General features: G+C 41.9%; 2 protein-coding genes across 5 annotated transcripts; one reads left to right on the top strand and one right to left on the bottom strand.

The window, feature by feature from the left end:
- The first annotated feature begins 136,976 nt into the window (after window positions 1-136,976).
- Window positions 136,977-485,681, top strand: bach2b (BTB and CNC homology 1, basic leucine zipper transcription factor 2b). Of its 4 annotated transcripts, none has more exons than XM_072251652.1 (7): window positions 136,977-137,350; window positions 235,191-235,237; window positions 256,500-256,610; window positions 388,713-388,967; window positions 441,229-442,734; window positions 467,621-467,827; window positions 475,028-485,681. In XM_072251652.1, exons 2-7 carry the CDS (start codon window positions 235,214-235,216, stop codon window positions 475,514-475,516), a joined length of 2,592 nt encoding a protein of 863 aa, XP_072107753.1. In that variant the 5' UTR covers window positions 136,977-137,350; window positions 235,191-235,213; the 3' UTR covers window positions 475,517-485,681. The 4 variants fall into 4 exon arrangements, with proteins under 4 accessions (XP_072107753.1, XP_072107754.1, XP_072107756.1 ...); XM_072251656.1 differs by lacking the exon at window positions 136,977-137,350 and adding an exon at window positions 187,973-188,036; XM_072251653.1 differs by lacking the exon at window positions 235,191-235,237.
- Window positions 485,682-548,396: 62,715 nt separating this feature from the next.
- Window positions 548,397-576,483, bottom strand: gja10b (gap junction protein alpha 10 b). Its single transcript, XM_072279379.1, has 3 exons — window positions 575,540-576,483; window positions 554,889-555,421; window positions 548,397-548,571 (listed from the first exon to the last, which is right to left on the bottom strand). The coding sequence occupies exons 1-3, from the start codon at window positions 576,462-576,464 to the stop codon at window positions 548,533-548,535; spliced, it is 1,497 nt and encodes a 498-aa protein (XP_072135480.1). The 5' UTR covers window positions 576,465-576,483; the 3' UTR covers window positions 548,397-548,532.
- Between the last annotated feature and the right edge of the window lie 233 nt (window positions 576,484-576,716).

Genomic DNA, 576,716 nt, shown 5'->3' with positions numbered 1-576,716 from the left:
ATAGGGCAGATCTCAAGAGACATTTTAAAAAGGACATAATATTCAAATTATGCCATTTTAGTTCATTAAATATAAATATTAAAATTAATCTCAAGGCAGTTTCATCATCAGACATTATGTGCTGTGTCATATGACATGAGCAATCATGGTCTTTGACCATAATTGTTCGAGGTAAATTTTTCTACAGAGGTGCTATCATTAGAAGGAGGTAACAAAGGGTTGGAAGGCGTTGAATCATTGTGGATAGAGCTAAGGAACTGCAAAGGTACAAAGACCCTGATAGGAGTTGTATACAGACCCGCAAACAGTAGTAAGGATGTGGTCTGCAAATTACAATGGGAGATAGAAAATGCATGCCAAAAGGGCAATGTTATAATAGTCATGGGGATTTCTATATGCAGGTAAATTGGGAATATCAGGTTGGTGCTGGATTACAGGAGGGGGGAGTTTGTAGAGTGCCTACAGGATGACTTTTTTGAGCAGCTTTTGCTTGAACCACTAGAGGATCAGCTGTTCTGGACTCAGTGTGGTGCAATGAACCAGAGTTGATTAGCGAGCTTAAGGTAAAACAACCCTTAGGGGTAAATGATCATAATATGATCAGATTCAACCATAGCTAGCAAGAGAAGTCAAAGCCAACAAAAAAAAAGCCAAAAGAAGGGAATATAATAGAGCAAAAGTTAGTGGAAATTTAGAGGATTGGGAGGCTTTTAAGAACCAACATAAGGCAACCAAAAAGTCATTAAGAAGGTAAAGATGGAATACAAAAATAAGCTAGTCAATAATAATTCTTCAATAGCTTTGATAGGTGCCCTCTTGTTCACATCCCCCTCAACACACCAGTCCAGGTGCCGAGGCACCCTATGCTCCTTCAGCACCAATGCCTCCCCTCCTCTCTCCTCCTCCCTCCAGTTCCACACATGGATGAGCAACAAAGGCTAACTCTGTCTACATCCCTTCCTTGCCCTTTACCTACCATTCACACCTCCATATACCAACTGCTACCGTCCTGATCTTCACCTCCCCGAGACCCCACTTTCTACCAACTCTCCTGTCAACGTGGACCCACCTTCACTACTGAGCAGGTGAGAAAGGCTCGGGGGAAATTCAGGCACGGCAAAACATTGGGACTGGATGGTGTGAACCCCAAGGTCCTGAAGGAGTGTGCTGAGCTGTTGTGTGGAGTTCTCCAGCACACTTTCAATCTGAGTCTCAGCCTGGAAAGGGCCCCAGCTGTGCGGAAAACATCATGTGTGGCTCCAGTACCCAAGGAGGGCCAACCTAAAGTCTTCGATGACTACCGTCCAGTGGCCCTGATCTCACACATCATGTAGAAAGGCTGGCCCTGTCTCACCTCTGACCCTGGTCAGATCAGCTCTCGATCCCTGCATTTGCCTACCAGGAGCACACTGGAGTTGACACGTGTCATCTACTGTACCTGCTGAATAGAGCCTACTCCCGTTTGGATAAGCAGGGCAGCACTGTGAGGATCTTGTTTTTTTTTGATTTCTCAAGTGCTTTCAATACCATACAGCCCTCATTACTGGGCGAAAAGCTCCGTTCAATGCAGGTTTTCACTTCCACTGTATCCTGGATAATGGACGACCTGACTGGCAGACCACAGTTGGTGCAGCTTCAGAGCTGTGTGTCAGACATGGCCATAAGCAGCACTGAGGCCCCACAGGGGACTGTATTGACTCCCTTCCTGTTTCCCCTGTATACCTCAGACTTTAGGTAGAATACTGAGTCATGTCATCTGCAGAAGTTCCCTGATGACTCAGCAATATTTGGGTGTATAAAGGGAGGGCGGGAGGATAAATATAGGATCCTGGTGAAAGACTTTGTCAAATGGTGCAAGCTGAATCATCCGCAGCTCAACGTCAGTAAGACGAAGGAGATGGTGATTGATTTTAGGAAGACTAAGCCTACTCTGCTCCCTGTTTCTATTAAAGATGAGGATGTGGATGTGATGAAGACCTACAAGTTTCTGGGGATGCATTTGGATGACAGACTTGAATGGAGCACCAACACAGAGACTGTGTAAAAGAAGGACCAGAGTTTCCTCTACTTCCTGAGGAGATGGAGATCCATTGGATTATGCAGGCCTCTCCTTCACATGTTCTACTAGTCTGTTGTCGTCAAAACAAACTTCTAAGCGGTGGTGTGCTGATGCAATAGCATCAACACAGGTGATGCCAACAGGCTCAATGAACTGAGTAGAAAGTCTGGCTCTGTTATAGGAGTCAAACAGGACACACTGGAGACTGTGGTAGAACAAAGAACCCTCTGGAAAATATTGGCAATTCTGGACAATGGTTCTCACCCTCTGCGTGCCACATTTAATAATAGACTAAGACAACTGTGCTGCTGCAAAGAGCACTCTATGAGGTCATTCTTATCCTCGGCCATGAGGCTCTATAATGAGTCAAACTACAGCCAGGGAAGTGACAACGCCCCCCCCCCCCCACCCCACAACCCACCATCCTGTTAAACTGTTTAAGGTAACTTATTTATTTATTCTTTATTACTTCTCTTCTAATATTTGTGTATCTGTGCATTTATAATGCTACTGTGACACTGTAATTTCCTTTGCTTCAAGGCTTGAGAAAATCTGCCAAGCAGAGCTCAACACTAAAAACATAACAAAGGCAATAAACACTTTCACTACAGCCATATTAACATATTCTTTTGGCATATATTTTGGTCTGAAACTGATCTGGAAAATTTACAAAGAAAAATAAGAAATGGAGTGACAAATTTCAGAAAACATTATGTACACTTGAATGCACTTAGGTTAACACTCCCTGGGTCAGAAGGGGAAAGAGGAATAACAGACATTATAAATCTACACAACAGTCAGATAAAATTTCTGTGGGTATACTTTCATAAATGAAAACAGGGTTCACTCCATGTGAGCACATGCAATTCTGATAAGAAGAATACACCATTAAACTTAAATAAGAGCACAGCCCAGAAAAATGAATACATTATCACTATTGAAGAAAAGGTTAATCAATGGAAGAGCGTGACCTTCCATGGAAGACATGCCCTCAATCTGAGCAGACTAGATGTCAACAAGGAAGCGTCAAACGCCTGGCTTAGAGCTGGAGACCTCTTCACAGAAACAGAAAGGTTCCTTGTCCCGACACAGAGCCAGTGGTTACACAAAAAAAATCAAAAATACACAATAAAAGACCAACAAGTCCAAGGTGGTAAATGTAGAAAATACTCAGAGAAAAAAACAGAAGCTATCCAACACATTACAGGATCCTGTAGCAGTTTACCTCAATCTGATTACTTGCACAAGCACAATCAAGTGGCAAACATAATTCATCGACTCTCACAGCTACCTGGACTATTCCCTTTCCCAACCTGTCCCTTGCAAAAATGCCACCCCCTTCTCGCAATTCCTCCGTCTCCACCGCATCTGCTCTCAGGATGAGGCTTTTCATTCCAGAACGAAGGAGATGTCTTCCTTTTTTAAAGAAAGAGGCTTCCCTTCCTCCACCATCAGCTCTGCTCTCAAACGCATCTCTCCCATTTCAGGCACATCTGCTCTCACCCCATCCTCCCGCCACCCCACTAGGAATAGGGTTCCCCTTGTCCTTACCTGCCTACCACCCCTCCAGCCTCTGGGTCCAACATATAATTCTCCGTAACTTCCGCCACCCCCAACGGGATCCCACCACTAAGCATATCTTTCCCTCCCCCACCCTTTCTGCTTTCCGCAGGGATCGCTCCCTACGTGACTTCCCTTGTCCATTCGTCCCCCCCATCCCTTCCCACCGATCTCCCTCCTGGCACTTATCCTTGTAAGTGGAACAAGTGCTACACATGCCCTTACACTTCCTCCCTTACCACCATTCAGGGCCCCAGACAGTCCTTCCAGGTGAGGCGACCCTTCACCTGTGAGACGGCTGGGGTGATATACTGCGTCCAGTGCTCCCAGTCCAGCCTTCTATATATTGGCGAGACCCGACGCAGACTGGGAGACCGCTTTGCTGAACACCTATGCTCTGTCCGCCAGAGAAAGCAGGATCTCCCAGTGGCCACATATTTTAATTCCACGTCCCATTCCCATTCTGATATGTCTATCCACGGCCTCCTCTACTGTCAAGATGAAGTCACACTCAGGTTGGAGGAACAACACCTTATATTCCGTCTGGGAAGCCTCCAACCAGATGGCATGAATATTGACTTCTCTAACTTTCATTAATGCCCCTCCTCCCCTTCACACCCCATCCCTTATTTATTTATTTTATATATATTTTTCCCTTTTTTTTCTCTCTTTTTTCTCCCTCTGTCCCTCTCACTATAACTCCTTGCCTGCTCTCCACCCTCTGGGCTCCCCTCCCCACTTCTCTCTCTCCCCAGGCTTCCCATCCCATGATCCTCTCCCTTCTCCAGTCTGGTATCCCTTTTGCTAATCAACTGTCCAGCTGTTAGATCCGCCCCTCCCCTTCTGTCTTCTGTCATTTCGATCTCCCCCTCCCCCTCCTACTTTCAAATCTCTTACTATACCTTCTTTCAGTTAGTCCTGACGAAGGGTCCCAGCCCAAAACGTCGTCTGTACCTCTTCCTATAGGTGCTGCCTGGCTTGCTGCGTTCCACCAGAATTTTTTGTGTGTGTTGCTTGAATTTCCAGCATCTGCAGATTTCCTCGTGTCTGCATAATTCATCAAAATCTTGCTGTAAAATACAAACTCATAAATGAAATCATACAAGCCTGATAGCCTGATCCAGTTTTAGAGTCAGAATACCACAGATTATATTATGACTGACCAGTTGTTACGATAGGGCAATCCATAATAACCGTCTAGATATAATAACACAGGGTAAACAAGGGCAATTTATTTACTAGATATAGCCATTCCAAACACACATAACATATAGAAATCAGTAAGTGAAAAACAGTAGAAATATGCTGAATACAAAGAGGAAATTGAAAGACTATGGAATATGATCAAGGTATGCATTGTCCCAATAGGGATATCTACAAGTGGTATCATCCCCAAGGAGTAATAGAGCTGAGGATTAGGTAGTTGGTTTACAAACAGAGGCAGTGTGCAGTGATACTGCTAGCAAGGAGAGGCTGGTGATAGGGAAAAATTGCAGTCAACAGGATGAGTTGCGTTGTAAGAGGTGGAGAAAAGGGTAAATATAGGACCTAAGGTGTTATTTCTGAATGAATGCAGTATAGTGTTAGAGAATCATAAGGAAGTACAGTACAAATACAGGCTCTTGGCCCATCTAGTCCATGCAAAACCAATTAAATTGCTTACGTCCATCAACATGCACTGGGACCATAACTCTCCATACCCTTAACTATCTAAAATTCTCTGAAACGTTGATATCGAGCTCACATGCGCTTACTTGTGCTGGTATATGGACTGAGGTAGATGAACAGTTACTGCTTGGCATCTATGATGTGTGGTTGTGGTTGAATGAAGATTAGGGTAAAAGAAGAAAGGGTTGAGTGAACTCGGCCTTTTCTCCTTGGAGCGACAGAGGATGAGAGGTGACCTGATAGAGGTGTATAAGATGATAAGAGGCATTGATCGTGTGGATAGTCAGAGGCTTTTTCCCAGGGCTGAAATGGCTGCCACAAGAGGACAGTTTTAAGGTGCTTGGAAGTAGGTACAGAGGAGATGTCGGGTAAATTTAAAACAAAAATCTCAGAGAGTGGTGAGTGCGTGGAATGGGCTGCCGGCAACGGTGGTGGGGGCGGATACGATAGGGTCTTTTAAGAGACTTTGGGATAGGTACAAGGAGCTTAGAAAAATAGAGGACTATGGGTAACCCTAGTAATTTCTAAGGTAGGGACATGTTCGGCACAACTTCGTGGGCTGAAGGGCCTGTATTGTGCTGTAGGTTTTCTATGTTTCTAAGAAAGGGTAACAAGACCCTGATGGGAGTTACATACAGACCCCAAACAGTAGTAAAGACATGGTCTACAAATTACAATGAGAGATAGAAAATACATGTGTGAAACGGCAACGTTACGATAGTCATGGGGGATGTCGATATGCAGGTTGATTGGGAAAATCAGGACAGTGGAGGATTGCAAGAGGGGAATTTCTAGAATGCCTACAAGATAGCTTTTTTGAGCACCTCATGGTTGAGCCCACGAGGGGATCAGCTTTTCTGGATTAGGTGATGTGCCTTGAACCGGAATTGATTAGAGAGCTTAAGGTAAAGGAACCCTTAGGGTCCAATGATCAAATGATAGTATTCACCCTGCAATTTGAGAGGGAGAAGCTAAAGTCAGATGTGTCAGTATTACAGTGGAGTAAAAGGAATTACAGAGGCATGAGAGAGGAGGTGGCCTAAATTGATTGGAAAAGAACACTGGCAGGGATGATGGTAGAGCAACAATGGCTGGAATTTCTGGGAGCAATTTGGAAGATGCAAGATATATACATCTCAATGAGGACAAAGTATTCTGGAGGCTGAATGGCACAACCATGGCTGACAAGAGAAGTCAGCATGGTATCCTTAAGGGAAAATCTTATCTTCTTTATGCTAAGTACAAATCTATTGGAATTCTTTGAAGAAATTAACGACAGCGCACGTGGCCTCTCCGGTGATGAATATCTGTAATCTGTCAAGTAGGGGACCGTGCACAATTCTGATTTGATGGAGACAGACGTGAGAGCACAGCGGAACATCTGGAAAACTTCTGAAATGCCCGATTTGCTGCCGCTGCTACTGTGTGGTAACCGGAATCTCCGGAGCTGAAGGCCTCGAAATCCTTGGCTTTGCGTGTTTCAGCGGCCGGGAGAGGTCGAAGGCGCTCGGCAGAGGATGGCGCTTTGGAGGCTGTATCGGAGAGGCTGCTCGGAAGCTCGGAGTTTTCGGATGGATGGACTCAGGTTCAGCTGTGGTCGGCTGTTTCCAAGGTATCGGCAAGTTGACGGTGCCTGGAGGTTTATGGCAGGGAGTTTCTCCCTTTTGCCTCCTGCTATCGGGGACTCAGGAGTCAATCGACTCAGGGACTTTGAGACTTTTTTTTTTACTGTGCCTATGGACTGTTCTTCATCAAATTATGGTATTGCTTTGCACTGCTGTAACTATATGTTATAATTATGTGGTTCTGTCAGTGTTAGTCTTTGGTCTGTCTTGTTTTCTGTGATATTACGCCGGAGAAACATTGTATCATTTCTTCATGCATGTATGCATTTCTAAATGACAATAAAAGAGGACTGAGTGTTCTCACAATCTAAATAAATAAATAAATCTAAATAAATTTCACAACACATGCCGGTGATAATAAACCTGATTCTGATTCTGAGAAATAACAAGCACGATAGACAAAGGAGAATTGATCGATGTTGTGTACTTGGATTTTCAGGAAGCTTATGACAAGGTACCACACATTAAGCTGCTTAACAAGATATAAGCCCATGGTATTACAGGAAATATTCTAGCATGTATAAAGCCGTGGCTGATTGGCAGGAGGCAAAGAATGGGAATAAAGGGAGTTTTTCTCATTGGATTCGTCTGACTCGTAGTGTTCTCCAGGGGTCTGTGTTGGGACTGCTTCTTTTTATGCTCTATGTCAATGATTTGGATGACAGAATTGATGGCTTTGTGAACAAGGTCGTGGACGATACAAAGATAGGTGGAGGGGCAGGTAGCGTTGAGGAAGCAGAGAGTCTACAGAAGATGGATTAGGAGAATGGGCAAATCCTGTATATGGCAGGTGGAATACAGTGTCAGGAATTGTATGATCATGCATTTTGGTGGAAGAAATAGAAGCATGGACTATTTTTTAAATGGAAAGAAAATTCAAAAATCTGAGGGGCAACAAGACTTGGGGTACCTTGTGCAGGATTCCCTAAAGGTAAATTTGCAGGTTGAGATGGTGCTGAGGAAGGCAAATGCAATGTTAGCATCCATTTCCAGAGGACTAGAATATAAAAACAAGGATGTAATGTTGAGAGGTTATAAAGCACTGGTGAGGCCTCAATTGGAGTATTGTGAGTACTTTTGGGCCCCTTATCTAAGAAAGGATGTGCTGACATTGGACAGAATTCAAATGATATTCACGAAAATGATTCCAGGATTGAAATATTTATCATATAAGGACCTTTTTTGCCTCTACTCTCTGGAATTCAGAAGAATGAGGGGTGACCTCATTGAAACCTATCAAATGGTGAAAGACCTTGATAGAGTGGATGTGGAGAGGATGATTCTTATGGTGGAGGAGTCTAAGACTAGAGGACACAACCTCAGAATAGAGGAGCGCCTTTTGAGAATGGTATTGAGAGGAATTTCTTTAGCCAGGCAGTGGTGAATCTGTGGAGGCCAGGTCATTGGGTATAGTTAAGGCAGAGGTTGATACATTTTTGATTAGGCAGGGTATGAAAGGATATGATAGGAAGGCAAGAGATTGGGTCTAAGAGGAAAGTGGATCAGTCATGATGAAATGGCTGAGCAGATTCAATGGGCCAAATGGCCTAATTCTGCTCCCATATCTTATGATCTCATGGTCTAACATAGTGGAGAAGGAGCTGGGGAGTGCTGACGATGTAGGATTGGAACATGGGCTTTCCACGTAACCAATGAAAAGACAAGCATGTCTGGGGTCTTCTGTAATGATTTCTCAAATGTTTCCCCAAGGAAAAATTTCTATGAGGACAATTCATCAGGTAAGTTAGGAACATACTGAATTGGTCGGCATAATGAATGATGAAAATGACATGTCCCGAAGCACTACAAGTTTTCTCTTGGGCAGCTGTGTTTCTCATGAGATTGCTTAGATTTGTTGTGCAGTTACATTTATGCCTTTAGGTCAGAAACCTCAGCTGTTTAAAACATGAAACCATTAGCAGCCTCCATCCTCTGTGTCAAATTCATCAGACTGGGTGATCTGACATCATACCCCAAGTTGGTTCGGACAGAGGGCACATACAAGAAATGTCCATAGAGTACAAGGGCAAAACATGCATGATCTCTACTCCCTTTCTTGAATAATGGAACAACATCTGCAACCCTCCAATCCTCTGCAACCTCTCCCGTCCCCATTGATGATGCAAAGATCATCACCAGAGGCTCAGTAATCTCCTCCCTCTTCTCTCACAGTAGCCTGGGGTACATCTCATCTGGTCTCGGTGACTTATCCAACTTGATGCTTTCCAAAAGCTCCTGCACATCCTCTTTCTTAATATCTACCTGCTCAAGCTTTTCAATCCACTGTAAATCATCCCTACAATCACCAAGATCCTTTTCCATAGTGAATACTGAAGCAAAGTACATATTAAGTACTTCCTCTGGTTCCATTCACACTTTTTCACTGTCACGCTTGATTGGTCCTATTCTCTCACGTCTTATCCTCTTGCTCTTCACATACTTGTAGAATGCCTTGGGGTTTTTTTAATCCTGACCACCGAGGCCTTCTCATGGCCCCTCTGGCTCTCCTAATTTCATTATTAAGCTCCTTCCTGCTAGTTTTATAATCTTCTAGATCTCTATCATTACCTAGTTTTTTCAAGCTTTCATAAGTTCTTCTTTTCTACTTGACTAGATTTACAACAGCCTTTGTACACCACGGTTCCTGTACCCTACATCCTTTCCCTGCCTCATTGGAATGTACCTATGCAGAACTCCATGCAAATATCCCCCGAATATTTGCCACATTTCTCCGTACGTTTCCCTGAGAACATCTGTTGCTGCCGAGTGTTGCACTAGCTGCTACCCTACCGGGCTGCCTTGCAGCTGATCCTGCACACAAAGCTCTTGTGAAAATGTGCGAATGATAGGCAGTCATTCTGAACAGATTGCTTTAACAAACCCCGAGGTGGAATGGGGGTGGTGGCAATGTGGGAGAAGGATGCTTTAGAGAAAGTCCGTCTTGCATTTGTAATCTCATTCCATCATCTGAATTGATTAGAGTAGATTAGCTTTATCTATCACAGGTACATCAAGACATCAAAACACACAGTGAAATGCGTTGATTGTGTCAACGACCAAGATGTTTTGAACCTTTGAAACCTGAAACTAATTCAAGGACATGGGAGCCTGAAATGACAGCTTAACTTTGGGTTTACTTAAAGCGAAGCGCACACGTATCACGTTGTACCATGACGACATATGCATTTCACGTATTTAGACACATAACTCATAATTAATTATTTAAATGAACAAGAATGCTCCTAAACCTTATGGTCTTATCGGCACTTGTGGGCTGCCCTGCAGGTTCCTCGCTGATTTAATCAAATACATTTCACAGTAGATTTCGGTGTACATGTTGCAGATCACAAATAGGAGAAATTCTATAAAAGCCGGAAGTCCAAAGCAACACACATAAAATGCTGGAGGGAGTCAGCAGGCCAGGCAGCATCTATGGAAATGAATAAACAGTCAACATTTCGGGGCCAAGTCCCTTCTTCAGGACTGAGAAGGAAGGGGGAAGATACCAGAATAAAAAGAGAGGCTGGGGGGGACAGGAATGAGGCCATATGAAGGTTAGCTGGAAGGTGACAAGCAAAGAATCAGAGGGCAGCAGAGGTCACAGAGGGGGAGCAGTGAGAGAGGGTCTCATTGAACCCCCAGCTAAGAGAAAAGTTCAACCTTTAGGCTAAGCATCCCTTGAAGAGATCACAGTGGAGCAGCAGATCAGAAACACGAGGAAGTTTGACAAATACTTTTTTGGTATCTAAGTGTGAAGGAGGTGAACAAGTAATTTAGACGGGGTACCTGGCCAAATACTAAAGATGTACTGATCAACTGGCTGAGTGTTTACTGAGGTCTTTAACCTCTTGCTTTGGCAGTGCTTCAAGCAGGCTTCAGTAGTTCAATTTAATATCAGAGAAATGTATACAATATAATCCTGAAATTCTTTTTCTTCACAGATGTCCATGAAAACTGAAGTGTGCCCCAAAAGATGAGTGCCAGTTAGGAAGAACAATGATTATCATCCCCTAGCACATACATCCACAGTGATGAAGTGTTTTGAGAGGTTGATGAAACATTCGGCCCTTCGAGCCTGCACCGCCATTCAGTATGATCATGGCTGATCATCCAACTCAGAACCCTGTACCAGCCTTCCCTCCATGCCCCCTGATCCCTTTAGCCACAAGGGCCATATCTAACTCCCTCTTAAATATAGCCAATGAACTGGCCTCAACTGTTTCCTGTGGCAGAGAATTCCACAGATTCACCACTCTCTGTGTGAAGAAGTTTTTCCTAATCTCGGACCTAAAAGGCTTCCCCTTTATCCTCAAACTGTGACCTCTTGTTCTGGACTTCCCCAACATCGGGAACAATCTTCCTGCATCTAGCCTGTCCAATCCCTTTAGAATTTTATACGTTTCAATAAGATCCCCCCTCAATCTTCTAAATTCCAGCGAGTATAAATCTAGTCGATCCAGTCTTTCATCATATGAAAGTCCTGCCATCCCAGGAATCAATCTGGTGAACCTTCTTTGTACTCCCTCTATGGCAAGGATGTCTTTCCTCAGATTAGGGGACCAAAACTGCTCACAATACTCCAGGTGTGGTCTCACCAAGGCCTTGTACAACTGCAGTAGTACCTCCCTGCTCCTGTATTCAAATCCTCTCGCTATAAATGCCAGCATACCATTCACCTTTTTCACCGCCTGCTGTACCTGCATGCCCACTTTCAATGACTGGTGTACAATGACACCCAGGTCTCGTTGCACCTCCCCTTTTCCTAATCCGCCACCATTCAGATAATAATCTGTTTTCCTGTTCTTGCCACCAAAGTGGATAACTTCACATTTATCCACATTAAATTGCATCTGCCATGAATTTGCCCACTCACCCAACCTATCCAAGTCACCCTGCACCCTCTTAGCACCCTCCTCACAGCTAACACTGCCGCCCAGCTTCGTGTCATCCGCAAACTTGGAGATGCTGCATTTAATTCCCTCGTCTAAATCATTAATATATATACATCAGGATGCCAACTACAGCTCCGAGTTCAAAACCATCATCCCTAATAAATAAGCCTCACTACCTCCTGGCAACTGGATCCTCGATTTCCTCACTGACAAACCTCAGTCAGTTCAGATTGGCAACAACGTCTCCACAATCTCCTCCAGCAGAGGTACACCACAATGATGTGTACGTAGCCCCCTGCTCTACCGCTTTACCCTTATGACTGCATGGCTAAGCACAGCTCCAGTGCCATATTCAAGTTTGCTGATGACACCACCGTCGCTGTTCGAATTAAAGGTGGTAATGAAGCAGTGTACTGGAGGGAGATTGAAAATCTGGCTGAGTGGAGCCATGACAAACATTTCTCACTCAATGTCGGCGAGACCAAGGAGCTAATTATTGACTTCAGGAGGAGGAAAGCAGAGGCCCAAGAGCCAATCCTCATTGGAGGATCAGAGGTGGAGGGGGGTGTAAGCAGCCCGGTATGGAAGTCCTTGAACAGAAAAATTCAACCAAACCTAGTGGGCATGGCCCAGACCATCACAAGCAAAGTCCTCCCCACCATCGTGCACATCTACACTAAACGCTGTCGTAGGAAAACGGCGTTCTTCATCAGGTACCCCCACTGCCTCTCGCTGTTGCCTTCAGGAAGAAGGTACAGGATTCTCAGGACTCGTACCACCAGGTGCAGGAACTGTTATTACCCCTCAACCGTTAGACTCTTGAACCAATGGGGATAATTGCACTCATCTTCACTTCCCCCATCATTGAAATTTTCCAACAAACTGTGGACTCAATTTTACGGATTCTTCAACTCAGGTTTTCAATATTTATTGTTTATTTATTTATCATTATTTCTTTCTTTTTGTATTTGTACAGTTTGTGTTTTTCCACTCCCAAGTTGCTGCTTGTTTTTGCAGAGGTGGGTGGGTGTGGGGGAGTGCTGCTGCTATGCGTGTGCATGGGAGGGGGGAGTAGGTGGGGCTTTGGGGTTCTAACGTTTTAACTGGCACTCATCCTTTGGGGCACACTTCAGTTTTCATGGACATCTGCGAAGAAAAAGAATTTCAGGATTATATTGTATTCATTTCTCTGATATTAAATTGAACTATTGAACTATCAGGTTATGATTCTATTACGGATTTATTGAGTATGCCCACAAGAAAATGAATCTGGTGACATATACTGTATGAGCTTTAATAATAAATTTACCTTGAACTTTGAAATTTCCAACCCTGTCATTTGCAAAGTTGTTGTTTCCTTCTCTTACTTCCTCTGTCTCCATTCTCATGATGAGGTTTTCCATTCCAGAACATCCAACGTGTCCTCCTTTTACAAAAAAACAAGGTTCCCTCCGACCCATGCCACCAATGCTGCCCCCAGCTGCATCTCTTCTATTTTCCCAACATCTTCTCTGAGCAGGCACAACAGGAATAGGACTCTCCATATCCTCATCTACAATCCCACAAGCCTAAGCATCCAGCCTATCATTCTCTGCCACCATCAGGTATATCTTCCCCTTTCCCCCTCTCTCTGCTTTCTGCAGGGATGGGTCTCTCCATCACTACCTCGTCCACTCGTCCCCCTTCACTAATGCTCATCCCCAAAACCATGTGGAGTGTTACCCTGCCCCTTCACCTCCTCCCTCACCACCATTCAGAGCCCTAAATGCTCCTTCCAGCTGAGGCAGCACTTCACATACAAATTCCTATTGTATACAGTGCTCCCGGTGCAGCTTCCTTTACAGCAATGAGAGACAACTTTGCTGAGCACCTTCATTTCCCAGTCACACACCAGCATGTCTGTCCAAGACCTCCTCTGCTGTCAAGTTGAGGATAGATGCAGATTAGAGCAACAGCACTACATAGTCCTCCTTGGTAGACTCCAATCTGACAGTATCAAAATCGATTACTCTAACTCCCCTTTACCCCTTCCTGGTCCCTTTGATCCTAACCACTCTGATCCTTCCCCAACCACTCTCTCTGTTTGTCACCCACACATTCTTCCCACTGGTACTCCTTTTATTCTATGGTTTACTGTTCAGTTCCTTAAGGTTGTCATAGCTGGGGGTGGAAATGGGGACAAGCCCCCACCACCTAGTAAGTGCTCCCAATGTGTGTGCCTCAAATAGCCTCTGACAGTCAAGTCCAGCTCCTGGCCTTCACATGTGGTTCAGATACTAAGCCTGGTGGACCGTATCTACTGACAGGAGAAGGGGCAAAGGCAGGTTACTGGCTCCTTAAAATCAATCGCTCTGGGCAGATGAAGCTCCTCAGCCGTGGTTGCCAGCTCATCTAGGAGAAGGAAAACTCTGATCTCAAGCCTCTGCTGCCTTACAGATATACCCACTCATGAGGAAGACTTTGGAAGTAAACCTAGAAGGAAAAATTCGGAGCTGGAGTCCCTAAGGCAGTCTTACTTTGAGTTCAACATTGACTGGCAACTCCTGTGATACTGCTGGTACCAAACTGTATCAGTCTTGGCTGTTTCTTCGGGTTCATCATACGCATGGAGAGGGGGAGCTTGCCACACGGGCACAGCTTGTCCTCCGTATTGTACTGCCCTGGTTTTCATATCTAGACAGCTGGGACTCAACATCTATGGCTGACCCAGACCTATGGAGGCCTCTGAGTCTGTCCCTTCCTATCTGATTCCATCTGCTTCTGCCCTTTTCCACTTCTACCTATGACCTTACTGCATCATTCCTTCCCCACTGACCCATCACCCCTTCACATAGATCCACCTATCACCTGCCAGCTCATGCTTTTCCCCCTATCCCCACCCCACTGTTTTATACTATCTTCCCTCTTCCTTTCCAGTCCTTATGAAGAGCCTTGACCCACAACGTCAACTGTCCATATTCCTCCACAGATGCTGCCTGACCTCCAGTTCCTCGGTGAGCTCCTCCATAGTTCCGGCGGCTGCTGTGTGCTTTCGGCATAGTAAGTTGTCTACAGTCAACTGGGAAAACATGAGGAAGATGTGAAAAGAGGATGCTATCCCAGTTGCACGCCATCTTGGACAATGTCTCCCATCCACTATATAATGTACTGGTTGGGCACAGGAGTACATTCAGCCAGAGACTCATTCCACCGAGATGCAACACAGAGCGTCATAGGAAGTCATTCCTCCCTGTGGCCATCAAACTTTACAACTCCTCCCTTGGAGGGTCAGACATCCTGAGCCAATAAGCTGGTCCTGGACTTATTTCCTGGCATAATTTACATATTACTATTCAATTATTTATGGTTTTATTACTATTCAATTGTTTATGATGCAACTGTAATGAAAACCAATTTCCTCCGGGATCAATAAAGTATGACTATGACTATGATTATGAAGGGTGGCATAGTCACAGCAGAGGGTCCCACTGCCTATGGCTCCCAAACACTGAATACTGATGGGCTGGAATCCCTGTCATAATGCCTTGAACTGGTCAGTCATGAAAATTATACAGAAGACAAAATTGGTCGGTATGATGTTGTGGGCATCACTGAGTCATGGCTGAAAGAAGGCCATAGTTGGGAGCTTAACATCAAAGGATATACTTTGTTTCAAAAGGACAGGTAGGAAGGCATGGGCAGTGGTGTGGCTCTGTTTGTAGGTGATGGAAATACATATTTAGAAAGAGGTGACATAGGGTCAGAGAATGTTCAATCTTTGTGGGTGGAGTTAAGAAACCGCAAGGGTTAAAAAACCATTATGGGGATCATATATAGGCCTCTAAATAGTAGTCGTGATGTGCGGTTGAGACTGCAAAGGGAGCTGGAAAAGGCATGTAATATGGGTAATGACACAGTTGTAATGGGGGACCAATATGCAAAGGGATTGTGAAAATCAGGCTGGGGTTGGGTCGCAAGAGAGGGAATTTGTTGAATGCCTACAAGATGGCTTCTTAGAGCAGCTTGTGCTTGAGTCAACTAGAGGAAAGGCTATCTTAGATTGGGTGTTGTGTCATAATGCAGATATTATTAAGGAACTTAATGGAAAAGAGCCTTAGGAGGCAGTGAACATGATATGATTGAATTCGTACTGCAGTTTGAGAGGGAGAAGCATGTCACATATATCAGTATTGCAATGGAGTAAAGGGAATTACAGAGGCATGAGAGAGGAGCTTGCCCAGGTGGATTGAAGGAGGATACTGGCAGGGACGACAGCTGAGCAGAGATGGCTGAAGTTTCTGGAAATAATTCACAAGGCACAGAATAGATATATCCAACAGAAGAAGTTCTCAAATGGCAGGGGTAGGACAAGGGAAATTGAGGCCTGCATAAAAGCCAAGGAAAGGGCATATCAGGTATCAAAAGTGAGTAGGAAGTTGGATGATTGGGAAGATTTTAAAATCCAACAAAAGGGACCTAAGGAGCTATAAGAAGGGAAAAGATAAAATATGAGGGCAAACTTGCCAATAATATAAAACAAGACACTAAAAGTTTTTTTCAGTTATATAAAGAGTAAAAGGGGGGTGAGGGATGATATTGGACCACAGGAAAATGATGCTGGTGAGGTAGTAATGCAGGACAACTTAATGGGTACTTTGCATCAGCCTTCACTGTGGAAGACACTAGCAGTGTGCCAAAGGTCCATGAGTATCTGGGAGCAGGAGTGAATGCCATTGATATTACAAAGGAAAAAGTGTTAGGCAAACTCAAAGGTCTTAAGGTGGATCTCAGAGTCCTGAGAGAGGTTGCTGAAGAGATAACCGATTCATTGGTCATGATCTTTCAAGAATCACTTAATTCTGCCATGGTCCCGGAGGATTGGAAATTGCAAATGTCATTCCACTCTTTAAGAAGGGAACAAGGCAAAAGAAAGGAAATTGTAGGCCAGTTATAGATCAACCTCAGTGGTCGGGAAAGTGTTAGAGTCTATTATTAAGGATGAGGTATTTGGAGACTAATGATATAATAAGTCAAAGTCAGCATGTTTTTATAAAGGGAAACCTTGCCTGACAGATCTGTTAGAGTTCTTTGAGCAAATAACAAGCAGGGTGGACAAAGGAGAGGCAGTGGATGTCATTTACTTGGATTTTCAGAAGGCATTTGATAAGGTGCCACACATGAGGTTGCTTAACAAGATAAAATCCTGTGACGTTACAGGAAAGGTACTGACAGGCAGGAGGCAGCGAGTGGCAATAAAGGGGGCTTTTCTAATTGACTGCTGGTGACTAGAGGCAGTAAGTATTGGGAATGCTACTTTTCACATTGTTTGTCGATGACTTGGATAATGGAATTGATGGCTTTGTGGCAAAGCTCGTGGATGATACAAAGGTCAGTGAAAGGGTAGGTAATGCTGAGGAAGCAATGTGATTGCAGCAGGACTTAGACAAATTGGAAGAATGAGCAAAAAAAATTATTCTGATTCTGATTCTGAACTCCTTAAAGGCAGCACTGGAAGCGAATTCTGAACTCTGAACTCTGACACCGAGCTGTAATAGCGTTGTACTAACTGCTACACTACTGTGGCGCCCCGCAAAGCAGACACACAATTTACTAACACTAACCCTTTCTAGCAGAATACCGTGGAATAAAAACTTAGTCAACATTTTAATGTTTTATTGGCCTATTATACCTTACAACCATCCTGATGAAGAGTCTCGGCTGAAACATCAACTCTCTATCCCTCTCCATAGATGCTGCCTGATCTGCTGAGTTCCTCCAGCATTGTGTGTGCGTTGTTCTGGATCTCCTGGATCAGCAGAATCCCTTGTGTTTACACCCTACATCCAAGTCGTATTGTCTTGTAATATTCCACCAGCCTATCCACCATTAAGGACATATATACAGAAAGGTGCTGGGAAACGACCAGCGACATTGTGAAGGATCGCACCCACCCTGCTCATGGACTGCTTGTCCCACTCCCAGCAGGGAGAAGGTTGCATAGAATCCACACCAGGACCATCAGACTCAAAAACAGTTACGTTTTCCAAGCAGTAAGGTGATTAACACCTCCACCCACTAACCCACCCCTCCACACCCCCAACCACCACTACTTTATCATTTCCTGTCAGTCACCTTATTCGCAGACCTAGTGTCACTGTATGGACAGACAGTCAATTTTTATATATCAGCTATCTTAAGTATTTATGCTTATTGTGTTCTTTATTGAATTGAGTTTTTAATTTGTGCTGTATCGGATCCAGACAATTGTCTCACTCTCCTCTGCACTTGTCTACTGGAAATGGCATGAAGCTATTTTGAACCTGTTGATCTGTTGTTACTGGATCCACATTTGTTCAGTGTAACGAGTGATGTAACGAGCAGAATCTTTCTCAACAAAGACCATCAGTCAAATATTCTGTTACTCAACAGAAATGGTGACAAATGTCATCTTTCTTTGAGCCTAGGTGCTCTTTCCCAAAATTACATTTGCGTGCAACAGCTTACAACTGTGGAGGTGAAAATCTAATTGATAATGTCCCCGATACAATGAGTCATACAGTGTTTTTTTTATAAAGCATTTCCATAGTATTGTCAAACATTTGTAGCAGTGTTAAAACAAAAGCATTGTATATATAATAGGGGCTAGCCAATGGTGTAGTGGTATCAGCACTGGACTTCGAGGCAGATAGTCCTGAATTCGAATACCCCCAGGTCCCAGCTTGGACAGTAGCAGTATCTGTGCGGAAGAAAGGACTGGCAAACTACACTATCCATAGTCTAATAGGATATTCCATAGATTCTATAGATTTGCTGAGTCAGACAGAGGTACTGGAGCCTCAGGACCCACACCAGTAGGTTCAGGAACAGTTATTGCCCTTCAATCATCAGGCTCCTGAACCAGTGTGGATAATGTCACTCACCTCAATTCTGAACAGATTCCACAATCTATAGACTCACTTACAAGGACTCTACAGTTCATGTTCTCAGTATTATTTATTTATTTATTTGCATAATTTATTTTGCACATTGGCTGTTTGTCTGTCTTTATTTATGCGTAAAGTGTGTCAAATGGTTATTGTGAAAGGTGTAGTGTGGTAGTGCTTGTCACTCTCACTTTCAGCTTCCACCACTGGCTAGCAGTCGTGCAAAAAGGAGAGCTGAGTGCGTAAGTCTCTCCCTGCTACAACATAGCCTCTCCAACAGCAAACCTCCTCGCTGGCGACACACGCAAATGGAACTCCTTTCAGTCTCAGGCTGAACTACAGAGGACAGGGAGGAGGTCTGGCTCCTGCACACATAGCACGCAGGCCCACCAGTGTATGGGCACGATCCCCAGCTATGGGGAATAGCCATGTGGGTAGCCTCGGGAGAGATGAAGGCTACAGGAGTAAACCCAGGCAACAAATCTGGAGTGGAGCCCCTGAGGCGGTTGGACATCACTGAACATCCTTCCGGCAGCTCCTGCAGCCAAGCTGGTGCCAAACGTATTGCTTCATAAACTTTCTTTTGGACCACACTGGTGAGGCCGAGAGGGGGACCTTGACTGGGCATCCCGCGATCTCCATACCTTCCGCCCAGGCATGTGCCCTGAAGAGGTCACTCCAGTGCCACTATCCATTGTCCTTCGAGAGAGACAGATGCCACCATCATCTTCATTTGTAGATAGATTTTCATAAATCCCTCCACTGTGCCACACTGTCTGCAAATACAGCTTCAAGCTGAGTGTACAACTTCACACTGAGCTCATTCTACAACCTACGGACCCACTTTCAAGGACTACAAATCAAGTTCTCAATATTATTTACTTATTTATTTATTACTTTGTTTTTATTTTTACATTTGCACATTTTGTCATCTTTTGCACACTGATTGTTTGTCTTTGTTAGTGTGTAGTTTTTCATTTACTCTATTGTGTTTTTTTCTACCTACTGTGAATGCCCGCAAGAAAATGAATCTCAGGGTAGTATATGGTGACATATATGTACTTTGATAATAAATTTACTTTGAACTTTGAACTTTTGAATGGGCTAAAGATATTCACTACTTTACATAAGCCCACTTTTTTTTCACTGATTAAGTACAAATAGCACATTATCTAATATCATCAAAATATCTAGGTACTGAAGTCAACAGAAGTACGAAAAAATCAGGAAAGATGTTCATACCTGCAGCCTACTAATTGTTGTGCAAAATTGCCTGGTACAGGGACATCAATGCCTTTGAAGAGAATATCCTACAAAAGGTAGAGGGTTCAGCCCAGTACATCACAGGTGAAGCTCTCCCAACCATTGAGCACATCCACATGAAACACTGTCATAGGAAAGCAGCATCCATCATCAGAGACCCCCATTACCTAGATGGCGCATGAGGTGTATTTTTTACTGTGTTCTTTATGCTTACTGTATTTTTTTAACTTTGTTTGATGCAGAATAATAATCATTTTGTTCTTCTTTACACTCGCATTCTGGAGAATAATAATAAACAACCTTGAAACTTGCATCTTAATCAGAACTGTGAGATTGCACTGTTTTGGGATATTTTTGATACACATTCAAGATCGTTTATTGTCATTCTTCTGTATGCGAGTGTAAAGGAGAACAAAATGATTGTTATTCTGCATCAAATGAAGTTTAAAAAAATACAATAAGCATAAACAACACAGTAAAAAATGCACCTCATGTGTCATCTAGGAAGTCTCCAACCTGATGGCATGAACACGATTTCTCCTGTCAGTAAGTGTTTTTTTGCCTTCCCATTCCCTCTTCTTCCATTCCGTACTCTGGCTTTTCATCTTTTCTCCTCACCTGCCTACCATCTCTCCCTGGGTCACCTCCTTCCTCCCTTTCTCCCATGGTCCTCTCCTATCAGATTCCGTCTTCTCCAGCCCTTTACTTTTCCTGCCCACCTGGTTTCACCTATCACCTTCTAGCTAATCCTCCTTCACCTCCCCCCTCCCCAGCTTTTTATTCTGGCATCTTCCCCCATCCTTTCCTGTCCTGAAGAAGGGTCTCAGCCCAAAATGTTGACTGTTTATTCACTTCCATAGCTGCTGCACAACCTGCTGAGTTCCTCTAGCATTTTGTGTGTGTTACTCTGGATTTCCAGCATCAGTGAAATCTCTTGCATCAGTATACGTGCAGCTTATAAAATAAAAGAGAACTTGGAGGTAGTTCAATCGGCTGAAACTTGCCATTTTGGCTTGTGTGGAAAGTGGTGGAGGAGTGCAGAGGTAGGCGGTGGGAAAGAGGGGGTGGTGCAAAAGGATAGGCTGGAGGTGTGAAGATTTTTTATGTAGACCCTAGTTTGGGTGAATTTAACACTGAACAAGGTAGAAAGGATTTACAAAGATAAAAAAAAGCCTCAAGCAAAATTTACACATTTAAAATCCTGTGATTGTATAACATTGGGGAAATCTTACTATGTAAACATAGAAACATAGAAACATAGAAAATAGGTGCAGGAGTAGGCCATTCGGCCCTTCGAGCCTGCACCACCATTTATTATGATCATGGCTGATCATCCAACTCAGAACACCGCCCCAGCCTTCCCTCCATACCCCCTGACCCCCATAGCCACAAGGGCCATATCTAACTCCCTCTTAAATATAGCCAATGAACTGGCCTCAACTGTTTCCTGTGGCAGAGAATTCCACAGATTCACCACTCTCTGTGTGAAGAAGTTTTTCCTAATCTCGGTCCTAAAAGGCTTCCCCTTTATCCTCAAACTGTGACCCCTTGTTCTGGACTTCCCCAACATCGGGAACAATCTTCCTGCATCTAGCCTGTCCAATCCCTTTAGGATTTTATATGTTTCAATCAGATCCCCCCTCAATCTTCTAAATTCCAACGAGTACAAGCCCAGTTCATCCAGTCTTTCTTCATATGAAAGTCCTGCCATCCCAGGAATCAATCTGGTGAACCTTCTTTGTACTCCCTCTATGGCAAGGATGTCTTTCCTCAGATTAGGGGACCAAAACTGCACACAATACTCCAGGTGTGGTCTCACCAAGGCCTTGTACAACTGCAGTAGTACCTCCCTGCTCCTGTATTCAAATCCTCTCGCTATAAATGCCAGCATACCATTCACCTTTTTCACCGCCTGCTGTACCTGCATGCCCACTTTCAATGACTGGTGTATAATGACACCCAGATCTCGTTGCACCTCCCCTTTTCCTAATCGGCCACCATTCAGATAATAATCTGTTTTCCTATTTTTGCTACCAAAGTGGATAACTTCACATTTATCCACATTAAATTGCATCTGCCATGAATTTGCCCACTCACCCAACCTATCCAAGTCACGCTGCATCCTTTTAGCATCCTCCTCACAGCTAACACTGCCACCCAGCTTCGTGTCATTCGCAAACTTGGAGATGCTGCATTTAATTCCCTCATCCAAGCCATTAATATATATTGTAAACAACTGGGGTCCCAGCACTGAGCCTTGCGGTACCCCACTAGTCACTGCCTGCCATTCTGAAAAGGTCCCGTTTATTCCCATTCTTTGCTTCCTGTCTGCTAACCAATTCTCCATCCACATCAATACCTTACCCCCAATACCATGTGCTTTAAGTTTGCACACTAATCTCCTGTGTGGGACCTTGTCAAAAGCCTTTTGAAAATCCAAATATACCACATCCACTGGTTCTCCCCTATCCACTCTACTAGTTACATCCTCAAAAAATTCAATGAGATTCGTCAGACATGATTTTCCCTTCACAAGTCCGTGCTGACTTTGTCCGATCATTTCACCGCTTTCCAAATGTGCTGTTATCACATCTTTGATAACTGACTCCAGCAGTTTCCCCACCACCAACGTTAGGCTAACTGGTCTATAATTCCCCGGTTTCTCTCTCCCTCCTTTTTTAAAAAGTGGGGTTACATTAGCCACCCTCCAATCCTCAGGAACTAGTCCAGAATCTAACGAGTTTTGAAAAATTATCACTAATGCATCCACTATTTCTTGGGCTACTTCCTTAAGCACTCTAGGATGCAGACCATCTGGCCCTGGGGATTTATCTGCCTTCAATCCCTTCAATTTACCTAACACCACCTCCCTACTAACAAGTATTTCGCTCAGTTCCTCCATCTCACTGGACCCTCTGTCCCCTACTATTTCTGGAAGATTATTTATGTCCTCCTTGGTGAAGACAGAACCAAGGTAATTATTCAATTGGTCTGCCATGTCCTTGCTCCCCATAATCAATTCACCTGTTTCTGTCTGTAGGGGACCTACATTTGTCTTTACCAGTCTTTTCCTTTTTACATACCTATAAAAGCTTTTATGGTCAGTTTTTATGTTCCCTGCCAGTTTTCTCTCATAATCTTTTTTCCCCTTCCTAATTAAGCCTTTTGTCATCCTCTGCTGAACTCTGAATTTCTCCCATTAAAAGAAAATAAAAGATTAGCTTTATTTGTCATCTGTACATCCATACGTACTCCTGCGCTGTTTGCATCAAATCAGATGAACGGTGATTGTGCTGGACAGCCGGCAGTGTCGCCACACTTCCAGTGCCACATTGCATGCACACAACTCACTCACCTTAACCGTACATCTTTGGAATGTGGGAGGAAACCAGAGCACCCAGAGGAAACCCACACGATCACGGAACAAACATACAAACCCCTCACAGACAGTGGCAGGAATTTAACCCTGATCTAACAGCTGACTGATGGAAAGTATTGTGCTAACCACTACACTGCCATGCCACCCGATGTTAAAAGAACAATTTAAATTTTGTTGATTGTCAGAAGGGCTGAAGCTGGCATTAGAAATGGCCTGAAATTCATTTCTTAGTCACCGAGCTCTTAAATGAGTATGTAAGACACACAAAATGCTGGAGGAATTATTGGTGTCACTCCTCTGAGGATCATCACTCTGTAGTGCTGAGGAGGGTCATTATTTCCTGAAATCCCAACTTTGAAACTGTCTGGAGTTTAGCTCCTAGTGGGTTCACACATGTGGTAGGGTCAAGAGAGAGACTCCAGACAAAGAGCAATCTAACCAAGATCTCAACGGAAGATGATGACACATCCCAGTGAAGGGTCCCCCGTTATCTTACATTCCATGTCACTGGACCCTGATCCTGATCTATTGTGGCTGCCCATGCGTTAACCTCCCCACGTTAAACAAAGTCACACGCAGATGTTCTCCATTAAAGGAGTCCACCTTTAAGGAGAACGTCATACTCGGCAATTTGGAACAGAGATGAGGAAAAATTTCTTTAGCAGATGGTGGTGAACCTGTGCAGTTTTTGCCACAGCCAGTTGTGCAGGCCAAGTCACTGGGTGTATATAAGACAGAGGTTAGGTTCTTGATTTATCAGGGCGTCAAAGGTTACGGGCAAAAGACAGAAGAATGGGGTTGAAAGGGATAATATGTCAGCTAAGCCGGAATGACAGAACAAACTCAATGGCCCGAATGGCCTAGTCTTCTGGTTTTATGGTCTCGAGTAATACCATATCAGTATCACAGAATGCAATCCAACCCCAGAACTACTGCAGTTTGACACTCATTTTCCTTATTAAATCAAAATCAGGTTTACTATCACTGTCATACAATATTGTGAAATTTGTTGTTTTACAGCAGCAATGCATAAACTATATTATAAATTTTAAAAGTAAATTTTAAAAAGTAGTGCAAAAAGAGAGCAAGTTAGTGAGTGTTCATGGGTTCATGGACCATTCAGATATCTGATGGTGGAGGGGAAGAAGTTGTTTCTAAAACATTGAGTACACCTTCAGGCTCCTGTACCTCCTCTCTGGTGGTAGTATTGAGAGGAGAATGGGTCCAGAGTGATGTGGGCCTTTACTGATAGATGCCACCTTCTTCAGGCATCCCCTTTTGAAGAAGTCCTCGATGGCATGGAGTTGGCTGAGTTTACAAGGACCTGCAGCTTTTTCTGATCCCGTGCGGTGGCCCCTCCACACCAGGAGGAGATGCAACCAGTTACAACGCTCTCTGTGGTACAGCTATAGAAATTTGCTGGAGTCTTCGGTAATATACCAAACCTCCTCAAACTCCTCATGAAATATAGCCACTAGCATGCCTTCTTCATAGTTGCACCAACATGTTGGGTCCAGGGCAGATGTTCAGAGACGTTGGATAAGTTTCAAAGCACTCAGTCAGGTCCCAATGCTTGATGGGACCACATACTGATTGGTTCTGCTCCCTGGGAATACCAAGGCAAGCAGAGTCAGACATGAGTGACAGGCAAATGGGAGACCACCTGGAAGCACCAGGTGCTGTCCGCCTGCTGCCTTGGAGGAGCAAATAATCCAATCGGTGTAGTGACACTGTAGATGCTCAAAGGCTCAGAGTGACTGAGTCAAGCTTAAAGCTACTGGTTCAAGTTCCTGCTGAATGCCAGTGCACCTCTCCATGTTGGAGGGGGTGTGTTCAGAAACGAGGAAAAACTGTCAGCTCAAGTTTCACCTTAAAAACATGCCATTTGAGGTAATTGTGGAGGATTAAGTAAGCCACCAGCATCGCTGGAGGCACCAGCAGAAGCCTATAAGTGGAAAAAGTGTGGGAGGTGGAAGTGTTAGTGTGCAGAGAGGGTTTGGTGATTGTGTGGAGAACTAACTGCAGATGTAGTCTATTTCTGCCCAAAGAGAGGTGACAGTGGGTGGTTAAAAGAGATTTTACAGAGTTAAACCTGTTTAAGCTTTTGTATGCAATGGCTTTAAACAAAATGAATCTGATCAGAGGAAATATCTCCAGTTTATTTTAACATAGTGTCAATATGCAAATAGAATTATTAGGAAGCTATTTCTATTGATTTTGTTATCTGAATGTTACAATCAGTAATGACATCAAAGGGGAACCTGTCTGGAAGAATGATTGAGGCTCTCCCTGTGGAGGTGTTGAATGCAGTCCACAACTGTAATAAACATGTAGTAAATGTTGAAATCTCCACTGAGGTTAAATTGCCTCCCACATAAGGTTGACCTCAGTTCTTCCTCCCATGACTTCATCAGTAACCAACAAATATAGATTCCAAAGCTCTTGTCGACTAAGGTGGCTATTGACACTTCTTTCTTCTGTTTCTACAACGTTATTGTTCGCTACCGTTCATCCATTCCATCATTATACAGATTAGTTTTGCATGTCAGGTGTACATGGAAACATCAAAAAGTACAGTGAAATGCATCTTTTTGCATTAGCAATCAGCACAGTGTTGGATTGACCTTAGCACCAGACTGATTTGGAAAGGGCAGGTATGGGGCTGGCACATAGCGACCGGCCCAGAGCGTGTCGAAGTGACAGGGACCAGGTCCCAGACTGAGAGACGGCCCGGCGCTTGGACAATTTAAACACCGGGCTGGAGGGATTGAAAAGGCCAGGTGTCAGGACCGGAGGTGAGGGTCAAGCCGTTTCTGCTCATTGCTCCTTGACGGTTATTCGGCTTTCCGCAGCACTGAAGCTGAAGCTGCGGGCCGCTCAGGTAGCTCCGGGCTCCGTGCCTGCGAGCTCGGTTTTGCTCTGCTGTGTGATGTGCTGGGGCCGAGGCTACAGGCCAGTGCCAGCTGCTCTAGGCTTCGTCTCAATGAATTTTCATTCTGAACGCCGTTGCTTGCTTTTATTGTTTGCACGATTTGTGCTTCATGTTCTCTTTGTGCATTAGTCTCTTTTTTAGTGAGTTATATTGGGTTTCTTTGTTCCGTGGCTGCCTGAAAGGAGACAAATCTCAAGGTTGTATTTAGTCTCCGTGCTTTGATAATCAGGGTACTTTGAACTTTGAACAATCCAAAGATGTGCTGGAGGGCAGCCCACAAGTATTGCCGTTCTTCTGGCGCTAACATTGCATGACCTCAACTTATTAACGGTAACCCATACATCTTTAGAACGTGGGAGGAAAGCTGGGCACCCAGAGGAATCTCACACGGTCATGGGACAGATATACAAGCTCCTTACAGGCAGCAATGAGAATCGAACTCCAATTGGTGACGCATTGTGCTAACCATGATGCTACCATGCTGTCACACCATACGATACTGAAGACGTGATCCACATTTTGCCCCTAGAATTCTGTTTGTGGACTTTGTCAGCTCAAAGAATCTTCTGTCAACTACAAAAAAAGACTCAAAAGTCACGAGAGGTCGCAGTTTTAAGGTGCTTGGAAGGAGGTACAGAGGAGATATCAGGGGTAAGTTTTTTACACAGACAGTGGTGAGAGCGTGGAATGGGCTGCCAGCAATGGTGGTGGAGGCAGATACAATAGGCTCTTTTAAGAGACTCCAAGACAGGTACATGGAGCTCAGAAAAATAGAGGGCTATGGGTAACCCTAGTAATTTCTCTGGCAAGGACATGTTTGGCACGGCGTTGTCGGCCAATGGGCCTGTATTGTGCTGTAGGTTTTTTATGTTTCTATGTAAATCATATTGAACTGCCACCCATTCTGCACTAAACCCCATGCATGTCTACAAATCTTTGTCCTGTGTATTCTTTAAACTTTGAACTTTGACCACAGCCCAGTATGGAAACATCAATGCTCTTAGACAGAAAATCCTTCAAAAAAAAAGAGGATACAGCCCAGTCCATCATGGGTAAACTCTTCCCCAACACTGAACACATTTCTATGGAGCATTGTCTCAGGAAAGCAGCATCCATCATCAAGGTCCTCACCACCCAGGACATGCCCTATTCTCACTGCTACCATCAGAAAGATGGTAAAGGAGCCTCAGGACTCACACCACCAGTTTCAGAAATGGTTATTACTCCTCAACTCTTGAACCAGGCTGAGGGTGGCAGACACCAACAGAATCAACAAACTCATTCATAAGGCCAGTGATGTTGTGGGGATGGAACTGGACTCTCTCACGGTGGTGTCTGAAAAGAGGATGCTGTCCAAGTTGCATGCCATCTTGGACAATGTCTCCCATCCACTACATAATGTACTGGGTGGGCACAGGAGTACATTCAGCCAGAGACTCATTCCACCGAGATGCAACACAGAGCGTCATAGGAAGTCATTCCTGCCTGTGGCCATCAAACTTTACAACTCCTCCCTTGGAGGGTCAGACACCCTGAGCCAATAGGCTGGTCCTGGACTTAATTCCATCTGGCATAATTTACATATTATTATTTAACTATTTATGGTTTTATATTGCTATATTTATACTCTATTCTTGGTTGGTGCAACTGTAACGAAACCTAATTTCCCTCGGGATCAATAAAGTATCTCTATCTATCTATCTATCTATAACTTCACTTGCCCCATCACTGAACTGTTCCCACAATCTATGGACTCATTTTCAAGGGCTCTTCGTCGTCATGATCTTGATATTTATCGCTTGTTTATTTATTTATTATTATTTTGTATTTGCCACAGTTTGTTGTCTTTTGCACATTGGTTGTTTGTCCGTCCTGTTGGATGCGGTCTTTCACTGATTTTCTTGTGTTTCTTGGATTTACTGAATATGCCCACAAGAAAATGAATCTCAGGGTTGTATATGGTGACATAAAAGTATGTTGATAATAAATTTACTTTGAACTTTGAATTGTCAACTGATTTCAAAATTCTTGACAAACGTCAAATCTTTCACTCCTCCTTTTCAATTCCAATTTTCTGCATCTCCCTGACATAGACCTGCCTCCACTCCCTCCACCCAAGAACTAATGCAAGTGCCATCAAAAGCATTCATACAACTGGGATCTCTGTAACTAAAGATAAAATCTTGGCCACCTCAAAGCCTATTCTTCCATGCCCCTATTTTATCTGTAAAATCTCTTGGAATATTTTGTTATAGAATAAAACCTCACTTGTATAGTATCTTAGAAATTCTTTTAGTTTTTCCTCCATGAATCACATTCTGCACATAAATTTTAAATATGTTTCTTTCTAGAGCTTTGATGGCATCTCCACATTTAGTAACTGGGTCAATGTGAGTCATGAGTTACCATTCTGTCATTTTAGACTTCCTCTTTATTGCATGCAACCAACCAGGACTAAAACTTGGTTTATATCATAAGACCTTTTAGCAAAATTGGTCAGTTTGCCCATGGAGTCTGCTTCGCCATTCCATCATGGCTGATTTATTATCCCTCTCAACCCCATTCTCCTGCCTTCCACCAGTAACCTTTGGTGGCATTCGTTAGTCTCACGAGACCATGGATCTGCACCTGGAAGTTTCCAGCACATAGGTCTGGGCAAGGTTGTATGGAAGGCTGGCAGTTGCCCTTGCAGTAAGTCTCTCCTCTCCACAACACCAATGTTGTCTAAGGGAAGGGTAAGGGCCGATACAGCTTGGCACCAGTGTCATGGCAGGAGTTGCCAGAACGAGGTTGAAGGCAACGTCAGACTGCCTTAGGGACCCCAGCTCCAGATTTGTCCTAGGTGTTTACTCCCAAAGACTTTCCCATGAGTGGGTATGGCCGCAAGGCAGCGGAGGTTTGAAATCAGAGTTTTCCCTCTCTTAGATGGACTGCCCTCCCAGGCTGACGAACTCCATCTACCTGAATGTACCCAATAACCTTTAATGCCTTTACTAATCAAGAACCTATCAACTTCTGCTTTAAATATGCCAGTGACTTGTCTTCCACCGCCACCTGTGGCAAAAAATTCCACAAATTCACCACCCCTGGCTAAAGAAATGTTTCCTCATCTGTGTTCTAAATGTACATCCCTCAACTCTTGTCCTAGACTCCCCCACTATAGGAAACATCTTCTCCACATCCACTCTTTCTAGGCTTTTCAATAGCCGATGGGTTTCAATGAGATACCGCCCCCCCACCCATTCTTCTAAATTCGACTAAGTACAGGCCCACATCCATCAAAAGCTCCTTTTATGTTAACCCATTCATACCTGGGATTGTTCTCATGAACTTCCTCCGGACTCTTTCCAATACCAGCCCATCCTTTCCTAGCTTAGGTGTCCAGAACTGCTCACAATACTCCAAGTGCAGTCTGACCAGTGCCTTATAAAGGCTCAGTACCACATCCTTGCTTTTATATTCCAGATCTCTCAAAATGAGTGCTAACATTACAATTATCTTTCTTACCACCAACTCAACCTATAAGTTAACCTTTAGGGAATCCCATGTCCCTCTGCATCTCTGATTTTTAATTTTCTCCCCAGTTAGAAAATAGTCCATGCCTTTATTCCTTCTTCCAAAGTGCATAACAATGTAATTTCCTACATTATATTCCATCTGCTGCTTCTTTTCCCATTCCCCCAATCTGTCTAAATCCTTCTGCAGACACCCCTGCTTCCTCAACACTACCCGCTCCTATATCTATCTGCATATCGTCTACACAACTGGCCACTAAGACACAAATTCCACCATCCTAATCACTGATATATAGGCATCCGTTAGTCTTGTGAGATCATGGATTTGTGCCTTGGAAGGTTTCCAGGGCGCAGGCCTGGGCAAGGTTGTATGGAAGATCGGCAGTTGCCCATGCTGCAAGTCTCCCCTCTCCACACCACCGATGTTGTCCAAGGGAAGGGCATTAGGACCCATACAGCTTGGCACCGGTGTCATCGCAGAGGAATGTGTGGTTAAGTACCTCGCTCAAGGACACAACACGCTGCCTCGGCTGAGGCTCGAACTAGCGACCTTCAGATCACTAGACTGATGCCTTAACCACTTGGCCACGTGCCAACACATTGACATATAACATGAGAAGAATTGGTCCCAACACCAACCCCTGTGGAACACCAGTGGTCACTGGCAGCCAACCAGAAAAGCTCCCTTTACTGAACAATATTAGATGCATTTTTTTTCATCTTAGAGCCATCAGGAATTTCATCACCTTTTTTTCCAGTGGGAATTTTATTCCTACAAAATATTATTTTCAATGTATAACTCCCCAATGGCAACAACAATTGTGCAATATGTAGAAATCATTTTGGAGACTACAATCTCAAGTTCAAGTGTATTGGCATCTAACTGCACGTATATACAGTACTGTACAAAAGTCTTAAGCACATATATATAGCTAGGGTACCCAACAGTTTTGCACAGCATGTAATAATTTTATGTATTGCACTGTACTGCTGCCACAAAAAAAAGCTTTTCTTGACATACGTGAGTAATGATAAACCTGATTCTGATATGGGTCTCCATTGTGGACTGACAGTGGGAAGGGGGCAGGGAGAGAGAAATCATGGTTGGGGAAAGGGGAAGGGAGAGGGAGGGAGTGGGAAGCAGTAGACAGACATTCTGTAATTGTCAATAAACCAATTGTTCAGAATCAATTGATCTTGCCTGTTGTCTTAGGACTGGGTGTGTCTGCACCCACACCTGGCACTCCCTCTCTTATCCCACAACCCTCCCGTGGTGCTCCCTCCTTCACCATTCCCAACATCCTTTGCTCCCGCCAGACTTACAAACTCACTCTCTGCTCCGTGTTGACAAACACAGTGCTGTGCAAAAATCTTAGGCACACAAGCCATATACGTTTGCCTAAGACTTTTGCACAGTACAGTATATTCAACCAACAGAAACATTGTTCCTCCAGACCACAGTGCACCCGCAAAACATATATCACACGCTGCACACAAAGCAAAATATTACCACGGATCAGTTAGTAAAATATATCTCAAAGTGTCTGCAGTGCACAGCATAGGTAAACAGTAAACAGTTAAGAGTTCGCAGTCCTAGTGACGAGATCTCAGTGGAGGATGGGTATTCATTAGCCTCCTCTAATAAATTATAGTTACTTTCAGAACCAGAAGACTTAACCAACTTTAGACAGGGTCACAGGTAGCTAGGATCATAAAGAGAACTTCTGACACAATGGCCTTCATAAATCAAAGTATAGAGTAAAGGAGTTAGGATGTTATGTTAAAGTTGTATGGGATGTTGGTGAGGTTTAATTTAGATTATTCTCTGCAGTTCTCGTCACCTGCCTACAGGAACTATATCAAAAGATTTTTACAGAAGAAGAAGAAGAAGTTTTTATAAGGAATATTGCCAGGACTTGAAAACCCGAGTTATAGGGAAAGGATTTTTTTCCCTGGAGCATAGGAAAAGGAGAGGAGATTTGATAGAGGTACACAAAGTTATGATGGGTATAGACAGTATAAATGCAAGCAGGCTTTTTTCCACTGAGATCGGGTGAGACCACAACTAGATGTCATGGGTTAAGGGTCAAAGATGAAATGTTTAAGGGGAACATTCGGAGAGTGGTAAGAGTGTGGAACGAGCTGCCAGCAGAAGTGATGGATGCAGGTTGTATTTCAACATTGAAGGGAAGTTTGGATAGGTACATGGATGGGAGGATTTTGAAGGGCTATATTCCAGATACAGATCGAAGAGTCTAGACAGATTAACAGTTCGGATTGGACTAGATGGGCTGAAGGGTGCATATCTGTGCTGCAGTGACCTACGACTCTATGACCTAAGCCTTGCCCAAGGGTGACCTGCAGGCTAGCAGAGGGAAGGAGCACTTTACACCTCCTATGGTAGAGATGTATCTCCATTCTACCACCCAATAAGGTAAACAATAAACATGCAGAATTAAGTGTTACATCTTTTTGGCAGTGCAGGTGGCCAATAAGGAGCAAGACCATAACAAAGTAGATTGTGAGGTCAAGAATCCATCTTATCATACTAGAGAACCATTTAACAGTCTTACAACAGTGGGGTAGAAGCTGTCCTTGAGCCTGCTGGGATGCGCTTTCAGGGTTTTGAATCTTTTCAGGCAGGGTGCCTAAGACTTTTGCATCATACTGTGTTGTCAACATGGAGCAGAGATCGAATTTGTAAATCTGACAGGAGTAAAGGATGTTGGGAATGGTGCTGGTGGAGCGGGAGGGTTATGGGTCAGGTGACAGAGAATGAGTGCCAGGGGTGGCGGGTTATGGGGTGCAGACACACTCAACCCTGAGACACCAGGCAGGGTCATTTAATTCCAAACAATTGGTTTATTGATCATTCCAGAATGTCTCTATGGCGCTTCCCGCTCCCTTCCCTTTTTCCCAACAATGATTCCCCTCTCTCTGTCCACTTCACATCTCAGTCCACAATAGAGAACCATATCAGAACCAGGTTTATCATCACTCACATATGTCATGAAGTTTGTTTTTTTTGCAGCAGCAGCAGCAGTACAGTGCAATACGCAATATTACTACAGTACTGTGCAAAACTCTTAGGCACCCTAGCTATATATATCTACCTAAGATTTTTACGTATTCACTGGAAGGAATGTGTCATGAATTGGGTTTGGGGAGGTATGGGTGGAATTATTGGTGGGAGGAGCAGATTGCAAATTTGATTCAGCAGAAACCTGGCTCAATTAAAATGAACAGCAGGTTCATTGTCACTTGTTTACTAGCTTTATGCAAATGAAATGTGTCTTAAATTTTCTTTATGATCACTCATTACTATTGCTTTTGATGAATCTGAAATCCCATTTTAAACAATCAGTAATGGCTTGTCGGTGAGTGAGGACTCTGATCTTTCTAACTCACTTGCTCCCTGTCCGTCTGATGCTCTACAAAACCAACCCGTCATCGTACTGTGACCCATTGCCTTGCTCTAGGGAAACAATACTCTACAATGTTCAGCAGATGGTGATAATTTAGCTGGCTTCGTCTGTACTGCAGATCCCCACGACATCCGAGCAGTTCCAACTGGAATGACTTCGCTGTAGAATATCCTGTGAATATATTTTATCATTGGTTAGAAACTGGTGCACAAATTATCCTTTTCCTGTACTTTTGCAGTGCGACATTCATGAATGCAAGGGGTAGTAAGGTGGTACAGTGGTTAGCATAACACTTTCACAATGCCTGCTGCTCTCGGCATGGAGTTTGTACGTTTTCCCCATGACTGTGTGGGTTTCCTCTTGGTGCCCTGGTTTCCTCCCACATTCCAAAGGCATAAGGGTCAGGATTAGTAGGGTGTGGGCATGCTATGTTGGCACCGGAAACACTTGCAAGCTGCCCCAGCACATTTCGGACCGTGATGGGAGCCGAGGATGCTGGGAAGAGTGAGGGTGGAACACAGTGGTGGGAGGGTGGCAGAGGAGGAGTGTCACAGGTGGGGGTGGCATGGGTGTTCAGGCACATCCAGCTCTGAGATGCCAGGCAGGGTCGTTTCATTCCAAACAATAGAGACCCGATCAGAATCAGGCTTATTAATACTCACACATGTCATGAAAGCAGTTTTTTTCATGTCAGCAGCACAGTGCAATACTTAAAATGACTACAGTACTGTGCAAAGGTCTTGGGCACCCTGGCTGTATATATGTGCCTAAGACTACTGCACGGTTCTGTATGATTTGCTGTTTCAATGTACACATGACACATGATCTATATGACAGGATGTAGACACCTGTACTCTGCTGATTTTAGGAGATTGAAGGGTTGTTTCAGTTGAGGCTGTTGAGATCATTGAAGGATTAGAAAAGACAATAGAGAGAGGTGCAAATTTCCACAGGTGTACGGTGAGGAGATTTCTGACTGGTTGCTTCATCATCTGGTATGGAAGGTCCACTGTGCAGGACTGAATGAGGCTAAAGAGAGATGTTGACTCAGCCAGCTCCATCACAGGAACAACCACCCACCTGCCCCATGTACTGTTGCCTTTTCAGGCACTGAATATTTTCTTGCACAAAGTATGACGTTAATGTACTTTATTGCAAACCTTGTAGGAGTTACCAGAGAAACAGTGGCTTGCTGGGGATTCCTCGTGGTTTACATTAAGTACACAAGAAAGAGATGCAGCCAATGACCTCAGCGCCGTTTTATGTGAGATTCAGACCAGCCAAGGCTACAGGTACAAGACGCAGTCTTTGGGACTTCCAGAGGTGATGCTTCAAAAAGTCAGCATCCATCCATCATGCCCCCCCCCACCCAGCCAGGATATGCCCTTTTCTTGTGACTTCCATCAAGGAAGAGGTACGAGAGCCTGAAGAGCGACACTCAATACTTTATAAACTGCTTCTTCCCCTCTGCCATCAGATCTCTGAACGGTCCATGAACCCATGAACACTACCCCTCCACTTTGCTCTTTTTGCAATATTTATTTATATTTTATTATCTATCTGTTTGTAACTATGGTCACTGAATTATAGGAAAGATGTCAATAAAATTGAGAAAATACAGAGGAGATTTACTAAAATGTTGCCTGGGTTTCATCTTCAAAGTTACAGAGAAAGGTTGAACAAGTTAGGTCTTTATTCTTTGGAGTGTAGAAGGTTGAGGGGGGACTTGATAGAGGTGTTTAAATTTATGAGGGGGATTGATAGAGTTGACATGGATAGGCTTTGTCTATCGAGAGTAGGGGAAATTCAAACAAGACATGAGTTGAGAGTTAAAGGGCAAAAGTTTAGGGGTAACATGAGGGGGAACTTCTTTACTCAGAGAGTGGTAGCTGTGTGGAACGAGCTTCCAGCAGAAGTGGTTGAGGCAGGTTTGATGTTGTTTAAAGTTAAATTGGACAGGTATATGGACAGGAAAGGAATGGAGGGTTATGGGCTGAGTGCAGGTCAGTGGGACTAGGTGAGAGTAAGTGTTTGGCATGGACTAGAAGGGCCGAGATGGGCTGTTTCCATGCTGTAGTTGTTATATGGCTATATGGTTAATTTATAGTAATTATTTATGTATTGCACTGTACTGCATTGCTCTGCATGGAGCAGAGAGTTGAGTTTGCAAATCTGGCAGGAGCAAAGGATGTTGAAAGTGATGAGGGTGGAGTGCCGCAGGAGGGGTGTGGGACAGGTGGCAGAGAGGAGTGCCTGGGGCGGTGGAGAAGGGGGAGAATGGTGCAGGGTGCAGACACAACCAGCCCTGAGCCACCAGGCAAGGTCATTCAATTACAAACATTTGGTTAATGATCATTACAGAATCATCATTATATATATATCAATAGAGAAAAGGAAAAAAAAAACCAAAAAAAAGACCCCCAAAAAAAACCCACTGTGCAACTAAACTAAAAGCAAAGCAAAGCAAAGCAATGGGCTCTCACTTGGAAACAGGTAGAGTTAAAGAACTTAAAATCACGTCCTCAAACCCGACCTCCATTAAAAACAGTTTAAAAAAAAGGCAAGAAGGGAATATAAATACGGAACAAAGGAGAAAAAAAATTACATTAAATGAAAATACTGAATAAAAGATCTCCAGGTCTGTTCAAATTTAAGTGAGGAATCATAAAGATTACTTCTAATTTTCTCCAAATTTAAGCATAATATCGTCTGGGAAAACCAAAAAAAGGTAGTTGGAGCATTAAGCTCTTTCCAATGTTGTAAGATACATCTTTTCGCCATTAAAGTAAGAAATGCAATCATTCTACGGGCTGAAGGAGAAAGATTACTGGAAATTTTAGGTAGTCCAAAGATAGCAGTAATAGGATGAGGAGAAATATCTATATTCAATACCTTTGAGATAATATTAAAAATGTCTCTCCAAAAAGTTTCCAGAGTAGGACAAGACCAAAACATATGAGTTAAAGAGGCTATCTGCCCCGGACATCTATCACAAAAAGGATTAATATGAGAATAGAAACAGGCTAATTTATCTTTGGACATATGTGCTCTATGAACAACTTTAAATTGAATTAGGGAATGTTTAGCACAGATAGAGGAAGTATTGACAAATTGTAAAATCTGCCCCCAGTCATCCACAGAAACAATAGAACCCAATTCTTGTTCCCAAACTGACCTAGTCTTATCAAATGGAGCTTTCCTAAGTTTCATAATAATATTATAAATAATAGCCATTACACCTTTCTGACATGGATTAAGGTTAATTGTAGTATCTAAAATATATGTAGGAGGTAGCGTCGGAAAGAAAGAGAGTATATTACTTAGGAAATTTCTAACTTGGAGATATCTAAAAAAATGTATTCTTGGTAAATTATATTTATTAGATAATTGTTCAAAAGACATAAGGGAACCATCTAAAAATAAATCCAAAAACCATGAAATACCCTTAGTCTTCCAAATTTGAAACGCACGATCCGTGAAAGAGGGAGGAAAAAATATGTTACCTAAAATAGGGATCGCTAGCCCAAATTGGTTGAGGTCAAAAAATTTTCTGAATTGAAACCAAATACACAAGGTATACTTAACTATCAGGTTAGAGACCAGTTTAAGGCATTTCAAATCAAAAGGAAGAGAGGAACCTAAAATAGAGCCAAGAGCATGGCCCTGAGCAGATTGTAATTCCAATACTACCCATTTAGGAATGGATAGTGTATCTTGTTCAAGTAACCAAAATTTCATATGTCGAATATTAATTGCCCAATAGTAGAATCTAAAGTTAGGTAATGCTAGACCTCCATCTCTCTTGGCTTTCTGTAAATGTATTTTACCCAATCTCGGGTTTTTATTTTGCCAAATAAATGAAGGAATTTTAGAGTCAACTTTATCAAAAAAAGATTTTGGAACAAAAATCGGTAATGCCTGAAATATATATAAAAATTTTGGCAGAATAAACATCTTAACTGCATCAGTCCAGATAAATCACTTCCACATCCTCTCCGAAGCCTCAGCATTCATAACGTGGCTGTGCTCAGTCTGTTGCCCTCCGTTCCCTTGAAGTTGCATGAGTGCACAGCCATGCAATAACTGAAAGGCTCCCACGCACATAGGCTTCGTTGCCACGCAGCTGGAATTGAACGCAGCCAGAGAAAGTTTGCAAAACATTAAATATTTTCTTTGCTGTACTGTATTTCATTTTACCCTTCAATTAATAAATAAAATCAAAAATTTTCATTCTAAATATTTATAGTACAGACGGCCCTCCGTATCCACGTGTTCCGCATCCGCAGATTCAACCAACTGCGGATCAAAAACATACGGGGGAAAAAAGTCAGAAAGTTCCAAAAAGCAAAACTTGAATTTGCCGCGTGCCGAGCACTACGCTGAACCCACGTGAATGAAGTGATGTGTAGGCATACCCTGCTGTAGCCTCCCGCCATCTCACAGATCCTCAGTCTCTCTCCAGCACTCGTTGTTTGAGCATTGTCTCCCTCACGTCTTGTTCGTTCGCTACCTGTGCTGTGAATGAGAGGAAGGAGTTTCAGGCTAGTAAGGGACGCTGGCTAGCTATGTAAAGTGCTACAGCCTCAAGAACTTAAAGATCACGGGAGAATCGGCAGCGGCTGACACCGAGGCAGCATCAGCATTCCCAGAAGAGCTACGATGGTTGTGTCTGTACTGAACATGTATGTTGTTTTTCTTGTCATTATTCCCTAAACAATACAGTATAACAACTATTTACATAGCATTTACACTGTATTAGGTATTATAAGTAATCTAGAGATGATTTAAAGTATATGGGAGGATGTGCGTAGGTTATATGCAAATACTACACCATTTTATATAAGGGACTTGAGCATCCGCGGATTTTGGTATCCCCGGGGGGTCCTGGAACCAGTCCCCAGCGGATACCGAGAGACGACTATATGCATATTACAAAAAGCATTTAAAATGCCATGCAGTTCAAAGTTCAGAGTACATTTATTATTGAAGTATGCATGCAGTATAGAACCCTGAGATTCGTGTTCCCTTGAAACAAAGTAACACCATGGAACCCGTTCAAAGAAAACATCAAACACCCAATGCACGGGAAAAAGAACTAATTGTGCAAATGGCAAAAAGCAAGCGAACAACAGATAAAATATCAAACATCAACCCATAGAACCTGTACAAAGAAAATGTCAAACACCCAAAGCGCAAACAAATCACATGAATGGAAAAGAACTAGTGAAAAACACAGAATATAAAAGATCAAACCACAGTTTAGTTCAGTTCAGTTCAACTTACCACTGTTACTCGCTGACTGCAGGCCACAGAGTCAATCTGCCCCGATCAAATTTGCACAAAATAACAAGGAGCAATAAAAAGGAGTAACCTGAAACCAAAGCACATTACAAGATGAACTACAGAGCCCAATGCATAAACCACATTGATTAAACCTTGCCCAAGTCCCAAGGCTCCGTCACCATCCTCCGGGAGCAGAGAGAGAGAGAGAGAGAGAGACCAGTTCTCATGTGGGTAAACAGCATTGAACACCTCCTCGCTTTCCACTCTCGTCCTTGTTGATTTCAGGCCAGGTAAAAATTTCCTGTGCAGAGGAATAGTTGGTCTGCACAGCTGTAAAAATAATTAGAGGGAGCTTTGTTGCTGCCTACGCCCTGGTTCTGCTCATGGGTGTTCAGTTTAATGTCAGACTCCTGATGTAGGAAATTACCCCTCTGTTGTTGAATTGTGCTCTAAAAGACAGCCATACAGTGCCCTGAAATATCCTGTGTTTCAGATCTGGCCCTGTGAGGTATGAATCAGCAGTCAGCAGGGACCATACCCCAAGCTCTTTCAGTCAAGTATTAATTAGGTGGATGATTATTCTAGAGGGGTCTGGAGCATGCATGCACTTGAAAACTACAAAAATATATATGATGATGCAATACCATGTATTTTCCGATTACCACGCACAAAGCTGGAATTTAAAAAGATTTAAGTTTTAACTCAAGGCTTGTTTACATGAGAATACATGAGGGTCAGAGCTGTCTCTATTTCTTGAGGAGACTGAGGTCCTTTAACATCTGCCGGACGATGCTGAGGATGTTCTACGAGTCTGTGGTGGCCAGTGCGATCATGTTTGCTGTTGTGTGCTGGGGCAGCAGGCTGAGGGTAGTAGACACCAGCAGAATCAACAAACTCATTCGTAAGGCCAGTGATGTTGTGGAGATGGAACTGGACTCTCTGAACATGCCCTTACACTTCCTCCCTTACCACCATTCAGGGCCCCAAACAGTCCTTCCAGGTGAGGCAACACTTCACCTGTGAGTCGACTGGGGTGATATACTGCGTCCGGTGCTCCCAATGTGGCCTTTTATATATTGACGAGACCCGACGCAGACTGGGAGACCGCTTTGCTGAACATCTACGCTCTGTCCGCCAGAGAAAGCAGGATCTCCCAGTGGCCACACATTTTAATTCCACATCCCATTCCCATTCTGACATGCCCATCCACGGCCTCCTCTACTGTAAAGATGAAGCCACACTCAGGTTGGAGGAACAACACCTTATATTCCGTCTGGGTAGCCTCCAACCTGATGGCATGAACATCGACTTCTCTAACTTCCACTAGGCCCCACCTCCCCCTCGTACCCCATCTGTTACTCATTTTTATGCACACATTCTTTCTCTCACTCTCCTTTTTCTCCCTCTGTCCCTCTGAATATACCTCTTGCCCATCCTCTGGGTCCCCCCCCCCGTCTTTCTTCCCGGACCTCTTGTCCCATGATCCTCTCGTATCCCCTTTTGCCTATCACCTGTCCAGCTCTTGGCTCTATCCCTCCCCCTCCTGTCTTCTCCTATCAGTTTGGATCTCCCCCTCCCCCTCCAACTTTCAAATCCCTTACTCACTCTTCCTTCAGTTAGTCCTGACGAAGGGTCTCGGCCTGAAACGTCGACTGCACCCCTTCCTACAGATGCTGCCTGGCCTGCTGCGTTCACCAGCAACTTTGATGTGTGTTGCTTGAATTTCCAGCATCTGCAGAATTCCTGTTGTTTTCTCTGACGGTGGTGTCTGTAAAGAGGATGCTGTCTAAGTTGCATGCCATCTTGGACAATGTCTCCCATCCACTACATAATGTACTGGTTGGGCACAGGAGTACATTCAGCCAGAGACTCATTCCACCGAGATGCAACACAGAGCGTCATAGGAAGTCATTCCTGCCTGTGGCCATCAAACTTTACAACTCCTCCCTTGGAGGGTCAGACACCCTGAGGCAATAGGCTGGTCCTGGCATAATTTACATATTACTATTTAACTGTTTATGGTTTTATTACTATTTGATTATTTATGGTGCAACTGTAACGAAAACCAATTTCGCCCGGGATCAATAAAGTATGACTATGACTATGATTAATACAGAATCAGAGTTATAAAGGCAGAACCAGGTCCTTTGAGCATTACGTCAGCTTGAACTCCTGTCTGCACATATCCACTTCAAGTTCAGGTTTATTGTCATTCAGCATACACGTACACAACTAAACGAAACATTTTCCCTCTGAGGCCAAGCTGCAAACCACAGTCGCACAGTTTACGTTTCCCGATCTGATATACCAAAGGTCAAAAGATATTACATCATTCTTCAAGCCATCAGGTTGGAGGCTACGCAGACAGAATATAAGGTGTTGCTCCTCTAACCTGAATGTGACTTCATCTTGACGGTAGTGGAGGCCGTGAATAGACATATCAGATACTTTGGGTCTCCCCCTCCCCCTCCCACTTTCAAATCTCTTACTATCTCTTCTTTCAGTTAGTCCTGATGAAAGGTCTCGGCCCGAAGCGTTGACTGTACCTCTTCCTCTGGATGCTGCCTGGCCTGCTGCGTTCCACCAGCATTTTGTGTGCTTTGCTTGAATTTCCAGCATCTGCAGATTTTCTCGTGTTTACATTATTCTTCCACGGATTTTCCATCATCTTCTTCTGCTGTTTTTTGTCCCTTGTTTCATAGTGAAGATAACTCATCAGCCCTTTCCTTCATTTGTTCTATCCCAATAAAGTTGAGATTAACTTTGTTCAACTAAAGTTGAGGAGAAGATGGCAGTGCTACACAGCTTGCGCAGCCACTCTGGTGAATGATATCTGTAATCTGTCAAGTAGGGTGCTGTGCACAATCCTGATTTGATGGAGACAGACGTGAGAGAGCGGAGGAACATCTGGAGAAACTTCTGAAATGCCTTTTTCATTGCTGCTGCTACTGTGTGATCCAGAATTTCCGGAGGGGAAGGCCCTGAGTCCTCGGCTTTGCTTGTTGCTCGGCAGCTGGGCCAGGGTCGAAGCGCTTGGCAGAGATGGTGCTCGGTGCTCAGTGTCGAAGGGGTGGTCGGAAGCTCGAAGTTTTCGGACGGGATCAGAGTCGGCTGTGGTTGGGTGCTTCCAATGCATCGACAGTTGTCGGCGCCTGGAGGTTTACGGCAGGGAGAGTTTCTCCTTTTGCTGCCTGCTATCGGGGACTATCAGGAGTCGATCAGAACTTTGAGACCTTTTTTTACCGTGCCCGTGGTCTGCTCTTTATCAAATTATGGTATTGCTTTGCACTGTTGTAACTATATGTTATAATTATGTGGTCTTGTCAGTGTTAGTCTTTGGTTTGTCCTGTATTTTGTTTGTGATATCACTCTGGAGGAACATTGTATCATTTCTTAATGCATGCATGCATTTCTAAATGACAATAAACGAGGACTGAGTGTCCTCATAATCTAATCTAATAAGAAACAGGAGCAAGAGTAGGTTATCTGGCCAGTTGAGCCTGCTCCACCATTCAATAAGGTCATGGCTGATCTGGCCATATTTGAACCACTCCTTGAAACACCAAAACACACAGTGAAATGTGTCATTTGCCACAATGTCCATCACAGTCCAAGGATATGCTTAGGGTGGCTTGGTAGCTAGTGGTTAGCACAACGCTTTACAGTACCAGTGACCTGCGTTCAATTCCCACTGCTGCCTGCGAGGAGTTTTTATGTTCTCCCCGTGACTGTGTGGGTTTCCTCCGGGTGCTCCAGTTTCCTCCCACAGTCCAAAGACATACCAGTCAGTAGGTTAATTGGGCATTGTAAATTGTCCCGTGATTAGGCTCGGGTTAAATTGGGGGATTGCTGAGTGCCGTGGCTCAAAGGGTTGGAAGGGGCTATTCTGTGCTGTATCTCAATAAATAATTAACCGTGTGTTGCCATGCTTCAGGTACCAACATTGCAGGCCTACAACTCACTAACCCTAACCCATACATCTGTGGAATGTGGGAGGAAACGCATAAACTCCTTAGAGACAGAGCTGGGAATTGAAGACCAAAAAATCTGCAGCCGCTGGAAATCCAAAGCAACATGCAAACACACACACACACACACACACACACACACACACACACACACACACACACACACACTGCTGCAGGGACTCAGCAGGCCAGGCAGCATCTATGGAAAAGAGTAAACAGTAGACGTTTCAGACTGAGACCCTTCATGTTGTGTGTGTTGGCAGGAACTGAATCGGGTCACTGGTACCGTAAAGTATTACACTAACCGCTATGCCTCTGCGCCGCACCGGCAAGTTGGGCTTTTGTTAGTGTACTTTGTGCTGTGATGTCTCTAATATTGAATCACAACTCACTCTATTGATTTTGCACCACTTTTAAAATAGATGTTTCCATATGACATGACAAGTTCAAAACTCTAACTTTACTGGTGCTCGGAGGAGCAGAAACCACTTCACATATCTATTGATGGGCTGAGTTGTTGCATGTTAATGCAAGTTTAGCAACTGCACGTGCTTTATTACTCAATTTCATAATTTCATCCCCTAAATAACAGTCAGTAAATAGCAGATGCTTACAGACTGGTCATTCATTGGTGTGCTCATTTTTAATCCAAAATACTTGATTGAATTATGTGCTAAAATTATCAAGAATGTAGCTATTATCCATTATAATATTTGCACGTTAACGGAGATTTCATACACATAGGGCGGTTTTAGACAAAGATAACAAGTCAAAATCATAATCAGATTTAGTAAAGCGACATATGTCATGAAATTTGTCAACTTTATGGCAGCAGTGCAATGGAATACGTGATAAATAAATATAGAGAAAAACTGAGTTACATTAAATCTTTGTCTATTGACAGTTAAAATAGGTTGTGCAAAAAACAGAAATAAAGAAGTAGTGAGGTAATGTTCATGGGTTCAATGTCCATTTCAAAATCGGATGACTGAGGGGATGAAGCTGTTCCTGAGTCACTGAGTGTGTGCCTTCGGGCTCCTGTACCTCCTTCCCAACAGTAACAGCATGAAGAGGGCATGTCCTGGGTGCTGGGGGTCCTTAATGATGGACATCACCTTCCTAAGGCACCACTCCTTGAAGATGTCTTGGATACTACGAAGGCTGGTACCCATTAGCTGACTAATTTTACAAGTTGTTGCAACCCTTTTCAGTCCTGTGCCATAGACCCACCCACACCATACCAGATAATGATGCAGCCAGTCAAAATGCTCTCCAAAGTACATTGTAGAAGTTTTTGAGTGTTTTAGTTGACAAACCAAATCTCGGAATCAGAATCAGGTTTATTATCATCAACATGTGTCGTGAAATTTGTTAACTTAGCAGCAGCAGTTCAATGCAATACATAATATAGAAAATAATTAATTAATAACAGCGTACTTATATTGAATCTCCTCAAACTCCTTATGAAATATAGTCTCCCTCTTGCCTTTTTTATAGCTGCATCCAGGTTAGGTCCTTGGAGATATTGACACTCAGGAACTTGAAATTCCTCACTCTCTCCACTTCTGATCCCTCTATTGGTTTTTGTTCTCTCATCTTACCCTTCCTAAAGTTCACAATCAGCTCTTTGGTCTTATTGACATTGAGTGCAAGGTTATGGCTGCGTCACCATTCAATTCACTGTTACATCTCACTCCTGTATGGCCTTTCATCAACATTTGAAATTCTGCCAACAAGGGAATCTTGATTTTCAAGAGATACTGAGGCCCTGTCTAAGCTAAAAAAAAAAGAGGCAGCTAGGAACAAATGAGGTGTTTATGGAGTATAAGAAATGCAAGAAAATATTTAATCAAGAGGGCTAAAAGAAACCTTAGCAGGTTGCCTTAGCACACAAGGTGAAGGAGATTCTACAGATATATTAAGTGCAAAAGGATTGCAAGGGAGAAAATTGGACTCTAGAAGATCAGACTGGTAATCTATGTGTACAGCCAAAGGAGATAGGGGAGATCTTAAATGAAGTTTTTTGCACCTGTATTTACTCAGGAGATGGACACAGAGTCTATAGAAATGAGGCAAAACAGCATCAACTTCAAGGACCCTGTACAAATTACAGAGGAGGAGGTGTTTGCTGACCCAGGGGCAGCTCTAAGGTGATGCTAGCTAGGGCTATAGCCCCAGCAGAAATTGCAATAGCACCAGTGTAGCACCACCAAGAAATTAACTGCAGCTGCTTTGCTTTCTCTGGGTAGTTTTGAATACAGCTTGTTTCTCCAGTTGATCTAGTGAAACAGCGCCCCCAATTACCATAGCATCCATGCAGCAATAAAGTTATAAACTGTCAGATCCGCTCTACACTTCTGCTTATTCGTTCGTTGTCAATGACTTGCCGTTGCTGTCCTCAGATCAGTTAAGCTGATCTAAGATCACTTAGGGTGGTGATGTCACTCACACGAGAGATTGATAGTTTACATCCAGGTGCAGGTCCATGGTCTCGCGAGACTAACGGATACCACATGCACACATTGTGCTTTTACAAGCGAGCATGGGCCTGGCACATGCATTATTTTGGCCGGCGTGAAAAATGGATCGATTTTTAGTCAGAAAACAACCTCATCCAGAGGAATCAGTGGTGTCTCAGTCTAAGCATGTCTTAATTGAAAGTGACATGCAGAAAGGAGTAAGTGGGGATGAGGACGACAGCAGTTCATCGAAGGAGTGTGAGGGCGAAGTAGAGGAACAAGAAATGGAGCGGGATTCGGAAGAGAACATGGATGAAGCTGCTGTTAGTGCGAGTGGGAATACTGTTAGCGATGTTAGCCAGCAGCCTGAGGAAGGACCCCGTCGGCCAGCATTGAAAAAGTACCGTTCGCAACAGCTTGGCAATCAGCAAAGGAGTTTTATTCATGGCTGGTTTGACCTGTACTCCTGGCTGGAATATTCAATCACAAAAGATGCTACGTTCTGCTTCGCATGCAGGTATTTCCTGTGTGGAGGACATGGGTTCCATTCTGAGTCTGCCTTCACTGTCACCGGTTACCTCAACTGGCGGAAAGCTACAGCAACTTTCAAAAACCACCATGTAAGTGCAGCTCATAAGTTTGTGATGGAGGCATGGGCCAAATTCAGATTGAGAAAACAAGACGGTTCAAGATTGGGAAATATGCTTGATAAAGGACATGCAAAGATTGTCCAAGAAAATGGTGAGTATATGAGAGCAGTGGTTGGGTCTCTACGCTATACTGCGTGCCAAGGCATTGCCCAGCGAGGACACCGGGAGAGTGATGGATCTGGCAACAGGGGAAACTTTGTTGAGTTGCTCAGTGTAATTGGGAAGTTTGATAAGACTGTAGCTAAAAAAATAGAGGACAATCCTGGAAATGCCAAAAACACCCATCACGATATCCAAAATGAAATTATGGGTGTTAAGGCAGATATGGTCAGACGTCAAATAAGTGCAGAAATCAAGGAGGCTGGATATTTTCCCATCATGGTGGATGGAAGTAAAGACTTGAGTAAAAAGGAGAAAATATCAGTGGTGGTGCTGTATTTGAATAATGAAACAGTGCTTGAAGAATTCTTGCACTTCACTCCAGCAGAAGGGTTGGATGCAGAGTCGCTTCTCAAAAGCATTGAACAGACACTCACCCAGTGTGTTATTGATAAGAACGCGTGTATAGGTCAGTGTTATGACGAGGCAGCAGTGATGTCCGGGTGCAATAACGGGGTACAAGAGAGGATCAGGAAAGAGGCCCCTCAGGCATTATATATACACTGCCATGTTCACAGACCTAACCTTGTTTTAGTGGATGTTGTGAGCAATGTACAACAAGCGGGCGGGTGAGTTTTTTGAAACTGTGCAGCGCTTTACAACTTCTTTTCAAACTCTGTTGCCCATGATCTTTTCATGAAGAAACAGAGAGAACTGGAATCAACTGCAGAGCCTGTGGAGTTGAAGAAATTGTCAGATACACGCTGGGCATGGCAGTATACAGCTTTGTGGGCTATAAGGAAATCACTCCCTGCCATTCTAGCTACACTTCAGGATATTATGGGTCAACCAAATGCAGGGAGGAAAACGGAGGCCAGAGCTGTAAATGGACTGATTGACGAGCAGTTTGCTTTACTTCTCACTCTGTTTGAGGATTTATTCCGAGTCACCAAGTTCATGTCAGACCAGCTACAATCTCCCAGTTTGGAGCTTTCATCCGCTGTGGATTTGGCTCAGTCTGTTATCAATGCACTCTCAGCAAAACGGGGAGAGGAATCATGGAGTGAAATTCAGACGTGAGCTGGGGACCTGTGCGTCAAGGCCAGTATACAGAGCAGACCACATGAAAGGAGACAGGCCCAGTCACCCCGCCGCCTACATGATTTTGTTGTTAAGGCCTAAACTGAACGCACACCTGCCACATCCTCTGATGACCTTCGCAACCACTGTTTCTATCCAGTTATAGACAGACTTCTGACTGAAATGAAAAGACGGTTCTCAGTTGACACTGGGAGTGTTCTGACTGGAGTCTCAGCATTGAGTCCTAAACACAAGATCTTCCTAGACAAGAATTGTCTTTGGCCAATGGCCCAATACTATGGAGTGACTGAAGTGAACCTGACTGCAGAGCTACATCAGGTTCGGCGTCTGCTGGAAACAAAACAAAAGCAAGGACAGAGAGTGAATGACACAGTGGAATTTCTAGTCTAATGAGACCCTACCGCGATGCATTTATAGATTTATACAAACTAATCTGCATATCACTGACTCTGCCTGTTACATCTGCCTCATGCAAATGGAGTTTCTCTTGCCTCAGACACCTCAAAAACTACTTAAGGAATAGCAGCGGCGATGCTCGGAACAGCAACTTGGCCCTGTTGGCCATAAACAGCCGGAGGACCAAAGCACTTGACATCCAGAAAACCATTGATGCTTTCGCCACCAATCACAACAACAGACGGATTGTGCTTCTCTGAAAACATCAATGGTAAGTGCAAAGGATTTTTTTTAAATTTGAGCCAAGACTAATGCTGATTATTATTATTATTTTGTGGTGGATACCCCATAGTCCTTATGTTTCCTGCAAGTCCTAAAATATTACATTTGCTGCTATTAAGCCTACTGGTTTTGCTTAGACTTCCAAGCGGTGATTCTGTTGATTTTTGTTTTAAATTCAACAGCCGAATTAATTGAGGTATTGCATGGTCAGAGTACGATTTGTCCAACTCCTGGTAAAGGCTTGCATCTGTTGTTTGCCTTATTTGACTTTAATAACGGTGTATCTTTTGGCATTGCTGTCTGTGTAATGCGAATAGCAGTGGGTTTGTGTTGTGTTTTTCAGTTGAAAAGCCGCATTTGACGCTGATTGCGGGATTGGTGCGTGATTCACGTTGTCCGCTGTTGCTCGGATGCTCTGTTTGTTTTTTTTGTTTATGCTCCGTGTAGCCCAGGTTGTCTCCGATGCCGTTGACACTAACAGTCCTCTTCTATATTAGATCTATCAATTGCTGTTGCTTGTGAATCAACAGAGGCATTTATAGTAGGCACATAATGCTTGAACCTGACTTCTTAACGCCACGTGTCTGGCCTTGCGAATACATATTACCACACAGTACATCCCTCAGCTCCATCACTGAATAATTCAGCCCCTCCGTAGCACCAGCAAGAAAAAATCTCTGGCGCCGCTGCTGTGCTGACCTGAGGCAAAACAGGGTGACTAAATCCCTAGGGCCTGAGAAGGTGTTCCCTTGGAGCCTGTGGGAGGCAAGTGCAGACATCGCAGGGGTCCTAGCAGAGACATTTAAATCATCCATCGTGACAGGAGAGGTACCAGAGGATTTGAAGATAGGGTAATGTTGTTTGGCTGTTTAAGAAAGGCTCTAAAAGTAAACCAGGAAATTATAAGCCAGTGAGCTTGACATCATAGTGGGAAAGTTATTGGAAGGTATTCTAAGGGACTGGATATATGAATATTTGGATGGATATGGACTGATTAGGGATAGTCAGCATGGGTTTGTGCATTGTAGGTCAAGTCTAACCAAACTTATAGAGAAAGTTAGCAGGAAACTTGATGATGACAAGGCAGTGGATATTGTCTTCATGGCATTTGACTAGGTCCCACATGGGAGGTTAGTCAGGAAGGTTCAGTCATTTGGCATTCAAGATTCAAAGCAAAGGAGTGCCCCAAAGAATGAACAACAGTTAAATGTTAGAACCCCAAAGTCTCCCCACCCCCAGCTCCCCTCCCTCCCGCGTGTAAGCATCAGCACCTGCTACCAAGCACTCACACGACAGCAAAGCCACAGACTTACAATTACCCAAAAGACTTCGCGTTTCACCCGGTATACGACATATCACAGGCTCTCTCTCTCCCTAATAAAGGAGAAGGAGATGTCTGTTTTCCCAGCGAGTGGGGAGACATAACAAACTGAGTTTATGATGTTAGAAGTCCGTTGTGTCACTTTTTTCAAGCTCTGAGCCTGAAAATCACGAAGATCCTGGGTCTCCAGGCATAGATATTTCAACTCCCCCGACGACACACGGGCCTCCTGCTGTGACACCAACCCTTGATCCACCAATCCTCGGTGTGCCCAAACAACGGCCAGTTGTGAAACCCCGAGAGCAGGTCCCAGTCCTGTAAAGAACCAAAGTCAGCGTCTAACTCCAGGTCCGGATCTTCAAAAGAACCCTGCAAGGGAAAAATACAGATAGTAAAGATAGAAATAGAACTGGCCTTCATAAATCAAAGTATTGAGTACAGGAGATAGGATGTTACATTGAAGTTGTATACGACGGTGGTGAGGCCCAATTTGGAGTATTGTGTGCAGTTTTGGTTGACTACCCACAGGAAAGATCTAAGTAAGGTTGAAAGAGTACAGAGAAAATTTACAAGTATTTTGCTGGGACTGGAGGACCTGAGTTATAATGAAAGAATGAATTGGTTCAGACTTTATTCCTTGAAATGTAGAATATTGAGAAGAGATTTGATAGAGATATACAAAATTATGAGGGATATAGGTAGGGTAAATACAAGCAGGCTTTTTCCACTGAGGTTAGTGGGACTAATATAAGAGGTCATGGGTTAAGGGTGAGAAGTGAAAAGTTTAAGGGAAACTTCTTCATTCAGAGAGTCTTGAGAGTGTGGAATGATCTACCTGCACAAGTGGTGCATGCGAGCTCGATTTCAGTATTTAAGAGAAGGTTGGATAGGTGAATAAGCAGTAGGACATGGAAGGCTATGCTCCAGAGCAGGTCAATGGGAGTAGACAGTTTAATCGATTCAGCATGGACTAGATGGACTGAAGGGTCTGTTTCTGTGCTGTACTTTTCTCTGACTCAATGACTCTAAACCTGGAACAATAAAAAACAGCTTGTGGAACACATTAGACTGTACGGCGTCTGCAAAGGGGGAGGAATCATTACAGTTTGGATCTTAACCAAAAACATCAATCAGCCTTCTTTCTGTCTACATAGATTTTTTTTGACAAAAATAAAATTATGTACAATAAACCATTCAATGACTGTCAATCCTTGTTTCCATTACGGTCTATACATTTCCACACTTTTAGCCACCCACGTGGTGCTCTGTTGTTCCACACCATTGTTGGGGGGTATACTCCCTGCCACCCGACCCCTCCCACTCCCGCGGGAGAAGAACCCTAAACCGTGACCCTTCCCCACCGGGCCCTTGCGGTGGCTGCACCGAGTTTCAGTGCGTCCCTCAGCACGTACTCCTGCAGCCGAGAATATGCCAGTCGGCAGCATTCTCCCACGGACATCTCCATGTGCTGGTAGATCATCAAGTTTCGGGCCGACCAAACTGCGTCTTTCACCGAGTTGATGATCTGCCAGCAGCACCGGATGTTGGTCTCCGTGTGCATCCCCGGGAACAGCCCGTAGATCAGAGAGTCCTCTGTTACGCAGCTGCTGGGGATGAAACGTGACACTAGCCCGTCCATCCTCCTCCACACCTTCTCTGCGAACTGACAGTGTGCAAAGAGCTGAGTCACAGACTCCTCCTCACTGCAGTCCTCCCGTGGGCAGTGGGGTGCAGAGATGACGTTCCGGGCGTACAGGAGGGCTCTGACTGGGAGAGCCCCTCTCACCACCAGCCAGGCGAGGTCTTGGTGCCTGTTGGTGAGGTCTGGCGATGAGGCATTTTGCCAAATGAACTGGACAGTCCGCTCAGGGAACCACCCCACTGTGTCCATCACGTCCTTCTCCTGCAGTGCCTGCAGGACATTATGTGCTGACCACTGTCTGATGGCCCTGTGGTCAAAGGCGTTCTCCTGGAAGAACTTTTCTACGAAGGACAGGTATGGCGGCAACGACCAGCTGACTGGGGTGTTGCGCGGGAGCGGGGACAGACCTTGGTAGCCAGGGCGACAGGTAGAATCTGGGCACATAGTGGCACTTGGTGCCCACATACCTGGGTTCTACACACAACCTGATGCAGCCACATACGAAGCTGGCCATCAGGGTGAGGGCGACACTGGGGACGTTCTTGCCCCCATTGTTCTATAGATGCATAATGGAGAGTGCTGTGTATTTAATATTTCAGTAATATCTGAGATAAATGGTCTGATTAAGTATTCTTTGTTGCTTATATAATGCATTGTGGGTTATCTGTAAAAGTACGTAAATGGCATACGTTATCACACACCAGGTGATAAGTGCACACCTCACTTGAAGTAAAAAACCAAGTTAGACTCACATTTCAGATTTACGTCTTTTCCTTTCAATCAGTTTTTATGTTTTGGAGTTACAAATCATAACAGAGAATATCCTGACTGGTTGCATCACAGCCTGGTGTGGAAACACCAATAGCCAAGATCAGGAAATCCAACATACAGTATGTTGTGGATATAGCCCACTTAATGTTAGGAAAAGCCCTTCCCACTATTGAACACACCTACAAAGAGCCAGAAGAAAGCAATAACCAACATGAAGGACCACCACCATCCAGAACGTGCTCTCTCCTCACTGCTGCCATCAGACAGAGGGTACAGGAGCAATAGGCCGCACACCACCAGGTTCAGGAACAATTATTACCCTTCAACCATCTGGCTTCTGCACTGGTATGAATAATTTTACTCACCTCAAGTCTGAAATGATTCCACAACCTACAACTCACTTCCAAGAACTCGACAGCTCATGTTCTCAGGAATGTTTATTTATAAATTAGCTATCTATCCATCTATTTTTTTTATTTTCTATTTATTACAACTTCCAGTAAGATGGTGGTGCATTAAGGTGCAGAGGCCAGCCAAGGGTGTTTTTGTCTTTTTGAGACATCATTTTGATAATCACAATACAACGCTGGACATTCAGAACTTCAGGTACTGTTGGTCTACCCCATCAGCGAGCTGCTTATTGAGAGCGGAGCTGGACTTAGCACAGACCGTGATGCAGCCTGCTACAGGAAGGTATTGGAGCGAAGGCAGTGGACAGTCTAACAGTGAATGTTTGCCTTTGATGTTTCTCTTTCGATCACAAGGCCCTGCTGGACATTGGTAATTTAAAATGTTAGAACTGTACATGCACAGTTTGTCTTCTTCTGCACATTGATTATTTGTCAGACTTTGTGCGTAGTTTTTGATTGAATCTGTTGTACTCTTTGTCTACTGGGGATGCCGGCAAGAAAATCAATCTCAGGATAATTTATGCTGACGTACTTTGATAATAAATTTACATGGTACTTTTTTTTAGATTATGAGAACACTCAGTCCTCTTTTATTGTCATTTAGAAATGCATACATGCATTAAGAAATGATACAATGTTTCTCTGGAGTGATATCACAGAAAACAGGACAAACCAAAGACTAACACTGACAGAACCACATAATTATAACATATAGTTACAGCAGTGCAGAGCAATACCGTAATTTGATGAAGAACAAACCATGGCCACAGTAAAAAAAAAATCTCAAAAGTCCCCGAGTCGATCTACTCCCGAGCCCCCGATAGCAGGAGGCAAAAGGGAGAAACTCCCTGCCATAAACCTCCAGGCACCGTCAACTTGCCGATACCTTGGAAGCAGCCAACCCCAGCTGACCCTGAGTCCATTTGCCCAAAAACTCCGAGCTTCCGTCCAGCCCTTCCGATACAGCCTCCCAAGCGCCATCCTCTGCCGAGGGCCTTCGATCTCTCCCCGGCCACTGAAACACGCAAAGCCGAGGATTTCGAGGCCTTCAGCTCCAGAGATTCTGGTTACCACACAGTAGCAGCGGCAGCAAAGCGGGCATTTCAGAAGTTTTCCAGATATTCCACCGTGCTCTCACATCTGTCTCCATCAAATCAGGATTGTGCACGGTCCACTACTTGTCAGATAACAGATATTCATCACCGGAGAGGCCGCGGCGCTGCTCTTGCACCGCCATCTTCTCCCCCCTCCCGGGAGCATTTTGTAGTTTGCAAGTTAAACGAAAGTACTGTTATGCATTGGCATTTAATTTGTTTTAATATCATTCCAGTTCAAGTAAATTTATTAACAAAGTACATATATACCTCCATATACAACACTGGGATTTGTTTCCTTGTGGGCATGCTCGATAAATCCAATAACCATGATAGAATCAATGAAAGACCACACCCCAAACAGCACGGACAAGCAACTAATGGGCAAAAGACAACAAATGTGCAAATACAAAAAAAGTAATAATAATCACAAATAAAAAAGCAATAAATATTGAGAAAATTGGATAAATAGTTTACAGAACTATAAAGATAATCCTGGCTTGTAATGATCGTCAAAAGTTATTATAATTTAATGTTTCACCATATCCAACAAAATTTGTTTAACAAGCATTATTGGGTCTGGTAAGATAGAAACACCAGAGGTATTTCACTCAGATGAAATTAAACTCGTTTTGGAGTATAAGCATAACCACAGATCAATTCAGCCAGCTGGCCAGTTTCTGTGGGGCACATTTGCATCTATAATGTTTTTAGCTTCTTACTTTGTGGATCAACTTTATTCGCCAGATACACTCAGTGGCCACTTTATTAGGTACACCTGTACACCTGCACGTTAATACAAATATCTAATGTATTGAGCGAGATTGAAAACAACAAGGACAAGAGTGGAAGGCAAGGGGGCCGGTCAGCATCACCTGCTTGCATTTGACTGGCCTCCCCGCTCTTTCTCTCGCATGTTGCTGCCAGAGGAAGTTGCAGGAGTCTTGGGCGAGGTTTGCTCAGTGCGGTTTGTGGATTGGACCCATTTTTAGAGGACTCTGCAGTTCATGTAACATGCGTATTTTGCGCGATTTTGACCTGGGCTCTGTGGCCTGCAGTTAACGAACAACCCAGCACTAAATTAAACGGAGCATTCCTAGACTGCTTCAAGAACCCTGGGGTTTGATGTTTAATAATCTGTGTGTTAATCGCTTGCTTTTTGGTATTGGTGCGATTTATTCTTTTTTCGCATGATAGGTGCTTGATTTTTTTGAACAGGTTTCATGGTTTTTGTTTCATGGCTCTCCGCGGGAGGGTGAATATCAGGGTTTGAGACTGCATGCATACTTTGATAATAAATGTATTTTGATTCTTAAACAGCCAATTATGTGACAGCAACTCAATGGATAAAAGCATAAAGAGGTTCAGTTGTTATTCAGACCAAACATTAGAATGGGGAAGAAATGTGACCTAAGTGACTGACCGTGGAATGATCACTAGTGCCAGACGAGGTGGCTGCACTCTGGACAAATATCTCTGATGGGTGGAGGAGAGACCCCGATGATACTCTCAGTAGTCCCCGCAATCCGTTATAGTCCATTGTAGGGACTTAATGTCAGATGCCTTGCAATTCCCCTACCAGATGGTCAGGCCACCCTCGATGGTCATGTAACCACAAGTTAAAAGAACGTGTGACATGGTTAAATCTGATTTATGTCAATCGATCATGATTTGCAAAAGGGAGGAATAACTTTGCTTTATTTGATGAATGTGGTTCTATCTGTAAAATGTGGTCTGACAAAAGCTGATTTTACCAGTGAGTCACCATCAATTTTATACAATAATCATTTCCGAACGATGTGATCTGAAAGCTGGATTTACTTTGCACTGAGATGACATTAAATACTCCACAAACAAGTACTAAAAAGGCAGTTCTAAACTAAAATCTGTGAGTTATCACCCGCCCACGCATTCTCCATCCTTCCAAGCTATATTTAAACATGGTAGCTTATGAAAATGTTGTCATATGAGAGAAAACTATTAATGGTTTCATGAATATATAATGATGTGCAACGATGATCCAAAACAAAATTCATAAATGTGTAAATTGAGCAGTCATCAATATACTTCAATTATATTTGAGCAATAATGTGCAACACTGAGCAGTACTCCAATTAATTAACTTTAGATCTTTGAATAACTTTTCTTTAAAGTGCCTATCACTGTGGATATTAGTAATATTATTATCATTAAGATTAAGACATATGAGCAGAAATAGGCCATTTGGCCTATCAAGTCTGCCCTCCATTCCATCATGGCTGATTTATTATCCCCCTCAACCCCATTCTCCTGCCTTCTCCCTGTAACTTTTGATGCCCTGACTAATCAAGAACCTTCAGTCCTGACGAAGGGTCTCGGCCTGAAACGTCAACTGCACCTCTTCCTACAGATGCTGCCTGGCCTGCTGCGTTCACCAGCAACTTTTATGTGTGTTGCGTTAATCAAGAACCTATCAACTTCCGCTTCAGATATTCCTAATGACTTGGCCTGCATAGCCACCTATGGTAATGAATTCCAGAAATTCACCACCCTCTGGCTAAAGAAATTCCTCCTCATCTCTGTTCTCGAGGGGCCTACTCTGAGGTTATGCCCTCTGGTTCTAGGTTTCCTCACTACTGGAAACATCCTCTGTATGTCCACTCTGTCTAGGCCTTTCAATATTTGGTAGGTTAATTACCTACACAGACTAACAGTTACCCCAGCAGGTGAATTACCCAACAGTTATTACCCTTCAATCATCAGGCTCCTGAACCAGTGTGGATAACTTCATTTGACTCAATGTTGAATCAATTCCACAACCTATAGACTCACTTTCAAGGCTCTACAACTCATGTTCTCAGTATTATTTATTTGTTTGTTCTCTTTTGTATTTGAAAATTTTGTCTTCTTTTGCACAATGGTTGTTTGTCAGTTTTTCTGTGTAGTTCTTCATTGATTCTATTGTATTTCTTTGTACCTACTGTGAATCCCTGAAAGAAAATGAATCTTCAGGGGTAGTAATCCATGGTGATATTTGATACTTTGAACTTTGAATTTAATGTAATTATCTCCAAGTGGACCACACCTTGCCATAGGGTTTGGAGGCTTGTGTGCCTTAATGACCAAAAGAGCTATGTTGGCTAGAGTCAGGGCCTTGTGCTTTGGCTCCTGGTAAGGTCACCTATATCAGTCAGGTCAAAGGATAGAGGTCAGACTAAGAGTGGTGCACCAGTCCTCCAGGTTCAAGGGTTCAGCTTGGGACTAACAACCCTGACTAGCCAAAAAAAACTGTGCTGGAAACAGCAGTGAAGAATCCTTCTTTATGTGTGTATGACGGTATGGACAGTCAGAGGTGGAGGACTTTCATTGGTTCCCTAAACATCAGTGGAGTAACAGGTAATAAGTAAATAATGCTAATTAGCCAGCGATCTCTGGTCAGGCTGCTGATGCTGTGCTCCTTTGTTGACTCTACCAGTCCATTAAACACAATTCATTGCTTCCATGGACTAAGTAACATGAGATTCACAGATAGGCTGTGGGTTTATATCTGTTCCCATGCAGTTATTAGGATTTTTATTTGTTACATTTGGAGCATTTGGAAAAAAGAGTAAGAAAACACTTCATATATGAATCATTCACATATTTGTCAATTTTTCCTTCAAACTGCTTTCCGGAGGGCAAATGGTTCTTAAACGAGTCAAACAATTAATGACTGAAACTAAAAACAACAGCTGCTTTCTTTTCATCTGGGGTGAGAATTTGTAATTTTGTGATTGTATTTTGTAATCACATTACAACGAAAGGAGCCAAGTATACAAAGCCCTTCCAACACATGCCTCTATCAGCTCTGACTAAAGTGATTGAAAAGCTCCAAATTGGCCACGATGTGGATACATTGGCTCATAGTCTTGCATTTGGAATCCCACTGAAGCATTTACAGTAAGGATTGGTGTTATGAAGGGTTACAAGTCCCGTAATTTCTCTTATTTGATTTTTTTTAAACTTTAAACTGTGTTTACCTCACTTTGTCACATTGTTCAAGATGGCACTAGCAAACATCCAATGGCGACATCCTGCTAACAGTTCACGAAACAACTTCTTTTATTTCTTCTTCTTTCAAACATGATTCTACCATGAAGCTGTGTGCGACTAGAACCTGTGATTTACATTTTCTGATGCGTTTTTGGGCCAATTGACCTTTGCTGTGTCTGAGGGTGTTCTGTGAGGTTCGATGCAGAGAGTGCATCCTGGAGGACTGATCGCCTGGATAGGGGGAACGAGCCCATTATCGACTGCATGGCTTCTCTTCGACAGAAGTTGACGTGGACAAGAGTGGAAGACAGGCGGGTGTTCAGAACCGTCTGCCTGCCGTGGCCAGACTTCCGCTCCCTCTCACTAGCTGCTGTCGGAGGAAAGAAAAGAGTCTTGGGTTCCGCATTATCGGGATTGATTGGCGAGGCCGTGGACCCATTCTGGAGGGGCACGTGTTCCTGGAGTCTAGTTACTCATTTTTTTTGTTTGATCAGGGTGATCAATACGGACTGGGACACTTTGGCAAGGCTAGTGGGGTGGCACTGAACTGGACTAAATGGAACACGACGGGTTTGATGTTTGATATTCTATGTGGTGTTCACTCGCTTTACGCTGTTTGCGCAATTTGTTCTGTTTTACACGCACTGGGTGTTTGATGTTTTCTTGAACGGGTTCCATGGTGTTTCTTTGTTTCATGGCTGCCTGTGGGAGGGCGAATCTCACAGTTGTATTCTGTTAACATACCTTGATAATAAATGTACTTTGAATCATTCATGTACCTTGCTGATTTACCAATTGGAACTATCCTGCATCATGACACAGCAAAGAATGCGTTTAAATTCACTACTGCGAAGCCTCTTCCGGTGATGCCTACACCGAAGAAGTTTAGATCCTCTCTTCGACGGGAGTTCAGTGAAACCATCTCTCACTGCTCCCCATCTGTAATTTCTTCGGCTCTTCAACTTTTCGACCACACTTTGACTCAGACTCGCTATCACAGCCATATATCCTTTCTTGGAACGTGCCTCCGTCGCCAACTTATTCCAGTTGGCTTTAGGATTCGTTTCCAAGCCTCTCAGTTTGGACCTTCTGAGGATCCCAGGTACTCACATTTTATTGACTCTGCCTCTCACCGCTTCTCCCGTCAAGCTCTGAAGGCGACTCTCTCCGCCATGAGGAGGTATTTGGTGTCCCTATCCCAGACCCTTCCACACCTTCGGGACACTTTCTTCGCCGTCTGTAATGGTCCTACCCGTTATTTCATCCTCCGTCGGATTCACGCCTGCAATCGCCGTTTTTTTGACTTTGTCATGGTAGGCAAAGATCGCAAGATCCTACATCTACGGACTCCAGAGCCTGCCGGCCCCGACGCTAGCAGGCATGAACTTCAGATTGCCTCTGCCATTGATCTCGGCGGCTCCAACACCTCAGGGCATATTCAAAACCCGGACTCCAGCAACGACCATGGTGACATTCAAAGTGATTGTGCAACCACCAACTGCGACTCCAGCCTTGAACTCCAGGCCGGGTCTTTATGTGCTGCTGTTGTGACTCCCGTCTCCCCTTCCCCCACCAATACTCTGCAATCCCGTCTCCTTCAGATCCCAACGTCAGCTCCTGGGTCCTCAGAGGCTCCATCTTCCTCTCACTCCAACCTTCCCCTCTCCATTGACACCCCCAGCCTCCCCCCTCCCCCCTCTGATCCCAGCTCTCATCCGTGCCGGGTCTTAACCATCCCCTCCGACCTTCAACTGTCGGAGGCAGAACGCTCTGTTCTCAGTAAGGGCCTCATCTTTGTTCCCCTTCGCCCGCACCTCAGCGAGTTCCGTGTTCACCATGATGCGGAACTTTTCTTCCGCCGTCTCCGTCTCCAAGCCTACTTCTTCGGCAAGGACTCTTCCACCCCCACCAATGACCCCTTCTCCCATCTTCAACCCTCCTCTTCTTCATGGACACCCCGCTCTGGTCTTCTGCCTGCTCTGGATCTCTTTATCGCTAATTGCCGACGGGACATCAACCGTCTCGACTTCACCGCACCTTGTCCCCATTCCAACCTCACTCCTTCCGAACGCTCTGCTCTCCACTCCCTCCGCACTAATCCTAACCTTATTATTAAACCCGCCAATAAGGGGGGTGCTGTTGTAGTCTGGTGTACTGACCTCTACCTTGCCGAGGCACAGCGACAACTCGCGGATACCTCCTTTTATTTACCCCTCGATCGTGACCCCACTAAGGAGCACCAGGCCATTGTCTCCCACACCATCACTGACTTTATCCGCTCAGGGGATCTCCCATCCACTGCTACCAACCTTATAGTTCCCACACCCCGCACTTCCCGTTTCTACCTCCTACCCAAGATCCACAAACCTGCCTGTCCTGGCCGACCTATTGTCTCAGCTTGCTCCTGCCCCACTGAACTCATTTCTGCATACCTCAACACGGTTTTATCCCCCCTTGTTCAATCCCTTCCGACCTATGTTCGTGACACTTCTCACGCTCTTAAACTTTTCGATGATTTTAAGTTCCCTGGCCCTCACCGCTTTATTTTCACCATGGATGTCCAGTCCTTATATACTTCCATCCCCCATCAGGAAGGTCTCAAAGCTCTATGCTTCTTTTTGGATTCCAGACCTAATCAGTTCCCCTCTACCACCACTCTGCTCCATCTAGCGGAATTAGTCCTTACTCTTAATAATTTCTCCTTTGGCTCCTCCCACTTCCTCCAAACTAAAGGTGTAGCTATGGGCACCCGTATGGGTCCTAACTATGCCTGCCTTTTTGTTGGGTTTGTGGAACAATCTATGTTCCGTGCCTATTCTGGTATCTGTCCCCCACTTTTCCTTCGCTACATCGACGACTGCATTTGCGCTGCTTCCTGCACGCATGCAGAACTCGTTGACTTTATTAACTTTGCCTCCAACTTTCACTCTGCCCTCAAGTTTACCTGGTCCATTTCCGACACTTTCCTCCCCTTTCTAGATCTTTCTGTCTCTGTCTCTGGAGACAGCTTATCCACTGATGTCTACTATAAGCCTACTGACTCTCACAGCTATCTGGACTATTCCTCTTCTCACCCTGTCTCTTGCAAAAACGCCATCCCCTTCTCGCAATTCCTCCGTCTCCGCCACATCTGCTCTCAGGATGAGGCTTTTCATTCTAGGACGAGGGAGATGTCTTCATTTTTTAAAGAAAGGGGCTTCACTTCCTCCACTATCAACTCTGCTCTTAAACGCATCTTCCCCATTTCACGTACATCTGCTCTCACTCCATCCTCCCGCCACCCCACTAGGAATAGGGTTCCCCTGGTCCTCACCTACCACCCCACCAGCCTCCGGGTCCAACATATTATTCTCCGTAACTTCCGTCACCTCCAACGTGATCCCACCACTAAGCACATCTTTCCCTCCCCCCCCCTCTGCATTCCGCAGGGATCGCTCCCTACACAACTCCCTTGTCCATTCATCCCCCCCATCCCTCCCCACTGATCTCCCTCCTGGCGCTTATCCGTGTAAGCGGAACAAGTGCTACACATGCCCTTACACTTCCTCCCTTACCACCATTCAGGGCCCCAAACAGTCCTTCCAGGTGAGGCAACACTTCACCTGTGAGTCGACTGGGGTGATATACTGCGTCCGGTGCTCCCGATGTGGCCTTTTATATATTGGCGAGACCCGACGCAGACTGGGAGACCGCTTTGCTGAACATCTACGCTCTGTCCGCCAGAGAAAGCAGGATCTCCCAGTGGCCACACATTTTAATTCCACATCCCATTCCCATTCTGACATGTCTATCCATGGCCTCCTCTACTGTAAAGATGAAGCCACACTCAGGTTGGAGGAACAACACCTTATATTCCGTCTGGGTAGCCTCCAACCTGATGGCATGAACATCGACTTCTCTAACTTCCGCTAGGCCCCACCTCCCCCTCGTACCCCATCTGTTACTTATTTTTATGCACACATTCTTTCTCTTACTCTCCTTTTTCTCCCTCTGTCCCTCTGAATATACCCCTTGCCCATCCTCTGGGTCCCCCCACCCCTGTCTTTCTTCCTGGACCTCCTGTCCCATGATCCTCTTGTATCCCCTTTTGCCTATCACCTGTCCAGCTCTTGGCTCTATCCCTCCCCCTCCTGTCTTCTCCTATCATTTTGGATCTCCCCCTCCCCCTCCAACTTTCAAATCCCTTACTCACTCTTCCTTCAGTTAGTCCTGACGAAGGGTCTCGGCCTGAAGCGTCGACTGCACCTCTTCCTACAGATGCTGCCTGGCCTGCTGCGTTCACCAGCAACTTTGATGTGTGTTGAAAGAATGTTTTTCACCTGGTTGTCACTCATTTCTCAGTAACTCAGGTGGCAATGAGCAGGCATACAGGAGCGAAATAGATTGGCCAGTCGAGTGGTGTCGCAACAACGACCTTGCACTCAATGTCAGTAAGACCAAGAAATTGATTCAGGAAGGGCACGTCGCGAGAGCACACACACATCCTCATTGAGGGGTCAGCAGTTGAAAGGGTGGATAGATTTAAGTTCCTGGGTGTCAACACCCCAGAGCCCAACTGATTGGTGAAATCATAGAAAGGTATACCAGTGGCTCTACTTTGTTAGTTTGAGGAGATTTGGAATGTTACCAAGTATCCTTTTTAATTTCTATAGCTAGAGCATTCTGACTATAGATAGACCATTTCCACACCTGGAATATTCTGACTGATCACCACCCTCCAGCTAAAGAAGTTCCTCCTCATCTCTGTTCTAAACGAATGTCTACTCTGAGGCTGTGCTCTTTGGTCTTTGACTCGTCCATCCCCTGTGAGAAGTTTGTACTTTTTTTCCCGTGAATACAGGGATTTCCTCCGGATGCTCCAGTTTCCTGCCATGTTCCAAAGACAGACCGTTTTGGTAGATCGTGGTCATTGTAAATTGCCCTGTGAGTAGGCTAGGGTTAAATGGGTGGGTTACTGGGGTGGTGCAGCTTGTTGGGCTGGAAGGGCCTGTTTTGTGCTGTATCTCTAAATTTAAAAAAATCACTAACTAAAATGCCATCCATATAGAACAGCAGTTCCCAACTGGGGGCCATGGACCCCTTGCTCAATGGTATTGGTCCTTGGCATGAATAAGGTTGAGATCTAGAATAAGTGAAAGTTTCTTTAAAGTAACACACTGGAGCAAGTCAGTGAAGATGATGTAGAACTGAGAAATATTACTCATCCGCAGCATGTATTAGAAAATGGTGTACTATCCTCAGCCAGTCAAGGTTTCCACCTACAGTTGGAAACATGTCACCAAGTGGCCTGTTACTCCTGATATTCAAATAGAAATGGAGTGAGACATTTTATCCCTTCAACGCAGGAAATGAGAGAACTTTTTAATCTAGTTTTAGCAACAAAAAGAATTGCTTTTAGTTTTTAATTGAGTGTATACTGCAGGAATTAAACAATTTTATATAGTGATTGTGATGTGGAAATGTTCTTAATATTCTCGGCATCAAGCAGTCCATGGGCTCTACTTTAAACAACTTAATAGATTCCATCTTCTGATGTACCCCATGGTATAGAATATATTAAGTTGTTTGAAGCACGACACAGTAGTGGAGCAGTTAGTGCAATGGTTTAGAGTATTTAAAGATCTAGGTTCAATTCCCACTGCTGTCAGCAAGCAGTTTGTATGTTCCGAAGATGTACAGGTTAGGTTAGTGAATTGTGGGCACGCTGTGTTGGCACCAGAAGCATGTCAACTTGGGGGCTGTCCACAGAACATCCTTGGACTATGTTTGGTCGTTGACACAAACTACACATATGTTTCAATGTATTTGAGCAAAATTTAGAAAACAAAACAGTACTACTGACTTAAGAGATGGGGGTTTATGGGGCCAAATGTTCCTTGTCTGTCTCTAAATTCTCCTGTACTGTAAAATGTAAGGGAGGGGAAGAAGAGGGGGAGAAGAGGGGGAGGCCCTGTGTTTGTGGAAGTTCGAAACCTTAGAGAAATGGCCATTTATTTTGTTTTTGATGGGCTCTGTATCATGGTCTCCTGGGGCTTTGCTATTGCTTGCACGGTGGATGGCGGGAGTTTTGAATAAACGTCGACTCTTTATTCATTTGCATACATGCTGCCTGACCTACTGAGTTCCTCATTTTTGTGTGGGCTGCTTTAGGTTTAAAAATGTATCACTTGAATTCTTTGAAGGAGAATTATATCACCATTGATAGTCGAAACTTGGTTTCCCATGAAAGCTGCAAATTTGTGTCTTTGTTGACAAAAAATCTAAGCCCTATGAAGATGCATATGCAAGGATTCTTTAATATAAAACAATAGTGTTTCTCCTTCTGCGTTGAATCAAAGATATTACAATGTAAGAAGGTTTAGAGCAGAGCCTGGGTCCAACCCACATGGAAACAGGTTAAAGATCGCACTGCGGTTATACACCCCATGGCCTCTTTATTTGCGACCTCCTCGACCTAACAAGACCAGAAGGCCATAAGACACAGGAGCAGAATTAGGCCATCTGGCCCATCGAGTCTGCTCTGCCATTCAAGCATGGCTGATCTTTTCCTTTATCTCTTCCTCAACTCCAGTTCCTGGCCTTCTCCCCATAACATAGAAACATAGAAACATAGAAAATAGGTGCAGGAGTAGGCCATTCGGCCCTTTGAGCCTGCATCGCCATTTATTATGGTCATGGCTGATCATCCAACTCAGAACCCCGCCCCAGCCTTCCCTCCATACCCCCTGACCCCCGTGGCCACAAGGGCCATATCTAACTCCCTCTTAAATATAGCCAATGAACTGGCCTCAACTGTTTCCTGTGGCAGAGAATTCCACAGATTCACCACTCTCTGTGTGAAGAAGTTTTTCCTAATCTCGGTCCTAAAAGGCTTCCCCTCTATCCTCAAACTGTGGCCCCTCGTTCTGGACTTCCCCAACATCGGGAACAATCTTCCTGCATCTAGCCTGTCCAATCCCTTTAGGATCTTATACGTTTCAATCAGATCCCCCCTCAATCTTCTAAATTCCAACGGGTACAAGCCCAGTTCATCCAGTCTTTCTTCATATGAAAGTCCTGCCATCCCAGGAATCAATCTTTGATAACCTTTGATACCATGTCCAATCAAGGACCGATCAATCTCTGCCTTAAAAACACTCAAGGACCTGGCTTCCACGGCTGTCTGTGGCAACAAATTCCACAAATTCACCACCCTTTGGCTAAAGAAATTTCTCTGCTTCTCTGTTTTGAAAGGGCACCCCTCTATCCTGAGGCTGTGCCCTCTTGTCCTAAACTCTCCCACCATGGGAAACATCCTTTCCACATCTACTCTGTCTAGGCCTTTCAACATTTGAAAGGTTTCAATGAGATCCTCCCTCATCTTTCTGAATTCCAGCAAGTACAGACCCAGAGCCATCTAACGTTCCTCGTATGATAACCCTTTCATTTCCAGAATCATCCTTGTGAACCTCCTCTGGACCCTCTCCAACGCCAGCACATCCTTTCTCACATGAGGGACCCAAAACTGTTCACAATACTCAATGTGAGGCCTTACCAGAGCCTTATAAAGCCTCAGCATCACATCCCTGCTGTTGTATTCTAGACCTCTTGAAATGAATGCTAACATTCCATTAGCCATCCTCACCACCGACTCAGCCTACAAGTTCACCTTCAAGGCGTTCTGCACAAGGACTCCCAAGTCCCTTTGCATCTCAGATTCCTGGATTTTCTCCCCATTTAGAAAATACTCTGCACATTTATTTCTTCTACCAAAGTGCATGACCAAGCATTTTCCAACACTATATTTCATTTTCTACTTTCTTGCCCGTTCTCCTAATCTGTCTAAGTCCTTCTGCAGCCCTCATGTTTCCTCAATACTACCAGCCCCTCCACGAATTTTTGTATCATCTGCAAAATTGGCAGCAAAGCCATCTATTCCTTCATCTATACAAAATACTCTGCAGATGCTGGGGTCAAAGTAACATTCACAACAAGCTGGAGGAACTCAGCAGGTCAGGCAGCATCCGTGGAAACGATGAGTCGACGTTTCGGGCCGGAACCCTTCGTCAGGACTGTAGAGGGAAGGGGCAGAGGCCTTATAAAGAAGGTGGGGGGAGGGTGGGAAGGAGAAGGCTGGTAGGTTCCAGGTGAAAAACCAGTAAGGGGAAAGATAAAGGGGTGCGGGAGGGGAAGCAGGGAGGTGATAGGCAGGAAAGGTGAAGAAAGAATAGGGGAAAACACAATGGGTAGTAGAAGGAGGTGGAATCATGAGGGAGGTGATAGGCAGCTGGGGGAGGGGGCAGAGTGAAATAGGGATAGAGGAAGGGAGGGGGAGGGAATTACCGGAAGTTGGAGAATTCTATGTTCATACCAAGGGGCTGGAGACTACCTAGACGGTATATGAGGTGTTGCTCCTCCAACCTGAGTTTAGCCTCATCATGGCAGTAGAGGAGGCCATGTATGGACATATCCGAATGGGAATGGGAAGCAGAGTTGAAGTAGGTGGCTACTGGGAGATCCTGTCTGTTTTGGCGGACGGAGCGGAGGTGCTTGACGAAGCGGTCCCCCAATCTGCGTCGGGTCTCACCAATGTAGAGGAGGCCGCACCGGGAGCACTGGATGCAATAGATGACCCCAACAGACTCACAAGTGAAGTGTTGCCTCACCTGCATCAAAGGAAATGGTGAGAAGGCAGGCATATGGGGTTGCGTGGGAACCAGGATCAGCCATGATGGAATGGCGGAGCAGACTCGATGGGCTGAATGGCTTAATTCTGCTCCAATGTTTGAACACGGCCCAGTCCACTGGCTCAAAGCAATCCTGCAGCCGTTCTTCTGCCTCCTGCGACCACCTCTTTGTTCTCCTAATCTCTGTAGTTTTGCTTTTTAACCTTTGCCTGTATGCAGGTAGAAGTACAGCCAAGCGATCCGATTTACTGAAATGCGGTCTGTGCATGGAACAGTAGGACAGTAGGCATTCTTTATTTTAGTATAACTGTGGTCCAGTATATGAAAAATATGGGATCAGAAAACCAGCGCTCCGTCAACACCCTGAATGATATGACTATTAAGGTTTGTACAAGTTTGTTTTCTTTCACGGTTTCGATTCTAAACTGCTGCAAGAGCACTTTTCAAAATCTTTTGCGTTTATCTGCAGTTCCACAAACATTAAGAAAACATGAGCTGCAGAAAACCACAATGTATGCACAATGCCCTCAAGAAGGTTTATTGAAACCCAAGTAAAATACCAAGGACATTATAATTATCTCAACCTTGGACATATAAAAAAAACAGAAGAAGCTATTTTGTTTAATTGATCTTCAACTTATTTGAACACCCTAAACTATAATATGCATTAGGTGCAAAGAACTGGTTGAATGTAACAAATATGTTTATTAACATAACAGAACATTTCTAGGTGGAAAACAGAAAGCCACATTAAAACCAAACAAACCACCAACGTGTAATCCTCACACCTATAACAGAAGTTAACTGCAGGATAATAAACACACCCAAATTCAGCTAAAATATTTGAAACCTTGAACACTGAATTACACTCAGTGGCCACTTTATTAGGTACACCTGTACACCTGCTTGTTAATGCAAATATCTGATCAGCCAATCGTGTGGCAGCAACTCAATGCATAAAGCATGCAAACATGGTCAAAAGTTCAGTTGTTGTTCAGACCAAATTTCAGAATGGAGAAGAAGTGTGATCTAAGTGGCTTTGACCGTGACATATTCTAGGTGCCAGATGGGGAGGTCTGAGTATCTCAAACTGCTGATTTCCTGGGATTTTCACACACAGCAGTTTCTAGACCAGAGTTTCCCAACCTGAAGTCCATGGAGATCTCCGTTAATGGTAAAGATCCATGGCATGAAAAGGTTTGGGGATCCCTGCTCTAAAGTTTACAGAGAATGACATGAAAAACAAAAAAACATCCAGCTGTGGCAGTTCTGTGGACAAAAAGGCCTTGTTAATGACAGAGGTCAGAGGAGAATGGCCAGACTGGATCAAGCTGACAGGAAAGTGACAGTAACTCAAATAACCACATGATACAACAGCAGTGTGCAGAAGAGCATCTCTGAATGCACAGCATGTCAAATCTTGAGTGGATGGACTGCAGCAGCAGGAGATCCTAAACATACACTCAGTGACCACGTTATTAGGTACAGGTGGTAGCTCATAAAGTGGCCAATGAGTGTTTATTGATGAATTTATTTTTAAAGAATATCTGAGGATTCTGTTGTTTCATTTGCTCTAGTGGGTCCAGTCACCTCCTTTTTTCCGATTCCCTCCTAAGAAGATTGAGGCTCCTACTGTGCATCTCAACCACATTTTACAGGAGTTACCATTGCACGCCACCTCGGCTGGACAGAGGAGCACTTTCAGTAACAGACTAAGACAAATTGTACTGCTCCAAAGAGCGCTATACGAGGTCATTCTTACTGTCAGCCATCAGGCTCTATAATGAGTCAACCTGTATCTGGGGATGTGATCTTGTAATTTTTGACTTGTAAATCTTATTTTTAAGGTAACTTATTTTTCTTCTTTCTTACTTCTCTTCTAATATTTGTATACCTGTGCACTTGTAATGCTTCTGTGACACTGTAATTTCCTTTGGGATCAATAAATTATCTGCCTTTGAGACTGTCCTGACAGGTTGCATCTCTGTCTGGTCTGGGAGCAGCCGAGAGTCGGACCAGAAGTCCCTATAAAGGACTGTCAGATCAGCTGAGAGGATCATTGGGGTCTCCCTACCACCCATCGGGGACATTTATCAGGAGCCACTGCATATGCAGGGCCCTTAGTATCACTAACAATCCCACCAACCCATTCAGCATCCTCTTTAACTTTCTACCATCAGGCAGGAGACTCCGATGCATAAAAACAGGAATGGTCAGGATGAGAAACAGCTTCTTCCCCAAGAAGATTAGGCTTCTGAACTCCCTACTGGATCGTATTGAAAGTGTCAGGTTACTATACGACAATCCTACTGCTAGGATTAAAATCAATGGATATTTATCTAATAGTTTTGCCCTAGAAAGGGGCACGAAACAGGGTTGTGCATGGTCACCACTACTCTTCGCATTATATCTGGAACCAGTAACTCAATACATCAGACAAAATGAAGATATCAGGGGAATAACTATTAAAGAGACAGAGCATAAATTGGCCTGTTACACAGATGACACTTTGATCTATCTAGGGCAACCAACATACTCTTTACCTAAATTGATGCAATCCTTTGAACAATATGGCCAATTATCAGGATACACGATCAACATTGATAAAACCCAACTACTTTCATATAACTGTAGCCCACCAAGCGAACTTGAAAGTAGATATCCTTGGGCATGGCAAGCAAAGTCTGTCAAATATTTGGGCATCATTATGCCAAAAGATTTGGCAAAATTATCAGAATGCAATTATCAGCCTATATATAAAAAAATTAAGGAAGATATAACAAGATGGAACCTAATTCCTTTTCTTGGTCTCAGTTCAAGGATTGAATCTATTAAAATGAATATACTGCCCAGACTACTATATCTCTTTCAGACCCTACCAACAGAGATTAACCAAAATCAATTCAATGAATGGAACAAGATGCTATCAAGATGTATATGACAAGGTAAAAGGCCTAGGGTTCATCTTAAAACTTTGCAATTAGCCAAGGAAAAGGGGGGATGGGGCCTACCTTCTCTTAGAGATGATTATTCTGCAGCACAGTTGAGAGCCATGATGTGCTGGTGCAACCCATCATATGATGCTCAATGGAAAAACATCGAGGAGAGGATACTTTCCATCCCCATACAGGCAATTTTGGCTGATAACAACCTACAAAGTTACATAAATACTATTGGTAACCCGTGGGTGAAATGGACTCTTAAAATATGGAAAACTATTATAAAAGAATATAAGCTAGAGAGAGACTTAAATGGTGTACATATGACTCGGATTTTACACCGAATAAACTGGATGCTAGTTTTAAGGACTGGACAGCTGAAGGAATAACAGCTATTTGCAATATAATGAAAGGAGGAACACTGTTCAGTTTTGAAATGCTCAAAGAGAAACACTTATTAGAAAAACAAGACTTTTACTGGTATTTACAGATGCGACAGTATGTTCATAGGATGGTTAAAAATATAACCAAGGCAAGTACATGTCTGACAGAGCTATTTAGAAAAGCATATAATTCAGACAACAGTAGTAGAATCATTTCAAGCGTGTATAAGAGTTGGTCAAATCGTAAAACATATTCGACTTCATACATTAAAACAAAATGGGAGAAGGAAGGAGGGATAATAATATCTGAGGAAGACTGGACAATAATATGGAGGTATCAATGGAAGTGTACCAGTTCACAGAAATGGAGAGAGTTTGGGTGGGAAAACTTAATAAGATATTTTATTACACCCTCTCAGAAATCCCATTTTGATAGTAACATCCCTGTTTGCTGGAGAAATTGTGGAAATCAAAATGCAAACCATTATCATATTTTCTGGGAATGCCCCGTTATCAAAGACTATTGGAGTGGGATACATAATGCCCTACAAGACATCTTCAAATGTGAAATACCCTTAGAGAGTAACACCATATATTTTGGGTATATACCTCACGAATGTTTGAAAAGAGATAAGTATTTAATAAATATACTACTGGTGGCTGGTAAAAAGTCCCTTACCAGGAAATGGTTATCACAGGAGAGCCCAACTTTAAATGTATGGATGGAAATTACAATGGACATTTACAAAATGGAGAAGATAACAGCATCTGTTAATCATAAGTTGGAACAATTTGATTCGTACTGGGAAAAATGATTTAACTACATAACACCTCATAGGCCTGATTTTATTCTCACAAGTCAATGAATATGGTGTAAAAAAAAAGATCACTCCCTACTTGTACATAGTTTTCTTCTTTCGATTGTTCTTTCTTTCCCCTCCTTTCTACAAGTGTGTATCTCAGATAAATATTATGTGGAGATTTTTGACAAATATGATATATGATATATGTACAGTATCTGAAATACATCTTATAGAAATATTTGTTTGATGATGAACTTCAATAAAAAAATAAATTACAACAAAAAGGAAGTGTCACAGGTTTATCTGTTCCGACTTTACAATACTTAATATTAATGTACTTTAGTTCGTTATTTACATGTGATGCATTTGTAGATTTTATCCTTACCTTCAGAAGTTATTGTGTGTTATGTGTACTATTGTAATTTACACCCTGGTTCAAAGAAACTCATTGCTATATACATTATATGGTTATATATGTTATATACATGTATATAGATAAAGGATAATAAACCTGACTGATATTCTCTCACTCTTTCTCTTCTAAGTGCCTTTGAAAGTGTGGTAAACCATATATATGTTGTAACTGGGTTACCTGTCCGGACACGCCCCTCTGCTGACTGCCCCTGTGGCTCCTCCCACAGGTCCCTGAATAAAGGTGATTGCGCCCTGCCCCTCCCCCTCAGTCCGGGGGCAGACACTCACCATGGAGGTTGTATTGTACAGCGAATAAAAGCCTTTCAGTATTTTACCCTACTTCCGTCTTTTGGAGTTATTCAAGGAGCTTCAGAAAGGTTCCTGCAAACAAAGATTGTTCTCCACAAACTGGAAGTATTTCTCCAACAGAAATTCAATGCCAGTGATTAGTATTTCATCCATCAGTACAGATAAGTATAATGAATCATTTATTTTCTTGCAATACTTTCTAGAATATTCTTTCAAATCCTATGGGACAAAAGGAGGTAGTTTGAACCATTGGTTCTGTGTTGGCACATTCCAACTCTCCTATTCTTTCCCCTTTCCCCTTGCACTGTATCAGACAGGTTGTGAGATCAATGGTAAGAACATGGAAAGTGTGCTGCAGCCAACTGATCGTGCAGTGAATCAAATGGGCCTCCTACACGTGGACAACGCTCTCTCTTTCCACAAGGACGTCCGAGTGCGCATATCCTTAGTCGCAGAGGGCTCACTTTGTCGCTCCCACACTGCAAGTAGCCCAGCACGTACCATTACCAACATGACTTAGTAAAAATGTTGCTGTTTTCGCTCCACGCGTACTCCACAGCCCTGACAACTATTTTGCTCAATGTGCTCCTCTTTGCCCTAACTGAATCTGCCTCCAGTGAATCCAAAATCATAACCACTCTGCATAAAATATCATCTTTCCTTACTTTGTATCTGTGGTTCCTAATACTTGAAGCATTGACAATTGAGAACAGCTTTTTTCCACTTCACTTGCTCAGGCTGGCATGATCTCTGTCAAATCCTCTCTATCAATCTTCTCTGTTGCAATGAGTGTAAATGGAGGGTCATATATGAACATCAAAATGCTGTATATGAATATCAAAAGATGGAAGTGTCTAAAATCTGAAATAAAAATGGAAAACACTGGAAACACTCAGCTGGTCAGGCAGTACCTGTGGAAAGAGAAGTGCATGTAACACATTTCACGACATATGCCGGCGATATTAAACATTATTCCGATTCTGGAGTTTCAGGTCAGAAAGCCTCCTTCAATATTCTTCAACTTGAAGTGTAACTCTAACCTGTTGAATGTTCCGGCACTTAGAATATTCCAGATTTGCTAATGATCTCGACATATCGATGCAGTAATAAAGAAAGTAAGACAGTGGCTAGATTTCAGCTTTCACTGGCAATGTTCTACAGTTGTACCGTGGAAAGCGTTCTGACTGGCTGCATCACTCTCTGGCATGGTGGGGTAGGGGTGCTTGCAAAGATTCAAGGTAAGCTGCAGAGAGTTGTAAAATTAGCCAGCTCCATCATGGGTACTAATCTCCATGGTATCCAAGACATCAGATCAGCTCTCGATCCCCTGCAGATTGCCTATAAGGAGTGCAATGGAGTTGGCAATGCTGTCACCTACCTGCTGAGCAGAGCTTACTCCCATTTGGATAAGCAGAGCAGCACTGTGCAGATCATGTGTTTTTTATTTCTCAAGTGCCTTCGATACCGTACAGTACTCACTACTGAAGGAAAAACCCTGTTCAGTGCAGGTTGGCACTTCCATTGCATCCTGGATAATGGATGACCTGACTGGTAGACCACAGTTTGTGTGGCTTCAGAGCTGTGTGTCAGACAGAGCTATAAGCAGCACTGGGGCCCCACAGGGGACTGTATTGACTCCCTTCTTGTCTATCCTGTATACCTTGGACTTTAGATACAACACTGAGTCATGTCATCTGTGGAAATTCTCTGATGACTCAGCAATAGTTGGGTGTATAAAGGGAAGGTGGGAGGATGAATACAGGGCCCTGGTGGAGGACTTTGTCAAATGGTCGAAGCTGCAGATCAACATTAGTAGGACACAGGAAATGTTTATGGGCTTCAGGAAGACTAAACCTGCATTGCTCCCTGTTAATATTGATAGTGAGGACATGGATGTGGTGAGGATCTACAAGTACCTGGGGGGTGCACCTGGACAACAGACTTGAGTGGAGCACCAACACAGAGGCTGTGTACAAGAAGGGTCAGAGTTGCCTCTACTTCCTGAGGAGACTGAAGTCCTTTGGAGAATGCAGGCCTCTCCTTCACATGTTCTACCAGTCTGTTGTCTCCAGTACAATCTTCTATGCAGTGGTGTGCTGGGGCAATGGCATCAACACGGGTGATGCCAACAGGCTCAATAAACTGATTAGAAAGGCTGGCTCTGTTATAGGAGTCAAACTGGATAAACTGGAGGCTGTGGTAGAACAAAGGACCCTGTGGAAAATCCTGGCAATTCTGGACAATGTTTCTCACTCTCTGCATGCCACCTCGGCTGAACAGAGGAACATTTTAGAGATAGACTAAGACACCTGCATGCTCCAAAGAGCATTACGCGAAGTGATTCTTACCCTCGGCCATTAGGTTCTATAATGAGTAAACATATAGTTGGAGGAGTAATGACCCCCTCCTGTTAGACTGTTTGAGGTAACGTTTTTCATTCTTTCTACCTGTCTTCTAATATTTATATCTGTGCACTGTAATTTCTTTTGGGATCAACAAAGGATCTATCTTCAAGGAGCGATGACTCAAAAGGGTAATGCCCATCATTAAGGACCCCCATCACCCAGGTCATGCCTTGTTCTCATCTCCACCATCAGGAAAGAGGTGCAGGAGCCTGAAGGCACACGCTCAATGATTCAGGAACAGCTCCTTCCCATCTGCCATCTGAACTCTAAATGGACAATGGCCCCATGAACACTACCTCACTATGTTTTTATTTCAATTTTTGCACAACTTATTTATTTTGTACTGTATATACCAACTGTAATTCAGTTCTTTTTCTATATTACCATGTATTGCACTGTACTGCTGCCATAAAGCTAACAAGATTCACGATGTACGCCGGTGATATTAAACCTGATTCTGATTCTAGAGTGGTGAGGCTAAAATCTTTCACACCTGGAACTATCCTAATTTTTTCTTTCCTTCACCCTTTTCAGAACTTTTCTATAGCGTGACAACCAGAAATGCATATAATAGCCAGGTGTGGCCTAACCAAATTATAGTAGCATTGGCAAAGGTTTAAGAAGCCAGAGAAACTAATAACCATTAAAAGTAATTCAAAGGATTCAAAGTACATTTATTATCAAAGAATGTACAAATGACACAACATTGAGATTTGTCTGCCTACAGGCAGCCACAAAACAAGAAACCTGAAAGAATCCAATTAAAAAAAAACCAACACCCGATGCGCAGAGAAAGAGGAAAACCGGAAATCAGGCAAAGCAACAGCATTCCGAACCAAATTGAGTCCATTGACCTGAAGCCCTGGACCAGCCAGAGTAGGCCCAAAAGCCTCAGTCTCAGTTCATGGATAGCGGGGCAAATCGCCGCGCAGCTCGCCGACATGAAGTGCTTAGCAGCAGGAGCAGTCTCACAGCCTCAGCGCAGCAGAGAAAGGAGTAAGCGTCACAGACAGCGATGAGAAACGGTCCAACCCTTGCCTTCGATCCTGATGCCATGCCTTTCCTGTCTATCTGGGTTGACGTTCAAATTGCCCAAACACCCGGGTCCTAGTGCAGCGATACACTCTGGGCTTAGACCTCGCCACACAGACTGTAGCGTCCTCGGCCTCTCCAAATCGGCTCGGTGTTTGGAGCAATCCAACTTCGCACCTGGGTTAGGTGGACAGGCACTGAAACTCCTCAGCCCCAAAGCCTCCCCGAATTGCTCAATCTGACTCCATTTTCAGCAGTAACACCATCTCCGCCTGTGAGCCCATCTCGAACACGTTATGCTCCAATCGAATCAGCTTTGCCTCCGTTCATTGTTTGCAGTGATAGTTTAACACAAATTACTTCAGAAAAGGTGTTATTAATAATATTTTCAGCTGATTTTCTTGCCTTTTGAACCATCAATATCAACTTCAGTAGCGCCATCTTAAACCGGAATATATGTATCAGAATCAGAACCAGGCTCATTGTCACTGATATGAAGTGTTGGCACGTGGCCAAGTGGTTAAGGCATTCATCTAGTGATCTGAAGGTCGCTGGTTCGAGCCTCAGCTGAGGCAGCGTGTTGTGTCCTTGAGCAAGGCACTCAACCACACATTGCTCTGCGACAACACCGGTGCCAAGCTGTATCAGCTCTAGTGCCCTTACCTTGGACAACATCAGTGGCGTGGAGAGGGGAGACTTGCAGCATGGGCAACTGCCGGTCTTCTATACAACCTTGCCCAGTCCTGCGCCCTGGAAACCTTCCAAGGTGCAAATCCATGGTCTCACGAGACTAACGGATAATATAAATATATGTCATGAAGTGCAATACATAGAAATTACTGTAAGTTACAGTAAGAAATATATATACTATACATAAAATAAATAATGGTGCAAAAAGAGGTCTCCTGATGAATGATCTTAGCCCAAATGTCAGCTGTTTATTCTGCTGCAGAGGTGCTGCCTGAGGCTGCTGAATCTCCCAGCATTTTCTATATATTATTCTGGTTTTCCAGCATCTACACAATCTCTTGGGTTTCCAGAACAGTCAGATAGTGTTCATGGGTTCATAGACCATTCGGAAATCTGATGGTGGCGGGCAAAAGGCTGCTCCCAAAATGTTGAGTGTGCATCTTCAGGCTCCTGTACCTCCTCCCTGACGGGATGACGGTAGTAGCGAGAAGAGGACATGCCCTGAGTGGTAAGGGTGCTTCATGATGGATGACGTCATGTTGAAGATGTCCTTGACTGTGGGGAGCTAGTGCCCATGATGGGACTGGCTGAGTGAGCAATCCTCTGCAGCTTGTTCTGGTCCTGTGCATTGGAGCCTCCCTATCGGACAGCGATACAACCAGTCAGAATGCTGTCCATGGTAAATCTGTAGAAGTTAGCTAGCCTTTGGTGACTTACCAAATCTCTTCAAATTCCTAATGAAATATAACCGTGGTGGCATGCCTTCTTTGTGATTGCATCAATACATAGGGACCAGGATAAATCTTGAGACATAATGCATGCAGTACAACATCTAATGAAATACTACCACTATATCAGAAGATATATCTATTTAGCGATTTTAATTTCCAAATATGTTTATAAAATGGCTTAAAATGCCCCTGTTGAAAACTTTGCCCAAAATGCTTCCCTAAAGGAAAGTGTTACTTACTGGTGCAGACAATTCTGTTAGTTCCATCTTCACATAATTTTCTATAAGGCTATCAATTCATGTTATATTCCTCTGGGAGAGAACTAACAACTGAAATGAGAAGTCATTAATGGTGTAGTGTCGACTAAAGTCCATCCCTTAAAATGGATTAAGAGTGCAGGGGGTGAAATGCCAGTAAACCACTCTGCAAGGTGAAACGTGTTTTCTGTTTACAATCCTTCCTCACTTGATTATGATTACCTGTTGCTAGAGATTAGGCAAATTCTGAGGGAAAAAGACAACCATTACTACTCGTGCACACCTCCTTGTGGCTACTTTCAGATCAGCAGTGAAGGTAAATGTAAGAGATCATTTGGACTGGCCTGCTGGGGTATTCAAGGAAGGTAAGAGCATAGGACCATAAGATATAGGAACAGAATGAGGCCATTTGGCCCATCGAGTCTGCTCCACCGTTTCATCATGGTTGATCCATTTCCTCTTCAGCCTCATTCTCCTGGTTTCTCCCTGTAACCTTTCACACCCTGACTAATCAAGAACCTATGAATACACCAAATGACCTGAACTCCCAAGTTGTCTGTGGCAATCAATTCCTCAGATTCACCAATGTTTGGCTGAAGAAATTAATCCTCATCTCCGTGCTAAATGTACGCCCTTGTATTCTAAGGCTGTGCCCTCTGGTCCGAGACTTTCCCACCATAGGAAACATCCTTTTCACATCCACTCTATCTAGGCCTTTCAACATTCAATAGGTTTCATTGAGATACCCCCTCATTCTTCCAAATTCCAGCGAGAAGAGGCCCAGAGCCATCAAACGCTCCTCATAACATAAGCCTTTCATTCCTGGAATTATTTTCGTAAACCTCCTCTGAACCCTCTCCAATGTCCCCACATCCTTTCTTGGATAAGGGGCCCAAAACTGCTCACAGTACTCCAAGTGAGGCTTCACTGGTGATTTACAAAGTCTCAACATTACATCCTTGCTTTTATATTTCAGTCCTCTGGTACGAGCAGAAAGCTTTAACAAGGAATAATTTCCCAAGGACCTTCGGAAAGGGAATATGTAAGTGGGCTCCTCGAGATTGTTTCTATTTATTTTATTTAGAGATACAGCACAGAACGGATCATTCACGTCCAACGAGCCTGCACCATCCAATTACAATCATGTGACCAATTAACCTACTAACCCATATGTCCTTAGGAAGGAAAAGATGAATTATGAAAGGAAGCTGGGGACTAATATCAAAGAAGATACTAAAAGCTTTTTTAAATATATAAAGGAAAAAAGACGGTTGAGGGTAGATATAGGACCAATAGAAAATGACTCTGGAGATATTGTAATGAGAGACGCAGGGATAGCAGAGGAAATGAATGCGTATTTTGCATCAGTCTACACAGCGGAATATATCTGCAGTATACCGGACATTCAGGAGTGTCAGGGATGTAAAGTATGTGCAGTGAAAATTACGACTGAGAAGGTGCTCAGGAAGCTTAATGGTCTGAGGGTGGATAAATCTCCTGGACCTGATGGAATGCACCCTTGGATTCTGAAAGAAGTAGCTAGAGAGATTGCAGAGGCATTAACAATGATCTTTCAAGACTCAATAGATTCTGGCATTGTACCGGATGACTGGAAAACTGCAAAAGTTACTCCGCTATTTAAGAAGGGTGGGAGGCAGCAGAAAGGAAACTATAGGCCTGTTGGCCTGACATCAGTGGTTGTGAAGTTGTTGGAATTGATTGTTAGGGATGAGATTACGGAGTATCTGGAGGCACATGACGAGATAGGCCAAAGCCAGCATGGTTTCCTGAAAGGAACATCCTGCCTGACTAACCTACTGCAATTCTTTGAGGAAATTACATGCAGAGTAGACAAAGAAGGTGCAGTCAATGTGGTGTACTTGGATTTTCAGAAGGCCTTTGACAAGGTGCCGCACATGAAGCTGCTTAGCAAGACAAGAGCCCATGGAATTACAGGGAAGTTACTAGCATGGGTGGAGCATTGGCTGATCGGCAGAAAACAGAGAGTGGGAATAAAGGGATCCTATTCTGGCTGGCTGCCGGTTACCAGTGGTGTTCCACAGGCATCGGTGTTGGGACCACTGCTTTATATGATGTATGTCAATGATTTGAACTATGGGATTAATGGATTTGTGGCTAAATTTACCAATTATACAGATAGATGGAGGAGCGGGTAATGTTGAGGAAACAGAGAGCCTGCAGAGAGACTTAGATAGTTTAGGGGAATGGGCAAAGAAGTGGCAAATAAAATACAATGTTGGTCATGTACTTTGGTGGAAGAAATAAAAGGGCAGACTATTATTTAGATGGGGAGAGAATTCAAAATGCAGAGATGCAAAGGGACTTGGGAGTCATTGTGCAGGATACCCTAAAGGTTAACCTCCAGGTTGAGTCGGTGGTGCAGAAGGCGAATGCAATGTTGGCATTCATTTCTAGAGGTATAGAATATAAGAGCAGGGATGTGTTGTTGAGGCTCTAAAAGGTACTCGTGAGACCATACGTGGAGTATTGTGTGCAGTTTTGGGCTCCTTATTTTAGAAAGGATATATTGACATTGGAGAGGGTTCAGAGAAGATTGACGAATGATTCCAGGAACGAAAGGGTTACCATATGAGGAACATTTGGCAGCTCTTGGGCTATAGTCATAATCATACTTTATTGATCCTGAGGGAAATTGGTTTTCATTACAGTTGCACCAACCAAGAATAGAGTATAAATATAACAATATAAAACCATAAATAATTAAATAGTAATACGTAAATTATGCCAGGAAATAAGTCCAGGACCAGCCTATTGGCTCAGGGTGTCTGACCCTCCAAGGGAGGAGTTGTAAAGTTTGATGGCCACAGGCAGGAATGACTTTCTATGATGCTCTGTGTTGCATCTCGGTGGAATGAGTCTCTGGCTGAATGTACTCCTGTGCCGACCCAGTACATTATGTAGTGGATGGGAGACATTGACCAAGATGGCATGCAACTTAGACAGCATCCTCTTTTCAGACATCACCGTCAGAGAGTCCAGTTCCATCCCCACAACATCACTGAATGAGTTTGTTGATTCTGTTGGTGTCTGCTACCCTCAGCCTGCTGCCCCAGCTCACAACACGTGACAGCACTGGCCACCACAGACTCGTGGAACATCCTCAGCATCGTCCGACAGATGTTAAAGGACCTCAGTCTCCTCAGGAAAAGGCTCTATTCCCTGGAGTTCAGAAGAATGAGGAAGAAACATTCCAAATGTTAAAAAGCCTGAACAGATTAGATATGGCAAAGTTATTTCCCATGGTAGGGGAGTCTAGGACAAGAGGATTCAGGATTGAAGGACGTCCATTTAGAACAGAGATGCAGAGAAATTACTTTAGTCAGAGGGTGGTAAATCTGTGGAATTTGTTGCCATGAGCAGCTGTGGAGACCAAGTCACTGAGTATACTTAAGGCAGAGATAGATAGGTTCTCGATTAGCCAGGACATCAAAGGGTATGGGGAGAAGCAGGTGAGGGGGATGACTGGAAGAATTGGATCAGCCCACGATTGAATGGCGGAGCATTAGGAGAATGACCTACTTCTGCTCCTATATCTTATGGTCATATGGTCTTATGTGAGAGGAAAAGGGAGCACCTGGAGGGAACCCACGTGGTCACAGGGAGAATGTACAAATGTCTTACAGACAGTGGCAGGAATTGAACCTGGACTGCCAGCACTGCAATACCATCACACTAACCACTACACTACTGTGCAGCCCCAAATCTTCAATCAGGTCATAGTTGGCACTACATCTCTCAGCTAGTTTTAGCAAAATGAAACTTGCTTACTTCCCATTACGCCACTAGCATTGCGGGCAGCGATGAAGGTCCTCCATCTCTGGTGGCGTTCAAGGCTTCCTTCATCGTGTCAGTCACTTCCTCTCAGTTTTCACTACTGTCAGTCGTGCAAGAGCCAGATGGAAACTCAGGAATACAGTTGCATTCGGACTTAGAAGAATTCTTCATTGTTTCATAGGTCTCCGGAGAGGAATAAACAGTCAATGTTTTGGGTCAAGACCCTTCATCAGGTCTGGAAACGAAGAGGACAGAAGCCAGAATTAGAAGGTGGTGGTGAGGACGGAGTACAAACTAGAAGGTGATAGGTGAGACCTGGTGAGGGGGAAAGTGAGTGGGGAGGGGGCAACTGGGAGGTGATAGGTGGAAAAAGTAAAGAGTAAAGAAGAAGGAATCTGATGGGAGAGGACAGTGGACCACGGAAGAAAGGGAAAGAGAACAGCACTATAGGGAGGTGATGGGTCAGTGAGAAGAGAAGGGCTAAAAGGGGAGCCAGAATGAGGAATGGCAAAAGAGAGAAGGAGGGAGAGGAAAGAAATCTCTAAAAGTTAGAGAAATCAATGTTCATGCCATCAGGTTGGTCGCTACCCAGACAGAATAAGAGGTGTTGCTCCTCTAGCCTGAGAGAGATCTCATCGAGGGAGTAGAGGTGGCCAAGGACCAACGTGCCAGAGTGGGAATGGGAAGTAGAATTAAAATGAATGGCCACTGGGAAAACCTGCCTTTTGTGGCTTGTAGAATAGAGGTGCTCAACAAAGTGGTTCCCCAATCCTTATAACTATTACATTTTATGATCTGTGTCCAGTATAATCAATTTGGCTTCAAGATTAGCTTCAGTGATAGCTCATTGTTCTCTGAATAGCAGGTTCTGAACCATTTTCATTCTATTTTCTGCTGGTGGAATATTTTGTGTTGTCCTGATGAACTACACAACGAAAGAAAATCGTCCCATATTGTTTAACACCTGCATATTTTATCAGCCTCTCTTCTTCCCCAATGGCTGATTAAAAAAAAGATGCCAATGAATTTATTGATAGTGACATTTCAGTTGGAAAAGTTGCAAATGAAATTATATTTACCTTCACTAAAGCTAAAATTTTTTAAAAAACTATTCACAGAACCAGAATAAGAACAGAATCAAACATCTCTGTAATACTGTATCAGGATCAATGAAAACAAGGATTTGAGGATTAAGATGAGTAAGTTACAAATAACAGTCTGTTGCTCATTGGGGTTGCAACCCTGCCTTTATTATTTGTTATCTTCTAATAAAAATAATCACGCTTCCATTCAAAGCTCCTCATTGAGTTAACCTGTTTTAATGCCATACCATCTAACATTGTAAATATTAATTCCCTCCAGCACTGGCACAGATTGGCCACAATATATATCATCTACAAAATCCACCAGTTAATCATGCAAACTACTCTGCGAACACTTCCCAAACTGATAGACCTCCATCACCCCAAATGACAAAAGCAGCACGTTCATGGGAACAGATCATTTCTCCGTGCAAGTCAAGAAATCCCACATAGACCATAAGACAGGAGCAGGTTTAGGCCATTTGGCTCATTGAATCTGCTTGCCATTCCATCATGGCTGATTTAGTATTCCTCTCAACCCCATTCTCCTGCCTTCTCCCTGTAACCCTTAACATCCTGATTAATAAAGGCCCTATCAACCCCAGCTTTAAATATACCCAATGACTTGGCCTGCACAGCTGTCTGTGGCAACAAATTTGACAGCTTCATCACCCTCTGGTTAAAAAAGACTTTCTTCAGTTCTGTTCTAAATGGGCTTCCCTCAATTCTGAGTCTGGTCCTAAACTCCTCCACTACAGGAAACATTCTCTCCACATCCACTCTATCCAGGGTTTTCAATATTCAATAAGTTTCAATGAGATCCCCTCTCATTCATCTAAACTCCACCAAGTACAGGTCCAGAGCCATCAAACATTCCTCATAAGTTAACTCTTTCATTCCTGGGATTATTCTTGTGAGCCTCCTCTGGACTCTCTCCAATGCCAGCACATTTTTTCTTAGCTAAGGGGCCCAAAATTTCTCGCAAAACTCCAAGTGAGGTTTGACTAATACCTTATAAAGCCTCAGCATTACATCCTTGCTTTTATATTCTAGTCCTCTCAAAATGAATACTAGCATTGCATTTGCCTTCCTCACCACTGACTCAACCTGCAAGTTAACCTTCATGGAACCCTGCACAAGGACTTCCAAGTCCCTTTGCACCTCTGATTTTTGAATTTTCTCCCATTTAGTAAATATTCCATTACTTTATTCCTACTACCAAAGTGTATAACCATGCATTTCCCTATACTATATTGCAACTGCCACTTTTTTATCCATTCCCCCAATCTGTCTAAGTCCTTCTGCAGGCACCCTGCTTCCTCAACACTACCTGCCCCTAGATCTATCTTCGCATCGGCTGCAAACCTGGCCACAAAACCATCAATTCCTTCATTCAAATAATTGACACAGAAGAAGAAAGAAGTGGTGCCAACTCTAAAACCAGTGAAACACCACCATCACCAGTAGCCAACCAGAAAAGGCCTCCTTTATTCCCACTCTTTGCCCCCTGCCAATCCGTCAATCTTCTATCCATGCTAGTATCTTTCCTGTACTGCCATAGGCTCTTATGTTGTTAAGCAGCTTGATGTGTGGCACCTTGTCAGGGGCATTTGAATATCCAAATAAAAACATGCAATGACTCTCTTTTTTCTATCCTGCTTGTTATTTTTTCAGAGAATTCCAACAGATCTGTCAGGCAAGGTTTTCCCTTGAGGAAACCATGCTGACTTTGGTCTATTTTATCACGCGCTTCTAGGTACCCTGAAACCTCATCCTTAATAATAGGCTCCAATATCTTTCCAACCACTGAAGTCAGGCTAACTGGCCTATAATTTCCTTTCTTCTGCTTCCCTCCCTCCATAAAGAGGGGAGTGACAATTGCAATTTTCTAGTCCTCAGGAACAATTCCAGAATTCAGTGATTCTTGAAAGATCAATACTAATGCCTCCACAACCTCTTCAACTACCTCTTTCAGAACCCTGGAGGGGCAGTCCATCTGGTCCAAGTGACTTATCTACTTTCAGCTTCCCAAGCACATTCTCCTTAGTAATAGCAATGGAACTCACTTCTGCCCCCTAACACGCTCTTATTTCAGGCGTTCTGGTAATGTCTTCCCCAGTGAAGACCGACATGTTGTCCACCCAGTACTAACCCTCCAACCTCATTTTCCAGCAGTCCGATACCCACTCTTGTCTCCCTTTTACTCTTTATATATCTGAAAAAAACTTAGGTATCCATTTTTATATTATAGGCTAGCTTACCTTCCTATTTCACCTCTTCACTCTTTATGGCTCTTTTGGTTGCCTTCTGTTGGTTATTAAAAGCTCCCCAATCCTCTAACTTCCCACTAATTTTTGCTCTATTATGTGCCCTCTCTTTAGCCTTTATGTTTTATTTAATTTCCCTTGTCAGCCACAGTTGCCTCATCCTCCCTTTAGAATACTTCTTCATCTGTGGGACGTATCTTTCGTGCGCCTTCCGAATTTGCCCCAGAAACACCAGCCATCGCTGTTCTGCTGTCATCCCTGCTAGTGTCCCCTTCCAATCAACTTTGGCCAGCTTCTCTCTCAGGCCTCTGTAATCCCCTTTAATTCGCTGTGATACTAATACATCCGATTTTTGCTTCTCATTGTCAAGCTGGAGGGTGAATTCTATCATATCATGATCACTGTCTCCTAAGAGTTCCTTTACCTTAAGCTCTCTAATCAAATCTAGTCATTACATAACACTCAATCCAGAATTGCCATTCCCTGCATGGGCTCAGCCACAGCCTGCTCTAGAAAGCTATCTCATTGACATTTTACAAATCCCTTCTCTAGGGATGCAGCACCAACCTGCTCTTCCCAATCTACCTGCATATTGAAATCCCTCATGATTATCGCAACGTGGCCCTTTCGACATGCCATTTCTATCTCCTGTTGTATTTTGTAGCTTACATCCTGACTACTGTTTGGGGGCTTGTACATAACTCTCATCAGGGTCTTTTTACCCTTGCAGTTTCTTAACTCCATCTGCAAGGATTCTACATCTTCCGAACCTATGGCACCTCTTCCTATAGATAGGATTTCATTTTTTAGCAACAGATTCACGCCCCCACCCCGCGCACCTGCCTGTCCTTTTGATACGATGTGTATTTTGGATGCTAAGCTCCCGACTATGATCTGCTTTTTGTCACGACTGAATCCTGAGCCCGTCCCGTCTACTTGCGTTTGATCCCTCTCCCTCCCTTCTTACTGCTACCATCGGGCAGGAAATGCTGGAATGTTAGGTCACACACCACCAAGTTCATGAACAGCTGTTGCCCTACACCAGCTTCATTTCCCTCAGCACTGAAATGACTACTCAGCCTGTACACTCACTTTCAAGGCCTTTGTTGTGTATGGCTTTTCATAGATTCTATTACATTTCTTTATCTTCTTGTGGGTGCCTACAAGAAAATTAGTCTCCAGGTTGTGTATGGTATACTTACTTTGATACTAGATTTACTTTGAACTTTGAAGAACTGCAGGTTCTCTCCAAGTCACACTCCACCATGGCTTGGGAGTATTTTATTAGTTCTTTGCCACTGGTCTAATGTGGTGATGGATCAGAACATAGGAGGGAGACTGAAGTTCTGGCTGAGTGGTGCCACAACAACAACCTCTCATTCAATGTCAGCAAGACCAAGGAGCTGATTATTGACTTCAGGAGGAGGAAATCAGAGGTCCACGAACCAGTTCTTATTGAGGGATTAGAAGTGGAATGGGTCATAAATTTTAAATTCCTTTATATTATCATTTCAGAGGACTTCTCCTGGGCCCAGCACATAATTGCAATTAAGAAGATAGCACAACGGTGTCTCTACTTCCTTAGGAGATTGTGAAGATTTGCCATGATATCTAAAACTTTGACAAACTTCTTGGATGAGTGATGGAGTCTGGTTGCATCATGGCCTGACAGAGGAACACCAATGCCCTTGAATGAAAAGTCCTACAAACAGTAGTGAATCATCACGGGTAAAATCCTCTCCACCATTGAGCACATCTACACAGAGCTTTGTCACAGGAAAGCAGTATCCATCATCAGGGACGTTCACCACTCAGGTTATGCTCTTTTCTGCTGTTGTCATCAGGAAAAAGGTACAGGAGCCTCAGGACTCACAGTACCAGGTCCGGAACAGTTATGACCCCTCAGTCATCAGGCTCTTGAATCAAAGGGGATAACTTACTCAACTTCACTTGCCCCATCACTGAAATGTTCCCACAGCCTACAGGCTCACTTTCAAGGACTATTCAGAACCAGAATTAGAATTGGAATCAGGTTTAATATCTTTGGCATATGTCATAAAATTTGTTTACAGCAGTAGTACACTAACATACATGATAAATAAATATGGAAAAAAGTGAGTTACATTATATATGTAACTTGATAGAGGTATTTAAAATTATAAGAGGGATAGATAGAGTTGACGTGGATAGGCTTTTTCCATTGAGAGTGGGGGAGATTCAAACAAGAGGACATGAGTTGAGAGTTAAAGGGCAAAAGTTTAGGGGTAACGTGAGGGGGAACTTCTTTACTCAGAGAGTGGTAGCTGTGTGGAACGAGCTTCCAGCAGAAGTGGTTGAGGCAGGTTGGATGTTGTAGTTTAAAGGTAAACTGGATAGCTATATGGACAGGAAAGGAATAGAGGGTTATGGGCTGAGTGAAGGTCGGTGGGACTAGGTGAGAGTAAGAGTTCGGCACGGACTAGAAGGGCTGAGATAGCCTGTTTCCGTACTGTAATTGTTATATGGTTTTATATATATATATATAGATAGATATAGATATAGATATATAATTATATATATAGAAATATATTAAATAGTAATGTTAAAATAGGTAGTGCACAAAAAAGGAATAGAAAGAAGTAGAGAGTTAGTGTCCATGGGTTCAATGTTCTTTTGAAAATCAGACGGCGGAGGGGAAAAATCTGTTCCTGAATCGCTGAGTGTGTGACTTCAGGCTTGTGTACCTCCTTCCCAATAGTACCAGTGTGAAGAGGGCATGTCCTGAATGGTGGGGATCCTTAATGATGGACAACACCTTCCTAAGGCACTGCTCCTTGAAGATGTCTTAGATACCAAAGAGGCTGGTACCCATGATGGAGCTGACTAATTTTACAAGTTTTTGCAACTTTTCTGTCTTATGCAGTTCCCCCCACCACACCAGAGAGTGATGCAGCCAGTCAAAATGCTCTACATGGTACATTTGTAGAAGTTTTTGAAGTATAGCTGCGGCCTTTCCTTCTTTATCGCTGCATCAATATGTTGCGCCCAGATTAGCTCTCTCCACTTCTGATCCCTCTACAAGGATTGGTTCGTGCTCTTTCATCTTAGCCTTTCTGAAGTTCACAATCAGCTCTTTGGTCTTGCTGACTTTGAGTGCAAGGTTATTGCTGCGACATCACTCAACTCGCTGGTATATCTCACTCGTGTACGCCCTTTCACCACCATCTGAGATTCTGCCAACAATGGTTGTATCATCAGCAGGTTTATAGATGGCATTTGAGCTGTGCCTGGCCACACAGTCATGGGTGTAGAGGCAGTAGAGCAGTGGGCTAAGAACACATCCCTGTGTTGATCGTCAGCAAGACGAAGACGTTACTTCCAATTCTCACAGATTGTCGTCTTCCGGTTTGGAAGACGAGGATCCAGTTGCAGAGGGAGGTTCTGTAGCTTTTCAATCAGGACTGTCGGAATGACGGTGTAAAATGCTGAGCCATAGTCAATAAGCAGCATCCTGACATAGGTATTTGCATTAACCTGGTGATGCAAGGGCACAAGAAGAGCCATTGAGATCGCTCCTGCTATACACCTATTGTGGCAATTGGAACATTACGGTGGGTCCAAGTTCCTTCTGAGATAAGTGTTGATTCTAGCCATGATCAGCCTGTCAGCAAATTTTATTACTGTAGATGTGAGCGCTACTGGACGATAGTTGTTGAGGCAGCTCACACTACACTTCTTGGGCACTGGTATAACTGTTGCCCTTTTGAAGCAGGTGGAACTTACAACCAGAGCAATGGAAGATCGAAGCTGTCTTTGAATACCCCCGCCAGTTGGTTGGCACAGGTTTTCAGAGCCTTACCTGGTACTCCATCGGGGCCTGCCACCTTGAGAGGGTTCAACTTCTGACGTCAGCCTCCGGGACAGAGATCACAGGGTCACAGGATGTCACACAGATACTTTCCACTATGAAGTTTGAAGTCCCAGAACCATAGGAGTACTTTAATCAAAAGGATGAAAGCCATTCAGGAAGGCTTCTTACCCGTTACATATCCAGGCAAGCTGAGAGAGGGCAGTAAATGTGTCCTTGTTAGGAATGAACACATCCCCAAAAAACTGAGTTACTCAGCCTTCATTTTTGGGAGAGAAACTAAAGAAAGTCCTTTATCTATCATCACATTTGGGAAAAAATAATGATACAGATATAAAAAATAAATATTACAGATATAAAATGCTGAAAAATCAGCAGGTCAGGAATATTTTGTGGAACGAGTATCAAAGTTAACCTTTCAGGTTGAAGACCATACATCAGAAATATTACTGATGATGAATCAGACTGCTGTTCACATTTGTTCGTCTCTATATATAGAGACATTATAGAAATGTCTGATTACGCAGGAGTGAAACGTTACAGTACTTACTGACTTCACAGATGGCAATCTGTGGTCAGCCTACCCACCCTTGTGTGGGAGGATACACAGAGCTAAACTTTTCTTCAGTATTTCTATTGCAGGAACTTCAATTTCTGTGCTGTATATCCAGTAATACCAAATGGAAGATTTGTTTTCAAAATTTAACAATTGTTTTAGGAAAGCATATATCTGAGCAGGTTTTAAGCAAAATATTTTCATATTTGACTCAACCATACTTCTACAAATGAACAATCAATCCAGCTCTCATGGTCTACTCTCCTCTCCTATCAGGTTCCTTCTTGTCCAGCCACTAACCTTCCCACCCACCTGGCTTCACCTATCACCTTCCAGCTAGCCCCCTTCCCCTCCCTTCAACTTTTTTCTGGTGTCTTCCCCCGTCCTTCTAAGTCCTGATGAAGGGTCTCGGCCTGAAATGTCAACTGTTCATCTCCATAGGTGCTGTCTGACCTGCTCGAGTTTCGCCAGCATTTTGTGTTTATTGCTTTTTACATTCCAATTTGAATTTTATTTTGGACAATAAGACCAACAGACATAGGAGGAGAATTAGGCCATTTGGCCCATCAAGTCTACTCCACCATTCCATCATGGCTGAAATATTATCTCTCTCAACCCCATCCTCGTTCCTTCTCACTACAACCTTTGATGGCCTTACTAATCGAGAACATGAGAACATAAGAAATAGGAGCAGGAGTCGGCCATCTGGCCCATCGAGCCTGCCCCGCCATTCAATAAGATCATGGCTGATCTGTCCGTAAACTCAGTTCCATCTACCTGCCTTTTCCCCATAACCCCTAATTCTGTTACTATGTAAAAACCTATCTGTATCTTAAATATATTTAGTGAAGAAGCCTCAACTGCTTCCCTGGGCAGAGAATTCCACAGATTCACCACCCTCTGGGAAAAAGAGTTTCTCCTCATCTCCATCCTAAATCTTCTCCCCTGAATCTTGAGGCAATGTCCCCTAGTTCTAGTCTCACCTACCAATGGAAACAACTTTCCTACTTCTATCTTATCTATCCCTTTCAAAATTTTGTCTGTTTCCATAAGATCCCCTCTCATTCTTCTGAATTCCAGAGAGTATAGTCCCAGGTGACTTAATCTCTCCTCATAGGTTAACCCCTTCATCTCTAGAAACGACCTGGTGAACCTCCTCTGCACTGCCTCCAAAGCCAGTGCAAAGAACCTATCAGCCTCTGCTTTTAACATCTTATTTTTACTTTTTACGTTTATGTGACACAATTTTCAGATGGCAAAGTGGAGATTCGTCTTTATCAAAAGAGGTGTAAAGCATTCCTCCCCTCTGCTAACCTGCAAGTCACTCTTGGGCAAGGTGTACCTCCTACTTAGGACCTCGATCAGATGGAAACAGATGGTGAATGGTCTTATGAGAAGCAGGTGCAGATCACAAGTCTTGGTTATGTGACCACTGATGCCAGGCAGTTTCTGAAGAGTATTGATAGTACCTGGGGTCACCTGTCTTGTAAAGATACTGCCCAGAAGAAGGCAATGGCAAACCACTTCTGTAGAAAAATTTAGCAAGAACAATCAGGGACAGGGAAAGACCATGATCATCTATGTCATATGTCATAGCACATACAACTGAACTACACAGTTTTACACTGTTCAGATCTACTCTTGAATTGATCTATGAATAGAAATCATGGGAGATTTTCTTTATTCGTTCCTTATCGTGAGGTGTTAATGTACTATGTAACATTCTATTATCTTGTATGTGCCTAATACCTGTACTACACAGAGTACTGCACAAAACTGGTCCCATGTAGAATGACAACCCCCCCCCCCCTCACCAGTTTCATCATATGTATAAAGCTGGGCAATACTTGGACCATTTCCTCAGTTAAGCACAGAAACCACTCCGAATCACTCAGAGAGTGGTTTATACTCACCGAGTCCATGGTTGAAATGTACAGGAATTTCCACTGGCTTTTCTCCCTTTTGGTGTCTCACAGATGCAGCTGTAGTACTGTATGAGGTGGAAGTTATAAATCAGGGGAGCTCCTTGGAAAGGACCGGGGAGTACAGCATCAGAATAGAAGGATCTCCGTTTAGGACAGAGTTGAGGAGGAATGTCCTTAGCCAGAGAATGGTGGATCTGTGGAATACATTACCACAGACCAGGACCAGGTCACTAGGTCACTGGGTGCACTTAAAGTGGAGTTGGAGAGATTCTTCATTAATCAGGGTGGTAAAGGTTACGGGGAGAAGACAGGAAAATGCGGTAGAGAGGGATACTAAATCAGCCATGATGGAATGGTGGAGCAGACTCAATGGGCTGAATGGCCTAATTCTGCACCTATGTCTTATGGTCTTATAATTTCAGAAGCAATATGCAAATCATCAATTTACCTGCACAAAGTCCCATCACATTTAACCCTCTTAAGCAGTTCTTCCCAAAGAGAATCACTGCTGAAACTTGTGAGAGATCTTCAGCTGACCTCCACTTAAACTGATAAGATGGACATTTAGTAGCATCCCACTTCTGCATCACTCAATTTAATTCATGACAGAAGAGACAGACACCTGGCCAAGGACAAGAGCTATTGAGAGCAGACCCCAAAAACAGTTTTTAAAAGCCTTACTTTAAAAAAAAAGCTGTGATCCAACTGGACTATCTAGGCATTAGTAAAGAATTGGTGGTAGAATCCCAACAATGGCTTGGGTGAAGACTTTACTAAGAACTAAAACAGATATTCAATCTGTAGGTCATAAACACAAGAGGTTCTGCAGACACTGGCAATGCAGGTCAACACACACAGAATGCTGGAGGAACTCAGCAGGTCAAGCAACATCAATGGATGTGAATAATCAGTTGACATTTCAGGCTAAGACCCTTCATTAGGACTGAGAAGGAAGGGGGAAGCGGACATGGTGAGAGGATGGGGGAAGAATAAGGAGGACAAGCTGGCAGATGGCAAGCAAGACCAGGTGAGGGGGAATGTGGGTAGGTGGGGGAGGGGATGAATTAAGAAACTGGGAGGTGATAGGTGGAAAAGGTAAAGGGCTGAGGAAGAAGGGGTCTGATAGGAGAGGATAATGGAGCATGGGAAAAAGGGAAGGAGGAGGTGAACCAAAGGGTGGTGAAGGACAGGTGGGGAGAAGGGGCAAGATGAAAGGAGTAACAGAATGGGGAATGGAAAAAGAGAAAGGGATGGGGAGAGAAATTCTGGACAGTTGGAGAAATTGATGTTCATAACACAAGGTGGGAAACTATTCAGATGAAATATGAAGTGTTGTTCCTCCAATGTGAGTCTGACTACATTGTGGCAGTACAGGAGGCCATGGACCGACATATTGGAATGGGAATGGGAATGGGCATAGCCTGTCAAATAGCAGTACCGTTGCACGTAGTCATGCTCTAATGTTGCAGCAATGATATTAACTATAATTTTTGTCACATCTGAATGCACTACAGCCTCCTCTCATAGGCATGTTTAGCACATTTAATCTGCAAGTCACAGTTGCAAAATATGCTCTACATGATAGGAAAAGCCAATTAAGCTGAATAACTTCACATTGCATTTCAAACAAATTGCACATAAAATGATTGCAATCACCTTTCTGGAACATAATTTTGACATTGCAAAGACTTATAAAGGGTATGTTTTAATATCCCAGTGTCCTTGAAGTATTTATTTTTAAAATATTATGTAACATAAGACCATAAGATATAGGAGCCATATTAGGCCATTTGACCCAACGGGTCCACACTGGCTCACGGCTGATCCAATCTTCCTCTGAGCCTGAGTCACCTGCCTTCTCCCCGTATCCCTTCATGACCAGGACAATCAAGAATCTGTCAACCTCTGCCTTAAATATACTTAAAGGCTTGGCCTCCACTGCTCCACAGACTCACCACACTCTGGCTAAGAATTTCCCCCTCATTTCCATTCCAAAAAGATGCCCCTTTAATCTGAGGCTGAGTCCTGTGGACTTAGACTCTCCCTCCATAGGAAATATCCTCTCCACATCCACTCTATCAAGGCATTTTACCATTCCATAGGTGCAAATGAGGTCACATCTCATTCTTCTGAAATGTAGTGAGTAACTTTGCAGTAAGTTCATCTACCCTACTCCATACACTGCGCACTTTTCAGTCCTGTATTCACTCTTTTCGATTTTGTCCACCTTGTACACATTGCAAATCCTACTGTTGACTGCAATTTTACCCTATCAACAGCCTCTCCTCACTACACATTGCCTGTTTGTAAACCAACTACTTCATCTTCAGCACTATTATCAGCCTTTCCTATAAAACTTCTTGCATTGAAATATACGCAGCTCAGGAGACTAGTCTCACCATGCTCAACCTTTTGTTTTCTTAATTTCTCTGAGATCTTACCAACATCTGCCTTCACAACCTCTCCACTAACTGTTCTGGCACTCTGGTTCCCATCCCCCTGCAACTCTAGATTAAACCCTACCCTGCAGCATTAACAAACCTTCCCATTCGGATATTCGTTCCCCTCCAGTTCAAGTGCAAATGGTCCTTTCTGTACAGGTCCAACCTTCCCTGGAAGGGAGTCCAATGATTCAAAAATCTTATGCCCACCCTCCTACACCAACTCCTTAGCCAAGTGTTACACTGCATGATCTTCCTAGTTCTGGCCTCACTAGCACGTGGCACCAGCCACAGATCACAACCCTGGAGCTCCTGCCCATTAGCTTAACTCCCTGAAATCCCTATGCAGAACCTCGTCACTCATCCTACCCTTGACATTGGTACCTACATGAACCACAACTTCTGGCTATTCACGGCCCCACTTGAGAATGCTGAGGACTCAGTCTGAGAAATCCCAGACCCTGGCATCTGGTAAGCAACATGCCATCCAGGAATCTTGTTCTTGCTCACAGAACCTCCAGTCCATTCCCCTAACTAACGAATCCCCTATCGCCGCAGCATGCCTCTTCTCCCGACTTCCCTTCTGAGACATAGCGACAGACCCAGTGCCAGGACCAGCTCCAACTCCCTAATGTGAATTGTTAGAAGCTGCAGCAGGATGCACTTCTCACATTTCAGGGACACTGGAGCTCTCCTTGCCTTCCCATATCCCACAAGAGGAGCATTCAACTATCCTGCCTGGCATCTCTACTGTCCTAGCTAAGAAGATATAAAGAAGGGAAGGAAAGATAACTTGAGCTTTTCTTTTCTCTGGCTGAAGCCTCTCTTTGCGGTATCCTCAAAGAGCTAAAGCCTTGAGATCACCACTCTGACTCTGCCCACTCAGATGACCGCTGCTGTGGCGACGGGCACTGTGCAAGCCTTTGCCTTCCTTTAATTTGCTAATCAATCCCAAACGCCAGCTGATCGCTGGTCAAAGTGCTTTTTTTGTAGTAGCGTCCCGCTGCTGCTTTTTCTACTAGGGCAGTGTATCTGACTGAAATCCCCTCCTCTGATAATTTCCAATGTCCGGATTGGCCGCTGGTCAAAGCTCTTTTTTATGGTCTTTCAAACGTTGTAATTGTTCCTTCCTCTGCAGCTTCCTCTGGTTGTTTACAGTACCTACCACCCTCTGGTTGAAAAATAGTTTTTCCTCAAGCCCTTATGAATCTTTCTCCTCACACCTTAAGTCTATGTCTTCTTGTTTTAGACTGGACGGACATCCCAATGCCCTAGGCTTGACTACAACATGTAAATTATTTAAATAGTGTAAATAATCTTTTTTTTTGACTGTGCATACATTAAAGAGAATGCAAAATGACAATTTCTGAAAACATATAATAAAATTTATCTCTTCTCCTCACCTATCACCTCCCCCCAGTGAACCTCCTCTTCCCTTTCTCCACACTTCATGATTCAATCTCCTCTCCCATCAGATTCCTTCTTCTCCAGCCCCTTCCCTTCCAAAGTTCAAAGTAAATTTATTATCAAAGTACATATTTGACAGCATGTATGACCCTGAGATTCATTTCCTTGCATACATACTCAATAAATCCCAGTCAGGTCACTCGTCTGGTACTATGTAACCCAGTACTACCTGTCGCAAGGTCGGGTGGTTGGCGACTAAACCAGCTCCCCCACCAGGCTTGCCTGGTGAGGAGGGTGGCTAGACACCCTGCAGGACGAAAAACGAGGCCTGTCAAAGGACGGATGAACCCTCTCGTAGGGTCAACGGCCATCTAGCAAACACGTGCCGTGAAGCGCGGAAAGGGCATCGCTTGCATCGAAGCTTGGTCTGGCCATTCACTGCAACAGAACTTCCCCCAGCCGTCTTGGACCCCACCGTGCCGCTGGATCCGGGAGGGGATGTCGAGAGGGTGGGTCTGGACCTGTGCAACCCCCTACTCACCCAAAATCCATTCACGCACACGTTGTTCCTTTCTGAGGAGTGGGGTATCCTAAACCCCACTAACTGACTGAAAGGAACCATCTTCATCCTATGGGATGGATAGCCAGAGAGACTCAATAAATCCATAACAGAATGATAACCATAATAGAATTAATGAAAAACTGCGACAGCTTGGGTGTTCAACCAGTGTGCAAAAGACAACAAGTTACAGATACAAAAAGAAAGAAATAACAATAATAAATAAATTAGCAATAAATATTGAGAACATGAGATCAGGAGTACTTGAAGGTGAGTCCACTGGTTGTGAGAACATTTTAATGATAGGGCAGAGAGAAGGTATTCCTTTTGTTTCACGAGCCTGATGGTTGAGAGTAGTAACTGTTCCTGAACCTGGTGGCGTGAGTCCTTGGGATCCTGTGCCTTCTTCCTGAAGCAGATGGCATGGGCTCAGTGGCTGGGGTCCAGACGGTGGACCTTTCGCACCCACCTGCCTTCACCTATCACCGCCTAGCTATCCCCCTTCGCCTCCCCCACCTTTCTATTCCTCCTTTCCTTTCCAGTCCTGATGAAGGGTCTCAGCCTGAAATATCCACTACTTATTCTTCTCCATAGATGCTGTCTGACCTACTGAGCTCCTCCAGCATTTTGTGTGGATTTCCAGAATTTGCATAATCTTTTGGGTTTACAATAAAAATTGAGTGACTCTTTCAGTTTTACCAATACCCTAATGTTCCTAAATTACATGAAAGTATCAACTATAACTATAGGACATGAAACTTTTTATCATATAACAATATAACAAACCATATAACAATTACAGCACTGAAACAGGCCATCTCGGCCCTTCTAGTCCGTGCCTAACTCTTACTCTCACCTAGTCCCACCGACCTGCACCCCGCCCATAACCCTCCATTCCTTTCCTGTCCATATACCTGTCCAATTTAACTTTAAACAACATCAAACCTGCCTCAACCACTTCTGCTGGAAGCTCGTTCCACACAGCCACCACTCTCTGAGTAAAGAAGTTCCCCCTCATGTTACCCCTAAACCTTTGTCCTTTAACTTACAACTCATGTCCTCTTGTTTGAATCTCCCCCATTCTCAATGGAAAAAGCCTATCCACGTCAACTCTATCAATCCCTCTCATAATTTTAAACACCTCTGTCAAGTCCCCCCTCAACCTTCTACGCTCCAAAGAATAAAGACCCAACTTGTTCAACCTAAACCTAATCATCGAGGATTGAGGATAATTTCTTCCTCAAATTCTGGGTCAACACAAAGTTACCTGGGAAAGACATTTGCAGAAGGCATAGCCCTGTTGAAGTACCATATATAGAAAAGGATGGGTAATAAAATGTTCAAAGTTTATTATCAGGGTACATACATGTCACCACATACAACCCTGAGATTCTTTTTCTGCAGACATACTTAGCAACTCTATAGAACAGTAACTGTAAACAGGATCAGTGGACAGCAAACTGCAAATGAAGATATAAATAAATAGCAATAAAAGGAAGAGATTGAAGCAAATGTGCTTAAATTCATTGTCATAATAAAGACCTGTTTGCAGGATGAACAAGATTGCAAATTAATTGTTTCAAGTCTTTTGGAAAAGAAAGTGGGAGGCAAGACCGTGATAGCAATAAGTTAAAAAAAATGGAAGCATATTAAGTCAGAAAATCACTTTGTAAAACTGTTTGATTGGAAATATATAAATAAGAACAAAAATCACTCTCTAAGTTGCACCTGGAGTATAATGTGCAGTTCTGGACACCACGCTATAGGAAGCATTAGAAAGTGCAGGACATTCACTAGGATATTAACCTGGATTGGAGAACTGTAGTTATGGAGAAAGAGGGGATGATTATTTATTTATTTTTTATTGTGATTTAGCACAGAATAGGCCCTTCTGACTCTTTGAGACACACCACCCAGCGACCTCCGATTTAACCCTAGCATTTTCACGGGACAATTTACAATGACCAACCAATTTATCAATCAATGTGTCTTTGGACTGTGGGAGGAAACCAGAGCAACTGGAGGAAACCCCAGTCACACAGGGAAAATGTACAAGCTCCTTACATACAGCAGTGGGAATTGAACCTGGGTCGCTGGTACTGTCAAGCGTTATGCTAACCATTATGTTACCATGTTACTTATTTAAGAGTAGACCTGATAGTGGTATATAAAATACTAAGCCACCTTAGAACAGAGATGAGGAGGAATTTCTTTAGCCAGAGGGTGGATAATCTGTGGACTTTATTGCCACAGATGTCTGTGGACGCCAAGACATTGGGTATCATTAAAGTGGAGTTTGATAGGTTCTTGATTATCAGGGTGTCAAAAGTTACGGGGAAAAGTCAAGAAAATGGTGTGCAGAGGGATAATGATCAGCCCTGATGGAATGGCTGGGTGGAGATACGTCTCTACCAAAGGAGGTGTAAAAGCTGATTTATGCTTGTGCATCAAATTGACGCCGTAGGTACGGCGTAGCCGCGAACCCTACGCAATGCCTACACAGATCCTTATGCCATAGCCTGACGCGCACCTCACCCAAAATGTAACTAAGTGTCGTGGCAACGCAGACCGCAACAACTGTGATTGGTCCGCTTGGTAGCATCGCTTTTCCTCCTACGCTGCAATAGCTTCCCATTGGGCGACTGAAGGGCAGGGAAGGAACGCTGGCTGCAATGCTTTCCATAAAGCTTTACAGACCTCAGAAATTATGGAGGACACATTTTGCTTTTACAAAAAAAGACGCTCATTTTAAACTTGTTTACCCCGAGAAAGACAACCATGACCATGAAGCCTTGCATGGGCAGGTGTGTGCGCATGCGTGACATGCGTGAATTGAAGAGCGACGCAGACACACCAACGCACAAGTATAAATGCTCACAACGGCGCAGCCCACTTGCGTAGGCTACGGCATAAGCTGGTACGCACAAGTATAAATCAGCCTTAAGGCACTCCTTCCCTCCTTAGCCTGCAGGTTACCCTTGAGTAAGCTATAGCACCTGTTTAACGCCACCCCCAAACAAGGTCACATCAAGCCATAGGAGATGATTGTATGAGCAGCTGGTGCATATCACAACTCCTGGTTATGCAACCACTGAAGCCAGACAGACGATCTTTGAAGAGTATCGATAATGGCTGGGATCACCTGTCTTGAGAAGACACGGCTCAGAAGAAGGCAATGGCAAACCACTTCTGTAAAAAAATTGCCAAGAACAATGATGGTCAGGGAAAGACCATGACTGCTCATGTCATACAACATGGCACATGATGACGATGATGATGATGATAGAATGGTGGAGAAGACTCATTGGGCCGAATGGCCTAATCCGGCTATGTCTTATGGTCTTATGTTAATTATTGATGAATCTGTTTTCACTTCATTAGTGTCGTCAATGACTGACACAGTACAAATTTGTAGGAGGCAGCCTGCAAGTGTCGCCATGCTTCTAGCACCAACATAACATGCCCACAAATCACTAACCTTAACCATAAATCTTTACAATGTGGGAGGAAACCAGGGCATCCGGAGGAAATCTACACAGTCATGGGGAGAACACACAAACTGCTAGCAGACAGAAATGGGAATTGAACCCCGAATGTAGGCTCTATAATAGAATTACACTAACCACTATGCTACCATGCTGTTAGCGTGGAACTTACATAAGTTTGTATTAATAAATAGTACTGAAAAATTGAATAAGACTGAAGATTAAATAGTAATACCCTATTGCCGCTGGCCGATGTTCCAGCATTTTATAAAGAGAGATCCAAAGTGGTTTTGATCTTGCAGAATTTTACAGATTTTAGAATGATTTCTGAAGACTAGGAGATGGCAACAGGAAGCAGATTGGAGAATCCTTTCTTAATGGTGTGGTAACAAGACATAGAACAGTACAGCACACTACAGGCCCTTCGGCCCACATTGTTGTGCTAATCCTCAAATCCTGCCTCCCATATAAGCCCCCACCTTAAATTCCTCCATATACCTGTCCAGTAGTCTCTTAAATTTCACTAGTGTATCTGCCTCCACCACTGACTCAGGCAGTGCATTCCACGCACCAACCACGCTCTGAGTAAAAAACCTTCCTCTAATATCCCCCTTGAACTTCCCACCCCTTACCTTAAAGCCATGTCCTCTTGTATTGAGCAATGGTGCCCTGAGGAAGGGGCACTGGCTATCCACTCTATCTATCTAGAGACATAGGAGGTCATAACACGACTGGGCAGAATCAGTTTTGGGTTTACGAAAAGGAAACTGTATCCCAAAAACATCTTTTGAGTTTTTCTGAGAATGAAAATGTAACTCAAAGAGCAATTATGAAGAAGTGGTTTAGTGGATTTGTATTTTATAACTGCCAAAGAGGCCAAGTAAGGGATTATTACAAAAGAATTAAGGATACTGGAATATAGACAGATCTGAGGCTGAATCTATTGAGATTAACTACTTACAATTTACATCAATGGATCAGATGAATGGTCATATTTCCAAGGTTAATTGTCATTCAACCATACATGAATGCCCATGAATATTGCTAAATGAAACAGTGTTACTCCAAACGAAACAGCAGTAATGATCTGAGTTTGCTTGTGACAATTAAACTATGGGAAGGATGCAAAGGAACTTTTTGTCACAAACATGGATGGTTGTTAATTTTTTTTCCAGTTAGTTTGTCAACTGGTAGGTACGTACTGTCCTTGGGTTGTTTACCATTTATGCTTATTTGTTTGTCTTTGCACCAGTTCTGCTTTTTCACTTGGTCTTGCAGGTGTCTCATTTGAGGTCATGGGGATTGTTGAGCTCTCTTTGTATTTATTGCTTTTCTCTAACTTGCGGTAGTTTAATTTGCATGGTATTGACGAAGTCCTGTGTGCTCCAGGGTGTGTGTTAGAGGGGCAAGCCAACCTCTCTCCTTTGGGTTGTTGTGGTTCCTTGTCGGGTGAAATTCAGACTGAGTTTTTCTGTGTATCGTCGGTGATTTCTGTTCATCAAGATTCTGTACAGCTTGCCTGAGCTCTTGCTAGTTTTTCTAGTTACCTTAAGTGATAAATCTTTAGTTTTGTTTGAATTGCCAGTGTCTGTGATTCTTGCACTTGAGTGCACTAGCAATCTTCACACTTTTTCTGACAACCATAGGAGATGCAACACATGTCCCTACACCTCGTCCCTCACCACCATCCAGTTATCTAAACAGCCCTTTCAGATGAGGTAGAGATTCATCTACTCTGGCCTCGCGTACGGCATTCAGCCCACGTGTAACCGTTTTGTGGAATCCTGTATTCTGTTTACAACAGGCATCTTACGCTTCTGATTGTATGCAATATTCCCTCGTGTGTGTGTGAGCGCGCATGCATGTGTGTGTGTGTGCGCGCGTGTGTGTGTGCGTGTGTGTGTGTGTGTGTGTGTGTGTGTGTGCACGTGTGGGTGTGCGTGTGTGCGTGTGCATGTGTGCGTGTGTGTATATGCATGTGCGCGTGTGTGTGTGTGTGTGTGTATGTGTGTGTGTGTGTATGTGTCTGTGCATGCACACACAGCTTTTGCTACTAACACACAAAGGAATTTAAACTGCGCAAAACGGTTGTTACCCTCTGCTACATTGACATGTTAAGTATATTTCTCGATCATACACATTTCCTTTTCCAGTTTCTGGTATAGAGAGTGTTAACAACATGAAATTTGCGATGATTTGTCTGCAGATTTTAGAACTGGCTTATTTATACTGCTTTTATTGAAGAGATTATGCAGTGTGCACATGTTGTTGTCATGGGGCAAAAAATATCTCGGTAAAAGACTTGCGCACAGTGGTCATTACAAATTAGAGGGAACATTGATTGTATGTCATGTCAACTCCCCTCCCACCCCCACACTCTTCTGTCTGTCCTTAGCCTCTTACACAGCCATGGTGAGGCTAACTGCAAAGCAGAGGAACAGCATCTCATGATCCACTTGGGGAGCAGACAATCCAATGGTCTGAACGTTAACATTTCCGATTCCAGGTCAACCTGTGTTTGTCTTACCAGGCAACTTAGCTTCACTCCCCATTTGTTCGCCTTTCCACCTGCCCATCAACTGCAGTACTGTGTAAAAGTCTTAGACATCTACTGTATGTGTATACATAAGTCTGTAAATCTGGCGGGAGCAAAGGATGTTGGGAATGGCGAGTGGAGATCTGCTGGAGGGGTGTGGAACAGGTGGCAGAGAAGGAGTGCCAGAGGCAGAGGTGGCATGGGTGCAGACACACCCAGCCCTGAGACACCAGGTGAGGTCATTTGAGTCTAAACAATTGGTTTATTGATCATTACAGAATGTCTCTCTGGTGCTTCACACTCCCTCCCCTCTCCCTTCTCCTTTCCCCAACCATGATTCCCCTCTCCCTGCCCTCTTCGCACTCTCAGTCCACAATAGAGACCCGTATCAGAATCAGGTTTATCATCAATCACATATGTCATGAAATTTGTTTTTTTTGTGGCAGCAATACAGTGCAATACATAAAGTTACTATAGTACTCTGCAAAAGTCTTAGACACCCTAACAATATATATATATATATATATATGTAGCTAAGACTTTTGCACAGTACTGTACATACCTATCATGACTTCTCTCTGGTTTCCCCTCCCATTTAGTTCCACTATTCCATGTCTATCATTCCTCTTATTTCTGGTTGCAGTCTCTTGAGACTCCAAGCAGAGGAGCTTGCCGGATTAAATGAGTAGAATGGAACCTGTGCAATATGATGTTAGGTATTGCATTTTTTTTCTTGGTTGATAAAGTAGAGAGGCCAAATACAATTTAAAGTTAAAAGAATATTAAATAAACATCCCAGAAGAGAAGTACATCCCTTTAGAACAGAGATGAGGAGGAATTTCTTTAGCCAGAGGCTGGTGAATCTGTGGAATTTATTGCCACAGATAGCATAGAGAACCAAATCATTAGATATATTCGAAGTGGAGGTTGATAGATTCTTGATTATTAAGGGAGTCAAAGGAAAAGACAAGAGAATGAAGTTGAAGGGGGTAATAAATCAACCATGATGGAATGACTGAACTGACTCAATGGACCAAATAACCTAATTCTGTTCTTATGGAAAGGAAAATAGCCTAATTCTCCTCCCTCATTCCAAAGATGCACAATTAGTAGGTTTATCAATCAAATGGGTGCAATGTCTTTTGGATTTATGGTCTAAATATTAGTATTTATTTAAAGCAAGATATCCTTGCATACCAACCATGGGAAATTACAGCAAATGGTAAGGAATATGCTGCACTTCATTATAAATGAATTGGACTGTGCAAGTCAATGCATGTTATTGCAATTTTATGGTGCTTTGGTGAGTTCTTATTATTTTGGTTGACTTACCTTGGAATGAAATAAAAATTACGAAAATACTTTGTGGGAAAAGGAGATTATCTCATAAAACAGATTTTTAAAAAGATATTTAGTAAATTCAGCTCATTTGCCCGAGTTTATAAAAATGAGAGTTTTCATAGAAATATGTCATTTAAATCGACAGGTTAGATGTTGGGAGGATGTCAAAAATCACGCAAAAGTCTAAAAACTAATGTCACCATCTCAGAATAATTAGATGAGAGAGAAGGAATATGTTTCCTTGATGGTTTCTGAATCTGTGCTATGTTCTTTTCTAATGGGCAGTGATTTCTCATTAGACATAAATCAAACAATTCTCCAATAAGATGTAAGAAATAGGCTTAATGTAAAAATCACCAATGATCATATTGAGTTGCACAGCAGGCTTCATAGACTGAATGCCCAATTTCTACTCTTATACCTTACACACTTTAGGGGCACTATGGTTGCATGACGCTATTACAGCTTGGGCGTCAGAGTTTGGAGTTTAATCCAGTGTCCTCTGTAAGAAGTTTGTACCTCCTCCCCAAGGAATGCTTGGGTTTCCTCCAGGTGCTCCAGTTTCCTCCCACAAGGCAAAGACCTATCGGCTAGTAGGTTAACTGTTCACTGTAAATTGTCCCATGATTAGGCTAGGGTTAAATCAGGGGCTGCTGGGCAACAGGGCTCAAAAGGCTGGAAGGGCTTATTCCATGTTGTATCTCTAAATAAATCAATCAACCTTTTTTCGGTTCTAGGCTTGGATGAAGGTTCGGGGATGGTGTGGTAGTGTTGTGGTTAGCACAACGTTTTACAGGACCAGCAACCCAGGTTCAATTCCTGCCACTGTCTGTAAGCAGTTAGTGCATTCTCTCCATGACCGGTTGGGTTTCCTCTGGGTGCTCTGGATCTGAATTCTGTACGGATAATTGGCCACATGGGTATAATTGGGCAGTGCGGTCCCATTGGGCCGGAAAGGCTGGTTACCATGCCGTACCTCTGCAAAAAGAAAAAACGATGAGAACAAAGCGGCTTTAAAATGTTTAAAAATGCTACGTATCAACGTATCATGAAAATTGTTAATACTGGCTGTCAGAAGAGGAAAATGTCAAAAATGCAAAATAATTCAATCAACAATTAAAACAGAAAGACAAGTTAATATTTCAATTTTAGTTGAGACATTCTTTGAGCTATTGTGCATTTCCAATATGCTCAACTTTTATTTCTAAATAATATTTATTGTTTGAAACATAGAGATGTGCATGCATCCATTCTGATATTTGAATAAAGATTCCCATTAGAGCAACAGCCTGGAATACTCCAGAGGTTTTGATTGAATGTGTGCTATGTGGTTTCAGTAATGAGACATCAGTACCACCCTCCAGCTATCCAGCAGCTATTTGACTGACTGACACCATAACCAGAGAGTCTGCCAGGGGCCAGGAGGTTCAGTCTAACTCCTGCTCATAAAAATCTCTGTTTCATTTTAAATATTCAATTACTTTAAACATATTCCTGCTGAAAAATGAATGAAAGTAGAAGATATCATCTGTCAAAATGTAAAAATAATGAGGACATTACCTGTCACAATGTAAGACTGGTAATGTAAAAGTCATGCATGGTTTTTGATGAGAGTGTGCCTTGAAAAGAAAAGCCAAGGAGCTATTGATGGCCTAACAGGATCATTATATGACGGGCAACATGAAGTAAATTTCTGATAGGACTTAACTTGTTGGAGGGTTGAATATCATTAGAATCTGCACAGAACAGATTTGGAAATGTCTTTATTCTTGTCCAAAGGATTTGATAGCAGAAAAAAAACATGAGGCAGTTAGTTATATTTTTTGTTTAGAAAGATGATCAAGAACTAAAATCACTAGAGAGATAAATTTCTATTCTTTTGTGATTTATTTTACATACACTCACTGGCCACTTCCTTAAGTACACCTGGATACCTGCTCGTTAATGCATATACCTAATCAGCCAATCATGTGGCAGCAACTCGATGCATAAAAGCATGCAGACATGGTCAAGAGGTTCAGTTGTTGTTCAGACCAAACATCAGAATGGGGAAGAAATGTGACCTGAGTGACTTTGACCATGGAATGATGGTTGGTGCCTTATGGGCTGGTTTGAGCTGGTCTCCTGGAACTTTCACATGCCACAACTTCCAGAGTTCACAGAGAAGGGTGTGAAGAACGAAAAAAAAACATCCAGTGAGCAGCAGTTCTGTGGGTGAAAACGCCTTATTAATGAGAGAGGTCAGAGGAGAATGACCAGACTAGTTCACACTGACAGGAAGGTGACAGTAATTCAAATAACCATGCATTACAACAGTGGTGTGCAGAAGAGCATCTCTGAAAGCACAACATATCCAACCTTGACGTGGATGAGCTACAGCAGCAGAAGACCATGAACAAACACTCGGTGGCCACTTTATTAGGTACAGAAGGTATCTAATAAAGTGGCCACTGAGTATATAAAATAGTTCCTTGTACATTGTGTTTTATTGGATTAGTTTTATATTGATATTGTGCTTTATTTCATTTTTATTGTGTTCTTTATTTGTATATTGTGTTTTTTTGTGCTGCATCAGATCTGGAGTAACAATTATTTTATTCTCGTGTACTAAAGAATGACAATAAACAGTCTTGAATCTTGGATCTCAAACAGGGCACTGGCTTGGGAAAGTTTTTCAGCTGGTTTACTAAATGTGCGACAGGTGGAACCTTGATGTGGATGGGTTATAGCATCAGAAAACCTCACTGGGTTCCACTCCCATAGCTAATAAGGTGGTCACTAAGGTGATTCTCTGTTCTGATTATTTGCATTTCAAGCTTTAGTTTTAAATTGTTCTTTGACTTATAGTCTGATTTTCATTTGTTGCCACGGTTCCCACTCTGTAGGTGGGATGGAGGAAGGCAACTACTCTCTTTCGTGTTGTCACTGCCAACCATATCACATGCATTTGCCAAGGATCAACTAGATGAACTTACTTCTTTCCTACTGTGACGAAAGAGGGTTACAAAAGTACACATAGACTAAGATGTTAACTGTCCTGTGCTGGCACCAGTGGGATCATCAGTTGATCTGCCACCTGTCTTCAGGAGAGAGAGATAAGTAAGACAATGGAGCAGCATTTGGAAATGTTAATGAAGAGACGAGAGAGTTTAACGGAAGGAGACACCGGTCTGGGTATTGTCAAGACCGGCTCCTTTTGAACCCTGAACTGTTTGAAGTGTGATGGACAGGCGATACCCCAGCAGGGGGATAAAAAGGGTCAGGTTCGCTAAGACACGACACACGGCACCACGAGGTAACGAGACCCTGGAAGCGGTGCGCCCCCACAAGTCGGTGGGAGTTTTGGTGGTCTGCTCGCGGGACCAGCCATAGACGCACAGGGTGGAAAGATACGGTCGGCGGGAACCTGGTGTGTGTCCGCCCTTGCCTGGGTGCCGGGTTCACCGCTGAAGAACGATCGTGTCTGGAACTGAGGAGTCACAGTCGGTGACCTCAGAAGACATTACAAAGGGCTCACCCGAAAGCTAACTGTGAGGAATATCGAAGGTCTGTTTGGAATCCGATTTGCATATTCATTCATTCTCTCTCTCTCTCTCCAATGGCACGATGGCGATTACTGCGAACTGAACTAAACTGAACTCTGTCACTTGTGATTGATCATCTTACCCCTAGACTGCGATAGAGCTTGATTGACCCTATTATCCTAGTTCTGTGTACGTGTGTTTATTCATTGCTAACCTGTTGCATTTATATCCTTACTATTAGAGTACTGTGTTGCTTATTTCTTTAATAAAACTTTCTTAGTTCCAATAATCCAGACTCCAACTGAGTGGTCCATTTCTGCTGGTTTGGCAACCCAGTTACGGGGTACGTAACACTACAAATAGAATAACTGTTTTGGTTGATGTTGGTCAATGGCCTCCTCTTCTGCCACAATGAGGCCGCACTCAGCATGGGGGAGCAACTCTTCATATTCTGTCTGGTTAGCCACTAACCTGATGGGATAAACATTGAGTTCTCCAACTTGCAGTAATTTCTCCCGTTCCTCATTCCCTCTTCTTTGATTCCCCACTCTGGCCTTCTCTTACCTCTTCTCATCTCCCCGCATTTCTATCACCTCCCCCGGTGCCCCTCCTTCCATTTCTCCTATGGCCCACTCTCCTCTCCTATCAGATTCCTTCTTCTCTAGCTCTTTACCTTTCCACCTATCGCCTCCCAGCTTCTTACCTCATCCCTCCTTGCCTACCCACCTGGCTTTGCCTATCTTCTTCATATTAGTACTTCTTCACCTCCCCCCCCCCCCCGCCACCTACCTTCTTATTTTAGCACCTTCCCCTTCCTTTCCAGTCCCGATGAAGGGTCTTTGCCAAAATGTCAACAGTTTATTCCTCTCCATTCATGCTGCCTGACCTACTGAGTCCTTCCAGCATCTTGTATGTATTATTCCATCTCTGAATGATAGACAGGGTTGGAATTAAATTGTCTGAATTGAGCCACACAGTCAATGCTTTTATGGAATAAAAATCAAAAGAGTAATCTGTAATGCTGATATCCTGAGAAGGGACTCGACTGAAACATGTCTGACCTGCTGAGTTCCTCCAGCATTTTGTGTGTGTTGCTTTAGATTTCCAGCATCTGCAGAACAAACCTCTTGTGTTTATAATAAAAAGCCTGAGTGACCCTGAGAGTTGTACCAATATCCTTCAAGTTTCTAAGTTGCATGAACACTCACCGTAACTATCATCGAGCATTGAGGATGAATTCTTCCACAAGCACTAGGTTATTCTGTGTGTGTTGCTCCAGATTTCCAGCATCTGCAGAATCTCTTGATTGACTTTTATTTCTTGCATCCTTCACATACATGAGGAGTAAAAATCTTTATGTTACGTCTCTGTCTAAATGTGCAATGTGCAATTTATAGTAATTTGTAATAAATAGTATGTACAACAGGACAGTCAATATAACATAGAAAAACAATTGTATCAGCGTGAATTAATCAGTCTGATGGCCTGGTGGAAAAAGCTGTCCTGGAGCCCATTGGTCCTGGCTTTTATGCTGAGGTACTGTTTCCTGGATGGTAGCAGCTGGAACGGTTTGTGATTGGGGTGACTTGGGTCCCCAATGATCCTTTGGGCCCTTTTTACACACCTGTCTTTGTAAATGTCCTGAATAGTGGGAAGTTCACTTCTACAGATGCGCTGGGCTGTCCACACCACTCTCTGCAGAGTCCTGCGATTGAGGGAAGTACAGTTCCCATACCAGGCAGTGATGCAGCCAGTCAGGATGCTCTCAATTGTGCCCCTGTAGAAAGTCCTTAGGATTTGGAGACTCATACCAAATTTCTTTAACCGTCTGAGGTGAAAGAGGCGCTGTTGTGCTTTTTTCACCACACAGCCAGTATGTACAGACCATCTGAGATCCTCGGTGATTTTTATGCCGAGGAACTTAAAGCTGTTCACCCTCTCAACCACAAATCCATTGATGTCAATAGGATTAGCCTGTCTCCATTCCTCCTGTAGTCCACAACCAGCTCCTTTTTTTTTTGCAACATTGAAGGAGAGGCTGTTTTCTTGACACCATTGTGTCAGGGTGATGACTTCTTCCTGTAGGTTGTCTCATTATTATTTGAGATAAGGCCAATTAGTGTAGTGTCATCAGCAGATTTAATTAGCAGATTAGAGCTGTGGGTGGTGATGCAGTCATGGGTGTACAGAGAGTAAAGGAGGGGGCTTAGGACTCAGCCCTGAGGGGCACCTGTGTTGAGGGCAGAGGGGCAGAAGTGAGGGAATAAGTTTGAATTAATGCCACCCTGCAACAAGAGGCAGTTAAGAAACTCAATACAATGAAGAATGTGGCTCTGGCAATATCCCAGCTGTAGCAAGGATGCCCTTCAGAATTACTTGGACCTCTAGCCAAGAAAGTCCCACTAATTGGCAGTTGTAAATTTGTTCATGATTAACCGATCTAAAAATACAGGTAAAAATCCCGATAAGCTCTTATTTCATGATCGTACACACTTCTTTATCTTTTCTCCCTTGTTAATGTTCTTGTATATACAGTACGAGACTGTAAAAGTCTTAGACACACACACACATACATATCTATATAACCTAAGACTTTTGCATGGTACCATAGTAATTTTACGTATTACACTGTACTGCTGCCAGAAAAAAAAAACAAATTTCATGACATATGTGAGTGATGATAAACCTGATTCTGTTACGAGTCTCTCTTGTGGACTGAGAATGGAAGGTGGCTAGGAGAGGGGAATCATGGTTGGGAAAAGGGGAAGGGAGAGGGGAGGGGGTGGGAAGCACCAGAGAGACATTCTGTAATGACCAATAACCAATTGTTTGGAATCAAATGGCCTTGCCTGGTGTCTCAGGGCTGGGTGTGTCTTCACTTGGACCACCCCCTGCCCCTGGCAGTCCTTCTCTGCCACCTGTCCCACATCCCTCCCACAGTGCTTCACCCTTTGCCCAACATCCTTTAGCCCTGCCAGATTTACAAACTTGCTCTCCACTCCATGTTACCGAGGTAAGGAAGGCTCCATGGCACTGAGTCTGTTATTCAAGTGTAAAGCAGATGCAAAATAAACAAATTTGTAAATGGGTTTGTAGAAGATTGTGTGCAGACTCTCATATGAACCAGGTACTAGGTCCTTTGTACTGTCAATAAACATGATGTTTGAGGGTCTATTTCTAAATACTTCTGCATTCAGAAATGCTATGCTTCATAACTTCAAAACATTAAACTAATTCAAAGGAAGACATGGGAGTCCAGGGACGCAGGTCTAACTTCATACTTACTTTACACAAGGTGCACACGTATCACATCGTAGCATGATGATATATAAAGTAAAGTAGAGGCATCTGTTAGTCTTGCGAGACCATGGATCTGTGCCTGGAAAGTCTTCCCAGGGCGCAGGCCTGGGCAAGGTTGTATGGAAGACTGGCAGTTGCCCATGCTGCAAGTCTCCCCTCTCCACAACACCAATGTTGTCCAAGGGAAGGGCATTAGGACCCATACAGCTTGGCACCAGTGTGATTAAGTGCTTTGCTCAAGGACACAACACGTTGCCTCGGCTGGGGCTCGAACTCACAACCTTCAGGTAGCTAGTCCAATGCCTTAACCACTTGGCCACGTGCCCACATGATTTCACGTATTTATTACATATAACCCGTAATGAATTATTTAAACCAACAAGAATGCTAAATCAACCAATATATTTACAAGATTACTAAACGATTACTGATGTATTAAATACACAAACTAAATGCTTCCTAGTCAGCCCAACCTAAAAGAAACCATACAGATGACAAACCCAAACAGTATGATAGCATAGTGGTTAGTATAATGCTGCTACAGGCACCAGCAACCAGGGTGACATTACTTTAAGGAATTTGTGTGTTCTCCCCATGACTGGATGATCAAGTTTCCTCTCACATTCCAAAGACATACAAGTGAGTAGATTAATAGGTCACATGGGTACACTCGGATAGCAGAGGCTTGATGGGCCAGAGGGCCTGTTACCCTATTGTATCTCTGAATTTAAAAACAGGGAAAAGAAATGCTTAGCAGGATTTAGTGCCAAGTGCCATTGGAAGATGCCTATTGGCTATGCAGTGGAAGATGCACTGCCATCACTGTATATGATCATCACCGTAACTTTCCCCAGGTTAGTATCCTGCTTATTGATTTCTCTTAATTTCCTATCTGATCCATTCCCGGTTGCTTCCAACTTCTGATTGTTCTATGGCTTGAGTGTTATTCATGTTATGCCATTTCAATGTCAAAGTCCAAAGTTCAAAGTAAAATTTACTACCAAAGTATGTATTTTTCTCTATATGCAATTCTGAGATTAATTTTCTTGCAGGCATTCACAGTAAATCCAAGAACCATAATAGAATCAATGAAAGACCACACCCAACAGGGCAGACAAACAACCAATGTGCAAAAGACAACTAACTATGCAAATACAAAAGAAAAAAAAGAAATAATAATAATAATAAAAATAAGCAATAAATATTGAGAACATGAGATGAAGAGTTCTTGAAAGTGAGTCTATAGGTTGTGGGAACAGTTCAGTTTTGGGGTGAATGAGGTTGAATAAAGTTATCTTCTTTGGTTCCAGAGCCTGATGGTTGAGGGGTAGTAACTTCCTGAACCTGGTGGTGTGAGTCCTGAGGCTCCTGTACCTTCTTCCTGATGACAGTAGCGAGAAGAGAGCATGGCCTTGGTGGAGGGAGTGCCTGACTGCTTTCCTGCGACAATGCTCCATGCAGATGGCCTTACCTCTGATGGACTGGACCATATCCACTAGATTTTGTAGGATTTTCCATTCAAGGGCTTTGGTGTTTCCATACTCTGCACCACACAACTCTCGAAGTTAGTCGAAGTTTTAAACGTTATGCTGAATCTTCCCAAACTTCAAAGGAAGTAAAAGCATTGCCGTCCTTTCTTTGTAATTGCGTTTACGAGCTGGGTCCAGGACAGGTCCTCGGAAATGATAACACTGAGGAATTCCAAGTTGCTCTTCCTTCCAAACATTGTCACAAGCACTCCTTCTGTTTGTTCCCATTTCCCCAACTGGTGCCATCTGCCAACAATAGCTAACTACCTATGGATGCCAGATAAACTTCAGCAGCTCATTAATCCATTGTAAATGAGGTTAGAATCAAATAATGGGAAGAGTCTTCAAATCGCGGTGCAAGAATTAATCATTCAGTTATCTGAGAAGGCCTTGCTTGCAATGATCAATTTCATTGTCATAATATTTTAAGAAACATTTTTAAAGCAATTAACACAAGAGATTCTTGATTGAGTGGATGTGGAGAGGATGTTTCCTATGGTAGGAGAATCTAGGACCAGAGGACACAGCCTCAGAATAGAGGGATATCCTTTTAGAACAGAGATGAGGATGAATTTCTTTAGCCAAAGAGTGGTGAAACTGTGGAATTCGTTGCCACAGGTAGCTGTGGAGACCAAGTCTTTACAAATATTTAAGGCAGAGTTTGATAGATTCCTGATTGGTCAGGGCATAAAATGAAATGGGGAGAAGGCAGAAGGTTGAGACTGAGAGGAAAAGTGGATCAGCCATGATGAAATCATGGAGCAGACTTGATCGGCCTCATGGCCTAATTCTGCTCCTATATCTTATGGATGCAGGAAATCCAGAGGATCACACAGAAAAAGTGGAGGATTTCGACAGGTCAGAGAGCTTCAATGGAGAGAAGTAAATAGTTGATATTTCAGGTCAAAACCCTTAATCAGGACTGGAATGGAAGGGTGAAGAAACCAGAATAAGAAGGTTGTGGAAGGGAAAGGTCTACAAGCTGACTGGTGATAGGTGATATGAAGTGAGGGGGGAAGATGAGTGGGTGGTGGAGGAGGAGTGATGAAGTGAGAAGTTGTGAGGTGATGGGTGGAAGTGGTAAAGAGCTGAAGAAGGAGGAATATGATAGGAGAGGAGAGTACACCATGGGGGAAAGGGAAGGAGGAGATGGGTAGGTGAGGAGAAGAGAATGGGTAAGAGAGGAGCCAGAATGAGGAACAGAAACAGAGTGAAGGATGAGGAGCGAGAAATTACAGAGGTTAGAGAAATTGATGCTTGTGCCATCAGATTGGAGGCTACCCAGATGTTACTGAGTGTGACAATGCAAGGGAAACTACTTGCCAAAGACAGAGCTATATAATCAAAGGTATGTGAGACTAAAGAACACTAATTCACAGATTCATTACTGTCATTTTAATACTGATAAAGATTTGAAATGAGAAAATTTAAGCAATTCAGAATTATTGGCCTCTTTCTTTTATCGATGTGTTTAGTTATTTCTGCAAAGGATTTTCTTGTGGCAAAAATTGTCAGGGAGTTTTTAATTAACTCCAGTCCCTTCAAAGTGACAATTAATGTCATTCTTTATAATGGTCTCCAGAAGCTTAACCATTTAGCTATGCTGAAGCATTAACAATCATCTGAATTCTGTAGTGCCAAAGATAATCCACTTCAACCTCCTCCTAAAGTTTCCTCTTTTATTTTATTTTGAGATAAACTATTTCATTTAGAATAGATCCATCCTTACAGACAACACCAGAATTCAACGGTTCAATGGTTCAATTTAGTACCACAGAATGTATACAGTGTACAACCTGAAATTCTTACTCTTCACAGACATCCACGAAACAGAAGCAAAACCCCAAAGAATGAATGACAGAAAATACTAGAACCCCAACGTCCCCCCTACAATGAACAAGCAGCAGAAGCATCAACTCTCCCCCTCCCTCCACTTGCTCCTGCAAAAGCATCGAACCCCCCCCACCACCACCACCCATCCACGATACGAGCAATAGCAAAGCCCCCAGAGATCATGATCCAGAGTCCATCAAAAACTACTGACCATCCCAACACTTGGACATCTCAGACTGGCTCTCTCTCTCACTAGTGAGGGAGGGAGAAATATCGCTCCTGCAAGAGACGAGAGGGAGACCAACAGCTCGCTGTTTCGATGTTACAGTCTGCAATTTCAAACTCCAGAATGGCCAAGCTTTAATGGCATTGCATTAACCACTATGTTAGCATTTTACTTTTATGTATCTTTGGATTGTGGGAGGAAACCCATGGGCTCTTGGAGAAGACGAACAAGCTTTTTACTGACAGTGCTGGAATTGCCCCTATCTACAGGGGCACCATCGAGAGCATCCTGACTGGCTGTGTCATCACCTGGTACGGGAACAGTACTACCCTCAATGGCAGGGCACTGCAGAGAGTGGTGCGGACAGCCCAGTGCATCTGTGGATGTGGACTTTCCTCCATTCAGGATATTTACAGCAGCAGGTGCATTAAAAGGGCCCAAAGGATTATCAGGGACACCAGCCACCCCAACCACAAACTGTTTCAGCTGCTACCGTCTGGCAAAGGGTGTCTCAGCATTAAGGCCAAGACCACAGGCTTCTTTCACCAGGCCATCAGATTTATCGATAGACATTGATCTGATTGCATGTCTGACTGTACATACATGTATACAATTATGTATACAATCTTCGTGTCTTACAATCAATATCCCCCCCACATTTCTTGCAGATGCATTGCAATGGAGACACAACATAAAGAATTTTACTCCCTTGGATGTAAGAAATAAAATAAATGCAACATGCAAAATACAAATTGAACTCCAAATTCTGACGCCCCATGTACTTATAGGACAACAACAGAGGAAAGTTAAAGTTGCTGTTCAAACAGGAGCTTGTTATTTATATAAAGGGAAAGGATTTTCATAACTTATGCCTAATATTTTGTTTTCTCTCTTACTCACATTATTTTCCAAAGCCTATCTTTATTTTCAATATTTCATTTAAATGTACTTCATATATTTTTTCTTTTATAGTCCCTTCTTTGGCTTCTGCGTGTATCACAGTTGGAATCCCTCAAAATTATTCCACAGAGAGAACTATTGGGTTGAAATAGAAACATATTGCCTCTGCTGTGAAATGAATTTATTTTATTTAGAGATACAGTGTGGCTCAGACCCTTCTGGCCCAACGAGCCACACTGCCCAGCAACCCACCTACTTAACTCGAGCCTGATCACAGGACAACTTACATCTACTAACCAGTACATCTTTGGAAAGGGGAGGAATTCAGAGCACCCGAAGGAACCAAACACAGTCATTGGGAGAAAGTACAAGCTCCTTACTGAGGACACTGGAAATGATCTCCAAACGCTGAAGGCTCCGAGCTGTAATAGTTTCGTGCTAACCGTTATGCTATCATGGTATGGAACAGACACGCGTCTTCAATTGTCTCAATTCTCTCAATATGATAAACAAACAACAAAAGGAAACAGTAAAGGGAATTCAATACAACAAAGGATTTGGCCTTCAACTGCATCCTAGTTGCGATCTCCAATACAGCTGACGTACTGGCATTTACCCAAAGTGTAAAATGATTCCAGGTTATCCTGTCTTTAAAAAAATGAAATATCAATTATGACTAGTTGCAATTATGTCAGCCTATTCTCTATTCCAATCACCATCCAGTAATAGCTACCATCAAAACAAAATTAAAGAAACTGAAACGTGGAAAAAAGAGGAAGAAGTATATGTTGGGAGAACTTAAAAATGATAACATACTTAAGCAACAACTCAAAACAGCTGTAGAAGAACACCTCAACGAAAACGTAACAACACCTATTGGGGGCAGATTTAAATATGCTATGCAGCAATCAGCAGAGGAGATAATCCCAGTACAAGAAATCCAACACACCAACAAGGGGTGGGTAACCCAAGAAATTCTAGATCTGATGGAACAAAGAAGGTTAGTGAGGAATAATGAAGTACAATACAGACAGCTAGACAGACGGACCAGACAATTGTGCAATATTGCAAAGGAAGAATGGCTGAATCAAAAATGCAATGAAGTAGGAAGTCATATTAACAACAGCAAAGAAATGCACAAGAAAATTAAGGGGATTACTGGAATTAAGAAAACCTCCTCTACAGGATGCATAAGATCAGCAGGTGGATCCATACTAACAGATCCAGATAAAGTATGTGAGAGGTGGATTCAGTATATAGAGCAGCTTTTTGAAGATAATTGAAGGGAACCCCCAGATATTAAACACCCTAATTCTGGCCCACCTATTACCAAAGAAGAAATAACTAAAGCAATGAAAAGCATGAAACATGGTAAAGCCACTGGACCTGATGAAATTTCAGTGGAAATGATACAAGCCCTAGCAGATCTGGGCATAGATATTCTTTTTGATCTGTTTAATGACATATATGAGTCTGGTGTATTGCCTGACAATCTCTTGAAATCAGTATTTATAACTCTGCCAAAAATTCCTGGAACTACTGACTGTGAAAATTATAGAACGATCAGTCTTATGAGTCACATAATAAAGATTTTGTTGAGAGTTGTTCTGAGTCGTATTAAAAACAAATTAAGACCAGAAACTTCTAAACTGCAATATGGATTTATTGAGGATAGAGGAACTAGGAACGCAATTTTCATACTATTAATACTTCCAGAAAGGGCAATTGAATATCAAAATGATGTCTTTTTATGTTTTATTGATTTCACTAAAGCATTCGACAAGGTGCAACATGAAAAATTATTTCAAATTCTCGCTAAACTGAACATTGACGGAAGGGACCAACAACTACTTCAAAATTTGTATTGGAATCAAAGCGGCCGTAAAAATTGATGATAATATAAGCAGTTGGACTAAAATTCAAAGAGGAATTAGACAGGGATGTGTTGCCTCACCAGAATTATTTAATATCTATAGTGAAATGATTCTCAGAGAAATAGAAGAGCTAGATGGGATAAAAATTGGAGGTGTTAACATCAACAATATAAGATATGCAGACGATACCATTCTAAAAGCAAGTGCTGCAGAAGACCTACAAATCCTCCTAGACAAAGTAGTACAAACAAGTCCAGATTTTGTCTAACCATCAACTGTAAAGAAACCAAATGTATGGTAATGTAGGGTTTAAACTAATTTGGCAGGGGGATGGGAACCGGAATGATAGAGCGGAGGAGGGAGAAAACAGAAATAAATCTAAGATAGTGAGCAGTAAAGATGTCAGGAAAGACAGGCAGGTGATGGGGCAAATTTGTAGCCATTGGGATGAGTTGCAGTGCAATAAAGTTGCAGTGAAATCAAAGCAAAAAGTACCAAATACTGGTCTTAAGGTGTTATACTTAAATGCACGCAGCATAAGGAATAAAGTGGATGATCTTGTTGTACAGCTACAGATTGGCAGGTATGATATTGTGGCCATCACTGAGACCTGGCTAAAGGATGCATGTCTCTGGGAGCTGAACGTCCAAGGATACATGGTGTATCAGAAGGATAGGAAGGTAGGCAGAGGGGGTAGCGTGGCTTTATTGGTAAGAAATGATATTAAATCATTAGAAAGAGGTGATATAGGATCGGAAGGTGCAGAATCTTTATGGGTTGAGCTAAGAAATAGCAGGGGTAAAAGGACCCTGATGGCAGTTATTTATAGGCCTGCAAACAGCTGCAGGGATGTGGACTACAAATTACAACTGGAAGTAGAAAAGGCTTGTCAGAAGGGCAGTGTTATGATAATTGTGGGGGATTTTAACATGTGAGTAGATTGGGAAAATCAGGTCAGCACTGGATCTCAAGAGAGAGAATTTGTAGAATGCCTACGAGGTGGCTTTTTAGAACAGCTTGTTGTTGAGCCCACTAGGGGATCGGCTGTACTGGATTGGGTATTGTGTAATGAACCGGAGGTGATTGGAGAGATTGAGGTGAAGGAAACCTTAGGAGGCAGTGATCATAACATGATTGAGTTCACTGTGAAATTAGAAAAAGAGAAGCCGAAATCTGATGTGTCAGTATTTCAGTGGAGTAAAGGAAATTACAGTGGCATGAGAGAGGAACTGGCCAAAGTTGACTGGAAAGGGTCGCTGGCAGGAAAGTTTATGTGAGAAGTGAGGAAGGTGCAAGACAGGTATATTCCAAAAAAGAAGAAATTTTCGAGTGGAAAAAGGACGCAACCATGGTTGACAAGAGAAGTCAAAGCCAAAGTTAAAGCAAAGGAGAGGGCATACAAGGAAGCAAAAATTAGTGGGAAGACAGAGGATTGGGAAGTTTTTAAAACCTTACAAAAGGAAACCAAGAAGGTCATTAAGAGAGAAAAGATTAACTATGAAAGGAAGCTAGCAAATAATATCAAAGAGGATACTAAAAGCTTTTGTAAGTACATAAAAAGTAAAAGACAGGTGAAAGTAGATATAGGACTGATAGAAAATGATGCTGGAGAAATTGTAATGGGAGATGAGGAGATGGCAGAGGAACTGAACGAGTATTTTGCATCAGTCTTCACTGAGGAAGACATCAGCAGTATACCGGAAACACAAGGGTGGCAGGGAAGTGTGCGCAGTCACAATTACAACAGAGAAAGTACTCAGGAAGCTGAATAGGCTAAAGGTCGATAAACCTCCTGGACCAGATGGAATGCACCCTCGTGTTCTGAAGGAAGTAGCTGTGGAGATTGCGGAGGCATTAGCGATGATCTTGCAAAAGTCGATAGATTCTGGCATGGTTCCGGAAAACTGGAAGATTGTAAATGTCACTCCGCTATTTAAGAAGGGGGCAAGGAAGCAAAAAGGAAATTATAGACCTGTTAGCTTGACGTCAGTGGTTGGGAAATTGTTGGGGTCGATTGTCAAGGATGAGGTTACAGAGTACCTAGAGGCATATGACAAGATAGGCAGAACTCAGCATGGATTCCTTAAAGGAAAATCCTGCCTGACAAACCTATTACAATTTTTTGAGGAAATTGCCAGTAGGCTAGACAAGGGAGATGCGGTGGATGTTGTATATTTGGATTTTCAGAAGGCCTTTGACAAGGTGCCACACATGAGGCTACTTAACAAGATAAGAGCCCATGGAATTACGGGAAAGTTACATGCATGGATACAGCGTTGGCTAATTGGTAGGAAACAGAGAGTGGGAATAAAGGGATCCTATTCTGGTTGGCTGCCAGTTACCAGTGGTGTTCCACAGGGATCAGTGTTGGGGCCGCTTCTTTTTACATTGTGCATCAACAATTTGGATTATGGAATAGATGGCTTTGTGGCTAAGTTTGCTGACAATACGAAGATAGGTGGAGGGGTCGGTAGTGCTGAGGAAACGGAGAGTCTGCAGAGAGACTTGGATCGATTGGAAGAATGGGCAGAGAAGTGGCAAATGAAGTACAATGTTGGAAAGTGTATGGTTATGCACTTTGGCAGAAAAAATAAATGGGCAGACTATTATTTAAATGGGGAAAGAATTCAAAGTTCTGAGATGCAACGGGACTTGGGAGTCCTCGTACAGGATACCCTTAAAGTTAATCTACAGGTTGAGTCAGTAGTGAAGAAGGCGAATGCAATGTTGGCATTCATTTCTAGAGGAATAGAGTATAGGAGCAGGGATGTGATGTTGAGGCTCTATAAGGCGCTGGTGAGAACTCACTTGGAGTACTGTGGGTAGCTTTGGTCTCCTTATTTAAGAAAGGATGTGCTGGCATCGGAGAGGGTACAGAGAAGATTCACTAGAATGATTCTGGGAATGAGAGGGTTAACATATGAGGAACGTTTGTCCGCTCTTGGACTGTATTCCTTGTTTAGAAGAATGAGGGGAGACCTCATAGAAACACTTCGAATGTTAAAAGACATGGACAGAGTGGATGTGGCAAAGTTGTTTCCCATGATGGGGGAGTCTAGTACGAGAGGGCATGACTTAAGGATTGAAGGGCGCCCTTTCAGAACAGAAATGCGAAGAAATTTTTTTAGTCAGAGGGTGGTGAATCTATGGAATTTGTTGCCACGGGCAGCAGTGGAGGCCAAGTCATTGGGTGTATTTAAGGCAGAGATTGATAGGTATCTGAGTAGCCAGGGCATCAAAGATTATGGTGAGAAGGCGGGGGAGTGGGACTAAATAGGAGAATGGATCAGCTCATGATAAAATGGCGGAGTAGAATAGATGGGCCGAATGGCCTACTTCTGCTCCTTTGTCTTATGGTCTTATGGTAATATCAAAACAGCAGGATACTCCCAACTGCCAATTGTACATCGGTAACCAAGAGATTGAACAAAAGACCAGCTTTAATTACCTTGGTAGCTTTATATCACAAGATGCTAGAAGTAAAGTAGAAATAAAAAGAAGAACTGCCATTGCCAAAACCAACTTCCAAAAAATGAAATCCATTTTACCAACAGATACATTTTCTATGCCAACAAGGCTTAGGCTACTAAAATGTTATATCTGGTCAATCTTGCTGTATGCTTCTTAGAAGAATGTTGAAAATATCATATAGAGATAGGGTAACTAATGAGGTAGTACTCCAATGTGCCCACACAAAAAGATCTTTAATGAGAACATTAAATGAGAGGAAACTTAAATTTTGGGCCATGTCATCAGAAAGGGAGGAATAGAATGCCTTACATTACAAGGCTGTATGCCTGGGAAACACGGAAGAGGAAGGCAAAGAAGAAAGTATGTGGACACTGTGAAAGAGCTAACAAATCTAAATGTGCGAGATATCATTGATGCTGCAAGGGATCGTTTGATGTGGAGAGCCATGATTGCCCAAGCGTGTAACGTGCAAGGCACATGAAGAAGAAGAAGATTTTCAATCATTTGCAGAGCAATAGAAACTCTTGTTAATAGTGGCAACCACTCCCATGTGTTATGAATAAATAGATTTCCAAATAAGATTAGTCCTTGTAAATTCCCCATAGTTATACAAATTACTTATTCACAAATGCTTCCACAATTCCCTCTTGAAATTTATTATTGAATCTTCTTCCGCAGGGAGATAAATTACAGAAGCAAGCCAATTGTCCAATCAGTCTATGCAGCATTCGTGCTCTTTTCAAGATTTCTCCCATGCTTCCACAAGACCATGAAACTTAGGAGCAGAATTAGGCCATTTGGCCCATCAAGTCAACTCCACCATTCCATCTTGGCTGACTTATTAGCCCTCTTAACCGTATCATCCTGCCTTCTCCCTGAAAGTTTTGACACCCTAATTAATCAAGAACACATCAACCTTATATACACCTAATGACTTGGCCTGTACAGCCATCTATGGCAATGAATTCCATAGATTCACCACCATCTGGCTAAAGACAATTTCCCACATCTCTATTCTAAAGGGACATCCCTCAATTCTGAGGCTGTGCTTTCTGGTCCTAGTCTCCCCCACGACAGGAAACATCCTCTCCACATCCTCTTTATCCAGATCTTTCCATATTCGATACCCAGATTCTTCTAACTGCCAGTGACTACTGTGAGGCATCATATGCTCTTCATATGTTAAACCTTTTATTCCTGGGATCATTCTTGTGAACCTCTTCTGGACCCTCTCCAATACCTGCCTATCTTTTCTTAGATAAGGGGCCCAAAACTGCACAATGTCTGACCAATGCCTCTTAAAGCCTCAGCATCATATCCTTGCTTTTGTATTCTAGTCCTCTCAAAATGAATGTTAACATTACATTTGCATTCCTTACAACTGACTCAAACTATAAGTTAACCTCAGGGAACCATGTTCAAGGATTTCCAAATCCCTCTGCACCTGATTTTTGAATTTTCTCCCCAGTTATAAAATAGTCCATGCCTTTATTCCTTCTGTCAAAGTACATGACCATACACTTCCCTACATTATATTCTATTTACCACTTCTTTGCCCATTCCCCCAATCTGAGTCCTTCTGCAGACACCCTGTTTCCTCAACTCCACCTACCTTCATATCATCCGCAAACCTGGCCACAAAGATGTTAATTCCTTCATCCAAATTGTTGACATACAACATGGAAAGAAGCGGTCCCAACAACAGCCCCTGTGGCACACCACTAGTCACTGGCAGCCAATCAGAAAAGGCCCCCTTTATTCCCACTCTTTGCCTTCTGCCAGTCAGCCACTGCTTCATCCTTGCTAGTGAGTGCAACTCCCGTCGGTCAGGGTCGACCATGAATGTTGTGTCCTAGCTGTCTAGGTACACATGCCTGGGCAGTATGATATAGAAATATGGAAACATAGAAAACCTACAGCACAATACAGGCCCTTCAGCCCATAATGCTGTGCCGAACATGTACTTACTTTAGAAATTACTTAGAGTTACCCATAGCCCTCTATTTTTCTAAGCTCCATATACCTATCCAGGAATCCCTTAAAAGACCCTCTCGTATCCACCCCCACCACCATTACCAGCAGCCCATTCCACGCACTCACCACTCTCTGCGTAAAAAACTTACCCCCAACATCTCTTCTGTACCTTTTTCTAAGCATCTTAGAACTGTGCTCTCTCGTGTTTCAGCCCTGGGAAAAAGCCTCTGACTATCCACACAATCAATGCCTCTCATCATCTTGTACACCTCTGCCAGGTCACCTCTCATCCTCCGTCACTCCAAGGAGAAAAGGCCGAGTTCACTCAACCTATTCTCATAAGGCATGCTCCTCAATCCAGGCAACATCCTTGTAAATCTCCTCTGCACCCTTTCTATGGTTTCCACGTACTTCTTGTAGTGAAGCGACCAGAACTGTGCACAGTACTCCAAGTGGGGTCTGAACAGGGTCCTGTATAGCTGCAACATTACCTCTGGGTTCTTAAACTCAATCCCACAGTTGATGAAGGCCAATGCACGGTATGCCTTCTTAACCACAGAGTCAATGTAGCAAGCTCACCCTCTCCACACATCTGATGAACCCAAAGGAACGGCAGAGACCGATACATTTTGGTATCAATAGTGTCACAGGAGTTGCCAGTCAGTGCTGGTCTCAACATAGGATTGCCTTAGGGATTCCAGCTTCAGAGTTTTCCCGAGGGGAATACTCCCAAAGCCTTCCCCATCAGTGTGTATAGCCACAAGGCCAATGATGTTGTGGGGATGAAACTGGACTCTCTGACAGTGCTGTCTGAAAAGAGGATGCTGTCTAAGTTGCATGCCATCTTGGACAATGTCTCCCATCCACTACATAATGTACTGGTTGGGCACAGGAGTACATTCAGCCAGAGACTCATTCCACCGAGATGCAACACAGAGCGTCACAGGAAGTCATTCCTGCCTGTGACCATCAAACTTTACAACTCCTCCCTTGGAGGGTCAGACGCCCTGAGCCAATAGGCTGGTCCTGGACTTATTTCATAATTTACTGGCATAATTTACACATTACTATTTAACTATTTATGGTTCTATTACTATTTATTATTTATGGTGCAACTGTAATGAAAACCAATTTCCCCCGGGATCAATAAAGTATGACTATGACTATGACTATGAAGGTAGCAGAGGTTTGAGATCGGAGTTCCCTAGATCTCCTAGATGAGCTGCCAAGCCCAGCTGACGAACCCCATTTGCCTGATATGACTAGTCTTAAGGTGCAGTAACTTGCCCTTGACCATTCTCCTGTCAGTAGAAATGGTTCCTCCGGGCTTAGTAGCTAAGCCACACATGAAGTCTAGGAGCTGGACTTGGTTATCAGAGGCTATCTGAGCCACATGCCAATGGGAACATTTAATAGGCAGTGGGAGCTTGTCCTCTGCTTTTACAACCTTCAAGAACCAACTATCCATGTTAGTAACTTTCCTGTAATACCATGCGGTCTTAACTTGTTAAGCAGCCTCATGAGTGACACCTTGTTAAAGACCTTCTGAAAATCCAAATAACAACATCCACTGACTTTCCTTTGTCTCGACTACTAGACAGGTATATGGAGGAATTTAAGATGGGGGGTTATATGGGAGGCAGAGTTTGAGGGTCGGCACAACGTTGTGGACCGAAGGGCCTGTACTGTTCTATGTTCTATGTTCTATGTTCTATCCTGCCTATTATATTCTCAAAGAATTCCGATCAAGATAACACCTATGTACGACGCTCCCGTGGTCGACATCTTCTGGATAGATCACAAAATCATATATTCCACCTCTTTTATATCTTCCACATTTGCTTTCCATCTTGAATGTGTTTCTGCAACTGTTGGAGCCTGTGATTTGTAGCTTGGAGACCGTTTGGGCGTTTCAGTGCTCTGCAGTCTTCAGGACGAGACTGGGAGACAGAGGCAGCGTGTGTGAACCTCATGGCGAGAAAGCTATAGGGGCGGGTGTGAGCCAATATTCAATTCCACTTTGCCAACTGAAGCTTCCATTGTTCACCAATTAAAGTGATGAGGGAGATTGAAACATTGAGGAAGGTGAGCACCGACTGCCTGCCTTTTGATCGCTGATAGGATCGGTCAGCTGCCAGAGTGGGGAGACTGCCTTTTGATCGCTCTGCTGCCAGAGACAGGAGACTGCTATTGATCGTTGGTGGGATCGATCTGCTGCTGGAGAGAGAGGAGACTGCCTTTTGATCGCTCTGCTGCCAGAGACAGGAGACTGCTATTGATCGTTGGTGGGATCGATCTGCTGCTGGAGAGAGAGGAGACTGCCTTTTGATCGCTCTGCTGCCAGAGACAGGAGACTGCTATTGATCGTTGGTGGGATCGATCTGCTGCTGGAGAGAGAGGAGACTGCCTTTTGATCGCTCTGCTGCCAGAGACAGGAGACTGCTATTGATCGTTGGTGGGATCGATCTGCTGCTGGAGAGAGGGGAGACTGCCTTTTGATTGCCGGTGGAATTGCCTTGCTGACGGAGGTGAAAGACTGTCTTTTGATCGTCCGTGGGATCGCTCTACTGCTGGAGACAGGAGGCTGCCTTTTGATCAATGGGGTTTGCTCTGCTGCTGGAGAGGGGAGAGGCTGCTGCTGTGCTTGGAGAATGTTACTCAAGTTTCTACGACTTGGACTATGGACTTTTTTCAGTCTTATTGTTTTTTACATTCCGTGTTTTCCATCCGTTCTTTCTTATTATTTTGTGTGGGGGGGGGGGTCGATGTGCCTGTCTTTGTACTTGTATTTGTATTTTTTGTCTGGGGATGGGGAATTTGGGCGTTGATGATTGTGGTGCCATCCTTTTCTTTCTTGGTTTTGTGGTTATCTGGAGAAGAAGAATTTCAGAGTTACATACTTTGATAATGACTTCCAACAGATTTGTCAGGCAAGATCTCCCCGTTATAAAACCATGCAGTATTTGGTCCATTTAATCATGTGCCTCCGAGTATCCCGAAGTTTCATACATAATAATCGACTCATCTTTCCAACCATTGAAGTTAGTCTATAGTTTTGTTTCTTCTATTTCCCTCCTTTCTCACAGAGTGGAGTGAAATTTGCAATTTTCTAGTCCTCTGGAATCATTCCAGAATCTAGTGATTCGTGAAAGATCATTACGAATGCCTCCACCATCTCTTCAGCTGCCTCTTTCAGAAACCTGGGGTTTAGTCCATCTGGTCCAGGTGATTTATTGACCTTCAGACTTTTCAGCTTCCCGAGCACCTTCTCTTCAGTCATAGCAACTCACTTCTACCCCGACACTCTCACATTTCTGGCATATTGTTAGTGTCTTGCACAGTGAGGACAGATGTAAAATACCTATTAAGTTCATCTGTCATTTCTTTGTTCTCCATTACTATCTCTCCTGTGTCATTTTCCAGCAGTCTGATATCCACTTTTAACTCTCTTTTACTTTTTATATAATCTGAAAAAAACACTTTGTATCCTCTTTTCTCTAATTTTTGCTCCATTATATGCCCTCTGTTTGGTTTTTATGTTGGCTTTGACTTCTCTTGTCAGCTAAAGTTGCATCATCCTGCCTGTAGGATATTTCTTCCTGTGCCTTCCGAATGGCTCCCAGAAACTCCTGCTCTGTCAGCGTCCCTGCTAGCGTCCCCTTCCCATCACCTTTCGTATTTTAATGCCCAAGCTGTAATAACGTTGTGCTTACCTTGTGGCCTTGACTTGATCCTCCTTTGATGATAAGATTCCTTCAGTAAAGTCTGGTTGTTTTTACTAGGGGCAGTATGGTACCATAGTGATTAGCACAATGCTTTACAGTACAGGCTACCTGGGTTCAATTCCCACTGCTGCCTGTAAGGAGCGTGTACGTCCTTCCCGTAACTGCTTGGCTTTCCGGGGATCGCTGGATGGCGTAGCTCGAAGGGCCAGAAGAGCCTATTCTGTGCTGCATCACAATAAACAAACCTTTGGCCAGCTCCTCTCCCATGACTCTGTAATTGCCTTGACTCCAGTGGAATACTGATACATCTGATTTTAGCCTCTCCTCAAATTGTAGGGTGAATTTTATCATATTATGATCACTTTACCCTTAGGATTCCTAAACCTTAAGCTATCCAATCAATTCCAGTTCAGTGCATAATACCCAACCCAGAATAGCTGATCTCTTGGTAGGCTCAACTATGAGCTGCTTTAAAAAGACATCTCGTACGGATTATAGTACTTCCCCCTCTTGGGATCTAGCACCGACCTGAGATTCGCAATCTGCACATATGTTGAAATCTCCCATGACTATCATAACATTTCCCTTTCGACATGCGTTTTCTATCTCCCGTTGTAATTTCTAGCCCACACCTTACTATGGCAATGACGTGGGCTACAAATTATAAATGTGCTTACACATTTTGTTTCCACCACTCATTTTGTTAGAGAATCCCACATTTTTATTTCTCATTGGATAAAGCTTCTTTTCCTTTCTAATTTCATTTCTGAAAGACCAACTTGTCCTCTTGTTATTTCAAGTGGAAGACTTATCTCTGTATCCACTTTGTTGCAACCTGTGATCATTTTAAAGACATTCATCAAGTCACCCTTCACTTTTTATTCCCACAAGAAAAGTGAACCTCTCTGGCCATGTTTTCCTGAGGTAAATAACTTTGCAAACTTGATATTTTTTGTAAATCTTGTCTCAATCCTCTCCAATGCCTCCATATACTTTCTTCATATGGAAACTAAAACTGTAGCAAATTACAAGAACATCACATATTTACAAAATTCAATGCAGATTCAACATGATTCTCCTGCTTCTCAAGTCTATCTTCAAGAAAAATACCCCTTTGTTAATTTTGTTTTATTTTTGGTCTTATTATTCTACAATAAGTCCATAAGACATAGGAGTAGAATTAGCCCATCTGGCCCACTCGAGTCTGCTTCGCCATTCAATCATGGTTGATCCTTTTGTAAAAATCTCCTCCTCAACCCCAGTTCCCGGCCTTCTCCCTGTTACCTTTGATGCCATGTCCAATCAAGAACCTATCAATTTCTGTCTTAAATACACCCAGCGACCTGGCCTCCACAGCTGCATGTGGCAACAAATTCCACTAATTCACCACCCTTTGACTAAAGAAATTTCTCCACATCTCTGTTTTGAAAGGGGACCCCTCTATCCTGAGGCTGTGCCCTCTTGTCCTGGACTCTCCCATATCAGCATATTATAAAAAACTTAGACAAAGTACTATATATGTGTAGTTGAGAGTGTATTGACCGGTTGCATGATGGCCCGGGATGGCAACACTACTACCTTTGAATGGAAAAGCATACAATGAGTAGTGGATATGGCCCAGTCCATCATGGCTAAGTCCTCCCTAACAGTGAGCACAAGGAGTGCTGTTGCAGGAAAGCAACATCCATCATCGGAGACATCCACCATCCAGATCATGCTCTCTTCTCACTGCTGCCATCAGGAAGAAGGCACAGGAGCCTCAGGACTCACATCATCAGGTTCAGGAACAGTTATTACCCTTCAATCATCAGGCTTTTGAGCCAGAGCTGATAACTTCACTCACCTTTACTTGCCCCATCATTGAAATGTTCCCACAACCAATGGATTCACTTTCAAGGACTCTTCATCACACTTTCTAGATATTTAATGCTCATTTATTTATTATTATTATTTTGCCTTTTTTTTGTTTCCTTTTATTTACTGTGAATGCCCTGCAAGAAAATATATCTCAGGGTTGTATATGGTGACATATACAGTATGTATTTTGATAATGAATTTACTTTGAAGTGACTTTCCTCTTCTGCCTCAAAATGCGTTACCTTACACTGACCATCTTCTTCTGCTCCCAGCAGCTACCTTTCACTCACACTTTCTGCTTTCTGTCCTGAGGTCAGCTGGCAATCCATTATTCTATTTGTCTCTTAACTCCATATTCTATTTATTCCAAAATTCTGCATGACAATGATTGCCCTGATAAAGAGTCTCAGCTCTCTATTGCCCTCTCCATAGATGCTATTTGACCCGATGAGCTCCTCCAGCATTTTGTGTGTGTTAGTCTTCAAGACAACGCACTCCAGATCATAACCATCAACACAAGAAATTCTGCAGACACCGAAAATCCAAAGCAACATACACAAAATGCTGGAGGAACTCAACAGGTCAGATTGCATCTGTGGAAAAAAGTAAACAGTTGAAGTTTCGGGCCAAAACCCTTTTTCAGGACTGAGAGGGAAGGGGTGAGATGCCTGAATTAGAAGATGGGGGGGGCGGGGAGGAAGGTAGCTGGCTGGAAGGTGATGGGTGAATCCAGGTGTGTGGGAAAGGTCAAGGGTTGGAGAAGAAAGAATCTGATAGGATAGGAGGGTGGACAATTGGAGAAAGGGAAGGGTGAGGAGCCTCAAGGGAAAGTAATAGGCAAGAAAGAGGAAGGTTGCAGTGGGGAACAGAGGAGGTAGGGGTGAATTTTTGTTCACTGGAAGTAGAAATATATATTCATGCCATCGGATTGGAGGGTACCCAGATGGAATATAAAGTGTTGCTCATCCACTCTGAGGGTGGCCTCATCTTGGCACAAGAGGACGCCCTGGAACATAAAAATCATGGATCATAGCCGTAAACCTCTGGTTCATTTGCAGGCAGTGACACGACAAATAGTGAGGAGCAGTGGAAGGGCTTTACCCTCCCTCAGATCCTGCTGACCGCTGGTAGGTAAGCAAAATTGATGCGATCTCTTCCAGTCTGTATAGCCTTCTCAGATCCTCAGCTGCTCCCATCTGGCTTTTTGTGCATTCCTGATTTCATCCTATCTTTTAGCCGCAATGGACACTATACTTCATTTATATCTACACTAATATAGCTATGGAGGAGGGAATGGTTAGATTAATCTTAGAGTAATTCTATGTAAGGTGAAGAACTTTGGAGGGTTTGCACAATAAGTTCTTTAATGCTATGATAGAATTGCATGATTTTACTCATTTATTTCTATCTAATCAATGCAGCCTAATTGTTGCCCTGTGTATCTACGTCAAAGAAAGTAAAGCAATTAATATTTTCTATCAATTGCATCATACCAAATGTCTTCAGATACAATATGCATCAAGTAGGGCTCGCATTTGATTAGAATCTTTCACAATATTCCACAATACCTTACAGACAATGACATAGTTCTAAACTGTAGTCACTGTTACAATTAAGAAACATAACAGACCATTGCTCTAAAAGCAGCAATGTCATAGTGACTGGATAAACCATGAGTCAAGTCAAGTCAAGTTTATTGCCATTTAACTATATACAGTAATGCATACTGTCAAACAAAACGTTTCTCTGGAGCAGGGGGTAAAACACAGTGGTACACCTGACACACATATAACACATAATAACTTAGGAAAGTAAGAATTCAATCTACAAATGAATTGTGCATAAATAAACACAGCAAAGTACATAAATTAAAAATTGTAGGGTACAGAACAGGTTAACAGGTGATACTCTGAATGCAATGTGGTAGGCAGTTCAGAAGCCTAATGGCCTGAGGGAAGAAGCTGTTTCCCATCCTGATTGTTTTTGTCTTTATACATTGGAGTGTTCTGTTTAATGTTAGAAAGTCAAAGAACATGCTGAATGGATGGGTGGGATCCTTGATTATACTAAAGGCCCTGTAAATGCAGTGCTCCTGATAAATGGATGGTATGGAGACCCCCATTATCCTCTCAGCCATTCTCACAGTCCTTTGTAGAACCGATGCTCAACTGATCCCATACCAAATGGAGATGCAGCTTGTCAGGATACTCTCAATGGTCCTCCTATAAAATTTGGTTAAGATTGGCGGGGCGGGGAGGGGAGGAGCCTCGCTCGCCTCAATCTCCTCAGGAGGTGGAGGAGCTGCTGTGCCTTCTTGTTCAGGGAGGTGATATTGAGGGACCAGCTGAGGTCATCAGTGATGTGAACTTGGTGCACTTACTGTAACTCTCTATGGAGGAGCCATATATGCACCAAAGGGGATAGTTCATCTGCACCTTTCTAAAGCCCACAATCATGTCCTTGATCTTCTCCACATTCAGACTTAGGTTGTTTCTTTCACACCAGTCCACCAGCCGCTCCACTTCCTCTCTGTACTCTGACTCATCATCATTGTTGATAAGTCCAGCCTCTGTTGTGTCATCTGCAAACTTGACGATACGGTTTGAGATGAATCCTGCGACTGTCATACGTCAGCAGTGTGAACAGCAGCAGGCTGAACACACAGTCCTGAGGAACGTCAGTGCTCAGTGCAATGAGACTAGCGATGTTGCTGCCCACACATTCTGACTGTCCAGGATCCAGTTATAGAGGGCGGTGTTAAGACCCAGCAAGACCAATTTCCCCAACAATTTCTGGGGTATGGTGGTGTTAAACACCAAAATGAAGTCCATAAACAGCAGTCTGGCATATGAAACCCCATTTCCCAGGTGGGACAGGATGGAGTGAAGGGCAGAGGCAACGGCATCATCAGTGGATCAATTTGAGCGACAAACAAACAGGAAAGGGTCCAATGTAGTGGGAAGAAATCCATATTGAGTGAGGACAACAAAATAATTCCTCCAAGTGAAGATTATCTTTATGAGTCACATGCGTCAAAACATGGAAACATACAGAGCAAAGCTTCACTTGTGTAGGGGATGTGCTGGGGCAGCCCACAGGTGACACCATGCTTTTAGCTCCCTTACTGTCCATCATGCCATTGGATCATAGCTATTCACTTAATAGGTTGATAGGGGATAGGGATAGGGTGGTGGGCTGGAGATATGTCATCAGCAAAGGCCATGTAAAGTGCTCTTTCTCTCTGTGAGCCTGCCAATCACTCTTGGGCAAGGTGTAGCACCCATTAGCACGTCCCCCCCCCCACCAGATCAAGGTCATAGGAAGCCACGGGAGAAGATGGTGGATGGTCGAATGAGCAGCTGGTGCATATCACCAGTCCTGGTTATGTGACCACTGACACCAGGCAGACAATCTCTGAAGAGTATTGATAATAACTGGAGTCACCCATCTCATAAAGACACTGCCCAGAAGAAGGCAATGGCAAACCACTTCTGTGGAAACATGGTCATGGAAAGACCATGATCACCTACATCATATAATCCGGCACATAACAAACAAACGAATTGCATTTAGATCATAGACGTTCACTTTGATTTAGTATCTCCCTCAAATTTGATGGCATACTTCTTCAGCCAGCAAAGGTGCCACTGCAGCCCATTACTATAATTGGTATTAGCCTCAGCTCTATGCTCATCAGTATCAAGTGAGGCTTGAACCTGCAACCACTAGACTCTGCGGTAATAGGTCCACCAGCTGAATGACGTCAAACACTGTCTGTCCGATGCCAATGTCCAATTTATATCATCAATTGCATGACTAGAGTGGGGGAGAAAAGGATTGGGATCAGGAAGAAGGATTGGCATTTACTGTATTATACCTTGGGTCATGATGTTGATAGAAATTATGAGCTGCTAGCTGCCGTAAAATAGTGCATCACATATCCCTTAGCATTCTCACAACAGGGAAAGCAAATAACATCACCAAGCCAAAACCATTATCAAAGGCAAGCAGAAATTTTAAACACATTATTATTATTTTCATTTTTATTTTTCCCAGCTCAAGTTGGTAAAACCTGAGGTACGGGCATGGTCAAACTCACTCATTTCTCAACTGCTAGGAACTTTCAGATGAACCTAGTGATTTTTAGTATTGTGCTTTCTGAAGATTTACATAAGTATTGCTGTGTAGTCTTTATCGTTTAATGCCATTGTGCAGTGACTTTGGGTTGATACCAGTTGTAGATATTACTATCAGGACAATATATACCTTGTTCATGTTCCATAGTCTTTCAATTTCCTCTTGCAGTTCAGCATTTTTCTGCTGTTTTTCATTTATTGATTTCTGTACGTTATGTGTGTTTGAAATGGCTATATCTATTAAGTAAGTTGTTCTTGCTTGTTTATCCTGTATTATTATATCTAGATGGTTATTATGGATTCTCCTATCTGTAATAACGGATTGGTAGTAATACAATACAATTTGTGGGACTCTGCCTCTAAAACTGGATCAGGCTTGTACCTATAGTAAGTTATTATTTCATTATGAGCTTGTATTTTAAAGCTAGATTTTGGTGAATGATGTTTGCTACATAATTGTGCCTGTGTAAGTAATCAGATTGAGTTAAACTGCTGCGGGATCCTGTAATGTGTTGGATTGTTTCTGGTTTCTCTTGGTATTTTTTGCATTTATTGCCTTGAATATGTTGGTCTTTTGTTATGTATTTTTGATAACTTTCTGTGTTAACCACCTGGTCGTGCATTGCCACAAGGAATCCTTCTGTGTCAGGGAAGGGGTCTCCAACTCTGAGCCAAGCATTCAATGCTTCCATGTTGACATCTAGTCTGCTCAAATTGTGAGGATGTCTTCCATGGAGAGGCATGCTGTTCCATTGATTAACTTTTTCTTCAATAGTGATAATTTCTTCATTTTTCTGGGTTGTGCTTTCCTTTCAGTCTAGTGGTGTGTACTTCTTATCAGAATTGCATATTATTATTATGTCTTTATTTATTATTTATTATCTCTTTGTATTTACTGTGAATGCCTGCAGGAAAATGAATCTCAAGGTAGTACATACTTTGATAATAAATTTACTTTTAACTTTCCTTCTGCATAATAATTTCTCTGCTGGTATCATCTAAATTTTCTATACGTTTTTGTTTTGTAATCATTTTTCAAATGCAACTTCTGGCTTATTTTAATTTAAATTTTCATCTTAGTCATGAAATATTAACTTCTGTTGAAACATGATTAGATCTTATGTGAATATCGTTATTGAATATCTTAAGAGAATATCTGTTTGAAGATTACCAATTGTTGATCTATTACCTCAGTGGCCATTTTTTTATTTTCAGTTCCCTCAGGTAATTTGTTTTTAAGAAAAGCTCATTGAAATTTGGTTTCTTTTTAACCCATACATTGATGTTTTGACACTTGCCTGCAATTTTCAATGTTTATATTGAACCTTATGTTATGGTCGTGTTTCACCTCACCTTACATTACCTGCTTGGCCCACATCAATTCTTAGAACTAGATTCAGCACTTCCTCCTTCTTTGTTACTATGGCAACAATATCGGCTTGCATTTATATAACAAATGTATAAAAATATCTAACTGTACCTTTTAGAAAAATAGCAATAAGGACGTGGCAGGATTAAATTTAGACATTGGAATAAAAGCATGAACATGAAGAAAGCTTTTGAGAACCTATTTTAGAGACATAGACAGGCAGAAAAAATAGGTTGGAGGCTGTATTTAACAGAGTCTTTGTACTTTTTACTTCAATCAATCTTATAAGCCAGCTTGACAATTTTATGCAGCGTAGTAATTCTGGTCTTTTAGCATTATGTAAGGAAATAGTACCATTCTGTTTCTTTCTCCTTCTTCCTTTTACATGTGATTCACAACATCTCCCATACAATAAATTAAGCTAAACTCTACTCTTTATGCCGTTCCTAAGTACTTCTGCCCCATCTACTAATTGTTAATGTTGGGTATACTCAAAGTTCAAAGTAAATTTATTTTCAAAGTACATAAATGTCACCATATACAGCCCTGAGGTTCATTTTCTTATAGACATTCATAGTAAATACAAATAAACACAATAGAATCAATGAAAAATCACACAAAGAATGACGAACAACCAATGTGTAAAAAACAACAAATTGTGCAAATAATAATAGTAAAGCTGAAGCAATTAATTCAAATAGTAGAACATTTTTATAAGATATAAACATGAATGTTGGACTGGATAAATGCAGAACATTAAACATAAATAAATGTGCACCAGAGCTAACAGAATACAAAACAGAGCAACAGGATACAATACAACCGATGGATGAATATGAAACATGCCGGTATCTGGGATATCAACAAGGAAAGAATCATAGTGTGATAAAGGAAAAAACTTTTCACAGAATTTACTTCAAGGCTTAAGAAAATCTGCTGAACAGAGCACAACAGAAAAGGTATAACAAAGGCAATAAACACTTTTGTTATATCTATATTAACATATTCATTTGGCATAACACCTTGGTCCAAAATAGATCCAGAAAATTACGTACACTCGAATACGCTTAGATTTACACTCCCTGGGACAGAAGGGGGAAGAGGAATAACAGACATTAAGAGTCACCACAACAGTCAGTTAAAACTTCTGAGGATGTATTTTAATAAATGAAAAGAGGATTCACCCCTCCACATCAGCATGTGCAATTCTGATAGCAAATATATGCTACTAAACTTAAATGAGAGCACAACCCAGAAATATGAAGAAATTATCACTATTGAAGAAAATGTTAACCAATGGAAGAGCATAACCCTCCATAGAAGACATCCTCACAATCTGAGCAGGAAGCATTGAACCCCTGGCTCACCGTTGGAGACCACTTCTCAGAAACAGAAGGGTTCCTTGTAGCAATACAGGACCAGAAGGTTGATGCAAAATTTATCAGAAATACATAATAAAAGACCAACAAATACAAGATGATAAATGTAGAAAATGCTGAGGAAAACTAGAAATAATCCAACACGTTACAGAATCCTGTAACAGTTTAACACAATCTGATTACTTACACAAGCATAATCAAGCAGGAAAATCATAAAAGAAATCATACCTTACTATAAATACAAGCCTGTCAGAATACAGTTTTGGATCAGAATACTGTACCACAAATTATATTATGACTGATCCATTATTACAGATAGGACAATCCATAATAACCGTCCAGATATAATAATACAGGATAAACAACTTACTTAATAACATAACTTACAGAAATCAATAAGTGAAAAACATCTAAAATATGCTGAAAAAGAGGAAATTGAAAGACTATTCAACATGGGCATTGTCCCAATATCAATATTTATAATTGGTATCATCCAAAGCCACTATAGAATAGCATTAAACAATTAGGCCTACACAGCAATATTTATGTAAATCTCCAGAAAGCCACAATACTAAACACCACTAGAATAGTCCGAAGGTTCCTAGCAATTGGGAAATAAATGGACTTGGCTCTGCCCGTACCTCAGGTTTTACCATCTTAAGCTGAGAAAAAATAAAAATAGTACAATAATAATAAAATATAAATATGTGGTAAGCATTGAGAACATGAGTTATAAAGTCCTTGAAAACGAATTCATATTTTGTGGAACCAGTTCATTATTGGGGTGACTTAAGTTATCCATGTCGGTTCAGGAGCCTAATGGTTAATGGGTAATAACTGTTCTTGAACCTGGTGGGGTGGGATCTAAGGCTCCTGTATCTCCTTCCTGATAGCAGCAGTGATAAGAGGTCCTGGCCAAACAATTGATCAAATACTAAACACTATTTACAAAATTAATAGTGTTGCTTCTAAGTGTCTAAACTTCTCACTTTATTGGACGCTTCATATTCAAGCATGGGTACTTGTTGATGGAAATGTGGTTTGTGCAAAAAAATGTTACCCTGTCTCTCATGGGCTTGTATACTCTGGAATTTAGAAGGCTGAGAGGGGATCTTATTGAACATATAAGATTATTAAGGGATTGGACACGCTGGAGGCAGGAAGCATGTTCCCGCTGATGGGAGAGTCCAGAACCAGAGGCCACAGTTTAAGAATTAGGGGTAGGCCATTTAGAACGGAGTTGAGGAAAAACTTTTTCATCCAGAGAGTGGTGGATATATGGAATGCTCTGCCCCAGAAGGCTGTGGAGGCCAAGTCTCTGGATGCTTTCAAAAAAGAGATGGATAGAGCTCTTAAAGATATTGGAATCAAAGGTTATGGGGATAAGGCAGGATCTGGATACTGATTGTGGATGATCAGCCATGATCACAGTGAATAGCGGTGCTGGCTCGAAGGGCTGAATGGCCTACTCCTGCACCTATTGTCTATTGTCATGTCTAATATCAGAATCAGGTTTAATATCATTGGCATATGTTGTGAGATTTATTGCTCTGTGGCAGTAGCACAATGCAATACATAATAATAAAACCTGTAAACTGTAAACCCTGGTCAGACTCCACTGGAGTACCCTGTTCAGTTCTGGTCACCTCACTACAGGAAGGATGTGGATTCTATAGAGAAAGTGCAGAGGAGATTTACAAGGATGTTGCCTGGATTGGAGGGCGTACCTTATGAGAATAGGTTGAATGTACCTGGACTTTTCTCCTTGGAGCGATGGAGGATGAGAGGTGACCTGATAGAGGTGTATAAAATGATGGGGGCATCGATCATGTGGCCAGCCAGAGGCTTTTTCCCAGGGATAAAATGACTAACACGAGGGGGCATAGTTTTAAGGTGCTTGGAAGTAGGTACCGAGGGGATGTCAGGGGTAAGTTTTTTACGCAGAGATTGGTGAGTGCGTGAGATGGTCTGTCGGTAGTGGTGGTTGAAGCAGATACAATAGGGTCTTTTAAGAGCCTCTTAGATAGGTATGGGGAGCTTAGAAAAATAGAGCTATGCACTTCTAGACAGTTTCTAGAGTAGGTTACATGGCTGGCACAACATTGTGCGCTGAAGGGTCTGTAATATGTCGTAAATTTCTATGTACTATGTACAGGAAGTGTATGTATATATATATTTTAAAAAGTTAAATTACATAAATAGTGCAAAAAGGGAAAAAAAGGAAAAAAAGAGAAATAATGTGGTCATGTGTTCATGGGTTCAGTGTCCATTCAGAAATCAGAGGTCAGAAATACACAGAAATAATCTGTATTTCGGAACAGAAAAAAATTGTTAAATTTGCCAATGGTATTAAAACTATGGACTTAAGAAATTCCAAAAGCCCTAGGTCATGCCTGCAAACTTCTGTGCTTTTGGAAAAATATTTATTAATTTCTATTAAGCTTAAAAGTGGAAGCTGCTAAGAAAGATCTGATAGTAGTAGATTCAAACAGGGTATGTTCTGTTACTGCAGAGCAGCAATTAAAACAAAATATTGAGATGTCAGCAAAATATAAACCTCAGGTCATGAAGCTGAAGACATATAACATCTGAAGAAAGAACAGAAAAACTTCAGGAAGTTCTAGCTAAGGAAAGAGGAATAGAGTTAGTGTTTATTGTGGGGGTTCACTTTATTCTATAATATATTGTATTCTCTTCTGGTTACCAAAGGAAATGGCACATTCCTGGATGGTACAATATGTAGTGAAAGGTTACAAGGTTGGTCAAAATATTATAAGGCTGAGTTATGAGAAATAATTAATAAAGTGTGAACTCCTGTCTTGAAATAAGCAATTGATAAGGACTCTGTGCACATATATTGATACTAAGAGAAAAGGCATAAATATTGCTTCAAATTAAATCATAAATGCAGAAGGCGCACTCTGTGGCCACTTTATTGGGTACCACTTGCAGTTAATAAAATGGTCACTGAGTATATGTTCGTGATCTTCTGCTGCCGTAGCTTAGAAGTGTTGTGCGTTCAGAGATGCTATTTTGCACACCACTGTTGTAACATGTAGTTATTTAAGTTGCTGTTGCCGTCCTGTTAGCTTGAACCAGTTTGGCCATTCTCCTCTGACCTCTATCATTAACAAGGCATTTCCTGTCACGAACTGCATTTTTTTTTTGTTTTTCACACCATTCTCTCTAGTGTTCTATGTGAAATTCCTAGGAGATCATCAGTTTCTGAGATACTCAAACGACCAACCATCATTCCACGGTCAATGTCACTTAGATCACATTTCTTCTCCATTCTGATGTTTGTCCCGAGCATCTTGACCACGTCTGCATGCTTTTATGCATTGAGTTGATGCCACATGATTGGCAGATTGGATATTTGAATTAATGAGCAGGTGAGCAGGTGTACCTAATAAAGTGGCCACTGAGTGTAATTTAATTTGGCTAAAGGTAAAGAGGAGGTAATATATTTTTCATATTTAATTCTTTGCTGCTGCCCTCCTTACCCCAAACCATTGATTTAGTCCATTCTTATTTGAAATCCCCGTGCACTTCTAATCACTAGGAAATGCCAACGCTTCTCAGAATCGTTGTAACTCCTGTGTCGACCTCCCTTTGGATGGCATAAGTTATAACTCCACAATCAGGAATGATTAAACCTGAGACCTTTTTTTTGTTTCATGTGGCTCAGATGCACGCAGCCTCAACCTGGGAAAAAGTAGAAACAACATTTCGCATTCATTTTGCGCTTTGTAACAGTAATCAGAGATTATTTTAACTTTACAGTAATACATTGCAAATGTGTAATACATAAACTTTCGTTTCAACGTTAAAGTTCCCCGATTAATAGTTTATCGAATCTTTGGAGTTTACATTTAAAGCTTTATTTTTTTTTCTTGCTCTCTTCTGTGCGGCATAAATCTTGTAGTTTTTTTCAAAATTATATGCAAGCTGACATCTGCCAAGTAACCGCACACAGACCATAGAGTGGGTACCGTGAATGAAGATAAGTTTTCTTGACGTTAAACGTACCCCGCATTGAACGTTGTAAGATTTTCCACTGTAAAGGTCACATGGGGGTCAATGAGGAGAATAACATCATCTCCAATTTATGAAATCAGTTATAATAGAATCCAGAAAACGAATTCCACGTACTTTTAAGATATTTTCAGGTTTTATTAAGAGTTTTACCATGCAACTTTTAAAACGCCAACGGCTTCCATCAAATCAATCCAAACATTGCCATCGGCTGAGGATTGTATCAATATCCCTGTCACCGAATCTTGTTTTGTCGTTTAGTCACGGCCGATGTTCTTGATTTCGCCAACAAGTATTTGACTTAATTAGAAGGTGTATTGGTTATTGGGTGCACGGCGTCCTGCACATTTCTATTCTCGGTTTTCTTCACTGCGATGATTGTCCTCAACTTGGCTTTGGGAAGTATTTTAATAAATAAAAACACCGACTCTGCCAAATGTTTGATAGTGTTTCAGGATCTGATACCTCAGTCCATCCTTTATCATTTTGGACCAGTACAATCTCATTGTGAAACATCCTTATTGTGTTTTATTTTTGTTCCTTATCGCTGAAATGTAAATGTTTTCAAAAGGGGTAGCTTTCAACTACTAGCAATCACAATAACAGTAGATGTTCAATGCATACTTGATTTAATGGAACTCCAGAGGATAGGGTAATGTTATTGACTATTCCGTTTATAGTGACATTAAAAGAAATATTCCAGTCAGAATCTGAAGATTTTATCTTCAGAGTGCATTCCTTGCAGCAGTATAATTGCGCGATCGTTATCGAATCGCGCTTAGTCAGTGGAGAGGGGTGGGAGGGAGACAGGCTGGCCACTGGGTTCCTCAACCACACTCCACACTCTCGGGACGGAGCGCGCCGCCGTCCACCCCCCGCCCCTCCCGCCCGCGCAACGGAGACCCGTCACCTGCACATGCGCCGCGGGACGGGAGAGAGCGGCGAGTGATGGAATCCCGTCCGAGCGGAGCGGAATGCGAGCATGCGCGCTTGGAGTTCGGCCGGGGCGTGGGGTGTGTTGGGAGGGGGGAGGGAGGGAGGGAGGTGATTGGGCAGGGTCCGGCCGTGCCCGCGGAGGCGCGCGCGCGCGCGTGCCCGGCGGGAGGGGGGTGGTGGGGGGTAGGTTTTGGCGGCGGCGCGTGCGTCAGAGGGAACGTCAGCGGCCGCTGTGCGAATGTCAACAAAAAAAATTGAGAAGCCAGTGAGAGTGAAGTGAGGGAAGAGGAGGCGAAGGGAGGAGGAGGAGGAGAGGAGGCGGCGCCGCCGCTGCTGCACCGCGCAGGGGAGGGGAGGGCGGCTTTCGCTCGGCGCGCTGTACACGCGTGCGGGTGGCAGATTTTGCAAAAAAAAAGGCGCTTCGGCTCCACGTTGCGGAGAGAGAGAGTCGCCTCGAGTTGGCGCATTGGAAAACATAACTCAGACACGCTCCTCTCCCCCCTCCTCCCCTCATCATCACCACACACACACACACACAACTCAAAACAAGCCCGCAGCCACGCCGATTCAGCTCATCTCAGCTCCCTCCCTCCGCCGGTGGCCGGGCTCCTCTGGGCGCACTGAATCATGAGGTGTTTGTTTTGAACTTGGAGCTGCCTTGAACATAGTCGAAAGTTAACCAGGGTAAGGAGGATGCAATCTGCTTATTTATGCTTTTTTTTAAAATCCCTTCCGAAAGTGGTGGAGGGGAGGGGGGCGCTTGTGGAAGTGTACATCACCTCCGCGATACAAGTGGCTGTTCCGATGTGATTTGCTGCGGAAAGGCTGGAGGCATTGGCAAGCGTGGCTTTGCTGAATTTTTTTTGGTTGAGTTCGAGCTGTCACGGTGCGGACAGGCTGAGTGGGAACTGGAACTCCGTCCCCGAGCCGAGGCCTTGACCGTGTGCAGCAGCGAAAGAAAGCATTACAGCTTCGCCGCCTCCTAGCCTTGGCATCTCACTCAGCATTCTGACATAATGCATTCAGCATGGACCTGCTTATGTTTTGCATTTTAATAGTTTAACAGCCAGCTGATTGTTGGAAAGACAGCTAAACTGTGTATGAACATGTAAAGATTTTGCATGTTTATGTATACATAATATGTTTGGAACTGGCAGCAACTGGGGATGGTGTTCACAGTTTCTTTGTGCGGTTTTGAATTGATAACCTGTATGTTTTCATGATTTCTTTCACTGTGGGTGCATGCAACAAATTATGCCCTAAAATGCGGTGGTTGTGACAATGCATGAATGTCTTCGGGAGTCTCGATGCAATGATGATCTTGTTTACTTGAGAAATATTGTCTGTTGCAGCAATCTGATTATATTTGCATACTTTTGAACAAAGTAAAGTCTGTTATTATCAAATCAGTTGAGTTTATGTTATTGTGAGATTGGTCTCGACTGAAAAATGGTAGTCCAGGTAGTGAAGCTAGCATTTTGTCAATGAAAAATTGTAGCGACGAGTACGCGACCGAGTTAATTTCGGAGCCCTCTGGCTAACAGCTTGCGAGCTTTCTATTTTGAAGTTACAACTTGGAGTATCTTGAAAAATGCCGGGGTTTCTCCAGATGCTGTTCGAGGTGGAGCTTGTTTCGCTCCTGAATTCATCAGCTTGGAACAAATGCCGTGGATGTTGTTTTTGCATGTGCTCTTTAACAATGACGAAACCCCAGCCTTAAAGTCGGGGCATTGCTTTAAAGATGAAATTTGCCATATAGACCCTTTATTCCCTCCAGAATATGTCGCAGTTCTTTTGATCAGTATAATAAGGGAGCCTGCAATTCCTGGATTTTTTTTACGACTCAGTATAGCTGATGTTGAATGCAGTACGGAATTCTGACAAAGGAACGCGCCTTTCGCCGTAGTCTTGTTTATGCACCCTTGTGGAACTAGGGCCACATTGATAAGAAATAGTGATGAGTAAATGACCTGATTGATGCCTGTCATTCTGCTGCTACCTAACTACATTTCAGAAGAGGCTAGTGTTTTTTTTCCGAGGAAAGACGTTTCATGTGTTCTTTTGTATAATTAGGAGGTAGTGAAAGAGTGGTGGGACTTCGGGCAATATTTCGAGTCTGCAGGATTGTTAAAGTCCTAGCTTTCGTGGTTTAGGCTGTGTTCCCAGGGTTGCAGGACAGACCCAGTACGGCCATGTTCTCAGAAACAACTCTCCATCTAAGATAACTAGCAATAATTTGATACAGTTTAAAGATAGAACACTGAGGTAACGCACCTAAATGTATATAAGTATAATACCTACTCAAATACACTGCGGGAAAAAAAACTTAACTGATGTTTCGTATCCTACGTCAACATTTCTAAACCGTATCAGTAAAGGAAATTTATACTCCCCACAGGCACATAAAAGATGAGGTAATGTAAATGAATGGCTTTACAGGTCATGTGATCTAAAGCTGAAGATCACCGTCAACCTGCTCCTAAACATTCCCGAACCGTGATGTAAAGATTTAGAACGGGATAACCTACTTTACATGATGTTCTGCCTTAATATTTTGATCCTAAGATATCCATTGATTGACCTCGGTTTTTTAAAAAATTAAAATCCAAGGCAAAACGTTAATATGTTTCCTAAGGCTAATAGATATTTTAAAAATATCAATCTCAGTTACCTGGAATTTAGTTTATATTACAGAATCTTTAGAAATGATGGGTTCTGACTAATGGCTAGGATTGAATATTTGTAAATCATTACCAGCCATTTTCAAAACTATTGAGCGGCACCACGAGATAGCACTTGCAGTCTGAGTTTATCATTAATACAGCACATAATCTCGGGCAAGATTCTTCAGGAGGACATTCCTGATAATCTCGCCCACTCGCAACCTAGACCTATGTTTCTATTTTGCAAGCAACTTCCGGGGGCTTTAGTACTTACGCTATTCTTCGAAAATATCAGCATTTTTCTTTAACTATATTACCTCTGATTGGCGATGTCAAACAACATGAGCCTCACCACTCTTTCAAAAGCAGAGCTGGGACATAAAATGTCTTTTGGAACTCAAAGGAAAATGTTTCTAATCTTTGATCTTTATAACGTTTCTACTTCAAAACAAACCAGTTGAAATTTCTAGAAAAAAATGCATTTAATAGGGAAATTCGGGAAGCTTGCGGAATGTAGGTTGGCCATGTAAAATGTCAGACTGTGCATTTTATGGCAAAAAGTCGATGGTAACCTGAAAGTAAGCTTCTCTTTTTCATGAAGATTTTTTTTTCTTGTGAGAAAATATAGGTTGTGGGATTTGTTATGTTTTGTATATATACAAGATTACTCAAGTATTGAAATATTAAATACCCAACAGGATTGCCAGGAGTTACACATCAGCAATAAAAAATCATCATCAGTTTTTTTCACACACACAATTAACATTAGGATAACCTAAGCGGATAGTTGAAGATCCCTGCATGTTAATAAAAGTAGTAAAATAATAAATGCATGAAATAAAAGACATAGCAACGATAATCAGCTTTCAGTAATTTGGTCCTATCGTTGACTAATTTGTGCTTTAAAGTAATTACACAAAACCGTAATTAATTGCGGACTGTTGGATTGCGTTGGAGTGCCCGTTACTTGCGCGCTTTGCGGAGATGTTGTGTGTGTGGTGACCGCGCGTCAGCACTTTAAGCAAACCCTGCACTTCTGTTGCTGACTCACCTGCGTACAAACCAAAACGTGACGCCAGTCCCACCTCCTTTCACCCCACAGCAATGAATCATCGCGACCCACTCGCTGGGCAGCGCGCTGCTCTGATTGACAAACCGATGCCGCCACTTACAGGTGGCAGTCGTCCTCGACTATCCAATCAGCGTGAGCCGGGGCTGACTGATGGGCGGGCAGATGGGACGCTGTTGTGCGGTCATTGTTGGCAGCGCTCGGAGCCAGGCATTGCATTGCCCACAGTGACTGCGTGCAGATAGAGAACTTGCCAGCAAAAATAATAAATAAACCCACGGCTGCACAGGACGAAGGAGCTTATTTCTGATTTCCGTCACTGTGTAACCGGTGGATGACTCACCAGTGTTGTTACTGATAACATTGTGATGAAACGCTTGGTCGCATCTCCATCACTTGCTGGTGAGATGTTGGAAAATATTAGAGCAACATCAATAAACTCAAGCTTCACGTTGACCAGATTAAATCAGCACATAATGTGCGATTTGTGTTAATTTTTTTTTAGTACCCATAGCCTTGACTTCGTAGTCTGGTTTAAATAAAGCGACAGTATACTTAGCTTCCTTTGTCTCATCTCAAGTAAAATTAAAAAGATTAGTGAAGGAAGCATTAAAATATTCAAGCAATACGAAGTTTTAGGATAATTCCTGGAAATTATCTGCTAATCTATTGAATCCCCACGTTAAGTGTCGTACCTTTCCACATTAACTCTTTCTTTCGAAACACGTTTGCTGCCAGTAGGTGACATGCAGAAAAGTGACCGAACATAAACACAGAATTTGCTAAGGGCATTCAGACGTCAATTTGTATATTGTGAATTCATCGTTAGAGCCCCGGTCTCTGTGTAAGAACAAAGCTGTGGGTTCAGTGCCAATTTTAGCAATTGACATTCAAGTGCAGCTTGAAGGAGTGTGGTGTTGAAAGCTTCTGTACTTAAGAGGGCTTCCCCTATGCCAGATGAATGTTGCAGGTCCTATGGACTATATTGAAGAATATTTTCCCCAATGCTATTGCCAATACCCATCCCTCAACTATCACTAAAACTGATTGCTGTTTATGCAGCCCTAAAGCATGTAAGTTAGTGCATTTGTTTTCAGGAATATCAATGGAAATACACTTCAAAAGAAGTTCATTCTCTGAAAAAGAAGCTCTGTGTAATACCCCAAGATCTTGAATACTTTGTATAAATACAAGTAATTTTACCTCTCCCTTCAGTTTACCAGCTCTTATGGCATTGCCTCCTTGTCCTTCTCTCCTTCAGTGCTTTCCATTATTCTTTTATTTCTTGTTTTGTCTTTGCCTTAAACACATTCTCAAAGCTGGCCTGTTCACTCAATCTTGATGAAGGGGCTCGGCCCGAAATGTCGACTGTACTCTTTTCCATAGATGCTGCCTGGCCTGCTGAATACCTCCAGTATTTTGTGTATGTGTTGCTGTTCACTCCTGCATGTGCTTCCCCTTTCAACAGTTTGATGCCCAGTTTTGCCTTTGAAATACATTTGGACATGTTAAGCCTCAAAACAATTCAGGAGTCATCAGGGCCTGAAGATTAATCTTTTGGATATCACCGCAGATAACCTTGGAGGAGGATGTTGCTCATTTTCTTCGGAGACATTACATTAGGTTTAAAACTACAAGAAATGGGAAGAGACAGGAGGAGATTTTAGAATGATAATTGGGTAGACAAGGTGGAGGTTGATAGGTTCTTGATTAGTCAGGGCATCAAAAGTTATGAGGAGAAGGCAGGAGAATGGGGTCAAGAGGGATCATAAACTAGCCATGATGGAATGGTGGAGCAGATAGGTTGAATGGCCTAATTCGGCTCCATTTTCTTATAGTCTTATGGACTTAATTCCAGCTAGAGTTGGGAATTGTATTTTATAGTGTTTTCTAAGAGTTATTATTGGGTCCATCTTATTGGGTATTTTATAATATATACCTTTCATCGTCCAAGGGGAAGCTCTTCGTAAACACTACTTGATCTTCAATATAAACAAGTTAAGCATGAGACTTTTTAGTTTTCTGCTCTGTACTAAAGTAAGCTTGTTAAACATGGAACACAGAACAGCCCAGCACAGTAACATTTGCCTACACATAATCCATAACCGTCAATTCCCATCATGTTCATATGCCTCTCTATATCCCTCTTAAATGCCTCTATCATGTCTGCTTCCACCACCACCTCTGGCAGTGCAGCCACCACTCGGTGTAATAAAATACTTGACTTGCACATTCCTTTAAACTTTTTCCCTCTCATGTTAAAGCAATGCACTCTATTATTTGACATTTCTAACATGGGAAAAGGAGTCTGACTATCTACCATGTTGGCGACTCTCATAATATTAAACCTATTATCTTCAGCCTTCGATTCTCTGGAGAAAACAATCCAAGGTCACCTAACCTCTCTTTGTAGCTAATAGTCTCCCAATACAGGCAGCACCTGGTGAACCTCTTCTGGACCCTTTCCAAAGCCTCAACATCCTTTTTGTAATGGATTAGTCAGGGCATCAGGAATGCACATAATACTCTAAATATGGTCTAACCAAAATTTTATGCAGTTGTAACATGTCTTCTTGGCAGTGCCCTGACTGATGAAGGCAAACATGCAATATGCCTACCCTGACCTTATCTCTTGGTGTTTCCATTTCCAAGCTGTGGACTTGGATCCCAAGATTCGGATTCAGTCATTTTTGTCCCTTTTATGATCCTTAAAATGGGGCTTTGGAATATTGGAATTAACATTTAATATAAGCAGAAATTTAACTATACAAATAGAAGAAGCAAATAAAAATTGTCAGTATGACCTCTTGGACTTGAATGGAATTTATTAAATATCTTCTTTCCTTTTAACCATAAGACATGGAAGCAGAATTAGGCCACTCAACCCATCGAGCCTGCTCCACCATTCCATCATGGCTGATTTATTATCCCTCTCAACCCTATTCTCCTGCTGTCTCCGCATAACCTTTGATGCTATGACTAACCAAGAATCTATCAATCTCTGCTTTAAATATACTCAATGATTTGGCCTCCACAGATGTCTTTGGCAATGAATTCCATATTCATCACCCTCTAGCTAAAGAAATTCCTTCTCATCTCTGTTCTAAATGAATGTTCTCTATTTTGAGGCTGTACTCTCTGGTCCTAGACTCACCCATTATAGGAAACATCCTCTCCACATCTGCCCTGTCTAAGCCTTTCAATGTTCGATAGGTTTCACTGAGGTTCCCCCTCATTCTTCTGAACTCCAGTGAGTACAGGCCCACAGCCATCAAACGCTTCTCATAAGTTAACCATTTCATTCCTGGAATCATTCTCGTGAACACTCTGGACCCTCTCCAATACCTGCACGTCTTTTTTTTAGATAAAAGATTAAAACCTACTCACAATACTCCAAGTATGGTTTGATCAATGCCTTATAAAGGCGCAGCATCACACCTTTGTTCTTATGTGCTAATCCTCTTACATGCTAGCATTGCATTTACCTTCCTTACCACCGACTCAACATACGAGTTAACCTTTAGGGGATCCTGCACAAGGACTCCCAAGTCTCTATGCACTTCTGATTTTTCTCCACTTCTAGAAACTAAGTCTACTCCTTTATTCCTTCTACCACTGTCACCTCTTTACCTATTCTTCCAATCTTTCTAAGTCCTTCTGCAGACTCTCTGCTTCCTCGACACTACCTGACTCTCCACCTATCTTTGTATCAAATACATACTTGGCCACAAAGCCATCAATTCCATCATCCAAACTAATGACATATAATGTGAAAGTAAGTTGTTGAAAAACACCATTTGTCACCTGTGGCCAACCAGAATAGGCCCCCTTTATTTTGACTCTTTGCTTCCAACCAATCAGCCAATCTTCTATCCGTGCTAGTATCTTTCCTGTAATACCATGGGCTCTTAAATTAAGCAGCCTCATGTGTGGCACCTTGTCAAAGCCCTTCTGAAAATCAAAGTAAGCAACATCCACAGACTCTCTATGTCTGTTGTTTCCTCAAGGATTTCCAAAAGATTTGTTAAGCAAAATTTCCCTTAAGGAAACCATGCTTACCTGGCCTACTTTATTACATGCCTCCAAGTAACTTAAAACCTCATCCTTAATAATGGGCTTCACCATTTTCCCAACCACTGAAGTCAGGCTAACTGACCTATAATTTCCTTTCTTCTGCTTCCCTTCCTTCTTATAAAGGTTGACAATTGCAATTCTCCTGTCCTCTAGAAATGTTCCAGAATCTAGTGATTCTTAAAAGATAAGTACTAATGCCAGCACAATCTCTTCACCTACCTCTTTTAGAATCCTGGTGTGTAGTCCATTAAGTCCAGGTGAGTCTACTGTCAGACCCATCAGCTTTCCAAGCACCTTCTCCTTAGTAATAGCAACTATATTCACTTCTTCCCCTAGAATTAATGGCATAATGCTAATGTCTTCCACGGTGCTGATTGATACAAAATACCTACTAAGTTCATCTGCCATTTATTTGTCCCCCATTACTATCTCTCCGATATCCACTCTTGCCTTGGTTTTACTCTTTATATATCTATATGTGATGGGATGGCGATATGTGTCTACCAAGGGAGGAATAAGGTACTCCTTCTCTTTGCTGGCCTGCAGATCACCTTGGGCAATCTGTAACACCTCCTTAGCCCCCCCCCCCCCCCGATCCGGGTCATGTGAAGACACGAGAGCAGGTGGTGGATGGTTGTATGAGCAGTAGCTGCATATCACAGGTCTTGGTTATGTGACCACTGACACTAGGCAGACTATCTCTGAAGAGTAATAATAAAAGCTGGCGTCATCCATCTTGTACAGCAGCCCAGAAGAAAGCAATGGCAAACCACTTCTGTAGAAAAATTTGCCAAGAACGATCATGGTCGTGGAAAAACCATGATTGCCCACGTCATATGGCACGGCACATAACAAGTGAACGATTATCTGAAAGAACGTTTTGTATCCTCTTTGATATTTTTAGCTAACTTACCTTTATCTTTCATCTTTTCTCTCCTTATGTGCTTTTTAGTTGCCTTCTGTTGGTTTTTAAAAGCTTCCCAATCCTCTAACTTCCAACTATTTTTTGCTATATTAAATGTTTTTGCTGTAATGCTTAGACTTCCCTTGTCACCCACAGTTGCCCCATCCTCCCTTTAGAATACTTTTTCATCTTTGGCATTTATCTATCCTGTGCCTTCCAAATTACCCTTAGAAACTCCAGCCATTGCTGTTGTGCTGTCATTCCTGATAGTGTACCTTTCCAATCAACTTTGGTCAGCTCCTCTTTTAAAATGAATTCAACTTAATAATTTTTAATTCTTAAAATAATGACAGAAGTCGCTTCCTAATGTTGCAGATTGGTAGAGTCCTTTTGCTTAGGATGCCACTCTCATCGTCAGTGAGATTCTTTAATATATACTTTGCATATAAAATGATAGCAGTCACCTTCAGATTCAGTTACAGTCATTGCACAGTTTTTCATGTAGTAACTCTGAAAATAGTAATGGTTGCAATGCAGAACCCCGGAGCACACCTCAGAATTCCGACTGTCAAACGTGAACAAAAAAGATCTGCTTTCTGTTCTTTGACCAATTCAATCTTCAAGGTGTTAATTTCCCTTTAATTTTTTTTGAAACTTTTATCAATCTATTCCATTGCTTTTTGAAATTGCATATGTAGAGCAACATCCCTTTCTCCTTATCACACTCCTACTCGTTTTTTTGAAGAGCTCCAATTAAATTTATCAAACGTGACTTGCTTGCTCACAACAGTGAATCTTAATTTCTAAGTGTGTCTTAATAGTTTTCAGTTTATTTAGATTACACAATTGTGAAATGTAATCAAAAATTAACTACAAGTGCTTTAAAGTGCTCTAAGTGTTCTAAAGTCAAATTATTCTGATGGGTTTTAAGGGGTTATCTTGTCATTGACATGAGGGACAAAAGCAGAGATTCAAACATTCAGAATAGTATTAAACAGGCCAGGGTTCTTTTCACATAAACGGTCTTCCATGTGTTTGATTGTATGGATGTTTTGGGGTCAGAGGGGGGAAGTTAGGGCTTAAGAACAGGGATGTGCGGACTTAGAGGTCAGTTCAGAGTCTAGGACTCCATCTGTGCTTTGCATTCAAAGACCACCAACAGTGTAGACAAAGAACATCAGTGGATGGATGTCAGGCCCACAGGTGCCTTGGATGAAGACCACTAACAATGGGGACAAAAAGTATCTGTGCCATGGATGAAGACTAGTGAGGACAAGGGCTAGGACCCCACCCCCCAATCAGCAAGTTCCCCGCAGGATCAGCAGGCAGGAGGCACAAGGAATGATCCCCTGAGTACACAAGTCAGGGAGTCCTGGGTTGATACTGAAGGCTAAAGGTTGATTGGAAGTCCACATGCAACGTCCTGAGAGTCTGTGAGTCCACAAAGGAAGTTGAAGGTCTGATGTCTGTGAAACCCTGAGACTAATGGAGACTGGAGGCTCAGGGGTAGCCTGATCTTGAGTTGGAGGACGTCCTGTGTATATAAGTGAGTGGATGGAAGGAAGGGAATGGGCTTGTTTTGCTTTTGTTCTGCTGAATGCGGCCATGAATGTGTGACGATATTTGTGAGCTGCCCCCGCACATGTTTAGGTTGGTTTGGTTGTTAACGGAAATGACACGTTTCATTGTGTGTTTCGATGTACTTATGGTAAGTAATTGAATCTGAATCCAATCAGATTGATATACAAATTATATTGTCACCTACCGGCATAAACAGAATAGGAGTCAGAATAAGAAGCTAGAATAAAAATGTGGGGGGAGGGAAGGGGGTACAAGCTGACAGGTGATGGGTATGACTGGGGGGGGGAGTTGGTGGGAGAGGGCTATACCCTCCCAGCTTCTTACTTCATTCTGCTCTCCTGCCCACCTGTTCACACCTTGTACTCTTTCCCTTCTCCCCACGTTATTCTGGCAACTGCCTCCTCCCTGAAGAAGGGTCTTAGCTTAAAACATCTACAATTTATTCCCCTCCGTCGATGGTTCCTGACTTGCTGAGTACCTCCAGTATTTTGTGTGTATTGTTCAAGATTTCCAGCATCTGCTGAATCTCTTGTGCTTGTGCCAAAGACATAAACTAGGCATTGGTAAATCCAGCAGTCAGATTAGGAGAAACCATGCTACACAGAGGAGTATGGGGAGGGGTGGTATGCTAGAAGGTGAAATTTATTTGTTTATTTATTTATTTAGTGATACAGTGTGGAGTTGGCCCTTCTGCCCTTCGAAGAGTGCCGCCCAGCAAACCCCAACAATTCCGATTTAACGCTAACCTAATCATGGGACAATTTACAATGACTAATTAACCTCTCCAGTTCATCTTCGGAGAGTGGGAAGAAACAGGAGTACCTGGGGAAAACTCACGCATCACACAGAAATGACGTACAGACTCCTTACAGAGGACACCGGGATTGAACTCTGAGCTCCAACACCCCAAGCTGTAATAGCATTGCTCTAACTTTTACGCTCCTGTGGCGTCCTATTTAGTACCACAGGGAGTAATAAAGGGCATAGCAAGAAGTATTTAAAGAGAAACTAGATAAGTGGGGAAGGAATAGAAGAACACCTTGATGTGGTTAGAAGGAGAGGGGTCATTAAGTACATCGTTGCGCGGCACTGTGTCCTTTTCTCAGTGATCTCAAGCAAAAGGATAACTAGTTCACAGGGGAACCAACTTTGGTGCCCTTACGAAGCTGGAAGTGGAGGATGTTGAAGTGCATGGCACCTGAATGGCAAGAACTCTGGTAGTGATCCATATTTCTGGCAAGTTTAATGATTACATTGTTCTCAGTATGTAATCTGCTCAACTATTTGCACTGAACAATAAATATCTAAGCTATGAATAACCTCAATGTGATGGATAGTTTATTAGCATCTAAAAATGGTAGCACCCCATTTTAAGAAATTGCTGCATACAGTATATGCATTCTTTGTGAATTAAATTTAGGCTCGCCAGGATAGGCTCACCCGCGACATTTTGCCCCTGTAATGCTGCTTACCTTTTCCAGCCAAGTAAGGAACACTTGAAACAATGAAGCTTCGTTCTTGTAGGCAGTAATTTTTTCTCAGATGTTTTAAAAGATAAGCTTTTTTTTTCTGAACTTCCTTTTCAGTTCATTTTTTTTCAGGCTGACACAATCTTTCGTTCTCTTTCTTCAGAGCTATTCAGTACCTGGTTTGACATGAATTCTTACTATTTTGTTCACAATTTATTTTTGTTCATTAGAATCTTTAAATCTGTTTGGTTAATGAGGCAGATGATTTGGTCCCTGTTTCACCCATGACCCAGATACACTGTTGAAGTTGTGGCACCACTGTCAACTTGTACTTGAAATAATTTGTGATGCAAAATTATTCAAGCTCAAAGTTGAGAGAAAATCTGTGTAATGGTGTAAGCTAAGAGATACCTCAGTCCTCATATTCATGGTCCGAGTTTCACATTCGAGCAAATACAATTTTAAGTGGAGTCCTTCAAGCCCAAGGTTGGAAACCCATATTCCTAACTGTGATCAGGAATGCTGTTGATTGTGTTTTTTAAAAAAAATTTACATGATGGTAGTGATGGAAATAAGAGCGAACACCTTTTTGGAAAATAGAAGCCTTGAATTATATTTCTGGACAAATCTGTCCAGAAGTGGGAGCCTGGCTAAAAGTAATTAGTAGATTTATTTAAATATTGCACTGTGAGCTGTTCAATTCTAGTCAGTATAAAAGACCTTCCCAAATATACTAGCGGATATTTTGATTTGACAAAGAAATAAGTTAACCAGCTTCTCTTTCTGCAAGCCAAACATTTCATTTGAGCTTATCTCGTCCGTTTTGCATTTATGCATTTGTAGTGGTATTCTGTATCCTGAGTACATTGAAATATCAGTTGTCATTTTTTTTTCAAAGCATTGTTTGTTATCTGAACATTGCATTCAGTGAAGTGAATAAATTCAATTTTGGTGGGGAAGCTGCAGCTGTTTTCTGAGAAATTAAAGTGTGTGTGGGAAAGCCAGGTTCAGTCAACTTGTCTAAACAACAAAGATCACAAGACTGAATTGCAGTCATGCCTCTGGTGACACTGATATTTATTGCCACTCACTGGCTATAGATGCTTTTGTAGAGAAATTTAAAGCAGTTTCCTTTTATTATTGTGGGCATCACTGAGTCGTGGCTGAAAGAAGGCCATAGTTGGGAACTTAATATGAAAGGATATACTTTGTATCACAAGGACAGATGGGAAGACATAGGTGGTGGTGTGGCTGTGTTGCTAAGAGATGGAATTACATCTTTAGAAAGAGGTTACATAGGATTAGAGAATGTTGAATCTTTGTGGGTGGAGATAAGAAACTGCAAGGGTTAAAAAAAATTATGAGAATCATATATAGGCCTCCAAATAGTAGCCAAGATGTGGGGTTGAGATTGCAAAGGGAGTTGGAAAGAGCTTGTAATAAGGGTAATGCCACAATTGTAGTGGGGGACTTCAATATGCAGGTGAATTGGGAAAGTCAGGTTGGTGTCAGATCACAAGAGAGGGACTTTGTTGAATGCCTGCAAGATGGCTTTTTAGAGCAGATTGTGCTTGAGCCTACTCGGGGAAAGGTCATTGTAGATTCGTCGTTGTGTAATAATCCAGGTTTTATTAGGGAGCTTGAGGTAAGGGAACCCTTAGGAGACATTAATCATAATGTGATTGAATTCAGACTGCAATTTGAAGCATAAGTCACATATATCAGTATCGCAATGGAATATAGGGAATTACAAAGGCATGAGAGAGGAGCTTGCCCAGGTGGATTGGAGGAGGATACTGGCGGGGATGACAGCAGAGCAGAGAATGCTGAAGTTTCTAGGAATAGTTCATAAGGCGCAAGGTAGATATGTCCCACAGAAGAAGTTGATCTCAAATGGCAGGGATAGGCAAATGCAGCTGACAGGGGAAGTTAAGGACTGCATAAAAGCCAAGGAAAGGGCAAATAATGTAGCAAAAGTGAATTAGAAGTTGGATGATTGGGAAGATTTTAAAATCCAACAAAAGGCAGCTAAAAAAACCATGAGAAAGGAAAAGATGAAATATGAGGGCAAACTAGCCAGTCATATAAAGCAGCATACTAAAAGTATTTTCAGCTGTATAAAAAGTAAAAAGGAGGCGAGAGTTGATATTGGACCACTGGAAAATGATGCTGGTGAGATAATAATGGGGGACAAAAAAATGGCAGATGCACTTAATAAGTACTTTGCATCAGTCTTCACAGTGGAAGACACTAGCAGTGTGCCAGAGGTCTGTGAGTGTCAGGGAGCAGGAATGAGTGCCATTTATTACAAAGGAAAAAGGACGAGGCATACTCAAAGGTCTTAAGGTGGATAAGTCACCTGGCCCAGATGGACTACACCCCAGAGTTCTGAAGGATGTTGCTGAAAAGATAGCAGATGCATTAGTTATGATCTTACACGAATCACTTGATTCTGGCATGGTTCTGGAGGACTGGAAAATTGCAAATGCCACTTCACTCTTTAAGAAGGGACAAAGGCAAAAGAAAGGAAGTTATAGGCTAGTTAGCCTAACCTCAGTGGTTAGGAAACTGTTGGAGTTCATTATTCAGGGATACTTGGAGACTAATGATAAAATAAGGCAAAGTTGGCATGGTTTCTGTAAAGGGAAATCTTGACTGACAAATCTGTTAGAGTTCTTCGAGGAAGTAACAAGCAGGGTGGACAAAGGAGAGGTAGTGGATGTCATTTACTTGGATTTTCAGAAGGCATTTGATAGAGTGCCACACATGAGGCTGCTTAACAAGATAAGATCTTATGGCGTTACAGGAAAGCTATTGACATGGATAGTGGAATGGTTGACAGGCAGGAGGCAATGAGTGGGAATAAAGGGGGCTTTTTCTGGTTGGCTGTCAGTGACATGGTATTTGTAAGGGGTCAGTAATGGGACCACTACTTTTCACATTGTCAACAATTTAGATGGCTTTGTGGCAAAGTTTGCAGATGGTACAAAGATAGGTGGAGGGGTAGGTAGTGCTGAGAAAACACTGTGATTGCAGAAGGACTTAGACACATTCGAAGAATGGGCAAAAAAGTGAGAGATGGAATACAGACAAGAGAAAATCTGCAGATGCTGGAAATCTGAGCAACATACCCAAAATGCTGGAAGAACTCAGCAAGCCAGGCGACATCTAGGAAAAGAGTACAGTCAGCATTTTGGGTTGAAATTAAAAATCCACTTGGGATTTATGCTTTCTTTTGATAATGTTTTATAGGATTCCAGTACACTGGAATGTAAGAAACAGGAGCAGGAGTGGGCGACGTGAGCCCTTACAGTCTGTTCTGCCTTTCCATAAGATCATAAGTGATACCATGCCTTTGCAAATTTAACTTTTCAATTCCCATTTCTACTGATACCTTCAGTATTTGAGAAATTTATCCATCCCTGTCTTGAATATACACAATGTCTGAAATCTTATCTGTCATTATCTATCAGTGTCCAGAAATCTATCAGCTTTAGCCTTGAATATACTCCAGTGTGTGAACATTCACAATTCAGTGAGATAGGGAATTAACCAAAAACATCCTTCTTAGTCATAAACACATGTTGTCCCGATGAAATGTCTTGGCCCGAAATGCCAGCTGTTCATTTCTGTTCATAGATACTGCCTTACCTGCTGCATTCCGCCAACATTTTGTGTGGTCACACATCTCTGATCCTATATCCTGAGGCGTTGTGCTGTAGTTCTAGACACCACTGATAGAGGTAACAACTTCTCACCGTCTACCAGCTCAACCTTAAAATCTTGCATCTCAATGAGATCACCACTAATTTCTCTAATTCAAGATTCAAGATTGTTTAATGTAATTTCCTATACACAACATTGCATAACTGTATTTAACCATCTTTCCTCTTGGATGCTCCCCTCAATCCAGGAATAGATTGTGTAAGTAATTCTAATACTGGGCTGTTATAGCAGGTAATTAGCCAAAACTGCAAGTCACGAAGTGCCAAATAAAATTTCAGTCTTCAGAGAGAATTTGAATACCTAGTAATAGATTGCCTGAATAGCAGTTCAGTACTTAAGATTTAGTTTATGTGTGTGTGTGTGTGTGTGTGTGTGTGTGTGTGTGTGTGTGTGTGTGTGTGTGTATATATAGGAGTTAGAGTGTAGTACACTTATGCTACCATATAGGCATGCATTATCAACAAAGGTACGTGGGTAATTTTCGAGGCAATATTTCTTTCATCCTCCACTTCTGAAACCTAGCAGATGTGTTAAGTGATTAACACCTCTAATACCTGGGTGTTGTGACATAGCATATTGGTGTGTGGTTGTTGATCTATTTTGCAGACTTGCTTTTCAGAAACTTGCTTACGTCATCTGTTTTTGTTTGAAAGTCTCTATTCATACAGACAAAATTGCCTAATATCGATAAAAAATGTACAGGCTTGTTTATTGTTCAATAAAGGTTATTTTTTCTCATATTCTCACAGCATGCCTTAATTAAATAACCTTTTGATCTGAGCTCAATTTAGCAATTAAATGCCTGAAACTATGCCATCTTTGTAAAATAATGCAAATAATCTTTTGGGAGATTAATGATGTTATATTTATTAACTGGTATTGTATGTGCAATTTTGAAAAGTTGTATGTAAAAAGAGGAAAATTTTGAAAAGTCTCAGTTGATACGTCATGAACTTGAAATGGTATCTCTGGTTCTCTCCTTGCAGATGCTGTCTGACTGGTATTTTCTGTGTTTATTTCAGATTACAGAAGCTTTGATATTTTGCTTTTCTATTAAATTCTTCATGTTTAAGCAGGATGGAGTTGGAAGTTATGGAGTTGAACTTATTTTTAGGCTTTTCCTGTACCTAGTTTTGTTGTCAATTTGAATCAGACTGGGAACTACAATTGTGCAGATGATTCAAAGTTCAGAATTTGCAAATATACATTCAGGTACCTAATAAAGTGGCCACTGAGTGTATGTTCATGGTCTTCTGCTTCTGTGGTCCATCCATTTTAAGGTTCGATGTTTATGTGTTTAGAGATGCTGTTCTCCACACCACTGTTATAACACATGGTTATTTGAGTTACTGTCACCTTGAACCAGTCTGGCCATTCTCCTCTGAACTTTCTCATTAACAAGGCATTTTCACCCATAGAACTGCCTACTCACAGAATCCTTTTTTGTTTTTTGAACCATTCTCTGTAAACTCTAGAGATGTGTGTGAAAATTGCAGGAAATCAGCAGTTTCTGAAATACTCAAACCATCCCGTTTGGCACCTAGAATCATTCCATAGTCATAGTTGTTTATGTCATATTTCTTTCCAATTTTGATGTTTGGTCTGAACAACCACTGAATCTCTTGACCATGTTTGTATGTTTTTAATTCATTGAGTTACTGCCACACGATTGACCGATTAGATATTTACACATTTATAATACATTCCAGCCACTGAGTGTATATGTTCATAGATAATAAATTTATTTGATCGATGAAAAGCTTGGAGATGGGAAACAGAAATTAATGCATAATAGTAATAATGTAATTGGGGTGGAATGATAAAGCATATGCAAAATATCAGCCATAATATTATTCAATGGGTGTATGGTCAACTATTGGTTCTAGTTCTTGCAGTTATCCATTCTGTCAGAACTCCAGAATGCTCGTATATTAAGTGGAAATGGATCCAGATCTGTGATGTTCTGGGAACAACAATTGCTGATCTTGATTATAATAAAGTGTTAAAAGGAACCAAGGCATTTTGCTGAGGTTTTTCAGGGACAGTGCATAAAGCAAAGGGTTTTCTACCTCATTTTCCAATCTTTAGTTCAAATGTGATACTGGTAAAAATATAGGAAATGGAACATCTCACCATAGAAACTCAAATAAAACTGAAGTAAATTTTTCTGAAAGCTATAAAGGTAATTTTTAGAACAGTGAGATTGTACAGTTTATGTCTCTAGGCTGATGTTACTTGAATTAATTTCTCTGGATCTCTTTTGAATGCTCCTGTTTCTATGACTTAAATTTGTGAAACGCACTTTGAACGTAATCCTCTGCACCAGTTGGAATCGCTCTACATGTGTCAGCTATATCTAAGATACATTTTGTTGCTTTATTGTAAAATAATAAAAAATTCCATTCATTCCTAAATCTTGTCCCCAAAATTAAAATATTTGCTTCCATCTGTACAAACAAAATCCATTACATCTTGTATATCCTTGGGAACTTGAAATCAACAACTGCCCCTGCAGATTTATGCTGAGGTAGGGATTTTGAATTAAAGAAGATATAGGTATGAATTTTGCAGTCTCTGGCAAAGTGATAGCACTTGTAACTTACAGCAAAGAATATTTTACATAGATCCAATGAGTAGTATTGCATGCCTTTTACCTTTTTTGGTTTGAGGTAAAGCATTATGTCAGTCTGATCCCTGGAGTCCAGCACCAGTCATGATACAAATCAGGCTTGGCTATCGATTGTGTAGGAGCCATGTACCTGTTTTCTATGTACAATGTATTCAGTATTGCACCTTTATTATGTTTATTATGGTAGCTAATCATTTGGGGGGGTGCATTGTGTAGTGAGGAGAATAAGTCGAGTGTCATATCTTTTGTTGACCGCTTAACTTAGCTAAATTAAACTGAATATTGTTAGTTTTAGTTTCATTTCATCAATTCAAGATTGTATGTTTTGCTAGATGCTAATAGGGATCGAATACATTTCTTCGTCTTTTTAGAATCTTGTTATTGGATTGATCAGAAGGCATGTTGTACAGGATAACAACCCGTGTGAGATCTCAAGCAGCGACGTTGGTTTGTTCAAGTTTCTGCTACAGATTGTCTTAAATAATGTCAACAGATGGCATCTCAGGTGGTAAAATTACAAAAGTCTGGCAGGTTATGAAGTAAAAATTGGCAGGTGCGCATGAGATTAAAGTAGAAATTGGAATATCATAAATCAATTAAAATATTTTCTTAATTTAAGAAGTGCTGAATTTTAAAACAGTTATTGGAGGAATTGACACCCTCCAAAGAAGTGTTTCCTAAGGGGAGAAAATATGTTGCGTTTCTAAAATATCACTTAGACCAATTACTATAAAGCATAGTATTTCCAGGGAAGTTTCTAACAGGAGTGTATTGTAAATATTTGAATTTCTTGTCAGTTCACTGATTTCTGTTGATATCCAAGGAGAAAGTTGCAAAATAGCACACCCTTTGGACTTGCGTCAGTGAGGACAATTCCACTTTCCTGTATTGGATTGCATGTGTGCGTATTCCAGAAGTTGGTACCAGATTCTCTCCATTATGACGGTGAACACTGAGAGCTTCGTTGTTATTTTAAGGGTTCTATGGATTCCAAGCAATTTGTGTCCTTAAAGTGATATATAACTTTTCACATTCTGAACGGAATCATTAGTTTGGTGTCTTTATCAGGCACTAACTGTCCTGTTAAAATTATCTAATAGACATAGAAATGTTCAGTTTAGATACTGTTACACTTAATAAGAAAATTTAACCAAATTTGTATTTCTGACTTAGAGTTCAGTTGTGAAATTTGTGCACACTTTTTCCTGATCATTAAAGGCTGGGGAATTGTATTGTGTCCATATCATGGTGTCGCCGATTAGCTAATGCACATAAGAGACTCCTTGGGAATGCACTGGTAGGAGCACAATTAAAGCATTCCCACGCTGAATACTGTCTGGGACACTCAGTCGTAGAGAGGTACCTTATAACCCATATCGTGGATCAGCAGCTGAATGCAAAGGAGGCCCGTAAGTAAAACTTGGCCCATTTGCAATGTAACTTTACGAGCTCATATTGTATTTCTTTCCAACAAAATTGAGGCCTCTAATTTAGACCTAGGCTAATGCAGTTTTTATTGGCAGCAAGGATGAAGGGAAGTTAGCACAGTGGGGAAAAAAAGAAAACATCAATTAATTAATTAATTAATTGAGATGCATTGTGGAATATGCCCATCCAGCCCTTCAAGCCGCACCACCCAGCAACCCCTGATTTAACCCTAGCCTAATGATGGGACAGTTTATAATGACCAATTAACCAACCAGTATGTGTTTGTACTGTGGAAGGAAACCAGAGCACTGAGAGGAGACCCACGTGGTCACGGGGAGAACATACAAACTCCTTACAGGTAGCAGTGGGAATTGAACCTGGGTCATCATACTGTAAAGCGTTGTGCTAACAACTACCCTACTGTACAATGGGACTGAAAGGCAGATATTCCCAGGGTTCTAGGACATATCCCGTAGATTGGAAAGCAAAATATGTAAATAACTATTTAAGACAGGAGAGTGAAGAAGTAGTTAGTCTGTCATCAATTGGAAAGAAAATGCTGGAATGTATTATAAATGAAGTTAACAAGGCAAAGTAATAATAAGATTAGATAGAGCCAGTATGAACTTATGAAAGGGAAATTATGCTTGACCAATTTGTTAAAATTAGTAGAATGGAGAAGGATAAGCTAGTTGGTGAGGTTAATTAGAGTTTCAAAAGAGGTTATCAAATAAAATTAAAGTGTATTGCATATCCTGACATGAATTGGCTATTTATTAATAGACAGTACACAGAGAATAGAAGTAAACAGGTCACTTTTAGCTTGAAACGCTATGACAATACAATAGAGATCTGTGCTGGGGCCCCAGCTACTCTCAATCTCTTATCATTGATTTGGACAACAGACCAAGTGTAATATATCCAGGTTTGCTGGCAGTAGAAGCTGGAGTTGCAGTGTTGGCTGCAAGGAGAACACAGATAGGCAAAGTGAATTGGCAAGACTGGGCAGGTGGAATGAGATATGGTAAAAATATGAGATCATCTTCTCTAGTAGAAAAGAACATTCTTTGTGTGAGGTTGAAAGGTGTTGGTCTTCAATGGAACTTGGAGATTTTTGTACATGAAGTGCTGAAAGTTTACATGCAAGTTGAGTAAGTGGTATGCTTTCTATGCTGTAAGGGTGATTTGAGCTCAAGTCTTGCTCTATATAGGCACCTAATGAGACTGCTCCTGAAGTATTCTGTAAAGGGATTCATCAAAGGTTCACCAGATTTGGTAGGCTGTTTGTATACATGTAATACATAGAATACGTAGACTGGGTCTATACAGTCACGATTTTAGAAGAATGGGAAGTGATCTCATTCTGAATTAGCCTATCACAGTAGATGCATGGATGATGTTACCCCTGCTTCATACGTCTAGAACCAGACGTCATAGTGTCCAAAACAACACAGGGTAGGGATGAGAAGAGGATGATTCTAGGGAATTCTCTGTCCAAGAAGGTTGTGGAAGTTCAGTTGGTGAATATACTCAAGGTTAAAAAAAATCAGTTAATGTTTTGTTATAAAGTGAATGGCTTTGGTGCGGGAAAATGGACTGAGATAAAATAGTAGTCACGACCTAGTGGAATAGTGAGTAAGCATAATGACTGAATGGCCAGGTACTGTTCTATATCATATGTCCTTAAGACATTATAACAAGAAGCATGCTGTATTTCTCTCAGTTTGTGTTGAATATTTAAATAAGGTACGCTGTCTGTTAAGTTTATTTTTCTAATCCTGTGATGAAGTAAGAGTGATCATAAATTGGACAACCACAAATTTCAATATCAATCATATTCCTGTAAAGATAACTACGAAACAAGTAACTCTGCTGCTTTTATCTTTTCCCCTTAATATCTAAATGGTGCTAGAATGCGACCGCAAACCCCTAAAGGCTTCTCTGAAGTATTCAAATATGAACATTTGCTGGACATTAATTCATCTCATTTCTGGGAACTGATTTGTTTTGCAGAATGCTTATTGTTTCTGTGATTGAAAACTTACAAAGGGTGAGATGACTTTTCTGGGAGGACTGACTTCAGTTTAATTTTCCTACAAACATAGTAAAATGAAAGGTAGACATGAGGAAATCTGCAGATGCTAGAAATTCAAGCAACACACACAAAAAATGATTCACAGGTGAAGTGTCGCCTCACCTGGAAGGACTGTCTGGGGCCCTGAATGGTGGTGAGGGAGGAAGTGTAAGGGCGTGTGTCGCACTTGTTTCGCTTACATGATTAAGTGCTGGGAGGGAGATCGGTGGGAAGGGATGGGGGGACGAATGGACAAGGGAGTCATGTAGGGAGCGTTCCCTGCGGAAAGTGGGGGGGGGGGAGGGAAAGATGTGCTTAGTGGTGGGATCCCATTGGAGGTGGCGGAAGTTACGGAGAATTTTATTTTGGACCCGGAGACTGGTGGGGTGGTAGGTAAAGACAAGGGGAACCCTATTCCTAGTGGGGTGGCGGGAGGATGAGGTGAGATCAGATGTGCATGAAATGGGAGAGATGCATTTGAAAACAGAGTTGATGGTGGAGGAAGGGAAGCCTCTTTTTTTAAAAAAAGACATCTCCTTCATCCTGGAATGAAAAGCCTCATCCTGAGAGCAGATGTGGCGGAGACGGAGGAATTGCAAGAAGGGGATGGCATTTTTGCTGTAGAGTTCGCTCCCTACGTGACTCCCTTGTCCATTCGTCCGCCCCATCCCTTCCCACCGATCTCCCTCCTGGCACTTATCCTTGTAAGCGGAACAAGTGCTACACATGCCCTTACACTTCCTCCCTCACTACCATTCAGGGCCCCAGACAGTCCTTCCAGGTGAGGCGACACTTCACCTGTGAGTTGGCTGGGGTGATATACGGTGTCCAGTGCTCCCGGTGCGGCCTTCTATATATTGGCAAGACCCGACGCAGACTGGGAGACCATTTCCCTGAACACCTACGCTCTGTCCGCCAGAGAATGCAAGATCTCCCAGTGGCCACACATTTTAATTCCACGTCCCATTCCCATTCTGATATGTCTATCCACAGCCTCCTCTACTGTCAAGATGAAGCCACACTCAGGTTGGAGGAACAACACCTTATATTCCGTCTGGGTAGCCTCCAACCTGATGGCATGAATATTAACTTTTCTAACTTCCGTTAAGGCCCCTCCTCCCCTTCACACCCCAGCCTTTATTTTTTAATTTTATATATCCCCCCCCCATGCCTTTTTTCCCTCTCTCTCTTTTTTTCCTCCCTCTGTCCCTCTCACTATAACTCTTTGTCTGCTGTCCACCCTCCGGGCTCCCCTCCCCACTTCTCTCTCTCCCCAGGCTTCCTGTGCCATGATCCTCTCCCTTCTCCAGTCTGGTATCCCTTTTGCTAATCAACTTTCCAGCTGTTAGATCTGCCCCTCCCCTCCTGTCTTCTCCTATCATTTCAGATCTCCCCCTCCCCCTCCTACTTTCAAATCTCTTACTGTCTCTTCTTTCAGTTAGTCCTGACGAAGGGTCCTGGCCCGAAACGTCGACTGTACCTCTTCCTATAGATGCTGCCTGGCCTACTGAGTTCCACCAGCTTTTTTTGTGTGTAAAATGAAAGGTGTTCACAGTTCACACATTATGGCGATCAAAATTAAATAGAAGTTGTCTGTCTTTTTTATTGTAAAGGTATTTGGTGATTTTTATCCATTCTGTGAGTTGAGACAGGTCACTTCCCACATCCTGTCTCTTACAGATACGAAAGCAATAATAAAAGAATTCTCAATGGGTCAGGCAGCATCTGTGAAGTGAAGCACATTAGCGATTTGGATAAATGACCTTTTTTTCAAAACCAGTGTTTATGCAAGTATTGTTTTGTGAACTTACATTGGCTTTCCATAAATAAACATTTAACTCGTCCTTATTTACAGTTACTTCCAGTCTCATCCTACACTATGTCTGGAAATACCAGGAGTCAGTCCGACATACTAATGACACTTTTCACCCCTTCTGACTGCTTACTTGGTATCTTCTTCTTTCAGTGTCAGCTAAAGCTCAGTTAACAGCATTAATGTCTATGAAACAAAAACTTCAAGTTTAAGCCCCACCTCAGTGGTTAGGCAAGTTGTTAAGTTGATGCCTGTATGTTTTCTTTGGAAGATATGAAAGATTACACGCTTTAATTGCAAAGGAGAAGTGGGGAATTATCCCCCAATAGCCTAACTAATTTTTATCCCTCAATCACAACATATCTGAAATAGGTTATTTGATGGTTATCACAATGCAATTTGTGTTTGCCACATTGTCATTTTCTACATTATAGTAGTACTTCTAATTCAAAAATATTTAATTTTCTCTGAAGCATGTTAGTGTATTCTGACATGAATGTGAAAGGTGTTATACAAACATAAGTTTTTGTTTGTTTCTAGAGTGCTCTACCTGAACTCCAGATTCTGTTTCCCTTTCATTCATCTTCTATGCATGGTGTCAAATGAATGAAAAAGAAAATTATTTTGAATTAGGTATTTTATTTATTCCAGGTCTTAATTCAATGCAGTTTAGATGTAGAACAAAATATCTTCATTGTACAGGTATCCCCCGCTGTACGAAAGTTCACTTTACGCCACTTGGCTTTTACGAAAGACCTACATTAGTACCTGTTTTCGCTAACCAAAAGAAATCCGAAGAGGATTTTCGCTTTTACGAGAAAAGGCGAAAAGCGAAAATAGCATTCAGCATTCGTTTTGCAGCGAGCCATTATTGAGGCAGTGCGCACCCCAAGCAACGCTGCCAAACTCCTTCCCCGGGAACTACACTCAGCATCGAGCCGCCATAGCTTAGAAACGTGTCTGTGAGCATCTGTGCTTTATCTTGATTTATTTTGTGCATCCGTTAGCAAGCTGTGTGCTACAGTATCAGAAAAGCCTAAGATAGCTCGTAAGGGTGTTACACTTAAGAGTAAAACTGGACATAATTAAGCATTTCGATTGTGGTGAATGAAATAAAGACATTGTGCATACGTTGAACTTGCCTGCGTCCACCATTCGTACTATTTACACGTATAGAGAAAGAATCTTGAAAGCTGCCAATGTTACTGTTGGTTCTGCTAGTAGCAAAGTGGTCTTTTTTAGTTGGCATCCAGTAATGGATAAAATGGAAAGTCTATTGCTTGAGTGGATTGATGGGTGTACAAAGCATGGTGTTCCGTTGTTACCTTATACTTAAGGAGAAATCAGTCAGTCTTTTTAATAAGCTGAAACAGAAAGCATTGGACGATGGTGACGAAATTGTTGCGAAAGTAGAAGTTAAAGGTAGTCATGGGTGGTTTGATCGGTTTTTGAGGTGGCGCAGCTTCATAGTTTAACGTTTGCTAGGAAGAGTGCTTCCACTGATACTGAAGCTGCCGAAAAGTTCCCAGCAGAACTGAAGAAAATAATTACAGAAGGTGGCTATTCGTATAAACAAGTGTTTAACTGTGATGAAACTGCAATTTATTGGAAAAAAAATTGTCGAGTAGGACATTTATTTTGATAGGAGAAAAGCAGGCTAAGGGACACAAGGCATCGAAGGACAGGTTTACCCTAATGCCTATTATTAACACCACTGGTGATGCTGTCCTTAAGCCTCTACTAGTGTACCATTCAGAAAATCCGAGGGCACTTAAAGGCATTGATAAGAATACACTTCCTGCTGTGTTTCGTTCACATCCAAGCAGTTGGAATACCCAAGTGACTTTTTCTGAGTACATGAGTGGATACGTTAGTCCTTTTGTTGAAAAATACTGTAGAGAAAATAACCTCGATAATAGGTGTCTTGTGATTGTCGATAATTGTGCTGCTCATCCACCTGGCATTACCGAGTATGGCGGTAACATTCGTGTTGTGTTCTTACCGCCGAATACGATATCGTTGCTGCAACCGTGTGACCAAAGCCTAATAGCCACAATTAAGGCTTGCTATATGCAAAATGTGGTGTGTTTTATTGTAAGTACCATTGACAGAGAGGGCAACTCCGAAGCTTGGAGATGCTCCCAATAGGCTAACAGTCTCGATGAGAAATGGCGTTTGGAGGAAACTGTGTCCCGAAGCAGTGAACGACTTTAAAGGCTTTGAACCAACAACAATAAATACGGCAATAGTGACTTTGGCTAAGGAGGCTGGGTTTGTGGAAGTTGACGAAGATGAAGTTGATGTTGAAGAGGCTTTAGCATCCCATGACCAAGAACTGACAGGTGAAGAGCTGATGCTGTGATCGATGTGGAAGGCTTGAAATACGACAGTATGCTTGACTGTTTAGCCTCATGCATTTTTCTATCATACAGTTCTTTGTAACCATTCAAAACATCCAGCAAACCTGCCCTAAACCTACGTGCCCTTTCAAAATTAAAGTCATACTTTTCTGCAATCATTGCAGCACTGTCAATCTTAGCGAAAATCTCATGCAAGTGCTTCACCTTCAGTTCCTGGACGACTTCACTTTCAGGCCGTTCGCTATTGCGTTCAGTTTCAATTCGTATCCCTTCCTCTTGCGATTCTCGACCTTTGACATCAAGGCAATAGACATAGAAGAAGGTGTAGATGTTAGTGACCTGCCTGCCCTGATGGATTCAGATGATGATGAGATGTTAATAGATGACACTCTTCCTCTCTCTCCTACACCCCAATCTCCTGCACCTCCCACCACCCCAACCTCTGACGACTCAGCCTAACACACCATCATCAGTGTGCTCGCTGTCTTCCCGATTCTGGTAAGTGGAACTACACTATACATATGTTATTTCTACTTTATATAGGCTGTGTATTTATCATATCATTCCCGCTTTTACTATATGTTAGTTTTCTTTTGGGTTTGATGTGTTATTTGGTATGATTTGGTAGGTAATTTTTTGGGTCTGGGAACACTCAAAAATTTTTCCCATATAAGTTAATGGTAATTGCTTCTTTGCTTTACGCCATTTCAGCTTAGGAAAGGTTTCATAGGAAGGCTGTACTTTTGGGTAGTGGGGGAAACCTGTACCTTGGTTCCAGTCAGGGTTGGTTCCTTTCATACTTTTCCATTTCAGCCTCAGTGAGATTGCTGATTTCAAGAAACTTCGAATATACTTGTTCGGATGCTCAAGTCCACCTTAACCAGCAAACCGAGGAGAATGGAACATAGAAATCTACATGTTGTGTTGAACATGTATCCTGCTCTAGAAACTGCCTATAATTACCCTACTGCATAGCCTCTATTTTTCTAAACTCCATGTACCTGTCTAGGAGTCTCTTAAAAGACCCTATTGTATCCGCCTCCACCACCGTTACCGACTGTGCATTCCACGCACCCACCACTCTCTGTGTGAAAAAACTACAACTGACATCGCCTCTGTACCTACTTCCAAGCACCTTAAAATTATGTCCCCTCATGTTAGCCATTCCAGCCCTGAGAAAAAGCCTCTGGCTATCCACACGATCAATGCCTCTCATCATATAATACACCTCTATCAGGTCACTTCTCTTCCTCTGTCACTTCAAGGAGAAAAGGCCAAGTTCACTCAACCTATTCTAATAAGACATGCTCCCCAGTCCTGGCAACATCCTTGTAAATCTCCGCACTCTCTCTATAGTATCCACATCCTTCCTGTAGTGAGGCGACCAGAACTGAACACAGTACTCCACGTGGGGTCTGACCAAGGTCTTATATAATTGTAACATTACTTCACGGCTCTTGAACTCAATCCCATGGTCGATGAATGCCAACACACCATACACCTTCTTAAAAACACTATCAGCCTGCGCAGCAGCTTTGAGTATCCTACGGACATGAACCCCAAGATCTCTCTGAACCTCCACACTGCCAAGAGTCTACCATTAATACTATATTCTGTCCTCAAATTTGATTGTCATACCATGATTCTGTACTTTAAATCCACGTCCACAAAGTTGCATATTTAGGAACAACTTACTATAGCTTTTAACTCTTGCAAAAATCTGCTTATGTATTTGAGTTCCAACTAATGGGTATTGGAATAAAATCTGTTTGGCAAGGTGGCTGCATTGTGGTGTAGTTTTATTTACATTGTAGGTGTGCTTGCTGTAGTATCTGCAACATCTGTTTGAAGTAGATTACCACAATCTTGAAAAATTACTAATTAAAGTTAATTAACTGGCACTGCTAATCAGTTCTCAACTGTGTATAACAGTACCACTAATTAACTCACACACAGTTATTTCAGATCCAGTGTTTTATTTTTGGATTTATTACCAAATTGCTGCTGCAGTTCTTACAAAGATTAATTGGAAGTATAGGATACAACAGATGTATTTTTCACAAAATGGTAATTGAAAGTTTAAATGTTTCTCTTCCTCAATCAGTGATGCCATCCTGAAATGAGTACTGTCTATGCCTTCAAAAATTAAAAAAAACACAAAGAGAATTAATATATTTTTTCCCCATTTGCTCTCAATTTTATTGTCAGGCACCATCTCATTTCCATGTACTTCAGAGTTGATGGTCTTATTGAAGAAGTGGATTGGATAAGTTTGACTCCAGCTATTTGATTCAACTTACAAAGGTGAAGTGACAAAGTGGTTGCTTGTGGAAAAAGGTTTGAATAAACTGGAACTATACAGTTTTAGCAGAGTGAGGGAAAACATTCTGAAAGGACTTGAGAAGATAAATGTGAGATCTTTCTCCAGTGGGGAAAATAAAACTAGGAACATAATTTAGGATGAAAATGGCTACTTAAAGTGAGGAGGAATTGCTTCTCTTTTAAGTATTGTGAATTTTGAAAAATGATCTAGTGCTTTCCTGGCATATATTACAAATAAACTCTTTTGGACTTCTGGCTGGGTATCATCATCATCATCATCATCATCAGGTGCCGTGCCCAGTTTGAGCTTTGACTGCCTTGGCCCACACACTCGTGTTTCGGGTCAAGTGGATCAATTCATTGGTATTCATTTCCAGTTCTCTGGCTGCTGTCTCCATCATCATTTGCCTTTGTCTTCCTCTTGCTTTCTTCCCTTCAATCTTTCCTATAATTACTGTGCATTCTAACTCCTTTTTCCTAATCACATGTCCAATGAAGTTATGTTGCCTTTTCATGATCGCATACATTATTTCCCTTTTTATGTTTGCTCTGTTCATGACATCCTCGTTAGGTATTTGTTCCGTCCATGATATTCTTTGCATCCTCCTCAAAAACGGCATCTCTGCTGCTTCAATTTGTTTCCTCATGTTATTAGATATTGTCCAACATTCTGAGCTATATAACATAACTGGATAAACGTAACATTTCAGTACTCTGAGGTGGGTTGTCATGCCTAGTTTAGTATTGGTCAGTATACTCTTCATTCTTGTAAAGGTGTCTTTTGCCATCCCTATTCTTCTTGTGATGTCCATGTCGCACCTACCATCTGATGTCACCCAGCTTCCTAAGTAGCAAAAGGTTTTGATTATAACCAACATTTCAATGACAAGCTGTGCCATCTGCATCGGGGATGATGCCTGGGTATGTCTAGTCCAGTGGTATTTATCAAGGTGGGAGAGCAGAAACCTGATTGGATGACAACTAACCAATCAGGAGGTATGGACTATGGGGGTACAAATACCACCAGACTAGACACGCCCGGGCATCATCCCACTGAAGATGACAGAGTTTGTCATCAAAGTATAATGTATAATCAATAGCTGTACCTGGCTGAAAGCCTGAGAAGAGACCATTTGCCCTTAGAGTTTTGCACCCTGAGAGCTCTGAATGTTGGATCATTAAATATATTCTAGATGGAATAGAATATTGGACTACTGGGTTTCATTGTTTAATACCACAAAGCCATAAGAACAGAATTTGGCCATTCAGCCCATTGCTAAGTGTGTCCAGGACGGATTCCTGTCACAGTATGTTGACAGGCTGACTAGGGCGAATGCCATACTAGTATTAGGTAACAAACCAGGTCAGGTCCCAAGATCTCTCAGTGGGTGAGCATCTGGGGGACAGTGACCACCGCTCCCTGGCCTTTAGCATTATCATGGAAAAGGATAGAATCAGAGAGGACAGGAACATTTTTAATTGGGGAAGGGCAAATTATGAGGCTATAAGGCTAGAACTTGTGGGTGTGAATTGGGATGATATTTTCGCAGGGAAATGTACTATGGACATGTGGTCGATGTTTAGGGATCTCTTGCAGGATGTTAAGGATAAATTTGTCCCAGTGAGGAAGATAAAGAATAGTAGGATGAAGGAACCATGGGTGACAAGTGAGGTGGAAAATGTAGTCAGGTGGAAGAAGGCAGCATACATGAGGTTTAGGAAGCAAGGATGAGATGGGTCTATTGAGGAATATAGGGAAGCAAGAAAGGAGCTTAGGAAGGGACTGAGCAGAGGGATCTGGGGGTACATGTTCACAGATCCCTGAAAGTTGCCTACTTGTGAGTTTAAGAGTTGCGAGGTAATGATGCAGCTCTATAAAACTCTGGTTAGGCCACACTTGGAGTACTGTGTCCAGTTCTGGTCGTCTCACTATAGGAAGGATGTGGAAGCATTGGAAAGGGTACAGAGAAGATTTACCAGGATGCTGCCTGGTTTGGAGAGTATGCATTATGATCAGAGATTAAGGGAGCTAGGGCTTTACTCTCTGGAGAGAAGGAGGATGAGAGGAGACAAGATATTAAGAGGAATAGATAGAGTGGACAGCCAGCGCCTCTTCCCCAGGCACCACTGTTCAATAGAAGAGTACATGGCTTTAAGGTAATAGAACATAGAACAAAGAATAGTACAGCACATTACAGGCCCTTCGGCCCACAATGTTGTGCTGACCCTCAAACCCAGCCTCAAATATAACCCCCCACCTTAAATTCCTCCATATACCTGTCTAGTAGTCTCTAAAACTTTACTAGTGTATCTGCCTCCACCACTGACTCAGGCAGTGCATTCCACGCACCAACCACTCTCTGAGTAAAAAATCTTCCTCTAATATCCCCCTTGAACTTTCCACCCCTTACCTTAAAGCCATGTCCTCTTGTATTGAGCAGTGGTGCCCTGGGGAAGAGGCGCTGGCTATCCACTCTATCTATTCCTCTTAAAATCTTGTACACCTCTATCATGTCTCCTCTCATCCTCCTTCTCTTCAAAGAGTAAAGCCCTAGCTCCCTTAATCTCTGATCAGAATCCATACTCTCTAAACCAGGCAGCATCCTGGTAAGTCTCCTCTGTACCCTTTCCAATGCTTTCACATCCTTCCTATAGTGAGGTGACCAGAACTGGACACAGTATGTACTCCAAGTGTGGCCTAACCAGAGTTTTATAGAGCTGCATCATTACATCGCGACTCTTAAACTCTATCCCTCGACTTATGAAAGCTAACATCCCATAAGCTTTCTTAACTACCCTATCAACCTGTGAGGCAACTTCCAGGGATCTGTGGACATGTACCCCCAGATCCCTCTGCTCCTCCACACTACCAAGTATCCTGCTATTTACTTTGTACTCTGCCTTGGGGTTTGTCTTTGCAAAGTGTACCACCTCACATTTCTCCAGGTTGAACTCCATCTGCCACTTCTCAGCCCACTTCTGCATCCTATCAATGTCTCTCTGCAATCTTCGACAATTCTCTACACTATCTACAACACCACCAACCTTTGTGTCGTCTGCAAACTTGCCAACCCACCCTTCTACCTCCACATCCAGGTCGATAATAAAAATGACGAAAAGTAGAGGTTCCGGAACAGATACTTGTGGGACACCACTAGTCACAACCCTCCAATCTGAATGTACTCCCTCTACCACGATCCTCATCTATATGCCTGGTCACCTCCTCAAAGAACTCTATTGGGCTTGTTAGACACGATCTGCCCTTCACAAAGCCATGCTGACTGTCCCTGATCAGACCATGATTCTCTAAATGCCCATAGATCCTATCTCTAAGAATCTTTTCCAGCAGCTTTCCCACCACAGACGTAAGGCTCACTGGTCTATAATTACCCGGACTATCCCTACTACCTTTTTTGAACAAGGGGACAACATTCGCCTCCCTCCAATCCTCTGGTACCATTCCCGTGGACAATGAGGACATAAAGATCCCAGCCAGAGGCTCAGGAATCTCTTCCCTCGCCTCATGGAGCAGCCTGGGAAATATTCCGTCAGGCCCCGGGGACTTATCCGTCCTAATGTATCTTAGCAACTCCAACACCTCCTCTCCCTTAATATCAACATGTTCCAGACATCAACCTTACTCATATTGTCCTCACCGTCATCAAGTTCCCTCTCATTGGTGAATACCAAAGAGAAGTATTCACTGAGGACCTCGCTCACTTCCACAGCCTCCAGGCACATCTTCCCACCTTTATCTCTAATAGGTCCTACCTTCACTCCTGTCATCCTTTTTTTTCTTCACATAATTGAAGAATGCCTTGGGATTTTTCTTTACCCTACTCGCCAAGGCCTTCTCATGCCCTCTTTTTGCTCTTCTCAGCCCCTTCTTAAGCACCTTTCTTGCTTCCCTATATTCCTCAATAGACCCATTTGATCCTTGCTTCCTAAACCTCATGTATGCTGCCTTCTTCCACCTGACTACATTTTCCACCTCACTTGTCACCCATGGTTCCCTCACCCTACCATTCTTTGTCTTCCTCACCAGGACAAATTTATCCCTTACATCCCGCAAGAGATCTCTAAACATCGACCACATATCCATAGTACATTTCCCTGCAAAAACATCATCCCAATTCACACCCGCAAGGTTCTAGCCTTGTAGCCTCATAATTTGCCTTTCCCCAATTAAAAACTTTTCCTGTGCTCTCTGATTCTATCCTTTTCCATGATGATGCTAAAGGCCAGGGAACGGTGATCACTGTCCCCCAGATGCTCACCCACTGAGAGATCGGTGACCTGACCTAAACCCGGTTCGTTACCTAGTACTAGATCTAGTAAGTGGTGGGAAGTTCAAGGGGGATATTAGAGGAAGGTTTTTCACTCAGAGAGTGGTTGGTGCGTGGAATACACTGCCTGAGTCAGTGATGGAGGCAGATACTAGTGAAATTTAAGAGACTACTGGACAGGTATATGGAGGAATTGAAGGTGGGGGTTGTAAGGGAGGAAGGGTTTAAGGGTTGGCACAACATTGTGGACCAAAGTGCCTGTACTGTGCTGTACTGTTCTATGTTCTATGTTCACTACTCAATCATGGCTTACTTATTTTCCCTTTCAATCTTGTTCTCCTGCCTTCTCCTGTAAGAAGAGAGACAGGAAGGAAAGCAGTGCTGAAACCAGCTAAACGATCAGCAGTAAACGGCGGAGCCGATTTTCAAGGCTTTATGTACCATGCTGCTGCTCTTGTTTGGTATGGTCAATTGTTCTTATGTTAGAATCATTAAGATAATAATACCACCAAGAGGTTGCCCAGAAGAAAACATCCTCTTGAACGAACTTTCTAAAAACATGATCTCACACTTTCATAAAAGCAGGAAAGTCTAGAAAGACTGAAGGTTTAAGATAAACTGTATGTGCTATTTAACCTTGTTATTTGTGAATCACATGCTCCTTTTATAACAGTAGAGCCCAAAAAACAGGGGAAATTGTAATGCACATAAAACTAAAAATTCAAAAACTGAAATGTCAGCAATTCGGAAGTATTTGTCTACCTTTTGCTTAGTGCTTAGTTGAACCTCCTATTACAGCCATTACTCTTTTCAGATAAGTCTCAATGTTCAGTTCCTTTGAGATGGTCTTGTGCCCTTCCCCAGATTTGTGCTTCTCTATTATCAATTCCCTGAATTGTCTTGAATGGTCTTTTGTGATCATTTTGGTTTGATTTGTTGATAAGCTAGCATACTGTTGGATCTTACAGAGTGAGGGTGTATTTATTCATATGAATTAATTGAAAACAGGTAATCCTCCATTTTTCTACATCAGCAAATTGGGTGGTTGGTAAGGTAATATGCAGTATTGCACCTCAGCAGAGCTAGCATAGTAATTACAAAGGATGAATACTGTTTTAGCCTCAGAGTTTTTGTTTTTAATTTCAGTAAATTGTTGACCGGTTTTGGATTTTTTATTTTGATTTGATATGATGTTCAATGGTTTGTAGATTTGCTCAAAAATCCTACTTCAATTTTATTTTAATTTTAAAAATGAGATAGTAAAATGTGAAAATAGTTGTGGAGGTTGAATAGTTCATTAAGGCACTGTATATCAAAGAATGAGAGTGATGATCATCATGATTTTTTGTGACTTCTTGTATCTTTAATTGGGTCTTAATAATATCCTCATTTCAATAATTATAAATTCTTCTCTTTCTGTTAATAATACATAAATATGTTCCCTTGTGAAATCATGTGAAATTCATGATCATGCTTATTAATAGTTAGCAGGTCTTCTCAGATTTTTTTTTGCTCTAGATTCGCAACTTAGTTTTACCAATGCTTTGGCTACGAACATGCTTTAGTACAGAGTAAATAACAGTTTATAAAATGTAATTTTGAATTTTTTTATAAAACCGTAAAATGAAAGAGCATGAGCCCTTTCAACCAGTACAATAGATTACTGTACATTAAAATAAGTTCTTTCTTCATGTACATGAGGAAGTCTGCAGATGCTGGAAACACAAAATGCTCGGCAGATAAGGCAACATCTATGGAAATTAATATAGTTGTCATTTTGAGGCAAAGCCCTTCTTCAGGACTGAGAAGGAAGGGGGAAGAAACCAAAGGCGATAAGTGAACCCAGGTGGGTGGAAGAAGCACCAGACACAGGAAATACACTACATCTACAAGTTCCTCTTTTTATCAACAGAGCATTGTTTGGGCCTCAATCAATCAATAAATATCCACTGGATCCTAGAATCTTGGGAAATTTGGGAGATTTACCTCCCAAATTTCCCAATTACCTCCTGAATTACCTCCCCCATCTTTCCCCTTGTGTGCTGCCGAATCACTTATGGGAGCGATCTGACTCTACTGGTGTCGTTGAAAATTGGAGGGAACTTTTCATTCTGAAGATGGTCCAGTGTGGCAATTTTTGAAGAAGAGGTGTGAGATGGAAGAGGAGGATTCTAGGCCTAGGCTTGCGGTCAATTCTGATAAGGTTAATAATGAAGAATTGTAATCTTCTGAGTTAATTCACTGCACTAGTGAAACAATGGACACAGGAAGTCCGTATTTACAATGAAAGCTACTTATCAGTGGGTTTTACATGGGCTGGTGATCCAAGTTGTCCTATTCCATTGTGCCTAGTCTGTGGCAAACAACTTACAAATGTAACAGTGGCTCCAGCAGAATGGAAAAAAACACTGGAGAGGGTTCAGAGAAGATTCACGAGCATGATTCCAGAAATGAAAGGGTTACCATATGAGGAATGTCTGGCAGCTCTTGGGCTGTATTCCCTGGAGTTCAGGAGAATGAGGGGGGGATCTCATAAAAACATTCTGAATGTTAGAACGCCTGAACAGGTTAGATATGGCAAAGTTATTTTCCATGGTAGCGGAGTCTAGGGCAAGAGGGCACGACTTCAGGATTGAAGGAGGTCCATTTGGAACAGAGATATGGAGAAATTACTTTAGTCAGAGGGTGGTAAATCTGTGGAATTTGTTGCCATGAGCAGCTGCAGAGGTATTGGGTGTATTTAAGACAGGGATGGATAGGTTCTTGATTAGCCAGGGCATCAAAGGGTATGGGGAAAAGGCAGGGGAGTGGGGATGACTGGAAGAATTGGATCAGCCCATAATTGAATGGCGGAACAGACTCGATGGGCTGAATGGCCTACTTCTGCTCCTATAATCTTATGGTCTTAACTACAAGAACTACAAATCACAGCCATATACAACATAGAATATAGAATACTATAGCACAGTACAGGCCCTTCGGCGCACAATGTTGTGCCGACCCTTAAACCCTGCCTCCCATTATAACCCCCCCCACCTTAAATTTGTCCATATACCTGTCTAGTATGACACGTAAAAGTGCTGATTACTTTAAACGACTATTGGAATCTCAAAACAAACAGATTAAAGCTTTTGAAACTAAAGTCACAGTAAAAAGACTCAGGAATCAGGTTATTTAGTAGCTTTAAGACCAGTTTACTTGAAAATGTTCAAAAACAACTGTGTGAAAACCTAGACAAAGAACGTACCAATCTCTTGCTACAGACAGAAATTTGGTGGCTTAGAGTTCTCAACAGGGTGTTTGAGCTGAAAGGTGAATTGCAGGAGTACTTTCAACAAAATAATAGGTCAGATTTTGCTAAGTGCTTTTAATGGCTGCAGAAACTAGCCTACCTAACAGACATTTTTCATCATATGAACCAGTGGAACATAGAACATAGAATAGTACAGCAGAGTACAGGCCCTTCGGCCCACAATGTTGTGCCGACCCTCAAAACCCTGCCTCCCATATAAGCCCCCACCTTAGATTCCTCCAAATCTCTGCAAGGCCTTGGAGAAAAAGTTTTGACCAAGATCCTAGAATTTAAAGGAAACAATCTTCATGAGTGTTATTGAAAACCACTGGAAGAACTACAGAACAAAATTGAACACTATTTTTTCCTCCCTTTCAACACAAGTGTATGACTAGGTGAGGGACCCTTTCTGATTCTTTTGCTCAGCTTGAGAACTTGGCTCTGAGAGAAGAGGAAAAACTTTTTGAGCTGCTCTCTGATCATGCATTCAAGATGAGATTTACTGACTTGCCCCTGGACAAATTCTAGATTTCTGTGAAAGAAGAGTATCCTGCAATTCATGGGAAAGCAATGAACATTTTGCTGCAGTTTACAACTTCTTACGTGTGTGAGCAAGCTTTTTCTTCACTTTCAGTTGAAGGTGAAATCCGTGAGTGATTATCTCAGGTTCAACCCAGATTTGAGAAATTTATTATGTTTGCTTTATGAATTTTTAAAATTTATGAAAGGAAAAGAAAGATTAATTTCAAGAAAGGTAAGCTAAGCTTTTGTTTTTTTCCAAGGAAGGTTGGCTAAAAATTTATTCTCTGCTCATAAGAGCATTGAAAATTGTTTTTGGATTATTATATTTACAACTTGCTGATCATGCTAACATACTATGAGCTGTAGATATAATAATTTTTATGAAGAGATCCCTGAGACCTGAAAATTATTTCAAGGGTTCCACCAGGGCAAGAAGGTTGAGAAAGGCTGCTCTAAGGGAATGTTATTTAATCCCCTTCCCTTTCATATTCTTGTAGAATATTCTTATCAGATTTTATATTTCCTGCTAGCTTGCTCTCAGAATCCATTTTCTCCCTTTTTATTACTTTTGAGTCATCCTTTGCTGGCTTCTAATTTCATCCATTTTATGGCCTGTTCCTAATCTTGGTGACATTATATGCCTTGTCATTCAACATGATACCATCTCCAACTTCCTTTGTTAGCCACCACTGTATCATCCTTCTTGTGGTCATTTCATTGCTAAATGGAAGTTATCTTTGTTCATAATTTTGAAATAGCTCCAGCCATATTCACTTACTGTTTTCTTTTAATCGATCTTTCATAGCCATGTTAGACAGCTCTGCTTTCATACCTTTGATATATGTATATGTGTGTCTGAGCATGTACACTTACAGCCCTAGGTTCAGGTCTAAGTTTCTCATTCCCACACCGAATATGAAATTCTGTCGTATTACGATCACTCTTTCCCAGAGAGTCCTTTACTTATAATCATTTCTCAGTACACGTGAGCAGATCTAAAATAGCATGCTCCAGCATCACAACGCTTTCTTTATTCAAAGAAACTAACTTGTATGTCTTGAGCATGTCCCAAAGGTTGCCCTTACCAATTTACTTTGTCTACTCTATATAAAAAGTTTATACCTTTCCTGCTATTACGTTAGTACCCCTCTTGCAGGTACTTATTCTTTTCCTGATCTATGCTGCATTCCACAGTGCAGCTTCTGTGGGGGAACTTTAAATCATCTCCTGACCTGAACTTTTCAATAGCCTTTTCACAGAGATGCTTGGAGTGTTCTTTTGTCCTGATGGTGTAGTTTTTGCCAGGCTGCTGACTCACCAGCAGATGGACCTTCCAAATACAGGTGTATTTTTATTACAATCAGTTGAAACACCTTGACTGCACAAATCTCCAAAAACAGATCTCCATTTGACTAATTATGTGACTTCTAAAACCAAATGGCTGCACCAGTGATGATTTGGTGTGTCATTCTAAGGGTGGGGGGGGGGGGGTGAATACTTATGCAATCAATTATTTAGTGCTTTATATCTGTAAGAATATAATTTTTATATTTTACAAATATAATATTTGTAAAAAGATCATTTTGTAGAGATCTGTTTTCACTTTGACACAAAAGAGTCTTTTTCTGTTGATCAGTGTCAAAAAAGCTAAATTAAACCCTCTGTGGTTCAATGTTGTGAAACAATAAAACATGAAAACTTCCAGGGGGGATGAATACTTTTTATAGGCACTGTATATTTAGATACACACAAAAATGCAGGTGTAAAAACTGGTCATGGAAATTGCGCTGCACAACTACACAGCCTTACCAACCATAATTATGCCACAGCTGTACAATTATACAAATCACTTCGAGATTTACTGAAGTGCAAGTGAAATTTGAAAACTTCAATGAAACATAAAAAGGACAGCTGTAAAATATGAATCAACAATTCATGTACTGTATATAATGTTTTACATCCTGATGAAGGGCTTCAACCTGAAATGTTAACTGTCTGTTTTCCTCTGTAGATACTACCTGACCCACTGACTTCTTCTGACATCTTCTGTGTTTTTCCAGATTCTAGCATCTGCAGTCTCTTGTACCTCTAATATTTTGTGTGTTGTGCATGACAAAACCTTGTTATTGTGCTTGTACTGAAGTTACTTTATAAAACCTTTTTAGCAAAAACCAATAGTGTAATTCAAACTAAGGTCTTCACAGTCAGTCTTGGAGAGTGTAGAAAATGTTCACTAGGACAGTTCCCTGGATGAAGAAGTTAATTGCTGAAGAGTTTAAGATGTTATTCATGGGAGTGCACGCATAATAGGAACTGGTGAGTTGAGACGTACAGCATACTGAGGTGGATTGATAGTACGGATGTTAAAAGTATGTTTCCGCTGGTGGAATTTGGCTGATATAGTTTCAGAATAACGGGTGAGGAGGAGATTTTTCTCCTGAGAATGATGAAACTTTGTAATTTTGATTTCCTGACATTTATGGTGATAGACTTGTTAAATATATTAAAAATGAATATTGACGTTCATTTAAACAATAAGATGTCCAAAGAGTATGAGGAGAAAATGCGATAGTGACATTGGAGCCAAATGAGAGTCAGCTATGATCTTGCTGAATAGCAGAGATTGATTAGCTTACTTCTACTCCTAATTCTTATGTTTTTATATACTCTCAGTAAAATATGTATCCATTTGTTAATAAATATCGGGTAATATCACAGAGTGGTCTTGTTGAGGAGATGAATCAGTGAGAAATTCCTTAGAATATTTTTAGTCCTATGGCTGGTAGAGGTAGTATGGCTAAATATATATTTAATTTGCTCTTTATGTGAACATTCTGACATATTCCCATTCCTGAGCTGTATACTCCTATGATTCTAAAAACAACTGAATGGTTATTTTCCATTATTAGATATATCAAAAACAGAGAGCAATAACATAGCAAACTGTGTAGCAAAGTAGGGAAAGGAGACCAAAGAGGAGATTGGGACAATCCTCACCTACCACCCCTCCAGCTCTGCATCCAGCATATAATTCTCTGAAACTTTCGTTAGCTCTAATGGGATCGCACCACCAAGCACTGCTTTCTCTCTCTCCCACTTTCTGCTTTCTGTAGGGTTCACTCCCTATGTGACTCCCTTGTCCATTCGTCCTTCCCCACTGATCTCCCTCTTGGCACTTAGCCTTGCAAGCGAAACAACTGCTACTCCTGCCCCTATACCTCCTCTGTCACTACCATCCAAGGCCCTAAACAGTCCTTCCAGGTGAGGCAACACTTCACCTGTGAGTCTATTGGGGTCATTTACTGTGTTCGGTACTCCTGGTGTGGCCTCCTGTACATCGATGAGACCAACATAGATTGGGAGACCACTTCGCCAAGCATCCACCAGAGTAACTGGGATCTCCCAGTGGCCACTTATTTTATTTCCACTTCCCATTTCCATTCCGATATGTCCATCCATGGCTTTCTCCACTGTCGTGATGAGGCCACACTTGGGTTGGAGGAACAACACCTCATATTCCGTTTGGGTAGCTTTCAACCTGGTGGCATGAACATCGATTTTTCTTAACTTCTGGTAATACCACTCTCACCCCCCCCCCCCCACCTTCTCCATCCCCTTTTCCCTCTCTCATCTCATCTCACCAATGAATTTCCCAGCTCTTTACTTCATCCCTCCCTCTCCAGGTTTATCTATCATCTGGTGGTTCTCTCTCCCCTCTCCCCTCTCCCCACCTTTTAAATCTACTCCTCAGTTTTTTTCCTCCTGGCCTGCCGAAGGGTTTTGGCCGGAAACATCGACTGTACTTTTTTCCATGGATGCTGCCTGTGTTCCTCCAGCATTTTGTGTGTGTTGCTCAGACAAGTTAAATTGTTCCTTCTCCATATGTTAAATATTGTGAAAAAGAAAGAATAGTGAACTTGTGTGTATGTTTGCATGTATGTTTGTCAGAGTGGGGTTAAGGAGTAGTATACACTTCTGACTTCTGGCATCTTTTGGAAAGTGAAGTAACGTCATTTAAAAAAGTAAGCAGGAACAGGTGCAGCACAATAGTGTAGCAGTTGGTGTAAAGCTATCACAGCACCAGCAACCTAGGTTCAAATCTGCTGCAGTCTGTAAGGAGTTTGTACTTTCTCCCCATGCCCATATGGGTTTCCTGCGGTTGCTCTGGTTTCCTCCCGTTGCTCTGGTTTCCTCCCGCATTCCAAAATCATAGGGTTCAGTCGGGTAATTGATCACGTCGAGGCCCTTCATCAGGTTGTATTTGGGTGGTGTGAGTTTGTTGGACCAGAAGTACTGTATCTCTAAATGAAAATAACTAAAAAATTTGGGGGAAAATAGAAAGGTCTGAGGAAATGACAAAAGATGGATTAAATGAATTGAACTTTTAAAGGAGTAACTCTATGACCCCTTTCTGTACAGTGTGATTCTCTTACCTCTCTTATGATATTAATATATCCAGAACAAAGACATTTATTCTTCCATTTTCAGCTTGGGAGAATAGATTGTGTGATGGATGTAAGATTTCATACACTATTGTTCTGATTTCATACTTGGCCTTTGTGATAAGATGGATATGGATCTGAAAAAAAAAGTGTTTTGTGGCAAAGACTGAGATAGATGGAAATTAAGATACACAGTGCCTTGTAAAAATATTTAGCCCCTAGACTTTGGTTCACATGAGTGAGTATTACAACCAGGGATTTTGATTAGTTTAACTGAGATTTTTATTTGGGGATCACATGCTCATTTTTTCACAGTAGAGCCCAAAAATCAGGGAAAATTGTAAAGCATGAAAACTAATAATAACTAAAATGTTAGCATTTCAAAAGTATTTATCCCCCTTTGCTGAGTATTTAGTTAAACCATCTCTCGTAGCTATTACAGCCAGTAGTCTTTTGGATAAGTCTCTATTAGCTTTACACAACGTAATAAAGCAAGATTTGCCCACTTGCTGTACAAGGTTAGTTGGGGAACAGCAATCTTGAGGTCTTGCTAGAAGTGTTTGATTGTGTTAAGGTCAGGACTCTGACTGGGCCACCCAAGGACATCAATTTTCTTCATTTGAAGCCACTCCATGGTTGCTCTGGCAGTGTGCTTTGGATTGTCCTGCTCAAAAACAAGCTTCCTCCCCAGTTTAAGCTTCCTGGCAGAGGTTAGCAGGTTTTTATCCAGGATCTTTCTGTATTTAGCAGCACTTATCCCCCCATCAATCCTGGCCTGGTTTCTAGTCTCTGCTGCTGAAAAACATCCCCACAGCATGATGCTACCTCCACCATTCTTTACAGCAGGGATGGTGTCACCTGGCTGATGTACAGTACAAGATTCATGCCACACCTACTGCTTAGTGTTGAGGCTAAAAAGTTCCACTTCAGTCTCATCCAACAATAAGATGTTCTTTCACATTTTTACAGTATCTTCTAGGTGACGCTTTGCAAAGTCTTTATGGGCAAGGCTATGCTCGTTTTTTTTTTAAACAGGGCTTCTTCCTTGCCACTCTTGTAAATACCCTTTTTCTTCAAGGCCTTAAGGATTATGGAGCCATGAATTTCATCTCCAGTTGCAGCCACTGACTTCTGCAGCTCACTCAGAGTGACTATTGGTGTCTCTTTTACAAGTGCTTCTCTGGTGACTTAGTGGGGTGATCTGACATAGGCAATTTATCTATGGTTTCATATTTTTTCCATTTTTTACGATGGACTGCACTGAGCTCTGAGATATGTTCATTGCCTTTGAGGTGGTCTTGTACTCTTGCCCACATTTGTGCTTCATATCATTTCCATGACTTGTATTGAATGCTCTTTTGTCTTCATTTTGGTTTGATCTTTTGAAAAGCTTATGGAGTGAGGTGGCATTTATTCTTATGAATTCGTTGAAAACAGGTGATCCTCCAATTTTCTACATCAACAAATTGGGTGAGGTGGTAAAGTAGTCTACAATATTGCACCTGAGGAAAGATAGCATAATAATTACAAACGGGATGAGTACTTTTCAGCCTAACAATTTTGGTTTTTAATTTTCATAAATTGTTGAGAGGTTTTGGAATTTTTCTTTTGATTTGACATAATGCACAATGGTTTGTAGAACAGCTCAAAAAATCCTACTTCAATATTTTAAGTTTAGAAAATGAATAAAGTAAAATGTGAAAATAGTTGTTGGGGCTGAATACTTTTTCCAAGGGACTGTAAATGTCTATTCTCCAAGGAGAAAAAAGGACACCGCAGAGACAGAATTCTGTTGTGAAATGTTCCAGATCATTCAAAAGCATGAATTTGGGGCATCATTCTGAGCCAGATTTGAAATCTACGTCAGTTGTTGAGTTATTTTTATGCCATTCTTTTCCTCTTCATTTTGTTCACTTGAAATTTTAAGAGTTTATGTCTGTGGCCATAGGCAAATTTTGTATGTATACATATGTTGTCGTAGATAGATTGTGGCTCATATGATGCAGCTGGAAAGTGTGCGGGGACTGTCTGCTTCCTGTGAGATTTGTACAGGTGGTCGGGGGAGGTACAGTGAAATGGCATTTCACCCACTTCCTTTGTCATACGCAGTGACATACTGTAATCCACTGGCCGATTACAAGGCTGATTCTTCAGCAGGCTTTATTTGTGGTGACTTCTTGCTGCTACTGATTTGCCTTTTGTAGGTGTGTGACTACTCTTGTGGTTAAATGTGCCCATTTTGGTTTGAAGATCTTCAAGTCATTTTGAATTTTAAATTATTCCTTCTGCTGTGCAGCCCACCACTCTTCAAATATTTTCCATTACCTCTCAAAATTAAAACAGTAAAAAAAACACTGCATTATTAAAATGATTTTTACGAGGCATTTTTTAAAAAAAAATAAAAGCCATTTTGTTTATCTGAACTATAAACAACTTACCTTCAGGAATCTGATCTAGGTTAATTACAGAAGAAGCTGGAAACACTCGGTCAGTCAGCAGCATCTGTGGAGAGAGTTAAAGAGTTAATATTTCTGTCAAAGACCCATCATCAGATCTGAGGAAGGGAGAAAGTAAAGCAACACACATCAGAATTGCTGGTGAACGCAGCAGGCCAGGCAGCATCTCTAGGAAGAGGTACAGTCGACGTTTCAGGCCGAGACCCTTCGTCAGGACTAGAAAGTAAGTTAGTTTTAACTTGCCAAGAGGATTGGGGGGGGGGGTGTAGGCAGGGGATAGGGATAGGAGAAAGAGGATATGTCTGAAAGGTTAGAGACAGGGTAGTAATGGTGATAAGTCGTTGTTGATGCCATCTAGTTGATAGATAAATAAGCAAGTTAGAGAAAACCATGTTGACATTGTGAAATGCAGGTCAGAGCCACAGGAAATGCCAAGCACATCAGGCAGCGTCAATAGAGAGGGAAACAAAACTGAGATAATAATACACATGGATGACCTGAAGCAGAACTGGAAAGTCTTGATACATATGAGAAAATGAGTTATCTGAAGTAATTGAATTTGATGTTATTGTTCTGGTTTGTAAACTCAGCCATCTCCATCATGGCCACTCGCCATTGAGGCTCAAAAGGCTATGCCCTAAAAACATGGCATCCATCAGTAAGGACCCACTACACCCAGCACATGTCCTCTTCTCAGTACAATCATCAGAGATGAGATAAAGGAGTCTGAAGACACACTCTCAATGTTTTAGGAACAGCCTCTTCCCTTCCGCCATCAGATTTCTGAACAGCCAATAAACCCACGAATGCTACATCACCATTTTTGGTCTCCTTTTGCACATATATTTTTGTATTTATGTGTATATGTCTATATATGTATATAATTATTTACAGTATGTTTTATATTGTAATTGATAGTATATTTTATGTATTGCATTGCGCTGTTGCAGCAAAACAATAAATTTCATGACATACTGCATATCAGTTATAATAAATCTGACTCTCATCCCTCTGAGTCCAAAAGGATACAATGTGCTCAGACAGAAGATGAGATTCTGGTTGACCATGTTGGTATAGAGCAGGAAGCCACAGCTATTAGTTTCACTGGGAGTGGAACCGATCAGTTCTGTTGCAGGTTATCCATCTCTGGTTTTGCTGTGAGATATACCAAGGACTTCTAAGATAGCGATGAAAGAGAATATTTTCTAACAGTTACCTGCAGTAAATGGAATCGTACCATTATACTGTCTGATAAAGGAATCCACTGTGTGCAGTTATACAGTAAGCCCTTAACATCCAAAGGGAATACCATGCCAGAAATACTTGTAAATATTGATAACGGAAAATATAAATTTATCTAAAAATGGAAGTCAAGAAAAGTAAGTACAATATCAATGTAAAATTCAAAGTTCAAAGTAAATTTTATTATCAGAGTACATATATGCCACCATTTACAACCCTGAGATTCTTTTCTCTGTGGGCATACTCAGCGAATCTACAGAATAGTCACTATAAAAGGATTAATGAAAGATCAACTAGAGTTTAGAAAACAACAAACTGTGCAAATGGAAATATAAATAAATAACAATAAATAGCGAGAACATGAAATAACAAGAAAAAGAGTCCTTAAAATGAGATAGTTGGTTGTGGGAACATCTCAATAGATGAGTGTAGTTATCCCCTTTTGTTTAAGAGCCTGATGGTTGAGGGGTACTAACTGTTGTCATTGTTAAATTAGAACACTACCAATAGTACTACAATACATATCAAAGAGGCAGTGTTAATAACAATGCTGTAACTCCTGTTGATAAAATAACTTGGTAACTCTGCTGTTCGCTGCTTCATTGGTAGCCACCACTGATGGTGAGAAAAGTCGGAAGCCAGTAAATAGAAACATAGAAAACCTACAGCACAATACAGGCCCTTCCCGCTCTATGGTTACAGTAAATCAAAAGCAAACTAATCTTGTTTTGACAGGCTAAAACATGCAAGTCATCCATCCAACCACATTTATTGATCGAAATACCAGATGAAAGGGCATCATTAGGGTTGTGATATTCATTAAAATTCCAGGATTAAGGAAAATAAGGAAAATTTCTGATTAATATAGGAATTTCTTATCCAGTAATTGTTTCAGAGTGAATGTGTGCAGATTATCTTAATTTTTGGCTGATTCATTTTATCTAATTCTGTAGGTGCCCAACTGAGTTTTTGTATTCAATTTTAAGTACTGTGGATTCTAGTTAATTGGGACACATCGGGACTAGTACATTTTGGCCTAATTAAGTGGCTGCCCCAATTAGCCAAAGTTTCATGGAAATAGATAAAAATGTATAAAAAAGAAAAACTGAGTAGCAAATTATATATTTAAATAAAATGCAGAACGAATTAGAACTACAGAGCAGTACTACAACACTATAAAACTGTATTAGTTCCTAATTGTAACCAACAGAGGAATTCATCCGGTGTACGCAATGAACAAAATCAGCACATGCACCTGCTGCATACAATGGACTGCCTTCATACCATACTGTCAACGATTGCATCCTTTAAATCTTCATTTTCATTGTAATATTCAAGATGTTTCTTTATACCATATTTAAGTTTATTGACATCACCACTGTTGTTGGCCGAATCAAAGGTGGTGACAGATCAGTATATGTATAGGGGGGAGATTGAAACTCTGGCTGAGTGGTACCACAACAACCTCTTACTCAATGTCAGCAAGACCAAGGAGCTGATTCTTGATTTCAAGAGGAGGAAAGGAGTCCATGAGCCAGTCACGTCAGGAGATCAGCGATGAAAAGCGTCAGCAATTTAAAATTCTTCTCCGTTTATCATTTCAGAGGACCGGTCCTGGTCCCAGCACGTAAGTGCAATTACAAAGAAAACACAGCAGCACCTCTACTTAGAAGTTTGTGAGGATTCAGCATGATATCTAAAACTTTGACAAATTTCTATAGATGTGGTGGAGAGTATATTGACTGGCTGCATCACAGCCTGTTATGAAAACTCCAATGCCCTTGTATGAAAAATTCTACAAAACATAGTGGCTACATCCCTGTCCATCATTGGGTAAGGCATTGAGCACATTTACATGGAATGCTGTTGCAGGAAAGCAACATTCGTCATTGAGGACCCCCACTACCCAGGCCAAACTCTCTTCTCGTTGCTGTCATCAGGAAGAAGGTACAGAAGCCTCAGAATTCACACCAACCAGCTTCAGGAATAGCCTCAACCATCAGGCTCTTGAACGAATGGGGATAGCTTCTCTCAATTTCACTCGCCCCATCACTGAACTGTTCCCAAAACCTATGTACTCACTTTTAAGAACTTGTCATCTCACGTTCTTGATATTTATTGCTTGTTTATTATTATTACTTCTTTCTTTATTTTGTATTTGCATAGTCCGCTGTCTTTTCTATATTGTTTGTCCATCCTGTTGGATGCAGTCTTTTTAAAAACACAAACAACAGGAATTTTGCAGATGCTGGAAATTCAAGCAACACACATAAAAGTTGCTGGTGAACGCAGCAGGTCAGGCAGCATCTCTAGGAAGATGCTTTCTCTGGATCCCGGTGTGGCCTTTTATATATCGGCGAGACCCGACGCAGACTGGGAGACCGCTTTGCTGAACACCTACGCTCTGTCCGCCAGAGAAAGCAGGATCTCCCAGTGGCCACACATTTTAATTCCACATCCCATTCCCATTCTGACATGTCTATCCACATCCTCCTCTACTGTAAAGATGAAGCCACACTCAGGTTGGAGGAACAACACCTTATATTCCGTCTGAGTAGCCTCCAACCTGATGGCATGAACATCGACTTCTCTAACTTCCGCTAATGCCCCACCTCCCCCTCGTACCCCATCTGTTACTTATTTTTATACACTCATTCTTTCTCTCACTCTCCTTTTTCTCCCTCTGTCCCTCTGAATATACCCCTTGCCCATCCTCTGGGTCCCCCCCCCCGTCTTTCTTCCCGGACCTCCTGTCCCATGATCCTCTCGTATCCCTTTTGCCTATCACCTGTCCAGCTCTTGGCTCCATCCTTCCCCCTCCTGTCTTCTCCTATCATTTTGGATCTCCCCCTCCAACTTTCAAATCCCTTACTCACTCTTCCTTCAGTTAGTCCTGACGAAGGGTCTCGGCCTGGAACGTCGACTTCACCTCTTCTTAGAGATGCTGCCTGGCCTGCTGCGTTCACCAGCAACTTTTATGTGTGTTGGATGCAGTCTTTAATTGATTTCATTATGTTTCTTGGACTTACTGAGAATACCTGCAAGAAAACAAATTTCAGGGTTGTATATGGTGCATATATGTACTTTGATGTTTGAAATTCTTCATAGTACCTAACTTGTTGAAGTAGTGAAATCATTTCATTTTCACACTTTTTCACTCCTGGCCATTTCTGGCATGTCTAAGCCTGAATGTTTGAAACTAAAGTGAGAAGAATAGTTTGGAATTGTCTTACTGCTTATTTCTCACGAACTATCAGTGACAAAAATTACTGTTTTGCTTGCTTTGGTTTCAAGAGGAATAGATAGAGTTGATAGCCAGTTCCTCTTCCCCAGGGCACCACTGCTCAATACAAGAGGACATGGCTTTAAGGTAAGGGGTGGGAAGTTCAAGGGGGATATTAGAGGAAGGTTTTTTACTTGGAGAGTGGTTGGTGCGTGGAATGCACTGTCTGAGTCAGTGGAGGAGGCAGATACACTAGTGAAATTTAAGAGACTACTAGACAGGTATATGGAGGAATTTAATGTGGGGGGTTATATGGGAGGCAGGGTTTATGTGTCAGCACAATGTGGGCCGAAGGGCCTGTACTGTGCTGTACTATTCTATGTTCTAAATATTCAGTCTTAGACAGTGACAAAAATTACTGTTTTTTGAGCACAAACACATGCAACAGAGCCATTTCTGATTGACAGTCACAATCCTGATTGATAAGTTACAGAACCTGGGCCTCTGAACCTCCCTCTGTAATTGGATCCTTGACTTCCTAACGGGAAGACCACAATCTGTGCGGATTGGTGATAATATCTCCTCCTCACTGACGATCAACACTGGTGCATATCAGGGGTGTGTGCTTAGCCCACTGCTCTACTCTCTCTATACCTATGACTGTGTGGTTAGGCATAGCTCAAATACCATCTATAAATTTGCTGATGATACAACTATTATTGGTAGAATCTCAAATGGAGACGCGAGGGCGTACGGGAGCGAGATATGCCAACTAGTGGAGTGGTGTCACAGCAACAACCTTGCACTCAAAGTCAGTAAGACGAAAGAGCTGGTTGTGGACTTCAGGAAAGGTAAGACGAAGGAACACATACCAATCCTCATAGAGGGATCAGAAGTGGAGCGAGTGAGCAGTTCCTGGGAGTCAGGATCTCTGAGGACCTAACCTGGTCCCAGCATATCGATGCGACTATAAAGAAGGCAAGACAACAATTTATACATCATTAGGTGTTTGAATTTTTGGTATGTCAACAAAGACACTCAAAAACTTCTATAGATGTACCATGGAGAGCCTTCTGACAGGCTGCATCACTGTCTGGTTTGGGGCTGGGGGTGGGGCTACTGCACAGAACTGAAAGTAGCTGCAGTGGGTTGTAAATTTAGTCCGCTCCATCTTCAGTACTACCCTACAAAGTACCCAGTTTTTAATCTTGTACATTTCCTCATATCTGACATTCTGATGTAGAGCATCTAGAAGATTTCATAATTTCATATTTCTTATAATTCTCTTTATATTTGCTTTCTGGTAAAGGATAATAATGACATATATGGGTCAGATTATTCTATCATGTTTCAGAACATTTCAAAATATTTTGTATTCAACTGATCATTTTTAAAGTTAAAACTGGAGATTGATAAAAATACTCAGACAACATGATAGCATTTGTGGAGAGAAAAGTAGTTTTAGCTCCGTGACCTTTCATTAGTTCTGGTGAAAGGTCATGAACCTGAAACATTCATGTTTCTTTTCTCACAAATCCTGCATGTTCTTTTCGGTATTTCTAGCATTTGCTCTTTTTTATTTCAGATTTCCTCCATCAGCAACTTTCTGCTTTTGGAAGTATTTTTTTGAATTGTGGTCAATATTTGCCTATTGGTACTAATCTGGAAATACCATACTTCATATGATCTCAGTAGCTAAAAAGACTGAAACCTGGCAAATGTTCTGATGGGGCTCTACCAAGAACGCCTAGTGTAGTAGTCTTTAACCTGAAGAGTTGATGGGTACCACCAGATAATTCTGCCCAAAAACTACCAATGTACAAAGCTGAGTCTGTGCACCTGTGGCCTAATCCTCTTCCTAATCAGTCTCTATATAAACTCATAGTTGAGATAGACTTGAGTCTAATTTTGGCATTGAGTCAATGTATGCAGAGGAAATTGAGTTTTAACATTGTATCAGTAGCATCAGTGTCTCTGTCTTGTGATATTCCTTTAAATTCAGATTGACCTCATTTATATCACACTAAAGACTAAAATTACATTATTTGGAAAGATTATTTCTTCAAAATTCAAAGTAAATTTATTATCTAAGTACATATTTGTCACTATATACAACCCTGAGATTCATTTTGTTGTGGCCATACTCAATCAATCCATAATAGAATAATAACCATAATAGAATCAATAAAAGATCACACCAACAGGTGTTCAACCAGTGTGCAGAAGACAACAAATTGTGCAAATACAAAAGAACAAAAGAAATAATAATAATAAATAAATAAGCAATAAATATTGAGAACATGAGATGAAGAGTCCTTAAAAGTGAGACCATAGGATGTGGGAACATTTCAGTGATGGGACAAGTGAAATTGAGTGAAGTTACCCTCTTTGGTTCAAGAGTCTGACGGTGGAGGAGGGATAACTGTTCCTGAACCTGGTGGTGTGAGTCCTGAGGCTCTTGTACCTTCTTCCTGATGGCAGCAGTGAGAAGAGAGCATGACCTGTGTGGTGAAGCTAGCTCATGCCACTTTCCTGTGACAGTGCTCTATTTAGATGTGGTCAATGGTGGGGAGGACTGGGCCATATCCACTACGTTTTGTCGGCTTTTCCGTTCGAGGGTACTATATTGGTGTTTCCATACGAGGCTGTGATGCAGCCTGCCTATATGTTCTCCACCAGATATCTATAGGAGTTTGTCAAAGTTTTAGATATCACGCCAAATCTTCGCAAACTTCTAAGGAAGCGGAGTTGCTGTCGTGCTTTCTGCGTAATTGCACTTAGGTGGTGGGCCCACGACAAGTCCTCTGAATGGGTAACACCAAGGAATTTTAAAGTTGCTGGCTGTCTCCACCTCTGTTCCTATGATGAGGACTGGCTCATGGACCTCTGGTTTTGGGTTAAAACTTTACCCTATAACTTATTTTTAAAAGCTTTCTTTAGATTTGAGTATTCCAAAAGGTTTTATGCTCATGCTTTTATTTTCCCTTCACTCACTTTCTCATTTGGATCAGAATAATTTACAAACTAAAACACCAAAACAGTGGCAACTAAGAACTTCAAGGTGTTTTTTTTAAAGTGAAGACATCCGTTTAGTAGTTTTATACTGGCTCAGTGCTGGTACATATGCACTGCTGAATGACTAGAATTTTGTTCTGTCTTGGATTTACTCAGTAGTTACCTCATAAAGGAGCATTTGGTGATATTTCTAATTGTTCTTTTGTAGGGATGCCCTCTAACATTTTGTGGAGGCTCAGTTCTAATGGGGATTTGTGAAAACAAATGAAAAACAAAGTGACAGATTTCTGCCAACGGGAACTTGCTTGATTGTCAGGGAAAGTAACAAAGAATGGAATTAAAAATAACATTTAATCTCTGTGGTGTTTTTATTCTATTTACCGTATTTATTTATTTCGAGATACAATGCGGAATAGGTCCTTCCAGCTCCGATAACCCCGATTTAGCCAGAGCCTAATCACACGACAATTTGCAATGACCATTTAACCTACCCGGTACGTCTTTGGACTGTGGGAGGAAACTGGAGAACCCAGAGAAAACCGACACATTCCTTGGGGAGAATGCACAGATTCCTTACAGAGGATGCCGTAATTAAACTCTGAACTTTGTCGCCCTGAGCTGTAATAGTGTTGCACTAACTGCTACGCTAATGTGTTGCCCTTTTCTTTCATTCTAAGCAGGGCAATTTGTTTGTTTTCTAAAGATTAAAATCAAACAGAGCAGTTGGAGTTGAATTGGCGAAGGATTTCCTGCAGTTGAATTGTCCTGCAATTTCTGCAAGTAGGTTGATAGAAACTATCAATGAGTTTTCACTGTCAGAGTTTCTGCATTGTCCTTTACCATTGCAAGAGAAATACAGGTTTTTTTTTAAAGTAGTTTTTAGATCAATGAATCAGCATGAATGTGCCATAGCAAATTTCAGGGTATTGTGAGCAAACCTATGTGGATGTTTTGTAATGTTTGCGAAATAAAGTTTCTTCATATTATTACTCTTTTCTGCCATGTTATCAGCAGGCAAACTCATGCTGGATGCTTTAAGTATTACTTATATTTTCCACAAGTTACATCTTGTATTGACTACATGATAAACACTCAGTGCTCATTGATGTTCAACCGGTTTTTGAATGTACCTTGCCATCTAATTATATTTATCTCATACGTTTAGCATTTCCTCATATTGCCAACCCAGTAGATGTGTAGTGTAGATTGTAGGTGTGTAATGGAGAGTGTATATACTGGCTGTATCCAGCCTTGGTATGGAAGCACCAATGCTTTTGAACAGAAGGTCCTACAAAAGATAGTGGATTTGGCCATGTACATTATGGGTATAATCCTCCTAACCATTGAGCACACTTACATAAAATGCTGTCACGGGAAAGCATCATCCATCATCAGAGATCCTCACTACCCAGGCCATGCTCTTTTCTCGCTGCTGCCATCAGGTAGAAAATACAAGAGCTTCAGGACTCACACCACCAGGTTCAAGAACAGTTACTACTCCTCAACTCTTGAACCAATGTGGATAACTTCACTTGCTCCATCACTGAACAGTTCCCACAACCTACGGACTCACTTTCAAGGACTCTTCATCTCAAGATCTCAATATTTATTGCTTGTTTATTTACTTATTATTATTTTGTGTTTGCGCAGTTTGTTGTCTTTTGCGTGTTGGTTGTTTGTCCACCCAGTTGGGTTGGTTCTTTTATTGAGGCTCTTGAACAAAAGGGGTGACTACACTCATTTGCCCATCCTTGGAGAAGTTCTCACAACCAGTTATCTCACTTTAAGGATGCTTTATCTCATTATCTCACGTTCATATTTTTTTTGCTATTTATTTATAGTTGCACAGTTTGTCGTTTTCTGAACTCTACTTGATCTTTCATTGGTCCTTTTATAGTTACTACTCTATAGATTTGTTGAGTTTACCCACAGGAAAAAGAATCTCAGGTCAGGGTTGTATTTGGTGACATATATGTACTTTGATAATAAAATTTACTTTGAACTTTGAACTTTAATAATATGATTCTTCTCCCCCTGAAATTGTTCTATCCCCTCTTCTCCCCTCCCCTAAAGAAGGGGTTTCTTCTACAACCGTACAGCTTAGCAACTGCTCTCAGCTATGTTTCATACCTTCATGTTGTTAGCCAAAATCAATTTTTAAGTCATGGAAGTGAAAACCATCATCTTTTTCAGCTATTTGATTACAATTCTCATCTGATGATGTTCATTGCGTAGTGATCAGTTAGAAATGAGCCGGAACAGGCAAAAGATATTTTCCCCTACACCTCAACAAAAATTTGCCGAGGCAAAGCTGAACATATTTAAATGGTTAATATTTCACATCCAAGAAAAATATATACTTAGCTTTGGCAAGTGGAGGTCTTGCTCTATGTATCTATGTATCTGAATCGTATTTCTCTGTCACAGCAGATTCTCATTCTTCTTGGCCAAGTTTATTATCAGCTGCCTCACTTCAGGCTGCTCACCACAACCTCTATTGAACAGTTACAGCAATTGCACTTATTAGCCTATATTTTTTTTCACCCATTTAAAACCCCAAAAGTGAACTTCAACCATAGTAACATTTTCACCGTTCTTTACCTTAGTGAGCTTCCTGCCATCATCTCCCCTCAGAAGACTGTGCCCTTCTATCAGATTCCTGCTCATTCACATCCTCAAAGCCTTGGGCTTAAAATTTTGTTTTGTCATTGAGGTATACAAAATTATGAGGGGTATAGATGCAAGCATGCTTTTTCCACTGAGATTTGGTGTGACTACAATTAGAGGTCATGGGTTAAGGGTGAAAGGTGAAAAGTTTAAGGGGAACATGAGGGGCAACTTCTCACTAAGAGGGTCTTGAGAGTGTGGTACGTGCTGCCAGTGCAAATGGTGCATGCGAGATTGATTTCAATGTTTAAGCGAAGTTTGGATAGGTATATGGGTAGTAAGAGTATGGAGGACTATGATCCTGGGGCAGGTCGATGGGAATAAGCGGTTTGAATGGCTTGGAATGGACTGGATGGGCTGAATGGCCTGTTTCTGTGCTGTACTTTTCTATGATTCTAGATCACCGTGGCTAACCTAACTTCTTACTACACTATGTTCAATGTTAAATACTGCTGGTTTAATAACCAGTTCCAACTTAACTGGTGTATTCCTCCACCCCTTGTGTTTTTTTGTTCAAATGTAGTCCACTTGAATTTCCAGATGTTTCCCGCAATGTGATTTTCTTTCTCTACATCTGAATTATGAAACTCAATCTTGATTTGATTTTCCCATTTCCCAATTTCTTCTTGATTGGCTTGTTTGTTTTTGTCTTTCTCCATCTTGTCCTTGCAACTAAATCTATCAATTGTGTATTGAATTACCTCCTTGATTTAATTAGCACATGTAAGTTTGAGACCAGTGAATTCTATATCACTTTTTTCCCAACCCATCATGTGACCCACTAACGTGGAAAGCTCACTAATGTTTCTACTTTCTGAGGAAGCTGAAGAGAGCTGGATTATGCACATCAATACTCACATCATTCTACAGATGTGTGATAGGGCGCTCCCTAGCAAGCTGCATCATTGTACGTTATATTATGGAACGTGCACTGCAGCAGACTCAAAATTTCCTAATGCATCACCAGCACCAGCCTACCTGACATCAAGGACCGATATATATATATATAGAAAGGTGCCGGATAAGGGCCAGTAACATCATGAAGGATCCCACCCCCCCTGCTCATGGACTGTTTGTCCCACCCCATGAGGGAGGAGACTATGTAGCATCCCAACCAAGACCACCAGACTCAAAAACAATTAGTTTCCCCCAAGCAGTAAGGCTGATCAACACCTCCACCCACTAACCCACCCCTCCACATTCCCAACCACCACTACTTTATCATTTCCTGTCAGAGTCACCATGTACAGACACTTATGTGGCTGACATCACTTTATGGACATAAAACCAATCTATGTATAGAAACAATATTATGTATTTATTAATGTGTTCTTTAACATATGTTTTTCTTGTGCTGCATCAGAATCAGAGTAACAGTTATTTTGTTCTCCTTTACATGTGCACTAGAAATAACTTTAAACAGTCTGGAATTGTGATGTACTTCCTACATCGCATTAAAACACAAATATTCACTGCTTGATTTTTTCCTCTTATGCTGCAATTGTGTTTATTGCTGTCAATTTAATTTAAATTTCTCTTAATCATTCTACCACCACATTATCATGTCATTTAGTAATCCAGTTATTAATAAACAATCCCCACCTTGCTGCTGAGTGAAACAGCTATCACTCTGACTTCATATCTATTTCAGGTTTCCCCCACCATCCGAAGGTAGAATGTTCCTATGAAATGATTCGTAAGCCGGAATGTCGTAAAGTGAAGAAGCAATTACCATTTACTTATATGGGAAAAATTTGTGAGTGTTCGCAGACCCAAAAAATAACCTACCAAATCATACCAAATAACACATGAAACCTAAAATAACAGTAACATATAGTAAAAGCAGGAATGATATGATAAATACACAGCCTATATAAAATAGAAATACTTTTCTACAATCATTGCTGCACTGTTCTCCATAGCGAAAGTCTCACGCAAGCGCTCTCGGCAGAAACACTTTCTCCAGTAATCTTTAAGCTATGAAGCTGCCAAATAACACATAAAAATACACAGCCTATATAAAGTAGAAATAATGTATGTACAGTGTAATATCACTTACTGGAACCGGGAAGACAGCGCTGAGCACACTGATGATGGTGTGTTAGGCTGAGTCATCAGAGGTTGGGGTGGTGCAGTGGTCCCCAACCTCCGGGCCACCGACCCATACCGATCTGCGAAGAATGCAGGGGTACAGCGGTAGCCGGGACGCACCCAGCACATCTTTAAGAAAAAAGCCAAAATAAACAAGCTAATTAATTAGGTGCTGCCCAGCACATAAATGTTGGTCCAGATCAGAGGCAATGCAATTGGCAATCGCCTCTGATCTGGGCCATCATTTACATGCCGGGCGGCACCTGATTAATTAGCTTGTTTATTTCGGCTTTTTTCTTGAAGATGTGCTGGGTGCATCCTGGCTACTGCAGCATTCTCCGCGGCAGTGTACCGGTCCGTGGCCCGGGGGTTGGGGTGGTGGGACACTGGGGTGTCATCTCATCGTGGTCTGTTTCTATCAGGGCAGGCAGGTCATCTTCTTCTATGTCTGCCTGCCTCGGTGTTGAAGGTCGAGGTTCGTCGTCTGCTGTGGCTGATGTGGGAGGCTTGCTTGACTGCTTAGCTTCGCGCATTTTTCTATCATCTCATGCAGTTGCTTCACATTCAGTTCCTGGACAACTTCACTTTCGGTCCATTCGCTACTGCATTCGGTTTCGATTGTTATCCTTTCCTCTTCCAATTGCATGAGCTCTTTATCTATCAGTTTTTGGTCATGGGATACCAAAACCTCTTCAACATCATCTTCGTCAACTTCCACAAGCCAAACTCACTTTGTCCTTACTTCGTTCACCACAATCGAGACACTTAATTATGTCTAGTTTTACGCTAAGTGTAATACCCTTATGAGCTCTTTTAGGCTTTTCCGATACCTTAGAACTCATCTTACTAATGGCTGCTCACAGGCACGTGTTTAAGCAATGCCGGCTAGAATGCAGTTCCAGGGGAGGAGCAGCTGCTCAGGGCGCGCGCCGCCTTTTCTCGTAACAGTGAAAACACCTTCTGTTAGTGAAAACAGGGAACTAATGTGGGTCTTTCGTAACAATGAGGTTTCGTAAAGCGAACGTTCGAAAAGCGAGGGACACCTGCAACTATAATGGAATAACACTTAGGAAGAGTGAGTTTATCAGATCTGTGTTGTGGATAGTGTTGTAGATGCTATTTGGCTCTATTCCTGGAGAGTTCTTCATGTGATATATTGTCTCAGATGTAATCATTCCGATGTAACTTGCTACATGACAACAACATGCTAGTGATTGGCATTTAACAAAACCTGAATAGTCTGGCCAACCTGATCAGATATTTGGATTAGGTTTCAGCTTCATGCTCCAATTCGTGTCTTGATGGCATGCAGGACTTTCTCTTCCCTATCTACTATCTCACCTGTAAAACTTGTGTCACAGAATCTGTCATATACCTGAAACGTGTAACAACTAGGGAAGGAAATGCCTCAAGAAGGCAGCTTCTATTAGCGACCTTCACATCGGGACATGGTCTCTTCTCATAACTACCATTGGGGAGGAGGTACAGGAACTTGAAGACTCAATGCTTTAGGAGCCACTTCTTCCCCCCCACCAACAGATTTCTGAATGGTACATAAACACTACCTCACTCTAATTCTTTTGCACTATTTATTTATTATAACTTATAGTAATTTCAATTTCTTGCTGCTGTAATGCTGCCACAGTACAACAAATTTCACCGCATATGTCTATGGTAATAAAGCTGATTCTGGTGCTAATTGCTTTAGCTTAGGCATAAGCACACTTTGTGCAACAAGAAATGCTCAAGTGTTTCAAGTTTGTCAGTTTAGCTGATTCGCTCCCCATGAATACATCCTTTAAGTTGTATCCATCAATCGCATGAACATGTACAAGTGTGCACATACTGACAGACAGATCTATTGACAGAATTTTTAGGAGTCTTTAAGAGGAGAAGATTCCTCGTTAATGCAGAGGTCACTTCTGAGGTGATCACTTAGCATTTGGATAGGACAGATAAATGGTGAAACTGGAAACTACCAATCCAGTGTTTCAGGCACTTGAGGATTGATGTGTATTGATTATTCAGATATCAATGACAGGTTCAGAAAGCTATCAAAATGGGTAATGGAATGGTGATCTTCATCTCTTGAGGACGAGAATGTAAGGTGATAGAAGTTGTGCCAAGTTTGTGAGAAAAGATTTCTCCTGTTGGTTAACTTATTTTTTTACAGATGCATGAATCCTTTATTGGGTTAACTCTCCAAGTCCTTACTTTCTGTTGGACTTGTGAAATCAAAATGCCGCCCTTGAGAGAAACATTTAGTTAAATCAAATATAATCTGAGAACTTCTATCAGAGCTAAGGCATCACACTTACAAAGCAAGATTTTCCATTTGGGTGCAATGGATTCAAAGTACTGCATGATTCACACACACCCAGAGTCATATTGCTGACCCCACCATAATTTCTGGGTCAGCCTCATTTAAATATAGTGGGCGAGCTCAGAACAAACAGTTTGTCTGTTGGGAGGTGGAAATGGCACAATGTGGGAGGTGATAAGGCTTGCAGCAGCTTTAAAGGGCTCTAAGGACATCATCTAACTTGTTTGTGTTGCACTTCACCAATACATGTATGGAGAAACATGGTAGCCATGACTAAGAGAGATAAGCTGATGAGGCAGACTGTTTTTAGAAAGGTGAAATGCAGGTTGCCAAGTGAAAAGCAAATACGTACTTGCAGAACCTCTCATAATCTTAGAGCATGAAGGTACTTTATATTCACCATGATACTTTTAAGATCACTGGTGCCAGGTTGCATTTGTAGCGAGGTATTTATAAAACCATAACATATAGGAGCAGATTAAGCCATTTGGTCCATCGAGTCTGCTCCACTATTTCATCATCGCTGATCTACAAACATATTTCCCTCTTAGCCCCAATCTCCTGCCTTCTCCCCGCATCCCTTTATGCACTTACTAATCAAGAATCAATCATTCTCTGCCTTAAATATACCCAGATGACTTGGCCTTCACAGCCACCTTGGGTAAGATTCACCACTCTGGCTGAAGAAATTCCTCCTCATCTCTGTTCTAAAAGGATGCCCCTCTGTTCTGAGGCTGTGATCTCTGGTTTTAGACTTCCTTTACTATGGAAAATATCCTCTCCACATCCACTCTATCAAAGCCTTTCAATATTTGATCGGTTTCAATGAGGTCACCTCCTCATTCTTCTGAATTCCAGTGAGTAGAGGCCCAGAGCCATCAAACGCTCTTCATATGATAAGTTTTTTAATCCTGTAATCATTTTTGTGAACCTCCTTTGAACCCTGTCCAATGTCAACACATCCGTTCTTAGATAAGAGGCCCAGATCTGCCCACAATACTCCATGAGGCCTCAATTATGCAAGGCAGCTCAGATAGTCTTCATCTGTTGTTTTGGTTGCCCTTTCTCATTGGTGGAGGGGCAGGTAGTGTTGAGGAAACAGGTAGGCTGCAGAAGGACTTAGACAGATTAGGAAAATGGGCAAAAAAGTGGCAAATGAAATACAATGTTAGAAAATGCATGGTCATGCACTTTGGTAGAAGAAATAAGTGTGCAGACTATTTTCTAAATGGGGAGAAAATCCAAAAATCTGAGATGCGAAGGGACTTGGGAGTCCTTGTGCAGAACACCATAAAGTTTAACTTGCAGGTTGGTTCGGTAGTGAGAAAGGCAAATGCAATATTAGCATTTATTTCAAGAGGTCTGCAATACTAGAGCAGGATGTGAAGCTGAGGCTTTATAAGGCACTGGTGAGCCCTCACACTTTTCTAATATTTCTGTTCTGAACTATTTTAAATCTATTTAATATATGTGTGTGTGTATATATATATATACACACACACATATTTTTACTGTAGTTGATTTACTTATTTTTTCTTTCTACAGTATCATGCATTGCATTGTACAGCTGCTGCTAAGTTAATACATTTTTATGACACATGACAGTGATAATCTACCTGATTCTGATCATATCCAAAAACTGCCAGCTCTGTCACTGCAACACTCTGTCATTATTGTACCAAAGTATGAATGTAGATTACCTGCTCAGACAAAAACAGAAATATTCAGCAAATAACAAACTCAATAGATGGAGCAGCTTCTGCAGAGGTAATGGATACTTGAATTTTCAGGTTGTGACCTTTCATCTGGACTTGACCTGAAACAGCGACTATTCATTTCCTTCCACAGCTAGTGCTTGGCTCGCTGAGCTTCTCCAATATTTTGCTCTGTTTTTTTTGCTCCCGATTCCAGTATCTGCAGTTTCCCATATCAGTACTTGGCATGTCAGACATCATCTGACATCTGACTGGTAGTGTAGTGATTAGCACCATGCTTCACAGCAACCCGGATTCAATTCTTGCCATAGCCGGTAAGGAGTTTGTACGTTCTCCCAGTGATTGTGTGGGTTTCCTCTGGGTGCTCTGGTTTTGTCCCGCAGTCCAAAGACGTACCAGTTTGTAGGTAAATTGGACAGTGTAAATTGTCTCGTCATTAGGCAAAGTTAAATCAGGGGTTGTGGAGCAGGACAGCTCGAAGGACCGGAAGGGCCTATTATGTGCTGTATCTCAATAAGTAAATAAATAAACCTACGGAAAAAGAAATACAAGTGTAGAAACAGGAGCTGTTCAGCTTTGGAGTAATGACCAACTTTAGCATTTCCTCTACAGGTTATAGAGTTATAGATTTGTGAAAAAGTACAGCACAGAAACAGTCCCTGCCAAACCATTTAAATTGCCTTCCCCAATTGACCTGTACCTGGATCATAGTCCTCCATGCCCCTGCCATTATTGTTTTTACCAAACTTTTCTTAAATATTGAAATCAAACTGCATACACCACTTATGCTGGCAGCTTGTTCCACACTCACAAGGTTGAAGAAGTGTCCCCTCATGTTCCCCTTAAACTTTTCACCCTACATCCTTTACCCATGACCTCAAGTTGTAGTCCAACACAACCTCATTGGAAAAAGCCTGCTTGCATTAACCCTATCTATACCCCTCATAATTTTGTATACCTTTTAAATCTTCCCCCAATCTTCCACGTTCCAAGAAATAAAGTCCTAATCTATTCAATCTTTTCATATAACTCAGGTTCTTCAGTCCTGGCAACATCCTTGTAAGTTTTCTCTGTACTCTTTCCAGGTCATCTAAAACTCTCAATGTACTGATACATTAATCCACACATGATGGATATATAATATAATATCCATATAAACCTCTATATAATCCATCGCACATCCAGTGGCTAGCAAAAATGTTCAAAGGACTATGATATAACATATTCCAACTATGTAGGTGCATAATTCTCTCTGTTTAGAGGAAAGAATTTCATGCTTTCAAAGTACAGTTTATTTGCAAACAGCTGAGCAACATGCGCCAACTGAAAATTTGAGTCTTTGGAACTTTTTAAGTAATTGTTTTTCCCAGAATTCTTAGGTTCTGAAAGATAAGTCTCAGGATAATATGTGGGAGATCAAGATTATTTACTGCAAATTAACTAATGACATTTGTGTGGTTTTGGGGAATAATAGCCTGATGCCACTCAGATACCTCAGTTACAGAACATCACACACAGTAACTGGATTAATGAGGTCCAATAATGTGGACTTGGAGAAGCATTCAAGGATGGCTGAATAACATAAGAGGTTGCATGGTGCCTGATGGTAGAGCATTTCTCAGGTACCAAGTTAGGGAAACAAGTGGCACTCAAAGAAGATAAGATGATCAGTCTCTTGTCTTCTGCAGGAGATATTTGTTTCACTCTGAAATGGGAGACTTTCTCTTGTCTATTGTTTTGTAAGTTGCAGAGAAGGGGGAAAGAGTGGCAAAATAATGGGAGTATCTATTATAGATTAATAGTCTTAGGATACCTTTATCAGGTCTTCCCCCCAAACATTCCTCTGAATCTATGAAAACTTTTCACTGTGAAATTTAATAAATCTCAATTTATATCTGCAGTTTCAAACATCTTCACATGTACATGCATGCAGATCAATCACATTGCCACCATAATCACATGGAAAAATCATATGTGAGTAGATGAATGTAAAAAGCACAAAGTAAATTTTATTATCAAACAACACATATGTTACCATAAACAACCCTGAGATTCATTTTCTTGGGGGCATGCTTAATAAATCCATAGAATAATAACTATAACAGAATCAATGAAAAACTGCACAACTAGGCCATTCAATCAGAGTGCAGAAGACACCAAACTGCAAAAGCAAAAGGAGAAACAATAATAGTAAATAAATAAGCGATAAATATCGAGAACATGAAAGTCTTTGTAAGTGTGTTCATTGACTGTGGGAACATTTCATTGATGGGGTAAGTGAAGTTGAGTTGAAGCTATCCTCTTTGGTTTAAGAGCCTGATGGTTGAGGGGTAGTATCTGTTCCTGAACCTGGTGGTGTGAGTTCTGAGGCTCTTGTACCTTCACGCTGCTGAACATCTCCTGGGATGGGGGTCGCTGATGATGGATGCTGCTTTCCTGCTATAGCGTTTCATGTAGATGTGCTCAATGGTTGGGAGGGCTTTACCAATGATCCACTACTTTTTGTAGGATTTTCTGTTCAAGGGGTTTGGCGTTTCCATACCAGGCTGTGATGCAGTCAATACTTTCCACCACACATCTGTAGAAGTATAGAATGTAAATATGTTCAGTTCATGTTTGTTGGTGCTGGATTCTCCAGACTGCTACTTTGTAAATGGACCCATCCTTGTCAGTTAGGTTTTACTGTTATCCACAGGAATAGATGAAGTGGTTATCTAATGCATTCCGGTAGAACCCTCTTGAGGCTGAAGTTGCCATTAGTGGTCAGTAGCTACGTTCACTGTAGGTAGTCATGCATTGGGAAGATACCAGTAAAACCTCTGTCACTAGAAGAGTTTAACAGGTGGCAGAGGAAAAAGTTCTTCATGTTTACAAAACCAATAGGCTGACTAATTTTTGGGAATCTCTGGCCCATGGCTTCTCAAGATGGAGAAAGAGCAGCTGGGATGGCACTGTGAGCCTTGAATTCAAGTGTCAGGGACACACAGAAGCTGAGTGATGGAACCTCACAAAATACCCACTCATCCTTCCCGTTGGGCAGCTCGCACCCCACCTGTGGTATAGTCTCTGGGTCCCATATTGACCTCAGAAACCATAGAACTACAGTGCAACCACCAAAGAAGAAGAAGGAGGAGGAGGAGAAGTATTAAGTCCAGAATCAGTTTTAAATGATGATATAGGTGCAGGCTGTACTTTATTGATTCCAAAGTCAACTGGGTCCAATATCCTTTCTGATACGGGGAAGGACTGGAAATATTTTAGTGACTCAACCCATAACTGATGTTATGAAAGTTAGGACTTAATTGTGTTTTATCACTAGAGCTGTTCATTGTCTTGGTAAACTGTTCTGCTTTTGTTTCTGTAGCATTCCCATTTTATAAAAGCAGTAAACAGAAGTTTGAGAGTAACTGTGATAAGCTAGTACACTTTTGCTTTTGAAAAATACAGATAGTGGAATATGTACCCAGGTTATATTTGTGGATTATATTTCAGCCATACCACTGATTTATTATGCTATTAACATTATACTTTTAATAACAGTGATACAGCAGTTATTGGATATGGTCTGTGTGAAATTTGTATGTGACTGAATGGGTTTTCTCCAGATGGTCCCATTTTTTTCCCACATTCCAAACATGTACTCCTGTATAAATTAGAGTATTCAGATTGGCTGTATTGGACAGAATAAGTTGAAGCGTTTACAGGGAAATGAGGTGAAGGGGTAATGGGAATAATGGGATTTCTTCCTGGGGAGCCAACGTTGTCTCGATAGATGGTATGTTCTCCGTTGTTGTTATTAAGTCAACGAGGATGTTGATAAACATATTGCTCACATAAAAATATCTACCAGTTAAGTTTGAAAGAAGTTTGTATTTTGTGCAGTCTTATATAAAGTGCTTTTGCTAAGAATTAATCAATTTTCTTAATTTTACTTGGGGAATACTCGGAACTGTTTTATGAGTGCTGCAAGTCAAGTAGATATGTACCATTAGTCCATTGAACTATTCAAAATTTACATTTATTAGATTTGAAAAAGTGGATTCAAAGTATATAGCAGAAATTGTCAGTATATAGTACTGAAAAAGTGTGGGTTGGTCTGCCAGCAGTATTTTCAACTAAAACTGTGTATTTTCCATGAGGAAAGTGATTACATTTCCGTCTCACGGGTAACACAGGAAATAATCGCCTACAGTTATTTATGCGTCAGCTGTTATCCTCATTTTTAAAAGTTATTCTGTGAGGTGCAGAGGTTTCACTATGGTTTCTAAAATGTGTTTCAGAGGTGAATGAAATTGTAAGTAAGGATTTACCTGCGTGAAAAGTTATAAATACTGTGCATCACAGTACAGCAGAACCTTGTGACTTTTCCTTTTTTTTGTCATATTAAACAGCTTTAAAATATGCAAATATTTCAGCAATGGGCTCAAAATAAAGAGGAGGCAGTTGTCTACAGAATATCTTGTAGATACGTCTGGAACACATCCTATGCATGTTGCCTACTCTAAAATCACCACTAATTTTAATTTCTTTATAGTTCAGATAAAATAAATCTCAGAAATCATTAGGTATTGACAACAGGTAGTTTCTGGTAACCAGATATTGTCTGCATTTGGACATCCTTTCTGTCCAGTTTAACTATTATCCCACTCCAGTATATTTAAACTATTAGGAAAGTACAGGCTTCCAACTTAACCTTGTTCTGAGTTTGCTGAACCCCTCTCTGCACTTTTAATTTGATCTGGAATATCATCATTCCTTTTTCCTTCAGGCTTATGCATAGATATTGTCCACTCTTCTGAATGAAAATCATTGGTTCTCTAACTTGTTTATTATATCTTTTTTCGGTTTTGTTTTACATTGCTGACTTCCTTCTTCAGTTGTCTATGTTTGTAGGTCTATGTGTTGCTTCCTGTTTCTCTACTGAGAATGCAGCTTTGTCACCTAGTGCCATTACTAGGATTTATGAAAGTAACTCCTTGCAAATAAATGAGGATTTTGTTTTACAACTGAATTTCAGAGGTTCTGGTTGCAATTTAGATTCTTTTGAAGAACATCCTTTATCCCACAACCTATTTAATTGTGTTATATTTTTACAAGATTTGGTGCTCATGTCACATTATGGCATTGCTGTTTGATTTGTGAATCAGAATGGTCTGGTGTTTAACTATCAAATCAATTAAGTGGAAGGCAGTTGAACTGTAAGTATTGAACCATGAATCTCCTTCCTATTGCCATAATTTTTCCTACCAATTTACCAAACAGGATAATGATTGTGTTAATCAAAGAACAAACAAAAACACAGATGCTGAACAATCTAGAAGAAAATGGAAAAAACACTGAAAATGCTCAGCAGATCAGATGGCAATCGTGGGATGAGTATTTTCTGTTTGATTCCAGGTTTCCATTTCCTGCAGTATTTTCCTTTTGTATTAATATTCCCCTTCATGATGAAAACTATCTAAATGATGTGTGGGGCATGAAAGTCTAAAAGGTTCTTCTATTTCTGTGTATTTGCTTGAAATGGATATGAAACAGCATCAGTTTGGCACTCATCGAACATAGACCATAATTCAGAAAGAATTGACTGATTTGGTGATGCCAATGTGGAACTGGTTTTATAAATGCAATAATTCTCTGAGACAGACTGGAGCATTTTGTTTTTTGAAATTGGGGTCTGTATGTCATATTGAAGCAAGTCTGAAGCGTAAATCAGTCCCTGCCCAGTGGATAGTGACAATGGCTTTGTGTCAAAAGTATCCAAGTGGTGTGAACTAAAGTCCTGATGAACAGAGATATGAAGATAAAGGGCTTAAGAAAATAGACACCAAGAAACTAAGTTATGTAGTGGCTACTTTTTGTGTCGCATGGTGTAATCTTGATTTAAACTGGAATGGGTTGAGTAAGAGGACATGCATTGATTTTTTGTTTTCAGATAATGTATTCATTTTCCAGAAAAAAGATCTTCATTTCTCCTTTCCAGCTGTATCTCTGAAAGCTCTGATTCTAATCATCTACAGGGTAATTTACTCTATCCTGCGATAAAATTCAATGTGAAAAATCAGTCATTTGTTTAAATTGCAGTGTGGTAGTTCTGCAAGATGGTGTTGTATGTACAGTGTTGCATGCAGAAAAATACGGAACTATTTTGTAAATTAAATTATTGCCTTTCCATAAACCCAATTAGGCACATTTCAATCACCAGTTTTCCCTTTATCAGTAAATGTGACAGCTGAAAAATATGGATTCTAGACTCCTCCCTGTTGCCTTTCTTCCATGGTCTCCCGTCCTCTCCTATCAGATTCCCCCTCCTCCAGTCCTTTATCTTTTTCACCAATCAACTTCCCAGCTCTTTACCTCACCCCTTCCCCCTCTCCTGGTTTCCCCTATCACCTACCATCTTGAATTTTTTTCCTCTCTTCTCCCCCCACCTCCTTAGTCTGACTCCTTTTAGTCCTGATGAAGGGTCTCAGCCCGAAATGTCAACTGTTTACTCTTTTCCATAGATGCTGAGTTCCTCCAACATTTTGTATGTGTTGCTATGGATTCTAGCCTGTTAATCTCAGAAATGAGTAGCAGCTGGCAAGTTTGTCCGTGATTACCATGAAACCAGGTTTTGAACCATAAGTGACCATCTGAATGAACTAGAGCAGCAATGCACGTTACTCTACTGTCCTGCACTGTGTCCTACTGAGAATGAACATTCAACATTTAAATCTCAGCGGCAGGAAAAGTTGACCAAATAGATCATTATATAATAGAACTGCTGATATGGAAGTGTGCAGTAGATTTCTTCAGACTCAATTAAAACCATGTGTTCTCATAAAATATAGATTTGGTGAGACAGGTTTACTGTTATGTTTCCCTTCTGCCCTTTCTTTGTTTTAAATGGTTTACATTAACAAGTGTCAGGAGCCTTCCACCAATGCAGAAAGCTATTTCCTTGCCTTTGAGTGAGAAGTGGACACAATAAAGTTGACTGATATTCCATATTTTATCATAAATACTGCCATTCGTTTCATCATTGTCACTCCACTTTAGGTTAATATTTAATTTTTAACTTAGTGGTTTTGTGCTCAACAAAGTGCTCATAGTGTGTTAATATATAATGCAATATTTAATGTTCCAGTCTTCATTATAAATTTTCTATGAAGTAAAATAAACAATACATCTATACTAAATCTACCGTAATTACATAGTACATTCTCAAACTACAAATTACAGTGGATAAAAAATAAAACTTTTTGACTTTAATGTTGTTTATGATAACTACTAATTGTAAAATTGCAAACCACTGTTACAAGGGACCACTGAATGATTTTAGTGCTACTTTTCTATTTTAAACAGTCAAAGCTTTTGTTTTACTCTGGAAGTGTCTGTTCATCTCCAACTATTTCCTTCCCTTTCCATGTTGTCGGTTTTAAAAGATATTATTGCAAATTATACTTGTGCAACATTTGGCTTTCATTGGTAAGTTTAATGTATTGTAATAGCCTAATTACATGATTTGCAACATGGTACCTAACCGCATCAGGAATAAGCAACCAACGACTCAGCATAAATCCAGCCTGTGTGCTAAAGGTTGACCCCTTCAAGAACATCCTACCTCTCAGTGCAATCGTGGATGATCTGCCCCAGGCGTCAACTAATCTCTTATGCCTGTTGCTCATGGCCTTTAATTCCACAGTTTTTCCAGAATATGTCCACCTTCTGCTTAAATCACTTTCAGGTGGAGTCTTCTGGAGATCCATGACAGTTCGTGAGAAGAAATTCCTGTGCACCTCACTTTTCAATGACCAAGTCCTTATATCTATGTCCTTGTCTTTGAGAGTATGCCACCAGTGGAAGTATTTCAGCATCCACCCTGTCATTGCCCCCTTAAGATCTTATGAGGCCTTCCACTGGTTGGGGTCGGCATGGATGCTGTGTCGTAACTGTCATACGCAAACCAGGGCATACGATATGAAGAGCTAGCTGTTGCCCATACAGCAGGTGACCTCTTGCCACACAGCTGATGAATCCAAAGGAATGGAAGAGACTGATAAAGTTTGGCAGCAGCAGCATTGCAGAGGTTGCCAGTCAATGTTGAACTCAATGTAGAACTGCCTTAAGGTCTCCAGCCCTGGATTTTTCCTCAGGGTTTACTCCTGAAGCCTTCCTCACAAGTGGTTATAGCCGCAAGGCAGCAGAGGCTTGAGATCAGAGTTTTCCTTCTCTTCGATGAGCTGCCAACCATGGCTAATGAGCGTTATCTGTTGGAAGAGACTGGTTTTAAGATGCTAGTAACCAGCCCTTGCCCTTCTCCTGTCAGTGGAAACAGTTCCCCTTGGCTTAGTAACTAAGCTATACATGAAGGTCAGGAGCTGGACTTGGTTGTCAGAGGCTAGTTGAGATGCACGGCATTGGGAGCTCATCCCCACTATCTCCCTCAGCTATAACAACCTAATAAACCAAATACTGAAATCTTATATGCATCAGTAAAAGCAATCCTTATAATCTATAAAGAAAATCGATCCATTTAGTGGGTTAGTCTGTTTGCAGACGACATGGAGGCTGGAGGTGTGGATAGTGTTTAAAAAAAGCAGTTGTTGAGGGTTACAGTGGGATACTAATAAGATGCAGAGCGGATGGAGTTCAGCCTAGAAAAGTGAGAAGTGATTCACTTTGGAATGTCATACTTGAAGGCAGAATACAGGGTTGCTAGCAAGATTCTTAGTAGTGTGGAGGAACATAAGGATCTTAGTGGTCCACGTCCTTAAATCCCTCAAAGTTTCTGTATAGGTTAAGAGGGTTGTTAAGAAGATGTGTGGTGCGTTGGTCTTCATTAGTTAATGATTGACTTCAGGAGCCTTGAGGTAATGCTGTAACTCTATAAGACCTTGGTTAGATCCCACTTGGAATTGTGCTCAATTCTGGTCATCTCAGGATATGGAAGCTTTAGAGAGAGTGCAGAGGAGATTTACCAGGATTCTGTTTGGATTGGAGAGCGCGTCTTATGAGAATAGTTTGAGTGAGCTAAGGCTTTTTTATTTGGAGCAAAGAAGGACAAGAGGTTACTTGAAATGAGTATTCAAGATGATAACATAGAAACATACAAACACAGAAAACATACAGCACAATACAGGCCCTTTGACCCACAAAGCTGTGCCGAACATGTCCCTACCTTAGAACTACCTAGGCTTACCCATAGTCCTCTATTTTTCTAAGCTCCATGTAGCCATCCAGGAGTCTCTTAAAAGACCCTATCGTTTCCGCCTCCACCACTGTCGCTGGCAGCCCATTCCACACACTCACCACTCTCTGCGTAAAAAACTTACCCCTGACACCTCCTCTGTACCTACTTCCAAGCACCTTAAAACTATGCCCTCTTGTGCTAGCCATTTCAGCCCTGGGGAAAAGCCTCTGACTATCCACACGATCAATGCCTCTCATTACCTTGTAGACCTCTATCAAGTCACTTCTCATCCTCTGTCGCTCCAAGGAGAAAAGGCCGAGTTCACTCAACCTATTCTCATAAGGCATGTTCCCCAATCCAGGCAACATCCTTGTAAACCTCCTCTGCACCCTTTCTATGGTTTCCATGTCCTTCCTGTAGTGAGGTGACCAGAACTGAGCACAGTACTCCAAGCGGGGTCTGACCAGGGTCCTATACAGCTGCAACATTACCTCTCGGCTCTTAAACTCAATCCCACGGTTGATGAAGGCCAATGCACCCTATGCCTCCTTAACCACAGAGATGAGTGGCATAGATCAAGTGAGCAACCAGAGACTTGGTCTCAGGGCAGAAGTGCATGGGGACACAATTTTAAGGTGATTGGAGTATAGGGGAATGTCAAGGGTAATTTTTTTTTACTCAGGAAGCGGTGGATGCATGGAATGTGCTGCCTGGGGAGGTGGTAGAGGCAGATACGATAAGGACTTTTAAGAGATTTTTAGATAGGCACGTGAATGGTAGAACAATAGAGGGCTATGATGGAGGGAAGGATTAGATTGATCTTAGAGGAGGTTAAAAGGTTGGTACAACATTGTGTGCCTAAGAACCTGTACCGTGCTGTACTGTTCAATGTTCTATGTATGTTAGTTTTTGTTCAGCTGTTTGTGATGGGGCGTGGCTTCCTAAATTTATTTTTAAGAAATTGAGGTGGCGCGTAGAAGTCTGATTCTGAAAGCAAGCTTTAAATGATTAGCCCTTTAAATAAAGTACAGGTTGGAAATACAGTGTTTATAAAATATGATAATAAAGAAATGAACTATAGGCGCACAAAGCTTGAAATAAAAAAGCTGAGGATTTTCTGCAAGTCAGCAGTCACGGAGAAGAAAGCAGTCGACAGTGCAAGCTAATGCTTCTTCATCAGAATGATCTCCAGAATTTTCTAAACACAAGAGATTCTGCAGACGCTGGAAATCCAGACCAACACACGCAGATTGCTGGAGGAACTCAGCAGGTCAGGCAGAAAGTATGGAAGTAAATAAACAGTCAACATTTCAGGCCAAGACCCTTCATCAAGACTTCATAAAGACTGTTTATTCATTTCCTTAGATGCTGCCTGACCTGCTGAGATCCTTCAGCATTTTGTGTGTGTTGTTCTAGAATTTTCTGATTTTTTAATTATTATTTTACCAAAAGCTGTTTTTCTATCAATGAATAGCACCTGCTCTTATTTAGACCAGTGTGGTTGAAAACTTCACCTTGGAGCACTGTTGATAAGCTGTATTCTGGAAAAAGAAATTGCTAGGGACCAAGAAAATGTCACACCAATGTAATTATATATTAATAACAATAGATTTTAATTCACCCCAAAACACAGTTAAAGCTGGCTTATGAGCAAGTAAAATCTGCAGATGCTGGAAATCCAAACAACACACACAAAATGCTGGAGAAACTCAGCAGGCCAGGCAGCATCTATGGAAAAGAGTACAGCTGATGTTTCAGGCTGAGACCTTTCAGCAGGACTGGAGAAAAAAAGTTGAGTAGAGTTAAAATGTGGGGAGAGGGGAGAGAGAAACACAAGGTGATAGGTGAAGTAAAGAGCAGGGAAGTTGATTGATGAAAGAGATACAGGGCTGGGGAAGGGCGAATCTAACTGAAGAGGATAGAAGGCCATGGAAGAAAGAAAAGAGGGGAGGAGCACCAGAGGAAGGCGATGGGCAGGCAAGGAGGTAAGGTGAGAAAGGGAAAAGGAAATGGGGTATGGTGAAGGCGAGGTGGGGTGGGTAATACTGGAAGTTCGAGAAGTTGATGTTCATGCCAGCAGGTTGGAGGGTACCCAGATGGAATATAAGCTGTTGTTTCTCCAACCTGAGTGTGGCCTCGCAGCGACACTAGGGGTGGCTGCTTTATCATGACAGCTATTTTCATTCTGCTTCCCATTCACCCATTTTAATTCCACTTCGGATATGTTTATTTATGGCTTCTTCTGCTGTCAGGATGAGGCCACACTCAGATTGGAGGAACACCTTATATTCCATCTGGGTAGATGGCACCTGATGGCACTAACATCGATCTCTCAAACCTCTGGTGATGTTCCTCCCCACCTTCACCATTCCCCATCCCTTTATCCCTCTCTTGCCTTATCTCCTTGCCTGTCCATTGCCTCGCTCTGGTGCTCCTACCCCCTTTTCTTTCTTCCATGACCACCTGTCCTCTCTTATCAGAATCCCTCTTCTCCAGTGCTGCATCTCTTTCACCAATCAACTTCCCGGCTCTTTACTTCACCCTTTCCCCTCCTGGTTTCACCTATTACCTTGTGCTTCTCCCTCCCCTCCTCCCACCTTTTAACTCTACTCTTCACCTTTTTTCTCCAGTCCTGCTGAAGGGTCTCAATCCTAAATGTCAACTGTACTCTTTTCCATAGATGCTGCCTGGCCTGCTGAGTTCCTCCGGCATTTTCTGTGTGTTGCAAAGTTGGCTTACACTGTTTGAACACTATTTTTGACTATATACTGCCTCTATTACTAGCATTGCATGGGTGATTTTTTAAAAATTTCATTATTTTCTTTTACAAGTGAGCAATTATTAAAGGATAGTTTTTGAGAATAGTTTTATCCTGGTAGAACTCTGGAGATATACAGGCAATTTGTTTATTCCTAACAAATGATGCAGAAAACTGTGTTTAAATAGAGAAAAATTCCTGAAGGAATTTTCCTTAACAGCTTTTTTTGAAAATTTTATTTCAATTTATTTAGTATTTTTATTGATTGAAAAGAACCAGTAATTATATTTTTCTTTGCTTTAATCCATCAATTAATTATCTTAATAGTAGATCTACTTTGGAATATGCCTCTTGGTCATTGATTGAAAGTGATGTCTTGAAATAGTAGAGTTCCATTGTTTATAGCACCAGAGGTAATCCAGTTATAATCCTGAATTTTACCCAGTGTGAAATCCCACATGCATTTCACTTAGGTTTATAAAATGCACAGTACTGTAGTAATTTTATATTTTGCACTGTACTGCTACTTGCAAAAAAACCAAATTTCATGACATATGTGAGTGATGATACTGTAAACCGAATTTTGGTATGGGTCTCTATTGTGGACTGAGAGCGGGAAGGGGGCAGGGAGAAGAGAATCATGGTAGGGAAAAGGGGAAGGGAGAGGATATGGAGCAGGAAACACCAGAGAGATATTCTGTAATTGTCAATAAACCAATTGTTTGGAATCAAATGAACTTGCCTGGTGTCTCAGTGCTGGATGCATATTCACCTGTGCCAACCCCTACGTCTGGCACACTTTCTCTGTCCACACCCCTGCAGCGGTGCTCCACCCACGCCATTCCCAACATTCTTTTCTCTAGCCAGATTTACAAGCTCGCTCTCCACTCTATCAGGTCAAGTCAAGTGAAGTTTATTGTCATTTAACTACATAAATGTATATAATGTATATGGAAACGAAACATTTCTCCGAACCAGGGTAAAAAGCACAGAACACACATAGCACACAATAACTTATGAAAGTAAGGAGAAAATCTACAGATGAATCACACATAAATAACAAACTAAAGTGTATTAATATTAAGTATTGTAAGGTACGGAACACAGATTCATTTATTATCAAAGTGTACAACTCTGAAATTCTTCTTCTTCGGATAGCCATGAAATCACAAAAGAAAAGAACAGTGGCAGTATCATCAACCCCACCAAATCCCTCCTCCCTGCACAAAAAAAATCAAAAACTGATCAGGCACTTTGACCCCTCAAATGCCTCTCCCCCACACACAAAAAAACAAGAAATATCGGGCTAAAAACACAGAATATAAAAAAACTGCAAGGCTGTAAAAAAAAGTCTATAGTCCAAGTCAATATCCAAAACTGAGAAATCCTGGGTAACATTCTCCAGGCACAACAGCAGGCCTTTCCGCTTTTCCTTCTCCAGCAACATTGCGATCCCCCCAGCAATCAAAAGGTGGGCTCCCCTCTCTGTAGCAGAGCGATCTTACCAGCGATCAAAAGGCAGTCTCTCCTCTCTGGCAGCAGAGCGATCCCACCAGCGATAAAAAGGTAGGTAGCTGGCCCTCACCTTCCACATTCGCCTGAATGTTTCAGTATCCTCGTCTCTTTAATTAGCAAACAATGGAAGCTTTAACTGGTGAAATGGAGTCGAAGGTTGACTCACACCCCATCTCTCAGCCTACTCAGCATGAAGGTCATACATGCTGCTTCTGCCCCCTGAAATCCTCTTGGATTTGCAGAGAGATGAAACACCCTAACATCTCCAAACTGTAAATCACAGGCTCCAACAGTTCCAAAATTGCATTCAAGATGAGAAACAAACATAAAAGACATAATAGAAGTGAAATATATGGTTTCATGAAATATCCAGAAGATGTTGACCGAAAGAACGGTGTATGCAAGCGCCTTCTTGACTGGAAGGTAGATGATCTTTCGTCAGATCAGAGAAAGTAGAAAAACAAATCAGTTTCAAAGAGAATACCTCTGATAGGATTAGACCAGGGTTGCCAAGGTGATAAATAGTTGATGAAATGCTGATTGATTGATGAATGAGAGAGCAAGGCAAACACAGGGACATGGAAAAGCTGTGAAATGGAGGTCAGAGGTATTGCAAAGAATTGACACCAAAAGGAAAAAAATTGGAAAAGTCGAGCAGGTTCATCTAAAATAAATATATCCCATCCATTCACTTATTTAAATCATTTCCTAAACTTAATAATATGTTATGTAACAACAATTATTATTGTACTTACAAATGTAAGCACTTCCTAGTTCCAATGGTCAAACATTTCCCATTAGAAATTAGAATGAACTTAAATTGGCTGTCCTGTGTTATTTCTAAAGGCTCAGTCATGGTAGTATCTGTACTGTAATAGTTCTACACCCACTCCAATATATGCCCCCTGATAAATGATTATTATGATTACTAAATAACTTGAATAAAATAAAATTGTTGACAAAATGACCTTTAAATTACCTATTAGTTTAGTAATTCCTTTATCTATTCTGTTGAATGCTGAGTTGCTTTCATTCCCGATGAAGCTGCTCATTCATGCAGTCATATTTTCCTGTTTTAGCCTGATTTAGATGTACAACTTCAAAGCCCAGCACGACTCAGTTGTGATATATGGAATAGATGTGTAGCAGAATAAGTGCACGCGTATACTAAGGATCTCTTTCCATCACTACAAGTTATTACGGTACACTTCGTGCTTTTATTATGTCTCTTGCACAGAACATTTAATACCAGTTCTAAATATTTCTTTCTGTAGCTTTGGCCCTAGCAAGAAATTCTGAACAGACAGCATCAGTAGAATTAATTTATCCCCCACCTCCTGCTAGAAACTGAAAGTTCAAAAGTTCAAAGTAAATTTATTGGCAAAGTACAGATATGTCACCATCTACAATCCTGAGATTCATTTTCTTGTGGGCATACCCAATAAATCCAGCAGCCGTAATAGAATCAATGAATGACCACACCAGATGGGCGTAAAACCTGTGTCCAAAAGACAACAGACTGCAAATACAAAACAAAAGAAGAAATGATAATAATAATGATGAATAAATAAGCAATGATTATCAAAAACATGAGATGAAGAGTCTTTGAAAGTGAGTCCATAGGTTGTTGGAGCAATTCATTGAGGGGGAAGGGATGTTGAGTGAAGTTAGATCATAAGACATAGGAACAGAATTAGGCCATTTGGCCCATCGAGTCTGCTCCACCATTCAAACATGGCTGATCCTTTTTTCCCCTCCTCAGCCTCACTCCCCGGCCTTCTCCCTGTAATGTGTCCAGTTAAGAACCTATCAAGCTTTGCCTTAAATACATCCAACGATCTGGCCTCCATAGCTGCCTGTGGTAATAAATCCCACAAGTTCACCACCTTCTGGCTAAATAAATTTCTCCGCATATCATTTTAAATGGACGCCCCTCTAGCTGATGGTGCTGTCTTATCCTAGACTCCCCCAGCATGGGAAACATCCTTTCCACATCTACTCTGTCTACGCCTTTCAACATTTGAAAGGTTTCAATGAGATCCCCCCCTCATCCTTCTAAATTCCAGCGAGTACAGAGCCAGAGCTATCAAACACTCCTCGAATGATAACCCTTTCATTTCTGGAATCATTCTTGTGGACCTCGTTTGAACCCTGTCCAATGCCAGCACATCTTTTCTTAGAGGAGGAGCCCAAAACTGTTCACAGTACTCAAGGTGAGGCTTTACCAGTGCCTTATAAAGCCTTAGCATCACATCTATGCTCTCATATTCTAGACCTCTTGAAATGAATGCTAACATTGCATTTGCCTTCCTCACCACCAACACTGCGTGCAAGTTTACCTTTAGGATGTTCTGCACAAGGGCTCCTAATTCCCTTTGCATCTCAAATTTTTGGATTTTCTTCCTGTTTAGAAAATAGTCTGCACTTATATTTCTACTACCAAAACGCATGAACATGCATTTTCCAACATTTGCCACTCCCTTGCCCATTCTGCTAGCCTGTCTAAATCCTTCTCCAGCCTACCTGTTTCCTCAACAATACCTGCCCCACACCAATCTTCGTATCATCTGAAAACTTGGCAATAAAGCCATCTATTCCATCATGCAAATCATTGATATACAGCATGAAAAGAAGCGTTCCCAACACCAAGCCCTGAGGAACACCAGTAGTCATTGGCAGCCAACCAGAAAAGGATCATTTTATTCCCACTTGCTGCCTCCTACCAATCAGCCAATGCTCTAACCATGTTAGGTACTTTCCTGTAATACCATGGGCTCTTAACTTCGTAAGAAGCCTCATGTGTGGCACGTTGTCAAAGGCCTTCTGAAAATCCAAATATACAACATTCACTGCATCTCCTTTATTGATCCTAATTGTAATTTCCTCAAAGAATTCCAACAGGTTTATCAGGCAAGATTTTCCCTTAAGGAAACCTTGCTGACTTTGTCCTATCTTGCCCTGTGTCACCAAGTGCTCCATAACCTCATCCTTAACAATTAACTCCAACACCTTCCCAACCACTGAGGTCAGGCTAACTGGTCTATAATTTCCTGTCTGCTGCCTCCCTCCTTTCTTAAAGAGTGGAGAGACATTTGCAATTTTCCAATCCTTTAGAACCATGCCAGAGTCCAATGATTCTTGAAATATCAGTCTCTGACGCTACGTCTTTTAGAACCATAGGGTGCAGTTCATCTGGTCCAGGTGACTTATGTACCTTTAGGTCTTTCAGCTTTTTGAACACCTCCCATTTAATAGTAACTGCACTCACTTCTCTTCCTTCCCACACACTACAACATCTGGCACACTGCTACTGTCTTCCACAGTAAAGACTGTTGCAAAATACTCAGTTCATCTGCCATCTCCTTGTCCTTATATTCTTGAAAAAGCTTTTATTATCCATCAGAGATTAAGGGCTTTACTCTTTAGGGAGAAGGAGGATGAGAAGAGACATGATAGAGGTATACAAGATATTAAGAGGAATAGATAGAGTGGACAGCCAGTGCCTCTTCCCCAGGGCACCACTGCTCAGTAGAAGAGGACATGGCTTTAAGGTAAGGGGTGGGAAGTTCAAGGGGGATATTAGAGGAAGGTTTTTTACTCGAGAGTGATTGGTGCGTGGAATGCACTGCCTGAGTCAGTGGTGGAGGCAGATACACTAGTGAAATTTAAGAGACTACTAGACAGGTATATGGAGGAATTTAAGGTTGGAGGGTTATATGGGAGGCAGAGTTTAAGGGTCAGCACAACATTGTGGGCTGAAGAGCCTGTACTGTGCTGTACTATTCTATGTTCTGTTTTCTATTTTGACATTGCTGGTTATCTTGCTTTCATATTTCTTCTTTTCCCTCCTAATAATTCTTTAAGTTGCTTTCTGTAGGTTTTTAAAAGCTTCCCAATCCTCTATCTTCTCGCAAAATTTTGCTTTGTTGTATGTCCTCTCTTTTGCTTTTACATTAGCTTTGACTTCCCTTGCAAGCCACAGTTGTACTATTTTGCCATTTGAGTATTTCTTTGATTTTGGAGTGCATCTATCCTGCACCTTTCTTATTTTTCCCAGAAGCTCAAGCCATTGCTACTCCGCTGTCATCACTACAAGCATCTCCTTCTAATTTACTTTGGCCAACTCCTCTCTCATACTACTGTAATTTCCTTTACTCCACTGAAATACTGCTATGACAGACTTTACTTTCGCCCTGTCAAATTTCAAGTTGAACTGAATCATATTGTGATTACTGACTCCTAAGGGTTTCTTTACCTTAAGCTCCCTTTTTACCTTTGGTTCACTGTATAACACCCAATTCAGTATAGCTGATCCCCTAGTATCTCAACGACAAACTGCTTTAAACAGCCATCTCTTAGGCATTCAATGAATTCACTCTCTTGAGATCCATTACCAACCTGATTTTCCCAATCGACCTGCATGTTAAAATCCCCTATGACGATCATAACATTACCTTTTTATCCATCTTTTCTATTTCCCGCTGTAAACTGTAATCCATATCCCTGCTGCTGTTTGGAGGCTGGTATATAACTGCTATCAGAGTCCTTTTACCTTTTGTAAACTCTACCCGCAAGGATTCAACATCTTGCCGATCCTATGTCACATCTTTCTACAGATTTGCTGCCATTCTTTACCAGCAGAGCCACGCCACCCCCTCTGGCAACCTTCCTATCCCTCGTGTAATGTGTAACCTTGGACATTTAGCTCCCTACTACAACCATTCTTCAGCCACGATTCAGTGATGTCCACAACATCATACCAGACAATCTGTAATTGTGCAACAAGATCATCCACCTTACATTTATACTCCATGCATTAAGAAATAGCACTTTGAGTACTGTATTTGCTACCTTTTTTGACTCTGCATCCCTAATGTACTGATACTCACCGGGCTGACTGCAATTATGTCCTATTATCTTCCTGACAGTCTGACTGCATGCTATGATCCATCCTACCGTGAGTCCCTTCACTGTTGTTTCCCACCCTCCGCCAAATTAGTTTAAACCCTCCCCAATATCTTTAACAGATCTGCCTGTGAGAATATTAGTTCCACTCAGGTTCAGGTGCAACTTGTCACTTTTGAACAGATCATACCTCCCACAGAAGAGATCCCAATGATCCAAGAACCTGAAGCCCTGCCCTCTGCACCAGCTTCTCAGCCATGAATTACTCCACCAGATAATCCTGTTTCTACCCTCACTGGTGTATGGCACAGGTAGCAATCCTGAAATTACTACCCAGGAGGTCCTGCTTCTCAGCTTTCTACCTAGCTCTCTAAATTCTCTCTTCAGGACCTCTTTGCTTTTCCTTCCTGTGTCATTGGTACCAATACATCTGGCTGCTGTCTCTTCCTCTCCAAATTGTTGTGGACGCAATCTGAGATGCCCCTGACCCTGGCACCTGGGAGGTAACATACCATCCGGGTGTTCCATTCATGTCCACAGAATCTCCTGTCTGTTCCCCTGACTATTGAGTCCCCTATCACTACCAGTCCTCTTTTCTCCATCTTTCCCTTCTGCGCCATGGGCCTATGCTCAGTGCCACTAAGCCAGTCTCCATGCCATTCCCTTGGGAGGTTGTTCCCCACAACGTATCCAAAATGATCTGCTTATTATTGAGGGAAATGGCCACAGGGTTGCTCTGCACTAATTGCCTATTCACATTTCCATTTCTCCTGACGGTCACCCAGCTGCTTGCCTCCTGCAATTTCGGGGTGACTACTTCCCTGTAACTCTAATCAATTATAACCTCACTCTCCCTTAGAAGTTGAAGGTTATCCAGATGCTGCTGCAGGTCCCTTACAGTCTTCAAGGAGCTACAGCTGGATGTACTTCACGCAGATGTGCCATCCAGCATGAAGAACATACAACAGCCATTTACTACACTAGGTACAGTGAGAGAAAAGACAAAGGAATCTTAACAGAAGCTTACCCAGAGCCAGTGCCTCTTTCGGGGCATAGCCTCCTTTGAGCCAAAACCTGACACGCTTACTCTCACCACTGGCCTACTCCCAAGAATGGCCGTCCCGCTTGTCCCTTCTGTATTTATAAACAAACATCGCTGACCTGCGAGAAACCTCGTCACTGTGGTCTGCTACTGCCACTGATTGTGCAGTCGAAATGAGCCTGAACGCCTGCGAAACTCCCCTTTTAAACGTGCCCTGCTGACCTGAGAGAAACCTTGTTGCTGTGGCCGGCTCCTGCCGCTGATTGGGCCATCGTTATCCCCTTTGGTTCAAGAGGCTGTGGTTGAGGGGTAATTAACTGTTTCTTAACCCAGCGAGACAAAAGTTGGGGGTGTTGTGGGTAGTCTGGAGGGTTGTCAGGGGTTATAGTGTGACATCGATAGGATGCAGAACTGGGCTGAGAGGTGGCAGATGGAGTTCAACCCAGATAAGTGTGAAGTGGTTCACTTCGGTAGGACAAATTTGAAGACAGAATATAATATTAATGGTAAGACTCTTGATAATGTGGAGGATCAGCAAGATCTTGGGGTCTGTGTCCAGAGGACACTCAAGGCTGCTGCACAGGTTGACAGTGTTGTTCAGAAGGCTTATGGTGTGTTGGCCTTCATCAACCATAGGATTGAGTTCAAGGGCTTTGAGGTAATGTTACAGCTTTATGAGACCTTAGTTAGATCCCACTTGGAGTACTATGTTCAGTTCTAGTCACCTCACTACAGGAAGGATGTGGATACTGTAGAGAAAGTGTAGAAAGAGGAGATTTACAAGGCTGTTGCCTGGATTGGAGAGCATGCCTTATTAGAATAGGTTGAGTGAACTTGGCCTTCTCTCCTTGGAGCGACAGGTTGAGAGGTGGCCAAATAGATGTGCATAAGATGATGAGAGATATTGATTGTGTGGATAGTCTGAGGCTTTTTCCAAGGGCTGAAATGGCTAACAGGAGGAGGCATAGTTTTAAGCTGCATGGAAGTAGGTATAAGGGGGATGTCAGAGGTAACTTTTTCACACAGAGAATGGTGGGTGTATGGCATGCACCGCCAGCAATGGTGATAGAGGTGGATACAATCAGGTCTTTTAACAGACCCTAGGATCTTTTAGATAGGTACTTGGAGCTATGCGCGAAGGAAATTCTGGCTAGTTTTTAGAGTAGCTTACATGGTCGGCACAACATTGTGGGCCAAAAGGCCTGTAATGTGCTGTAGGTTTTCATGTTCTATGTTCTATGGTAGTGTGAGTCCTGAGGCTTCTGTACCTTCTTCCTGATGGCAGCAGCAAGAAGAGAGCATGGCCTGGGTGATGGAGCCCCTGATGCTAGATGCTGTTTTCCTGTGATAGTGTTTTGTGTAGATGTCCTCAATGGTGGGAATGGGCTTTATCTGTGATGGACTAGGCCATATGCACTACCTTTTGTAGGATTTTCCATTCAAGGGCATTGGCATTTCCATACCGGTCTGTGATGGAACCAATCAATAAACTCTCCACCACTCATCTATAGAAGTATGTCAAAGTTTTAGATGTCATGCTGAATGTTCACAAACTGCTATGGAAGTAGAGACACTATTGTGCTGGGCCCAGGTCAGGTCCTCCAAAATAGTAACACCAAGGAATTTAAAGCTGCTGACCCTCTCCATCTCTGATCTTCTGATGAGGATTGGCTCATGGACTTCTGGTTTTCCCCTCCTGAGGTCAAAAATCAACTCCTTGTACTTGCTGGCATTGATTAAGAGGTTGTTGTTTTCGCACCACACAGCCAGATTTTCAGACTCCCTCCTATGTGCTGATACGTCTCCACCTTTGATTCAGCCAATGACAGTGGTGTTGACACAGACTTGAATATGGCATTGGAGCTGTGCTTAGCCACATATTCATATGTGTAAAGTGAGTAGAGCATGGGGCTAAACACACAGCCTTGTGGTGCACCTGTGCTGATGGAGATTGTGGAGGAGATGTTGCCAATCAAAACTGACTGGTGTCTACAAGTGAAGAAACCGAAGATCCAATTGCACATGGAAGTATTGAAGCCAAGGTCTTGAAGCTTATTAATTAGTTTTGAGGAGATGGTAGTATTTAATGCTGAGCTGTAGTCGATAAAGAGCATCCTGACATATGCATCTTTGCTGTCCAGATGTTCCAGGGTTGAGTGAAGAGCTAGTGAGTTGGTATCTGCTGTGGACCTATTATGCTGATAGGCAAATTGGAGCAATCCAAGTTGCTTCTCAGCCTGAAGTTGTTATGTTTTATCACTAACCTCTCAAAACACTTCATCACTGTGGATGTAAGTGCTACTGGATTTAGTCAATTGAGGCAGGTTACCAAGTTGTTCTTAGGCACTGGTATAATTGAAGACTGCTTGAAACAGATGGGTACCTCAGACTGCCGAAGTGAGACGTTAAAGATCTTGGTGAATTCTCCAGCCAGTTAATCAGCACAGGTCTTTAGTACCTGGCCAGGTACTCTGTTTGGGTTGGTTGCCTCCTGGGTTCACCCTCCTGAAGGATGTTCACACATAGGCCTCAGATACTGAAATCACAGGATCATCAAGGGTTGTGAGAATCCTTGATGGTCCTTCCATACTTTGATGGTCAAAGCCAGCATAGAAGGCATTGAACTCATTCTGGAAGCTAAGCCCTGTTGTCACCTACGTCACTTGATTTTACTTTATAAGAGGTGATCACATTCAGCCCTGCCACAACTGTTGTGTATCCTTCATTGACTTAAGTTTAGTCTAGAATTGCAATTTTGCCCATGAGATAGCTTTTAGGAGATTGTACCTGGTCCTTTTATAACTTTCTTGACTTGAATGCCTCTGATCTGACCCTTAGCAGATTGCGGATCTCGTGGTTCATCCAGGGTTTCTGTTTGGGGAAGACTCTGAACAATTTTGTAGGGACACACTTGGCTACAACTGTTTTTATAAAGCCTGGGACAACCACGGTGTATTCATTCAGAACCACAGATATAGTCCTTGAACACAATCCAGTCCACCGATGTGAAGCTATCCTGTAGCCACTCCTCTGCCTCCCACAACTACCTCTTTGTTGTCCTCATCTCGGGGAAGCCTTGCTGTGTAGCATGTATGCAAGTAGATGAAGGACAGCAAAGTGATCAGATTTCCCAAAATGTGGTCTGGGCATAGAATGGTAGGCATTGGTTCTGCCTACCTTGACATGAATGGATACAACTTGTGAAGGTTTCTGAGAACCAACGTGACATCATCTGTCTACTACAAATAAAAGGATCAGATTTACCTAATGGAGTGATGGGGGTAAGAACATAAGTACTAGAGTGAGGAATAAGCTTTTCAGTCTTTTGAACCTGATCCATGGGTAAAGAAAAGAATCATGGGTGGTACTCTGTCTTTTTTTCATCTAATCACCTTGATTTCCTTAATGTACAAAATTCAATTGCTCTTTTGTAAGCAATTGAACATACGTCACCCTCAGCTGAAATGAGAGAATCTATAGAATGTTTTTCACTTTGGGTTAAGTAATATGTATTCAGCTGAGCCTTGAATGGCTGATCTTCTCTGAGATCATGCCCCATGCTTCTTCAGCCCTCAGCAACAGAAAGTTTCTTTTCTGAATCATGTATGTTTAAAAGAAATCATCTCTTACTCTACTGAATTCGAGCAAACTTGTTCCAGTCTTATCAATGCTTTCTTAAAGGATGACCCTCTCCCATCAAGAAATAAGTCTCGTCACTAACTTATTTATTTATTTATTAATTTACGGGATGTGGGCATCGCCAGCTAAGCCACCATTATTTGCCCATCCCCACTTGCCCTTGAGAAGGTGGTGATGAGCTGCCTTCTTGAACTGCTGCAGTCTGTGAGGTGTAAGTGCACCCACAGTGCTGTTAGGGAGGGAATTCCAAGATTTTAACCCAGTGACAATGAAGGAACGGCGATATGTTTTCAAGTGGTGGAGTGCTCCCAGGTATTTGCTGTTCTCGTCACTCTGGATGGTAGTAGTCATGGGTCTGGAAGGTGCAGCTTTAGGAACTTTAGTGCATCTTGTAGATAATACACACTGCTGCAACTGTTCGGCGGTGGTGGAGTTTAATACTGACAAGTGTGAGGTATTGCACGTTGGGAGGACAAACCAACGTAGAACATACAGGGTTAATGGTAAGGCACTGAGGAGTGCAGTGGAACAGAGGGATCTGGGAATACAGATACAAAATTCCCTAAAAGTGTCGTCACAGGTAGATAGGGTTGTAAAGAGAGCTTTTGGTACATTGGCCTTTATTAATCGAAGTATTGAGTATAAGAGCTGGAATGTTATGATGAGGTTGTATAAGGCATTGGAGAGGCCGAATCTGGAGTATTGTGTTCAGTTTTGGTCACCAAATTACAGGAAGGATATAAATAAGGTTGAAAGAGTGCAGAGAAGGTTTACAAGGATGTTGCCGGGACTTGAGAAACTCAGTTACAGAGAAAGGTTGAATAGGTTAGGACTTTATTCCCTGGAGCGTAGAAGAATGAGGGGGGATTTGATAGAGGTATATAAAATTATGATGGGTATAGATAGAGTGAATGCAAGCAGGCTTTTTCCACTGAGGCAAGGGGAGAAAAAAACCAGAGGACATGGGTTAAGGGTGAGGGGGGAAAAGTTTAAAGGGAACATTAGGGGGGGCTTCTTCACACAGAGAGTGGTGGGAGTATGGAATGAGCTGCCAGACGAGGTGGTAAATGTGGGTTCTTTTGTAACATTTAAGAATAAATTGGACAGATACATGGATGGGAGGTGTATGGAGGGATATGGTCCGTGTGCAGGTCAGTGGGACTAGGCAGAAAATGGTTCGGTACAGCCAAGAAGGGCCAAAAGGCCTGTTTCTGTGCTGTAGTTTCTATGGTTTCTGTGGATTGTGGAAGAGGCTGCTTTGTACTGGATGGTCTCAAGCTTCTTGAGTGTTGATGGAGCTGCACTCATCCAGATGAGTGGTGAGCCCTGACCTGAGCCTTGTAGATGGTGGACAGGCTTTGGGGAGTCGGGAGGTGAGTTACATGCTGCAGGATTCTGAGCCTTTCACCTGCTGTGGGTATGGAAATTGACTTCTGCAATGGTTCTCTAACATGCATGCTCTTCTCTTATGCTAAGCATTAGATAGCAATGGAAAGTATTGTTAATTACAGATACTCTATCCAAGCCTGATGTCCTTCATGCAATATCGCATTAGAAGTGTGATGTGTTGTTCCTATTGTTATGTGCTAAATATTTAGCTTTCTGTAATTTCACATCACTTTGTGGTTATTTTCTCTTTAGTAATTAGTGTGCTGTATGCTCAGTAGGGTTTAATTCTTGTACTGTATGCCAGATTTCCATTGTAGTTAGCTTGTAGTACTCTATGGGCAGTGTTTGGCACTGTGGTCTGTTTCAAGCTCTGTGGTATTCTGGCCAATATAGTGTGGTGTCAGTTATTCGTATTTTATGGACTGCATTTGGCACTTGGTGGTCTACATTTGTCATTATGAGCAGTTTATTGCACTTTGTTAGTGCTGCATATAATCACTTTTCAGCACAGGGAGATCATTTACATCTTTACTAAATTATGGCTTCTGGCAATAATGGAAACTTGTTCAGAGCCAGTAGATAAGTGACAGTTATACATGAGTTATCATATCCATGGAGTCAGTAAATTATCCTAACAGTGACGCACTGTCGTGTGTTAAAATTACTCAAGGACATCGGTTATCAAAACCACAATATGCCTTCTTTTTTCCTCACATTCATATAGATTTTCTCAAAATGGTTCCATCTTCTGCTGCACTCCTTGGATTCCTGAATGGGATCCTTATTCTAAAATGTAATTTTACCAGAATATATGCAATGGCTTCTTACTAAATAAGAGATTCAAGGTATTTATTAGGCCTGCTGGAATAAGTATTGGAACAGAATTTAAACCAGGGCAGACACAGTCACATAATTGGAGCCTTGGTACTCATTTGATTCTATCTTGCGATAAATATTGTTTGCACATGAGGTAAGAACATGGTTTTCATTATTGCATTACCTGATCTTGATGAGAACAAACTATTATAGATTGACATACCAATGCTGTCTAACATACATTAAGTTCTTGGGCTTTTATTTGTCCTTATCCAACAGTTTTGTGCAGGAAATGTGGCTGGATTAGGATGTCCTCATTACTATAACAGTGCAGTAAATCAACAGCTGCAGCAAGTTTCCTGTTTCCCAAAAGTGCACAATGAGTTTAAAGTCTGGTCAAGAAAGCTGTCTCTTGTGTTCTTTCGATAATGAGAAACTGACATCATTCTAGATTTTAAGTTCGTGAAAGCTATGAATAAGTACCTTGCTTCGTAGGATATCCCAAAAAGAATCTTCAGGAAAACAATTTTTATAAAATTGCTTTTAGTTTGGACTTTATTTTCCTTCTGAGTTGGGGCCAGGGAGTGGGAAATCTGTGTTCCTGGATTAAATAGTTTCTGCAGCTTTAAGTTATAACCTGCAGAATCTCAACTACAACGTTTTTCATTAATCCTGGTACCTTTTGGGGAAAGTTGTGCATGCTTGTGAATGTGATGGGCTCTTCAACTGCTTCCTGCAAACTTAAACAGCATCAATGTAGGCCTGAACTTGTTCCAAAGTTGAGTTGGTAATACCATGCACTGTTCATCTCCCCCCACTCTGCCCACTTTGTGCCCTCACTTGTGCTACAGCTGGTAGATGCAATGCATGTCCAACAGCCGTCGATCCCAAGGGATCATGGGTTTGCACCTCTGGTGGACTGTGTCCTCTCCAGGGTGCAAGCCTGGGCGGGAGGATTTGGAGAACTGGTTGTTGCCCGTGCAGTGGGTTCTCCCTCTCCAAGTCACTGATGTAGTCCAAGGGAAGGGCAGCGCCAATACAGCTTGGCACCAGAGTCGTCGCAGAAGCTGCCAGAGTGAAGTTGTAAACAATCCTTGGGAACACTCCCGAACCCTTTCCCAGTGGTGGGTATGGCCTCGAGGCAGCAGAAGTTTAAAATCAGAGTTTTCCTTCTCCTAGGCGGGCTGCCGTCCAAGGCTGATGAGCCCCACCTGCCCGACCAACAGTAGAGCAGGCATGGAAAGAAAGCATCGCAGAAAATTTCTGGGATGTGGTACAACAAATTGTTCACATAAAGAATAAAATGCCCTGAAAAATTAAAACACTAAGAAGAATTCTCACCAACAGCCATTGGATCAGTGAGGGTGGGGAAGTGTGGTTGCAATCTGGTATTCTTACTAGGAAGAGAGCGAGCATGTGGTATGTCAAATGCTGGGTGAACAATGTAGTCTTTGGAGTACTGCAAGTCTGTATCTTTACTGTTGCTTTGCTCATGCTTGAGTGCTCGGTGACAGGTGCCGATGCATTTTTTTTTGCCGGTGGGGGAAAGGGGAATTGTTGCTCGCTGCCACTTACGCGCGGCGGGGGGGGAGAGCTGTGGGGGACTTTGGGTTTCTAACATTTAACTGTCATTCATTCTTTGGGGCACTCCTCTGTTTTCGTGGATGATTGCAAAGAAGAAGTATTTCAGGATGAATATTGCATACATTTCTCTGACATTAAATGTACCTTTGAAACCTTTGGTCGGGTGTTCCATGGTCACTGCTGGAGGATGATGGAGGATAATGGCGATCTTGTGAAGTGCAAGAACAAGGAGTGGTACTGGTTAAGAAATGATTTGTTTGGGAGGAAATATTTAGGCTTCCACTGAGGATTATGGAAGAGCAAAGTGATTGGAAAGGGTCTGCAGAAAGCATTCATCCTTCTTTTGCCCACAAATAGTGCACCTTATAGAGTTCATCCATCTTGCATACTTCTCCAAACTCAGGGAGACTCTTCCTTAAGTGATTAGAAATGGGAGATGGTCAGGTTCATTATAACCTGCTTTCAGGAGATGCAGAGTTACCTTCTGTGAACATCTGCACTAGAAAAGAGTTAGTGTGTGTGTGTGGATAGAGGCCAGGTAGATGAACACAGGCAATAGGCTTGGTTCAGGATGCTCTACACCAGGAGTTCACAAGCTTTTTTTATGCCATGGACCCCTTCCGTTAAGCAGGGGGTCCATGAACCCCAGGTTAGGAACACAAAATAATCTGCAGAAGCTGGGGTCAAAGCAACACTCACAACATGCTGGGGGAACTCAGCAGGTCGGGCAGCATCCATGGAAACGATCAGTCAACGTTTCGGGCCGGAACTCTTTGTCAGGACTGAAGAAGGAGAGAGGTGGAGATCTCAGAGGGGGAGCAGTGAGAAAGGATCTCACTGAACTCCCGTCAAAGGGAAGATTTAAACTTCTTCAGGGTAGGCATACCTCGAAGAGACTTCGCAGTGGAGTAGCAAATCGTAAACACAAAATAATCTGCAGATGCTGGGGTCAAAGCAACACTCACAACACGCTGGAGGAACTCAGCAGGTTGGGCAGCATCCGTGGAAACAATCAGACAACACCCAGGTTAGGAACCCCAACTCAATGTCAAGGTTTTCTTGCAGCCATTTGATAGCCTTTACTGAGTAACCTTTGTATCATATTACATTCTAAAGAACTTAGCAGGGTACGAGACTATTAAATGATTTAATTTTGTAGTCTGAACAGCTTTTCAATTGTTTTGGACATGATTATGTAGTAGTTTTTATTTGTAATATTGCAAAATTTACAGTAGTGACATCAATGGAAACTGATTTTATTTGTCTGACAACTTAACAACGTGACTTGCAAAGATCAATTGTAATAGGTGCAAGTGTACTTCACATAATGATGGCACAAGATGCAGATTGCGCAATGTTTCAAGAGATCATTAAAGTTTCATTGATTGTGAATCAGACTGTCTGTTAGAAAATCTGACGGATAGAGGAGTTAGCGGAAGCAGAACAAGAAATGTGGATGGGGAAGCTAATTAGCGAGACTGGACAGTTGGTATTTAGAATTAGTGATGTAGTATTTGAGAGCCTGGTAGAGGTCATGGGGCAGAGGGTGGGTTTGGCCTAGTATTCATTTCTATAGTAGTTTTTGAGAAATGTATTGGCTGATAGAGCATCCTGTGTGTGACGTATGTATGTTTACTGCTCTGCTGCATCCGAGCTCAGTTATAATATTCTTCTGCAGCAAACCTTCACAGATCACTGTGTACAAGTACTTAATTATGGCAGGCCTTGTACAGTAGAGACCTACTAACATTTCAGAGTTCTGACAGCTGGAATCCCAGGAGAATCACAGGGAAATTAAGCTGCAAAGTAAGAAGTAGTGAAAAATCAAATTGCTTTTTTTAACTTTCACAATAGAAGCAGCTGGAGAAGCAATAATTTTTGGCTGGAATACAGGAAAAGTTATCTTTACTGATTCGAGATGATCTCAGTGTCAGGCAGTGTAATTTACTTAGAATAGATTTTATGATGAAGGTAGCTTGACATTTTTATTGAGTCACACAAAGAGAATATGAAAGCAACACAGAGTGGATGCAGTTGGAAATACAGCAAACCCTGGTGAAAAACAAAACAAAAACTGCTGATCAAGTTTAGCTTATTGTCATTAAACCAGACACATAAATACCACCTAATGAGACAACGTTCCTCCAGATCCTCCTGCCTGATGTTAGGGGGGTCAAAGAGATTGTTGGACGGTGGGAGGGATCCTTGACAATGCTATGAGCCCTGCACATGCAGCACTGCTGATAAATATCGTGGATATCAGATGCTACAAGTCTGAAATACAAACAGAAATTGCTGTAAATACTGAGCAGGCAAGGTAGTTTCCATGGAGAGAGAAATAAAATTAACATTTGAGAAATAGTTGCAGGAACAGATCATTCAGACTTGGTTCCGATTCCACTATTGAATAAGATCATGTTAGATCCTTTAACTCAGCATTATTTTCCTGCACTAACTCCATATTCCTTGATTTCCTTAAAATTAGTCACAGTGCACTTGGTAGAAAATTCTGAAGATTTACTTTTCCTGGATGAAAAAACACTAACTGAATGCCTGAACTCCTATTGTGATACCTGGTGGTAGACATAGAAAATATTATTTGTGAACTTTTACAAGGCGGCACAGTGGAGCTGCTGCCTCGCAGTAAAAGTTGTTCTCATGCTTGTTCATAAATTCTCTTGCAATAAATGGCAACTGATCATTTACCTTCCCAATTGCTCACTAAACCTGCATGTCAATATTCCCTGAAAAATATACTGGGACACTTTTTTTATAACACAAATACCTTTTAATTGCTCATCCTTTCAAATATATTCTGCTTTGCTGGTTTTTTTTTACCAAAGTGGATAACCTTGTATTTTTGTACACCATGTTCCACCTTCATACACTTATCCAATCACTCAGCCTGTGAATATTTTCCTTGAAACCTCCTAAAGTCTTTCAACTCTATATTGTGAGCAAACATAGATATATTACGCATGTTCTCATCTAGATGGATCGTGAATTCGAGCTGGGGGGCAGCATTGATCCTTGTATTTATTAATTATGTTTTCCCAAACCAAAAATATGTTTATTTGATAATCAAACATTATTCCATGTTGATATCTTATCTATAATCCTGTGAGCTCTAATTTTATACATTAGGCTCTCGTATGACAATTTATCAAAGACCTGATAGGCTTGAGATGAGACCGGATAGAAGTTTAGAAGATAGAGGCATAGATAGCATAGACGAGCCAGTATCTTTTTTCCAGGGTCAAAGTCTGTCATTCTAGAGGGGATATATTTAAGATGACAGGGAGTAAGTTCAAAGGAGATGTGTGAGGCAAGTTTTTTAATCTGAGAATGGTGGGTGACTGGAATGTGCTGCCAAGGGTGCTTAAAAGGCCTTTAGATAGGCGTGTGGATGGGCAGAGAATGGAGGATATGGACAATGTGTAGGCATAAGGGTATAGTTAGGCATTTAATTACTTCTTTAATTTGTTCGTCACAGCAACGGGGGCCAAAGGTCCTGTTCTTGTTCCTGTTCTACATTCTATGTTCTGAAGGATTCTCCTCATCTATTTTGCTCTTTAAAATCTAAAAATCTCTTTAACACCAGCAACCAGCATGACTTTTCTTCATAGATTTTTGAATCTTTGTGAACCATACTTGACGCTGGAATTTTGGAAGATGATAACCAGTGCATCTTCTTTCTCCTTAGCCCCTCCAGGACCTTAGGAAAAAAGACAACAAATGCTGGAGTTCTATCATGTTTCGAATCTATTAATTTTTTTCACTAATGCTAATTTCCTTGAACTCCTCATTTGCATCAGAACTGTGGTTCTCCACTATTTCTGAGAGATTTCAAAACATAGAACATAGAATAGTACAGCACAGTACAGGCCCTTCGGCCCACAATGTTGTGCCAACCCTCAAACCCTGCCTCCCATATAAGCCCCCACCTTAAATTCCTCCATATACCTGTCTAGTAGTCTCTTAAACTTCACTAGTGTATCTGCCTCCACCACTGACTCAGGCAGTGCATTCCACGCACCAGCCACTGTCTGAGTAAAACCCTTCCTCTAATATCCCCCTTGAACTTCCCACCCCTTACCTTAAAGCCATGTCCTCTTGTATTGAGCAGTGGTGCCCTGGGGAAGAGGTGCTGGCTATCCACTCTATCTATTCCTCTTATTATCTTATACACCTCTATCATGTCTCCTCTCACCCTCCTTCTCTCCAAAGAGTAAAGCCCTAGCTCCCTTAATCCCTGATCGTAATGCATACTCTCTAAACCAGGCAGCATCCTGGTAAATCTCCTCTGTACCCTTTCCAATGCTTCCACATCCTTCCTATTTGAGGCAACCAGAACTGGACACAGTACTCCCAAGTGTGGCCTAACCAGAGTTTTATAGAGCTGCATCATTACATCGCGACTCTTAAACTCTATCCCTCGACTTATGAAAGCTAACGCCCCATAAGCTTTCTTAACTACCCTATCCACCTGTGAGACAACTTCCAGGGATCTGTGGACATGTACCCCCAGATCCCTCTGCTCCTCCACGCTACCAAGTAGTGTCTGTGTCTTCATCTGTGAGGACTGACATAGCAAATTTACCTGTCATTTCCTAATTCCCAACATGATTTCGCCTTTCTTACTGTTAAAGGACCCATCTTTGCTAAGTTTTATTTTGTGTATGGAATAGAACTGCAGCTCAGAATTAAGCCTTTTGGCCCATTCCAAACCATTAATCTGCCTGCTCTCTGACTGTAGTCCTCCATGCCCCTCTCACTCATGTACCTATCCAAATTTCTCTTAAATGTTGAAATCAGTCCGACATCCACCACTTATGCTGGCAGTTCCTTCCACATTCTCGCTACCTTCTGAGTGAAGAAGTTCCCCCTCATGTTCCCATTAAATATTTCATCCTTAACCAATGAAATCTAATTGTAGTGTCATCCAACCTCAGGGCCTGCTTGTATTTACCCTGTCTATACCCCTTATAATTCTGTATACCTCTACCAAACTTCCTCTCAATCTTTTGCGTTCTCGGAATAAAGTCCTAATCTATTCAATCATTCCCTACTACTCAGGTCCTCAAGTCCTGCCAACATCCTTGTAAGTTTTCTCTGTACTCTTTCACTCTTTTCTGCAGGCAGGTGATCAAAACTGCACACGATACTCCAAATAAGGCCTCACCAACACCTAATACAATTTCAACATACCATCCCAGTTCCTGTACTTAATATTTTAATTTATGAAAGCCAATGTGCTAAAAACTTTCTTTACGATCCTATCTACCTGTGATGCCACTTTCTACGAATTATGGGTCTGTGTTCCCAGATCCCTTTGTTCCAGTGCACTCCTCAATGCCCTACTGCTTACTGTATATGAGCTAGCCTCGCTGATCCTCCCAAAGTGCAATACCTCACATGTGCCTGCATTAAATTCCACTACATCTGCCATAGCCCGTCCATACCCTTCCCATCCATGCACCTATCCAAATTTCTCTTAAATGTTGAAATCAGTCTCATATCTACCACTTTCACTGACAACTCATTCCACACTTTCACCACCCACCGAATGAAGAAGATCCCCCTCATGTTCCAGCCCATTTTTCAAGCTGGTCCAGATCCTGCTGCAAGCTTTGATAGTCTTCCTTACTGTCTACTACACACCAAGCCTTAGTGTCATCCACAAATTTGCTGATCCAGTTAACCACATTATCATCCAGATCATTGACATAGCAGCAACTGACCCAGCACTGATCCCTGCGACATACCACGAGTCACAGGTCTCTAGCCAGAGAGGCTGCAATCTATTACCAGTCTCTGGCTTCTCCCACAAAGCCAATGTCTAATCCAATTTACTACCTCACCTTGAATGCCAAGCTACCAAACCTTTTTGACCAAGCCTCCCATGCGGGAGCTTGTCAAAGGCCTTGCTAAAGTCCATGTAAACAATATCCACTGCCTTGCCTTCAGCAACTTTCTTGGTAACTTCTTCGAGGAACTCTTAAGATTAGTTAGACATGGTCTACAAGCACAAAACCACATTTATTAACCCCAATCAGTCCCTGTCTATCCAAAAACTTGTACTGTATATTTAGATTAGATTAGATTCAACTTTATTGTCATTGTGCTGAGTACAGATACAAAGCCAATGAAATGCATTTAGCATCTGACCAGAAATGCAAAGAGTAGTGTTATTTACAAAATAACTGCGAATAAAAAGTGCTGCTGCACACAAATATAAAAGTACTGAGACAGTACAATATGGGTGCAAAACTGCTTAGCGCTGTGATGTGAGGTTCAGCAGTGTCACAGCCTCAGGGAAGAAGCTCTTCCTGTGGCTGCTGGTGCAGGAGCGGAGGCTCCTGTAGCGCCTACCGGATGGAAGGAGAGTAAAAAGTCCATGGTTAGGGTGAGATGCATCCTTGATAATGCGTTTCGCCCTGCCCAGGCAGCGTTTATGGTAGATGTTCTCAATGGTGGGCAATTGGGTGCTGATAATCCGCTGGGCAGTTTTCACCACATGCTGGAGTGCTTTGCGGTCCGATACGGAACAATTGCCATACCACATTGAGATGCAGTTGGTGAGTATGCTCTCAATGGTACAGCGGTAAAAGTCCGTCAGTATCCTGGGACAGAGGTGAGCTTTCTTGATGCTCTGCAGGAAATAAAGGCGCTGTTGCACCTTTTCTGATCAGGATGGAGGAGCTCAGGGACCAGGTGAGATCCTTGGAAATGTGGACACCAAGGAATTTGAAGCTTGATACACGCTCCACTACAGCTCCGTTAATGTAGATGGGGACGTGAGTGTGGTTCCTAGCATGCCTGAAGTCCACAATGATCTCCGTGGTCCTCTGGGTGTTAAGGGCCAGGTTGCTGTCGGCACACTACGTGGCCAGATGCTGGACCTCGTCCCTGTAGGCCGTCTCGTCGTCCCCTCTGATCAGGCCAACCATCATGGTGTCATCTACGAATTTGATTATGGAGTTAGAACCATGTACAGGAACGCAGTCATAGATGAAAAGGGAGTACAGAAGAGGGGTCAGCACACAGCAGACAGGTTGTCTAACTTAACTGATTGGGGTCTGTTAGTCAGAAAGTCCAAGGTCCAATTGCGGAGGGATGAGCTAATACCAAGCTGGCGAAGTTTGACGATCAGCTTGGAGGGGATCACAGTATTAAATGCCGAACTAAAGTCAATGAACAGCATTCTGACGTAAGAGTTGGGGCTGTCCAGGTGGGTCAGGGCAGAGTGAAGTGCCGTGGAGATGGCGTCCTCTGTTGACCTGTTGGTGCGATAGGCAAATTGATGGGGGTCCAGGGTAGTGGGCAGACAGGATTTCAGATGTGATAGAACCAGTCTGTCAAAGCACTTTTCAATGATGGGGGTGAGTGCAACTGGGCGGAAGTCATTCAGGCCTGTGGCCGTGGAATGCTTCGGCACTGGCACGATGGTGGCGATCTTGAAGCTTGTGGGGACCACTGCCTGGGCCAGGGACAGATTAAAAATGTCCGTGAAGACCCTGTCCAACTGCCCTGCACAGACTCTGAGCACACGGCCAGTTATTCCATCCAGACCAGCTGCCTTCCGTACATTCACCCTGCTCAGGGTGGCACAAACATCAGAGATGGAAAGTGAGAGAGGCAGTTCACCAGGTGGGAGATCTGATTTGAGGGTGATCTCCTTGTTCTCTCGGTCAAAGCGAACGTAGAAGTAATTGAGCTCATCAGGGAGGGAAGCAGAGCTGGAAGGGGGCACAGTACTAGGTGGTCTGAAGTCTGTAATGACCTGTATGCCATGCCACGTGCGCCAGGGGTCTGAGGAGTTGAAATGCTCGATTCTCTGTTTGTATATGTGTTTAGCCTGAGAGATTCCCCTCTTCAGGTTGGCCCTGGCTGAGCTGTAAGCCTCCCGGTCTCCAGACCTGAAGGCTGAATCTCTGGCTTTGAGCAGGAGGCGAACTTCTCTGTTCATCCATGGTTTCTGATTGGGGAAAACTTTTAAGCAACACACATAAAAGTTGCTGGTGAACGCAGCAGGCCAGGCAACATCTCTAGGAAGAGGTGCAGTCGACGTTTCAGGCCGAAACCCTTCGTCAGGACTAACTGACCTTCACCAGCAACTTTTATGTGTGTTGCTTGAATTTCCAGCATCTGCAGAATTCCTGTTGTTTGGGGAAAATTTTATTTGTTTTTGTGATGTCACTCTACCTACACACTTGTTGATGTGCTCAAGGACAGAGTTGGTCTACAAATCAATGTTAATCTGAGAGTCTGTGGTGGCATGGGCAGCAAACGGGCTCCAGTCTGTGTGTTGGAATTGGTGCTGAAGAGCAGAGTCAGCACCCTCCAGCCAGATCTTAATAGTCTTCATTGTGGGTTTCACATGTTTAATGACTGGGCTATACTTGGGAAGCAGAAGCAATGAAAGATGGTTGGAAAATGAAAGATGATCCGGCCCCTTAGAATACCTTCCAATAACTTTCCCACAACAGATCTCAAGCTCACTTCCATTAGCTATTTTTCAATCCTCCTGCTTCTCACTCGTAGCTAAAGATGATTTAAATATTTTTGCAAGGACCCCTGTAATTTCTGTACTAGCCTCCCACAGGGTCCAAGAGAACAGCTTGTCAGGCCCTGAGGATTTATCTACCCCTATTTGCCTCAAAACCGCAAACACCTCCTGCTCTGTAATCTGTATAGCGTCCATGACTTCGCTGCTGCATTTCCTCATATCTATAGTCTCTGTTTCTGCCTCAGGAGTAAATACAGCTGCAAAAAAAAATCCATTTAAGATGAGAGTCTTACTTCAGTGGTTGGTAAGTTGATGGAGAAGATCCTGAGAGGCAAGATTTATAAACATTTGGAGAGGTATAATATGATTAGGAATAGTCAGCATGGCTTTGTCAAAGGCGGGTCGTGCCTTACGAGCCTGGTTGAATTTTTTGAGGATGTGACTAAACATATTGATGAAGGCAGAGCGGTAGATGTAGTGTATATGGATTTCAGCAAGGCATTTGATAAGGTACCCCATGCAAGGCTTATTGAGAAAGTAAGGAGGCATGGGATCCAAGGGGACGTTGCTTTGTGGATCCAGAATTGGCTTGCCCACAGAAGGCAAAGAGTGGTGATAGACGGGTCATATTCTGCATGGAGGTTGGTGACCAGTGGTGTGCCTCAGGGATCTGTTCTGGGACCCCTTCTCTTCGTAATGTTTATAAATGACCTGGATGAGGAAGTGGAGGGATGGGTGAGTAAATTTGCTGATGACACAAAGGTTGGGGGTGTTGTGGATAGTGTGGAGGGCTGTCAGAGGTTACAGCAGGACATCGATAGGATGCAGAACTGGGCTGAGAAGTGGCAGATGGAGTTCAACCCAGATAAGTGTGAGGTGGTTCATTTTGGTAGGTCAAATATGATGGCAGATATAGCATTAATGGTAAGACTCTTGGCAGTGTGGAGGATCAGAGGGATCTTGGTGTCCGAGTCTGTAGGACACTCAAAGCTGCTGTGCAGATTGACTGTGTGCATTGGCCTTCATCAACCGCAGGATTGAGTTCAAGAGCCGAGAGGTAATGTTGCAGCTATATAGGACCCTGGTCAGACCCCACTTGGAGTACTGTGCTCAGTTCTGGTCACCTCACTACAGGAAGGATGTGGAGACTATAAAAAGGATGCAGAGGAGATTTACAGAGATGTTGCCTGGATTGGGGAGCATGCCTTATGTGAATAGGTTGAGTGAACTTGGTCTTTTCTCCTTGGAGCGACCAAGGATGAGGTGACCTGAAGGAGATGTATAAGATGATGAGAGGCATTAATCATGTGGATAGAGCATTTTCCCAGGGCTGAAATGGCTAACATGAGAGGGCTCAGTTTTAAGGTGCTTGGAAGTAGTTGCAGAAGGGATGTCAGTGGTAAGTTTTTTACACAGAGAGTGGTGAGTATGCGGTATGGGCTGCCGGCAACAGTGGTAGAGGCCAATACAATAGGGTCTTTTAAGAGACTCCTGGATAGGTACATGGAGCTTAGAAAAATGGAGGGCTATGGGTAACCTTAGGTAATTTCTAAAGTAAGTACATGTTCGGCACAGCATTGTGCGCTGAAGGGCCTGTATTGTGCTGTAGGGTTTCTATATTTCTATGTTATGATCTCCCTGATCTCTTTTGGTTCCATGCATAGATTACCACTCTGATCTTCCAGAGGACCTTGCTATCCTTTTGCTCTTAATATATCGGTAGAAGCCCTTTGGATTCTCCTTCACCTTTTTTTTGTTTGAACAATCTCATACCTTCTTTTAGCCCTCCTGGTTTCCTCCTTAACTGTTTTCTTGCATTTCTTATCCTCCTCAAGTACCCCATTTGTTCTTGCCTGCCTATAATGCATTTTTTTCTTTTTCTTAACCAGGGCGTCAATATCCCTAAACCTTGTTATCCTTGCCTTTTATTCTGACCGGAACATACAAACTCTGTATTCTCAAAATTTCACCTTTGAAGTCTTCCCATTTACTATGCACAACTTTGCCAGAAAACAACCTGCCCCAATCCGGTCTTGACAGATCCTTTTTGATACCATCAAACTTGACCTTTCTCCCGTTTAGAATTTCAACCTGAGGACTAGTCCTATCCTTTTCCAAATTACATTGAAACTAATGGCATTATGCTCACTAGGAGTGAAGTATTCTCCTACACAAACTTCTGTCACCTGCCCATCTCATTTCCTAATAGGATAGCTAGTATTGCACTCTCCAGTTGGGACTTCTATGTGCTGATGAGGAAATTTTCCTGAATACATTTGACACGTTCTTTCCCATCCAGCCCTTTAATAGTATGGGGGTTCCACTCAATATGTGGAAAGTTAAAATTACCTTCTATCACAAACTTATGTTTCTTGCAACAGACTGTAATTGCTCTACAAATTAAGTCCCATGGACTGTTGGGTGGTCTGCAATGTTATCTCATTAATGTGACCATACGTTTCTTATTTGTCAGTTCTACTCATAAAGCTTCAGTAAATGAACTCTCTAGTCTGTCCTGACTGAGCACTGCCATGACATTTTCCCGGACTAGTAATAACAACCTTCCTCTGTGACATCTAAAACAACGGAAGCCAATCTTGCCCATCCTGCAATCAAGTCTTACTAATGCCTGCAATGTCATAATTCCAGATGCAAGTCCATGCCCTCATCTGTCTTTCCTGCAATACTCCTTGCATTGAAATATAGACAGTTCAGAACATTAATCCCACTGTGGTCGTCCTTTTGATTCCTGACCTTGTACGTAGGATTAACAACATCTTTCTCCACAACCACTCTGTTCTGAATACAAATATGGATTTTTTTTGGTAGTGAGTACCAGGGTAGCATAGTGATTAGCGTAACATTATTACAACTTGGGATGTTGGAGTTTGGAGATCATTTCTAATGCTGTCTATAAGAAGTTGGTTCCCGTCAGCATGTGCGATTTCTTTGGTTTCCTCCCACAGTCCGAAGGCGTATCAGTTAGTCGGTTACCTGACATTGCAAATTGTCCTGTGATTAGGCTAGCATTAAATAAGTGGTTTGCAGGGCAGTGCGGTTCAGTGGGCTGGAAGGGCCTGTTTTGTGCTGTATCACTAAATAAATAAATGTGCTAGTAGGTCAGAGTTAAGCACCCTGCAAAAGCTGTGTAATTCAGAGACACACAAAACATATGTTGCACTCAATATATAAATATTATACATGGAGCAGAGAAAAAATAACTACACAAAACTCTGCCTGTTGTGTTGCGTCTTGCTGTCTTTAAGGCATCCATGTAGTTGGAGCAGCCAGCTGATTGCAGCAGACAGTCATCTGTCTGCCAATTGTGTTCTTAACCAGATGCTGATGGTTATACAGAAAGGATGTGAGTTGAGAGCAATGTTGTCATTCATGACTTTTTCTCCTTTCCTCTCACTCTACTGTATCCTGCTAATGAAAACATATGATGGTTTGGGAATTAAGGGGAAATAGAGGCTTGTGTTCTGACCTACCATAGCTGAATGCCTCACTATATCAGCCTGCTGTGTCATTGTATTAGCCCCAGGTCGTCCTGTTGATGCTTATGATATTGCTCAGCAAATTGGAGTTTCGTTATGGGCTGCCAAGGACCGATCAACAAATTTGATCCTCTGTATCCCAGACAATGAGTTCTCAATCTCTGGTAGTGTACTGAATGAAGTTCAAGTTGTTTCACCACAAAGGGGATTGGAAAGTTGACAAGGGCATTTCCCAAGCTGGTTACTCAGCTGCAGTGTTGAACCCTTACTGACAGAGAAAATGCGCTTTGTAATTCTTGCTGTTTTTTTCAGATCGCTACTGGCAGCTGAAAAGTATGTCGCATGATGTTCACAGAATGGTATGTGACCTGTGACGTCATTATTGAAGCGTTACCCTGAAGTGAATGTAGTTGATTAAAGGGAACTCTTGTACATGTGATTTATAATGTGTTCTATTTATACTGCAGTACTGTACAAATTCAGATTTAAACAATTTGGTCAAAAGTTCAAAACAAATTCATCACAGTATGTATATCTCACCATACACTATCTTGAGATTCATTTTCTTGCAGGCATTCACAGGAAAACTAGGGAATATGATAGAATCAATAAAAACCTTACAGAACTAAATACTGACAAACAACTAATGTGAAAAACAAGACAGGCTATGCAAATATATATAAGTAGGCAGAAACTAAGTTGAAGTGAATGAAGTTGTCCACACTGGTTCAAGAACCTAGTGGTGGTAGAGTATTAACCCTTCCTGAAGCTGGTGGTGATCAAGTCCAAGACTGTGACCCAGTGGTTGTTGCGCAGGTTCAGGAGCCTGGTGGTCATAGAATAATAACTGGTCTTGAACCTGGTGGTGATCAAATCCAAGTCCAATGGTTGCATTGATTCACTTTGGGTACAGTGGAGAGATTTTAAAGAACAGATGGATAGAATGTAATCATTACCATCAGTCTGAAGCCATTTAATCCTGGAAGCCCAAACCAGCTTTTCCTTAAAGCGGTATAGTTTGTTCCATTCTGTTTTTTTTTTACCCATAACCTTACAGTTTTCTTTTTCTTCAAGTAATAATTCAATTCTTTTTTGAAAGCTTGAGTTGACCCTGGTTTCAAGCAAGTGTAAAGGATATCACAATCTCAAAAATTAAAATGAATTTTGTTTCAGAATGAATTTTGAATAGTTGAGAGTGTGCCTTCAGGCTCTGTACCTCCTTCCTGATGATAGCAATGAGAATAGGGCATGTTTCTGTGTAATAATAAGTAGAATTTTTAAAGTGAATTGGGCAGCAGAATCCGGCTAACATCTTTGGGAGCTATGCTGGATCAGATAGTTCGTTGATGGAATTTTGTAGAAGTCAGATACCCCATTGTGAGTTTACATTTCTCACCTTTTCTATTGAGCACAGACCAACCAACAAGGCTTGTGGTCTTAAAGTTGTAAATTCCTTTTCTATCCCAGTGTGATAGTGGTTGCCAGGAAGGGATATGTAAAAGAAATCAATGTTATTCAGCAAATGAAAACAGAGTCAAAAGTTTACTGGAATGTTGGAATTAGTATGGATCTACAGGACTCTTTCAGATTAGAGAGTCATTATGGTTATTTCTTTCAACAACCATAATGTTGTTCCATTTTCATCCTATATGTGCAATGAAGTTACCAAAAAGTGGAAGAGAAAAAGTAGGTGCAATTGCAGTAGTTTAAAATACATTACCTGTCCTACGTAGAAAAGTTCTTCCAGGAGAACGCCTTTGACCACAGGGCCATCAGGCAGTGGTCGGCACGTAATGTCCTGCAGGCACTGCAGGAGAAGGACGTGATGGACACAGTGGGGTGGTTCCCTGAGCAGACCGTCCAGTTCATCTGGCAAAATGCCTCATCGTCAGATCTCACCAACAGGCACCAGGACCTCACCTGGCTGGCGGTGAGAGGGGCCCTCCCAGTCAGATCCTTCCTGTACGCCCGGAACGTCGTCTCTGCACCCCACTGCCCACGGGAGGACTGCAGTGAGGAGGAGTCTGTGACCCACCTCTTTGCACACTGTGAGTTCGCAGAGAAGGTGTGGAGGAGGATGGACGGGCTAGTGTCATGTTTCATCCCCAGCAGCTGCGTAACAGAAGGCTCTCTGATCTACGGGCTGTTTCCGGGGATGCACACGGAGACCAACATCCGGTGCTGCTGGCAGATCATCAACTTGGTGAAAGACGCTCTTTGGTCGGCCCGAAACTTGATGATCTGCCAGCACATGGAGATGTCCGTGAGAGAATGCTGCCGACTGGCACATTCTCAGCTGCAGGAGTACGTGCTGAGGGACGCACTGAAGCTTGGTGCAGCCACCGCAAGGGCCCGGTGGGGAAGGGCCACGGTATAGGTTTCTCCACCCGCGGGAGTGGGAGGGGTCGGGTGGTGGGGAGTATACCCCTCAACAATGATGTGGTAAGGTGAACAACTGGAGTGCCACGTGGGTGGCCATAAGTACAGATATGTACTGACTATAATGGAAACGTATGTAAAAGATGGAAAGTTATTGAATGGTTTATTGTATATAATTTTATTTTTGAATAAAATATATTTTGAAATATAAAAAAAAATACATTTGCAGACATCGCACCTCTCCCAGAACTTCCGGGAGTCTCCCACATATTAATAGTGGCTCCCTGATGCCCGCAAATTATATACAATATCACGGAAATCAATTTTTTTGAGAGCGAGCGAGAGAAAAGCAAGAGAGAGCGCGAGAGCGACCACGAGAGAGCGAGCGAGAGCGTGCCATGGCAGAGTGTTCCAAAAAATATAAAATGTACGTCACTCCAGACTACACTAAAGTGTACCCCTGCCTAATAGGGGTCAAAATAATGACAGTGTTGCTCGCTGCACTGTTTGCAACAGTGACTTTTCTATTGCCCATGGTGGGTTAGACTGTAAAAGACATGTTGAGGTGAGCTTAACAGGTGCCATTCGTTCATTAGCATAGCTAACGTTATTTAAACTAGCTGGCCAGCTGCTAAAGAGCTACTCTATTGCAGACATCCCACCTCTCCCGGAAGTCTCCTGCAAATTGATGGTGCTACCTCCCTGAAATGAGTTTTTGCAGGGTGGGATGTCTGCATTTGGGTAAGTACTTAGGTTGCATAGCTACTGGCATTAAAACACCTGTCATCACCAGAGGGATGAAAAGAGCTGAAAAAATTACTGCTGATCCACCAGCTCTTATTGTGTTGTCTGTTCTGGTATTGTACTGTGTGTCATGCTTGGCATCGAACCACAATCAATTCTGGTATGTTTCACATACTGGCAATAAAATGATTCTGATGGATAGAAAAGATTTTGGACCAAATACAGGCACATGGTACGAGATTGAATAGACATCCTGTTCAGCATGAAAGAGTTATGTCAAAAAGGGCCATTTTCCATGCTGTAGAACTCAATGATTGTCTTGAAATGTTTGGAAGGATTTAATCCATGTTCCAGTTTCTAGTGCTAAGTTCTTAACCTTGAAGGAGGAGTAGTTGTGTATCATGGCTCTTTGGAGGAACTAATCAGGCATGGAGCCAAATTAAGAATGTACTTTAAAACATCTACATTGCTTATGTCATTGTGGCCAGGATTGGTTGGCCTTGATAATTTTTGCATCATTTTGATCTGGGAACCATGAGCTTTTTGCTTTTTGAAATATTTAAGAATACCATCTGGCTATACATTTTTGAATAGCTCGATGTGGGATGTAACATTCTGTGGTGATCTTAAGATATGTGGGGGTTTGGTCTTAGTTCTAGAATTAGGTGTGAATGATACTCCAATGAAAGGGTTACCGTATGAGGAACGTCTGACAGCTCTTGGGCTGTATTCCTTGGAGTTCAGGAGAATGAGGGGGGATCTCATAGAAACACTCAGAATGTTAAAAGGCCTGAACAGATTAGGTATGGCAAAGTTATTTCTCATGGTAGGGGAGTCTAGGACAAGAGGGCACGACTTCAATATTGAAGAATGTCCATTTAAAACAGAGATGCGGAGAAATTACTTTAGTCAGAGGGTGGTAAATCTGTGGAATTTGTTGCCACGAGTGGCTGTGGAGGCCAAGTCATTGGCTGCATTTAAGGCAGAAATAGATAGGTTCTTGATTAGCCAGGGCATCAAAGGGTATGGGGAGAAGGCAGGGGAGTGGGGATGACTGGAAGAATTGGATCAGCCCATGATTGACTGGTGGAACAGACTCGATGGGCCAAATGGCCTACTTCTGCTCCTATATCTTATGGTCTTATGGTCTTATACTCCATGATTGTCACAGACTTGTTGGGCTGAAGGACCTTTTTCATGACTGTGACTCTATGACATCTGAAAACAAATTATGAGGGACTTTGAGTGGCAGAGTCAGGTGCAATATTACATCTATATTAGTAACCAATCCTTTATGCCAGCCGGACTGAGGGAGTGAAACTTTTTTTTTGCTGTTCCTGAACATGGTTAATGAGCCCCAAGACTGTTCTCTGTGGCACCCTCATTACCAAACTGCAGTAATAATTGACATCAAATGATTCTGGTTATTTGGAGTTGGAATGAAAAATATTGCCTTATTAGTGTGTTCTGAAGTTCTGCTGAAACAGTTTTGAAGCTCTCAGATAGTGAGTCTTACATAACCGCCGGTTTTCTCAGCTCTGTCTCAGAAGTGCTTGTCCCTGACTTCTGGCCAGCACAGTCTGCATGCCCTCACTACAGCCTGAAAAGGCTCTGAGACGATCTAAAGAAATCAATGATCCCATGTACAAAACAGTCTTTGGCAATCTAAAATAAATAAAATGACACATGGAAGTAATTAAGGATGAATTTAGTAATGTGCAAATTTGGATATACTGGAATAAGTTTTATAAATACATATTTTAAAATTATTTGTACTCTTAATTGCTGCCATCTAAGTTTAGTTAGGATTGTGACCTTACATTGCTGCTTTTCATTTACTTACAACCTGTCAAATTTTATTTTCTGTTGGTTGACATACTAGTTAGGTCATTGTTGGCATCCGAGTTTGTTTATTGTTATCTGTACTTGAGGAATTGAATTTGTTTGCATCTTACCCAATGGAACATAAATAATAAGTCCTTGCTTTCCAAAAAGTTGCCATGGCTTGGAGAACACGGTGATTTGTTTGCACCAGTATGATTATTTTTAACCACAGGGAACTCTAGGATTTTGCAGAGATTGAATGAAAGTTGTTTAAATATTTAAATAAAAAGAATTTGTAAAGCTGTGAGAGTAGAGTGTGGGAATGGATGAAAGTGCAATTTTGTTCATTCTTCTCTGTCTGGATAAATGATTATAACTTGTTAGCAAATTAGCAGATGTGTATGTATGAAAATATTCCTTTAAGGAACAAAGAAGTACCTTTTATCTCCCAGTGGCCACACATTTTAATTCCACATCCCATTCCCATTCTGACATGTCTATCCACGGCCTCCTCTACTGTAAAGATGAAGCCACACTCAGGTTGGAGGAACAACACCTTATATTCCGTCTGGGTAGCCCCCAACCTGATGGCATGAACATCGACTTCTCTAACTTCCGCTAATGCCCCACCTCCCCCTCGTACCCCATCTGTTACTTATTTTTATACACACATTCTTTCCCTCACTCTCCTTTTTCTCCCTCTGTCCCTCTGAATAACTCCTTGCCCATCCTCTGGGTCCCCCCCCACTTGTCTTTCTTCCCGGACCTCCTGTCCCATGATCCTCTTGTATCCCTTTTGCCTATCACCTGTCTAGCTCTTGGCTCCATCCCTCCCCCTCCTGTCTTCTCCTATCATTTTGGATCTCCCCCTCCCCCTCCAACTTTCAAATCCCTTACTCACTCTTCCTTCAGTTAATCCTGACGAAGGGTCTCGGCCTGAAACGTCGACTGCACCTCTTCCTAGAGATGCTGCCTGGCCTGCTGCGTTCACCAGCAACTTTTATGTGAGTTCCTTTTAAGTAAATGTCTAAAGGTTAAGATAGAGGCAGAGTTGACCGTATATCCTATCACTGTTTTAAGAATCTGTTGATATTAAGGCAAAATTAATTTTCCCTCTTTTCTCCCCATTCTCCTTTACACTGAGCTGCTGTTCCCAGCTTGCTACCTACTATGCAGATATTTTCCAGACACTGTTTCTGAAACTAGTTGACTCTTGGCTTACAAATATGACTATACAGTGACCTCAAGATTATTTAAAGAAGCACAGATATTCCAGAGAGGAAAACACTCACTGTAATTGGCCTTTTTTTTCCAAAAGAATTCTTTTAAACGTTCTGCAGAAGGTACTCTCCCTAATCAGTTTTTGTTTGCCATCAAACTTTCAGTTGCTCTACACTTCAAAACTCATATAAAATCTAACATTACTCTATTGGAATCTGTTGGCTCCATACCAGTAGACAGCCAGGACACTTTGGAATAATTTACTTATTTAATTTATTTTTTGGATGTAGCGCAGAAAAGGCTATTCCATCCCTTCGAGCCGTGCTGCCCAGCATCCCCTAATTTAACCCTAGACAAAACACATGACAGTTGACAATGACTAATTAACTTGCCAACTGGTATATCTTTGGACTGTAGGAGGAATCTGAAGCAACTAGAGGAAATCCATGCGGTCACGGGGAGAACGTGCAGACTCTTTACAGGCATTGGGGGGATTTGAGCCCAGGTTGCTGGCATTGTGAAGAGTTGTGCTAAGCACTACGCTACTGTGCTGCGTTAAATAAACCCAGTAACATGATCCTGCACTGAATGAAAAATACCAAAGTTTTCACGTTCGTGAACAAGGGAACATCTGTAATTGCTGGAAATCAAAGCAACAGTTGCAAAATGCTGGAGGAACTTAGCAGGCCTGGCAGCAACAACCAGAAAAGAGTAGAGTTGAAGTTTTGGGCCTGGACCCTTCAGCATTACTGGAAAAACCTCCAGTGCTGCTGAAGGGTCTCGGCCCTAGATGTCGACTATACTCTTTTCCATAGATGCTGCCTGGCCTGCTGAGTTCCTCTATCATTTTGTGTTTGTTGCAAAGTTTTCACGTTTCCAAGTTGTAGCCTTTTATGTGCTCACTACTAAAAATCTTCTCATTTAGCTTTTTCCCTCTTGGTTCTTTTTAAGTATCGGGTAATGACATGCATTGTATTTTTTCCTGTATTATTGACCAATTAGAAAAAAATTTATTAGAAGGCATTGTTCAATAGAATTGTAAATGAATGGTAGTCATTGACCTGAAACATAACCTCAGTTTCTCTTTCAATAGTTGCTGCCTGATGTGCAAAGCATTTTCAACATTTTCTGTCCTAAAGATCAGGTTTATTATCACTGACATATATCGTGAAATTACTTATTTTGCTTTAGTGGTACAGTGCAATTCATAATAGAAATTACTATGCATTCCATTGTACCTTCTGGTATCTCCTTTACCTAATAAAGTATGTGTATAAACTGAGTCTATGTTCGTGGTTTTCTGCTGCTGTATCACACCCACTTCAAGGTTCGCTGTGTTGTGCGTTCAGAGATGCTCTTCTGCACACCATTGTTGTAACACGTAGTTATTTGAGTTACTGTTGCCTTCCTGTCAGCTTGAACCAGACTGACTATTCTCCTCTGTCCTCTCTCATTAACAGGGCATTTTCACCCACAGAACACCCACTCACTGGATTTAAAAATTTTTGAACCATTCTCTGTAAACCCTAGAACATAAGAACATTAGAAATAGGAGCAGGAATAGGCCATCTGGCCCGTCAAGCCTGCTCCGCCATTCAGTAAGATTATGGCTGATCTGGCCATGGACTCATCTCCACCTACCTGCCTTTTCCCCATAACCTTTAATTCCCCTACTATGCAAAAATCTATCCAACCTTGTCTTAAATATATTTACTGTGATAGCCACCACTGCTTCTTTGGACAGTGACTTGTGTGTGAAAATGACAGGAGATCAACAGCTTTTGAGGTGCTCAAACCTCTCCATCTGGCACTGACAATAATTCCATAATCAAAGCCACAATTCTTCCCCATTCTGATGTTTGGACTGAACAAACTAAACCTCTTGACCATGTCTGTATGCTTTTATACAACTCATTTTTAATTCACTTTTTTTTTAGTTGTTACATGGTATTAATTTTTTTTTCAGTGATTCAGGTAAGTTTGGGAGCACGGGAACTGGGATCACAGAAATAGAGTCATGAAGGGTTTGGGCATCAAGTTTGTTAGATAGCTTGAGACATTGAAGCCAAGAGCAGTTATCTGCAATCCTGCTGTTCACTACTTGTGGCAATCTCCCGTTGTGTCTTCTTGGTGTTGTGAGCAGGCTGCTTCTTACCATCGATGAGGAAGTTGATATCTTTTTGGGCCATTGCAAGTTCAGCCACAACTTTCTGTGTGGAGTCATTAAGTTTCAGTGTTCCCTCAGTTTGCATGTTGCCCTTTGTTGCTGCCATTCAACACTAAAATCCAGCAAAGTTTGGACTGTAATGTGTTTTGAAACAGGTAGAGTTTACATTGACTCATGCCTTTTGTCAATGTATAGTGTAATTAATTTGTCAGGAAATCTGAAAAGAATATTTTAATTTAGTGTCTGGGATAGTGTGGCTTGAAACTACTACTAGTATGTCGACTCAGGCCTAGGGGGTCAGCGTCGGGCACGATGACGGACTGTCCTCCCTCTCCTTCATCAGTGTGTTCAGTTCATCCACATTAGCCATGCCGCTGTCTTCTAGGAGCGTGTGGGAGGGCGCCCAGGGTTCATCCTCCCATGCTTGGGCTCCCATATGATTACTAGGCTGACAGGTAGCTCGGGGTGGCATAGACAGTGCCCCGCTAGTTGCAGTCTTCTGGCCTCGATTTTAGTGGTGAGCATCTGTAGGTCGTCATAGAGTTCGACGTTCGTCATGTGCTGTTGCCAGCTCACGTCAAGAGCCATCCGGAGCATTCATGTATAGCAACCATCTAGAGACTTTCGCATAGTCTTGGTGAGTGTCCACGTCTCACATCCGTACGTGAGAATGGACTCTATGACTGCTGTGAAGATCCTCTTTTTAAGCCCTCTGGTCAGGTTCGACTTCCCGATTTCTTTCATTTCGTTCATAGCCCTCCACGCCAGCGCCTTCCGTATCTTTATGTCCTTCTCCGAACTCATCATTCTTGACCTGAGGTACTAGTAGTCAAAGACTTTCTTAATGGTATCATTCTTTATGGTCTTGACAGTACCTTCGTTGCAGTTAAACGCCATGTACTCTGTCAAAGACAGAGTGGCTTGAAAAATGCACCATAAATATTTTGTATTTGCTGCCCGTTGATAGCTTAACTTGTTCCTTGCTCAGTTGAAATTGAAATTCAGTCATTGAAAGTTAGTTTGTTGCTTTGATAGCTTTGGCTAAAAAAGTGATTAAAATATAGTAATATAAAGAAAACTTCATTTTGTAATATAAATACATAGTATTTCTTCAGATGTGGCTAGCTTCCTACTTGGTATGAAGTTTGTTGTCCATAGAAATCATTGATCCTTTCACTTGGAGTGATTTTTATGGTCAATTTTGTTTTGGAACTGAAGTTCATCTACTTTTCCTGACGTTGACTTAATGGTTATAGCAACAAAATAGCCTTCCTTTCATCTCTTCCGCAATCTGACCTTTTATCTCTTCTCAGCTGCCTCTTTCTTCCCCGGGACCCTTCCACCTTCTGTTTCTTCATTTGTCCACTCTCCTCTCCTATTAGATTCTTTCATCTCCAGCCCTTGACCTTTCCCACTCACCTGGCTTTACCTATCACCTTCCACCTAGACTCCTTCCCAGCCCCCTGCCTTTTTATTTTGTCATCTTCTCCCTTCCTTAGTCCAGTAGAAGTGTCTCTCAGCACAAAATTTCAACTGTTTTTCCATAGATGCTGCCTGACCTGCTGAGTTCCTCTAACATTTTGTGTGTGTTGCTCTGGATTTCCTGCACCAGCAGACTTTCTCATGTTTAACGAAATAGCTTGACGGTTTATTTGGAAATATTTATAAATTAGCTTCTGAATCAAGTATTTTCTGAGAGAGCAGATTCTGTGCAGAGATAGATTTCTTTTTTTTTCCTTATTTGAGTTGTGTTTCAGTTGTTCTTTATTTGCACCTCTGCTTATTATACTCTTGAAGAAATTTGGCATTCTTCAAAAGAATCCTTAGTTTAATAAATATACTCTAAAATAAAAATATTTAAAATTCAAAACTGCTTTGCTTGACAATTAGGAGTTTTTTTTAACGTGTGTCTGATAGTTTTTATACAAGTATTTTGTTAAGGTTGTAAATCAGAATTTGCTCCTAGCACAGAGCAGAAGATACTATAGAACTGGCAGGAAAGTGGTCAGTAGAATAAGCCAGGAAATTATGATAAACGGCATTGTTTAAAAACATACTATGAATAGGCAAGTCATCTGTTTAACAAATGTGACTTGAAGTCTTGAAGGGGGTGCAAGGAGAGATATCTGTACGACAACATATATGTAATATATAGAGCTGGATGATATTTTACTTTATGGAAAATGGGAACTTGATACAATAATAATAAAAGTGTAGTTAAAGAACAAAATTAGGTTCAGAGCATTTTAAAGTGTGTGCATAAACTATGTCAGATGATAGCTTTCTTGACCTGCTAAATCCTAAAACCAGATGTCATGTATTACTTAACTCCATGTGGTTTTGATAATAATTGTTTAGATATTTAAATATTGCAACAACCACTAAAGATAAGAAATGAGTGTATCATTTTCCCAAGACTAAATGTAAATATATATCAAAGTCATTAGAATGACAAATATCGAAACAGGTTCTGCGGGAACAACCATGCTGAGTCTCCAGTGGTTATGCATGCACTTATTCAATTTGATTAAAATAAAACTATTGTAGAAATTGCAGTAGAATCTATGTTAGGAAATATTTGAAGGACAGAAAAATAGTCCTTGTGGGCAGGTTATATGGTATAATGACTTGTACACACGTGCATATATCAATAATTTAACTAACAGTGGATCGTGAGTCACTATTAGCCTGTCTAGTCATCTGCTATATTATAACCTCCACCTACTGTTTATGGGACTGACCTGTCCACTCCTACTGTCACACTGACTTCTGCATTCCCACCATCACGCTGTCCACTCTCATTGTCTACTGACCTCTGCGCTCCTACTGTCAAACTATCCCTCCCCACTGTCACACTGACCTCTGCATTCCCACTATCACATTGTCCATTCTCGTTGTCTACTGACCTCTGCATACCCACTGTCAAACTACCCTTCCCCACTGTCACACTGACCTCTCCCAATTTCACATATACCTCTCACCTAATAAAAGCTTATCATATGCAAGTTTCAAGTTTTGCTTTGCAAACTTTTCAATCATTCTGAAGCAAGTTTTTCTATACTGTATTTTGTGTAGCTTGCAAATTGTGAAACTGTAATCAGATTGATTGAAACCAGTTTGGGAAAGACACTGATGAGTTTTCAAGGAGGTTGTACCCTTAAAATTCAGAGAAGGAGATGAGAGTATGAGACTGATCTATTGGCTTTTAAAGTGATAGTCAACAGTGATGATATTTTAAAAAGAATAAATAGATAAATAAATAGAATTAAATAGATCCAACTTGAAAGAATGCAGAAAAATCCACAATGATGTAACTGGAATTGGAGGGTTTGAATTATACAGAGAGTACAATAGCTGGAACATTTGAACTTGGATCATATGAGGCTGAGGGGCGACCTTATAGAGTAGGGGTTACCAAGTTAATGGTAAGGGTCCGTGGATTCCTACATTTACACACTTAGTCCAGCAGTCGTGGAGCATACGGATCCCTCCTTTGTAGAAGTCGGGGTCTTGGACCTCCAGAAGTGGTCCATAGTAGGGGTGATTGATAAGTTTGTGGCCTAAGGTAGAAGGAGATGAGTTATTAACTTCAAACTTTCTGCATTTGCACCCAAAAAGTTGAACTGCACGTGCACATTGCGAGAGTGATATAACTCATCTCCTTCTACCTTAGGCCACAAACTTATCAATCACCCTTCGTAGATAAGGTGAGTGATTACAGTCTTCTCTCGGGGTAGGGGAGTCTAAAACAAGTGTGCATGGAACTGGAGGAGATAGCAGAGGTACTCAATGAGTACTTTGCTTCAGTATACACTACGGAAAAAAATCTTGGCAATTGTAAGGATGACTTACAGCAGACTGAAAAGCTTGAGCACGTAGATGTTAAGAAAGAGGATGTGCTGGAGCTTTTGGAAAGCATCAAGTTGGATAACTCACCAGGACCAGACGAGATGTACTCCAGGCAACTGTGGGAGGCGAGGGAGGAGATTGCTGTGCCTCTGGCGATGATCTTTGCATCATCAATGAAGAGGTTCCGGAGGATTGGAGGGTTGTGGATGTTTTTCCAGTATTCAAGAAAGGGAGTAGAGATAGCTCAGGAAGTTATAGACCAGTGAGTCTTACTTCAGTGGTTGGTAAATTGATGGAGAAGATCCTGAGAGGCAGGATTTATGAACATTTGGAGAGGCATAATATGTTTAGGAATAGTCAGCATGGTTTTGTGAAAGGCAGGTGGTGCCTTACGAGCCTGATTTAATTTTTTGAGAATGTGATTAAACACATTGATGAAGGAAGAACAGTATATGTAGTGTATATGGATTTCAGCAAGGCATTTGATAAGGTACCCCATGCAAGGCTTATTGAGAAAGTAAGGAGGCATGGGATCCAAGGGGACATTGCTTTGTGGATCCAGAACTGGCTTGCCCACAGAAGGCAAAGAGTGGTTGTAGACGGGTCATATTCTGCATGGAGGTCGGTCACCAGTTGTGCCTCGGATCTGTTCTGGGACCCTGCTCTTTGTGATTTTTATAAATGACCTCGATGAAGAAGTGGAGGGATGGGTTAGTAAATTTGCTGATGACACAAAGGTTGTGGGTATTGTGGATAGTGTGGAAGGCTGTCAGAGATTACATCGGGACATTGATAGGATGCAAAACTGGGCTGAGAAGTGGCAGATGGAGTTCAACCCAGATAAGTATGAGGTGGTTCATTTTGGTAGGTCAAATATGGCAGAATATAGTATTAATGGTAAGACTGTTGGCAGGTAATTTCTCAGATGAGGACATGTTCAGCACAGCTTTGTGGGCCAAGGGCCTGTATTGTGCCGTAGGTTTTCTTTGTTTCTATGAATGGGTTTAAGATGATCGGGAAAATTTTAAAGGGGACCTGAGGGGCAACCCTTTCACACGGTGGGTTGTGCAACCAGTTGTGAGAGGAAGCTGCAGAGGCCAATAAAATAACAATGTCTAAAAGACATTTGGATATGGATATGGCTTGAGGAACATGGACCAAATGTAGTTAAATGAAACTAACTCAGACAGACATTTTAATCATGCTGGGACGAATTGGACCATTGGGCCTGTTTCTGAGCAGTATAACTAGGACTCTTGTTTGCGTTTCTAGATCAGTGTGTTGCTTTTGGCTTAAATTTCAAGAATTACAGTAGGTGAAATGGTTCTGCCTCTTGGATTATTACTCTGGTGTTCTAGACAGTTTATGTAGTAATATTACAGTTTATTATATTCTCAAAGGTTCCCTCATTGTTAATATCCAGAGTTCATGTAGCAAATCTGACATAAATTAGCCTAACTTCCAATGTGTTTATTTTTTCCTCTGTTCCTTAAGTTGAAGCAGAAGGAGTGAATGATGAAGTTCAGCCTGTATTATACTAATTAGTGGCACAGTGCATTGTATTAATGAAGTTTCAGTCTTTGGCTTCAGCTACTCTGCTATGTCTGGCCCAATCCTTAGTGTAATACAGCTAGTTTAGCTTGTTTAGACTGTTATTAACAACCAGGTTGGTAGGAAATCAACTCAGTTTAAAAAAAACTTTTTATTTAGAGATCTTACAATAATCTCAGAAAATTTATTTAATAATTTTAAAATAAAAATTATTTTGGAGATCACCCTTTTTTAACGGGTGTTACCGTTAATCAAATTTTAAAGTTAATGCATAAGCCTAAAGGAGAATTGACTTGAATTTTCTTTGTAAAGGTGAAAAGTGAAAGAGTTCAAAGTGTACGTCTCTTTGAGATAATTCATTCCTATACTCTTCTACTGACACATAGGCATATGCATTGATTCCACCCACCCCACATACATACACACCCACACATCCTGCCCCCAATCCTTTGAACATTGACACATCTACATCTTGTGTTTAGTGAGTCACAGACCTTTGAGGTGCAGATACAAACGGTTTCACTTCCAGTTGACTTTATGTTAAAGCATCTGAAGAGTTCCAAATGGTTCAATAATTTGGTTAAGAATTAAGAGTTGCTTCTTATTAGTAAATTTTCAGTGTGTATTTTCCTAAGCATTAAGCCCTTATGAGGTATAACTGGCAACACAGAGTTAGTTATTTAACCATCAGCTCTTTGGTTCTCCAGAGTGGTCCCACCATTCTCAAAACCCCTTCTATCTGTAGCTCAGCAACCTATCTCTCTCACTTATCCATCTTGGTTCTTTTGTCACTTATTTGCACAAAGTGATAATTTACAATAGAAAGAAAAAAACTGCATTTCTTTAGGAACAATCTGGAATATCTGACACGGTCACAGGGCAAATGTGCAAATTCACAGAGACAGTCCCGAGTTATAGATCAAGTTCAGGACTTTGGAGTTGTGAAGTAACAGTGACAACTGCTGTGTCACTTATAATACAAAATTATGTAATTATATACAGCACATCCACATGACAGAGGAAAGGGGCCTCAGACAATACTATCTTCAACAATGCAGCAGCTCCTCAAAAACACATTGAAATGTTAGCCTTCATGTTATGCTCAATTCTCTGAAGAGTAACTTGAATACATGACCATCTTAAATGGGAGCATGAATGATGTCACTGAGCCAATGTTGATCTATAATGAACTAATTAAAAACTTGGAAACAGAATTTACTTGTGAAGGAGTTAGAGTATCATAGTAATCAGACTTCAAGCCATTTTGTTTTCCTATTTGCTTAAGTTATTTGAAAGTTGAAACAAATAATGAACATTAAAATTGTAAGCAAAGCCTTAATCGTCGAGCTGCAGAATTAGAGGATCGAGATATGTGTATGCTTATATTTAGATCATTTATGTAACTGGGGAACAAAGAATAAATAACCAATGAACAGCAACAAATATATTACATAAATTTGAAGAATGAGATGAACAGATACAGAAGGAAGATTGTGAGATTGAGAAGTAGATATGAGTATAACAGTAAATTTGATGTTGCCAATATTAAGGCAGGTCAGATAAAAAGTTGAAACACATCACCAAACAATTGGCACAGATTGTGCTTTATCTTCATAACACTACAGTGTTTGGCACCTTGAAAAATAACGAAGTATAATTTATTGAATAAAGTAATAGATATTCTATTCAAATTATGCCCACTATGATTTGGAAACATTCACCTTTGTAATCTTAAAAGCCATAAAACTGGAGAGTGATTCAAGGATGGCTATTAGTAAGATATATTAACGTTATCTGTGCTATACCTATATTTTTGTCTCAAATCTAAAATCTACAAGGTGACATGGTGAAGGTGAGTGATTGATTACTGAGTGAGGTGAATTACAGGACTGGACAGAATCAGTGGGTTAAATACCATTCAGGAGCAGGAATTTGGATGTGATCACTTTAGGAGGGACACATATAATGTATGTACATATGGGTGAGATTGATGTACAGTACATAATGACTATTCTGAGTGCCCTTCCCCTGCTGGCTCTACCCTGCACACTTTTTCTTCACATTAGAAGAGATTGGAATTAACAATTCATATTTTTTATTAATGTCTGCCACAGGGTGGTCAAGGAGGTTTCATCCTTAACAGAAACATCTAGATTTATTGCATTGTTTATTAACTGAGAGCTGGACTATTGTCAACCGATCTCCCTGAAAAACTGCCTTGAAGTTTCTACAATCCTGAAATTTCATAGACAAGTGTCTCAATTATTAAATTTATCACTCTCTACTTTTACTGTTAGAAACTACACATTCACTGAGTGCGATAGAGTATGTTGTCTTTGTTGTCCATGTATCTATTGGTAATGAGCTGTAAAATACTTCAATAAAATTAATAGTTTTTGACATTAAAATTGCTTCTTTTTGTTGCAGAACACAGTGTTGATGGCATTTGGAAATGTGGAAGGGGAGGGTGGGTGCAATTTTATTGTCAAGAAACCACATGGAAGGAGGTCATGAAAGAGTATAGAAATCTTTTAGTTAAATAAATCTAAGACTGATATCTACCTGTCTCTTTATCTATTTATCTATATATCTTCTTTCTTTATTTCTACTGATCGATCTATCCAGCTGACAGTGTGTCTCTAAATATCTGTTAGCCTATCTGACTGCCTGTCTATCACTCTGTCTATCTGTCTGTTGATATGAAGACACAAGAACTTCTGTAGATGTTGGAGGTCTGGAACACCACATACAGAACTCTGAAAGAGCCCAGTAGGTCAGGCAGCATCTGTGGAGGGGAATAAACAATCGACTGTCCATTTCCCTCCATAAATACTGGCTGACTTGCTGAGTTCCTCCAGTATTTTGTGTGTATCTTTTGGTATAATTTCAGGAAGAACTTGTTTAGAAATTTGCACAAGAGTAATTTAATTGTATTTTAAAGATAGATTTTAAAGTGGGATTATATGCAAAATATACATAGTGATAGCAAAAAAACTTGTTTTTATCTATAAATTTCTTCTTGTGTGAAATGTTGGAGGTTTGGGGGAATTGACATCTGACACACCCAAACTAGGCACAGAATCTGTTTGCAAGTAATTAGTCTCAAATTGATCAGGGGACAATGATGAATTACATAGACTTCATACCATGTGGCATTGATAATACTATTTATTGTATAATATGCACATAACCTACCACATCATAGTTCTAACTATTAAAGTTAGGCAATACAGAACAAAAGGTCAGAATGGGACATAAACTGAAACAATAAAGTTAGGAGATAAAAATGATTAATTGAATGTATGGATGAATGGAGAAGGGGATTACATCACTTGGGAAACTGTGATTAAGAATACTTGCTTGTAGTGGGGAAAAAAATGCCGGTTCCTGGGAATCCTAAACCTGTAGCCTCTCAGCTTAGAAGAGGCATATTCAGGATAACTTTGAGAATGTGGACTCCATCCACTAGGAATACACAGAAACACAGCATAACCAACTAACCAGTGAAGATAACTTCACTCAACTTCACTTACCCCATCACTGAACTGTTCCCACAACCTATGGACTCATTTCCAAGAACTCTTCATCTCATGTTCTTAATATTTATTGTTTATTTATTTATTTATTTATTTATTATTTCTTTTTTCTTTTGTATTTGCGGTTTGATGCCTTTGGCACATTGGTCTTCCATTGATTCTATTACGATACTTGGATTTACTGAGAATGCAGGCAAGAAAACAGATCTCAGGGTTGTATATGGTGACATATATGTACTTCAATAATAAATTTACTTTGATCTTTGAATCCCTATACCCCTATGCTACTGTCCTGCTTACCCTTCAAGTACCTCCTGAGCCACTTGTACAGAATCAGTGAATCCCACATTGATCTCATTAGTCATCTCACAACCATCAGAACTAGGGTGAAAGCAAATTATTCTCAATCCCAAGGGACTGACTAAAAAGGAGAGGAGGCAAATCAAGCTTTCAAAAAGAATGTGGTCACAGAGTTATTGCGTGTCATAATAAGAGCATATCCTTCCCAACTTTCTCCTTGCAAAATAGAAAGTATTGCTATAATGGCTGAGATCTTGTTGGCCTGCTCCTCCAATGTGGACTGAATGTCACTATTATAAATGAAGAATGTGTGTTGCTGGCTCTCCAAGTCCGGGAGTCCAGCACCTGTAGTACACCATGATAGTGCCTCATTGACATGCCGCTCTCAGGCTGGATGAGCATCACCTCATATTCCATCTGAGTAGCCCTCTGATGGCATGAACATCAACTTTTATAATTTCCACCAATTTTGTCCCCTCCCCCTTCTCTCTTTTTCTATTCCCCATCTGGTTCCCTTCTTACCCCTTCTCTTCTCCTAGCCTGCCCATCACCCTGCTCTGGTGTGCCTCCCCCTTCCCTTTCTTCCATTGTCCACTTTCCTCTCTAATCAGTTTCCTTCTTCTTCAGTACTTTACCTTTTCCACCGATCACCTCCTGGCTTCTCACTTTATCCTCCTTTCCCCTTCCCACCTACCTTCCAACTCACCTGGCTTCATCCAGATTCTTATTCTGGCTTTTACCACTCCTCCTTTCCTTTCCATGAAACATAGATTGTTTATTCTTCTTCATAGATGCTGCCTGACCCACTGAGTTGCTCCAGCATTTTGTGTGTGTTGCTCTGGATTTCTGGCATCTGCTGAATCTTGTGTTTATGACAGTGCTTCAGCTGCGCAGTGAGGAGATATGTCCCCCGAAATGTCACAACAACCTCTTTCCCTATTTCCAATGGGGAAAATATGTACTTGATCTCAAAAGATTTTTTAATGTCTCTAACATCTAAAATGGATGTCAAATATTAAGAAATATCTTTTAATTTAAAAATCTAATAGCTATAAACACTTCTAAGTGCTCAATATATGAAACAAAGACCTCATATCCATTACGCATAGCAACAGAAGTATGCCATTCAGCCCATCAAGTCTGCTCTGCTGTTCAATCCTGGCTAATTTAATTTCCCGCACTTTCACACCTCACAGTGTTTGGGATTTACTTAGTTGCTGGCCAGTGGTGTCAGTGGGAACCAACAAGTTCTGGCCAGTGTCTTTGATCACCTCATACTCACTCAGTTTAAAAGGAGTGGTTGTGTTTTGCTATTGCTAGAATGTCTATTTATATATCAGGTACATGAGCTGTGTATCGCCCAGCACCCATTTACCACGTGGTTGTGTCTGTGAGTTCATGCTGTTCCTGCTGCAGTTTTTCTCTTTGTATTCCACATACTGTCTTAAGAAAAGTACCTTGCCGGTCTGAGTAATTAACACAAAGAATGCTTGGAGTCTCGGATTAGGCAAAGTAGGACGAGTGTTACAGTAGGAATAATGATGCCAGAATTTAATTCTTTCTGTAGGAAGTTGACTATGATTGCACATAGGAACCAGATGGCATTCTGAAACACTATCATGGCTTCTGGAAATGCCAAATCTACAGCATATGCTTCCATCAACCAACAATCAGTGGATGTATATAAGCTAATCTTTATAAGCTAATATTTATATTTATTGTGTTCTCTTTGTTCATTGTGTTTTTTATGTGTTGTGTTGGATCTGGCATAACAATCACTTTGTTTTCCTTTACACTCATGTACTGAAGGGCGACAATAAACTATTGAATCTGGAACTTTCAATGAGTAAAAGGAGTTAACTGATTTGTGATTGTAACTCTTGTATCACATATACGTATATCATTTGGTTGGTGTCAAATATTGAGTTGCTTCTCTGCACTCCAGTATATCATGTTTAAGTTTTATTGTGTATTTTTCAGTTTTTCATCAAATTAAGGTAATTAACATTTATTTCATACAACAGGCAGCATTAAGGTGTTGTACTTGGGAACACAGCTTCTTCACCCCTTCACAGCTGCACTCTTGTGGTTGCAGCCTCTATGTCATTTACGAGTACAGCACGAGAGGTTGTATTTGGAAATCACTTGCTTTTGACTTCAAGCAGTGGCACAGCCTATTTAAAGAACTGCTAAGCTCATTCATCTGCTTTCCTGAGCCGTTTCCTTTTATTTTTAGCCAAATCCATCAGACTTGACAAGTGGGTAATTTGAGCCAACAGAGGAGGCTTTGCTTCAGGTTTTTATTCACAAAGTAATTCTTCTCTTCCTTCCTGGGAAGCCACCGAACTTGACTTGATCTATTCAAGTGATCTGTTGAGTCATGTGAGATCTTGTACAGAAAAAAAAACATACTCATGCAGTGTGGGCAGCATAAAAAATCTACTTAGCGGCAGTAAGGCAAAGGAATGCAGCAGATTCGTACTTGTATAAGTCGACGTCTTGTATACCACAGGGCTAAAGACTTGAAAACATTGCTTGGATAAACAAGATCCTGCGTAAGAGTTAAAGGGAGATTTTCTTGCGTGTTTTAAAATACACCTTTGAAAGGACTGTTTTCAACGTGAACTTTTTGTCAGGTTTGCCTTCAGCCATATCTTCTCAAACATTAGCAAAGTGCTAAGGTCCTTTGCATACCTGATTGACTTGTTATCATAGTTTCAGTCAAGGCGCTGACATAATGATTCCTTTAAGGACGTAGAGCATTCCAGAAGTGGATGCACTGCATTCTGTGCGGCATGACATTGCATTGTTTGAAGTATTGTTTTTTGCTGGGTCTTTCACCAGTGGGATAGAAAACAAGATCTAGCCCCACCCACAAAGGGTTAGCTACTTTAGCCAGAATTGTCAAACATTCAGAATATCTAAAACAGTCATAGACCTTAGTAAACTATAAAAACATTCAACAATGCCCTATATAAAATGTACAGATTAATTAGACTCACTTGTGTTAGTCTTAATAATAACCACAATAACACTGGCAAAGGTTTCATTTTTGTTTTGGATTTACTTGCAGCCTCAGTTATCATGTCAAATGGATTCAGTATAGGACGAATGAGTAGTGTAAGCTCAGCTCATGTTAAGACCATCAGACCATAAGAGCAGAATTAGGCCATTTGGCCCATTAATTCTGCTCTTCAATTTCACCATGGATGATCTATATTCCCTCTCAGTTCAAATCCTTTGCCTTTTCCCTGTGTTCCTTCATGCCCTGACTAATCAAGAATCTATCAAACTCTACCTTAAATACGCCCGAAGACTTGGCCTTCACAACCACCTGTGGCGACGAATTCCGCAGATTCACCACTCTGACTAAAGAGACCCCTAAACGATAGAACTCAGAACCTGGGGGGTAATAATCAGGGAAGTAGTGATTAGGGCAATGTTCAGTGGGGTAAAAATTTGGTTTTCGTTGTAGCAGTATATTGAGTGCTGTCAAGTTGTTGTCGACTCATGGCAACCCTATGGATAGTGTAGTTGTCCATCGGGTTTTCATGGATAGATATGGAGTTTGTAGATTACCAAGCCTTTCTTCTGTACTGATACTACTGCTGTCCAAGTTGGGACCTGGCCAAACTTGGATCATCTGTGTCTAAAAGTCCGGTGTTGATGCTACGACACCACCAGTCGACCTAATATATGCAATATAGAAATCCATATATTATGTTACACATCCAGAATTCAGTTTCTTTAGATGTAATTAGTGCCATGTTGACAATAACTAATTTCTGCTCAGTTTTTCCTTATTATTCAGCAGATATCGTCTCTCTTTCTGAGTTATGAGTTTATTCCCCAATTTTGAGCTTGAGTAGAAATTATTGCTGTCAATTGAACTGGAGAAGAGAAAGATTAACTGAAAGTCTTGTCATATTTGAAAGACATTGATTGATTCAAAGTGCTGATCATTGCAGTACTGAATCATTGGGATTATGGGAAGTGTTAATATAATGGGGACTGTTCCATATTTGTTTTTAATTCTGAACTTTCTTTCAGAGGCTAAGTGTGGAGTGGAGTCAACTTTATGCTGGAGTGAAAGCCCAGTGGAGGTGGGGCGATGGACTGTTAAATATGCACTCAGAATGTAGTGACTATTCAACCCTTGGGGTAGGTAATTTGTTTATAACTATTGTATACATTTAATGCTCTGTTGGATTATCTGTAACAAAAAAACTTGCATGTTTGTGGGGATAAAAGAAACCTTATTTCTGAGGGAGTATTTGTATGTTTATATCAACCCAAAGGGGAACTTATACAAAATATCCTTTCTGGTGATGAACATGGGAATGAGAGGCATTTAAAACGTTAGCAACAATGGAAAGCAATTGAACTGCTTGAAGTCAATATAGTATATGAATGAAAAGTTTCATCAAAAATAATCTGTTTCATCCACTAGCTGGAGTTCTCATTCTCTCATCCATATCCTGTGTACTGATTTACAGTTAGAACATTTTGGCCCAGAATTTGAAACAGACTAGATCCAAAACGATACCAGTTTCTCCTTCAATAGTCATTTCTTGACCAGCTGAATACATCTAGCATTTTCTGTTTTTGTTTTAGATTTACAGTATTTGCGTTTTTAAAAAAAATTTGTCCCAGATTTTTTTGGCAACAGCACACTGTTTGGTGTTCCCCTACTGACTGATTTGCACTTACTTGAAGCAGATCTTTGAACAACATCTTGCTGAGAGACGCTGGCTCCAGCATGATCGGAAAAGCCTTGTGCAGCACAGGGTCTTCTGATGATAAACACCAACAACTGGTGGACTCTGAACAAGCTCCACTCACTGATGCTTTGTCTATCATTTAAAATTCACCCAGGCTTTTCCAGCTGCCAAAACTCCCAAATGTTTATATTCAAATACTTAATAAAACAGATTAAAATATGAAACGACTAATCTACATAAAACTATAGGGAATAAGATTGCCTTATTTGTCACGTGTATATCGAAACATACAGTGAAATGTGTCATTTCCATCAAATCAAAGTAGCAAAGATTAGGCTGAGGGCAGCCCACAATTGTCACCATTCTTCTGGCGACAATGAGGCACCCAATGCTCACTAACTCTAATCCATACATAGTTGGAATCTGGGAGGAAACCAGAGCACCCAGAGGAAACTCACGTAGTCACAGGAAGAGTGTCCTTGCAGATAGTGATGGGAATTGAACCATGACCTTTCAGTCGGTGCTGTAAAGCATTGTGCTAACTGCTACACTATAGGAACTAATGCATTATTTCATTAATTAAATTAAAATTATTAAATACATATAATGAATTAAAAGTAGTATGAATTGCATTAAACTTGTTTTTTTTTTCCCCTTCATAGTTATTCCTCTCCATAGAAAAGAATGAGGTTATTGAACTACTGCCAAGTCTAACCTTGCGCAAGTTCAGTGGGCGTATTCCACAGCTTAAATTTTGGGAAGTGGTAGTGCATCAGAAGTCTTTTCCTGTTTGTTGAGAGTATTTAAGGACGGTGACCAAAAGTGCACTCAAAAGAGATCTGTTAGTCCTGACGAAGGGTCTCGGCCCGAAATGTCGACTGTACCTCTTCCTAGAGATGCTGCCTGGCCTGCTGTGTTCACCAGCAACTTTGATGTGTGTTGCTCTCTTTTTAAGTATGTGAGATGAAATATTTGGAGTTGTGTTGAGCTTAGAAGTCCCTTCACTCATGGTAGTGGAAAAGTTACACTTGAGTTACAAAGACGGGTAATGAGACGGGTTGTAAGAAACGTGAACAAGGAAGGATAAGGAATTATCTTCAAGTGATGCATTTGATAAAAGCTGATAAAGATGGGCTAAATGGATTTTGTACATTTGTCAGTTTATGAATGAACAGCTTGTGAATGTAGAGGTTAGTACTGAATCTGAAAATGACTAAAAGACAGGGATCAGAGGAGGTAAGATAGAAATGTTATTATGAATGCTTTGCAGGTGACCTTAAGTCTGTTGTTGTGCAGAACATGATGGGTTTTGCAGGTTGCTGAGTTTGTGTACTATCAGACATGTTTCACAGACAAAACTGATGAGTCAAACATGGGGATGTGTTGGTGGAGAAAGGTAAAGGTAGATATCATCAGAATCATCTGTTTGTCCACAAGTGATAAACATTAAGGACAGCACAGCAGTGTAGCGGTTAGTGTAATGCTATTACAGCGCCAGAGACACAGCTGGAGTTGTACCACTGTCTGCAAAGAGTTTGTATGTTCTCCCTGTGACCACATGTGTTTCCTCAGGGTGCTCCAGTTTCTTCCAGTATTCCAAAGATGTACAGGTTAGTAGGCTAATTGGTCACATGCCTGTGATTGGGCTCATAGGACCGGAAGGCTCTGTTACTGTGCTATATCTAAATGAATAAAATTTAAAATATTACTTTTAATGTTTCTTCGTCACTTTACACAGCATTTTTATTTTGTTTTTATGATTGATACCCTTGAAGTTTACTATTATTAGACAATGCTTGGAACTAGGAATGGAGATCATCCAGCTGACGCTAAGTTTCCCAGTTACTTGAGATGCAGAGATACAGGATGATTTTTGAACTTTAAACCTGTGCTGATTCCTGGTTTCTGTCTTCTGTGTTGATTGTCTACTCTACAGGGAGAGGTTTTTTTTATTGTGAATGGCAAGTTCAGAAAGTGACCACCCTTCCTCTCATGACACAAGTTAAGATAACTAACATTGATATTTGAGATGGAACTCTTCTGTCCGTGGTTGACGGGAAGCTTCACAATTGCTTGATAATAAGCTAGCAAAATGAACAAACGAATGCAAGCTGTGATATACTCAATAATGGTTCATTTGATTTCAAATTGGATTCATTTTATTAGTGTACAGGCATAATGAAGCCTTGAGAGGGAAAGTAATCTGGAGTTAAAAGGTTCACGGATGATGCACTCCTGGAATGTAATGAAGCAAAGCAATAAATGGAATGGAATAGATGAAATGACCTAGTAAACAGACCAAAGACAGGTATCTCTTCTCACACCAAAAGAACAGTGCATTTCAGTTGCTGTGATAACAAAGTCAACGTGATTAATTTCATGTTGAGGAAGGTCAACCAGAGCGTAGGGAAGAAAATTTTACTTCAAGGGAGCTGATCTAAATAATGTAACGCACACAAAATGCTAGAGGAATTCAGCAGGTCAGGCAGCATCTACAGAAATGAATAAATAGCTGACGTTTTGGGCTGAGTCTGAGAAGGGGGAAGATGCCAGAATAAAACGTTGGGGGAAGGGGAAGGTGGTAGCTGAGGCCAGGTGTGGGAAAGGTCATTACCTGGAAAAGAAAGAATCTGAGCAGGTCCGGGTGAGTACATGGTCGGAGAGTCAGGGCAGTATCTCAGCGGTTGGCAGGAGAATAGCATTTAGTAGGACATGATAGACAACTTTCTCGCTAAGGGCAAATGAAGAAAGTTGGTAGAAAAGAGATTGATGATGATTGTTATGAGTGAATTAATGTGCTGAAGATTATGTGATACAGCGACACAAGGAGAATAGAATTCATATAAGATGACTCAGAAAGGGACTTGACAGTCTAGACAATACAGTGATGCAATTAAAGTTTAGGATCCTCAATTACATAGCTGGAGGAATGAAGTGGTAATCCATGAGTGGTTGCTAAGAATATGCAGGAGCTTCATAATGCATTGCTCAGACTCCGTATATATTTCATTCTTTGGTAATCGACCAGTGCAAAGTGTTATGATGAAGGGATTTCACATCTTCAGTAAATTTTGTAGTTATACACAGTTATAAATTTGATCTAATTGAATGAATTACTGTGTAAAATTCCTGGTGGCTGCTGCATTAAAAGCCGAACACACAGAAGATGCTGGAGGAGCCCAGCAGGTCCGGCAGCATCTATTAACTGCCCTGATGAAGGGTCTCAGCCCGAAACATTGGCTGTTGATTTCCTTCCATAGATGGTGTCTGACCTGCTGAGTTCGTCCAGCATTTTTGGGTGTGTTGCTCAAGATTTCCAGCATTTGCAGAACCATTTGAGTTTCTGTATTAAAAAGTGCTATTAATTAGCAACAATTTTTTAATAGTTATACTATCAATTTGCATGATTTGCCAAAATTTTTGCCTCTCAGATGGTTGTAGGTTCAAATTCATACCAGAACATGTAGTCTATGGTGACACTTCAGTTTAACAGGGAAAGGTTGAACAGATTGAGGGGAGATTTGGTAGAGGTTTACAAAGTAATAAGGGGAATAGATAGGGTAAATGCTTTTCCATTGAGGTTGGGTGAGACTAGAACTAGATATCATAGGATGAGGGTGAAAGGTGAAATATTTAAGGAGAGCATGAGAGGGGTCTTCTGAGAGTGCGGAACAAGCTGCTAGTAGAAATAGTGGATGTGAGTTCAATTTCAGCATTGAAGAGAAATTTGGGTAGATACATGGCTGGGAGGGGTATGAATAATTATGTTCTGGGTACAGGGCAATGGGACTAGGCAGAGTAACTGTTTGGCATGGACTAGATGGGCCAAATGGCTTGTTTCTGTGCTATATTGCTTCTTGACTCTAGTAGTGATAGAGTGCTAAATTATTATTGGTGCCAAACTTAAAACGATATATTAGTCTAAGGCAACACACACAAAATGCTGGTGAAACTCAGCAGGTCAGGCAACATCTACAGAAATGAATAAACAGTCGACAGTACATCATTAAAGACCCCCACACCCTCTCCATGAACCCTTGTTCTTCTGCCATCAGGCAAACTTTACAGGAGCATCAAAACTAAAACCACAAGGCTACTAAACAGCTTCCTCCCACAGGCAGTCAGACTGCTAAATACTACTGACTCTGCTTTGGACACTTTTAACTTGCACTGGACACTTATAACTTGATTTTAACTGACATGTGGCTGTTGTGTTTTACTATTTATTGTTATGTTTATTATTTAGTGTTGCGTTTGTTATGTTATGATTGCACTGCTTCTGAGAAACGCTGTCTCATTCTGCCCTGCAGAGCTGATGTATGGTTAGAATGACAATAAAGTTTTTTGAATCTTTTGAATTTCAGGCTGAGACCCTTCTTTGGGACTGAAATAGAAGGGGGAAGATGCCAGAATAAAAAGATGGGAGGAGGAGAAAGAGGCTAGCTGCAAGGTGATAGGTGAAGCCAGGTGGGTGGGAAAGGTAAAAGGCTGGAGAAGAAGGACTCTATGGCAGATTATTTGGTAAATCATCAGTGTTCATGAGGCTTTTGCTGTAGGCTAATTGACCACTATATTTGCCTGCATAACTTGAAGTGGTAACACTCAGCTGAAATTTATTTGCTGTAATGTGTTTAAGGATGTTAGTTGGAGCTGATAGTTCTATTATTCTTTCAGAATCCATTCCAGTTATTTCCTTCACAATAAGCACTGAAAATAAAGAAGGAAGCAGAGCCAAATACCTGTTTGGGAGCTTTTAAGTTTATTACCTTTTAGCCTCCATTTGTAACCAAGCTTTAAAAAAGTAGTCTGAACAAATTTATTTCAAGTGGCAGAGAGGTTCATGGCTGGTCTAGTTCACGTGATTGAGAAGAAATGACCATTTTCATCGTAAAGCCCGTAAGTGCAATCTGAACACAAGATTCTGCAGATGCTGGAAATTTTGAGGAGCACACACGAAGTGCAGAAGTCACTCAGCTTGTCAGGCAGCATATATAGAGATGAATAAACAGTGGGAAACACTTTGGGTCAAGACCCTTCATCAGGACTGGAAAGGAAGGGGACAAAAGCCAGAATAAATAGGTGGGAGGAGGGGAAGGAGTACAAACTGGTAGGTGGGGGGGCAGGGAACTACTGGAAGTTAGGGAATCTGTAGTTTGATTATAGTGTGATCTGAGGTTGGCAGATTAGGTTTACAATTTAAAGTGGCAGCATATCATGAATAAAGTTCTGTTCTCTTTAGCTAATCAGTAGAACTAACTGACATCGATATTAACATCTGTCGATCAGTAACAATTGAGTTGAGAGAATGAGATTTTTTACTAAACTGATAACTGTGTGGGAAGAACATTTATCTCTTGGGTGAAGCAAATTCACACTGAGGCTTCTTCCAGTGCATTTGGTGCTCATGGTGAGGTCTCCTCTACACAGGAGATACCAAACACTGATCTGATGACTACTTTGCAGAACACTTACACTTGGTCTGTAAAGACGACCTGAGCTAGCAGTTCTCTGTCCCCTTAATTCTGCATCCCACTCCCACTATAATCTCCCTGCCTTTTCCCTCCTACTCTGTTCAATAAGGTCACGAAGCAGCCCCTCATCTTCCGACTTGACAATTATACCAATGTCAAGACTTAACATTCAATTGAACAATATCAGATTACCTGCCTTTCTAGTTTTGTATCTGCATTAGACAGTTCAGATCCAAGGTGATCAACCAGAAATGGTCACTAATTTGAGCAACATATACAAAATGCTGGAGGAATTCAGCATCTACAGTGCCTTGAAAAGTATTCAGCCCCCAACCCTTTGTTCACATAAGTTTTACAACCAAGGATTTTAATCAATATAATTGAGAATTTTTATTTGTGAATCAGATGCTCTGTTTTCACAGTAGAGTCCAAATAAGAGAAAATTCTTAAGAAGCTAAAAACTGCACCTCTTGTAGCTAATGCAGCTGGTAGTTTTTTTGGATAAGTCTATTAGCTTTGCACAATGTGATAGAGCAAAATTTTCCCATTCTTCTGCAAAATTGCTCAAGTTTTCTGGCAGAGGCTAGCAGGTTTTTAACCAGGGTCTCTCTATATTTAGCAGCATTCATCTTCCCATCATTCTGACCAGATTTTCAGTCCCTGCTGCTGAAAGCATTCCCATAGCATGATGCTACCACCACCATACTTTACAGTAGGGATGATGTTACCTGGCTGATGCACAGTATTAGATTTACATACACATGTCGCTTATTATTGTTGAGGCCATAAAGTTCCACTTTAGTCCCATCCGAACACAAGATCTTCTTCCACATCTTTATCTTATCTTCAAAGCGGCACTTTGCAAAGTCTTCACAGGCAAGGATATGCTTTCTTTAGCCAGGGCTTCTTACTTGCCACTCTTCCATAAATACCTTTTTTGTGCAAGGCCTTAGAGATGGTGGAGCCGTGAACTTCATTTCCAGCTGCAGCACTGAGTTCTACAGCTCACTCAGTGACTGTTGGTGTCAGTTACAAGTACCAATCTTCTCCGGCGACTAAGTTTAGATGGGTGGCCTGACCTAGGCAGTGTAGCTGTGGTTTCATACTTTTTCCACTTTTTCAGGATGGACTGCACAGAGCTCCAAGGTATGCTCAGTGCCTTTGAGATGGCCTTGGTAAGGTAGTATGTATATTGCACATGAGGACAGTAGTCATTACAAAGGGGAAGAATACTTTTTCAGCCTCACAATTTTGGTTTTTAAGTTTCAGTGAACTGTTGACAGGTTTTGGAATTTTTCTTTTGATGCACAATGTTTTGTAGATTAGCTCAAAAATCCTACTTAAGTACATTTTACATTAAAAAATGAGACGTTAAAATGTGTATATAGTTGTGGTGGCTGAATTCTTTTTCAAGGCAATGTATGCAGTGAAATAAATAGTTGATGTTCAGGGCTGAAACCCTTCATTAGGACTCAATTTAACTGAATTGCTTTCTCACTCCACAGATTCTGCCTGACTTGCTAAGTATTTCCAGTATCCCCTGTTTTTTATTTTAAGTATCAATAATTTGCAGTCTTTTCCATCTCCAGATTTCACATTGCATTCTTCCTCTCTTTTTTTCATTTATCTCCTCCTCTTTACATCACTTCTGGACAGGTCATATTTGATTACCCCAGGCTCTACCATTCTCCTTCAGCTGGTACCACCACCACTTCGAGTCATAGAGTCCTAGAAAATTACAGCACAGAAACTGGCCCTATGGCCCATCTAGTCCGTGCCGAACCATCTAAACTGCATACTCCCATCGACCTGCACTGGGACTACAGCCTTCCAGTAACCTGTTCCAACTTCTCTTAAAGGTTGAAAATGAGCTCACATCACTACTTGTGCTGGTAGATCATTCCACACTCTCACAACCCTCTGAGTGAAGAAATCTCCCTTCATGTTCCCCTAAACTTTTTACCTTTCACCCTTAATCCATGACCTCTTCTTGTAGTCCCACCCAACCTCAGTGGGAAAAGCCTGCTTGCATTAAACTTATCTATACCCCTCAAAATTTTGTATACCTCTATAAAATCTCCACTCAGTCTTCAACATTCCATTAATAAAGTCCTAACCTGTTCAGTTTTTCCACTTAGCTCAGGTCCTGGCAACATCCTTGTAAACTTTCTCTGTGTTCTTCCTGCCTTATTTTCATCTTTTCTGTAGGTCAGTGACCAAAACTCACACAATACTCCAAAGTTGACCTCAGCCATGTCTTATACAACTTCAACATTAACATCTCATCTCCTGTACTCAGTACTTAGATTTCTGAAGGCCACTGAGCCATAAGCTTTCTTTATGACCTTATCTACCTGTGAGACCACTTTCAATGAATTATGGACCTATATTCCCTGAACCCTTTGTTGTACCTCACTCCTCAGTGCCCTATCTAACTTGTGTTAGTCATTCTCTTCCCATCTTTACCGTGTCAAAGATATTCTGCACATTCCAACCCTCTATCTCCTCTGCAGTTTAAGTATTTGACATATAACTTTTCTGAGTCATGATGAAAGATCATCGGCCTGAAGCATTAGTTCATTTTCTTTTTCCACAGCTGCTGTCTGGCCCTATTAAAATTTTTGGCATTCTCTATTTTTAGTTTAGATTTCCAACATTGGTAACTTTTAGCATTTTCAACATTACTTTTTTTAAGTAATAGTTAATCTTTAAAAGTATGTTTCTGGAGATGATACAGCAGTTGTGTACTACCAATAGCCTGGCATGAAAGTCCAAAATTCACATCTGACCTGAGTTGATGCCAGCAGAACAACGCTAAGCAATACCATGAACCAGGTAAGGGAAAGAGAAAGTAATTAGGCTTCCCACACTTGTCAATAAACAGCCGACTCAATATGCTGACATATTGTGCTAGTGTTTTTGACTTCAGCATTTTGTTTCAACAATTATTTCCAAATGCTGCCCATCACAAGTGTTATCTTTGTGGAATGGCTGTGATGCAGTGTTCTGCAGCATGACAGATAGGTGTTTGGGAACCAAGGGTCACATCTTGTAGGTCGGACATACAGAAAGCAATCTTTGAATTCTAGCCTCAGAACGGTGCAAAGGATGAAACAGCAGTTTACAGCTTGTGGGCTGCTAAGCAGCAATAACCGTCACCAGGAAACTTATTTACTGTGTCTAAACATTAGGTTCCTGTCTCACTTCTGTTTTTATGTGGCACTGTGTTAAAACACACACACACACACACACACACACACATACACATACACACACACACACACACACACACACACACACACACACACACACACACACACACACACATACAAACACACACACACACACACACACACACTCTCACTCACTCTATTTAAGATTGCAAAGGGCATGACCTCCAATAGAATTCTTGAGCTGAGAAGTTGGGTTGGAACTAGGTATAGTTTATTTTTGGTAAATCCTTTGCCAACATGAACTGGCATTAATAAAAATAAACTTGTATAAAATACCTCTCAGTTTCAGATTTAACATTAAATGTTTGAGTTCTGGCAAAGATTTTGGATTTAAGAAGTTGCCCATACCTCTTTCCACAGATTCTTTCTGACAAGCTGAGTATTTCTAGCTGTTTTTTCATTTCATTGCAAATTTCCAATGCCTGATTTTGTTTTATTTTCATGAAGCTTTCTAGTTTGCATAAGATCTCTCTGCAGACAATACCTACACTGAGATGCTTTTGAAATGTTTGGAATAAACTTGTGGTATTGAACTCTTATTGGTAAATGTTGATTTTGTTTCACATTGATTTAAAAAAAAACCTCCGTTATTGATAATGAGAGTTTGTTAGTGTGCAGCTTATTAGTGTGAATGGAGTAACTTAATTACTGTAGTTAGAATTGGCATTGTGAATAACTTGTTCTGTATGCAATTCAGATGTACAGTACAGTGATATTGGGGTTAGAGTTCAGTAATACCATCCTTTCCTCTTGGTTTAGATGCATTAATGGTAGTTAATCAATTAAGTCCTGAAAATTTAATTCAATAAAACTTGGATCAACTGCTTAAAAATAGATAATGTTGATTTTGCTTAAAATATTCCAAAAATGTTGAACTCTGCAGCACAGTAGAAACATTAGTTTTGAAAAATATTTGAAAAAATATATGTATGCTTGAAATAATTAGCAACAAAACAATAAAGCAAGAAACTTGGCCTAGGATATATATAAAATGTCTAAAATGCTACTATGCAGGAGTTCTACTAGAATTTGTTCTGTGAGTGTAGAAAGTGATTTTCTTACTTGTAACATGAGCAAAGCATGTAATTGGCATAATTCCTAGACTTTTTGTAACAGCACAAGCTCTTAAAATGGCGATTCCTAACGGAAGTCGTTACTTCAGGCAGTAGGGCTGAAGTGTATTGCAGAGATCCAAGTCTGACATCTCTTGCAGATGGATCTCTTTCGTAAGCCATAGGTGGGCACCCAGGGGAAGCATTAGTATCACCACTCTAAAAGAGTAACAAAGCTTTACCTTGAACATAAGACAATTAGTTTGTATGTGATAATTGTATTGCTGGTGTCAGTGTTAGTAGTCTCATAAAGAGCCTCTGTACTCTGTGTTTGAGTGGACTTCTATCAAACTGTTAAAACTTGTACATGTTGTCAAGGCCCAAACAGTTTCTTTAGCAGGTAGTTGGTGCTCCAGTTTCATTGTGATGATGACAAACTTGTCTTAGACCAGATGACACTACTGATGCATACCCAGTGTCAGTAAATTCAGTTGGTCTTATTGAGTCGATGTTAAGGAACGCAAATGCAATGTTAGCATTCATTTCGGGAGGACCAGAATACCAAGGCAAGAATGCAATGCTGAGGCTTTATGAAGCAATGGTCGGACAGCAATTGGAGTACTGTGAGCAGTTTTGGGCCCCTTAGCTGACATTGGAGAGGGTCTAGGAAAGATTCACGGGAGTGATCTCTGGAATGAAAGGTTAGCAAATGAGGAGCGTTTGATAGCTCTAGGCCTGCACTCGCTGAAGTTTAGAAGAATCGGGGAAATCTCACTGAAACGTATTGAATATGGAAAGGCCTGCAAGAATGGATGTGGAGAAGATGTTTCATATAGTGGGGGATTCTAGGACCAGTGGGCACAATCTCAGAATATAAGGATGTCCCTTTAGAAAAGAAATGAGGAGAAATTTCGTTAGCTAGAGGGTGGTGAATCTGTGGAAATCATTGCCACAGATAGTTGTCCAGGCTAAGTCACTCATTGGGTATATTTAAAGTGGAGGTTGATAGGTTCTTGATTAATCAGGGCATTAAAGGTTAAAAAAAGAGGGCAGGAGAATGAGGGATAATAAATCAGCTATGGTGAAATGGTGGAACAGGCTCGATGGACCCAATGGCTTAATTCTGCTCCTTATTGTGACTGGGGTCTGCAAGTGAGGAAATCAAGGATCAAAAGAGAAGGTATTAAGGCCAAGGTCCTGAAGCTTATTGATTAGTTTTCAAGAATAATAATACTAAATGCCGAGCTGCCAGATATACAATGACACTTGAATGCATCAAATGGCCTAATTCTGCTCCTACGTCTTAATGTCTTGTGATCTGTTTGGCCAGGGTGAACCTACCAAGAGCCAAAGCAAAAGGCCCTATCTCCAGCCAACATAGCTCTCCAGGTCATTAATGCACATAAGCCTCCAAACCCTACAACAAGATTGTGGTCCTCTTGGGGTTAAGAATAAATAGCTCTAAGTAAAGATCTCCTGTCATGCAGGCACAAACACCTTTGGTATTATATTGAGGATTACTGCATGCAAAACCCACAACAAAATAAAATTAGAGGTACATATAATGTGCTTTCTCAGCACAGCTTTTATAGAAAGGATAAAGTAGTGGAAAGGAGTGGCGGGAGAAGAAGATAGTAGCACGCCACGCGTACGCTGCTTTCCGGTGAAGATGATATCATATCCGTTAAATAGGGGCCGTGGACAATTCTGATTTGATGGAGACAGACGTGAAAGCACAGAGGAACATCTGGAGAAATTTCTGAAACGCCGGTTTGCTGCTGCTGTTACTGGGCGATTGAGAATCTTCCGAGGGAAGGCCCCAAAATCCCCGGCTTTGCCTGCTGCTGGTGACCGAGATTAAGGTCGAATCGTTCGGATAGAGATGGTGCTCGGTACTTGGTGTCGGAGGGCTGATCGGAGGCTCGAAGTTTTCGGACGACTCATAGTCAGACTGTGGTTGGGCATGGCAGGGAGAGTTTTCTTCCTTCTCCCGTATGCGTGAGATGTGGGACATTCAAGAAACTTTGAACTATTTGACTGTGCCGTGGCCTGTTCTTCATGAAGTTATGGTATTGTTGCACTGTTGCAACTATATGTTATAATTAGGTGGTTTTGTTAGTTTTTTCAGTCTTGGTCTGTCCTGTGTTTTGTGATATCACACCGGAGGAATATTGTATCATTTCTTAATGCATGCATTACTAAATGACAATAAAAGAGGACTGTGTGTTCTCATAATCTAATAATCTAATATTATGATATAGAAAAATGCGAGGTTTGGGCAATATTTGAAAGATTTGAGCAACACACACATAATGCTGGTGGAATGCAGCAGGCCAGACAGCATCCGTAGGAAGAAGCACAGTCGACGTTTCGGGCTGAGACCCTTTGTCAGGACTAACTGAAAGAAGAGATAGTAAGAGATTTGAAAGTGGGAGGGGGAGGTTTGAAAGATCTGAATAGATTACAGAGAACTATAGAGGGAATCAACATTTTGAAAAGTTATGAATGGTAGCATTCTCAGACATACGGAGCACCTAACTAAAATCAAAGTAAAAATGGGAATGGAATTCTCTAGGAAGTTTTGGGTCAAACTGAAGTACAGATTGACAGTTGATTGAATTAGAATTTTAACTAAAACAGTTAAAGAAACTGCAAATTAATTGACAGTTAACAGAAGCTCCTTATCAGTGGCAGTTAACAGTTAAAACAGTCAATCAGGTAAGAAATTACTTTCAGCAAGAGGCTGAATCAGGACTTGTAAATAGGGTGGGGCTCTAAAAGGTGTATAAATGTAAATTGTTTCCGTTGGTGCTGAGTAGACTGCATATTATCTGGAGGTTGAAGATTCAACAAGAGTATGTAAGACTGAAAGAGAGAGGCTGCATCTTGTTTACGTGTAGTGCCTAGTGTAAGCTTGAGGCAGTAAGTATTTAAAATGTTGCCAAAAGTTTAATTGCTTAGTGCAGGTTATTATATTTATTAAAAACTGCAACAGCCTTTAAATAATAGATCAAATACACAGAGCAAATAGCGTGGCTTATGAATATTGAAATTGCACAGTAAACATGTTGGCAGTCAATGTGTCTGCTCTGATCAGCGATCTGCAGTGTGAGTTCAGTCTGCAAATACATTATATAGGAATCAGAAGGATTATTTGGGCACTTCATCATAGGCCATGCTCCCAACTTTTGTGAGTTAGTTGGAAATGGTTAAGGAGCACCTTGTTTAAGACGGCAGTCTGAGTGATCTGGAGAAGAAGAAGCTGCAGAAATTAATCCTGTCCATCAGGTTCAATATTGTGGCAACCTGCAAGGAAAAGGCTAAAGATTGTTCACACAAAATAATCTGCAGATGCTGGGGTCAAAGCAACACTGACGAAGGGTTCCGGCCCGAAACGTCGACTCATCGTTTCCAGGGATGCTGCCCGACCTGCTGAGTTCCTCCAGTGTGTTGTGAGTGTTGCTAAAAATTGTTCAAATGCTTGAGAAAGAATGGAAGTGTAATGTTTTTGGAATTCAAAGTTCAAAGTAAATTTATTGTCGAAGTTTATATATGTCACTATATATAACCCTGCCATTCATTTCTTGGAAGCATAATCAATAAATCTTTAAAATAATAATCATAACAGAATCAATGAAAGACTGCACCAACTAGGATGTTCAAGTAGTGTGTCAAAGATAGCAAACTGTGCAAATACAAATAAATAAATAAATAAATAAGCAATAAATATCGAGGAGATGAGATGAAGTGTCCTTGAAAGTGTCCATTGGTTTTGAGAACATTTCAGTGATGGGGCACATGAAGCTGAGTGAAGTTATCTCCTTTGGTTGAAGAACCTGGTGGTTAAGGGGTAGTTATTGTTCCTGAACGTGGAGGTCTGAGTCATGAGCCTCCTGTACTTTCTTCCTGATGGCGTCAATGGGAAGAGAGCATGTCTTGGTTGTGGGAGACCCTGACGATGGATGCTGCTTTCCTGTGACAGTGCTTCATGCAGATGTGCTCAGTGGTGGGCAGGACTTTACCCGTGATGGGCTGGACCATATCCAATATTTGGTGATTAGAAAGACAAGTTGCACACATCAAAGTTGCTGGTCAACGTAGCAGGCCAGGCAGCATCTCTAGGAAGAGGTACAGTCGACGTTTCGGGCCGAGACCCTTCGTCAGGACTAACTGAAAGAAGAGCTAGTAAGAGATTTGAAAGTGGGAGGGGGAGGAGGAGATCCAGAATGATAGGAGAAGACAGGAGGGGGAGGGATGGAGCCAAGAGCTGGACAGGTGATTGGCAAAGGAGATATGAGAGGATCATAGGACAGGAGGCCTAGGGAGAAAGAAAAGGGGGAGGGGTGAAGCCCAGAGGATGGGCAAGGAGTATAGTGAGAGGGACAGAGGGAGAAAAAGGAGAGAGAGAGAGAAAAAGAATATATATATATAATAAATAACGGATGGGGTATGAGGGGGAGGAGGGGCATTAATGGAAGTTAGAGAAGTCAATGTTCATGCCATTAGGTTGGAGGCTACCCAGACGGAATATAAGGTGTTATTCCTCCAAGCTGAGTGTGGCTTCATCTTTACAGTAGAGGAGGCCGTGGATAGACATATCAGAATGGGACGTGGTATTAAAATGTGTGTCCACTGGGAGATCCTGCTTTCTCTGGCGGACAGAGCGTAGATGTTCAGCGAAACCGTCTCCCAGTCTGTGCTGGGTCTCGTCAATATATAGAAGGCCACATCAGGAGTACCGGACGCAGTATATCACCCCAGCCGACTCACAGGTGGAGTGTCGCCTCACCTGGAAGGACTGTCTGGGGCCCTGAATGGTGGTAAGGGACGAAGTGTAAGGGCATGTGTAGCCCTTAAAAGGATAGGTGCCAGGAGGGAGATTGGTGGGGAGGGATGGAGGGGAACGAATGGAGAAGGGAGTCGCGTAGGGAGCGATCCCTGCGGAAAGTGGGGGGGCGGGGAGGGAAAGATGTGCTTAGTGGTGGGATCCTGTTGGAGGTGGCAGAAGTTACGGAGAATTATATGTTGGACCCAGAGGCTGGTGGGGTGGTAGGTGAGGACTAAGGGAACCCTATTCCTAGTGGGGTGGCGGGAGGATGGGGTGAGAGCAGATGTGCGTGAAATGGGAGAGATGCGTTTGATTGCAGAGTTGATAATGGAGGAAAGGAAGCCTCTTTCTTTAAAAAAGGAGGACATCTCCTTCGTCCGGGAATGAAAAGCCTCATCCTGAGAGCAGATGCGGCGGAGAAGGAGGAATTGCGAGAAGGGGATGATTAGTCCTGACGAAGGGTCTTGGCCTGAAATGTTGACTGTACCTCTTCCTATAGATGCTGCCTGGCCTGCTGCGTTCACCAGCAACTTTTATGTGTGTTGCTTGAAATTCCAGCATCTGCAGATTTCCTCGTGTTTGGGAGAGAGACAAGTTGCATACTTTTTAAAGAGAATGGATAATCTGTCAATATATATGTTGAGAGTTTATGAAGCACTGATGATGCCTCACTTAGAGTATTTTGAGCATTTTTGGGCCCCTTATCTTCAAAAGGATTTGCTGAAACTGGTGACGGTTCAAATGAGGTTCACAAAAATGATTCCAGGATTGAATGGCTTGTCATAGGAAGAGCGTTTGATGGTTCTGGACCTGTACTCATTAGAATTCAGAAGAATGAGGGTTGACCTCATTGAAACCAATTGAATGGTGAAAGGCCTTGATAGAATGGATGTGGAAAGTATGTTTCCTTTGGTCGGGGTGTCTAAGACCAGAGGACACAGCCTCAGAATAGAGGGTTGTCCTTTTAGAATGGAAATGTGGAGGAATTTCTTTAGCCAGAGAGTAGTGAATCTTTGGAATTCTTTGCAGCTTTGGAGGCTAAGTCTTTATGTATATCTAAGGCAGAGATTGATAGGTTCTTAATTAGTTGGGCATGAAGGGATAAGTGGAGAAGGTAGGAGTTGGAAAAAATGGATTAGCCATGATGAAATGGCAGAGCAGGCTCAATGGGCCAAATGACCTAATTCTGCTCCTATGTCTTATGGTATTATATGGGATGGAGACATTTCAAATTCAGAGTTCAGGGTCCCATTATTGGGCAGTCCGGGGGTCATTAGTGAAGTTTGAAGCCCAAAGGTCAATTGGAAGTTTGGAAGTCTGGCAGTCGAAGGCCAGTAGCTGAAGTCTGCACACTGGAGGCTGAAGACTGGAAGCCAAAGGTCCATGTGAGTGGGACGGAGCAAAGGTTTTTTTTTAGTGTTGCTGTTTTGTTGCTCGTTCTGTTTTGTTATATTTTGTGTTGTTTTGCCGAGATTGTGGGTATGCTGTGATGGTACTGGAATAGAAACAGAAACAGAAAACATACAGCACATTACAGGCCCTTCAGCCCACAAAGCTGTGCCGAACATGTCCCTACCTTAGAATTACCCAGGCTTTACCCATAGCCCTCTATTTTTCTAAGCTCCGTGTAGCCATCCAGGAATATCTTAAAAGACCCTATCGTTTCCACTGCCGCTGGCAGCCCATTTCATGCACTCACCACTCTCTGTGTAAAAAAAACTTACCTCTGACATCTCCCCTGTACCTACTTCCAAGCACCTTAAAACTATGCCCTCTCGTTCTAGCCATTTCAGCCCTGGGGAAAAGCCTCTGACTATCCACATGATCAATGCTTCTCATTATCTTGTACACCTCTATCAGGTCACCTCTCATCCTCCGTCGCTCCAAGGAGAAAAGGCCAAGTTCACTTAACCTATTTTCATAGGCATGCTCCCCAATCCAGGCAACAGCCTTGTAAGTCTCCTCTGCACCCTTTCTATGGTTTCCACATCCTTCCTGCAGTGAGGTGACCAGAATTGAGCACAGTACTCCAAGTGGGGTCTGACCAGGGTCCTGTATAGCTGCAACATTATCTCTCGGCTCTTAAACTCAATCCCACGATTGATGAAGGTCAATGCACCGTACGCCTTCTTAACCACAGAGTCAACTTGTGCAGCAGCTTTGAATGTCCTATGGTATCGGACCCCAAGATCCCTCTGATCCTCCACACTGTGGGGTGACACTTGCAGGCTCCCCCAGCACATCCTTGGGTGTCTTGGTTGTTAATGTAAATGACGGATTTAACTGTACGTGTGATAAATCTGAATCTTAATTGAGGGGAACGCTTTTTGGTAGAGGAAGAGATCAAAAGATAAGGAACAAGTAGCCGTGAGGATTTGTACATAATACTTGGAAGCTAAACTAAAGAACTGGACCGTAAGGATAATTAATTCCTAATTATTACCTGTACCATCTGCAGAATGACATGGAGAAAAATCGAATCAGAATCAGGTTTAATATCGCTGGCAGCTGTCATGAAATTTGCAGTTTTGTGACAGTGATACATTGCTATACATAATCAAAAACAAAACTATAAATCACAATGAGTACATGTACAATCTGAGTCTGAGGTTGCCATCGGTGAGAGTTGACCGTGGATAGTTTTAGTGAAAGCATAAACAGTTAAAACAGTAATGCTTTTGAAAATGGCTGTAAGGACTGACAAATCTCCAGGACCAGAATGATTCAAACCCAGGGTTTGAATAGAACCAGGTGAGAGCATGGTCAACGCCACATATAATTAACTAAAGGCATCTGTTAGTCTTGCGAGACCATGGATCTGCGCGTGGAAAGTCTTCACTCTCCAAGGCGCAGGCCTGGGCAAGGTTGTATGGGAGACCAGCAGTTGCCCATGCTGCAAGTCTCCCCTCTCCACGACACCAATGTTGTCCAAGGGAAGGGCATTAGGACCCATACAGCTTGGCACCAATGCCACGTATATAAGGTTTCCATTGTCTTTATTCAGAAAGTTATTCCCTTACGTTGGCAAATGCCAGTTCCCTCCCTCTTCTTCATTGAAGGTTAGAGTGGAATCATAAAAAACTGAAGAGTGGTCAATTTGATATTTGTTGTCGGGAAGTTACCAGCAATTATAATAAAGGATACTGTCTGAACAGCGTGAAAAAATATGAAGTCACCTCTCCAAATTTCTAATGTGTTTTCAGGTGTTAGGGATCCCCACTTTTACCAAAGTTGACAAATGTCCTCCAACGGGATGAAGGTATGGCTGTGGAGAGCCGCAATCCTTTGGGGAAAGGCTGGGCAGACAAAAATTTAGAAAACAGAGGAGAATGTGCCTCTTGTCCACCTCCTGAGTAAACGCACATGCAAAAATGATATTTAAAATCTCCCTCGTATATTTTGTCTCCTCATATGGATTACCATTCTGATCTTCCATAGGATTAATTTTTCCCCTTCAAATGCCTCTCTCAGGGATGTTTCATCTTGTGCCACATAGAATTTTGGGTCGTTCATTTAAAAAGGAGATAGTTTTTGTCTTTTGAGTGGGTCTTGAGTCTTTGGAACTCTTCCTCAAAGGGAAGGAGAATTTTGAAATCATTTTAGGTAGAGGTAGGTAGTGTCTTGATAAGGGGGTGAAGGGTGCCAGTAGGTTGCAGATTGAAGGTTTGAGATTATATTCAAAGCTGCAAAGTCTTACTTAATGGTACATCAGACTCAAGGGACTTTTGTTTATAATAATGTCAAATTGTGAAAAGTTCTTGTAACTTGTGGTATGTTTGTATTTATGAGAGAGCAAGATTGTAATATGCCATTTTATCTTTTGTTTTGCTGTTCCAGCAGTCAACAAAAATAAAACAGATACATTTCAAAGTTAGACCAGTGTTTAAATGAGACCAGGGAGAGTTGATTTCATTTAATTTGCTCTGCTTGTTATTATTTTGACATTTATTTTACATACTGAGGGTAGAGGAAATAAGGAAGTGATATAATTTTTGTGCCTTGCAGCTAATTATCTGGAGGAGGAGACACCCCTCCATCGAACAATGTCTGAGCTTTTTTCTCTATATTTCTGGATAAGCAGATTTGGACAGGGTGTTAGGCTGTCTTGCCAAGTACAACTTTTTTTTGTGTTGCATCAGAAGCTATGTGTTTAAGATAAATTATGCTTTAGGGTGGAATTCCTTACTTAATTTTTTGCCAAAGACTTGGCTGTGAGTAATAGACAGTACAGTAGAGCTTTAGCAGAATGCAGGAGCAGCCATTGTGAGGTCCACTTTAGGGAGTGAAGAATGTGATGATACAATGAGAACCATGTGTTAGGGCAATTGATGAAGGGAAATATTTGCCTATGGCTCTACTTTTTCCCATTCATTCCTTGGCTGGATTTATTTTCACCCATCTCTTTGTATGTTCAAATGTACTAGCGATTAATGTAACCCTTTCCAACGGAACGTTTATCGTCTTAGGGAGGAGAAAGGACTGTCTATCATTTCATTGGTTCACGTGTGCCTCCAGCAGCCAGTTCACCATGTAGGACTTTTAGGAGGTAGTGAGTTCCACCTACCCTTTTGAGAAGGTGGAATGCAATGGGACAGGAGTGTAGCACGCACAACATTCTGGAGGAACTCAGCAGGTGAGGCAGCATTTGTAGAGGGGAATAAAGAGTGTTTCAGGCTGAGGCCCTTCATCAGGACTGGAAAGGAATGGGGGAAAACGCCAGAATAAGAGGGCGCGGGAAGGGGAAGGAGGACAAGGTGGGAGGTGATTAGTGAAGCCAGGTGAGGGGGCAGGAGTGTTTTTTTTTGTTTCTGAAGCTGTTCAAAATATAGAGGATGTGATCATCATCTGAAAAATTCTATCTCTTGTGCTTCAGAAGCAGCTTAAAGACTTTATATAAATGCATGCTTTTATTGGATTTAAATATATGTTAGCTCATTTGTATAAATGCAAGCATCCACCGAAATGCAAAACTAGATCATGTATTCTCTGAAAGGCAAATGGGTAATTATCCTGACTGTTAGCTAAGCGGGCCTGATAAACATGACAGGGAGCGAGAGTATGACAACAATTCAGAATTATTTAATGGGTCCAGAATCTGAATTGGTTATCCAATCAAGAAATAGAGTGGGAATAAGGAGGTCTTTATCAGGATGACAGATTATGACTATTGAGGTACTGCAAGGAATAGACTATTCAGTCTTTATCAAGATCTATCCTGTGCTCAACATATTGATGCAATTATGAAGAAGGCAGGTCTGCTGCTTTATTTCATTAGGAGTTTGAAGAGATTGGTATGCCTCCAAAGATTCTAACAAATGTCTACAGATGTACCATCGAGAGCATTCTAACTGGTTGCAACACCAACTAGTGCGGAGGGGCTACTGAACAGGATCAGAAAAAACTGCAGAGGGTTGTAAACTCAGCCAGCTTCATCGTGGGCACTGGCCTCCACAGCATTGAGGACATCTTCAAAAGGCAGTGCCTCATAAAGGAGGCATTCATCATTGAGGACCCCATACCCAGGACATGCTCTCTTCTCATTGCTACTATCAGGAAGGAATTACAGGAACCTGAAGACAAAACTCAACATTTTGGAACAGCTTCTTTCCCTCTGCTATATTTCTGAATAGTCAATGAATCGACCCCTGAACACAACCTCTCTTTTTCCATTACTTATTTAATTTAATATTTTGTATATATATTTCCTTTTGTAATTTATAGTAGTTTTTAGTGTACAGGTTGACCTTCACTAAGCCGGCACTATTGGGACCTGAGGAGTGCCGGATTAGTGAAAATGGTGAATTGCAGAAGGATCACGTTAAGCATAATCCGTGCTGGATTATCGAAGGAACCGGATTACAGGTAGTCGGATTAGTGAAGGTCGACCTGTATTACACTGTACTGCTACCACAAAACAACAAATTTCATGGCAGTTGTCAGTGATACTAAACCTGATTTTGATTCTCAGTTATTTATCCAAAGGGACCAAATCTGCAGACAAAACTAAGCTAGGTAGGATTCTGAGAATGGAGCAAGAGGCTTCCAGGGCACACGGACAACAATAGTAAGGGATAGAAGCACAACAGATGAAACAGAATGTGGGAAAAACATTTGACAATCTACAATGGGATACATATCAGTATTTGTTAAATGGTGAAGAATTAGGTATTACAGATGTTCAAAGAGACCTATGTATCATTGGATACAAGTTGCTGAAGGCCAACATGCAGATGTAGCAAATGCCGTGTTAGTCTTTATTGGGAAAGGGTTTGAGAAAGGGAGTAAGGAAGCCTTTCCACAGTTGTACTGAGTACTGCATATGGATTATCATGTTCTGTTTGGCCTCCTTGACAAAGAAAGGATGTAATTGCTATAGAGGGAGAATGCAGCACAGCTTCAGTCGACTTGTTCCAGAGATGGCAAGTTTGCTCTTTGAAGAGAAAGTGAGTAGTCTGGGACTGAATGCTCCAGATCTTAAAGAATGAAAGGAAGTCTCATGGACGCATACGTAAAGCATTGGCACTGCTTCCTGCACGCATGCTGAGCTCGTTGACTTCACTAACTTTGCCTCCAACTTTCACCCTGCCCTCAGGTTTACCTGGTTCATTTCCGACACCTCCCTCCCCTTTCTTGACCTTTCTGTCTCTATCTCTGGAGACAGCTTATCTACTGATATCTACTATAAGCCTACGGACTCTCACAGCTACCTGGACCATTCCTTCTCCCACCCTGTCTCTTGCAAAAATCCCATCCCCTTCTCGCAATTCCTCTGGCTCCACCGCATCTGCTCTCTGGATGAGGCCTTTCATTCCAGGACAAAGGAGATGTCCTTTTTTAAAGAAGGGGGCTTCCCTTCCTCCACCATCAACTCTGATCTCAAACGCATCTCTCCGATTTCACTTACATCTGCTCTCACCCCATCCTCTGCCACCCCACGAGGAATAGGGTTCCCCTTGTCCTCACCTACCACCCCACCAGCCTCCGGGTCCAACATATAATTCAACGTAACTTCCGCCACCTCCAATGGGATCCCACCACTAAACACATCTTTCCCTCCCCCCCCTTCTGCTTTCCGCAGGGATCGCTCCCTACGCGACTCCCTTGTCCATTTGTCCACCCCCATCCCTTCCCACCGATCTCCCTCCCAGCACTTATCCTTGTAAGTGGAACAAGCACTACACATGCCCTTACACTTCCTCCCTTACCACCATTCAGGGCCCCAGACAGTCCTTCCAGGTGAGGCGACACTTCACCTGTGAGTCGGCTGGGGTGATATACTGCGTCCGGTGCTCCCAATGTGGACTTCTATATATGGGCGAGACCCGGCGCAGACTGGGAGACAGTTTCACTGAACACCTACGCTCTGTCTGCCAGAGAAAGCAGGATCTTCCAGTAGACACACATTTTAATTCCACATCCCATTCCCATTCTGATATGTCTATCCACTGCCTCCACTACTGTAAAGATGAATCCACACTCAGGTTGGAGGAACAACACCTTATATTCTGTCTGGGTAGCCTCCAACCTGATGGCATGAACATTGACTTCTCTAACTTTTGTTAATGCTCCATCTGCCCTTTGTACCCCATCCCTTCCTTCCTTCCTTCCTTATTTATCTTTATCTCTGTCTCTGTCTCTCTCGCTCTATGCTCCATGCCCAGCCTCTGGGTCCCCTCCCCCTTTCTTTCTGCTTAGGCCTCCCATCCCATGATCCTCTCCCTTCTCCAGCCTTGTATCCCTTTTGCCAATCAACTTCCCAGCTCTTAGCTCCATCTCTCCCCCTCCTGTCTTCTCCTATCATTTTGGATCTCCCCCTCTCCCTCCCACTTTCAAATCTCTTACTATCTCTTCTGTCAGTTAGTCCTGATGAAGGGTCTCAGCCCGAAACGTCGACTGTACCTCTTCCTATAGATGCTGCCTCGCCTGCTGCGTTCACCAGCATTTTTTGTGTGTGTTGCTTGAACTTCCAGCATCTGCAGATTTCCTCGTGTTTTCATTTTCTAAAAGAACTTGACAGTTTAGATGTAGTGAGGATGTTTCCACTGGCTGGGAAGTTCGGACCAGGGATCACAATTTCAGAATAAAGTGTGACACGGTGATGTAGCAGCTTCTTTTACACTTTGCAGTACCAGTGATCAGTGTTCAACTCCCACCGCTGTCTGTAAGGAGTTTGCATGTTCTTCCTGTGACCGCATGGGTTTCCCCCGGGTGGGCCAGCTTCCTCCCACATTCCAAAGACATACAGGTTAGTAAGGGTTAGTAAATTGTGGTCATTCAGTGTTGGTGTGGGAAGTGTAGTGACACTTGCAGACTGACCCCAGCACATCCTCGGATTGAGTTGGTCATTGATGCAAACGGTGCATTTCACTGTATGTTTCAATGCGGATGTGACAAATAAAACTAATGTTTAAATCTTTAAAGGTTAGAGTACGAAGTTAAGTGAAATTTCTTCACCAAGGGTGAAGAAATTTTCTACCCTAGTGGATGCTCAGTTATGGTGCTCATTCAAAATGCAGATTGCTGTATGACTGGGCAATAAGGGAACCAAGAGATTTGGGGATAGAGATGGGAAATAGCACTAAGCTACCAGTTCTCTCACTGCGTAACCTGAATACTGCAGAAGGTGAGCATGGGCATTTAACGGGTAGCTTAGTTTACCCCAACTTCAAGCTTTTTATCACTATTTAGTAAACAACAGTTGAATATCTGGCCCACATTTCTGCCCTGCAGTATTACTGCTAACCCATTTATGTACATCGTTCATGAAGTTTGGCTTGAATCCAGAATCTTCTTTCTTAGGATACACTCAAAGACCTCCTGTACCTAATAAACTGGCCACTGAATGTATGTTCATGGTCTTCTGCTGCTGAAGCCCATCCACTTTAAGGTTCAACGTGTTGTGTGTTCAGAGATGCCCTTCTGTACACCACTGTTGTAACATGTGCTTATTTGAGTTACTGTCGCCTTCCTGTCAGCTTGAACCAGTCTAAGTATTCTCCTCTGACTTCTTTCAATTAACAAGATGTTTTCACCCACAGAACTGCCACTCACTGGATTTTTTTTTTCATTTCTCACACCGTTCTCTGTAAACTCAAGAGACCATTGTGCCTGAAAATCACAGGAGATCAGCAGTTCCTGAGATATTCAAACTATCCTGTCTGGCACCAACAATCACTCCACAGTTAAAATCACTTGGATCACATTTCTTCCCCATTCTGATGTTTCGGTCTGAACAACAATTGAACCTCTTGACCATGTCTGCGTGCTTTTATGCATCGAGTTGCTGCCACATGATTGGCTGATTAGATCTTTGCATTAATAAGCAGGTGTACCTGAAAAAGTGACCATTGAATGTAACTGCTACCATTCAAATGAAAACTGGAGGACTATGTGGGAAGGAATTGTTAGATTAATCTTTGAGTTGGTTAAAAGGTCAGCACAACATTATGGGCCAGTACTTTCCTTTAATATTCTGTGCTCATCTGGGTCAAGCTAACAGTAGTGCTGACCAGTGAAATGCAAGTTATTTTACTTGTTTCCTGTTATTTTTCCTCTGATGAGATCACACCTTTATTGTTGCTTCCTGGATGATGGCGGGAGAGCTTAAACTGTTCTCTAAACTGATAACGATAGACACCCCATGCTGGATCACTGCCTGCCCTCACTTTTTTTTAGACACCCCACCCTGATTATATCTTTTTGTAGATACCCCACCCTGGATCCTTTTTTTTTGTAGGCATCCTGCCCTGGATCTTTTTTTCTGTAGACCCCCCCCACTCTATATCTTTTATTTTAGACGCACCCCCAGATCTCCTTTTTGTAGACACTCCACCCTGTATCTTTTCTTTTTAGACACCCTGTGATGGTTTTCTGCTTGTCCTAGATCTTCTTTTAACAACTGTCCTCATCTTCTTGGACAGCCCATGATGGTTCTCCATTATTGATGCTGCCCTCACCCGCATCTCCTCCATTTCCAGAACATCTGCATTCACCCCTCCCTTGCCCTCTTAACAATGATAGAGTTCCGCTTGCCCTTACCTACCACCCATGACCCTCCATATCCAACACATTATTCTCAGCAAATTCCACCACGTGCAAATGGATATACCATCAAACGTATGTTTACCTTGCTGCCCTCTCCACTTTCTGCAGAGATCGCTCCCTCTGTGTATCCCTTGTCCATTCGTTTCTCCCACTAATCTCCCTCCCGGCACTTATCCCTGAAAGCGGCCACAGTGCTACACCTGCCCATTCACCTTCTCCCTCATCTCCATTCAGGGCCCCAAGCAATCCTCCTAGGTGAGGCAAAACTTCACGTGCAAATCTGCTGGGGTTGTCTATTGTGTCTGGTGCTCTTGATGCTGCCTGTACATTGGTGAGACCCTTTGTAAATTAGTGGACTGCTTCGTCGAGCATCTCTGCTGCATCCAGCAAAAGCAGGACTACCTGGTGGCTAGATATTTTAATTCCAGTTCCCATTCCCGTTCTGACCTGTCGGTCCATGGCCTTCTTTTTGCCAAGATGGGACACCCTCAGGATAGAGGAGCAACACCTTATATTTTGTCTGGGTATTTTCCAACCTAATGGCATGAATATCTATTTCTCCTTCTGGTAAAATAAAATTCCTTCCCTCCCCTCTTCTTCTATTTCCCACTCTGGCCTCTTACCTCTTCTCACCTGCCTATTACTTCTCCCTGGGTCTGTTCCTCCTTCCCTTTCTCCTATGGTCCACTCTCCTCTCCTATCAGATAGATTCCTTCCTTTCTGTCCTTTTCCTTTTCTACCCTCTTGGCTTCACCTATCGCCGTCTAGCTATCCTTCTTCCCCTCCCCCCATCTTTTTATTTCTGGCGTCTCTCCCCTTCCTTTTCAGTTCTGAAGAAGGATCTTGGTCCAAAATATCGACTGTTTATTCATTTCCATGGATGCTGCCTGACCTGCTGAGTTTCTCCAGCATTCTGTGTGTGTTGCTCTGGATTTCCAGCATCTGCAGAATCTCTCGTGTTTCAAAGATTCAAACTGCGTATGTACACAGAATACAACTGTGAGATTCGTCCACCTACAGGCAGCCCTGAAACAAAGAAACACCATGGAACCCATTCAAGAAGACATCAAACATTCAATGTGCAAAAGCGAATAAATTGCACAAACGACAAAAAGTGTGCAAACGCATAAAATATCAAACATGAAGTGATTTGTAATCCATTGCCTGTAATTGATCCTTGATTTCAATCTTGTCTGCTGTTGTGGACTGTTCTAGCACTGGAAGTGCAAAGATTTGCTAACAGTAAAATAAAGACAAAGACTTATGTGCTAAATGAATAGCAATATAGCCAATATGATCTAACAATAAATAGATAACATTTTATAAATAAACTTGTTTAAAAGATCATGAATCACATTAACAATTTTATTAAATGATGTTTTTAAATATAAAATTTTTGGCTTTTCCTTTCAAAGTTCAAAGTAAATTTACTATCAAAAGACATTTATATCACCATATCATCATTTATATCATCATTTTCTTGCCGGCATTCATAGTAAATAGAAATAAACACAATGCAATCAATGAAAACACACACAACAAATAAGGACAAACAGTCAGTGTGCAAAAGACAACAAACTGCAAATACAAAAAGGAGAAAAAAGTAATAACAATAAATGTATAAGCAATAAATTTTAAGAATCTGATTTGTAGAGTCCTTAGAAGTATCCATAGGTTTTGTGAATATGATATCATCACTTGCTTAAAAGGTCATGAGTCCATCATGGGTGCTAATCTCCCTAGGATTGAGGACACCTTCAAAGGCAATGCATCAAAAAGGCAGTGTCTATTATTAAGGACCTCCATCGTCCAGTATATGCCCTCTTCTCATTACTACCATCAAAGAGCAGGTACAGGAGCCTGAAGAGACACGGTCAACATTTCAGTTGAGCCTCTTCCCCTCCGCCATTAGAATTCTGAATAGACAATGAACCCATGTACACTACCTCAGTGTTTTTCCTTTCTTTTTGCACTACTATTTAATTTAATTTTATACATATTTTCTTATTGTAATTTATTAATTTTTCATTCTCGTTGCAGTGTTCTGCTGACACAAAACAAATTTCACAATGTACGGAATGTTAGTAATATTAAACTTGATTCTGATTCTGAATTTCATCAAGAATTTTATTAAATGATTTTTAAAGATGGAACTTTTTGATGTTTCCTTTTGTGGATATGCTATCCTTATTGATGTCCCATCATTTGCACATGCCTTAATGTATTTATTTTCAAATATAATCCCTTGTATGTGGATTATTCCAGTTTCCTTTGCAACTTCTTTACCTCCTTGTTCTGACCTTGGCACAGCAACGTCACAGTAGGGTTGGCAATGCAGTCTTATGTACTTCAGTTCTCCCCTCTGGATCTCTAGCTGCTGATTTAAATGATTATTAATGGTAATGTTAACACATAAGATGACTAAAATATGTACTTGGTCTTTAGCCTGGATAACATAGTAGCAGAAAGTCATTTGTAGTTTTGTGCTATAGCTTGTGTAACAAGGGTTAAAAGTGGAAAGAAAAGGATAAATTATATGGAATACTTGTTGTGTTTAATTGAACCTAATTAATGTACACATCTCACTTAATCTACTGACCTGATTATGGTACTAAAGACTTGTGATCCAGGACAAGCTGCATTGCTGTACCAAGTGTTGCATGACTTGGAAGAAAGAAAGAAATAATATTAAATCATTAGAAAGGGATGATATGGAATCGGAAGGCGTAGAGTCTTTATGGGTTGAATTAGGAAATGGCAAGGGTAAAAGGACCCTAATGGCAATTGTATATAGGCCTCCAAACAGCAGCTGGGACGTGGATTACAAATTACAGCAGGAGATAGAAAAGGCGTGTCAGAAGGGCATTGTCATGATAATTGTTGGGGATTTTAACATGAGAGTGTGTTGGGAAAACCAGGCCAGTACTGGACCTCAAAAAAGAGAATTTATAGAAAGTCTGAGGGATGGTTTTTCAGAACAGCTTGTTGTTGAGCCCACTAGGGGATCGGTAGCACCTGCAAGGGTTCCTGCTCAGGATACGAGCGAAGGCCAATGGCAGATCTGGCAGGTTCAGTAACTGAACTTATGACAGAGAAGGCAGATGAGCTAGGACCTCAAATGTCAACGGCTATAGTACAGGTGGATGAACATTTGGGAAGAGAAATGGCAATTTCTTTAGTTTGCCCAACCGAAGGCAATAGCAAACCACCGTTGCTATATACTAGGTTTCCTAGAATCTATTTGCTTAGAAAACCATGGTCAAACTCACAAAATGTATCACACAACAACAGCATCAAGAGGATCTTCAAGACAATTCTGAAGATGCTTCACTCGGTAAGGTTGATTCTGGTCAGCAGGGGATCCCCGACCGTCATCAAGCTACTGCTCATAAAAGCTGAAATAGGTAAAGAACAATGTGGTTTTGTGAAAGACAAAGGTACAAGAAATGCAATATTGATGTTAAGGATACTATCAGAATGAGCTATTGAAGTGCAAAAAGATTTGTTTGTTTGTTTGTTTTATCGACTACACAAAAGCATTTGATAAAGTGAAGCACATTAAGTTATTTGAAATATTACAGAAAACTCTGGATCTAAATCGAAAGACCTCCGCCTAATCAGAAATCTGTACTGGGAACAAACTGCTGCTGTAAGAATAGATGGAGAAGTGAATCAGTTTAAAAAAATCAAGAGAGGCATTAGACAAGGGTGTGTTTTCTCCCCTGATTTATTTAATGTGTACAGTGAAACAATATTACAAAAAATAAGAGACATCTTGGGAATCAAAGTTGGTGGTGAAAACATCGATAGTTTCAGATATGCAGATGACACTGTGTTAATTGCAAGTACGGAGGAAGACTACAAAACTAATTAATATAGTTGTTGAAGAAAGATAGATCCATTTTTTGCACTATCAATTGCAAAAAGACAGAATGTATGGCGATATCCAAAGAGAAGGAGAATCCTATCTGCAGGCTGAGAATAAATGGGGAAGACATAAAACAAGTACAGAACTCTTGCTACTTAGGAAGCTGGGTGAGATCAGATGGCAGGTGCGATATGGACATCAAAAGAAGAATAGGGATGGCAAAAGACACCTTTACGATAATGAAGAGTATACTGACCAATACTAAACTAGGCATGACAACCCGCCTCAGAGTACTGAAATGTTATGTTTATCCAGTTATGTTATATGGCTCAGAATGTTGGACAATATCTAGTAACATGAGGAAATGAATTGAAGCAACAGAGATCTGGTTTTTGAGGAGGATGCAAGGAATATCATGGACGAAATGAATATCTAACGATGTCATGAACAGAGCAAACACAAAAAGAGAAGTAATGTATGAGATCATGAAAAGGCAACGTAACTTCATTGGACATGTGATTAGGAAAGAGGAGCTAGAATGCACGGTAATTATGGGAAAGATTGAAGGGAAGAAAGCAAGAAGAAGATAAAGACAAATGATGATAGATACAGCAGCCAGAGAACTGGAAGTGAATACCAATGAATTGATCCACTTGACCCGAAACAGGAGTGTGTGGGCCATGGCCGTCAAAGCTCAAACTGGGCATGGCACCTGATGATGATGATGATACTGACATTGGAGAGGGTTCAGAGAAGATTGACGAGAATGATTCCAGGAATGAAAGGATTACCATATGAGGATCATCTGGCAGCTCTTGGGCTGTATTCCTTGGAGTTCAGGAGATTGAAGGAGTCATCTCTTAGAAATATTCCGAATGTTAAAAGGCCTGAACAGATTAGATATGCCAAAGTTATTTCCCATGGTGGGGGAGTGTAGTACATGAGGTCACGACTTTGGGATTGAAAGATGTCCATTTAGAGCAGAGATGTGAAGAAATTACTTTCCTCAAAGGGTGGTAAATCTGTGGAATTTGTTGCCACAAGCGTTTGTGGAAGCCAAGTCATTGGGTGCATTTAAGGCAGAGATAGATAGTTTCTAGATTAGCCAGGGCATCAAAGAGTATGGGGAGAAGGCAGCGGAGTGGGGATGACTGGAAGAATTGGATCAACCCATGATTGAATGGCGGAGCAGACCTGATGGGCCGAATGCCTTCTGTTCCTATATCTTATGGTCTTATGACAAGTGCATTGTCGGCATCTACTCAATAAAGTGGAAAATTACCCAGGTATATTTTGCCCATGAAAATCGGGACACATCTAACTGTGCTAATCATTGCATTCTCAATCACCATCAAAAAGACTGAAAAGGATAGTCAAACTGTGTTATTTGGTGGCACTTAAATGGCCACTGTTACTGTGATACTCATTCTGGGTTTTAGCAGGCCTGCTCCATTGCAGCATGGTCCAGTGATGGAGCAAAGAGATCACTTCTAGAGGAGAGCTGCTACAGTCATGTTAATCAGTAATCTACCTTCATTTGAAAAGCAACAGCAATATTGTTACCAAAAAGTCCACCTCCAACTTTTTGTGACGTCACCAGTGACCAACAACTTAGATGGACCAGCTACATAAATACTCTGTTTACGCAACAAGTCTGAGCCTGAGTGTCTTATGGGATGTTACTTATCTCCTGGCACCCCAAAGTTTCTCCACCAAAATGTAAAATGATAAAAAAAAATGAGCTAAGGGTCTTTTAATGGTGTATGCTTTCCAAAAAGTGTATGTATTCACCTGAACAGTTTGCTTTGGGCAGATGTTAAGTGACTTGTTATGAGGTGATGGTTTTTAAAGAAGAAAGGATTGCTGAATTTGTGCAGATTTATTTCAGAACTTTAACCATCTTGCACACATTTGTCTGAGAATGTCTGCTTTTTGCCCTTTGCCTGATAACTCTGTGAAGTTTGGTTTTCAGAAAATAAAGCATAGTTACTGGTATTTGTTTAGAAGTTTAAGACCTGAAAGACTGACTGAAGGTTAATTTACTCACTGCCCATTACGCTGCTGGTGTTTAGGGCAGAAACAAAGGTGCCTCCACTTTGGTGGTGTTTAGAGCTTCCTTCATTGAGTCAGTAGCTTCTGTTCAGTTTTCACAATTGTCAATCATGCGACTGGGTGGAGTCTCAGGAATACTATCACACTCAGATGTAGAAGGATTCTTCATTGTTGTTTCTGTAACAATTTTGATTTGCTATTGAGAGTTGTTAGCCCTGAATGGAAGTCCTGAACCTGGAGGACCAGTGACCACTTTTAGTCTGGCCTCTACCTTTTGACCTGTTTGGCCAAGAGCCAAAACATAAAGCCCTGTCTTTGGCCAATATAGCTCTGTGGGTTATTGAGGCATGCAAGCCTCGATACCGTGACAAGATTGTGTTCCTCGTGGAGGGAAGGTTAATTTAGTTTGGTGCTAAAACCAGCAGAGTACATTAAGGGCATGCTCTCTATAATCTTATGATGGTATAACTTTTCCTGGCAGGTGCACATTAGAAGTGGGCATGGGGAATATTGATCTTTGAAAGAGTTAACCCTGCCATTTCAGCCATGATTTTCTTGGTGGTGGAACAGCAGAATAACCTTGATCACAATTGAATTGTCTGTCAATTTTAAAATGAGGTCATACGACATCTGTGAGATAATTTCATTTAATTTTTGTGTGACTATAGTTTGGCTGTGTTCTTAAGCCTGATTATTAAGTCATTGCCGTCAGGAATAAAATGCCTAATACTTGTACTTGACAGCAGTCAGTTCAATAACTAAGGTTTCTTCACTAAGCTGAAGCTAACTGAAAGATGAAATTTCAACTAAATGTACAGAGCATGAGATCATTCTAATCAATACAATGCCTAAATGCCTCACTTTAGTGCATGACATCAGTGCTAGACATTGAGTGGTGGGATGGATTTCACTCTGTATGATTTCCCATGTTAAGATGAGAATTTAGTCATTCATCGTTCTTGGCATACTGTGTGCAGAGATATGAGAATGCCTTAAGGTACTGCAGCAATCCTGTAGTATAACCTGTAATGAAATAAGCAAAGAATGTCAATTGCATTCTTTTATAAATCATTTATAAAAGTGAGAGATTAAATCTAAGTCTCCTCTTATTCTCCTTTTGGGTATTGTAGAACGAAACTCTGCAGATGGAGTAGACAAAAGGTAAAGCTCGCAGAACTAATTTGGCTGCCTGATATATAATGTATGATGTAATCTTTAATCCATTCCAGTACTGTGGACAAATGAAAGTAAACCACAATTTTATCCCTTTGCATCATTCTTATTTTTATGTTTTCCATTTATGCTTTAAGTTCTGCTATTTTGTTTTTAATGTCATGTGTTATTTTCAACAAAATTACTTGATGAATTCCATGTCCTAAGATACTTCAAATAATTTTATTATATTTTTAATAGCAACGTAATTAGATTTGTGATTAGTAAAGTCCAGGTTCATTGCATATAATTATTAATATTACTGGAAAATTGATATTAATTAATATGAGAATAATTATGCATGTACTGTAGTGGTAATCTTGGTCAGAATGGCAGAAGCATTAAAAACTAAACTTGAATGGCCTATAAAATTTGATTCTGAACTGAGATTACATGTTTGAAATCACCCAAGTATTTTTTATACATTATGAAATTAGCAGTAACTTTAATTGGTTGTAGGTCCTTTGACAATTTACTAATGGAGGTTCCAGTCAGTATTAGAGATGTTAAAAACACCTGCTTTAACAGTCCTTTAATTACTACACCTATCAGTGATTTTCCTGCATTTCTGCTCCTCTAATTCCAGCTGGTAATTTGGGGACTTATTGTGTGATCCCATCAAAGTGATCCAGGTTGTCTTAGAGGACAGTGGTTGATAATGATCACCATCACAAGCCTGGGCAGAAGGTCTGCAGATCCTGAACTGCCCATTTGTCAAGACCCCCCTCTCGGCCCCACCAGCGTAGTCCAAAGGCAAGCTTGTGAAGCAATATGTTTGGCACCAGCTTGGCTGCTGGAGCTGCCTGAAAGACATTGAATGACATCCAGCCGCCTTAGGGGCTCCACTCTGGATTTTCTGTTGGGGTTTACTCCTGTAGCCTCCGTCTATTCCGAGGCTGCCCATGGGACTACTTACCCATAGCTGGGGGTTTGGCTCACGAGCACCAGGGTGTGTCCACACACCAGTGGGCCTGCCTGCTATGTGTGCAGAGGCCACGCCTCTTTCCTGTCCTTTGGTGACACACAGATCAAAGTGATCCCACCTTCCTTATTTCTATGTTCTACACGCACACCTTGGACCTTCTGTCCAGCGTATCCTATCTAATTACTGCCACGATGATCTCTCTGACCAATAGCATAACACCTGTTTCTCTCTATCCTCTACCTCTTTCATGACAGAAGCATTGATACCCTGGAACATTAAACTGCCAGTCGTGTTCATCCCTCAGTCAAGTTTCCGTAATAGCTACAATATCACAATCCCTTGTGCCAATCCATGGTCTGAGTTGATCTGCCTTGGCTGCCAAACGTCTTGCATTAAAATAAATGCTCTTCAGCTGATCAGGCCTTCCTCACTTGCTTGTGCCCTGCTTGACCTTTCTCGCTCTAACCTCTACATTTACTTCAACTTTCATATCTGTTGGACTGCAACTTTAAGCTCTACTTTAGCAATGTAGCGTATATAGCTAAATTGTTCTGCACTGATAGCCTTTTTCACTTGACCAGGTGCCTTTTTTTTTCCTGATCCAGACAACATAGAACTTGGGAGAAGTCATTTCTTGACTTTTTAAATTAACAACAAGGTCACAATTCATTAGCATTGCAGTAAGAGCCTACACGATAGGGTTTTGTGTCCTCCATGTGCCAGTGTTATTTTGGGAAGCTACAATTATTTGAGTAGAAGATACAGTAAGTAAGATATCATTACCAATTAAACTACAGCCGATTTCCTATCATTATGGAGTCAAGGGATATGGGGATAAGGCAGGAACAGGGTACTGAGTGTGGATGATCAGCCATGATCACAGTGAATAGTGGTGCTGGCTCAAAGGGCCGAATAGTCTACTCCTGCACCTGTTGTCTATTACTTCATCACATTTAGGTCTGGATTATGTTTTTCTTTCTTTTCGAGCTTGATAAGTTTTGTTACTGTGCTGATGATTTAAAGGACATTTAACAAGGAAAGCATTCGAAGCTCACAATACAGCAAAATGCTGCTCTGAGTATTTCTGTTTAATCATAAATAGTTATTTAGGAGCCAGGTACAGGGAAAAAGAGAATACTGTACTTGTGAACTGAAGGCAGATTTGTTCCAACGTGTATGGTATTTTAGAAGTGTGAAATTACTTGTCATACTCACCTAATGTCCCTGTAAATACTACTGGTTTCCAGTTTTAGTGCCATCATTTTTGGGTATGAGTTTGGCACCTCACGGGATGCTTATTCTGTTGGGAGAGTCATCGTGCAGTTATAGTGATACTGAGTGACCATGGCAGCTGTCCTCTAAAGAAACCACTATCATACTTCACCATCTGGAGAAAATGTACGTGTCAGAAAATGCAATGGCGACACTTTAGAAGAAGAGATTTAAAGAGAGCAGTCTTTAATTTTAATTTTGCTATGCAACTGTTTTCTTAGTTTTTCTTTATAGCTCAGGATTTTTACTTGAATTCTTTTTGGTCATTATGTATTCTATATTATATTTGTTATTGTAATTTATAGTTTATTTATGTAATTGCACTGTACTGCTGTCACAAAACAACAAATTTGTCAGTGATGGTAAACCTGTTTCTGAAGCAGCTTTAGCTTTTTATCCCATTCCCACCATCATTTCCAGGCTTTCTCATCAACTTCGTATCATTGAACAGCACCAGCTCCACTCAAACAGAATCAATCTGTGTTCTGTATGAGCATTTTGAAAGACTTATGCAGCATTTTTAAAGAAAACTGTATGAAATAGAAACTCTACGTGCTTGATACTTATTTATCATTCAACACCAGGCAGGCTCTTTGGCCCATTGAGCCTACATTGACCATCAGCACTCAGTGAAACTAATTCCCAATAGTTCCCACATGGGTTTACCACTCACCTACAATATATATTAGAGCTAATTTATTGTGACCAGTTGGCCTACCAATCTTCACATCTTTGTGAGACAAAAGGAATGAGAAAACCCTAATGGAGATGTAGAGAATATATAAGCTTTACCTAGATAGCACCTGAGTTTAAGATTGAATGTGTTCATTGGAAATGTAAGACAGCAGCTATTAGTTATACCACTATGCTGTCATGTTTTTAAATTTGGAGTTATTTTTTAATAAAACTGTTTCTCAAGTAGACTTTTTTTAGGGGGGGGTTCAGTTTTTATTAGGCTTATTTATTTTCCTTCCCTTTTAGGAAGAAAGGCTAAGAGGATCAAAGAGTTCTAATCTCTGTCAGTGTTTTGCAAAAATTCAAAAGGACAACTTTTTGTCAGTCTGTCATGGTGAATGTTACAGCTGTAGTGAAAACACTAATTTCAAGGTTGCTTAATTGTAAAATATGAGAACGTTAAGAGCTACAAGTCTTATCTGTATGTGGTACTTGTATGTTATGAGTTGAAGATGAATTTGAAAGGGTGGATCAGTCATAAAGTCTGGACCACATTGCTTTTTCCAGCTTGGTACTGGGTGACCAACTACCATCCATTAGCATGGCTGAATATAACACAAGTCCTCCCCCAGCATGAATGGGTAACTTTTCACAGAAGGCAGTGAGTCCCTGATTCGAAGATCAGCTGCAAAAGCTGTCACTAAAAATGGATATCTGAATGTTTTTGACAATCTCAAACACTCAGAAAATTGTGCGCCATGAAAACGTAAAAATATATAATTTTGCAAAGCCTAAACATAAAGATGTATACTTCAAAATAAATTTTAAACGTGCTAACCCAAATAAAAATAGCTGTTCTCACAGAGGCTATTTGATCCCATTGATTCTAATGGAGCTGGTATACTTGGAGCAAGTTAATTTGACACAGATTCTTGGGCAGGTTTCCCAATCTCCTGGCAAAGTGTGGGAGCTCAGAGACCACCAGTTAAGTGCAGTGGAACCCAGTGAGTTACATCAGGTAATTGGCCTTTGAGCTCTCTATCTCATAAACTCAAGAGATTCAGCAGATGATGGAAATCCACACATAATGCTCGAGGAACTCAGCAGGTCAGGTTGCATCTATGGAAAGGAATAAAAAGCCTACATTTCAGGTCAAGACCTTTCATCAGGACTTGAATTGGTGGGGGGAGGGCGCAGCAGAGGGGAGAGGCCAGAATAAGAAGCTGGGGAAAGAGTACAAGCTTGAAGATGATAGATGAAGCCAGGTCGGTGGGAGTTGAAGTGAGATGCTGGATGATAGGTAGGGCTGAAGAAGAAGGAATCTGATAGGACAGGAGAGTGAACATGGGAGAAAGGGAAGGAGGAGGCCCACCAGAGGGAGGAGATAAGCAGATGAGGAGAAGAGGACAATCTATCTCAGCATCTTGTATCTTCAAGGTCTCTAAAATAGTGGCCAGGTGTTTCCAACAGGCCAAGCAGCATCCACAGAAAGAGAAAGGGTAGGCGTGTTGGATCCAAGATGCTTTGTATATATATATATACATCAGCATAATTATATTGTAATTCTTATTCACAAGTGAAAGCGAACTTGAGTATTGTGAAATATATTACAAATTTGCTGATTCTATGAACAGTTTTATGGCAAGAGTAAATGATCCAGGAGGATTACTGAGTAGTGTATATTTTATTGGTTCACTGTCTTAACACTCTGACATTAAGTACCAAATGAGCAACACAGCAGGCACTATTTATAATTGGCAGTCAATGAATGTGTCCTAATGGGTATTATTTACTCTTAATGTGTCTTAACTTTTTAAGTAGCTGGATGGTATTGTTAAGTACATGTAAAGCTCATTGTGTCACCCTGACACTGTAAGAACGTGAACTCAGTGTGGATTCAGCTGCAGTTTTTGACTTTTGATTTATTCAAATTGCCAGACAGATTAGCTGCACCATTTAGAGAGATAGGAGAAGTTAGCTTTATTTGTCACATGTACATCGAAACATAGTGAAATACCAACACAGTCCAAGGAAACACAAAGACAAGAAAATCTGTAGATGCTGGAAATCCAAAGCAACACATACAATGCTGGAGGGGCTGCAGCAAGCCAGGAAGCATCTATAGAAAAGACAGCTGAATTTTCAGGCCGAGACCCTTCATCAGGAATGGAAAGGAAGGGGGAGGAAATCAGAGTAAGAAGTCATGGGAAGGGAGGAAGAAACGCAAGGTAGCAGGGGATAGGGGAAACCGGGAGAGGAGGAGATGGTGAAGTAAGGAGCTTGGAATTTGATTGGTGAAAGAGATAAAGGGCTGGGAGAGAAGCACCAGAGGGAGATTATGAGAAGGTAAGGGAGATGGAATATCCTTGGGGTAGTCCGCATGTTGCCATGCTTCCATTGCCAACATATCATGCCCATAAATCTCTTAACCTTAACCGTACATCTTTTTGGAATGTGGGAGGAAACCCACACGATCACAGGGAGAACATACAAACTCCTAACAGACAGCTGTGGAAATTGAAGCCTGATTGGTGATTCCTGCCGCTAACAGCTACGCTATCGTACAAGGCCAAGAATCTTGGATGCATGATTGCTAAAAGCATTGGCAGGACTGCAGAAGAAGGCATTGAGGAACAGAGTTCACGGGACCTGTACGGAGTATTACATGGCTAAAGGAGAAAACAGAAATTGGAAGTGGTGTTGAGTGATAGGTTTCCAGTGTTGGGTAACCAGGCTAGGTTGCTGGTTTTGAACTGAATTGTAGAGGTCAATAGGTAGAAGGCTGGTCAAAGGTTGGAATTGTGCCATCTAATTTGGTAAGGACAAAGATTAGATAAATATTTAATTGGCAGCTGAATTATTTACTTATTCGTGCTGAATTTGTTGTTTTTAGGAACATTATTGCCTTTCTATTTAATCCATATAGGAAATCAATTAAACAAACACTTTTGATGATCTTTCTGTGTAAGTATTAAAAGCAACAATCTTGATTATATTTAAATATAATTGATTACAATTTTTAATAAGTCAGTGAAATACATTAAGAATAGCAGAATGCAATATGGCTTTAGTGTAATTATCATTATCATATTTTCTTTGAACAGCGATTGTGGTCCTTTTGCATTGATCTGTTAATGAGGAAAAAGCAAGATATGCTCACCTGCATATATTAGGATAAGGGAAATTCCTTGTGAATGCTCCTGGTAGCTTAAGGTAGTTATTTGATGAATCTTGTTTAGTTTTTGTGAGGCAAACTTGGCAGAGAGCTAGTTGTGTTTTTCTTTAAATGCTTGCTGACATTAACCAGCAAAGCAAAAACTGTATAATCCAAACCAAATGTATACCTCAGTTCCACTCCTTCTCCATCCGGATACACAACCCTTGATCTGCCCAATTTCCAACCTGATACAAAACCCTGGTATCTCCCCCTCTCCATCCCAGTACCACATCTAGTCCATCCCAGTACACAGACACTGGCCCTCCGACCCATTAGACTTTGCCACACCGTTAATCTGCCTAGTCTCATCGATTTGCACCTGGACCATAGCCCTGCATACCCCTTATGCATGTACTTATCCAAATTTCTCTTAAATGTTGAAATTGATCCCTGGATCCACCACTTTCACTGGCAGCTCATTCCACACTCCCATAACCCTCTGACCGAAGGAATCCCCTCATATGCATTTACCCTGTTTATACCCTTCATTATTGTGTATACCGCTATCAAATCTCCCCTTGCTCTTCTACGTTCTAGAGAGAACGTAGTATGTACTCCCTATAACTCAGGTCCATAATTACCTTTAAACTAATGCATTATGATCACGAGATGCACTCTTCTGTCACCTGCCCTGTTGCTTCCCTAATAGGAGATCTAGTATCAGCGCTCTCTCCATTCCTGAACGCATTTGATGAACTCATTTCCATTCAGCTCTTCTACGGTGTGGGAATCCCAGTCAATTTGTGGAAAGTTAAAATCATTTACTCTCACAACCTTATCTTCCTTGAAATAGTTGGCAACCTCTCTACAAATTTGTTCCTCTAAATTCCACAGACTGTTGGGTGGTCTATAATATAATCTCATTAACGTGGTCATATTCTTATTCCTCAATTCTACCCATAAGCCTCACTAGTGAGCTCTCCAGTCCATCCTGACCGAGCACTGCCGTGACATTTTCCCTGACTAGTAATGTCACCCTTCCCCTTTAATCCCTCCTGCTCTTATCACGTCTGCCCATCTGCAACCAAGTCTTACTGATAGTTGCAATGTCATAATTCCATGTGCAGATCCATGCCCTAAGCTCATCCACCTTTCCCACAACACTCCTTAATTAAAATTTATGCACCTCAGAATATTAGTCCCACCATGCTTAACCTTTCATTTCCTGACATTGCGTTGTATGTTGGCTTAACAACATCATCTTTCTGCACAACCACTCTACTATCTTTTCTGGTGCTCTTGTTCCTATCCCTGAGTGTTGGTTGTGTTGATTTTTAATTCAAATGACACATTTTTCTGTATGTTTCGATATATGTGCAATAAACATTTGATGTACATCTGTGGAATATGTTGCCACAGGCAGCTATGCAGGTCAAGTCATTGGGTATATTTAAGGCAGAAGTTGATAGATTTTTGATTAGTCAGGGCATGATGGGATACAGGGAGAAGACAGGAGAATGGGGCCAACAGGGAAATGGATCAGCCATGATGAAATGGTGGAACAGACTCAATGGGCCAAATGGCTTAATTCTGCTGCTGTAGCTTCTGGTCTTATGGTCTATAAATAAATAAATCTGACTCTGATCAAATCCTTCAGGCAGTATTGTTCATGTCGTTACTATTTCAAAAAGTAAATAATGAACTTGTATATTTAAATTTTGTATTAAGTGTACTTTAGTATTTTTATGCAATGCATTTAATATTGTTTTTAAACATAACAAGGGTTTAAGGACAACAGGATTTGGAAATAAACAGTTCACATGCTATTCTGGCTAGCTCCTCAACATGTCAATTAGTAGATTGTTTCTTAAAGAGTTGCAGAATTTAGAAATAAGTTCATCTTTGCAGACAACAATTGTGGACAAGTCTTTAAGCTACCCATGCAATGTTATGAATTATTGAAGTGGCTCTTGCGGTTGTCTTGAATTACTTTGAGTGCCATTAAATTGTTTTGGGATCTTTTGGTCCTATAATGCATCAGATATAATGAAAATCAGAGACCTTTTGTGGCTGGCGAGAATTTACTCTGTTTCAAGAACATTGCATTCATGGTGGGCATCGTGCACAAAGGCCTGGTTTTGTAATTTCCATTGTATTCATAGATGATGTGACAATGTTAAACCTTTGTCCTCTGAGGTATTAAAGATGTCCTGATGTATTTTTTTGTGGTGCATAAATCATCTACTTAGAAATACATTCTAGTCGGTTGTGCCAAACTCAAAACACGAAAGCAACTGTGCATTCTATTTTAGTATCTCCTTTAATAGATGCGACTTTTGGAAACCTAGTTGAATATACACTTATTGGTGTATATATAGAGCAATATTTAAGTTCTCTTAGTTTTCTTTAGCTTCAAGATGGTATCTCTGAAATTCTTATTTTTCTTTTCTTTTTGAATATTTCTGACCAGTTTTACTTGTGTCTTTATCCTATTGTGTCATTATGTTTTCATTAATTTTGAAGTTAAAAGAGGCTAAAAGAAGAAATCTACAGTAAAGAGGAAAAAACTTTAATAATTATTGTGTGGATTTTCTTGTCTTGAGTACTTGGTTGCACTTTTTGGTGAAGCACTGTACAGTGCAGACTACAAAGATTGCTTGTGGAACATAATTTCCATCTTCTACCATATTTTAACTCTGGAAGGTAGGAATACAAAAACTAATTTTGACAGTCAGCTAGAGAAGAAAACTAAGCAACTGATTTGTTGTGTGAGGTTTTTGGTGGATTCTACTGTGCTTCTCTGTTTTGTGGCTGCCTACGAGAAGATATGATCTCAAGGTTGTGTATGGTATACATACTTTGATAATAAATGTACCTTGAACAACAATCATTAGGTTTCGGAGTTGCATTTGCAGTTAATTGAGGGTTGCTGGCATTGATTTTATTTTTAATAAATGCTATAAGGATACTTAATGTTACAGTATAGGGTGCCATGGTAGAGTAGTGATCAGCATGAGCCTCTTACAGCTCTTATACTTATTCTGGAGTTTGGAGTTCAATTTCAGGACTGGTCTGTAAGGAGTCTGAATGTTCTCCCTGTGGAATGTGTGCATCTTTTCCGGGTCCTCTGATTTCTTCCCACAGTTTAAAGACATACCAGGTAGATTAATTAGTCATTGCAAATTGCTCTCAGATTAGGCTGAGATTAAATCAGAGTTTGCTGGGATGTTGTATCTAAAAAAAAACATATTAGATATCAAAGTACTGGTCTGAAGACTCTAATTCACAATACTTTTACCATGATGAAGACTTGAAGACTTGTATTTTTAACAAGTCATTGACGAAGGTCATAAGTCACGAGCTCTTGATCCAATTTCTATCAATAAGTAATTGATTTAAAACATGTTAAAGTGCTTTAATGTGCATGATGTCTATGTATAAAAAGCTATTAAGTGAGTCCAATTCCATGGGGCAGGTGTTCTTTTCTCTAGTGATAGAGCTGTACTTTAGAAGTTTGCTGATTTATAGTCATACAATATCAGCAACCAGAGATTATTAAGCAAAATTGGAGTTGGAAATAAAGTGCTTTGGATACAAGATGTACTATACCAGCAGTTCAAATCAGTCTCTCCTTCCGAGAATATCGATGGGGTCGGAGCTCTTGGCCAAATCTACTCAGTGTGTAATTTCACCCATCTTTTGCTGTGAGTAATAGCATAAGAAAATAGTCCCCTACCTCTGCCTCCCCTTTGCTTCATGTGTGTACCTCAGTGACACAGCTAAACTGGGAGTAGATTTTTTTGTTTTTTGTGTAGTTGTTACATTTAATATTAAATAGTCATATAGCACTACAGCATAGAAACAGGACCTTCAACGAATCTAGTCTGTGCTATCCTGGTCTTCTGCTTTTTCTCATCTACTTGCAGCGAAACCTGAGATCATTTGAAATCACCCTCTGAGTAAACAAGTTGCTCCTGAGATTCCCATAAGGCAGAGGAGCAGAATTGTCATGCCTTGCCCAGAATTCCTCTGAATGCATTAATATAGACTTCCTTTAATGCTTTTGCGCCAGTTTGCTCTGTACATCTTTGGCCTCTCCAACTATCCACGTAAACAGAATGGTTTTTGCACTATTGCCTAGTATAGAAATATGTATTGTTTCATTCATTGAGCCATTGAGTCACAGAGGGCTACAGCACAGAAACAGGCCCTTTGGCCCATCTAGTCTGTCCTGAACTATTAATCTGCCTTAGTCCCATTGACCTGTACCTGGAAAAGAGCCACAGAGCACTACATTTAGTGGAAAGTAGAATATATTATGATGATTAATCATTTATAATAAGTAAACAAGACATTGATTCTGATAGAATTCGTAGTATTTGCTTTAAATGAATTATTTTGTGGAAATGAAAAAGCAGTAGTCTCGAGTTATTAATCGTTTATTTATGCAGTTATGCATTGAGCTATCAAACGTACTGAATTGAAAACAAATTGGTTGAACAGATGCATTGTGAGTGCATATCAGAAGGAAATGTATTGTTCTGGCTGCACTGAGACACCAGCTAAGTTTGAAGTTAACCATATGTGGGAAAATTGGAAACAGTTTTGAGTTTGGTTGGAGACTTGCTCATGATTCTTCAACTGTCAGTGAACAATGAATTGGTAGAGATTAAATGAATTTTGGGCTTGTTGGGGAAAATGGCACAGATCCAGTGGGCTGGATGAGATTGAATGGGAAGATGATCTCTTGTTTGAGAACTGATGGATCAGGTTGCAGAAAGTAGTGGTAATAGGGAGTAGCTGGTGAAGAAGGCACTAGTCTAGGTAGACAGAATCATTCTTCAAACCTGTCAGTTAGCTGGACAACAATTAGAGATAGTTTAAGTCATGAGAAGGATAAGTTAAATAATGGTTAATAGAAACAAACTGGTTAAACATATCCATTTGGTGTTGAGGAGGAAGATTTCCAACAAGATTTGCAAAATACTTTATGCTTTTTTAAACTGCTTTCTCAACCTGCTCTGCCCTTTCATATATGTATAGTATTGTGCAAAGGTGTTAGGCACATATATATGGCTAGGACGCCTAGGACTTTTACACAGTACCGTATTAGTCAACGTGGAGTGGAAAGTGACTGTAAATCTGGTGGGAGCAAAGGATGTTGGGAATGGCAAGGGTGAAGCACCATGGGAGGGGTGTTGGACTGATGCAGAGAGGAATGCCTGGTGGGGGGTGATGCAGGTTCAAACACGTACAGCCCTGAGACACCAGGCAAGGTCATTTGATTCCAAACAATTGGTTTATTGATCAGAGAATGTCTCTCTGGTGCTTCCTGCTCCCTCCCCTTTCTCTTCCCATTTTCCCAACCATGATTCCCCTCTCCCTGTCCTGTTCCTCCTCTCACTCTACAATAGAGACCCATATCAGAATTAGGACTTACATATGTCATGATTTTTTAAAAATTTTGCAGCGGTAGTATAGTGTAATACATAAAATTACTACAGTACTCTACAAAGTCTTAGGAACTCTAGCTATATATATATATGCGTCTAAAACTTTTGCATAGTACTGTATATACATATATTTGTGATCTGTCTTATACAACTTAGCAATGTGCCCTCCAGTTTATATTGCCAAATAAATAACACAATGCAGTTTTATTAGCCTAAGCATGCTTGTTATAAATAGGCTTGTTCATATTTGTATCATTGTGTGCATAATTTGATTGTTGCTGTAAAATTATGTGTTTGTTTATTAAACAAAGCTGGTTAAATTTAAATAAGGTGTTAAAGTTCTCTTAATCTTCAAGGCCAGCATATGTAGTATATTAGCAAGGGATTGATGAAAGGTACAACAGAGATGGTAGCCTTGTGGGCCATCCTGATCAAAGGATGCTCTTCAGTTACAAATTGGTGACTTCTTCAGCACCAAAGTCCTTTAGCTCATATTTTTATTGGGATTAGATTAGCTTTATTTCTCACATACTGAAATGCATCGTTTGCATCAAAGCAAATCACTGAGGATTGTGATAGATAGCCAGTAAGTGTCGCCACATTTCAGGCGCCAACGTAGCAGAAATGAACCCTTTGGAATGTGAAAGGAAACTGGAGCACCTAGAGGAAACCCATGCAGTTAAAGGAGGAATCTACAAACTCCTTAAAGAGAGTGGTGGGAATCGAATCCTGTTTGATTTTAAAACTGGCGCTGAAAGCATTGCACCTGCCATACCAATCTTCCAAATCTGTACAAGGACATCAGTGTGTAAATCTGTTTGTAAAACTTTTTGTGATGTTCAGCTTGGAGTGTAGCAGCATTTTGAAATGTGGCAACTAATGGGAGAAAGAAGCTAACTGCAGACCCGCCCATTTCATGGTAGTTGTAGGCAAACCATTAATATGTGATTTAGCAATTTAACAATTGCTTTTAAAAGTTGTAAGCTGTGCAATATTAATGTTGTTGATGTCTTAGGGAGGTTACTACTAAGCAAGTAAAAGTGGGATAACAATTTATATATTGTGTTGAAGACATTAATTTCATTGGAGCTGAATGTATAGAGAAAGACAGCACAATCTGAATTCCACACTAAAGCCAAATGACAATCCTCATGGACATTATCTATATAAAAATAAAAAAAATTGACAAGGTTCTGCAAGAGGTAACTAGCAAGAGCAAAAAGTAAATGGAATAAGGCGAAATGTTTTATCCTTGATGCAAAATTCTTTGGTGGGGAGGAGAGCGGGAATTGTCTGTCAGATTGGTAGTGTGAAAGATAAAGATTTTTTGCCCTCTGTTTCTTCATTTTACCAAGATTTGGACAAAGAGCTATAAAGTTTGTAGATCATGTAGGAAATGACAGTGCATTTGAATGCTGGAAATTTGACACAGTATCCACTGTCGAAGGGTTAAAATACATATTGAATCAAGACTACCTTCAAGCAATAGAATTTGATTTATTTCATGTGTTCTTTTAAGACTTCGATATTTTGCACTTGCATTTTTTAGATAATTTGATCGAAACTGATTTTGTAACAAGTGTTTTACAGACATTTCCAGCTTAGTTATAGACAAAAGGGAAAATTTTGAAGCTGTCTCATTTTCGTCACGTAACGCCGTTTAACATGTCAGTGTTCCTTTGAAGGAATGAATGTAAACTAGAATGGAATTTCTTTATGCCACTGCAGACAGTTAATAAGTGGGATTACCATAAGCGTAATTTATAATTTTAATTTTGGAGTCTAAAAGACTTTATTTAATCACAGTATGGAAAGATATGCTGTTTAAAGCATGTTGGGATTAGTTGACACTGCAGGATCATGTTGTAGTGTGGTACTTGATGTTTAAGTTCCTGTATGGCAGATCAAAGAGCTCAGTCACTGTTTGATATGAGCAGAAGAATGCTATGAAATTGATTGCAGTTCCAGTTTAATCAGATGTGATTCAAGAATTAACAAATAAATAAATAAATTCTGAGTTGCAGAGCCCTGCCATCACTAGTCCAAATAACACAGACCAGCTACTCAGGTTGGTAAACTGCCATCCCAGACTAAACTTGAGTTAGATTTCAGGTGACTACATGAAACTAATCCAATACAAATGTATTAGGGTTTTTGGAGGTGAAGCAGTTTCTGCTAACCGGAGTTGGTATTTGTGCAGTGGATAGTTGAGGTCTGCTCACCTCTGGCAGTGATGCTTGCCCAGGAAACTGAGGAAAGCATCCAGTCTTTCTCCTTACAAAATGAGGGGAATATTCCTGCTGCATGTTAGGTATAGTGGGACAAAGGAATGCAGTATGAATGTCTGCCTCAATATTAGTTAGCATCTACCTGCCATAAGACCAAAAGACATTGGAGAGAATTAGACCATTTGGTTCCTCAAGTCTGCCATTCGATATTGGCTGATTAATTATCCCTTTCAAACTTATTCTCTTGCCTTTTCCTTGTATCCTTCTGACCTGAATCAACAACCTGTCAGCCTGCGCTTGAGGTATACCTAATGACTTGGCCTCCACAGACATCTGTGGCAGTGAATTCCACAGATTCACCACTCTCTGGCTAAGGAAATTTCTCTTTATCTCTGTTCTAAAGGGATGTTCTTATACTCTGAAGATGTGCCCTCTGGTCCGAGACTCCACCCTCATGAATAGAACCAGGTAAATCTCAGTGCAAGATAGTTTAGTTTTGGTTTTAGACGTGTACATGAGACTAGCAAATGACGGCCTGTTGCTGGGCAATGCCAGGGACGTTGTCAATAAGGATTTCACTTTCCACACTCTTATGATGCAAATTCTGAAAGAAGGAGAGAATTGATGGAAAGAAATTAAGGAAGACAGGTAGGAACATGGATAGATCGCTTAAGCGGTATCTGTGAGAAATGTGGTTGTATCACGAGATACAACTCTTTTTACATCTGACCTTTACGTGCCTCATTCCTGACCTTTTCCCCTACCTAACTTAAAGAACATTGAGACAACGCTATATTGGCAGTCGAATGTGCGGTGGCACTTGTGGGCTTCCCCCAGCACATCCTTATGTTGTGTTGGTTGTTAACACATTAAAGCATTTCACTATATTTTTATAACTAAATGGATCAAATAAGTATTGTAGGTTACATGATTGCACATTTCTTTTTTCAAGCATATAGACAGCCTAGCAGTGGCTTCACATGAACACCCAGTTTTGTTTTGAGGGTTTCACCTGGACTATGCATCTACAAATAACCTTCAATCTATTTTTGTTTCAGACTATAGCACCTCATTTGACCATCACTGGCAGCTGGGTGCTGCATTTCTAGTGTAAACACAATGTGTTTGCCACAATGTAAGAGCATTTGGCTTCAGACATCTTTACAGTGTTGGCCCAAAGTTGAACAACGAGCTGAATTCCAGAGAGACGTTGAGAGTGAATGCTTCTTGGCGTCATCCTTTGTTTATGTGTGACACCAAAGAACTTGACTAAAACTGCAGTCGTAGGAACTCAAGGGGAAATTTCAGCACTGTCTAGAGTTATAGCTGGCATAGAAAACAATAGTTACACTTGCTAGGGACAAATTCTCTCAGGGCTGTAAGCATTCCTCAAGGCAGTATCCTATGTCCAACTATCTTCAGCTTCTTCATCAGGTCGCACATGGTGGTAGCCACTAATGATTATAACACATTTAAAATGCTGGAGGAACTCAGCAGGTCAGGCTGCATCTATGGAAAGAAATAAAGAGTTGACATTTCAGGCTAATACCCTTGATCAGGACTGGAATGGAAAGGAGAAGAAGCCAGAATAAGAATGTATGGGGATTGCTGATCACTGATTATTGTAACATGTTCACTAATAATTCCAAGGGAAAGAAGCAGCTCAAATGTGCATGCAGCAAGACCTTAGACAACATTTGGGCATGGGCTGATGAGTACCATACAGAGATTAAGAGAGATTTTATCCACCTGCTCTTTAGTGGTACAGTCTAGACACAGATACACACACACACACACATTTAACATCAGGGGGATTAACTATTGACAAGAACTTTAACTGAACCACATAAATACTGTGTACAAGGGCAGGTCAAGGGCAAGATCTTGCATCAAGTGCACTTCTGAATTCCTAAAGCCATTTAACCACTCAGAAGGTGCAGATCAGCAGTATGAATGAATTTGAATTGTGTAACCTTTTGTAATAATTTGCCATGTCATCCTTTGGATATATTAGAGATGAATTTGGTAACTCTAACAATACTTGATCTCAACAGAATCCAAGGTAAAACCGCCCAGTTGATAAGTACACCACTTAATGTTGTCTACTTATTGCCAACACGACCAGCACAAAAAAATCCACTGTGGCAATCTGCCTAGAAATCTTCAGTGATTGTTTGCCAAACCACCAAGAGCACTGCTACCTTTAAGTTCTGCCTCAAGAGGCACACCATGCTGAAATTGAGCTGTAGCACCATTTGTTATTGTTGCATGGTTAAAAGCTGCTATTCCTACCAAACAGCACCATGTGAGGACCTTCAGTAGAAGGACTTCAGTGGGACAAGTCAGCAGCTTAAGGCAAACCAGAGAGAGAGAGAGGTAAAAAATGCTGACCGGGCTGATTTGCAACCCTTTTTAAATTTGAAAAAAACTCACTATTTATGCTGATTAGGTGCTTACTTTAGATGCATTGCCATTGATTTTGTTACCAGTATCTTCAGTGGGGATACGACAGACCACAATACCTCTTTTCAGGATGTGGGGGTTGGTGCTATAATCAGTCGCTGCTCTGTTGGGGGAGAGAATGTCAGTGTCGAAAGGAAGTAGGAGTTAAGAATGAAAACTGAGTAGATTTTCTATGCAAGAGCAGGTAGGTTTTGCTCACTGTTTGAAAGCCACTCACCAGATTTCAGATACAGATGCGGTGTGGGCTCCAGGGAAAGCAGGTGCATTGGCGTTCATCGTTCAGCGGTTTCACTGAGGTATTTTGCTAAGCTCTTTCCCTTCAGTCTTGAAGTATTTTGCTATGATTCTTTTTCATAGATATTGAGAAGCAGACAAGACCGATGACTGTCCGTTCTAAGTTATTGTGAGCGATATGAATTTCAGTCGTTTTCTGGAATAGTTTTTGGCAAACTTTTCTTATTCTCTCATTCTTCTTCTGGAATATGTGATTGATTTAATGGGTGCTATTCCCCAATATTTATTGTTACATTTTGGATTTCTTTTTTAGATCACCAGTCTTCTTGACTGATCATTTGTTTCTGTACTTTGCAATGAAACATTTTCCAAATACCTTTGTGTTCTGTTGAAGTGGCCGTTCTTGCTGTTAGGAATGAATTAAAATTCTTGAGAGTTATTCCAGGGGTGTGTCAGAAATTTTGAAAGCTGGCTTGCTATATCCCGTCAATAATTTGTTCACAGTGCCACCTACAGATGCAATACCATTAACCATCTAAAAACAGACATCAAGGCTCATTTCAGTTGTATTTTTCTCAAATAAATGACATCGGGTTGTATATCCTGGCCAATAGACAGAGAATTAAAGTTCAAAGTTAATTTATTATCAAGAAAGAAGTGTCCTTAAAGTGAGATCATTAGTTGTGGGAACATTTCAATGATAGGGTAAGGGAAGTTGAATGTTATTATCCCCTTCTATTCAAGAGCCAGATGATTAAGGGGTAGAAGCTTTTCTTGAACCTGGTTGTGTAAGCTCTGAGTCTCTTGTACCTTCTACCTGATAGCAGCAGCGAGAAGAGGGCATAGCCTGGGTCATGGAGATCTCTGATGATGGATGCTGCTTTCCTACGGCAGCGTTTCATGTAGATGTGCTTAATGGTTATACCCTATATCCATGATGTACTGGGCCGAATCCACTACTTTTGTAGGATTTTCTGTTCAGACATTGGCGTTTCCATACTAGGTCATAATGCAGCCAGTCAATACACTCTCCACCACGCATCTATAGAAGTTTGTCAAAGTTTTAGATGTCATGCCAAATCTCTGCAGACTCTTGTGGAAGTATAATCGATATTTGGTATGTTAGTGACTAGAAGTTAAAATTGTTCAGCTATTTATATACGATATATTTGAATACAATTTAATAGTTTTAATTATGAATTAGTAATTGAATTATTTCTCAACTTGTTTCTATTTGTACACTTGAAAACACACTGAGACAAGACCTCAGCTAGTTTCTTGGTGCAGTAGCAGTGAAGGGAGTAGTTGGTGCTTTGTTATGTAAGTATTGTAAATGCCTGACATTTTGCACAGTATAGATGCAGATATATTCTGTTACTTCATACCTCATTTTAGGTAGGGTTTTCATGTTCTTTCATGTAAATATTTCCATCACTTTTTTCCCTATTCAATCCAAACCCTGAACATTACTTTGCACATTTCTCAGAGTATTATCTGTGGAAGCTTGCATTACAAGCACGATGCAAGTGGCTTTTTTCAGATTCCTGACTTATGTTAACTATTGCAACATATTCTTGTCCAACATCACCAAGGTGAAGAGAAAGCCAGCTTCTGCTTTGTTTACTGTGTATATTGATCAGTGATAACATGAAAATTAATGTAGCTGCTGGAAAGAAGTGGTACAGGTAAAACAGAAAATACTGGAAACACTCAGCAGGTCAGGCAGCATCTACAGAGAGAGGAACAGAGCTGTCATTTGAGGTAAAGACTTAACCAGAATGATAACAAAGACACTGAGAATTTGCAACTTTGTTCTTAAGGGAATTTTTAGTTTTTGTTTAAATTAAAATATTAGAGCTCTATATGTGAATGAATTGTTCACTCTTTCCTCCCCCCAGTAATATACTGCTCCCAGCTGGTCTCGGTAAGGTTACATACCTACATTTCAATGACTAAGAGACTTTGAGGTTCTTGTGAAATTAATACTTTTTGGATAGTGGACCTTGAATTTCACTCAACATTTTCTGGAAGCTAATCCTCTGGCTTTAGCTAAGTAGATTTGGTCTAGCCTATAGACAGAACAATTTTAAATGACCAATTAACCTACGAACTGGTAGGTCTTCGGAATGTGGAAGGAAACTGGAGTACCTGGAGGAAACACACGTGGTCATAGTGAGATTGTACAAACTCCTTACAAGCAGCAGCGGGAAATGAACCCAGGTCGTCTGTATCGTAAAGCATTGTGCTAACCACTACGCTATAGTGTCACCCCAAGTGTATTCTCTACAAGTGTATTATCAGTTTGCAAATCTGTCTTTTGTGACTACAGCTGGTTGACAGTGGAACATTAGAAAACTGCCCTTTGTACCATAACAGTACGTATGTTGAAGGAGAATGTAATTTACTCTTATCTAGTTGTCATTTTAGGAATATCGATTAACATAGTTGCATGTGAGGTAATGCAGTGAATCAGGAACAGAAGATTAATTTCATTTTGGTAATGCTTTTGTGATCTGTAAATAAAACTATCATTCCAGCAGCGCATTCGAACATACAGTACAGCATAGGAAGTCTATTTGGACCTCAGTGTTATGCTAAATTAATTGAAATAATCCCTTTTGCCTGCCCATGGTCTGTATCCCTCCATATTCTGCATATTCATGTGCCTCTCTAAAAGTCTCTTAAATGCCTCTATCATATCTGCTTCCAGATCTGCCCCGGCAGTGCATTTCAAGCACCCACTGCTGAGTATAAAATTTTAGAAAACCTTGAGCCACACATCTCTTTTGAACTTTCCCTCTCTCACTTTAACTGCATGCCCACTAGTGTTAGACATTTCAACTTGAGGAAAAAGATACTGGCTACCTACTCTATCTGTTCCTCTTATAATTTTTATAAACTTTATGTAAAATTTTTTAGCAGGTCTTCCCTCAACTCCCACCACTCCAGAGAAAACAATCCTCCTTTATCCAACCTCTTTGATAAGTATCAGCTGTTATATTAATTACATTATATACAGTATAGAAGCGTTCCCTAAAATAGTTCAGCCGGAGCAACTGTATCTCAAATACAGTAGATTCAAGAGGGGTGAAAGATTACAAAAAATATTTTAGTTTATTGAAAATCAGATGATGATTATTGTAATTTAAAGTATTCCATTTGATGATTAGTTTCACATTTTATCTAGGAAAATTTTAGATTGCATTTTTTTTACCTAAACTTAAATTAATGTCTTTGTCTTTCAATTGTCACTCTTATCCCATAAACAGTACTGTTAAACTGATTTTAGCTGTTTGCCATGTCATTGCTGACATGGGAGCATGGAACGTGCAGTTTGGCTTCAGAAAAGCTCTTGTCTGCATCACTGAAAGAGCACGGTCATTCTTTATTGGAAACTGAACTTTTGCTTCACCTCATTAAAAATTCTCTACATGAGTTTTGGATAAGTTTTTAAGATGCTTCTGCCCCCTCCCCACCCCCAAACCAGAATCCTTTTGAAATGTTTGTTGTTTGATTGATATTTTATGCTCCTGGTTTCCAAATTCACAAATGTGCGTGGCTGCAGTTAACCTTCAAATTGAACTCCCCAATTTTGTTTTCTGTGAAGGAGACTTACAACCTTCCTATCCTACCAGAAAGAACTTTAAAGGAGATGGTCTTAAGTTCCTTTACATATGTGCTGACTTTAGGACCACAGAAATTCTTTTCAACATCCCATGGGAGACCACAAAGGGACAAAGATTCATTTTTACTTGCAGTGTCGTGACCACAAAAGCAGTAGACCTTGCACCACAGAGATCACAGTGATTTAACACCATGGAGACTGGAAACAGTCACAGACTATAAGAACCAAAGGTCACTTTATGTCTAGTGACAATGGACCAATGAGGTATAGCAGAAATTGGAGGAAGGAATGACAGTCAGTGAGGGCAGCAGGTTTTGAATGTGTTACCGTTAAAGCTTTGTTAATTGTTAATGTTGTTATCCATAGATCAGATGTTGAACAAACTTCAACACATTGCCACCACTTTGATAGAACTCTCAGGGGAGGAAGTAAGCAGGCCAGGCAGTATTTGAAGAGGAAAATGGACATTCTACATTTTGGAAAGGAGAAAATCTGCAGATGCTGGAAATGCGAGCAACATACAGAAAAGGCTGGAAGAACTCAGCAGGCCAGGCAGTATCTATGGAAAAAAGTATAGTCGGTGTTGAGGGCCGAAACCCTTCAATAGGACTGGAGAAGAAAATGCTGAGGAGTACATTTGAAAGATGGGGGGGAGGGGAGAGAGAAATGCCAGGCAATAGGTAAAACTTGGAGGGGGAGGGATGAAGCAAAGAGCTAGGAAGTTGATTGGTGAAAGACAGAAGGCCATGGAAAAAAGAAGAAGGGGGGATGGGTGAGCAAGGTGATAACATGAGAGAGGGACAAGGGGATGGGAAATGGTGAAGGGGGAGGTGGAGGCATTACTGGAAGTTTGAGAAATAGATGTTCATGCCATCGGGTTGGAGGCTACTCAAACGGAATATAAGGTGTTGTTCCTCAAACCTAAGTGTGGCCTTATCCTGATAGTAGAGGAGGGGCCATAGATGGACATATCGAATGGGAATGGGAAGTGGAATTAAAGTGAGTGGCCACTGGGAGATCCTGCTTGTTCTGGCGGACAGAGCGTAGATGCTTGGCAAAGCGATCTCCCAATCTACGTCGGGTCTCACCAATTATACAAGAGGCCACGCCGGGAGCACTAAGTACAGTATATGACCCCAACAGATACACAGGTGAAGTGTCCCCTCACCTAGAAGGACTGATTGGGGCATTGAATGGTAGTGAGGGAGGAGGTGTAGAGGCAGGTGTAACATTTGTCCTGCTTGCAAGGATAGGTGCTGCCAGGAGGGAGATCAGTGGGGAGGCACAAATTGACAAGGGAGTCGCGAAGGGAATTATCCCTGTGGAAAGCAGAAAGTGAGGGGAAGGGAAAGATGTGTTTGGTGGTGAGATCCAGTTGGAGGTGGCAGAAGTTTTGGAGAATTATATGCTGGACGTGGAGGTCGGTGGGGTGGTAGGTGAGGACAAGAGGAACCCTGTCCCTGGTAGCATGACGCGAGGATGGGGCAAGAGCAGACATACATGAAATGGAAGAGATGTGGTTGAGGGAAGTGTTGATGGTGAAGCAAGGGAAGCTCCTTTCTTTGAAAAAGAAGGACATCTCCTTCATTGTAGAATGAAAAGCCTCATCCTGAGAACAGATGCAGTAGAGATGGAGGAATTGAGGGAAGGGGATGGCATTTTTTCAAGTAGCAGGGTGGGTCGAGGTATAGTCCAGGTTGCTGTGAGATTCTGTTGGTTTATATAGACATTGGTGGATAAGCTGTCTCCAGAGATAGATACAGTGAGATCGAGAAAGGGAAGGGAAGTGTCTGAAATGGACCAGGTGAATTTGAGGGCTGGGTGGAAGTTGGAGGCAAAGTGGATGAATTTGACGAGTTCAGTATGGGTGCAGGAAGCAGCACCAGTGCAGTCATTGATGTAGTGTAGGAAAAGTGCAGGCCAGTCACCAGTGTAGGCTTGGAACATAGACTGTTCCACGTAGCTGACAAACAGGCAGGCATAGCTGGGATCCATGCGAGTGCCCATGGCTATCCCTTTCGTTTGGAGGAAGTGGGAGGACCCAAAGGAGAAATTATTTAGAGTGAGGACAAGTTCCGCTAGGCAGAGGAGAGTGGTGTTGGAGGTGAACTGGTTGGGTTTGTGGTCCAGAAAGAAATGAAGAGTTTTGAGGCCTTCCTGGTGGGGAATGGAGGTGTAGAGGGACTGGACGTCTATAGTAAAAATAAGATGATGGGGACCAAGGAACCTGAAATCCTTGAAAAGGTCAAGAGTGTGTCAGTTTTTTTTTCACATTTTGGGTTTATCTGGACTGAATGATTGAGGGGAGCTGTCCAGAATAAAGAGAGGCGGGGAAAGAGCTGGAGAATGAAAGGTAAATCAAGGTGTGGATGGATGATTGGCAGATAGAAGAGGGAGTAGTTGTTATAACAACAAAGTCTGGGAGGTGATTGGTGAAGGTAATGAAGGGCTGCAGAGGATGGAATCCGATAGGAAAGGAAGGTGGAGCACATGACCAAATACAGGAGTTGGGTGGGCAAATGGGCACAGTGGGGGAGAGGGTCCATTGGGAGATTCCAGCATCACTGAGGAACAACAGTGTCTATTGTTTATTTACTTGCATTATCATCCTTGAAACAAGTCACTGGACATGCAGTCAGAATTTTCGATTATTGATCCAGAGATCTGTAATTGTGAAGACTCCTGTATCTGCTAGTGATATATAAATTCAACAAATAAGAAAAACCTCCAGAATTACAAAAACTAGAAATGGTAACAGTGACCATGAAGTTACCAGATTTTTGTAAAAACCTAATTGGTTTAATACTGACCTTTAGGAAAAGAAAACTGCCATCCTTGTCCAGTCAGGTATGTTTATGATTCCGAATCCATCATGTAGTTGACTCAGCTATTTCCTCAGTCAGGACTGGATAAGTGCTGGCATTGCCGATGATGTAGTGATTTGATGAACAATAAAATAAATGCATCCATTACTAATTTCACTCAACCACAGTGAAAGCATTCTGGATACTCTTATCGATAAAGTGCTTTGGAATAACAGACCTACACTCAATGGCCATGTTATTAGGGACATCTGTACACCTGCTTGTGAATGCATTTATCAGCCAATCTGTGGCAGCAACTCAAAATATAAGAACGTGCAGATGTGGTCAAGAGGTTCATTTGTTGTTCAGACCAAGCATCAGAACGGGGAAAAAATATGACCAAAGTGACTTCGACCATGGAATGATTGTTGGTGCCAGACAGAGTGGTTTGAGTATCACAGGAACTGCTGATCTCCTGGGATTTTCACACGCAACTTTCTAGAGTTTATAGACAATGGTGTGAAAAAAAAAACGAAAATAGTGAGTGGCAGTTCTGTGGGCAAAAATGCCTTGTTAATGAGGGGGTTCATGAGAGTGTGGAATGAGCTGCCAGCGCAAGTGGTGCATGCAAGCCTGATTTCAACATTTAAGAGAAGTTTGGGTAGGTACGTGGAACACACATAAAAAATGCTGGAGAAACTCAGCAGGTCAACCTGCACCTAGCACCTATGGAAAAAAATATAGTCGACGTTTCAGGCCAAGATCGTTTGGCAAGACTGATTTGCAGGAGTGTGAAGGGTATGGTCTGAGTGCAGGTCGATGGAAATAGGCAGTTTAAATGGTTTGGCACAGACTAGATGGCCTGTTTCTGTGCTGTACTTTTCTTTGACTCTGACTCTGGGTCAGAGGGAATGGCCAGACTGTTTCAAGCTGACAGGAAGGTGACGGTAAATCAAATAACCACACGTTATAACAGCGGTATATAGAAGAGCATCTCTGAAGGCATAACATATTGAACTGTATAGTGAGTGACTCCAGAGCTTTAGCCTTCACCATCCTACACAAATGTCTATTATATTTAGTAAATTTTTTAAAAATTCCTTGAATGACAAAGCATATTTTTAACATCAATCCCAAATTTTACTTTACTTGTTGAGATACAGCATGGAATAGGCCCTTCTGGACCTTCAATCTGCACGCCCAGCAATCCGTAATCCTAATCCTAGCCCATTCACAGAACAATTTACAATGTCCAATTAACCTACCAACCAATACATCTTTGGACTGTGGGAGAAAACCAGAGCACCTGGAGGAAACCCACATGGAACATACAAACTCCTTACAGGCAGTGGCGGGAATTGAACCTGTGTTGCCTGTGCTGTAAAGTGTTGTGCTAACCACTACACTACTGTGCCACCAGACTTCTAGCTATGATTTCGTGTCTACTTATTAACTTCTCTGTGGCTCTTTTGCTTTGACAGCTCTCAGATTCATTTATCTCCTTTTTTGAGTTGTTTTCCTCTATTACAATTTTTCCTCCAAGTGCCAAAACTACAGAAAATTTATTACCATTTATTGTTCACCATTAATTTAGCACTACCTATATCCAAAGCTTTGCACAGTTGAAAATGACAATAAGACAAAAAAACAGATGGGATAAGGTGTCAATATAACACTAGTAGATTCTCAAATGTGACAACAGAACGGTGCTGTCTGTTTGTACCTTGGAGACAGTTGAACTGAAGGATAAGGTGGCGTCAGAGGCAAGGGTAAGGATCAGGCAAAAGTGAAGCCCGCATAGCAAGCTATGAATTATGGGATTCAAACTTCTGTTAAAAATTTATTTGTCTGTGATAATTTTTCAATAAAGTTAAGAGACCAAATAGTTTTCCTTTTTTTCTAATATGAAACAACAAAACTTAAAGATAATTACATTTTTAATAGGGTCTATTAGAAATAAGGTATTTTCTTTTTTAACTGTGCTCTTGTTCTGTGAGCCAATAATTGAATAGTAAGTGATTTGTTTATTCAATTATCAATAATCAAGGCAGTAATTGAATTTGGACATTATCATTATCTAAACCAGGGATCCCTAACCTGCAGTCCGCAGACCCATGTAGCGGCCCATGGCATAATAAAGGTTGGGAACCTTTGATCTATACCAAATTTACAGTTGTATTTCACTGCAACAATCTCAACTTGTACATCATAAAATAAAATCAGTATGAATAAAATTAATATGTGTTAATGCTGATTTAAAAGAGCAATAACTTCTGAGATTTCCCCTTGATAGATAGGTTTGCTCTGCTGTTCAAGTACCTAGTGATGATGATGATTGATGTCGTGACCTGGGAGATTGGATGACTATTTGGAGACATTATATCTTGGGTTCTGAGGGCTTGAAAAATGTCATACCCAATGCTTAGTTCGTTACCTTAGGTGGAATTTTTGTCTTACCCCAACACATGGGAGGATAATGTTCTATTTACTGGAGGTATAGAGCTTGAAGAAAAATGCAGTCATAAGGACTTTCCCATCTTTAGTGCTGTGAGTCATCCTTTCAACTTTCCCATGAACAAAATACCTAACATATAGTTAAATTGATCATTATCTGCACTGGTATTTTGGTGGTGAGTCCTCTGTTACATGCTAGTGAGACCTGGTGCACTCTCTGTATACTCAGCGTTTCATAGAGACCCTATTTCAGAATATCGTCACAGCTAAATACGAGTGAAATAAGATGACTGGAATTGAATCTGTTTTCTTCAAAGAATTACAGTAAATGTTAAGTGCATATTTTGAGGGGTTTTAAAAACAGTCTTGCTTCTCAATGTAAAAGAGATGCCCTTTGAGCATGAGAATGGAACCCGAGGATGTTGTGCGTTAAGGGTTACAGAAGGGTGGCTGCAAAGTGTGGCGTTTAGCTTAACACTATTACAGCACCAGCGATCCAGGCTCAATTCCCCCGCTAACTGTAGGAAGTTTTGTATGTTCTCCTTATGACCACATGGGTTGCTCTGGTTGCTCCAGTTTCCTCCCACATTCCAAAGGCATACAGGTTAATTAGTTACATGGGTATAATTGGACTATGTGGGGTCATTGGGCCAGAAGAGCTGGTTGCAGTGCTGTATCTCTAATAAAAAAATAAAATAAACATGGTGTAAGAGTTTTCAGTGTATCCTGCATTAACTTAAGAAGGGATCTAAAGTTAATGCAGAAGGGCCTTGGTCTGAAATGTCAACTATCTATTCCTTTCCATTGATACTGCCTGAGTTCCTCCAGCATTTTGTGTGTGTTGCTTTGGATTTTCAGCATCTGCAGACTTCCTCATGGTTATAACTTTAGAAAAATATATTTTATATCTAGCCAGAGTGAGCTAACAGCACTTCCCAGTTTATGATAGGCTATGTATTGCCTTACTTAACCTTAGTTCTACACCAAGCTGTAATGAAGAAACTGTAAACAATTGTTGAGATTGAAATTTTTTGTGATTGTAAGTTTTTCTTTCTATTCAGTTGTACCATGTTTGGTACAATTGCGAATAGAAATTGAATGATTTGATATTGCAATGTGCAAAACGTTTGTTCTTTAACTTTTTCATTGTGCTTAATTATAAGCTACTTACAGTACCTAGCTTGGAAGCTGAGTAACCAACAAGGTTCCTGTACTTTCTTTCTGTCATTATCAAACTGAGTTCCAGGATTGGCTTAAGATTTCCTTTAGGATTGTACTACGATTCCATGTGGTATTGGTTTAATATCGTCAGATGTACTAAGATACAGTGAAAAGCACATCTTGCATATTTTTCATACTGATTAAATCATTATACAGTGCATTGAGCTAGAATAACGTAAAACATTGTAGAATAAAGTGGGGGAATCTTATTGAAACCTTTCAAATACTGAAAGGCCTAGATAGAGTGGACGTGGACGTGGAGAGGACGTTTCCTACAGTGGGGGATTCTAGGACTAGAGGGCACAACCTCAGAATAGAAGGACGTTCCTTTAGAACAGAAGTGAAGAGGAATCTCTTTAACTGGAGGATAGTGAATGTGTGAAATTCATTGCCACAGACAACTGTGGAGGCCAAGCCATTGGGTCCATTTAAAGCGAAGACTGGTAGGTTCTTGATTAGTAAAAATGTTAAAGGTCATGAGGGAAAAAGCAGGAGAATGGGGTTTAGAGGGATAATAAATAAGCCATGATGAAATGGCAGAGCAGACTCAATGGGCAAAATGGCCTAGTTCCTGTGTGTTATGGTCTTATGGTAAAAGCTACCAAAATAGAGCAGTAGAGGTAAACGATAAAATACAAGGTTATAAATATCTGGTTCTGTAAACTCACCAATTTCAACCTAATTTTAGTTTACAAAATCAGCCTTATAGTTAAGGTAAAAATTGGTTACCACCAACTCTTAAACCCTTCTTGAGCTTTTTCCTGATATTGTATCTAACTGCAAATTTTAGTTGATTTGTGTTATGTATCTATCAAAGTCTTCATCATTGAAAGAGACAGAGGGTTTGATCTCAAATGATATGTGAACTCTATTACATAAGAAAGAAGAATTTAAAAAAAACTTAAATGCCTGGTTGAAACTGAATTGTTAATCTGTGCGGGTTTGTCAGATTTTGCCACTGCATCTAGTTGTACACATGCTGATTAGTTTGTCAGTACATGTTTTGAATGAAAGTGGCAGTTCTACTTGAAACTTGTAAAATGTGCAACCATGCTCATTGCTTGCAATTTGACCGGTCAATGAATGCTTATTGCTGGTAAGTTCAATAGTTCAATGCCCAAGTAGATGAGAGATGGGAGGGTTGAAGTTAAGGAGATGGTCCCAAGAAGGGAGGAGTTGGGATGTCCCTTGTAGATAGAATGTGTATAGTTGTGGGGTGGGGGGAGAGTTCTGCAGAGCCATGATTGTAGCCACCTTAAAGGAGGAGGGGGAGATCTACCAGAATTGATCAGAGTGGCAGCAAGAGACCTACTCAGTGAAGTCCGTCACAGGAAACCCCCTCCCACCACTGAGCACATTCACAAGAGGCACTGCCACAAGAAGGCAGCCTCTATCATCAAGGACCTGTACCATCCAGCCCATCTTCTCTTAATTGCTATTATCATCAGGAAAAAGGTACAGGAGCCTTCAGCCCCACATCACCAGGTGCAGGAATAGTTATTACGCTTTAATCATCAGGTTCCTGAACCAAAGTTCAAAGTAAATTTATTATCTAAGTATTTATATATGTTATCATATAAAACCCTGTGATTCATTTTTTTGTGGGCAATCACACTAATTACGAGAAACACAATCGAATCAATGAAAGACCACGCCTAACAGTCAGACAACAGTGTGAGAAAAAAATAACGAACTGTTCAAATACAAGAAGAATGAGAAAAAATTATAATAAATAAATAAACAATAAATATCGAGAACATGAGATGAAGAGTCCTTGAAAGTGAGTCCAGTTCAGTGGGAACAGTTAAGTGATGATGGGTGAGTGAAGTTATCCCTTCTGGTTCAAGAGCCTGATGGTTGAGGGGTAGTTACTGTTCCTGAACCTGGTGCTGTGGGTCCTGCACCTTCTTCCTGATGGTAGCAATGAGAAGAGAGCATGGCCTGGGTGGTGGCGTTCTCGATGGTGACAGCACTCCGTGGAGATGTGCTGTTTGGTGGGAAGGGCTTTACTTGTGATGGAAGACTGGGCCATATCCACTATTTTTTGATGGATTTTCCATTCAAGGGCATTGGTGTTTCCATACCAGGCTGTGATGTAACCAGTCAATATACTCTCCACCACACATCTGGAGAAATTAGTCAAAGTTTTGGATGACATCCTGTATCTTCACAAATCTAAGAAAATCGTGGCGCTGCTGTGCTTTCTTCGTAATGACACTTACGTGCTGGGTCCTTCACTCACCTCAATTCAGAAATGATTCCACAACCTATCGGTTCACTTTCAAGGACTCTGCAACTTATATCCTTGGAATTGTTTGTTTGTTTGTTTATTTATTTTGTATTTACATATTTTGTCTTCTTTTGCACATTGGTCGTTGCAGTCTTTGTGTGTAGTTTTTCCATTGATTCTATCGTATTTCTTTGTTCAACTGTACATGCCTGCAAGAAAATGCATCTGAGTGGCAAATAGTGATTTTGAGAATAAAGTTACTTTGAACATTTGAAGTCCCCTCTAAGTCACCTATATACAGCCTGACAGCCACCTGCAAGTTATGTGGACCCCACACATCAACAGAATACAGTAAAATGCCAGTAATCCAGCACACTCGGGATACGGTAATCCCAAACTACTAGATTTTCAAAATTACTGGATATTATGCTGATCAATACCCCAACATACTCTCAATATTTTTAGTATAACTTTCCAGTAGGTTTCAAAGGAACATGGGAAGACAGAATCAAATGATTTTCAAGGATGCCTGGGAGTTGGATGCCAGTGTATTCATAGAAGAGGAGAAGAACAGGGCACCAGCAGATTTAAAGGAAGCGAGGGAACTGGGACCCCAGTGAGTGAAAGGGGACTCGCAGGAACATGTGTCAGAGTTCGCATGAGAATCAGATCCCAGATGCCAAATCATCAGGATTTCTCAAGTCCAGACAAAGGATTATAAGAGTTGGCAGCATATTATAGAAGCTCCATGTGTTTGTTTGTCTTAATGTTATTTAACATGTTGCTTTCATTTGTTTTTGTACTGGCTAGCAATACTGTGAAATAACAATGGACATTAATCTGTTTAAAAACATTTTCACCCTGCTTCTGGTTCTGTCTCTCTATCTATTCAGACATGTGTTATGTGTATTCTGTATCACAGACAAAGTTTAGGACTTTCCATGTGTCAGTGTGTCAGACAAATGGAAAACATAGAAGGCATTTTGTGTGTGTTACTCTGGGGCAAGGGTTCCAAACCTTTTTTTATTGCCATGAACCCCTAGCAATAAGACCCTTGCTCTAGAATGAAATTGCATGATCCCAATTTTTTTTGTGTTTTCATTTGATGATGGATTGCGTAGTGTACGTAAACAGGGTTACCATTCCATTTCCAGAAAGCTGTCTCTGAAAGTGGCTTTAAGGGTCAGTTTTTCTCAGTCAAGTTGGCATTGCACTCAGATTGTACTTTGTACTTGGTTGATTATGCACACGTACAACAGTTTAAAATCTAAGCCTAGCATATTTGGATTATTGAATAGACTGCTTGCAGAATACACCTTCTACGAAAATTAGGGATATAGATTGTTTTTAATCGGTATACCGTTGTTGTAAATAGACATTTCAGAAGATTTCATTTGGATCTTGCCAAATTAAGATTACAAAGCACTGATTAGAATCAGTCTGTACACAAAATAAAAAAAAAACTGCCTGGAGGAACTGTGATCAGAAAACTAACCAAGGATAAGGTACTTAAAATGTTGAAAATAAAAAAGCAGTTAGCCACTTAGTATCTGCAAGTAATGGTCTCCCTTGATCTAAGGCACTGGTTGTTTATTGGCATGTATTAAGCCTGATGTCGTTCACGGACCAGTACAATGAAAGACACTTCTCATGCCCGGGTTCCAAAGGACTAGTGTCAAGAATATTGAAGAAGTCCTACTTGAATGAATTCTTCGATTTCTAGTTTGATAAAAGTAACATAAATAAAAGGAAAAGAAATTGTGAATACTAGAAATTAGAAATAAAATGCTGTTGTTGTTTGCCTCTGGGAAAGAAGAAAGCTATTACTAGTTTTGATGCAAGCCCCTTTGTCATTTGTTCTGTCAAACCTTGAATTATATTGCAAACCCTGTTTTTTCACTTAGTTCTTTGCTTTTCCAGCTGTCTTCTGTTTCTCTTTTGAGAAATGTTTGTGCATCATGTTATAGCTGCATTTCTGATATCTGAAAGTATCAACCATCAAGCTCTTGTACCAAAGGGGAAAGCTTCATTTTACTTCACTTAACCCATCAATGAACTTTTTCCACAACCTATGGACTCTCTTCATCCCGTGTCTCAATATTTATTATTATTATTTATCTCTGCAGAGTTTGTTGTTTTTTGCACACTGGTTGAATGCCCAGGTTGGTGCGGATTTTATTATGATTCGATTCTATTATGGTTATTATTCTAATAAGGATATATTGTGTATGCCTGCAAAAATTAATCTTAGGGTTGTTTATGGTGACATATATGTATTTTGATAATAAATAAATTTAGCTTGAACTTTAAACTTTCAATTTTTAGTTTTTTTTATGAGCCACAGGAGGCAGGTATACCTCATACATTAGTTCCTCCTTGTTTCCTCTTATGTTTCCACACGTTTCTCCCCTTCCCAAACCTGAACTTTGTTCTTTTCCTCCTCACTCTTTTTATTGCTGATTGTGAACTCATTTTGTGTGTGGCTCTACCTCTTGTTATGTAGGTTATACTCACAGAATTATAGTATCCAATGTCTCAAAATTGGATCCCATCGCCCTGCTTTGATTTTCAGTGCTAAATGGTTGAAATTTTATTTAATCCAGAGTAAATTGCGTAATCCTGTTGGTGACTATTTCCAGATCAAATTGTACTAATTATAAAATTTAACAAGTTACTTCCAGCCACGGCTTACTTTCATCTCAGGACCAAGATCTTGTTTTATTCTACTTCAGAAGCTATTTCCTTTAAAAGAAATGCAGGGGGAGTTGGACAGTATTGTCCTTGGGCTGTTCTGAGCAATGGTGTTAAAACTGGGCCAATTTTTAAAATAATTTGTGCTGCCATTATTTCCTCTTTCTTCATGAATTATTGATGTTAAAAACTTGGTCCAGTTTTAGCACCATTGTCCCAGAAGTGCCAGATCACTGGTGGCCTCAGGATAATATTGTCCAATTTCCCCCTATAGTTTCTATAACTATTCCCAAACAGAAGAACACAGGATCCTTACTGACCTGAAGCTCATTGTTGATCCCATCTTTCTGCATCATCAATGGGAATGGGAGAGGTTCTGGAGGATTGGAGGGTTGCAGATTTTGTTCCCTTATTCAAGAAAGGGAGTAGAGATAGTTCAAGAAATTATAGACCAGCGAGTCTTACTTCAGTGGTTGGTAAGTTGCTAGAGAAGATCCTGAGAGGCAGGATTTATGAACATTTGGAGAGGCATAATATGATTAGGAATAGTCAGCATGGCTTTGTCAAAGACAGTTTGTGCCTTACGAGCCTGATTGAATTTTTTGAGGATATGACTAAACACATCGATGAAGGTAGAGCAGTAGATGTATTGTGTATGGATTTCAGAAAGGCATTTGATAAGGTACCCCATGCAAGGTTTATTGAGCTAGTAAGGAGGCATGGGATCCATAGGGACCTTGCTTTGTGGATCCAGGACTGGCTTGCCCACAGAAGGCAAAGAGTGGTTGTAGACGGATCATATTCTGCATGGAGGTCGGTGAGCAGTGGTGTGCCTCAGGGATCTGTTCTGGGACCCCTACTCTTCATGATTTTTATAAATGACCTGGATGAAGAAGTGGAGGGATAGGTTAGTAAATTTGCTGATGACACAAAGGTTGGGGATGTTGTGGATAGTATGGAGGGCTATCAGAGGTTACAGTGGGACATTGATAGGATGCAAAACTGAGCTGAGAATTGGCAGATGGAGTTCAACCCAGATAAGTGTGAGGTGGTTAATTTTGGTAGGTCCAATATGATGACAGAATATAATATTAATGGTAAGCCTCTTGGCAGTGTGGAGTATCAGAGGAATCTTGGGGTCCGAGCCCATTGGATACTCCAGGCTGCTGCGCAGGTTGACTCTGTGGTTAAGAAAGCATACCGTGCATTAGCCTTCATCAATCGTGGGATTGAGTTTAGGAGCTGAGAGGTAATGTTACAGCTAGATAGGACCCTGGTCAGACCCCACTTGGAGTACTGTGCTCAGTTCTGGTCGCCTCACTATAGGAAGGATGTGGAAACCATAGAAAGGGTGCAGAGGAGATTTACAAGGATGTTGCCTGGAATTTGGAGCATGCCTTATGAGAATAGGTTGAGTGAATTCGACCTTTTCTCCTTGGAGCGACGGAGGATGAGAGGTACCCTGATAGAGGTGAATAAGATGAGAGGCATTAATCGGGTGGATAGTCAGAGGCTTTTTCCCAGGACTGAAATGGCTAACACGAGGGGGCACAGTTTTAAGGTGCTTGGAAGTAGGTATAGAGGGAATGTCAGGGTAAGTTTTTTATGCAGAGATTGGTGAGTGTGTGGAATGGGCTGCCAGCGACTGTGGTGGAGGCGGATACAATAGGGTCTTTTAAGAGGCTCCTGGATAGGTACATGGAGCTTAGAAACATAGAGGGCTATGGGTAACCCAGGGTAATTTCTAAAGTAAGTTCATGTTCGGCACAGCATTGTGGGCTGAAGGGCCTGTATTGTGCTGTAGATTTTCTATGTTTCTCTGTTTTTGCCCCTACTCTTCACCTCCATCACAAGCCAATAAAAAAATGTTTGCATAACCCAATAAATTGTTCTACTACCTCATTAATGACAGTTTAGTGCATTTCTATGCAAAAGAAACAGCATGGAATAAGCACAAACGAGCAAATCTGCAGAGGTCCCATTTGAACTATGGGATTAATGGATTTATGGCTAAATTTGCCGATGATACAAAGATAGGTGGAGGAGCAGTTAGTGTTGAGGAAAGAGAGAGCCTGCAGAGAGACTTAGATGGTTTCGGGGAATGGGCAAAGAAGTGACAAATGAAATGCAATGTGGAAAAGTGTATGGTCATGCACTTTGGTGGAAGAAATAAACAGGCAGACTAATACAGTATTTAGATGGGGCAAGAATTCAAAATGCAGAGATGTAAAGGGACTTGGGAATCCTTGTGCAGGATACTCTAAAGGTTAACCTCCAGTTGAGTTGGTGGGAAGAAGGCAAGTGCAATGTTGGCATTCATTTCTAGAGGTATAGAATCTAAGAGCAGGGAAGTGATGTTGAGGCTCTATACGGCATTGGTGAGACCATGCTTGGAGTATTGTGTGCAGTTTTGGGTTCCTTATTTTAGAAAGACTATACTGACATTGGAGAGGGTTCAGAGAAGATTCATGAGAATGATTTTGGGAATAAAAGGGTTACTGTGTGAGAAACATCTGGTAGCTCTTGGGCTGTATTCCTTGGAATTCAGGAGAATGAGGGCAGATCGCATAGAAACATTCTGAATGTTAAAAGGCCCGAACAGATTAGATATGGCAAAGTTATTTCCCATGATAGGGGAGTCCAGGACAAGAGAGCATGATTTCAGGATTGAAGGACGTCCATTTAGAACAGAGATGCAGAGAAATTATTAGTCAGAGGGTGGTAAATCTGTGCAATTTGTTGCTCTGAGCGGCTGTGGAGGCCAAGTTATTGGGTGCATTTAAGGCAGAGATAGATAGGTTCTTGATTAGCCAGGGCATCAAAGGGTATGGGGAGAAGGCAGGGGAGTGGGAATGATTGGAAGAACTGAATCAGCCCATGATTGACAGGTGGATCAGACTTGATGGACCTAGTGGCCTACTTCTGCTCCTATATGAATTCCAGGACCTGATGAAAGGTCTTGGCCTGAAACGTCAACTGTACTCTTTTCCATAGATGCTTCCTGGCCTGCTGAGATCCTTCAGCATTTTGTGTGTGTGTTGCATAGATCAAGGCTCTCTTGCCGAATGAGGCCATTCTGGTTCTTTATGTATTGGACACGCTAGAATTTTGTAGGATAGATCAGGGTGCTTTCTGTAGAGCAATGGAAGCTGAGGATAGACCTGATAAAAATTTGAAATGCTTTCTGCAGAGGACCTACATTTAAGGTGAGAGGGGGAAACTTTAAAGGGAATGCATGAGTTGAATGTATGAGTGATAGTGCCTGAATTGTACTGCCAACGATAAAAAAGCACAATAATATGCAGAAAATAGAGGGATATAGACCATGTGCAGGCAGAGGGGATTAGTGTAATAAGTTAATTAATTCAGCAAGCATCGCAGGCAAAGGGCATGTTTCTGCACTGTATTGCTCTACGTGCTATGTACTGTTTTTATAAAGCATTTCGTTAGTCTCATCTCAGCATTATAAAAGTTTCTGTGACCTCCAGAAATGCACTGGATCTCCAGTGGGCTGCTGGGTTCTTGCTTAAAATTTTCAGTCTTTTGACCTCTCTTACCAGTTTTGTTAGTTACAGTTGGTCATGTAATCATCAAGGAATGAGCTAATGTAGTGAGAATTGCCACAGGATATTGTGTCAAAGCTCAGTTTATATACTGTGCAGAAGTTATGCTTTCAATGAATTCCTGGGATTAAATGTAATCAAGTTATTTTGCAACTGGTTTGAGATGCACCAGAGCACCAGCGTTCTCGTAAAAGTAAAACCTTGTCTTTGCATTAATAACTCATAATTCTACCTCTTGAATTAAATGGAAAAAGTGTGCCAGGGTTGTAATCCTGGGGTCAGATGGGAAGGAGTGGCCGAAAATTTAATCCTATGGCCAAATCAGTAAGTAAGTTCATAACAATAATAGCTCTGTCTGTGGTGGAGAAAGTGACCACAAGTCTTGGCCTGGGATACTGCAGATTCCAAGGATCCACAGGAGACTGCTGTCAGATCATCCAATTCTGTAAATTCCTGTATGAATCATCCAGGGCCTGGCTTTTCAAGGCTGCTTTCTCTTTTTACAACTTGCCAATTGGCCAGGGAAAACTCTTAGAGGACAGATTATATTTACTGATTACATCAGCCACCAAAGACTGTTCCACTTGCTTGTTTTTAATGTTATATAAGCCCTTGCTGTGTTGGATGGTGCCCGTACAACCCTATCATTCCTATCCCAGCTTTATTTCACAACGGAAGTTGGTAATGGACAGCACATACCCAGCATATATCACTTCCAACAACATAGCGCACAAAATTCTGGTGTAATGGTTAGCGCAACGCTTTACAGTACAGGTGAACCAGATTCAATACCCATCCCTGCCAGTAAAGAAATTGTACGTTCTTCCCGGGACTGCATTGGTTTCCTCCCACAGTTCAAGGACATACCAGCTAGTATGTTAATTGGTCATTGTAAATTGCCCTGCGATTAGGCTAGGATTAAATTGAAGGATTGCTAGGCGCCATGACTCAAAAGGCTGGAAGGGGCTATTCTGCACTGTATCTCAATAAATAAAGGTTGAAATAGGAATACCTTGTAGTGTGTACTAAATGCATCTCTTAGATCTCAAGATTTTGCTACTGGGACATCACAGTAGATTTTCTGCAGGAGTAATAATGCTGCTGTCAAAAGACCAGCCCCTGAGAATACAAAGCAATAACTGTGGCTGGTGATGCATCAGCAGAGAAGCACTTGCTGTCCTTCATGTGCAAAGATCGTTACGTTTTAGAAAGCATCAGTCTGTAAAAAGGTAAATATGGAGTCAAATTGCATGGAAGCAGGTCCTTCAGCCCATTACATCAATGCCAACCCTTTTGCCTTTCTGCACTTATCCAAGTTGCCTGCATTAGGACAGTATCTTGTACCTTGCCTGTTTCCTTATCTTCTCTCTCTGAGGCCCTCTGTTGGTTGAGGTTGACCCTGGATGTTGCGTGCCTGCTGTCTACGTCATACACAAGCCAATACGCAAACAAGCCTGGGCAGTACGATATGGAGAGCAAGCTGTTTCCCATGCAGCAGGCTCCCCCTCTCCCCACAGCTGATGAATCCAAAGGGACACCAGAGATGATACAGTTTGGCACCAGCAGTATCACAGGAATTGCCAGCCAGCACTGAAGTCAACGTAGGGCTGCCTTAGGAACTCCAGTTCTGTATATTTAACATAGAAACATAGAAAACCTACAGCACAATACAGGCCCTTGTTCCGAACATGTCCCTACTTTAGAAATTACTAGGCTTACCCATAGCCCTCTATTTTTCTAAGTTCCATTACCTATCCAAAAGTCTCTTAAAAGACCCTTTCGTATCTGCCTCCACCACCGTCGCCGGCAGCCCATTCCACGCACTCACCACTCTCTGGGTAAAAAACTTACCTCTGACATCACCTCTGTACCTACTCCCCAGCACCTTAAACCTGTGTCATCTTGTGGGAACCATTTCAGCCCTGGGAAAAAGCCTCTGACTTTCCACACGATCAATGCCTCTCATCATATTATACACAATAGTTTCCTCAGGGTTTACACCCAAAGCCTTCCCCATGAGTGGGTACAGCCGCAAGACAGAGGAGGTTTGGGATCAGAGGTTTCCTTCTCCCAGATGAGCTGGAGCTGAAAAGCCCCATCTGCCCAAAACAACTAACTTTAAGGTGCCAGTAACCACATTTGCCCCTTCTTCTGTCAGTAGAAATGGGTTCGCTAGGCTTAGTAGCAAACCACATGTGAAGGATAGGAGCTGGACTTGGTTGCCAGAGGCTATTTGAGGAACATGCCATTGGGAGTATTTAATAGGTCGTGGGAGCTTATCCCCACTACCTCCCCTGGATATAACAACTTTAAAGAACTTAATTATTTGTCTTAAACAGGTTAATTAAATCTGATTCCATCAGCTCCTCTGGAGACTACACTCAGTGGCCACTTTATTAGGTACACCTGTACAACAGCTTGTTAATGTAAATACCTAATCAGCCAATCCTGTGGCAACAACATAATGCATAAAATCATGCAGTCATGGTCAAGAGGTTCATTTGTTGTATAGACCAAACGTCAGAATGGGGAAGAAATGTAATCTAAATGGCACTGAGCATGGAATCATTGTTGGTGCCAGACAGCGTGGTTTGAGTATCTTAGAAATTGCTGATCTCCTGGATTTTCATGCACAACGGTCTCTGGAGTTTACAGACATCCTCTTTCCTGGATTCAAATTCCCTAACAATAAACAATGATATTCTCTTGAGTTTCCTAAATTTTTTGCATATCTACAATGTATTATAATAATTTGAGAATTATGCATTAGGATACCTAGATCTTACTGCATCTTAGAACTCCTCAATCTCACTTTCTGGATAAAATGTTTTATTTTCATATATTTCCTTCCAAAACAGACTATTTCACATTTCCATACATCACTTCCCTTTGTCTGAATTTATCCATCTAAACCCACTTCCCTCTGCAGATCCCTTATATCCTTAATTTGCTTTTTTTAAGTTCTCAGGAAATTTCATATCCATATCTTTTGCACAACTGTCATCACATTTTGCCAACCAGCTAAAGACCCACTTATCCTGTTAGAACCAAATGGATCTGTGCTTTACAGTTATCAGGGGTTCTCAACCTGGGGTCCATGGACCTCTTGCTTAACGGTATTGTTCCATGGCATAAAATCGTTTGGGAACAGCATAGATTCTAGATTGTTGCTTTCTAGACTGTTGTGATTATTTGATCTTCAGTGTGTGAGGCCTGATAGAAATATTCATAAAGTTTTCTAATAATACTAATGGGTTCTCCCTGTTGCATTCTAACCAAAAAGACTTCATGTGAATATTTTATTCTGAGTGAGTGAGAACAAAAGGGGGACAAAAAGCTTTTTTATAAGTTCTGCCTGTTTTTATAAAGAACTGAAGAAAGTAAATGGATTTAAAATCAAACAATATAAAAACAGAACCTTGAGTGAAAAGGGGCTTTAAAGCACAGTCTATCTGTTCTAACACGATAACAAGATTTCTGGCTAGCAGATTATTTTCTTCTCCATTGAAAAAGTACCAAATGCAAATGTAACTGAATATAGGAATCCAATTGAATTGAGCTGAAACAGCCATTGAAATAAGTATGGGATTAGAGTTCCAAGATTAATTGAATCACTTCCATTAATTCTGAAGATCCCCACAGAATGATTTTATGGTAGTGATACTCATTTCTGATGAAAGTCTCCATTTTAAGGAAAAAGAGAAATGTATAAAATAACTTTCAGAAAGGTTTAGTGGATTTTAAACAATGTACTATGAAGTACTATAATTTGGTATTATTTTGTATAATTATATCTGAATTGAATTTTGCACCTTTCACATTTTTGAATTTTTTTACTGCTTAGAGCTTTTATATCTTATAGTCATTGAAATCTCTGAATTTTTATGGTTTTGATTTGGTGCATTTTTTTAAAAAGCTTGTGTTGTTTTCTCTGGTGTGCCGGAGGCTGAGAGGAGGTCTGATAAAGGTTTATAAGATTGTGAGAGGTGTAGTAGGCAGTATCTTTTTCTCAGGGTTGAAGTGTTTCATACCAGAGGGCATGCATTTAAGGCAAGAGGGGTTAATTTTAAAGGAGATGTGAGAGGTAAATATTTTAAATGGAGGGAAGTGGGTGCGTGCAATATACAGCCTGGGGTCGTGGTAGAGAAAGATACATTGGGGATTTTTAAGACACATTTAGATAGGCACACGAATGTGATGGCAATGGAAGGATACGGTTATTGTGTAGGTATTAGGATTAGTTTAGTTAGCCATTTGATTACTGTACTAATTTGTTTGGTTCGGCACAATATTGTGGACTGAAATGCCTTTTCCTGTGCTGTACTGTTCTATGTTCTATTCATTTTAAAAGACTAAATTCAGTGATAGTAATGAGGATGCCTGATGTTGGTTAAACTTTAACACCAGCAGTTGTTTGAGTTGTAAATTGATGACTGGGGTGAAAACAAGATTAAAGTAAAAACAATATTAACTTAATGTATCGAAATCTTTAATACCAGTTAACTTACAAAAAAAGAGACTCAATACTTCCACCTTTAATCTTTGTTAGCCAATATGCGCACTGCAATTTTTATCTCACCTTATTAAAAGGAAATATAATATTGAAATGGCTCGATCTACTTATCATCTTGAAAGAATATTGTCAGAACTGTTGCTTTTTTAAATCTGTGGCTTTTTTAAAGCTAAACTGTGTGACAAAAAATTATCGTACATAACTGAGAAAAAAAAAATTATAATTGAATGGACATTAACTCTGTTTGAAATGCACTGCCTGAGTGGGTAAAAGATGCAGGTACTCTCACAGTATTTATGAAATATTCTGTTGAGCACTTGTATGTTCAATGCCAAGAAAGCAGTGGACTAATTACAAGTAAATAGGATTAGTACAGTAGGTCAATGTGGACCAAATGACCTGTTTCTGTGCTGAATGACTGTAAATCCATGACCACTGAAGATGCTGTATAAATGCTCATCATCTTGCACAAGTGACAATCAGCTGGAGGCAGTTTGTGTAAGGACTTCTGCCCCAGTGAGAACTGATGAAAGACATCAGTATTTGATTAACAGCAGCTTGTGCATTTAAGAAGATTCTGAATTTTGATCTTGGATTTGTATAAATGTTCAACTGTACAGGAGCCTTATTTTTTTCCATTCATAATTTTGTGTTAGTCAGGTTGGTCTGATGATGTAATACAGTGGATTCTGGTTAATGGGGCCATCGGTTAATGAACTGTTTAATTGAGACAGGAGACTGTTCCCGAACAGGTTCTAAATAGTGTGGTCATTAGACAATACACCATACGCCTTAGCATCAGTTGTGTGTGTTCAAAACACAGTGACTATTGATCATTTTGTTTTTTATTTTGACTTAATGCAGGAAGACAATGAAGGAAGTCCATCATCTACACTAGGCATCTGCGTAGATCCTGTTCATTTACAGTTAATTAAAAGCAAACAGCAGCGATTAATTCTTCCACCATTAAATATTACGAATTAATATACAGTTTTATAATACTTTAGTAGTATTGATACTGCTCTAGTTTGTTCTGTATTTCATTTCAAAGCATAATTTGTTACTCAGTCTTTTTTATGTCGTTTTATTTGTTTCCATGAAACTGGGGCTAACTGGGATGGCCGCTTAATTGGGCCAAAATGTACTGGTCCCAATGTGTCCCAATTAACCAGAATTTATCATATATTAACCTACTTAGTGGCCAAGTTATTCAAATAATATTGTTTGCACTTAGTTGTTGCAGGTGGATTTTGAGAGTGGTTACTAATTCCTGGAGAAACTTTAGACATCAAAGCTTGAGCTCAGAACTAGTACTGAAGAGCAGCCACTTTTTTTGGCAGCTTCACAGACCAATTGCAACCTTACCTGGAATAGATCATACAGCAGATCGTTTCCAGGTGAAATCATGCCAGATGTGCAATACTAATCACATTAGCATGACTGGGTTTTCCTGCCATCTGGTGTGTAGCAGATGATGTAACCATTTCTGCCCTTCCTGACATCAATTGAGGAGGAAAGCTGTGACCTACAACTGTTGTGGAACAGTCTCTGTACAACTAGCAACACATGCTAGTTTTGTTTATTAACTTCTTAAAATGAGACTACATTGATGTCAGGTAACCTATTTGGAAAACTACATAGATAAAAACAAGCTGTCCAAAGTCCACAGAGTGGATTTAGCACAAAAAGAGAAAGTTTTTTTCTGGCGCTTTGATTCTGAGACATGCATTTCTCAGGTGCTTCAAAGCCAGAGGGTGGTGAATCTGTGGAATGCATTGTCACAGATGCCTGTGGAGGGCAAGTCATTGAGTATATTTAAAGTGGAAGCTAACTGGTCCTTGATTAGCCAGGGTGTCAAAAGATACAGGGAGAAGGCAGGCTAATGGTGTTAATTCAGTATGATCGAACAGCGGAGCAGATTTGATGGACGAAATGGTCTAGTTCTGTTCCTATGACTTAGGGATATCACTAACAGAAATCCACCTCTAGATGTGTCATTATGGCCATAACTGACCATTCAGGATAGGTGAGGGGCCTCAGAGCAGGAGTAAAAAGCTTGCACATCAGTAAAGAGCCTCTGTGCAAACACCACATTCTACTTGGACCTTTAATTAGCAATGTGTTCTCAGGTTTTCCCTAGGCTGTCGTGACTGAGATAATTAATGTATAATTTGGCGAAGAAATCCAAAATCCTTGAAGGTGAAAATGCAGGTAGATTAGGTGGTGAAGAAGGCACTCAAGATGCTTGCCTTCAGCCAGAGAATAGGAGAAAGGAAATCTTGTTATGAATTCATAGCATATCAGTTTAGCCACAGCTAGAGGATTCTGTATGGTTCTAGTTGCCACATTGCAGGAAGGACGTGATTGCACTGGCTAGGCTGCAGATGAGATTCACCAGAATACTACCCAGCATCGAGTATTTTAGTTTTGAAAAGATAAACAATGTATTCCAGTATACGTTTCAATATACATGTAATAATTAGATCTAAATCTGAGTTTACTTCCCTTGGTGTGGGGTAAATTCCCTTGGTGTATACAAAATTTTCAGGGACATGGATGGCATAGATAGGACAAAACTTTGTTCCATGAAAACCTGACCCTGATTTAGGATAAAGAGTACAAGCTTTAGATGGGTTCTGAGAAAGACATCTTTCTCCAGAGGGTAGTTGAAATGTGGAATGCGCTTCTGAGGAGGTGATAACTTTATCATTTAAGAGGTATCTGAAGCTGGCAGGAACGTAGTTCACCAGCGCCTCACACAGTTTGCATTGTCCGACATTGCTGATACTGTGGTAAACCAATATATGTTGTAACTGGGTTACCTGTCTGGACACGCCCCTCTGCTGATTGCTCCTGTGGCTCCTCACACAGACCCCTGAAAAAAGGCGATTGCGCCATTGCTGCTCCTCCTCCTCAGTCCGGAGGCAGACACTGAGCATGATGGAGGTCACATTTTAGTGCTGATAAAAGCCTTTCAGTATTTACTCTACTTCCAGTCTTTTGGAGTAATTGATGATGCATCAGGTACAAAAGCCATATAAGTAGCAGAGTAATAGTGAAAAATGCCAATGGTCTCCTCCGGGTGAGATTTTGTTTACTGCCTTGATCTGAGAGGATGCTGCAGCACATCCCCAGAAGCTGTCGAAACTCCATTGGCTGCATCACTGAAGGCAGTCGTAGTTGAGCATAGCAAAATTGTGTGCAATCATTTTTGAAGTAATAGTTGCAAATCAATGAGTAAGTTCATATGGATATAAATGTTTTTGTGGATAAATACATTTTTTTCTATAAATGTATTGTGACAGTGAATGGAAACTTTATTTGAAATAAAAATGTAGCAAGATAGTTGCCTCAGAAAGGATATGATAGAGCGAAGTGACCCAGATTTCAGGTTTTCCTTACCCCAGGGATATTTCTAATCATTTCAACCTGTATAATGGGACTTGTGCCAAACACTTCACAGTTCTGGAGTGTAAGTAGTTTTGTCACAGATCCACAAACCAGGGCATAGCCATGAAGAACACTGAGAACTGCATACATTAATATTCCTTCATTAATACATTAATATTTCTTTTGTTTGTTCAAAAACATGCCAATTTACATTTTATTTGAATTATTAACAAATCGGAATATCTTTTTCAGTATTTCTACAGTTATGCTGATTGTAGACACACTGTAGAACAAAACTCATGGAGATGCTGCCTGACCTGCTGCGTTCCACCAGCATTTTGTGTGTGTGTCATGGAGATAGACTTTTAATAACATCATTGGGGTGACAGAATCACTGGAAAGGTACAGCATTATGATTGTACATGCTGATGACAAGGGCAAGATTTTTATCATAATAAAACAGTGTTGAGAGCCGTATTTAGAATTGGGGGTATACACGGGTGGATTTATACAAGCTGTGCAAGAGGAAAGGCATGTCAGAAGGTGAAATTGTTGACTCCTAGCAACAAGCAAAAGATTCAGAATGATGTGAATGTTCAAGAGCCTCGACACAGCAGTCCTCAGTACAAATGGAGCTGTCACCAAGTGCTGCTGATGGAGTTTCCCTCTGCAAACTGCTTCTCTGTCACCTGCCCCAGTTAAATGGCATACTGTCCAAAATAAATATCAGCATCTGCTCCGATTAACCGATGGCTCAAAAACTGGAACCTACTGTTTTTGTGTGTGTGTGTGTATATATATGTGTATGTGTGTATATATATATATATATATATATATATATATGGTATTAAGGCATCCATTAGTCTTGCGAGACCATGGATCTGCGCCTGGAAAGTCTTCACTCTCCAGGGCGTAGGCCTGGGTAAGGTTGTATGGAAGACCGGCAGTTGCCCATGCTGCCAGTCTCCCCTCTCCACGATACCAATGTTGTCCAAGGGAGGGGCATTAGGACCCATACAGCTTGGCACCAATGTCGTCGCAGAGCAATGTGTGATTAAGTGACACAACACATTTCCTCGGGTGGGGTTTGAACTCACGACCTTCAGGTCGCTAGTCCAATGCCTTAACCACTTGGCCACATGCCCACACATATTGCGTATACGTGTATTATATAAAATTATATGTAATATACAGTAGTGTACCAGTTAGCATAATGCTTTACAGCACTAGTGACCTGAGTTCAATTCCTGCCATTGTTTGTAAGAAATTTGTACATTCTCCCCTTGACTGCGTGGGTTTCTACCGGGTGCTCCAGTCTTCTCCCTCTTTCCGAAGTAATATGGGTTAGTAGGTTAATCAGTCACATGGGTGTAATTGGGCAGAATGGGCTTATTGGACCAGAACAGCCTGTTACTTTCTGTCTCTCTGAATAAAGAAATTACTAGAAATAAAAACTGACCAGTTTTGGTGATTTCTATTCAGCCCATGAATAGGAGTATTTTTAAAGACCTCTGTCATTCATTTACAGTTTTGCAGGTTTTCTTTATAACTTAATATTACTCCTGCAATTGGAATTAAATGTTTTTCAGAATATTTGTAAAATGCAGAAACTTTAATGCAGAGTTTTGACTCATTGAAAGGGTTTGAGGATATTGTATTGGCATTATAAACATCGTATAGGCTTTATGCTTAATCTCTTTTTCGTAACAAAGGGTATAATGATGCTTTTTTACAGAAAGCGCAGTCACTGTTCAGCATGTTGGAGAGAACCAGATTACACATTTTAGTTTCATGACTTTAATCAGTTCTGATAAGAATCAACGAATCAGAACCAACATAATTCCAACTCTCTTTCTTGCGCCACTTCTATTTGCTGATAAGCCGACATTATCTCTTTTTATAATTTAGAACTTAAGCATCTATTTTGCTATTGAAATGAATGCAAATATAATACATGGCCCGAATAGAGTTTAAGGTGCCAAAGCTGAAGTACAATTGCCAGTGCTTCACCTCTTGGTTTAGTGATGTATCCAACTATAAACTGGGGACTTGATACACTTTCATCTGATCTTCAGCTCATCTCTTGATTTCCACATTGACTTTCATGCCTACATATAGAACATAGAACATAGAATAGTACAGCACAGTACAGGCTCTTCGGCCCACATTGTTGTGCCGATCCTCAAACCCAGCCTCCCATATAAGCCCCCACCTTAAATTCCTCCATATACCTGTCTAGTAGTCTCTTAAATTTCACTAGTGTATCTGCCTCCACCACTGACTCAGGCAGTGCATTCCACGCACCAACCACTCTCTGAGTAAAAAACCTTCCTCTAATATCCCCCTTGAACTTCTCACCCCTTACCTTAAAGCAGTGTCCTCTTGTATTGAGCAGTGGTGCCCTGGGGAAGAGGCGCTGGCTGTCCATTCTATATATTCCTCTTAATATCTTGTACGCCTCTATCATGTGTCCTCTCATCCTCCTTCTCCCCAAAGAGTAAAGCCCTAGCTTCCTTAATCTCTGATCATAATGCATACTGTCTAAACCAGGCAGCATCCTGGTAAATCTCCTCTGTACCCTTTCCAATGCTTCCGCATCCTTCCTATAGTGAGGCGACCAGAACTGAACACAATACTCCAAGTGTGGCCTAACTGGAGTTTTTTAGAGCTGCATCATTACATCGCGACTCTTAAAGTTGCAGAGGTAAGTTGATCCATGTAGATTTCACCAGAGGTATTCTAAATAAGTAAAATTTGGACCATTAGCACCGAGATAGTGGACATGTAAGTGCAATTGCGAAGAAAACTTAACAGCATCTCTACTTCCTTAGAAGTTTGTGAAGATTGGGCATGACATCTAAAACTTTGACAAACTTCTATAGATGTGTAGTGGAGAGTGTATTGACTGGCTGCATCACAGCCTCATATGGAAACACCAATGCCTTTGAATGAATAATCCTACAAAAGGTAGTAGAATTGACCCACTGCGTCACAGATAAAGCCCTCCCAACGATGGAGCACATCTACATGAAATACTCGTAGATAAGCAAATCCATCATCAGAGATCCCCATCACACAGGTCATGTTCTTTTCTTGCTGCTGCCATCAGTTTGAAGGTGGAAGAGCCTCAGGACTCGTACCACCAGGTTCAAGAACAGTTATTACCCCTCAACCATTAGGCTCTTGAACAAAATCCATAACTACACACCAGTTGATCGTTCATTGATCCCGTCATAGTTACTATTCAATAGATTTACTGAGTATGCCTGCAAGAAAATCAATCTCTGGGTCCTGTACATGTGGTACATATGTACGTACAGTACATATGGTGCTGTATATGTACTTCAATAATAAAATTTACTTTGAATTCCACTGCATCTTATCTTGTAAATAAAAACACTCCAAAACACTCTGTTAATTCAGTCTAGGAAAAGCCTCACCCTGCTGAATTAGTAGAGCAGGTGATGTCACACTTAGTGATCAGTGAATAGTGGATCAGTTACAGTTTCTGCTTAGCCTAGCATGGCAAATTCTGTGTGAGCGGCAATATGAAACAAGTGGTAAGGACTGATTGTTTCATATGCAATATTCAGTCCTGAAAAAGAAGAAAACAGCTTGCATTTTTCCATGACTGACACAATCTATTCTAAATATTCATCATAAACAAAGCATTTCCTTTTGAAGTGACATCACTGACATTAAGGGGGAAAATATCACTACTTTGTGCACCTTCCACAGACACTCTTAAAATTCAAGTTTAAGTGCAATTCATTTTATAAATTGTTGTGAGAGCAATAAGTGTATGTCATGACATTGCAAGAAGGGAATGTGTGGCAACACTTGCAGGCTGCGTCCAGCACATACTGGACTGTGTTGGCTGTTATGCAAACAACACATTCCATTGTGTTTTTTGATGTACATGTGATAAATCTGAATCTGAATCTGTTTCACTCTTCCACAAATAGGACAATGGAATCTTTTGCAGCTCCATGCAATGACAGATGGGACCTTAGTTCATTTGTAAAACTTCATCCCAGGCAGTTTGGCAATTCCTCAGTATTCCAGTGAAGTGACAAGTTAGATTGTATACAAAGTATCTAAACAGGGACTTGAAACCAGTCTTTCGTCTCATAGGACGGGATATAGACTTTGGCCTACAAAACACCAAAGCCTTTCATCTTTTTGTACATTCCCTAATGATTGAAGATAATCTGCATCTACATCTACTCTGGTTTTGTGCATTCCTTGTGTCTTGATCTTCAACCACCATTTTCCTCACTCAACCAAGGGATGTGCTGGTTCATGGAAAGTGATGGATCATTTCAACATTAATCTATACCTTTGTATTGGGAGTTAGCCATACTTTTTATGGTCTTGCTGTAAATGTTCTTTGTTGGAGAGCAGAAGCAGGTTGGTAGGGAAGGCGTGACTTGTGGATGTTGAGTATATGGCTGATCAACCCATTGCTTCAGTGAATAAGCTGATGATTGCTTGAAGCCAAGCCTTGGAGTGTGCACAAGCACAAGCAATGTCTACGTTACTGAAGATCAATTGCTGGTAATAGGTTTCCTGGACAGTCATCACCATGGGTTGAACAGTTTCCCATTAGTCCTGAATATCAGCACAATTCCCACGCAAGGTTTGTTTGAGGCAAAGTACAATATTGCAGTGAGGAGGACTTGAGATTATGTAGCCTGGTTTAACATCAGACAGCCACACAAAATGCTGGAGGAACTTAGCAGATCAGGCAGCATCAATAGAAAGGAATATCTGGACACCATTCTTTACTGAAGTTAACTCTGTTGTGGAGCTGTTTGTTGTTTGCCTGCAAGTGTAAGATGCAGACAAATGCTTGTTGCGGATGTACCACAATCTCTCTGATTTGTGGAGTCAGTGTGTTTAGGGAGATTGAAGAAGGCGCTGTATAGTGGCTGGTGCCACTCCCTGCATATTTCATGGAATTGTCGCACTGAAGATATAGCCTCATGGCTTGGCTTTGCGAACGAAGATTTAGGAAGGGGGCTGCTGACATCTTCTGCAGGCTGGCTGGTGGCTGACGAGGCCAATACGGGACAGGCAGGCCTGGCCAAAGCGGCTGCAAGGGAAATTCTGGGAGGATGGTCGTAGACGTGGGTGTGTCCTTCGGCCTGCGCAATGGTATTTTAGGTGGAGTGCAGTGTGCACGGTACTGGCCCCACCCTTTACACCTGGGGTTCATCTGCCATAGCCGAGCATGCTGGGACAGTGACAGCGAGGTCCTCGGGTCGTAGGATTTACGTCGGAGTGTCCTTGTCCGAGGTGGATGGTCTGACAAGGCTAATGAGCCCCACCTGCCCGGGTTTGGATTCAGAGTTGTCCTTCTCTTAGGCTGGCTGTCAACCAAGGCTAACGAGCCCAGCCTACCCATCCAGTTATACCGCCGGACACTTGGTCGCGCCATGACGTAGCAAGCTCGGTGGAAACGGGGGGCACCGACGACAAGGTGTTGCTACGGACGTAGTAATGTAGGAGAGGCCATTTGCAGTAGCCTCCTGCCTAGCAGGCCAGACAGTGACCACATGGTGATCACTACACCGGGAAAGGAGAGGCAATGTATTGCGTGTACACTTTCCCTGGGTGAGCGGGACGTCAGGCCCAGACCTCACCTGCCCCCCATATGAAGATTTATCCACTTTGGCTCTAAATGGATAGAATCCGTTTTATGATTCAGGGACTGCTCTTTGGCCACTGGGAAAAGATGGCTCAGATGACCCTGGTGATGGCAAACAGCATGGAGGCCCATCTGTTCCCACCACTCTCTGTCGACTGGACTCTTTTCCACAGATGCTCCCTGGCCTGCTGAGTTCCTCCAGCATTTTGTGTGTGTTGCTCTGGATTTCCAGCATCCAGTTCATACAGGAATTGGTGACTCTTAACAAGGGTGCAGACGTATCAGTCAAATAATAATTCAAAGGCAACCTAGATATTGATGCAAAAAAATCTCTTTCACTATTCAGAGAAGAGCGTGTACACTTTCCTTTTGTCTCTCAACCAAACCCAATATATAAAACATATACTGTCTAATTTTTCTCATGGATTTTGCTAATATACGCTGCATTTTCTGCTTATTACTAAGACCTCAAAACTTTTTAAGTGGCTCTTAAGAATTAGGGACAGTCTGAGGGCACGAAAACTGTGAGTGCTTATCAATTCAGCTCTTGGTAGAGAACAATTTGTCAAAAGTAGAGTACTGGAAAACTGTTTCAAAACTCAAGATCAAAATAAAGAGAATGTTAAATATGTAAAAGAGTTATGTATTCATACACAAGTTTGTGCAAGGGGTAGCAGTATTTTGTAGTTAGGATAAACAATTGGATTGGTAAGTTTCTGAAAAAGAACAATTAGAATAATTTAGGAAATAATAACACAAGCTTCAATAAGAACAAAAGATGTCCCAGCATCTCCTGTATATTGAAAATTTGGTTTGGTGTTTCAGAGATGTTCAATAGATAACTGAATTATCTTATGTGTTTACTTTTTCTGCTCGTGACATAACTCTGAAATTAATCTTTGGTCTGAGAAATAATGAATTTTTGGCAGTGTTTATGGAGTCATTATTGGCAGAGAGTTATAAGTTACCACAGAAATGCATGCCATTAGTGTCTCGTATACAAATTCATTATATGCATCGTGCTAGATGTTTGCTCCTGTAAATTCTTTGCTAAGCCACAAAGAAGATTTAATCTATTGATATCATCAAGTCTGCTTAATGATTTAAATTGGGATTATGTACTGTAGAACAGTTTTTTTAATTCTATAGTGTTGCGGAAATATTTCTCCATGACTTGATCTATTGTCCTGTCAAGTGGAAAACTGGCACGATTGTTGAAAGTTGATTCATCTGAAAAATTATTTCAAGGTGTATGACAAAACAGGGTGCATTACCACTTAATATTTATAAAATATAAAATAGTCAGTTATGGTTATTGATCACATACCTTAAGTAACTAACTTCAACCAGATGACAGTGGAATATACTGTATATGCAATAGAAATGAAGCTGATTGCTTCCTTAACCGGAGACTGTTATTCCATGGAATTTCCAACATAGTACAGTGAAGATTAGTGAGAAGTTAGAGGATTGGGAAGCTTTTAAAAACCAATGGAAAGCAACTAAAAAAGTCATTAAGAAAATAAAGATGGAATATGCAAGTAAGTATTACAGAGGATACCAAAAGTTTCTTCAGATACATAAACTGAAAAGGAGAGGTGAGAGTGGATATCGGAACACTGGAAAATGATGCTGGAGAGCTAGTAAAGGCGGACAACGAAATGCCGGGTGAACTGAATAAATATTTTTCATTAGTCTTCACTGTAGAAGATGAAGGAAGTTTGAGGTGTCAGGGAGCATGAAGTGTGTGAAATTACCATAACGAAACAGAAGGTTCTTTGGAAACTGAAAGGTCTGAAGGTAGATAAGTCACCTGGACCAGATGGTGTACACCCCAGAGTTCTGAAAAAGATGGCTGAAGAGATTGTGGAGGCATCAGTAATGATCTTTCAAGATTCTAGATTGGCTTTGGAGGATTAACAAATTGCAAATGTCACTCTACTCTTCAATAAGGGAGAGAGGCAGAAGAAAGGAAACCAGTTAGTCTGACCTCAGTGGTTGGGAATCTTTTAGAGTCAATTATAAACGGTGAGATCTCAGGCTACTTGGAGGCATATGATAAAATAAGCCTCAGTCAGCATAGTTTTGTCAAGGGAAACTCTTGCCTGAGGAATCTGTTGGAATTCTTTGAAGAAGCAAAAGCAGGATAGACATCGGAGAATCAGTTGTGTACTTGGATTTTCTGAAAACCTTTGACAAGGTGCCACACACGAGGCTGCTTAACGAGTCACAAACCCATTGTATTGTACCACAGAGACAAAATTTACAAGGGTGAGGAATGCAGGACTGAAGATGCTGTATTCGGAATAAAGTGGACAAGCTCGTGGCACAATTAGAGACATTGTGGGCATCACTGACTTGTGGCTGAAAGAAAGCCATAGTTGGGAGCTTAACATCAAAGGACAAGGAGGAAGGCATAGGCAGTGGTGTGGCTCTATTGGCAAGAGATGGAATTACACCTTTAGAAAGAGTTGACAGAGGGTCAGAGAAAACTGAATCTTTATGGGTGGAGTTATTAATTGCAAGGGTGAAAAAAACCATTATAGGAATCATATATTGACCTCCAAATAGTAGCCAAGATGTGGGGTTGAGATTGCAAAGGGAGCTGGAAAAGGCATGTAATAAGGTTAATAGCACAATTGTAAAAGGGTACTTCAACATGCAAGGGGTTTGGGAAAATCAGTTTGGTGTCGGATCACAGGGTAGGAAACTTTTTGAACGCCTACAAAATGGCTTTTTAGAGCAACTTGTGCTTGAGTCTTCTAGAGGAAAGGCTGTGTTAGATTGCAGGTTGTGTAATAACCCAGATCTTATTAGGGAGCTTAACATAAAAGTACCCTTGAAGGCGGTCAGTGATCATAATATGATTGAATACATACTTGAGAGGGAGAAGCATAACTCACATGTATCAGTATAGCAGTGGAATAAAGGGAATTACAGAGGCATGAGAGAGGAGCTTGCCCAGGTGGATTGGAGGAGGAACTGGCAGGGATGGTGGCAGAGCAGAGATGGCTGAACTTTCTGGGAATAGTTCACAAGGCACAGGATATATAGGTTCCACAGAAGAAAAAGTTCTCAAATGGTGAGGGTAGGTAACCGTGGCTGACAAGGGAAGTTAAGGACTGCATAAAAGCCAAGGAAAGGGCAGATAATATAGCAAAAGTGACTGGGAATTTATATGATTGGGAAGCTTTTAAAATCAAACAAAAGACAACCAAAAAAGCCATAAGAAGAGAAAAGGTGAAATATGAGGGCAAACTAGCCAATAATATAAAGCTGGAGAGTAAAAGATTTTCCAGTTATATAAAATAAAAGGGAGGTGAGAGTTGATATTGGACCACTGGAAAATGATGCTGGTGAGATACTAATGGGAGACAAAGAAATGGCAGATGAACTTAATGAGTACTTTGCATCAGTTTTCACTGTGGAAGACACTGGCAGTGTGCAAGAGGTCTCTGAGTGTCAAGGAGCAGGAGTAGAACATAGAATAGTACAGCACAGTACAGGCCCTTCAGCCCACAATGTTGTGCCGACCCTCAAACCCTGCCTCCCATATAAGCCCCCACCTTAGATTCCTCCATATACCTGTCTAGTAATCTCTTAAACTTCACTAGTGTATCTGCACTCCGCCACTGACTCAGGCAGTGCATTCCACGCACCAACCACTCTCTGAGTAAAAAACCTTCCTCTAATATCCCCCTTGAACTTCCCACCCCTTACCTTAAAGCCATGTCCTCTTGTAATGAGCAGTGGTGTCCTGGGGAAGAGGCGCTGGCTATCCACTCTATCTATTCCTCTTATTATCCTGTATACCTCTATCGTGTCCTCTCATCCTCCTCCTCTCCAAAGAGTAAAGCCCTAGCTCCTTTAATCTCTGATCATAATCCATACTCTCCAAACCAGGCAGCATCCTGGTAAATCTCCTCTGTACCCTTTCCAATGCTTCCACATCCTTCCTATAGTGAGGTGACCAGAACTGAACACAGTACTCCAAGTGTGGCCTAACCAGAGTTTTATAGAGCTGCATCATTACATCGCGACTCTTAAACTCTATCCCTCGACTTATGAAAGCTAACATCCCATAAGCTTTCTTCACTACCCTATCCACCTGTGAGGCAACTTTCAGGGATCTGTGGACATGTACCCCGAGATCCCTCTGCTCCTTCACACTACCAAGTATTCTGCCATTTACTTTGTACTCTGCCTTGGAGTTTGTCCTTCCAAAGTGTACCACCTCACACTTCTCCAGGTTGAACTCTATCTGCCACTTCTCAGCCCACTTCTGCATCCTATCAATGTCTCTCTGCAATCTTTGACAATCCTCTACACTATCTACAACACCACCAACCTTTGTGTCATCTGCAAACTTGCCAACCCACCCTCCTACCCCCACATCCAGGTCGTTAATAAAAATCACGAAAAGTAGAGGTCCCAGAACAGATCCTTGTGGGACACCACTAGTCACAATCCTCCAATCCAAATGTACTCCCTCCACCACAACCCTCTGCCTTCTGCAGGCAAACCAATTCTGAATCCACCTGGCCAAACTTCCCTGGATCCCATGCCTTCTAACTTTCTGAATAAGCCTACCATGTGGAACCTTGTCAAATGCCTTACTAAAATCCATATAGATCACATCCACTGCACTACCCTCATCTATATGCCTGGTCACCTCCTCAAAAAACTCTATCAGGCTTGTTAGACACGATCTGCCCGTCACAAAGCCATGCTGACTGTCCCTGATCAGACCATGATTCTCTAAATGCCGAAAGATCCTATCTCTAAGAATCTTTTCCAACAGCTTTCCCACCACAGACGTAAGGCTCACTGGTCTATAATTACCCGGACTATCCCTACTACCTTTTTTGAACAAGGGAACAACATTCACCTCCCTCCAGTCCTCCAGTACCATTCCCGTGGGCAACGAGGACATAAAGATCCTAGCCAGAGGCTCAGCAATCTCTTCTCTCGCCTCGTGGAGCAGCCTGGGAAATATTGCGTCAGTCCCGGGGACTTATCTGTCCTAATGTATTTTAACAACTCCAACACCTCCTCTCCCTTAATATCAACATGCTCCAGAACATTAACCTCACTCATATTGTCCTCACCATCATCAAGTTTCCTCTCATTGGTGAATACCGAAGAGAAGTATTCATTGAGGACCTTGCTCACTTCCACAGCCTCGAGGCACATCTTCCCACCTTTATCTCTAATCGGTCCTACCTTAACTTCTGTCATCCTTTTTTTCTTCACATAATTGAAGAATGCCTTGGGGTTTTCCTTTACCCTACTCGCCAAGGCCTTCTCATGCCCCCTTCTTGCTCTCCTCAGCCCCTTCTTAAGCTCCTTTCTTGCTTCCCTATATTCCTCAATAGACCCATCTGAGCCTTGCTTCCTAAACCTCATGTATGCTGCCTTCTTCCACCTGACTAGATTTTCCACCTCACTTGTCACCCATGGTTCCTTCACCCTACCATTCTTTATTTTCCTCACCGGGACAAATTTATCCCTTACATCCTGCAAGAGATCTCTAAACATCGACCACATGTCCATTTCCCTGCAAAAACATCATAATTTGCCTTTCCCCAATTAAAAATTTTCCTGTCCTCTTTGATTCTATCCTTTTCCATGATAATTATAAAGGCCGGGGAGCGGTGGTCACTGTCCCCCAGATGCTCACACACTGAGAGATCTGTGACCTGACCCGGTTCATTACCTAGTACTAGATCTAGTATGGCATTCCCCTTGTCGGCCTGAGTGAGTGAGTGAATGCCATTGCTATTACAAAGGAAAAAGTGCTAGGCAAACTGAAAGGTCTTAAGATGGATAGATCATCTGGACCAGATGGACTACATCCCACAGTCCTGTGAGAGGTTGCTCAAGAGATAACAGATGCATTGGTTACGATCTTTCAAGAATCACTTGATTCTGGCATGGTTCTAGAGGACTGGAAATTGTCACGACACTCCTTAAGAAGAGAAGAAGGCAAAAGAAAGGAAATTATAGGCCACACACATCAAAGTTGCTGGTGAACGCAGCAGGTCAGGCAGCATCTCTAGGAAGAGGTACAGTCGACATTTCAGGCCGAGACGTTGGTGTGTGTTGCTTGAATTTCCAGCATCTGCAGAATTCCTGTTGCTTGCGTTTTGAAATTATAGGCCAGTTAGCCTAACCTCAGTGGTTGAGAAAGTGTTGTAGTCTGTTTTAAAGGATGGGTTGTTGGGGTACTTTGAGAATAATGATAAAAAAAGACAAAGTCAGCATGGTTTCTGTAAAAAAGGAAATCTTGCCTGAAAAATCTGTTAGAGTTCTTCGAGGAAGTAACAAGCAGGGTGGACAATGGAGAGGCAGTGGATGACATTTACTTGGATTTTCAGAAGGCATTTAATAAGGTGCCACACATGAGGCTGTTTAACAAGTTAAAACCCTGTGACATTACAGGAAATATACTGGCATGGATAGAGGAATGGCTGACAGGCAGGAGGCAGCAAGTGGGAATAAAGGGGGGCCTTTTCTGGCTGGCTGCTATGACTAATGGTATTCATCAGGGGTCAGTATTGGGACCACTACTTTTCACATTGTTTGTCAATGATTTAAGGTCAGGATCCATGCAAATGACTGAGGACCCTTCACCACTGCAGCCTCTATCCATCTTCCTGTCGTTGTAATGTGTCATCATTTTCACCCAGCTGCACCATTGAGGTCTTCATTGCATCACTCCTTGTCTGGAATCACCACCTTTGACATTACTGCCAAGGGTCGTCCAACCAGGAGCTAAGCACCAGATGGCTAAACTCCAGATAGAATTACTCTTGGAACCCAGGACTCACAAGCCTCTCCATTATGACAAGGTGACATTCCTCAGAGAAGACTTGTCATAATTCGGAGGAACATCATGAAAGTTGGTTCAGTTTCAATCAGGATCAATGTCAACTTAACTCACTCTAGTCAGGGTATTGGCTTTGCTGTATACAGCTAATAGTAATGAGTTTGTTAGAGAAGGAGCAGCCAAGGATCTCTGTCCAACATTGCTGGACATCTGCATTTATTTGTATTAGATTAATTGTGATGACTTGGAGTATAATACTTTTGTACAATCGATTGAAAGGTTATCACATGACAAATGATTGCCACTTGGATGAAATAATGGATTGCGGTGAAATCTGTGGTGTTGTAGTCTGGCGGGTATTCAATTTATTTGGGAGGAAAGGAGATCTCTTTACATTTTCATACCAAATATAATGTATAACATTTGATTTAGACATTGTTCTATACCGATAATCCTACTTAAAAGATATTGATACATGAGTTGTATCAATTTGGTGAATCCTTAATTCCCAATATTTGTTCAATTTAGTCAGTGGTGGTAAAATCTGTCAAAAATTTGCGAGATCTATCCAGGATGATGGAATGTGTTTTTTTTGCTGTTGACTTCAGTACTAGCGTTCTGTGACAAAGTCATTGGTAACAAAGCATGCCTTGTTAGCAATGAACTTCATGACATATACCAGTGGTAAACCTGATTCTGATTAATTGTGCTTAAATCTGCAGTTAAGCAGTTTAATATATTAGATTTTTTAATCAACCATAAGGTCATAATGTTGTTAGAGGTAGCTAATTTCCAATAAACCAATAGCCTATTCTCTTAACAAGGACCCTTTTATTCTCAGATAACCCACCCTGTGTATTCCTTCATCTCTTTAGCCATCCCAACGAAGATGAATTACGTTTCTAGACTGTTGCTTAAATTTGGGACTTTTCTGGCTAGAGTGGCTGATGTTGACTGATGTTGAGGCTCTATAAAGCACTTGTGAGACCACACTTGGAGTATTGTGTGCAGGTTTGCGCTCCTTATTTTAGAAAGGATATACTGACATTGGAGAGGGTTCAGAGAAGATTCACAAGAATGATTTCAGGAATGAGGAACCATATGAGGAACGAGAGTTACTGTGTGAGTAATGAGGGTTACTGTATGAGTAACGTCTGGCAGCTCTTGGGCTGTATTGCCTGGAGTTCAGGAGAATGAGGGGGGAGCTCATAGAAACATTCCAAATGTTAAAAGACCTGAACAGATTAGATATGGCAAAGTTATTTCTCATGGTAGGGGAGTCTAGGACAAGAGGGCATGACTTCTGGATTGAAGGACATCAATTTAGAACAGAGATGTGGAGAAATTACTTTAGTCAGACGGTGGTAAATCTGTGGAATTTGATGCCACGAGCGGCTGTGGAGGCCAAGTCATTGGGTGTATTTAAGGCAGAGATAGATAGGTTTTTGATTAGCCAGGGCATCAAAGGGTATGGGGAGAAGACAGGGGTAGGTGACTTGGAGAATTGGATCAGCCCATGATTGAATGGCGGAGCAGACTCAATGGGCCGAATAGCCTATTTCTGCTCCTATATCTTACAGTCTATGGCACCATATGTATGCCCATTAAACTGTTAGCAGAACTTGCTGTAACACACACAGTATGTTAGAGGAACTCAACAGGCCAGGCAGCATCCATGGAAAAGAGTATAGTCGACGTTTCAGACCGAGACCCTTCATTAGGACTCATCAGGATTTATGAGTCCTGATGAAGGGTCTCAGCCCAAAACATCAACTGTACTCTTTTCCATGGCTGCTGCCTGGCCTGTTGAGTTTCTCTAATGTAATGTGTGTGTTGCTTGAATTTTCAGCATCTGCAGATTTTCTCTTGTTTGTGGCAAAACTTGGTGTAATGTTCTGGTTAGACCACACTAGGAATGTTGTGATCAGTTCTTGTCACCTCATTATAGGAAGAATCTGAAAACTTTAGAGAGGGTGCAGAGGAAGTTTACCAGGTTGTTGCCTGGATTGGAGAGCATGTCTTATAAGGATAGGTTGAGCAAGCTAGGGCTTTGCTCTTTGGAGTGAAAAAGGATAATATAGGGTATACAAGATGATGAGAGGCATAAATCAAGTGGATAGCCAGGGAGACTTTTTCCAACAGTGTAAGTGCAGGGTGATTGGAGGAAAGTATAGAGGGATGTCCAAGGTAAGTGTGTTACACATGGAATGTGCTGCCAGGGGTGGTGGTGAAGTACATTAGGAGCATTTAGGTAGGCACATGGATGATAGGAAAATGGAGGACTACAGTATGTAAGGGGGAAGGATTAGATTGATCTTAAAGTAGGTTAAATGGTCAGCACAACATCGTGGGCTGAAGGGCCTGTGCTGGGTTTTTATATTCTATAATGGTAGAAATGATTAAAGCACAAATTAAATATTCATATTGGGTAACAAATCATATGTAATGCTATCATGCAAAACTGCAATTATGCTTTTATTTGGAGCATGGCAGTGATTCGCAAAAGATAGATGGATATTCACTGGGGAATAACGGTTTTACTTTTGCGTTTGAAGAGAGAACCATTTTTTCTGGCTCTGAGTCGGAAGATATGGTTGTCAAAAAAGTCTTTTATAGCATTTCATAATACCTTTTATAATATTAGTGAACGGGCATTCTTCTATGATTTGCTAGAGAAAAGAAAGCTTCATTCTTCATGCAATCATTCATAAGTGAAGAGACTTTTGTTATAACATGCGAAAGAAAGCTTAAGATTTTTTGGTTTAATTGAAATGTTGGACCAAATAGCACTGCCTTTCATGGAACTGCCCTTTTGTAAATCTGCATTATAATGGAAAGTTTTATTCAAATAAATCAGACAAGAACAAGGAATGCTGAGATTTTTATTTTCTTAAACAAGTGGAAAAGAGCTTTGCATATCAGTTATCAGTGGGATTAATTTGTTCAGACAATGTCGTATAATAGCGAGGAGTTATAATAGCACAAAGGAAAATAAGTCTGAGTCATTGTTACTGACATCGCTTGATATTCTGGCTGGCAGTGCTTTTATTGATTTCCTTGACTAAGGCTATTCTTTGGTGGTTACTCGATAGTGAACAGGAACTGAAAAATCAATAACAGACAGAAATTTTACCGTGTAAAGCAGAGAGCAATAAAGTACACTGAAAATAACAGACCATTACTGAGAGAATGTATTGCTAACAGGCTGGAAGTGTGAGGTAAATGCAATGGTCACAATTGTTGGAATCCGTTGCAAAGGAAACGGAGGCTTGTGGTGTGATGCAGAGGAGTGAAACCTAGGAAAAAAGTACAGGAGTGCAAAAGCTCAGAACCAGGATAAACAAGCAGTTTGTAGAAATTACTCTGAACGACTCCTCTTGTGAAGAACAAGCTTCCTTCAATTGAGAAAAAGATGCAAAAGAAAATCAAGGTGTGTATAAGGGCTACGTGTTATTAACGTTTGGTGGGGGTGTGAGGAACCTGTAATACACAATCCCAGTGATTTTCTGCTGTTAAAAAAAATATTTAAATAATAATTATTTTACTTGGTCTAGAACAAAATAAAGGCTTGCATTTTGTTACTGAGGCAGACCATTCCAGTACTTTGCTTTACTTGTGCCAATGAGTAATTTGATTATTTTTCCCCTACAAAAGTGTTCATCATCCTATTCCTTTGCCTGTTGAATTTATTGTTTCACAGTGTGGTTTCATTGGTTGGTGCTTTTAATGATTCTATAATAGTATCTGTTACCGAAGCATTAATTCCACTATGTAGCGTAGATCAGGGTGGATGTACATCTTGCAGCACTGCTTCATACTCCTCGTTTGAGTGCCATTTCTCTCGGGGAGTACATCATTGTGGAATTATTCTTATATTTTTCCAGAGGGGTGAACTGAAAATCATCTGATCTCCCCCACCCACCCACATTCAAACATGATTCAGTACCGGTTTATTCTGTCTCTGTAAAATATACATATGATGTTTACACTGTCATTGTCTCTGACTTTATAGCTGGTAATATAATAAGGAACATTCAACTCTTTTATTTTCTAGTGTTGTTCAGAAAGGAAAATATATTCAGGGTATCTGCTGGCATATTTAGTAATTAATCTAGTGAGTCTTGCATGCCTGTTGATTTACTGAAGAACACTAATTATACACACTGCTGTATTTAAGTCTCAGTGCTCACTGATTTCCTGTACTATATCATGGACTGCATTCTGACACATCAGCATTGCTAATAAGAGACATTAGAAAGTTCAAAAATATCTTCTAAAATGATCAGAAATTCAGGATTATGACAGATTTGCACTCACTTTCACTGGTGAAATAAACAAGACCTGTTCATTTTCAGAGCACAAGTGGCCAAGTGTGCAGTGAGTGTCTATAATTCTCTGATCTTTGCACTAGGAATGATATTTGGATAACAAAAAAAATTCAAAGAGTGAAACTTATGAGTTCTATGTCCCTTGAATCAAAGCCAGTTTCATATTTTATTGCCATCTCGAAACCTCAAAAAACAAGTGGTATGACTCATTCAGTATGGAAAAATTAGTCCTTTTTTCCCTTGTCAGTTAACACTTTCTTCATGTTAAATTTTGAAATGAGCCTTTTAATATCATCAAATCTCTGAAAACGTATCTCCATACATTATAAACACAAGAAATTCTGCAGATGCAGGAAATACAGAATAACACACAAAATGCTGGAGGAGCTCAGCAGCACCTATGGAAATGAATAAACAGTCAACGTTTCAGTCTGAGACCCTTCTTCAGGACATACGTCATACAATGCATACATTAGCTCAACTGCAAATTGTCAGATGCTAAACAGGAAATTTCATTACGGATAGCTTACCAATTTCATATATTTTGTTACAGTGAACACGTATGACAATCAGTCATTTAATCAGAGGACATTTAGGTATTTCAAGTTTATCGTAACACTGGGTTTTTTGAAAAAGTGATAAAGCTTTTGCATTAGGATTTTTTAGAATATTCCTTTTAGCTCATAAATGAGTGCCCGAGAGTGGAATATAATACAGTAGAATAAGGACTGAAACAAAGAGACACACAATGGACACTAGGCATAAGGAGACTGGAAAAAATTATATTAAATGTTCAATCTTATTTAACATCCTCCAAAAGATGCTCAGGTTCATAGAAAACAAGGTTTAGGTAAACATTTCTTTTTAAAATGCTGTGTGTTTCCACTGATTTTTGTTTATTTTGGCATGATCCTAGTGTCATTTAATAGACATACCGTACAATTTAATACTGTAGTATTAGGACAAGGACTGTTACGATGGAAAACAGCTTCTTCTACCAAGCCTTAAGATTATTGAACTCTCTGCCATCACTCAGTTCTCATCACGTACGAAGTACCAGTCGCATTAAACTGTATACTTTTTAAAGTGTATCATCAATACAATTTACGCTAAATGTGTATCTTTTGGACTATATTTTATTTGTTAATTTATTTTGTGGTAATATTACCATATGTGTTACATGTAGTGTATTTTTGTTGAGCACCTTGGTCCGGAAGAACATTGTTTTATTTGGCGGTGTACTGTACATGTATACGGTTGAATGACAATACACTTGAACTTGAATTTAAACTTGGACATTATCTTTGATTACATATTTGGGAAAGTATAGCATATTGCATTTTATTCTTTGTCAGAAGAATGCTTTATGTGCCATAGGGTGTTAAATGTAGCAGCCTATTGAACTATGAACAGAGACAACATGAATGGATGCAGAAGAAAAGTAATTCTTTATCTTTTTTAATAATTGCTGGTGAGAGAAGATGTATCTCAGTTAAGACTTACTCATTTCTAGAATTATGTTCTGTCATGTTATTGATGGCAGCGTGAAGCAGGACATCATAGCTAATCTTATCTTCAGATGGATCAAATTTCCAAGATTTAATTGGATGAAGTAATTCTGTAACATAAAAGTCATACTGCAATTTACTGTATTTTATTTCAGAGAATGTAACAGAGATAATAAAAAAGGGAGTTTTGCAGAAATTTTTGGTGCTCATCAGAATGAGTTGAATGGTGGAGCTAAAATTGGAAAATGAGTGCTGTTCAGAGCCAGGCTAACGACTGAGATGAGAACACACAACCTTGGGGATGCTGGAGAGAGGTCACCTTCAAGTATTTGTCGAGTCTAGATTAAAACCCAAATCCTGCAAGTGAGAGGAGTCTACAACTGATGAATTTGCTATCCTGTCCCCAAAAATGGACAAGGACTTAAGGTGGGGAGGAACTGTTTAGGGTGTATTCATGAACTGCAGCCTTGTACTGTGTTGTTTGTAGACATGACACAAGATTGGATTCTGGTCTAGATTAGCCTTTAAACCTGGATTTCCTTGCTTAAATGAGAAGAGAAAACTGGTTAGTGGAAGGGCTTTTATGCTATGTGCTGAAGTGGTATGTAAAACAATATTGCAGGCTTCATCAGTTTCATCGTGGCAAAGGCACGTGGAGGCATTGGATGAACATTCAAAATGTTGCTTATGTCAGCAATTCTTGTCGCTCAGTTTTGAAATGCATTCAAGATTCAAGATGTTATTTTCAGTACATAAATGTAAAGGAGAATGGAATAATTGTCACTCTAGATCCCATGGAGCACAAAAGAAGTGTGATAAAGAATACAATAAATTTTAAAAAAAACACAAATATAAATCTGTAAGTCCAATGACAAACAAGAGAAAATCTGCAGATGCTGGAAATCCAAGCAACACACCCAAAATGCTGGAGGAACTCAGCAGGCCAGGCAACATCTGTGAAAAAGAGTACAGTTGACGTTTGGGGCAGAGACTCGACATCAGGGTACTGCTGAGGGGTCTCGGCCCGAAACGTCAACTGTACTCTTTTCCATAGAAACTGCCTGGCCTGCTGAGTTCCTCCAGCATTTTGAGTGTATTGTACAAATATATAAGATAGCTTTTCAATATAAAGTGAGGCTAGACACAGGAGTGTCTGTACATAAGGTGACTCTGACAGGAAATGATACTGTAGTGGTGTTTGGGGGTGTGGAGGGGGAGTTAGTGGGTGGAGGTGTTCATCAGCCTTACTGCTTGGGGAAAGTAACTGTTCTTGAATCTGGTCGTCCTGACGTGGATGTTTCATAGCCTCCTCCCTGATTGGAGTGGGACAAATAGTTCATGAGCAGGGTGGGTGGGATCCTTCATGTTGTTACTGGCCTTTTTCCAGTACCTTTCTGAATATATGTCTTTGTGAGTAGGCTGGTGCTGATAATGTGTTGGGCAGTTTTGACTATTCATTGTAGAGCATACCTATCTATCATAGTGAGGTTTCCATACCATGCAGTGATGCACAACTCCCCACTGCTCATCTGTACTCCCTGAGATATACAAAATTAATTTAAAACTTTCTTTTTATCCTGGTATTCAGTCAGACAGTAAACAGTCCACCCTCTGCCTCTCTGAGTCCAGGGGTGGTAATTATGGTCATACAAAATGTGATTTGCTACCACGTCACTATACTGTAGACCACCCATATCCTGCTGTGAAAACCTGTAAAAAAAAAATCAGCTACTTCTCATTTATATGTGATGGTGCAACTTTATCCTGACAAGTGTTTGTCAAGCAAATTATTTTCATTTCATTACTATAAAAATTAGATATAATTTAAAATACAAATTTGAATTAAAAAGAATCATTTCCAGGAAGAAGGATATGTCAAACCAAATTCTTTCACCAAGAAAGCTCATCTTTCCAGGAAAGCTTGACAGAATTATTAATACCAAAACCAGTAATAATTTCACTCTTAATGATTATTAATTGTGTTTTTACTTTATAATCTGTGAGATATAATGTCAGGCATATTTCACAAACATCAGTTATGCACTATTCGACTAATCTCTCAGATTTAATATTATTTTACAAGCTCATGGTGCATGCATTTGGCGAGTTGTGACAAATTTTGGAGGGGATTCCCACATAATGGTCTGTAATTCCAGGCGCACTAAATTTTCTGGCCATACAAGGGCTCTTCATCATCAGAACGGTGAGTCACAAGTAGGGAAATTTGCTTCAAAAGTGAACTTGAACCTATTGGGTTCTACCAAAAAAGTAGAGCATTTATATTATCACGGTCTAGATAGAGAGTTCTGCTCTAGTCTGGCCACCACATATTTGGCTCTATCAGATGTTGTTCTTGGTTGCATTTTTGTGTGATTTATAAATTAAGGTGCACAGTCAGGTTGTTTGCAGTTGCAAGCAGTTGTGCCTCCTCAGTATCTGTAAAGTTATTTCCTCTTTTCCAATCCCACATGAGTGGGAGTAAGCATGGTAGAAGGGAGGAAAAATCGGTTGAGTCTTCCTGCCACATACCTGTTTGCCCACCAGTTTAAAAATAGAAATTGCATTTTGGGGTAGGGTGAATGAATACTTTGCACACTCTGCCCAAAATAGAATGTGTCAAACCCAACTTCAGCTAAAAATAAATCCTGTCCTCTGCCCACATTTTCTAAAACAAACAACATCTTCCACTATCACCCACCATTACCTCTAAAATAAATAAATGCTGTTTCCTCCCCACAACTATATCAAACCATTCTTTCAGTGGACTGAAATGGATCTCTTATCTCCAGTTCTATTTGACGATCTGAAACGTAGCCCCCAACCACAAATGGCTGTGTGCTGTTTTCTGCTATGAGCCCACTGAGTCATGTACCTACTGCTTATATGATTCGAAAAAAGTAGAAAATAAAAATTAATACATCTTGCCAAGGATCGCATATTGCTTGTACAGCACCAGCTGTAAGACATGTAATCACTTTCCCCCCGCTGTCTGTAAGACGTTTGTACATTCTCCCCTTGAAAACATGGGTTTCTTCCAGGTGCTATTTTCCTCCCACATCCCACAGACATACCGTTAGGGTTAGAGAGTTGTGGGCATGCTATATTGGCACCAGAAATGTGATGACGCTTGTGGGTTACCCCCAGCACAGTCCTTGGACGGAGCTGATCGTTGACACAAAAGATACATTTCACTGGATGTTTCAATGCACATATGACAAATGATGTTAGTAAGAATGCAAAAACAAAATTTTATACAAGTCCTTGTGTATATTTGAACTCCATAACAAAAGTTACTGGGGACATGAGGTTGACCAGTTAATGAGACACTGCTGATACTTGATCAACTGATAGCAAAGAATTTGAAAACGAGAATTTTGGAGCTAAAATCTCCCTTTTGGCGTGAAAGGACAATGCATATCTCTCAGGGTAGTTTGTCTATCTTACTAATAGAATACTGCTTGATTTCTTTAAAGGAGCAGCAAGCAACAAAGTGTCCACTTGATTGGCCCTATCCATTCCTGAACATTTACTTCCTGCATCATTGAAGCACAGAGGTTGCATTGTCCACCATAAGTAAAATGCACTGCAGCAGCTTACCAAGGTTTGATAGTGCATCTCAAACCGTAAACCTCTACTGCAAGCAAATGGTCCAACCATTACCAGCAGCTTATGGACAATAAGCTTGACTTGACTTGAAAATAGCAGCAGGATATGCCTAGCCTGCATCCTACCCCTTTAGTTGCACCCTCTCCTGACTCATCATCCCTTTGTAACATTACCTTGAGCACCCTCCTTAATATCATTGTGGCAGTAACTTCACCACAGGGACTTCAGCTGTTCAAGAAGATGGCTCACCACCAATTTGTGTGCCATGGTAGTGTAGTGGCTAGCGCAAAGCTATTATAGATCAGTTCCATTCCAACATCCTCTGTAAGAAGTTTGTACATCCTTCCCATGAGCGCGTGCATGGGTTTCCTTTGAGGTGCTCCAGTTTCCTCCCACAATCCAAAGACATACAGTTTAGTAGGTAGTTAGTCATTCTAAATTGTCCTGTGATTAGACTAGGATTAAACAGATGGGTCGCTGGGCAGTATGGCTCACCTAGCCAGAAGGGCCTGTAAATAAAGAAAATTTCCCAAGGTCAATTAGAGTTAAAATGTGGTCTTGACAATTATAGCTATATCCACCAGATAATAAAAAGATTGTTTTTGAATTGATTGCTAGTTATAGCTTCATGAACCCAATTTAAACCTCAAGTTCAAGTTTATTGTTGTCATAGACCTGCTCTCACTGGATATAAATGCCATAACAATTGGCTTTTAACTGCAGCACATTACAATGCCAGATGAGGATAGGCATAAGTTAACTTAAACCTAACTAAACGTAAGTTATACTTACCTTACAGATGTGCAAAATAAACAGCTGATGTGATGTTACACATTGGATAATATGATGTAAATCACAAGAGATTCTGCCAATGTTGGACGTTCAGAGAAACACATACAAGATGCTGGAAAAACTCAGCAGGTCAGGCAGAATCTGTGGAAATGAATAAACAGTTGATGTTTCAGGCTGAGACCCTTCATCAGGACGATGGAAGTATTTTCCTGATGAAGGCTCTCGGCAAAATGTCAACTTCTTATTCCTTTCCATAGATGATGCCTGACTTGCTGAGTCCTCCAGCATTTTGCTTGTGTTGCTAATGTGATGAGATTCTTTTGTACATTATTGGGGAATGGTAATTAAGCCAAAATATAAAAATGTTGTTTCTATTGCAGAATTACTTTCTATGCAGCAATTATTGCACATGTAATCATTGATGTTTCATTGTCTAGTTATCTGGTATGAGAAAGAATTAGCATAGAATAGGATATGGTTCTGTAATTTATTTATTAATTGCAATAAAACTTTCTGTTTACATAGCAGATAGTTATTCTTTAGCATTAACCAAGTACTTCATTTGTTATCTTAACCCAGAGCGAGAAGATAGTCTGCATTCTCTGTACTGTTCTTCCTTAATTATATCAAAGACACTATACATAATGTAGACACAAAGGATTCTGCAGATGCTGGAAATCCAGAGCAACCCACACAAAATGCTGGAGGAACTCAGTAGGTCAGGCAGCATCAATGGAAAGGAATAAAGTGTATTTTTCTTGGTGAAAGAATTTGGTTTGACATTTCCTTCTTCCTGGAAATAATTATTTTTAATTTGAGGAATGAAATGAAAATGAAGAGTCTTTTTCTCACCTGCCTCAGGTGCCACTCCTCTTTCTCTCATTGTCCGCTCTTCTGTCTGATCAGATCCCTTCTTCTTCATCCCTTATCACCGTGCAGCTTCTCACTTCATTCCCACCCACCCACCTTTCCTCTCACCTGGCTTCGCCTATCGCCTTCTAGCTTAGAGTCCTTACTCTTCCCCCCAACTTCTTATTCTGGCCTTTTCCTCCTTCCTTTCCAGTCGTGATGTATGGTATTGGCCCAAAATGTCATCTGTTTTTTTCCTCTGCATAGATACTTAGATACTGCCTGACATGCTGAGTTCCTCCAGCATTTTGGGTGTGTTTATAGTGGAATTACAGAGGCATGAGAGAAGAGCTAGACAGAATTGATCGGCTAGTTTATGGGGGACAACGAAATGGCGGACGAACTGAATAAGTATTTCACATCAGTCTTCACTGTGGAAGATGCTATGGAGGAAGTTCCATGTGTCAGGGGTCATGATGTGTGTGAAGTTACCATAACGAAAGAGAAGGTTCTGGAGAAATTAAAAGCTGTGAAGTAGAGAGGTCACCTGGACCAGATGGTGCACACTGCAGAGTTCTGAAAGAGGCGGCTGAAGAGATTTTGGAGGCATCGGTAATGATCTTTCAAGTATCACTAGATTCTGGAATGGTTCCAGAAGACTGGAAAATTGCAGATGTTACTGTACTCTTCAAGAAGGGAGAGAAACAGGAAAAGGAAACGGTGGGCCTGTAAGATGTTGGAGTCGATTATTATGGATGAGGTCTCAGCGTACTTAGAGGCACATAATAAAATAGACCATAGTCAGTATGGTTTCCTCAAGGGAAAATCTTGCCTGACAAATCTGTTGGAATTCTCTGAAGAAATAACAAGCAGGGTAGACAAAGGAGAATCAGTTGATGTTATGTACTTGGATTTTCAGAAAGCCTTTGACAAGGTGCCACACATGAGGCTGCTTAACAAGCCACGAGCCCATGGTTTTACAGGAAAGATTCTAGCATGGATAAGGCAGTGGCTGATTGGCAGGAGACAGAGAGTGGGAATAAAGGGAGCCTTTTCTGGCTGGCTGCCAGTGACTGGTGGTGTTCCACGGGGGTCTGTGTTGGGACCGATTTTGTTTTTTAACTTTATAGGTCAGTGTTTTGGATGATGGAATTGATGGCTTTGTTGCAAAGTTTGCAGGATATGAAGTTAGGTGGAGGAGCAGGTAGTTTTGAGGAAGTATAGACGCTACAGAAGGACTTGGACAGATTCGGAGAATGGGCAAAGAAATGGCAGATGGAACACAGTGTTGGGAAGTGTTTCGTCATGCACTTTGGCAGAAGAAATGAAAGGGATCATTATTTTCTAAATGGGAAGAAAATGCAAAAACTGAGATATAAAGGGACTTGGGAGTCCTTGTGCAGGATTCCCTAAAGGTTAATTTGCAGGTTGAGTCTGTAGTGAGGAAGGCAACTGTAATGTTAGCATTCATTTTCTTTTAGAAAGATGTGCTGAAACTGGAGAGGGTTCAAAGGAGGTTCATGAAAATGATTCCAGGATTGAATGGCTCGTTATTTGAAGAGCGCTTGATGGCTTTCGGCCTGTATTCACATCGAATGAGGGAGGATCTCATTGAAACCTATCAAATGGTGAAAGAGTGGATGTGGAGGAGATGTTTCCTATGGTGGAAGAGTCTGGGACCAGAGGACACAGCCTCAGAATAGAGGGGCATCCTTTTAGAAAGGAGATAAGGAGGAATTTCTTTAGCCAGGGAGTGATGAATTGGTAGAATACTTTGCCATAGGCAGCTGTGGAGGCCAAGTCTTTATAACTTGATGGAGGTTGGCTTGACAGAGGTTGATAGATTCTTGATTGGTCAGGGCTGAAGGGATACAGGGAGAAGGTAGGAGACTGGGACTGAGAGGAAAATGCGATCAGCCATGATGAAATAGCAGAGCAAATACAATGGGCCAAATGGCCTAATTCTGCTCCTATATCTTATGGTGTTATGGTCTTGTGGTGTTACACATAATGTAGTTCAAGACTACACAAATTACAACCCTTTTACCTAAATGGAATTGTCAGAAGAAATTGTGAACTGTGCAAAGTTCATTCTTCTTGATACTAAATCAATATTTTAAATTCAGCAACAGTTTTGAATATTTATTCTGTAAAAAGGATTGTGCATGATGCTTGAATGGCTTTCGTGATTTGGTGATGGAGTGTGCAGATCAGTTTGTTCAATGTGTGATCCCTGAAAATATCTAGCCTGACATCTCAGTCAGCATCTCAAGATTGATTTAAAGTATCCCATGGCTGAAGTCGTGGCACCCACAAATACAAATATTTGTGTATAGTTTTTCTGCCTTTTGATTATATTACTTCAGAAAACACCGGAATAACATAGCACAGTAGCATAACACCTTACAGTACCAGAGACCAATGTTACCTCTCATTTGTAGTGACCAGTGTGTGCAAAAGTCTTGTGCTGTGCGATTTTTTTGCCCTGTGACAACAACATGTGTACACTGAATAATTTCTTCAATAAAAACAGTATAAGTAAGCCAGTTTTAAAATGTGCAGACAAATCATTGCAAACTCCACGTTGTCAACACTGTCTGCATCAGAAACCAGAAAAGGAAATGTGATTACGTACAATCGTGAAATATACTTAACGTGCCGAAGAGGTGGAAGGTGACAACTTTTTACGCCAGTAGCAAAAGACGTGTGTGCGCACATGTTTACACCTTAGAGGGAGCAGTGCCAGCGACCTGGGTTCAATTCCCGCCGCTGCCTGTAAGGAGTTTGTACGTTCTCCACATGACCGCGTGGGTTTCCTCTGGGTGCTCCAGTTTCCTCCCACGGTTCAAAGAAGTACCGGTTGGTAAGTGAATTGGTCATTGTAAATTATCCTGTGCTTAAATTAGGTTTACATCGGGGGTTGCTGAGCAGCACAGCTTGAAGGGCTAGAAGGGGCTATTCCATGCTATATATCAATAAATATTGTCAATAAATAAATAAAACATGAAAACAACAATTATACAAATCTATGATCTGAAAATGGGAAATTTCCAGCAGTTTGTTGATTAATATCATCACATTAAAGGAAAGGAAGTGGCACTGGTGAAGAAATAGGTAATGTAACTGTTAATTACAAATGAACCACTAGAGATTGTACTGGGGTAAAAAAGGACATTTGTACTTAATTACTTCAATGAAAATAATGCATAAGTTACGACGATGGGAAATTGGACAAGGCATTGCTGATCATGATTTGCAGTAATGGTGAGGTTATTTCTGTGCCATATTTTGTGCATTGAAAATGAAATCAATATGTATAGCACTTGTTAATTAGTTAGTGACAGAATCAGATTAGAGGGTTGAGATATACAACCCCTGCTGCAATTAACTCACAACCTAATGAGGAATGCATCATGCTGGAAGCAGTGAATTTAGAAGTGTCCTTCCTGGTCTACCATTTTTGTCTTAAAAATCATTCCCTGCCATATGTAGTTTACAGGTCTTTGATCCGTGACCCAGTGACTGGTGCTGTTCACAGGAGGTTGCAGCAATCTGTGACCATGAGTCTCCATGCTCATGAAGAAATGCTGTAAACCGCCCCCCCCCCTTCCTCTGTGCTTCCCCAGCTTTGTGTTCGTCCCTCACGCTTTTCACTACCAGCCACCCCGAGCCCCTTTTCCCCACAATTAGACCTCATCTCCTTGACGTCCTGGGGAGATCATTTCATCAACACTGACATATCCCCCTGGTTTATAGAGGGAGAGGAGAACTTCCAGTTTGGTACTATCATGACAGAGCACACCAAATATTTGAGAAAAAAAAAATTTCTAAGCAGTTCTGATCACCACACTATAGGGGTGGATCTGAAGTGGACAATAAAAACTGCTGGAATAACTCAGTTGGTCAAGAAGCTTCTGGGGACACAAAAGATGGGTTTCAGGTTGAGGCCCTGCAATAGGACTAGTGTTCGCAAGAGACTGCAGATGCTAGAATCTAAATAAAGATTAGCTTTATTTGTCACATATATATCAAAATATAGGGAAATGCATCAATGACATACAGTCTGAATATGTGCTGGGGGCAGCCCACAATTTTTGCTGCGCTTCTGGCCCCAACATAGCATGCCCATAACCTGCAGAACCTTACCAATTCATATGTCGTTTTAAAATGTGGGAGGAAATCAGAGCATTTGGAGGAAAACCACACAGTCATGGGGAGAATGTACAAAGGTGAGAGGAAGTGTCCTTAAAGTAAGTGTGTAGTCATAGTCATAGTCAGCCTCAGCCTGTGTGTTTGATATCTGGAAGTCACTGTAAGCAGATGTGGTGGAATCACGTATTATTATTCTCTTTAAGAGGCATTTAGATTCTTCTTAGGCGTCCATTGTTCGGGGTCAACCATGAAGGTTGTGCCCCAGCTATCTATGTGATAAACAAGGCAAGCCAATATGATGTGGAGAGCAAGCTGTTGTCCATGCTGCACGCTCCCCACTCCACACAGCTGATGACTCCAAAGGAACAGCAGAAACTGATACAGTTTGGCACCAGCAGCATCGCAGGAGTTTCCAATCAGCATTGAACTCAACATAGGACCGCCTCAGGGACTCCAGCTCCAGATTTTTCCATAGTCATAGTCATACTTTATTGATCCCGGGGGAAATTGGTTTTCGTTACATTTACACCATAAATAATTAAATAGTAATAAAACCATAAATAGTTAAATAGTAATATGTAAATTATGCCAAGAAAAAAGTCTAGGACCAGCCTATTGGCTCAGGGTGTCTGACCCTCCAAGGGAGGAGTTGTAAAGTTTAATGGCTACAGGCAGGAATGACCTCCTATGACGCTCTGTGTTGCATCTCGGTGGAATGAGTCTCTGGCTGAATGTACTCCTGTGCCCAACCAGTACATTATGTAGTGGATGGGAGGCATTGTCCAAGATGGCATGCATCTTGGACAGCATCCTCTTTTCAGACACCACCGTCAGAGAGTCCAGTTCCATCCCCACAACATCACTGACCTTACGAATGAGTTTGTTGATTCTGTTGGTGTCTCCTACCCTCAGCCTGCTGCCCCAGCACACAACAGCAAACATGATCGCACTGGCCACCAGAGACTCGTAGAACATCCTCAGCATCGTCCGGCAGTTGTTAAAGGACCTCAGTCTCCTCAGGAAATAGAGACGGGTTTCCTCCTGGGTTTTCAGCTGGGTTTCCTCCTGAAGCCTTCCCCATGAGTGGGTATAGCCACAAAGCAGCGGAGGTTTGAAATCAGAGTTTTCGTCCTTCTATTTGAACTGCCAACCACGGCTGATGTGCCCCATCTGCTGCTGCAATTGTTTTTAAGGCACCAGTCACCCACCTTTGCCCTTTCTCCTGTCAGTAGAAATGATTCCATCAGGTTTAGTAGCTAAGCCATCCATAAAGGCCAGATGTTGGACTTGGTTGTCAGAGGCTAGTTGAGGACCACACCATTGGGAGCATTTAATAGATGGTCGGAGCTTATCCCCACTACCACCCCTGATTATAGCAACTTCAAGGAACCTACGCATTTAGGCAGACATTGGAATATGCAAGATATAGAGGAATACCATCCTGATGCAGTCAAATGAGCAAAAAGATCAGCATGGATGTGGTGAATGAATGGTCCATTTTTGTGCTGTACGGTTCTGTGCCTAAAATCTGCAGGGTATACCAACGACATTTGCAGACTTTCCATATGACAATGTAATTTCATAAAGAATGCACTGAGTAGGTTTTCAAGTAACTGTAAACGATGAGGTTTGCATCCTGATTAAATTATTTACCCAATACACTTCATGCGTCAGTCAAGTTTTTATTTTTCTTTCCCACAGTGCCCTGGAGTGCTCATTAGTAATTTGAGGCTATAATCAAATTTTAAAGTAATAGGTTTCACAGTTGGCTTGGTCATTATTTTTATTAATTTCAGTAACAATATGCCACATTAATATTGCAGAGTTAAATAAAAGATATTCCCATGTGTACCAAGCAAAATCAGCAAACAGATTTATAAGAGATGTGTCAGCAAAGTCATGACAGTAAAATAAAACATTTGAATCTATCTTTGCAAAATGTGCTCAAACCGAACAAGAGAGAATCCATCTATAAAGTAGTTTTTACACTCTCTTCATCGAAAAGCATGAAGTCGTTGTGAAATGTAATTACTGCTTTAATTTTAGAAATGTGGCAGCCAGATTGCCCACAGCCATAACCATCCAAATCGTTTTTTTCACTGATGATATTTGAAAACTAAATATTGAGAGCATACTGGGGATAATCTTCCCTGCTCTTCTTCAAAAACAGCATCACGTGTCTCTTTAATGGCTCATTCGAGGGACAATAGTTTAACATTCATTCGGTATTCCTTCTTATCCAGCCCTTCACCTTTCCCACCCACCTGGTTTCACCTATCACCTTTCAGCTAGCATCCTTTCCCTCCCCCCACCTTTTTACTCTGTTGTCTTTCCTCTTCCTTCTTAGTCCTGAAGAAGTGTCTTAGTGGAAATGTCGACTGTTTATTCATTTCCATAGATGCTGTCTGACCTGCTGAGTTCCTCCAGCATTGTGTGTGTGTGTGTGTGTGTTGCTTTGGATTTCCAGCATCGGCAGACTTTCTCATGTTTATTCATTGCTTTGATTTATACATTCAAAATTCAAGTGTATTTTACCTCATAAATTACCCCACATTCCAGTCCCTAAAACCATAACCTGACCCCTAGCTCCCATCTCTACCCCAATAAACAACTAAAACTGAGCTGCAGCCTCATCTTCCTAATCATCATCTCTTGGATGGGTCTTCAGCTATACTACCTTTTGACTCTGAAATGAGCTTCTCAGCAAGTGATGCAACACTGACACGTAGGAATTCATAGAACAGTTATAGTACAAGAGGAGGCCCTGTGGCCCATTATGTCCATGCAGCTCCCTACAGGAACAGGTTGCTAATCCAACCCCAGAGTCCATTCCCATTGTTTATTATTGTCTTAGACCAGGACTTCTGTCCACAACTCCTCTCTTTATGCGTCATTTGCATCAATGACCAATACAGTCAAAGGACATACTAGGTGCAGCCCACAAATGTGGCCATGCTTCCAGCAGTAACATAGCATGCCCACAACTTACAAACCTGTATGTCTTTGAAATGTGTGGGGAAACCGAAACACTCAGAGGAAACTTACGCTTTCACAAGGCAAACATACAAACTCTTTACAGATAGCAGCATGAATTGAACCTGGATTGTAGAGTTGATGCTGTGAGGCATAACACTAGCCGTTAAAATACGGTGCCACTTAGTTGCTTTTAGGGCTAATTGACAGGTTCACTCTCTGTTATGCAGATCAAAAGTAACAGAATATAGATATTCTTGTACAGCAATTATCACTGAATATTTTGTAAGATTGCCATCAGTATCCTTTGGAGAATTTGGATTTTTTTTCAAATAATGTGCTGCTTTGCTTCTCAGTTATTGGCAGAAATAAAGATTTTTTTGCTGATTGTTTCAAATTGAATTGTTTAATTCTTTCATTTTGGGATAACTAGCAACTTAACTGTGGAAGAATGAGGAATTCCTGTTATATACTCTCACCTTAGAATATAGAACATACCACATTTCAGTATAGTACGTATCCTACAACCTACGATTTTGTGCTGACATTTTAACCTACTCTGCTGTGTACATACATCTATTGATGCTTCTGGACACATCTTCAGTGATGTTCCTGGAATCATCAGGTGTTTCGGGTCTTTCAACATCATACAACCTCCTCCAGGTGACCCAGCCGGGGCTGATCAGACCCCAGCTTGTGTCCAGATGGCTAGCTACTTATGACTCCATGGCTCTCCTCTTCCTCTCTCCCTCGATGCCCAAAATGCTGAAGGCTCTAACTAAAGAGTGGGCTACAAATCCCCTACAACCAACCTCCACTGGGAGACACTCTAAAATCAATCTAAGATATCCCTTACATATTCTTTGATTTTTCTATCATCCATATGCCTATCTGATAATTTCTTTCATGCCCCTCTACCACCATCCCTGGCAGGGCTTTCGCTGCACCTAGCAAGGAACTTGCTTTTGACATCTCCCTATACACTTTCCTTCAATCACCCTAAAATTATGCCTCCTTATATTTGTCATTTCCATTGGGAAAAAGTCTCTGGCTATCCACTTGATCTATGACGCATTATCTTGAGCAACTCTATCAAGTCACCTCTCATCCTCCCTCATTCCAAAGAGAAAAGCCTTCCCTCATTCAACTTATCCTGAAAAGACATGTCCTCCAGACCAGGTATTTTCTGACATGTGATAGTCCTTCAGCAGTACCCAAGCCAAAGTGTGAAAGATTTGGTACTCTGGACTTAGGCATGTCTTATTCAGACGTTTCAGATCCGTCAGTTACCTCTATCCTCTGGAATAGGGGTTCCCAACCTGGGATTTATAGATCCCTTGCTTAATGGTATTGGTCCATGGCATAAAAAGGGTTGGGAGCCCCTGCGTCTAGAAGGCCTGCTGCTGACTATTTCATGTCAAGTCAGACTCCATTATTTTGCCTACTGCTTGTTGCAATGGAGCTTAGACCATAGATTACCTGTCTCTTTACATTCTCATCAGTTCTTTATGCTTATCCATCCAAAACTTTTCTGGACTTCCTTTTTTTTTATATAGCTTATGCTCCCTTTCAGCTGGATAAAAAGTCTTGGATTTCAGTTAAACTCTCAGTTGTTTGCTTTATTTATTTGTTCTGAGCTCCGATGATATTTAGATCCTTTGAATTCATGCTCTTATTTCTGTTCCAAATCAATTTGTCAAAAGACATGAAAGCTCAAATAGGAAAATAGGCTCAGTCTGAAATAATAGCCAGAGAAAACTTGTCAAAGTTGCTGGTGAACGCAGCAGGCTGTCCTGACGAAGGGTCTCGGCCTGAAACGTCGACTGTACCTCTTCCTAGAGATGCTGCCTGGCCTGCTGCGTTCACCAGCAACTTTGATATGTGTTGCTTGAATTTCCAGCATCTGCAGAATTCCTGTTGTTTAGTGAAAACTTGGGTAGATTTTAGTGGGTTTGTCGAGTAACATACTGTAAGTGGAGAAGTAGATTGCTCATCCTCTTGAACCTGCTGTGCCATACAGATGAATCATGGTTGTCTGTAAACCAACACTATATTTGCTTGTTTGATTAGGCAAGACCTTGAATGATTTTGTGGGGACGCATTTGTCCTCGAGTGAATTATAAAGATCTTGACAATCATGGTGTATTCATTCAGGTCCCCGATGAGTTCTTGATGATGGCCAAGTCCATCGCTCGAAGCAGTCCTGTAGCTTCTCCTCTGCCTCCCATAAACACCTCTTTGTTGTCCTTACCTTTGGTGTCTTACTCTATAGTCTCTGCCTATATGCAAGTAGGAGGACGACAGTCAGATGACCAGTTTTTCCTGAAATCAGCCAAGGGGGGGAATGGTAGGCAACATACTTGACAATTGCTACCATTGAATGGTTGTAGTTGTCAAGTATGTTGGGCCCTCTAGTGCTGCAAGTTATGTGCCGATGGGAGCTGGGCAGAGATTTCATCGAGCAAACCTGAGTGAAGTTCCCAGCAGGGATATGAAAGACATAAGGGCAGGTCATTTCTTGTTTGTTAATCATGGCACTCAATACATTAAGTGCTTGCTTGACATCTACCTTTGGTGGTATGTAAACTGCGGGCAAGATCACAGTAGAGAACTCGCTGAGTAAGTAGGATGTAAGCTGTTGTTGATTTTGATACATGTCCTTTGGTATCCCTGCAAATTCTGCAAGTCTTATAAGACATGGTACACGGTAGAGCAGAGGAACAGGCTATTCAGCCCATCATCACTATACTGACCATAATATTAAATCAAATTAATTTCCATGTGTCTGCACATAATCTATATCCCTCTATTCCCCTCCTGGTCATGTGCCAGTCTAAATGTCTTTTCACCATTGCTATCATATCTGCTTCCACTGATAGTGTGTTCCAGGTATCAAAACACCATGTGTGTAAAAAAAAACTCCTTTAAGCTTTGGTCTGTCACCTTAGCATTTGATGGCTCTGGGCCTGTACTCACTAGAATTCAGAAGGATGAAGGGAAATTTCATTGAAACCTATCGAATGTTGAAAGGCCTCAATAGAGTGGATGTGGAGAGGACGTTTCCTATGGTGGAGGAGTCTAAGACTAGAGGACAAAGCCTCAGAATGGAAGGACATCCTTTTAGAACAGAGGTGAGGAGGAATTTCTTTAGCCAGAGAGTGGCGAATCTGTGGAATTCACTGCCGTGGGCAGCTGTGGAGGCCAAGTCATTGGGTATATTTAAGGCAGAAATTCACAATTTCTTCATTAGTCATGGTATGAAGGGATACGGGGAGAAGGAAGGAGATTGGGACTGAGAGGGAAAATGGATCACCATGACGAAATGGTGGAGCATACATGATGGGCCAAATGGCTTAATTCTGTACCATATCTTATGGTTTTATGGTCTTAAAGCGGTTTACAACTTACATTCTACTTACTGAGCGAGTTTTCTACCCTCTGAAAAAAAGCTAGTTATATACACAACCTCATAATTGTTTACACTTCTATCAGGGTTCCTCTTGGCCTCTGGTACTCCAGAGATAGCAATTCAAGTTTGTCCAAACTCTCCTTAGCAATCAGACATCCATCCTATGCTCGTCCTACCCTGATATCATTTCATTGTCCCAACGTTCCATTCTCATTATGATAACTTACCAGTCCAGCAACATCCTTGGAAATCTTTTCTACTTCAATTTCATTGTGAAACATGTTTCCTCCAGGCATGCCTCCATTCTCGAGCTAGGATTGAATAACAACTGCACTGTTCCAGCAGGACCTTCCTGTTCAGAATCAGTGTCATGAAATTTGTTGTATTTGTCGCAGTAGCACAGTGTAAGACAGAAAAGAAGTTACAATAAAAAGGAAAATAAATAAATAGAGCAAAAGAGGAATAGTGAGGTAGTGTTTATGGGTCTGTACACCCTTCAGAAATATGATTGCAGAACGGAAGAAGTTATTCCTAAAACGTAGAGTGTACATCCTTAGGTTTTTGTCCCTCCTCAGCAATGGTAGTAACAAAAAGAGGGAAAGTTCCTTAGTGAATGGATGCTACATTCTTGAGGACCACCTTTTGGGATGCTTGTGTCCCTGATGATGACAATGGTTTGAATGTTTTGCTATGTCTTCCAACCAGTAATGCTAAAAGCATTTATCACGTCCGTGGAATGACTCATGCTATTTAGCTCAGTGAAATATTTATGGACTATGTATTACGATTGGCATTTATGGAAAGAGGAGAAAATAGTTTTTAAAGAGCAAAGTATTAAATGATCAGGCTTTTTGATTTAATAATACTGTATTGCACAATTGCTGGGTGAACTGTTTTGATCATTTTTGGCCACAGCTTCTTCATTCCAACATGAACATGTCCATGGATGCGTAGAGGAGATTAATGAGACCAGCGGACTTAATTGCTGTAGGCTAAGCAGAATAGTATAAATGTTTTGCTGCTGCTAAGTCAGTCCCTTTATAACTTCAATCTTAAAGCATGTATCAATCACAATAAGGAAAGCAGTGATCCATGGAAGAGGTTCATCACCTTCTTGAGGCATGAGCAATAAGTAAACCCTTGCCAAAGTTACTGCATTCAGAGAATGCACTTAAAAGTAACGTGCATTTAAAAAATAAGTTGATCCTATACTATACGTGTATAAACTAAACCACTTGTATTTGTTTTTTTTTTGTTCATTTTAAACTCTCAATAGTACTGTACAGGTCTTAATTTATTGACATTTACAGTATTAATGCTAACTAAACAAGGTGTAAATCTCACAGTTTCCTTGTGGTCTTTCTCAACTGGTTTTACTTTGTGATTTCTGGGGGTGGAGGTTTCAGAAAAAGAAAACTAAAGAACACTTTTGAATGGGTTCATTGCCCAAGAAGGATTTGTGGTGAGGAGTGGTATCTCCAATGTTTGTAATTAGTACTTCAGACGAGTCCAGTAATACTGCAATAATATAACCAGAGCTCTAAGGAAATAACTTTCTCATAACTGCAACACCAGAGGCAAATAATGATTATAAATAGTACAATATGACTTCAGAAGCTTCCCCTTTGGTTCACAAGCAATTGTCCTTTGACTTAATAAATCTATGCTCTGTGACTTTATGGATCTCTTAACTCTGACTGAAACTACTGGAATTTATTTTTCTTAATTTTTGTTCACATAATGTCTTTCATAATCTGCCCCATAGCACTTTTGAGGGAGGTATTTGTTACTAGCTGCACCATCTCAAAGAATAAAGCCATCTCAGGACATATTACATGTGCTGAGTTCTTCATTGCAAAGGTGTTTTGTATCTAGAGTTATTAGAGCTGTTTTTGTTCTACCTGGATTGTGAGTATAAAATTTTGTTCTCTGTCCACCCTAGTCCCAGGAGCCACAGATTTATATTTTTGAGGACAGAATATGAGGAAAGATATTTTTACCCAATGAGCGACAGTGAAATAAAATTTACATTTTACAAGGGTTTTAGAAGCAGAAACATCTAGGATTTCAAAATTAAGACCTTATCCAATTTGTGATATTATGGAATTGCAGATTCCATATTATCAGATGTGTGCCAAAATAGACTGGATTGTTCAACATCTACTACTCCCAGGATCCCATCACAGACCAAAACTCTGCCCTCTTACTCCCCACCTACCAGCCAACACTAGATCCACCGAATTAATATAACATGATCAAGGAAGTATACAGTTCATAAAATACAAAAAGTGTAGAATTTCGCTGATGGCTAGTTGAGCCTTGACTCGTACTGTGTCCCAATAATAAACAACACACCTTCATAGGATAAAGTTTTAAAGAGAATCCAGAGACTATTTACTACAATGGATGCAAGTTCTAGAAGCTAGTGAAGCAGTAGTTATTCTCTATAGAGCTAAAGCAGTTAGTGTATTTAGCGATCCAGCACGGTAACAGGTCTTTCCAGCCCAAAGAGCCCATATCACTCAGTTAGCCGGTGACCCTATTAATCCGTAGACCGGAGCACCCGGAAAAAACCCACATCACCATGGGGAGAATGTACAAACTCCTTACAAACAGTGGTGAAATTGAACACTGCACTACAACAGTGTTACACTAATCACTATACTACCATGTTGCCCAAAAGAATCTTCTTTGCGAAACAAAATATTGCAAGTTAATGGCAATGTTTGAAATCATTTTGATGATTGATTCAGAAAACCAGTCGCAACCTTTTCCAATGACAGATGGATCATTATGAACTTGTAGGTTCAAAATAATTGTGGGAAGAAAAAGCGGTGAGATCAATATTTTTTCGATGCAGGGAGGCACGAGTAAAGTACTAAAGATGCAAGAAATATGTGCATGTATGTTATATTCCTTTAACCATTGAGAAGTACAATAGAAGAAGATGATGAATCAGCATTGGAGGGAGATTGAAAATTTGGCTGAATGGTTTAATTACAACAAGCTCTCGCTCAATGTCAAACGAACAAGGAACTGCTTGTAGACTTCTGGAGAGGGAAACCAGAGGTCTGTGAGCCGGTAATCATCAGAGGTGGAGATAGTCATTAACTTTAAATTCTTGGGTGTCACTGTCTCAGAGGACCTGTCCTGGACGCATCATATAAATACAATTGCGAAGAAAGCACAGCAGCGTCTCAAATTCCTCAGGTGTCTGTAGAGATCTGGCATGTCATCAAAAACCTTGGCAAACTTCTATAGATGTGTGGTGGAAAGTGTAATGACTGGCTGCATTATGGCCTGGTATGGCAAGACCAATGCCTGTGAGCAGAAAGTCCTACAAAAGTTAGTGGATTCATCATGGGTAAACATTGAGCACATCTACATGAAACATTGCCGTAGAAAAGCAGCATCCATCATCAGAGATCCTCACCACCCAGGCCTGGTCTTTTCTCACTGCTACCATCAGGTACAAGAGCCTCAGGACTTACACCACCAAGTTCAAGAACAGTTACTACCCCTCAACCATCAAGCTCTTGAACAAAAGGAGATAACCACACTAATTTAAGACCTCTTTTATCTTGTTATTTCATGCTTTTTATTTATTGCTATTTATTTATTATCTGCATTTGTACAGTTTGTTTATAGTTAACAGTTCCAGATGTTTACAGTTACTATTCTATAGATTTGCTAAGTATGCCCACAGAAAAAGAATCTCAGGGTTGTATTGTGACATGTATGTACTCTGATAATAAATTTTACATTGAACTTTGAACTTTTTCTTCCGATGATGAGCTCACAAGGGACTTGAATGTGCTTTGATTAACAATAGTGACTGTGTGATGAGAGGCCTAGATCAGAATGGTAAGGACCCAAGTGCTGGAGTATCTGAGGCTAGGATCGAGACACTATTTCGAGACTCAGATGAGAAAAGAGTTGTTGACTAGATCCACACAGGCAAATGCTAGAGAAACTCAGCAGGTCAGGCAGCATCCATGGAAATGAACATTTTGGGCTGAGACCCTTCTTCAGGACTAGAAAGGAAACAAGGAGTTTCCAGAATTAAAAAGGTGGGGGGGGTGGTGAGGCAAGAAGGCTAGCTAAAAGGTGATAAGTGAGGCTGGGTGAGTGGGAAAGGTCAAGGGCTGGAGGAAAAGGAATCTGATAGGCAAGGAGAGTGAACTATAGGAGAAATGGAAGGAGGAGGGGACCCAGGGGAAGTAATAGGCAGGTGAGAACAGACAAAAGTTAGAGTGCGAAATAGAGGGGGAGGGGAATTTTTTTAACTGAAAGGAGGAATCGATATTCATGCCATCAGGTTTGGGGGCTACCCAGATGGAATATAAGGTGTTGCTCTTCCACCCTGAGGGTAGCCTCATCTTGGCATAAGAGGAGGCCACAAACTGACATGTCAGAACGGAAATGGGAATAAGTATTAAAAGGCTTGGCCACTGGGAAGTTCTGCCTTTGGTGGATGGAGCGGAGGTGTGTGACGAAGCTGTCATGATGAACATAGAACATAGAATAGTACAGTACAGGCCCTTCGGCCCACAATGTTGTGCCGACCCTCATACCCTGCCTCCCATATAAGCCCCCACCTTGGATTCCTCCATATACCTGTCTAGTAGTCTCTTAAACTTCACTAGTATATCTGCCTCCACCACTGACTCAGGCAGTGCATTCCACGCACCAACCACTCTCTGAGTAAAAAACCTTCCTCTAATATCCCCCTTGAACTTCCCACCCCTTACCTTAAAGCCATGTCCTCTTGTATTGAGCAGTGGTGCCCTGGGGAAGAGGCTCTGGCTATCCACTCTATCTATTCCTCTTATTATCTTGTACACCTCTATCATGTCTCCTCTCATCCTCCTTCTCTCCAAAGAGTAACACCCTAGCCCTAGTAATGATGGGTCTCACCCATATAGAAGAGAGTACAGGAAATCCATAGATGACTTCAGCAGATCTGCAGATGAAATGTTGCCTCAACTGGAAGGACTGTCCGGGGCCCTGAGTGGACTTAAGGGAAGAGGTGAATGGGCAGGTGTAACACTTAGACTGCTTGCAAAGGTAAGTGCTGGGAGGGAGATTAGTGGGAAGGGATGAATGGACAAGGGAATCAGGGAAGGAGGATCCCTAGTGGGGAGGGGGTGGTAAAGGTATGTTTGGTTGTAGGATCCCTTTGGAGATGTTGGAAGTTGCGGAGGATGATGTGTTGGGTGTGGAGGCTCATGGCATGGTAGGTAAGGACAAGAGGAGCTCTATCACTATTAAGGTGGTGGGAAGATAGAGTGAGTGCAGATGTGTGGGAAATGGAGGAGGTACAGGTGAGGGTAGCATCAATGGAGGTGGAATGGAAACGCAGTTCATTGAAAGAAGACATCTCTAATGTCCTGGAATGGAAAGCTTTGTCCCAGGAGCAGATATGGCAGAGCCGAGGAAACTGAGAAAAGAGAATAGCATTTTTACAGGACATTAAATGGGATGAGGTATAGTCAAGGTTACTGTGGGGGTCAGAACATTTATAAAAGATGTCGGTCAACAGTTTGTCTCCAGGGATGGAGACAGAGAGATCGAGAAAGGGGAGGGAGGTGTCAGAGATGGGTAAAGTGAGTTTAAGGGCAGAGCGGAAGTTGAAGCAGTCGTCAGTGTAACCAAGGAAGAGTATAACTGAGGAAGGCTTCAAACATGGACTGTTCCACATAGTCAATGGAAAGGCAGGCATAGCTTGCCTAGAATTCTTGACTAGTTGCTAGCCGAGAACCTGATTAAACTACCCTAGAATCCAAATGAGACAGAAATCCTGAACACAATCACAGACTGAACCAAAGTTGAGCTGCTGATTGAGCACCAAACCTGAGTTCAGGTGCTCTCTAAATACCCAAATCCTGGCCGCCAATTAGCAGAGCGGACTGAATATTTAAAGGGATCACAGCAGCTATCCATACTCTGGAGAATCGGAGTATCTAAACCACAGACACTGGCATGGTAGGGTGTGTACCGTAACAAACTGAGCTTCCCAAATGACTTATTGCATACTGTACTTTCACCATGTTGTGAGGTGCTACACTGTGCAATAATACGTCTTGTATTTTTTTCTTGATTAACTGGCATAGTAGTTTGGATGTTAGATTGACCTAAAAAGACAGCTAATGTTCCTGTTCCTGGCAATTACCTGACTATTTGGCAAGTCACAAAAACTTCAAGTTTTGTTGTGGTCAAGCTGTATCTTCCCTCTGGTGCCTGTCATTGTCAAATAATCCATTACTGACTGATTTTTCAAAAGTTTATATATGAATCCTTTGGTTAAATCTTTGGATGCAAGTTAGAACTGTGAGGTTTTATTTGCATGAAGTATTCATTCAGCAGTTCCATAGACAAGACAAGGCAGGGGAACATGTCTGGACTAGGTAGGTAAGAAGATTTGTACTTAAGACTCAAGTAATTAATTAAACTTGAAATTTGTCACCAGTACTTCATGCAGAACTTCCCTTACGGAACACCTTTCCCAAAAAGTTGGTTATTATCTTGCCAGAAGCAACATGAAACTTGGCTGTTTACTTTTATTTGAGTTAGTTAAGCTTGACAACATTAATAGAAGACAAGAAAGAAAAAGTACTTTTCATGACCCAGGCTTATCTTACGTTGCTTTGCATCCATTGCTATTGTGACTATTTTTAAAAGTATTTCAAATTTTTTAAAGTATTTCAATATAAAGCATCTGATCTCTACACTGTAAGATCACATAACAAGCAATGTGATAGTGATCAGATAGTTTTTTTAATAAAGATTCAGGACGCAGTGCACAGGTATAAAGGAGAACAAATTAATTGTTACTCTGGATCTGTTGCCGCACTTAAAATAACACAATAAGATAAAGAACACAATAAATATAAATATGTAAGATCATTTATATACTTTGATATTATGTACATAAAGCGACATTAGGTACAGAAGTATCTGTACATAATGTGATTCTGACAGGACATGATAAAGTTGTGGTGATGGGTGGCGGGTTGTGGAAAGGTAGGTTTGTGGGTGGAAGTGTTGAACACTCTTACTGCTTGGGGAAAGTAACTGTGAGTCTGTTGATCCTGGTGTGGGTGCTGCGTAATCTTCCCTAATGGGAGTGGGACAAACAGTCATTGAACAAGGTGGCTAAGATCCTTCATGATGTTAGTGGCCTTTTTCTGGCACCTTTCTGTATCTATGATCTTGATGCAGAGTGATATTGGTTGAGGCAATAGCCTCTGCTTTTGCTAAAAAGATTAACTTCAACAATGTTCAGTCCTTTGTAACATATTGGAGAATCAGCATAGATTACGTGCTCCAGTCTCCACAATGGGATTTAAAACCATTATTACTTGGTTCAGAAACACTCACTCTGAGCCACTTGACCCCTTAAGTACAAATAATAGTTGGGTGATTATATGTCTCACTGATAGTATTCAGTCATTACATTTCTTAATCCAATTTAAAATTGCAGCCTTAATAACAATCATTCTATACAGCTTTGTTGATATTACTTACATAACTTTGCCTAATTATGGAATGTAGTTTCATGCTGTTATACAACAATGTGAACGCGCTGTTTTTAGTATGACACTGCTTTGTACCTCTACTTTATTAATTATCTAGCAATGTTGTTTGTTTTCTTGTCATTGAAATTTGTATTATTTGTTAGAATTGATTTTCTCCATTTATCATCTGTAAGTCATTCCTTGACATAATTTCGGTGTGATATTGATATTATGTATGGAATTAGTTGACATTTGCAGGTGACTATTAGAAACTCCCCTTTCTTGCCAATAATCACATGCCTTTTCAAAAATGCCATCCCCCTTCTCTCAATTCCTCCATCTCCGCCGCATCTACTCTGAGGATGAGGCCTTTCATTCCAGAATGAAGGAGATGTCCTCCTTCTCCAAAGAAAGGTGTTTCCCTTCTTCCACCATCAACGCTGCCCCCAACTGCATTTCTTCCATTTTGCACACGTCTGTTCTCACCCCATCCTCCTGCCACCCCACAAGCGATAGGGTTCCTCTTGTCCTCACCTACCACCCCACCGGTCTCCGATCCAGCAAACAATCCTCTGTAACTCCCGTCATCTCCAACAGGATCCCACCACCAAGCACATCTTTCCTTCTACCCCCGCTTTCTGCGTTTCGGAGGGATCGCTCCCTACGTGACTCCCTTAACCTCCCACTGATCTCCCTCCTGGCACTTATCCTTACAAGCAGAACAAGTGCTACACCTGCCCCTACATCTCCTCCCCAACTACAAATCAGGGCCCCAAACAATTCCTCCAGGTGAGGCGACACTTCACCTTTCAGTCTGTTGGGGTTATCTATTGCAGGAGTCCCCAACCTTTCTTGCACCGTGGACCGGTTTAATATTGACAATTTTCTTGTGGACCGGCCAACTGGGGGGTTTGCCAGCTTTCTCACTCCCAAATAAGGGACAAAAGTAGCAGTCAAATCCTGACGAAGGGTCCCAGCCCGAAACGTCAACTGTACCTCTTCCTATAGATGCTGCCTGGCCTGCTGCGTTCACCAGCATTTTTTGTGTGTGTTGATGGGACACTTGTGTTTACCCTGAGAAAGACTACCATGACCATGAAGCCTTGCGCAGGCACCTGTGTGCACATGCCTGATGTGCGCATATGTGGCGTGCGCATGCACGTACTTGCTGATTTTTTTTCCACAAATCCGTTTTGGCTTAATCTTCCCGACTACACTGTACATACATTATTTCTGCTTTATATAGGCTGTGAATTTATCATATCATTAATGCTTTTACTATATGTTAGAGTTATTTTAGGTTTTATGTGTTATTTGGTAAGTTATTTTTTGGGTCTGGGAACGTTCAAAAATCTTTTCCATATAAATTAATGGTAATTGCTTCTTCGCTTCACGCCATTTCGGCACGAAAGGTTTCATAGGAATGCTGTACCTTAGAGGGGGAAATACGGGACAAGGGCGCTCCCATATGGGACAAACTAATTTAGCCTGATATACGGGATGTCCCAGCAAATATGGGACAGTTGGCAACCCTATGTTCAAGTTCAACAGTGTGTGACAGGGAACGAGAAAAGATGCAGCTGACTCATATCATTTCCTCGCGGCCCGGTCCGCAGTCCGGTGGTTGGGGACCACTGATCTATTGGATCTGGTGCTCCCAGAATGGCCTCTTATATTTTGACGAGACCCAACGAAGATTGGGAGACTGCTTTGCTGAGCACCTACACTCCGCCAGGTAAAGCAGGACTCCCAGTGGCCACCCATTTTAATTCCACTTCCCATTCCCATTCCCATTCTCATTCTCATTCCCAATGTCCATCCATGGCCTCCTTTACTGTCACAATGAGACCACACTCAGGTTAGAGGAGCAACACCTTATATTCTGTCTACGTAGCCTCCAAACTGATGGCATGAACATCAATTTCTCAAACTTCCAGTAATACCCCCCCCCCCACTTCTCTATTCCTGATCCCCTTTTCCCTCTCTCACCTTATCTCCTTGCCTGCCCATCGCCTCCCTCCGATGCTTCTCCTTTTTTTTTCTTCCTGGGCCTTCCATCCTCTCCCATTAGATTCTCCCTTCTCCAGCCCTGTATCTCTTTCACCAAGCAACTTCCCAGCTCTTTACTTCACCCCTCCTCCCTCCCAGTTTCACCTGTCACCTTGTGTTTCTCCCTCCCTTCCCCACACCTTCTAACTCTGACTCCTCATCTTTTGTTCCTCCAGTCTAGATGAAGGATCTTAGCCCAAAACATCGGCTGTACTCTTTTCTCTAGATGCTGCCTGGCCTGCTGATTTCCTCCAGCTTTGTGTGTGTTGCTTGCCTTTCCAATCATTCTTTAAAACCAAGAAGGAGCCCATTTGACCCAAAAAAAAAGCCCTATTATTCCATTAATTTTCCTTATCATATATTTTCCCAATATTCTCATCAATTCCATTCAGACTGGTTGGCCCGTCTTATCCATGCCAACCTGGGTGGCAGGGTGGATATACATTTCTACCAAAGGTTTTTTTTTAACGTGTCGCACCAGACAGTCAGCCATCCTTGCCTGGCGTGTGGTGTCAGGATTGGTCTCCTTTCAGATTAGCCGGGTTCACGATATGAACATTCCTGACGCGACCTTTTTTTTTAAACGGGGCTGAGTGGCTAGCTCGATGCTGAACCCGGCACGGATGGTGGGGGGTGGCCCGACTTGGATTTGAACTTGGGAGCCTTCTCTCCGGAGCCCGGCGCTGATGCCATTGCGCCACCAGCCGGCCTTCTACCAAAGGTAAGATGCTCCTTCTCTCCCATAGTCTTCAGGTCAGCCTTGGGCAAGATGTGGCATCTGCTTAGCCTCCTCCCGATCAGGGTCACGTGAAGCCATGGGAGCAGCTGGTGCATGTCACAAGTCCTGCCAGGCAGACAATCTCTGAAGAGTAGCCATAATGGCTGGCATCATCCATCTTGTAAAGATAGTCTCCAGAAGAAGACAATGGCAAACCACTTCTGTAGAAAAACTGAACAGAAGCAATCCTGGTCAGGGAAAGACCAACCGAGATAGAAACATAGAAAACCTACAGTACAATACAGGCCCTTTGGCCCACAAAGTTGTGCCAGCTATATCCTTACCTTAGAACTACCGAGGCTTACCCAAAGCCCTCTATTTTTCTAAGCTCCATGTATCCATCCAGGAGTCTCTTAAAAGACCCAATCATTGCCACCCTGAATCGGCCCATTTCCTCCATATTTATAAAATATATTTTGTATTTGTTTTTTTTTCTCTACTCTTGGGATATAATTACATTTTGTAGTTTCTATGTTATGGCAAATGGTGATTAATGTTGTTCTTACACTTTTTCCCTTGATATATTTTTTGTCCTTCCAAACTTTGACTGTTAGACAATAGACAAAGGAGCAGAATAATGCCATTCAACCTATTGAGTCTGCTCTGCCATTTAGTCGTGGCTTTTTCCTAACCATCCGGTAACCCTTAACCTCTTTCCCAGTCAAACTTCTTACTGAATTCAAACTTCATTATAGCTAACCTTAAATATTTTCCTCCTGTTTGGTGCAGGGATCAAAGTAGCTCTGTTGCTATAAAATCCACTAACCCCTATTCCATAAGATGTGATGGACTATCCCAGTGGTCAAGTACAAACATCTGAATTTTCACCAAATTTATTATCAATTTACTAAGGATCATCCACTCTTTTCATTTCAATAAAACAAACTTACTAGGAAGCAACAGCGTCCATTCAATATTTAGTGTGCTCACAAACTATTACAACACAGATTTGATCACTAGCAGTTTGGTTCCTAGGCTTACGAGTTGTAACATGTTTTTAAGTACCTTTGCATAAATATCATCCCTGGCACTTAATCACAGAAATTTTTAATTAGGTCTTAATGGAATTATTTCTCTCAAATTATTTTCTCAAATATTTCCTTTCTCAAAGGAATTATTTCAAGTATCAACATGGAGATAATTTTGTACTATTACCACACCATAGAACCATAGAACACTACAACACAGAAAACAGACCATTCGGCCCTTCTAGTCTGTGCCGAAATGTTATTCCACTAGTCCCATTGACCTGCATCCCCCCATAACCCTCCAGACCTCTCCCATCCATGTATCTATCCAATTTATTCTTAAAACTTAAGAGTGAGCCGGCATTTACCACATCAGATGGCAGCTCGTTCCACACTCCCACCACTCTCTGAGTGAAGAAGTTCCCCTTAATCTTCCCCCTAAACCTTTCCCCTTTCACCCTAAAGCCATGTCCTCTCGCATTTATCTCTCCTAATCTAAGTGGAAAGAGCCTATTCACATTTACTCTGTCTATACCCCTCATAATTTTGTAAACCTCCATCAAATCTCCCCTCATTCTGCTACGCTCCAAGGAATAAAGTCCTAACTTGTTCAATCTTTCCCTCTAACTCAACTCCTGAAGACCCGGCAACATCCTATTAAATCTTCTCTGCACTCTTTCAATCTTACTGATATCCTTGCTATAGTTAGATGACCAGAACTGTGCACAATACCCCAAATTTGGCCTCACCAATGTCTTATACAACCTCCCCATAACATCCCAGCTCCTATACTCAATACTTTGATTTATGAATACCAGGATGCCAAAAGCCTTCTTTACAACCCTGTCTACCTGTGACGCCACTTTCGGGGAATTATGTATCTGAACTCCCAGATCTCTTTGTTCCTCCACACTCCTCAGTGTGCTACCATTTACTGTGTATGTCCTACCTTGATTTGTCCTTCCAAAATGCAACACATCACATTTGTTTGCATTAAATTCCATCTGCCATTTCCTGGCCCATTTTCCCAGTTGGTCCAGAACAGGAAGGCATTTTGTGTCGGAAAGAAGCAAGCTTATTCTTACAATACCTGAAATGGAAATAATATTTACATCTTATTAGGAACTTCAGGAGAGCAAATATTATGGAGTCAGCTGAGCTGATTTTTTTTTAAGATGAAACCTATAATATTCAGGTCCTCTTGCGGACTTTATCCTTTGCCACCACAAGATTGAAGATGTTGTCAAGTAAACCCCATGCATTCCCCAGTGGCCTTTCAATTAACTGGCCTCCAACTGCTGTTGTCATTGTTGGGCAGTTTAAGTTTATAAAACCATATTATGAACTGCTGATGTTACATGAAGTAAGTTTGCTTCATTTACAGTAGTGGTCTTGACTCCCAAACCTACTGACAGATCTATGTACAGTGCAACTGCACCTAAAGTAACAAATTTTGCCTGTAATAAGCATGAAGCCTTGTACGGTAAGCCTTTTTCGAATGCATTAGGCAAACTAGCACAGATATCTTGCTCGTTGATTCATCTGTTATAGGGTGTGACGTGAGCGATCATGGTCTTTCTTTGACCATGATTGTTCTTGCCATATTTTTCTACAGATGTGGTTTAACATTGCCTTCTTCTGGCCAGTGTCTTTACAAGACAGGTGACCCCAGCCATTATCAATACTCCTCAGAGATATCCTGCCAGGCATCAGCGGTCGCATAACCAGGACTTGTGATATGTACCAGCTGCTCATTTGACCTTTCACCACCTGCTCCCATGGCTTCACGTGACCCTGACTGGGGGCTAAGCAGGTGCTAAACCTTTCCCAAAGGTGATCTGCAGGCTAGAGGAGGTAAGGAGCACCTTGCATCTCATTTGGTAGAGATATATCTCCACCCCACCACCCAAGATCTTCTGCATAACACCATTTAGCACGTTTTCACACACAAATGGTTTTCTGTCCATTTCCCAAATCCTGCTGGAGAAGTTTTTTTTTCTTGAAGTGTCTCCATTAATATTATGCATTAGCACAGCTGGGATTGAGAGGCTGCATTTATTTATTTATTGAGCTACAGCACTGTTACGTACACACAACCCTGGGGAAAGTACCGGTTACATGCACGCAACACTAAAAGTATCAGCAGCAATAGAACACACCTGGCATCTGGTTTTGCTGTTAACAAAACACTATTTTATTAGTAACTACGTCATATAGTAACTTAACCAGGTAAATTAAGAGTTACCGGGGTTATGCATATTTAGGTGTACATATATAAATCCCCAAACTTCAGAGCAAGGGTGGTAAGTGATACAGTCTTACGATGGTATGTAAGAAAGTTCTGTTCAGTTCAATCTATGGAATTTGAGATGAGAGAGAGATATTTGTAATCCAAACAAACAGGTGTCATCGATCTTCCCGTAGTCCTCCGAATACTCACAAGAAATATCACCAACAGTAGCTTATCACAAAGGGGACCATCTTCAAGGGAACCACCACGCAGACAAGGGTCGACACATACGGTTACCCCAAACACACTACGTGATAGCCACTTATCCAGTTCCACGACATACAAAATAACTCCAACAGTGATTTGCCACAGGGATGCCTTTCTTCAGTGAACTACTACACCCAGACAAAGGGGAAACACACAAGTGGTATTCACTAAGGTTTTCTGTCATCAGAGAACCCACTCCTATGGATTAACTATGTGACAATCACACTTTTGTATTCGAATGGAATCAAACTCACCCTTACAGGCTACTTAGAAGAGAGTCCAAACAGTGATCTCTTTATCACTAGGTTTCTTCTGTTTCAAACCATTCTCTCCCCTCCTCTCTGCCAACTTCTTCTAGTTGCAGTACTTTGTGAGAGTCGTTTATCAATACTATGGTTCGATCTTAACTCACCCCTTTTGGGCGACTGAAAGTTGAAACCAGCGACCCCACTCACTGGTGACTTTCATTGATCAAAACCATCTTGGCTCTGAACTGTGTGTGTCTGTAAGAGGATCATCTGACCTTGCTTATTCAAAACAAGCCGCGAGAAACCATAAACATTCATTGTCCATCAAATAACTCCACCTCTCTCACCATAGTAATCAAGCAATTTTGCAGTCAGCAGAAATCCAACAGTGCCCCAAAAGTCAGTCTCATTCTCTCGGCGTTTTGAAGTGACAGTCCACAGAAAAAATGAACCCTAGGGCTATATCGGCATCCGTTAGTCTCATGAGACCATGGATTTGCGCCTTGGAAGGTATCCAGGGCGCAGGCCTGGGCAAGGTTGTATGGGAGACTGGCAGTTGCCCATGCTGCAAGTCTCCCCTCTCCACGACACCAATGATGTCCAAGGGAAGGGCATTAGGACTCATATAGCTTGGCACCGGTGTCGTCGCAGAGCAATGTGTGGTTAAGTGCCTTGCTCAAGGACACAACACGCTGCCTCAGCTGAGGCTCGAACTAGCGACCTTCAAATCACTAGACGAACTCCTTAACCACGTGGTCATGCGCCAACACATGCAGGTATATAACAGCACGGAGTAGTCTCTTCTAGTTGCACTGCCCAGCAACCCCTTATTTAACCTTGGCTTATCACCAGACAATTTACAGTGACCAATCTTTTGAGTCAGTATGGGTGGAAGTCAGGAACAGGAAGGGAGCAGTTACTCTATTGGGGGTATTCTATAGGCCCCCTGGTAGCAGCAGAGATAGCGAGGAGCAGATTGAGAGGCAGAGTTTGGAAAGGTGAAAAAATAACAGGGTTGTTATCATGGGTGACTTTAACTTCTCTAATATTGATTGGCACCTGATTAGTTCCAATGGTTTAGACGGGCAGAGTTTGTTAAGTGTGTCCAGGACAGAATCCTGTCATAGTATGTAGACAGGCTGACTAGTGGGAATGCCATACTAGATCCAGTATTAGGTAATGAACTAGGTCAGGTCACAGATCTCTCAGTGGGTGAGCATCTGGGGGACAGTGACCACCGCTCCCTGGCCTTTAGCATTGTCATGGAAAAGGATAGAATCAGAGAGGACAGGAAAATTTATAATTGGGGAAGGGCAAATTATGAGGCTATGAGGCTAGAACTTGCGGGTGTGAATTGGGGTGATGTTTTTGCAGGGAAATGTACTATGGACATGTGGTCGATATTTAGGGATCTCTTGCAGGATGTTAGGGATAAATTTGTCCTGGTGAGGAAGATAAAGAATGGTAGGGTGAGGGAACCATGGGTGACAAGTGAGGTGGAAAATCTAGTCAGGTGGAAGAAGGCAGCATACATGAGGTTTAGAAAGCAAGGATCAGATGGGTCTATTGAGGAATATAGAGTAGCCAGAAAGGAGCTTAAGAAGGGGCTGAGGAGAGCAAGAAGGGGGCATGAGAAGGCTTTGGCAAATAGGGTAAAGGAAAACCCCAAGGCATTCTTCAATTATGTGAAGAAAAACAGGATGACAGGAGTGAAGGTAGGACCGATTAGAGATAAAGGTGGGAAGATGTGCCTGGACGCTGTGGAAGTGAGTGAGGCCCTCAATGAACACTTCTCTTCAGTATTCACTAATGAGAGGGAACTTGATGACAGTGAGGACAATATGAGTGAGGTTGATGTTCTGGAGCATGTTGATATTAAGGAAGAGGAGGTGTTGGAGTTGCTAAAATACATTAGGATGGGTAAGTCCCCGGCACCTGACAGAATATTCCCCAGGCTGCTCCACAAGGCGAGAGAAGAGATTGCTGAGCCTCTGGCTAGGATCTTTATGCCCTCGTTGTCCACTGGAATGGTACTGGAGGATTGGAGGGAGGCGAATGTTGTCCCCTTGTTCAAAAAAGGTAGTGGGGATAGTCTGGGTAACTACAGACCAGTGAGCCTTACGTCTGTGGTGGGAAAGCTGTTGGAAAAGATTCTTAGAGATAGGATCTATGGGCATTTAGAGAATCATGGTCTGATCAGGGACAGTCAGCATGGCTTTGTGACGGGCAGATCGTGTCCAACAAGCCTGATAGAGTTCTTTGAGGAGGTGACCAGGCATATAGATGAGGGGAGTGTAGTGGATGTGATCTACATGGATTTTAGTAAGGCATTTGACAAGGTCGAACATGGTAGGCTTATTCAGAAAGTCAGAAGACACGGGATCCAGGGAAGTTTGGCCAGGTGGATTCAGAATTGGCTTGCCTGCAGAAAGCAGAGGGTAGTGGTGGAGGGAGTACATTTGGATTGGAGGATTGTGACTAGTGGTGTCCCACAAGGATCTGTTCTGGAACCTCTACTTTTCGTGATTTTTATTAGGACCTGGATGTGGGGGGGAGAAAGGTGGGTTGGCAAGTTTGCAGATGACACAAAGTTGATGGTGTTGTGGATAATGTAGAGGATTGTCGAAGATTGCAGAGAGAAATTAATAAGATGCAGAAATGGGCTGAGAAGTGGCAGATGGAGTTCAACCCAGAGAAGTGTGAGGTGGTACACTTTGGAAGGACAAACTCCAAGGCAAAGTACAAAGTAAAATGGCAGGATACTTGGTAGTGTGGAGGAGCAGAGGGATCTGGGGGTACATGTCCACAGATCCCTGGAAGTTGCCTCACAGGTAGATAGGGTAGTTAAGAAAGTTTATGGGATGTTAGCTTTCATAAGTCGAGGGATAGAGTCTAAGAGTCGCGATGTAATGATGCAGCTCTATAAAATTCTGGTTAGGCCACACTTGGAGTACTGTGCCCAGTTCTAGTCGCCTCACTATAGGAAGGATGAGGAAGCATTGGAAAGGGTACAGAGGAGATTTACCAGGATGCTGCCTGGTTTAGAGAGTATGCATTATGATCAGAGATTAAGGGAGCTAGGGCTTTGCTCTTTGGAGAGAAGGAGGATGAGAGGAGACATGATAGAGGTGTACAAGATAATAAGAGGAATAGATAGAGTGGATAGCCAACGCCTCTTCCCCAGGGCACCACTGCTCAATACAAGAGGACATGGCTTTAAGGTAAGGGGTGGGAAGTTCAAGGGGGATATTAGAGGAAGGTTTTTTACTCAAGAGAGTGGTTGGTGCGTGGAATGCACTGCCTGAGTCAGTGGTGGAGGCAGATACACTAGTGAAGTTTAAAAGACTACTAGACAGGTATATGGAGGAATTTAAGATGGGGGGTTATATGGGAGGCAGGGTTTAAGGATCGGCACAACATTGTGGGCTGAAGAGCCTGTACTGTGCTGTACTATTCTATGTTCTATGTTCTATGTTCAATTAATCTACTGACTAGTACATCTCTGGACTGTAGGAGGAAACCAGAGCACCTGGGGGAAATCCACACGGTCACGGGGATACGTACGAACTCCTTACAGGGAGCAGCAGGAATTGAACCCAGGTCACTGGTACTGTTAAAGCCTTGTGATAACCACTATACTACTGTGCTGCCCTATTATTGTGTTATGATGCGCCATCACATTGGTTTTGGTATCAAATGTACCTTCCCCGTCATGTCAAGAGCTCTTAGTTCAATGAACTGTGCAGTAATATAAATACTGCAGTCACTCAAGTCAAGTATGATGTTCTCCCAATGGGTTGTCTGTTGGTGGAATCTCAGGTGGCTGTGGGGGCTGATCAGTGATCCACATATTCTGTTGCAGTGTGGGCAGTGGTGTATAAGAAATAACATAATTGCAAACTCCAACAATCATTCATAAACCTAAGAATCAGGATTTTCAGTTACATTGTTGGACTGGAAATGCTGGCATTATTCTCCTTGAAGGAAAGAGGATATTTGATGGAGACGTCAAATATTGGCAGTTTTAGATAAAGTAACTCTTTACTCAGAGTAGTTATAAACTAGAATTCACAGCTTGCTAAAATTGTAGAAGCAGATTCAGTCAGTGCCTTCAAAAGGAATTTCTTATTCTCTGGAAAGCATCTGTTGGGCTTTGAGGAAGGAGAGGGAATTCTACTAAAGGAATTGTTCCTCTGGGAGCCAGCATGGACTCAATCAACCACTTCACTTTCTATGCCATAACAGCTACATAATTTGATTATGTAAGGACAATATATAGAGAGTCTGATATGACTGATTAAATGAACAGCAAATATAATGCATAGCCTTGAGTTGGCAATTTTGTTTAATGCTTTTTGATTTCTAAAAACTTGGTAGTTACTTTCAGTTGAACTAATTGAAAACAAAGCATTTAATCAAAGTTCAAAGTAAATTTTACAATCACAAGTACATATATGTCACTATATACAACTCGGAGGTTCATTTTCTTGTGGGAATACTCAACAAATCTACAGATTAATAACTATAACAGAATCAATGAGAGACCACACCAACGGGGATCTGTACTGGGTCCAATGTTGTTTGTCATATACATTAATGATCTGGATGATGGTGTGGTAAATTGGATTAGTAAGTATGCAGATAATACTAAGATAGGTGGGGTTGTGGATAATGAAGTAGGTTTTCAAAGCTTGCAGAGAGATTTAGGCCAGTTAGAAGAGTGAAAGGCTGAAAGATGGCAGATGGAGTTTAATGCTGATGAATGTGAGGTGCTACATCTTGGTAGGACTAATCAAAATAGGACATACATGGTAAATGGTAGGGCATTGAAGAATGCAGTAGAACAGAGGGATCTAGGAATAATGGTGAATAGTTCCCTGAAGGTGGAATCTCATGTGGATAGGGTGGTAAAGAAAGCTTTTGGTATGCTGGCCTTTATTAATCAGAGCATTGAGTATAGGAGCTGGGATATAATGTTGAAATTGTACAAGGCATTGGTAAGGCCAAATTTGGAGTATTGTGTACTGTTTTGGTCACTGAATTATAGGAAAGATGTCAACAAAATAGAGAGAGTACAGAGAAGATTTACTGGAATATTACCTGGGTTTCATTGCCTAAGTTACAGAGAAAGGTTGAACAAGTTAGGTCTTTATTCTTTGGAGCATAGAAGGTTGAGGGGGGACTTGATAGAGGTGTTTAAAATTATGAGGGGGATTGATAGAGTTGACGTGGATAGGCTTTTTCCATTGAGAGTGGGGGAGATTCAAACAAGAAGACATGAGTTGAGAGTTAAAGGGCAAATGTTTAGGGGTAACATGTAGCAAGAGGATTGGAGTACAGGTGCAGGGAGGTACTACTGCAGTTGTACAAGGCCTTGGTGAGACCACACCTGGAGTATTGTGTGTAGTTTTGGTCCCCTAATCTGAGGAAAGACATTCTTGCCATAGAGGGAGTACAAAGAAGGTTCACCAGATTGATTCCTGGGATGGCAGGACTTTCATATGATGAAAGACTGGATCGGCTAGGCTTATACTCGCTGGAATTTAGAAGATTGAGCGGGGATCTTATTGAAAGGTATAAAATTCTAAAGGGATTGGACAGGCTAGATGCAGGAAGATTGTTCCCGATTTTGGGGAAGTCCAGAACGAGGGGTCACTGTTTAAGGATAAAGGGGAAGCCTTTTAGGTCCAAGATGAGGAAAAACTTCTTCACACAGAGAGTGGTGAATCTGTGGAATTCTCTGCCACAGGAAACAGTTGAGGCCAGTTCATTGGCTATATCTAAGAGGGAGTTAGATATGGCCCTTGTGGCTAAAGGGATCAGGGGTTATGGAGAGAAGGCAGGTACAGGGTTCTGAGTTGGATGATCAGCCATGATCATACTGAATGGCGGTGCAGGCTCGAAGGGCAGAATGGCCTACTCCTGCACCTATTTTCTATGTTTCTATGAGTGGGAGCTTCTTTACTCAGAGAGTGGTAGCTGTGTGGAACGAGCTTCCAGCAGAAGTGGTTGAGGCAGGTTCGATGTTGTCATTTAAAGTTAAATTAGATAGCTATATGGACAGGAAAGGAATGGAGGGTTATGAGCTGAGTGCAAGTCAGTGGGACTAGGTGAGAGTAAGAGTTCAGCACGGACTAGAAGGGTCGAGATGGCCTGTTTCTGTGCTGTAATTGTTATATGGTTGACTTGAGTATATAACTGGAGTGCAAAAGACAACAAGCTCAAAAGGACAGCAAATACAAAAAGAAGAAAATAATATAAAAAAATAAGCAATAAATATTGAGCACATGAGATGAAGAGTGTTATTTGATAGCTAATTATTACAGGAAATTGATAACTAATGATATAGCTAATTGTTATACAAATGTGACTGACTGCTGTCACTTTGCTATTTGGTAGTATGTAAACCAGTACACACCACCAGCTGGTGGTGTGGTGGTATCAGCACTGGACTTCAAGGCAGATGGTCCTGAGTTCAAACCTAGCCGGGTCCCAACCTGGGCAGCAGCAGTATCTGTGCAGAAGAAAGGCCTGGCAATTCTTCTTCCTTATCTTCCATGAAAATGCTATGGTCCATGAGGTCACGAAGAGTTGGACTCGACTTAACAACTGAACAACAAGACTAGTACACCCACAACTTGGGCCAGCCTTGGAAGTTAGCTGGAGGTCAGCAGAATTGAAAGCAAGACCTCTTGCAAGGGGAAACAATAACTAACCGGACCCGGAGAAAGGATAGACCCCACAAATTCCTTCTCCCTGAAAAACCAAAAACAATCCAACTAATCCAACTAACTTATTGTTGACTGATCAAAAATAGGTTGTTGATCAGGGATAGAGTGACGAAGGGTGCTGCAATGTCTTGGGTGCCAGGGTGGTGTAGCAGTTACCTCGAAGCTGTTACAGATCAAGGCATACCACAGTCTGGAATTCAATTCTGGCGTCCTCTGTAAGGAGTTTATACATTCTCCCAGAGACCATTTGTGTTTCCTACAGATGCTGTGGTTTTGTCCCACATTCCAAAGGTGCACTGTAAATTGTCCTGTGATTGATTAGGCTAGTATTAAATAGGTGGATTGCAGGCAGTGCAGCTTGTTGGGCTGAAAGAGTCCGTTCCACACTGTGTCTCTAAATAAATAAATCAAGGATGCCCCAATGGTCACAGCAACCTTGACTGAGAAGGGCCTGCCTCACTTCCTAGTCATAGTCATAGTCATACTTTATTGATCCCGGGGAAATTGGTTTTCGTTACAGTTGCACCATAAATAATAAATAGTAATAGAACCATAAATAGTTAAATAGTAATATGTAAATTATGCCAGTAAGTTATTAAATAAGTCCAGGACCAGCCTATTGGCTCAGGGTGTCTGACCCTCCAAGGGAGGAATTGTAAGGTTTGATGGCCACAGGTGGGAATGACTTCCTGTAATGCTCTGTGCTGCATCTCGGTGGAATGAGTCTCTAGCTGAACGTACTCCTGTGTCCACCCAGTACATTATGTAGTGGATGGGAGACATTGACCAAGTTGGCATGCAACTTGGACAGCATCCTCTTTTCAGACACCACCGTGAGAGAGTCCAGTTCCATCCCCACAACATCACTGGCCTTACGAATGAACAACATTACTGGCCTTACGAATGAGCAACATCACTGGCCTTACGAATGACGGCTATATTTCGACGGCTGGAGCTTTGATATCTATCATAATAGTTGATATTTATAATTTATTTAATATGATTTTGCATTATTGAGTAATTAAAGATTAGTTTCATTTGTCACACGTACGTCGAAACACGCAGTGAAATGCATCGTTGGCATCAAATCAAATCAGCAAGGCGTGTGTTTGTGATTGGGCAAGGGTCATGTTTCCGGCACCAGCATAGTATGCCCACAATTCACTAACCCTAACTGTATGTCTTTGGAGTGAGGGAGGAAACCCAGGCAGTCCTGGGGTGAAGTTGCTTACAGACAGCTGTGGGAATTCCTCCCCGATCTTACAGCTTGTACTTGTAAAGCATTGTGCTGACTGCTACGCCACCATGCCTCCCTCATATTAACATTAGTGTGAAACATCTCTCTGTGGAACACTATTTCTCTTTTTAAGGCCAGGCACAACAACTAGGAACTTTCATTTTCCTCTGATAAGTAGTTGACTGCCACCTTAGAATCACCTGAACATTTAGATAAAGTGACTGATAAAAAGTGAAGAAAATTTCTGATCCACCCAGGTTCCCTCAGGAAAGGTAGACACTGGAGTGAATAAAATGTTTGGGTCTTTGGAGAACGAGTAAAAGATTGAGGCTGACAGAATTGCTTTACCAGAAGCTGCTATTCCCCCCAGTGAGCCCAACGGCCTTGTTCTATACCAGAGTAATAATTCCATTATGTATCTGGATCAGCAAAAATATTTTCGGAGTTTTGGCTATGGTTTAAAACTTTAAAGCCAAATCCAACTAATATTTGGTTGTGACTACCTATAAGTAATACCAGTAATAAGTGTTTGGCACAATGGCATAGGAGTTAGTTTTGGTTCCTCACATCTCCAGCAACCTGGGGTCAGTCCTGAACCTGGGTGCTTTCTGTGTGAATTTTGCATGTTTTCCCTGTGATCACATGTATTTCCTCTTGTGTGCTCTGACAATGCCCTGCAGACGTTTCTTAACTTTTAAATTAACTTTTCACTATATTACAGTGTGGAAGTAATCTAACGTGCACATTCTTTCTTTTTTTTTAGGGTCTGAACGGAATGTCTGTGGATGAGAAGTCTGAATCACCCATGTATGTGTATGAGTCAACAGTGCATTGTACAAATATCCTCCTGTGCCTGAATGACCAGCGCAAGCAGGATATCCTCTGCGATGTGACCGTACTGGTGGAGAGGAAGGAATTCCGTGCCCACCGCGCTGTCCTAGCCGCGTGCAGCGAATATTTCCTACAGACTTTGATTGGGCAAACAGAACATGAGCTTGTTATCACTCTACCTGAGGAGGTATGATGTAGTGTCTTACTTTAAGATTAGGGAGAGTATAGCTACAGATACTGGTAATCTCTACAGCCAAAAGACGGTAACCAGTTGAAATTTGCAAGTACTCTATTTCTGATTCAGAACTCTATAAGATCATAATGAAGAGTAAACCATCTACTTGCTGTCTCGACCCTGTCCCTACCACACTTTTAAGTGTTTTCATTTCTGTTAGGAAAATCATTTACACATCCCTAGAGACTGGAGCTTTTCCAGAGGCCCTCAAAACTGCGGCTATCAAAACCCTACTTAAAAAGTTAAATCTTGATAGTGAGGTACCAGCTAACTACGAGCCTATATCAAATCTTTCCTTCCTGGGAAGGATTCTTGAGAAAGACATTTTCAACCAACTCAACAACCTTCTAAATGAGAACAAAATTCTAGAAAAGTTTCAGTCAGATTTTAGACAAAACTACAGCACGGAGCTGGCTTTTACCAAAATCGTTAGTGACTGTAGGCTCAAAGTCTCAGTTCTAGTTCTTTTATATCTAAGTGCTGCGTTCAACACAATTGATCACAAAATTCTCCTAGATTGCCTTGAGAATTGGGTTGGCCTCTCTGGTAGTGCCCTAAGTTGATTTTGTTCATATATCTTAGAGAAAAATATTTTGTCTGTCTTGGCGACCAATTTTTTAAGAGATACAGTGTACCTTTTGGTATTGCTCGGAGAAACTGTCTTGGTCCCCTACTCTTCTCCTGATACATACTCCTTTTAGGAGACAACATTAGAGTACATAAACTTGGTTTCCACAGTTATGCAGCTGACACACAATTGTATTTCTTGGTTGAACCTGATGATGATAACACACTATCTTCTCTGACTTCTGGTATGGCTGCAATAAACAAATGGATGAGCAATAATTTTTTAAACTAAATGATGATAAAACTGAAATCCCAAAGCCAAACGAAATAAACTTCTTGATTAACTTGGGAACTTGGCTCCCCTTGTAAAATCAGAAATATCAAGTCTGGTTGTTATCCTGGATTCATATTTGATTAAATCCCACATAAATAAAGTGACCAGAGAAGCATTTTTACACTTAAGAAATATTGCAAAAGATGCCTGTTTCTGTCACGTAATGATGCTGCAAAACTAATCCACGCCTTTATATCGAATGGACTAGATTACTGCAGTGCACTTTTTACTTGCCTTTCTAAGCAAACTGTTGACCAACTTCAACTCATTCAGAATGCTGCTGCTAGACTTGTAACCAAACCCAGGATGAGGGAACATATCACTGCTGTACTAGCTACTCTGTATTGGCTTCCTGTATCTTTAAGAATTGATTTTAAAGTTCTCTTCCTTGTTTTTAAAGCTCTGGGATCAGAGAACATCACAAAATTATTTTGCTTTATAATCCTGCTTGAGCTCTCGGGTCTTCCTCTGCCAGTCTCTTAAATTTACGCAATTTCCCTCAAAAGATAATTGGGAGATCAGCCTTTATGAACTGCACGCCTAAACTGTGGAATTTAGTACCTAAGACTATGAGGGATGCAGACTCAGTTGAAACTTTTAAACACTGGTTTAAAATCTATTTATTTAACCTTGCTTTTCGCTAACATCTGGTGTCTTTTACTTTACTTATTTTTTTATTTCTATTTTATTTTCATATTCATGCTTTTTGTAAAGCACTTTGAAATACATCATCTGTATGAAAAGTGCTCTATAAATAAGGTTATTATGATTATTATTATTTAAATACAGAGCATAGGTTAATCAGATCATACTGCTGCAGGAAGCATGACATGGGAACAGTGTTATGTTATTTCCTTGCTGTCTAAAAATAGCAACCAGTTTATAATAACAAGTTATTTTTACTCTTTATGGAATTTATCATTCTAAATTAAAGGTAAAAACATTAAAAATGCATAGTATAGAGTGTGGAGATGCAAAGGTACGATATTTTGGAGCATTAGTATTTGTTGCTGTCATGGTAAATGTATATTCCACCAACTCACTAATCCTCCAGAGCATTGTAGAACTCCAAGTCTCAGCAATTTCCTTTCTTCATGTAAAGGTGTAAAGTTCACTAGAAATTCCTACCTGTGTTACCCCTTGAACCCCTGTTCTAATATTTAGGGCATGAGATGAGAACTAGTCCAGATCCTGATCTGACAAACAGCAGGAAATTAGGACACCCACTCCTTCTGTTAAAAAAAATTATATAGACTAAAGCACTGAAGACCAATTAGCCCAAAATATTTGTGTCATCTTTTTGCTGGGAAAGCAAATTACAGACCATCTGTTTTTTTTCTGGAATACCTGTAATGACTACTAATCTGTTAAGAAATTGTGCTATGGGACAAGTTTGGTTGAAGCAAGTAATTAGAGGTTTTAAAGATGCATGGCATATGCTGTGGTTTGTCTTAAGTTATAATTACAGGGGCCAGTCATTAACTTTGGAGAAAACTTGATGTTAATTATAATGTCACTGTAATATGCCTGAGTAAATACAAGTCATAAATGTATTGAATATCCTGGACAATCAAAATCAACTAGTAGTTAAGATTTTTGCTAAGTCTAATGCACTGGAACAAAAGAGAAAACCAGTCAAAACTTCGACCTCAAGGCTTCACTGAGGATAAGAATCTTATTCCAAGGCCTGATTTTATAGAAATCTACTCATCCATCCTTACTGATATCAGTAACCAAAATGTTGTGTCTAACTTAGTATTAAAGTGAGGGAAAAACTAGTCTGAAACATAAATCAAAAAGAGGAGGTATGCAGTATATCAGTAAATGAAAAATGGATTGGCATTTCAGACAGAGACTTTTGTCAGAGGCTGATAGCATTCCAGTCATCATCATATGTGGTATCATATGACATAGCTGATCATGGTCTCAAGACCATGATTGGTTTGAGGCAAATTCTTCTACAGAAATGGTTTGCTTTTGCCTTCTTATGGGCATTGTCTTTACAAGATGGGTGACCCCAGCCATTATCAATACTTTTCAGAGATTGCCTGCCTGGTGTCAGTAGTTGCATAAGCAGGACTTGTGATATGTACCAGCTGCTCATACGACCATCCACCACCTGCTCCCATGAGTTCATGTGACCCTGATCAGGGGGCTAAGCAGGTGCTACTCTTTGCCCAAGGGTGACTTGCAGGCTAGCGGAGAGAAGATCACCTTCCACCTCCTTTGATGTATCTTCACCGCACTACCCATATTTCCAGTCCTTGATATATTTAAATGTCTGGCATTTTTAAATTTCTTTTACTCAACTAGATTGAATTCAACAGTAAGTCAATGAATTAAAGATGAGAATTGTATGATCTCTGATTATCTTTAACTTAGTAGTTGGCTTTTCATATAAAAGATATCAATTCAAAATAACACCAGAGTTAGTTAATGATACATGGATGGGAGGTGTATGGAGGGATATGGTCCATGTGCAGGTCAGTGAGACTAGGCAAAAAATGGTTCGGCACAGCCAAGAAGGGCCAAAAGGCCTGTTTCTGTGCTGTAGTTTCTATGGTTTCTATGGATGGTTCCTTTATAGCTGTATTACATCTAGTCTTTTGTTGCTGATCTCGATGTTTAAGGCATAACGTGCCTTCACACATTATGATTAAGTGGCATTAATGTGTGAGTAGAAAACATTTATTTTTTTGCTTTTTGAACTAAGAATTATGTTGTTTGCTTTTCATTTTCTCATCAGCTTTGGAGAAAATAAATTTCATGTGCATATTTTGTTTTAAGACCCTAACTGTTTTCTTCTCAGTTAACTAACTGAAATCAACTCTGAAAGAAGCAGTGACTGTGTCATTCTTAAATATGATGGTAGTGAATTTTAACAAAGGTTCTCAGATTAGTCCAGTAAATTAAAGTTGATGGGCCACAGGAACTCCTGAAAATGCTTGGTACCATCCATATTCTCCCCTGATCACTACCTTCTCAGCTCAGGATGTAAAATGACAACATCCTGGCATCATTTAAATGACATTAGCTATTATTCTGCTTTTCTTGCAGAAGAAAGTGACTTAACAACCACCAGTCTGTCTAAGTCCAAAGGAGATCAGAGTAGAATGAGGCTATTTGGCCCATTGTGTCTGCTCCGCCATTCCATCATGACTGATTCGTTATCTCTCTCATCCCCACTCTGTTTCTTTCTGCCTGTAACATTTCATGCCCTGACTAATCAAGAACCTATCAACCACCACTTTTAATATACCCAATGACTTGGCTTCCAGAGCCGTCTGTGGCAATGAATTCCACCGATGCACTACCTACTAACTGAAGAAATTCCTCCTCGTCTCTGTTGTAAAAGGACGTCCCTCTATTCTGAGGCTGTATCCTCTGGTTCAACACTTGCTTTACTCAAGGAAACATCCTCTCCACGTCCACGCTCTCAAGTCTGTTCAATATTTAATAGGTTTCATTAAAATTCACCCCCCCACCCCTTACTTCTAATCTCCAATCCTTAGCTGAACACTATTGGAGACTAAAGAGGGCTATTCTTAAATGTTCCATCCTAGTTGGGCCTGATCACTTTGATATTGTGCCTGTGAGATCCCTGCTTTTACCTCCAATGTGAAATTTGCAGGTGCAGGCATAGTGCAGCTGAGCTGGGCCAGCAGCCAAACTATGGGGAATGTTTCGCTTCACCAGCACTGGAACAAATGTGGACTGTATGCTATAAACATGTGTAAGTACAAATAGAATCGAAAAGGGAAGGGTGCTTTACAGAGAAAGGAGGAAGAAGTAGAACAGAGATTCGATTACATAAATAATGAGGCATGGGTGGAAAGAGGAAAAACTGCAAGGCAACCACTAAACAGGAGATAACAATAAAAGGAAAACAGCTGAGCTATTTATAAGAGTAGAGGCAAAATAATTATATCACCTAGAGAGGCAGGAAGGCTAGGCCAAGTACTGCTAGAAGTGGGGTGGGTGTCTGTATCCCAGAAAAATTGAAAGAAAAGTGCAAGCACACACAAAATGCTGGAGGAACTCAGCAGGTCAGGCAGCATCTATGGAGAAGGTTTCAGCCCAAAACATTGACTATTTATTCCTCTCCAAGATGCTGGATCCTCTGGACCTCCAATGCCTGCAGAATTTCTAGTGTTTGTTAAAAATGTGAGCTGTTTTGTTCAGAGTGAAAACAGGAAGTACTGCAATTCTCAGCAGGTCAAACAGCATCTGAAGAAAGGGAAGCTGTTAATGTTTTTGATCAAAGACTCTTGATCAGACCTGGAAGAGAGGAAGCAAGATAAGTTTCAAAGTGCAGAGAGGGTGAGGAAGGTGTGGATAGGACAAAGGGAATATTTCTGCGGTCATGAACTCAATATTGCCTTGGTGATGTGTTGTTCACAGAAACATCTTACTGATGGACTGTACTAATGAGGACTGCAGAGAGACAGAACACAGAGTTTATGTAAGAGGCAGAACAGAGATGTACAAGACTAATTTTATGGCATTAGATAGAGACTTTTCAAAGTTTGATTAAGAGAGAGTTAGATAAAAGAATGTCTGGCAAGTAGGAAGATTTTTAAAAGTGAGATAGGGAGGGGTCAGGGCCAAAATATTACTGTCAGGGGCATGGCTGACAGGACTAGGAACTCTAGCTAATGAGAGGCAAAGCAGTTAGCAATGCATGTTGCAGTGCCAGTGACCCAGGCTTTGTATAAGAAGTTTGTATGTTCTCTCCATGATTATGTGGGTTTGCCCTGGGTGCTCTACACTTGTTAGTAAGTTGTGGGCATGGTATTTTGGCAACACTGGCAGGCTGTCCCCAGCACAATCCTTGGACTGTGTTGGATGCCGATGCAAACGACGCATTTCACTATATGTACATGTGACAAATAAAATTAATCTTGGAAAAAGGATATTGATGTATTGGTCAGGAGAAAGAAGTCATACAGGTTCAGGCAGTAGTGATCAAGAGTATAAGGAATGAAGGAATACACTAACAAAGGAAACCAGGAGGCCTTAAAGAGGATGTAAGGTACCATTAAGACTATAAGTTAAAGAGGCAGAATTAGGCTATTTGGCCCGTCGACGGTTGATCCAATTTTCCTCTGAGCTCCAAACTCCTGTCTTCTCCCCATATCCCTTCATGCTCTGACCATCAAAAATCTATCAACCTCTGCCTTAAATATACACAAAACTTGGTCTCCACAGCTGATTGTGGCAAAAAATTCCCCAGATTCACTACACTCTGGCTAAAGAAATTCCTCTTCATCTCCATTCTAAAAGGGCGCCCCTATACCCTGAGGCTGTGCCCTCTGGTCTTAGACTCTCCCACCATAGGAAACATCTTCTCCACATGCATTCTTATCAAGACCGTTCACCATTCGATGGGTTTCAATAAGGTCACCCCTCATTCTTCTGAATTCTAGTGCATACAGGCCCAGAGCCATCAAACACTCTTCATATGATAAACTATTCAATCCTGGAATAATTTCTGTGAACCTCCTTTGAACACTTTCCAGTTTCAAAACATCCTTTCTAAAATAAGGGGCCTGAAACTGCTCACAATACTCCAAGTGGGGCCTCACCAGTGCTTTATAAAGTCTCAACATTACATCTTTGCTTTTATATTCTAGTCCTCTTGAAATGAATGCTAACATTGCATTTGCCTTCCTCACCATAGACTCAACCTGCAAATTAACCTTTAGGGAATTCTGCACAAGGGCTCCCAAGTCTCCTTGCACCTCATATTTTTTTCGTTCCATTTAGAAAATAGTCAACCTTTTCATTTCCTCAACCAAAGTACATGACTATACACTTCCCGACATTGTATTCCATCTGCCATTTCTTTGCCCATTTTCCTAATCTGTCTAAGTCCTCCTGTAGCCTCTCTACTTCCTCAAAACCAGCTGCCCCTCCATCTATCTTCATATCATCTGCAATCTTTGCAACAAAGCCATTAATTCCATCATCCTAATCATTGACATATAACGTGAAAAGAATTGGTCTAAACACCGACCCCTGTGGAACACCATTAGTCACCGGCAGCTAACCAGAAAAGTCTCCCTTTATTCCCAAACAAGAGAAAATTTGCAAATGCTGGAAATCCAAGCAGCACACACAAAATGCTGCAGAAACTCAGCAGGCCAAGCAGCATCTATGGGAAGAAATACAGTTAACATAAAGTCAGAGTTGGCTTTGTTAGCCACAGTTGTGTCAACTTTAGAATACAATACTTCTTCGTCTTTGGGATGTTTATATCCTGAATCTTCCGAATTGCTTTCAGAAATTCCAGCCATTGCTGCTCTGCTGTCATCCCTGCCAGTGTCCTTTTCCAATCAACTCTGGCCCGATCCTCTCTCATGCCTCTATAATTCCCTTTACTCCACTGTAACATTGATACGTCTGACTTCAGCTTCTCCTTCTCAAATTTCAGGGTGAAGTCAATTGTATTTTGATCACTTTCACCGAAGGGTACTTTTACCTTAAGCTCCTTAATCTTTGCACAAGACCCAGACCAGAATAGCTGATCCCCTTGTGAGCTTAACCATGAGCTGCTCTTAAAAGCCATCTTATAGGCACTCTAGAAATTCCTCCTCCTGTAATCCAGCACTAACCTGATTTTCCCGATCTACCTGTGTGTTGAAATCCCCCATGACTATTGTAACATTGCCCTTTTGATATGCATTTTTTTAATCTCCTGTTGTAATTTGTAGGCCACGTCCTTACTACTGTTTGGGGGTCTGTATACAACTTGCATCAGGGTCTTTTTAACCTTGCAGTTCCTTAGCTGTATCCACAATGGTTCAACACCTTCTGACCCTATGTCACCTGTTTCTAATAATTTAATTTCATTTTTTTTTACCAACAGGGATATACAGTCTCCTCTGCCTTCCTGCCTGTCCTTTTGAAACAATATGTATCCTTGGACATTCAGCTGCCAGATACAAATTTCTTTCAGCCATGATTCAATAATACATAAAACATCATAGCTGTCACTTTGCAACTGTACTGCAAGTTCATCCCCGTGCCGCAAGTTCATACCACTGGAAGATTAGGTAATATAGAATTCTAAGAGATTCTATACTAAGAATGAAATGAAATCCAGGGAGAGAATTGTTCCCCGTCAGGAATACTGTGATGGTCTAGCTGTTCAGATGCAGGAGATGGATAAGATCTTAAGGGATTTCTTCTTAGCTGTATTTACTGTGGATAAAAGCCTGAGAGCTAGGGAATTCAGAAACTGGACAGTGATGTTATGAAAAAGGAAGGGTTGGTGATGCTGAGGTGTGTGAAGGTACAAAAGATCCTTCGGGCCTGACCATGTTTATCCCAAGATATTGTGAGAAACATTGCCAAGTCTGGGGCTCTGCTTAGCAGCATGTGAGGTACTGTACTGGAAAACGGTGAGTGACTAGCGCTGTGCCTTGATTTACGAAGGGCATGCATAGAAAGCGGTTGATATCCAGAATGTGCTGCTGGAGGAGGTAGTAGAATCAGATACAATTACTATGTTTAACAGGTATTTTGACAGATACTTAAATCCATAAGGCAGAGAAAGATACGCTCCTAATGCACGCCAATGTGATTAGTAGAGATGAGAAAAAGCTCAGCACAGAGGTGGGTCACGAGAATGATCCTGGGAATGAAAGCTTTAACACCATGAGCTGGTTCTGGGCCTGTACTTGCTGTAGTTTAGAAGTTTAACTCTCGCTTCGGCTAGCAGCTTAATATAGGGAGTGATAGCCCCCGACCCAGCCAAACTTAAGAAATCTCGTTTGGGTGGATACTGCACGAGGTAGCCCCTGTTACAAATCAGTACCCCGAAATAACAAACAGTACATGATATGCGATTAACGATTAAGCTTTATAATTCTTACTTTGACTATATGGTTAGTAAAGAAAAAAAGGGCCCAACAGTCTGTTGCGCAATGTTGGAGCTCACAGATAAGCTGATCATCCACCATTGACCTCCTCCGATCGTCACTGCCCTTCGGACCCTCGCTCCAAGTCCACCCCGTCCGGCAGTCTACCAACTCTCTCCATTTGCGTTTTCTCTCCTCATCTCTCCCCAGCAAAAGACCGTAAAAATCTCCTTTCCAGCTCACAAGAAAGAACAACAGCATTCCAAACCCCGTTGTCTCTAGTCATAGAACCATAGAACGGCTGTGCCGAACCATTTTTCTGCAATAGTTCCACTGACCTGCACCTGGACCATATCCCTCCATACACCTTTCATCCATGTACCTATCCAAGTTTTTCTTAAATGTTAAAAGTGACCCGTATTTACCACTTCATCTGGCAGCTCATTCCACACTCCCACCACTCTCTGTGTGAAGAAGCCCCCGCCAATGTTCCCTTTAAACTTTTCCCCCTTCACCCTTAACCCATGTCCTCTGGGTATTTTTCTCCCCTTGCCTCAGTGGAAAAAGCCTGCTTGCATTCACCCTATCTATACCCATCATAATTTTACATACCTCTATCAAATCTCCCCTCATTCTACTACGCTCCAGGGAATAAAGTCCTAACCTATTCAACCTTTCTCTGTAACTCAGTTTCTCAAGTCCCGGCAACATCCTTGTAAACCTTCTCTGCACTCCTTCAACCTTATAATATCCTTCCTGTAATTTGGTGACCAAAACTGCACACAATAGTCCAAATCCGGCCTCACTAATGCCTTATACAACCTCATCATAACATTCCAACTCTTATACTCAATACTTTGATTTATAAAGGCCAATGTTCCAAAAGCTCTCTTTACGACCCTATCTACCTGTGACAACACTTTTAGGGAATTTTGTATCTGTATTCCCAGATCCCTCTGTTCTACTGCACTCCACAGTGCCCTACCATTTACTTTGTATGTTCTACCTTGCTTTGTCCTTCCAAAGTGCAATACCTCACACTTGTCTGTATTAAACTCCATCTGCCATTTTTCAGCCCATTTTTCCAGCTGGTCCAAGTCCCTCTGCAAGCTTTGAAAACTTTCCTCACTGTCCACTACAGTTCCAATCTTTGTATCATCAGCAAATTTGCTGATCCAATTTACCACATTAACATCCAGATCATTGACATAGATGACAAATAACAATGGACCCAGCTCTGGTCCCTGTGGCACACCACTAGTCACAGGCCTCCACTCAGAGAAGAAATCCTCCACTACCACTCTCTGGCTTCTTCCATTGAGCCAATGTCTAATCCAGTTTACTACCTGTCCATGTATACCCAGCGACTGAATTTTCCTAACTAACCTCCCATGCGGGACCTTGTCAAAGGCCTTACTGAACTCCGTGTAGACAACATCCACTGCCTTCCCTTCATCCACTTTCCTGGTAACCTCCTCGAAAAACTCTTAATGGATTTGTTAAACATGACCTACCACGCACAAAGCCATGTTGACTCTCCCTAATAAGTCCCTGTCTATCCAAATACTTGTAGATTCTGTCTCTTAGTACTCCTTCCAATAATTTACCTACTACTGACGTCAAACTTACTGGCCTATAATTTCCTGGATTACTTTTAGAGCCTTTTTTAAACAACAGAACAACATGAGTTAAATATTGCTGCTACAGAGAAACCATTACATTAGCAGTGAAACCCTACAGCATGTTACAGAAGAATGAGGGGGAATCTTATTGAAACCCATCAAATATTAAAAGGCCTAGACATAGTTGACATAGAGGGGATGATTCCTATAGTGGAGGAATTATGACTGGAGAGCATAGCCTCATAATACAAGGGCATCCCTTTAGAACAGAGATGAAGAGGAATGTAATTAACCAGAGATGGTGAATCTGTGGAATTTATTGCCACCGATGGCTGTGTAGGCCAGGTCATTAGGTATATTTAAAGTGGAGTTCTTGGTTAGTAAAAGTGTCAAAGGTCACTGGGAAGAAGGCAGGGTAATGGGTTGAGATAGATAATAAATCAGCCATGGTAGAATGGTGGAGCAGACTCATTGGGCCAGATGGCCTAATTCTGCTCCTGTCTTATTGTCTGAAATATCCATTGCTGTTCTGTACAGCCCTAGGACACTAAGATGTGCCTGTTTGTTCCTGCACTGGCCACTGGGAAATGAGCCAATTCCAAAAGATACAGACATTACAGCTGCCGATGTTTCCCTCCACCCAAATCCTTCTTATCAGTGGCACCAAATGAGCCTCATGCAATGCAAGGCACGAGCTCCTGAGCCTGCAGTGATCGCACTCTCGTAGCACTCAGAGAACCAGCAATGGCAACTGTGGGACACAGAGCAGAAAGCAATCAAACATGCATGGCTTCTTGCATGTTGATCGCTACATCATTTGGATAAAGGAAGCTGTTAGATTCTTGGGTTTTGACCAAGGAAAGAAATGGCTGGAGTCGCTTAGCACTTTAGTGTTGAGTGCATCAAAAATCAAACTTTACAATTGGCGAAAGTAGTGAGAAGAAAACTGCCAGTATTTACAAAAAATATCTACCAGAAAACACCTAATAACTCCATACTATTTTTGTCTACTGTGAACTCCGTCCGTGTCTCTCTCTCTCTCTCTCTCTCTCTCTCCCCCCCTCCCTCCCCAATGAACCTCATATTACAAAATAAACAGAAGTATCGACCTTAAATACAGTACTGCATACAAACACTATATACATATTTACACATCCCTGTTACTCAATAAATGGAATATTTTGCTGTGTATGGTGGGAAAAGCACCATAAAGCCAAACCCTTTATGACCCGTTATGAGAATATACTGGAGGAAGTGCATACTCTCAGCACATCGACAGCAGAATGACGAGGCAATGGGTTTGTGTGTGTATGTGTGTGTGTGTGTGTAAGGAGTGTGTTTACCAAACATTCTCCCGCACAGAAGCCTAAAAAATGCCAGCTGTGATGGGCTGAATCACATCACAAAGTGTCTGGTATTGTTTCCAAGTCGGTAGTTTCAAGTAGCAATGGATGTACCCCCATTAAAGCATGCACAGGAATGATTTACACACAGAAGTCAAGGGTTAAATACTCCCAATTTCTAGATCAAAATGTACAGATCCTCGCTTATGTATTGTCTTTTCTGCCCAGTGCTACAGGTGTGAAGTGCTTGTTATTTTTGTAAAGATACTGTATCTTTTCAAACCAGCTCAGACACCAAACTGTGATTTTGTCATTTATGGTTACACTTACCATCCCATTTGCTATAAATCAATATATATCTAAACCTATTTCAAGTAGATAACAGCACTGAGTCACTTTTGATGATGTTAGCCTATTAACTGTTTCAGATAACAATCATAAATGCAAAGCAGTGGAGCCGAACATTTTATAAAAGTGATAACAAATCCAGTATACCTTATACTAAGCTGTTTTTCTGAGTATCCAGTGCAGGTTATTTTAAGTGGTAGCACATTAACAGGGATCCAGTATATTTCAAATTGGATAACTTTTGGACATTGTATTGTCAGCACACATTTTTCTATCATTCATTCTACATGGCAAAAGTACCAAGTTAGGGTGCTCCATTTTCCTCCCATAGTTGATTAGTAGTTTAGTTGGTCATTGTAAATTGTCCTGTGTTAAATGGTGGTGTGCCTTGTTGGGCTGGAAGTGCCTGTTCCTCACTGTATCTCTCAGGAAATAAACAAAATTAATAAATCGTGCTATCTAGGTGATAATGACACCAAAGGAACAGAAGTGCTGGCTAGGTAAAACTTGGACTATCATTGTCTATGCGCAGCACATGCCTGGACCTTAATATTCAACATTGTTTTATCCCAAAAGAAGCCAAGTTGTGTATTTGAGTTATATTGGATCAACATCTGTGAGAGATTTAGTAGGTATGGAGGTAGCAAAAGGCAGGATGGATTCTGGAATACTGTAATGACTTCAGTTGTGTAGAACTGACGAAGTTCCTCTCCTGCTTTGCTGACTGTTCTGAAATATTTTTTGCTGATCCTTTTTGTTACCCTGAGTACCATTTGAGCATGTGAGGATAGAACTTGGAACAGTACAGCACAGTTGTAGAGTCATAGAAAAGTACAGGACAAAAACAGGCCCTTTGGGTCATCTGGTTTGTGCTGAACCAGTTGTGCCCACGATGTTATGCCAACCTTTCACCTACTTCATGATCAATCTAACCCTCTCCTGTTACATCGTCCACACACCTCGATTTTTTTCTTTCATCAATGTGTCTGTCTAAGAATGTCTTAAATCTCCCTAATATACCAGTCCCTATGTAACGTAAGCTTCCTCCAGCACATCTTGGAATGTGTTGGTCATTGATGTAACACATTTCAGTGTACATATGACAAACAAAGCTCATCTCTAATCTCTATCTGTGCTTCTTATAAACTTATAACCTCTATCAAGTCACCTCTCATCCCCCTTTGCTCCTAAAAGAAAAGTTCTTGCTCGTCCTTTGTTCGGGACATCTTATCTCACCTGCAGAGGAATTTGCAGTGGGAGGCGAAAGATCTAGTTGTCATGGTCCATGTGGGTATCAACGTCAGAGGTAGAATGAGGAAAAAGTCTCTGCTGAGGGAACTTGATCACCTAGGGACTAAATTAAAAAGCAAATCCAAAAAGGTGGTAATCTGTGGATTACTACCTGAGCCACATGCAAATTGCCACAGGGTCAAGAAGATTAGAGAGTTAAATGCATGGCTTAAGGATTGGTGTCAGAGAAGTGGGTTTGAATTCAGAGGAAACTGGTGCCAGTGTTGGGGAAGGAGGGAACTGTTACATTGGGATGGACTGCACCTGAACTGTGATGGGACTTGGATCCTGGCGAAACGCATAACTAGGTTCGACAGATTGGAGAAGTGTGGATAAAGTAAAAGAAAAAAGTGTGGATAAAGACAAAGTAAAAGCAAAAGTTAAAAAAGAGAAAACTATGGGTGGAGTGCAGAAAAGTCAAGTGCAAAAGAGACAAAAGTTATTAGATTTTAGACCATAAGATATAGGAGCAGAAGTAGGCCATTCAGTCCATCAAGTCTGCTCTGCCATTCAATCATGGCTGATCCAATTCTTCCAGTCATCCCCACTCCCCTGCCTTCTCCCCATTCCCTTTGATACCCTGGCTAGTCAAGCACCTATCTATTTCTGCCTTAAATCCATCCAGTGACTTGGCCTCCACAGCCACTCGTGGCAACAAATTCCACAGATTTACCATCCTCTCACTAAAGTAATTTCTCCACATCTCTGTTCTAAATGGACGTCCTTGAATCCTGAAGTCGTGCCCCCTTGCCTAGACTCCCCTACCATGGGAAATAACTTTGCGATATCTAATCTGTTCAGGCCTTTTAACATTTGGAATGTTTCTATGAGATCCCCCTCATTCTCCTGAACTTCAGGGAATACAGCCCAAGAGCTGTCAGTCGTTCCTCATATGGTAACAGGGATGAAGGGGTTAACCTATGAGGAGAGATTGAGTCATTTTGGACTATACTCTTTGGAATTCAAAAGAATGAGAGGGGATCTTATAGAAACATATATAAGACTTGCTTTGCCTAGTGGCATGATCTTGGGGGTGGCACCCCCTACTCGGCCAAACTTTAGCACTCTTGTTTGGGTGGATGCTGCGTGTCGCATCCCCTGTGTAACATCAGTACCCCAAAATAACATTCAGTCCACAACGTGCGGTTAAACAATTAAGATTTTATATTTAAGTATAGGGTTAATAGAGAAACAAAAGAAAAGGAAAACATAGAAACATAGAAAATAGGTGCAGGAGTAGGCCATTCAGCCCTTCGAGCCTGCACCGCCATTCGGTACGATCATGGCTGATCATCCAACTCAGAACCCTGTACCTGCCTTCTCTCCATACCCCCTGATCCCTTTAGCCACAAGGGCCATATCTAACTCCCTCTTAAATATAGCCAATGAACTGGCCTCAACTGTTTCCTGTGGCAGGGAATTCCACAGATTCACCACTGTCTGTGTGAAGAAGTTTTTCCTCATCTCGGTCCTAAAAGGCTTCCCCTTTATCCTCAAACTGTGACTCCTCGTTCTGGACTTCCCCAACATCGGGAACAATCTTCCTGCATCTAGCCTGTCCAATCCCTTTCGGATTTTATACGTTTCAGTCAGATCCCCCCTCAATTTTCTAAATTCCAGAGAGTATAAGCCTAGTCGATCCAGTCTTTCATCATATGCAAGTCCTGCCATCCCAGGAATCAATCTGGTGAACCTTCTTTGTACTCCCTCTATGGCAAGAATGTCTTTCCTCAGATTAGGGGACCAAAACTGCACACAATACTCTAGGTGTGGTCTCACCAAGGCCTTGTACAACTGCAGTAGTACCTCCCTGCTCCTGTACTTGAATCCTCTTGCTATGAATGCCAGCATACCATTCGCCTTTTTCACGGCCTGCTGTACCTGCATGCCCACTTTCAATGACTGGTGTACAATGACACCCAGGTCTCGTTGCACCTCCCCTTTTCCCTAATCGGCCACCATTCAGATAATAACGCAAACAACAGGAATTCTGCAGATGCTGGAAATTCAAGCAACACACATAAAAGTTGCTGGTGAACGCGGCAGGCCAGGCAGCATCTCTAGGAAGAGGTGCTGCCTGGCCTGCTGCGTTCACCAGCAACTTTTATGTGTGTTATTCAGATAATAATCTGTTTTCCTGTTCTTGCCACCAAAGTGGATAACCTCACATTTATTCACATTAAATTGCATCTGCCATGAATTTGCCCACTCACCTAACCTATCCAAGTCACCCTGCATCCTCTTAGCATCCTCCTCACAGCTAACACTGCCGCCCAGCTTCGTGTCATCCGCAAACTTGGAGATGCTGCATTTAATTCCCTCATCCAAGTCATTAATATATATTGTAAACAACTGGGGTCCCAGCACTGAGCCTTGCGGTACCCCACTAGTCACCGCCTGCCATTCTGAAAAGGTCCCGTTTATTCCCACTCTTTGCTTCCTGTCTGCTAACCAATTCTCCATCCACATCAATACCTTACCCCCAATACCATGTGCTTTAAGTTTGCACACTAATCTCCTGTGTAGGACCTTGTCAAAAGCCTTTTGAAAATCCAAATATACCACATCCACTGGTTCTCCCCTATCCACTCTACTACTTACATCCTCAAAAATTTCTATGAGATTCGTCAGACATGATTTTCCTTTCACAAATCCATGCTGACTTTGTCCGATGATTTCACTGCTTTCCAAATGTGCTGTTATCACATCTTTGATAACTGACTCCAGCAGTTTCCCCACCACCGACGTTAGGCTAACCGGTCTATAATTCCCCGGTTTCTCTCTCCCTCCTTTTTAAAAAAGTGGGCTTACATTAGCCACCCTCCAATCCTCAGGAACTAATCCAGAATCTAAAGAGTTTTGAAAAATTATCACTAATGCATCCACTATTTCTTGTGCTACTTCCTTAAGCCCTCTGGGATGCAGACCATCTGGCCCTGGGGATTTATCTGCCTTTAATCCCTTCAATTTACCTAACACCACTTCCCTACTAACATGTATTTCCCTCAGTTCCTCCATCTCACTAGACCCTCTGTCTCCTACTATTTCTGGAAGATTATTTATGTCCTCCTTAGTGAAGACAGAACCAAAGTAGTTATTCAATTGGTCTCCCATGTCCTTGTTCCCCATAATCAATTCACCTGTTTCTGACTGTAAGGGACCTACATTTGTCTTAACCAATCTTTTTCTTTTCACATATCTATAGAAGCTTTTACAGTCAGTTTTTATGTTCCCTGCCAGCTTTCTCTCATAATCTTTTTTCCCTTTCCTAATTAAGCCCTTTGTCCTCCTCTGCTGGACTCTGAATTTCTCCCAGTCCTCAGGTGAGCCACTTTTTCTGGTTAATTTGTATGTTTCTTCTTTGGAATTGATACTATCCTTAATTTCCCTTGTCAGCCATGGGTGCACTACCTTCCCTGGTTTATTCTTTTGCCAAACTGGGATGAACAATTGTTGTAGTTCATCCATGCGATCTCTAAAACAAATAAAAGGCGCTGATAGTCTCATAAACATGTCCAGTGCACAAACGTTGGAGCTCACAGATTCTCTTTTGCTGATCCTCCTCCACTCGTCATCGACCCCTGGGCTCCTGCACCGAGCCCAGGCCCATCGGATCCAGCAACCATCTCCTCAAGCCAGGTCTTCTCTCTTCATCCTCCTCGCGCCTTCTCCCCCAAGCCCGGGCAAACTGACAGCTTTCACACAGACAGAATAACATCTATCCCAATTGATTAGCAAATGAATACAAGTCTCGTTATCACTAATTATAACCCAAACATGCTGCTATAGAGAACCACTGCCTCAGCAGTTAATAGTACAGAGAAGCCATTTTATTCACCTTAGCAGTAACATGAAAAAAGAAACCCTTACACATACAAAATTTTGAAAGAGATGGATAAGATAGTAGGAAAGGTGTTTCCATTAGTAGGTGAGACTAGAACTAGGGGACATTGCCTCAAGATTCAGGGGAGAAGATTTAGGATGGAGATGAAGAGAAACAGTTTTTCCCAGAGAGTGATGACTCTGTGGAATTCTCTGCCCAGGGAAGCAGCTGAGGCTTCTTCACTAAATATATTTAAGATACAGTTAGATAGGTTTTTACATAGTAGGGGAATTAAGGGTTATGGGGAAAAGGCAGGTAGATAGGGTTATGCTGCAACTGTATAGGGTACTGTGTGCAGTTCTGGTCTCCTTAATCGAGGAAGGATATACTGGCTATGGAGGTGGTGCAAAGGAGGTTCATCAGGTTGTTTCCAGAGATGAGGGGGTTAGACTATGAGGAGAGATTGAGTCGCCTGGGACTGTACTCACTGGAATTCAGAAGAATGAGAGGAGATCTTGTAGTTCTTACAGATACATCTGCATGATGCTGAGCTAGGGCACATCATCAGTGATGTTACCTGGGGTCGTCAGGTGTTTTGGGTCTTTCAACATCATACACCCTTGCCCAGGCGACCTGACCGGGGTTGATCAGACCCCGGCCTGTGTCCTAGCAGTAACCCACGGATCTGCCCTCTTTATCCAGAGCCATCTTGACGCTTTCTCTGCTGCATCTATGGTTGTAGAAATGGCTCTCCTCCTTCTCTCTCGCGTGACTCCAAGTGCAGTGTATACTTTGCAGAGCGACTGGCCTGCAAAGCCACAACACCCGACCTCCACGGGCCAACACTTTGCTCTCCAGCCTCTTCTTTGGCAGTTGTTCTTCAGATCTTCATACTTGGCTCTTTTCCGCCCGTAGGCTTCCTCCATGCGTTCTTCCCACGGCACGGTAAACTCAAACATAAGAACGTGCTTCAATGAGTCGGACCACAACACAATGTCGGGCCGCAATGTAGCCTCTGTGATGTGGGCTGGAATTCAGAAGAATGAGAGGAGATCTTGTAGAAATATCTAATATTATGAAAGGGATCAATAAGATAGAGACAGGAAAGTTTTCACTGGTAGATGAGACTAGAACTAGGGGCTCAAGATTCGGGGGAGTAAATTTAGGACTGAGATGAGGTGGAGCTACTTTCCCAAAGAGAGGGGAATCTGTGGAATTCTCCATCCAATGAAGTAGTGGATGCTACCTCAGTAAATATATTTAAGACAAGGTTGGATAGAGTTTTGCATAGTAGGGGAATTAAGGGTTATGGGGAAAAGGCAAATAGGTGGAAATGAGTCTATGGTCAGATCAGCCGTGATCTTATTGAATGGCAGAGCAAGCTCGACGGGCCAGATGGCCTACTCCTGCTCCTATTTCTTATGTTCTTGTGTTCAGTGTGTGTAGTTCTCAGTGAAGTTTGGAACTGCTATGTTCTCAGTCTAAGTCAAGTGGCCCTTATACGGATTATGAAAATGCAAAACACAATGGGATGAGACACAATTTTTTGTAACTTCTGAACATGGCCTTGGTCTAGAATTGGCAGCTCCTGTAATAAGCTCTGCAGTTTTGTGTGGGGAGCCAGAGAGCTTTGGGCTCCGAGGTTTTTAGAATTCCTGAATTGGTTAATTGTTGTTTAAAGAAGTCGCTGATCGTTTAAAGTTCCTTGCTTTTCTTGAGCCGACTCACTCTTTGTTATGTGGTTTCCTGGTGCTTTCTGTTTAAGTTTGTTCAGTTTATGTTGATAGACTTGAGGATTCCGTGTTGCTTGTATTATTTAAGTGTAATCCCGATTAGCGTTAATTGTGGGCTCCTAGTTTCGTGGTGTCGCTTGGCCGAGCCACCTATGTACTGTTGGAATTCTTATGAATTCTACATTGGAATTTGTCTTTCCTCTGCTCTTGGGTTCCGATATGGCCAACGCACATTGTGACGGCTCTAGTTTGTAAGGAAGAGAGCACATTACAATACAATTTCTTTGTCTAAATGTTTAAGTGTGGGCTAAAATACAAAGAACATAGCGGATACTATGGAATTGTAAGGGTACTATATGAATAAATTAAATTTATATAAAATATTACACTGCTAGCAGATTTGAATGAGAAATGTCTTTAATGAGCTTATTCGAAATAAAAACTACTGGGCTTTAAATTAACTAAAACATGTTAATTAAATATTAGAACCTTATTCAAAGATTTAATGGTGAGAGAAAATTGCAATTAGAAACATGAAGAACTGCGTCTAACACTCAAATATGATTTCAAATTAAGACAATTTTTCTTTTCTATTAAAAAGACAACGGGCATATTTTGTTATGACTTTGGTTATAACAAATGGTCTTAAGACTAAAACATTCATTCTGTTTCTCATTCCATAAAGATTATGCCATTTGCTCAACACTTTTAGCAATTTTTATAGAATTCCACATCTGCAGATTTTTAATTTTTATTTTCAGTACTTTAGCATAAGTTTGAAAGGGTATTGATTAGGAGTGGTAATGTGCGTGTGGCCTCCGTCGGTCGTGGTCGACCATGGGTACTGCGCCTCTGGTAGTCACGGGGGAGTGGCCTCTCCAGGGCGCAAGCCAGGGCAGAGTTGATATGGAGATCCGTCTGTTGCCCGTGAAGTGGGACCCCCTCTCCATGCTGATGACAAGTCCAAAGGAACGACGAAAGTTGATGCAGTTTGGTGCCAGCAGCATCACAGGAGTTGCCGTGCTGGTGCTGGGTACAGCAGTCAGCCGCCTTCGGGACTGCGACTCCGGATTTTTCCTCGGGGTTTACTCCCAAAGCCTTTCCCGTGAGCGGGTATAGCCGCAAGGCAGCAGAGGTTTGAAATTGGAGTTTTCCCTCTCCTACATGAGCTGCCATCTGTGGTTAACGAGCCCCATCCGCCCGGAGCAACTGGTTTTAAGGCGCCAGTGGCCCACCTTTGCCCCTTCTCCTGTTAGTGAGAACAGCTCCACCGGGCATAAGAACTATGCCACACGTGAAGACCTGGAGTTGGACTTGGTTTTCAGAGGCTGTTTGAGACGCACGCCATGAAGAGCATTTGTTTAGCAGTGGGAGCTCGTCCCCACTACCCCACCCTTTGGCTATGACTACCTTTGGGGCTAGGAGTGATAAAAGGGAGTTTAAAAATGGATTTTAAAATATTTTCAAGAACACCCAAGTGTGCAAGGGAAGTAGATGGCCCTGCTGCTAGTGGTCATAGTATTGGAGAAAATTTACAAGAAAGGAGGCCACTCAATTCATTGCATGTATTCTTATCAAAAAATGTTCTTCAGCCTCAGGATCGGGTTTCCGTCGGGTTTTTTTAAAAATCACTGACACTGTCGATTTGTGGCAGCAGTACAGTGCATGACATCATAGCTTTCAGCATCTGATCCATCGCCCTGCGAGAGTCAGTAGAAAAGTCTAGATGCTTGAAATGTGAAATAAAATCAAAAAAAATACTGTCAATACTCAACAGAGCAGCCAGCATCTGCAGAGAGAGAAACAGAGTTAGTGTTTCACGTCAGTGACCCTACATCAGAACCATATTGTGACATCCAGCAGGGTTCTCAAACAGAGGGGTGACAGAAATCCTAGTTCAATTAGTTGATTTACATGCTGTGTGAGGAGTTTATTTGCCATATAGTGTATATTTATGTGTCTTATGGATTTGTTATGTTAGTGCAACATGCAACAAAAACAACATTCAACAATTATAATAAAGAATAAAGAATTATACAGAAGTAAAGTTAGTCTAAAGAATGGATATGGAATGAAATGAGTTTAAATAAATATCAGCATTATTTACAACGCATTATAAAAAGTGGTTTAAAGTGTTTATAGTGCAATGCAGTGACTGAGGTAATAGATAGAGGGGGATGGGGAGCCAACTAGAATGGTTGATCAGACTAACTGACTGGGGGAAGTCTTCTGGTTCTCCAACATGCAGAATTGTAGCAATGCCAGGGAGTGCAGACAAAATTCTGGTGTGTCTACATCTGACACTTCATGAAGTTTTATTTACAATAACTTACCAGAATATAACTTAATTGAACAGAAATTTAGTTATTTAGAGATGGAACCAAAGTAATAAATAATGAAATTTAAAGGAAAGTGTTGAGTCCTGATGAGATGTCTCATCCTAAGACATTTGACTGTTCATTCCCCTCTATGGATGCTGCCTGAATTCCTCCAGTATTTTGTGGCGTTGCTCATGTAACCCTCAGGCTCGGCCAGCACGTGATCGTCTAGGGGAAAACAACTTCTGGTCCCTCCAAACTGAGAAATCTCGTTTGTGTGGATGCTGCATGATGTGTTGTCCGGTTACAAATCGCACCACAAAATATCAGACAGTACACTGTTTGCAATTAAATGATTGAACTTTATAAGTCTTAATCTGAATAAAGGGTTAGTAAGAAAAAGAAAAAGAAAAAGGGCCCATTATAAGGGAAAAAGTGTATTGTGCATAGTTGGAGCTCACTGATATGGCTATTCATCAACCATTGACCTCCTCCAAGCGTCGTCGACCTTCAGACCCTCGCTGCTCAGTCCACTTCGTCCGGTGGTCTTCCGACTCTCCTCATTCGCGTCCTCTCTCTCCATCGCTCCCCAACGGAAACCCGCAAAAATCTCTCTTCCAGACTCACAAGAAAGAACAACGTTTCTCCCATTGGATAATATACATTCCAAAGTCCCGTTATCTCTAGTCATAACCCAAACGTTGCTGCTACAGAGAAACCATTGCATTAGCAGTGAAACATTACATAGGAGCCGTTACATTAGCCTTAGCAGTGAAACCTTACAGCAGGTTATACTGAGATTCCCACTAACTGCAGAATCTCTTCTGTTCAGATCTGAAAGGGATATAATTTTGTATTAATGGAAATTGAAGTTTTAGGATGGTAGGAAGATGATCAGTCATCAAAACAGCCATGACCTTTTGAATAAGGGAACATGTCTTGTTATGAATGACTCCTGCTTGTCTTCTGATATTATTATGGTCGTATTTATTTGCAATAATTTCGGTGAAATCATGGCTGATCAGTGAGTCTGAGACAAATATCCTCAGAACTTTTGTTGGCTTACCATTTAGTTTATTATTTGCAAATCTTAATGTGTAAAAGAAATATTGATCAATATTTTTAAAATTCCTTTAAATGAAAGCTTGCACAGACCAGTAAGAATCTTATCAGAAACCAGGTGCAGAGGGACTTAAATGTGCAGAAACAAATATCAATAAAAAAGTAAGTGGAATTTTGGTGTATTTAATGTTAAAGTAAAAACTGGTGAGTTAGATTATATCATCACATGCACCAAGGTATAGAGAAAACTTTTGTTTTGCATGCCATCCACACAGATCATTACATCAATATTTTGTGTTAGTCTAAGGGTAAAATAACAGAATGCAGAATAAAGTGTTACAGTTACCGAAAAAGTGCAGAACAGGAGGACAATAAGGTACAATGTCATAACGAGGGAGATTGTGTGACCAAGAGTTCATCTTATCATGCAAGGCAACCTATTAAAAAGTCTTATACTGTAACAGTGGGATAGAATCTGTCCTTGAACCTAGTGGTACATGATTTCAGACTGCTGTATCTTCTGCCTGATGGGAGAGGGAAAGAGATGGAAAGTTTGGGGTGGGTGGAATATTTGATTATGCTGGCTGCTTTACTAAGGTAATGAGAAGTGTAGACATAGTCCATGGAGGGGAAGCTGGTTTCTGTGATGCATTGAACTGAGTCTACAACTCTCTGCAGGTTTCTTTGTGGTTTCAGCTAGACCAGTTGCCATACCAAGCTGTGATAAATCTGAATAGGATGATTTCTAAGGTGCATCTATAAAAATTAGTGAGGGTCAACAGGGACATGCCAAGTTTCTTTAACCTGGTGAGGAAGTAGACACGATCCTGCTTAAGTTCTGGCATGCTTACAGTGGGAAAATTGCATGTAATTCATGATATGACCTTGACCCTTTGGACAGTGTACTCTGAATATTCACTACAATTACTATTAGAAATTATACTTATTTTAGTAATTGACAGTCTGACAGCTCTTCAACGATGTCTTGAACTGGATTCGGGAGGAATGGCTTTAACGTTTGTAACTTTGGAAGTACTTCAAGCAAGCAATAAATAGAAAAGCTAATTTCAAACAAAATACACTTACCAAGAAAATCCAGAGCTAAAAATAATTTATGTGAACGACTGAGCTTTCAATTGATTAGGGTTGCCCTTACAAATTAGTTTTTCATGTTACGGTGAATGGAAGTTAAAATTTGTAGCAATGATTGGCTGTTTGGTTAATCATAGTCGAGATTGTATGGCAAAATAAAACAGTAAAAAGTACTGAAGGTTTGTACCAATATGTTAAGAATTTGGCTTAGTCTCTTAGACAAGGCAGAATCCAGGGGTAGAAACCTACAGTACACAATTCGAAGAATGGTTGTCTCAGGAGTATTCAAGCAGCTACTTGCCTTCCAAGAATTCTTTTGCCAAGTTCTTTCAAGAAAATTGCTCCAGAGAACTTAACTGCTCTTTGTATTTTTTTTCAAACATGCTGTGTGTCCTGACTGACTTCAGCAATTGGTTGAAATTCCATCATTGCCTTGCGTTTGCATTTTCAACTTTTCGCTTCCCTTTGTCCATTTCTGAGGCTAACCTGTCAACTATAGAACCCAGAACAGGACAGCACAAGATTAGTCACTTCAGCCCATTCTGTCTGTGCCAAACATGATGCCAAGTTAAACTAAATCCCTTCTGCCTGCCTTGTTTTGCTTTCGTACTCGTCTGAGTCAAATTCCATCTGCCATTCCTTTGTCTTCTCTCTTTGTTGATTAATGTTAACTTTCTTCATGAGCCACACTAACACCATTTTTTGTGTCGTTGCAAACCTACTAACCATGCTATGTACATTTTCATCTAACTCATGAATATATGACAATTAACAGGCCCATCGCTGATACAAATCTGACAAACAGCTCTCCACTACCACCCTCTGCCCCTTTCCATCAAGCTAGTTCTATTTCCAGTTGACATCCTGGATCAGAATCAGATTTATTGTCACCGGCATGTGACGTGAAATTTGTTAACTTAGCAGCAGCAGTTCAGTGCAATACATAATCTAGCAGAGAGAAGAAATAATAATAATAAATAAAATAAAACAATAATAATAAATTAACAACTAAATCCCATGTGTTCTAACCATCCAAACTAGCCTACCATGTAGAACCTTGTCAGAAGTTTTGCTAGAGTCCATCGAGACAATACCTACTGCCCAGTCCTCATCAATCCTCTTGTTAACTTCTTCGGACAACTCAATCAAATTCATGAGACTTCCCAAGCACAGCCCTGTGCTGACTATCCCTATTCAGTCCTTGACTTTCCAAATGCAAATAATACTGTCTCTCAGAATCTCTTCAAATAACTTTGTCACAACTGATGTAAGGTTTACCAGCCTGTAGTTCCTTGGGTTATCCTCCTCTTGTACTACCTTACCTATAGATAACAAAGTTACCAAAGACTGTGCCAGGGCCCCAGCAATCTCCTTCTTTGCTTCCTATTGTGTCCTTGGATACGCCTGGTTAGCCGCCAGGGATTTATCCACCTTTAATGCATCTCAGGCCTTCCATCCTTCTTAATCCTGATGTGTTGAATAAGCTCAATGCTTCTTCCCCAAAAATCACTAACTTCTACAACTTTCTCCACAGTAAAAACAGATGAGAAATATTAATTTAAAACCTCACTGATTTCCCATGGCTCCACACATAGACTATCACATTGATCCTGAGGAGAATCTACTCTCTCTCTAATTACCCTTTCACTTTTCAAATATTTATATAATCGGTTGACTCTCCTTATTTGTCAAGGATATCTCATGGCCTATTTTGCCCTCCTCGTTTCCTCCTTAAGTGTACTCTTACATCCTCAGTATTCTTTAAGAGACCCACTTGATTTCAGCTGCTTAATGCATAAGACCATAAGGCCATTCGGCCCATCAAGTCTGAAAATCCAAATGAAAACTGCAGATGCTGGAGATCTAAAATAGGAACAGAAAAAGCTGGAAACATTCAGCAGTCAGGCAGCATGTATAGAAGGAGAAAAGGAGGTACGTTTCAAGTGGAAGACCCTTTGCCAGAACTTCAGTGCCTTCTGTCTGATGAGATGTGAAAAGATTATGTGATAAATTGGACCCTTGATCTCACAATCAACTTCACAGTGATTTTGGACCTTACTGTCTAGCTGCACTTCACTTTCTCGATAGCTGCTGCACTTTATTCTGCACTGTCATCCTTTTGTCTTCTACCACTTCAGTGCATGGTATAATGAATTGATCTGTATGAAAAGTATGCAAGACAACCTTTTCACTGTATCCCAGTACATGTGACAACAATAAACCAGTAACAAATTCAAGATTTATGTATGTGTCCACTTGCAGAGAGTAAATAAAGCAAGAATTATAAACTTTACTGCCTCATAAAGGATATATTTCTTGAGTTTGTTTGCAGACTCCTTCAGTGATATAGTATAGACCTTTTGCTTAAAATATGGGAAAACTATCCCACTTCCAGGTGAGCAGCCACTGCCAGTAACAGCAGCAGACATGAGGAGGACTCTGCAGAGAGCTAACCCCCATAAGGCAGCCGGGCCGGACAACATTCCAGGCTGAGTACTCAGAGAGTGTGCACACCAGCTCACTGCCATCTTCACAAACGTCAACACTTCACCTATCCACACTCCTGCCCTCACAAGCTTCAAGTCAGCCACCATCATCCCTGTACCAAAGAATTCTGTACCTTCAAAACTAAATGACTACTGCCCAGAAGCACTCACACCAGTCATCATGAAGTGTTTTGAACGGCTGATAATGGCAACATCAAAAACTCCATTCCTGCCACACTGGACACTCCCAAATCCTTACTGACAAAACCACTCTATGATAAATAACATAGCATTTATGCACCTGGCCCTGACACACCGAGAAAACAAGGGCACTCACGGCAGAATACTGTTTCTGGATTTCGGTTCAGCATTCAACAGTATTGTCCCACAGACCTTAGTAAACAAGTTCCTACTCCTCGATCTAAATACATCACTGTGCAACTGGGTGTTGGACTTCCTAACCAGCAAGCCTCAGATTGTCAGGGTGTACAACTGCTCCTCCCTCTCCATCATCCTCACTTGGGTACCTCCAGGACAGTGTGCTGAACCCACTGCTGTACTCTCTGTTTACACATGACTGCATGGCCAAACACCTGCGTAATCACATTGCCAAGTTCACTGATGACACGACAGTGGTAGGGCTCATCACCAACAACAATGAGACAGTCTACAGAGAGGAGGTAGAAGAGCTCAAGGCCTGGTGCCAAGCAAACAACCTTTTCCCCTCTTCAATGTCAGCAACAGCAGAGATGGTTATCAACTTCAGGAGAACTTGCACAATTCACACCCCTCTTTACATCAGCAGTGGAAACTACGAGCAGTTTCAAACCCCTGGAAGTACACATCTCGCACAACCTCTCATGGTCCAAGAACACATTCTACACAATCACAAAAGTGTCACAACCATGGATTAGGCAGCGCAACAGATTTGGCAATTGTGCTCGTGAATATGCATGTGTCAGCTAATTATTATTTCATTGTGATATATTTAACTCCATTCATTCTGTCGTAGTATTTGTCGAGACTTGGACATAGCAATGCTTCACTGCCTGCTTGCTTTTCGCATTGCCTGAGAAATTGAACTGTCGAGTCAACTGACTCTGACAACTAGCGATATTCGTTTAATCAACACGCACAAAACGCTGGAGGAACTCAGCAGGTCGGGCAGCATCCGTGGAAACGAACAGTCAACGCTTCGGGCCGAGACCCTTCGTCAGGACTGAAGAGGGAGGGGGCAGGGGCCCTATAAAGAAGGTGGGGGGAGGGTGGGAAGGAGAAGGCTGATAGGTTCCAGGTGAAAAACCAGTAAGGGGAATCCCTGTTTCCCCTCCCCCACCCCTTGATCTTTCAGCTTACTGGTTTTTCACCTGGCATCTACCAGCCTTCTCCTTCCCACCCTCCCCCCACCTTCTTTATAGGGCCTCTGCCCCTTCCCTCTACAGTCCTGACGAAGGGTCTCGGCCCGAAACATTGACTGTTCATTTCCATGGATGCTGCCCGACCTGCTGCGTTCCTCCAGCATTTTGTGTGTGTTGCATCTGCAGAATATTTTGTAGTATTTGTTTAATTCCTAGCTGTTCTTTTCAGCCACAATGTAGGCTTCGTTTTCCATTTGAGAGATAGTTAACAGCCCTGTTTGCCCTAGCATTTATTGTTTTCTATTCCCTTTAAGTCTGTGAACTATCGACCTGCTTCAGTGTCTCTCACTCTGCACGTGGACCATGTCCGCACCAGGTGACAGTAAGTCTCAACCCAGCAGGGAGAGGGCAGCTGACCTTGGCCATGAGATTCCGTTGGAATTCCTATGTATAAACTGTTGTTCCTGTCTTCATCGTGACAGAAAGATCTTGCCAAGTAATGGGCCCAGCAAAGTTTGAACAGTGATGTTTTGACGTTGGTGGCTTGAGGAGAGGGTTCCTTTATTCTGAGTGCATGTCCTGACTCTACGTTCCGAGAGTCCCAAGTCTACATTCCGAGCTTCTCTAGTCTACATGGAGTTTCTCCAGTATCCATTCCAAGCTTCTCAAGTCACAAGTACCCAGATTCCCAGTTTTGTGGTCCCGTGACTCAGATCTGCATAACAGGCTTATCAATTGATTCAACAAATCATCATTCAAGTTAATAGTGTAAATTCTGGAAGAGCCCTACTCCAAGAGTAACCCTATCAAGAGTGTTTTTAACCTCTTGATGAAAGTCATGGTACAGAATGGGAAAATTGAACTTCCATGTAGCAAATTAAATGGATCTACAGAGAACCAGCTAGCTTAGCGATGAAAGAAACCTATCTATGCTGTCTTGATCTGTAAAATTGAGACCATATCCTAATTGCCTCTAGAAAAAAAGTCATGAAAGATAAAACACAGTGAGCAATATTTGAAAAGGTTCCTTCTCTAGGTTTCAAGTTTCATGTTTTCAAGGTTTCCCAAGGACTTTTCTCGATGTTCCCAAAGTTTTTATTTTTCCGATTGTTTCCAAGGCTTATTCATTGTGTTTAGGGTTTTTCAATGTCCTCCGCATCTCGAGGACTCCCAAGCCTCCCTCTCGGCCCCGCCCAAGGTTTCTTGATCTCAGTCTGTTGGGGTTCCCAGGTCTCTCTGTCTCTCTAGATCTCCGAGTCTCCCTGTCTCTCGAGTTCCCCCAGGTCTCTTGAGTCATCCCTGGACCTCAAGTTTTCAGGTCTTCCTGGGCATCAGGTGCTAGCTACAGGGAGGGGGGGATCCTATAGTGACTTCTTCAGGCCCGTGCAGGGCATCAGGGAGCATTGTGCTCTGAGGTTTTTAGAGCACCTGAATTGGTTAATCGTTGCTTAACAGTTATTAATGGTTTAAGAGATCCTGATGTTTTTCTTGAGTGACTCACTCTTCATAATGCAGTTTCCTGGTGCTTTCTGTTTAAGTTTGTTAAGTTTATTTTGATAGGCTCAGGGATTCTGTGTTAGTTTTATCATTGAAGCAGATGCCCGATTAGCTTCAATCAGAGGGTCGTCATTTTGAGAATAATCCGTCTCACGGTGTCACTTGGTAGAGCTATCTCTGTAAAAGCTCTTGTTTCTGTCCCTACATCGAAGTCTTTGGCTCCGATGTTGGCAGTGAACACCATGGCACTTATCTACCAGCATCACTGAAGGACATCTTGGACAAGTCCCTCATCCAGGGCTTCCAACAGACACAGGTCTGTGGCGCCTCAGGGGCTGCGCTTAGAGAGGGGGAGCCTGTCACAACCACGGATGTGGCAGCACAGCAGATTCGGCAATTGCACTCGTGAATGTGCACGTCAGCTAATTATTATTTCATTGTGATAGTATTTAACTCCATTCATTCGTCATAGTATTTGTCAAGACTTGGACATAGCAACGCTTCACTGCGTGCTGCATTTCACCTTGCCCGAGAAATTGGACAGTCGAGTCAACTGACTCTGAAGACTAGTAGTACTGTATTCGTTTTATTCTGAGTTGTTCTTTTTAGCCGCAGTGGAGGCTCGTTTTCCATTTGAGAGTTTTAGTTAATGGACCTGTTTGGCCTAACATCTATTGTTTGCTTTTCCCTTCAACACTGTTCACATTAAAGTCTGTGAACTATCAACCTGCTTCAGTGTTTCTCACTCCGTACTTGGGCCATACCCGAACCAGGTGAGAGAAAGCTCACCAATACCTATGTTTCCTGAGGAGGGAGAAGGCTGGACTGTTCACATCTATTGTCACAGATACACAGAAGAGAATATCCTAATATGCTGCGTCACTGGTACGGAAACTGCACAGCAGCAAACAGGAAGGCTGTACAACTCGTAGTCAACACTGCCAAATACATCACTGGCACCAGCCTACCTAGCATCAAGGACATGTATATGGAAAGCTGCTGGAAAAAGGCCAGTAACTTCATGAAAGATCCCACCCACCCCACTCATAGACTATTTATCCCACCCCCATCAGGTAGTAGGCTATGTAGCATCCACACCATGACCACCAGACTCAAAAACAGTTACTTTCCACAACTGTAAGACTAATCAACACCTCCACCCACTAACCCACCCCTTCACACCCCTCCACCACGACTACTTTATTATTTCCTGTCATCACCTTTATGTTCTGACATTCTTGTACCTAGCTTACTTTATGGACATACAATCAATGTATGTATATAAGCTGTCTTAAAGCTAAATGTTATTATTGTGTTTTTTATCTTATTGTGCATTTTTTGTGCTGCATTGGATCTGGAGAAAGAGTCAGTTCGTTCTCCTTTACACTTGTTTACTGGAAATGACATTCCAGTCCTGAAGAAGGGTCTCGGCCCAAAATGTCAATTGCTTATTCATTTAAAAAGATGCTGCCTGACCTGCTGAGTTCCTCTAGCATTTTGTGTGTGCTGCTTTGAATCTTGAACTCAGTATTTCAAATCTGTACCAACTCTTTAAGAAACAAGTCCAATTAGTACCATCCATCATTTTCTTTCTCCATAATCCTGACCCGGATCTGGGCCGTACCCTCCAAATATATGGACCTGCCTCTCGGTTTTTTTGCAGTACCTTACTTCCCATTTTTCTATTTTCTATTTATGATTTGTAATTTTAATTTTTAATATTTACTAATTTTAACTATTTTTAATATTTAGTATTTGTAATCCAGGGAGTGTGAAGCGCAGAATCAAATATCGCTGTGATGATTGTACGTTCTTGTACCAATTGTTTGGCGACAATAAAGTATAAAATATAAACCAGTGTATGTTTATTTTTCATTTTTGCATTGGAGAGCTCTGGCCTTGTTGCACAGTCACTTGCATCAGTATAGTCACCACTTTTGTGCCAGTGGAGATCTATTGATAGTTATCTTAGCATGAATGGAGAAATTCAATTCTCGTATATAAGAGGGGAGTAAGCATGCCCAAATTCTTCTCCTAGACACTGGGTCAAAGTTCATTTGAGGATATTCTTATTTTAATTAGTTGACCTACAATCTCTGATTTTTATTTCTGTGATATTTAGATATTTTTGCTTAATAAATGAAACACTAGTACATTTTGATTCAGTAATCAGGTCACTGGCTCCAGTATGAATTCTGTTTTATGTCTAATTTATTGGAAAATACAGCCCTGTTTATGTTTCTTGTTGCAATAGATTCTGTCATTGTGCCATTTTATCTGAAGATCCTCATACAAAATTAAAGGCTGCTTTCCTACCTACATATGATCAAACCAGGAGCAATTCAGTCAGAAGTTGAACGTCTTTGCCGGTGCTCTGCAGAATTTGCCTTTGTTTGACATGAGAAATACTTGCATCACTTGGTCGGTGCTGTTATTTGTTATAAGGGAACAAAGGCCAAACTCTGCACAATGCAGGTCTGTGTGGCTATGTGTTGGATTTTGGCAGCGTTCCTGGACCTGTCATTGATTTTTGTGTTTTTTATTATGTTATACATACAAAGTACTGACCTGCAATAGTTTCTGTTCCTCGTGTGCAGAGTAATATAAGCCTAAGCCGAGGGAACTGGTATTAGCATAAGTGTCCTAGTTCTGTCATTTTGATTAATTTGTCTCTTTGTCTGTACCCTATACCATGAGCTTTTACTACTGCAGAGCCTCATGTGTCAGTGGCTTCAAATTGTACTTTACTTCACCTTTTTTTGTTTTTTCCACCTTTTTCTTTATTATTTTTCTTATTCAGCACTTTTTGGAGATTTTTTTTCCACACATTTCCATTAATAGCTTGCTTTAATGCTACAGTAATCACATATGGTGCTGGATATTCATGAAGCGGTGATCTCAGGGGCAGCAGCTGCTGATGCAAGCTGAAAATAGATCCAACATACCTTGTGTAGCTCTCCCAGAGGTCCCCTGTTTGCTGGTAACCGTCTCTGACTGAGAACACTCACTTCAATAAAACAAAAGGAAGAAAAGATGACGGGGCAATTCAGCTTAGCCTTCCAGGACAATGGAGAGTGAGCCTCTAATTGATGAACATCTTAGCTTTATATCTACATACAGTATTTCTGTTGGTATTAGAAATGTAGGTGAGGGTCAAAACCTTAAATTATCAATTAAACTTGTAAATTTTGTAGTGTTTTCTAGGATGCCAAGAAATTTATTTCACCATCTGTATGACTAGAAATGACTCATTCTGTACTATTTTAATGCATCAGATTGAAGTAAATTTGTGGGAAGTATTATTACTTATGAAGCTAAAAATCCACAAGAGCTGCCAATTTGGCATTAGTAGCTTATTTTGAATGCCACAGTGGAAATAAAAGAATTTATATCTCTACTGTATCAGTATGACTAGTGACAGAAACAGCAATAAAAACAGCCATTGTAACTTCATAGCCAAGAAATATTGACTCTACCTGGCACTGATAGACTACTGCAACCCTCACAAGAGCATAGCTGAATTTAATTACAACCAGGAGAGTACTGCCGTTCAGTTAAGGTGAACATTTATGGTATCTGTTTTCTGATGATCCTTAATTATTTGTGTCAGGATAGAAGTGACAAATATCTGCATGTTGTGCAGGGACAGAACCATGCCAAACTTGACAACTGGATCCTTCTATATTAATCTGAGTAAGTTGCATGCACCATTGCCCAGAAAGTTACTCTGTATTACATATGCCCAAGAACTGGAAAATCAGAGAAATCAGTATAAATTTATTACTGCCATAAACAGGAGTATCATGAAGGCAGAAAATTCCTACTGTAATAGCCAAAGAATCTGGAGGTTCTACTGCAGAAGTGATACAAAAGCAAGTGGCCCTCATATATTATGAACGTATAGTTGCCACCCTAATTGATCCTCTGTACCAGATGGAGAAGTCCACAATTTTCTTCAAAGTCAAAATAAAGTATATTATCAAAGTACATATAAGTACCATATACTACCTTGAAATTAATTTTTCTTGCAGGCATTTACAGGGAAATACAGAAATAACAGAAAATTTGTGGGGGGAAACTACATAAAGACTGAAAATCAGCACATACATGTTTGAAAATAGTTGCATCCTTGAAGAAGTCGGATCACCATTGAGATCCAGGCACTAATGTGTTTTTTGGCACTACTGGAGGAGAGTAAAACTCCACTAATATATTTTCCAAATCTTCAGATATCCCAATTGTTCAGCGAGTATTGTTCCCTGCATTCCCTTTTAAGTCGCCAGAGCCAGGACTCCATGGTCACTGGGATTATGGTTTACTCCGCCCACTTTAAACTTATTGGGGCCATGGTTCTCAAGATCCTTTAGCCTCACTGAGGCCATGGATTCTGCGCTCTTTTGAAATTGACTGCTACCCTCATTTCCATGCTTCATTCAGACTCGTCTTGGCTCTGGATCTCTAATCCCTCTGAACTCACCGGAACCCTATTCCCATTTTCCCCTCCGAACCCACTGGGATCCCATTCCCATTTCTCCTCTGAACTCACTGTGCAACCTTTCTCATTTCCCCTCTGAATTCATTGAGACCCCATTCCCACTTTCCTCTAAGCTCACTGGGACCCCGTTCCCATTTTCCCTCTGAACTCGTGAGGACTCCATTCCTATTTTCCTTCTAACTTCATGAGGGCTGCATTCCCATTCATCCTTACCTGTACCTCATTTCCCCCACCCCCTTTAAACTTAATGGATTCAATAGAAAATGTATTATTCTACTATGTAATCTTTAAAGAATAAGTAAATTGAAAGCCGCAATAACTTCCAATCATCTGTGCACTCTGCCAGTCTGGCATGTCAAATGTGTTAGTTTAACCAAGCCATACTGTATTGGACTTCAATTCTGTGTGTTTCCAAAAAGTTTATGTGAGTCAGATAATCTAAATCAATTTAATTTGGGAAAACATGAGTTTTAACAGCTTATTGCTAAATTCCATGTCCAAAGCAGGTAACATAACTGCACATTCATAGCCAGTTGTGTGGTCGAAGTGTAACAATTCCTTTCAATTGCTTTGATTATATTGTTCAATTATTCCCTTGAGCCTAAATGCACAAATTACAACATTTGGATGTGAGCAGGTAACATTATATCTCAATGATGAATGTCACTCATCAAGGAGCATTTTAGTTTACAGTAGGTAATGAGGGAACAGTTATTTTTTTCCAGACATATTAACCACTTCTAATGTTACAATCCAAATTATGACCAAATGAAGTTTAATATTGAACGGAACTTATAAAGTGGAATTTTTTGTGCAGCATTATCTTTTCTTTTTAATCTTGGACTGCAGTACCTCTATTTGTTGTTCTCTTCGCTTCAGACTAAGTAATATCGAACACAATCTCTCAGTTCCTGGTAATTGCAGAGATGTTGAAAGATTGGGGAATGTAAGTAGTATTCCATTTTTCCCACAGCACGAGAGTGAAACAACATCCTGAGTCTGCAAGGCAACTTAGGGGACTCCACCACAACCAGTTTGTGGCTTGATATTTTGCACAAGTCATCAGCCTCCTTTCATGAAAACAAATGATCACATTTGAAAGAGAGGCATGAGAATGGAGTTACAGGGTTCTCCTGGTCAACATTTGCGTATTACACCTTGTATAACATTGCTTTTCCTCGATTCTTGTGTCTCCCATACCTCACCTGCTAAAGCTGCAGTGGATTATTAAGAAATTCCACAATTAATTCAAGTTCAACTTCAGATTCATTGTCTTTCAACCATACTTTTAGTACAGCTAAGTGAAACATCATTTCTATGGGGCCAAGGTGCAAAACGCAGTACATTTAGTCGTGTGAGCACATATAGTTATGATGCAGCATACACAGGTACAAAATACTATTACCACAAGTCCCAGAACGACATGGCCTGAAGATTGACAGATTGGTATAAGTGCAAGGTGCATATTTATGTCAGACAGTATAATGTTATTGGCACTATTATAATAAAACAAGCAGTCATATAAATATGTCAAACATTGGCAATAAAAGATGACTGGTGCAGGAGGAGAGTGTGTCAGTGAGCTGAGGAGTGAGTGTTGGAGGCAGGTCATTCTGGCGGGGTGTACATGTGTGCTGGATGGCAGCAATTCACCCAAATTGTAATATTATATGCCTAAAATTGATCTGTCCAGCCTCCCCATCTAACAGCACTTCTGAAAGGAATATCAACCTGGGTAATTTCATTGTTTCACCTACTCTTCATGCATTTTATATTGCCTAATTCTCTTGACTTCTTTTGGAAGAATTGAGGTGGGCAATGGTGTGGAGTAAGCTCAGACACATTACTGCAGTGTAATTTATTTAGTGGGCATACGGGATGAAGTATAATAATTTCTAGTATTCCATATCACTTTATTGGAGGAATATCTGCTTTGAATCATCTTACGAAAGTGAGTGATGAAATATTGCAAACACCCTACTCCTGCACCTCTGGAGGCATGGATCCCACAAAATGGCAATTATGCCTGCCTGTGCATTTTCATTGGTGATAAGCAAGACGTGCCATCTAATTAATTCCAATGACAAAACACGCAACGGTGAGACGCAAAATGCTAATCATGCTCCTGAACATGTATATGCACTGTGCATTCATCTTTTCCTTCACCTCTCCTCAAGAGACAGAATATTGGACTGTGTGGAAATAGCAATGATTGTCAATGGAGTGCTTAAAGATGGTGATTATCATGATTTGTTCGTTCATTATGTTCCGTGTTTTATGACGTGGGCGATCATGGTCATTCTATGACCATGATTTTTCTTGGCAAATTTTTCTACAGAAGTGATTTGCCATTACCTTCTTCTGGGCAGTGTCTCACTGCAGTTATCAATACACTCTGAAGATTATCTGCCTGGCGTCAATGGTCCCATAACCAGGACTTATGATATGCACCAGTTGCTCATACGAGCATCCACCACCTGCTTCCGTGGCGTCTCGTGACCCTATCCAGGCTCGTGTTCAGAAGGAACATCTTACACCTCCTATGGTAGGGATGTATATTGACCCCACCTCCATCATGATTATATTGGTTAAACTTATCAAAGGCACAAAATAAACTGTGGTAAATAGCTATAGCATATAGCATCTAATGCATTGAGCAGAAGAACAGATTTGAGTGTCAAATAGTCATTGCTGAGAGGAAGTTCCTGTAACCACAATTGTTAACTAGATGTTTTTAATATTGAACAAACACATTAAAGGACCTACCCATAATTTCAGCACAAAACCAGTGAATATCGGTGACATGCCGAATCTCCTCTTTATTATGCAAAATCTGCACTTTATAATGCAAAAACCTGATTATTTTTCTATACTCTTGAAGTACATATTTGATAACAATATAAAAATGTTAATTTTCTGTGTTGAACATCCCTTTTTACTTTTTTTGCATAATTTTTGAAAGTAGTTTGTTCAATTATGTATGTGTGTTTTGAGCAAACTATTCAGAACATATCTTGAAACATAGCATCAAAGCTATTCATATTGTGCCATGAGGTATATTTCATACTTGTGAGGAGAAATATTTGTAACCAAGAATCAGTTCCAGAGAAGAGACTTGTTTTAGAATCGAATATGTCCATTTGTTGGGTATGGGCAGCATGGTAGTGTAGAGGTAACGCTAAGTTCCTGCACACCAGTGATCCAGGTTCAATTCTGCTGCTGCCTTGAAGGAGCTTGTACATTTTCTCCATTGTCATGTGTTTCCTGTGGATGCTGCAGTTTCCTCACACATTTTAAAGATGTACAGGTTAGTAGGTCGGTTGGTCACATGGGTGTATTGTGTGTGTAGCCTCATTGGGCTAGAAGGCATCTCTAAATAACTAAGTAACTTACATTCATTAAGGAAGCTCTTCCTTTTGTCTCCTCTCTTCACTCTCATAGACATAAAAGATTCTATGATGTTATTTAAAAGAAATGTCCTGGACATAATTCACTCATCACTGAACATCACTGAAACAAAATAGTTGCAAAATGCAGCTTTGTAGCACCTGTTGTTTGTGCTGTGTGGGGACTGAATCTGTTTCAATGCTGCCATCAATGTCTGAACAGATGTGTGCTCCAAACGGTTGACGTCACCATATTGGTGCCAATACTGATGCACGGAGGTCTGGTAGCCTGTGGAAGAATACATAGGTGCCAGGTCACAACCTTATACCATTACTTCTATCATCAGGTAGACATTTACTAACTTCTCAACAAATGCTGACTTTGCCAATGAAGCCTCTGAACTGGTATTGATTTATTGCTGTTACATTTATCAAGATACAGCGAAAAGGTTGTCTTATGTGTACTGTTAATACAGATCATTTTATTGAGGTAGAATAAGGTAAAACAATAACAATGGATAATAAAGTGCAAAATCTACTGTAAAAATGAAGTGCAGATAAACGATGAAGTGCAAGATCATAATGAGGTAGATTGTGACATCTTGGTCTATTTCATTGCAAAAGAGAACCATTCAAGAGCCTGATAACAGTGAGATTGAAGCTATCCTTGAGCCTTGTGGTGCATACTTTCGGACTTTTGTATCTCCATTGAACGGTTCCCTGCTTTCTGATACTCATTTCTAGAGCACTAGAGAAAGATCATTTAATTGCTCACTTATCTTGAAAGATTGTTGCTTCCCACCATCTTCACCTATAATGTAGTTGCTGTACATCCAGTCCTTCTCTGAGTCAGCTCTCGTGTTGTGTCGATTCCACCTCTGCAGTTTTCCCCGCTGTGAATGGTTTGCATTGACAGTTCACTCTGATTGGAGGTTCTAGAGTTGGATTTGCTTTATCGAAGGAACAGGTATGCTGCAGATCACTGCCATTGCACACTTAGCACTCATCTGGTACTGACTTTCTTCCTCTCACAGAGCTCTTACTCCAATTTCTTAACTTAAGCTTTCATTCTCATTGTCATTTCTATTCCACTGTTATCAGACTCTTGAATGGACCATGTTGTCTGGAACTTAGCTCTTCATAGGGCCACACTACTACTCTTGAATGGACCCCTTGTAGGATACAATGGACCTGAGACCTCACAATCTACCTCATTATGATCATTTACCTGTACTTCACTTTTTTTGGTAGCTTTTACATTTTATTGTTCATTGTTATTGTTTTATTGTTCCTTCTCAATGGCCGATTTCATTTTCATTGTCATTTCTATCAAGATTACAATCAGATAATCCTAGTCAAATCAAAGACTCCTCAGGATCTCCTTCATGATCTGAGCTACATGTAAAACCCAGCAGTGCACAGTTTAAAAGTTCACCAAAAGTTAACAATGTCTGGATAAATCTTTTCATGCTGTAATGTAATTACTGATTGTTTCTCCTGATCCTTAATCCTTCTCGCCAAACTACCAACCCTCGTCTTCTTCAAATAGCAGTCTACTGAAATAATTGTCCAACAACATTATTTCCCTGAGTGAAACATCTTTTACTGTACTGTGCTGTTGCCAGTTTAATAAGTGAGTAGTCATCACAAACCAGTCTTAAATCAATAAGATAACTCATTATATGCTTTAAAACAATATTCTGTGCCTGCAGATTTGCAATGTTTTAGCCATTAAGAAATTCCATCCTTTCCAATGCTTTGTGAAGGACTTGTATTCACTTGTAAGTTGCTTGGCTAACCTGAACTTGAACTGCTATATGATTCTGTTTCCCAACTAAACAGAGATGCCAATGCTCTTCTGTCCTGTGTGTTTAATCTACTCGGTAATTATAACACAAAAGACCATTCATTCCATTGTGTCTGTGCACAAATCCCAGCACAGCAACCTTATCAGTTCCACTTAACGCTCTTCCTTTCCTCTAACTCTGTAACTCGTTCTCTTGCATACTGTCCTTTGCATTAACCACTTTTAAAATGACTTTGAGGTATGTGTTTGAGTACATTCTGCCCAGAGGTCAGTGATCAGTGGTGCTCTGGAACCCCTGCTCTTTATGATCTTTATAAATGACTTGCATGGGAAAGTGGAAGGGTGGGTTGGTAAGTTTGCAGATGACGTGAAGCTTGCTGGTGTTGTGGATAGTGTAGAAGGTTGTCACAGGACACTGACAGGATGCAGACCTGATTCACTTTGGAAGTTTGAACTCCGAAGCTGAATACAGGGTTATTGGAAGGATTCCTAACAGTGTGGAAGAGCAGAAGGTTCTTGGGGTCCATGTCCATTGATCTCTCAAAGTTGCCATGCAAGTTGATAGGGTGGTTAAAAAGGGTGGTAATGAATAATAGGGGGGAGTATAACCATAGGTGTTTGGAGGAAAGTAAGGAGGCATGTCAGAGGTAGGTTTGTTTTTTTTAAAACGCAGAGAGTGGTGGATGCATGGAATGCACTGCCGGGGTCGTGGTAGAGGCAGAAACATGTGGGGCATTTAGAGGCATTAGAGACTTGGATAGGCGCATGAATGAAAGAAAAATATAGAGGGTTATGTGAGAAGGAAGGGTTATATTGATCTTGGAGTAGGTTAAAGGGTCAGGACAACATCGTGGGCTGAAAGGCTTGATTTGTGCTGTACTATTCAATGAAAGAAAATGGGAGGTCATGAGGGAAACCCAGATGGTTTACAGACAGAACGTGCAAACTGCGTGCAGTTGGCACCTGAGGCCAGGATCGAACGCAGACTGCTTGGACCATAATACAGCAGCACTATTTTGTGGAGCTATTGTTTAGTGTTCTGTATTCACCATTACATGGTACGTGGTATGCTTTGCCCATGGTATAGATTGCTCAGGTTTACAGGCCAACAGCTGAGCTTTTCTCAGCTTCATCGGTAAAGTTTTCAGGTACTGTCTTCCAGTTCTCAATAGCTGCTTCGAAGAGCTTCTTTCAACTGTTCTTTCTGAAGTTGCCTTGCAGTTTTTGTGACCAGTCGTAAAGTAATCAGAGATGTTTTGTAAGCCAGTTTTGTAGTGCGGTAAGTACAGTACATAATAATCTCCAGGATCTTCAGAATACTTCATGTAACGTTCACATGTAACCCATTTACACATTTTCAGAGTAATACACGACTTTCTGTCTCCACCACGGGAGACTTTCTGATGCAGGTGTCTGACTGTCATGGGGATTGTGCTCTTGAAGGCTGTCATTCTTTTGAGTGCTGGGAAATGGTACAGAAGTTGCTTTACGGTAATACAACTCCCCTTGGGTCCATGCCGGTCACGATTCAGTGCATTGTTTTTAGATAGAAACTGCATTAATCCTGTGGTACACTTACTTTCAACCAATTTTGAGTCTTTGGTAACTTAATTTAGCACAAACGCGACATGCAACAAAGGTTTGTTGTACCATAAAGGGTGAAACGAAATTTCTAGATAGTTTCTAGATGTGCCAGTGCTCAGGAAGGGCAAGGTATTTCATTACTATTTGGCCTTGAAATTGCATGATTGAATACTAATTTGTTACCATGTTTATCTGATATTTGTTCTTCATCTGACTTAATTGAAGTGCCCACCTATTTATTTTTTAAGCAGTTTCATACTGCCAAGAAATTTCCAAAGAATACATTAATTGCTTCTGTAGCAATAACTCAAGATGCAACTTCAAGGCCAAGATATCTTCAATTACTTTTTAGGAAGGAATCATGAGCATGAATAATGTGCATCAGAATTTAGTACCAAATGCTTTCTTTATGATATCGTTCAAATGGAAGTGGTATGTATTTTTCCTGACTCACTAGTCTCCCAATGAAACAGTTTCCCAAAATTTTTATCATCAAAGCTGTAAGAAGCTGTAAGAACATTGAGCTTGTTTCCATCTTCAAATCTGAATTGTAGCTGTGCCATCGCAGAAAGTTTAATAATTTGGTTAAAGGACCTCTGCTTGTCAGCTGTTTCCTATTGAAGTCAGAAACTCCAATCGAAACTATGTAGTGTACATTATAGTAAAGACATATGGGCAATCTCACTTATATATTAATCTGTTTAGATAACTGTTAAGCTATTGATAGTTCTCACACAATATAATACAGGTTTCCTGCTATCCTGATTCTTTCCTTAATCAACCTCCCATTGGTAACTCAACAGTTGCCATGATACTTTACACCACCAGCTGCAAGATCAGGGTCCGATTCCCGCTGTTGACTCTTAAGTTTATATGTTCTCGTGACCGAATGGGTTACTTCTGGATGCCCTGGTTTCCCACATTTACAAAGATGTACATTTAAGGTCAATAAGTTGTGGTCATGCTATGTTGACACAAAAAGCATGGTAACCACTGCCCAGCACAATCCTCACTGATTTGATTTGATGTAAATGATGCATTTTGCTGTATGTTTCAATGTACATGTGACAAATAAAGCTAATCTTTAATCTTATCACAAATAAGAGAAAATCTGCAGATGCTGGAGATCCAAGCAACACACACAAAATGCTGGAGGAACTCAGCAAGCCAGGCAGCTTCCATGGAAAAGAGTGAACAGTTGACATTTAGGGCCGAGACCCTTCAGCGGGATCATTGTGACATTTCCTGCTGAAGGGTCTCGGCCTGAAACGTCGACTGTACTTTTTTTCCATAGATGCCGCCTGGCCTGCTAAGTTCTTCCAACAATTTGTTTGTGCAATCTTTTTCAAAAACAGAAACTGTTCATTCATCTGTGGTTTCTGAAGACTCCACATAAACTGGCTGCTGCATTCACCTCCATGATTGCAGTTCAGAGTAATGCAATGAATGGAAGCCTCTGGAACAGTCCTGTGATACCTAATGCCATATCAAAATAAATTTGCTTTTCTTTCTAATTGAAACCAAGTCTATGCCCCTTAGCTAAATTGCTCCTATTTTTGGTGGAGTATAAACATGGATACCCAAAAAGAACATCACCTAAAAGCTATGGTTTTCCTCATCCTCCTTTTATTACTGCTGCTCTTCAGGCTTCATCTCATGGCAGCCCTCTTTGATGTCCTGGTCTGCTTTCTCCTCTAACAACAATTTCTGATGGTGCTGTTGAAACATGGCGATATTTTGCAGGCAGCTTACAAAAGTTCTAAATACAGTATACTACTTCCAATTACTTTCACTGCTTTCTGACTACTGCAACTGGAATTTCACTGTAAGTAATGTACATTTGGTCTTTGGACTTTCACAACATTTTGAAGGATTTGACAGCATACGGTGCAGAGCAAGGAAGTTGACTTCCAGTAGACGTGTACTGAACTGAGGTAGGTAATGAAATCTCACATTGAGGACACCAGTTGCATCCTCCTCTGTCACACAGGGGCATTGGTGGTGGACACAAATGCAAGACACAGACACTGAAGTACTAGGAACAGGACTTGACTAGAGAGCTGGGACAAGAACACAGACTTGGGCTAGGATTTTGGACTCAGACTTGGGCTAGGACTTTGGCTAGGAAAGCAGAACTGGCACAAGAAACTAGGAGCCTGGGCTTGGACTCCAAGCTGGAGACTGGACAAGGACCCAGAACCTGGGTCTTGACTTGGGCTCAGACTCCAGAACTAGACAAAGACATGACGTGGCTACAGGACTGGAGGAGGCTTGGATTCTTCGAGGCTTTCCTGGGCAGGACAAAGTACTCCTGGGCTGGGCGAGGCACAAGGACAGGACGAGACCCCGAAGCCTTGACTTGGTCTTGGGAGAATAGGAAAGTGGAACACAGAGCCTTGGTCTTGGGAGAATAGGAACATGGAACGCAGAGCTGGGACCCCTCCTTGGGAACAGGACTTGGGGCCAGGGCTCTACACAGGGTCAGGAACTCTCCTAGGGAGCAGGACATAGGGCCAGGACTCATACACAGAACGCAGAGAGACAGTTTCCAAAACAAGGTAGCAGCAAACAGCCAGACCTACCTAGCAAAGGTGTGGACACAGAGACAGTTCCCAACTCAAGGTAGCAGCAAACAGCCAGACCTACCTAGCAAAGGCATGGACACAGAGACAGTTCCCAACTCAAGGTAGCAGCAAACAGCCAGACCTTCCTAGCAAAGGCAAGGACACAAAGAGACAGTTCCAAACAACAATAGACACTTCCTTATTTTGCTCCAGCAGTTCAACTTAACAGCAGCGCAGGCAAGGCTCCAGGCACTGGTTGCAGGGCAAGACTTCAGGTGGAAGGAGCAGAGATGGGATTCAGACAGAGGGTTTGGACAGGAACAATCCAGCAACTGAAGCTGTCTGTCTGTATCTTGTTTTACAGCGGTTGGCATCCAGCTTAATGGTGCATTACCGCCACCAGCAACTGAAGCTGAACCAAGGAGCTATTTATGTAGCCAGTCCAAAATGTGAATCAGCTGCCTCAATTAGAGCACCAAACAGAAAAAGGGAAAACCAGAACCTGGAATAAGGAATGATGGACCGGATTGTGAACCGGAATCCAGACTTCACAGACCAGACCATGACATCCTCGTACTTGTGTGGCCTTTGTTGTATCTGCAGTCAGCTGTGATTGCAAAGCACTGTGGTGTGAGTAAACAGACAATTGAGGCGAGCCCCTACACATCAGGATCCATTGGTCTAATTGTTATAAATATTCAGCAATGCAGACTCCCTCGGGTTGAAGGAGTCACATATGCTTTGTGGAAATATAGCATTCACCATGAGCAATTTCCAATGATCCATGGGATGCTGCACATTTTCTGCTGGAGAAAATGTCTGTGCTTTTCAGGGGAGCTCTTATGGGAATGTGCTGCCTACCTTTGTAGGAAGCCTGGAGAGCTGGCAAATCCCAGTGTCCCAGATATCATCTGAGATCTTAGTAATTAAATTTTACCATAAAAGTAGTGCTTGAGACAGTGGTGAGCAACAATTTGGAAGACATGTTAGGAAAAAACTTGACAACCTCTTGGAAAAACTCCTTTTGTAAAGGGAGTTGAGAGTTAAAGTGACTTTGATCTCCACCATCCCACAGGAGAGTGTGGCCAAAGGTCACCATGCCCTTGGAAGAGCTGAGCTTTCTGGCTCGGAGGTCTAGGTAGGATGTTGTGTCTCTGAAAAGTCTCAGTTGGCTCTTCTGAGATGGAAAATTCTCTGCCTTCGGCCTAAAGACTTCACCTACCCTGTCTGGCCAAACTTGAACATAATGGCACCTTCAATAATGTGATAATGCCAGTGGTATTACATTTTAAGATCCCCAAAACCAAATATTTCAGCTGCAAATTGCTAGAAAGAAAATACACCTTATAAGTTTAAGTAAATTGTGGATTTTAAAAATGTTTAAGAAGATTGTGATGAGATTTCCACCATCAGCAGTGTAACTCTTTAAATTGTAAACAACACACATCAAAGTTGCTGGTGAACGCAGCAGGCCAAGCAGCATCTGTAGGAAGAGGTGCAGTCGACGTTTCAGGCCGAGACCCTTCGTCAGGACTAACTGAAGGAAGAGTGAGTAAGGGATTTGAAAGTTGGAGGGGGAGGGGGAGATCCAAAATGATAGGAGGAGTTTCCCCCTCCTGTCTTCTCCTATCATTTTGGATCTCCCCCTCCCCCTCCAACTTTCAAATCCCTTACTCACTCTTCCTTCAGTTAGTCCTGACGAAGGGTCTTGGCCTTCCTACAGATGCTGCTTGGCCTGCTGCGTTCACCAGCAACTTTGATGTGTGTTGCTTGAATTTCCAGCATCTGCAGAATTCCTGTTGTTTGTGTTTAAATTGTAAGTTGGTTTATTATTGTGACATGCACTGAGGTTTTCTGTAAAACTGCTTTGCATGATGACCGTACATCATATTTCATCACGCTGGTACATTGAGGTAGTAAAGAGGAAAAACAATAGCAGAGTGCAGAGCTAAGTGTTACAGTTGCAGGGAAGTGCAGTGCTGGCAGACAGTAAGGTACAACACATGTCCGGTTAAGAGTCCATCTTATCGTACAAGAGGTCTATTCAAAAGTTTGATAACAGCGGGTTGAAAACTGTCCTTCAGCCATGTGGCACATGCTTTCAGATTTCTTCACATTCCTTTTAACTAAACAACTACTTTTAAGGAAGCTGGCTAAATTAAGTTGAGCAGCAAGTCAGGAAGCACAAAGGAGCAAGCTATTCAAAGTTCAAAGTACATTTATTGTCAAAGGTTGTATGCTCCATAGAATCCTTTAAAATCAAAAGAAGACCATCAAACACCGAGTGTGCAGAGAGAAAAAAAAACACACAATTGTGTAAACTATAAAAGCAAACAGACAGCATTCAGAATTGAAGTTCACAAAGCCAGGCATCACTGCAGTCAATCCAGAAGCCCACTGGTTGCAGGCCACAGCCTCAGTCCCGCACAAAGAGGAGCAAACACCTACCATTCCATGCCCAGACAGCATTTTGGGAAATCTGATCACTACTTGGCTGTCCTTCTCCAACCTGTGTACAGGCAGAGGCTAAAGAGCAAAGATCCAGAGATTAGGACAACAGAGAGGTGGTCGGGGGGATGCTGATGAGCAGTTACAGGATTGCTTCGAGTCAGGGGACTGGGTTGTGTTCAAGGACTTATCTGTAGATCTGAATGAATACACCATGGTTGTAACAGACTTAATAAAAACAGTAGGAGCCGAAAGTGTCCTCACAAAATCATTCATAGCCTTCCCCAACCAGAAACCTTGGATGAACCATGAGATCCGCAATTTGCTGAGGGTACCTGGCCAAGTACAAAAGACATGCACTGATCAACTGGCCGGAGTGTTCACTGAGATCTTTAACCTTCCACTTAGGCAGACTGAAGTACCTACTTAAGCAGGCTTCAACTGTACTGGTGACCAAAAAGAACATGGTAACCTGACTATCGTCCAGTAGTACTTACTTCCACGTTGATGATGTGGTTTGAGAGGTTGATGATGAAACATATCAATTCCTGCCTGAGAAGTGACTTGGATCTGCTCCTATTTGTCTACCGGACCAGGAGGTCCACAGCAGATGCCATTTCATTGGCTCTTCGCTCAATCCTGGAACATCTGGACATCAGAGAAGCATACATCATATCTTACTTTCTTCTTATAGGCATCCATTAGTCTCGTGAGACCATGGATTTGCGCCTTGGAAGTTTTCTAGGGCGCAGGCCTGGGCAAGGTTGTATGGAAGACCGGCAGTTGCCCATGCTGCAAGTCTCCCCTCTCTACGCCACCAATGTTGTCCAAGGGAAGGGCACTAGGGCCGATACAGCTTGGCACTGGTGTTGTCGCAGAGCAATGTGTGGTTAAGTGCCTTGCTCAAGGACACAACACGCTGCCTCAGTTGAGGCTCAAACTAGCGACCATCAGATCACTAGACCGACACCTTAACCACTTGGCCACGTGCCAACACAGCATACATCAGGATGCTTTTTATCCTCTATAGCTCAGCATTAATACTATTATTCCCTCAAAACTAATCAATAAACTTCAAGACAATTGTGCAATTGGATCCTCAATTTCCTCACTTGCAGACCCTAGTTGGTTTGGATTGGCAACAACATCTCCACATTTTCCATCAACATAGGTGCACCACAAGGCTGTGTGCTTAGCCCCCTACTCTACTCATAACTGTGTTTCCACTTATAACTGTGTGGCTAAGCAGTGCTCTAAGGCCATGTTCAAATTTGCTGATGACACCACTGTCAAAGACCAAATTAAAGGTGGTGATGAATTAGCGTATCGGAGGGAGATTTAAAAACTGGCTGAGTGGTGCCACAACAACGTCTTACTCAATGTCATTAAGACTTAGAAGGAGAAAACTGAAGATCCATGAGCCAGTGCTCATCAGAGGTGGAGTGGGTCAGCAACTTTAAATTCCTTGATGTTATCATTTCAGAGGACCTATTCTGAGCCAGCATACGTGCAATTACGAAAAAGCACGGCAGTGCCCCTACTTCCTTAGGAGTTGACAAACTTATATAGATGTGTGATGTAGAGTATTTTGACTGGCTGCACCACAGCCTGGTATGGAAACACCAATGCTGTTGGTGTTGAATGGAAAATTCTGCAAAAAGTAGTGGTTATGGCCCAGTTCACCATGGATAAACCCCTCCCCACCCTTGAGCGGCATCATCATTAGGGACCCCACCACCCAGGTCATGCTCTCTTCTCACTGCTGCCATCAGGACGGAGGCACGGGAGCCTCAGGACTCACACCTCCAGATTCAGGAACAGTTATTACCCGTCAACCATCAGGCTCTTGAACCAAAGGGAATAACTTAACTTCACTTGCTTCATCACTGAACTGTCCCCACAACCTATGGACTCACTTTCAAGGACTCTTCATCTCATGTTCCTGATATTTATTAATATTATTTTTTACTTCTTTCTGTATTTGCACAGTTGGTTGTCTTTTGCACACTGGTTGCATGCGATCGCACCTGGTTGGTGCAATTGTTCATTGATTCTATTATGGCTATTGGACTTATTGAGTATGCCTGCAAGAAATTGAATCTCAGGGTTGCATATGATGACATTTATGTACTTTGATAATAAATCTACTTGGAACTTTGAAACTGTTTTAAAGTTCATGATGACAATAGGTGCACGATGTAGAGACAATGTTTGGTCTTCCTTCCTCAAGGGCACCAACCATCCAGACCATGCTCTCTTCTCCCTGCTGCCATCAGGGGGGAGGTACAGGAGTCTTCAGTCCCACATCACTAGCTTAACAAACAATTATTACCCTTCAGCCATTAAGCTCTTGAACCAAGGTGAATAACTTCTCTCACCTTAACTCTAAACTGATTCCACAACCTGTGGACTTACTTTAAGGACACTGCAACTCGTGTGCTCAGTTTTATTTATTTATTTTTGTATTAGCACAGTTTGCCTTCTTTTGCACATTTTTGTCTGCTGTCTGTGTGTAATTTATATTTATTTATTTATTTGTTTAGCAATACAGCACGAAATTGGCTCTTCCTACCCTTCAAGCTTTGGCACCCCAGCAATCCTCAACAATCCTGATTTAACCCTAACCTAATCACAGGACAATTACAATGACCATTTAACCTACCCGTTACATCTCTGGGCTGTGGGAGGAAACTGGAATACCTGGGGCAAACCCATGCATTCCAAAGGGACTCTTTACAGAAGGCGCCAGAAAGGAACTTTGAACCCTGATACCTCGAACTCTAAGAGCATTGCGCTAACCACGACACTGTCGTGGCGCCCCCCACGGCAAGTTCCTGTGCTGTGACTCAATAATGGATTAGAATGGGTGCCAGTAGTAAGACCATAAGACATAAAAGCAGAATTAGGCCATTCAGCCCATCAAGTCTGCTCCACGATTCCATTATGCCTGATCTTGAATCCCACTCAACCCTACACACCCGCCTCCTTGCCATATCCATTGATGCCCTGATCAATCAGGAAACTGTCAACTTCTGCCTTAAATAAACCCACAGACTTGGTCTCCACCACATTCTGTGGCAGAGCATTCCACAGGTGCACTACTCACTGGTTAAAAAAATTCCTCCTTACATCTGGTCTAAAAGGTCTCCCCACAATTTTGAGGCTATACCCTCTAGTTCTGGACACCCACACCATAGGAAACATCCTCTCCACATCCACCCTATCTAGTCCTTTCAACATTTGGTAGGATTCAATGAAGTTCCCCACATTCTTCTAAATTCCAGTGAGTACAGGCCCAAAGCTGCCAAAAGTTCCTCGTATGTTAACTGCTTCATTCTCGGAATCACCCTTGTGAACCTGCTCAGCTTGTTGTGTCACAATGAATAAATAAGAATCCTGTTTTTAAGGACACAGTAGCTGATGTCAGGATTGAACTCGGAACCCCAGAACTGTAATAGCATCATGCTAACTGCTACACTACCATGGCAATTTCACTGATTCCATTGTGTTTCTTTATGTCTGCTATGAATGCCCACAAGAAAATGAATATATAGTACATATATAGTAACATATGCATGCTTTGATAATGCATTAGTAGTAACATATGCATAATATATATAGTAACATATGCATGCTTTGATAATGCATTAGTAGTAACATATGCATAGCATATATAGTAACATATTCATGCTTTGATAATGCATTAGAACTTTGATGCAGGAGATTCTGTAGAAGCTGGAAACCCTAAGGGACACACACAAACAAAATGCTGGAGGAATTCAGCGTGTCAAGTCCATCTATGAAGTGGAATAAACTGCCGAGGTTTCGGACCGAACCCCTTTGTCAGGGCTGGAAAGGAAGGGGGCTAAAGCTAGAATAAGAAGGTGGGGAAGGGTGTTCCTCCACCACTTTGTGTGTGTCACACTCAATGTATGCCAGATGTTTTGACATTGAGAATAATCACAAATCACGAGCATAGGTCATTTGGTGACTGAATTGATGTTTTTACACACATGCATTGGCTTTTTTGTACAATGTTCTGTCAGAAGATGAGAAAATTACAAAACTTATTTATACACCAGATTTAATCTGTAATATTACTATTTGATCCTTTGCTAAATGTCTCTTTGATAATGGTATTAGTGAAAGAGGTTCCATTATGTTGTAATGTAGGAATTATGGTCTTAACGTTCAAAATTGAGGACTATTGAGTTCATTCATTCAGGGTCTGATTTTATACAGTACAGGCTCTGGGATTTAATGTTGTAGAACTATCAAGCTACTTATTTAGCTTGCATTGTCTGAACTTTGCTTTTAACAAGATAAATTATAAATTGAATCTTGCAATATTAACGACATTATGGAATCATAGTTCAGAAAGAGGCCATATGAGAAATGAAAACGTCATACTTTATGACATCTGACAATTATTTTGCAAATTTCACATGCAAAGACCTGAGAAGTAGAGGATGAAAAATTCAGGTCAGTTACCCATTCCACATGCTTTTATTACTTGCACGATTTGTCTGTCTGTCTGTCTTTATTTCTTTCTTTCTCTCCCTCTCTCCCTCCCTCTCTCCCTTCCTCTCTCCCTCTCTCTCCCAACCCTCCTCCTTCTCTCTCCCCTCTCCCCTCTCCCTCCACTTTGGGCATTTGTAAGTCTATTTTGAAATTAGGTTCTTTCAGATTTCTTGTTTTGTGGCTGCCTGCAAGCAGACAAATCTCAAGTTTGTATAATTTATACATACTTTGATAAGAAATGTATTTTGAACTTTGATCTTTTTGAATCCTTTTATACTAATAATTTTGTGAAGTCAAATAACTCCCTGGGCAGAAAACTAGCATATACGTTTAAATACCCAATGTGCTGGAGGAGCTCATCAGGAGAGGCAGCATCTACGGATAGGAGTAAACAGTCGACATTTCAGGCTGAAACCCTTCAGTAGGACACATGCATCATAGCATGTGATTTCTACCTTAGACGTAATTTCTACCTTAGACGTAAAGTAATAACTAAAAATAAATGCATCTATTAAAATATGCATAAATATATATTCGTGGCTGAGGCTTGCGAGTAGTTTTACTCCATGACCTATTAAGTTGGTTGATGGAGTATTGTCTGTTAAAAGTAATATCATGTTGTCTGTGCTTTAATATCCAAAATATCTGTCTCTTGGTTTCCCCTAATCATTGTCCAATAGAAACCTCCAATTTATTCATTTAATTTTTGGGTTTTTTTTTGCAACTCAGTCACTTTAATTACATATTTTGGTCTTTAGAATATAACATTATCAAAAAAACTTCATTTGTTCACAGTATTTGAAGAGCATATAATGTTTGTGATAATCAGCTAGGAACATTTGAGGTATATTCATATTGACAAAACTTGTGAATTGTCAGTACTCACAAATGAAGGCAATCTCCATTTGCCTCATCACTGACTTTTATAATTGACCGGTACGGTATAAAACACTGGGATACTCTGGCCTTTGTATAATAATGTAAATTTTAACAATGGAAATGAAGCTGGCAGGAGGTGTAAAGCAATTTGCTAATTCACTCTTGTCCATTGTACAAAGTCAGAATTATCACCTCAGGAGTGGAATTTTATTTGTGGTCGCTATCTTTATTTTGTGGTAAAATGGGTGTTTTTGAATATGTGGCATTTAAATTTGCAAACATATCTGCAGGCGTTAACCAACACTGGTAGCTGCATTACTACCTTTTAAAGGCATTTAAATGATGTTCTGGGTCATTCTAATGGTCTTTGTGAAAGTCTCATCAAGATGGAGTTCTTCAGTTGCAGGGTTTTTGCAGATGAGTTCGATCAGATTTTCCTCTGCAACATTTAAAATAAAACACATCTATTAGGTGTTTGACCCACAATGGACGAGAGCCTTTGGAGGATTATGGTGTTTTTGTCATAGGATCCAGTCGTAGGGTAAGAAGACGGTGAGTGTATCATGACCTAACATGAGAGGAAATTTGTTTTGAGGTTCTTGAAGCAAAGAATTGAAAGGAACTGGACAGAGTAACACACACAAATGCAGGAGGAACTCAGGAGGTTAGGCAGCATCTATAGAAAGGAATAGAGAGTTGACGTTTCAGGCTGAGACCCTTCATCCGGACTAGAAAGAAAGGGAGAAGTAGCCAGAATAAGAAGGTCGGGCGGAGGGGAGGCAGTACAAGCTGGAAGGTGAGAGGTGAAGCCAGGTGGACTATGCAAAAAGGAGAATGAGGAAAGGCACCAGTGGGAGATGATAGGCAGGTAAGGAAACGAGAAGAGGTGAGAGGGGAGCCAGAATGGGGAATGAAAGAAGAGAGAAGTGGGAGGTGGAGAAATTACCAGGTTTGAGAAATTTATGTTCATGTCGTCAGATTGGAGGCTACCCAGAGGGAATATGAGGTGTTGCTCTTCCGACCTGAGAGTAGTCTCATCTTGTAGTAGAAGCATGGACTGACATGTTGGAGTGGGAATGGGGATTTGAAAGGAAATCGACATTGAGTTGTTGGAGGTAGGTAATGTTACAAGAAAGGAGCCAACATCACTAGGAGAGGAATGAGAAGTAGGAGATAATTTACTTATTGATTATTTTAATTCCTAAAAATGTATTTGAATTATATATTCGTTTTCTATTAAATCAGCAAAAGAGTAGATTGGATAACCCACTTTTTAGGTGAACTTAAAAAGGCTTTACCTCTGGAGAGATAAATTTGTGTAGAAATTATTACTTCCACCATCATTTCTCAAAACTCTTCAGCAAGTAGATCTTTATCAAACACTCTCCCAGGGAATTAAAGTAAGCATTTAGATAAAAATTGGAATTTTACGGTCATCTGTTTAAACCTTAACATTTTATGAAAGTCGAGTGAAGCAAGCATTCTTGTACATTGAAGCATTTCTGTGTTATTGTTGTCTAATAAGCATAATAATAATTTGAAATGCCATATCAAGATTTTGTATAATTTTCACCAACGCATTTTAAAAATAAAATCTATTATTACATGTAGAATTACTGCCTTTTAAAGTAAATAAACAAATACAATGTTCACCATTGACACAACAAAATATTAACTGACAGTTTTGTGTAATTGTTTTTGAACATTAGAACTGTCAGACATCCTAACTACACTTGAAGTATTTTGGACAATAGCACTGTTGATAGTAATGCTGGCAATTTCCGTGTTTTGTAGGTCACCGCCAGAGGATTTAGCCCATTGTTACAGTTTGCCTACACTGCTAAGCTATTACTCAGCAGAGACAACATTCAAGAGGTCATGCACTGTGCTCAAGTCCTGCACATGCATAATCTGGAGGACTCCTGCTTCCGTTTCCTTGAAGCTCAGCTCTTTAATGAGAAAGATGGCTTTATCTTTTACACCAAAATGTCAACTTTCCAGCAGTCCCATGAACAAGAAGACGGGAACTCTGAAGGCGAGGAAGAGCACATGCAGTCTGAGACCCATAAGATCACCTGTTCAAAGGAAATAATGTGTGATGAGACACTTGGATGTGAGACATCTCCAAGGTTATCTGAGAAGGAACCGGCTGTGATATCTATTCCCGTGACATCGAGTGATGATATGGGACGCTGCCCAAAATACAGGAAATATCAACTGGCCTGCACAAAGCATATCAATAGCACACCACATACTAGTACCTCAGGTTTTCAAAGCACATTTAGAGAAGACCGCTCAGTCCACGCCCAAACCCAAGGATACAGCAAGGCACAGATAAAAATCGAACCACAGGCATCAGAAACCGCCGGAGAAAAGCATTTATCTGGAGTTGAATCCAATGCAATGGATCATGCTATCATGGAGAAGGAAATGGATCTTAAACAATTGAGTCCAATGTGTGTTGATAGACCTTCCAGTAAAACACCCCCTTGTTCGAGATTCACAAAAAAGACTGATATGGAATCTACTGAGAGACAAAGTCCACTGCAACAAGCCTTCAACACCAGAACATCTTGTTCCCTTGAAGAGGGAATGACTCAGGGTGACCTCAAAACAGAATACAGGCCTTACAGTGTGAACTCTGGACTATCTTGCACGCCGCAAAAAGATTGCAGTAGTTTTATTGCTGCACCATCTTGTGAAGTGATTTGCAAGCAAGAACTGGAGTCAGATAGAAAGAGTGTAATATTTTCTTCGGGTACCTTGGACGCTCCTGCTGCACATTCGTATCCCGGTGGGAGTTCACTAGAAAGCGAGCTCACTGAACATGTGCCAAAGGGTTTGTGGACTGGTACCAGCCAGTCACTCCCATGTTCACAGACTTGTCCTTCTACTGGACTTTCAATGGAGCCTTTATTACCATTGAATTCTTGTAGAATTCGATCCACATGTAACACCAGCTGCCCAGTGCCAATTAAAGTGTGCCCCCGATCCCCTCCTTCTGAAACCAGAACCAGAACTTCAAGTTCCTGCTCTTCCTACTCTTTTCCTGAAGATGGAAGTGGTGGTTCCCCTTGCAGTTTGCCTCAGTTTGAGTTGTCCACTTCTCCCTGCTCACAAGGAACCCGCTTTCTATCTGCAGAGCAGCAAGACCTCAGCATAATTGGAGATGCAATGTACAGCCAGTGTAAGCCACCATTAAAATGTGAACAGTCCTACGTCACCAACTCAAGTGATGAATCTGGGTCATTTTCAGAAGGGGATAGTGAGTCATGCTCAACTCGAGAGAGGGGAAATGAGGTAAAGTAACAATATTTTAATAAAATACTTCTCTGTGTGTTCATTGAACTGGGATTATCGTGCATGTACTGCCCATGTTACATGTTTATATTCATGTCATAGGGGGATAATAGGCACATTTGAATTTCTGCTATAATTAGTTCCACATCAGAGTCAGTCAGAGCAAAGTAACGTCAAGTATTGAGTGGGGGGTGGTAAAAGCGAAGGGAAAAAAATCATTGGAATGGAAATTACCCTCAATATGTTATTATAGAAATGTGTGTTACAAAATATTTCTGGCAAACCCATGTCTCCTATGCTTTAGTGAAGACATTAACAGATTTGTTCACCTTTCAAGCAGTGTTGATGTGATAAGGTTCAGTATTCGTATCAATATTAGAACATTGAAATTTTTGTCCAGCTGCATCAGTAACAGTATTTTGATGCCACGGAGGACAGTCACATGTGGATGGTCTTTGGCCACTGACTCTAAGCTGCCAGGAACCTAGGCAAAAATAACTCCCTAAAAATATTAACCATATTTGCACAATTGCCTGTTAATTCATACATAAAGGGAGAAGATTTGTAGAATGTGTAAGGGTTGGAGTTTTAGAACAGCTTGTTGTTGAGCCCACTAGTGGATTGGCTGTGCTGGATTGGGTGTTGTGCAATGATCCGGAGGTGATAAGAGAGCTTAAAGTTAAGGAATCCTTAGGGATCAGTGATCACAATATGATCGAGTTCACATTGAAATTTGAGAGGGAAAAAATAAAATCCAATGTATCAGTATTTCAGTGGAATAAAGGAAATTACAATGGCATGAGAAGGGAACTGGCCAAAGTTGACTGGAAAGAGACATTTGCAGGAAGGACAGCAGAGCAGCAATGGCTGGAGTTTCTGCGAAAAATGAAGGAAGTGCAAGACAGATATATGGAGTATTGTGTGCAGTTTTGGGGTCCTTATTTTAGAAAGGATATACTGACATTGGAGAGGGTTCAGAGAAGATTCACGAGAATGATTCCAGGAATGAAAGGGTTACTGTATGAGGAACGTCTGGCAGCTCCTGGGCTGTATTCTCTGGAGTTCAGGTGAATGAGGGGGGATCTCATAGAAACATTTCAAATGTTAAAAGGCCTGAACAGGTTAGATATGGCAAAGTTATTTCCCACGGTAGGGGATTCTAGGACAAGAGGGCACAACTTCAGGATTGAAGGACAGCTTTTTAGAACTGAGATGTGGAGAAGTTACTTTAATCAGAGGGTGGTAAATCTGTGGAATTTGTTGCCATGAGCGGCTGTGGAAGCCAGGTCATTGGGTATACTTAAGGCAGAGGTAGATAGGTTCTTGATTTGCTAGGGAATCAAAGGGTATGGGGTGAAAGGAGGGGAGTGGGGATGACTGGAAGAATTGGATCAGCCCATGATTGATGGCGTAGCAGACTCAATGGGCCGAATGGCCTATTCCTGCTCCTATATCTTATGATCTTGTAAAAGAATTTGGTGCACCAGAATTGGTTTTCAATTCGTTTTGAAATTACCATATAGTGCATTACACAGTATTCCAGGAGCTAGGCACACTATGTTTGCAGAGAAAGTTCCAAGAGTTTTATCTAAGCTCACTCACTGAGGTTTACTCTCCTCTGCGCTGTAACTACCAGGCTCCCAGACCGGCTACAGTGACGATTGGCTTCACGCCTGTGAACTCATGGTCCTGGATTTGCGTTCTGAATGTTACGTGCTTACTTTTTATTGTTTGCGCAATTTGTTCTCTTTGTTTTGCACTTTAGGTCTTTTTTAATGAGTTCTAATGCGTTCCTTTGTTTAGTGGCTGCTTGTAAGGAGACGAATCTCAAGGCTGTATATGGTTTACATTGATAATAAATGTCCTTTGAACTTTGAATTACATGTGAGCCTATAGATACTGACAATAGCAATACGTATATCACGTGCATAATTTTATTGTACTTGCCCTGGTAACTTGATATTGATTGATATTTTTACATGTTTAAAAAAAGCATAACAAAGTTCTTTTATTTAGAACATTTTATATAGCAAAACACCCTGAAGTGAAGTGTACTTCATTAAATTTGCAATTTTTGTAGACTGAAGGTCTGATTGCAAATCCAGTACTTCTGAAAAACAGTTTTTGCTATCTTGTACAGTGTTGTCTATTCAGGCTTCAGCAAAGCCTTCGACAAGGTCCCACATGGTAAGGTGGTCTTACCTACAGTCCACAAACAATGCTCATATCTTAATGACATTGAGTGTGAGGTTGTTGATGCGACACCACTCAACCGGCGGATCTGTCTCAACCAGCCTTCTTGTGGTCGTCTGGGACATGGTCCACTGTTCTATAAGTGGAACCAAGCTCCCATGAACGGTGACTGCTTTGGGGCCACAGATAGATATGACAGTGGCCTGTCATATTACTACACAGATGGTTTTTGTTATGCTTTAAAGCACCAGCTGTAAGATCGGAGTTCAGTACCTACCACTCTTTAAGTTCTCCCCATGATCACATGCATTTCCTTCAGGTGCTCTGGTTTCCTCCCACATATGAGTTAGGCTTAGTAAGTTATGGGTGTGCTATGATGGCACAGGAAGCATGGTGACACTTGCAGGCTGCCCCCAGCACATCCTGGGCTGTGTTGGACATTGACGCAAACAACACATTCCATTGGATCAACACACACAAAATGCTGGAGGAAGGCAGCATCTATGGAAAGGAATAAACAATCAACATTTCCGGCTGAAACCCTTCTTTGGGACTGAGAATGAAAAAGGAAGGTGCCTGAATAAAAAAGTGGGGGGGGGGGGGAGGAGAAGGATCTAGCTGAAAGATGATAGGTGAAGCCAGGTGTGTGGGAAAGGTTAAGGGCTGAAGAAGAAAGGATCTGATAGGAGGGGAGAGTGGACAGTGGGAGAAAGGGGAAGAAGAAGGGGACCAGTGGGGGGAATAATTGGCAGGTGAGAAGAGGTGAAAGAACATAGAAATTTACAGCACATTGCAGGCCCTTTGTCCTATGATGTTGTGCCAACCATGTAACCTAAAGATCAAGAGTAGAGAATGGGGGTCGGGGGAGAAATTTGTTCACCGGAGTGAGAAAGCAATATTGATACCATCTGGTTGGAAGGTATCCAGACAGAATATAAGATGTTGCTCCTCCACCCTGTGGATGGTCTCATCTTGGCACGAGGAGGCCATGAACAAACATGTCAGAACTGGATGTTTCAATGTGCTTGTCATAAATAATTCTTTAAAATTGTGACCTGTTGTGAAGCAATGGACAAATACAGCTCCTTTGGATAGCACTGTTTGCACAGAATATGATTGTGAACGGAGATCAGGGTGATAGCTTCAAATGACAACATACCCAAAATTGTTTCTACATAGCGTTTGCATAAGAATTGGACAATCCCAAGACCACTATGTGAAAAATATCTGGAAAAAAAAGTTACTTTTTCCCCAGTTTATCATTGACATCTGCTCTTCTGTAAAAGGTAGTATTTTTGACAGTGGCACAGTGAATAAAACCTGTTGTAATATTGCTGTTACTATCTGCTGTTTGGCAATTAGATTGTAAATTGTCAAAGCAGAATGAACATCCCTAATCTGTCAGATAATAGTACAATGATCTTTGTTGTAGGTGTTTAATGGATGGAACCCTCATGTAGGGCAGAGCACTAAACGAAAGCCTGAATTTTTTTGAAATTGCATATGTGCATTTTTTACCAAGCTAGTCATTATTTCTGCTGAACTATAAATAAATACAGTGCATGTCAATAGGCTGAAGAAGGAGAATGAGGTTAAAAATAGCAGCATGTTAGACTGAAAACAATAGATTGTGGAGGAGGGAGGAAACTGTCAGTAAGTGGGCAGGGCCTAATGGGGATTGTTTTCTTCTGAATTTTACATAATTATAGAACAATACAGCACAGTACAGGCCCTTCGGCCCTTTAACATACTGCAAGACCAATTTAACACTTCCCTCCCACATATGGAAGACCTTCGTTTTTACTTCATCCATGTGCCTATCTAAGAGTCTTTTAAATGTCCCTAATGTACCTGCTTCTGCCACCACCCCAGCAGCGAGTTCCATGCACTTACCACTCTATGTAAATAAACCCTACATCTGACTTTCTCCCATACTTTCCTCACAATACCTTAAAATTAAGTACCCTCATAGCCATTTCAGTCCTGGAAAAAAGCCTCTGACTGTCCACTTAGTCTATGTCTTTTATCATCCTGTACACCAAATCTTATAATATAGATTTACAAATAATTGATATAGTCATCAGCACTTCATTCTCCCTTCCCCCAATCTCACATCTTACCCCTCACCTGGCTTCACCTGTCACCTGCCAGCATGTACGCCTTCCCCTCTCCCACCTTCTTGTTCTTGCTTCTTCCCCGCTTCCTTTCCAGTCCTGGCCAGAAACGTTGACTGTTTATTCCTCTCAATAGATGCTGTCTGACCTGCTGAGTTCCTCCAGCATTTTGTGTGTGTTACACTAATGTTTAATTAATTATTGAAATTTTCAGTTTACGTTGACTGAATATAGCACACATGAATGGCATTGTTCACACAGAATAAGACTCTGAATTTAGATTAGGGTGTCAGCATGAATTGTCAACATACTTAAAGTGAGTTATACAGATTGTCTGCTTTGGTGGTTCTCCTTTATATCTGACAATGACAGAAACCTTGTGTTGGAGAGTTTTTTAAGTTTTAGCATTGCACTGGGGGCAGTTCCACTCTCTTGACCTCAGAAGTCTGGGTCCAGTGGAACGAACAAGCGTCACAACTGGGGGTGTCCTTTGGTTTTAGTGGATGACCATGGTAGCTTCTGTGTCTTGTCATGCCCTTTGCTCTCCAAGGAGCGTTGCAGAACCACCTTCCCAGCTGTTGGATCTCATCTGCCCAGTCCACCAGAGCTGACTTCCCATGGTAGGACAGGCATGTCCCTTTCTCACCAGGGTACGAGGCTGCTGACTACCCTCACCTGGTCTAGCCCACATGTCGATGTGGTGTACTGGGGTGTGGCCACTTTCACATGCAAACAGCTACCTGAATCCACAGGAGAGAGCTGAGTGAGCTGCCCCAGAATGGACATGACAAGCCCGTTCACCAGAGGCGTGACCCTTTCCTGGACACCCCATATAGCCCAGATTCTACAGATTGTAGATTCCTGGTAAATACCGAATTGTGTTGGAAGCCATATATTAACAACACAAACTGGAAAGTTTCGTTATTGGAGATAAAGTATTTCAGCCTTTTGTTATAAAATATTTATATTAATTGCATTAAATCTTTCTAAACCAGTTTGGCTTATAAGAGAAAATGCTTTGTCACAACTTACCTCACAATATCTAACAATGAGACGCAGTAATTCCATGTTTTGGAAGCAGTTAATGACCTGACAGTTCAGAATCAAAATGGATTCATCTTGAAATGTCCCTGTGCTTTACAGTTTAAGAAATTTTGGCCAAGAGCTGCTTGCTGAGTTATTTTGGCTCCTGGTTCTTTATTTATATTGAAGTTGTATTTGAACCAAAATATCATGCACATTAATAAATTTGGCTGCAGGCATTGAGCTAAAATCCCTGTCCTGTATAGAAGGACAGAGGCAGATTAATGCTGATTTGCAGCCAGCTATGAAAGTATTGCTGTTTTTTTCCAATCTGGTTGTCATTAATTGTTCACATTAATCTTTATTTCCATTCTAAATCAAGTTTCTAAAGTTTATGACTCATCATACCATAATGGGAGACGTATCAGAAAAACATCTCCCGAGCAGAAACCAGTGATTTCTAAACAGTGGAATTCATCATTGCCAAAGTGAGAACTCACAAATAACCTGAAGCTTCAGGAAAAAAAACTACAATTTTCCATTTTAACAGAAATTTTGGAGAGGTCTATATAAGCATATAAGGGAGTGGATTATACAGGAGCAGAGAGCAACCTGGAGTCACTGCCCTGAGCCAACACCTTTTACATGGTCAGAGTGAGCCTGTTTCAGTCCATATCCTGCAGTTCAGTGACCTCTCCCTCATGGTGACTGTTCAGTAGTTAATATCAGAGAATGTATACAATATACAGCCTGACAGTCTTGCTCTTCACAGACATCCACGAAAACAGAAGAGTACCCCAAAGAATGAGTGAGAGAACCCCAAAACCCCCTACTCCCCCCCCTCCCACGCACGAGCAGCAGCAGAGCAATTACCCTCCCCCTCCCCCACTTACTTCAGCAAAAAAAAAGCATCAGCACCATCCACCCATAAAGCAAGCAGTAGCAAAGCCCCAAGAACGACCATGATCTCTAGTACAGCAAAAGCTAATCGTTCGTCTGATAATTCGACTTGCCACAGGCTTTTTCTCTCCCTAGTAAAGGGTAGAGACACTTTTTTCAGATGAGCTCAAAGAAGCTGCTCTCCAAGGCCGTCATAGCTCCGCCAAGTAAAACTAAAACTAGAGCCTGGCCTCCAATAAATCCTTTCCCTTCAATTAGGATAGTTTTTAGATATCGCTCACTTACAGGTAGACATCAAAAGACTATTAATGAAGAATATCACACACAAAATACTGGAGGAACTCAGCAGGTCAGGCAGCGTCTGTGAAGGGGAATAAACAGTCAGCATTTCGGCTAAGACCCCCTTAATCAGGACTGGATAGGAAGGAGGAAGTCCTTCCTTTCCAGTCCTGATGAAGGGTCTCGGCCTGAAATATCAACTGTTCATTCCCTTTCATAGTCATAATCATACTTTATTGATCCTGGGCGAAATTGGTTTTCATTACAGTTGCACCATAAATAATTAAATAGTAATAAAACCATAAATAGTTAAATAGTAATATGTAAATTATGCCAGCACCAGCCTATTGGCTCAGGGTGTCCGACCCTCCAAGGGAGGAGTTGTAAAGTTTGATGGCCACAGGCAGGAATGACTTCCTATAATGCTCTGTGTTGCATCTTGGTGGAATGAGTCTCTGGCTGAATGTACTCCTGTGCCCACCCAGTACATTATGTAGCGGATGGGAGACATTGACCAAGATGGCATGCAACTTGGACAGCATCCTCTTTTCAGACACCACCGTGAGAGAGTCCAGTTCCATCCCCACAACATCACTGGCCTTACGAATGAGTTTGTTGATTCTGTTGGTGTCTGCTACCCTCAGCCTGCTGCCCCAGCACACAACAGCAAACATGATCGCACTGGCCACCACAGACTCGTAGAACATCCTCAGCATATACTGTATACTACCTGACCCACTGACTTCCTCCAGCATTGTGTGTATTACTCTGGATTTGCAGCATCTGCAGAATCTCTTGTGTTTATGAAGTTGAAGAACATTTTTTTTAACATGTAAAGAAATTGAGTTCAATAATGCACTTTTAATTAAGAACATTAACCTTAAACAAAATGTCTTAACTCATTACATACTCCTTATCCCTTAAAATAAAGGGCATCTCTAAATCCTGCTCCAAATTTGTTATTATGTTCTAGGCTTTCATGTGTCACTAGACATGTATGAAAACTGGGATTTACCACCACTGAAGCTGTTGAACCCCGGATCATACCAGCAACATTCAGAGATCTAGGCTCGGTGAATGTTTAATTAGAGAAGGACAAAAAAGTTCAAAGTAAATTTTATTATCGAGGTACATATGTGTCACCACATACAACCCTGGAATTAATTTTCCTGCGGGCATACTCAGCAAATCCATAGAATCGTAACTATAACAGGAGCAATTAAAAATCAACCAGAGTGCAGAAGACAACAAACTGTGTAAATACAAATATGAATAAATGGCATTAAATAACGAGAGCGTGAAATAACAAGTTAAAATGAGATTATTGGTTGTGGGAACATCTCAGTAGGTTTTTGTTCAAGAGCCTGAGAGTTGAGGGATAGTAACTGTTCTAGAACCTTCCTCGTTCTGCACTCCATTGATACCTATTTCTGTGCCTCATTTTTTTAATTCTCTATCTCCAAAGGTTAAACAAAAAATCTAGTATACACAATGGCCTCATAGATCTCTCAAATAAACATGAAAATTTCATGTTGCTGAGCTGAGCAATTATTCTCATTCTTTTATGACATGTTAATTTTATAGCTACTTTTCCTAGTACTCACTGATCTCCCAGTGGCCAACCATTTTAATTTCACTTCCCATTCCGATATGTCAATCCATGGCCTCCTGTACTGCCACGATGAGGCTGCACTCAGGTTGGAGGAACAACACCTTATATTCTGTCTGGGTAGCTTCCAACATGATAGCATGAACATTGATTTCGCAGACTTCCAGTAATGGCTCCCTCTGCCCCTCTCCTTCACCATTCCCCATCTCCTTTTCCCTCTCTCATCTTATCCCCTTGCCTGCCCATCACCTCCCCCTGGTGCATCTCCCCCTTTTACTTTCTTCCATGGCCTTCTGTCATCTCCTATCAGACTCCCCCTACTCCAGCCCTGTATTTCTTTCACCAATCAACTTCTCAGCTCTTTACTTCATCCCTCCCACTCCTGGTTTCACCTAGCACCTTGTGTTTCTCCCTCCCCTCCCACACCTTTTAAATCTACTCCTCATCTTTTTAATCCTGTCCTGCCAAAGGGTCTCGGACTGAACCGTCAACTGTACCTTTTTCTATAGATGCTGCCTGGTTTGCGGAGTTCCTCCAGCATTTTGTGTGTTACTCATTGATGCCTTTGTTAAGAGCACCAGGATGAAACTCCTCACAAGTGTGGAACTCATTCAGTGCTTGAATAATCACATCTTCGGAGCTAGGGACAAGCTACACTTATGGGTACACTTAAGGTTTTTGCAAGCTAAGGCACAACAGTGCTCTAGTTTATCTACATTGTTCTGTCAACTTACTCTATTGGTAGTTCTCCAATAAATAATTCATGGCCTTCCAGACAGATATATCAGATTAATGACGCAAGTTTTTAATCACTACAAGATAGAAACATGGAAAATCTACAGCACATTACAGGCCCTTGGGCCCATAATGTTGTGCTGACCATGTAACCTACTCTAGAAGCTGCCCAGAATTTCCCTTCCACCCTCTATTTATAATAGAAAGAGAATATAACTCTCTATTTTCTAAGCTCCATATACCTATCTAAGAGTCTCTTAAAAAGAGCCTATTGTATCCGCTTCTACCACCTTTGTCGGTACATTCCACGCACCTACCACTCTCTGTGTGAAAATCTTGCCTTTGACATCCCTCTTATACCTACTTCCAAGCACCTTAAAACTATGCCCCCTCATGTTAGCCGTTTCAGCCCTGGGAAAAAGCCACTGGCTATCCACACAATCAATGCCTCTCATCATCTTATATACCTCTGTAAGGTCATTTCTCATCCTCTGTCGCTTCAAGGAGAAAAGGCCAAGTTCACACAATCTATTCTCATAAGGCATGCTCTCCAATCCAGGCAACATCCTAATAAATCTCCTCTGCACTCTCTGTATGGCATCTGCATCCTTCCTGTAATGAAGTGACCAGAACTGAACACAGTACTCCAAGTGGGGTCTAAATAAGGTCTTATATAGCTGTAACATACCTCACACCTCTTGAACTCAATCCCACGGTTGATGAATGCCAACACACCATACGCCTTCTTAACAACTCTGTCAACCTGCACAGCAGCTTTGAGTGTCCTATGGACATGCACCCCAAGATCTCGCAGACACTGCCAAGAGTCTTACTATTAATATTATATTCTGTCTTCAAATTTGACCTACCGAAATAAACCCCTTCACACTTGTCTGGGTTGAAGTCCATCTGCCACTTCTCAGCCCAGTTCTGCATCCTATCAATGTCCTGCTGTAACCTCTGACAACCATCCAGACTATCCGCAACACCTCAATTTTTGTATCATCAGCAAACTTACTAACTCACCCTTCTACTTCCTCATCCAGGTTGTTTATAAAAATATAAAAATATTTATAAAAAAAAGGAGGACTCACAGAACAGATCCCCACAGAACACCGCTGGTCACCGTCCTCCTTGCAGAATATGACCTGTCTACAACCACTCTTCGACTTCTGTGCTCAAGCCAATTCTGGATCCACAATGCAAGATCTCCTTGGATCCCATGCCTCATTACTTTCTGAATGAACCTCACATGGGGAACCTTATCAAATGCCTTACTGAAATCCATAGACACTACATCCTCAAAGAATTCAATTAGGTTCGTAAGGCATGATCTGCCCTTGACAAAGCCCTACTGACTATCCCTAATCAGATTATGTCTCTACTAATGCTCATAAATCCTGCTTCTCAGGATCTTCTCCAACAACTTGCCCTCCACTGAAATAAGACTCACTGCAAGATCTGCAAAATCTTCTCTACTAAAGATCTTACATGTCAGTCCATGAGATGAGGGGTCCAGAGTGGAGGAGCAACACCTTATATTTCATCTGAGTAGATTCCAACCTGGTGGCATGAATATCAATTTCTCCTTCCAGTAAAATATTTTTTCCCTTCCCCTCCCCTCTTCTCTGATTCCTCACTCTTGTCTTCTTATCTCTTCTCATCTTCCTATCATCTCCCCCTGGGTCTCCCCCTCCTTCCCTTTCTCCTCTAGTCCACTGGGCTCTTCTTACAGATTCCTTCCTCTCCAGCCCCTTATTTTTCCTTCTCACCTGGCATCACTTATCACCTTCTAGTCATCCTCCTTCCCCTCCCTTCACCTTTTTATTTTGGCATCTTCCCCCTTCCTTTCCAGTGCTAAAGAAGGGTCTTGGCTGGAAACGTCGACTCAGCATTCATTTTCGTAGATGCTGCTTGACCTGCTTTGTTCCTGCAGCATTTTCTCTGTGTGTTGCTATAGATTCACTGCATGTTTCAATGTGCTTGTGACAAATGAAGCTAATCTTTACCTTTCGTGTTGATTGAAACCTGCAGTAACAAAAGTGTCTCAGCCTGAATGCTACACCCTGTTCAAAATCAAATCTAATTTGTAATGAAGAATAATGGTACTCAGATTTATAGGTTCTATCTCTTACAACAAGTTCCAAACATGCCCAGAGAGTAATTACAAATGCAGAAAATGAATTTGACTGTCTTGTTTGAGATATGAATAAATTCTCCAAGACATTCAATGGCATTATGTTCACTGGCATTTAAAAACTCATGCATATTGTGTTTCCTTCCTTCCTTGCTTCCTTCATCAACTGAATCATAAAATAGTTTTCCATTAACTGTGGAAAATTGTTCATTGTCTTACCAGAAGAAAATCGTCGCCCCTGTCAATTTGTAGTAAGTTGAGCTTTTCAACTATCACAGTTCATCCCTTACCAGATGCTTTCCATACTCTATTCCATCAAGGCTTTCAACTCGTGCTGGGGTATTTCGGCATACCCTCATTAATGGCTTAGTCCCACAGCCTTCTCTTCATTCTACACACTGAACCATGTCTGTCTTTCAGTTTTTTATTTCCTCTCTCGTGTCTCAGAGTTCAGTTTGTGTATATTGCTCCATCAGCTCCATCATTTTCTTCCCCTTAAACTGTCTTCATTAAGTAATTTATAGCTGTCCAGCTTTATTTATATGTTGCAATTGTTCCATCAGTCAGCAGGATGTCACAACTCACAGGCACTACCAATTTATATATCGTACTTGTCAAACTGAATGCATTATTACAAGCAGAACAAGTGGTACACAAGCCCTACATCTCCTCCCTCACTACCACTCAGGGCCCTAAACAGTCCTTCCAGTGAGATGACACTCCCCCTGCGAGTCTGTTGGGGTCATCTACTGGATCGGTGCTCCCAGTGTAGCCTCCTGTGTATTGGTGAGACCCAATGTAGATTGGGAGGCCGATTTGCCAAGCACATTCACTCCATCCAACACAAAGAGCGGGATCTCCCAGTGACCATCCATTTCAACTCTACTTCTCACTTCCATTCTGACATGTAGGTCTCCCCTCATACAAACTCTTCTCCCTCTTGCCATCTGGCAAAAAGTACCGAAGCATTCGGGTTCTCACGACCAGACTGTGTAACAGTTTCTTCCCCCAAGCCATTAGACTCCTCAATTCCCAGAGTCTAGTCTGACACCAACTACACACACACACACACACACACACACACACACCCTCAACTGAACACCATTCCACTCCCTTTGCAATTTTTGTTCATTTCTTTCTCAATTCCTGCGAAAACATTGTTTACATTTACATTTATGTTTACATCATTTATTATTATATTGTAATTTGTCCTTGACTGTGCCTATTGTCTTGTTTATTAATTATTGTACTGTTTTGCACTGTTTTGTGCACTTTATGTAGTACCGTGTAAGCCCGAAGGCTAATGTGGTTTTGTGTTGTTTCACGTAGTCTAGTGTAGTTTTGTGTTTTTTCAGGTAGCACCATGGTCCTGGAAGATCGTTGTTTCGTTTTTGCTGTGTACTGTACCAGCAGTTATGGTTGAAATGATAATAAAAGCGACTTGACTTGACTCCTCTGCTGCCAGGATGAGGCCACACTCGGGTTGGAGGAGCACCACCTCATATTCTGTCTGGGTAGCATCCAACCTGATTGCATGAACATCAATTTCTTGAACTTCTAGTAATGGCCCTTCCCACTCTTCTCCTTCATCATTCCCCATTCCTGTGTCCCTCTCTCACCTTATCTTCTTACCTGCCCATCATCTCCTGCTGGTTCTCCTCCCCCTGGGTGAGCTCCTGGATGTCATCATCTGTGAAGACCTATCTTAAGCCCAACATATTGATGCAAATACAAAGAAGACGTAACAACAGCTATATTTCACTAGGAGTATGATACTAATGACACTCGCACATTTTTACAGAGGTACCGTGGCGAGCATTGTAACTGGTTTTCTCGGGTGCTCCCATATTCAAAGGCAATGGATTAGTTAGGGTTAGTAAGTTGTGGGCTTGCTTGTTGGCGCCAGAAGCATAGTGACACTTGTAGGCTGCCCCTGCACATCCTCAAACTGTGTTGGTTGTTGACGCAAACAACACATTTCACCGTATGTTTTGATGTTTCAGTGTACATATGACAAATGAAGCTAATCTTTAATCTTTAAAAGGAAAAGATTAGCAAAGGTTAGTGCTGGTCACTTGGGCGAGAAAAAGAAACAGCAGAGCAATTAATTAATTACACAGTGCCTATCTTCACAACAGAAAGGAGAGAAGAATTCCTACATCCAGATTGAGTGAGGCGCTGCAAAAAATAGCATTCTTTAAAAAAAGATTGGAGAATTTAGCAAAGTTGAAGTGTGCCTAATGGCTTGGAATTGATGGCTTGCACCCCAAGCTTTTAAAAGATTGTCATCTTCCAAGGTTTTATAAACTCTAGAATAGTTTCCAAGAGTTGGACAACAGAGACGTACAGTCAGAAAAAACTGGAAACAGACAGCAAGTTAGGCAGCGCCTGTGGAAAGAGAAATCATCAATATTTCAAATGCGAATTCCTTCATCAAGCAAGCCAGTTGGCAAGAATTAATAATAAGGAAAATGCTAGAATCTATTCTTAACAAGGTGATATTTCAACACAAGAATATTAGAATCAAGCATGGAATTATGAAATAAAAATTATTTCTGATGTATCTTAGTTTCTGAGGCTGTGACTAGCAGAGTAAGTAAGGGTAAGCCGGTGAATGCGAGTAGTATTTGAATCAGTATTCGAGGTTTCAGAGACCTTTGATGAGGAGGCTATCAAGTTAGAGTGCACTATAATCAGCATGGACTGAGGATTAAAAACTGTCGAGTGAGCTAATTTTAGATATGATGTTTGTGTCCACTAGGCTACAAGAATTGGTGCTGAAGCTTCAGATGTTCACAATTTGCATCAGTGTTATGGATGTTGGGACCAAGTGTAATATATCTAATTTTGCTGGGGACACGTATCTGGGTGGTAATGTGGGTTGTGAGGAAAACGCAGAAAGACTCCAGGAGGTTTTAAGCTGGTTGGATGAATGGTAAGTGGAACATAATTAAATAAAATGTGAGGTTGTGCATTTTGTTTGAAGAAAATGGAAAAAATGCACAGTATTTGTTTTAAATGTTAAGGGACTAAAAGGTGATGGTGTTCAGACGTACTGGTGCTCCCCTTTATGTAAACCACTGGAAGTTAACACATAAGCATTGTAAGCAATTAGGAAACAAAACCTAAATCAGTCGTTTCTGCAACGGGAATGAAATGTTCGCACCTCGCTGGAATACTGCAGGGCCAAGAGAACTTACGTCTGAAATATTCTATACAGTACTGTGCAAAAGTCTTAGGCACCCTAGATTTTTTTATATGGTTTCAGATTCTGTGGCTTCTACAGAGCCCTGATTTCAACATTATCGAAGCTGACTGAGATTACCTGGAGACACAGAACCAAGGGAGACAGCCAAAGTCTGCAGAAGAATTGTGGCAAGTTCTCCAAGGTGCTTGGAACATCGTACCAGCTGATTTTCTTGTAAAATTGCTCAATAGTGTACCCAAAAGAATTGATGCCGTTTTAAAGGCAAGGGGTGTCACACCAAATATTGATTTGATTTAGTTTTTTAGTTTACTGCAGTTTATAGTAATTTTTGACATTTAAAAACTTATTGTTTCATTATTTTGAAAGCATCTTTGCTTTACAGAATTTTTTTTACTTGTGCTTAAGAATTTTGCACAGTACTGGCTATGGTAATATAGATGAATTTGTCAGGGATAGAATGCAGCCAAGGTTCAGCAGATTATATGAAGAGATTAAGGAGATATGGATGTGCAAAGTCTGGAAAGGTGGGAGATGGTCTCACATTAACATTTGTACAGTGCATAATAGGATAACTGCGGTGTTGATGCTTTCCTCAACTGGAGGAACCTGACACACAATACTTAGGTAAAGGGTTGTCCAGTCAGGACCAAGATGAGAAGAAATTTCTTTGCCCAGAGGGTGGTGAATCTTATTGCAACTATAGCAGCAGAAGTCAAACAATGGAAATTATTGTCAAAGAATGGTGATCTTTTCCAGCTTCCAGCCCATGCAGCTGACACTGGAGGACTGTCAATGTACATGGATGTGAACGGTAAACGCTTGCAGGGTTTTTTCTCCTCGGGAGTGGCGAGACTAGAACTAAAGGTCAAAAGCTAATGATTATGATTATGAGGACACGCAGTCCTCTTTTATTGTCATTTAGTAATGAATGCATTAAGAAATGATACAATGTTTTTCCAGAATCATATCAAGGAAATACATAACAACCCGACTTAAAATCTAACAAAAACCACATAATTATAACATATAGTTAGAACAGTGCAAAGCAATACTGTAATTTGATAAGAACAGACCATGGCACGGTAAAAGTCTCCAAGTCTCTCGGAAGTCCCATCATCTCACGCAGACGGTAAACGTCCAACGCCTCCAACTTGCCGGTGCCGCATTCTGGAAGCATCCGACCACAGTCCGACTCCGAGTCCGTCCGAAAACTTCAAGCCTCCGACCAGCTCTCCGACACCGAGCACCGAGCACCATCTCTGCTGAGTGCTTCGACCCCAGCTCCGGCAACAGGCAATAAGCAAAGCCGAGGATTTGGGGCCTTCGTCTCCGGAGATTCTCGATCGCACAGTAGCAGCGGCAGCGAAGCAGGCATTTCAGAAGTTACTCCAGGTGTTCCTCTGTGCTTCTTACGGCTGTCTCCATCAAATCAGGATTGTGCATGGCCCCCCCTACTTACACATAATTGATATTTATTTGGAACGGCTGCGCGCACTGCGTCGCGCCACCATCTTCTCCTCCCTCCCCTTAGGGTGAAAAGTAAAATATTTAAGAACCTGAAGGGCAGTCTTCACACAGGGTGGTGCAAGTGTGGAATAAGCTGCCAGTGAAAGTGGCAGATGCAAGTTTATTTGTAACACTTAAGAAGTTTTGATAGCTGCATAGCTGTGGTCCAGGTGCAGGTTAATTGGACTAGGGAGAAGATGGACTAGATGGGCCGAAGGGACTGTTTCTGCGCTGTAGTATTCAATGACAATGTCATACTCAAGGTTAGTTCCAATTATCTACTGAGATGAAACTATTAACATATCTAACAGCATAGGATCTACGCTTGTTCAAAATTCCAAAATCCATAAACCTCCGAGATCCAAAATTTCCTTCAGCCCTGACATGACATCACAAGTGGAAAATTCCACAAGGTGTCACAGAGGCAGACTCAGTGTCAGATACCCGACTGCAGTGGTCATCCCCCTTACAGATTTCAAAGTGATATACCTGTTGTTGACAGGATAGCCACAGGGTTACTCTGCACTGGCTCCTTAACCTGTTTCCCCTTCCTGACAGTCACCCAGTTTCCTGTGTCCTGCACCTTGGAGGTACCTACCTCTCTATATGCCCTATCTCTCATCCCCTCAGCCTCTCAAATGATCCGAAGTTCATCCAGTTCCAGCTCCAGCTCCTTAACATAGCTTGTAGAAGCTGCAACTGGATGCCTTTCTCACAGCTGTAGTCATCAGGGACACTGGAGGTCTCCTTGCCTTCCCACATCCTGCAAGAGGAGCATTCAGTTTTCCTGCCTGGAATCTCTACTGTCCTAGCTGAGCAGATATAAAGAAGGGAAGGAAAAAGAAACTTTGCCTAGAGCTTTTCTTTTTTACCTTCTCTGAATCAAGTCGTGAAGAGCTAAAGCCACCACTCTGACTCTGCCCACTACAACGATGTCCACTGTGACGATTGCCTCTGGGCTTGCCCCTGCTTTCCTTTAATTTGCTCTTGCTAATCAATCCTAAACGCCGATTGATCACTGGTAAGAGCTCCCAATAAATTGTCACGATTCGCCACTGCCTTTTTCAACTTGGTCAATGGACTTGAGTGAAATCCCCTCCTCTCAATCTTATGACGTCCGGATTGGTTGCTGGTCAGAGCTCCAAAAAAACACATGTAGTTGCATGCACTTACAGTAGAACAAAGAAATTTAATAGAATCAATGAAGCCTGCACACAAACACTGACAAGCAACCCATGTGCAAAAGAAGACAAGCTGTGCAAATAAAAAGGTAATCAATAATACTGAGAACATGGGTTGCAGAGTCCTTAAAAGTGTGTTTGTAGGTTGTAAAATCAGTTCATAATTGTCGTAAATGAAGTTATCTAAGCTGGTTCAGAAGTCTGATGGTTGTAGGGTAATGACTGTACCTGAACCTGGCAGTATGGGACCTAGGGTGTGGGCAGTTTACGTATCAGTGTCTAGGCTTTGGAGCCAGATTTCAGCATTATCATGGCTGTGTCAAAGTCAGTTGCATGACCTGGAAAAGATCACCGTTCTTTGACAGTAAGTTTCATTGTTTGACTACCGCTGCTGCTGTAGTTGCAGTAAAGATTAATTAGTGATTCAATTGCTGCAGAGTATAACCACAATCTATCATATCTAGTTAATATTTGGTTCTTTTCATCCCTCTGTTAGTAAGTGGGCGTGCAATGTTGTAGCTTGTTGATGCAAAACGACATACTTCACTGTATGTTTTGATGTACAGAGGAGGCCATGAACTGACATGTTGGAATGGGAAGTAGATTTGAAATGGGTTACACTGGGAGCTGCCACTTTTTTTGACATGGGTGCTCAGCGAAGCAGTCTCCCAATCTACATCGGCTCACCAATAACAGAAGGCCACATCGGGAGCACCCCAACTGTAGATGACCCCAACAGACTCACAGGTGAAGTGTTGCCTCAGCTGGAAGGACTGTTTCCCATTCCAACATATCAGTGCATAGCCTCCTCTATTGCCGCGATGAGGCCATACTGAGGTTGGAGGAACAGCACCTTATATTCCTTCTAGGCAGCCTCCAACCTGATGACACGTACATCGATTTCTTGAACTAACAATAATTGCCCCCATCCCATCCTTTACTATTCCCATTCCCATTTCCCTCTCTCACCTTATCTCCTGACCTGCCCATCACCTCCCTTTGGTGCTCCTCCCCCTCCCTTTCTTCCATGGTCTTCTAGCCTCTCCTATGAGATTCCCCCTTCTCCGGCCCATTATCTCGTTCACCTGTCAGCTTCCCTGCTCTTTACTTCACCCCCTCCCACTTTACTAGTTTCACCTATCTCCTATCTCCTTGTACTTCTTCTTCCCCTCCCCTAACCTTCTTATCTTTTTTTCCAGTCATGATGAAGGGTCCAGCCCGAAACATCAACTCTTTTCTCTCTTCCACAGATGCTCCCTGGCCTGCTGAGTTCCCCCAGCATTTTGTGTGTTGCTTAGATTTCCAGCTTCTGCAGATTTTCTCATCTTTAAAGCCAACTCCTGAAGTGATTTAGTTCCCATCTTTTTCCCTCCTCAGTATAACTTGTAATAATAGCTTAAAATTTTCTAATATGTTGTCATCTTTACCTGGCTTCCAAAACCACACATTCCAGAATTTAAAATTCTGCACCACACCCTCATAGAACAGAAACTTACAGCACATTACAGGCCCTTCTGCACACAATACTGTGCTGACCATGTAACCTATTCTAGAGACTACCTAGAATTACCCTAGCACATAGCCCTCTATTTTTCTAAGCTCAGTATACCTACCTAAGAAGCTCTTAAAAGATCCTTTTGTATCCGCTTTCCACCACCACCGCTGGCAGTGCATTCCACACACCCACTGCTCTCTGTGTGATAAACTTACCCCTGACATCCCCTCGGTACCTATTCCCAAACACCTTAAAACTATGCCCCCTCGTGTTAGCCAATTCAGCCCTCAGAAAAAGCCTCTGGGTATCCACACGATCAATGCCTCTCGTCATCTTATACACCTAATGAAAGGTCTCGGCCCGAAACGTTATCTCCATAGATGGTGCCTGGCCTGCTGAGTTCCTCCAGCACAACACACACTTGTGTCCCCACAGCCAAACCCTAAATGATTTGCAGCTTCAAATTCATTGATGTTAGCATCCATTTTAGCAGTATTTTAACAGTCTTAATAAAAGATGAGCCTGTAAATTGATGCCATATGCCTTGGCGGGAGGAGGTCTTCTTAAGTAAAGAATGGAGGTCACCTATTATGTCATCAGTGCACTAACATGGTCCTCATGGCAGGACCCTGAACTTCCCACAAAGAATTTAAATCCTTTGGGTATCTGACACTTTGGAGCCTGGTAGCAAGCTCTGCTGTGGAAACTTGTAAATCAGGATCAAAATCAGGTTTATTATCACCGGCAGGTGACGTGAGATTTGTTAACTTAGCAGCAGCAGTTCAATGTAATACATAGTCTAGCAGAGAGTGAGAGAAAAAAAAATAAAATAAAACATAATAAATAAACAAGTAAATCAATTAAGGTATACATATATTGAATAGATTAAAAAACATGCAAAAAGCAAAAATACTGTGTATTAAAATAAGTGAGGTAGTGTCCAAAGGTTTAATGTCCATTTAGAAATCAGGTGGCAGAGAGGAAGAAGCTGTTCCTGAATCACTGAGTGTGTGCGTTCGGGCTTCTGCACCTCCTACCTGATGGTAACAGTGAGAAATGGGCATGCCCTGGGTGCTAGAGGTCCTTAATAATGGACGCTGCCTTTCTGAGACACCGCTCCCTGAAGATGTCCTGGGTACTTTGTAGGCTAGTACCCAAGGTGGAGCTGACTAGATTTACAACCCTCTGCAGTTTCTTTCGGTCCTGTGCTGTAGCGCTCCCCCCACCATACCAGATAGTAATGCAGCTGTCAGAATGCTCTCCACGGTACATCTAGAGAAGTTTTTGAGTGTATTTGTTGACATGCCAAATCTCTTCAAACTCCTAATGAAGTATAGCCACTGTCTTGCCTTCTTTATAACTACATTGATATTTTGGGATCAGGTTAGGTCCTCGGAGATCTTGACACCCAGGAGCTTGAAACTGCTCACTCTCTACACTTCTGATCCCTTTGTGAGGATTGGTATGTGTTCCTTTGTCTTACCCTTCCTGAAGTCCACTGACTTTTTCGTCTTACTGATACTGAGTGCCAGGTTGTTGCCGCGACACCACTCTACTAGTTGGCATATCTCACTCCTGTACGCCCTCTCATCACCACCTGAGATTCTACCAACAATGGTTGTATCATCAGCAAATTTATAGATGGTATTTGAGCTGTACCATTTGAGCTAGCCATACAGTCGTGTGTATATAGAAAGTAGAGCAGTGGGCTAAACACACACCCCTGAGGTGCGCCAGTGTTGATCGTCAGTGAGGAGGAGATGTTATCACCAATCCGCACAGATTGTGGTCTTCCGGTTAGGAAGTCGAGGATCCAATTTCAGAAGGAGGTACAGAGGCCCAGGTTCTGCAACTTGTCAATCGGGATTGTGGGAATGATGAACTATAATGAAATGGTACAGACTTCAATATCTTAAGAGTTGATGTGTGTGCACTTTGCAGTGCAAGGTGGATGTGCATCTATCACAGGGGTTCCTAACCTTCTTTATGCAATGCACCCCTACCATTAACTGAGGGATCTGTGGACTCTTGGGAACCCCTGATCTATCATCCCCCAGCCTCTACTTCTCTCCCCACCCATTCACCTTCCCCCTCACCCGGTTTCTCCTGGCATCTGTCAATTTGTACTCCTTCCCTCTCCCTCCACCCACCATCTTATACTGGCTTCTTTCCCTTTCTTTTCCAGTATTGATGAAGGTCTCAGCCCAAAACTGTTTATTCCCCTCCATGGATGCTGCTTGACTTGCTGAGTTCCTCTGGTATTTTGTGTGTATTGCTCTGGATTTCCAGCATCTGTGTTTAAGATAACCAGGGATGTAGAATACTTGTTTTTGTGTCTCAGCCGATTAATACAAAAGCAGAGAAGTCATCCTAAAACTCTATAAAACATTAGTTAGGTCACACTGAGAATATTGTTTATATTTCTGGTCAGTATGATACAGGAATAATATAGAAAGAGAGAAAAGGAGATTTACGAGGATATTACCAGGACTGAAGAATTGTAGTTATGAGAAGAGTGACTTGGCTGCTGTGGTTTTCTTCAGACTGTAGGAGACACAGAAATGTAGTTGAGGTCTATTAAGCTGTGCAGGCCTAGACAGAATAAATGGAAAAGACACAATTCCTTTAGCAGTAACTAGAAGAATATAGATTTATTTAAGTGGTAGAGGATGGGACGGGGATGATTTAAATAAAATATTTTGCTCAGTGAACGGAGGGGTCTATAATTTATCTGCTGAGAGGGTAATGGAGGCAAAAACGCTCAGCCTGTTTAGCAAGTACTTGGATGAGCACTTTAAGAGTTAGTATTACAACAGGCGTGGACCAAATGGAGATCTCCTGTGCTGTAAATGTCTGATTTCATGAAATTCACTTTTTTACTGATGGTTGACTGAATGATAGAGTTCTTCCAAATAACTCTCCTGACTGTGTGCGATTGTTTTCTCGTTGCTCTTCTCTGATTGTCAGAGAAGGTGCTTTCTTGTGCATTGATGAACTGTTATTGTAAGATTGTGAACTGCACTATAATAATTAAAAGTGATTAACCACCTTTTGTTGTTCCAATCCAGAGTGCATGATGGTTCATTCTGCCAGTGCCACCTGCAGGTTGGAGACGGCATTGCAAGACAACGGGGCTTTGCGTGCAAATTATGGAGATTTGTCATCTCTGTAAAATGCCAAGCTCCCAGTCTAACTGGGTATTGCTATGAACTACTTTGCAGGTTCAAATGTCTTGCAGTGTTTGTGACTGGATGTGTTTCTAATGTAGCTTTACCAATTTTGCAGATTTCCTTTACAGCTATAACTCACACCTACAGTGCACACCTGCATATTAGATTAGATTAGATTCAACTTCATTGTCATTGTGCCGAGTACAGAGCCAATGAAATGCAATTAGCAGCTGACCAGAAGTGCAAAAGAATAGCCAGTCAGTCAGTCAGTGGGTGCTGTCCCAAATCCGGGGTTGGCGGCTATGCACTTCCATCTTCTTCGATCTTGCGCTCTTTTTCTGGCCTCAGCATAACTCAACCCAGTCCATTGCCTCACATTATTGTACCAAGTGGTTCGCTGCCTCCCTCTTTCCCTCTTTCCTTCTATCATCCCTTCCAATAACAATTTCTGCAGTCCACCGCCTCGTAACAAGTGCCCGGCATATTCCAGCTTCCTTTTCTGCACATTCTTCAGCAACTTCTTTTCTCTCCTCACTCTCTTCAACACTTCCATATTACTGACCTTCATCACCCATCTAATTTTCTGCATTCTCCTTAAACACCACATTTCAAATGCCTTCAGTCGTCGCTGTGCTTCCTTGCAAAAGGTCCACGATTCGACTCCATACAACAGACTGCTCCAGATGTAGCATTTCCAAATTCAACAACGCAGCCCAGAGTCCAACCTCTTGCCACACAGCACGTCACTCAGGCTCCAGAACGCTGATCTTGCAATCTCAATTCTTCGTCTAATTTCTGTATCACATTTCCCATCCTCTGTGACCATCTGTCCCAAGTACACAAACTTCTTGACTTGCTCTATGCCTACGCCGTTAATTTTGATACTGATTTTGGGGACTTCTTTCTTCCGTAATACTACCATCATCTTCGTCTTTGCGGCATTTATTTTCATTCCAAATCGTTCTCCTTCAGCACTTATCTACTATTCTGAGTAACTCGTCCTCAGTCTCGGCTAACAACACTGAATCATCTGCATACCTCAAGTTGCTCACCATCACTCCACCAATTTGGACACCAGCTTCATCGTTCAACACTCTGAAGATTACCTCTGAGTAAATGTTAAATAATAAAGGGGAGATAATGCAGCCCTGATGAACCCCTTTTTGGATCTCAACTTTCAGTGAATTCCCACCACTAGTTCTTATTACTACCTTCTGATGCCAGTACAGACCCACAATCAGTCGAACATCTTTCCCATCCAGTCCCAATGAGTTCAGGCAATTGACCAGCTGTTCATGATTGACTCGGTCAAAAGCTTTTTCGTAATCCAGGAAGCACATGTAAATGTCTTTCTTTTTTTCTAGACCTCGTTCCACAATCATTTGCAAATTGAAAATCCCTTCACGGGTGCCCTTACCTGGTAAAATCCGCTCTGGCACTCATTAATTTCATTAAGAACTGTCCTTTTTATTCTGCTTATAAGTATTATTAACAAGATCTTGGAGGCATGTTTTATAAGACTTATAGTTCTGAAGTCTGAACATTTCGTGCTCTTACTTTTCTTTGGGATCATGACAAACACTGACACCACAAAATCTGCTGGCCACTTTCCTGTTGAGTAGATTGTATTGCAAAGCCTCGTGATTTCCTATAGTATTATTTACAAAATAGACATAGAAAATAGGTGCAGGAGTAGGCCGTTCGGCCCTTCGAGCCTGCACCGCCATTTATTATGATCATGGCTGATCATCCAACTCAGAACCCCACCCCAGCCTTCCCTCCATACCCCCTGACCCCCGTAGCCACAAGCGCCATATCTAACTCCCTCTTAAATATAGCCAATGAACTGGCCTCAACTGTTTCCTGTGGCAGAGAATTCCACAGATTCACCACTCTCTGTGTGAAGAAGTTTTTCCTAATCTCGGTCCTAAAAGGCTTCCCCTCTATCCTCAAACTGTGACCCCACGTTCTGGACTTCCCCAACATCGGGAACAATCTTCCTGCATCTAGCCTGTCCAATCCCTTTAGGATCTTATACGTTTCAATCAGATCCCCCCTCAATCTTCTAAATTCCAACGAGTACAAGCCCAGTTCATCCAGTCTTTCTTCATATGAAAGTCCTGCCATCCCAGGAATCAATCTGGTGAACCTTCTTTGTACTCCCTCTATGGCAAGGATGTCCTTCCTCAGATTAGGGGACCAAAACTGCACACAATACTCCAGGTGTGGTCTCACCAAGGCCTTGTACAACTGCAGTAGTACCTCCCTGCTCCTGTATTCGAATCCTCTCGCTATAAATGCCAGCATACCATTCGCCTTCTTCACCGCCTGCTGTACCTGCATGCCCACTTTCAATGACTGGTGTATAATGACACCCAGGTCTCGTTGTACCTCCCCTTTTCCTAATCGGCCACCATTCAGATAATAATCTGTTTTCCTATTTTTGCCACCAAAGTGGATAACTTCACATTTATCCACATTAAATTGCATCTGCCATGAATTTGCCCACTCACCCAACCTATCCAAGTCACTCTGCATCCTCTTAGCATCCTCCTCACAGCTAACAGTGCCACCCAGCTTCGTGTCATCTGCAAACTTGGAGATGCTGCATTTAATTCCCTCATCCAAGTCATTAATATATATTGTAAATAACTGAGGTCCCAGCACTGAGCCTTGCGGTACCCCACTAGTCACCGCCTGCCATTCTGAAAAGGTCCCGTTTATTCCCACTCTTTGCTTCTTGTCTGCTAACCAACTCTCCACCCACACCAATACCTTACCCCCAATACCGTGTGCTTTAAGTTTGTACACTAATCTCCTGTGTGGGACCTTGTCAAAAGCCTTCTAAGAAAATAACTGCGAATAAAAAGTAAGTGCTACAGCACACAAATGTAAAAGTACTGAGACAGTACAATATAGGTGCAATACTGCTTAGCGCTGTGATGTGAGGTTCAGCAGCGTCACAGCCTCAGGGAAGAAGCTCTTCCTGTGCCTGCTGGTGTGGGAGCGGAGGCTCCTGTAGCGCCTACCGGATGGGAGGAGAGTAAAAGGTCCATGGTTATGCTGAGATGCATCCTTGATAACGCTTTTCGCCCTGCCCAGGCAGCGTTTATGGTAGACGTCCTCAATGGTGGGCAACTGGGTGCCAATAATCCGCAGGGCAATTTTCACCACACGCTGGAATGGAGTGCTCAACCACCCAGCGTAGATCCTGCTATTCTAATTTTAGTGTACTCTTTTTCTCAATTAATGATGATCCCAATTGGAACTATTACTTTTATAGATGGATTGTTCCAATGTACTTGATAACCAACTCATGTTACATTTGTATTCTAGGTTAAACTCCCCTTTCCAATAGATCAAATCACAGATCTTCCAAGGAATGATTTCCAAATGATGGTAAAGATGCACAAATTAACCTCTGAGCAGTTAGAGTTTATTCATGATGTCCGCCGGCGCAGTAAAAATCGGATTGCAGCCCAGCGTTGTCGGAAGCGAAAACTTGACTGCATTCAGAACTTGGAATGTGAAATTCAGAAGTTGGTGAGTGTTTATTTAAACCCAACTATTTGTTGTCAAAGTTAGATGAATTTTTGTTCACTGCTTGCATTATAATTGGCTATGGCAGTAAAATATTCTTATATTCTGATCCTGGGGAGAAGCCATGGGTTTGTACCTAGACACCAATCTACAGAAAAATAATTGACTTCAAAGTGGCCTAACAATATGTTAAACATGAAAAAATCTGCAGATGCTGGAAATCCAAGCAACACACACAAAATGCTAGAGGAACTCAGCAGGTCAGGCAGCATCTATTGAGAAGAGTAAACAGTCGACGTTACGGGTTGAGACCTTTCATCAGGACTGCCCTGAGGGTTTCAGTCAAAGAAGTCAGTTGTTTCCGTTTTTTCATAGATGCAGTCTGAATGGTCGAGTTCCTCCAGCATTTTGTGTGTGTTGCTAACGATATGTCTTTGTGAGATATAGCACACAAACATGCTGGAGACCACTGAGTCCACAACCAACAATCAAATACCTGTCATTACACCCAATCCTACTTTAACCTATTTTATCCTACCACTCACTTGAACATAAGGGGAAATTTACAATGACCAGTGAAGCACCACACATTTTGTCATGTAGGAGGAAAACAGGGTGCTTGAAGGAAAGTCACACAGGTATGGTACAGGAATAACGTGCAAACTCCACTCCAACGGCACTGGAAGTCACAGTTAAACCTAGTTCTTTGGAGCTGACAAATCAAGTCAAGTTTATTGTCATTTAGCTATAAAAATGTATACCATCAAACAATGTTTCTCCAGACTATGGTGTAAAGCACAATAGTACACATAACAGACACAACACACAATATCTTATAAAAGGAAGGATAAAATCTACAGATGAATCATGAATAAATAACAAACTAAAGTGCATAAATTGAATATTGTACGGCACAGAACAAATTAACCAGTGACACTTTAACTGCAGTGCGGCAGGGAGTTCAGAAGCCTAATGGCCTGGGGGAAGAAACTGTTTCCCATCCCGACCGTTCTTGTTTTTATGCATCAGAGTCTCCTGCCTGATGGTAGAAAGTCAAAGAGGATGCTGGATGGATGCGAGGCAGCGGCTCTCTCCATTCTGTGCCATCCTGTTATCTTGGAGCTCATTTTACCATTAAGATATGTTAAACTCTTATCAACCTCAGGGCACATTAATAACACATTATGTAGTGTCACTGTTATTCTAAACATACTTCTATTATAAGCAATAATTTGGGTGGAAAACCATCAGATGGAGTTTAATCCAGACAAGTGTGTATGTCTATATAAAATAAAAATAAATAAAGTGAGAGGCCATTTTTTTTTGTGAGGTCAGATGCAAGTGGAAGGAGTTCACTAAATGGTGGGATCATTGGACCATTATATGCAGGGGCATCTTGGGGTGCAAGTCCACTGGTCCCTGAAAATGGCAATAAGAATGAATAAGGTAGTAAAGAGAGCTTGTCTCCATTTGTCAGGACATTGAGTATAAAAGTGGGAGGTCGTGATGCAGTTGTATAAAGGTTTTGTTAGACCACCTATGGAGTATTGTGTGCAGTTCAGCTCACCACATTCAATGAAGAATGCTGAGATTCTGGAGATGGTAAGGGTTCACCAAGATGCTGCCTAGATTGGAGATAAGGAGATCGTGGACAAACTTGGATTGTTTTTGCTGGAGCATTGGAGGCTGAAAGATAACCTGATAAAAGTATATGGAATGATAAGAGGCATAGATAGGGTAGGTTATCTCTTCTTCTTTTCCTCACTCTGGCTGCTTACCTCTTCTCACCTTCCCTGATGCCCCTCATTTTCTCTTCCTTCCATGGTCTAATCTTCCTCTCCTATCAAGTACCTTCATCTCCAGCCCTTTTCCTTTCCCACCCAGCTGGTTCCATCTATCACCTTCTAGCTAGCTTCCTTCCCCTCCCCCAACCTTTTCATACTGCTGCCTTCACCCTTCCTTTCCAGTACTGAAGAAGGGTCTCGGCCCAAAACGTCAACTGTTTATTCATTTCTGCAGATGTTGCCTGACCTGTTAAGTTCCTCCTGCCCATTTGGTGTGTGATGCTATGGATTCCCAGCATCTGCAGAATCTCTTGTGTTTAGATAGTAGAGTCCTTTTCCTATTTGAAAATATCAAATAGTGGATGGCAAGGTAGAGAGAGATACAGACCATGTGCATGAAGATGAGATTGGTTAGACTGGTATCATGTGGAGTACAGATTTAGTGAGACAAAGGGCCTGTTCCTACTAGGGTGCACTATTCTGTGTTCCATGTATGTCATTAGAGTTTTTTCCTTAAATATTTCTCATGGATTCAAAGCCTGAACCAATTCCTTCAGATACTGGCGGGCTCAAGCAAAATATGTTTGGCAGTACAAAGTAATAGATTAAAAATCTCAGTTTATAAACTGGAGTATATTTTAATGAATTAAATAATTTACCTTTGGCATGGTGCATTTTTATTGCACTTTAAAGAATCATGCGCATTTTAAACACACACAAAGTCTGACTGCACTTGGCCATAATTAGCTGCAATATTAATTAGCAGAGTCCTGACAAAGGGTCTCAGGCCAAAACATTGTTCATTGATGCTGTCTGACCTGCTGAGTTCCTCCAACATTTTGTGTGGGTTGTTCTGGATTTCCAGCCTCTGCAGAATCTCTTATATTTCTTTTTTTTTTTACTTAAAAAAGGATTTTTTTTATTTTAAGAAATTCCTATAGAATTCTATTCAATTCAATTCAATTCAAGTTTAATTGTCATTCAACCATACATGAATACAGCCAAACGAAACAGTATTACTCTGGGGCCAAAGTGCAAAATACAGTACCAACAGTCACACACAGCACAAAGTACACACAACATGTACAAGATGACAAGCACATATGGTATTACAGCCACGTAATGAAACAGTCCAAAACTCAAGCCATCAATCTACAGTATCTATAGTGGACCACAATACAGCTTGTCTTCTGCCAAGCAAACACGGCGGGGGGGGCAATGTGGACTCCAGCCTGGATGCTCACCACACTGCCCCCAGTGGACTGCACTGGGTCTGATGATTCTCAGGCAACGCCGCATCTTGAGGCCTAGTGTTCGCCAATGCAAGATAATAAACCACATATAAAATATCAGTAAAATAAAATCACACAAAACATATATACACTCTAGACCTTTCAGAGCATAAGAAAACCACTCTTAACCTGCTGGTTTCTTGCAGTCTTGATAAACTGACCCATTCTCAAGGAAAAAAAACATCAATTTACAAAGATTCTTAACAGCAGCTGCATTGCCTTCTCGTTGAACACAGCATGTAGGTAATGGGAGGCCTCAGATGAACAGACAGTTTAAACAGAAGTGACCCTTGAGAGCAAACAGTCACAACCAGACAACTCATAAGCAATGTTACGATGAGTTTGCCATCTGGTGAAACAATATGTTAAATATTCAAGCTGTTTATACAGTTAAAACAATTAATGTTATTATCCTGTTCTTGATGTGGCTTCCAGCAACAAATCTTTCCTATTGCCATTATTCCAAGCTGTGAAGCATCAGTTTAAGGATGCACAGCAAAGCCAGGGCTGATGGATTGGAGCAACAAATTGTTTGCAGTTATAGATTGCCAAAATTGTTACCTCTAACATAAATATACTTGTTAGTGCTCTGAATGAGGACCAGCCCCTCCCCACCTGCCCATTAAGTCCATAGTGCTCCCTTTAGATCCAATCAGTGCTGTTCCCTGCTCATTCCCCAAAGCCCTACAAATAATTTATTTTTTATTGCCTATTCAATTACCTTTGGAAAATGCTGACTCGCTTTGTTTCCACCACAGAAAATGATGTATGGATAATAAATGTAGTTTGTTTGGCCTTTCCTCACATTCCCTTTGTACCTTTGCCCAAAATTGAATTTGCATATCCTGGACATTAAATCATTTACTAATGGGAAGTGTAACACCTGTGTAGTGCTGGTCTTATCTCGTGTGACTGGTTGCCACACTGTTTATGAGAAAATCAAATTAGATAGTACTACACTAGGTGCTTGTAGGCGATCAGAAGCTCTACATATCGGAAGGAGGCAGTGAATAGAAAACACACACTTCTGGAGGTAAGTTTGGTTTATAAAAAAAACAATATATACAAAATATTTACATGAGTAAATCAAAATTCCAACATTTGTCAGGTTCCAAATCTCAGCTATCAAATTAAAACCAAAACCAAATCCTGTTTAGTTGGAATCAGTGATATTCATTAGAATAACCTTTGTTACTCTAATTAGATCTGGTGTTATTCCCTAGTTAAAGGGTACAGATTAATCTTTCCTTTTTATTTATCCCTAATTAGTTAGAAAACTAATTGAATTCCTATTCTTAAATATTATGGTTGACTTCAGTTTCAGTCAGTATGTCTACAAATTCAAACTCAAACCCCCCCCCCAAAAAGAATACAGCTTAACTCCTTTCACGACAATTCTCCAACATCCCAATTTTTAAACAAAGTAAATCATGTTCAGTAGTTTATAAAAGTCTTTGCAAAAATGAACAGTTCTTGCAGAAAGTCAAATTCAGATCCTTGGAATGAAAATAAACTTGTATATCCAACCGTATTAAATCCTCTACATCATTGAACATTTCATTCCTGTGCTGGTTCTTCAATCTTGGGTGACTCGCCATCTTGTTTCTTGGCTTGTTGGATGAAATTTCACACACAAATTTCATACACTTGGAACAGTAAAAGTTTTAACTCACCAAATCCCTTGGTACGATTAACAGAACTAATTCCCGGTTACACGGTAGAGATCTTGGACACTCGTCTCTGCCGATATTGTCTTGTTATAGCTGCTGCTTGTTATAGCCGTAACTTCAGTAAATCTTTTATTGCTATCGTCTCTCTAGGGGTTTCACCCTCAGGTTTTCAAGTAGAAATACTCACTACTAATTCCACTTTTAACCATTTATATCTTTAGCTTCTAATAGTTTTTCTGTGTTTCTCTCATTTTCCCATGTCTGCATCAGCCACGCCTTGTTCTCGCATAGCATTTTGTTTCCCCAAGTTTTTTTTTAATTTGGTAAACTTAGTCTTCATCCTTCCACAGGAGGAGCTTTCTAACATTATATGTTTGGGTTTAATTAACCTGGATTACAGAAGACCTTTTGTTTTTCCAGCCATTATGATCTGGAGTACTGCTATCATATTCCACTCTCCCCCCCCCCCCCCCGCATCTTTCAATGATCCAGGGAAAACAATCCCAGTTTCTCCAATTACATCTTGTGGTTAAACTTCTTCATACCTGGAACCATTCTAATAAAGCAACTTTGATGTGTGTTGCTTGAATTTCCAGCATCTGCAGAATTCCTGTTGTTACCATTCTAATAAAACTGCTTTACACCCATAAAATGTAGTAACCCAGGATGGACTGTAATTTTCATTTGTGCACTTAGCACAACATAACCTTTCTACTTTGCTACTCGAGATCTCCTTTTAAGAAGCTTTATTTGTCACGTATACGTCGAAACATACAGTGAAATGCGTTGTTTGCATCAATAACCAACATAGTCCAAGGATTGAGCGGGGCAGGGGGGGGCAGCCTGGAAGTGTCACCTCCTTTCCAGCACCAATATAGCATGTGCACAACTCCCTAACCCTGACCCGTACGTCTTTGGACTGTAGGAGGAAGCCGGAGCACCCAGAGGAAACCCGCGCAGCTACAGCAAAGACATACAAACTCCTCACAAACAGCAGTAGCTGTTGAACTCCAGTCGGTGATTACAGACACTGTGAAGCTTTGCACTGATCACAACACTACCATGCCGTCTCCTTTTATACCACAATATGTATCAGCAGAATTAGGCCATTTGGCCTCTCAAGTCTGCTGTACCACTCCATCATGGCTGATCCATCATCCCATTCTCCTGCCTTCTCCTCAGGATCTTTGCCACTCTGATTAATCGAGAACCTACCAACCTCCACCTTGAATATACCCAATGACTTGGACTGCATAGCCATCTGTGGCAAAGAATTCCCCCAATTCACTACCTTCAGGCTGAGGCTGTACCCTCTGGTTTATTAATTCATTGGACTCCTCTGCCATTGGATTTCTAAATGGGCATTGAATCCATGAACGCTACCTTACAACCTTCTTTTAATTTTTATTTTTGCACTCCTTTAACTAGTATATAGCTGTATGTATATATATATATATATATATATATATATATATATATATACATACACACACACATATATACACACACATACATATATACACATACACACATACATGTACACACATACATATACACACATATACATATACACACACACACACACAAACACATACACTTTTTTTCTATTATTATGTATAGCATTGTACTGCTGCTGCAAAGACTCCAAATTTCACAACATACAGTATGCTGGTGATATTAAACCTGATTCTGACCTCCAAAACTGTCTGAAATACTCACATAGTACCTGCCCATTGTCCCCACTTTCCACCTCTCGATAATGGGTCAGTAACTTCCATTTAAATTCCTTAGTCTCAAATAAAAACTGCAGACGCTGCAAGTCTGAGATGGAGGCAGTATGGAGATCATGTTGGATTTAACTCTGGTGATTTACTGACGTTCCACATCCTGCCCGATGCAACACAAAAATCAGAGTGACTATTGAAAAATGAATGTTGGGCAACAAATTTCACAACACATTAAACCTGATTCTGACGCCCGTGGCCTTTTCCATGGCGATGGGATATGGTTTTCAGGATGTCTTGCAAGATGGAAAAGGGGAGTAGGAGTCTAGTAGAAATGAGTCTGGATGATAAACCAGTGGCCTTCATGCTTTCTCAAAGAAAGATTTCATATATACTTGAAGTGTAGATGCCATCTGGTTCCTTTTAATGTTATTGGGTCCAATTTCAATAAAGGTACGAGACTCCTGAAGTAAGTACCCCACTTGCTGTAAAAGCCTGTGGATTAATAATGAAATAACTGGGCAGTTATAAATTCATGTTCCCATTGGTTTCTGCCAGACAGGTATAACTAACAAGTTAAATTGTTTAGTCTGCTTGGAATGGAAACTCAGCTCCAGAACATTTTACTTTAAGTTATATGGCTCTAATCAGTTATATAGAAGAGAGATTATGATCAGATGTTGCCAAGATCCTAAGGTATATAATCAGCTATTTTTTTCTGGATTTTTCCTAGCTTTGTGAAAAAGAAAAGTTACTGACCGAAAGAAACCAGCTGAATGCTTGCATGGGAGAACTGTGGGATAATTTCTCATGCCTTTGCCAAGAAGTGTGCGGCGACGTCCAGTTAAGTCCAGAGCAAATGCAGTCATTACACAAGTTTTGTCCCGTCTTCAGGCCGATGGATGAACCTGCAGCCACGGGTGGCACTACCTCGCCCCCGGATGGATTAAAGCAGAAGTTTCTGAAAACACAATGCACTGGAGATGGTATGCAATGTTGTGCAGAGCAAGGAGGGTCCCACCATCAGGATCAGTGGTCACGTAGCCACAACGCAGAAGTATGCTCGTCAGGAAATATGCAGGAGCTGCTTGACCAAGGAACATGCTCGGAGAAGAGGCCCTCATTTGAACAGTGCAGTCAGACAGTGACGGTAGATTTCTGCCAGGAAATGACAGATAAATGTACAACCGATGAACAACCGAGGAAAGACTGCACCCAGTGACTGACTCGTTCTTCCCTTTTTTTCTGGTTGTTTTTTTCTTAAAGTAAGCAGGAGGTTCACTTGTTCAGGATGCAGGCAACATTCATCTGTTGATGCTTTTTGTCTTTGATGCACACTACAACAGTCTTAAACTGCAGCAGAACTGTCCAGGTACTACTCCTCAGAACAGCTGAGGTCTATCCTCACATTGGTGCTATACCTTGCTTGTGCAGGGAACTTGACAGTGACAATGACGCTGTTATTTTGTAATGATTATTAATTATTGTTGTAAGGACCTGACCTTCATTCTCGAAAGGGAATGAGTCAGGTGGCATCTCATTTTACCTTGAAGGACCCTACAGAAATCTCAGTTAAGTCTTTCAGCAAGCTCGGTGGCCCATGTCACACAACAACTCAGGAAATCTTCTGAATGTTCAACATGACTCAGTAACATAAAAGATGGTTTCTCATCTAACATCTGCATACTGTAAACATACTCCTGCATTCTCAGTTTTAATTAATTAGATTACTGGAACTCTTGTGTTTGCCTTGTACAAAGAATCTGGTTACAACATTCCCATTTTGCCTTCTGCAGAACCTGACCGAAACTTTTAAGAACTTAGACAGTTAGATTTTCACACTTGAGCAATATCACCTTCTTTGTACTTTAGAAAAAAAAGAGAAAAAATATTGAAGTGTAATTTATGTAAATTGAATTTGTAACACACCTCAGGCACTCTTTGAAGGTGCCTTTTGAGCAGGGAAGATCTGTTATTTCTGATGTAGAACAGTGATGGTCGAAACTGCCACTTGCACTGTGTGCGTCATTGGGTTCTTTGCTATACCACCTGATGCATTACACAACTGTATTCAAAAACAAAACAAAGAGATGGTATTCAGTGAGATGGGGTGAAGTTGCGTCCCTTCCCAACCCAAACTTTGAGAGATGATGCTTGCTGTAGCAGCTGCTACAAACACAAGTTGTGTAGGGTGACCAATAACAGCTTTTGGCATTCATAACCATCAATGTTTTTATTTTAAACTCTAGTTTTCAATCCTAATTATCATTGTCTAATGAAACTTCTGCTTTTAGACGGTGTAACATTGGAGTGCAGGGAAATTACTACATGGGCCATTGAATCTAAAATATTGTATGGACAATCTTTTTTGAAAAGATTTTTTAAAATTGTCTGAACTTTTATATAATCTCAACTTTTTTTTGTTTTTCTGTTATCCCAGGAAGCAAGCTTTTAAGGAGAGTAAAATGGCAGTGTTCTTTGGTCCTGCTGTCACACTCTGTCACTAAGTCAGTGACTAACTCCAAATCTCCCTTTGAATTTGCTACTCTCCATCTCTCTCTATCCTGCTTTTTCTCTCTCCCCCTTCCTCCTTCTCTCCCTACCCCTCCTTTGCTTCTCTCCTCTTCTCCCCTCTCTCATCCTCTCTCTCATTCTCTCCCCAGCCCCTTCCCCCTCCCAGGTATTTGTCTAACTGAATAGAACATGGATGTATGAACTGCCTTCCCATTGGAATTTACACATAGTGCATGAAACCTCTGCATAAGAGGACCACACAGATATTACTGAAGGCAAACGCTATATCACAAGGGACCAGGTGACAGTTTTGTCTTGAAGCTTTCTGCACATTCACCCTTGTTATTTTGGTTTATTAAATGTGATGAAAACCACACAGACTTAATAGCCCAATTCAAGAGTTTTTCTTGATGTTCTTAGTTAAAGAAAGCTGAGGAACTTACTTTCCAAGCCACATTACAACATTTAATTGAAATATTTCATTGGTTGTGAGATGTCTGGGGACACACAGAGGCTGTGAACATGTTAGATAAATGCAATTTTCTTTATGGTTATTGGAGGAGATAAAGGATGTTCCTCCAAAGCTTGGGACAAAATGGCAGAAGTAGTGAGAGCAAACAAAGATTACTGCTATCAATACTATACGGCAAAGCATTCCGTTTTCCAGTTTCCTCAGCCCTTAGCTGAAAAGTATAGTAAGGAAATGATAAAAGCATTCCTCCCTGGCCTACCTGAACTGTAAGAACACCTGAATTTAAAATGTATCACCCACCACACTCCTTCCCGCAGTAGCCGATGATTGCTAATAATTTTTTCCCAACCAAGGTCACATTTCAGTGGAATTCAGCATTGTATAAGGAAAACATTTTTGCTAAATTGTGAAACAAATTTAAGTGTGTTTCTGAAACACAGTATTTGGCAGGGCAATCACTTTGTCTCTTTCTGCCCCCCATAGAAGCCTACAGAGGTTGAGATGGCAGGGGCAGGGGCAGGGTCCCAGAGGCAACAGTGGAGAGGGATTAGGGATTTGGGAGTTAGCTGGAGAAGCAAGACTGGCCAGACTGGCAGTGGGCGTACAGAGGCTGGATCAGGAGTGGAGTGACGGTGACAACATTTAGGAGTAGGGTCCTAGAAGTGATAACAGGAGGGAGTCTAGGGGGTGAACACTGAGAGTGTGATCCTAAAAGTGAACACTGGGAATGGGATCTCGATGGTGACATGGGAGGTGGGGTCCCAGTGGAAACATTGGAAACCAGGTCACGGACTTGATTTTGGGAGCGGGGTCTCAATGGCAGAAGTGGGAACAGAGTCCTGCAAGAACAGTGCAAGCAAAGATGAGCGTAAGGCATAGGAGCAGAATTAAGCCACGCCTCTGCTTGAACCTGGAACTGGGACAGGAATAGAGTGCCGGTGTCAACAATGGGAGCAGAGTGTTGGAGGTTCGATCAGGAACGTAGTCTTTGTCACAAGTGTCAAGTGGAGTTCAGGAAGGAATATCATGCTGAGAGCCAGGTCCCAATGACAGCAGCAGGAGATGAGAAGGGTCCAGGGCAGGCTTAAATCTTGTCCAGTTTAAGAGATTGTAAGCAACCTAGAAGTAAACTCTGCAGTACGTTAATTGAGAAGTGATATAGAGTGAGCATTAGATCAGATATTAGGGATGGTTTACTTTTTAACTTGCAAAGGCAAGAATGACTTTCTCTGTTCTGCTTCTTGAGATCAGCTGAAAAATACTAACACCCTGTCACCAACCATCCGTCATCATCATCAGGTGCCGTGCCCAGTTTGAGCTTTGACTGCCATGGCCCACACACTCCTGTTTCGGGTCAAGTTGATCAATTCATTGGTATTCATTTCCAGTTCTCTGGCTGCTGTCTCCATCATCATTTGTCTTTGTCTTCCTCTTGCTTTCTTCCCTTCAATCTTTCCCATAATTACCGTGCATTCTAACTCCTATTTCCGAATCACATGTCCAATGAAGTTACGTTGCCTTTTCATGATCTCATGCATTATTTCTCTTTTTGTGTTTGCTCCATCAATCCATACCTCTGTAAACTCCTCAAGCATGCCATCGTCTTTCAAATCTTTCAATTCCACCCAAAAAGTCCCTGCTCTGCCAAGTCATAGAGTCATGGAGCACTCTGGCACAGCAATGGGCCTTCAGCCCATCTAGTTCATGCCAAACAATCATTCTGCTTAGTCCCAGCGACCTGCACCTGGACCATTGCCCTCCATACCCCTTCCATCCATATATAACCATATAATAATTACAGCCCGGAAACGGGCCATCTCAGCCCTTCTAGTCCGTGCCGAACTCTTACTCTCACCTAGTCCCACCGACCTGCACTCAGCCCATAACCCTCCATTCCTTTCCTGTCCATATAGCTGTCCAATTTAACTTTAAATGACAACATCTAACCTGCCTCAACCACTTCTGCTGGAAGCTCGTTCCACACAGCTACCATTCTCTGAGTAAAGAAGTTCCCCATCATGTTACCCCTAAACTTTTGCCCTTTAACTCTCAACTCATGTCCTGTTGTTTGAATCTCCCCAACTCTCAATGGAAAAGGCCTATCCACGTCAACTCTATCTAGCCCTCTTATAATTTTAAATACCTCTATCAAGTCCCCCCTCAACCTTCTACGTTCCAAAGAATAAAGACCCATGTACAGTACTTATCCAAATTTCCCATATATGTTGAAATTGAACACGCATCCTCCACTTCTGCTGGCAGCTCATTCCACTTTCTCATCACCCTCTGTGAAGAAGCTCTCCCTCACTTAGTACTGAAACTGTTCTGATCTAAGTCACAGATGACGGCCTTCATGACCATGATGTAAATGATCCCATTGACCTTATTTTGAATGTATTAAGAACACAGTCCCCTTACAATGCCTTTCTATTCTTATCCTGTTAGATGAGACCATGATCTGCAGTCACCACACAGTTACTGCTGGTGTCCCTCAAGGACCTTTTCCTGGTTGTCTCCTGTCTTTAGCAACGTACCACCCTCAGTACCATCATCCAAATCTGTAATGTCTGTAGTCGTGTGTGTGTCTGTTAATTACTCGCTCCCCACCGCTTCTCTTACTGTCCAAAGGTAGTCTTACTACACAACACTGGATGAGCAGAATTTCCTTAGAGATGAATAATTAGGAAACTAAAGTCATTGTCTGCAGTCCCCGTCAATAAATGTCTGCAGCCTATGCCTTGCAACATTCTCATTTAACATAACAAGTGTCACAGTAATCCAGGATGTGCTTTGGACCAGAAACATATGTCATTACTGAAACTACCTTTGTCCACCTCAGTGACATAACCAGTGACAGTGACAGAATTAGCCTCAGCTCATCTCTAGCTGAAACTCTCATGTAAATCTTTCTTCCCACATTTTAACGTTTGTAAGTTCAGAGGTTTTTCCAAAGTACTGCATCCTGTATCTGAACTTGTGCCATCCCGTTTGCCATTCACTCCTCTGCTTGCTGGCCTGTTCAGTTTCAGGTTAAGCAATGCCTTTTTTTAAAAATTCAGAGTCTTGCTGAAGGACCTCCGTCCAAAACATCGACTGTTTATTCATCTCCATAAATGCTGACTGACCTGCTGAGTTCCTCCTGCATTTTGCATTTTGTGTGTGTTACTCTGGATTTCCAGCATCTGCAGAATCTCTTGTATTTCTTTTAAATTCACCTCTTTTCAAATCTTTCCGTGGCCTTGACCCTCTCAGTCTCAGTAGTGTCTTCCAGCCCTAGAATCTTCAGTTTTAATCTTTAGAGCATTCCCTGCTTAAATCTGCTTAGCACTGTCAGTGCTTAGCAGTGCTAAGTCCTTAAGCTCTGGAATTCCTGTCCCAAGTTCCTCCACCTGTCTACCTCCTTGTTCATCTTTGATGCACTCCTGAAAACCTACCTCTGACCAAAGTTTGGGTTATCTTCCCTCATAATCTCCTTTTGTGCTTGGTGGCAAATAATTACTCTTTGGAATGTTTTTACAATTTACAGGTGCTACATATAACAAGATAACTGTTGTTGCTATTAGTATGCAGTCGCATGTTCCTGCTGTTGGGGCAATGATCTGTCCTTGTACAGAGCCTGAAGTTATTGGGATGCAGACCACTGGCTGTTTAAAGTTGGAAGGAGGGACATTAGCAAACCAATTAAATTAACAGAGAATAAAAGGGAAGCTTCTGTTATATTAATTTTTTTAAATTAAAGTGAGTTTAAATTTCACCTTGAATTCAAATAGTGATTATTCTATCAAAAGCTGTTTCCAGGAGCTGCCAACATTGTCTAGTTCATAAGCTATGCTGGTTGTAACTGTATAACTCAACCATACTGAGAAAATGCTATTAATTTTTTGATGTAACTTTAAATAATCTTAGAGATTTGATCTCTTGAAAGCAAGCAAACACCCCTTCTCCTGACACAAATTTGCATGTCAGTTTTCACCCTTAGTTTTATTTGAGCACGTTTTTGTTGAAATTTCTAATGCAGCTTTTTAAGCCTGTTTTTAACTGTCATAGTTGTCCATCATCACTTCCAGTTTCCAAAACAAATGTGAACTGTAACAACCTTCGATCAAAGTCTTGCATTTAAAACCATTGTTCAAACAACATTTTTATGCTTCAGTGAAGTTCAGCTTAGGAGTAAATAGTCTTCATATTTACATAATTGATTATATAATTTTTTGTTGCTATTCTGAACCATGTTACAAAGCTTATCAGGAGATTAACAGGAAACATTATTCATCTCCCAAGTATTCTTGTAATAAATAGTGCACAGGTGACCTCATTTCATTATGTGTTGTTGACAAGTTAGCGTAAAAGTAGATTAGGTGTTTTTGTTCTTGACCCAAAGGTGCCTTGTTTTATTCCAAATTGATTCTGGAACAGACAGAATTTATCCCATGACACTTTACCCTTGTTGATGTCTTCATACATGTAAATATTGTAAGATTTTAGAGTAAGCTGCTGTGTATGTTTCTTGTTACTGAATTATCCTCATGCATGGTCAGAATCCTAATTTTAGATGTTTTGTGTAGTAATTCAGTTAAACAATTTGATATTAACTTTTACCCTTTTTAAACTTCTGTGTTTCCACCATCTAAAAGATCTAACAGACTGTTTATTTGATTGGATAACATTCAGTATAAACTGACAAGGTATTATTTCTAGTGATTTGAAAATATGCCCTGTTGCCTACTAGAAGTTTAAATATCAAATTTTATTTTCCTTTACAGAAATTTTAATTCTTTTAATATTTACAATTTCCAATGTCTTCCCAAATAAGTAATTTTTCCATGGATTTTTAAAAAAAATTTATAAGCCTAGATATAGTTTTATTTTGGCTAGTATGCTTTTTTAAATTAAAAATTGCTCATTCTGCACTGCTTGCTATCCATTGAGTAAATGTACCTTAACCAAGGAAGAACCCAATTTCAACCTGCTTTGTTATTCAATCTCAGACCGGACAGTGACCAGAGAATCACAGGTAACTTCAAGTTCTTGTTGTTGGGTAAAGTGGAAGAAAGTGAATTAGGTATCCAATTTCTGGCTCTCTTTGAGTGTTGTGTTGAAGTAGATTCAAATTATCGGGAATGTTTTTCCAAGCAGTGAGTGGTGGTACATAGTGAAACCGAAGTGATGTATGGACTCTTGATCAGCTATGATGCAATTTTATGTCATTATTCCAAGTCAAAGTAAATGTTTATGCTGAAGGACATCATAATTAGGAACACAGTCACATGATTGAACTGAAATTGTGCGAAGTCCCAGTTCTAACGAGTTCTTGTTACTTTTCAACTTTTTGTGGTACCATAAATTAGTAATAAGTAATTATTCTGATGTTAGCAGAGTTCTAAGGTTACAAGTTCAACAAATTAATTTTGTATTACTTTATTTTAAATCCTCCCTTTTTTTAAAAACAGAAAAATAAATTCATCTGTTTCCCTCCCTCAGGCAAATTGCCACCCATTTTTGGACTAACACAAAATTATTTCCCAGGATCTGTTTTAAACTCCAACTTCCCAGAAAAGCCAGTATGATTTCAAAGTTTACTCCAATCACATCAAAATCACAAGGTTTGTCTTAGATATTTGACCAGGCATTGCAAATTATAACAGCTATGAATTGTCAGAATTACTCAGGGGTAATTACATTGAATAGTTCTTGAGTTTGTCTCTCTGTGACTTTCAGTTCAATTTCATCACATCAGCCTTGGCAATCTCTCCCAAGCATATTCCCCAGTGGGTGTCATAAGCATTCATTATGTTCAAAAGTGAAAAGCCTTTTTATAAGCAAATATCAGTTGCACTTCTAATTCACCTAGAAAAGGTTCGGACTGTGAAAATCAATATACAATATTAATTCCGGATGCATCAGCAGGTGGTGTGAAACACAAGCACGGTATGTACCTTTCTGAGGGTTAAACAGTGGATAGAGCTTCCTGTCTGATCCATGCCAATAGCTTGTGAGGTAGACTAGGTCTTTTGTAATCAAAGAAGATTCATTATTATGTATGAGAGACGGGTCTCCTATAATAGAGAAAAAAAAGGCAACATTCTGAAAATACAAGCAGATTAGGCAGCATCTATGAAGAGATAACAGAATTAATGTTTCAATTCAATAGCCCTTTATCCCAATCCCATCTTCAGTTTTTGTGACTTTCCACAGGCTCTGCAATATCTCAGTCTGAAGGAGGGTAGCTTTGAGCTATGCATGAACGGTTTACTGTGCTGTCGGTTCTGTACACATGCAAATGCTGTAGTTCTGTTGAACAGGAATAGACAACATATGGTCAGATTCCAAGTGTACCAGGTGGTTTCTAGAACAGTATTTCACATTCCAAATCAGTAAAAGTCAATGTACAGTGATAACTAGATACACATACATTATCCACTTGCACAAATAACATTTACCGTAGTAGAAATAAAAATAGGCACTGCACACATGGTATAGAACGTTTAACACATTCGGTCTCCTTGCCTGTCCCCATCCATTTCCTCTGCAATTCTGAGTTGTCTTATAAAATGGCTGCACTACCCTGCCATTGCAGAGCCCCCCCAAATTATGAATTAATTTAATCAGGTGTTGAACCTGATTTTTGATTCTTTGATTTTTGATTTTGGCTTGTGGGAACTGGTGAAAATTCACACTCCATTTCCAACTCAGTGCAGTAGGACCGATCTAATTGATTCATCTGCCTACTGAGGCTTTATTTAAATCCACCCCTCCTGGTTGCAAACTGAATGGGCAACAGTGGCTTCTGACCCATGAGGTTTGGCTGACCGGGTGGTGGGGCAACTCTCACCTAAATAGCCACAATCCAAGTTGGGAATGAGAGGTGGAACTGCGGTCTGGAAAGGGATGGAATGGTTACCTATGTTCACTTCCCTCCAACCCCCATAAAGAAGCCTCAACAGAAATGTCGCAGTCCTTGATTTCTCATTCATGGCATTTTTTTTTCATTAAACATCAGCATGCAGTCTCTGCAGCTAGGAAGTCATTAAAATTCGATGAGCGCCTTTTGAAGAAATTATTTCCATAAATATTTTTGGGGTTGAATCACAGGCACTTCCACTCCACTAGTTCCCCCTTGCCCGTCCGCCTCACTCCCCCTTTAAAAGACAATGACTCAAGCAGCAGTTTTTATTCTGGCTTTTCCCAGTTTCTGTCAAACAAAGAGAGTCAACATTTCTCATGAGTGGAGGTGCTTTCCATTATTCAGGAATATTCCCTTTGTATTGAAGCACACTTTACACATGCTCAGTATTTAGATCTGATAAAACTTCAGGCAATGGTGGATGTAATACCAAAGGGGAAATTTTAAAAATATTAACGAGTTTCTACGTTAAGAGAAATTGTAATGCTATAATTTGATAGCTGTTTCTTGAACAAGTTGATAATGATGCTCTGCTGCTTAACCATATACTCCAAGAGGATAAATACCCTGTTAAATCAGGTTAAAATATCTTTTCAAAGGCAATGGTTTCATTAGCTCTTTATGTCTCTCAAAATTAAAATACTATCACTACTAATGTAGTGTTAACAGATTCAAATTAAGATCCGCAAGTTTTGCGATTGTTTGTTTTATTTTTTAAATGTAAATATGTTTTACTTTTTAAATAACCTCTTCATGAGTATAATTTTATCCCTAAAGTGTTGTGTGAAGAAATACGTTGCTAATTTAAATTAGTGTGTTATTTAATGTATGAAATACATTAATGCCCACCTTATGTCCCTCTGTGCATACACCTCCAAAGGAGGTGAAATGATTAAAAACGCATCACCTAGGAAGCCTGGCTGTTTGACAGAACAGGTGTTTTAGAATCATATTGGAATTAAATGCACCTTCACTCTTGCCTTATGTAACATAGAATACTGTGGAAGCCATTTTCATGATGGGATGGAAATAGTTCATCTGGAGTGGGTGGGCTTGGGACAGTGGGTAGGACAACCCATGTCAGAGTGTAAGATCTTCTCTCGAGCGACACATATCTACCTGTATATTAATCCATACCTCTCATACCTGGTCAACGACTGTTACCATCAGGTGTTTTTCTACATATTTTTTTACACAGATTTTGTGTGGAATTAATGTAGTAAATAGATTCAGCATATCATTTCAAGGTTCAAGGTCTGAGGCTTGTAGTTCGGAGTTATTTTTATCCCAGGTGACTGTGTTTTCTGCGGTGTTTTTACTGTCGAGATCAGATAGTTGTAATCGCTTCCTCTTTGTCTAAAAAAATGTTGGAATGAAGTGAAGAAAAATCACATTCAATGTAAATACAGTATTGTTCAAAACTGTTTTAATAATTTCACTTCTAGTGTTTAAAAGATTTTTGTCTAAAATCTGTTTCTGTTGAAATAAATGACATATCATCGCATAGCATATCAGATTGTGTTTGTAATTGCTAATTGAGTTCAAACACATTATTTGCATCTATGAATAAATTAACTTATATTCATTTTTTTTAAAATATACATTTTCATTCTAAACAGTCAATTGGTTTAAGGTGGTTGTCCTATTACTAAGCCTACTTACATAATCACCTGAAGAATTAGCAACCAAGGATGGTATAGCAGTTAGCGTAATGCTTTGTTGGTGGCCAGATATCACCAACTGGAGTTGAATTCTCACCATCATCCATAAGGAGTTTGTATGTTCTCTCTATGATTACATGAATTTCCTCCAGGTGCTCTGCCTTCCTTCCACATTCCAAGGCTGTATGGGCTAGGGTTAGTGAGTTGAGGACGTGTTATGTTAGTGCCGGAGACATGGCAGCGGTTGCAGGCTACCCCCAGCATATCCTTGCTGATTTGATTTGATATGAACAAAACATATCACTGTCTGTTTTGATGTACACATGATAAATAAAGCTAATCTTTATCTTTTTCCGAAGCATTTAATCTAGCTAAATTTTCAGCTGGTGGACATAAGAATGTTACTCAGTAAAGCAGCTCATCAAGTTTAACAGTTCTGATTTCGGGCAGTCTGTATAAGCCACAAGATATAGGAACAGAAGCAGGCTATTCTGTCCATTGAGTCTGCTCCACCATTCAATCATGGCTGATCCAATTCTTCCAGTCATCTCCACTCCTCTGCCTTCGCCTCATACCCTTTGTAATTCCTCCACATCTCTGTTCAAAATGGATGTCCTTTAATCCTGAAGTCGTGCCCTCTTGTCCTAGACTCCCCTACCATGGGAAATAACTTTGCCATATCTAATCTGTTCAGGCCTCTTAACATTCGGAATGTTTCTATGAGATCCCTCCTCATTCTCCTGAATTCCAGGGAATACAGCCTAAGAGCTGCCAGACGTTCCTCATACAGTAATCCTTTCATTCCTATTTGCATAGTTCCAAATAATCAGCACAGCACAGAGTTCTGTATTTTCATCTGTCATTTATTACAGAAAGACATAGGATTTTAAGGATGGAGAAATAATCTAAAAAAAAGAACATAATATACACGCTAGAGATTCTCTAGATGCTGCAAATCTAGAGCAAGAGCACACAAAATAGTAGAAGAGCTCAGCAGGTCAGGCAGTACCTATGGAAGGGAATAAAAAGTCAACGTTTCGGGTCAAGATCTGGTGAATGGTCTTGACCTGAAATGTTGAATCTTTATTCCTTTCAATGGATGCTGCCTGACCTGCTGAGTTCCTCCAGCATTTTGTGTAGAACATAATATACAGACTCGGAGCCCTCCGTTGTTTGGGCTTGACCATGGATGTGGCATGCCAGCTGTCTACATGATATGCAAGCCAGTACGTAAAGAAGACAGGGCAGTATGATATGGAGAGCAAGCTGTTCCCCATGCAGCAGGCTCTCCCCCCCCACCCCCCGGCCACCACACACACACACACACACACACACACACACGCCAAGGTAGGCAAAGACCAATACACTTTGGCATCAGCAGTGTCGCAGGAGTTACCAGTTATACATAGAAACATACATAGAAAATAGGTGCATGAGTAGGCCATTCGGCCCTTCGAGCCTGCACCACCATTTATTATGATCATGGCTGATCATCCAACTCAGAACACCGCCCCAGCCTTCCCTCCATACCCCCTGACCCCCGTAGCCACAAGGGCCATATCTAACTCCCTCTTAAATATAGCCAATGAACTGGCCTCAACTGTTTCCTGTGGCAGAGAATTCCACAGATTCACCACTCTCTGTGTGAAGAAGTTTTTCCTAATCTCGGTCCTAAAAGGCTTCCCCTCTATCCTCAAACTGTGGCCCCTCGTTCTGGACTTCCCCAACATCGGGAACAATCTTCCTGCATCTAGCCTGTCCAATCCCTTTAGGATCTTATACGTTTCAATCAGATCCCCCCTCAATCTTCTAAATTCCAACGAGTACAAGCCCAGTTCATCCAGTCTTTCTTCATATGAAAGTCCTGCCATCCCAGGAATCAATCTGGTGAACCTTCTTTGTACTCCCTCTATGGCAAGGATGTCTTTCCTCAGATTAGGGGACCAAAACTGCACACAATACTCCAGGTGTGGTCTCACCAAGGCCTTGTACAACTGCAGTAGTACCTCCCTGCTCCTGTACTCGAATCCTCTCGCTATAAATGCCAGCATACCATTCGCCTTCTTCACCGCCTGCTGTACCTGCATGCCCACTTTCAATGACTGGTGTATAATGACACCCAGGTCTCGTTGCACCTCCCCTTTTCCTAATCGGCCACCATCCAGATAATATTCTGTTTTCCTATTTTTGCCACCAAAGTGGATAACTTCACATTTATCCACATTAAATTGCATCTGCCATGAATTTGCCCACTCACCCAACCTATCCAAGTCACCCTGCATCTTCTTAGCATCCTCCTCACAGCTAACACTGCCACCCAGCTTCGTGTCATCCGCAAACTTGGAGATGCTGCATTTAATTCCCTCATCCAAGTCATTAATATATATTGTAAACAACTGAGGTCCCAGCACTGAGCCTTGTGGTACCCCACTAGTCACCGCCTGCCATTCTGAAAAGGTCCCGTTTATTCCCACTCTTTACTTCCTGTCTGCTAACCAACTCTCCACCCACACCAATACCTTACCCGCAATACCGTGTCCTTTAAGTTTGCACACTAATCTCCTGTGTGGGACCTTATCAAAAGCCTTCTGAAAATCCAAATATACCACATCCACTGGTTCTCCCCTATCCACTCTACTAGTCACAACCTCAAAAAATTCTGAGATTCGTCAGACATGATTTTCCTTTCACAAATCCATGCTGACTTTGTCCGATCATTTCACTGCTTTCCACATGTGCTGTTATCACATCCTTGATAACTGACTCCAGCAGTTTCCCCACCACCGACGTTAGGCTAACCGGTCTATAATTCCCCGGTTTCTCTCTCCCTCCTTTTTTAAAAAATGGAGTTACATTAGCCACCCTCCAATCCTCAGGAACTAGTCCAGAATCTAACGAGTTTTGAAAAATTATCACTAATGCATCCACTATTTCTTGGGCTACTTCCTTAAGCACCCTGGGATGCAGACCATCTGGCCCTGGGGATTTATCTGCCTTCAATCCCTTCAATTTACCTAACACCACTTCCCTACTAACATGTATTTCGCTCAGTTCCTCCATCTCACTGGACCCTCTGTCCCCTACTATTTCCGGAAGATTATTTATGTCCTCCTTAGTGAAGACAGAACCAAAGTAATTATTCAATTGGTCTGCCATGTCCTTGCTCCCCATAATCAATTCACCTGTTTCTGTCTGCAGGGGACCTACATTTGTCTTTACCAGTCTTTTCCTTTTTACATATCTATGAAAGCTTTTACAGTCCGTTTTTATGTTTTCTGCCAGTTTTCTCTCATAATCTTTTTTCCCCTTCCTAATTAAGCCCTTTGTCCTCCTCTGCTGAACTCTGAATTTCTCCCAGTCCTCAGGTGAGCCACTTTCTCTGGCTAATTTGTATGCTTCTTCTTTGGAATTGATACTATCCCTAATTTCTCTTGTCAGCCACGGGTGCACTACCTTCCTTGATTTATTCTTTTGCCAAACTGGGATGAACAATTGTTGTAGTTCATCCATGCAACCTTTAAATGCTTGCCATTGCATATCCACCGTCAACGCTTTAAGTGTCATTTGCCAGTCTATCTTAGCTAATTCACGTCTCATACCTTCAAAGTTACCCCTCTTTAAGTTCAGAACCTTTGTTTCTGAATTAACTATGTCACTCTCCATCTTAATGAAGAATTCCACCATATTATGGTCACTCTTACCCAAGGGGCCTCTCACGACAAGATTGCTAATTAACCCTTCCTCATTGCTCAAAACCCAGTCCGGAATAGCCTGCTCTCCAGTTGGTTCCTCGACATGTTGGTTCAAAAAACCATCTCGCATACATTCCAAGAAATCCTCTTCCTCAGCACCTTTACCAATTTGGTTCACCCAATCTACATGTAGATTGAAGTCACCCATTATAACTGCTGATCCTTTATTGCACACATTTCTAATTTCCTGTTTAATACCATCTCCGACCTCACTACTACTGTTAGGTGGCCTGTACACAACTCCCACCAGCGTCTTCTGCCCCTTAGTGTTACGCAGCTCTACCCATATCGATTCCACATCTTCCCGGCTTATGTCCTTCCTTTCTATTGCGTTAATCTCTTCTTTAACCAGCAACGCCACCCCACCTCCCCTTCCTTCATGTCTATCCCTCCTGAATATTGAATATCCCTGAACGTTGAGCTCCCATCCCTGGTCACCCTGGAGCCATGTCTCTGTGATCCCAACTATATCATAATCATTAATAACAATCTGCACTTTCAATTCATCCACCTTATTACGAATGCTCCTTGCATTGACACACAAAGCCCTCAGGCGCTCTTTTACAACTCTATTAGTCCTTTTACAATTATGCTGAAAAGTGGCCCTCTTTAATGCTTGCCCGAGATTTGTCGGCCTGCCACTTTTACTTTTCTCCATAGTACTTTTTGTTTCTACCCTCACTTTACACCCCTCTGTCTCTCTGCACTGGTTCCCATCCCCCTGTAGTGAACTAACCTCCTCACGCCTAGCTTCCTTAATTTGATTCCCACCCCCTAACCATTCTACTTTAAAGTCACCTCAGTAGCCCCCGCTAATCTCCCTGCCAGGATATTGGTCCCCCTAGGATTCAGGTGCAACCCGTCCTTTTTGTACAGGTCACGCCTGTGCCAAAAGAGGTCCCAATGATCCAAAAACTTGAATCCCTGCCCCCTGCTCCAATCCCTCAGCCACGCATTTATCCTCCACCTCATCGCATTCCTACTCTCACTGTCGTGTGGCACAGGCAGTAATCCTGAGATTACTACCTTTGCGGTCCTTTTTCTCAACTCCCTTCCTAGCTCCCTATATTCTCCTTTCAGGACCTCATCCCTTTTCCTATCTATGTCATTGGTACCTATATGTACCACGACCTCTGGCTCCTCACCCTCCCACTTCAGGATATCTTGGACACGATCAGAAATATCCCAGACCCTGGCACCAGGGAGGTAAACTACCATCCGGGTCTCTGGACTGCGTCCACAGAATCGCCTATCTGACCCCCTTACTATTGAGTCCCCTATCACAACTGCCCTCCTCTTCCTTGCCCTACCCTTCTGAGCTACAGGGCCGGACTCTGTGCCGGAGGCACGGCCACTGTCGCTTCTCCCGGGTAAGCTGTCCCCCCCAACAGTACTCAAACAGGAGTACCTGTTGTTAAGGGGCACAGCCACCGGGGTACTCCCTATTACCTGACTTTTCCCCTTCCCCCTCCTAACCGTGACCCACTTGTCTGCCTCCCATGGCCCCGGCATGACCACCTGCCTGCAACTCCTCTCTATCACCTCCTCACTCTCCCTGACCAGACAAAAGTCATCGAGCTGCAGCTCCAGTTCCGTAACGCGGTCCCTTAGGAGCTGCATCTCGATGCACTTGGCGCAGATGTAGACGTCCGGGAGGCTTGGAGACTCCAGGGCCTCCCACATCTGACACCGAGAACAGCAAACTGCCCTCACACTCATACTGCCCCTCTCCTCAAATAACAACAGAAAATGAATGCCAAACCTCCCTCGCCTCGCCCGTTTCCACCTAAGCCAGTTGAGCCGAAGCCCTTAAGACTTCACTCTGCTCCCGGCTCACTCTGCCGCCCGCAAACTACGCTGCCCGCTCTATGAGGCTCTGTTCCTTTTAAATCTGCCGCACTGCACAGCCCGACGTCACACGCCTGCGCAGTCCCACCTCTCAGAACGCTGTTGGAGAAAAAAAAATAAAAAAAATTTCAAAAATGTCTTTCTCGGCACTCCCACTCAGACTCTCAGACTCCTCCTTCGAATCAAACCCGAAGCAGGATGTCTGCCCTTTTAAATCTGCCGCACTGCACAGCCCGACGTCACACGCCTGCGCAGTCCCGCCTCTCAGAACGCCGTTGGAGAAAAAAAATAACGAAAATTTCAAAAATGTCTTTCTCAGCACTCCCACTCAGACTCTCAGACTCCTTCTTCGAATCATTGAACACAACACAGGACTGCCTTTGGGACTCCAGCTCTGGATTTTTCCCTCAGGGTTTACTCCTGAAGTCTTCCCCACGACTGGGTACAGCCGCAAGGCAGTGGAGATTTGAGATCAGAGTTTTCCTTCTCCTAGGTGAGCTGCCAACCACAGCTGACCAAAGTGACTGGTTTTAAGGTGCCAGTAACCTGCCTTTGCCCCTTCTCCTGCCAGTAGAAATTGTTTTGCTGGGATTAGTAGCTAAGCCACACATGACGGCCAAGATGGACTTGGCTGTCAGAGGCTATTGGAGGTGCACACCATTGGGAGTGTTTAATAGGTAGTGGGACCTTATCTGCACTACCACATCCAGCGAGTATGCACTACTTCATAATTATAACCAATAACATCTGATGTGAGACTGACTCTAAATTAGTAATCTGAACAGGCAGTACTATAATATTGAAGCAGTAAATCCGTGTTGGATAGAAATGTTGACTGGAAAACTAAACACAGTTTCAAATATTAAAGAAAGACTAGAATCCAGAGAGACTATGCAGGGCAATCCCCTGTACAGAGTATACAATGGATTGCTGAAACGTACCATCGACTTTGTGAAAGGAGGCTCATTATCGAGTCAGCACATGACACAGCACAGGAAAGGTGATCAGGATTCTGCACAGCAAGAACTGCAGGCTTTCATCAACCAGTACCTGAGAAGGATCGTAAACATCAGCTGGACTGACAAAGTAACCAGACACTGTGAGGAAACACCAACCAGGAATCCGTAGACATACAAATACACAAACCTTGAGAAAGCCAATCAACAACACCATACAATATTGCGGATACGATAGGGTCTTTTAAGAGGCTCCTGGATAGGTACATGCTTAGAAAAATAGAGGGCTATGGGTAACCCTAGGTAATCTCCAAGATAAGGACATGTTCGGCACAGCTTTGTTGGCCAAGGGGCCTGTATTGTGCTGTAGGTTTTCTATGTTTCAATAGACAATAGGTGCAGGAGTAGGTTATTCGGCCCTTTGAGCCAGCACCACCATTCACTGTGATCATGGCTGATCATCCACAATCAGTACCCCGTTCCTGCCTTCTCCCCATATCCCGTGACTCCACTATCTTTAAGAGCTCTATCTAACTCTTTCTTGAAAGAATCCAGAGAATTGGCCTCCATTTTCTTCTGAGGCAGAGCATTCCACAGATCCACAACCCTCTGTGTGAAAAAGTTTTTCCTCAACTCCGTTCTAAATGACCTACCCCTTATTCTTAAACTGTGGCCTCTGGTTCTGGACTCCCCCAACATCGGCAACATGTTTCCTGCCTCTAGCATGTCCAATCCCTTAATAATCTTATATGTTTCAATCAGATCCCCTCTCATTCTTCTAAATTCCAGTGTATACAAGCCCAGTCGCTCCAATCTTTCAACATATGACAGTCCCACCCCTCGTGAACCTACGCTGCACTCCCTCAATAGCAAGAATGCCCTTCTTCCAATTTGGAGACCAAAACTGCACACAATTCTCCAGGTGTGATCATACCAGGGCCCTGTACAACTGCAGAAGGACCTCTTTGCTCCTATACTCAACTCCCCTTGTTATGAAGGCCAACATGCCATTAGCTTTCTTCACTGCCTGCTGTACCTGCATGCTTACTTTCAGTGACTGATGAACAAGGACACCTAGATCTCGTTGTACTTCCCCTTTTCCTAATGTGACGCCATTCAGATAGTAATCTGCCTTCCTGTTCTTGCCACCAAAGTGGATAACCTCACATTTATCCACATTAAACTGCATCCGCCCACTCACCCAACCTGTCCAAGTCGACCTGTATTCTCATAACATCCTTTTCACATTTCACACTGCCACCCAGCTTCTAACACCAGGTAGGCATTAAAGTGGAATCCTCAAGGAAAGCGGAAAAAGAACATCCAAAAAACACATGGAGGAGAGACATGGACGTCAATGCTGAAATTAGGTGGTGGGGACCCTCACCACATAATTTCTGGTCCACCCTCAAGAAACTGGCTCAGAACAGAGGACAATGGAGACAGAGGTCATCAATGGCCTATGCTCCACTAGGAGCTCAGGGCCCAAGAAGAAGAAGAGTCTAGAAAGAAAGAAAAGCTCATTAAAGAAAGGCAGTGGCATTTAGGTCTGGTGACTAAGTAAGATACAAAAAGTCCTGGTACAATCTCTGGAAACCCATCTCACAGGCAATGTGGCAATTCCAGACTAAAGTTGAGTCACAGAACGATGCTCAGCAGCTGTGACAGGGCTTGAATGCTGTCATCTCTTACAAAGTGAAACCAAACGGCAACAGGGTTTCACTTCCAGATAAGCTCAATTCCTTCCATGCTCACTTTGACTGTTAAAACATGGAGGAATCTACATGGACTCTCACGGCCCCAGTGACACTCGGATTTCAGGTATCTTGATGCTCCTTATGAACCACAGCTTGGCATCCCCTCAAAACTAATCAATAAGCTCCAAGACCTTAGCCTCAATACCTCCTTGAGCAATTGGATCTTGATTTCCTCACTTGCAAACCCCAATCTATTCAGGTTGGCAACTCTATCTCCTCCACAATCTCCGTCAGCACAGATGGAGTGCTTAGCCTCCTGCTCTTCTCTCTTTACACCTATGACTGTGTGGCTAAGCACAGCTCCAATGCCATATTTCAGTTTGCTGACAACACCATTGTCGTTGGTTGATTCAAAGGTGGTGACGAATCAGCATATAGAATGAAGATTGAACAATGATCTCTCACTCAGTTTCGGTGACCATGGAACTGATTATTGACTTTAGGAGAGGGAAACCTGAGGTCCATGAGCCAGTCCTCATTGAGGGATCTGATGTGGAGATGGTCAGCAAATTTAAATTCCCCAGCGTTGTCATTTCAGAGGATCTGTCCTGGGCCCTTTACTTATGTGCAATTACAAAGAAAGCACAGCAGAGCTCTACTTCCTTAGAAGTTTTTTGAAGATTCAGCATGATATTTAAAACTTTGACAAACCTCTGTAGATGTGTGGTAGAGAGTGTAATGACTCGTATCACAGCCTGCAATGGAAACACCAATGCCCTTCAAAGGAAAATCCAACAAAAAGTAGTGGATACAGACCAGTGCATTGCAGATAAAGCCCTCCCCACCATTGAGCACATCTACACAGAGCTTTGTTGCAGGAAAGCATCATCCATTATCAGTGACCCCCACCACCTATATCATGCTCTCTTCCCACTGTTGCCATGGGGAAGGTGGTACAGGAGCCTCATTTCTTACTCCACCAGGTTCAGGAACAGTTATTACCCCTCAACCATTAGGTTCTTGGGGGTAACCACTCAACTTCACTTGCCCCATCACTGACCTGTTCCTCTACCAATGGACTCACCTTCAAAGACTCTTCATCTTATGTTCTCTATATTTATGGTTTATTCATTTATTTATACATTTTTATTTTTTATTTATTTATAGGAAAATAAATCTCAGGGTTGCATATGAGATTGAGAAAGGGATGGGTGGTGTCAATAATGGACCAAGTGAATGTAAGGGCAGGGTGGAAGTTAGAGGCAAAGTTGATGAAATTGAGCAGCTCAGGATGAGTGTATGAAGCAGCGCCATTGCAGTTGTCAATGTAGCAGAGGAAGAGATGGGAAGCATTACTGGGGAAGGCTAGGAAGCAGGACTGTTCTATGTAGCCATCAGAGAGGCAGTCACGGCTGGAGCCAATGCAAGTGCCATGGCTAAAGGTGCATTGGGACTGGACATCCATGTTGAAAACGAGGCGGTCAGGGCCAGGGAATTGAAAGTTACCGAGGAGGTCGAGAGCTTGAGATGTGTCATGGATGTAAGTAGGAAGGGACTGAACCAAGGGAGATGGAATGGAGTTGAGGTATGAGGACACAGGTTCAGTGAGACAGCAGCAGGCAGAGACAATGGCCCTACCTAGACAATCAGCTATGTGGATCTTGGGTAGGAGGTAATGCTGGGTAAGGAAACTATGAGTTTGGTGGCAGTGGATGGGAGATCATGGTATGCTCACCATCAAAACACTATAGCAAGCTATTCAATCTATTCTCCTGCCTTATCCCTGTAGCCTTTGACACCCTGACTAATCAAAAACCTATCAACCTCCGCTTTCTGACAGTGGTGTCTGAAAAGAAGATGCTGTCCAAGTTGCATGCTATCTTGGACAATGTCTCCCATCCACTACATAATGAACTGGGTGGGCACAGGAGTACATTCAGCTTGATTGTACGAGACTTATGCTACATATAAGCAGCTTAGTCTATAAACTTGGTCATACCAAAACACAAATATGCTAATAGGAGTAGGAGTCTCTTCAACACTGTGTTGCTATTTATTAAGAACATGGCTCATCTGACTGTAACATCCACATTACTTTTTACCCAAAGTAAATGGTAACCTACTTGCTTGTTAAGAGAGTGTTCCAAAGACTCACAGCCCTCTGAAACTAGGACTTCCTCTCAAAGTTCAAAATAAATTTATTATCAAAGTACATATACATCACCATATACAACCCTGAGATTCATTTTCCTGTGGGCATACGCAGTAATTCTATAGAATAGTAACTATAACGGGATCAAGAAGGATCAATCAGAGTGCAGAAGACAACAAACTGTGCAAATGCAAATAGAAATAAATAGCAATAAATAACAAGAACATGAGATAAAGAGTCCTTAAAGTAAGATCATTAGTTGTGGCATCTCAATGGACAAGCAAATGAATGTAGTTATCTCCTTTTGTTCAAGAGCCTGAAGATGTGTTGTAGAGTCCTTTAAAGTGAGTCACAAGATCACTAGTCCATTTTGACAGTTCAAAAGTACATTCCTTAAATTACAGGCTACAAATTGCAGGGATTGTAGCTCAAAAGAAGTACATGAAGAAGTTTCATGAGCTGCCCACAAAATGCTGCCGTCTATGACTAGTATCCTGGATCAATAAGTTCAATCAAAATCTCACTTCCCTAAGCTGCAGCTGATAAAACCTATCTCAAAAGAAAACCTGTCCACTATTTGTCCAATTAATCTCCTCTGAATGGCTCGAAGAGTTAATGAAGATCAATTCTGTACATAGCACTCCAGATGCAGTCTCTTGTTTGCCCTTTATAAATGATTTATAACTGCCTTACTTTTGTATTGTAGTTCCCTAGAATACACAACAAAATTCTGTTTGCTTTTCAAATTCTTGGCGCACTAGCCCTTTGTCAATGATGCTGCGGGAATTCTTCAGTCTCACCAGTTCAATGATCTTTCCTGCTAAAATTATCATTTTCCTACATTTTGCTCATTTGACAGATCATCTCTCACTCATTTAACCCATAAGTTTAGCAAATATACCTTCAATAGTTTCATTCAACTCATTTAGATAAATTGTTAAAAATCGAGGCCCTGCCTGCGACGCACCCTTTATTGCTCTGACCAAACAGGAAATGACTTGCTTAAACCCACTTAATTTACTCTGTTAGCCAGCTAATTCTCTCCCTCTATCAGTATCTTCTCCATGAAATTGTGGATTTTTTAATATTAACCCTTTAGATTTAGATCCATTTAGTTATCATGTATACATCACAACACCCAGTGAAATGTGTCGTTTGTGTTGACAACCAACACAACCCAAGGATGTTCTGGGGGGAGTCCGCAAGTGTCATCACACATTCCAGCACCAACATGGCGTGCCCACTGTGTTCATCAGAACAACACAGCAACACGAGCAATAACAACATAACCATAGAACATTACAGCACAGAGACAGGCCTTTTGGCCCTTCTTGGCTGTGCCGAAACATTTTTCTGCCTAATCCCACTGACCTGCACCTGGACCATATCCCTCCATACACCTCCCATCCATGTACCTGTCCAAGTTTTTCTTAAATGTTATAAGTGAGCCCGTATTTACCAATTCATCTGGCAGCTCATTCCACACTCCCACCACTCTCTGTGTGAAGAAGCCTCCCCTAATGTTCCCTTTAAACTTTTTCCCCTTCATCCTTAACCCATATCCTCTGGTTTTTTTCTCCCTTAGCCTCAGTGGAAAAAAACCTGTTTGCATTCACTCTGTCTATACCCATCATAATTTTATATACCTCTATCAAATCTCCCCTCATTCTTCTATGATCCAGGGAATAAAGTCCTAACCTACTCAACCTTTCTCTGTAACTCAGTTTCTCAAGTCCCGGCAACATCCTTGTAAACCTTCTCTGTGCTCTTTCAACCTTATTTATATCCTTCCTGGAATTTGGTGACCAAAACTGCACAGAATACTCCAAATTTGGTCTCACCAATGCCTTATACAACCTCACCATAACATTTCAACTCTTATACTCAATACTTTGATTTATAAAGGCCAATGTACCAAAAGCTCTCTTTACGACCCTATCTACCTGTGATGCCACTCTTAGGGAATTTTGTATCTGTATTCCCAGATCCCTCTGTTCTACTGCACTCCTCAGTGCCTTACCATTAACCCTGTATGTTCTACCTTGGTTTTTCCTTCCAAAGTGCAATAACAACAAGCAACAAAACAGCAACAGCAACATAAGCTCCTTTCCTTTCTCCCACTCCCTCTCATACACACACACACAGGCCTCCAACTCCAGGGCAGGCCGCATCCGAGCATTTAGCCTGCAGTGGACTTGCAGGCCCAGTGCTTTGGCCACTGGGCCTCAACTTCTAGACTTGCTGGCTTCAGTTTTTCAACTTCAGGCTTTGATCTTTGGTATTGACCCCAGGACTCACCAATGGTGGTCCCCTGCCCTCATGCCTCCTAGCCACACAGAACTCCAATCCCTTGAATGCAGTACCTTCTCGAATTCTTCTGTAAATCTACAGAGAATATTCACTTCAAGATGACTAGAATATAAAGAACAAGGATGTAATGTTGAGGCTTTATAAGGCACTGGTGAGGTCTCGCTTGGAGTACTGTGAGCACTTTTATCCATGAAAAGAGGTGATGATATTGGAGAGGGTTAAAAGAAGGTTCATGAAAATGATTCCAGAATTGAAAGGCTTATCATATGATGGCTCTGGGCTTGATTCACGGGAGTTCAGAAGAATGAGGGGTGACCTCATTGAAACCTATCAAATTAAAACCTTTTGAAAGGCCTTGATAGAGTGGATATGGAGAGGATGTTTTCTATGGAGGGAAAGTGTAAGGGCAACCTTTTAGAACGGAGATGAGGAGGAATTTCTTTAGCCAGGAGTGGTATGTCTATGTAATTCATTGCCACAGGTGGCTGTGGAGACAAAATCATTGGATTTACTTAAGGCAGAGGTTGATAGATTCTTGATTAGTCAGGGCATGAAGGGATGCAGGGAGAGGGCAGGAGACTGGGGCTGATAGAAACATAGAAAATAGGTGCAGGAGTAGGCCATTCGGCCCTTCGAACCTGCACCGCCATTTATTATGATCATGGCTGATCATCCAACTCAGAACACCGCCCCAGCCTTCCCTCCATACCCCCTGACCCCCATGGCCACAAGGGCCATATCTAACTCCCTCTTAAATATAGCCAATGAACTGGCCTCAACTGTTTCCTGTGGCAGAGAATTCCACAGATTCACCACTCTCTGTGTGAAGAAGTTTTTCCTAATCTCGGTCCTAAAAGGCTTCCCCTCTATCCTCAAACTGTGGCCCCTCGTTCTGGACTTCCCCAACATCGGAAACAATCTTCCTGCATCTAGCCTGTCCAATCCCTTTAGGATCTTATACGTTTCAATCAGATCCCCCCTCAATCTTCTAAATTCCAACGAGTACAAGCCCAGTTCATCCAGTCTTTCTTCATATGAAAGTCCTGCCATCCCAGGAATCAATCTGGTGAAGCTTCTTTGTACTCCCTCTATGGCAAGGATGTCTTTCCTCAGATTAGGGGACCAAAACTGCACACAATACTCCAGGTGTGGTCTCACCAAGGCCTTGTACAACTGCAGTAGTACCTCCCTGCTCCTGTACTCAAATCCTCTCGCTATAAATGCCAGCATACCATTCGCCTTTTTCACCGCCTGCTGTACCTGCATGCCCACTTTCAATGACTGGTGTATAATGATACCCAGGTCTCGTTTCACCTCCCCTTTTCCTAATCGGCCACCATTCAGATAATAATCTGTTTTCCTATTTTTGCCACCAAAGTGGATAGCTTCACATTTATCCACATTAAATTGCATCTGCCATGAATTTGCCCACTCACCCACCTATCCAAGTCACCCTGCATCCTCTTAGCATCCTCCTCACAGCTAACACTGCCGCCCAGCTTCGTGTCATCTGCAAACTTGGAGATGCTGCATTTAATTCCCTCATCCAAGTCATTAATATATATTGTAAACAACTGGGGTCCCAGCACTGAGCCTTGCGGTACCCCACTAGTCACTGCCTGCCATTCTGAAAAGGTCCCGTTTATTCCCACTCTTTGCTTCCTGTCTGCTAACCAACTCTCCACCCACACCAATACCTTACCCCCAATACCGTGTGCTTTAAGTTTGCACACTAATCTCCTGTGTGGGACCTTGTCAAAAGCCTTCTGAAAATCCAAATATACCACATCCACTGGTTCTCCCCATCCACTCTACTAGTTACATCCTCAAAAAATTCAATGAGATTCGTCAGACATGATTTTCCTTTCACATATCCATGCTGACTTTGTCCGATCATTTCACCGCTTTCCAAATGTGCTGTTATCACATCCTTGATAACGGACTCCAGCAGTTTCCCCACCACCGACGTTAGGCTAACCGGTCTATAATTCCCCAGTTTCTCTCTCCCTCCTTTTTTAAAAAATGGAGTTACATTAGCCACCCTCCAATCCTCAGGAACTGGTCCAGAATCTAACGAGTTTTGAAAAATTATCACTAATGCATCCACTATTTCTTGGGCTACTTCCTTAAGCACCCTGGGATGCAGACCATCTGGCCCTGGGGATTTATCTGCCTTCAATCCCTTCAATTTACCTAACACCACTTCCCTACTAACATGTATTTCACTCAGTTCCTCCATCTCACTGGACCCTCTGTCCCCTACTATTTCTGGAAGATTATTTATGTCCTCCTTAGTGAAGACAGAACCAAAGTAATTATTCAATTGGTCTGCCATGTCCTTGCTCCCCATAATCAATTCACCTGTTTCTGTCTGTAGGGGACCTACATTTGTCTTTACCAGTCTTTTCCTTTTTACATATCTATAAAAGCTTTTACAGTCCGTTTTTATGTTTCCTGCCAGTTTTCTCTCAATCTTTTTTCCCCTTCCTAATTAAGCCCTTTGTCCTCCTCTGCTGAACTCTGAATTTCTCCCAGTCCTCAGGTGAGCCACTTTCTCTGGCTAATTTGTATGCTTCTTCTTTGGAATTGATACTATCCCTAATTTCTCTTGTCAGCCACGGGTGCACTACCTTCCTTGATTTATTCTTTTGCCAAACTGGGATGAACAATTGTTGTAGTTCATCCATGCAACCTTTAAATGCTTGCCATTGCATATCCACCGTCAACGCTTTAAGTGTCATTTGCCAGTCTATCTTAGCTAATTCACATCTCATACCTTCAAAGTTACCCCTCTTTAGGGAATTGGATCAGCCATGATGAAATGGTGGAGCAGACTCGATGGGCCAATTGGCCCAATTCTGTTCCTATACCTACCTTATGGTCTTATACCTGTATTCATAGTGCATTAGTTCTTCAAAGAAACCCCCAAAAAATTGGTTGAGCAAATGTTTGCTTTTCACAAAATTATGTTGACTTTGTCAGATTACCTTAAGTATTTTGGGGTGCAAAGATATAGCTTCCAAGCAACTTCATCTGGATTCATCGACTCCGGAATGCTTTTGAGCAACTTAGGGTAACAGAAGAAGAATTTTCCCAGTGTTCCTTATCTTTATCTGAGCTTTCTCCGGTTTTGCTTTCCTGATTTAGGATCAAATGTGGAAAGTCAAAGTTAATTTAATATCTGAGTACATTCATGTCACAATGTACTAGCGTACAAAATCCTAGTGGAATCTACCCAGTACAGCATGGGTAAAGCTCGCCCAAATATTGAGCACATCTCCTTGAAATGCTATCATAAGAAAGCAGCATCCATCATCTAGGAACCCCACCACCTAGGTCATGCTCTCTTCTAGCTACTGTCATCAGGAAGAAGGTACAGGAGCCTCAGGACTCACACCGCCAGGTTCAGGGAGAGTTATTACCCCTCAACCATCATGCTCCTGAACCAAAGGGGATAACTTCATCAACTTCATTTGCCCCATCATTGAAATACTCCCACAACCAATGGACTCAGCTATGAGGACTCTTCATCTCATGTTCTCATTATTTATTGTTATTTATTTATATTTGTATTTACATAGTCTCTACACTCTAGCTGAACGCCCTAGTAGGGCAGCCTTTCACTGTAACAGGTGTTACAGTTACTATTCTCTAGACTTATTGAGTATGCCCCAAGAAAATGAACCTCAGGGTTGTGTATGGTGACATATCTGTACTTTGGTAATAAAATTTCATTTGAACTTTGGAACTTTGAGATTTATTATTTCTTCACAGGCATTTATAAAAAAAATACAGTAGAATTTATGAAAACTATAAATTATCAAAGACTGACAAACAACCAAAGTGGAGCAGAAGACAAATTATACCACTGATAAATATGTAAATATACATGAGATGTAGAATCCTTGAAAGTGGGTCCATAGATTGTAGAGTCTTTACATGTTGAGGTGAGTCAAGTTTTCCACATTGATTCAAGGAGTTCCATGGTTGTAAAGCCAGTCCACACACCCCAGAGTTCCAGAGGCTTTAAAGAAATAAATCATCAAATATTTTTTTTTTCCAAAAGTATTGTGTCAGGGAAAATGCATCTAGCTGTGTGTGGACGTGACCTGGATTCAATAATTTATGAAATTATACATGTCCAACAATGCGGCATAAAACTGCCCAGAAACAGAATTAAATCCAAACCTTCCTGACCGACAATAATAAAAAAACACTGAACCAAGATGTAACAAAAAGGTGATGTACAGAAGAAAGAATTGTGAGGGAGAATACATTAATAGAAAATAGTGAAAGTGAAAGATGCGGTTCATACTGCGGGAAACTTTTTGCTAATTCAAAGGCTTCTGAAAGGATAAGTTGCTTTCAGACATTAGCAGGAAGATGTCTTCTTAGAGCAGAGAATGACTGTGAGAAGTTCAAAGTCCAGCAGAACTGACTGCTAGTCAAGTGGGCGGTAGCTAGAAGGCGTGGTGGGGTGGGGAGGGGTGGGGAGAAATGAGTACTTAACTGATGGTTATCCAGGATGTTCTGGCAATGAGTAGCTAAGGAACAAAATATGAGCCACTCACCAAGGAAACTCCCTCAACAAAAAACATTTTGCTGAGATTTCTGTGGATAATTATAACTATGTTTAATGATATACCCTCATGTGGGCAAATGAAATTCGTGCATCAGCGGTGGCACATGTGCCCAAGATAGTACAGTCAAAAATTTTGTTGGCTTGTGTCATGCATTGCCATTGCCTCCAACTGCAAAAGCAAAAGATTCAAGATTCAAGAACACTTATTATCAAAGAATGTATAAATTATTCTACCTTGAGGTTTGCTTGCTCCTCACAGGTGGCCCCAAAGCAAGAAACCCGACAGGACCAAATTTAAAAAAAAAATTTTTAGAAATAAAAGACCAACAGCTGAAGTGCAAGAGAAAGAAAAATAACACAAAAAAACATGCAAACAATTGAAGTGAACAACAGCATTCTGAACCAAATTGAATCCCCAAATCCAAACCCTGGAGCAGCACAGAGTAGGCCCAAAGCCTCACTTTATCAGTTCATCATATTAGCGGGCACAGAGCACAGCATCCAGGGCAGTCTTCATAGCCTCGTTGCCATGGATAGGGGAGTGAGCATCCTGGAGAATGAGCGCAATCAGCTTTTGCCTCTGATCAGAGTTGGCATTTAAATTGTTTGAACAAAAGTTTGTACTTTGCACTAGGACCCGGATGCAGTGAAAGACTTTGGGCTTAGGCCAGGCCACACATCAACTTGCACTCGGCCCAAATTTCACCACCCAACCCAAAGCCACTCTCAAACTCTTCAGCTCAGCACCCAGAGCAATTCAACCTAGCACCTGGGTCAGCTATATGGGCATCGGGACTCCACCTGCGACACACCATCTCGGCTCATCCTTCAGACTCAACTCGCCACCACTCGCCCCTTCACTGTTTGTGGCAAAAATTTAACACAGGTTACCTCAGAAAATGTATTTTTAGTGATACTTTAGTTGAATTTCTTAGCTGTTTAACTAACAGAGAGCTGTCGCATTTGTTCAGTAGTGCCATCTTAACGGAAAGTTCATCACGACTATTTTAACATCAGGATTATTAAAAGATACATACGATTACCTTTACTGCCAAAGGAAGCAGTGAATGATCTTTTACACTGCTAGAACAGTGAGGTGTTTTCACAGGAAATGTCTCATGCCAGTTTAGTGCCAGCTAGATGGTTGTGAGAACAAGTGACATTGGATAAGAAGTCTTGGAATCCTCACAGACCTGGCATACACAACAGTCTTTGGACAGTTACTATAACAATACTACTTAAAAATGCTGTAATTTTTTGATTGTTTACTTATTGAGATACCTCGTGGAATAGACCCTTCCAGCCTTCAAGTCAGGTCAAGTTTTTTGTCACTTAACTATACACTGTACATGTATACAGTCAAACGAGACAACGTTGCTCTGGGCCAGGGTGTAACGCACAGTAGTATACATACAGTAACACATAATTTAGGAAGGTAAGAATAAAATCTACAAATGAATTACACATAAATAAACAAAGTTAAATGCATACATTAAATATTGTAGTGAAAAGAACAGATTAACCAGTGACACATGATGTGTTGGCACGTGGTCAAGTGGTTAAGGTGTCAGTCTAGTGATCTGAAGATCACTAGTTTGAGCCTCAGCTGAGGCAGCGTGTTGTGTCCTTGAGCGAGGCATTTAACCGCACATTGCTCTGCGACAACACCGTTGCCAAGCTGTATCGGCCCTAGTGACCTTCCCTTGGACAACATCGGTGGCGTGGAGAGGGGAGACTTGCAGCATGGGCAACTGCCGGTCTTCCATACAACCTTGCCCAGGCCTGTGCCCTGGAGACCTTCCAAGGCACAAATCCATGGCCTCACGAGACTAACGGATGCCTATATATCAGTGCGATGCAGCAGGCAGCTCAGAAGCGAATGGCCTGAGGGAAGAAACTGTTTCCCATCCTGACTGTCCTTGTTTTTATGTATCAGAGTCTCCTGCCCGATGGTAGGAGGTCAAAGAGGATGCTGGGTGGACGGGTGGGATCCTTAATAATCCGAAGGGCCCTGCATACGTAGCGCTCCTGATAAATGTCCCCGATGGAAGGTAGGGAGACCCCAGTGATCCTCTCAGCCATTCTCACAGTCCTTTGTAGGGACTTCTGGTCCGATGTTTGACTGCTCCCAGACCAGATGGAGATGTAACTGGCCAGAATGCTCTCAGAGGTACTCGTGTAAGACACAGTTAAGAAGGGGGATTGAGGATGGGGCTTGCCTTAATCTCCTCAGGAAGTGGAGCTGCAGTTGTGTCTTCTGATTCAGGGAGGTGCTACTGAGGGACCAGGTGAGATCATCTGTGACATAAACTAGGTGCACTTAACTCTCTCCATGAAGAAGCCATGTATGCACAGTTGTCTTTTTGGAACATTAACATTAATAATTTTTAATGTCACAATTTCGCAAAATACCAGCAGCAAGAGATGACAAATTGAGTCGGGTTTCAATCTTAAAACCACTATATTTATCTATATCTACTCAAAAACATAGAAAATCAAAAAACTACTTCCTTAACCAGAAGTTAACAGTGTTAGGCGTCTATAGCTCCCTTACAGTCAAACTTAGAACCCGTTCTTAACAAATCTTACTCAAGCATAGTCTTAAAGTGGCAGTTCAGAGAGTCCCAGTAATTCATGAAATAGGTGAGAGGAGAGAGTTGTAGATTCACAGTGTAGCGACGAGGCAATCACGACGAATTCCAAAGATTCCACGGCTAGCGAACGAGGAAATGGTTACTGAAGATCCCAGCCGAGGAATACGTAAAAGCTTCTATAGATATGTGAAAAGAAAAAGATTGGCTAAGACAAATGTAGGTCCCCTACAGACAGAAACAGGTGAATTGATTATGGGGAGCAAGGACATGGCAGACCAATTGAATAATTACTTTGGTTCTGTCTTCACTAAGGAGGACATAAATAATCTTCCAGAAATAGTAGGGGACCGAGGGTCTAGTGAGATGGAGGAACTGAGGGAAATACATGTTAGTAGGGAAGTGGTGTTAGGTAAATTGAAGGGATTGAAGGCAGATAAATCCCCAGGGCCAGATGGTCTGCATCCCAGAGTGCTTAAGGAAGTAGCCCAAGAAATAGTGGATGCATTAGTGATAATTTTTCAAAACTCGTTAGATTCTGGACTGGTTCCTGAGGATTGGAGGGTGGCTAATGTAACTCCACTTTTTAAAAAAGGAGGGAGAGAGAAACCAGGGAATTATAGACCGGTTAGCCTAACGTCGGTGGTGAGGAAACTGCTGGAGTCAGTTATCAAGGATGTGATAACAGCACATTTGGAAAGCGGTGAAATGATCGGACAAAGTCAGCATGGATTTGTGAAAGGAAAATCATGTCTGACGAATCTCATAGAATTTTTTGAGGATGTCACTAGTAGAGTGGATAGGGGAGAACCAGTGGCTGTGGTATATTTGGATTTTCAAAAGGCTTTTGACAAGGTCCCACACAGGAGATTAGTGTGCAAACTTAAAGCACACGGTATTGAGGGTAAGGTATTGATGTGGATAGAGAATTGGTTGGCAGACAGGAAGCAAAGAGTGGGAATAAACAGGACCTTTTCAGAATGGCAGGCAGTGACTAGTGGGGTACCGCAAGGCTCAGTGCTGGGACCCCAGTTGTTTACAATATATATTAATGACTTGGATGAGGAAATTAAATGCAGCATCTCCAAGTTTGCAGATGACACGAAGCTGGGCGGCAGTGTTAGCTGTGAGGAGGATGCTAAGAGGATGCAGGGTGACTTGGATAGGTTAGGTGAGTGGGCAAATTCATGGCAGATGCAATTTAATGTGGATAAGTGTGAAGTTATCCACTTTGGTGGCAAAAACGGGATAACGGATTATTATCTGAATGGTGGCCGATTAGGAAAAGGGGAGGTGCAATGAGACCTGGGTGTCATTATACACCAGTCATTGAAAGTGGGCATGCAGGTACAGCAGGCGGTGAAAAAGGCGAATGGTATGCTGGCATTCATAGCGAGAGGATTCGAGTACAGGAGCAGGGAGATACTACTGCAGTTGTACAAGGCCTTGGTGAGACCACACCTGGAGTATTGCGTGCAGTTTTGATCCCCTAATCTGAGGAAAGACATCCTTGCCATAGAGGGAGTACAAAGAAGGTTCACCAGATTGATTCCTGGGATGGCAGGACTTTCATATGATGAAAGACTGGATCAACTAGGCTTATACTCGTTGGAATTTAGAAGATTGAGGGGGGATCTTATTGAAATGTATAAAATTCTAAAGGGATTGGACAGGCTAGATGCAGGAAGATTGTTCCCGATGTTGGGGAAGTCCAGAACAAGGGGTCACGGTTTGAGGATAGAGAGGAAGCCTTTTAGGACCGAGATGAGGAAAAACTTTTTCACACAGAGAGTGGTGAATCTGTGGAATTCTCTGCCACAGGAAACAGTTGAGGCCAGTTCATTGGCTATATTTAAGAGGGAGTTAGATATGGCCCTTGTGGCTAAAGGGATCAGGGGGTATGGAGGGAAGGCAGGTACAGGGTTCTGAGTTGGATGATCAGCCATGATCATACTGAATGGCGGTGCAGGCTCGAAGGGCCGAATGGCCTACTCCTGCACCTATTTTCTATGTTTCTGTGTTCCAAAGTCCACAACGAGCGATTTCACAAAGTGACTGTCACAAAATTCACATCCACGGATCATACGAAGGACAGACACGTCTCCACAATGCTCAGTGTGCCGCTAATTAACCCAATCCTTTGGGTTTGGGTAAGCATTAGACTTTACCCTTCTCGATCGTGAGCTGTTCCCGGATAGCTCAAAGCCTGCGACCTTCACTCTCTCTCTCTTTCCTTCGACTCCTTCTCAGCAAAATGTCCACATTTCTTTTATGCCGTCGGCACACGTCATAAGGTAACGCTCACAGAAACGAAACTGTGGACTCAAAGTAAAAGGAAACTGGGGACACGTGACGCCCACAGTAAACGAAACTATGGACACGTAACATTAAAAAGGGTGGAATGGTAGCATAGCGGGGGAGTCAAACCGACGATGGTATATCACAGAACTGAAATCAGTAAAGCTTGTGATGTGAGCTGTGGGATTTAGACACCATGAAAGCAATGGGATTCCTAGAGAAACTAACTAATGTTCTGCAGCAACAGGGCATTTACCACTCCTGTTCATTCAGTCCGTATACCACTCCAGTACCACACACTGGTGAGACTTCCATTCCTCTCTGAACTGCCACGTCGGCCTACAGGGAGACCCAAGAATGGCGGCAGATGCTGCAATGAAGCCATTTTGTGCTCCTCCCCCTCCCCTCCCCTCCTACCCTTTCATTCTGGCTTCTGCCCTCATTCTATCCAGCACCTGTGGAAGGGCCTCAGCCTGAAACATCGACTGCTCGGGTGAGCCAGTGGAATTCTCTACCACGGATGGCTGGAGAGGCCGGGCTGCTGAGTATGTTAAAGGAGGGATAGATTTATTGATGGGACTTTGGAGGAGGGGGACATGGTTTTGATCATCGGTTAAATGGTACAGCAGGCTTGAAGCCCTGATCAGCCTACTCCATCTCCTGTTTTCTGTTTTTTATTTTTCCAAGTTTTCTTTATGAAAGAAATGTTATGCCAGTCAGGTAGATAGCTACAGAAAAAGACCTTCTCAGCTCCTTGATCTGTGCTTCAGCTCTACCCGTGTTTACTGTTATAAAAACAAATTAATATTTGATCATTTGAACTGATCCATAATTTAGAATCTTCGGGAGAGCAAGCTCTCAGGTTCTATTAGCCTTTGTGGGAAATTGACAATTCCTCGTTATGCGCATCCCTAAGATCACATTGTTTAACTTACCTCTCTCCAGCTATATGTTTGATATCAAGTGTTATACTTCGGATGTTTTTAAAATTTGAAATTAGAAAAGGTACTGATTTGCCAATAAATGAAATAGCCTACAAAGCTTGTTGGTAACACCGAGAAAATCCAATTTTAACCCACAAGAAAAAGGTATGAAAAATTGTTACTTTTCAAATATCTTAGGTCTCACTTGATCCCTCAACATCACCTCTTTGGCCAAGAAAACACAGCAGCATCTCCACTTCCTATGGAGATTGAAGCAAGTGATGCTCCCTCCTCACCTCCATTTTAATGAGGGCACCATTGGGAGTGTCCTGACCAGCTGCACCGCTGTGTGGTACAGGAATTGTAAGGCCTCGGAGATCAAGACCTTACAAAGGATTGCAAGAGCTGCTGAGGGGATCATCAGAGCGTCTTTTCCACCCATCAGATATTTATCAGGAGTGCTGCATAAGCAGGGACCTTATCATTGACAATGATCCTTCCCATCCATATAACCATATAACAATTACAGCACGGAAAGAGGCCATCTCGGCCCTCCTAGTCCGTGCCGAACTCTTACTCTCACCTAGTCCCACTGACCTGCACTCGGCCCATAACCCTCCATTCCTTTCCTGTCCATATAGCTGTCTAATTTAACTTTAAACGACAACATCGAACCTGCCTCAACCACTTCTGCTGGAAGCTCGTTCCACACAGCTACCACTCTCTGAGTAAAGAAGTTCCCCCTCGTGTTACCCCTAAACTTTTGCCCTTTAACTCTCAACTCATGTCCTCTTGTTTGAATTTCCCTCACTCTCAATGGAAAAAGCCTATCCACATCAACTCTATCTATCCCCCTCATAATTTTAAATACCTCTATCAAGTCTCCCCTCAAACTTCTATGCTCCAAAGAATAAAGACCCAACTTGTTCAACCTTCCTCTGTAACTTAGGTGCTGAAACCCAGGTAACATTCTAGTAAATCTTCTCTGTACTCTCTCTATTTTGTTGACATCTTTCCTATAATTCAGTGACCAGAACTGTACACAATACTCCAAATTTGGCCTTACCAATGCCTTGTACAATTTTAACATTACATCCCAACTCCTATACTCAATGCTCTGATTTATAAAGGCCAGCTTAACAAAAGCTTTCTTCACCACCCTATCCACATGAGATTCCACCTTCAGGGAACTATGCACCATTATTCCTAGATCCCTCTGTTCTACTGCATTCTTCAATGCCCTACCATTTACCATGTATGTCCTATTTTGATTGGTCCTACCAAAATGTAGCACCTCACACTCATCAGCATTAAACTTCATTTGCCATCTTTCAGCCCACTCTTCTAACTGGCCTAAATCTCTCTGCAAGCTTTGAAAACCTACTTCATTATCCACAACGCCACCTATCTTAGTATCATCTGCATACTTACTAATCCAATTTACCACCCCATCATCCAGATCATTAATATATATGACAAACAACATTGGACCCAGTACAGATCCCTGAGGCACACCACTAGTCACCAGCCTCCAACCTGACAAAGTTATCCACCACTACTCTCTGGCATCTCCCACCCAGCCACTGCTGTATCCATTTTACTACTTCAATATTAATACCTAAAGATTGAACCTTCCTAACTAATGTTCCAGGTGGAACCTTGTCAAAGGCTCATCCACCGCTTTACCCTCATCAACTTTCCTAGTAACCTCTTCAAAAAAAATTCAATAAGATTTGTCAAACATGACCTTCCACGCACAAATCCATGTTGACTGTTCCTAATCAGACCCTGACTATCCAGATAATTATATATACCATCTCTATGAATACTTTCCATTAATTTACCACCACTGACGTCAAACTTACAGGCCGGTAATCGCTATGTTTACTCCTAGAACCCTTTTTAAACAATGGAACAACATGAGCAATATGCCAATCCTCAGGCACCATCCTTGTTTCTAATGACATTTGAAATATTTCTGTCAGAGCCCCTGCTATTTCCACACTAACTTCCCTCAAGGTCCTAGGGAATATCCATTCAACAATCTCTTTGACCCCCTACCATCAGGCAGGAGGTCCATAGCATTAGGACAAGAACTGTTAGGATAGGAAACTGCTTCGTCTCTCAAGATGCAAGACTGCTGAACTCCCTGCCACCACCCAGGCTTCATCATGTAATGAAGTGCCAGTAGTGTTATCCTGTGCACTGTACATTTTTTTTTGGCGATAGAAAGTCACTGCAGGATATTAAGAACATCAAACATATAGGTCTACCCCATCAGCGAGTTGCTTGATAATGATGGAGCTGGTGTTATTGTGTATTGTTGTGATGTTACCTGGACCCATGGTGCCAAGATGGTGCATAGTTTGACTCTGGATGGCGATTGTCTTGGACATTTTTATTGTGATCGCAGCACCTTGCTGGACATTGGTAACATAGAATTGGTGTACAAAGGCTGCTGTAAATCTAGTCAAGAAGAAAAGAAGAGTTTACGAAAGGTTCAAAAAACTAGGTAATGATAGAGATCTAGATTATAAGAGGAAGGAGCTTAAGAATGAAATTAGGAGACCCAGAAGGGGTCATGAGAAGGTCTTGGCAGACCAGATTAAGGAAAACCCCAAGGCATTCTGCAAGTATGTGAAGAGTGAGAGGATAAGACGTGAGGGAATAGGACCAATCAAGTGTGACAATGGAAAAGTGTGTATGGAACTGGAGGAGATAGCAGAGGTACTTAATGAGTAGTTTGCTTCACCATGGAAAAGGATCTTGGTGATTGTAGGGATGACTTGCAGCAGACTGAAAAGCTTGAGCATGTAGATATTAAGAAAGAGGATGTGCTGGAGCTTTCGGAAAGCATCAAGTTGGATAAGTCATTGAGACCGGACGAGATTTACCCCAGGCTACTGTGGGAGGCGAGGGAGAAGATTACTGAGCCTCTGGCGAAGATCTTTGCATCATCAATGGGTCAGGAGAGGTTCTGGAGGATTGAAGTATCGTGGATGTTGTTCTATTATTCAAGAAAGGGAGTAGAGATAGCCCAGGAAATTATAGACCAGTGAATCTTACTTCAGTAGTTGTTAAGTTGATGGAGAAGATCCTCAGAGGCAGGATTTATGAACATTTGGAGAGAAATAATATGATTAGGAATAGTCAACATTGCTTTGTCAAAGGGAGGTCATGCCTTACAAGCCTGATTGAATTTTTTGAGGATGTGACTAAACACATTGATGAAGGTAGAGCAGTAGATGTAGTGTATATGGATTTCAGCAAGGCATTAGATAAGGTACCCCATGCAAGGCTTATTGAGAAAGCAAGGAAGCATGGGATCCAAGAAGACATTGCTTTGTGGATCCAGAACTGGCTTGCCCACAAAAGGCAAAGAGTGGTTGTAGACAGGTCATATCCTGTATGGAAGTCGGTGACCAGTGGTGTGCCTCAGGGATCTGTTCTGGGACCCCTACTCTTCATGATTTTTATAAATGACCTGGATAAAGAAATGTAGGGATGGGTTAGTAAATGTGCTGATGACACAAAGGTTAGGGGTGTTGTGGATAGTGTGGAGGGCTGTCAGAGGTTACAGCAGGCCATTGATAGGATGCAAAACTGGGTTGAGAAGTGGCAGATGGAGTTCAACCCAGATAAGTGTAAGATGGTTTATTTTGGTAGGTCAAATATGATGGCAGAATATGTAAACACAAAATAATCTGCAGATGCTGTAAAAGAGCAAAGCAACACTTTCAGTACGCTGGATGAACTCAGCAGGTTGGGCAGCATTAGACAGAAACAATGAGTCGACGTTTCGGGCCGGAACCCTTCGTCAGGACTGAAGAATGAAAGATGGGGAAGGATTTGAAGAATGTTTGTAGCTTCAGTTGAAAGACCAGTATTTTGAAAGTCAAAGGGGTGGGAGAGGGGAAGCATTGACATCATAGCCCTGAAACCAATGGGTGGTAGAAGGAGGAGGTGGAACCATGAGGGAGCTGGGGGAGGGGCAGAGTGAAATAGGGATAGGGGAAGGGAGGGGGAGGGAATTACTGGAAGTTGGAGAATTCTATGTTCATACCAAAGGGCTGGAGACTACCTAGACGGTATAGAGTTGAATCTATTGCATCCGGTGCTCCCAGTGCTGCCTCCTCTACATCGGTGAAACCCGACGCAGATTGGAGGACCACTTCGTCGAGCACCTCCACTCTGTCCACCACAACAGACAGGATCTCCCGGTAGCCACCCACTTCAACTCTGCTTCCCACTCCTATTCGGATATGTCCATACGTGGCCTCCTCTACTGCCATGATGAGGCTAAACTCAGGTTGGAGGAGCAACACCTCATATACCGTCTAGGTAATCTCCAGCCCCTTGGTATGAACATAGAATTCTCCAACTTCCAATAATTCCCTCCCCCTCCCTTCCTCTATCCCTATTTCACTCTACCACCTCCCCCAGCTCCCTCATGGTTCCGCCTCCTCCTTCTACCACCCATTGTTTTCAGGGCTATGACGTCAATGCTTCCCCTCCCCCACCCCTTTGACTTTCAAAATACTGGTCTTTCAACTGAAGCTACAAGCATTCTTCAAATCCTTCCCCATCTTTCATTCTTCAGTCCTGACGAAGGGTTCCGGCCTGAAACGTCGATTCATCATTTCTGACTGATACTGCCCGACCTGCTGAGTTCATCCAGCGTACTGAAAGTGTTGCTTTGATTGCAGAATATAGTATTAGTGGTAAGACTCTTGGCAGTGTGGAGGATCAGAGGGATCTTGGGACCCGAGTCCACAGGACACTCAAAGCTGCTACGCAGGTTGACTCTGTGGTTAAGAAGGCGTACGGTGCATTGGCCTTCATCAATCGTGGGATTGAGTTTAGGAGTCGAGAGATAATGTTGCAGCTATATAGGACCCTGGTCAGACTCCACTTGGAGTACTGTGCTCAGTTCTGGTCGCCTCACTATAGGAAGGATGTGGAAACCATAGAAAGGGTGTGGAGGAGATTTACAAGGATGTTGCCTAAATTGGGGAGCATGCCTTATGAGAATAGGTTGAGTGAACTCAGCCTTTTCTCCTTGGAGCGACAGAGGATGAGAGGTGACCTGATAGAGGGGTATAAGATGATGAGAGGCTTTGGTCGTGTGGATAGTCAGAGGCTTTTTCCCAGGGCTGAAATGGCTAGCAGGAGAGGGCACAGTTTTAAGGTGCTTGGAAGTAGGTACAGAGGAGATGTCGCAGTAAGTTTTTTTATGCAGAGAGTGTTGAGTGCGTGGAATGGGCTGCCGGCGACGATGGTGGAGGCGGATACGATAGGGTCTTTTAAGAGACTCCTGGACAGGTTCATGGAGCTCAGAAAAATAGAGGGCTATGGGTAACCCTAGGTAAATTCTAAGGTAAGGACATGTTCGGCACAGCTTTGTGTGCTGTAGATTTGCTGTGTTCTATGTTCTAGATTGCTGCTGGTCTGGCTTACACGTTCTTTGGCCAGGCCAACAGTGGGGTAGCTGCTTTGCCTTGGTTGTGGCAAGGACTAGGCCCATGATGTGGGGTCGCCTGTACAGTTGTCCGGGGTGGAGGTGACGGAGGTGGTGTGGAAGAGAGCAGGCCCTTCTGTCAGTGCTGCCCTGGTTTTCACGCGATGCTGCCTAAAGTGTTCGCTGTGTGGAGGAACAAGCTCGACCAGATCAATTCACAGTCACACCAGTCGGCTATTTTATTATTTTTTCTTTGAGATGGTATGTTTTCCTGAAATCATATACGTATGTGCTATTTGTGCTATGTGCAATGTACTTCTGGCAATGTAGTTTACAGCTTGGCCCCAGAAGTTTAATTTGATTTATGTATTCTGTGGATCGATCCAGAAACAATCGCACAACTGGCAAAGGATTCAAGTTTGATGTGTATGTTATATCCACCAAGGGGTGATAGAGTTGGAAAAGGGCAATGCAGGTGATCAGGCAGCCTCAATGGAGAGGTTCCTCAACAGGACCCTTCATCACGACTGGGGGAAAAAGAGGTTTCTTTGTCCTTCTTTTCCAGACCTGATGAAAGGTCTGAGCCTGAAACATTGACAATGTTTGATTCTCCAAAGACACTGCCTGATCTGCTGAGTTCCTCCAGCATTTTGAGTGCGTTGTTCTGGATTTTCAGTACCTGCAGAATCTTCTGTGTTGAACGTGTACTTGGCTTCAGAGTCATATTGGCAGACTGAGAGAATAGCATTGATATTAATTTATTATTGTCACATGTACCGAGATACAGTGAAAAGCTCGCCTTACATACTTAATCTGTTCATACAGACCAAATCATTACACAGTGCATCAAGCTAGAATAAGGCAAATCAATAAAATGCAGAATAAAGTGTAAAAGAGTGCAGCGCAGGTGAACAATGAAGTGCAAGATCAATGAGATAGATTCTTGACCTCACAATCTATCTTATTGTAGAAAAGATCCATTTACGAGTCTGATATCAGCAGAACAGAAGCTGTCCATGAACTTGGGTGGTATCATCTGGCCAACGGGAGAGCGCGAAAGAGAGAAAAAGAGCATGACAAATGAGGTTGATTGTCATTTAACTACATACATGTATAATGCCTAGAAAAAGTATTCAACCCCCTTAGAATATTTCATGTTTTATTGTTTTACAACATTGAATCATAGTAGATTTAATTTGGCTTTTTTCCACTGATCAACAGAAAAAGACTCCTTCATGTCAAAGTGAAAACAGATCTCTACAAAGTGATCTAAATTAATTACAAATATAAAACACAAAATAATTGATTGCATAAGTACTCACCCCATTCAAGTCAGTGTTTAGTAGATGTGCCTTTGAGAGCAATTACAACCTTGAGTCTGCGTTGATAGGTCTCTATCAGCTTTGCACATCTGGACACTGCAATTTTTCCCCCATTCTTCTTTACAAAACTGTTCAAGCTTGGTCAGACTGCATGGGGATTGTGACTGTACAGCCTTTTTCATGCCAGCCACAAATTCTCAATTGGATTGATGTCTGGACTCCGACTTGGCAACTCCACAACATTAACTTTGTTGTTTTTAAGCCATTCCTGTGTAGTTTTGGCTCTACGCCTGGGGTCATTGTCTTGCTGGAAAACAAATCTCCTCCCAAGTCACAGTTCTCTTGCAGACTGCGTCAGGTTTTTCTCCAGGATTTCCCTGTATTTTGCTGCATTCATTTTACCCTCTACCTTTATTAATTATTATTGAAGATCAACAAAAAAATACATTAAGGTAATCAAGTCAACATGTAAAATGAGGAATTAAATTACCATTAAATACAATTAAATTACAATTAAATAAGTGATTAACAAGGCTAAACAATATATCAATATTAAGAAAAAAGTGTTCAGAACATTTTTTAAGGAAAAAAGAGGAAAAAATGAACCCCTACTAACTAAAACAAAAAAAAACCCTGCTAACAAAAAAAAACCAAAAAAAAACCCCATTGGGAGCACAACCCTAGCGCTATACGCCACACAAGCTTCCATAAAAGAAAAACATCAATCTGCCAACACAAATCCATTTAAACAAGAATCAGAAGGAAACCATCTTAATTAACTCAAATCAGATGATAGTAGCAGGCAAATGAACCCCACCTTTTCTCAAAGTCAAATCTAGGATCAAAAGTTTGACTTCTGATTTTCTCCAAACTAAGACATAACATCACCTGAGAGAACCATTGTATCAAAGTGGGAGCAGAGGCATCTTTCCATTTCAATAAAATAGCCCTTCTAGCCAATAATGTGACAAATGCAATTACATATTGGTCTGATATAGAAATACAGTGAACATATTGAGGGATTATACTGAACAAAACTGTCAACTTATTAGGTTGTAAATTAATTTTTAAAGCTTTAGAAATTGTAGAGAAAATAGATTTCCAAAATTGTTTCAATACAGAACACGACCAAAACGTATGTGTCAATGTAGCTGTCTTAGTTTTACATCTATCACACTGACTATCAACATTAGGAAACATTTTAGACAGTCTCTCCTTTGTCAAATAGTAACATGTACAATTTTAAATTGAATTAGAGAGTGACTAGCACAAATCGAAGAAGAGTTAACCAACTTCAAAATTCGCAACCAATCCTCTGTTATCAGGGTCATGTTAAGCTCCTTCCCAATCTTGCTGAATCTTAAGTGAAGGTTAATTGTACTGGTGTAATAGTAAATTATAAATTTTCCCAATAAAACCTTTCACTAAAGGATTCATTTTTAAAATAATGTCTAACAGGTCAGAATACTGTATATATGGAAACTTACTTAAATATTCTTGTAAGAAATGTCTGACCTGATACCCTCTACCTTTAGAAGCCTACCAGGGCCTGCTGCAGTGATACATCCCCACAGCATGATGCAACCACCACCATGCTTCACAGTAGGGATGGTGTTCCAGAGAGATGTTGAATATATCTGTTAGCACCTCCGTCAGCTGAGCCGCACAGTCTTTCAGAACCTGACCTGGTATGTTATCAGACCCCGCAGCTTTGTGTGGGTTGACCCTGACCAGGGTCTTCCTCACCTCAGCTTCATCCAGACAGAGTGTTTGCTCCCCTGGGGGGATGGGGGCCTTCCTTGCCAGCTCTTTGTTCTGCACATCAAATTGGGTGTAGGAGGCACTCAGCACCTCAGGTAGTGAAGCATCCTGGTCACTGACACACAGGGTAGACTCGTAGTCTGTAATCCTCTGAATTCCCTGCCACATGTGCCTTGTGTCTCTGGTATTGCAGAAGTTACTGTAAATTCTCTGAGAATGCTTCCATTTCACCTTCCTGATGGAGTGGGAAAGCACAGTTCTTGCTTCCCTGAGAGCTGTTGCATCCCCCGATTTAAAAGCAGCATCACAATTCCTCAGCCGTAAGCCATGGCTTCCGATTTGCCCTCACCTGGATATGTTTCCTGATAGTAACATCCTCAGTACACTTATGTAGCTGATCACGTACTCCTCACTGTTAACATGGCTGCCACAGGTAGCAGCTCCCTGAACGTTCTTCAGTTCGTATTATCAAAGCCGTCCTGCAGTGCAACCTTAGGCCAGGTTTTCACCGGGTTTGGCCTGTTAGAGTGAGCCCTTTGATCGTGCTGGCTACTCCACCGAAGAGAGGCTGAGGTAATAATTCTATTCATTTAGAGATACAGCACAATAACACCCCTTCTAGCCCAAATCGCCCAATTACGCCCATGTGACTAATTATTCTACTAACCCATTTGTCTGCGGAATGTGGAAGGAAACCTGGAGGAAATGTGCGCAATCACGGGGAAAATGTACAAACTCCTTACAGACAGCAGCGGGAACTGCACGTGCATGTAACGAGAGCGTCTTGGACCTCCAGGTGGTCCACAGCAGGGGTGATTGATAAGTTCGTGGCCTAAGGTAGAAGGAGATGAGTCGTACAGCTCTTGTTACATGCACAGGCAGTTCAACTCTGAGTGAAAATGCAGAAAGTTTGAAGTTAATAACTCATCTCCTCCTACCTTAGGCCACAAACTTATCAATCACCCCTGCTGTGGGCCACTTCTGGAGGTCCAGGACACCAACTTCTACAAAGAAGGGATCCGTATGCTCCACGACCGCTGGACTAAGTGTGTAAATGTAGGAAAAATAAATCTGCCTGGGTTTTCTAAAATTGACTCCTTCTATCTTAGGCCACGAACTTATCAATCACCCCTCGTAGAGGGGGTCTTCAGGAGGGGGGAAGGGATTGAAAAAAGCATCAGCAAGGACAATCAATGGTCTCCAACACTACTGTAGATCTGAGGGGAATCAGAGCTCTCCCGCAAGCTTCATACTCACGTTAACGGTTTACTGCAATGTTCTTTTATGCTAACGACTATCAACTAGATCGCACTCTGATACTGTGTCCAGACCAATTGCTTTATTAAGCGACTGAAACTCCAATGGGCAACAGCATTGTGCTTCGGCAAGAGCTCCCTGTCACTTTTAGTAATTTTTTTTGATATTTAGAAACTTTTCATTAGTTTTGAAAGCATCATCACTTTACAGAATTATTTTTACACGTGGCTAAGAATCTTGCACAGTACTGTAGTAATTTTATGCAGTGCACTGCTGCCACAAAAAAACTCTCAAATTTCATGACATATGTAAGAGATGATAAACCCGATTCTGGCATGGGTCTCCGTAGTGGACTGAGAGTGGGAAGGGGGCAGGGAGAGGGGAAATCAGGGTTGCAAAGAGGGGAAGGGTGAGGGAAGGGAGCAGAAAGCACCAGAGAGACATTTTGTAATAATCAGTAAACTAATTTTTTAGAATCAAATGACCTTGCCAGGTGTCTCAGAGCTGAGTGTGCCTGCACCTGTGCCAAGCCCTCCCCAGTCCTCCTTCTCTGTCAGCCATCCCATAACCCTCCCATTTCTTATGGTAGTGTATAGAACCTTTTATATATTGCACTTAAATGCCATCATGAAATAACACATTTCATGACATATGCCAGTGACATTAAAGCTGATTCAGATTCTGATACAGTAACTGAGGTAACAGAGGCAATGTGGAACATCCCTCAATCTGTAGTATTCATTTATTTAGACATACCACACAGTAAACCATAAGACAAAGGAGCAGAAGTCGGCCATTCGGCCCATCGAGTCTACTCCGCCATTTTATCATGAGCTGATCCATTCTCCTATTTAGTCCCACTCCCCCACCTTCTCACCATAACGTTTGATGCCCTGGCTACTCAGATACCTATCAATCTCTGCCTTAAATACACCCAATGACTTGGCCTCCATGGCAACAAATTAAACGGGCCCTTCTGGCCCAACCCATACTGCCCAAATATTCCTAAGTGACTAATTAACCTACTAACCCAGACCGTACCTCCTTGTGACGGTGGGGAGGAGGAATAGGGCTTGCTTTGCTTTTGGTGTTGTGTTGTTTGTTGCGTTCGGTGTTGTTCTGCCGAGCGCTCTGGGCATGTTAGCAGGGGAATGTTGGGCCACACTTGCGGGCAGCCGCAGTGCCCTCTCGAGTGTGATGCCTGTTAACACAAATGATGCATTTCACTCCATGTTTCACTGCACATGATAAATAAACTTGAACCTTGAGTCCTTGGAAGGTGGGAGGACACCGTTACACCCCAGGGTCACGGGGAGAAAGTAGAGATTCTGTACAGATAGTGGGAAGAATTGAACCCCTCCCCAGTCGCTAGTGCTGTAACAGTTATGTTAGCAGGGCACCACCATGCCACCCAATACAAGTTAACATAAAGATTACTGCCAACTGCAGTCATACTGTACAGTGTCAGCCACAGTAACACTACAACTGCTGCAGTAACTTACTGGAAACCAGTCAGTGGGTGCTGGAGTAATATTACGTCTCAACTCCAATGATTGCACGGTTACAGATGACGAGTCCAAATCTCCTTAAAACTGACATCACAAGTAGGTAGGCTAGGAAAGAAGGCAAATGGCATACTTGCCCTAATTGGCTGAGGTGCTGAAGATAACCTGTAGTTTCTACCAGGGCCAAGAAGATGCTGACCATCTGAAGCACCTTCAATAACTCCAAGAGACTGAGGTTTGGTAAACTACCGAAAGGCTTTTATTCGCTGTACAATACAACCTCCACGGTGAGTGTCTGCCCCCGGACTGAGGGGGAGGGGCAAGGCGAAACACCTTTATTCAGGGGCCTGTGGGAGGAGCCACAGGGGCAGTCAGCAGAGGGGCGTGTCCAGACAGTTAACCCAGTTACAACATATATACATAGTTTACCACACCATCTAACTTATCAATGCCTCTCATACCTTTATATAGTAAACTAGCAGGTTCTGCCTCAGTCTCTGACACTCTCGTTGACTCTACACGTGAAATTTTAGACTTGAGGAGCAGAATTAGGCCAACTGGACCAACAAGTCTGCTCTGCCATCCCGTCACGGCCGATTTAAGACCATAAGATACAGGAGCAGAGGTAGGCCTGAGTCTGCCCCACCATTTAATCATGGGCTGATCCAATTCTTCCAGTCATCCCCACTCCCCTGCCCTCTTCCCGTACCCTTTGATGCCCTGGCTAATCAAGAAACTATCTAACTCTCCCTTAAATACACCCAATGACTTGGCCTCCACAGCTGCTCGTGGCAACAAAATCCACAGATTTACTACCCTCTGACTAAAGTAATTTTTCTGCATCTGTTCTAAATAGACGTCCTTCAATCCTGAAGTCGTGCCCTCTTGTCCTAGAATCCCCTACCAACATCGCGGTCCCAACACCGACCCCTGTGGAACACCACTGGTAACCAGCAGCCAGCCAGAATAGGATCCCTTTATTCCCACTCTGTTTTCTGCTGATCAGCCAATGCTCCACCCATGCTAGTAACTTCCCTGTATTTCTATGGGCTCTTATCTTGCTAAGCAGCCTCATGTGCGACACCTTGTCAAAGGCCTTCTAAAAATCCAAGTGCTCCATATCTACTGCATCTCCTTTGTCTACTCTGCTTGTAATTTCCTCAAATAATTGTAGTAAGTTAGTCAGGCAGGATTTTCCTTTCAGGAAACCATGCTGGCTTTGGCCTATCTTGTCATGTGCCTCCAGGTACTCCGTAATCTCATCCCTAACAATTGATTCTAACAACTTCCCAACTACTGATATCAGGCTAACAGGTCTACAGCTTCCTTTCTGCTGCCTCCCACCCTTCTTAAATAGCAGATTTATTTTCCTTCTCAACCCCATTCCCATGCTTTCTCCTCGTAACCTTTGACGCTCTTACTAAGCAAGAACCTATCAGCCTCCTTTTTAAGTATACCTCATAGCTTGTTCTTCATCCCCTCAGTGGCAATGAATACCACCACCTTCCGTCTAAAGAAATTCTTCTTTCTCTCTGTTCTAAACATATGTCCTTCTATTCTGAGTTTGTGCCCTCTGGTCCTAGAACCCGCCCCCCCCCCGCCCATTGTAGGAAGTCTGCTCTTTACGTCCACTTTGTCTAGGCCTTTCAATATTCAACTGTTTCACTGACATTCCCCCTCCTCTTTCTACTAAACTCTAGCAACTACAGGCCCAGAGCCATCAAACACTCCTCATACTCTAACCCTTTCATTGGCGTGAACCTCTTCTAAACCCTCTTCAATGTCAGCACATTCTTTCTCAGATAAGCGGCCTGAAACTGCTCAGAATGCTCTCAAATGTGGTCCGACCAATACCTTACCTTTTTGAGGGGATGCCTCAAAAATTTGTCACCCTTCATTAAGAACCCCTACCATCCAGAACCCGCCCTCTTCTCACTGCTGAGATCAAGGTGGTGGTACAGGAACAGCTTCTTCCCCTCTGCCATCAGATTTCTGAATGGACAATGAACCCATATACACTATATCATTTTTTTTTAGTATTACTTATTTTTTTAGTATTAAATATACATTTATTTTTGTAATTTATAGATTTATTATGCATTGTAATATACTGCTGCTACAAAACAAATTTCACAATATAGAGTACATCATTAATATTCAACCTGATCCTGGTAATAAAGCCACAGCATTACAATCCTTGCTTTTCTACCCTGAACTGTACAGGGGCACCATTGAGAGCATCCCAACAAGCTGCATCTCCCCCTGCTCTGGGAGCAGCCAAGCATCGGACCAGAAGAATGGGGGTCTCCCTACCACCCACTGGGGACATTTATCAGGAGCACTGCGTGTGCAGGGCCCTTGGTATTATTAAGGGTCCCACCCGTCCACCCAGCTTCCTCTTTGACTTCCTACGATTGGGCAGGGGACTTTGATGCCCAGAAACAAGAACGGTCGGGATGGGAAACAGCTTCTTCCCCCAGGCCGTAAGGCTTCTGAACTCCCTGCTGCATCGCCTTTGAAGTGTCACCGGATAATCTGTTCTGTACCTTACAGTATTTAATTCATGCACTTTAGTTTGCTATTTATGTGTAATCCATGTGTAGATTTTATCCTTACCTTCCCGAATTATTTCCTAAGTAGGTCATGTACTCCTGTGCTTTACATCCTGGTCTGGAGAAGTGTTGTCTCGTTTGACAGTACAAATGTATATAGTTAAATGACAATAAACTTGACTTGACTGATGTGAATGCTTAAATTGTATTTACCTTCCTCAGCACCGACTCAACATGCACTTTTGGTACTTATTGGTTTTTATTTACTTCAAGGCCAAGGTTGCTGTTTAACGTGACATTAAACCGAAAGTCGTGCTCCGCACATGGTTCTGCAATCAGTTCATACCGCTCAGATCCGTCTGTTCAGACACACAGCAGCAAAACATTAAAATCGCAGTGTGTCGGAGTGCATTAGAAATTTGCAATTCCATCGACAGACATCAAAGACAAAAGAATATCAATGAGTATTTAATTACCCCGGGGGAAAATGATACAAGACACATCATGAGTATTCAATTAGAGCCAGTCCCTTTGTGGTTCCAAGTTGTTTTCAATTACCTAGCCATTAAAAGGCAAGACTGCAGGTTATGACAGATGGCAGCAAAGTCTTACTTCGACTTGTAAATAAAGATACGAGTCATGTTTCATAATTATTAAACTGTACTGTGCTTCTTTTTCTTGTTTGTGCTTAATTGTAGATCAGCAGCTTTCCACGTCGGGGAAGAATACATGTCTGCCCATTTAGTGGAAGGGTTATCGGGAAGGAGAATTGGGAACAAAATGGTGAAGCAGAATTCCATTCCAACAAGGGGAATGAATTGATGCCACAGAATGTTCCAACACAAACTGGTGGGGGATCTCAGCAGGTCAGGCAGCATCTATGAAGGGGAATGAACAGTTGACATTTTGGTCTGAGCTTCTTCATCAGGACTGGAAAGGAAGGGGCACAAAGCCAGAATAAGGTGGTGAGGGATGGGGAAGGAGAACAAGCTGGCAGGTGACAGGTGAGACCAGACAAGGGGGAAGATAGGTGGGTGGGAAAGTGGGTGATGAAGTGAGAAGCTGGGAGCGGACATAATAAACCCTATTCTAATAGATATCTTTATTTTATTTCTTTTCATTTTCATCATCGTCATATGCCGTTGTCGTATGAGATGGGCGATCATGGTCTTCCACCCATCCTAATCTGTGAGGGGTTGCCACATGTGGGGAAGAACTCCTACCCCCAAATTGCTGTTCCCACTCCTTTCTCTATCCATGACCATGATTATTCTCGGCAAATTTCTCTACGGAAGTGGTTTGCCATTGCCTTCTTCTGGGCAGTGTCCTTACAAGGCGGGTGACCCCAGCCATTATCAATACTCTTCAGAGATTGTCTGCCTGGTGTCAGTGGTCGCATAACCAGGACTTGTGATATGCACCAGCTGCTCACACGACCATCCACCACCTGCTCGCTGGGCTTCACATGACCCCGATCGGGGGGTTAAGCAGGTGCTACACTTTGCCCAAGGGTGACCTGCAGGCTAACAGAGGGAAGGAGCGCCTTACACCTCTTTTGACAGAGATGCATCTCCACCACATCAACTAAGATAACGCCACACATAACAGACATTTCCAATAACCGGCAGTCAGCTGTGGTGTCTTATGGAGATGCTCAGTCTTGGAATACAGGAGGAGAACAGTCTGAGACCACTCCCAAAGGCAAAGGGAATTTTTTACCCCTCCAAAAGAAAAATGACTTTGCACACTAATTGTGGGAGAAACTCAGCAGGTCAGGCAGCATCTGCAGAATCACTTGTGTTTATTATTTTCTAGGATTAGACTGAATAACAATCACAGAGTAAAGACAGTTCTTCTGTTGCCTAAATGATATACTGTAAATTCAGCATGTCCACTGTTACTGTCACTTCCGTGTAGAGCAAATGAATGAAAAATAAAATATTGAGGCTGCTGTTCTAATGTGGGAATGCCACAATGTGGCACGTGCGACACTGGAGGAGAAATAGGCTATTCAACCCATCCTTTCTTAAATAAAGGGCCCAAAACTGCTCAAAGTTGCCTTTAATTCAAGTTCCCATCTTCTTTCACTGGTGCAGGCAAATAAAAAGATGTAAATAGGGTTGAAAGAGAACGAAGAGAACTTACGAGGATATTGCCGGGATGCGAGAACCTGAGTCACAAGGAAAAGTTGAATAGGTTAGAACCTTATTCCTTGGATGGGAGATTTTAATTTCCCAAATATCGATTGGCATCTCCCTAGAGCAAAGGGTTTAGATAGGGTGGAGTTTGTTGGGTGTGTTCAGGAAGGTTTCTTGACACAATATGTAGATAAGCCTACAAGAGGAGAGACTGTACTTGATTTGGTATTGGGAAATGAACCTGGTCAGGTGTCAGATCTCTCAGTGGGAGAGCATTTTGCAGATAGTGATCATAATTCTATCTCCTTTACAATAGTATTGGAGAGAGATAGGAACAAACAAGTTAGAAAAGCATTTAATAGGAGTAAGGGGAATTATGAGGCTGACAAGCAGGAAATTGGAAGATTAATTTAGGAACAGATGTTCTCAGGGAAAAATACGGAAGAAATATGGCAAATGTTCAGGGGATATTTGTGTGGAATTCAGCATAGGTACGTTCTAATCAGCCAGGGAAGTTATGGTGGGGTACAGGAACCGTGGTGTATAAAGGCTGTAATAAAGTCAAGAAGAAAATTAAAGCTTACAAAAGGTTTAGAGAGCTAGGTAATGTTAGAGATCACAAGATCACGAGACAAAGGAGCAGAAGTAGGCCATTCGGCCCATCGAGTCTGCTCTGCAACTCCCCCATGAGCTAAACTATTCACCCATCTAGTTCCAATTTCCGGCTTTTTCCCCATATCCCTTGATACCCTGACTAATTAGATAACTGTCAATCTCCTCCTTAAACACCCTCAATGATCGGGCCTCCACAGCCATATGTGGCAACGAATTCCACAAATCCATGACCCGCTGGCTAAAAAAATTTCTCCTCATCTCTGTTTTAACTGGGTACCCTCTAATTCTAAGACTATGGCCTCTTGTCCTGGACTCACCCACCAAGGGAAACAATCTTTCCACATCTACTCTGTCCAACCCTTTCAACATTCGAAATGTTTCTATGAGATCCCCTCTCATTCTTCTATACTCTAAAGAATACAATCCAAGAGCCGACAGACGCTCCTCATATGTTAGCCCCTGCATTCCAGGAATCATCCTCGTAAATCTTCTCTGAACTCTCTCCAACATCAGTATATCCTTTCTAAGATAGGGGGCCCAAAACTGCACACAGTATTCCAAATGAGGTCTCACTAATGCCCTATAGAGCCTCATCAACACCTCCTTACTCTTATACACTATTCCTCTTGAAATGAATGCCAACATAGCATTCGCTTTCCTTACCGCCGATCCAACTTGGTGGTTAACCGTTAGGGTATCCTGCACGAGGACCCCCAAGTCCCTTTGCACTTCCGATTTTTGAATTTTCTCCCCATCTAAATAATAATCTGTCCGATTTTTTCTTCTTCCGAAATGTACAACCGTACATTTGTCAACGTTGTATCTCATCTGCCATTTCTTTGCCCACTTTTCTAAACTGACTAAGTCTCTCTGCAACCTTTCCGTTTCTTCAACATTTCCTGCTCCTCCACCTATCTTGGTGTCATCAGCAAACTTGGCCACAAAACCATTTAATCCATAATCCAAATCATCGATATACATCGTAAAAAGAAGTGGCCCCAACACCGACCCCTGCGGAACACCACTTAGTAACGGGCAACCAATCAGAATAGGATCCCTTTATTCCCACCCTTTGCTTTCTGCCTATCAGCCAATGCTCCACCCATTTCAATATCTTTCCTATAATTCCATGGGCTCTCATCTTACTAAGCAGCCTCATATGCGGCACCTTATCGAAGGCCTTTTGAAAAACCACAGCCACAGCCTCTCCCTTGTCAATCTTATTCGAGATTACCTCAAAAAATTCCAATAAGTTGGTAAGGCAGGATCTTCCCTTCATGAAACCATGCTGGCTTCGGCCTATCTTGTCATGCACCTCGAGATATTTCATAACCTCGTCCTTAAGGATTGACTCCAATATCTTTCCAACCACCAATGTCAGACTGATAGGTCTGTAATTTTCTTTTTGCTGCCTCCTTCCTTTCTTAAATAGTGGAACTACATTTGCGACCTTCCAGTCCTCCGGAACCATGCCAGAGTCTAAAGATTCCTGAAAGATCATTTCCAATGCTTCCACAATCTCCAAAGCCACCTCCTTCAGAACCCTTGGGTGCACCTCATCCGGGCCGGGAGACTTATCTATTCTTAGTCCACTTAGGCTTCCCAAGCACTTTCTCTCTAGTTATCTTGACTGTACCTAATTCTATTCCTTGATACCTCTGGCTATCAGGTATATTGCTCATGTCTTCCACTATGAAGACTGATGCAAAATACTCATTCAGTTCCTCCGCCATCTCTTTGTTATCCATTATAATTACTCCAGCATCATTTTCAATCGGTCTCGTATCTACCCTTGTCACAATTTTACTCTTCGTATATTTAAAAAAACTCTTAGTATCCTTTTTAATGTTAATCGCCAACTTCCTTTCATAATTCATCTTTTCTTTCCTAATGACTTTCTTAGTTTCTTTCTGTAAGTTTTTAAAAGTCTTCCAGTCCTCATTTTTCCCATTAATTTTTGCTTCCTTGTACGCCGTTTCTTTTGCTTTTATTTTTGCCTTAACCTCTCTCGTTAGCCACATTTGTGCCATTTTTCCATTCATGATTTTCTTTTTTCTTGGAATATATTTTTCCTGCATTTTCCTTATTCTTGTAGGAATTTTTCCTTATTCTTGTAGGAATTTTCCATTTTCTTGTAGGAATTTCATCCAATTCTGCTCTGCCGTCCCTCCATTTAGTTTACTTTTCCAGTTGACTTGGGCCAGTTCCTCTCTCATACCACTAATTTCCCCTGTTCCACTGAAATATCGATACACCTGATACCAGCTTCTCCTTTTCAAATTTGAAACTGAACTCAATCATATTATGATCACTACTTCCAAGAGGTTCCTTTACCGCCAGCTCCCTAATCGCCTCAGGTTCGTTACACAGCACCCAATCCAAAACAGCCTGGTGGGCTTATGGACAAGCTGCTCCAAAAAGCCATCCTGTAGGCATTCTACAAACTCCCCCTCCTGAGATCCATTACCTTCCTGACTTTCCCAATCCACTTTCATATTAAAATCCCCCATAATTATCTTGACATTGTGAGATCTAGAAGATTATTAGGCTAACAGGAAGGAGCTTAAGGAAATTAGGAGAGCCAAAAAGGGGCCATGAGAAGGCCTTGGTGGGCAGGATTAAGGAAAACCCCAAGGGATTCTACAAGAATGTGAAGAGCAAGAGGATAAAACTTGAAAGAATAGGACCAATCAAGTGTGACAGTAGGAAAGTGTGCATGGAACCGGAGGATATAGCAGAGGTACTTAATGAATACTTTACTTCAGTATTCACTATGGAAAAGGATCTTGGTGATTGTAGTGATGACTTGCAGCAGACTGAAAAGCTTGAGCATGGAGATATTAAGAAAAAGGATGTGCTGGAACTTTTGGAAAGCATCAAGTTGGATAAGTCTCTGGGAATGGATGAGGTGGACTGCAGGCTACTATGAGAGGCGAGGGAGGAGATTGCTGAGACTCTGGTGATGATCTTTGCATCATCAATGGGGACGGGAGAGGTTCCGGCGGATTGAAGGGTTGCATATGTTGTTCCCTTATTTAAGAAACGGAGTAGAGATAGCCCAGGAAATTATAGACCAGTGAGTCTTACTTCAGTGGTTGGTAAGTTGATGGAGAAGATCCTGAGAGGCAGGATTTATGAACATTTGGAGAGGAATAATATAATTATGAATAGTCAGCATGGCTTTGTCATAGGCAGGTCGTGCCTTACGAGCCTGATTGAATTCTTTGAGGATGTGACTAAACACATTGATGAAGGAAGAGTTGTAGATGTAGTGTATATGGATTTCAGCAAGGTATTTGATAAGGTACCCCATGCAAGGCTTATTGAGAAAGTAAGGAGGCATGGGATCCAAGGGGACATTGCTTTGTGGATCCAGAACTGGCTTGCCCACAGAAGGCAAAGAGTGGTTGTAGATGGGTCATATTCTGCATGGAAGTCAGTGACCAGTGGTGTGCCTCAGGGATCTGTTCTGGGACACGTACTCTTTGAGATTTTTATAAATGACCTGGATGAGGAAGTGGAGGGATGAGTTAGTAAGTTTGCTGATGACACAAAGGTTGGAGGTGTTGTGGATGGTGTGGAGGGCTGTCAGAGGTTACAGCGGGACATTGATAGAATGCAAAACTGGGCTGAGAAGTGGCAGATGGAGTTCAACCCAGATAAGTGTGAAGTGGTTCACTTTGGTAGGTCAAATATGATGGCAGAATATAGTTTTAATGGTAAGACTCTTGGCAGTGTGGGGGATCAGAGGGATCTTGGGGTCCAAGTCCATAGGACACTCAAAGCTGCTGTGCAGGTTGACTCTGTGGTTAAAAAGGCATACTGTGCATTGGCCTTCATCAATCATGGAATTGAGTTTAAGAGCTGAGAAGTAATGTTGCAGCTATATAGGACCCTGGTCAGGCCCCACTTGGAGAACTGTGCTCAGTTCTGGTCGCCTCACTACAGGAAGGATGTGGAAACCATAGAAAGGGTGCAGAGGAGATTTACAAGGATGTTGCCTGGATTGGGGAACATTCCTTATGAAAACAGGTTGAGTGAACTCAGCCTTTTCTCCTTGGAGCGACGGAGAATGAGAGGTGACCTGATAGAGGTGTCTAATATGATGAGAGGTGTCTAATATGATGAGAGGCATTGATTGTGTGGGTAGTCAGAGGCTTTTTCCCAGGGGTGAAATGGTTGCCACAAGAGGACACAGGTTTAAGGTGCTGGGGAGTAGGTACAGAGGAGATGTCAGGGGTAAGTTTTTTTTAGGCAGGGAGTGGTGAGTGTGTGAAAGGGGCTGCTAGCGACAGTGGTGGAGGCGGATACGATAGTGTCTTTTAAGAGACTTTTGGATGGGTACATGGACCTTAGAAAAAAAGAGGGTTATGTGTAAGCCTAGTGATTTCTAAGGTGGGGACATGTTTGGCACAACTTTGTGGGCCGAAGGGCCTGCATTGTGCTGTAGGTTTTATATGTTTCTATGAACATAGAAGATCGAGAGGAGATTTGATAGAGGTATACAAAATTATGAGGGGTATAGATAGGGTAAATGCAAGCAGGCTTTTTCCACTGAGGTTGGGTGGGACTACAACTAGAAGTCATGGTTTAGGGGTGAAAGGTGAATTGTTTAAGAAGAACGTGAGGGGAAACTTCTTCACTCGAAAATGGTGAGTGTGGAGAATAAGCTGCCAGCACAAGTGGTGGATGAAATTTCAATTTCAAAATTTAAGAGAAGTTTTGATAGGTACAGGGATGACAGAGGTATGCAGGACTATGGTCCAGGTCCAGGTCGATGGGAGAAGGCAGTTTAATTGGTTTGGCACGGACTATGTGAGCCAAAGAGCCTGTTTCTGTGCTGTAGTTTTCTATGACTATCTCATGGTACAATCTTTAAGAACATTGGGTCCTGCTTACTATGAACACATTAACTGCTGCTGCCCTGTATTTAAACCGTATCATAATGTAGCAGTTAGCAAAAAGCTTTAGAACATCATCTGCAAGATTGTGGTTCGATTCTACATCTATAAAAGTTGTGGACGGCCTACATGGTAATCTCTTCCCATGACAAACTGTTTGTTTGAAGAAAGTGGTATTGACCTGGGGTGGGACACTGATCTTACATTATGGGATTTGGTCAAGGCTGCATTGGTGATTTCTCTTTACTGCCAGTGTAAATAAACCAATTCTCAGAGGTAACCACAGGAAAAACAAAAATCGGTCCATTACCTTCAGCCAGTGTGCCAGTGTAGATGCTACTCCAAAAGTAAGCCTATGATAGTGTTAAAGCCGTTTGTGAGTGTGTATGGTGAGAAACACTTTGGACTCTTCTTCAATCTCCATCTGTAGGTAGACCTCAGCTAATTCCACTTAGCTGAAGTGTTTCCCTCCAGAGAGGATTGCATAGATATCCTCTGTCCTGGGCAGAGGGTGTTGATCTACTTTCAGTACTGGGTTCATGGTGACCTTAGAATCACCACAGATCCTGACGAATCCATTCTCCCTGGCTACTGGGACCACTGGCATTGTCCATGGGCTCCACTCAACCATGGAAGTAATTCCTTCAGCTTCCATGTGCTCTAGCTCACTGGCTACCTTATCACAGATGGAATAAGGAACAAGACAGGCTTTGTAAAACTTGTGTGGCATTTTCATATTTTACCCTTGATACGTTTTGAATTTTCCAATGCCATCCTTGAACACTGTTGTGGCATCATCCAGTGACTTTCTTAATTTGTTTCAGTTCACCTCTATTGCAGGGGATGTGGATACAAATTGGGGATGGATCTTCCACCATGTTGTAGTTGTCTCAGCCACTCACATCCCCACAATGCTGGCACTCCTGTTTTTACCACATACAAGCCCAAAGTGGCTTGTTAGTTGTCACATTTCACTGTCACGAATGTCATTCCCACAGGAGTTATCTTTTCGACAGTCACAACACGCTGGAGGAACTCAGTAGGTCAGGCAGCATCCGTGGAAAAGATCAGTCGACGTTTCCGGCTGGAACCCTTCGTCAGGACAACTGTTCATCGGAACGTCAGGGTTCCGGCCCGAAACGTCAACCGATCATTTCCACAGATGCTGCCCGACCTGCTGAGTTCCTCCAGCATGCTGTGAGTGTTTCTTTGACCCCAGCATCTGCAGATTATTTTGTGTTTAGTTATCTTTTCACCAGTACAAGTTCTTAGTTGCAGGCTTCAGCCAGACCATAAGACATAGTAGTAGAATTAGGCCATTTGGCCCATTGAGTCTGTTCTGCCATTTCATCATGGCTGGTCCAATTTCCACTCAGACCTAATCTCCTGCCTTCTCCCCAGGGAGAATACACTACACTAACACTGAATCAGAAACTCATCAATTTCTTCCTTTCACAATCACAATGCAGCAGACTCCACAAGCAACAACTTACCAGTTATGCTGTTCTTCGGTTGTCCCTTGCGTTTCTGCTCGGATCTCCTCAAACCCAGTCTCAGAAGGTGTGTGCAGGACGAACAGCTGAGACAAATTGAAGGCTCATCAAGCAAGAAGGTTTGATGTTTCACTCCTGGACAAGCAGTCCTGGCGAGGGACTACAGAGGTGATCAAAGGTGGGTACTTGGGAAGATTAAGGACCGAACTGGACCACTGTCCTACACAGTGGAGATTACATCAGATGTCATCTCAAGACAACACATCAATCCGGTGAGAAGAGTAGATTCAATTGTTGGAGAAGAAAGGTGTCCAGAACTGTCAGAACCACTTCCTGCAGTCCCAGTGTCAACCCCTACAACCACTATGGAGGAGGCCCCAGAAGCTGAGATTGTTTCAATAGACAATAGGTGCAGGAGTAGGCCATTCGGCCCTTCGAGACAGCACCGCCATTCACTGTGATCATGGCTGATCATCCAGTTCCTGCCTTATCTCCATAACCTTTGATTCTGCTATCTTTAAGAGCTCTATCCATCTCTTTCTTGAAAACATCCAGAGACTTGGCCTCCACTGCCTTCTGGGGCAGAGCATTCCACATATCCACCACTCTCTGGTTGAAAACGTTTTTCCTCAACTCTGTTCTAAATGGCCTACCCCTTATTCTTAAACTGTGGCCTCTGGTTCTGGACTCACCCATCAGCAGGAACATGCTTCCTGCCTCCAGTGTGTCCAATCCCTTAATAATCTTATATGTTTCAATCAGATTCCCTCTCATCCTTCTAAATTCCAGTGTACAAGCCCAGTCGCTCCAATCTTCCAACATATGACAGTCCCTCCATCCCGGGAATTAACCTCGTGAACCTACGCTGCACTCCCTCAATAGCAAGAATGTCTTTCCTCAAATTTGGAGACTAAGACTACACACAATACTCCAGGTGTGGTCCCACCAGGGCCCTGTACAGCTGCAGAAGGACCTCTTTGCTCTTATACTCAATTCCCCTTGTCATGAAAGCCAGCATGCCATTAGCTTTCTTCACTGCCTGCTGTACCTGCATGCTTCCTTTCAGTGACTGATGTACAAGAACACCTAGATCTCGTTGTACTTCCCCTTTTCCTAACTTGACTCCATTTAGATAATAATCTGCCTTCCTGCTCTTACCACCAAAGTGGATAACCTCACATTCATCCACATTAAACTGCATCTGCCATGCATCCGCCCACTCACCCAGCCTGTCCAAGACACCCTGGATTCTCATGACATCCTCCTCACATTTCACACTGCCACCCAGCTTTGTGTCATCTGCAAATTTGCTAATGTTACTATTAATCCCTTCATCTAAATCATTAATATATATTGTAAACAGCTGCGGTCCCAGCACTGAACCCTGCGGTACCCCACTGGTCACCGCCTGCCATTCCGAAAGGGACCCGTTAATCGCTACTCTTCATTTCCTGTCAGCCAGCCAATTTTCAATCCATGTCAGTACTCTGCCCCCAATACCAAGTGCCCTAATTTTGCCCACTAATCTCCTAAGTGGGACTTTATCAAAGGCTTTCTGAAAGTCCAGGTACACTACATCCACTGGCTCTCCCTTGTACATTTTCATAGTTACATCCTCAAAAAATTCCGGAAGATTTGTCAAGCACGATTTCCCCTTCATAAATCCATGCTGACTCAGACCTATCCTGTTACTGCCATCCAAATGTGTCGTAATTTCATCTTTTATAATTGACTCCAGCATCTTCCCACAACTGACGTCAGGCTAACCGGTCTATAACTTCCTGTTTTCTCTCTCCTTCCTTTCTTGAAAAGTGGGACAACACTAGCCACCCTCCAATCCACAGGAACTGATCCTGGATATATAGAACATTGGAAAATGATTACCAATGCATCCATGATTTCTAAAGCCATCTCCTTAAGTACCCTGGGATGCAGACCATCAGGTCCCGGGGATTTATCAGCCTTCAGAACCAACAGCCTATCCAACACCATTTCCTGCCGAATATAAATTTCCTTCAATTCATCCATTACCCTAGGTCCTCTGGCCACTATTATATCTGGGAGATTGTTTGTGTCTTTCCTAGTGAAGACAGATCCAAAGTACCTGTTCAACTCGTCTGCCATTTCCTTGTTCCCCATAATAAATTCACCCGCTTCTGTCTTCAAGGGCTCAATTTTGGTCAACTATTTTTTCCCTTTTCACATACCTGAAGAAGCTTTTACTTTATATTCTTGGCTAGTTTACCTTCGTACTTCATTTTTTCTCCACGTATTACCTTTTTAGTTACCTTCTGTTGCTCTTTAAAAGTTTCCCAATCCTCCAGCTTCCCACTCATCTTTCCTATGTTATACTTCTTCTCTTTTATCCTTATACTGTCCTTTAGATAGATAGAAATACTTTATGGATCCTGAGGGAAATTGGGTAATTTACTTCTCTTGTCAGCCACAAGTTTCAACTGCAAAGCTATGTGGCCCTCCCCAACCTTGTCAGGAAAGATGTTATTGCACGAGAGTAAGAAATCCTCCACAGTGATTAAATCTTGAGGCCTGAATGTGACAATTTAAAATTTACCGTGCTGTGGATGTCTATATCGTAGTTGTATTATACAGTATACTGTCTGCAGTGCCCATAAAAATTATTCACCTTTACCCCCCCCAAAGTTTTCTTGTTTCATTGTTTTACAACATTGCATCATAGTGGATTTAATTTGTCATTTTTGACACTGATCAACAGAAAAGACTCTTTCATGTCAAAGTGAAAACAAATTTCTACAAATCAGTCTAAATTTATTACAATTATTAAACACAGAATAATTGATTGCATAATTACTCACCCCCTTCAAGTCAGTATTTAGTAGATGTACCTTTGGCAGCAATTACAGCCTTGAGTCCCTGTGGATAAGTCTTGATCAGCTTTGCACCTCTGGACGCCGCAATTTTTCCCTATTCTTTGTTACAAAACTGCTCAAGCTCTGTCAGATTGCGTAGAGATCATGAGTGAAAAGCCCTTTTCAAGTCCAGCCACAAATTCTCAGTTAGATTGAGGTCTGGACTCTGACTTGGCCACTCCAGGACATTAACTTTGTTGTTTTTAAGCCATTTCTCTGTAGCTTTGGCTTTAAGCTTGGAGTCATTGGCTTGCTGGAAAACAAAACTTCTGCCAAGTCATTGTTGCCTTGTAGACTGCATCAGGTTTTCCTCCAGGGTTTCCTAGTATTTTCCTGCATTCATTTTACCCTCTACCTTCACAATCCTGTGAGGGCCTGTTGCAGTGAAGAATCCCCACAGCGTCAGAATCAGGTTCATTATCACTGGCACATGTCATAACTTAGCAGCAGCAGTTCAATGAAATGCATAATATAGAAGACAAAAAGAAATAAATAAGTAAATCAGTTACAGTATACATATATAGAATAGATAAAAAATAGTGAAAAAAAGAGAAATAATATATATTTGAAAAAGTGAGGTAGTGTCCAAAGATTCAATGTCCATTTAGGAATCGGATGGCAGAGGGGAAGAAGCTGTTCCTGAATCGCTGAGTGTGTGCCTTCAGGCTTCTGTACCACCTTCCTGATGGTAACAGTGAGAAAAGGGCATGACCTGGGTGCTGGAGGTCCTTAACAATGGACCTCCAGGACAGGAACATGATGCAGCCAGTACTATGCTTTACAGTAGGGATGGTGTGTTTTTGATGACATGTGGTATTTGGCTTATGGCAAACATTGCATTTAGTCAGAACATTCAATTTTAGTTTCATCAGACAATAGAACCTTCTTCTATCTAACTTCAGAGTCCCCCACATGCCCTCTGACAAACACTAGCTGAGATTTCATGAGAGTTTCTTTTTAAAGTGGCTTCCTCTTTGCCACTCTGCTATAAAGCTGTAACTGCTGAAGCACCCGGGCAACAATTGTACGCACAGTCTCTCCCATCTCAGCCACTGAAGTTTGTAGCCCTTCCAGAGTTGTCATAGGTCTCTTGGCCTCCCTCACTAATCCCCTTCCTCTGTCTGTCTCTGTCTTGTTGTACAGCAGTTGGCACCCAGCTTAATGGTGCATTACCGCCACTAATCCCCTTCCTGCTCAGTTTTTGAGCACAGCCTGCTCTAGGCAGATTTACAGCTGTGCCATATTCTTTCTATTTCTTGATCATTGACTTAACTGTACACCAAGGGGTATTCAGTGACTTGAAAATGTTCTCAGATCCATCTCCTGACTTGTACTTTTCATTAACCTTTTTTCACAGAGTTGCTTGGAGTGTTCTTTTGTCTTCATGGTGTAGTTTTTACCAGGATACTGACTCACCAGCAGTTGGACCTTCCAGATACAGGTGTATTTTTACTACAATCAATTGAAACACCTTGGCTGCACCCAGGTGATCTCCATTTAAGTAATTATATGACTTCTAAACCAACTGGCTGCACCAGCGATGATTTGATGTGTCATTAAAGAGGATGAATGTTTATTCAATCAATTATTTTGTGTTTTATATTTGTAATTAATTTAGATCACTTTGTAGTGATCTGCTTTCACTTTGACATGGAAGAATCTTTTCTGTTGATCAGTGTTGAAAAAAAGAAATTAAATCCACCGTGATTCAATCATGTATAACAAATAAAACATGATAACTTTCAAGGGCAAACAACAGGAATTCTGCAGATGCTGGAAATTCAAGCAACACACATCAAAGTTGCTGGTGAACGCAGCAGGCCAGGCAGCATCTGTAGGAAGAGGTGCAGTCGACGTTTCAGGCCGAGACCCTTCGTCAGGACTAACTGAAGGAAGAGTGAGTAAGGGATTTGAAAGTTGGAGGGGGAGGGGGAGATCCAAAATGATAGGAGAAGACAGGAGGGGGAGGGATGGAGCCAAGAGCTGGACAGGTGATTGGCAAAAGGGGATACGAGAGGATCGTGGGACAGGAGGTCCGGGAAGAAAGACAAGGGGGGGGGGGGATCCAGAGGATGGGCAAGAGGTATATTCAGAGGGACAGAGGGAGAAAAAGGAGAGTGAGAGAAAGAATGTGTGCATAAAAATGAGTAACAGATGGGATACGAGGGGGAGGTGGGGCCTTAGCGGAAGTTAGAGAAGTCAATGTTCATGCCATCAGGTTGGAGGCTACCCAGACAGAATATAAGGTGTAGCTATGGGCACCCGTATGGGTCCTAGCTATGCCTGCCTTTTTGTTGGGTTTGTGGAACAATCTATGTTCCGTGCCTATTCTGGTATCTGTCCCCCACTTTTCCTTCGCTACATCGACGACTGCATTGGCGCTGCTTCCTGCACGCATGCAGAACTCGTTGACTTTATTAACTTTGCCTCCAACTTTCACCCTGCCCTCAAGTTTACTTGGTCCATTTCCGACACCTCCCTCCCCTTTCTAGATCTTTCTGTCTCTGTCTCTGGAGACAGCTTATCCACTGATGTCTACTATAAGCCTACTGACTCTCACAGCTATCTGGACTATTCCTCTTCTCACCCTGTCTCTTGCAAAAACGCCATCCCCTTCTCGCAATTCCTCCGTCTCTGCCGCATCTGCTCTCAGGATGAGGCTTTTCATTCTAGGACGAGGGAGATGTCTTCCTTTTTTAAAGAAAGGGGCTTCCCTTCCTCCACTATCAACTCTGCTCTTAAACGCATCTCCCCCATTTCACGTACATCTGCTCTCACTCCATCCTCTCGCCACCCCACTAGGAATAGAGTTCCCCTGGTCCTCACCTACCACCCCACCAGCCTCTGGGTCCAACATATTATTCTCCGTAACTTCCGCCACCTCCAACGGGATCCCACCACTAAGCACATCTTTCCCTCCCCCCCTCTCTGCATTCCGCAGGGATCGCTCCCTACACGACTCCCTTGTCCATTCGTCCGCCCCATCCCTCCCCACTGATCTCCCTCCTGGCACTTATCCGTGTAAGCGGAACAAGTGCTACACATGCCCTTACACTTCCTCCCTTACCACCATTCAGGGCCCCAAACAGTCCTTCCAGGTGAGGCAACACTTCACCTGTGAGTCGACTGGGGTGATATACTGCGTCCGGTGCTCCCGATGTGGCCTTTTATATATTGGCGAGACCCGACGCAGACTGGGAGACCGCTTTGCTGAACATCTACGCTCTGTCCGCCAGAGAAAGCAGGATCTCCCAGTGGCCACACATTTTAATTCCACATCCCATTCCCATTCTGACATGTCCATCCACGGCCTCCTCTACTGTAAAGATGAAGCCACACTCAGGTTGGAGGAACAACACCTTATATTCCGTCTGGGTAGCCTCCAACCTGATGGCATGAACATCGACTTCTCTAACTTCCGCTAAGGCCCCACCTCCCCCTCGTATCCCATCTGTTACTCATTTTTATGCACACATTCTTGCTCTCACTCTCCTTTTTCTCCCTCTGTCCCTCTGAATATACCTCTTGCCCATCCTCTGGGTCCCCCCCCCCCCGTCTTTCTTCCCGGACCTCCTGTCCCATGATCCTCTCGTATTCCCTTTTGCCAATCACTTGTCCAGCTCTTGGCTCCATCCCTCCCCCTCCTGTTTTCTCGTATCATTTTGGATCTCCCCCTCCCCCTCCAACTTTCAAATCCCTTACTCACTCTTCCTTCAGTTAGTCCTGACGAAGGGTCTCGGCCTGAAACGTTGACTGCACCTCTTCCTACAGATGCTGCCTGGCCTGCTGCGTTCACCAGCAACTTTGATGTGTGTTGCATAACTTTCAAGGGGTTGAATACTTTATATAGGCACTGTATATACAGTATACTATAAGACCATAAGATATAGGAGCAGAAGTAGGCCATTCAGCCCATCGAGTCTGCTCCACCATTCAATCATGAGTTTATCCAATTCTTCCAGTCATCCCCACTCTCCTGCCTTCTCCCCATACCCTTTGATGCTCTGGCTAATCAAGAACTGATCTATCCCTGCCTTAAATACACCCAATGACTTGGCCTCCACAGTCGCTCGTGGCAACAGATTCCACAGATTTACCACCCTCTCACTAAAGCAATTTCTCCACATCTCTGTTCTAAATGGATTTCCTTGAATCCTGAAGTCATGCCCTCTTGTCCTAGAGTCCCCTACCATGGGAAATAACTTTGCCATATCTACGCTGTTTAGGCCTTTTAACATTTGGAATGTTTCTATGAAATCCCCCCCTCATTCTCCTGAACTCTAGGGAATACAGCCTAAGAGTTGCCAGAAGTTCCTCATATGGTAACCCTTTCATTCCTGGAATCATTCTCATGAGTCTTCTCTGAACCCTTTGTAATGTCAATATATCCTTTCTAAAATAAGGAGCCCAAAACTGCACACAATACTCCAAGTGTGGTCTCACGAGTGCCTTACAGAGCCTCAACATCACACCCATGCTCTCATATTCTATAACTTTAGAAACGAATGCCAACATTGCATTCGCCTTCGTCACAACCGACTTAACCTGGAGGTTATCCTTTAGAGTATCCTGCACAAGGACTCCCAAGCCCCTTTGCATCTCTGCATTTTGAATTCTCTCCCCATCTAAATAATAGTCTGCCCGTTTATTTCTTCCACCAAAGTGCACGACTATACACTTTCTCACATGTATTTCATTTGCCAATATAATTTCATTACTATATAATACAATGGTGATATTTATATATAACTTATGTATATAGTTTGAGATGCATTCTATATTGATTTGGAGTTTATAGCTAGGTAGGGAGGAGTGTTGTGTATTTAATATTTCAGTAATACTGTATATTAAATATTATTGTGAATATTTTGTTTTGTTAAGCATTTTTTGTTACTTACATAATTTATTATGTATTATATGTAAAAGTATGAGAATAGCATTCGTCTTTATGCTATCATGTCATACGTGAGTTCCTAAGAAAATTAAACTATGTAGATTTGTTATCTTCCGGCTCCTTGTGTTTTTCTTTTGATTAGTTTTATGTTTTGGAGTTACAAAACATAACACTTTCTTTCTCTGTCTGCAGTACACTCTGTTTATCCGACGTTGACCCATTAAACTGTAATGGAAAGCAGTCAATCCTTGATTCCAGAGTATCTAACTGGTTAGTGAAATGACAGATAATTACCAAATGCACTGTCAATAGAAATATCTCAGATGTCAATGGAAATAAAAAGTAGGAGAGGTATAAAATTTCCAATTGGGATATTCGCACAAAGTCAAAGCCAAGAAACCACGCTCTCTTAAGCAAGCAGGGGATCATGGTAATTGTTGTTTCTACCCAAGTTTTAAATTATCAGATTGTTGTTTGTGTTTTGAACTAAAGCCTTAGTTGCAGGTGTTTTCTGTGAATGATGGTCTATTGCAGCCTATCCAGCACAGCTAACGTTTATCTTGCAAACATGGTTGGAGAAATCCTTGCAAGTGTGACTGCCCCTACTCTTCAACGTTCATCACCATTCAGGGTCCAAGCTGTCCTTGCGGGTGAGGCAACACTTGACCTACAAGCCTGTTGAAGTCATCCATTGTATCCAGTGCTCCACGTGTGTCCTCTTCGACATCGATGAACCCTGCAGCAGATTGGGAGACTGCTTCATAGAGCGCCTTCTCCATCCACACAAACAGTGATATTTCCTAGTTGCTGCTCATTTCAATTCGACTTCCCATTACCACACCGACTTGTCTATGGTACATTGATAAGAATCTGTGCAGCCTCCTGAAGAAGTAGAGACAATGGTGACCAGTCTTGGTCGTGGTGTCTACATGGCCTCGCAGGACAGGATTGATGGTCACTTGAAATTTTCAACCCTCTTCAAAGTTCAAAGTGAATTTTATCGTCAAAGTATATACAACCCTGAGATTCATTTTCCTGCAGGCATACTCAATGGATCTATCAAGTAATAACCATAACAAAATCAATGAAAGACCACAGCAACTTGGACATTCACCCAGAAGACAACAAACTGCAAATACGAAAAGAAGAAATAATAATAATAAATTTCAAGAACAATAAATATCAAGAACATGAGGTGAAGAGTCCTTGAAAGTGAGTTGATTGTTTGTAGGAACATTTTAATGATGGGGCAAGTGAAGCTGAGTTCAAGAGTCTGATGGTTGAAGGGTAATACCTGTTCCTGAACCTGGTGGTCTGAGTCCTCGTCCTGGGTGGTGGGAATACTTGATGATGGATGCTGTTTCCCTGTGTCGGTGTTTCATGTAAACATACTCAATAGCTGAAAGGTTCACTTTCATGTCAAGGCATGCATGTACAATCCAACTCCGATATTTGTTTTCTCCAGGTAGCCATGAAATACAGACAGACCATACTCTGTAACTATATCGGAGGTATTGTCCTGAATCTCTCATGCAGAGACTCAACTTGGAAAATTCCTCAGAGCTGTTCCCACTCCACTGGAGTTCAGCGAGATTTCTTAGCAGATTTATCAAACCAACATCAACACAATAGCAGTTCTTCTCAAATACTTCCCGGCCCGTGCATGAGACTGTGCCTCCACTTCGTACTGGGACCTTGCAGACTAATAATCCCTAAACCCCATCACAATTTTCTCTCAGTACAGGAATAAAAAGAAGAGATTTTTATCATAAAACACCAACATGAGACTTGTCCAAATCACCAGCCATATGTTGCAGCAGGCTCAGAATTTCTGCAGAAGTTATTAAAGTAAAAAATAGATCACACCAAAGCTTATGTTATTGTCATGCAAGTTCATAAATTTAAAAATAATTATTGTGGATTTCATATTTACTTCTTCCTCCCTTTTCCACCTCTTCCTCAATGTCAGCAAGACCAAGCAGCTGATAATTGACCTCAGGAGGAGGAAAGCGGAGGTCCATGAGCCAGTCCTCATTGGGTGATCAAAGGTGGAGACGTTCAGCAACTTTAAATACTTTGGTGTTATCAATTCAGAGGACCTGTCCTGGGCCCAGCACGTAAGTGCAATTACAAAGAAAGCACGACAGCATCTCGACTTCCTTAGAAGTTTTTGCATGACATTTAAACTTTATCAGACTTCTATAGATGTGTGGTGGAGAGTGTATTGATTGGTTGCATCACAGCCTGATATGGAAACTCCAATGCTCTGGAATGGAAAATCCTACAAAAATAGTGGATACAGCCTCGTCCTTCACGGGTAAAGCCCTCCCCACCATTGAGCACATCTACATGGAGTGCTGTCACAGGAAAGCAGCATCCATCATCAGGCACCCTGACTATCCAGATCCTGCCCTCTTCTCACTGCTGCCTTCAGGAAGAAGGTACAGGAGCTTCAGGACTCACACCACCAGCTTCAGGAACAGTTACTACCCCTCAACCAAAGGGGATAATTTCACTTAACTTTACTTGCCCCATCCAACTGTAACCACAACCTATTGACTCACTTTCCATAAGACCATAAGACAAAGGAGCAGAAGCAGGCCATTCGGCCCATCATGTCTGCTCCGCCATTTTATCATGAGCTGATCCATTTTATCCTATTTAGTCCCACTGCCCCACCTTCTCACCATAACCCTTGATGCCCTGGCTACTCAGATACCTATCAATCTCTGCCTTAAAGACACCCAATGACTTGGCCTCCACTGCTGCCCGTGGCAACAAATTCCATAGATTCACCACCCTCTGACTAAAAAAATTTTTTTGCATTTCTGTTCCGAAAGGGCGCCCTTCAATCCTGAAGTCATGCCCTCTCGTACTAGACTCCCCCATCATGGGAAACAACTTTGCCACATCCACTCTGTCCATGCCTTTCAACATTCAAAATGTTTCTATGAGGTCTCCCCTCATTCTTCTAAACTCCAAGGAATACAGTCCAAGAGCGGACAAACGTTCCTCATATGTTAACCCTCTCATTCCCGGAATCATTCTAGTGAATCTTCTCTGTACCCTCTCCAACGTCAGCACATCCTTTCTTAAATAAGGAGACCAAAACTGCCCACAGTACACAAAGTGAGGTCTCACCAGCGCCTTATAGAGCCTCAACATCACATCCCTGCTCCTATACTCTATTCTTCTAGAAATGAATGCCAACATTGCATTCGCCTTCTTCACTACCGACTCAACCTGGAGGTTAACTTTAAGGGAATCCTGTACGAGGACTCCCAAGTCCCGTTGCATCTCAGAACTTTGAATTCTTTCCCCATTTAAATAATAGTCTGCCCGTTTATTTTTTCTGCCAAAGTGCATAACCATACACTTTCCAACATTGTACTTCATTTGCCACTTCTCTGCCCATTCTTCCAATCTATCCAAGTCTCTCTGCAGACTCTCCATTTCCTCAGCACTGCCGGCCCCTCCACCTATCTTCGTATCATCAGCAAACTTAGCCACAAAGCCCTCTATTCCATAATCTTTTCAAATACTTTCAAGAACTCTTCATCTCATGTTCTCAATATCTATTGCTTATTTATTTATTTATTATTTCTTTATTTTTGTATTGCACAGTTTGTTGTCATTTGCACACTGGTTGTCCACCCTGTTGGGCGTGGTCTTTCATTGATTCTATTATGGTTATTGGATTTATTGAGTATGCTTGCAAGAAATTGAATCTCAGGGTTGTATATGCTGACATAAATGTACTTTGATAATAAATTTACTTTGATTTTTTTTGCAGCTTGTCTATGGTGACACCTCTTGGTCAATAGAAGAACTGCAGAACAGTTTTCAGGACTCACTTCTCCAGAGCCACTTTATCATTTGTCCTGATACTTCCTCGAACTGTTAAAATTTGTTACCTCCTGAATGCACTAAACAATAAAGAAAAAAAAGATGAAGTTTACCTTCCAAACTTTCCCAGTCAATATGTCAATCTAAATCATTTACCAGTCAGAAATCCTCAGGAAACATCTGTGTGATCACATTATTCAAATATACAGAAACTTCTTGGGTCCATTTTCAGAATCAGAATCAGGTTTAATATCACTGACAGAGATTGTGAAATTTGTTAACTATGCGGTAGCGGTACAAAGCAATACATGATAAATAAGTTAAATTAAGATACGTAATGCAAATACAGAAATTTTAATAAAGTAGTGAGGTAGTGTTCATGGGTTCAATGTCCATTCAGAAGTCGGATGGAAGAGGGTAAGAAGTGGTTGCTATTGTTGCTATAATGGTAGAGTGTGTGCCTTCCTGCGTCTCTACCTCCTTCCCAACAGTAACAATGAGAAGAGGGCATGTCCTGCGTGTTGGGGATCCTTAAAGATGGACGTCATCTTTCTGAGTCACTGCTCCTTGAAGGTGCCTTCAATTGTCCTGAAATTGGAGAATGTTATCCTAGCGAGTAGAAGAGAAATACCTATCTGACATTTCTGAGCAACTGAAAAATGCACCAATTTATCTTGCTGAAAAATGGAGGGCTATGTGAGGGAAGGGTTAGATAGATTTATACAAGGGTAAGGGTTGGCATAACATTGCAGGCCAAAGGGCCTATACCATACTATGCTGTTCTACGATAAGATCTTCAAGATAATCCTTACTGATATAAAACATAGAACATTATAGCACAGTACAGGCCTACAATGTTATGCTGAACTTTTAACCTACTCTAAGATTAGTCCTAGCCTTCCCTTCTACATGGCCCTTCATCTTTCTATCCAAGGGTCTCTTAAATGTGCCGAATGTATCTGCCTCTTCCACCACCCGACAGTGCATTCCACGCACTCACCACTCTGTGTAAAAAAAACTTACATATTAGTCTGGTAGTTCTTCAGGATCCTGGCGATCCTTCCAGAAACCATAGAAATATATGGAGCGCAGGCGATAACGATGGGTTCCTGCTCGTTGTTAGGTTTCCTGGTTTTTCTCTCAGCCCGGGATTAGTACCATCCACGAAACTGTAAGGAAGTTCAAATCCCAGCTAATGCGGATCAAAGATGACCTGTACAGCCTCTCTTCTTGTAGGCTAACTACATATTGTGTCAAGAAACCTTCCTAGCAAACTCCACCCCATCTAAACCTCTTGCTCCTGGGAGATGCCAATCGATATTTGGGAAATTAAAATCTCCCACCACGACAACTCTGTTATTATTACACCTTTCCAGGATCTGTTTCCCTATCTGCTCCTCGATATCCCTGTTACTATTGGGCGGCCTATAAAAAACCAGTAGAGTTATGACCCCTTCGTGTTCCTAACCTCCACCCACAGAGTCTCCGTAGACAATCCCTCCATGACGTCCACCTTTTCTGCAGCCGTGAAACTATCTCTGATTAACAGTGCCACACCCCCACCTCTTTTGCCTCCCGCCCTGTCCTTTCTGAAACATCTAAAACCCAGCACTCGAAGTAACCATTCCTGTCCCTGAGCCATCCAAGTCTCCGTAATGGCCACCACATCATAGCTCCAAGTACTGATCCACGCTCTAAGCTCATCCGCTTTGTTCACAATACTCCTTGCATTAAAATAGAAACATTTCAAACTGTGGGTCTGAGCGCGTCCCTTCTCTATCACCTGCCTATCCTCCCTCACACACTGTCTCCAAGCTTTCTCTATTTGTGAGCCAACTGCCTCTTCTCCAGTCCGTTCAGTTTGGTTCCCACCCCCCCAACAATTCTAGTTTAAACTCTCCCCAGTAGCCTTACCAAACCTCCCCGCCAGGCTATTGGTCCCCCTGGGATTCAAGTGCAACCTGTCCTTTTTGTACAGGTCACACCTGCCCCAAAAGAGGTCCCCATGATCCAGAAATCTGAATCCCTGCCACCTGCTCCACCTCTCAGCCACGTATTTATCTTCTACCTCATTCTATTCCTATACTCACTGTCACGTGGCATAGCCAGTAATCCCGAGATTACTACCCTTGTGGTCCTGCTTCTCAACTTCCTTCCTAACTCCCTGGAGTCTGCTTTCAGGATCCCTTCCCTTTTCTTACCTATGTCATTGGTACCAATATGTACCATAACCTGTGGCTGTTCTCCCACCCACTGGAGGATATCAAAGATGAAGGTTTTGTTCTATGTAAGTATTGGAATATGATATTAGACAAGGAGGGGCAGCAGAAACCTGATTAGCTGAGAACTAGCCAATCAGGAGGGGCGGACTATTGGTGTTGAGTATATATACAGGATTAGACATGCCTAGGCATCATCCCTGATGAAGATGGCGGAGTTTGTTATCAAAACATTGATTAAAATCGATACCTATACCCAGTTGGAAGCCTGGGAAGAATTTATGCATTATATATGGCTGGAACGTACCAGCTCATTTGTCAGTTTGTATTTTCTCCTTATGGCTGCATGGGTTTCCTCCAGGTGCTCCATTTCTTCCCGGAGAAACGGAAGTTGTCCAGGGTTGGTAAGTTGTGGCAAGCTATGCTTGCACCAGAAGTGTGGCGACTCTTACTGGCTGCCCCCAGTACATCATTAGACTGTGTAATTCAGGGGTCCCCAACCATTTTTGCACTGCGGACTGGTTTAGTATTGACAATATTCTTGCGGACCGGCTGACCCCGGAGGTGGGGGGGGGGGGGAGGTAGGGTTGCCAACGGACAGAAGTAGCAGTCAAATACGTTGTGTTTACCCCGAGAAAGACCATCATGACCATGAAGCCTTGCACGGGCACCAGTGTGCATGCGTGTACGTGCCGATTTTTTTCTACAAATCGTTTTTGGCGATTCTGCTCGGGGTGGGGGGGAGCTGTTAATCACGACCAGAATATAGGTGATAAGTGGCTAATACACTCCATTTTGTTTCTACAAGTGTTTATCTGATGAATTTAATATTAAACACACAGCGTATATTTTCCTCGCATGAATATAGTGAAAAGTCAATTATCAGGGGAGGACAGGGGAGCTTGAAGTAAGTGTTGAACGAACTTCCATTAGAAGTGGTAGAGGGAGGTTCGATATTATCATGTAAAGAAAAATTGGATAGGTATATGGACAGGAAAGGAATGGAGGGTTATGGGCAATGCAGGTCGGTGGGACTAGGTGAGAGTAGCGTTTGGCACGGACTAGAAGGGGCGAGATTGCCTGTTTCTGTGCTGTAATTGTTATATGGTTATATAAGTCACTTATAAGTCAATAGCATCATAACATTTTAAGTATCGTTTGGATATTAAACACACAGCACATATTTTCCCCGTATGAACATATAAAATCATTGCAACACACCAATATCGCTGAATCAGTGGGAGCCCTGGGCTTGTTTCCCTGCGACAAGACGGTGCCATCGAGGGGTAATGGGAGACAGCGATACTCGAAGGGGGTTCCTTATGTCCAGTCGATTCCGCAATTTAGTTTTCATTGCATTCAATGCAGAAATATGTTGGAAATGGAAGCAACATTTTCAGTGCTTTCGTGGCTACCTCAGGATATTTAGCCTTGACTTTGACCTAAAATGCTGGCAGAGATGTTATGTCAAACATACTTTTCAGCCCGCCGTCATTTGCAAGCTCAAGGAGATGATCTTCTTCCCGCGCTGGATGACATGCGGGTAATGACCTCGCGTGTGTTCAAGCTCAACAGTGACCATGACAGGGAATGAGGAAAGGTGCAGCTGACTCATATCGCCAAATCATATCACTTCCTCACGGCCCAGTAGTACATGCTTTGCAGCCCGGTGGTTGGGGACCGCTGGTATAATTAACACAAATGATGCATTTCACTCTATGTTCCAATGTTTCGATGTACCTGTGACAAATAAAGCTAATCTTTTTCTTTAATCTTTATCTATCTATGTTTATACGATTCCTTTTGTCTCTGTGACCACCCTGGTTGGGCAGCCTTTCAATGATTCTGTTATAGTTATTATTTTATAGAATTTATTGAGTATGCCCATAAGAAAATTAATTTCAGGGTTGTATATGGTGACATATATGTACTTTGATAATATAATTTACTTTGAACTTTGCACTTTAACATTGTACCTCCCCCCTGCAAAATGTTGCTCCAAGTCTTATAACAGCAGCCAGGTTAATCAAGAAAGATTTGGCTGGGTGTATGTTTAACACTGACTGATTTGACACAAGAACGAGGTTAACTATAAAATACAAGAAGAAATTCACAAAGGTCCTTCTAGGCAATCACCACTACACCTCAATAGATAGTGCTCAGAACAAGCTGTCCTGCCGAAGGGCTTTGGTCCGAAACGTCCACTGTACTTTTTTGTATAGATGCTGCCTGGCCTGCTGAGGTCCTCCAGCATTTTGTGTGTACTGCTCAGAACAAACATTGGTTCTCTCACTTTCAACAGTAATATTTTTCAATGAATTGATCACTATAACTCAACAAAGAGTTTTCTGTCTTAATTTTGAACAACAGCTGGGAGAAGTTGGAAATGTCTCTTACAGTTTATGAACTTTGTACTGATTAAATAAATAAAATGAAACTGGTCAAGTTTATCAGTTTTTATTTAGACATCTCTCATTCTGATGCACTTCAGCAATTTGTAACTTACATCCTTATAAAGACCAATAAAATATATATTACTGAACAAGGGGATTAAGACTAGAACGTGGAATGGATCTTATTAAACATGTCAGCGATTTGAAATATTAAGAGATTATTATTAAAGCATTTATGCTTCAGTATTTGTAACATTCTTTTTCCATTACTTCCCTTTGGAACTTTGTATACTGGAGGTCTTTAGATTACTCAGAAATCACAGCACAATTATTTTCTCACTTTTTCATAATGGAAGATAGCTCGAGGAGCACGCTCTGAAAGAGAAAAAAAATAAGCTTGAAGATGGCATAGTTTTTATCATTTGCATTAATAGGTCAAAAAGAATTCGGAAGCAATCCTCTATTAGTTATCAATAGATCTGAAGATTACTTTTCAATATTGGTTCAATCTGTCAGCATTAACTATGGACTCCACTTAAACACCAATGTTTTAGGGCATTTTAGAAGATTCTTCTCCAGCCCTTTACCTTTCCTACCCACCTGGTTTCACCTATCACCTACCAGCTTTTCCTCCTTCCCGTCCTCCCACCTTTTTATTCTGGCATTTTCCCTCTTCCTTTCCAGTCCTGCTGAAGGGTCTTGGCTCGAAACATCCACTGTTTATTCATTTCCATAGACGCTGCCTGACCTGCTGAGTTCCTCCAGCATTTTGTGTGTTGCTTTGGATTTCCAGCTTCTGTAGAACCTCTTGTGTTAATGTTTTAGGGCAAGGGGTTCCCAACTTTTTAGTGACACGGACCCCTACTATTAACTGAAAGGTCTACGGACCCCAGGTTGGGAATCTTAAACTTAGGGCGTTGTTTTCTAATCATAACATAATGTTCCAGATGACGCTGAAGGTCATTTGATGGCTCTGTAGAGAAGCACCAGCTATCATATTCCAGCCACTGGGCTCTGTGGTGGGCACTGAGTACTGAGTACCAGAGCTGAAGTTATATACAATATTGGTAACACCAAATAAGGAGTGTTGTGTGCAGTTCTGGTCACCTAATCACTACCCCTCTCACCCTCAACCCTGTTCATTACCTCAGTACAGCAACATCATGACCACTTTGCACTACTATGGACTTCTTAACTTGTAAAAAAAAGTTTATAATGTTTATAAATTGTGCTTAATTGATGTTTTCTTGTGAAAGCTGCTTGTCTGATGCTGTGTGTCAGTAATGGTGCTGCGAGTAAGTTTTTCAACACGGCTGTACACACATGTACTGTACTCGTACATATGATAGCAAACTCGATTTTGACTTTTGACTTGGAGATAATACACAAGATTCAGGAAATACTCAACTGGTGAAGCAGCTTCTGCGGAGAAAGATACCGTTAAAATCTCAATTCGGTGATCTTTCATCAGAAACAGGGAAAAATGGAAATAAACAGGCTGTACAATGCAAACAAAGCAAGGGAACGGGGAAAGGGGGAAAATTTGACTTTGATTGGGTGAAAGGCAGGAGCTGTGTAGAAGCAAGAATGTTCCCTTGGCATAGGGCGCCACAGTAGTGTACTGGTTAGTGAAACACTATTACAGCTCAGGGTGTTGCAGTTTGGAGTTTAACTCCACTGTCCTCTGTAAGGAGTTTATTCGTCTTCCTTATGAACGTGTAGGTTTCCTCCGGATGATCCAGTTTCCTCCCACAGTCTAAAGACATACCAGCTGGTTGGTTAATTGCTCATTGTAAACTGTCCTGTGATTGGGCTAAGGGTAAATAGGTGGTTTGCCGAGCAGCGAGGCTCATTGGGTTGGAAATGCCTATTCCGCACTGCATCTCAAAATGAGTAATATAAGATAAAGGGCAACTTCCACTGCAACGTTTCAGAGAAGTTTGGATGGGAGGGGTCTGGAGGGCAATGGTCCCGGTGCAGCTCGATGGGACGAGGCTGAAAAACTGTTTGACACAGACTAGATGGACCAAAGCGTCTGTTTTTCTGCTGCAGTGTTCTGTGATTCTATAACTACGTCAGACTATTGCTGGGCTATTCGGTGTTAGCTCTCCTAACAAATCCTCCTTCTTTTGAGAGAAGGACTTTGGAGGATCAATGGGCTGTAAGTGATTTTAGCATATCCAGACTCAGGGCTGAAGTAGACGCCAGGTGACATTCCTGGTGTATTCCAAACCAAATAGCTTGCTAGGCCATGTCTGGGGCTATTGGAGCGTCTGGAGTCACACGCTGGCCAGAACAGGTAACAAGGGCAGAATTCCCCCTCTGAGGAGCAGGATTTTATGGTTATTCAGAAGTTTCACAGTGATCCTGATTAAAACTACCTGGTGTGTGTTTATTTTTCCCAAAGTTTGGAATAATAACTGAAATTAAATATCTCAGTTGCCGCGGTGGGATTTGTACCTACAACTTTGGATAGTTGGTCCTGGTCTCTGGATTCCAGCTCTGGTCATTAATCACTGTACCACCACTATAGCCATCTCTGTTTTGTCTCCTACTAAAACATTAAGACCATAAGATATAGGAGCAGAAGTAGGCCATTTGGCCCATCAAGTCTGCTCTGCCATTCAATCATGAGCTGATCTACTTCATCCAATCATCCCTGCTTTCACCTCATACCTTTTGATGCCCATTAAAGCTCATGAATGAATAACCTTCATTTTTGTGACCCGTGCATTATGGTTCCTCCATAGAGAGAATTAGGAGCACCAACTTTCTGGGAGTACACATAAGGGACAATGTCACTTGGTGCCTGAATGTAGAGTCAAGAAAGCACAGCAGCCTCTCCACTTCCTGAGGAGATTGAGGTGACTGAGGCTCCCTCCACCATCTATTCTAACCAATTTTTACAGGAGAACCATCAAGGTTGTCCTGACCAGGTGCATCACTGTCTGGTATGGGAATTGCACATTATCTGCCCGTAAGTCTTTACAAAGGATTGCGAGGACTGCTGAGAGAATTACTGGAGTCTCTCTTCCATCCATCTGAGATATTTATGCAGGAGTGTCAATGATGCTTCTCGTCCATCCAACGATCTCTTTGACCGCAGCATTAGAACAAGAACTTCCCCCAAGCTGTGAGATTACCGAGCTCCCTGCCACCACACAGGCCTCATCACGTATCAAGTGTCAGTAGAGGTATACTGTTAACCTTTTAACTTGTGTCATAAATGCACCAAATTATTTGTTAATTTACTTAGGGCAATATTACTTTATGTGTCATGTGTGTGAGGTTTATGTGCTGTGTTGTCCATCTTGGTCTGGAGCAAGGGTTCCCAATTTTTTTTGTGTTATGGATAATCAAGGGGTCTGTGACCTCAGATTGGGAACTCCTGGTCTGGTGGAATATTGTTTCATTTAGAGATATACATGTATACAGTTGAATGACAATAAACTGAACTTGAACTTCCATTTGAAACATATTCCAGTGAACAGCAATGTGCTTGGGTACATCTCTGACAATGCAGAAATGTGAAACAGTGGTGGTCCTTTAAAAACCTGTTATGTACGACCATGAATTCTGATGGAGGTTCATGGGTCACAAAGTCACAGTGAGATAAAAAAGGGAAATACTCTTTGGCACGGTGGCGTAGTGGTTAGCGTAACGCTTTACTGCAACAGCTGATCAGGGTTCAATCCCTGCGGCTGTCTGTAAAGAGTTTGTATGTTCTCCCTGTGACTGCATGAATTTCCTACGGGCGCTCCAGTTCCTCCCTCATTCCAAAGGTATACGAGTTAGGGTTAGTAATGTATGGGCATACTGTGCTGGTGACAGGACATGTCAACACTTGTGGGCTGCCCCCAGCACATCTTTGGACTGTGTTGGTCATTTCTCCGTGTGTTTTATGTTCCAATGTACAATGGTAGAAACTCAGGTGGTGACGAGAGGGCGTACAGGAGTGAGATATGCCAACTAGTGGAGTGGTACCACAGCAACAACCTGGCACTCAATGTCAGTGAGACAAAGGAGCTGATTGTGGACTTCAGGAAGGGTAGGACGAAGGAACACATACCAATCCTCATAGAGGGATCAGAAGTGGAGAGAGTGAGCAGCTTCAAATTCCTGGGTGTCAAGATCTCTGAGGATCTAGCCTGGTTCTAACATATTGATGTAGTTATAAAGAAGGCAAGACAGTGGCTATACTTCATTAGGAGTTTGAAGAGATTTGTCATGTCAACAAATACACTCAAAAACTTCTATAGATGTACCCTAGAGAGCATTCTGACAGGCTGTATCACTGTCTGGTATGGAGGGGCTACTGCCCAGGACCAAAAGAAACTGCAGAAGGTTGTGAAACTAGTTAGCTCCATCTTGGGCACTAGCCTACAAAGTACCCATGACACCTTCAGGGAGCGGTGTCTCAGAAAGGCAGCGTCCATTATTAAGGACCTCCAGCACTCAGGGCATGCCCTTTTCTCACTGTTACCATCAGGTAGGATGTACAGAAGCCTGAAGACACACACTCAGCGATTCAGGAACAGCTTCTTCCCCTCTGCCATCCAAATCCTAAATGGACATTGAATCTTTGGACACTACCTCACTTTTTAAATATACAGTATTTCTGTTCTTGCATGTTTTCTTAATCTATTCAATATACATATACCGTAATTGATTTACTTATTTATGTTTTTAAATTTTATTTATTATTATTATTATTATTAATTTCTTTCTCTGCTAGGTTATGTATTGCATTAAACTGCTGCTGCTAAGTTTACAAATTTCACGTCACATGCCGTTGATAATAAACCTGATTCTGATGAAGGCTGTTTGCCAGGGCAATGTCTAGAGTTTGCTCCACCTTCCTAGATCAGCGAAGAACTACTCCAGAGTTCATAACAAGATTACCTCTAGAGCCAACATGATTAAAGGAGACATTTCTAAGATTCTGTTTGCCTGGAGCACCCACCCATTCCTACAATAGTCAATAGTATAATAAGACCTGATCTATCACCTGCCTTGGTGTGGGTCTATTAAACATTAGGCACTGGGATATCAGTTACATCAGTGTTGGAGAGATTGCTGAGCCTCTGGCTAGGATCTTTATGTCCTTGTTGTCCACAGGAATGGTACCGGAGGATTAGAGGGAGGCGAATGTTGTCCCCTTGTTCAAAAAAGGTAGTAGGGATAATCCGGGTAATTATAGAAAAGTGAGCCTTACATCTGTGGTGGGAAAGCATTTGGAAAAGATTCTTAGAGATAGGATCTATAGGCATTTAGAGAATCATGGTCTGATCAGGGACAGTCAGCATAGCTTTATGAAGGGCAGATTGTGTCTAACAAGCCTGATAGAGTTCTTTGAGGAGGTGACCAGGCATATAGGTGAGGGTAGTGCAGTGGATGTGATTTATATGGATTTTAGTAAGGCATTTGTCAAGGTTCCACATGGTAGGCTTATTCAGAAAGTCAGAAGGCATGGGATCCAGGGAAGTTTGGCCAGGTGGATTCAGAATTGGCTTGCCTGCAGAAGGCAGAGGGTTGTGGTGGAGGGAGGACATTCAGATTGGAGGATTGTGACTAATGGTGTCCCACAAGGATCTGTCCTGGGACCTCTACTTTTCGTGATTTTTATTAATGACCTGGATGTGGGGGTAGAAGGGTGGGTTGGCAAGTTTGCAGATGACACAAAGTTTGGTGGTGTTGTAGATAGTGTAGAGGATTGTCGAAGATTGCAGAGAGACATTGATAGGATGCAAAAGTGATCTGAGAAGTGGCAGATGAAGTTCAACCCAGAGAAGTATGAGGTGGTACACTTTGGAAGGACAAACTCCAAGACAGAGTACAAAGTAAATGGCAGGACACTTAGTAGTGTGGAGAAGCAGAGGGATCTCGGGGTACATGTCCACAGATCCCTGAAAATTGCCTCACAGGTAGATACGGTAGTTAAGAAAGCTTTTGGGCTGTTAGCTTTCATAAGTCGAGGGATAGAGTTTAAGAGTCACAATGTAATGATGCAGCTCTACAAAACTCTGGTTAGGCCACACTTGGAGTACTGTGTCCAGTTCTGGTTGCCTCACTATAGGAAGGATGTGGAAGCATTGGAAAGGGTACAGAGGAGATTTACCAGGATGCTGCCTGGTTTAGAGAGTATGCATTATGATCAGAGATTAAGGGAGCTAGGGCTTTACTCTTTGGAGAAAAGGAGGATGAGAGGAGACATGATAGAGGTGTACAAGATAATAAGAGGAATAGATAGCCAGCGCCTCTTCCCCAAGGCACCACTGCTCAATACAAGAAGACATGGCTTTAAGGTAATGGGTGGAAAGTTCAAGGGGGATATTAGAGGAAGGTTTTTTACTCAGAGAGTGGTTGGTGCGTGGAATGCACTGCCTGAGTCAGTGGTGGAGGCAGATACACTAGTGAAGTTTAAGAGACTACTAGACAGGTATATGGAGGGATTTAAGGTGGGGGGTTATATGGGAGGCAGGGTTTGAGGGTCAGCACAACATTGTGGGCCAAAGGGCCTGTAATGTGCTGTACTATTCTGTGTTTTATGTTCTATGTTAAGACTGCCCACCATTTTCAGTGTATTAGTGTTTTATCTTCATCCAGATCAGTGCCCTGAAAATTCACCCCTTATCTCCTAATACTTGAACAGTTTTATTCCAAATGTGTCAACAGGAATTCTTTATACTTGCCATTGACATTCTGCGTCCTGAAGGAGGTGGGGTAACAGCTGGACTTTCTTCTTTATGCTTGGACTCAGTACTGGAGCCATTTGTAGAGCAGGGACTTCCAGGGCGGCTGGCGATTGTGGTTTGCGAGATCCTCTTTGATTTAATCCCAGGGCAGCTCGCCCTCCTGACATCCTGACAATCACCACAATCATCTGGACTGTCTTTATAACAACTAGCTCTGCTCTGTCTGCGAAGAGTGTTGCGGGTGGCAGCTGGGATTTCTGCTTGGTTTGCGTGATACATAGTTACCTTCGCGTGCCCCAATGCGCTATCAACATTATCACTGCTTTTTGAGTCATGCTCATTCGGGTGGGACGTTTTGGAAGTAATATCACTCACGGGTGAGTGATCCTGATCTCCTGTTACATCATGGATGTGCTTCACTTGATTGGGGTCCTCAGCAAAGTGTTCATCATGGTGTTGTCTATGAAATTGCTCTTGGTCCTGTTGAGGTTTATTCATTGAGAAGTCTCTTCCAGCTTGACCAGATGGCTCTTAATATCACAAATAAACATGATAAGGCATTTATCTCGTGTGAGTCAAAAGTATTTACTTGCATGCGACATATTGAAAATACTCATTTTGTAGTATGTATGTATCTTTTTAATCTGTATATATTCACTTGACAACATTGAAGCGATGCCTCAAAAAGACGGCATCCATCATTTAGGAGCCTCATCACCCGGGGGGTGCCCTCTCCTCATTGCTACAATCAAGGAGGAGATACAGGAGCCTGAAGACACACACTCAACATTTTAGGAACAGCTTTCTTCCCTCTGCCATCAGATTTCTGAATGGACAATGGACTCATAAACACGACCTCACTATTTGTTTTTACGTATTGCACTGTACTGCTGCCACAAAACAACATATTTCATGACATGTTTATAAGATATTTGCCCATAAGACCTAGGAGCAGAATTAGATCATATGGCCCACTAAGCCTGCTCCACCATTCAATCATGGCTGATTTATTATCCCTCTCAACCCTATTCGCCTGCCTTTCCCCCGTAACTTTTGACACCTTGACTTATCAACAACCTATCAACCTCCGCTTTAAATATACCCAACGACTTGGCCTCCACAGCTGTCAGTGGCAATGAATTCCACAGATTCACCACTCTCCGGCTAAAGAAATTCTTCCTCGTCTCTGTTCTAAAGGGACGTCCTCCTATTTTGCGGCTGTGCCCTGTGGTCCTATAGCTCCCCACTAATGGAAAATCGACTCCACATCCACTCTATCTAGGCCTTTCAATATTGGGACAAAATTTCATGCAGGCCTGATAATAAAAAAGGAGATAAATGTTGTAGAAATGGTCATTGATCAGAAAATCAAGAAGTAGAATAACCTTAAGCAGAGCAAGGAGACTGCAGAAGGAAGAACACAATAATGGGAGATGTGCAAAGGTCCACAAGTGATAGCGGTAATGTAAGGAAAAGAATCAGGAAGTTAGAGGTACATCTAACAAGACTGATACAATAACATTGGGGAACGTTAATCTACAGATTTACTGGGAAACCAAATTAGCAGTAATGATGTGAAGATTAGAACATAGAGCAGTCCAGGCTTTTCAACCAATTATGCTGTGCCACCCTTTTAACCTAATTTAATATCAAATGCTTTGCTTCTATATAGCCCTCCATTTCACTTTCATTTGTCTACCTAAGAGTCTGTTAGATGCCCCCTCGTGTCTCTGCCTCTACCATCACCCTGACAGCGTGTTCCATGCACTCACCACTCTCTCTGTAAAAAAAAGCTTATCTTTGACACCACCCACCCCACCGCCATACTTTCCTCCGATTGCTTTGAAATCATGCCTTGTGTTAGCCATTTCCACCCTGAGAAAGGGAATATGGCTACCCGCTCAATCCATGCCTCTTATCATCTTGTACATCTCTATCAAGTCACCTCCCATCCTCTATGCTCCCTAGCTCGCTCAAACTATTCTCATAAAAGGACAAGATGATTCTCTGGATCAGTACATTGAGGAACCAACAAAGGGTATTTCTAATCACAAACAAGGGAAATCCAAGGAACCCATACAGAATGCTGGAAGAACTCAGCAGGCCAGGCAGCATCTATGCAAAAAAGTACAGTCGATGTTTTGGGCTGAGGCCCTTCCAAAGGGTCTCTTTGGGTATTTAGAATATTTCTAATTGTTGCCTGCTTGTTTGTTTGTTTATTTATTATTATTGTAATTTATTTTTTTCTCAGCTCATGCTGGTAAAACCTGAGGTACAGGCAGAGCCAAGCACACTCATTTCTCAATTGCTAGGAACTTTCGGACTATTCTGGTGGTGTTTAGTATTGTGGGTTTCTGGAGATTTACATAGATATTGCTGTGTAGCTCTAATTGTTTAATGCTATTATGCAGTGACTTTGGGATAACACCAGCCGTAGATATTATTATTGGGACTATACCCTGTTCATGGTGAGAAGGCGGCGGAGTGGGACTAAATGGGAGAATGGATCAGCTCATGATAAAATGGCGAAGCAGACTTGATGGGCTGAATGGTTGAATTCTGCTCCTTTGTCTTGTCTTATGTTCCATAGTCCTTCAATTTCCTCTTTTAATTCAGCATATTTCTGGTGTTTTTCACTTATTGCTTTCTGTAAATTATGTGTGTTTGGAATGGCTGTATCTGTTAAGTAAGTTTCTCTTGTTTAATTATCCTGTATTATTACATCCAGATAGTTACGGATTGCCTCATCTGTAACAACTGATTGGTCATGATACAATTTGTGGGATTCTCACTCTAAACCTGGACCAGGTTTGTATTTATTGTGAAGTATGATTTCTTTTCTGAGTTTGTATTTTATAGCAAGATTTTGATGAATGGTTTTTACCACTTGATTGTGCCTGTGTAAGTAATCAAATTGAGTTAAAACTGCTACAGGATCTTGTAATGTTTTAGATTGTTCCTGGGTTTTTCTTGGCATCTTCTACGTTTACCATCTTGAATTTGTTGGTCTTTTATTGAGGATTTTTGATTTTTTTGTGTGTTAGTCACCTGGTCCTGTATTGCCACATGAACTCACATAAAAGTTGCTGGTGAACGCAGCAGGCCAGGCAGCATCTCTAGGAAGAGGTGCAGTCGACATTTCAGGCCGAGACCCTTCGTCAGGACTAACTGATGGAAGAGTGAGTAAGGGATTTGAAAGTTGGAGGGGGAGGGGGAGATCCAAAATGATACGAGAAAACAGGAGGGGGAGGGATGGAGCCAAGAGCTGGACAGGTGATAGGCAAAAGGGATACGAGAGGATCATTGGACAGGAGGTCCAGGAAGAAAGACAAGGGGGGGAGGACCCAGATGATGGGCAAGAGGTATATTCAGAGGGACAGAGGGAGAAAAAGGAGAGTGAGAGAAAGAATGTGTGTATAAAAATAAGTAACAGATGGGGTACGAGGGGGAGGTGGGGCATTAGTGGAAGTTAGAGAAGTTGATGTTCATGCCATCAGGTAGGAGGCTACCCAGACGGAATATAAGGTGTTGTTCCTCCAACCTGAGTACGGCTTCATCTTTACAGTAGAGTAGGCCGTGGATAGACATGTCAGAATGGGAATGGGATGTGGAATTAAAATGTGTGGCCACTGAGAGATCCTGCTTTCTCTGGCAGGCAGAGCGTAGGTGTTCAGCAAAGTGGTCTCCCAGTCTGCGTCGGGTCTCGCCAATATATAAAAGGTCACATCGGGAGCACCGGACGCAGTATATCACCCCAGCCGACTCACAGGTGAAGTGTTGCCTCACCTGGAAGGACTGTTTGGGGCCCTGAATGCTAGTAAGGGAAGAAGTGTAAGGGCATGTGTAGCACTTGTTCCGCTTACACGGATAAGTGCCAGGAGGGAGATCAGTGGGGAGGGATGGGGGGGAACGAATGGACAAGGGAGTCGCGTAGGGAGCGATCCCTGCGGAATGCAGAGAGATGGGGGAGGGAAAGATGTGCTTAGTGGTGGGATCCCGTTGGAGGTGGCGGAAGTTACGGAGAATAATATGTTGGACCTGGAGGCTGGTGGGGTGGTAGGTGAGGACCAGGGGAACCCTATTCCTAGTGGGGTGGCGGGATAGTCACAGCTATCTGGACTATTCCTCTTCTCACCCTGTCTCTTGCAAAAATGCCATCCCCTTCTCGCAATTCCTCCATCTCCGTCGCATCTGCTCTCAGGATGAGGCTTTTCATTCTAGGACGAGGGAGATGTCTTCCTTTTTTAAAGAAAGGGGCTTGCCTTCCTCCACTATCAACTCTGCTCTTAAACGCATTTCCCCCATTTCATGTACATCTGCTCTCACTCCATCTTCCCGCCACCCCACTAGGAATAGGGTTCCCCTGGTCCTCACCTACCACCACACCAGCCTCCGAGTCCAACATATTATTCTCCGTAACTTCCGCCACTTCCAACTGGATCCCACCACTAAGCACATCTTTCCCTCCCCCCTTCTCTCTGCATTCCGCAGGGATCGCTCCCTACGCGACTCCCTTGTCCATTTGTCCCCCCCATCCCTTCCCCACTGATCTCCCTCCTGGCACTTATCCGTGTAAGCGGAACAAGTGCTACACATGCCCTTACACTTCCTCCCTTACCACCATTCAGGGCCCCAAACAGTCCTTCCAGGTGAGACAACACTTCACCTGTGAGTTGGCTGGGGTGATATACTGCGTCCGGTGCTCCCGATGTGGCCTTTTATATATTGGCGAGACCCGACACAGACTGGGAGACCGCTTTGCTGAACATCTACGCTCTGTCCGCCAGAGAAAGCAGGATCTCCCAGTGGCCACACATTTTAATTCCACATCCCATTCCCATTCTGACATGTCTATCCACAGCCTCCTCTACTGTAAAGATGAAGCCACACTCAGGTTGGAGGAACAATACCTTATATTCCGTCTGGGTAGCCTCCAACCTGATGGCATGAACATCGACTTCTCTAACTTCCGATAATGCCCCACCTCCCCCTCGTACCCCATCTGTTACTTATTTTTATACACACATTCTTTCTCTCACTCTCCTTTTTCTCCCTCTGTCCCTCTGAATATACCCCTTGCCCATCCTCTGGTTCCCCCCCCCCCCGTCTTTCTTCCCGGACCTCCTGTCCCATGATCCTCTCGTATCCCTTTTGCCTATCACTGTCCAGCTCTTGGCTCCATCCCTCCCCCTCCTGTCTTCTCCTATCATTTTGGATCTCCCCCTCCCCCTCCAACTTTCAAATCCCTTACTAGCTCTTCCTTCAGTTAGTCCTGACGAAGGGTCTCGGCCTGAAACGTCGACTGCACCTCTTCCTACAGATGCTGCTTGGCCTGCTGCGTTCACCAGCAACTTTTATGTGTGTTGCTTGAATTTCCAGCATCTGCAGAATTCCTGTTGTTTGCCACATGAACTCTTCTGTTTCTGGGAAGAGTTCTCCAGCTCTGAGCCAGGCATTTTCACTTCCTTGTCGATATACAGGCTGCTCAGATCGTGGGGATGTCTTCCATGGACGCTCATTCCCTTCCAATAACTTTTACTTCAACACTGATTGTTCTGGGCTGTGCTCTCATTTAATTTAGTTGTGTATACTTCTTACCAGAATTTGCTATGCTCACGTGAAGTGCTGAACCATTTTGTGCTGATGAAAGTATATCCTTAGAAGTCTTATCCGACTGTTGCGTAGATTTTTAATGTCTGTCATTTCTCTGCCCCCTTCTGTCAAGGTAGTGTTAACCTAAGCATATTTGAATGTACAGAATGTTTTCTGAAATCTGTCATTTCAGTTCTTATTTTTCTTTGTAAATTTTCCAGATCAGTTTTGGACCAAGATATTATGCCAAAAGGATACATTAATAGAGGGATAGCGAGCGTGTTTATTGTCCTTGTTTTATTTTTACTGTTGAGCTCTGTTTGGCTGAATTCTGTCAAAAGCTTTTCCTTTCTCACACTACGATCTATTTTCCTTGCTTGTTGATATCCCAGGTACTTATATGCTTCATATTCATCCATCGGTTTTATTGTATCCTGTTGTTCTGTTTTGTATTCTATTAGCTCTATTGCACCTTTCTTTATGTTTAATGTTCTGCATTTATCCAGTCCAAAGTTCATGTTTATATCTTTCAAAAATATTTCTACTATTTAAATTAATTGCTTTAGCTTTAGAAACATACATAGAAAATAGGTGCAGGAGTAGGCCATTCGGCCCTTCGAGCCTGCACCGCCATTTATTATGATCATGGCTGATCATCCAACTCAGAACACTGCCCCAGCCTTCCCTCCATACCCCCTGACCCCCGTAGCCACAAGGGCCATATCTAACTCCCTCTTAAATATAGCCAATGAACTGGCCTCAACTGTTTCCTGTGGCAGAGAATTCCACAGACTCACCGCTCTCTGTGTGAAGAAGTTTTTCCTAATCTCGGTCCTAAAAGGCTTCCCCTCTATCCTCAAACTGTGGCCCCTCGTTCTGGACTTCCCCAACATCGGGAACAATCTTCCTGCACCTAGCCTGTACAATCCCTTTAGGATCTTATACGTTTCAATCAGATCCCCCCTCAATCTTCTAAATTCCAACGAGTACAAGCCCAGTTCATCCAGTCTTTCTTCATATGAAAGTCCTGCCATCCCAGGAATCAATCTGGTGAACCTTCTTTGTACTCCCTCTATGGCAAGGATGTCTTTCCTCAGATTAGGGGACCAAAACTGCACACAATACTCCAGGTGTGGTCTCACCAAGGCCTTGTACAACTGCAGTAGTACCTCCCTGCTCCTGTACTCGAATCCTCTCGCTATAAATGCCAGCATACCATTCGCCTTTTTCACCGCCTGCTGTACCTGCATGCCCACTTTCAATGACTGGTGTATAATGACACCCAGGTCTCGTTGCACCTCCCCTTTTCCTAATCGGCCACCATTCAGATAATAATCTGTTTTCCTATTTTTGCCACCAAAGTGGATAACTTCACATTTATCCACATTAAATTGCATCTGCCATGAATTTGCCCACTCACCCAACCTATCCAAGTCACCCTGCATCCTCCTCACAACTAACACTGCCACCCAGCTTCGTGTCATCCACAAACTTGGAGATGCTGCATTTAATTCCCTCATCCAAGTCATTAATATATATTGTAAACAACTGAGGTCCCAGCACTGAGCCTTGCGGTACCCCACTAGTCACCGCCTGCCATTCTGAAAAGGTCCCGTTTATTCCCACTCTTTGCTTCCTGTCTGCTAACCAACTCTCCACCCACACCAATACCTTACCCGCAATACAGTGTGCTTTAAGTTCACACACTAATCTCCTGTGTGGGACCTTGTCAAAAGCCTTCTGAAAATCCAAATATACCACATCCACTGGTTCTCCCCTATCCACTCTACTAGTTACATCCTCAAAAAATTCTATGAGATTCGTCAGACATGATTTTCCTTTCACAAATCCATGCTGACTTTGTCCGATCATTTCACCGCTTTCCAAATGTGCTGTTATCACATCCTTGATAACTGACTCCAGCAGTTTCCCCACCACCGACGTTAGGCTAACCGGTCTATAATTTCCCGGTTTCTCTCTCCCTCCTTTTTTAAAAAGTGGAGTTACATTAGCCACCCTCCAATCCTCAGGAACTAGTCCAGAATCTAACGAGTTTTGAAAAATTATCACTAATGCATCCACTATTTCTTGGGCTACTTCCTTAAGCACCCTGGGATGCAGACCATCTGGCCCTGGGGATTTATCTTCCTTCAATCCCTTCAATTTACCTAACACCACTTCCCTACTAACATGTATTTCGCTCAGTTCCTCCATCTCACTGGACCCTCTGTCCCCTACTATTTCTGGAAGATTATTTATGTCCTCCTTAGTGAAGACAGAACCAAAGTAATTATTCAATTGGTCTGCTATGTCCTTGCTCCCCATAATCAACTCACCTGTTTCTGTCTGTAGGGGACCTACATTTGTCTTTACCAGTCTTTTCCTTTTCACATATCTATAAAAGCTTTTACAGTCCGTTTTTATGTTTCCTGCCAGTTTTCTCTCATAATCTTTTTTCCCCTTCCTAATTAAGCCCTTTGTCCTCCTCTGCTGAACTCTGAATTTTTACTGATGAAGGAGCTTATAATTTCAAATCATCCATGTATGTTAAGCTATAGCTCATTTCATTGTTTCTGATTTGATACCTAATTTTCAGCTGTTTGATATGAAAATTGGGTATCAAATGAGAAACAACAAAATTAGATTTATTATTTTTATTATTATTATTGTGAAAACACATTTTTTCTCAGCTCAAGCTGGTAAAATCTGAGGTACGGGCAGAGCCAAGCACACTCATTTCTCAATTGCTAGGATTTTTCCAGTTTAGAACCCGAGGACCAGATCTATCTTTATCCATGATCAAGTTGAAACTAATGGTGTTATGATCACTGGAACCAAAGTGTTCCCCTACACACACTTCCGTCTCCTGTCCTAACTCATTTCCTAATAGGAGATCTAATATTGCACCCTCTCTAGTTGGTACCTCTATATATTGATTTAGAAGACTTTCCTGAATACATTTTACAAACTCCAACCCGCCTAGACCATTAACAGTATGGGAATCTGTCCAGCCTGAGCACTGCTGTAACATTTTCCCTGACTAGCAATGCCACCGCGCCCCCCCCCCCCACCCTTCATCTCTCTGCCTCTATCACGTCTGAAAGATTGGAACCCTGGAACATTAAGCTGCCAGTCCTGCCCCTCCTGCAACCAAGTTTCACATAGACTGGGAAGCCCACACTGTAAAAAGGCTGGATGGTTTGGAGTTTCTAAAACGTGTGCAGGATAGTTTTTTGCAGCAATACATAGAGGTACCAACTAGAGAAGGGGCAGTGTTGGATCTCCTGTTAGGGAATGAGATAGGTCAGGTGACGGAGGTATGTGATGGGCAACACTTCAGGTCCAGTGATCACAGTGCCATTAGTTTCAATATAATAATGGAGAAGGATAGGACTGGACCCAGGGTTGAGAGTTTTGATTGGAGAAAGGCTAACTTTGAGGAGATGCGAAAGGATTTAGAAGGATTGGGACAATTTGTTTTATGGGAAGGATGTAATAGAGAAATGGACGTCATTTAAAGGTGAAATTTTGAGGGTACAGAATCTTTACGTTCCTGTTAGGTTGAAAGGAAAGGTTAAAAGTTTGAGAGAGCCATGGTTTTCAAGGGATATCGGAAAGTTGGTTTGGAAAAAGAGAGATATCTACAATAAATATAGGCAGCATGGAGTAAATGAGGTGCTCGATGAATATAAAGAATGTAAAAAGAATCCTAAGAAAGAAATTAGAAAAGTTAAAAGAAAATATCAGGTTGCTTTGGCAAGTAAGGTGAAAATAAATCCAAAGGGTTTCTACAGTTACATTAATAGCAAAAGGATAGTGAGGGATAAAATTGGTCCCTTAGAGAATCAGGGTGGACAGCTATGTGTGGAGCCAAAAGAGATGGGGGAGATTTTGAACAATTTCTTTTCTTTGGCATTCACGAAGGAGAAGGATATTGAATTGTGTAAGGTAAGGGAAACAGGTAGGGAAGTTATGGAAACTATGATGATTAAAGAAGAGGAAGTACTGGCGCTTTTAAGGAATATAAAAGTGGATAAGTCTCCAGGTCCTGACAGGATATTCCCTAGGACCTTGAGGGAAGTTAGCGTGGAAATAGCAGGGGCTCTGACAGAAATATTTCAAATGTCATTAGAAACGGGTATGATGCCGGAGGATTGGCGTATTGCTCATGTTGTTCCATTGTTTAAAAAGGGTTCTAAGAGTAAACCTAGCAATTATCGGCCCGTGAGTTTGACGTTAGTGGTGGGTAAATTGATGGAAAGTATTCTTAGAGATGGTATATATAATTAGCTGGATAGACAGGGTCTGATTAGGAACAGTCAACATGGATTTGTGTGTGGAATGTCATGTTTGACAAATCTTATTGAATTTTTTGATGAGGTTACTAAGAAAGTTGACGAGGGTAAAGTGGTGGATGTTGTCTATATGGACTTCAGTAAGGCCTTTGACAAGATTCCACACGGAAGGTTAGTTAGGAAGGTTCAATCGTTAGGTATTAATATTGAAGTAGTAAAATAGATTCAACAGTGGCTGGATGGGAGATGACAGAGAGTAGTGGTGGATAACTGTTTGTCAGGTTGGAGGCTGGTGACTAGTGGTGTGCCTCAGGGATCTGTACTGGGTCCAATTTTATTTGTCATATACATTAATGATCTGGATAATGGGGTGGTAAATTGGATGAGTAAGTATGCAGATGATACTAAGATAGGTGGCGTTGTGAATAATGAAGTAGGTTTTCAAAGCTTGCAGACAGACTTAGGCCAGTTGGAAGAGTGGGCTGAAAGATGGCAGATGGAGTTTAATGCTGATGAGTGTGAGGTGCTACATTTTGGTAGGACTAATCAAAATAGGACATACATGGTAAATGGTAGGGCATTGAAGAATGCTGTAGAACAGAGGGATCTAGGAACAATGGTGCATAGTTCCCTGAAGGTGGAATCTCATGTGGATAGCGTGGTGAAGAAAGCTTTTGGTATGCTGGCCCTTATAAATCAGAGCATTGAGTATAGGAGTTGGGATGTAATGTTAAAATTGTACAAGGCATTGGTAAGGCCAAATTTGAAGTATTGTGTACAGTTCTTGTCACTGAATTATAGCAAAGATGTCAACAAAATAGAGAGAGTACAGGGAAGATTTACTAGAATGTTACCTGGGTTTCAGCACCTAAGTTACAGAGAAAGGTTGAACAAGTTGGGTCTTTATTCTTTGGAGCGTAGAAGTTTGAGGGGGGACTTGATAAAGGTATTTAAAATTATGAGGGGGATGGATAGAGTTGACGTGGATAGGCTTTTTCCATTGAGAGTGGGGGAGATTCGAACAAGAGGACATGAGTTGAGAGTTGGGGGCAAAAGTTTAGGGGTAACACGAGGGGGAACTTTACTCAGAGAGTGGTAGCTATGTGGAACGAGCTTTCAGTAAAAGTGGTAGTGGCAGGTTTGATATTGTCATTTAAAGTTAAATTAGACAGCTATATGGACAGGAAAGGAATGGGGGTTATGGGCTGAGTGCAGGTCGGTGGGACTAGGTGAGAGTAAGAGTTCAGCATGGACTAGAAGGGCCGAGATGACCTGTTTCTGTGCTGTAAGTGTTATATGTTTAATGACTATAATGTTGTAATTCCATGTATTCCATGTCAATCTATGCCCTCAGCTCGTCAGCCTTCCCCACAATACTCCTTGCATTGAAATAAACAGACCTCAGAAGATTATTACCACCAAACACAACCCTTCTATTTGTGACTTTGCATGAACTTTTAACATCACTTATTTTCACCCCCGCTCCACTATCTGCTCTGGCACTCTGGTTCCTATTTCCCTGCAAATCTAGTTTAATCCCTCCCCAAAAGCACTAACAAACCTCCCTGCAAGGATATTGATCCCCTTGTAGTTCAGGTGTAACCCGTCTCTCTTGTACAGGTCCCACCTGCCCCAGAAGAGATCCCAATGATCCTGAAATCTGAAACCCTGCCCCCTACACCAGTTCCCCAGCCACTTGTTCATCCTCCAGAGCATCCTATTCCTACCATCACTGGCACGTGGCACAGGTAGCAATCCTGAGATTACCACCCTCGAGGTCCTGCTTTTTAACTTCCCTCTATACTCACTCTTCAGGACCTCCTCACTCTTTCTTCCAACGTCATTGGTACCGATGTGTACCATGACATCTGGCTGATCACCCTCCAACTTCAGAATGCTATGCATGCGGTCAGAGTCATCCCTGACCCTGGCACCCGGGAGGCAAGAAACCATCCGGGAGTCTCTGACACGACCACAGAACCTCCTTTCTGTACCTCTAACTATCGAATCCCCTACCACTACCACTCTCCTCTTCTTTCACCCTCCCTTCTGAACTGCAGAACCAGGCTCAGTGCCAGAGATCTGGCTGCTGCAGCTTGTCCCAGGTAAGTCATCCCCACCAACAGTATCCAAATCGGTATACTTGTTGTTGAGGGGAATGGCCACAGGGGAACCCTGCCCTGCCTGCCCTTTCCCCTTCCCTCACCTGACAGTGACCCAATTACCTGTGTGCTGCTCCTTTGGCGTAACTACCTCCCTGTAGCTACTATCTATAAACTCCTCATTCTCCCGAATGATCTGGAGGTCATCCAGCTCCGTTGCTCCAGTTCCCTAATGCGGTTTGTTAGGAGCTGCAGCTGGATGCACTCCCTGCAGGTGTCGTTGTCAAGGAAACCGGAGGGCTCCCTGACTTCCCACATCCTGCAAGAGGAGCATTCCAACATCCTGCCTGGCATTGTCTGTACTCTAAACAAACAAAACAAAACTTACCGGAACTTACCCTCGCCTCTGCCTGTTCACGCCGAAGCCTGTTGAGCCAAAGCCATCCCACTCTGCTCCCTCTCACTCCGCTGCCCGCTGTATACAGTGGTCTTTTCTTAAACCTTTAGCGCTCTACATCACGCACCTGTGCAGTCTAGCCTCTTTTCTCCGAGCAGTGTAAAAAAAAAGTCTTCTCTCCGAGATTCCTTACTCCTTCACTCTTGGCCTCTTACTCTGATTTAGTATTTTTAGTATGTTTAGTATTGTGGCTTTCTGGAGATTTACGTACATATTGTTGTGTAGGCCTGATTCTTTAATGCTTATTGTGTCGTGACTTTGAGATGTAGATATTACTATTATTATTATTTCCTTTCTTTTCGTATTTGCACATTTTGTTGTGTTTTGCACACTGGTTGTCTGTCCTGTTGGTGTGGACATTGATTCTATTATGGTTATTGGATTTATTGAGTATGCCTGCAAGAAAATGAATCTCAAGATTGTGTATGGTGACATATACTTTATGTACTTTGATAATAAACTTACTTTGAAGTTAGAAATTTGAACTTTGAGGTAATAGTTATCATAAAACAGTTAAAGAGGTGGGAGGAGAAGATGGCAGCACGACGTAGCACGCGCAGCTCTTCGGTGAAATGATATCGTATCTGTTAAATAGGGGCCGTGGACAATTCTGATTTGATGGAGACAGACATGAGAAACAGAGGAACATCTGGAGAAATTTCTGAAATGCCTGGTTCGCTGCTGTTGTTACTGTGCAATTGAGAATCTTCGGTGGGAAGGCCCCCAAATCCCCGGCTTTGCCTGCTGCTGGTGACCGAGGCTGAGGTCGAAGCGTTTGGATCGAGATGGTGCTCGGTACTCGGTGTCGGAGAGCTGATCAGAGCTCGAAGTTTTCGGACGACTCAGAGTCGGACTATGGTCGGGCATGGCAGGGAGAGTTTTCTTCCTTCTCCCGTCTGCATGAGATGTGGGACTTTTGAAACTTTGTACTTTTTCACTGTGCCATGGACTGTTCTTCATCAAGTTATGGTATTGTTGCACTGTTGTAACTATATATTATAATTATGTGGTTTTGTTAGCTTTTCAGTCTTGGTCTGTCCTGTGTTTCTGTGATATCACACCGGAGGAATATTGTATCATTTTTTACTGCATGCATTACTAAATGACAATAAAAGAGGACTGTGTGTTCTCATAATCTAATCTAATGTACTGTATAATGAGAAGGGGATTAACTAATAATCTGGTAGTCAAGTGGGCCGTGAAGAAGGGAGAGCATAATATGACAGAATTTTACATAAAGATTTACAAATCCAGTTCTTGAAACTAAACAAGGCAATTTATAAAGTTATGAGATGTGAGTTAGCTATGGTAGATTGGGAAACTACATCAGAAGGCATGAGAATAGGTGTGCCAGTCCCTTTTCCTCAGGATTTACACCAGTGGACGTGCTTGTAACATGAGTGGAGAAAAGTTGAGAGATATCAGAGGTAGGTTTTTTTTTTAATACGCAGATAGTGGTAAGTTCCTGGAACACACTGCAACGGTTGGTGGTAAAGACTGATGCATTAGGGACATTTAAAAATACCGAGAGCGAGGAAGACCCGAGGTTCGATGGGTGTAAGTGCTAGGCCAAATCAGAACAGTCGGGTCCAGGCCCCAGGACAAGTTAAAGCTACTAAACCCAATGTCTGGATGACGATTAAGCACCAGGCCGTATTGGAAAGATCAGGTACAGGCCCAATCGAGGCAGTGGGGTCCAGGCCCAAAGCGCATCGAAGCAGCAGGACCCGGTGTTTGGATAACAAACATCGTTGGGTCAGATTGAAAAGTCAGGTGTTGGGGAGAGATGGGCTAGTTCAGCTCACTGCTTCACAAAGTTAACTCCACTCTGCGCTGAACTAAGAGTCTCTGCATGGGCTCTCTTTGTGGACCGGTTCAGAACGCTATTTGCTTGTGTCTATTGTTTGCATGATTTGTAGTATTTTTAATTGTATTTGGGGTGTTTGATGATGTAATGGGTACTTTTGGGTTTCTTTGTTTCATGGCCACCTGTTAGGAGACAAACCTCAAGGTTGCATAATGTATAGGTACTTTGATAATAAATGTACTTTGAACTATTAGAGAGACATCTAGATTAAAGAAAGACTGAGTGATATGAGGTATGCAGGATGGTATGGTTAGGTTGATGGTGGACTTATTTTAAAGATCAATGAATGGCCTCTAATGTGCTGTACTGCTCTATGAGCAATGGCTAACAGAAAAGCAGTTAATACATAACTAAACAACAGGAATTCTGCAGATGATGGAAATTCAAGCAACACACATCAAAGTTGCTGGTGAATGCAGCAGGCCAGGCAGCATCTCTAGGAAGAGGTACAGTCGATGTTTCAGGCCGAGACCCTTCGTCAGAACTAACTGAAGGAAGAGTTAGTAAGAGATAGATAATACATAACTAAACTAAAGAGTTAATGACTAGTTTGCGTTAAACATCAGACTCTTTAAGTGCAAACCCAACATGATAGAAACATAGAAACATAGAAAATAGGTGCAGGAGTAGGCCATTCGGCCCTTCGAGCCTGCACCACCATTTATTATGATCATGGCTGATCATCCAACTCAGAACACCGCCCCAGCCTTCCCTCCATACCCCCTGACCCCCGTAGCCACAAGGGCCATATCTAACTCCCTCTTAAATATAGCCAATGAACTGGCCTCAACTGTTTCCTGTGGTAGAGAATTCCACAGATTCACCACTCTCTGTGTGAAGAAGTTTTTCCTAATCTCGGTCCTAAAAGGCTTCTCCTTTATCCTCAAACTGTGACCCCTCGTTCTGGACTTCCCCAACATCGGGAACAATCTTCCTGCATCTAGCCTGTCCAATCCCTTTAGGATCTTATACGTTTCAATCAGATCCCCCCTCAATCTTCTAAATTCCAACGAGTACAAGCCTAGTTAATCCATTCTTTCTTCATATGAAAGTCCTGCCATCCCAGGAATCAATCTGGTGAACCTTCTCTGTACTCCCTCTATGGCAAGGATGTCTTTCCTCAGATTAGGGGACCAAAACTGCACACAATACTCCAGGTGCGGTCTCACCAAGGCCTTGTACAACTGCAGTAGTACCTCCCTGCTCCTGTACTCAAATCCTCTTGCTATAAATGCCAGCATACCATTCGCCTTTTTCACCGCCTGCTGTACCTGCATGCCCACTTTCAATGACTGGTGTATAATGACACCCAGGTCACGTTGCACCTCCCCTTTTCCTAATCGGCCACCATTCAGATAATAATCTGTTTTCCTATTTTTGCCACCAAAGTGGATAACTTCACATTTATCCACATTAAATTGCATCTGCCATGAATTTGCCCACTCACCCAACCTATCCAAGTCACCCTGCATCCTCTTAGCATCCCCCTCACAGCTAACACTGCCACCCAGCTTCGTGTCATCCGCAAACTTGGAGATGCTGCATTTAATTCCCTCATCCAAGTCATTAATATATACTGTAAACAACTGGGGTCCCAGCACTGAGCCTTGCGGTACCCCACTAGTCACCGCCTGCCATTCTGAAAAGGTCCCGTTTATTCCCACTCTTTGCTTCCTGTCTGCTAACCAACTCTCCACCCACACCAATACCTTACCCCCAATACCGTGTGCTTTAAGTTTGCACACTAATCTCCTGTGTGGGACCTTGTCAAAAGCCTTCTGAAAATCCAAATATACCACATCCACTGGTTCTCCCTTATCCACTCTACTAGTTACATCCTCAAAAAATTCTATGAGATTCGTCAGACATGATTTTCCTTTCACAAATCCATGCTGACTTTGTCCGATCATTTCACCGCTTTCCAAATGTGCTGTTATCACATCCTTGATAACTGACTCCAGCAGTTTCCCCACCACCGACGTTAGGCTAACTGGTCTATAATTCCCCGGTTTCCCTCTCCCTCCTTTTTTAAAAAGTGGAGTTACATTAGCCACCCTCCAATCCTCAGGAACTAGTCCAGAATCTAACCAGTTTTGAAAAATTATCACTAATGCATCCACTATTTCTTGGGCTACTTCCTTAAGCACCCTGGGATGCAGACCATCTGGCCCTGGGGATTTATCTGCCTTCAATCCCTTCAATTTACCTAACACCACTTCCCTACTAACATGTATTTCGCTCAGTTCCTCCATCTCACTGGACCCTCTGTCCCCTACTATTTCTGGAAGATTATTTATGTCCTCCTTAGTGAAGACAGAACCAAAGTAATTATTCAATTGGTCTGCCATGTCCTTGCTCCCCATAATCAATTCACCTGTTTCTGTCTGCAGGGGACCTACATTTGTCTTTACCAGTCTTTTCCTTTTTACATATCTATAAAAGCTTTTACAGTCCGTTTTTATGTTGCCTGCCAGTTTTCTCTCATAATCTTTTTTCCCCTTCCTAATTAAGCCCTTTGTCCTCCTCTGCTGAACTCTGAATTTCTCCCAGTCCTCAGGTGAGCCACTTTCTCTGGCTAATTTGTATGCTGCCTCTTTGGAATTGATACTATCCCTAATTTCTCGTCAGCCACGGGTGCACTACCTTCCTTGATTTATTCTTTTGCCAAACTGGGATGAACATTTGTTGCAGTTCATCCATGCAACCTTTAAATGCTTGCCATTGCATATCCACCGTCAATCCTTTAAGTGTCATTTGCCAGTCTATCTTAGCTAATTCACGTCTCATACCTTCAAAGTTCCCCCTCTTTAAGTTCAGAACCTTTGTTTCTGAATTCACTCTCCATCTTAATGAAGAATTCCACCATATTATGGTCACTCTTACCCAAGGGGCCTCTCACGACAAGATTGCTAATTAACCCTTCCTCATTGCTCAAAACCCAGTCCAGAATAGCCTGCTCTCTAGTCGGTTCCTCGACATGTTGGTTCAAAAAACCATCCTGCATACATTCCAAGAAATCCTCTTCCTCAGCACCTTTACCAATTTGGTTCACCCAATCTACATGTAGATTGAAGTCACCCATTATAACTGCTGTTCCTTTATTGCACACATTTCTAATTTCCTGTTTAATACCATCTCCGACCTCACTACTACTGTTAGGTGGCCTGTACACAACTCCCACCAGCGTCTTCTGCCCCTTAGTGTTACGCAGCTCTACCCATATCCATTCCACATCTTCCCGGCTTATGTCCTTCCTTTCTATTGTGTTAATCTCTTCTTTAACCAGCAACGCCACCCCACCTCCCCTTCCTTCATGTCTATCCCTCCTGAATATTGAATATCCCTGAACGTTGAGCTCCCATCCCTGGTCACCCAGGAGCCATGTCTCTGTGATCCCAACTATATCATAATCATTAATAACAATCTGCACTTTCAATTCATCCATCTTATTACGAATGCTCCTTGCATTGACACACAAAGCCTTCAGGCACTCTTTTACAACTCTCTTAGCCCTTACACAATTATGCTGAAAAGTGGCCCTTTTTAATGCTTGCCCTGGATTTGTCGGCCTGCTACTTTTACTTTTCTCCATAGTACTTTTTGTTTCTACCCTCACTTTACACCCCTCTGCCTCTCTGCACTGGTTCCCATCCCCCTGTAGTGAACTAACCTCCTCACGCCTAGCCTCTTTAATTTGATTCCCACCCCCCAACCATTCTACTTTAAAGTCACCTCAGCAGCCCCCGCTAATCTCCCTGCCAGGATATTGGTCCCCCTAGGATTCAAGTGCAACCCGTCCTTTTTGTACAGGTCACGCCTGCGCCAAAAGAGGTCCCAATGATCCAAAAACTTGAATCCCTGCCCCCTGCTCCAATCCCTCAGCCACGCATTTATCCTCCACCTCATCGCATTCCTACTCTCACTGTCGCGTGGCGCAGGCAGTAATCCTGAGATTACTACCTTTGCGGTCCTTTTTCTCAACTCCCTTCCTAGCTCCCTATATTCTCCTTTCAGGACCTCATCCCTTTTCCTACCTATGTCATTGGTACCTATATGTACCACGACCTCTGGCTCCTCACCCTCCTACTTCAGGATATCTTGGACACAATCAGAAATATCCCAGACCCTGGCACCAGGGAGGCAAACTACCATCCGGGTCTCTGGACTGCGTCCACAGAATCGCCTATCTGACCCCCTTACTATCGAGTCCCCTATCACAACTGCCCTCCTCTTCCTTGCCCTACCCTTCTGAGCTACAGGGCCGGACTCTGTGCCGGAGGCACGGCCACTGTCGCTTCTCCCGGGTAAGCTGTCCCCCCCAACAGTACTCAAACAGGAGTACCTGTTGTTAAGGGGCACAGCCACCGGGGTACTCCCTATTACCTGACCTTTCCCCTTCCCCCTCCTAACCGTGACCCACTTGTCTGCCTCCCGTGGCCCCGGCGTGACCACCTGCCTGCAGCTCCTCTCTATCACCTCCTCACTCTCCCTGACCAGACAAAGGTCATCGAGCTGCAGCTCCAGTTCCATAATGCGGTCCCTAAGGAGCTGCATCTCGATGCACTTGGCGCAGATGTAGACGTCCGGGAGGCTTGTAGACTCCAGGGCCTCCCACATCCGACACCAAGAACAGCAAACTGCCCTCACACTCATACTGCCCCTCTCCTCAAATAACAACAGAAAATGAATGCCAAACCTCCCTCGCCTCGCCTGTTTCCACCTAAGCCCGTTGAGCCGAAGCCCTTAAGTCTTCACTCTGCTCCCGGCTCACTCCGCAGCCCGCAAACTCCGCTGCCCGCTCTATGAGGCTCTGTTCCTTTTAAATCTGCCGCGCTGCACAGCCCGACGTCACACGTCTGCGCAGTCCCGCCTCTCAGAACGCCGTTGGAGAAAAAAAATAACAAAAATTTCAAAAATGTCTTTCTCGGCACTCCCACTCAGACTCTCAGACTCCTTCTTCGAATCGATAAATGGTCTAATTTTGCCTAAATCAGAGATAAAACACAAATCCATGAAAAAAGGAAAGAGGAATCATGATGACAGCCTGGTCTTTGGGTGTATTTAGAGTGGAAGTTGATAGGCTCTTGATTAGTCAAGATATCGAAGGTTCCCGTGGAGAAGGCAGGAGAAGGGGATTGAGATGAATAAACAAATCAGCCATGATGGAATGGTGGAGCAGACTCGATGGGCCAAATGGCCTAAACCTGCTCCTATTTCTTAAGGTCAAAAATGTCAATGTGTGGAGTCAATAGGAGTGCCAGAGGTTGAGAGAGAACCTGGTAGAAGTTTATGAAGCTGTAACTACGTTGATAACTGCTGTTTCAGCCCAGGAAGCCAAGTATACCATTTCGCTTCTTTGCTACCTTATCTGCTGATGTTGCCAGGAGAACGGGGTTGAGGGGGATAATAAATTGGTTATGATGGAATGGCAGAGCAGACTCAATTGGCTGACTGGCATAACTATGCTCCTTTATGTTATAGTCTCACGAAGGGTCTCAGCCAGAAACGTTGACTGTTTATTCCTCTCCATAGACATTGTCTGACCTGCTCAATTCCTCTATCGTTTTGTCTGTGTTCTTCTGTTTTGGTTTATAAATGAATTGATGCACAAAATACATTAATCTCTACCGAGTGAAGGTATTCGCTTCGAAATTTAATGCGTGCGCCTGGAGCTTGTCAGCATTTCTACCACACAGCTAACCGGTAACCGTCCGGTCTTGGCCGTGATTAGTCAACCAGCAAGTTTGAGGACATGAGGGAGTCCATGTCACTGTCTTACCAAGTGTGTTAGAGCGCAGGACATTGGGAGGAGATCTGATGCAGGTGTACAGCATTTTGAGGGGTATAGATAGGGTAAGTGCAAGCAGGCTTTTTCCACTGAGGTTGGGTGGGACTACAACCAGAGTTCATGGGTTAAAGGTGAAAGGTGAAATTAAGGGGCAGATGAAGGGAATTTCTTCACTCAGAGGGTGGTGAAGGTGTAGAAAGAGCTTTCAGTGGGAGTGGTGGATGCCGGCTCGCTTGCAACATTTAAAAGGCGTTTAGATATGTACTTGGACAGGAGTTACGGAGGGCTGTGGTCCAGGTGCAAGTCAATGGTCAGAATAACTAGATGGGCCGAAGGGCCTATTTCTGTGCATTAGCGCTCTATGACTAGAGAATCCAACGAAATATCGGACTGAGCATTTGAAATCCAGACTGCCAGATTATTCCAACTGGCAGCTCCTGTTCGATTATCACTGTGCCAACTTTCTGTTTCATTTTAAATTATCAATCGTGAAAAAAAAAATCAGTTCTCCAGACAAAAATAAGGAAAATAAATCTAAAGGCGTCACCTTTAGTTACCGCAGGCGCCGTAGTTTCCGGAGGCAGGCAGGTGGCGAGATGTGCGAGATCTCCCTGTTCTGGCAGAGGTTTGTAACCGCTGAGGACCATCGGGACGAGTTTGTGCGGAGAAGAATTGGCCATAATGCGAGCCTGCTGGACAACTGAGTTTTTCTTGGACTTGCAGATACTTAACTCGGAGCCCGGGTATAAACCTAGCTTGATCTTCCTGATGCCCAGGTGAATGATTTCGAGCACGTTCAAAAACAAGGAGAAGGCGGCTATGCTGAGCATGAAGACGATGAAAATGGTCTTCTCCGTGGGCCTGGAGACGAAGCAGTCCACGGTGTTGGGGCAGGGCGACCGCACGCATTTGTACAGGGGATCGAGCCGAAAGCCATACAGGAGATACTGGCCCACCATAAAGCCCACCTCCACCACTGACCTGGTCAGAATGTGGAAGACGTACGTGCGCAGGAGTGTGCCCCGGAGTGGCGCCTTGTTGATTTTCCGCTGTTCTTCCAACTTCCTCAGTTCTTTCTCCAGCAGTTTGTGCTCCTCCAGCATCGCCTCCGCGTCCTCCAGCTCGGCTCGCAGGTGGGCTCGCTTGCGCTGCCGTTCTTTCTCCAGCGCTCTGAGCCGGTAGAGTGCGTGGCCCATGTACACCAGGGACGGCGAGGACACGAAGATGACTTGTAAGACCCAGAACCTAATGAGGGAAATGGGGAAAGCCTTATCGTAGCAGACGTTTCTGCAGCCCGGCTGCTCGGTGTTGCAGATGAATTCAGCCTGCTCGTCGTCCCAGACATCTTCCGCGGCCACCCCGAGGACCAGCATCCGGAAAACGAACAGAATTGTTAACCAAATCTTCCCCACGATGGTTGAGTGAACATGCACTTCTTCCAGAATACCTCCTAGCAAGTTCCAGTCACCCATCTTCACTCTCTCATCTCGGAGTCTGACAAACGCCGAATTTCTTTCTCACTTCAGTGTCCCCTCACGGCTCAGAAGCGGCGCAGTTACCCGGTCCGCTCCCTGTTTATTTGCCCATCGATCGGCCAGTCGTCCACGTGAACCGCCAGCACCATTCATGTGACCCCCCCCCCTCCCCTCCGCCAGCCCCATCATCGCCCATCGCGGTCAATCACAGCCCCCTTGGTCTCAATCAGAATCAGGTTTAATATCTCC

Source organism: Mobula birostris, chromosome 2 (genome assembly GCF_030028105.1).
Source record: "Mobula birostris isolate sMobBir1 chromosome 2, sMobBir1.hap1, whole genome shotgun sequence".
NCBI lineage: Eukaryota > Metazoa > Chordata > Chondrichthyes > Myliobatiformes > Myliobatidae > Mobula > Mobula birostris.
Note: the sequence above shows the minus strand (reverse complement) of the source record. Positions and strands in the feature narration are given on the sequence as shown.

Bases quoted from the DNA above. Each gene is read 5' to 3' on its own strand.
- bach2b (XM_072251652.1), top strand. From the start codon at position 235,214: ATGTCGCATGATGTTCACAGAATG. The intron at 388,968-441,228 runs GTATGATGTAGT...CGTGTTTTGTAG, and splicing joins TTATCACTCTACCTGAGGAG to GTCACCGCCAGAGGATTTAG. The intron at 442,735-467,620 runs GTAAAGTAACAA...TTTGTATTCTAG, and splicing joins CTCGAGAGAGGGGAAATGAG to GTTAAACTCCCCTTTCCAAT.
- gja10b (XM_072279379.1), bottom strand. From the start codon at position 576,464: ATGGGTGACTGGAACTTGCTAGGAGGTATTCTGGAAGAAGTGCATGTT. The intron at 555,422-575,539 runs GTGACGCCTTTA...TGTGATATTAAG, and splicing joins GGCGCCTGCGGTAACTAAAG to AGCCATCTGGTCAAGCTGGA. The intron at 548,572-554,888 runs GCAAGTATAAAG...TTTCTCTTTCAG, and splicing joins CAGGACGCAGAATGTCAATG to AGCGTGCTCCTCGAGCTATC.